This window comes from Silurus meridionalis, chromosome 4, assembly GCF_014805685.1.
Source record: "Silurus meridionalis isolate SWU-2019-XX chromosome 4, ASM1480568v1, whole genome shotgun sequence".
Lineage (NCBI taxonomy): Eukaryota > Metazoa > Chordata > Actinopteri > Siluriformes > Siluridae > Silurus > Silurus meridionalis.
The window spans coordinates 32,202,285-32,779,000 of NC_060887.1; the positions used below are offsets into that span (position 1 = coordinate 32,202,285).

Here is a 576,716-nt window from a genome sequence, read left to right on the forward strand (position 1 = left end):
TTGCTGCTCGAGGTTTGTGGCGTATCCCAAGGGAGGCGTTCGACCCCTTTTAATTGGGGCGGCTGACTAAATAAATTGGCAGATTATGACCTATAAATGAGAATTTATGTGGCCATTATACGTGCCGCTGCTCTGCTCAGAAATGGTAACACTCGTTAGCTACGATTCGTCTGCCATGCCATCATTTCCTAATTAGCACTGACTCTGGTTAGGCTTTACTCAGCATGCACACATGTCTCTGATGTTTCTGTTTTTGCTCCCAATTAGACGGTTCCATTTTAGGGACATGTCATGCCTAGATGGAAAACAATCCCAGACACAAGAAACAACTTCCGAGAGGGGTTCGAAGTCCACCGAATTGCTGCTTGCTGATTAAAGAAGAAGAAAAAAAAGAAAGCACTCTGATATGCTCTGAGGAGAGGTGAGACTTTTGAGGCAATTGTCAATTGTAGTGGTAAAAAAATCACGACTGATTTTTGACCTGATAAAGAGTTTTGGAGAAAGAAAGTGCATCCGAGAAGCCGCAGCGAAATAAAGTGTATCTAATCATGGGTTGTTACCTAGGTTTTCACCTTTTTCTGCTAATTCATCTATGATTTATTAGAGAATGAAAGAGAAAGCCCTGTGAGGTTCACTGTCCTTCAGCAGGGAAGGAAAAAAAAATGGTCAATGGTGTTACACAAAGGGGAACAAAGCAACCAAAGAGCATCACTACAGACACACAAAAAAGAGCGTCCTTTTCAATTTCCTGCCAAAACGGGGGACTGGAATTATTCTCCCGCTGTCTTTGTGTCTCTCCTGCACTCCTTCTCTCCATTTCGGACAAACAAAGCTGGCTGTATTCGTTCGCATGAGGGAGGCTCTTTAGCGGCCCATCAGGCAGCAGGGCGCCCACAGGAAAACGGCACAGCAGCAGGAGAGGGTCGGTCTGTTAAATGCACTTCACAACTACCTCACAAGCACACAGACACACACAACTGCTGCTTTCTCTCTCACACACACCGTCTTTCTCACACACACACTTTGTATGCACCCCTTTAAAAAAATAGGCAACTAAGAGATTTATTTTCGAGCAGCAGCGGAAAAAAAGAAGAAGAAAAGAAGGGTTACAGGTGGGGAGAGCAGAGGATGAAAGAGGAAGAAGAAAATTCAGACACATCTTTCCCAATCATTTACAGAAAGATGGATAAAAGCTTCGGGTGAAAGACAATGTCGAGCAATCAAAGCGGAAAAAAAAAAAAAAAAAGGAGCGAGAGAGCGCTCAAAAATGAAAAAAACTGTAAGCTCCTGTCATTATAGTAGGACACAAAGCAAAGTGAGAGAGCGAGCAAGAGAGGAAATCTTTGATCCGGAGAACTCTCGCAGCAATTCAACACGTGATCAATGGGAATTAGAAACGGGGATGTACAGAAGATCTGAATCTAGAATCATTTCTCCAGACTCTAGCTCAATCTTCCCTCATCAGCCAAGCTAAAAACCATATGTAGTGGTAAAGGGTAAAGGGACTGTGGGTGGGGGTTCAGTCGCACCCAACAACCAGGCCTCACACATCTTCGTATCTAATTGCTAGGCTCAGTTTCTTCTTCTCAGAGCTGCCATTGTAACTCCTTAATATACAACGGAGCAGGAACCACCAGAGCTGTGACTACAGGAAATAGGTTAGTTGCTTTACACATTCTTTGGTCTCCCCGCCCCCAACCACAAAGCCACGATCCTGTTAAAGAAATGGTAGCTAGGCTAGACACTAACAAAACTCACATCCCAGGCGTTTTGACCCAGAGAACCCCCTAAATCCCCTCCACTGGTAGAATGGTTTCCCTTAAAACACTGCCAGCATTTCTGCCCTGGGGAAGGAAGCCTTCGTTGAAAATCCTACAGACACAATTTTTTAAAATCCACAGTTTCAGTGATTGGTTTTTTTTTTCATCATAAATTAAAACCAAACCGCAGGATATTAATTAGGGCTGCAACTATCGATTATTTTAGTAATCGAGCATTTTACCAATTATTCCATCAATTAATCGGATGAGAAGTGCTTTTTGTTTATTAAAACGCAAAACTAAAAATACGAGAGAAAATAAAACAAAATGAATTAAGAGATTTTAAAGTAATTTGGTTCCTAGCAATAAAATTTACATTTTATTGTTAAATTTCCACACAAAAATATCTGTGAAAACTAATCCCATTTAGTGTATTTAATTGCCATATGACATCAAAATGCAAATAATAATAATGCAATGTTTTTTTTATTTGTATTTGAATTACTCCAGGAATCGATTTAGCCCTAATATGAGCACAACAAAACATTATCGTCACAATCATCTACATTATCGATGAATCATAATGTTAATTAATTACAAATTTTCATCACTGTAAATCAGATACACGCTGTAACTCTCAATTAAGCTCTTAGATGTGACTGAAAAAAACAATAGCAAGATACAGAATTACAATTTCACTATAGCGAAGAGCAGGATGTCGGACTAAAACAGTACTATTGCTCTGAGCCACACTGTACATACTAACTACTAAAAACCTCAAAAAACTGAAGCAGTGTGAACACGACAGAATAATTACATAAAGCTGAACAGACTGACATCGCAAACCATGTGAGCCACCATAAAAAGCAGAACATAAAATCGTCTTTGAATTAAATAATCTACCGATCGATAAGTTCAATGTTTATATTATTTATATATATATATATATATATATATATATATATATATATATATATATATATATATATATACACACACACACACACACACACACACACACACACACACACACACACAGACACACACACAGTACAGACCAAAAGTTTGGACACACCTTCTCATTCAAAGAGTTTTCTTTATTTTCATGACTATGAAAATTGTAGAGTCACACTGAAGGCATCAAGGGCTATTTGACCAGGAAGGAGCGTGATGGGGTGCTGCGCCAGATGACCTGGCCTCCACAGTCACCGGACCTGAACCCAATCGAGATGGTTTAGGGGTGAGCTGGACCGCAGAGTGAAGGCAAAAGGGCCAACAAGTGCCAAGCATCTCTCGGTGGAACTCCTTCAAGATTGTTGGAAGACCATTTCAGGTGACTACCTCTTGAAGCTCATCAAGAGAATGCCAAGAGTGTGCAAAGCAGTAATCAAAGCAAAAGGTGGCTACTTTGAAGAACCTAGAATATGACATTTTTCAGTTGTTTCACACTTTTTTGTTATGTATATAATTCCATATATAATTCCACGTGTTAATTCATAGTCTTGATGCCTTCAGTGTGAATCTACAATTTTCATAGTCATGAAAATAAAGAAAACTCTTTGAATGAGAAGGTGTGTTCAAACTTTTGGTCTGTACTGTATGTATATATATACACACACACACACACACACACACACACACACACACACACACACACACACACACACACTGTGTGAAGCACAGTATGAGCTAAGCTATATCTAAATGCCCATCAACACTTCTCTGGCAAATGTTATCCATATTTGTCCATAATTATTAAAGAAGAGTGCCGCTTGGCCACACACCTGAATAGTAGAGGGCTGTAATGTTATACTTATCATTTTTAACTACTGAGGTACAATGATGACCCAGTCTGACCCAGTCACTCACTTATTGTCTTATTCATAAAATGACTGAATGACTCAGTTTCTCACTGCATCTCAGGCTCACTCACTGACTCGCTTTCTCATAAAATCTCTGGCTCACACACTGACTGCATCTCTAGTTCACCCACTGACTCACTTTTTTTTTTAAATCTCTGGCTCACTTACTGGCACTCTCACTGAATCTCTGGCTCACTTACTGACACGCTCACTGAATCTCTGGCTCACTTACTGACACGCTCTTTCACTGAATCTCTGGCTCACTGAATCTCTGGCTCACTCAATGATTCGATTACTCACTGAATCTCTTTCTCACTCACTGACACTCACTGAATCTCTGGCTCATGCACTGACTCACTCTTCCACTGAATCTCTGGCTCACTCATTGATTAGCTCTCTCACTGAATCCCTGGCTCACTCACTGACTCAATCTCTCACTGAATCTCTAGCTCACTGAATCCCTGGCTCACTCACTGAATCTTTAGCTCAATGAATCCCTGGCTCACTCAATGACTCACTCAATCATTTATTGACTCATTTTCAGTCAAAGTTGCACTTAACACTTAATAACTGAACACATTCTCATATTTAACATGTGATCAAAGTGATTCCCCACACAGCATCCTTGCCAACCTTGAGCGATACCATCCACGCACTACAAAGGCAAAGGACGTGACAAGTACGAGAACAAAATGAGGCTTGATTAATACAACAGCCATCAAAATATGGACAACCGCATTATAATCATAATGAAAACCACCATCAGTGAAACATTAGGCAAGTGTATTATTACATAGAGCTCACGCATCAATCACCAGAGCTATTGCTCACTGCTCACTACTGGCAGCAGTCACACTGGAAACAATGATTTAAGCAACGTCGGCACGAGGACGCCATCAATCATCCTGTATGTGTGACCTCCTGATTGGATCTCCATTCAGATTAACAAAGCACTTTTCCTGAGAGCTGTTAACCAGATCTCTAGGATCCATCTAATCCAGTAAGTGACATCCACAGTGTCAGGACAGACGGAGAACTAACCTTCTCCCCTCGCCAAAAGACCACATCTGGAGTTTCAATGTAGACTGGCAGGGTAAGTACAGACACACGAGTACATTGTCTCAAAAAAAACCAAAAAACCCAGGTGGTGTCAATTTTAACAAGAAAACATCGAAACACAAAACTTTGCACATATTATACTTCATGATGGCTTGGTTGCAATTCAACAGTCGATTCCACCCAGAAATCAGTGTTTATGCTGGAAAAAAACTAAATTTCTAGACAGTCTTTAGTTTCAAATCGGTTTTAAGTAGGGTTGCAAAGGGACGGAGAATTTTCAGTAAATTTTGGAAACTTTCTGAAAACTTTTCATAGGAACTTCATCTGGGGAATTTTAGAAATATTCCAGGGAAACGTATATAAACAATCAGAAATACAAACATTTTGTTTGGTTATAAGCTGACATGAATGCAAACTAATATAGATTTTTAAAATGGCATTTTTGACTGATTTCATTGTTAGTAGAAGTTTGTTGCACAATAGCTTACACACAGTTATGTAATGTATGTGAATACTCACAAAGATGGACTTTTTTACATTTTGTGTGCAGGATTCAATAAATGAATGATATTATGTACATGCACAGTGCATGTAGGAAGTACGGCTTCAAAAGCCCTGCAGTAAGTGTGCTGTGTGCATGTGATTGATGAATGTGCAGGTTCGAAATTCAACTGAGATTGCATGAAATTGCACCAAGATTGTTTTTTTCCCCAGCTATATTTAAGTTCCCTGTTACTGGCTAACCTGCAATGATGTAAATTCCCAGTTTACTCCCATTCATTCTGGTTAATTTCCATTTATTCCTGATAATTTCCATTGAAAAAATCCAATCTTGAAAATTCCTGGAATTTTTTTTAGATGTGTCAATATATCTCCCTTAGACATATCAGGGGAACATTGGCTTCTCTAAATTGCCCCCTAGGTGTAAATGAGTCTGAATGTATGTGTGTGTGGGTGTTTGGTGCTGGCATTCCATTCAAGGTGCTTTCTTACATCATGTCCACAGGTCCCAGGATAAAATCATTTTTCGGCTAGTCCCGTTAGGGGGCGCCACAGTGGATCATCCGCCTCCATACCCCCCCCTGTCCTCTACAACTGCCTCTTTCAAATCAACTACCTGCATGTCTCCCCTCACCACATCCATAAACCTCCTCATTGGTCTTCCTCTTTTCCTCCTTCCTGGTGGCTCCATCATCAGCATTCTCCTACCGATATACCCCATGTCCCTCCTCTGCACATGTCCAAACCATCTTAGTCCTGTCGCTCCTGTCTTATGTCCATCCTCATCCATCCCCCCTAAAAAATTCAAGTCTTCAAGTCATTAAGCTCTGCTGCCACTGTCTCTAATCCATACATCATCACAGGTCTCTCTCAACACCACAGTCTTCTAAACTTTCCCTTTCACTCTTGCAAATACCTTCTATTACAAATCACTCCTGTCACTTTTTCCCCTCTCCTCTCCTCTCCGAAAACTGGATTCCCAAAAACCCTGGCCAGGATGAAGAATGTAACAAATATGAAAAAAGTATAACAATTATATTGTTATAAGGAAACTTAGAAGTGGAATTTTGTTACATGTAATGATTAATCTTATTCACCATTGTACATAGATATTTCCCAGTGCACTTTTCTCTGAAGAGAAAGTAAGTGTGTGTGTGTGTGTGTGTGTGTGTGTGTGTGTGTTTGACTTATTTCCAACACAATAAAGCTCACTAAAACTGTCTAAAGACTCTTTAAAATCTTTACCAACCATGGGCTTTATTGTACAGGGCAGGCCTACCACACACACACACACACACACACACACACACACACACACACACACACACACACACACACACACCTCGCATGCATTCATATACACTCTTACACAGCAACAAAAAGCCACCACACATTAAACACATACATACTGATACATACAAAACAAGAGATAAAGAAACTACAGCACAATACTAACATGTGAGAGAAAGTACTATAAACAAGTGAAGCTGCCACTCTGCCAATATGCTGCTTTATACTTGGGGACAAAAGCAGACAGGTTTCAGTGAGAGAAGACAGGGTCCAGTCCTGAATAAACAGCCGAGGTGTCAATGAGGCGACAGAGTGGGTTATTAATGTTTACTGACTCCTGAATTTTAAATACAGCCGACTCCAAACATCCACTATGAAGTGCACTCATTATTTATGAGGAACATACTCACTTAACACCTACATCTGCACCCTCATATATCGACTAAATGAAAATATTTTATTGATGATAAATACACTAATACTGGACAAACGTTTGGCACCTGACTAAGATTTGTATGTACTTTTTAAACATCCCAGTCCACATTAAGTCTATATTTGATCTTCCCCACTCTTCTGGGAAGATATTCCACTATATTTTGGAGTATGGTTGTAGAACTTGGTTTATATGGGCATAAGAAAGTCAAGTACTGATGTACAGTGAGAAGGCCTGAGAAGGCCAATTCACCCCAAAGGTTTTCAGCTCAGAGCTAGAGCACTGTTTGCTTTATCCCGCTCACTTTTGTGCGTCCACTCCCGCAAACACAGCTTATAAAAATTGTGTAAAAACCTTTGGGCTTTGATTAAGTTACAGAATAATACCAGACAAACCATTAAGGTGAAAGTAAAATAAAGCAATGCTTAAGTAAAGCATCACACATGACAAACACCTTGTTATTTTTATAAATTTTTTTATTCGCTATAAGCTTAAACGAATTTCAGAGAAAACGTTACAACTAGCGGGATCTGCAGGTTGACTGGACTCGTGCTATATTTGTTTGACTGCCCATTCCCGCCTGCAGCAAAGGTAAAACCGCCCGCTCGCGTGAGATTTGAGTCGGGTCCCGTGGGATCCCAATCCCAATGCAGCCCCTCCAGTCAGAGCTCTAAAGCAGACCAATGCAGCAAAATTTTCCACTCCAATCCATCTAAACCATATCTGACATTTTGATATTGTCATACTGGGACAGGTTTGGGTCTTTTAGTTCAAGTGAAGGGGAAATGTAATTCGACTGCCTCCAAAGACAAATTCAGGTGTCCTAATATAGTGTATAGATTCCAAGCTAAGGGTTATTTATCTGCTTAGGATTATCCTGCATGAAACATTCACCTCCTGTTTGCACATTACAAAGCGTTGTCGCAGCAGGCTTACACAATGAATCATAATTGAGTCGCGAATCGTGATTGTTTAGCTTCTTTAATAATTTAAGTATAATCGACTGCAGTGCCGTGGAGTTTAGCAGAGGTTCGTATTTTAAACTGCGTATACTCTTTCGTATTGTATTGTGCGTCTTTCCATACTGTATTCATTATTATAAAAAACCATTTGTATAAAGCACTTAAAAGATACACTCGGTTAATGTGAGTATTGTTTGGATCCGATTTCCAGTCATAGGTTTGTTAAGTGATGCCAGTATTAATTTCAATTGGTTTCTACAAGTTAAACGGTCGCCGTATGAAGCGGACAAGCAGGAGATTTTTTTTGTCCACATGGTTGTCACAAAAAAAAATATAATAATTCCAGGTAAACTACATACACCTCATATTATTACCAAATGATTGTATTGACCTTTATTGTAAGTGCTTGTTGCAGGGCTGCATAAATTCGGCCTGATCATTTGTAGGTCACATGACCAGCACATGAAATACGTTAGAGTGCGATTGTGGAGACTTGTGCATATTCATCTACAAGGGCATTGGTAAAGTCAGGTAATAATTTAAGGTACGGAGGCCTGGGGTGCAGTCAGTGTTGCAATTCATCCTAAAGGTGTTCATGGGTTGAGGGCAGAGCTCAGAACTCCACTCTCAGGAGCTTCCACTTTAAGAAATGTAAACCCTATCTTCATGGAGCTGAGGGGAATTGTATGTTAAAGACATCCTATACTTCTGTGTGCCTCCAACTAGGTGATAACAGTTTGGGAAAGAACCAAGAGAAGTCCAATTAGTTTTGTCAATATAGTGTATGTTAGAATACAATGTGAACGTTGGAATGGAATGACAGAAAACATTGAGAAGAAACACGAGCATAACTGTTCATGTGACTATGAATGTAATATAACTATTGTTCCCAGTGGTAGACCTTACTGTCCACACGACCCTGCTTTTGTGGTTTCCCTTTTAGTTTATAGTAAACAAGAACAGGGAAATACTGTAAGCGAAACAATATGTATTGTTTCCCCTTCTGTTTCAGAGGTGGAATAAAAGCAGGTGACAGGCGGGTCCTACTTCCTCTTCGAAATAAAACGTGTTCGAAGCGTTTCTGGTTTTTTTTTTTTTTTTTTTCTTATTTGACATACGAGCAAAAGAAGCAGAGTATCGCAAAACAGAAGTCTTACCTGCATGATTGATAATACACAGCAACACCACCGGGGGGGAACCAGGTGAGACATAAAGAAAAGAGAAAAAGAGAAACGTATAAAAACCAAATGCCACAATTCAAACTATGCAACAAGTAAAACAAGATTATTCAACCGACAATCCTAATAAGCGTGATCAGTAATATGATCGTTATTCCGACTTTAAAAAGAAGCACCTCACACATAAGAAATTTGCCACGAGGCTTTACCGGTTTGCATGTGATCCAGACAATATACACGTTATTGACTAATTCATCATTAATATTTCATGTGATAAAAGGCCAAGTGGATCTAAGAACTGTAAGAGAAGTGTGTTACAGGTCAGAACTGTGGACAGGCTGCTGAAAAGTGCATTACAGATAGCAAATAAATAAATAAATAAATAAATGAAACAAAGCGCAAAAAAAAGTGAAGGACGGGAGCTAAATTTGAGGTCTCCAGGTTGCTTAGAAACACAGACTGGCACATCTGTTAGCATGAAAGAGGAGAGGGGAGTGAGGGCAGGGGGCACACATCTGCAGAGAAAAAAAGCAGTAGAAAAAAATGAAGATAGACAGACACGGAGAGGGGGAAAAAAAAAAAAAACCCTGAGGTATGAAGCTGAAAAGAATACACGCTCCTGTCTTTTGCTCTTCACCGATCCTGGCGTTAAATGTGTCTGTGTCTGGGAAGACGCCTGATGCGCTATTAATAATTCAAATGAAAGCCAATAAGCGGAGGAAAAGAAATCCCTGAAAAAAATTTTAATGGGTGAGCGGGAAAGAGGCAAGGCCAGCGCTTAAGGGCAGCGCTGTAGAAAGTGTGTGATCAATTAAGAGTAAAGCAAGACACACAAAAAGATACAGGCACGTCGGCAAAACACACACACACACACACACACTCCGTTTTTCCCCCTCCACCCACACTTTCACAGCGTTGTGTTCAAAAGCAACGCTACAGTTCTTTGCTAACGCTCCCCCATAAGCAAGCATCCTCTCCCCATTTGCCCCCTCTGGAGAAGGAGGCAGCGGTGTTTCTAGGCAACCCTGGATTTGGCCTGCCTGGATGGAAGATGGAGAGAAGACGATTTTTTATTTTTTTTTTTATTTTATTTTTTTTTTTTTGGAGGGTGCATGATGATGGGTTTGGTTTGGGGGTGCTACTGCATTGTGATAGAGCGAAGAATACAAATCAGACGAGAAACGAAGACGTGCAGGGGAGAGGAAGATCATAACCTGGTGAGAAACTGTAGCCGATGTGAAAATAAACGAAGTGCTGCAAACAATCAGAGAATAATGCTGAATTATGAATTCAGCAGCGACAGCGAATCCAAACAGAACCCAAGAGACTTCATTTATTAACGCTGGAGAGATTTCGATCGCGCTTGGCTTACGGTGGCAGATCAGCGCTCATATCTAGCATCTAACAGCCACCTGCTTACATGCAATTACAGACGAGGATTAATTAGTAGCGGCTAATCAACGTGCGTGACATTACACCTTAATCGCACTAATTGCAGTTGTACATTCCGCTACACCCGAAAATACGCTCTCATCCAATTAAAGCCGCATGATAATGGCTGAAATAATCACCACGACCGTCATTATTTAACGATAATGCACTCGGTATCGCGTAGCCAGCTCAAAAATGTACAAAGCTGGACCAGAATTGTGAATTGAAATCAAATTTTCTTTTTTGCATTGTATTTAAGTTTTAAAAAATAATTGCGCCAGAACGCACCCCAATGGGTAGTACACACTAAATATCAACACAGCCCTGCACTGAACACTGAAATTAACACTATTATGGCTCGAATGCACAACATAATCGTTATTTTAATTCATTAATAAAGCCCCAAACAGAACCATTGATTCTGCAGCGATACTTTTTTTAAAAGTACTGGGCTTGCTTGTGATTTTCTGCGCAAGTCCTCCAATAATAATCACCGCAAATCTGCAATAACAGTAGTTACATAACGAGCAAATAGTGGAAACCGGTATCAGTGCTGCTGCCGATAAACGGGTTTAGGATTAGACTACATTTGATCTACTGATATATGCTATAGCACGGTTCGAATCTCTTTTAAAAACGGGGGATTATTGTACATTACTCGTAGAAAGTGTGTAATGTTAAAGGACACTTGCTATGCCTAGAGGAATGGGAGAGGACCCCAAGTACTTTCTTACTCAGGAACTCAGCACAGTCTTCTTGACCACACGTTCAGTACGTTTCCATCACAATGGGTGGAAACAAAGCGGCATCTCCTACCTTTTAATTGAGTTATACATTTTCTTGAGATCAATCAACATACTTTCTTTCGGCTTCTCCCATTAGGGGTCGCCACAGCGGATCATCCGCATGTTTGATTTAGCACATGTTTTTACGCTGGATGCCCTTCCTAACGCAACCCTCCCTATTTATCCGGGCTTGGGACCGGGACTAAGGCTTGTGTAACCCTAATGGCTGGGATTGGTTCCCTGACCGGGGATCGAACCCGAGCCACAGCAGTGAGCCCTGATGGAGAAGCTGAAAGAAAGAATCAACATACAGATATTTGTGTGTGTTACAGATTTAATATTGACGAAAAAAATCGCTGTTTACAGGAGAAAAACATGTCTTCCACGGTTAGCGGACTAGCCTCTTGCTAACCATAAAAAGAGAAACAAAAAATTTTTAAAAAATTTGGAAGAGTACATGGATTTCCTGCACTTTGTAGCTCTATTGAACTAATTATTATCAAACTTCCAATTACAGCAATATTGCACTAATATCAGAACATTTTGTGCTTCCAGCATTGCCTCAAAGCAAAGCACATAATCTAGATCGCTGACCTGGTCTTGGCTAGATAAGAGATATCTATAAGATTCTACAAGAAATTACATAAAAAATCATAATAAATTAATAGAAAATAGTAGATTTTTCTGTCACCATCACAATACAAGTCTATGTCCATAAATCTACACAAATAGACTATAGACATAAAAAAAAGAAATTGTTAGTTCTACATACATTTATTTCAAATCACGATTTCATACATGATCCTCAGACAAAATATTCTGGAATATTTTGTTCAATAACCTGTAAATCCACAGCACTACAAGAGCATCACACTGACAAAGAAGGCTAGAAAAGCTTAAAATGCTGCTCAAGGAGTAGAAAATGTTAGTATTTCTATTTCTGCTGCTCCAGGAGTAGGAAATATTTCATGTATGATTGAATGTGCTCAGTTTATATGAGAACATCATGAGGAAGTGTTTGTTTTATGGTTAAAGCAGTTGTATGTGCTCCCAGTCAGCTATCTATGACTACCTGAATCTGTCACTATGTAGCTTTTGCTAAAATAATTCCTAAACACAAATTTCCCTGAAAAAAAAGTAAAAGAAAAAAAGAAACCAGATTAAGAAATTATGCTAATTTTGTAACGCTTCAGGCTGATCTGCTTGCATATGGTGACACTCTGATAAGAATAGCAGTGCTAATGCTTCAGCCCCAAAAAAAAAAAAAGAAAAAGCTGCTGAAACCCCTCCGGACATGTGTGACATAAACTACAGGCCTACTCGCTACACGTTTAAGATCATTTTACCGTTACCATGGCAAAAATGCTAATAAGGAGCTTTAAAGCAGCGTGAAGTGAAATGAAGGGGAAAAAAGCCTCTCTGGCTATATATATGCTAATGATAAACCCGGAAGCACTACAGCTACATATGAAGGACTGCTTCAAAAAAAGTGAAGACGTTTGGTTGTTTTTATTATTTTTTATTTCTGTCATGATAGTATTTTTGATATTATAGATTTATATATATATTTTTTTTATTTATTTTATTATTATTATTTATTTATTTATTTTTAATCCATTAACAATCTAACAAATGAGAGATTTGTCTTCTGAGCAGATGTGTAATGGGAGCAAAACAGCTAGGAATGATATAAATATCACATCTTGTGCTGGTAAATGAGCGTTCACGAGCGGCTTTTTTCGAACTGCACTCGCTTTCGCTGCAACATTTGTGATCGCTGTTCACAGCAAGGGGGAGGAAAGATAAGCGTTTTGGCACACAGGCATTCAAGTAAAAACCCTACGGCATCACCAGTCCTGGCCTACAGAGGCCTGGCAGGGTCATATTCCTGACAGTATTTCCCTTGATGGAGCTGGGAAGGCTTTGGTGAGAAGCTGAGCTCATTTTGAGATAATTGCTCTTCTTATCCCCCAAGTCTTATCAAAAAGATGGCAAGAGAGAGAAGGAAGGGGGAACAAAATAACACATTTCATGGAAAAAAGTATTCAGAGTGCTTTGTGATCCCAAAGCATTTGAGCAATCAATAGTTAGGTCATTACTGTAGACAAAGAAGTGCTGTTTTATCATAAGCAATCCGACGAGTCCTGAGGATTGATCATAGAAATCTAATTCCGGGTTCAAATCTGCTCTGGGAGACAAAGTGAATTAAAAAAATAAAATGAAGGTGGACCAAACGCATTAACGGACTATTGGCACTGAATGAGAGATGATTCATAATTTAACCAAACACTGGAAACGTATGAGCACTCTCTAGGTGTTGCTCGGCTTGTTCGATTGCCATAAGAGGAACTTATCAGTTTAGGGACAGGAGCTGTGTCTAAAAAATACAAACAAACAAAACCAACTGTTGCATCTGACTAAAATAACACGAGCCCTCGTAAAGCTCTAGGGGCAGAGGAGAGCAGAAATTAATAAGAATGTGTCAGTTTCAATTTTACACTTCAAGCCTTTCTTTCAAAGCACCGAACACAACAAAATAAATATCAAGATGTTACACATCACATGAAAAGGGAAGCTGGGAATTTAATATTAGAGTCTGATTTACTAGCAACATCTTCAGTGTGGATATTTAATTTCAACAAAAAATTCACTAGAGGATGCACTGGACAAACATACATAGAAAACAAGATGGGCTATAAGGAAGAAATTGGATAAATAACACCAAGATGGAAACAAACAAGCTAAAGATAATTAGTCTTACTACAAGTCTTATAGTTATGGTCAAGCTCTAAACGTTTTTAGTAAAGAATCATCTTAGGGTTTATCCTTTATATAGAGCATAAACAATACACACTCGTTTTTCCTCCAACCCATCTTCTCATGGCACCTCAGATTGTCCATATCTGCTATACTATAGCTCGGTTATGCTTCCTTTATTGTGTTATCATTATTTTGTGATAAAATATTTCTATCCTGTTGGAAGTATTCACTTTCATGTGATCACCCCATGCACAGGACATGAGGTGGGATGAAGATGATGATGTAAATTAAATTGTCAGTCATGTGAAATCCATGTGGCAGTCATATCTCAAGCCAACTTCACACCTATGGAAGTGTTTGGAGTGAAGATTTAAAACTGCCATCTCCACGTTCTTCAAAAATTACGTAGAAGCATATACCGTGTGTTTACATTTTGTGTTTATTTACAAGTACACTCGTGTATTCAGCTCAATTTTTGCACACTGTACTGTATAACATACAGTTGGTTTACTGGTGGAGCTAATTTGTGTTTTGTGTATTTGTATTACACTGTCTTGTGTTGTCTTTTGACACGATGCACTTTATTTAGCGAGGACAACTTGCTTTAGTCCTTAGCTAGTTTCTGTGATGTAGCTTTATGTTGTTTTATATATTATATAGGGTTGAAATGACAATGAAAGCTTCTTGACTTGACTTGATATATATACACAGAGTTTATCCTTCAATCAAGACTATGCATGCCAAAGCTCTGGTGGCCAGTCAAAAAACTGCAGCATGATTGCTTACCTAGCCATACACCTTGTGTTTACTGCTCTTAAATGTTTGTTAGGTTTGTCAGGAACATTGACTGAGGCAAAAGACGCTCATTTAAGGTACATGTATAACCGTGATATCCCAGAACTTTGGGTGAGGCTGATTTGGTAATTCCTGGCTTATGATGGAGATGGGTTTTGATGACATCATCGTAATTTGAAAATATTGCAAGTCAAGACATGACCTAGCCTTCTCAGGAGTCTCAAAGAATGTCGATCAGTATGGGGTATTGTACTGCAGTTTATTAATAATTTAACAAATTACATCACATTATTTATAGTACTGTATAAACTCTATAGTATACATGTATGTGACAGTTTGCAACTGGAGGGAGGAGCATACGCTGCTACACTCGTGGGCTGCACAAACCCATTGTAACTTGGGGACCATCTGTACTATATACCTTAATTAACTTATTGTATACATTAAGTATACTGACTATTAACCGGGCAAACATCGAAATCTTGAACTTTCAATGGCAAAGAAACCACCCAAAACTATTTTCAGCATACTCCATTCGCAATAATAATGTCCTCACAGCCCTGCTAAAACCCAGTCTGATGATAAATGATTGTTCAACAGATGTTATCGGCAGATCCTGATTCTCTCCCAGAGCCACATGGGCAGTGCTGATACGATGTGTCTTAGGCCGGATGACTACTGTCTAAAATGAGTCAAGCTCCCCATGAGACGATTCTATTGGCCTCCATTAGTGAGGTCAGTCGGTGCAGCCAGCTGTGTTTGAGCAGCCAATAAGCCTGGTGTCACCGCCACTTACATCAGCTCATTCTCCGAGGACCTGGCATCAGGGACCAGATCGCCAGGAGAGTGGTGGAGTAAAAAGGGGGAAAAAAACGCAGGGCAGGGGTGGCCTGATCAATTGGAAAGCCAATGAGTCTAACATAGAGGATGCATGATCACATTCCATCGCAATTCCACAGGAAAGGAGCGAGCAGGAGCGAGCTGACTGGTGGCATGCCAGATTCTAGAGGACAGCGATCCATCCAGGGTGATGGGGCATTTCGAGCCCTTCTTTGTTTTACGTTAAGTAAATTAAGGAGGATGAATTGTCTCTGTTTGGAGTTCAAGAGGTGATCCCTGTGTTACGGTGCAGCATAGCTGGCATAGGATACAAAAGAGTCAATCTCTTCTGTTTAACGCAATGGGAGTGTGTTTAGAGCCGGCAGTCTGTGAAGGATGCCTGCTTGGGCTGCTTATGGTCTACATTATGGCGTAAATGATGTGGAACTCCACGGGCAATAGAAACCGCTCACGTTAAGAGAATTGCAGTGCGGCGTAAAAACCCGTAAAGACTCTTTTATGGTTAAGACAAAGCAGCCTGAGCGCTTGATACACACATAGGCAATGGAGGCACAGGAATATTCTCTAGAGTGACTTGCATTCCTGTTCCTGAACGAGGTGTGTGGAGAAAAGGAGTCTCTTCTGGCTATGTGAGATGTAAAAATGATACATGAACCTTTGAAGGAAAGATTAGATGGGCAGGTTTGGAAATTCCATCTCTTACAGGTGATTTTATGTATCAGCTGAACTCGTCGTTCCAGGAGAGAATTCAAGCAGGAAACATCTACTGTTTACTGACAAACTGTCCTGATATACATATATGATTTGGTTTAAAAATGCTACCTTCTGTGCTAGAAAGGAGAAGATTTAAAACTGCCAGTACTGTCTATGTGACAGTTCTGCATGTTCATGAAGAAATGCAAAAACTAAAAAAGTTGCTGACATATCGTTTCCTTTCATCACTGTGACCTTGTTAGAGGTGAAAAAATACAAGTTAAATCCCACAGGCTGATTGCACTGACTGCAACAGCTTTGTGTTAGCATACTGTATGTCAAAATATCACGATCATGACCTAATCATGTGAACGTCATCTTGTGAGAGACAATCATCTGGCTGACCCCTGATACCGTCCTGAAAAACTAACCCTGTTTGAATTGGGCTAAATAAAGGACAAGGAGACAGGAGTGTGCATTTGTTGGAACCCAGGAAAGTGATAAAGAAAAACTACTCATGCTGAATAGTGTGCGAGTGGACGTTTTTTTCCTCTTAAGCCACTCTGGGGCTTAAGACAAAAAAGAAAAAAAAAAACGTCCACTCACACACCATTTAGGGATAAAACCCCAGCATACTAATGAAGCCCCTTGACTTCAGCTATTTTCAGTGTAAGTAAGTGCACCTGCACCTAAGAAGATTAACATCACAAAAACAGTTCAGTGAGGCAAACAGGCCCTACAGAGAGATAAAAAAAATAAAAATAACACAAAAAAACAAAACAATTACTCAGTGAGAGATATGAGTTGTGACTCAATCTAAAAATCGGAGTTGTGAGTGCAGAGGGAAGTGTGTATCCCGTATCCTCGCCCCTGCAACATGATCACTAGGCCATTTCCTCCAAAGCTGTAATAAAGGCGGCAAAAAAACGGCAGAGCCCGACATCTAGAAACGATCGATTGTTGCGAGCGCGTGCCGTCTTGTATATGCAATGGGATTTTCAAAAGGTAAATAGACTGAATAATTTCTAAGCCAATTACCAAGACAGTAGAAAACCTCCAGAAGACAGAGGAGGCTGACAAATGATGCCAGCCGCTCAATTTTCCTAGCAAACCGACCGCCATACCTGACACTAAGACAATAAGAAAGCCTAATAGGTATTTATACCAGTCTCGCCAGGACCTGCCATTTATTTCAGAGGCTCTTTACTGGTCAAAATTGATTCTTTAAAGCCCGTTGAAATTAGGCGGTTTGCCGCTTCGTGAGGCAGGCTCGATTTTTCCCCCTCTCCTGCTGCCAGATAAATGAGAAAGAAAGCAGAGCTGAAAGAGAAAGAAGTAAAAAAAATAAAAATACAAATAAAAAAAGGAAGGTGCAAGGTGAAGCGTGAGTGACAACCAGGGCGGTTTGTTTGGACAAGACGTATTCAAATCAAGAAGATCAAAATGACTACGCACACCTAACACAATGCAACCACGACAATAGGAAAAATACAAAAAAACAACAGACGGAAGACATGAATGGAAAGTCACATCCATATTTTTGGCTCCTTTAGGAATCCTAGCAAAGTGAGGGGAGCCAGTCACAGCACATTGCTCCTCCCCTCCCTATACACAATCATACGAGCCTCCACTGGGACAACAGCTGCTGTGGAAAATGAGAGTTTTTAACGCATCATTATGGCCCCACTATGAGGATACCACCAGGGAAGGAAAGGGGGGGGTATGGGGGGTATTAAGGCAGAAAGGAAGCAATGACAGGTATGAAGAAAAATGACTTTATAAGGAAACAACGAAATGTGTTCCATGTTAGCTAATAAATTTATCACATACTTAGCGCTTCATCATGATCAAATTGTCCTGAAAACCCGGCAACAAAAATAAACACAAAGCTACACTTTGAAACGAATAATGAAGAAAGTCTGAAACGGTGTAGAAAATTCTACAGCACTGAAGCCAAACAGCTGGGGATGATGGGATACACATGAGTGATTGTGGAGGACTGGGGAAGGGATAGAAGGGCAACACCGACCTCATGGTGGTAAAAGAGAGAATTTAAAGGAAATCCCAAAAGAGGATACATTATTAGTATGAACACCTGCATCCCTCCACCATCGCTATGGCTGGGTAATGCATCACAGTGCTGCTCTCCTGTGACAGGGTGGTTTAAACGACTGGTACCCCAGTGGACGACACCAAGCCGAACGCTGTCTGGAATCAAAATTCATGAATTTATTTAAACACCAATCGGTTTTGCAGCCAGAAAAATACTAATGGTGATAAATGTAACACATAATAAAAAAAAAAAAAAAGACAAGAAAAACACTGGGAGTCAGTACCTGAAGTTAAATATATGAATTTCATAGTGTGTATTTAATTAAACTTTCCCATTAAGTGTTATTTGAGACGCATGAACCCGTGTGACTCTCCAATGGGAAAAGAATAATCAATCTTACTATTAAATACAAATCTGTACTGGGCTTCTGTCCCAAGACACCAAAAACAAGCATCAACCTATGATTAGCCCTGACAGCTCTCTCAACCTGAAGAAGTTCAGTTTCATAGAGCCCAATAACAGAGACCATAAAGTGCTGTCACTCACCACATATTCATACTCAACCCTTCCTCATCTGAATCGGAGCACAGAACACGAGATCACTATGACCTCCCTGAACTCTTGAGCGTGTTCAGCAGAAACTGCAGCAGTGCTGAAAGACTAGAAGACAGTCCATTTTCTCTTAGTGGCAAACTGTAACGCAACACTAATTCAGTCTCATTCACAAAGACCCTTCCGCTGGGTATGTCTTTAAAAAAAAAGAAAAAAAAAGAAGCCGCCTTTAGAAAGTTTGCCGATTTAAGAGGCGCGTCAGCATGACGCCTAGTGACAAATTAGCTTTCCCTTGTGTGTGAAGATTTTAATGAGCCAAAAACATCTAAGACATCTAGTGCAACTGGGATTGCTAAATATTAAATCTGCACTAATCAAAGTTTAATCTTGCCTGCGTTTATGTCTCCCCATCGTCAGCCATAAGTATCCCATCAAAGTCTGCACTCGCTTACGAACGCTAAACAACTCGTAACTGTGTAGGGATGCAAAATACATGCTGGAAATCAAAGCATATTTTTTTCACAGAAAATTTTATATATACAGTACACACACACACACACACACACACACACACACACACACACACAGGTAGTCACCTACTTACGTTAAAGATACGTTACGATATCGTTAGTCGAAGGTACTATGACAGGTACTATGAATGGTACTATGACATTGGCAGCCTTTCCTGCTTCATGCTGATTCATAATTTTCATTTTCTGCTCTAAACTGATGCATTTCCTCTTCTTTTTTTCACTACAAGCCGCAGACATACTCGGGCGCTTGAAAGACGTGCTTTTATCACTGAAATTCTTTTTATATTTTTACAATTTTGTTGTATCGCTCTCGTCATCGTAAGTCGAACCATTGTAACTCGGGGGAACATCTGTGTGTGTGTGTGTGTGTGTGTGTGTGTGTGTATATATATATATATATATATATATATATATATATATATATATATATATATATATATATATATATATATGATAATTTAGCAAAACACAGTGGAGGAGTGGAGAAACAGTGCTGGATGTGCTTTGCTTTAGCATCCAACACTGCTGATTTAAAAACAAACAAACAAACAAACGAGAGAGCGCGCGAGAGAGAGAGAGAGAGAGAGAGAGAGAGAGAGAGAGAGAGAGAAAGCTAAGAGAGAGAGCTAAGATTTGACTTTGAAACACCAAAAACTCAACTCTGTCAACCGCTTTCAAGAGTAAGACATCTGAAAGTGTGAGATGCGTACATCGTGGCAGTGTCCCAATCATATGAAAACTGAACTGCCGTGCATAAATTAAAATATTTGTACAATGTTTCCGTATCGCTATCATCATTATAAGACAGAAAAATGCAATCATTAAGTCAGAAAACTTAATATCATAACCAAATGAAAATATATCATATTACTGACTCTAAGACTGCAAGAAGTAAAGTCCTGCCCATAGCCTGGACAGTGCTGACTAATATTTTCTTAACTGGGCCTCAGAGATTGCTTGAAATAAACATACTGATGCATGAATTTATTTTGCTAGGAATATAAGCTCCCACTGGGATTTTTCCACATGTACACACAAACACAGCATAAAAATAAAGAGGTTAACGCATCTTGTTATTCATGTGTCTGTCATGGGACTACTGTTAGCAAAGTATTAGATATGGAACCTAAGCAGGCCTGTTTTTCCTCAGTTATTACAGAGGTCTCGGTTTCTCCTATAAGTACTAAAGTGTACACCTACACAGTTTTGTGTGGGTGTGTGTGTGGAGAAGAGACGAGACGAGACGAGACGAGACGAGACGAGACGAGAAGAGACGAGAAGAGAAGAGAAGAGAAGAGAAGAGAAGAGAAGAATCTTACTGCAGACTGAGGCCTGTTCATTTTAAACAATAACAATTAAAATGTCACCATGCATCCGCACTCTAAGATTCTATTTGAGCACAGCATGACCTTTGCCGATAATGTAATGAAACAAATACACAAGACTGTTTTCTATATCCGGGATAAGATATATGCCTTTCTTTCTCTCTGTGGGCTTTTTGAGCCATGTTTTCCTCTGAAAACTCAATAAACGCTGACCTTTCCAGTCAGACTTGTGGCTGAACAACAAAGAAACAGAAGAAACAGATTTGTGAGGACCGGGTGTGTGTACAGGTTCGTCTCGAACGCAAAACATTCCACACTTCCAGCCTCCATGGGCTAGAAAGTACTGTATCTCCACCATGATCTGCACTAGTCTTCGTGCAAACTGCAGGTAAAATATTAAATGCTGAATCAGATATCAGGGTATATGGATAGAAGTCAGTAATTAGGCTGAATTAAAGACTACACGCACATCGGCAAACAAGCGATAGGCCATTTATCAAATCTGTAAATGTCCAAGTCCCCTCACTGTGCCTCTCGCTCATCCTCACGTAACTAACGTGTTCCTGTTGCATGTCTATTCCAGAAACCTGTATATAAATGCATATATGCGAAAGTATATGTTAAATATAATGAATATTTTCAGGTTTGGATTTTTTTTCTGTAGTTTTTTTGTTTTGACAATTTCTTTTTGATTGTCGATGTCCTCATTGATATCGCATGCCAAAGACAAATTTCCAATTTAGTGGAAAATATAAAAGGTAAGTAATAAACTTGTTTATTATGCCTTTCTATTCAGCAGACCTCACAAAGCTCCAGTCACAACTGTCCTCACATTGCATGTAAGCGGGTAAAACTAGCGCATGAAGGTCTACCCTACTACAATAACCCTGTCCATTAATTCAGGCTGGGCTGTGCTTACTATGATGCCACTTTATACAGACCTTCAATAAATCGCAAAACATTCAGTGCTCAGGGCCTGCACTTAACTAAAACACAGGGGACGAAGCTACTGTACATCCAGCTATTAGCGTCACAAAGAGAGTCGGATCATGCTTTTTATTAGCTGCAGCATTGTAGCTTATGGAAGAAGAGGCCTTGAACAAATTAGTTTTGAAGCGCACCACAAAGTGATTCAGTGCTGACTGGGATTCTGATGTGATGGGGCAGACTGAGCACGCACAGATGAGCTCGGCCTACAACTTCCTGATCATCTGCACGAGACACATGATGAAAAGTAATGCCATAGCAGCCAGTTTCCCAAAATCAAAATCTCAGTGGTAGAAGTCGATCGATAGTGGATTTTACCAATAGCCAGGTTGGATCGTACCTGCCGATAACCGATTCATCAACTGATAGTGCTGGATTAAAAAAAAAACATAACACGTAAAATAGTACTGAACTTTATTGAAAAATATATTAACAGTACTGATTTATGAAAATGTGCAAAATTAAATAAATATGAATACATGAAATATTGCTGAACAATTATATAATGAATAAATCAATAATAAATATAATATAGCGCTCTTCGTGCAGCCTCAACTGTAAAAACAAACAGCACGTGGTGGCACTGATTCGCCACTAGAGGCTGCTCTCATGAGGACAGTGGAACTTCTCAGACGCTTCAAGTTCCAAAAACAATTGGTGTGGATTTTTCCCAATAGTTCCAGCAATCAACTATTGGTGCTGATTAAATCCACAAAACCGATGAATCGGACAACCTCTACTCTGTGGAGTGTAATGTAGTGGATGAAGGCCCACATCCAAAAACACTTTTACTGAGAATTCCTCTGCATGTGGACAAACACTAGGGTCTGAGATCCTTTTACTGAAACTCATAGCAAATGTCAACTCACCAAATGCCAAAACTGTAAGACATTCTTATCCTTGTGGGCCATTTACTCTTTACCAAGATATAAAACCATGCTAGAGCACACACAGAAGATGGGAACAATGTAGTAGCCATTTTTTATAGATAAGTGATCATCTTAGAACAGTCTGATTAAAAGCCTACACTGCACTTCAGCAAAAAAGTGACGGGCCATTTATCAAATCAGTTAATGTCCAAGTCACTTCAGTGTGCCTCTCGCTCATCCTCACGTAGCCAATGATGTTCCTTGTGCATGTCCAAGGCATTGTGAGGACTGGGGAAAGGGGGGAATTAAATCATGTCTTTAAATTCCTACGTCTCTATAGAAAGCTAAGGTTGGAATTTCGGGGCTGTGAAAAAATTTCAGACTATAAAACTACTGCTAAACAAAAACCCCACAAAAAACGTGTTTTCCTATACAAAACTTTGTGAGGGAAAAAAATATTTTTTCAGGTGATCGCCAACATCAGGTGATCGCCACTAAATATAACTTTAGCTGTATATCAAATAAGAATAAACTGACTAGTTAAAACAACATCTAAACCTGCAGCTACCAGTTCAACAACACACCTCAGTCATCAAATCCTGCTTACCCAAATCTCCAAACAGGTCAACAGATGGCGTGCTTTGTGGTTTCTAACACTACACTCTTTTATACAAAAATGTAGAGAATGGGTAACTCGGTGGATGTCAGACTTCTGATCAGAAGGTCATGGATTCAAATCCCAGCACTACTAAGCTGCCACAGCTGTGGTCCTTGAGCCCTCAATTGTCCAGCTGTATAAGTGAGAGAACTAAGTCGCTCTGGTCTTCCAAATGCGTATAAAATCCTTTAGAAAAACTTTTCCATTCTAAAATTGGCTACTGTCATTTTTTAATATTGTGGAATAACTAGAAATAATTATTGTATGATGGAAGGTGTGTCAAGAGTTTGATTTGAAGATCTATGAAATAACTATCTGGATGGAAATACAGTCCCAATTATAAAAGATTTTCATGCAAAACATATTACCATATAGATTAAGTACAATTGTTTTTAATAAAGAAGAACTCAAAATATAAAGATTATATGGATCGATTTTATTTGTGCTCCAGGGATCTTTTATACTCTCTCTAATATATATATATATATATATATATATATATATATATATATATATATATATATATATATATATATATATAATTTTTTTTTTTTTTTTTTTTTTTTTTTTTTTTTTTTTTTTTTTTTTTTTTTTTTTTTGTTTTTTTTCTGCTTTTGGCTGAACTGCTCGCTTTAATTACGATGTGTTTAACGTTCCTCCGCTTTGATAATACCGAGGATGAGAATCGCGGTGGATATTATTTGCTCCAAATGAAAGGCAGTCTCAGCAAAGAGTTTATGTTGATGAGGTCATTGTCTCAGGGTCTAATGGCAGCGTCGGGTCGAGCCCCGTTCAGTCAACGCGGCGATGGCGCTTTATTACAGAGAGCTTGTGTTATTATGCCAACCTTTATTATGGATGCATCACAATGGGAGGAGACCTGAGGTGAGAGTCTGGTCTCTGTTTCAAACAGCTTTCATTAATCACACTGTGTGTGTGTGTGTGTGTGTGTGTGTGTGTGTGTGTGTGTGTGTGTGTGTGTGTGTGTGTGTGCTCACATTAGTATTCATGTAAACCTAAAGGATCGTTATAAACTGTGATTGCAGATTGCAGTATGATGATGGATTGTGTCTCACTGTGGACATAATGTATGTGCGCTAACTAATTGAGCGCAGCGAGAGGTAGATAATCTAAATATTTATCGAAGCAGGTGAGTTGAGTGTGTGTGTGTGTGTGTGTGTGTGTGCGCGCATGTTTGGATGTGACTGTAAATAGCCTTGTTGAAGATCCATGAATATATTAGCTCGCTGCCATATATTTGTTCACCACTGTGTGTGTGTGTGTGTGTGTGTGTGTGTGTGTGTGTGTGCATATACATGTACATAATTATAGATGTGAAAATAACATTCTTAACAGTATATACATTAAATCCCATAAAATAATGCTTCTTTGTCGTGCCAGCTGCTATGGCAGACCTTCACCACAAGGTGGAGACAAAAAAATTACTCCCATCAGATTTCAGGGGGGAAAAAAGTGTGAGGAGAGAGAGAGAGAGAGAGAGAGAGAGAGAGAGAGAGAGAGAGAGAGAGAGATAGCATGCTGATAACCCAGCACCAAGATGAACATAACGCCTCTGTGCACACAAACGGCACATTGAATTACTGCTGATGAAATTGTGTTAGTATAGAACGTCTCATCGCCTCCTCGTCTAGTCCGTCTTCAAGCACCGTAGGTCTCGCCTGGTGGTGTCTGTCTGACTCCTGGTCTTCCGGCCTCTCATCCCTTTGTCTGTTCCCCTTCTTGATTTCCCCTTCTGTACTAAATCATGCTAATTTGTCTCAAAGTGTTTCTGTCTCTTATCGCTCTGTCTCGGTTTTATGGTGACTTCCTGTGTCGGAGATGTTATTAATGGCCTGTCTGTGTCTTAGCCTGTTATATAATCTATCCCTTTCTCTCTCGTATTCTCTGTCCGTCTCTTTTTCCTTGCGCTTATCTCTCAGTCTCTTTTGCTCTGTCGTATAGCATCTCTTCCAGGGTCTCTATGTACTTCTTCTCTGTCTCTCAACTCTTGATCTTATGGCCTGTGTCAGTCTTCATGTCTGGTCCCTCATGCTTTCTTCAGGGGCTCGCTTTTTCTCTGCGTGTTAGCGCCATCCCTCTGTTCCTCACTGGTGTAGGCCAGCCTCAGCAGGAAGGCCTGTTTTGCGAGGGAAGTGTGTGCATGTTTGTGGAAAGCAGTGGACTGGTAATTAGTGTTAATTGGTTTAGTGGAGAGCTGGAGGCGGGCTGCTGAAACAGTAATGCTGGATTCTCTCTCTCTCTCTGAGCTGATAGCACATTATCAGAGCTCTCTATCTGTGTGTTCCCGCAAAACTCAATACAAACCAAAGCCAGCCTGTCTGGCAACAACTTACACATGGTGTGTGTGTGTGTGTGTGTGTGTGTGTGTGTGTGTGTGTGTGTGTGTGTGTGAGATCAAAAGCATTCCATAGTAATATGGCAGCATTTTCTTCAACAAAAAAAAAGATGATCTATGACACTATGACAAAGAGCATTGAAAGCAGTGTGTGTGTAGGGAGGATTTACAGTGTAGATGTCCATAGACACAAACACACACACACAGCTTTATCATCAGAGCATGGGGGGATCTATTCATCCAGATAGCAGTGCACGGCTGAAGCAATTTGTGCTCGTTTGATGCGTAATGAGCTCCTTATCAGTAAGTGGCCAGAGAAATGAGGTGTAAAGTGTAGCTCCTTCAGCACTGAACTAATGCATCGGCCATGAGCTCATTTCTACACACGTACAGTATAAAAAATAAAAATAGAATAAAACACACCAGACAATGAATCCAAAAAAGAATGGCAGCAAGCGGAGCAGAAAGAATACGCGATGAATAAACAAAGGTATTGTGAGTGACAGCAGGTGAGCAATGCAATTTCCAGCATGTAGTGGGAACAGGAAGGGCATTGAGAGGGCACTGGGAGAGCGCTATTCCCTCACGCTTCGTGCCTACTCAAAGTATGTCACGTAACAGAACACACTTTAGCACTTACTCACCAACGTCCCTTAAAAACGTGCGACTCAGAATGACGTTAAATAAATAAAAAATATTCGGTGTCCTGTGTCTGATTCATGAACCGTTCACACATCAGAAAAACTTGCAGGAGTTTGAGTGCAACTGATGAATCAGTTTCAGCTGCATGGGCATGAGGTCCTGCCCACAACAAATCCTTAACTATAGCTGTTGTGAAAGTAAGCCATTTATCTGAGGAAAGAAAGTAAAGGCAGACATTATTACTGCTTATGATAAGATCGCGTGTGAAACCTGAACTCTGTACAATCAAACTCTACATTCCAGTGTGAACAGCCTAAACTCAATTCTTGATGTGCACAACAAAAAAGTGAAAACTACTGTATTGTCTAATGACTTTGATGAATAAGGGCCAGTGCAATAATTACTGCAATGTGTCACAGTAGCAAGCTTAATATAAAAAGTTTGAAATCTACACTTCCTGACAGAAATAATGTTAAACGTGTATGTGGCCAAATCAAAATGTGAATTGTGTTGAAATAAGTTCAAATAAGAGGCATCATCAGAAGTGATCATACGATGAAATTCCTGATGCATAATAAGTAAATATATACATGTTTATAGATTTCCTATATATAAAACTTTATCTTGGAGACCCAAACACTTTGCAGCATGACTATGCTCCTGAGCACAAAGCGAGCTCCATTAAGATATGGTTGGCTTGGTCTCGAACAGATCGAAGATCTTGAGTGGCCTGCTATAGAGCTCTGATCTCAACCTTATTGAACACTCATAGGATGAATATGAACGCTGACCTCAACCTACATCAGTACCTGGGGCTATACTAACACCCTCGTGACTGAATTAACACAAATCTCCACAAGCACACTCCAAAACCTAGTGGAACATCTTCCCAAAAGAGTGGAGGGAATTTAAAAAGCGAACGAGTACTAAATGTGGAATAAATGGCTCAAAAACGACAATCTTACAGTCAGTTGTCTACAAACTTTTGCCCATATAGTTTATAAATACGTTTTAACCATGTATGTACATTTCCTCCAGTTCAGGATCTCTATGTATCTTTATTGTTCTAATTCGGTTTTGACGCCTCAAGTTGTCTGCGCCTTCAAAATCCAAAATGCCACCAATTCCACGTGTGCTGCCCTTGAAAATGAGGCCTTGTGCCTACAGTGAGGCAGAGCAACTGATGAAAAGATTGGAAGAAAGAGATAACAGCAGTAAGACAACAGAATTGTGCCTTGCTTGCTTTGTCCGCACACAATAACTGCTTACCTCTGCTCCCTTTACACCAAGTTCCAACATATTCACACAATCGTCATCTAGCATCCAGCAGATCAGAAATGAATAAAGGTCAAAACACTACTCAGGCCTCTAAGGAACTCCCAGACGGAAAGGGCTGGAGCTGCCTCGTCTTTACGAGCGCTCGAGCAGAAGCGATCTGCTGCGAAACACACCATCATCAACGCAACCATTCCGCAGAGACTGCCCTTCACACACAAACACACACGAGGACGTACACTCACACATGATGCCTGAAACATCTGACTGACTCAGCCACTATAATCAATTTATCTCCTTTTTGTTCTTATTCTTATGGTGAATTGCAGATGAAACACATGAAATCATCCTAACGGTATGCATTCGCCTTTATAAGCACTCTGGGAGCCCGCTCGTAAATACCAGCGAGAGTGCTCTGACGCAGCCGTGATCTGCTAACCCCAATGGCTCAGAACCATCAGAGAGTGACTACAGTGAGCAGTGAGGTCACCCAGCAAGAAGAAAAAAAAGAAATCAGCCGTAGAGGTTGAGGAACCTGCTGTCTGAGGGCCGACAGGGCAGCACAGAAGACCATTACTCTACTGGATAGCCATTGCATCATGCTAACAACCGCTGACCCAGGCACTCTATATAAGCTGACCCAGGCACTGTATATAAACTACACCAATCAGTGTTCTCAACAAATAGACAGAACCACCATTTAATGACCAAGATTATGAAAAGCTATAAAAATGCATGTGTATCAGCTACCTGTGACAGTACATTTCTACATACAGTTCTACTGAAGGTCAGTAGGTCAGTTCACATGTTTTTCTTTGTTAAATGTCAATTCTTTTCAAAAGTAATACCTTTTTAGTGTATTTGAGTTCGGCATAGAACACTTGCACCAGAAGGTCCCACAAAGGAGCTAGATGGAACGATTTCCTACATCAAAGGTTTCCTTAAAGCCTAACTTTGGTAACAGGTCAAGATCTAAAAACCTGGAGAGAAAAAAGATTTGGGCGGAATCTGAAAATTGTGAGAAATCTTTTTGGATGAAGTCTAGGCGGATCTAGCGGATTTAGGCTACGTCTTTACTAATCCGAATTCATTAAAAAAAAAAAAAAAAAATGCTCCATGGCCACACCATGATTTTCAATCGTTTCTCAAAAGTTGCTCATCCGCACCGAAACATCTGTAAACTCTTTCAGAGAAAGTCGACTGAAAACGCTGCCACAGTGTGGACGGAAGGCCGAAACAGGGAGAAAAACGTTTTACAAACAAAAACGTATTAAAAGTGGACATGGCTTTAGTGTGCATTAAATCTGAATCATGCAGCTAAGTGTAAACATTATCCGTATGTTTCATCACCCCCAATAGAACGCACGGTTCTTCTCTAAATACATTGAGATAATCCTGAGACAAAACATGCATGGCACGCATTTACCACATGGTTATCTACATTAACACGATTTTCTGTCTGTGTGAGCTGCGATTCCAGAAACCGCAGTGTGACCTCCCACTGAACCTGTATGGAGACATTACAAAACAAAATAAAGCATCAGGTGATTGTGTACACAAGGTAAAAAAGGTAAAAATAGCTTGCTTTGCTAATCTACCAACAAATCGAACAATAAAACCGAATGACATGCAACTTCCTGGGTTGAAGGTGTGTTTACACCCTGATCTGGAGCCAGCATTAGGCTGAAATTTAACCACGTAACACCTACAACACATGATCTGGAGTTCCGAATCACACAAAGTAGCCAAATACATACTAAAAAGGAACAGTACTTTTTAAAAGGGAAGCACCCCCACGCTTTGGGGGTGAAGACAAAGAACATTTGAGAAGCTCCATTAAGAGAAGAACCAGCTGTACACATGATACAAGTGATTTGTCGATCCGAAGCCGCAAGCCAAGAGCTAATATAAGTGAGCTTCAGCTCTCAGCCAAGCATGATGTGTCCATTAAGACTCCATGTTCGTTAATTAGTCGAGAACACGCATACGACGACGCCTGTTCCAGATCTTTCAAACTTTTGGGTCTCATTCACAAACACACCAGCAGAGCCTGCGGAGATAAATGTTTTTTTTTTTGTTTTTGGAAAACGGATTAAAGCAGGCCCTGGAATAGATCAGATCACAGCTTGGAATGTGCAAACTAATAAAAAGGATAAATTTAGGCAAACACAGAGACAGTGAAAGAGGAGGAGGGAGGGAGGGGGAGGGGGTGAGTAAAATCCATTTCATTTGTATCCATTTCATGACTTGTGTATCTGTCAAGTAAACTTGTTAATGGACTTAGCAGGAAGCAAGAAAGAGACAGACACATTCTTTCCCTGTGTTCTGGAAGATGAAACCCGTCTCTTCCAGTCTCTCAGTATACAAGACAGGAGCAGGATGACATTTCACAGAGCTCTGGTATTATTGGAGCAGAAACGCAGGCTCTGGTGGAAAGATTCCTGGTGCCTGTACTGCATCACTGAGCTTGAGACATATTTAAGCTATTTGGCATTGCCCTGCATCATTCTCCTCAGAAAAACCCAGTCCTTCTCCTCTTCAATTCATTCAGCTCTTCTGTTTTCTCCAACTTCTCAGTCTCTTCTTACAATACCAGGTTTTCCAGATCTTTCATCTCCTCCATCTTCGCCATTTCTTCCATCTCCTCTTGTTCTTCTATTGCTTCCAGCTCTTGTTCCACTTCAACTCTTCCAGACTGGCCATCTTTTTAATATATATATTTCCCTAATGTCTCGCTACCATCTCCACCAGAAACTCCAGCCCATCCAGCGTCTCCAGTTCTTCTAACCCTCCAGTTGCTCCATCATCTTTACTTCAGAATCTCCTGTCACCTACTGTTGGCCATTCGTCTTCTGCGGTTCCAGTTGCTACTCTTTCAGCTCTTCTCCTCGATCAGATCTTCAAAAACTTCAGTCTCTTCAGTTTCCTCAAACAACTACAGGTCATCCATCCCTTTCATTTCCATTAGCTCTTGTTTCTCATGTCCTTCAATAACTCTGTCTTCTTCTCATGTGGCTCTTAAGTCTCCACCAGATATTAAATCTCAACCCGTTTCTCCATCTCTTCCATCTCCATTACCTCCTTTATCTTTATTCAAACTCTTGCTCTTCTTCTGTTTTACCCATTTCAGGTTCTCTCTGTTCTCTGCCTTTTTTTGTCTCCTCCAGCTTACTTGAGCTTATCCATCTGATTTAGCTTCTCAAGTTCCTCAGCCTCATCTGTCCATCATCTTCTCCACTGAGTCTTAAGTCATCTCTGATTGTTCCATCTCTTCCAGCTTGTCTAATTCAGGTCCTCAAACACTTCAACACTGTGTCTAGCTTATCTTTTGTCTCCTCCAAAAACACCAGCTCACTCACATCACTCTCCCTTAGCATTTGTAAGACTTCCTTAACTTTTGATCTTCACCAACTCTTCCATTTTATCTTCCCCAGATCCTCTGTCTTTTTCAGCCTTTCATACTCTCTTGGCATTTCCTCACCCTTCAAACAATTCCAGCTAATCCTTGCCTTCAACTCTACCATCATCGCTAGCCTGTGCAGCTCCTCAGTATCTTCCTCTGATCTTTCCAAGGAACCCCATTCTCCTTAGTCTCCTTTAATTCATTCATATTCTCAAGCTCATGTTTTCTTCCAGCTATCCTTTCCCTTCTATCTTTAATGTTTCTTCAGTTCCTGCAGCTCCAGATGCAATACCATCTACTGAGGAGCAAAAATCTGCACTGCAGCTAAGAGCCCATATAATGATTACAAATGTTCCTGTTCTGAAGTATAATGAGGGAATGTGATCAACCAGCACCTTATTTTAATCACATTCATTCGTCTACAAAGGTACCTGGTAGCCATCTGTAATGAGGGTGATGTTTCACAAGAAGGAATGCATGGTGTGGATTTGGAATCTGTTTTCTGAAGTTTTTCCACCACGGCTTATTGGCCATTGAATCCAGATGTAAGCAAGTATGATGCCAGCACACCACAAGCATGCAGCACACACAAGCCAAGCCGACCTGAGCTACAAATATACACGGAAACCCATATACACATTTATACAATTAATATAAAATACATACACATACACACGTCAACACACACTGGAACCCTTCCCTACAATTGGAGACACACAAAAAAATTATATAAAAAAGACACACACAAACACTGAGTAAGAGAGAGAAAGATCTGGGAGAGAAAGGTCCAGTCAGTCCGGATTTAGTATAGGTTTGATCACAATCAGTCTCAAACGCAACACCACAGCGCCCCCTACTGCCTAACAAAAGTAGCGCATTCATTTACACATCTGCATTTCTTCGGCTTTCCATCCACTTAGAGGCTTTCAGTTTATTTCAAAGATCATGATTAACTTTACTTTAGGTCCCCTGGTGGTCTAGTGGTCTAAGATGCAGCGCTCTCACCGCTGCGACCCGGGTTCGATTCCCGGTCAGGGAACCATCCCCAGCCACTTTCAGTGCCGGTCCCAAGCCCGGATAAATTGGGGAGGGTTGCGTTAGGAAGGGCATCCAGCGTAAAACATGTGCCAAATCAAACATGCGGAGGATCCGCTGTGGCGACCCCTAACGGGAGAAGCCGAAAGAAACTTACTATGATTAACTTTACTTTAAAAAAAAAAAAAGCCGGCGTTATCACCTCATACCAAATTGCGTCGTTTCCAAATGACAGTCAAAACAAACATGATTGCCAAATAAGAATCAAACAAAACAGCTGAGGAACATAACGTCTGAAGTGTGTGAGGAGGGTTAAATCCCCTTTCAGAACCTTAAAGTGAATGAAAACTAGTAAGTGACTGAACAGATGATGTTTGGAAACACTCAGAGAAATGGTGTTAAGGCTCAAATCGAATATTCGGTGAAAGAAGAGTCTGTGCACGACTGACAGCAGGTCTTAATTTGAATGTTATAATATTTGTTTGCGAAATTGCTTCATTATAAACACGTTAGGTTTGGCTTAAAATGCTGAAAGAAATTAAATTCGCAGTCTCTCTTTCTCTGTATCACTCCACTAGTCATTCTCACTCGGTTTAAAAAGCATGGTGGGAGGTATTGTTGTCATTTCCTGTCGCAGACTCACGTTACCCAGGAGATGCTTAGAGTGATTTTCCCTGTGGATCACACCTACACCAGGTGCCTTTATTCCCAACACCTCGCTGTGCTTTCACTCCTGCTGTGCAACACAAAAACAGCGTGTTTGTGTGTGTGTGTGTGTGTGTGTGTGTGCTTCACGTATATGCCACAGTTTCTATCATTTTGTACCACTGTCCTAAAATCAGCAGCATGATACCATATACAATATGATATGATGGCAGTGATGTAACAACATATTTACTTTCACCTCAGCTGTGTGTTTGTGTGCATGTATGCGAGTGTGAGGTCAAACTGATCACAGAAAGATGATGGTTTCTGTGTTGGCCAATAGTTAAAGTTTTCATGAAGTTGTTACATGAAAGCAATTTCCTTCCCTATGTTTCCATTAATAAGGGTATATGTGCGCTTTAATAAGTTGTATATAAATACACACGAGCTCATACACACACACACACACACACACACACACACACACCACCAATCAGGCATAACATTAATAACACTGAGTATCTCTTCATCATGGCACCTGTTAGTGAGTGGAATATATTGGGCAGCAAGTAAACATTTTGTCCTCAAAGTTGACGTGTTGGAAACAGGAAAAATGGGTGAGCGTAAGGATTTAAGGGAGTTTGACAAGGGACAAATTGTGATGTCTAGACGATTGGGTCGGAGCATCTCCAAAACTGGAGCTCTTGTGGGGTTTCCTGGTCTGCAGTGTTCAGTATCTATAAAAAGTGCTTTGAGGAAGGAACAGTGGTGAACCGGCGAAAGGGACATGTGCGGCCGAGGCTCATCGATGCACGTGAGGAGCGAAGGCTGGTCCGTGCTGTCCGATCCAACAGACGAGTTACTCTGTATGTATATATAATGTGTGATCTATACGTGTGCAGCAGCGTCTGCTACAACAAAATGATGACATCTTATGTATCAAGATGCAATACAATATCACACAATCTGACTGCAGCTTTATATAGAAAGAAAGCTGCATTGGGATAGACAGATGAAGAGGCCACACCTCCTTCACCAGGGCATTTAGATTCAGAGGACACACTCCCTCATGAGGATTTCCAGGTACAAAGAAAATGCCTCCAAGGCTTTCGTGTACACAGTTCACACCTACTGCACACAAAGGTGTTTGGGTCTTGAGGACACGCCTCCTCATCAAGGTTTTTTTTTTAATTCTTAGAAGACACGCCTTCACTTCACTTTACAGAAGATACGCTGCTGTACCTTTTAAACTAACCATTTGACCAATAATTCATGCACACACACACACACACACACACACACACACACACACACACACACACACACACACACACACACACACACCCTGTAATTTACGCCTTTCTCTGTTTGCAAACTCTAAGAAACCGTAAGGCCAAACACAGTAACTGGATTTATGTACTCTACCCGGTGCCAATATGAAAATTTGCCCAACACACACACACACACACACACACACACACACAGCATTCAATCGCTATTAACTTACTGTGGGACGTAAATGACAGCTCCACTTCAGTCCTGACTGAACCACCAACAGCCAAAACTAATTAAAGATCAGGCAACATGTCTCCTGCTTCTAGTCATTTCAGGCAGTCTGGAGGTTCATTTAACACATGGAGAACATGAGGTGAGGAAATGCCCAAGGGTTTACAGCTAACTTCCGCACACATTTTTACCCCTTTTACTGAACACAAACCACAACACGGCTTAGTTTACACTCATGCTGAGAACCAAATTTAACATCAAGATGGTTGTTTGGGTAGATTCGTTTGTTTTCACAGTGAGCGCAGAAGAAAACGTGAAAAGGGGCTTCGAATTTGCAAAAGCATCATCACAGCATGACTGCTCAGCAGACACAGTGAAGAAGACCAGAGGCTGTGCTGAAGCTAGCGTGAGACAAATCAAGGCGAAGCGTGTCGCTGTCGTCCAGGCTTTCACGAGATAAACGGGATGCAGCGTGCGTCTTCTGAAAGCTCGCATATGACGAACAAGGCGCAGCATGCGTGTGGTCAAGGATCACGTGAGATAAACAGGACACAGTGTGAGCTCGAGCTGGAAGTGTCACTTCTCTTCAACATGACTAAATGTTAGGAACTGTCTAGAACTGGTGACAGTTCCTAAAGTTTCATTCGCTGGTGCAGTCCAGGATTATTGGTTTCAGTTGGGGGCTCAGAAATCACCTTAGAGCCTGGAGTCAAGCATAAATATTGTAAATGGTTTTTTTATGCCCACGAATTTTCTGATCTCTGGTCCTTTTGAAAATGTTAACTTTTCATGAACTAAGTTTTTCAACCTTAAAGGTATATACCAGGGAAAAATCAATCCATAGATCAAAAATGATTCTTTTATGCCAACCAAACCCTCAAATACAAGCCCTGCAATCCCTGAATCGGTTCTGAATGCTGTCTTGAGCATTCTGGCCAAGTGTAAAATGTACTAACCCTTCATTCTAGTGTTTCTGAGATGAGATTTCAAACTGGGTCCAGATCCTGGTGTAGTGTCTCCTTGAACTCGCGAAACTTCTGCCTAGCATGAAATATTTTTACCCTTAGTGAGGTTAAATTCCTTCCACATTAAATTTGCACTGCTAAATGCTGTAGAACGGGATGAATACAAAACTGTTTTGCCTACTGCATTGTACCAGGCCACATCACACGGTCTCAACATTAATTATCCTGTCACGTTTTATTCCTATTTAACATATTATATATATATTTTTTAAAACCTTCAACGCAACATACGTTTACTCACAAAGTCCTTTCTCTTTATTTAATTTTTAATCTCTAAACATTTGTTTTACTGATGCGGCAAGTCTCAAATCAAGCACCAAAATCCGCCATGATGCGCGCATCCGGCAATTAAACCGTCCGTGTGGAAACATAGCAAAAGTTCCCTGTGTCCTGATGATTTACGCAATTTAAGACACCATAATTACTTTCAAACATTTACAAGAATATTTTGTCTTCGTGCTCGATGTTGAGTCTGGTTTTACCAATAATAAACAAACATTTGCATTAAGTATTTATATATGTCCATATACAGGTTGATTAGAAAATGTTATACTTGAAAAGTATTAATTTAACGTACATATAGAACAGATGAAAAATGTGGGATTAAGTTGTAATTAATCACGTTAATTCATGACAATCATGCGATCAATTGTAATTAAATATTTTTTTAAGTGTGTGTATATTTACTCATATATACATACATATATTCATACAGTACATATGTATGTAATTAATACACCTTAATGATTAACTGTTATGAATGGGCATTTGGTGCCACCCAGATGAGGAGGGGGTTGCCTTTTGAGTCTGGTTCTCCTCTTAAGATTTGTTCCCAGTACCATCTCAGTTTTTTCTTGCCACAGTCACCACTGTTTATTAGGGATAAACTAATATTTATATGGAACAAACGTATACACTCCTGTAAAACCACTTTATCTCTATAATTCTTTTAATGTCCATTGTTAAAAGCACTCTACAAATAAAAATAGATTGAATTGAAGTGAATAGAGTTCTGTAGTGAACAAGTGGCATTATCCTATAACTACACAGTAGTTATATGGTGCTTTTCTTTTGATAGTGTAAATGTTAATAGTACTTGCATTCTGTGTGTGATGTGAGCATCAGGGGGCTACAATGAGTTCATTAGTCTTTCCTGCTTTATACTTCTGACAAGATCAGGATTTCTGATGCAATTTTACCCAACAGCAGTGCAACCTTACACTACAGCATTGCTCTCCTTCTGGGGGCTGCTTGCATCCTGTATATATGTGTGTGTGTGTGTGTGTGTGTGTGTGTGTGTGTGTGAGTGTGAGAGAGAGAGAGAGAGAGAGAGAGAGAGAGAGAGAGAGAGGCATATAAAACAGACAGACATGGCTTCGGCAGTGTGCAACAGCAGCACTATGCCACGCTGGGCTAAAAAAAAAAAAAAAAAAAAAAAAAAAAAGAAATTCACTCTCCCAAAGGAGCACAGAGGCACAACACTACTAAAGCTTTCGCTTGCTGACTGCTACACATGCATCTGTGTGTGTGTGTGTGTGTGTGTGTGTGTGTGTGTGTGTGTGTGTGTGTACTGTAATTAAGCTATGGTACAATAACAAAGCGAGAGCTGAGTGTGTACAGTGATGATAACATTTTATGTGGCATACACTTTAACACACTATGCCTGAACTAATGCACATGATAATGCACTATTTGCTCTAATGGAACACAGAGCGGCTGCATGGGAATATAGCAGGCGCAGTTCATCAAAGCCGGGCGCGAACGCTTTGTTTACTCAAATCCTGCGTGTGCCTTTGGATTTAAATAATGAAGATGAAGGCGAAAAATTTGATGAAGCATAAAGGTTGGTTTACTGAGGCATGAACAGTACAAGAGCATGTCACAGAGCTTTTTATAGCGCCTAATAAACACATAACAATGACAGTGGATGGGAATGTTGTTTCTTTCATCAGATGACCTTTCCTGAATACAGTGCTCCTGTATAATGAGCCGAGCACCCATGGGCTCGAGAGTTTGTGGATTGGAAGTTCCAAGAGAATGAAAGCGTGCTTTTGAGCTCTTGGTTCGTGGTAAATTGGACCACAGGGGGCTCTAAAGTGGCGGTTCAGAGAGATTAGGGATTAAGGGTAAAACTCAGTGGGCTTAAATACTGTACGTCCCATGTTAATGACTGACAATAAAAGTTTAAGGCAGGTGCTATGGGATGGGGTAGAGAACGGGCAAAAATAGCAGCCCTTAGGCCTTCTATATACAAACCTTAGAGGGGTTAGTCCTAAAACAGATCATTTCAGAAGCCCCAGAGGTTTGCCTACCAGGCACATCAAGGTGTGGATGATATTCTGATGTACATGCTGCACAGATGCAACACACACCTGGAAAAAGATGCACAGATCATCATATTTCATATTTCAAAATCCTGCCTGGGAAACATGAAGAGTATAATCATGATGACTTCATAACTTGAGTCTTAGTCTTCAATTTGGAGTATTTGACATCATTTTATACATGACCTCCACCTTATTGTTGAGATTATTTAAGATCCCAGTTTCTCACTAATTGGCTCAGGTTGATCATTTTAACCAAACAGTGTGTTTCTCCACACTTATTTCCAGAAAGTAAAGTTTTCAAAGCAACCGGTCCATGTACACATCCGTGTTCCTATGCGGATCCTGGGCTTTCACAAACACACAGGCACACACACACACAGCAAGAGCTAACACACTGCAAGAGTTCTGCAACAGCTAACCATGGCATGTCTAAAGCAGCCTCATTTTACATACAGAGCCATTCGGAGCTCGTCTCAGGTGAACAGCGCAACTGTTTCACAGCCTTGTTAATGCCAAAGTCACCCTCAAACTCACACACCCACCCGTCTTTCTCTCGTGTCTCTGACTAAACCCTTCACCTCCGAGACAGACTCTCATCCCCTTAGCCCTATGCCCTCCACCCCCAGGCCTCAGACTGGGACATGGCGGTATGGTGACAGTACAGCTCACCTTCAGCCCTGTAACTGGGACACGCCAGTGTGGTGACAGGAATGCCAAAACAGGAGCGTCTAATTTGGCTAAGAATTCGTTATTGAACATATACGGTATAAAAGGCTGTTCAGTTCATTCTGGCTAGTTGTGTACTTATTAGCAATTGATTTTTTGAGGCAGAAAAAAATTAAGTAAATCTGTACTTTTAAGAAAGAACAGCACTTTGTAAGCTAAAAGTCAACAGAATTAGAGGAGTTTGTGCTACAAAAATCAGTTGTAATCCTTTTAACGATGAAATAATAGCAAAAACATGAATGAAGGCCTTATTCCACTCACAAACAAGTCTACTTTGCTATCCAGCACTTTTACTAGTCCTTTATCCTAGTGGAATAATAGGTCATGAGCCCTGCTGTCACTTCACTGCACTTTTCGAAACACTTTTTCCAACTTTGGAGGAGTTCAGCGTTAACAAATTCTACCTAGAAACTAATTCAGGCAGCTGCTTGGCACATGGGTTCCATGTTAAATGTGCACCAGTGGCTGAGAAAGAAATGGTAAGTGTGAAAACACCCTAAGCCTGCATGACTACTACTCCTCATGTTGTTGCCTCATGGTTTAAAAAAATGCAAGAAAACAGAACTATTGCATTCTGAAATATTCTACATAAATAGAGGGATGGAAGGATGAAGAGACAGACGATTAATACCTGAAGTTAAATCTCAACACAAAGACGCAAATGTTGATGCATGCCATTGAGGCCCCACGTCTTTAACGTGGGCAACAAAAAATCCGACGTGTGTTTGTGTTTATATACACGTCTGACAGAAAATCGAGTAGACTGGAAGTTCGTTAGGGAATAGTCCGGATGTGCGCGAGATAAAAGCAGGATGAGGCGGCGAGGAGACGAGGAGCGCGTAAAGAGCCGGCGTGTCTGGCCAGAGTCGTCTCGGGATGCAGGAGCTCTTTCTGAGCTCTCTGACAGCATGGATCAATAGAGGAGACTTCTGAGCCTTAGCAGGACTGAGGCACCCTTCATTCCCTTAGTGGAGATCAATAAGAGATTAGAGTGAGGAGCTACGCAGCCTCCATCTTCAACTCACTCGCTAGCTGTTTCTTTCTATAACTTAAAATGCCACCGGTCTATTTATTCCCACTTCTTATTTATCCTTCGGTCTCTTTTACTCAGTAATAAAAAAGAAAATGGCATTTGAGAGGTGAGGAGGACAGTGGAGGTGGATAAAGTGGCTGATGATCAGAGAGACGCTACCTGCTGCAGCACACAGTGAGAATGCCAGGCTTTCTTTGCCATGCTATCAGATCATTATTGCTGCGAAGTGTCCTCCGGCTCAGGTGCCAAGCACACGTACAAACACACACACACTGAATTTCTGAAACGCTCAGAGAATCCCTACTTACTGCCTCTCTTAATGTCTGTCTGTGCAAAGGTGTGTGAATATTAGGGGTGTAACGGTGCACGTGTTCGTACCAGACTTTTTCGGTGCAGGGTTTTCGGTTTGGTGCAGATGTCTACCGAATGAATCCTTTTTATGTGCGGAACATAGTAAAAAATAAAGTTTTTTTTTTAAATTATTATTATTAAACTTGAATCCATACAATTCCGCATATCGAGGGAGTGTTAATGAAGGACGAAAGGCATTTGTTTGCTTAAAATTATGTAAAAGTATGAAAGTATGCACAAATAAATATCTTTAGAAAATTGATTATTAAATGCAACACACATATACACACCTGTATATTGTACTATATCTGGATTAATTGCTCAATACAAAAGTTTTGCTTGTGATTTGATTATAAAATTCATTTGTAAATTATATTTAATTTACTGCAAAAATAAATTAGCATTACTGAACCGATTCTTGTGTCTCAAGTCTGTGGCATTGCTACACCGACAATTGACCCCACAATACACTACTGTATGTGAGAGTACTGCCTGGATCATTAATACATTTACGCCCTTAGAGAACGCGTACGACCGAGTGCCGAGAGAGGAGTTGTGTTATTGTATGAGGAAGTCCGGTTTGTCAGAGAAGTATGTGAAGGACATGTATAAGGACTGTGTGACAGCAGTGAAGTGTGCAGTAGGAACAACAGAATGGTTCAAGGTAAAGGTGGGATTGCATCAAGGATCGGCTCTAAGCCCTTTCCTTTTTGCAGTGGTGATGGACAGGTTGACAGACGAGGTTAGACAGGAGTCTCCATGGAGGTACACGCTGGTGAGAAGGGGAATGAAAGTCAGTAGGAGTAAGACAGAGTATATGTGTGTGAAGAAGAGCAGTGGAGTGGTGCAGCTGCAGGAAGAAGAGGTGGAGAAGGTGGAGGAGTTCAGGTACCTGGGTCAACAGTGCAAAGTAATGAAGAGTGTGTTAGGGAAGTGAAGAAAAGAGTGCAGGCAGGGTGGAGTGGGTGGAGAAGAGTGATGGCTGGAGTGATTTGTGATAGAGTATCTGCAAGAGTGAAAGGGAAAGTTTATAGGACTGTGGTGAGACCTGTGATGTTGTATGGTTTAGAGACAGTGGCATTAAGGAAAAGACAGGAGGTGGAGCTGGAGGTAGCAGGCCTGAAGATAGAGATTTTCGTTGGTAGTGACGAGGATGGACAGGATTGGAAATAAGTTTATGAGGGACAGCGCATGTAAGACATTTAGGAGAACGCTGAGGATGGAGCCGCCAGGAAGGAGGAAAAGAGGAAGACCAAGGAGGAGGTTAATGTATGTGGTGAGGGAAGACATGCAGGTAGTTGGTTTGAAAGAGGCAGATGTAGAAGACAGGGGGGGTATGGAGACGGATGATCCGCTGTGACAACCCCTAACGGGAGAAGCTGAAAGAAAAAGATGATGCAGAGCGAATTACATTTATCTCAATCATACAACTGAAAAGCTACGGGGTTAAGGGTCTTGCTCAGAGGCCCAGAGGTGGCAGCTTGGTGTGGCTGGGATTTTAACTCACAATATTCGGATTTAAAGTCCAAGCTTTGGATATAAGAAAGGTATGTGCTATCCAAACATCTCACAGCAAGTCATAAGAGACATCACATTGCTACTAAAACACTGAATCGAGCAATACACCAAAAACATGATATACCTGATTATGAGTTCATGGTAACCCTGGAAGCAGGCTGCAGAATCTCGATCCATAATCTAAGTGCAGTATCTAATTTTCAGAAGCTCCTAAGCAATTTAATGAGCTAAATTATGTGCGTGTCTGGCAGCGAGACCTTCGTACCCCGTGGAACTCCAAGAGTAGGCCTGTGTGACCGGAGCAGACGGTGTCTAAGAGACATGCCGCCTGCCTCAGGGCCACTCTGCTGCACTCAGACAGGAGTGTGTGTTTGTGACAGGTGGCTCAGGCCAGGAGATCAGACTAAAGCCAGCGGGAAGATGAGAGTCTCATCGCATCAGGCTGAGTAGGTTTAGACCTCTGTGCAGCATTTAGTAAAGTACAGTAGTACCTGTGATTCTTAGTAATAAAGGAGTCAAAGGCTGAAAACAAAACAAGACCGACTTAGTCGCTGTGCGCACACTAGTGGCCGGGTTTGATTCTACCCATAATGCAATGTGGACTTATCATTCACTGGCAAGATGTGGACACCTGACCACCACACCAATATGTCCTTGCTGAACATCTTTTTCCAGATTTCTTCTACCTTTTCAGTTATTAGAAACTCAACCCTTCTGATAAGGCTTTTTTTTCTAGAGGTTGTGGGGAATGGTGATCATTCATCACTGACCTCACTGATACTCATGATGTTGGGTGAGGAGATGTAGTCTGTGGCTCTTGATTTCTTTCATACATCATTTTTTAATGGAGGTCACTTTGTGCACAGGGACATCGTCATGCTGGGATGGAAAAATTCCAATGCTACAGCTTACTGCTTTCAACTATGGAGCAACATGGGAAGAACCACATATAGATGTGAAGTTGAAGTGTTTGAGTGTTTAAACACATCAAATCACAACACGGTTTAACAATGCATGGAACAAGCCTCTGCAATTTCAGCAGCATTCACTATTATGATTTAGGTCTATCTGGCTCAGGGTATTGAACAATAACATGAAATTATTATTCATTATATATCACAGCAATTTTTGTGGATTACTATTGTCATGGCAGTAAGCCTGCTCCAACATGCATCAGTAAGAGTTTAAATGACCACTAAAGGAATCATTGGTTTTTGATCTTCTCCGTTATTCCTACAAACTAAATTGCCTTTGTTTATGGTCAGCTTGTAAACATTTAGTCTCATGCCATTTTGTATCACTGGATTGGATTCCGTTTCAGCTTTTGTCACTGTGGATAAAACGCCTGGATAAAAGCTTCTGCTTGATGAATAAATATAATTTATATTTATTAAACCTAATTCACTTTGCCCTGTGGTTGAGCCATAATGTCACCCACTGCCTTGACTGCATTTGTTTGATTAATGCATTAATTACAGCGGAGGCGTGAGGAACCAGATGCAAAGCAGTTTGTGATCAAAATAATAATTTCTGTTTTGCCGTTCCAGAAACAGGCAGTCTTGGAGCATTATTTTGATTTTGCTTATTTCTGGACTAGAATGGCATACTTACCCCAATGCGTCCAAACAAATGGAGTCATTAAACAGTGGTGCTATTGAGCGAAACTGCTTCAATGTCTAAATGATGATTCAATGATTCAAGGGAATTACAGAGGTAACTCAAGAATAAAAAAAATACTACATACAAAAAATGACATAACCCCTGTCGATCATATCACCTTTTTACATACCGAACAATTTAGAAAATTGTTTCGAAAATAGAAAAGCGGCTCAAAAATAACATCTCCTTCACTCTCACTCTTTGCTGATGGGTTGGATGTAAGTGTGTTCTCCCAGGAGGCGTTAGGGGGCGGGGAAAGTCAGTGCACAGAGGACATATCTAGGGTAGGGGGTTTGACATGGGGTGGAGGGGCCGTTGCGTTTTTTTGGGGTCTGTCAAAAGCCTCACTGACAGATTTGCATTAGCGCGCTGAAGGGAAGGTGGGGGGGTGGTGGGGTCCTGTCAGGTTGCTTCTCTTCAAACGCACACGGACACACATCCACACACACATAAGCACACATGCACACGAGGCAGTCACACACCAGTGAGCTGTCTCTAAAATGAGATGGAGTGTAAATAAGCTCAAGGATTCATTATACAGCCAATCCCGGTCTCTCTCACGCGCACACACACATACACACAATATATAATCCCTGATTCAGGCCTATTGCGTGCATGTGTGTCTATTTCCGCACGAGTGCCTTTGGGTCTGAATGCTGAATTTAGAAGATGCTTGGTGCTCATATAAGGTATATTTGCTTACAGTGGCCATCTCAGCCATTGCAATATCTCCAATTTTGTAAGTATGCAATATCATAGCACAGAAAAACACTGCATATAACTGAATATAGAAAGAACACAAACATTTATTTGCCCTGTAACCATGTCTTAGTTTTAACTTTTTTTTCTTAACTGATCTAACTGATTTAAAAAGTATCTTCAGCCTTACATAATTGTTCTACTTCTTGCCTGGAGCTTGTAAACTATATTATCACTACAAATAGTGCACAGCTACAACAGCTTTAATGAAAAAGTCTATTTTAGTTCAGATTTAATTGTATAAGTTTGTGGTGCGGTGGTCTATGTTTACGACAGCCATTAATAGCACCACTTTAAAAAGCTGAAAATTCTTTAAAAGAATGGTAGGAGCCTTCAAAACAGTCAGTTTTCGATCTCTGAATAGATCTAGGTCAAAATCAAGTTTGAATTGTAATTACATTCAGGAAACTGGAAATTAGAAAGAATAAAGCAGCATTGCGTAAGCTCTGTGCAATTTGAATTTCTAAGCTGTCTACTGGCATGCTTTGGATACTGGGGAGGTGGGAAGAAACCAGAGAAAACCCACATGGCAGAACCAGACAGTCACCCAAGCCTGGGATTGCACAAGGCAGACAGCTAATTTACCTACTGTGCCACCAAGGATCATGAATGGTATAAAGGTGGCCACCGCTTTAGTAACTCTATGCACAGGGTGTGGCTCATGCAGCAATGGGCGACAACGGATTTTACTGATACCAACAGCTAGGTTGAATTGTACTTGCAGATAACAGATTAATCAACCAATAGTTTTTTAAATGGATACTGGATAAAAACAAAATCATGGCATGTAAAATAGTTATTACATATAAATAGTTAATAATTTATTACATAAATTAAAAAAAACAGTTCTGAATCATGAAGATCTGCTAAATAAAATAAACATGAATATATTCATGATTGTATTTATATATTTCATAAATTATAAATATTAAATACAAGTCTCATGTGTAAAAACAAACAGCACAATGATTCGCCTCTAGAGGTCACTCAAGAGGTAACGGCAGCGGACCGGAAGCCGGAAAAACTATCGGTCTGCATTTTTGCTGATAGCTGACAGTTCCAGTAATCAACTATCGGTGCCGATTTACCTGCAAAACCGATTAATCGGCCGACCTCTAGTAATGACTAGCCATTTTGTGAGGTTTGCTTGAATTTGTTAGTCTGATGTTTCCTAAAATGGTTACGCATAGGGTGTTGTGATAAGCAGAGACGCTGAAATTACCAGAGAGTTCATGTAGAAAGCGATTACGGGGTACATTAAATCATTACAACCACGGTGCACACACGCATTTATAAAAAAAAAAAATAATAATAATAATCAGTGTGCATTACAGGAACATATGATAAATTCATTTTAATTAGCATGGATGATCCAAATGAGCATAATTATCATAATTACAACATTTGACATCACGGTGATCAGGGTATAGCATGTTAAAGACCAGTACTTATGTAGTTTAAAGTATAACACAATCACATTATTGCTGAACAGAGTTTTAACAAAGCATCTCCTTACATTCATGTATATTACAGAGAGAAAGACAGACAAAGAGAGAGAGAGAGAGAGAGAGAGAGAGAGAGAGAGAGAGAGAGAGAGAGAGCTTTTTTTATTCCCATGTCACAAGGATTAAATGAAAAGCCTCAGAGTTGTGGATGTATATAAATGAATGTAAAGAAGATACACCAAAAAAAAAGAGAAGTGTCTACAGCCTCTATAAGCCCCTCAGCCCCTTTTATTTTTAGTATCAGTAGAACAGAGAGACAAAAGTATATGAGTGACAAGTGTCTAAACATTTCTCAACAAGTCAGGCCATCAGTCATCCATCTTGATAAATGCTGCAACATCAGCCCATGTATTGCATGTGAGTTTCCTCAGGCCTTTTGCGCATAAGAATGGACAGCCACCATAGGATACAAATATAAATCCCTACAGGACAGAAAAAAAAAATGTATGGATGAGAAATCCAGTCAGAAAATAGTTTCTTTTTCCTTTCCTGTACCCATGCTCATAAAGCATGCGAAAGCTCCAGTCTTATAAATCTGAATGATTTTGTTGATGTTCTCAAAGATCGCTGTAAGTCACATCTAATCTGATCTCGCATCGCTCCGAATCTGATGCATCATTTGTCTGGGGAGCGTAGAACAGATTAATCTGTGGCTGTGTTTATATCTGAAATCAGAGATCCGTTCTCTCACATGCCCGGTTCAACTCTTTTCGCTCTCAACTAAATAAATAAATAGCATGCAGTTCTGTTTTGATATCCATCTTGAGTGTATTTACAATCGAATTGTAAAATAAATTGCATGTGCATGTAAATATTGCTTCTGACCTTTACTTGCAGGAAAGAAAACAGAGTTGGTTTAGAAACGTTTTTGATAGGAAACCTGCTTTAAAGGCATACAATCAGAGATTTTGACAGAAGTGGGCTCGAAGATACACACAAATACAACTTCTTCATTCCTTCAGCCATCCTGCAAAAAAAGCCATGGCACTGGGGACCTGAGATTCTCCTCCTTGTAGATATTTTATCAAAGATGCCAGAACTTCTGCTACCAGAAACCTCACAAAATATCATTTTGACACGTTCAGAAAAAAAAACTTTACCATTAAATCTAGCTTAGTGAAGGATATTTACTCAATATGAAGTCCTCACATTGCTGTTTTTATCCTGAATTACAGCTGCTTTGGGTTGCATCCTATTTATGTTAAGGTATGACAGACAGAGAGACAGACAGACAGACAGACAGACAGACAGTCTTAGGTAGCCTTACTATAGTTACATATAGACAGCAGTAGTGATTATCAACAATACTACATTGAGGTTCTGTGCTGGTCCTGCATTTTGTTGAAACACACAAGGCAACAGCGCCATCAACAGGACAAGAGAGTCACTGCTACGTCTGTTCACAAAAACACTTGACTCTGACTTGACCTTTGGCCTTATTTTATGACCAGATGAAGGATACAATGCAGAAGCCAAAAAAATAAGAAACGCAAGCATCGAGCATCATCATGAGCGTGGATGACAGTAAAAGCCTTAAGTCATTGAGTGATGGATTAAGTACCAATGAGATGTCTGATATGTCCTGACAATGACAGTCAGAGAAGTGATGAGTGACTCATCATTCCATTGTGTGTGTGTGTGTGTTTTGTGCAACAGGGACACTGGGAGACCCCAGAAGAGGGTCCTGGTCTGTCAGTCCTGTTTAAGAGCAACTGTCGTGGCTGACCCAAATTCACTTATATTTGGACATGTATATCTGCATGTGTGTGTTTAGCTGATGGTCCACTACTACAAGGGGGTCTTTACCACAGCACATTTGGCATACTGCTTCTCCACAGATGTTCCACTGAAGCTGACAGCTGTCACCTGAGACAAACGTTAGGCCGGATGACACGCCCTTGCGTTCATGTCTGCTTGCGTGACGGAGTGTGTGTTTTCCTCCGATTCTGGCGAGGGCTTCGAGCACCCTGGTGTTACAGACACTGTACCTAGTAAGCAGGAGTGTCACAAATCATTTCCAGACGGATATAAAACGGCTCGCTGCAAGGAAGCGACCCAACTGTGACAGTGATGTGACTGATTTAATATACTTTAGTCTTGAAAGCTTCAAAACGCTGAGTGCTGCTGAAATCACTGAGGGTGGGGGGAGGGGGGCTGTGTCTCTGAATATCAGTCACTGTTGATCTTTCATACAATACCTAATAGTCGTGAGTCACCACAGCCAGGCTTGTTAGAATCGACAAAAGTAAATCGGAAATAAGATCAGTTGAATGATAATGCGGACCGCCGCTCAAGGTGGTTTCCTGCTGCACATTCAAGAATAGAGGTCGACCGATAGTGAATTTAACAGATACCGATAGCTAATATGGAGCGTACTTGCCGTTAACCGATTAATCATCCAATAGTTTTTATACATAGATACTGTATTTTAAAAATAAATAAATAAATAAAAATCCATGTAATCGTACTGAACTTATTACAAAAAATAAAGTACTGAATCATAAAAATGTGCTCAATTAAATAAATATGAATATATTAATAAATACTGAGGCAAATAAAAGACATGCACTTAAATTTAAACTAAATGTAACACTCAAAATCAATAAAAACAGTAACACCAAAAATGTATTTTCAAATGTCACTACAAATAAACAGCAAATATATCAGTGATTCGCCTATAGAGGCTGCTCTCGTACTGTATAACGCAACCCGGAAAAACTATCGGTATGGATTTTTGCCGATAGCCGATAGTTCCAGCAATCAAATATTTATGCCAATTAATCTGAAAAATCGATTATTCGTTTTACCTCTTTTCAAGGTCACCTTAAATCTAACGTGACAAGTAGAGCAGCCAGGAAAAGCAATTGATTAATAGAATCTCATTGTCAAGGTCATTGTCTATAATAGCAAAAAATGTCCAAGATGCCAAATTTATGAATAAAATTACAAAATTACCTCATTCCATGTGGTCAAAAAAAAAAAAGCACCTTTGTTCTGAGTTGTGTGTTGAAAAAGAATAACGCTTATGCTTTCAACAGCAGAAAAATGGCATCAATTAACCTTGTTTGGTGTTTGAGTGGGTATGTGGTATTGCACGTTTAACATGTTACAAGTAAACGGTCTGTAAAGAACAATGCTGCCACCCCATCCCAAAGTACAAGAACCTTTGAATTGGGATTCATGGTCCAGTTTTCTGGTGCGAGTAGTTGAATAAGCCATGCTACTCAAAAGAACGGCCTAAGACACACACGGAATATCTGCAAAAGCAAAAGCATGAGATGACTTTAGATTTCCATTCAATTCTGATAGACACTCATCAGATCAGTAACTAAATCTTTTTTTAGTGTTAGTTGGCAAAGCTTTTAAATCAATGCTTTTTAATTGAATCATTTCACATACGAGGGCTGGCTAAAAAAGACCATACTCAAGAATGCAAAAGGAACAAATATATAACCATTAGAATCATTTGCAGAAAAAAAAAAACTGCTGAGCAGCAATTGCTCTCATGTGACCTCCTTTATACTACTAGAGCACTACAAGCGAATTTGGAGCCTAATATTCCAGGCTAGTTTACCCTCTAATTTCTTAACTAGAAAGATTTCCTGCGAATCAGATAATGGGTGTGAAATCAGTACTGTTTCTCAAATGCAGCATTTTAAGCAGGACTTGGTAGCTCGATAGTTTTGTCCTTGCAGACTACAAACAATCAACACTTCCTCGCACTGCGCATTGATATGCTCACATTGATATACTAGCGCAGGCTCAATTCAAACACTGCCAGATGGGAGGAACACTTCGTCTCCGTGTCGGCTTTGAGCCTTTTCAAGTGGAGCACGGAATAATGACTTTCGATGTCGGCGATTGGCTTTCGAGCTTTGCTGCAACTGTCTGATTTTCTTTTTCGATCAAGATCGCAGAAGGACCCAAGCTCCTTCAAACCGCATACGGATGATTATTTACATGATGCGATTGACAGATTTACTTTTTTCAATCACAGGAGGGGCATCGGGGAGCCTAAGCCTGTGTTTACCGTCTCTACACACCTTTCCATCATGCATCGCGACTCCATCTCCTATCGGTTGTGTAATAAATGTATGATTGTTTTCCGTCTGCTTTCCGGTCACACACAAACACAATCCGTGATTAGATGCCAGCCCACACACTCACTCTATTTCAAGACCTTTGATGCCTTTGAGTGATAGGTGAAGCCTGTCAAAACCACAAAACTCTCTCAGACACACAGACAGCCTTCCTCATTCCTGTACAGCCCATTGTCTGTCTACTCTTTTATCCTAATATCTGTGTGGAAAATATGGCGTGTCTGTGAAAAGGTGTGTATGAGACAGAGCGAGGAAGTTTGAAAAAGAGAGGGAGAAAGAGAGAGAGAAAAGTAAAAGCCTGTAGTATTGCCTTTTCACAGAGAAAGTGCTATATTGATTAAATGACAGATGAGATAAACAGAACTCTCCTCAATAGACTCTTCTTCTATCAAGAACTACCCAGGAAGTGTGTGTGTGTGTGTGTGTGTGTGTGTGTGTGTGTGTGTGTGTGTGTGTGTGTGTGTGTGTGTAGGTTTGGTTGATGAACCAAAAGCAGTTTCCAAAACTGCTAACATTCCCAAACCAACATACTTTTTTTTTTTTTTTTTTTTAAAGGAAGAGCTGCTTCTGTACATACACACACACACACACACACACACACACACACACACACACACACAGTAATTATCTTCTTATTTTCTGCTGGACAGAAGCACGCCAGTCTCCAGCAGTTGGTCCGTGTTTTGGAGTTTTCCAATTAAACCTCGCTGTATGAGCTACAGCATGGCTCATGCACCCTCACCACTCTGGTACCGTAACCATAGCGATGGCCCTTCGGTCGCTTCAAGAAACACGGAGCGCCAATCAGAATTCTAGGGACGACACCCCGAATAACAGATGTGCTGTTAACACCATGTTTAATTATAGAGCACTGGAAAGGCCATGTTATGGGTCTGGGTGCCATCTAGTGGTGTTCAGAGCACACAACATGGACGGTCAACACAAATACATAGAGACACTACACTACAAGTGTACACATGGGATCAACACAGAAAGCAATAAAGCAGCCTTTTTTTTACATTTCAAATATGCTGTTTGTATACAGCGAAATATTGGAAAATATTTATAAAGATCTTATACGGTGAATTTGTTTCTGGCAAATTCTTATAACACAGACTCAAGCACCTCCAAAGACAGCAAGTGTTACACAACAAAAAAAAAAAATATATATATATATATATACATACATACATACATACTAGGGATGGTAAGATTCACCGATTCGCCTCAGCATAAAAGTTAACGATGTGATTCCTCGATTAAAATAATGTGCACAGGATAGAAGTTGGCATTTGTATCGTTTAACATATTTGCATCAGTAAAAAAACGATTTATTTCTATATAATTATTAGTAGATGCCCTATACTTTTATTATTTAGAAAGTGACCAATATTTTACATGAAGATCGATTTCTCCTCACTAAACAGTTACTCGAGTGCGTTCTCCCAGCACCACCGCTCCTACGTGAATATGACGCATCACAACACTACAGAGAGCGAGGCGTGTCCTGAGAGTCACATAGAATACAGATTAACATGGCAGAGGTAGAGCTGCATCTTCCTGAAGACAGAACAGGAAAAGAACATCTGGTTTTATTTAATCTTTTTTGCACTACAAAGGCCTGTTTCTGAAAGGGACATATAATAGAAGTCAGAAGGCGCTTAAGTAAATTGATGATTTGCTGTTTGTCTGAACCGAAAAAATAATAGCGAACTATCTGTACCATATTAAATTGTATAGCATCCTATTTTTTCCATTGCAGTGAAACGCATAGAAATCGGATTGGGTCGAATCGTCCACATTTATGAAGAGACACATCTGAAACAGCTTCTGTGTATTTAAAATAAACGTATCTAAAATGTGTGTGTAAAGAGATGTCATTGTCAAACATCAGAAGCTGTCTGATTACCCTAGAAGTGCTGAAGCAGCCTCCTTCCCTGACTACATACATCCCTGATTACTGAAGCCAAATTCCAACATTGAGAGCGGCTTGTGAGTGGATCACACCTCCTAGATGAACCGTGTGTGTAATTACAGAGCTCCGACTGAGACTTTTCTCAGCAGCAGTCATTAATACAGAAGAGAAAGACACAGACCTCAACAGAATACACAGTTATAGTGTTGTGGGTTTTCCCCTGATAACTTCGCCGTCCTCTAATTTTTGCATCAGCACTTGTTCTTATTCAGTCATGCTGCGTTAATGTGCTGACTGTGTGTGTGTGTGTGTGTGTGTGTGTGTGTGTGTGTGTGTGTGTGTGTGTGTGTGTGTGTGGCCACGCTGCTATGTCCTCTGGGCCAAATGCCTACATGCCATAAGTCTCTGTGACACACCCTAGAACACCCTGTCCAATTAGATCATACCCTCTTACACACAAATGTGCACACACAGACACACAAAACCCTGACACCACTACTATCAAAAATAAAGGTCAGTAAACAGGTTAATAAATAAACTGGACAATAAATGCTTCCCACTATATTTATTTCCGTATGTGGTGTTGAGAAATCTCCTCTCTGAACATGCGCACATATACCAGTCAAACTACGCGCTCAGTCATATCTGGTGTCAAATATTTACTCAAGAAGAATGTTTCGAGCAAAATCTTTTTCATAAGTAATTTTTTTTTCTCCCTGCTATCCATAAACAAACATATTTCTCAGTGCGGCTCAACACCGACACACAACAGCCTGGAACAATTCCACACCACCACACTTATTTTACTTCATATAAAAGACCATAAAACAATTAAACTGGATTTCTAATGTCTTCTACATCAAGTAGATGGGGTATGTGCTCGTTGGAATCATTTCAGATCCCAGGTACTTGAAAATAAGTAAGAAATCTTACAGTGAAAAGCTTGAGAATGTAAAACCTGGGCCAGTAGGAAAACTATATATTTCACCCCACACCCCACGAACAGACTATTCCTTGGTGCTATCCTGACAACACCAGCAGGGGGCGCTGAAAGACAACAGCTATCACACCGATGCAGCGTGTGGAGAAGCTTGCACTCTAGTTTATGCCTTTGCGCTATCTGTGTGTGTGTGTGTGTGTGTGTGTGTGTGTGTGTGTCTCAGACATGTTAGACTACACACTTCACAATTCTGACAGACTTCACCACACCACCACAAAACAATCACTTCATCAAGTAATGGAACGAGTAACCCACATTCTCTAAGCAAATAGAGCCCAAGCTCCTGAATAACATGTCAAGTCTGTGTGTCTGTGTCTGTGTCTGTGTGTGTGTGTGTGTGTGTGTGTGTGTGTGTGTGTGTGTGTGTGGAGAGGGGAGACGAAAGAAAGAGACAAAACGGAGGTACTTGTAACGCTAACACTATAAAAAACATGAGTCCAAAGCATGTGCTTAGAACTGTAGGGGTGTGTGTGTGTGTGTGTGTGCACACATGCACTACTGTGCATGTAAGTCACAAAAGAGCATGAATGCCTGAGTGGATGCCCTGGATAACAGACATAAGCAATCCAAAGCGTGGCGCTTTTGCCTCTATTTATGAACTGTACCCTCATTAGTAGAAGAACGTGCACACACACACACACGCAAGTGTTATTTGTGTAACTATCGCTCTCAAGCTATTTAACAGCACATGAAAATTACTGTTCCTTTACCTCTAACCCACAACAATCACATTCCATACCATCACAATTTTTTGTTGTTGTTGTTGTTTTTTTATTATTATTACTAATCTTCGTGGCCTCGTCAGTCCTGATCTGGAGAAATATCTTCAAGTCTTCACAGGTTTAATGACCATGAACTTTACTACCAGACACGCCTTTCGTAGAAGCAACACCATCCCAGAGATCGTCATCTAAAAGACTTCAGGCAACTAGCACATGCGTTGTCTAGTAAACCACCTTTGTAAATACTAATAAGCCGTCATTTCTGCAACCATAAACAGCAATAAACCCGAGCTGAGAGCGTTTAGATGCCTGTCCAGCACCGGTGGAGCAGAAATGACTGATGAAGATGAGCTGCCTCGATGATTTACTGTTTCTTTGTTCTCCTGTTTTCCCACCAAAAATCCCAAACGACTGTTTGTATTGCTTATAGGAAAACAGCTGCAGTGTTCAGGCCATTAGTTTGTAACTTGTGGAAACCAAAAATGGAGACGCAAAGTTTGAACAAAATCCAATAAACATGAATAAGATTATTTTCATTATTCAATAGATCACTTGAGAGTGATGTATAGAGAAATACAAGGAACTAAAACTTTGGACAAAATAAGAGAATTCGAATTTGATCGTGTTTGCAAACTCCATCACATTGTTACAAAAGTTTTGTGATATGTCAAGCAATTAATGCTTAAAATCTGGACCTTGTCCAATAAATTACTGCTCTTTTACACAATATAATTACCACATTATTGCTTATACTATACAGTTGCCTGGTTAATACTTGTAAAATTATAACAGTAATGTCAGTGATGTCCGGAACGGGCCTGAACTGTGCTTAAGCAGCTTTTTTGCATATCTGTACTTTACTAAAATATTTCCATTTGGGGAGACTTTTATTTTTTATTTTCAACACTGTCTTTATTAATTTTGAAACTTTAAAGACAACAAAAAATATATATATATAATTACAGTAAAAAATACAGGTAAATAATATACAAGAAATAAATAAATAAAAATAAATAAATAAATAAAAATTTGGGAAGACTTTTACTTTAATTTCACTACATCCTAAAGTCAAACATGTTCATTTTTACTCTACTACTTTTTGTGAAATCGGTTGTTTCTTTTTTATTGATGAGTGAATAAAATCTTAACTGGTCAAACACACAGCAAACTCATTTATGAATTTTATTATTTATTTATTTTTAAGTAGTTGAAAAGAAGATTTTGGGCTCATGATAATTTGAATAGATAATCAGTATTTGACTCATTAATATCATTCTATTAATAGATCGTTGTGTTAGGAGTCACATTAGAGTCTTTTCACATAAACTTAGTTGATGAAGCAAAGAGTCTTGTGATAAAAATGATAATAGGAACATTACAGCTGTAAAAGATCATAGTACTTTGGATACTTACTGTAAGTACATTTGAAGGCAAATATTTTTGCACTTTTACTCAGATGTTTAAAGGGAGCACTTTTACTGGAATCATATTTTACCTCGTGTAGTCATTTCACCCTTTTACTAAAGTGCGCGGTTTGTGTACTTCGTCCACCACTGTTTAAAACCATATGAAACTGAAAATCAATTACCTCTCAATATAAAATATACAAAAATGCATAGTCATTTATTCACTTCAAGCTAACTTTTTACATAAAATACATGCAACAAAAGCGAACGGACATCTCTAAGCATGTGGAAAAGGGCAGATAGTGTTTTCCTCAAAAGTTGCTGTAAAAATGGGCAGCAACCAGATATGATGCTAAACTACAAAATCCGTTTGTGTCGCTTAGTAACGTTTTAAGATTAGCTCCGATCCAAATTTCCCATTGTGCAGAGTAAAAGTACAGGGCCAATGAAATGCAGTCATAAACCAGGCAGCTTTTTTTAATGTCGGTTTTATATTTTAAACAAGCCGAACGCTGTGGCCCTGCAATCATCAGTGTTTCTTCATCTCGTGTTTTCTGAAGAGGTGATTCTGTAGGGTTTAGATCTTCTATCGGTCAGGTTTATGTGTGATACAAATTCGACCTCTGTGCACTTTAAGTTGGAGGGAAAAGTGTAATTTAAGTGTGTTACACTGCCCTCTGTTGGAGCAGGAACAGCAGTTTGAAAAGATAAGATTGGCTGCTAGCAAGAGATTTACGATTATGGAAAAATTATATCTTTTATCCCTGGTGGTCTAGTGGTTAGGATTCGGCGCTATCACCGCCACGGCCCGGGTTCGATCCCCGGTCAGGGAACCAACCCCAGCCATTAGGGTTGCACAAGCAAGTGCCCGGATAAATGGGGAGGGTTGTGTTAGGAAGGGCATCCAGTGTAAACACGTGTCAAATCGAACATGCGGATCACGAATACGGATGGTACGCTGTGGCGACCCTGAATTGGAGAAGTTTATTCTTCGGTATTATTATTTTATACAGGTAACCTGTCTTACTTGTACTGATGGTATTAATAGAAGATTTAATATCGCGTTGTTCGTGTGATGCATTTCTCATCTAAGTGTTGTGTGAATTGAGGCTGGGGTATCAGTTACTGTTGCTCTATACACCCCAGGCTCTACATTAAATAGTGAATGAGTGAGGGGAGGTTAGAATTACAAACACAGCTCAAGTTTAGACTTGGAAAATGAGCAAACTGCTGGACACTCAGACTCTACCTTTTCTCCCTGAGATGAATCCTACACGTCCATGGAAACGTGTATCCTAGATTAACCCAGAGTAATCGGAATTTATTAGCGATCATTAAAATCAAGCAGCAATGGCCTGTTTAGTCTTCTGAATAGTCCTTAATAGAATCATTGCAAAAAAGTCTTTATGAAATGTAAACTTCATAAAGAAGAATCCTAGATGCACAACGCCATGGCAAACAGGATTACACCAGCATGGTAAAGATGGAGAAAAACAATAATAAAACTGTGTGCAGATGAATCCACAGGGAATCATGTGCAGTATATGGTGATATGGAGGATATCGATGCCACTGCACCACTCTAGTGTCCCATGTTCAATCCTGAGATAAAGTTACTCTCAGGGTGGATTTTTGCAAGCTCTCCCCCTAGTCCCCTCACACCTCTCACCAACATGCAAGCACATGAATTGACTTTTAATTTACCTTATGTTGAATTATTGTGTGAATGGTGTCATGTGATATAACTGGCATCCCATACAGGGTATATAACTCCGTGTTTACACCCAGAGTTCCTGGGTGTTCCTTGCCTGACCAGGATGAAGTACAAAGATACATCAATAAAGAAATCATGATTTAGTGTCAGGAAACAAATGCAGCTAAAGCTCTCGTCTGTGCGAATGAGTTGCATGCATTACATCTTTTCCTTCATAACAATAATAAACATTAAACACGCGCACACAGAGGACACCTGGTTTCCTGAGTAGAAATGACAGAGGGTGAGCACACTAAGTCACAATCCTCTGACAACTAAGGAACAGAATGTTACTGCTGGCATCCAAGGTCAGTGCAAACCAGCACACGAGCTGGTCTGTGGTACAGCACCTGGAAAAACATAACCGAGAGGAAGCTGGATGCCTGGATGATAGAAACACTGAAGCTTGAAGTTAACAAACGCGCACGGTTTCTAAAAAGAGACCTGATGACAGCCATGTTTCACGTTACAGTCTCACCGAGGGGTCGGATGTTTGTCTAACAGGGAATGACAAGAATTCTGAGTGGAAATGTCTGCTGTGTGCTTCGACCCATGACCTGAATAATGCACAATTCAGGATGAAAATGGTTGCGTGATTTGTAGTCTATGATTAAATGCAACGAACCCTACGTCCATTTTTCCAAGACGTCCAAACGGTTCCATATTTAACTGCACGTGCAGAAACATTTCAACCAATGACAAAACACTAGTCTGTTTATTCTTACTTTAGTCTTACTTGCAAAAATTCTTTCTGCTTTTTATTCAGATTTCTTTCATAACCATAAATTAATAAGCAATACATTTCATTCAAAAACCAAAAGTTTCACTTCAGTGCATCACTAACCATCACCGATTAGAATACAACAATAATCAAAGAAGAAAAAGAAGAAAAAAGAGAAGTGAAGACCTTCTCTACTCTAACTGATCATTAAAGACTGGTCCAGTAGGACCTCCCGTCCTGTTAATGATGTCTGCTTCTAATCCTCTCTGTTTAAGCCCTTATGCTTACCTCAGTCTAAACATTAAAGCAAACTGGTCGCCTCTGCTGTTATTTCGCATGAAACCAACGGAATTATCGCGAAGTGTATTCAGACGGATCTGATGCTAAAGCTGTGTGATCGTCTAGACAGCAGCGAGTCTTACTGTAATCCGTACAGACGATGGAGATCTCTGCTGCTGTATTGAGCTTTGAGGAGTTCAACGGAAACCAAGAAGATAAACTTGTACATGCCACAGTCCCACGATAACATTCATAAGGTTAAATTGAGTTCACATATCAGAATATTTTATTGACACCACAGGAAAAGATTGCAGTTGCTCATAATAAAATGTAAGTAAATATTAAAGTAAAGTAAAATAAGAAATATACATATTAGGAAATATACCGTATGAAATGTGTAATAGCAGTGAAACAGATGTCAGAAATAAATCAGACCACGAGTTATTGCACATGTAACAATTATTATTATTGCACTAAATATTAATGCACTGTTTCTATATAAAGTCGCAATGAAATATATGCAATGTTGAGCAAAAAATAGAACCTCACACCACGTATTTCGACAGTAAGTTCACCTGATCACAAACTGTTAGACACTTATTGAAGAACTAATCGAAAGTAATTCTGCTCCAGAGGTGTGTCCAGTGGTTTGTAAAGCTGAAATTAACCTTAGTTTCAGTTTAGACTTGCTGTAATGACATGCAGTAACAGCCAGAGGGCTCGTGTGGAACTTTTCAAGTGTGAATCCCCTTTGAAATGACATGACAGCATTGTATAAAAGACCCATGCATCCAAAGTACCTACTCAAACTAAAGCAAAATGATTTGAAAAATGTCCTTAGTGAGTCTTAATTATATCTTCCAATCCCTCATGCGCCGGTCCAAAACTGAGGCAGAGCAAAAACGACTAAAAGGTACCTCCGAGGTGCTGGCTAAAGGTGAATTAACATTTCCTTGATCACATATATTCTTATACTCATTGAACAAGAAACAGTTTCTTTTTTTTTTTTTTTAACCAGCATAAAATAACATGAAATCCAGACTCTTTTAATAATCTGTTATGCTCCCGTCACTAAATATGTAGATTATTTTCAATTGAATAAATACTTCTTGGCTTTATTTTAGCCTTCAGAGAAGAACCATTGGCCATTACATTACAGCTTCTAAACGGAACATCCACCAAAAGGATGTCGGCGCCGTTTGAACAGCGTGAGGGGTCTTATTATTAAATCAAAATCTCTCGGCAGAACTTCATAAATCAAGTAGCGTTCCGAGCTACACGGGCAGTTCATATAGCTAGCCTCGTGATTCTCGATGAGCATCGAGTTAAAAGGGAACAGATAATTGGAGATAATAAAATGGTCTGCTTTGCGTTCGTCTCTCTCTTCGACTTTGTTACGCAAGCTCAGCATATATTTATCTGTACCCAAGCAGAGTGCTTTATACTGTATACAGATGAAGCTGCTGCCATCTGTCAAAAGACTGGGAATTTGTATCGCCACTATTTATGTAGATGCCAAGTGTTATAGGGTTGTGCGAGGTGAGACTTGAGGATTTATTAAAAATTATATATATATATATATATATATATATATATATATATATATATGTGTGTGTGTGTGTGTGTGTGTGTGTGTGTGTGTGTGTGTGTGTGTGTGTGTGTGTGTGTGTGTGTGTGTGTGTATGTGAATAGAAAAAAAGAGTGTGAATATGAAGAACAGATGATGTGGGAGGAGTGTGAGCTGGGTGCTGTAGTCCACAGAGAGATCTCTAACAGCAGCACACCAGGTGTGTGTGTGTGTGTGTGTGTGTGGGGCAGACACGTTACCATGGAAGCCAGCAAATCAAAGAGCCCACCTATTCCAGAACGAGAGGATCGGCTCTCCAAACTCATGCACTCACACACAATGCCACCTGTAGGAGTTCTTTCTTCTCACCTACACAGATAATAACACTGATACACTGCCAAGGACAGAGCCGCTATCTGTATGAAGACTGTACTGGGAAGTAGGTTGTGAGATCAAACTGTTCAATGTTCCAGAACTATCAGTCAGACACTGTGGCTTTGAGAGATTCCTCTAACTACTCAAGTGCATGCTTGAACTTCAGCAGGGCTGAGCAATATCATGTAATATCAACCCTGTGATCAACGATATCGCATTTAAATCACAGGTGTTGTTATACGACAGCTGCTGATGCACTTAGATTTTAGTGCTGAAAGTTAAAAAGTTGCTAAATTTCTTTTTTGTTTTTGTTAAATTCATTGCAAATTTATAAAATATATATTTTTGAACAAAATTTTTTTTTTTATGTTTTGCTTGCAGGTCATTTAATAGCAATGCCAAATTCCAAATCAAATATAATATAAAAAGGATATCATCCACCCCTACTCATACACTGTAGCTGAAGTTATAAATATTTGATTGTATTAGCATGATTATAGTAGAAATTATTTCTATTGATTGTGTCTTTTAGAAAGATATTATATTATGGGGTAAAAAAAAATAGTAGATTATGATGCATGAGACGTCTACAGTTTGTAGCATTACATTTTTCTGTCCTAGGATTAAACCAGGCCAGGGCAATGACAAAACCACACAGCATCACAACAACTCCTGACATTGTCATGATGCACAAAATGTACCTCTGTCAAGATTTGCTGGAGGTAGTTTTTTCCATAGTGTGCCATCCCAGCTTAAATGATTTTCTTTTATCAGAGCAATTTTGCAAGCATTACATGTCTACAAACAATATTCTAACACGAAAAAATACACATTTGAAAACACCAGTTTGTTCGCAATTATAAAAATAAATAAATAAATAAAATAAAACCGCACCCTAAACCTGAAAATTTGGAAATTGAGAAAATTTGCTTCCTTCTTTCTTTTCCTTCTTCGCTCAGCCATCGACATTGTCCTTTCAAGACAAGCTATCCCAAAGTTTGCAGGAAAAAACAAGAAAAAATAAATAAATAAATAAATAAATAAATAAATATTTTTAAAAGTCACGATCTGGGCAACCTACCAGAGAAGTCCTGCTACATAATTTACTGCAATGTCAATACTATATCTTCATATTGCCCATCCTTACCAATGAACTTTTCTTTTAGGTCTCTTCAAGTTAATAAGTAAAAAAAAAAAAAAAGAAAAAGATTTCAAGTTAAGGCATGCATCCATGTATGGAACGAGAGCTGTCCAAATACACCTGTGTTCATGTACGCCACTCAAAGTGGATGCTGAGGATTGGTAAAACAACGGCGAGACTATATTTCCATCTTAAAACCGCGCTTCCAAAAATCTCTCAATGAATCAAGTGTTTTTTTTTTTTTTGGTGTCACCAGGTATTAATACTCGGATACACTGCTGACAGCAACATTACTTTTTTCCCCTACAATGTAACATGGAGAGCTTGAAAGAGGCAGATGTAGAGGACAGGGTGATATGAAGACGGATGATGTGGCGACCCCTAATGGGAGCAGCCGAAAGAAGAAGGAGATTTATGTGCAGTGAAGAATGACTTGTAATTTTAGTTTTCTTTCAAAGTACATTCAGATATTTTATTCTGTAAATACTACTACTTTTAATTATATATTGCGTTTAATAATTTCACCTGTCACCCTATAATATGATCACATGAACCTGTATAAAATATATATTTTTGAACAAAATTCTTTTTTTTTATGTTTTGCTTGCAGGTCATTTAATAGCAATGCCAAATTCCAAATCAAATATAATATAAAAAGGATATCATCCACCCCTACTCATACACTGTAGCTGAAGTTATAAATATTTGATTGTATTAGCATGATTATAGTAGAAATTATTTCTATTGATTGTGTCTTTTAGAAAGATATTATATTATGGGGTAAAAAAAAATAGTAGATTATGATGCATGAGACGTCTACAGTTTGTAGCATTACATTTTCCTTCATTTGAACTAAGAGCCCCAAACCTGTTCCAGCATGGTAATGCCCCGGAGCACAAAGCAAACTCCATGAAGATCTGCTTTACATGGGTTAGATTGGAAGATCTTGAGCGTCCTGCTGTAGAGCCCTGACCTCGACTCTACTGAAAATATTTGGGATGAATTATAATGCTGAATGCACCCCAGGCCTCCTCAAATCATCTACATCAGTACCTGACTTTTTCTAATGCTGTTGTTGGCTGAATGAGCAAAAATCTCCACAGCCACACTCTAAAACCTTGTGGAACAACTTTCCAGGAGAGTGGAGGTTATTATAACAGCAAATGGGAACTAAATGTGCAATAAGATGTTAAAAAAAACATATAAATCTTATGGCCTTATAATCATTTTAATGTTACTAAAACACTACACTGCCACAGTATGTAACAAAATTAGTGTAAACACATTTATGGCAATTTGATTTTATCAATTAAAATCTACGCTTACCAACATAATTTATAAACTCACCAAAATCCCACTGTTGCTTTAAATAACATAAAATAGAAATGATATCCATCCATCTATCCATCTATCTATCTATATATATATATGTGTGTGTGTGTGTGTGTGTGTGTGTGTGTGAGAAAGAGATTGAATAACAGATAGTTCAGACACACAAAAGAGGCGTGTGTCCACCACAGCAGACACTCTAAAGCTCCAACAAATCACTGTCTAGGGTACGACTTGTTCTACCAGTATTTAAGTGTGTAGGAAGAAGGAAAAATGCCATTGAACTTTAACTACTAAGGTGACAATTGCATACTCTATTAGTCTGGATGAGCTCAGCACTTCAAATTGTTTCACTTTGCTTTAGGCCATAACAGTTCAGAAAAGTCTTCCATTCCTCCTCCTCCCCACACACACAGAAAAATTGAGTGCTCTCCAGTAAACTATTCAGGGAGAATCAGGATTAACACTGTGTGTAAGTTCCCAAGCAATATCTGATCCAAAGTTGCTCGTAAGTGTATATCAAAAGTAGTCACTAAGTGGTTCAATGTTGATAAGGATTAAAATGAGAAACGATTTTGTCTGAAAGGTTTTTATTTCTCTTATACTACCGCAGCAATTTGCAGATATATTCAATTTTCATCATCAATTGAGGAAAGAGTATTCTCTCTTCTCAGAATTTAGTTGCATCAAATGTTGTAAAACTTCCACTAAACAAGTTAGTTCTTGTTATCTCTGACGTCATAGCCACTGTAAACAGTCATTTCCTCAACCAAAAAAAAAAAAAAATCAGGCAACCAAGGATTAAAACAAAAAGCACAAAAAAAAAAAAAAAAAAATCCATTCAGATTCATTCTGCCCACAAAACAGAACCTGCAACACTGGTGCAAAATCACCTGACTTGTGTGCCTCGCCTGTAGCAAACCTGACCCGGTACCAAACACCCTAGATGCAAAAGCCATCACAGATAAACCATGAAGCGTGAAAATATGTGCGTCAATCTAGAATGAGGGTTAAAGTAAAAGTAACTCAACCTGTGATTTATTACATTACTTTACGATACACGTGCACGTTCATTTATGAGAAATCTAACAACTGAGTGTTGGGAGGTAGTAGCTCAGTGGTTAATATGATTGGTGATTGGATATGAAGAATAAATTAAGAATTCTTCCAAAATGTGTTTCACTGGAAATTTTCCTACACAATGGTTGGAGTTTAAGCCCCGTCTGTCACCAATAATAGGGGCATCAAGCTGTGTTGAAAAATCTGCTCAGGTTCGGCGCTATATGTTACGAGAGCCGTCGCACTGGATTAGATATCGCGAGGCTAATCAACTGTGCACATGCTTCTGGATCAAGTTAATGTGCACCACTCTGTGTGTGTCTCAGAAGGGAGTGTGGCATAAAAGATAACCACCTCAGGCTTATCTTGTTAAGGAGGAAAAAGGATATTGGCATACCTGCACTGGACCGAAACATATAAACATACATGCAAACAGTACTACAATAGACAGAGCTTTTTCCAGCTGGAGCTTTGAAGATTGTGTATTATATGCCATTCTAAACTGAATTTAGTGCGCACGCACACACGCACACCACTGCCCACATAACACCCACACAACCGGGCAGCACTTCACAGGAAGTTGAGAAGAAGAGTGATATCTATGGGGAAGGCCTCGCTTTCAGATGTCTTCTCCTGTGTGGTATTTTCTCTCATCCCGCCCATTAAGCCATTTCTACTTGCTGCTCGCTTTCTTTTACTAAATAGTGATAGCCCATCTCTGTCTTGAAAACTTTTCTGGCAGGACAAATAAAGATCAATTGAGTAGCATGACAACGAATATCCACATTATTCACTTCAAATTACACTATTCATAAACAACCCGGATCGGAAATGGGAACGAGAACACACATATTGCTTGAAAGTGCAGTGTCAATGGGTTCATGCGAGTTTACCAGCGTAATCTGGAAGACATTTTCTGGCCACAAAACCTCACAACCAGAATCAGCGAATATGGGAACAAATTCTGCAATAGGAACAAAATCTGCATGGGCCATTGACCGGCGCGCTCCCCGTAACAAAGTGAAGCTGTTGAGACACGCAAAATTGAGATTAGACGCCTTCCTAACTCAGGCAATTCAAGGCAAACCAACCTCAAACGGGAAAAAGAAATTCTTAGCCTGATGTGCTGAAGGATGGCACATGGTGTAATTATTTATGAGGGTCTGATAAAAAGGAATAAGTTCCAGCTGAGAGAGCAGGACGATCATTAGGGATAAGGGGACTGATGGGACATTAAAGTGGGAAGATTTTAAGCTACAGAAATGGAAAAAGAGAAGAGGTGGGGGAAAAAAAATTAACTGCGCACAACACAATAGTCCAGCCGTACATACACACACCATACATAGCCAGACATACACTCCAACATTACAGTCTGGAAAGGTGTCAGAGTCCTCATACTACACAGAGAGAGCGTGATAGATAGATAGATAGATAGATAGATAGATAGATAGATAGATAGATAGATAGATAGATAGATAGATAGATAGATAGATAGATAGATAGATAGATAGATAGATAGATAGATAGATAGATAGATAGATAGATAGACAGACAGACAGACAGACAGACAGACAGACAGACAGACAGACAGACAGACAGAGATGACTAAGAGAAAATCACAGAGAGAGAGAGAGAGAGAGAGAGAGATAAAATAAAGACAATGCAGACGAGAGCCCTGCTGTTGATTCACTGAACTAAGAAGCTATAAGCACACAGAGGAAACTGGATACAAAAACCTAAATCTTTTCAAATCCTGTTCTTAAACAGGAGTAAAATGACAGGTCCGGACACATTTGCTGCGATTAGAACGCTGCCCCACCTCTTTGATACAAGCTGAAGGTTAAGTGTGAGAGTTAGTCTCAGATCACCCCTGACAAGCTGGAGATCCACAGCGATGACTGAAGCTTAGTCAAACAACAAGGAGTGAACAGAAAGCTTAGTCATTCTGTCACAGTGTGAACAAACATACACGTACGTACAGACTACACACACACACACACACACACACACACACACACACACACACACACACACACACACACACACACACACACACACACACACAAACAAAGGCCTTCATTGGCACAAAGTCTCCAGTCTGGCTTGACATTTCCCATAGTGCTGATTAACATCATTACTATCATTCCTCATCTCTCTTATCTGATCTGCTAAGACAATGAACTTTATTTAAACCATGTAATGAAGACTACAGATCTTTAGATGAGACAGAAACAGATAACAGAAAAACAGACAGGAAAAAATGAAAAGTATGACACGCGCCTCTTCTTCAGATCGTAAGCTACTCTTCCTACTCACTTTTTGCTACTGTAATGTGCAGCCACGGCAAAACAGAGCGACAGAATTAACAACTCAGATGGTGAAAAGACTGAAATGATGAATTTAATTAAGAGCAAGGCAACCCTGATCTGTATAAATTTCAAAAATTGTACGTCGATTTGGATACGGTGTCTCCCGAAATGCCAAATGTAAATGAATATAAATCTTATTTTTTCAAAGGATACCTATTGTTTTACAGTGAATCAGAATGCAATACAAGCTTCTTTTTATTAATTTAAAACAAACTTTACTTTCTGCAGCTTGCTAGGGAGTTAGCTGCGATTCCTTCCAGCAGTTGTGCAATTTAGAGTGCAGCCTGAATAGCTGTTGTGTTACCCTCGTTCATGCTGCGTAATCAGGTCAACTATTTCGAGAAGTTAGAGAGGAACGTAGAAACAAAAGTGTATTGAACCAGCTTAGCAACGTTCTCAGGGGAAAAAAAATACACTGTTACAAAATCTAGATACACGATATAGTAACAACATTGTTTAATATAAATAAATACAAAATCTTTAGCCAAAGACAGAGTTTGCCGTACACTACAGTATGGGGTACATTTACAGATATGTGAGCTTTTTAAGCAATTTATGAATAAAGGGGGCAGAAGTGGTTTAACAGGCTCTGGGCTCTCATGTCTCCTCACCACCAAACTTTCACTGCTGGGCCCCTGAGCATGACCTTTAACCTTCTGTACTGCAAAGCGCTGTATCAGTCGACCAGTGATGCATTTATTTTTTTTTTCAGATCTGCCTGATTCATCCTGACGCCCTCCTCTAAATTGGAGCTCTATTCGATTAAAGACCACTCCGTGTAGCTGGGGAAGGTTCCACATCAACAGCTTAAAGATCCATTAAATTACTGAGCAACACAAGATCTTGGGAGAGTGGATTTGGGCTGTAATTACCGTATTTTCCGGACTATAAGCCGCTACTTTGTTCTCACGCTTTGAACCCCGCGGCTTAAACAATGAAGCGGCTAATTTATGGATTTGTCCTGGGTTTTTCCCGGTTTCACAAACTTCAAGCCAAAAAACTGAGCCTCATTTCATTACACCAATGAAATTGCCGAACGGGTTCAGGTGAACCAATGAAACTCTTTATATTAAATCAGATGCGCTCCCACTGAATCGGGCCGCACCACATCATAAATATGGATGAGGTTCCTCTGACTGTCTACAGGAAATGAGAATCATTCTTCACGCTGAAAACAACCGGGCATGAAAAAACGCACTTCAGCTGTGTTCTGAGCTGCACAGCATCAGGAGAAAAGCTTCACCGATGGTGATTTTTAAACGCACTACAATGCCAAAAGAAAAACTCTCGAGAGAAATAGTTGTGAAAAGAAGGAGGAAGACAGTGAACAATGACTTTCTTGGTTGGCTTCTGTTTAGATACAAGCCGTGTAACAGACACTGTCTTTCGTTAAAGCCTGTGTAAAGTTCATTAGTTTCAATGTAGGAAAATTCAGTGGGTGCGGCTTATACTTGGGTGCGCCTAATAGTCCGGAAATTACGGCAATATTAAGAGTCTACTACAATGGCTCAGGACAACGTTACATTAAAGTGCTCATCACTGCACACCTCAACAATGATCAACTGTAATAAATAGACATTCGGTGCAATCCAAGAAAAGGATGGGTTCCCTTATGAGTCTGGTTCCTCCCAAGGTTTCATCCTCACTCATTTGGGACAAACTATAAGAAACAAACTTGCAGATTCTTTTATCGCTGCTTTATCTGTGTAAAGCTACTTTGAGACAACATCCGTTGTTAAAAGTGCAATACAAATAAAAACTGAATCGATGTATACGTGACAACTGTGCTGTCGTAAATGTATATATAAAGGCCTCTTTCAATGTCTTCCTTTTCCTGTGTGCAGTAACATTGCACTGCGGAGTCACTGAGTAACTCCATCATCACTGTTTTTCAATAAGAAACCTGTTAAACACGTTTTCAGGTGTTATCTTGCTAACTAGCAGGGAGGGACGCTGACAGCAGCACTGCCAAAGAGTTCATGTTTGTTTTTTATAACAGCATTTACTCCAATCGAAAAATGCAAATCTGTGCCACCATATTTACGTTTCAGCGAGATAGAATTCTCAAATCTGATTGGCCCGAAGGTGTACGTTTTAATATCGTATAACCGCACGGCTCACATAGTAGTGCATGAACAGTGGTATAGTAATATAACTTAGTGCTTTGGTGAGGGAATGATTGGATCAATGCTATAACGCAAGCTCTAAAAGGAACCTTCTTGTTTCTCTGACTTTCCAACAATAAAAAACATTTAAAATCACACGTTAATAAATAACACATTGAAAGCACTGGTGAATGAAAGCGGTATAAATAGATAACACTTCACATAAAAAAAACAATCTATATAAAAACACGTTCTTAGGACAAGGTCCTCTTTGAAACACACTGAATTGAGTTCAAGTCGATTTACCATTCCCTAGGTTTGTCATTGGTGCTCACATTGTAACAGGGTTCTGCCTGGACAAACCTTCTGTTCTATGGCTCGATATATTTACCCTCCTTTATACTCTTATGTAGCCTTTAAAGTTCTCCGAAAAACTTTAACAGACTGTATGTGGTGCAGTAGTTGACAGTTGATCATCACCATTATGTGAACCGCGTTTCGAAAACAATGGCCTTATAGAGGAAAGCGGAGAAGCATGACTGTGTGCACAATACCAACTGAAGATCTGAGGTATTAAGATAGTTATAGATGAAGCGGTGATTCCTGGGGCGCAGTGTTCATTAACACCTCGGCCTGTGGAGGCACGTCTATGATAAAGGACACGCAGAGAATCAGTTAGCGCTGACTAGCTCACACAAACAGGATTCGCAGGTGGATGAGCATGCACACGCACACATACACACTTAGATGAAGACACAGTGATACACAGACAAGCAGATATATACATAAATATACAAAGACGCAAACAGAAAGACACACATATTATACAAACTAAGAAACAAAGAGCCGAGAAATGCACAGTTAGACACAAAAACAAAACAAAAAAAAAACACAGGGTCTGTAGAAATAGAGACCTGTTTTGTTCCACACAGGCTTTGCCAGCAGCCTCGGTCCCTGAGGCACATTCAGGCATGCTGAGACTCGCCCACAGATTATATTGAGTCAGAGACGTTGCAATCTCTCTATGTTCCCGCTTCATTCGGCCTTGAATTTGCCAACCCACATTTACTAAATGTGTTAAGTTCTGCTGGGAGATTTAGTCAAACACTAGAAGTTCATTAATGCACCATCACCAGGATGTGGGATAATTACGAGTCATACCGCTAAAGCATTTTCTAATTAGATGAGGAGTTGATCTGATGCATCAGTCCAACACCTGATTATCATCTTACATCCTTTCCTGCTCTGGTAACGAAGACACTTTGCTTTTACAATCAGCTCAGATATCGGACACTGCGCGTAAAAAAAAGAAATGCAAATAAAGGGTTATGCCGCACCGAAACGGTCATATGTGGCTGACACACTGATGCTGCATGCATGATTTATCAGCAAGGCTCATAATATGAAGTGTGAGGCAGAGAGTCAGGTGCCTATGGGTTTATCTATCTATTTATTTCAAGATTTTCAGAACTATAAAATGCTCTAACGGACTAAATGGATTTGAAAGTAAAATGTTTGCCTGATTCTCCGACCAGACATAACTTGATGGTACCACCGTTCCTTCCTTGGACCACTTTTGATAGATACTGACTAATTCAACAGCCCACAAGAGTTTTGGAGATGCTCTGACCCAGTCGTCTAGACATCACAATTTGGCCCTTGTCAAACTCCCTCAAAAACTTACTCTTACCCATTTCTCCTGCTTCTAACACATCAACATTAAGGACAAAATGTTGTATATAGTATATAATATATCCGACTTACATACAGGTGCCATGATGAGATAATCAGTGTTATTCACTTTACCAGTCATAATGTTATAATGCCTCAATGTTAAGCCTGATCAGTGTATGTTTAATATTCAAACATTCATATCTGACAGAACCTTCTTTTATCTGTGTTGCAATCACACTGTATTTATTTGCTTAAATATAACCTCGAATGCGCACAAGTTCCCGATTAACCTGATCGGACTTGAAGGTGCAATTCAAGTCATTGTTGTGACAAAAGTGAGACAGAAGCAGAAATAGTTAAGATGAGCTCATGTCTCACTATAGTCGCTGCCGCACTCGTGATTCATGGCTTGGGTAACGGCTACGGCGTCACAGTTTCACAGTTAGTCATGGTGTATCGCTGACAGTTATAGATTACCTATTAAAATGCATTTATTAGTGTATACATAACTTGTTTTTTTTTTACCTGATTAAGTTCTTTGCTCCAGGGGTTCTCCACTATTTTGTGTCTGGCTGGATTTCACAACTGCCTTCTTTAAACTCATACTTCAGCAGGATTTTAAGGAACATTTATACAAACTATTACATAGAAAAAAAAGGAAGGATAGGTCTTCTTTCGACTGATTTAAATGGTGAAACATTATCTAAACCATGAAAACGCTGTCATTCTTTCTTCCTTTCTTTCTCTCACACTTTCACTGTTGCATTGTTTTCCTTACAAATTGATCGCTTAAGAAGGACAAAAGCTCAGACTGTTCACACAGGTGATATGTTAAGAGCCACATTGCCACACTAGGAAGTGTGTGCTATTCAATATCAAGTTAATATTTGTCAAATAACTACATTTGGATGGACCTGATATGTGGTTTAAATTGAAAACACTCCGTTTACATTCATTCGAGTGATAGAGCTCCATAAACATTACAGACTTTACAGGTCTGAGTTCAGTCAAAAGTTTTCTAATGCAACACTACGGGTTTACAAACGTCAGAGCCGATATCTGCAGCACAGCACATTGTTTTTCATGAACTTGTTTTGTCATGGAAATGTGCAGAAAACAAAAGTCCAGTATACAAACCAGACAGTGGCATGAATATAAATGAGGAAATAACATTTACTGCTACCAGCATTCAAACAGAACTTTTTACTTAAAAAAGTGTCTTCAGCTTGAGAGCACCAGCTTGATATCTCGGTTTGATGTTTGTGCGTTCGCTTGCAAGCGGCAGAACAAACAAGTTCAAAAGAAAACCCAAATCTTCCTCAGGATTGTGTTTTGGTGAAGAAAACTACCAGGCTATTTTTTTTTTGGCTCATTTCAGTTCAGTTTGACAAGGTTGCCATGATTGCTTTTACAAAATATTTCCAGCTCTGGTCTTCCCACAGTTTCAAGTCAAGAAGCTTTTATTGTCAATCCAACCATACATAGCTGATGAAGTACACAATGAAATGAGACAACGTTCCTCCAAAATTCTGGTGCTACATAAAACCACATAGAGCTACATCACACAACATAGAGCTATTGATGCTAGATCAGGTTTCTAATGTAAACCAAAAATTCACTTTAGTGTATTAGTTTACAGTAGACATGGAGGTGGTAGACCAGTGGGGTTAAGGCATTGGACTCTGGGTAGAAAGGTTACAAGTTCAAATTCCAGCACCAGCAAGCGGCCACTGCTGGGCCCTTGTGCAAGGCGCTTAACCCTCGACTGCTCGGTTGTAAGTCGCTCTGGATAAAGGCATCTTCCAAATGCCATGAATGTAAATATGTAAATGATTGGGCCTTTGGAGACCATTCAGGTTTCATTTGGGGCTGAACTGCCCACAGATCCACCCATGTGCTACTAAATATAACTAATAATAAAATCACCGACAGGCTTCTATTCCTAATCTAGATTCTATTCAGTTAACATCAAAACAACAAGTTCTCAACCTAAATGCAAATTAGATAAGACAAGATAAAGCGACAAAAGCCACACGATACCACAGAACAACCTTAGGGGCCACATGGAACAACATGCTTTTAATTTTCACCTCACAACAACAACATTCTATGTACTTTCTGAAGAGTAGGAAAAAAGGAATAACATACAGATTTAATTTTATACTATAATTTACAACCTCACATTACTTATAGCAACTTGGAAGAAAATATTAAAGATAAAATCTTTTTTTTTTTTTTTTTTTTTTTAAATGTAATACAATTTTGTATGTACATTTTAAAAACGCAAAGCTAAATCCTATAGTAAATAATGTTAGACTACATGACACTTTTTCATCAAAGTTTGACCACACAAGTAGGAAAGACAACAGAAGCATTGACAATCAACAAGTGACTTAAGAGGCTTGTGAATGTACAGCTAGCCTTCACACTGTACCTGCAGTAAAAAGGACTTGTGGGTGCAAATTGATAGAGAAAAAAATGAGGATGCAATAAAAATCCACAAATATATTATAAAAAAAAAAAAATCCATTCAGATTCATTCTGCCCACAAAACAGAACCTGCAACACTGGTGCAAAATCACCTGACTTGTGTGCCTCGCCTGTAGCAAACCTGACCCGGTACCAAACACCCTAGATGCAAAAGCCATCACAGATAAACCATGAAGCGTGAAAATATGTGCGTCAATCTAGAATGAGGGTTAAAGTAAAAGTAACTCAACCTGTTATTCTATTAAAAACCTGAAACTTTCCAAATCACTTCATTATTATGATCATATCACATTAGACTTTTGTGGTACTCTAAGGTGTCTCAGTGTTCGAAAGGATGGCAATAAGTAAAATAAAATGTAGTATTAGTAATACAGGTTGTCCTCTACTTATGATAGAGATAAGTCACGACGATCCCATTGTAAGAAAGAAATCGTAAGTCGAAAATGGTACTATGACTGACAGCCTCACAGGGCGAGAGATACGCTCATCCCAGCTGCGCCTCCAACGTATAGTACATCGCACGCTGCTGCCTGTTGCGTGAAATTTTAAATATTTTTGCAATTTTGTTGTATCGCTATTGTCATCCTAAGATAAAAATATCATAAGTCGGGGACCATCTGTAGTTGTTTAAGCAACAACCTAAACGTGACACTGATAATCATCAACATTTCGGATCCATGAACTCGGCTTTAGCACAGAGAAACCACAGAGAAACAGTAATCCGTGTGTGACCTGAGATCACGCAACCACATACACACACCATTCGGTTTCTGAGACTGATCGGACAAATAAAGACATTCCACAAAAGGTGATGTCATGTCCCTATGATGAGGGTCAGGATCTGAACTTTACAATTACACACTGAGCCAAAAAAATCGAACTTGACCGAACCAGAGCAAAGCTGCAACTCTGCCAATAAACATAAATTCTCTCTCTCTCTCTCTCCATTTCTCTCGCCTCTCACACGTTAACATATACACATACATAATGCTGGGAAAATGAAATCCAATTATCTCCAAAAGTCATACTTAAAATCACTACAATATATATTAAAGGTAATTATGATACTAGAGATTAGTTTGATCAGTGTGTGTGGTCTGATAACACGCTGTGCTCTGTTATCCTCCCACATACACACACCATTCGGTTTCTGAGACTGATCGGACAAATAAAGACATTCCACAAAAGGTGATGTCATGTCCCTATGATGAGGGTCAGGATCTGAACTTTACAATAACACACTGAGCCAAAAAAATCGAACTTGACCGAACCAGAGCAAAGCTGCAACTCTGCCAATAAACATAAATTCTCTCTCTCTCTCGCTCTCTCTCTCCATTTCTCTCGCTCTCTCACACGTTAACATATACACATACATAATGCTGGGAAAATGAAATCCAATTATCTCCAAAAGTCATACTTAAAATCACTACAATATATATTAAAGGTAATTATGATACTAGAGATTAGTTTGATCAGTGTGTGTGGTCTGATAACACGCTGTGCTCTGTTATCCTCCTTACACACACACACACACACACACACACACACACACACACACACACACACACACACACACACACAAGCATACAAGGTATACTAAAGAGCTCCTGTCATTATACGACTCATACACAGAGAGAGAGAGAGAGAGAGAGAGAGAGAGAGAGAGAGAGCAAACATTAAAAAGCAACATTTCACTTTAAAAAAGGGGGTTCTGGATAACTTATTTCTGAGTTTTTAAAGGAGTTTGTTACTTTTTGGAATGAGGACAACGACTTTTCGTCCTCTATAAATAAAAGTGAGTATTAAAGAAACTGGGAATTTATTTGTCTCGTACCAATATGTTTTTTTTATCGTCCAAATCTAACACCAGCAAACTATCAATACATTTTCACAATTAGAATAAAGATCTACAAGCTACAGGATTTTTTTTCAACACCTTATAAAATAAACAAACGCACATCAAGTGCAGATTGGGACTTGAGATCTGCGCATCTATGTAGAAGATGCACTATGGGAAGAAGGCAAGCGGGCAGAGGCAGCCATCCATGTGTACGTTACATTTACATGTACCACCTACATTCCATAATGGCTGTGGCCTGTTTCAGCCGTTTGCCACAAAGCTAAAATAGTTCAGGAATGGTTTGAGGAGCACAAAAAATGAGTTTGAGGTGTTGACTTGGCCTGCAAATTGCAAAATCTTAATCCAATCCATCATCTGTGCGATGCGCTGTACAAACAAGTCCGATTCATGAAGGCCCCACCTAGTAACTTACATGCCTCGATGGGACAGGACTGTTTTGGCAGCAAAAGAGGGACCAACACAATATTAGGCAGTTGGTCATAATGTTATGCCTGATCGGTGTATGTGCACTTATGTAAGATGACATTCTCGGCTACCGTTATATATGATAAGATTTATTATTAGATAAGAGTTATATCAGCTTTACATATCACTGCTGTCGGAAAAACACGTCTTCTCAAAAGAACTACTGATCAGCAGGTCAATCAGTGTCATTTCTTATGTGAGACAGTGCAACTGTCTAAATGCAATATTCTTTCAGGAACAAGCCATACTGGTTTATCCTTCACAGGCTAGTTCTCATAAAAAGGCTTAGCATGTGTGCTTGTCCTAAAGTGGCGGCTTTAAAGTGGTGTTAGCAGTGTCGTTAGCATACAGCTCTAGGATCCCCTGAGCGCAGTGAAACAGCAGGGAGGCGAGTTCATTTCCTGCCCAGCGAGGCTAGAGATTCGGGTAGCCACGCAGGTCCATCAGGCTTTAAAAAAAAGCTTGGAGTGTGTGCAAGAAAGGTGAACGAGTGAAGGAACGATTTCTTTAGAGCTCCTCGATGGTGGTGGGGGGGTTCTGAAGGGATTGAGTGTTTGAAAAGACTTCATCTGTTTGTCGTAGTGCATCATGTTGCAGAGTAAAAACACAAAGTGCATCTGCTTGCAGCGTGTTTATCACCTGTGCTAACCCTGAAGCTTGGAATGAGTCCAAGGTAAAAAAAAAAGCTCCACAACAAAAACACGCCGTGACCCTTTGAGAATACTGGAAATGTTAAGCGCTCCGAAGTGAAACCGCACAACTTCGATAATAACACTTCTGGCCTCTTTCCAGTTACGGACAGTGAATGTATTGACTACGGATCACACCAGATAGAATCGCAGTCGTTCTAATGAGAAAACACGGCATTGTACTCTAAGATGCAAGTCGACTCATGTCTGACGGCGCCTTTGATGAGTCGAACGCAGCCGTTATGAAGTGGCACCAGGTTTAGGTCACGTGATAGCATTCCTGAAAGTTATCTATTTTTGGATAACCTGATTGGCTCCGAATTTTGACTACACTACATAAGCTGGAGATTATTATCTACGTGTAGACTTATGTGGCGAATAGAAAGGTAAAGACGAAGCAGTCATCACTGTGATACGTAATCAATCAATCAACACAGACATTTTGTTGCCTTCTCATGAATCACCACAAATATTGGCCTGCTTGCTGCAAGCTTACAACAACTACGATTATAGTGGTTTCATATGACAGCAATCACCTGGATCACCTAGTATCTATTGGTTCACCATGGCGAACCACCGACAACCCCCATCCAACCTTGACCCAGCTTGAGAGGTTTTGCCCATGAAGAATTTCAGAAAATCCCCCAAACCAGGTGTGCAAAGCTCGTTGGGTCAAAACCAAAAAGACTTGAGTTTGTAATTGCTGCTAAAGGTGCTTTAACTGAGTGATAATCGGTATAAATTCTTATGTGCAGGTGATATTGCAGGGTTTTTGGTAAAAAAAAATTACAGACATTTCTAGAATTCTGTATTCACTGTCATTATGGGGTGTATGGTGTTTGTCATTAATGATTGTATATCAATCAGGGGGGAAAAAACATATATTTGAATGATTGTAGTATCAGACTGCAACATAACATTTTGAAAAGAGAAGGGGGTCTGAATACTTTCCGAATGCACTGTATAACCAATCCTACGACCCGTTTGTTTACGGAGTGAGTGAAACCCAAAGCAGTGAGGCAGCAACACAACTCTCTACATCATTGTGCCAAACAAAGACATTATCAATCACACTGTCAAACACACTGTCAATCACTTTTTTAAACATCACACAACAGAAGTCATGGTTTTTCAATCATGCTGAGTAGAAACTGAGTCAACACATTGAACTAAATTGTATTCGTGTTACATTTCTAACAATGGACAAATGCAACAGTGTACAAGGTCCTTAACCCTCCACTTCGTTCATATTAAATCAACAAGATGTTTAAAAAGTCTGTCTATCTGCCATCAGTTTACACGTCACCGCTTTCATTGCTGTGTATCCAAAAAAATACATAACACAAACCAGGCTACACATTACATAGAGTTTTTATGAATGTTTAAATGCATGTCAGGTGTTACACTGTGCTCTTTTTGTCCCTCCCAGTGTCATCTTTCACCACCTTTGCGCTTCTTCCTAAGCTACATCCGTATCTCATAACATTGTAGCTCTGGCAGTCAAACATTTAAAGACTAGGTCCAGGGGTCGATGAACTCCAGATATCCAGCAGTTCCTTGTCATTAGGAATCATAACCAAAAAGACTTCAGAAACAGATGGTCTCACAACACTAGTGTTTATCACCAACATTGCATCATATTCCACTTCATGAATAGTTGGATGGACTCAACATGTGTATACACACACAGGAATGTTACTCTCAGAGTAACTAAAGTTCTATAGTTGTAACACAAAGCACTGATGCATGTAAAATGCAGTGCTAAGAAAAAGGAAGTGTTCGTATTACATTACATCATTGAACCATGAATGAAATGTACATGGCTAAAGGCGCGCACACACACACGCGCACACACACACACACACACACACACACACACACACACACACACACACACACACACACACAGGTGCCTTGTGACATTCCATTACCGTACTGCAATGAACGGTGGTCAGGAGTAATAAAGCACTAGAAGTTCAAAAGCACTTTAATTACTGTAATCTGAGGCGACAAACACTGAAGTCTCTCTGCCGTTAGTGGTGTCATGTTCCTCAAGAATGATGTAAAACATAATGAATTGCCACAGAGGCTTATTTAGTGCTGCTGTTGTCATTAATATACATTTAGGACACATACCACATAAATAAACGTTTGTGGACACTTTCCCAAGAATCATGTCTGCGTTTTAAACAACTTCTTCCACATTTACTCTTATAATAACCTCATTCATCCCAAAGTGCTCTATGGATACTCAAGGTCTTCCACTCCAACCAATGTAAACCATATCTCCATGGAGATGGCTTCATGCACTGGGGCATTGTCATGCTGAAATAAGTTTGGGTCTAATAGTTCAAGAGAAGGAAAAATGTAATTCTACCGCATACAAAAACTACATCCTCTATAGAATTGTGTGCCTCCAACTTACAGTATATGTGCTATATCAGAAATACCCAAACCACAAGCCATGAGTCAAAGTCAGCTCCTTTTCCTGGGTTCCCTCAGGATTGTATTAAGTGGCAGACCGCAAGTTTGTTTAGTCTCCGCCTCGGACTTTGAATGCATTTTTATATTATTATAATTAAACTTAAAAACAAACAATGGCAGGGGCATAAATAATAAATAAATAAAATGGAAACAAGATTTAGTGCAATGTCACTGCGGCTTCTCACTCCGTACAAGAAATAAGATTTGTTTTGTGAATGCATGAAAACGCTAAAGAATCCATGGCGCTGGGGTTAGTGGCTAGTGACCAGGAAGTGACTAGCGGTAATGCTAGTGCTATGATTCTTTAGCGTTTTATGTATAGCTTTAAGAATTTCTCTTCAAAGGAGAAAATCCTGGCAATTCTACATATCAAAGGAGTGAATGATTCAAGGATGGAAAAAAGGAAAACATTTGTTAAAGTCTGCTGAAATAAGTAGAACAGTTTAAATAATTTTATATATTTATTATAATTTTTTATATTTATTTTAAAAAAGAAATATACAAGATGTTTTCCATAATACATAAATTATTTATTATAATATAATAATGTTATCTTATGTAACTAAACAGGCATTTTATTACATTTTTTTTAAAAATGTACTGTTGATGTTTACAAATGTTAAAATTGCTTGTTGCAGTTTATTATTATGTTTTGCATTTCTTCCTCTTAACGGTACCGAAATTGAACCGAACCGTGACTTAAAAAACGATCTACGTACCGAACCATGGATTTTGTGCACCGTTACACCCCAAAAGGCAACTGTAATGTAATGTTTGGTATAATGCAACAAATATTTTTAGCCCATGGCCCACAATCAAGTTTGAGCTTTGGCCATTCATAGGAAAACGTAAGGGTACTTCTGCACTATATCAAGGCTTGTGCGCATTCTTCTTAACATCCTTCTGCTACATAATTCCTTCAGCTCACCTCCAGAGCTGTGAATCCCACACAATATCACAATTTTAATACAGGATTTCTGCTGGTCTATTTTACTGAGTGTGAAAATGTATTTCGGGCCCTGTCCCAATCTGTGTTCACTCCCCTTCACATTCACAATCTTGAGTCCTGAAAAGTTCAGATTAGCCCTTTCCTAAAAAAAGAAAAAGTACCTAGCCTTGCTTTAGTTACCTTAATCATGAAAGATTCATTGAAAAACATGTCATATTAGAGCTTAATTTTATATAATTTAACCTCATGATTAGGGTCACTGACATGCATTTTGTGTGTCCAAATCTATTATGAAATGGAAACAAATACATGATTTAATGGATGTGGAAAATCTCCTCAGTGTGTGGAAATGTGTATTAGACATTTCTGCTTTCACAAATCAACCATATGTGCAGTTTAAGTGAACTATTAAAATATCTAATATTCGACTTACAATGTTTAAAAAATAGTTAAGCATTATTTTCCGTTTATATCCTGAATATATTACTGATATTACTACACATTATTGATCTATGAAAATGTTATAGTACCATGTTATTTTCTCTTGTTAGATTTTAGATTTGTCAGGTTTTGTTTTGGTAAAAGAGTTATATAGTTGTAAGTATACAATTATAAATGTTTTTTCATTTTAAAAAATATATATACATTTTCTCCACAAATTCGTTTTAAGACATTTAGAGGCCTATCACTTGTACATTACCGCACACTGAAATTCTTTGTACATCACAGTGATGTTAGGAAGCTGGGGTCAGCCATGACACAGCACCCCTGGAGCACAACGGGTTAAGGGTCTTGCTTAGGGGCCCCAAGTTTGGCAAACTTATTTGGCAAACTCCCGACCTTCCAATCAGTAACCCAGAGCGTTAACCAGTGAGCGTTATCATGTCATGCTTTTAGAAATGTTTTAGCCACAGTTAGTCTGATTCAATATACCATATCAGGCTACAAGATTCCAAGAAAACTCTTAAAATGGGAGGATTGGATTTGAATTGTCCAAATCTACTATTTAATCTTGCAATCTACTGTGAAATAAAAATCCTCTACTGAAAGAATATATGAGGAATTTTCACTCTACCTGCATTCATCCATTTAAACTGAACTAATGCACATTCAGACCCATGACCTATTTCACTCGCATCTGACTTTCAGGACTTTTAGTCTGCATGGGCGTTTGTTTAAGCTCTCTACTCTCCATTGTTTAACCAACGTGCTCCTGTATGGCACGACCTTTAAATCCATTACAGCCTTTTTACTGAACAAATCTCATCTTAACATGTATCAACGCCACTGTACAGCACTGTATGTGTCCCTGAGCCTCCGACAGCACACAGGAGTGATCAGATAAGAGGGTGTGGAGGAAAGGAAACGGAGGAAGGAGACAGGAAGGAAGGAGTTCACCGGAGCTCATATTGCATGCATTTAAACCCTTGATGTGATTGCAAAATCATAGGGTCAGGAAAAAAATAAAAAATACATTTGCGCTAAAAGCTCGGATTTGTGGCTGAGCTGGATTAAGTTTTTTTGGCCCGTGTAATGCTTAAGCCTGAACAGGAAAAGTGATTTGTTCTACAAAAGACATGAAGTATGAATATGGTTTGATGAGCTTCCTCTGGGATCATCAGGATAATGTAGAGACAAAGGAGGTTGATCACATGGATGGGGGGGGGTATTCTCTACTCAATTCATACACGGAGAGAGGTAAATACAAAAAAGGCGGCAAATGAACTATAGGCATAGGGCCAACATTCACAAGTCCGAACGCGGTGAAGGTGAGGAGAGATGAGAAGAGTTCAATCTGAGATAACAAAAGCACAGGAAGCAACACAGAGCCACAAGACAATCCGTTTTAAGAAAGGCGGAAAACATAAATCAGATATTGCTTGGGAACTGATTTGCTTCGTGTAGTACAAAAAGGGCCTTTAAACATTCTTTGATTCCTTGTGTTGCACAGTCTGGCTATTTTGACCAGAACCTATCAGGTTGCTTTGCACTTCTTTCCAAAGACTCTGTATGTGTGTGTGTGTGTGTGTGTGTGTGTGTGTGTGAGAAAGAGATTGAATAACAGATAGTTCAGACACACAAAAGAGGCGTGTGTCCACCACAGCAGACACTCTAAAGCTCCAACAAATCACTGTCTAGGGTACGACTTGTTCTACCAGTATTTAAGTGTGTAGGAAGAAGGAAAAATGCCATTGAACTTTAACTACTAAGGTGACAATTGCATACTCTATTAGTCTGGATGAGCTCAGCACTTCAAATTGTTTCACTTTGCTTTAGGCCATAACAGTTCAGAAAAGTCTTCCATTCCTCCTCCTCCCCACACACACAGAAAAATTGAGTGCTCTCAGTAAACTATTCAGGAGAATCAGGATTAACACTGTGTAAGTTCCCAAGCAATATCTGATCCAAAGTTGCTCGTTTCCTAAGTGTATATCAAAAGTAGTCACTAAGTGGTTCAATGTTGATAAGGATTAAAATGAGAAACGATTTTGTCTGAAAGGTTTTTATTTCTCTTATACTACCGCAGCAATTTGCAGATATATTCAATTTTCATCATCAATTGAGGAAAGAGTATTCTCTCTTCTCAGAATTTAGTTGCATCAAATGTTGTAAAACTTCCACTAAACAAGTTAGTTCTTGTTATCTCTGACGTCATAGCCACTGTAAACAGTCATTTCCTCAACCAAAAAAAAAAAAAAAAGCAACTTGTCATGTCAATAAAAGACCATAATCCATCCTGAAAAATTCCCGTAATGTAAAGAAAAAAAGACTGACACTGGAGACTCTTTCTAAAAACACATCCTGAGCAGTTGCTACACAAGAGTCTAGATTATTACTATAGAAACGAAGAGATAAGAAAAAGGGGAATTAATAAAAACCTGTGATATATGTAAAACGTCTGAGTTGCTGTTATGCAAAATGAATCACACTTCCTGACCGATCAAAATACAAAATTCAGCAGCACCATGGTATGGTGCCATTTACTGCTGGAAATCCTAAAAACCGAAAGTTGTTTAGAAATGCAAATGTAGGATTTCGGGAAGGGTGTAAAAATTTATATTTGCATGAAATAAACGCTATATGGACGCTACTTGATGAACGCCACACAAGTGGAAATCATAATGTAATATAAAATAAGGCTTGAGGACGTAAGTGTGTGTGTGTGTGCGCATGTGTTTTGCTGAAGGGCGGTAATTAAATGCCACATGTCCCTGTGGGCTCATAAACGAGCCTGTAACTGCTTCAGAAGCACTCATTGGGGCAAACGAGGAAAACGCACTTCATGAACAGGAAGTTGACTTCAAAAGTTACCTCAGGAAATCTTGGGGTCAATAAGAAGGAGGTCAAGCGAAAGGAGCATTAATCACTTTAACCATTAATGAGCGATCGACTGAACCTTTTAGGGAGACACAGGCTGTGCCTGAGTAAGAAGTAAAGTCAGGATCTGAATTAAATCTATGTACTTTATCATACTATACAGAATAATATGTTAAGGTGTTCTGTAACATCATATTTTAAGAGTAAAAAAAGAACAGAGTTCAATCATCCCACTGTTCCACAGCTATAAGTCCAAAAGAAGAAATCTGTCCTTGCTAACAGGGAAAAAGGGATGGCATTCTATTTCTTCTCAATCAATCAATCACAATGACCCCATAAAATCATGGCCATCTGTGAGCTCATGCATGTGGAAATGTTTTCCTCCAAGTGTTTTTCACTGCCCTCTGACATTGCAAAAGTAGCATGGAGGAAAAGCTTGTGCAAACCTGGTCGGTAGATGATGTGTTAGAGAAGAGTTGTCTGATGGGTGGGACTTAACTGACTAAAAAAATGCTTAAAAAAAAGGCTAGAAACTAAATGACTACCTATTTGTTAGCTGAACACTGAAACAATCCTGTCACACGTACATTAGAGAAAGCCATCCTGTGCTAATACAGAAAAGTACACAGAGGGATTAGCATTATTTGAGAAGAAATTATTAAAAGCTGCTTTCTGCTCCACAATTTTATGCACAGCTCTATCAACAACCTCCAAAAACCCCTGAGGGACAGCTAAGGAGACGGGATCGTTAATTACATTCCATTTCCTGGTTTAAAGCTAATAGGCATGTTCTCAGGCTGCCTCTGTAGTTCTGGCTTTGTCCCAAATGCTGCACCTGTGGCCTCACCGTTCTCGTTTGTGTTTGTCCGCTACGTACATGAATCTGTAGGGTGACACGTTTCTAATTTTAGACATCAAAACAGAGCTCATGTGACCTTTTTTTTGTGCACTTAAGTGAAGCCAGCATCAAAGCAGATGACCTCAGATTTTGGTTGGGCAGGACTCCATTAATTATGATGTTCAAGCCTCAGAAAATAATCATGCTTCAGCAAGTATCTGGTACATTTTAGAGTAATCCCTTAATAGCAACATACAATCAGTCACGCAGCATACAACCTAGAAGTCCGTATTAAGTGGCTTAAAAGTTTTGTTTAATATTATGTAAGATCATAAAGCAAAGATTCAGCAAGATTTCCAGAATAAATACTTGATATCTAAAAATAAATAAATAAATAAATAAATAAATAAAACCGCACCCTAAACCTGAAAATTTGGAAATTGAGAAAAATTTGCTTCCTTCTTTCTTTTCCTTCTTTCGCTCAGCCATCGACATTGTCCTTTCAAGACAAGCTATCCCAAAGTTTGCAGGAAAAAAACAAGAAAAAAATAAATAAATAAAAACAGCAAGTGTGTCTGTTCGTATTGCTTATTAGTATTGTTCTTTAATCGAAAGACATTTTCCCAAAATAGCTTTACAGAATTATAGCGCAGACACGACTTGCTATTTAGAATATCTTTATTATCTTTATTATTTTTTAGCCGGCCCAATCTGCCTGCTTATCGACCTTTTTTTACCCCGACCCACGTGGAGCGAGGGAAAGGATCTTCCCAGTCTCGCCTCAGCCTTCGTGGAGAGAGCATCTATCGTAAATTAAACTTCGGTTTGTAAACAATAAAGTGTTATTTAGCGGTTAATATAACAATTTAGTGCGTGTATATTGTATATTGCATGTACAATCGCTTTTCGACCTTTTCGCATTTCGACCGGTTTTAAGGAACGGATTAAGGTCGATAAGCGGGGTACCACTGTACTAAGAAAGTAAGTGATACATGATTTAAATTCCGTATAAATACATGAAATGATAATGTAATTGTTAAGAACTTCACTGAATGGGAAAGTTTAAATGGTGTACATATTGTAGCCATTATCTTTGCTTCTTGTACAATCAGCACCATTGTTTCAGTGCAATTTTATGACTCTCCACTGCTAGCGCAGAATATTGAGCCCTTATGACTGGGCCACAACAAATACAACTAGATTGAATTCACTTGCTCGTACCAGAGTTGTGCACTGAGAAGTTCAGAAAATATTACAATCAGAAAAAGGACCACAGGGATGAGAAAACCATTTTTTGGACAATCACTCTCTCTGTGCCTGCATATGCCAGTCCCTTGTGCAGTGGCACCTCCTTAAACACAATGTCTGTCTGTTTTATTGGCACAAGCTCACACAGGCTCGAGGGGCCAGTCTGTGGTCTGGCACACCTGTCGGCGTCTGGCATTCATCACTATAAAAAATAAATAAATAAATAAACACCCATGCCTCCTGCTCTGTGTCCACACGGAATGAAATCATGTGTCCTGGTGAACCCATTAGTGCATATGAGCACAGTAATCTGACTCATTCCCGGGCAACAATACAAAAATTACGAAAACCTGAGCCCCGATCCGATGGCAAATGTATAAATATTTGTCCTGGAATGTGCAGTCATCCATCCATTAGCACTAAATATGGCAGTAATAAAACTAATGATGTGACATAAAACATTTGGTTTCAAAGGCCTTAAAAGAATTTAGCTTGAAAAATAGTAGTTGCAATGTTTCTTTCCTGTGATATTTATAGACAGCCATTCCTAAATGACCGTGAAAGCATCCGTGGAATCATAACAGTTTAGCTACGTAACACAAACAATTTTGGAAGATCTTTGTATAGCATTTGTCAGTAGTTAACTGACATTCTCCTTTATAGAAACCAGGAATATCAACATTTCACTTGGTAATCTGAGGTTCCAAAGCTTTCCAATAAATTTAGTGAGTGGTAAAAATGGAAGAAAAAAAAAAGAGTGAGTGGTAAAAATGGAAGAAAAAAAAAGAGTGAGTGGTAAAATGGAAGAAAAAAAGAGTGGTAAAATGGAAGAAAAAAAAGAGTGAGTGGTAAAAATGGAAGAAAAAAAAAGAGTGAGTGGTAAAAATGGAAGAAAAAAAAAGAGTGAGTGGAAAAATGGAAGAAAAAAGAATGAGTGGTAAAAATAGAAGAAAAAATAGTGGATGGATGGATGGATGGATGGATGGATGGATGGATGGATGGATGGATGGATGGATGGATGGATGGATGGATGGATGGATGGATGGATGGATGGATGGATGGGAAAGATAGAATAGAAACGGAAAGTGTTCCCAGAAGAATGGGCGTATAACATATAGTAACCAAGCACCTATGAGTATGATGATCAGATGTCCACAAACACAGTGTATGTTAAGGGTTAAGGTCTTTTCCGAAAAGGACCTGTGTAGATGCAGGATTTCATCCCAACCAATCAAGGGCCACACCTGATAGTCATTAAAAAGGAGAATCATTTGATTTCAACAGGTAGAATTTACTGTGGACTTGCTTGGTTTCAAACCAAGCGAAACCTGCACCCACACCAGCCTTTTGTGGAAAAGATCGGATACCCCTGGTGCATGTCAATCAATCACACCATGATTTTGTCCACATTGTACAGGGATTTGGTGAGCATACTGCACTTCAGATTCCCACAGAGTATAAGAAAAGAGCTGAGTATAATTAAAGCCTGTACTATAATACAATAAAAAAGATAAAAAATAAAAAATAAAAAAACCAGATGGTGACTATAACCCATGCAGCACATTAGTCTCAAGTCCAGAAATATAGTAGGTCTTGAAACTCGCACCCTGGTGTTTATCATTGGCTGACTTGATAAATAAAAATTAATTAATTAATTAATTAAAATAAAGGGGTCATCGGTTACTCTACAAAAGGAGGTGGATCCCAATTCAAGTGAAAATATTGCTGTTCATTTGAGTTGGCCACCGTACAATCGCACAACCCTGACTAATCTCTCATCCCTATTAGTCTTACTAAATATGAGAACAGTGGTGTGTGTCCTGGCAGGGTCGAGTCTGTGATGCAGGAGCCCAGCTGACATATGGAACGGGGATGAACAGAACACACATTACATCAACATGCAAGGCAAACTCGGCAAAGACCTGCGAGTGAAAGATATACTCACTCACTCACTCTCACACACACACACACACACACACACACACACACACACACACACACACACACACACACAATCAGTGCTACCAAAGCCGATGTGTCACTGTGGTTTCACTCAAGCTACAAACTGAGCACATTCTGATTATGTAAATGATAATCACAGACATGCACTCAGTCTTCTTCAAATACACCCACTTTCTTTCTTTTCCTCTTCATTCTACAGTTCCATCCCTGAGTCAGGCCTCTTCACTAAGTCGTGAAGCTTTCTGCTCGGATCTGTTAATCCAAAACCCAGCTTTAAAGGTCCTCTATTGGACACTCGATGTTAACAGTAAGTCTCGGCTATGGAACTTGCATAATTTGCCTCATTAAAACTCATTAACTCGTGATGAAATTCATTCGATCAAGGGATTAAGACTGAAAAACACATTCATTGCTTTGTGTGGTGGGTGATGTTTCAGGATTTTTCCATCGAAGAGTCAAATAATGCTGCCTTACGGGTCAGCGCAAGGTAATACTATTGGACTAAACAAAGCATGATGTATAATTTGAGCCAAAACATGCACACTGGGAAAACGTGACAAACGTATTTGACGTCTGCTGTTATGTAATCACATTTAGAAGCGGTTGTTGAGACATAATGATGATGATGCAGCTCATCAATGATCCTGCAGCCTGTGAATCTCTGGCGTAGCTGCACGCGAATGCGTACAAGCAAACACACACAAACGCAAGCATAATCCTCTTAACATTCTACGAGCCAAACATTAAGGAAGACATGCCTCAACAATCATTTTAATGGCAGACATTGATTACCAAACCACAGTGCGGGGCAACATTGAACACAGTCGGATAATGACTTTTCTGTAATAATCGTTAATCAGAGGAATACTGGCCATGCCTCTAAAGCTCTGTGTCAAAAGCCCTACCCCGGGTGGAAACATTACCTGAAAGAAATGAATCATAAGAAACGTGCGATTGGAAAAGTTGGTTTTCCAAAGAACCGCCCAAACAAGCTGAGGGAAAAAAAAAAATGTATGTAGGGGAAGTTTTACCAGTAATAAATAAATCAGCCTGAGCAGGGATTTCCAAAGAACCCCGTAATAAGAACCATGCTAATAATCTTTCCCCATATTTCAAGACTTATATGGGCTCTATATGGAGATAATTGTGTTTTAACACTTTTTTTTATCATAACCTTGTAAAGTGTAGTAAATATAATGTGTATCTTTAATTATAAAACATATATTCTTTGGCGCTATACAAAGTCAATATTATAATCAATACAATTTGGGATTTTCTATATAACTGTATATATGGGTTTTTTCCATAACTATAAATGCTGATGCACACACCTGTTCCAAACCTGTTCCAGCATGACAATATCCCTGTGCACAAAGCCAGCTCTATAAAGATACGCTTTACATGGGTTGGAGTGGAAGATCTCTTGCTATAGAGCTGGAATTGGAAAGCTGACTGCACCACAGACCTCCTCACCTGACCTACATCAGTACCTGACTTTACTGACTGAATGTGCACAAATCTCCTCAAATACGCTCCAAAATCCAATAAGACATCTTCCCAAAAGAGTTGAGGGAATTATAACAGCAAATAGAGACTAAATGTGGAATGGGGTAATACACGTTGTTCTTCAATTTATCTTCAATCTGTACAATTTCATGCATTCAGCCTTGGTATGTACAATCCCAAAACCTTCGTCACGTCATGAGTGACTCATACATTTAAGCATTGCTTAATAAAAGCTACATTTTAGTCGACAGCAATACCCTGAGCAATTCTTTTTGAGGTTTATTGTTTTTTTAAGATTGTAACAGTTTAATCAGTTAAACTGTAAATGCCTTTTTTCACATTTAACTGGTCTGGTGGGAAGTGTTCTGATTATTTGTTTAAACTCTGAAATGTACTAATAATTACTATTTTTTTATAGAAATATAATACCAAATGTGTAATTTGAATGAAAAGTTGGTAGTAATACAAACTAATGCTCAGTCACATAATTGCAATTATAGACCTTGAATTCTGGGCTTTATCATGAACTACTTGCTCCGATATTCAATTATTCAATCATTCGAGCAAAATCTTAGCAAAAAAAACAGTGCCCTTTCCCACCCTAATTAAACCTTTAAATCTGTAATTAAATCGCATGCAGAAAACAGTCACTACTGACGAGTGGATACAAAAAGCCCTCGAACACTCAGCCATCAGTAAGCTTGAAAAGCATGTGATGGAAGAGTGGAAGGAGCTATTCATACTGACATCTCACCCCAAGTCTCCTTTTTAAAGCAGCAGTAAACATTAGTGTCAGCGGTGTGACAAATGAACCACACCATCCATCAAAGAGCAGGACCACCAGCACGCAGTGGCACCGAGGGAGGGGTGAAAGGCAGGGGAGAAGGAATGAACGCCACAGTGACACGCCTGCAGATGGTAAAAAGAGCAAAGAGGTTGGAACCTCGGGCTGAGCAGTGAGTCAGAAGATGACAGTGTCTGCTCCCACTGGACTCCCTGTTGAGCAGGCCAGCTGAGGGGCACGTCGCCAGGACACAGGAGGAGCACAAGAACACACAGCCTCTACACACACCCTGGGTGGGCGCCAGGAACGACCACTTAATCGCCCTATCGACCGAGATGAGCACCAATGCAGTAAAACAAGCTCAGGCAGAAGGACTGGGAGTGACCCGTTTGCCAAAACGAAGCTTTGTGGTGTGAAAAATTAGGTCTGATATTGCCTTGTCAAAACATGCAGCACCAACACAAATCCAAGCCAGACACATTAGTGCTGAGTAGGCACGTTCGATAACCTATTTGACAAAGCATTAAAAATGTGCAATGAGAAATCCAGAGCCTTCTTTTATTTTTTACAATTCATCCATACCCTAAAACCTGTCACTATGCGAAAAAGGAACTTGCTCCAATACATAGCTGATCAAATGAACATATACAAAACATGACTCAGAAGTAGTAGTTGCGAGTACTGCACGTTGATTTCCCATGTCAAAACATGCATGAGAAGCTGGTTTCAGATTCTTTAAGGAAAGCCTAAGGGGAAACATTAGATTACTATTCAAATAAAAAAGGTATACCTTTTTAAACATATAATTTTAATTCGTAAATCAGTGTTCATAGAACAATCGAAACGCATGATCACAGGCTCATTTTGTAGAATTGGTTTTCCATGCCTATACAAGTGTCATAGTTTTTGTGCGTGTGGCCGTTTTGTTGCCATAGCAAAAGACTACAACAGGTAAAACTAGATAAATACCAATAGCGTTGAGGTTCGATGGCTTGCTGAGGAATATCCCTGGACATATCATGAATGCTTTATGTAAGCCCACACCAGCAAGCACATTTAACGGTCTTTTTAATAATTAAACAACACTCATGCAAACTTAGAGAAAGTGCTTTGAATATCAACTGAGACGCCTGAAAGCAGTCAAACAAATGCGGGTTTTCTGTTTCAGTGCTTTACTGACTTAAAAAGAAATTATTAACAGGTGATCTTTTACAAAACGAATGCATTTGGTCAACATTTTCGATTTATTCACGGTACACACATGAATACATTGTTACATCCTGAGGAGGCTAAATACAATAAATATATCACATTACAAAGAAATTGTGCATAAAAAAATAAAAATAAAATCATTGTAGCACATTCAAGGCTTTCCTCACACTGGTCTATTCACGCTACCATTAACTAGGTGCACTATAAGACCGAAAGTATTGAGACATCTGCCTTTTCAAAGTGCATGTGGTTACTCCCCAAACTGTTATCACAATTGTTTAGGAGGTCTTAAGATCTTAGGAGTCCCAAACCTCTTTCAACATGACCTCTGTGTACAAAGCAGCTCTTTGAGGAAAAAAAAGTTTAAGTCCTGTTATAAAATTTTGACCCCAAACCTATTGAACACCCTCGGGATGATTTAAAATCCTGACTGCACCCCAAAACTCCTCACCGCACATATGCATCAATATCTGATTGTATGAACGCTCTTTTGTCTGAAAAAGCACAAAACTACAAAATCTAGTGGAACATCTTCCCAGAAGAGTGGGGGTTCCTATAACAGCAAATGGGGACTAAATATGGAATGTGATTTTTAATAAAACAAATATTTTGAGGAAGATCTTTGGCTTGACCCTCATTACTTCCCTATTAATAATTAATTTTATAATGGTCCATTTTAAACTAGCCATAACACCAGTATTAATGTTTCAGCCTGGAGCCATTCATATTAAAATGTGTATACATGAGATGTTACAAAAAACAAATCCTAAACTCATTGTGGAATAAGAAAAAAAAAAAAAAAAAAAAAAGCCACCTGCTTCTCGTTGTGAACTTTGCCCTGGTTCATTAGATCATACAAAAAGAAGCTGGTATTGCTTTGTGACTGACCATGACCTACTTAACACCATCATTCATCATCGTATGGTGATGTGAGTGACACTTCGCTGTTGGATTTGGAATTCCGGTATGACCACAGTAATCTGAGACTGAAAGCGGGCAGGGTGTCAATGAGACGAAAGCTTAAGAAGAAGAAGAACCAGTTTGCGTAAAAAGTAGGAGGAAGGAGGAAAAGTCAGTCAGGTGTGTGTGTGTGTGTGTGTGAGAAAGACAAAGTAAAAGTGCAAGAGTCAGTCTGTTCATCTAGCTGCTCTCTTGTATGTGGGCAACTAACAGCAAAACAAAGACGTGTCTGTCTGTGTGTGTGTGTGTGTGTGTGTGTGTGTGTGTGTGTGTATACGTGTGTACATGTGCACGTTAGATCAACAAGATGTCATCAATCCTTGGTGACGGATACTGTGGGAGTTCCAAGGTTGCACGTCTGGGCTTGTACACACAGTGTAGCAATCGCCATAACGCTCCTTTTCTCATGCTCGCTCACACACACACACACACACACACACACACACACACACACACACACACGCAGAGACACACACATATGAAGAGACACACACATATGAAGAGACACACACATATGCAGAGACACACACATATGCAGAGACACACACACACACACACGCATGCAGAGACACACACACACATATGCAGAGACACACACGCAGACAGACAAAGACAGGCAGACACACACATACGCACATACAGACACACACATGCACACATATATAAAACAAGGACGAAGGCAGAGTTTATTCGTAAGAAACCCTGAACTGCTCTTCTGATCTTATTGGCTTGCATGTTGCTTGTGCTCTCTGTTCCTCGTCACTGTTACAGTACATTCATTTCCACTGAGAGTTTGCTATTTCCAGCAACAAAAAAAAAAACAAATTGTCCACACAAAGTGAGTGTAATAACCAAAGTGAAGCCAAGTTTAACTTTATGCAAATGCGAAGCGGAGAAATTTGGCAACTACCAATAGAGGAGGAGTGCTGGTTTGTTTTCTTTCTAGCTTGACTGTGAACCTTTTTTTTGTTTCCCCTTCCATATGTTCACTTCTGTTCACAGCTCTTGATCCAGGCGATGACATTCACTCTGCAGTGAAGAGCTTAACGTTCTTGATGCACCCAAAATAGAAGTGTTTCCAGCACATCAGGGCCTTAAAGCCTGTTAAATATGGTTCAGAAATAGTGCAGTTTTGGGGTCAGACTGTGATGCATTACAGATGAAATTTATTATTATGGAATCTGCAGTTCTTTAGCTGCTTTTGAGAATGTTGCACTAGACCCTGTACCTGCCAACAAAATGACACTAGGGCTGCAACAACGACTCCATAATAAATCGATAATAATTATTGATTATTATTTTAAGCGTAACGGCAAGATAAGAGAGTACAGGGTCAACCGGCAGCAGGAAAAGAATGGATGAAGAGGAAACATCAGCACGGTGAGCAAAAACTGTATAAATCATCATGTAAAAATGGTGTAGTTAAATGACGTGCTATTGTGTAAACTATGTGTAACTTGGGGACAGTCGCACAGGATCTGTTCTGTCGTGACTTGCGAACATCAGGTCGCGCAATCAGCTCGCTAGTGATGGATTCAATTAAACCGGTGCGAACAAACCCTAAATATGAAAGCAGTAAATTAGTACATTTTTAGTCACTGTTGCAGTTTTCAGCAAATTATTATGCGTTTGTCCACCAAAGCGTATTTTTTGCTGTTTTTTAAAACACGTTATCTTGCTGGATTTCTCCGTTCCATTCTCTTTTTACAGCATTTGTCTGCTACAACAGTAACCTATTTATTTTTAAGTTTGTAAATTTAATTATTGCAGATATATAAATATTACACCAAATGTATTTCATTGTATTCTAAATGCTCATATCTTTACAACATATATAATACAATATCTTTTTTTAAAGCAGGGTTGCCAACTTGCCATCTGCAATCATCATTAAAAACGATACATATGTTTATTTACACAATTTATACTCAATTTTTTTTGTTTGTTTTTGTTTTTAGACAGAAAGAAGCAACCCAGCATGAGTGAATCTGTTCAGAGGAGAAATCCCCCATGCCCTCCTCAACAAGCAACTACTATAAACTTTTTCAAATGTTTAAATTAAAGAAAGTTAAACTCAATATCTGGCTTTTGCATTTTTAAAGTACACCTTTATACATAAATTGCTCAAATCATGGTTCTATACAGTGATAAGCAAAACAGCAAAAAAAAAATTAATCGGATTAATCGGAAAATTAATAATCTAATTATTCGATTATTAAAATAATCGTTAGTTGCAGCCCTAATGAAACACAAGCAATCTGAGCAGCAGAAGACAAAGAACCATCGATTTGAACGCAGCAGGTTAAATTTGAGATTTATTATTAAAACATATTTCCTGCACCTTCAGCAGGGAAAGGTGGACGAGAAATAGCCTCATGCCAGCAAACAATGCAACTTTGCGAACCCAATTTTGGCCTACTTTTACACTCCAGTAATAATCCAGAGAGCTGTCAGAGACCTGCACGCATCCCCATTATTCCACTGAACTTCTACACCTTTATACTTTTACCAAATATTTTAGCCAAATCATCAACTTTTCCTCCCTGAACTGCATGTACAGTAATGAGTTCGCTTTCTGGCGTGTAGTACATCATCCTAAAGCGCTGCCCTTCACAGATATCTCACGAGCTATGCTCACGTGTGAGAACTTCTGAAATCTTCATGGCAGGTCATGTCCTGGAAAGCAGATTGTTGCTTATAAATATGAAGTAGAAAACCCCCGATAAATTCCATTGAGAGTTGCTGTGAAATCACACGCATGCATTTAAGTGCTGGGTGCAGACGCTTCTGACATTAACAAGGAGCTCGAGTTATTATTTATAGCTTAATTATTTATAGTAGAAATCCTTTACCTTGCATCTATGCCAAGCAATACAATTGCTGCTGTACAATCATGTCCTACTAAGGGAAAAACACACATATTGAAAAAGGTGGAAGAGGAATGAGGAAGAAAACAGAAAACGGCAAGATGAAGACAATGCGGTGCTTCTAAAGCATGTTATGTTATTTTGCGGGAAATCTGCTAGCAAGGACTTCAAGGTACAGGATTTCAAAGTATGATAAATTCACTGGAATACAGGTTCGCTTCATTTGTTTTCCGCTACATTTCTAAAAGCGTCATGCTACACACAAACACACCCATCAAACCCATATCCTGAAAGAGACAACTTACGGAGATCTAGCATGCAGATACAGAGTATCTCAGGATTTCTGGATTTGAAGTAGATAATGTTTAAAAAAAAAAAAAAAAAAAAAAATCATGCATCTTTGAAGTTTCTCAGATGTCAAGAAGAGCTCATATTCGAGCATGAAGCCTACCCAGCATCAATACTTTTAAATAAAATGTGCAATAATAATAATTACATTAATAATTTTCATGAAGATATTCGTGAAATACCACTTTTATATCCTATTTTCACTTATTTTATTTATTTTCATATATATATGCTATAGGATATATAAGCAACACATATACACACACTGATATGCCATTTGCCAAAAGGCACAAGCTCGGCAACAGACAGGAATTTGGGAAGTATTTTATTAGTGGAAAGTATTAGCAAAAAAGTGGATTGATTCCATGTAATAGTGTAGAGCCAAATAAAGCCTTGCTTCAGGCTTTTCAATAGAAGTCAGTACAAGAAAAAATTGCAAGAAGAAAAAAAAAACAAAAATGCAATTCTTTATAAATACACATGGTCCCAGACTTACGATGGTTCGACTTACAATTTTTCGATCTTACGATGATAAGAGAGATACGACAAAATTGTAAAAACGATGTACGATACATTGGAAGCGCAGCTGAGATGAGCGTATCTCTCGCCCTGTGCGATGCCCCACTCTCGCTAGCGGTCGACTGAATAAAGCCTCAGTGTGCATTTTTTTCTGTTTCAAACAGCAATTTTAGTGATAAAAGCATGTCTTCCAATCGCCCAAGTACGTCTCCTGCTTGTAGTGGAAAAAAGAAGAGGAAAGCCATCAGGGGAGCAGAAAATAAAAATACTAAATCAGCATGACGCAGGAAAGGCTGTGACAGTCATAGTACCATCTTCGACTTACGATGGGGCCGTCGTAACGTATCTCCATCATAAGTAGGGGACTACCTGTACCTTATATGGTCAAACAATAAACCATGAATTGATTTTGATTTATACCTCCATACAATCTGCTTCCCAAGAACTCTTCTTCCGTGTCCTGATCAGGAATGACGGAGGACTCCGGGATAGCCAAAGATATAACAAGCATTTATATCCAATGCTATTTTAAAACTGCGGTATCCAAAGCTGCCTCCTTGCTCTGCTTACATGCTTCCACAGAAATGCATCCAGACCTAAATCCACTGTCCTGCAGGAATCCGAAGCATCTCGCAGGTCTGCATGAAGCTTTGGACGTCATTAGCACGAATGCTCCAAAACGGCATGCTTGACTTAACCATTTGAGTGTAGTGAAATGCACAGGCGTGAATGGAGTAAGTAAACACTGCATCATTCGAACGTCTCCGAGTTCATGCCTCTGTTCATCGTTATGAAAAACAGGAGTTTTGTGGAGTGCTGGAAAGGAGAAAAGGTTAGCAGTCTGGCCAACTGATCTTACTGCTGTACTGCACAATAAGGTCGGTCTGACACGATTTCTTTAATGAGCTGATAAATGCCAGACTGGTGCAACATTTTCAGGGAAGGAAAGCACGTACGAGTAAATAAATAAAATAAAACAATTACCCAGTCATCACTGGGAAACTAATCCAAATCGCCCGATGCTGGATTTCAGCAGGGACTCCCCCGCGCTTCGGTCACAATCGTTTCCTTTGGCTCGTTGATGCCGAAGCAGAAAAACAGAGCATTCGGAAATCAAGCTGAAGTCTGTCCCAAAGGGAGTTTTACCAGTATAGCACCACACTAAACAGCAAACCATGGAGCATTACAGACTGGATCCTTCTTTTTTTTTTAATTGTATTGTTGAAAGCAACAAAGCTGAAGTTACCACAGACAATTCATTACGTTTAGGTTTGCAGGGTGGTAATAAAAGACTTGATTTGTGTGCCTATTGTGCGTTTAATTGCCATATTACATCAAAATACAAATAGTGCGTTCAAAAAGTCCCTCCGCAGTGGCAGCATGTGGTAAGTTACAGGAAACTATTCGTTTAATGACACTCATTATTCTCACTCATATTTATTTATTAAATCTCGCACAGTATGTGATCTTGATGTGGTTTTCTTGTCTCCAGAGAAGCAGCTTGAACTTTTCAGCGCACTAAATCTGTATATTAATCGCCAGCTTTAAAGACGTGCACCACTACCTGCTCTACATGGCCACTGCAGAGACACATTTTAAACGCACTGTAAATAAATAAAAAAATGTATCAATTTCAAATGACTTTAAAATCGGTAACCGCACTGTTTGGAAACTTTGTTGTTTTCTTTAGTCTGAATCTTCTCCTCCCTCATCGCCGTTTTCTCCCCTGTTCCTCCATTTTTTCATTCTGAGAGTCTTTTGTGCAACCAGTCCGGAGCGCTCCAGAGTTTAGCGGGCGGTGCGTCAGTAATAATGGTCCGTGGGAAACGCAGTGCTCCTTGTTTAGTTAAATTGACTAAAGGAAGCATGTTTTTTTAGTAATCGAATTACTCGAGGAATCGTTACAGCTCTACTTCCCATGCGGCACACCCGTAGCAAGTCCTGAGATCTGCTTAATGTAAAGATCTCTCAACACAAACATGCCTGTCACAATGATGGGATTCGGGCTGATGAAAAATTTATAAATCAGCAGGCTGGTTGATTGTCTTCTTTGGTGATGTTTTGCCACTTTATATTGTTCACACTAATAAAATGCTCATGAAATATAACAATTAACATCAGTCAACAACACTGGCTTTCAGATGAAAAAAAAAAAGCATAATAAATAACGCAGGCCTAGACAAAGCGTGGCGTGGAGCAGCGGCATGCCATTTAAAATCATTTCCAAAATAAAGTGTATAAGAAAAGCTATTTGTTTTTTAGGAAAGCTTTCAGACCACACGAATGGGTGCTGAATTAAAGCTGCAGGTGAGTAAACAGATAAATCCTGGTTGATAAAACCTCTGTGTGTTGGTTGATAAAGTCTTATCAACCAACACACAGAGCATAAATGGGTAAAAAGACTCCGAACCTGTAGCTAATACACACTGCAATCTGTACTACGACAGCCTTACACTCTGTACTCAGCTCATCTTGTCATCGCAGTAATAAATCTTGGATGGTGTGTAATGATCAAATCATAAACACTGACTGGAAGGCAACAAAACTGTTATTTTATTTCTCGCATACAATCAGTTGCTGATTATCTTTGAAGGAAGCAAGGACATGAGAGTTAGCTTCCGCACACCTACATCAATCAATTTATACCAGTTATGGATCAAAGTTAAGAGTTAATTTGGTGAAGCCAGTAACATTCGCACATCACCATACACGTGTGCGCGCGCACAGAAAATCACCGGCAAGCACACACACACACACACACACAGTCACAAGCATAGATGTTCTTACCAGAAACAGAAACTCATGCACACAGGAAGACATGCAATCAACCATACAAACAAAATTCATATCACAATTTTTTTTGCTCGTCTTGTCGTAAGGGGTACCGGCAGCGAATGAGGACCGAGTGAGAGCTGCGCTCGTCTACAGGTGTGCTCCTCCCCCGGGAATATCTGTTGCAGCAGAACACAGTCTACCCTTTATAATGCAATGGCCTGCAATTTGAAGCATTCTTAAAGTGTGGTTTTAAATCCATGTTTGAAAAATGCGTACTTTATTACGCAACAAATCCACTGAGAGATTTTCTACATGCACCCACTAAGGAATGGTTCTTCACTAAGAGGAAGGCAGACCAGCCAGCCATTCTCAGGCCATGGAGCTAAACATGAGGCCATGCTGGATAAACACTATCAATCGTGGAGCCCAAACTAGTTCTCCTTTCCACTCAGTGCAGGTGAATGACCTCGCGGTCATAAAACACACACACACACAAAAAGGTAAACCAGTCAGTATATTGGTAATTATCTAAAAGTGTTTGTGTTCAACCTTTAACCTCGACCCCACGGTATTATAAATGACCCAAACTCTCAAAGTGGTGCAGACGAGCTATAACCATATCATCCGTCTACATGCAGCCCGTCTCTCCTTCACACCAGCTTGCACGCTATATTTAGAAGCACTCCTGAATATTTTATTTTTACCCATTAAAATTATGTCAGGCTCTATGATTAGACATGAATAAGTCATTGGGAAAAGGCTAGATCACTCTTCTGGCTGTCCCACATTGCTAGCCAGCTGGTTAACCGCTATATCTAACTCATATCGGTTTCAGTCACGAGTGGGATTTCATCATCCGAAGGTGGATTTGCTTAGGCATATTTACAGGTGTCTTACATAACATTAAAACACCATGAGGCAAAATGTTAGTGGTAACATTATCCGAGTTAGCTAGCTGACTATTTCAACTAGCTTGTCAGAAGCCAGGACAGGGATTTAAGATCAGATCTATGATGAGCAGTTGATATTATTAGTATCATATTCTCAGCCATTTAACAGCAGCCAAACGTGTCTCCAGTTACCAAATTATCGTATAAACTCAAATTGGTTCAAGCAGTTCGGCCTATTTTGTAAGATCATAAACTATGATACTGTTCAACACGTTCTTTAACATACAAATACAGGGAAGGTTTTTGTTTTAAGTTAAAATAGGCTTGAATTTTACTAAATAAAACAATTCGATATTATTGCGCTAAAGCCCCAAGGAATGTAAAATGTAAAACTGTTCTTTTGTAAAAATATACAAAGTGGAGGGGGATAATATTAGGGGGAAGTGGTATCTCAGTGGTTAAGGCTCTGGGTTACTGAGTCAGGGGTTTAATCCCTGGTATAGCCAAGCTTCCACTCTTGGGCTTTTGAGCAAAGCACTTAACCTCCTGTGCTCCAGGTGGCGCTGTATCTGGGATTTGCGAAGAAAGATTTCACTGTGCTGTTATTAACATGTGACATTTATATATAAAAGCACCTCTCTTTTCTTTCTTAAATGAATTATATTTGTATTTACATTAACTTTGCATGGTCACAACAAACTATATTACTCCTGACTTTAAATTTAGCATTTCCTCAAACAGATGAATAATTGTGAGCTGCAGAGCCCATACCTGGTCAAAACACATCACCGAATCAGGAGTACGTAAAGATGAATGCAAATTACTTACTTCGTCAATAAATTTAAACAGTGGATCATAAAATTGGCTTCATATATAAATAGAAGGGTATTTTATAATCGGCACCCAGTTTGATAAAATTTTAAATGGGCCATGCTGCAGCTTACTGTATTACACATGAACGATGTTATAATACAATCTGACTTTAATATCCTCCATGGATTGCTTCATTATACTGAAAGGTGTGGAAGCAATCAAATTACAGACTTTCAACACAGCATTAAGCAAGACCTCCGTGGGTCATACTACGTGCTCCAGTGTCATGTGACTCCCAGGCAAATATACAATGCTTCTAAAAAAGTGGGTAATGACTCCTGTAATGTTCAGATGGATGACCCTTCACTGGAGCAAACAATTCGTGAAGAACTATGTGTAAGATGGAGCAAAATCGCACCGAATGTCAGACCGAACGGAAAGCTTGTTGACAGCGACGAGTACGATCACACCCATAAGGGCTAGTCCTGCGTGCTGCAACAGAGCGAGGCGAATACTTCAGTTCTGCTCTGACACGTCCGCACGTCGTCCCACAAAACCTGTCATTTTCAACCTGGCGTGGGTTTTCGCTGGAGAGGAACGCTTTTGTGCTTCAACACACACTACAGGGTGATAATCCAAAACACAAGGTGTGACCAGTTTTCCTTTAGGGGTTAATTCCAGGGCCATGTGTCTGGCAGGTTATGAAAGTATTATACAATTTCATGCTTGTGCTCAGATTATAAAACGTGTACAGCGAGCGCCTTTATTTGTTGCTGAGCTTGTAACATTTTGCATAAATAGATGAAGGAGGAATAAATATTAAATAAGAAATAACACATCTGATCACTTCACTGAAGCCTTGTACAATTCGGATGAGAAGAAACGAACGGCTTTGAATTGATTAACTACTTTTAGGAATGAGTTCTGGTGCAAAAAACAACCGTTTGTAAAGTAATTCACAAAATCAATGCCAAGAAAAAAAAAAAATCAGGCAACCAAGGATTAAAAACAAAAAGCACAAAAAAAAAAAAAATCGCCTTTATTCCAGTCACAAGCCTTCATATGCTTCCCGGAGGTTTGCTGTGTCTTTGGCCTTCGAAACTGACACTCTAGATTTAGTGCTCCAGCGTGCCAGTGTGGAGAAGAGCCATGAGCACTCACTGCAGCAACAGTGCAGGAATGTCTAAGTTAAAAGCGGCTGGGAAAAGAAAAAAAAAAAAAGAAAAAAGATTTCAAGTTAAGGCATGCATCCATGTATGGAACGAGAGCTGTCCAAATACACCTGTGTTCATGTACGCCACTCAAAGTGGATGCTGAGGATTGGTAAAACAACGGCGAGACTATATTTCCATCTTAAAACCGCGCTTCCAAAAAAATCTCTCAATGAATCAAGTGTTTTTTTTTTTTTTTTGGTGTCACCAGGTATTAATACTCCGGATACACTGCTGACAGCAACATTACTTTTTTTCCCCCCTACAATGTAACATGGAGAGCTGGAATGAGAGCACAGTGTTTGAGGAAGCCGCTGATCAAGTCCTAACGCTACTGTGCTGAAGGGAAAGAAGACGCTTGCAGAAGCACACGATAGAAATATTTTATTTGTAAACAACAAGGAAGTAATCACGCACTGTGTTTGCATCTGCATGCGCACTGCTGCTGCCATTTTGGCCTCTCCCTTTTGTTCAGTTCGACAAATTCAACTTCTTACAGACCATGTACATACCAGAGATTAAAGGACTCAGTTAATGAATACTGCCAGGCAAGTACAAACCCACACACACACACACACACACACACACACACACACACACACACACACACACACACACACACACACACACACACACACACACACCAGAAAAGGATATATAGATATATATGTATTATGAGTCACCACATGACACGGACCACAACTGGGTGGACTCCATATAGAAACCCAGCACGAAATTGCACTTTGAATCTGTAGAGTGTCATGCTGCCGAGAAGCCATTTTAATCACCTTTCCCAATCTCCTAAGCTTTTTATATCCATTATTTACATGTCCACACTTCCTCTGTTTATGAAAAGCGGGTCGAGGGAAGACGAGTGAGAAAAAGGGATACAAGAAGAACGCCGCTTCATTACTTCGACTCTTAAGAAAAATTGCCCGCTGCAATCATGATGAATAAAAGCAACATAACCTATTTAACCACTGCGAATTCCAATATACTGCTCAACCAGTCCAGAGAACCAGTTACACACTAATCAACAGTGTCTCTGAACCAGCATCCAGGTATGCTTTCTCATGCTCAGCTCATAGGGGCTTTTGCTCAATAATTAACCTAAAGAGCTTCACCAGTCATAGAACAGGTAGAAAAATAGTAAAGAAAGCAGTTTAACTGTAAACACTTCTTCCGTTAGTTAGCTGGAGTACAAAACGCTATTCTTTGAAGTTTGAGCCGTTATCTCAGTGTGTCATGACACTAAAACACTGGTCACTTCACCCCAAGGCCACTGCACCTCTGTACTGCTAATCATTAACCTGTGTACATTAAACTTCAGCAAATTAAAACTTTAAAAAAAAAAAACGCATCACTTATCACAAACATACCATAAAAATCCTGTCTGTTCAACTGACACTCAAGAAGCATTCAAAGTCCATACTCGATTTGTTTTCTTGTCCTGAGAAACGCCACTTAATCAGCCCACAAAGCCCTGGACATAGTGGGAAAAGTGTAAATATTATTAAAAGCGCATTGTACAATTCCGAAACACTGCTCGCATTCACGGTCCTGATCTGAGAGGCGATCTATCAAAACCACCGTGTTTTTCACCAGGTGACAAAGTTCAGTTCGAATGCTAACAGCAATTTGTCTTGCGGGACAGTGATTTCCACAAAGAGCGTCCTGTGTGAGTGTGTGACTAAGTAGTGACCCGATGCAGGAGGGAGGGCCGAGTGAGATAACACTGCATCTGCTGCATTTATCTCCCTCTGTTACGCAGAACCGGTCACTGGATAGGATCAGAGACAGACAACGTAATCCCTGCTGACCCATATTCACACTTACACACACACACACACACACACACACACACACACACACACACACACACTTTACTAAAACTGAGCACTGAGCAGTCCAGCTGAACTACATGATATAGTTCACACAGTAGAAACAACCATAGCAAAGTTCACATCACCCATAAAATATTGTACTGAAATATAACAGCATTTTCCTTGACATCAAAGTTCACTTAAATACAAGGCCCTTTTTTTTTTCTACTAGTTTCACATACGGTCATCAAAAGTACTTCCTTTTTACTCACTGACCATTAATGACACCAACAACACATTTTGCCCTTTCCAAGAATTCCACACACAGTGTGTACAGTGTGATTTCATGCATTTTTCTGTCCTAGGATTAAACCAGGCCAGGGCAATGACAAAACCACACAGCATCACAACAACTCCTGACATTGTCATGATGCACAAAATGTACCTCTGTCAAGATTTGCTGGAGGTAGTTTTTTTTCCATAGTGTGCCATCCCAGCTTAAATGATTTTCTTTTTATCAGAGCAATTTTGCAAGCATTACATGTCTACAAACAATATTCTAACACGAAAAAAATACACATTTGAAAACACCAGTTTGTTCGCAATTATAAAAATAAATAAATAAATAAATAAATATTTTTTTAAAAAGTCACGATCTGGGCAACCTACCAGAGAAGTCCTGCTACATAATTTACTGCAATGTCAATACTATATCTTCATATTGCCCATCCTTACCAATGAACTTTTCTTTTTAGGTCTCTTCAAGTTAATAAGTAAAAAAAAAAAAAAAAATACAGCTCGTCATGATACTGAGAAACCCAAAACTTCTCTGTCCTGAGCACTGTTATGAAGTGCTGACACCGGAGACTCCTTCCAATAATGCAAAACAAAATGTCTATGAATTGCCTAAAAAACATAAGTAACTACATCTAGATTCCCGGGAATGAGCCGTTCCTGTAATGTATTACAGCTAGCAAACTAATAAAAACCTACGAATTGAATTAGATCCGACAAAACTGTCAAAGCTGCTGTTACGAAAATTTCATCAATAGCTTCAGACCAACCAGAATCAAGACTTCTAGCTGGGGTACAATTTTACATTTATACTAAACTCTGAAATAAGAAGTAAAATGATCAAAGATCAATAGCCAGATCCACTACTAAAGCACATAATTACCTACAGTGCCAAGTATTTAGCACTGAGGAAGGAAGTGCTAATGATCGTGTGGTGTGAATTTTCAGTGAAACGAGTAGCACTGCAGTAAAGCCTACGATCCGGTAACTATTTACAAATCATACGAATTGCTTTAAACAAAGACCCCGTCTAACTGCATGCCTTCAATTTCGCACACTTTATGTATGTCCACACTTTTATTTCTTGCATTTGCTCCATAATATGTAATGTACATTTGTGTAATTGATGCCTTGCGTCTTTTCTAATTCATGTCATTATAATTTAGGTCCTAGGCTCCAGAGAGGATGCAAAGAAAGAGTTTTATTGTATAATGCACCAATGTTTTCTGTACATATAAAAATAATCATGAATAATCAGTCTTAAACTAAAATAAACAAAATGGTAACACTATAGCAAGCAGGTAAACCACTGAACCGCTGATATTAAAAGAAATCATTTCTTTTTACTAGTGGGATGAAAATTGCAGAGGGGCAGTCTACCGTAATACTAGGAGTACGAAATACAAAAAGACAGTATGAAGGGAACTTATTAATTTCGCATGCACGCACTGAGCAACTGTGAGCATGATCAAAGCTTCTGCTCTTATACATTCCCTAACAAAGGCTTAGCTTGAAAATGGGAACTCACATGGTCCTCAGAAACTAGTAAGCAATGACTATTTTCCCAAATATCTGCTTACGTTGTCAAAAACATGGGTGTAGAAAATGTCTGTGCTGCAGTAACATTACTCAACCCAATAACCCCATATCTACAGCCAAGCATCTGTAATAACAACGTCGTTTCTTATTAAATAAAGTAGAGGTCTTCATTTATACAGCTTTCTCACTGAACTCAATTACATGGCTAGATATTTAAAGAGTCCCAAAATACCACCGATTTCTTGCCCTACTTCAACAAACATACTACAAGGACACACGAAAACCGAGTGTATGAAGTGCAAAACATTTCAGATCTTCACTTACATTTTTTTTTTACTATGTTTAAGTATAGATTACCAGGATTAGCAAATTAGGGTTAGCCGGGTAAAATTTCATTTAGTATAATCAACATACAGAACAAAGCATTGTTGGAAAGAAAGGTGTCAATTCTTTTTTAAAAAGGACGTGCCATTGCTATAGATCAGTGATGCTAAAAAGCAGGTATCAGCCAGCATTTCTCATTGCACAACGTCTCTCTTGAATGTTTGTTTCATTCAAGGTACACCTCTCTGCCTAGTCCAGGAAGTTATTTCAGTACTGCTAGGAGTTGCACAAAATCCTCTGTCTCATTATCTTAAATACCAACACGGAGAGCTTCTTTTCTAACGCACCATATCCACCAAGATGTACCATGTTTTACTATGTCGATAAGAAAGCCAGCGCAGAACACGGAATGTAGTACAGCTAAATGACAAAACTTCTGAGGTACAGCAGAGATTTGCCTCAGGTGGTTAACTGTCTATGAGATGGTGAGTGTGCTGGAGTTGACAGAGTTGAAAGCCTAAAGGACATGTCCACACTAACACGTTGCGTTAAAAAAGACCTCCCGTTTACAACGAGACAGCGTTTTATTTGACAAAAAAAGTGGCTTTTTCAAAACGCTCTCCAACGTGGATACAAGCAAATAAATGTATGTTTTACTCATGTGAAGTACAGGGGCTTAAGAGTTTTCAGAAGTTTCAGTGTCGAAGAGCTTTTATTTTGTTATTTTTTAGAAAAGATTAAAAATTATCGCGTGGACGCAGAGCATTTTAGCCGAAAACGGCTTTTTGGTTTTTATCCTGATTAGTGTAGACGTAGACTACAGAACTGATGAGGAGCCTCCTGAAGGTATAGACAAATTCCCTCTGTAGCCAGGAGGTAGTTAAACAGCATTAGGGAGTAAAAACCCTAACCAAAGTCAACATCATTTTTACATAGATTTCTTTTTACATAGATTAATATACATATTATAATGTATAAGTTATTTAGGGCATATTTTTCCTTTAAAAACGCAATAACAGTATAAAATCACTAGTTTTTTTTTTTTTTACTACCATCGAAGGTTATGGCAAAAAGAATAATTTTGGTGCAACTCAGAAAGATGACATTTCACTATTAGATAAATGAAAAAAAATAAATAAATAAACAATACATCAACGACCACAGCAAATAAAGCTCATCGTCAATGGGCTATGGAACATTTCATTTGTGTCATTAGTTCGCACTCCTTGACTCCTTTCTTTCTTATCCAGTCCTAGAAGATGAAAGTCTGTGTGCATCAGTGTAAAATCAAGCCAGACTCACCCACTCAAATTGCATTAGGGAAGACTCCCAGAAGCCTGAGGTCAAAGGTGACCTGCTGCCTGCGAGACAGAGAGAGTGTAATAGGCAGCAAACAGGGAAAGAAAGAAGAAAGAGAGGGGATAAAGAACACTAGTGATTGTGGACACCGGCAGAAAAGGGATGAGAGATATTTAAGGCACAAAAGGAGGTATATGCTGAGGGCGTGATGTTACAAGTCTGTTAAATATGAAGGCAATGATGAGGGTGGTAATGAACAGGGGGTTTCTGCACGCCTGTTTTGTGGAACTGATCCGACACAAAGGCTCACAAAGAGAATCTCATTGCACAGACTCAAAACGGAGACAAGAGACAAAGACAAAATCAGCTGAACAACTCAAGAACGGATCTGTGTGTTAAAGGGTTCATTACAAGGCCTACATTTCGGCAGATAGTGTGCACACTTTCAGATCGTTTTTGTTTTCAGATCTAGTGTTTTGCGATAGCAAGCCGTGTCCAGATTTTAAAAGAAAAGATGAATTTGGACAAATAAATAACTCAATTTAACGTTCTATGTGTCCACACACTCTCATGTAACCCTTCTGTGTGCAGCGTTGGCAAAAGGGAAAAAAACCTCAACAGCAAACAGGGTTAGTGCAATTTATCTTGCTAGATTTCTGCATTGGACAAAAACAGCAGCTGTTTTCAGGCCATTATGTGGATGTCGATTTACAGGTTCAGAGAAAAATGAGCCACTAAAACTGAAGTATCTGAAAAGCAACAAAACATGTCAAGAAATCAAACGCATGTGTCGAGGTTTCAAATCGACCATGGGGCAAAAACTAATTCCTACATTTTTAAATATTGAGGGATATTTAGCTTAAAAAACATCTGTGGCTAGCAAAGAACGACTTAGAGATGAGTGGTGTGATATGCAAGAGAGTTTGCAAACTTTGAAATTGAATCAGAAATTGCATGCAGTTGTAAGCACTAAAAGAAGGCAGAAACTGTGACACTACAGCTATTGTTTTCAAAATTCTGTAGGTCCAGAATGAAGACGAGGTCAGAGTGCAACATAAATAACTTTCTAACAGAAAACAAACTGGACTTGCAAAAATGATCATGCACTGCATTGCAAACATCAATGCGTTTATATATTTTGCAGGCCAAACAACTCCCAGGTAATGCAGGAAGTCCCCGACTTACAATGGAGATGCATCCCGATGACAAATTAGAGTACGTAATTTAGCAAAACAGAGCAATTTACATTACCATAATGTATAAACGTTACAGTATTTTTGTATGTGGCAGCAGGCATGTGTTCGCGAATGGTGGGTGGAGCTAAAAAAAAAATTATTTAAATATACGCAAATAAAGAAAAAGACGCAATTGGTTTAAAAGAGGCAGATGAAGAGGACAGGCTGGTATGAAGACTGATGATCCGCCGTCGCGACCCCTAAAGGGAGCAGTCGAAAGAAGAAGAAGAAGAAAAAAAGGCAAAAGCTAAAATTGGGCTTTGAAACCAAAAACACGCACCGAACAACGAACCGACTGAACTCTGTCGACTGCTGGCAAGAGTAAGGCATCTCACATGGGGGAGATCTGTACATCCTGACAGCGTCCAAACATATTGCACCGCATAAACGCTGCTACGTTTGACTGGCGTGCAGAAATGTTATATTAGTATGCAGTGAGATCGAAAAAAACGCAAATTGAACAGTCATAACTCGGACTACCTGTACTCTAGGTACTAACAAACCGTCTGGTCTCTAAAACAGAACGTTCACTGGGCTACCACTATCATGTTATACCTGTTCATGTGTTTGTATTGGTATCAAGTTCTGAGAGATTTAAGTCGAAATCTAAGATTTTACAGAAACATCTTTCTGTAAAGCAAAACGGAAAAATCGGCCTTGCTTTTGGCACCATACCGATAAAAAACTTTTTTTGTGACGCATATGATCACAGCGCACTGAAAGACATCAATTATACCTGCAAATTGCCAAGGCCTGGTTTGTTTATCTTGCAGGTTAGCAATTAGCAATACAAAAGATTAAGCGTAAAAAAGTGATTTTATTAGCAGTCTGGTTTCCAGAGCAGCCCCTGAATCAAGGACCATCCTACAATCCTGCTGTTGAAAACAAGGTCTTAACATGTCTCCATTTGCTTTAGACGCTGCAATGTCCACATAAACTTCCCTGTAAAATGCATACCATGTGTTCCTGTGAAGACAAGTCATTTCACCAAGTATTCTGTTTGATCGGGCCGCCACTTTAAGTGCTAGAATTATCCTATTCAACTGGCCAATGTTACAACATTGTTGTGTTTATAAACAAAAAAAAAAAAACATGCAGGCATGTAAGGAAAAACGTGTTAGGGCGGTGACACACAATGCAGGTAATATCTCTTGTTTTTTGTTTCGGATCTAACAAGGACTAACGATGCACCAAATGTACTCGGATGAATATGTAAACTTTGTCACATACATTAGACAGAAGGACAAACACCAATTAAGTCAGATCCCATAAGCTATTCTTCATACTGATCAAAACAGCCATTCACTTTTTACAATTCTATCCAAAAGTCATCTAATTTAAACATAGACAATATGGAGAAAAAGTTGTGGGATTCTTTTGTTTCCATATGTGGTTCTTCCCCAAATTCTTACCACAAATTTGCAGGGACAAAATTTTATCAGATGCCTTTGGATGCAGCAGCATAACATTTTCCTTAACTTGAACTAGGAGACCCAAATCTGTTCCAGCATCACAATGCTACTGTGCACAAAGCAAACTCCATGGAGATATGCTTTACACAGTTTGGAGTGGAAGATCTCCTGCTATAGAGCTCTGACCTCAACCCTACTGAGCACCATTGGGATATATTGGAAAGCTGTCTGCACCCCAGACCTTCTCACCTAAATCAGTACCTGACTTTACATGCACCCTTGTGTCTGAATGAACACAAATCTCCGCAAGCACACACCAAAATCTAGTGGAACATCTTCCCAGAGGAGTGGAGTATAAGAAATATGAAGAAAATGTGAAAAGGGATGTTCAAACAGGATATATAAATCTTACGGTCAGATGTCCACACACTTCTGCTCAAACAACCATAGCAATAATTATCAAAAGTCACACTTTGTGCTCAAATTTTTTTTTCCCCCTAAATGAGTATCTGCTTTGTAATACAAGACACACTCCCTGCTCAAATTCAAAAGGAACCTGCTCTGAGGAACTATAGGCTTCAGTAGTGATTGCAGTAATCACCATGGGCTCGTAGGGTTTCTAAGGTTTCACTCTGTGGTCACAGGCCACACGACAGGGGTGAAAAGGTTCCCGGGACTACAAATGCTTCACCTGGAGACGTTTGCACAATCAAGACAAAATTAGCTGTGCAACTAGGGAAAAGCAGTCCGAGCAGTCCGAGATTCCTTAAATTCCACCAGTGCACTCACCTAATACACAAAGCAGCGAGAAATCACAATAGAAACGAATGCACTCAAACATATAGAACAGACAAATAAAGAGATGTCGTATATTTATGCTACACCCAGTTAAATTCAATTCAATCAGACTATACTTTTAATTATATTGCAAAAAGTGAGAAAAGGAGCAATAAACTTCCAGTCACCAGCTCAGAACCTCAATCCACCATTGTCCCACTGGTCTTCCTGGAATAAAGTTTATCCTGGACATTTCAAAATATGTACACATCCATTAAAACATACTCATGACATAATGTGGATTAAATATTATTAGAAAGACTGAAGCGAATCGTCTACTGAATCTAATATTGAGCTAAGGATCAATATTACTGCCAGCCCTCCTACCTAGCTCCTAAGACAGCTTACTCTCCAGGACATGAGCTAACCCAATTAAACTCTACTCAAGATTAATTGCTGTTCTGTCATAGACTGGGATTGCATTATACATCCATATGCACATGCTGCATGCTTATAGATGTGAGCTTCTCTCAAAAAAAAACAAAAAAAATCCCGATAGAAGGAAGATAGAGTCTGGAGCGCTCCACTGGGAAATCCTACACCCCAATCGATCGCCAAGGTGCCGCTGTTCTGCTGAGCCGAAGGTTCAGAGTGCCACTCGAGCCCGAGTGTGTGCTACAACTGTGTTTTCAGGTTCAATTTCACCAAAGTCTAGTAGTCATCCTTGTCTGCTTGATTTGGTGAGAATAAGAAATGGAAGGGAATGACTCAGTGACAATAAACAAAAAAAACACTTGGGATGTTAGTTCAAATGAACACAAAAAAAAAACGCAACATGACATTTACAAATCCCACTAACGAACTTACCCCACCCTAAACCCTGCTCTCATGGCACTGGGAGAACGACTAACATTCCAAGTATTTCCAACACACAAAGAGGCCTATGCAGTTTTTCCAGGCTTTTTTATCAGGAATGCAGGGAGCAAGGCCTCGGAATATTTTTCCATGCTTATGAGTGTTCTTTTTAGGAGAAAAAGGCATATACTACATACGGGCAAAACACAGCACTGGTTCACCGAAGCACTTGAATAAGCCAATATTAATGGCACTGAAAGTGCAAAAAGGAGTGTGTGAACTTGCCTGTAATACATCACAGCTTGAGAAACCTTGTGTGTTGTGTCATGCTGGTGATGAATAAGACTGGGTTAATATTTCTGGGAACTGAGTGTGAGGGGATGAGTGCTGGAGGGACGGCTTGACGGGTGTATATTTTCCCCCCCAGAGTATACAATTTAGCAAAATAAAGAATGGTAGTGCTAACAACTATGCTTTGTTCAGTCTTAAGATCAGAACATTTATAGTGCTTTATGAAACATGTACTATGTTAATTTTCAAGATGATGAGAATAGAAGATGAAGCATGAAATTTAATAACAGAAATATTATAAGCATTAAACATGTCATAAATTAAAAATACTTTATTTCTCATTATTATAGTAAAGATATATTCAGGAGGGTTTTTTTTCATTTTTCCCCTAAATACTTTCCAGCCACAAACTGGAGTTTGTTCCAGAAAGCCTTGCCTTGCTATTTGTAAGGTCATGAACAATATTGTGGAAAAGTTTAGGCTGAAAGTGATGGGCTTTTTTACAGTGCTCGACAGAAGATGTTCGAAACAGAAGCTTGGTGTCTCGAGTGTGTAAGGCTTAGAGAACAAAAAATAAAAACTTTCCTCAAAATATTTTGCCTTTCCACCCAGGTCTGGAAATAAATGCCTGTAATTCCCATACTTTATAAGACTTTCCATGCCTGCGCAAGAGGCCCTGATATTTGGCCAAGAACGGACTATTCTTACTAAAGTTTCGTGTGCTTACGCTCATCAATAAATACTTCACACGAGTTGTTTCCTAGCCAACACAGCAGGAGAGCTTCAAATAAACCTACCCCACTAATAGACCTGAATCACACAGGAGGATGAGGGAGTGTTTCCCAGTCCTGCTCCTGCAATCATCCTGCACAACAAATCAGTGTTTTCTAACACTAGAACACACTTTTACCTCAGGAAGGGCTTGTTGATTAGCTGACTCCAAGAGCAGACTCAAGGACAGAAGTATAATTTAACTGTTAGATTTTTTTTTTTTGAAGTAAACAGAAAGTGAATGCCCAGCTACATAATATCCCTGGATCAAGGTGGGAAAACAAGACATTACAGCAAGAGTTATGCAACATTTCAACTGTTTCGACAGCAGTAGTTATATGAGGTCCTTCACTTTTACAATCAGGAAGAATTCCAGAATTTTCCTCATTGAGAAATTTTGGAAGACTCTTAAATACTGCAATGTCACAACATTTATTCCCATAGAGAGTTGCAGTAATTTTTCACTAAGACCTCGTATTGATGTGCTGGAGAAAGTCTTCTCCAGCACATCCCAAACATTTTTAATGGGGTTAAGGTCTGGACTCCACCTTCAATTGCACTAGAGTCCAATCTTTATGTTTTCTAGCAAATTTAAGCCTTTTTTTTCTGATTAGCCTCACTGATAAGTGGTTTTCTTAAGGCAGTGTTTTATTAAGAGTATTATAGTTAAAGTAATTATTTATACAGGTTTACACGTTTAGTAGGAAAGCATGAGTAAGTCTTGGGCGTCTGGCACCTTGTGTGCGTGGTCTGATCGATCAATGAGGAATTGTCTTGTGTTTAGACATTTTATTGCACTGATCATTTCATTTGCCAATTTGTTTTTTTTACTTTAAATTCTAAGTCTTTATTCAGTGGCGGGCCGTGCATTTGGTACCTGGGCCTTCAGTGAGAATTTTCCGACTTAATCCACCTCTTAATACCACCACTACGTCGCAATTATAGAAACTATCAATACTATACAAAAACACAATAGAACAACGCGTGGCATTACAGAGAGAGAGGCATTTCACATATAGAGGCTGAATACCATTTTACCACAACTGTGCACCTACATCATCTGGAGCAGTTCAGACCCAATATTTGTCTAATAACATGACAAAAACATTACAATGTAAATAAAATAAAACCAACTCATCAGAGATGCAGACTCAGAATTTGCACCGCTCCCCAGAGGCTGTAATCCAGTGGTACCGCTCGTATTTACTGGTCTGGAAGTGGTGAAGGAACCCTTTCCCAGGCTAAGACAAGCTAGCTAGCTTCAGGGTTGTGCGACCTCCTCACGATGTCTAGCTTTTCTTGAAAATGGATTTTTAAGAATGTCCGAGATCAAAACAATTTCTCTTCCTCCGTAGGCGTAAAAAAGTCTAAATCAGATGTATTAATGTGTGCAGCATTACACACGTGTTTTGCCAGTCGAACTTGGCTGTAACAGTTTCCCTCTGACTAACCAATCAAAAGGACGAAAAAATGCTGACGTTATTCTGGGCCAGTTAGCTGGCCCTGTGAGGCGAATATGAAATCTGATTGGTTAAAGAAACAGACCTGTTGCTAATAGAGACTAAGGTAAATAAGCCAGCAGTACTGACTTTGAAGGTCCTGGGCAGATTAGATTGACATGGCAGCACATAGAGGCTGAAATCTGATTGGACAAAAAATCTAACATCCACATACACGTACTGGAAGAAGTGCGGCCAAGAGAAACACTACAAAATGAAGAGAATAAACTGTTGGGAATAAATTAATACAATTTAATGGAACAAATATTAGTATTAAGGTTGTAAATGTAGGTCAGTACTTCAGATAGTGTTTAGGCCAGCAGAGAAAGCTTTGCTGCCCCAGACCGCCCACCACTGTCATTATTCTTAAGAAAATTAAGAGTGGCTATTTCTACCACACCGTTATATGATACATTGTTGTGGAATATGAAGCACAAGGACAATAAACATACAGTTCTTTGCCCAATAATCTTTTAACATTGATTCAATAAACAAGCAATACAGGGTTAATCAAACATTGAACCGATATCATGACGCATTGCTTTAGTTCTCAAGCATCGTCATATGTTGGTCACATTGAACACTTGTAAGACAGGAAATAAAAGTTGATTGTGAGTATAATGACTCACAATGACTATATAATGACTTGGCTGGAGTTTTGTATTACTTTTCCTTAATAAAATATTGCGTAATGATATCGGTTCATTCTTTTTGAATATCACTTGTTTATTGAATCAATGTTAAAAGTGTTCAATGTGACCAACATATGACGATGATTGAGAACTGAAGCAACGCGTCATGATATCGGTTCAATCTTTTTAAATAACCCTGTATTGCTTGTTTATTGAATCAATGTTGAAAGATTATTGCCCAGAGAACTGTATGTTTATTGTTATTATAGGTGGAAAAATGCAAAGTCTGCAAGTTGCCTTGGTCTAAGATTATTTTTAGGTAAAAAAAAAATATTCTGCAGCTGTCAAGGCTTTTAAGATTATATAACGTCAAACAAAGGAAAAAGTGTACAAGTGTATACAAAGACAGTGGATTAAAATGTATAAAAACAATAAGATATATTGGAAATATTAGACGGAAATCGTGATTTTGTGGTGCTTGACAATGTGATAATAGAAAAGCATACTGCAGATACTACAAATCAGAAACGTGTGCACGCCATGAGCGTGAACTTCAAATGATGAGCGAGAACATAAAATAAATTTTTTTTATGTAAATCCAATCACAATAAGTTTTGAATTAACTAAGCACTTTTGTGCAGTTTTGAAATGTAACCGAGATGGGGGTTTGCCTTTAACCTGGCAACCTTGAAGGGACTTTACAGTAAAGCGTCTATAGATTGTGGAAAAATCCCTGCTTTAGAAGCAGAACTATACACATCGCACACAATGTGAACAAAGAGGGAGAACAAAAACGGACAGTGCGACAATACGGACAATGCGTAATCAAACAGGCGCACAAAAATCAACGCACAAAATATATCAAGTCCCCTGCAGAGAGTGTCAGACATACAGGAGTGAAACTTGGACATCTTCCATGAGCTCCAGATTAAAGAGATGACATAATGCTGTTCTGTTTGCAGACCACGAACAGTGCCAGGTCTACAAATCACCCTTGTAGGGGGTATTTCTGTTGTGGAGGACGTAACAGAGTTTCCTGGCCAAGTAGAGTAACGTGTATTCTTATACCCTTTGTTGGAAGGAATTTGATCGAATACTGGAAGTGTAAGAGCATGAAGATGAATAATGTCATGTTCGATCTGGTAATGTGTTTGGGAGAAGGTCAGGAACGATGTCGTGGTTAAAAAAATAAACCTGCAAAGTGATGGGCATTTTTTTGATGTTGTATGTTGTGTTTATATATTTTGTTTATGTCCGTGCTAGACAGAAGATGTCTGAAACAGAAGCTTGGTGTCTTAAATCTGGTAGAGCTTTGAGAACAAACTATTGAAACTTTCTCCAAAATGTTTTCTTGCCTTTCCATCCACCTTTCTCTAGTGTAAAAGTTTCCAGGCCACATGGATACACTTTTACACATTCCCATTGTTGGGAAAAGTCAGATCAACATGCTGGAAGTGTAGTTATAGAGCATATAAAGGTAATGTGTTTTGTGATGGTGTTACATCAGGAGATGTGTAATAGTTTGTGTTGGGGAAGAGAGGGAATAATCCTGAGACCTGAAAGATAAACTATTACCAATGTGTGTGTTTTGCTTAAAGTCCATAAACAATATTGTGGAAAAACAAGAAACTTCTTTGCTTTTCTATCATGGAGGACTTAGGTTTTCAGAGTCAAATGGAGTTAAACATTGACTCATTCAGTCTGATCAAATGCTGGAAGTGTTGTTGAAGAGTATAAAGGTGACTTGTGTCATGTTTTGTAAATTTGTATAGAGAAGATGTTCAGGGGGAATAATCCGAAAATCCTGACCGAGAGATGAGTTTGGCGCCGGGTATGAAAGGACACACCAGAGAAGACAGAACCGGGCTTTTATTTCAATAATAATAATAAAGTTTGAGTCTCTCTCCCTTCAACACACTGACTCTTCTCCAAAGGCTACTTGTAGCTCTTAATAAAACAAAAACACGACTTGTTTGGAAACAAAAGCCAACAATGTAACAAGGTCGCAAACAAATTTCCCGACACTCTGAACTCGACCTGAGTGAACTCTCTGAGCTTTACTTGGATGTTGGGGTTTTTTTGCAGTCAGGAGAGGGGGGAAAAAGCAGCATGTGTTCCTTCTCCCAGCTCTTCCCTGTTCCTCTCCCAGAAAAGCGCCATGTTGTGAACGCCAACGGCGGGCTCTCGCGCTGCTTTAATCCCCACGTCTACACGCGCACGCGCGCGCGCGCCCGCGCCTAAAAGAGAGGAAGCTCCAAAAAAAAAAAAAAAAAAACATGGCTTACCTTCGCTATAGCTTTCCTGTATCTCATGATGGCCTGCTGGATAAGACTCCGGACTTTAATGCTGCCGTCTCCGCACGGCACGACCACCCGGGTCCTCCCGAAACACACCGTGACTTTCATTTTATTCAAGCGAACAGCAACAAAAGCCCTTCAAATGAAAAGGAGTTAGACTGCAGCCGGCTCCTGGAGCTCACAAAGCCTGAGCCAGGAGAAACACATTATCCACTGCGACTCCTCCAGCGCTCCGAACCGCACCGCTCCTCATAACACGTCCATAGGTAACGCTGTGCTGTGTGCTGAGAGAGAGAGAGAGCACACCTGTTCACGCATGCACTCTCAAAGTGTGTGTGTGTGTGTGTGTGTAGGTAACGATTGTACTGGAACTCCCCGCTCAGGCTGCTCTGAGTACTGAAACTTCACCAGATCCCATATTCCGGAGGATTCCTTTTTTTGTCTCCTCCTCCTCCTCCTCCTCCTCGCACATGCACGCGCGCACACGCGAGCGCGCACACACACACACACACACACGGTTGTGTGATTAGAAGGTGCACGAATAAACATTAATGCGCCATAAACTAATCTCAATCTCGACCTCTTTATTCCCCAAAATCCTATAATCCTGTAAATAAGCGTTATATAACATTACAACGAATATGCTCAATTAGAAATAAAATGCTATATAGAATTAGAATAAAGGTTTCAGGATGTATAAGAGTTTTATATATATATAAAAGAATATGTGCAATCATCCTTTATTATAATATATTACAATATAATATAATATATTATAATATAATATAATATAATATAATATAACATCAACCCGTCAATCATTTGCTATAAACAAATTTTTCTCAACTCTCTACATTCTCTATATGAGCATGTTTATATACCCGAATATAATGAAAATACTCTATAGAACAAAACACTACATAGAATTGAAAGAGTATTTTATGTATAAAGAATGAATAGAGTAGAGAATTGTGTTTTCAGGATGTATAATAAAGTTGGATGATTTATATTGAAGCACCCACACCTTCTGATTGTAGTTTCTAAACATGTGTGAATTTAATCCTTTATATTAAAGATTGAAAATAAATGTATTTTAGAGTTAAGAATAACACTAGGATTTGTGGTATTTTATTAAAACTGATACATACATATCGTATACATATACATTGTAGAGTTTAGAATAACTCTTCATAATCAGTGATAGAAAATATAGATATAGAGTTATAAATATAGAGTGTAGATCAGGGATATATTACAGAATATAAAGCGTTATTCTCAACTCTGTAATAAATTCCTGATCTAATGTCCGCAGTGTTACTCCGAATACTAAATCAAATGCATTCTAAAAAATACACCCTATATTGTAGGTCTGTATAGTTAAATATCGAATCATCTATTTCATAAATTAAAATTTAACATCTAAATTCCATATTAAAATTTTTAATCCTAATACAAATGAATGCTAAAACCGTTCTTGTTATCTGTAGTTTAAAAAGATCATCAGTTAAATGTTATATATCAGTTATATAAACTATAATCTACATATGTCAAGTCAAGTCAAGTTTATTTCTATAGCGCTTTACACAACAGACATTGTCTCAAAGCAGCTTTACAGAAATCAACAGTTAAGGTGAATGGTGTGTATTTATCCCTGATGAGCAGCCGTGGCGACTGTGGCAAGGAAAAACTCCCTTAGATGTTATGAGGAAGAAATCTTGAGAGGAACCAGACTCAAAAGGGGAACCCATCCTCATTTGGGTGACATCAAGAGTGTGATTATAGTCTTTAAACAATACAGAGCACTGGAATGTAAGATTATAAGTAATGTTCTTTCTACAGTCTTATACAGTCATTGTTCAGATCCAACACCAGCTTCTCCGTGCCAGATCCTTTAAACACTCCAGGAGGTCTGATGTCAAAACTCCACACATGAAGTGGGATCCAATTGGCACTGGTACGTCTCTGGGTGGTACAGGAAGTTTGTGAGTTCGTCATAGACTTCTTTAAAGGTCCATAATCTTCATGAGGTGGGACGTGACTGGGGCTGGAGCAACCTCAGGATGCCTCGGGATGGGTAGAGTAAGAGAAGCAGTGGAGAGAAATTATTGAGTTTAATAGTTTAATCTAAATTATTTACACATTCAGTCAAAACTGCAGTTCTGTGTAGATTAGAAGCAAACTTCATTTTAAATCTTTTATCTAAATTTCAAAATGCTATACATTTTATAAAGTTGTGAGGTGTTGTTCTTACAACTATCATATTACCAGTAACCACTTTATCCTACTTTTGGTCACCTGAAAACCAGAGCCTGTCTTGGGAACCCTGTGCATGAGGTAGGAATACACTCCAGATGGACCCGGACACAAATCCATCATATCATTCATACACAGACATATTCACACACTCATTCACACCCAGGGTCAATTTAGCGTAGCCGGTCTACATACTAACACAAGGAGAAAGAAAGAAGTTCAGATTAAACCTACATGGAAAATTGACAGCCTCAAGTTTCCCATTGAGATTATTACACAAGTCTGTAAACTCTGAACTTGTATGTGCTACTGAAACATCGAGTTTTGTGTGTGTTGTTGTGTGTCATGACTGTGATGAATTAGATTTGATACACTTCACTGAGCATTATGGGCGCTGAAGTAATGGTGTGTTGCTTGTTTATTTTTGCTGTAGTTGTAGCAGAGCTCATCGAAGTTGCAGGAGCAGAAAGATGAAAGCTGTGACCTCTGTGCATTCTTTCATTAGAAGCCTAGAGATGTTACAGCAACACCACTGTTAAGAGGCGTGTGAGGTCAGATTCTTCTTTCTTATTTATCAGAATCAGGTTTATTCCTTGTGTTGGCACACACAAGGAATTTGGTTCCAGCTGTTAGTGACTCTCAAAAGTTATAAAAGAAAAGTTACAACAGATATAAATAACACTATAAAAACATTATAAAGGGTTTCAAATCAAATTCTGATTTTATTTGTCACATACACATGCATACAGAGTACGATATGGAGTAAAATGCTTTATACGACTGTCCAACATTTACATGAAAAGAAATAGAATATAAGGATACAACACAGCAAAGAGTCCATTGTTGGGATGGCTGAGGTCCTTCACAATCTTCCTGCTGCTGTAGATGTCCTGCAGGTTAGGGAGCTCGGTGTGGATGGTACGTTCAGCTGACCGCACCACCCTCTGGAGGGCTCGCCTGTCCTGCATGGTGCTGTTCCCGAACCAGGAAGAGTGATGCTCTCAATGGTGCAAAGTGTAAAAGGTCCTTAGAAAGCCCTTAAGTGTCTCAGATGGTACAGACACTGCCGGGCTTTCTTCACCAGGGTGTTGATGTGATAGGACCAAAACAGGTCCTGTGTGATGTGAACACCTAGGTACCGGAAACTGTCCACTCTCTCCACTGGGGGTCCCATTGATGTTTAGCGGTTGGTATGACCGCTCCTTCTTCGTGCTCAAGTACACAATCAACTCATTAGTCTTGCTGACGTTCAGGGAAGATTGTCCTTCTGGCACCATCTCTCCAGGTTTTGAATCTCCTGTAGGTAGGCTGTCTCGTCGTTGTTGGAGATCAGGCCCACCACAACAGTGTCATCAGCAAACTTGATGATGGTGGTGAAGTTGGAAGTGGCCACACAGTAAGTGTACAGTGAGTACAGCGGGGAGCTTGAAAACACAACCTTGAGGATCTTCAGTGCTGAGGGTGAGGGTGGATGAGGTGTGTTTGCCCACCCGTACGGCTTGTAGTCTGTCTGACGATTTACACATATTCATCTGGTATATTAAAAAGCACCACTACTATAATCTTGCAGATTATTATTTTATACTAAAATCTGTTAAATAATGCAAAAGATACAGGCTTAAATACCTGTTTATAATTAAAGGTTTTAAAGAAGGTTGGATGTTGTGGAGATGGTGAAGCAGGAAGAGGAGAGGATGAAGAGAGGAAAGTCGGTTGGACCAGATGACATACCGGTAGAAGCATGAAGATGTTTAGGAGAGATGGCAGTGGAGTTTTTAACCAGATTGTTCAACAAGATTCTGGAAGGTGAGAGGATGCCTGAGGAATGGAGAAGGAGTGTGCTGGTACTGATCTTTAAGCATAAGGGAGATGTGCAGACCTGCAGTAACTACAGGGGAATAAAGTTGATCAGTCACACCATGAAGTTATGGGAAAAAGTAGTGGAAGCCAGGCTGAGAGAAGAGGTGACCATCTGTGTGTATGGTTTCATGCTGAGGAAGAGCACCACAGACGCGTTATTTGCTTTGAGAACGTTGATGGAGAAGTATAGAGAAGGTCAGAAGGAGTTGCATTGTGTATTTGTGGATTTAGAGAAAGCGTACGACAGGACGCGACGGACGAGGTCAGACAGGAGTCTCTGTTTAAGTAAGTAAAGTCAGTAGGAGTAAGACAAGTACATGTGTGAGAATGACTGGAGGACAGCGGAGGGTGCGGTTGCAGGGAGAAGAGGTGGAGAAGGTGGAGAAGGTCGGGTACCTGGGGTCAACAGTGCAAAGTAATGTAGAGTGTGTTAGAGAAGTGAAGAAAAGAGTGCAGGCAGGGTGGAGTGGGTGGAGAAGAGTGGCAGGAGTGATTTGTGATAGAAGGGTATCTGCAAGAGTGAAAGGGAAAGTTTATAGGACTGTGGTGAGACCTGCGATGTTGTATGGTTTAGAGACAGTGGCATTGACTAAAAGACAGGAGGTGGAGCATATTTTGTTATGTTACAGCCTTATTCTACAATAGATAAAATGTATTCTTTTCCTTACAATTCTACAAACAATACCCCTTAATGACAATATGAAAGAAGTGTCTTTCAAATCTTTTCAAATGTATTTAAATAAAAACACAAAACAAAAAAAAAATCACATGTACATAAGTATTCACAGCCTTTGCTCAATACTTTGTTAAGGCACCATTAGCACTAATTACAGCTTCAAGTCTTTTTGAGTATGATGCTACAAGCTTGACACAACTATTTTTGGGCAGTTTCTCCCATTTTTCTTTGCAGAACCTCTCAAGCTTCATCAGGTTGAATGTGGAGCGTCAGTGCACAGCCATTTTTAGGTCTCTCCAGATATGTATTTAAACTGTAACTGTCATGCATTCTGATTCCTTCAGCTTTTTAGAATCACAATTGCCACCTCTTTGTAAACAGTATCATTTTGTGGCGCCTTGCAAACCTGTAATACTAGTGTGAAATCTTTCTACATCCCATCATGAAAGTAAAATAGGTCATTCTAAATCAATCTACTGTCGTATTTCCTCTCAATCAGTAGAAAATGTGGTCAATACTCGGTCATGCATGAAAAAACCCCCGTCATATTCTGTAAAACGTATAATTTTGAAAAATACCATGATATTAATTTTTGTTCATACCGCCTAGTAATATTTGTTACAAATCCTTTTCTCCATCCTTAGTGGCCAACTTAACATACAGCTTCTTATATGCCTTTTCTTTAGTTTTAGCCACATCCCTCTTCATCTGCTGCCGTACCTCCTTGTACTTCTGCCTACTTTTTAAACAAGCTACAGTGAGTTCAGAATGCAGCAGCCAGAGTTCTCACAAGGTCAAGGAAATATGACCATATAACCCCAATCTTGTCATCCCTACACTGGTTAAGTTTCGAATCGACTACAAACTATTGTTACTTACCTTCAAAGCCCTAAATGGGCTTATGGATCTATCCAGTCTTCTAACACGCTACAATCCGTCATGCTCCCTGAGATCTCAAAACTCTGGACTTCTAGTAGTTCCTAGAAAAGCAAAGTCCACTAAAGGTGGTAGGACATTCTTACATTTAGCTTCTAAACTCTGGAATAGTCTTCCTGACAGTGTTCGGGGCTCAGACACACTCCCCTAGTGTAAGTGCAGATTAAAAACGTGTCTTTTTAGCGAGTTCTACACAGAACACACATCACATCATAACCTTGTGCTACAGAACATCTGATCACATGCACATTATCAACTGTGCTGTTAATATCATGAACAGCAGCTACGCTAATTCCTCTCCACTGCTTCTCTCTCTACCCATTCCAAAGCATCTCGAGGTTGCGCCAGCCCCAGTCACGTCCCACCTCATGAAGATTGTGGACCTTTAAAGAAGTAGATGCCGACCCCGCAAACATCCCGAACCATCTAGAGACGTACCAGTGCCAATGGATCCCACATCATGTGGAGTTTGGACATTTGACCTCTTTGAGTGTTTAAAGGCTCCGGCATGGAGAAACTGGTGTTGGATCTGTGATGATCTCAAATGTTGAGCTATTTTAGGAGTTGCTCAGTAGCTCCTGGTTCCATAACGTCAACTGACTGTATAATACTGTAGAAAGAACATTACTCATAATCTTACATTCCGGTGCTCATGTTAGTTCTCACTCTCCACTGTTCTGTATTGTTTTTAAGACTATGATCACACTCTTGATATCAGCCAAATGAGGATGGGTTCCCCTTTTGAGTCTGGTTCCTCTCAAGGTAACATCTTAACAAGTTTTTCCTTGCCACAATCACCATGGCTGCTCATTAGGGATAAATACACATCGTTCACCTTAACTGTTAAATTCTGTAAAGCCGCTTTGAGAAAATGTTTGCTGTGAAAAGAACATATAGAAATAAACTTGACTTGACTACTTTTCTCATCTCTCTGTCGATCCCAATTCTGTTTCTCCAACCTCTTTCTCATTATGCTTTCCTGCTCTTCCTCATTCCACCACCACGTCTCTTTGTCTTCCTTTCTCTTTCCAGGTGTCACACCAAGTACCTTTCTAGCTGCCTCCCTTATCACCTCTGCAGTAGTCACAATCATCCAGCACCTCTTCACCACCACCGAGCCCGTCTGACCTCTTGCCTGAATTGCACACTACAGTCTTCTTCTACACTGTCCCCCTGTCAACACCTTACAGTCTCCAATCTCCTTCAGGTTGGATCTCCTGCATAGAACATAGTCCACCTGTGTGCACCTTTCTTCACTCTTATATGACACCCTATGATCCTCCTTCTTCTCAAGATAAGTGTTCACCACTGCCATTTCCATCCTTTTAGCAAAATCTACCACCATCTGTCCTTCCACATTCCTCTCCTTAAGGTCATACCTACACATCACCTCCTCATCACCTCTGTTCCCTTCATCTACATGCCCATTTAAATCTGCACCAATCACCAATCTTTCATTCCTAGGTACACCTTCTACCACTTCATCTAACGATCTTCAGTATTTTTCCTTCTCCTCCAACCCACTTGTGGAGCATTAGCACTGATGACATTTATCATCACCCCTTTAACTTCCAGCTTCACGTTCATCACTCTATCAGAAACTCTCTTCACCTCCACTACACTCTTACTGTACTCTTCCTTCAGGATCACCCCTACACCATTTCTCTTTCCATCCACACCATGATAGAACAGTTTAAACCCACCTCCAATGTTCCTGGTCTTACTCCCTTTCCATATGGTCTCCTGAACACACAACACATCTACCTTTCTCCTCTCCATCATATCAGCTACCTCTCTCCCGTTAACCGTCATAGTACCAACATTTAAAGTACCAACCCGAACCTCCACTCTCCTACACAGCTCCTTTCACTGCCGTCTCTGTAGACGTCGTCTTCGTCTCCTTCTTCTCCTTCAGCAAACAGTAGCCCAATTTCCACCTGTACCCTGTTGGCTAACGATACCTGTGGCGGTCGTTGGCAACCCGGGCCTCGACTGATCTGGTATGAAATTCAGGTTTGTGATCCACATATTTGATTTGGCACACGTTAAATGCAACATGCATTCATAGAATGCAAAATGTTATACATTCGATGAAATCTGGATATGAAATGGGCCAAGCTATTTAAAGATATCCACACACACACACACACACACACACACACACACACACACACACAATTGATGTTTAAAAGTAAAAAAAAAAAAAAACTTAAACTATATGGCACCTGATAATCACTCATTGTTTCCCAGAAATGTACAGAGAACTGCACAGAATGTCTTTCTATTGTTGTAGCATTACAATTTCCCCTTTCACTTGAACTAAGAGGCCAAAGCCTATTCCAGCTTTAGAGTGCCCTTGAGCACAAAATAAATTAGTTCTATAAATTAAATCAAATTTCAATTTACTTCTATTTTGTATAACATTGTTTTTAAAAATGGATAATGCAGCTTTAGAGTGATAAAGAGGTTGGACAGTTTAAACGTATAAGTTAGTGTGGTAAGTTTAGTGCCACTAAGTTTATCCCTAATGAGCGAACCAGTGGTGACAGTGGCAAGGAAAAACTTGCTGAGATGGTATGGGGAATAAACCTTGAGAGGAACCAGACTTACAAAGGGGCACATTGCAGCACAGTGAAATTCACATATCCCATTGATGTTAAGAAGGCGGGGTCAAAGCGCAAAGAGGGGAATCCATCCTCATCTGGGTGGCAACAAATTCATTATAGTTTAATCACTGTTAAGATGTACACTTCAGTGACCTGTTCATTGATGGGAGATTAAATGCACCCAAATTATTCATGCAAATTGTTGTCGTAAGCCATTAAAGCACTGTGTACAAACCCAATTCCAAAAGTGTTGGGTATATTCACAATAAAACAAATATAAAAAAAAAATCTTGATTTTGATGGCTGCAACAGGTCCCAAAACAGTTGGGGCAGGGCCATGTTTAACAGTGTAGCATCATGTCTTCTGTCCTTATACATGTGGGAACTAAGGAGTACAGTTTTTGGGAGAGGAATGTTGTACCGTATGTGTCTAATACAGGATTCTTGCTGCTCAGCAGTTCTGGGTGTCCTTTGTTGTATTTTTTCATTTCATGATGCACCAAATGTTTTCAAATGGTGAAAGGTCTAGGCTGTAGGCAGGTCAGTTCAGCACCCGGACTTTTCTACTACAAAGTCATATTGTTGTAATAAATGCAGTTAGAATTGTCTTGATCAAATATGCAAGGACAGTTTTATGGAAGCATTTATTGCTCTAAAACCTGTATATACTGTTCAGTACTGATGGAGACTTTCCAAATGTGCAAGCTGCCCATTTAACAGGCACAAATGCACTCACATAACATGAAAGATGTAACTTTTTGAACTGCAATTACAAGCTAGATGATCCCTCTCCTCTTTAGTCCGGAGGACGTGCTCTTCATAGTTTCCAAAAAAACACCAAAAAACAATCGATTTGTCCGACCAGTTTTAACTCAGTACATTTTAATTGAGCTTTGGCCCAGAGCAGATGGTGGCAATTCTGGATCATGTTTACGCATGCCTTCTTCTTTCCATAATAGATATTTAGAGAGTTCTGGAGGTGTTAATTAGCCAATGCAGTGATTTCAATTACAGAATCCAAACTGTTTTAAATACAGTGCCGCCTGAGGGCCCGTAGACCACATGCATCCAATATTGATTCTCGTCCTTGTGCCTTTTGCACAGAGATTTCTTCAGTCTTTGATGATATTATGTACTGTAAATGATATATTCAACTGTTTTGCAATTTTATGTTGAATATTATTCTGAAAATGTTCCAAATTTGTAGACAGTCTTTTACAGATTGTGAAGCTCTGAACATCTTTAGTTCTGAGAGACTCTGCCTAACTGTTTAATTTGGACTTTTTCCCAGTTTTGTTTCCCCATCACAACTTTTTTGAGACATGTTGCAGCAATCAAATTCAAAATTATATAATTTTTTCTTAAGTTTTTATTTACATTTTAAACATCTCAACTTTTTTTGGAACAGGATTTGTTATATTAAATACACGAATACATGTTGTGTGAAGGCTAAAGTGGAAGAAGTTGAGTGTGCTGCACAGAGCCCTGACCAAAAAAACCCACTGTACCACCTTTGGAACCGTCGACTGAACCCCAGATTTTCTCACACAACATAATAACCTGGTCTCATCAATGCTCTTGTAGCTCAATAATCACCAATCTCTATAGCCACACTTCAAAATCTAGTAGAAAGCCTTCTCAGAAGAGTGGAGACTATTATAACAGAAGAAGGAGGATTAAATCTGGAATTGGAAAATATATTTAGACTTTTAATTAAAGTTAAAATATTTTTGCATCAAAACCTTCTCATTTTTAGAAATCTTTTCAATTTAATAAACAGTAAATAAGCAAGTAAAGCATGACATATCACAAAGTTTCTCCTGCTGCTCAAAGTTTGACGTTTCATGCTCATTAGCATTCTGCTGTTACCTGCCAGGTCTGGCTACAGGTCATTCCCAAGCAGCCGCCGTATCGTTAACATCGCCTGAGCAAACCAATGGAGTCAAGGACTCACAAATGATTCCAGTTTTCATCTTTTTCTCTCCTGCTTGACTGTGAAAATCTAAGTTACATTTACCAGGACTTTTTGGCCTGGCCCTAAAGCAGAAGAAAAAGTTGCCAGGTTTGGGAATAACACATCTGCAATCCAGCTGCTAATCATGCTCCACGTTGCTTTGGACACTTTTATACCAAGTACAAATTCTTTGCTAACTTCAAACATTTACCAAAACATCTCATTTGATTTGAATCCTGTCCCTGTTCATGGCATAACCGGTGGAGAAAATCGCTCCACTCTGACCCCTACTGGCAACCAAACTCGCCCAAACGCATCCTCTTTAGTTTTAAGTTTTTCTTTAACTCATGTGACATCAAGTGAAAATGTCCATGCTTCCATTAAGATGACAACGCAATGCCTCGGAGCGCACAAAACGTGCTTTGTTGATGACGCACGCCCCGTGGAAACGTGCGCTTAATCAGAAACTCTCATATGGATCCTATTTGAAGAGGATCTTCACGCCAAGAAGTAGCACACGCCAGGCAGAGGAACCGAGTTTGGACCTGAAGTGAGACATTTTTTTTTTAACAGAAAACTACCTCCAGACTGATAAAAAGCATAACCTGCTGGGAGCACTTCCTTTCTGTAGAGGATTGTATCAATATTACAGCATTTCCCAGATTATTTCCTCACTGATATCGTCACAGCCGTCACAAGCAATCTGGTTTTCATTTGTTTATTTGACAAGCAGCAGTATTTTGTCTTTTTTTTTTTTTTCTTTTTACATGTTGAAGGTAAATACAATTATCAGTATAATGGTTTTATTACAATAGTCTTTTTTTCCTCTCACTTTGATACATTAAAAAAAAAAAGAAGAAAAAACACTACAACTGCAAACGTGAGGAACAAAAAAAAAAAAAAAAAAGCATGGGTGGTTTTCCCTTAGACATTCGTTTTTAAAAACTCTGACACGTCCGCTCGCTCTCTGGATTTGTTGGTTATGGTTACATTGTTTAAAAATCAATTTTTTTTTAAATCAGTTTGCACTTGAATAGCTATAGGCATTTTTCTCTTTTTTTTTTTCTTTTTTCGTTTGACGCACCGGGGCGTGGCACTGGTGATGTAAACAGCGTAAAATCAGAAAAGGATTTGGGGCTGAAGGGAGGTGGTGGTGGGGCGGGGGGTATTTATGACTGCCTGGGTACGTAGAGGCTCTTCCCCACCCCCCTCCTCCTTCTACACAGATGGAGACACGGCCCCACTTCATCCTGCAGGGAGACAGCCCGAGCCAGCTGCAGCCAAAAATAAAGACATGGTTTACGTTTTTGACCGCCGAGTGGTTTCTTTTCTTTTTTTTCTGTTTGTTTTTCTTTTATGCCACATAGCTGTACTCGTCTGCAGAGGTCTGGCTTCGTTCGATGTACTGCTTGTCGATAAGCACTTCGATGCACTTCTTTATCATGCTGATACTGGGGTTGAATCGGGCTTTGGACTGGTTGATCACCTTGAAGAAACAAACAAACAAAAAGGTATAAATAAAAGAAAACGCTGGGGGGTTACAATAAACAGGACACGGCTGTTATAATAAAAGTCATCAGCATTTTGTTCTTTCGGATTCTTAATTCTGATTGGTCGGAATGTGTGGAAATCTCTGTAGCAGCTTATTAAAAGTATTTGAAGTAATGTTAAAGCGGTGAAGTTTTTTCTAGCTTTTATGGTGAAGAGTCTTCATGCTCGGGTGTCGCAATCGGTCGGATTTTCACCATGGGAAAGTTCTCAGGGAAGAGGATTCACATTTTCTGGCTTAGAAGGAACCACAGTTTATAGCTGCTACATCACACAGAAAAAAAAGCACCCTATGGGATCTACAAATTTGAAAAAGAATCGGGCTTAGAGTCAGGCCACAATACCCCACTGTGACGCTGACTAATTAACAGCATGCCTCGTCGTGTCGCACATCTTATTTAAAAATGTGTGTAAATATGTTTGTGCACACAGACACACCCACACCCACACCCAGACAAACATGTGAAAAGCACAGATCAGTTTGAGGGTGAACACTGGATTTATACAATTGGAGGTGTGCTCAGGTTGCACACGGATCAAAGTTCATGCGTATATGTTGTGTTTGAGGGAGTAGAAACCAATATAACATGACAATGAGCGTACAAAGAATATTTTTCATCATCTTAACTAACACACATTCAGTACCAAAGCAGTGATGGACAGTAACGGTGTAAAGGTGATTCGTGAGTGTACTGAAGTATTTCCATTTGGGGAGATTTTTTACTTCACTACATGTCAAATGTCTTTTTACTCAACTACATTTTGCAAAATCAGTTGTTCCTTTGTATTTATGAACAAATAAAAACTGGTCTCAAACGCAGCAAACCACCAATCAGTGTCGAGCGTGCGCTCCGTTTTAAACTTGGTGTATCTACTTATCACCAACATCCAGTTCAGCATCGGTTCAACAGCAAGCAGAACATTTAGAGAGGAATAAATGATGGAAGAAACTCCTGACTTTAGCTCGCCACAACACCCGTGGCCTTATTTATGCGATTTTTTTTTTTAAGTAGTTGAAAAGATGATTTTGGGCTTGTGATAATTTGTAGGGCTGCAACTAACTAAAGTGATGCAGAGGTGGGAAGTAACGAGTACAAATACTTCGTTACTGTACTTAAGTAGATTTTTTCGGTATCAGTACTTTACTCCACTATTTATTTTTCAGACAAATTTTTACTTTTACTCATTAAATTTTTACACAAATATCTGTACTTTTTACTTCTTACATTTTAAAACCGGCTCGTTACTTTAGTTTTAATCCATTGATTTGGTGAAATATCCAATTTTTATTTTCACTGCGCACCGATTTCAGTCCACCAACCAATTTCCTGTTACTGCGCGTCTTTTTCAATCCACTGGTGTATAAAGTCCTGACTCTCACTCACCACTAGTTTACGAAGCTAAGAATGAGCAGGGTAGAAGGCAGTAAGAAGTTTGGGGTTAATGTGGATGAGACAGAGGGAGTCAGTGATGTAAACATGACTGAGAACAGACACATTCCTGATCATCATCATCTTTTCTCTGCGTGAGTTCTATATGTGGATCTTCAGCCTGGACACATTCATTCGGTAACAACATTTTTAATTAGTTTTATATATATATATATATATATATGGCTGTCAAAATTCAAATTATTTTAAACAGCACTAAATTTTATTAACACGCTATGAATTCAGTGCGCATTTCTGTTTTTACCATTTTTTATAAAAAAAAATATAAATACATAAATAACTAAATATGATACATATTTATCTGCACTATTTGCACAATTGCTACTTTTTGCACTTCTGGTAGATGCCAAACTGCATTTCATTGCTGTGTACCTGTACTATGCAATGACAATAAAGTTTGTTTGTTTGTTTGTTCGAACGAACGAACGTTCTGTCTGTCTGTCTGTCTGTCTGTCTATTGATATAATGTGAGGTTCAGTTAACAGCTAAAACAGGTAGAAGTAATAACTACTTTTTACTTAAGTACATGTCGGAGCCAAGACTTCTTTAGTTTCACTTAAGTAAAAAAGTTTAATCAGTACTTCAACTTTTACCCGAGTATTTTAAAACATGAGTATCTGTACTTCTACTTAAGTAATGGATGTGTGTACTTTTGCCACCTTTGAAGTGAAGATAATCCATAATGAAATTCGGTGTCGAAGAATGACGTTCTCTATTATTTGGGTTGCTGAAGGTACGGGTTAGCGTTAGGTGGACTGTACCGGGTCAACCGGCAGCATGAAAACTGTGCGTCCCGAGTCATCCGAATCATGGGAGCGTTTTATATAAAACGCAAGTCATGGGAACGAAGAAAACTGTACCCGGAAGTTATGTAAAGCGGAGTTTGTGTGGGATGGAAGTACCACAGTTCTGTCGTGACTCGCGAGCATCAGGTTGCGTAATCAGCTCGCTCGCGACATAGTGATGGATTCAATGAAAACGGTGCGAACACTAAATCGAGAAGGAGCAAATAACAGCAGCAGTAAACGATCACACTTTTAGTCACCGTTGAGGTTTTCAGCAAATGCTCATGCATTTGTACACCAATACAATTTATTTTTTTATTTATTAAGTCTGTTATCTCGGTGCTTTTCGTCCTCTTTTCATAGCGTTTGTCTGCTACAACAGTAACTATTATTTATTCTAGATGCTTATATCCTTACTAATTAACAAAATATCTGTGTATTTATTAAGCTAAAATTGTCAAAACAATGTATTAGATTTTATAGATTTTTAAGCCTGGTTGTCAACTTGCCAGATTTTTTTATTTTATATTGCTTCACCTTTTTTTTTTTTTTTAACAGAAAAAAAAAAAATCCAGCATGAGTAAATGTGTTCATGAGAAATCCCCTATACATTAACAATGTATCAATATCAATAGATATCAATCAGTGTTTGACTCATTAATATAATTCTATTAATAGATCGGTGTGTTGAGTAAATTTTTTTTTCCACATAAACTGAGTTGATTAAGCAAAGAGTCTTGATGATAATAGGAATATTACAGCCATAATAAATCATAGTACTTCGGATATCTAAGTGCATTTGAAGGCAAATACTTTGTACTCTACTGAAGTGAAAAGTTTAAAGGGAGCACTTTTAATTTAAATGAAGTGTATCTCTATATTGACTGAAGAACATGGTTTGTGTACTTTGCTCACCACTGATACCAAGTGTTTACATCATGCATCATATTCTGACATGATATTCCTAATTTTTTTTCTCAACCCTCCACACTTGCTAAGACTCTACATTGTCATACACACACACACACACACACACACACACACACACACACACACACACACACACACAGAGTAAAAAAGTGACTCACTTCTTGTATAAGTGCATTGTGTCTCAGGATTTTCCTGGCTTTCATGATCCTCACTATAGCAGCCTGTAAATACATTTTCCTGTCTTCATCCACAGCACTCCTCGTCTGCTCCACCTCCTACACACACACACACACACACACACACACACACACACACACACACACACACACATCCAGTCATACAAGTTCAATATGACAGACACAAGCATTAGGACAAGTGTGTTAGTGCAGTGAACTCAGTGGTGTACCTGTGGGGTGTCCCGCTGCATCGAGGTGGTGATCTTAAACTTGGTTCTTTTACTAGTAAAACTCATATTTAACGAGAAAGTCGATTCGACCTCAAGTTCCTCCTGAAAACACGAGACAAGAGCAATTAACAAGCAATTTTCAGCCTCATTATCAACAGCTGTATTATTTTTCCGAACGTAAGCAGTCATACAAGCACTAAACGAACGCTTGACCAATGATGAAAAGTACAACGAAAAAAAATAAAACTTTGTTTTGTTTTACATTTATTTTTAATGGCAAATAAAATGTCTTGTTCAACATAATCGCAAACTTTCATTAAATGCAAACATTTTAAATTCTTTATCTGATTCTGTGTAGTGCTTGGTGACAAACCATGTTTCTAGCTAATAGACAGAACTAATTGAGAAAGCTACTCTGTATATGAGGCGGTAGCAAAAGGTTTCGAGACTAGTTTTGTAACACGCCAACAGATGGCAGCACAAGGCCGCAAACACAGTCACAGGGAGCACCGACCTTCATAAATCGGTGTGCCAAAAGTCCTGCGTACATCGGGAGCTGTGCAACTGGTGCTATTCCGACCACGTGCGTTACCACGTCTGCTATTTCATAATGGACAGCAAGTTAGAACAAAATGCTGGGCAAATCTGCCACAGGGACGTTTGACATGATTCTGCAAGTTTACAGCGATGCTGCACCGAGTCGTTTGAGGTGTTTTGAGTGGCACGCATGCTTCAAGAACGAAAGATCATCACGGAAAGACGACGAAAGATTAGGAAGAACTTCAACGGGGTCAACTACAGAAAATGCAGAAAATCAAGTGCATGATGATCGTCGGAGAACAACCCACAACATTGTCGGTTTAACACACACACACACATTATTAATATATATATATCTATATCTCTATCTCAGTTTGAACAATGTGTGATTTGAACATGTGCTGTGCTGCTGCCAAGTTCGTCCCCAGGCTGCTTACCCAGAAACAGAAGGAACGTGTACGACCCAGAGAAAGAGTCTTCTCAGTGGAAGAGCCTGTCAACTCCACGACCGAAAAAGGCGAGGCTTGTTCGCAGCTGGACTAAGAGCATGCTCATTGTCTTTTCTGATATTCGCTGCATTGTGCGTTAAGAATTTCGGGTTTAACGGCACGTGAGAGAGGTCATTTAGCAAAGCGACCGTATCTGTGGCATGCTAGTCTTGAAACCTTTTGATACCACCTCATACACCACAGACTCAAAGAAATGCACTAGGATCAAAAGTATTTGGACACACAATCTTTACACACCCATATGTGTCTCTTCCCCAAACCGTTGCCACAAAGTTACAAGCACACAATGGTAGAGGAGTGCGTTTTAAGTGGCATTTCGTTTCACTGGGCTTAAGGATGATAAAAAGTCAATAAAAACAAGGTTTGCCAAGACAGGATTAAAAGAACTTAAATGTCCTTCAAAGAGTCCTTCAAGGTGGAAATCTAGTGGAACGCTTTTCCAGCAGAGTGGCAGCTGTTACAGTAGGAAAAAGGGGCAACAAATCCAGATTTATGATCACGGATTTGGAGTTTGAAGGGATGTTGAGCAATATTAGTGTATGATCTAAAATGCACTTTAGTGCAATAAAATCACGACGTTTCGAAGCAGTCAGAAAGCAGAGCAGCGGCAGAGCAGAAACAGCTAATATTACACTTTTTAAAAGGTTCATATAAAATCACTATTAAACCTGGTGTGCGTCTTTATCTTGTCTGTGATATGGATCTGAGAACTTGCTTTAATTCTGGAGGCTGAATGTGCTGTGCGAGTTCTGTTTGAGAGATCTAAACTGCCATGAAGCACTGACAAACCTGGGTAGATATCGTGGGTATAATCACTGTTGTTTACGTGACTCGCTTCTGGAAGCGTAAAGCATCAATGTAAACTCATGCTTTACGATCCTACAGCAAGTTCCACAATAGTTCAAACTAAACTCAAGTAAATTGGCTGCCTTTGTACTGTTGCAGAGCTGAAAATCTCTATGGGTTAAAAAAAAACATTCCCAGAAGGGCCAGAATGCTGCATCTGGATCAAGAGTTCAAGAAGCCTCCTTGCTGTCTTACTTTCTGTGAGTCATGGTTGATCATCTTGACATCCAGCAGGGACTTGATGGTTTTCTGCAGCTCTTTCTCGTTCATCTGCGTGCTCTCCTGCAGCTCTTTATAGCTCACCGTCTCGCCGTTGTTGAAGGCCAGCAGCACCGCCATCTGGTAGGTGGTAACCATGGCGACATAGGGTTTGGATAAGTAGTTCATCTTCACCTCACCTGACAGATGGAGTGAAAGAGAGAGAGTGACAAAGAGGGATTATTAGACTAGTATCTGATTGCATATCTGACAGGTCGGTGATGGGCTTTTCCAAAATAAATGGTGTTCTACGAGTGTGGTGGCACCGCTTCGAGCAATTCTGTATGATGCGATCACTTTTATTCAGTGCAGCTAAACTTCTGTTGCATTTCTAAACAATGAGTCAACAACATGAACAACAAAAAGAAAAAAAAGAGGAACGTTTCCACAGAAATGACGTTCCGCTGAAATGACAACTTGATTGCCGTGCATGGCCAATCTTGTTCGAACAACAACAAAACTCCAACATAATACCTCGTGAGAATCGTTAAAGGATTAAGCAGCGTGCGTGTGTTTATGCGCGTACGTTTCTCTTGTCTTGTTATAGGATAGTTTTGCATTTCTACAAAGAAACTGAGGAAAGTGCCTGAATAAAAGACTTCACAACAAATAACCAAATAACAAACAGAGTGTTTAAGAGATTACTCACCGTATTACAGTGTGTGTACCTGGTTGGTATGAGTGAATATGTGTGCGAGAGAGACAGAAAAAGAAACTGCTGCGGCTTGGTGTGGTAATAGGACGATTAAAAGGCGGGCAAATGTGACCGTCTGAACTCGGCGAATGCATCCAGAGCAGCTAATTGGCTCATTTGACCCGTTTCCAATTATTACACCAATACAACTGTGTTGATTAAACACACCACAAAACACTTCCTGCATGGCCTCACATCGCACGGAGCCTCAGAGCCGTTATTTTAGTATTCGGCTATTCTACCGATTAGTCAATCGATTAATCGCATAAGTACTTTTTCTTCATAAAAGAGCAATACTAAATATACAAGAGCAAGTAAAGACGGGTCTCTTAAAATTCAGAAAAATTTACATTTTTTAATGCTGAAACTGTAATCTGTGAAAACGAAGGAGGAATGGCATGAGGAAGAATGGAAATGGAACCCATTTGAGTGGCACCGAATGTCCTAACTGCTTAGTTTTATAAATGAGATAACTGTAAGTCACTCTGAATGAGAGCATTTGCCAAACACCATAAATGTAAATGTCACTATTGTTGAGGTGTGCTGTTCACCGATGGAAGCTTAAATGCAGAATTGTTCATGCAAAATGCAGTGTAAACCGTTGTAGCAGACTTTAAATATTACAGTCCAAATCCATCTTCATAGTTCTGGAGTTAAATCACAGGATCCTAATACAGGTTTATAAGTATTATCTCCTGTGTGTGTGTGTGTGTGTAAAGGCACTGTACCTGTGCAGAGATAGTGTAGCCAGGTGAGCTTTCTCCCGCTGAAATTCTGGTTATAAAACAGCTCAAACTAAAGAGAAAGAGACATCGGCAAATCAAGATCAAGCTTTGCAAAGTGTATTATATAAGACCAATTGATTTAGAAGTTTCAGTTAATTGGTTCGACGGTAATTTCAGTCAACGGAAACAAAACCGCTTTAGTCTCTGAAAACTAAAGTTTACCAAATTCCATCGTTCCCAAATCTTTTATCAGTCACCAACGAAATCAAATGGAGTGCAGTTTCCTTACAGATTTTCCAGAGAAGGCAATCTAGTCATTACATTTCAGAATATCTTTTTTTTATATTATTTATTCATAATATTTTTTATTAACAGTAATTATGGAAAAACGCTGTTGTCTTAATTACTGTGAACTAAAACAGTTTTCATTTCCTGTGTTAATAAACCAGAGGCCAATATTCATTAATTCAGTAATTCATAAATGACCCAAGAAAAATACACAAGATTTAATGGGATATATATTTTAAAAAAAGTGTCCTAAATAAGAGAAAAAATATTTATTATTTTTAATTTTTATATTTTTAGTATTTGAATTCTAAAAGATATGTGCGGTGCACAAATGATCCAACACCTGTGTGATATCTCTGCCTTAAACATTTAATAGGATCTTTAGCTTAAACACTGTTCAAATTGTAGTACAATGTTGAATCATTCTTAGAATATTTATGTTCCCTCATTTCATGGATTCACAAGATATCTGTTTTATAATTTTTTTTTATTTTATTATTCATATTTATGTACTATATATTTCCACTTCATATTTCCACAAAAAATGTGCGTGCTTTTGAATATAACTTCAAAGGCACTTCTTTGCTTTTCATCTCTCTCTGTGTAACTATTCCAGCTGCTTTCTGGTTGTCCTGCAACTCCTTTCTAAAGTCTGCTGGACCCTTTAAAATCTCCTCCATTTATTTTGTGAAACTGTGAAATCTTGTATCTCACCTATACAGGTTTTTGCTTCCATGAACTTATTACCTACAAATGATCAAACCAACACTACTGACAAGGTCTTTGCTCTGCTAATGTCTGCAGCTTTTCAATTTGAGTGTCATTTAATAATGTTGTTCCTAAAAACTTTAGAAAACTTTACTTTCAGGCTGAATGCTGCTTGTTGCATAAATTCTTTCCAAGCATTTCATGACTATAATGTTTTTGCAGGATTTATTTTGAATTTCTACAGCTTGATTTATTCTTTTGCAACTCTGCATTGCTTTTGCTGCTGTCTGTCTCTGGGACATGGTAACTCACCATTTGTACACTCTTCTCGAGTTCCTGAGGGATAGCAAAAGTCGATGAAGGAACCTGTGTCAGAGGCCATGCACCCGCCTGCAACACACACACACACACACACACACACACACCTTACTTCCTTCACACAATCTTCTCATGTCTCCCAAAACAGGGACACTTGAGTGAAACTAGCTGGTTAGGACATGTTTAGGATATTGAATGTGAAATCACTGGTTCTTTATGCTTCAAGAACAGATTTAAAGCACTAGCATTTCCTCCATCTCTACATTTTTGCGTATGCCGTCTCTCGGAAAAAGTCTCACCTGTAGCACGTAGATCTGAAAGCTGATTCCCAGATCCACTACGGTCTCCTGGGTTTTAATAAAGTTGTTGAACTTGTTGTTGAGGTCGGCACTGACGCTCATGTCTGTGTACATTCTGTGCAGTTTGCTCGTGAACTCATAGCCGCATGCTTGCTGCGGAACCAGAGGACAGGGGAAAAAAAGAAAGAAAAAAGAAATGAAAACAAACAAAGGCACAGTTTGCACACTTGTCAAGCAAAAAGCCTTCATTTCTGGAACCGCTTGGGCGTAATGACAGAGCCGCTGTGTGGCGAGAGAACAGAGGGAGGGGTCAGGGGGGTAGTTATTATCCCAGTTGAGTCACCTTATAGTGTGGACTTTATTTAAGAGCGACTTTGATTGCAGGATTATAAGACAAATCGAGACACTTTGGACTTACCTTCAGTTTGTTAATCATGGCTTCCTCAGAGTCCATGGATAATGAAAGGCCATGTATTAACCTCTTAGCAAGCATTCTGGCATAAAACTAAGAGACACAAACAGGGATAAAAAGTGAGACAACATATTCTAACAATATAGAGTATACAGTGGGGTCCAGCAGTAACATTTTACCATTTTATTTACATTAGATACCTTTGTCGTTGTGCTAAATTGCAATATATACACAATACAATATCTACTGGTAGACAATTTATTGTAACAATAACAAGGGTTTTTAAAGTTGGGTCCAAGGGTCTGTTTATTTATTTTTAAAAAAATCTACCGTGGTGGGATTCACAATTTACCATTATCAAACGGTATTATGCTCTTCCTGATAAAACTCTATGACACGAATATCCACTACTTAATTTTATATATTTTTTCCTAACAATTAAAGCGGTTTGAGAATCTCAGATTTAAACCACCACTAGGACAGACAACATTTCCAAACACCGGAAGTGTTAAACAACGACAAAAGAATCGCTCAGTTTGTGCTCCGAGGCTTCTTTCCTGTTGAGATTACCTTTTGAAAGACGTCTTTGTCGTCAATGTACTTAAAGACAGTGATGAAGCTGGTAAGTTTATCCTCCACCTCGTTCTCAGTCATTCCCTTTGCCGACTTCTTCAGCAGATTGTCACAGTATTTAGCAAGCTGTAATGCACAGAACAAGGAATCAGACATGGCATCCACATACCGGTTGTGTCACAATGCAGAACAAGCTGTACGTTTAAATGGATCACAATGACGACAAAAAAAAAACCTCACTCACCAGTTCAGGTGCTTTACAAATGGATTTTGGCTCTCTGTAGTTTACTACTGATGTCAAAGCCTTAAAAAAAAAGTACATTGATTAATCATCAGTTAATAATTTAAAGATTTCTATTAAATGATTAACATACAATTTTTGGGAAGTCCAAAAAATACTCGTACTCACTTTGCACACCCATGTCTTCACTACCACTCATATTTCATCATTTCATTACCATAAACCGTTTACATGCAGTTTTTTGCACATCTTTTCTGGATTGCTGCCATTTGCTCTTTGCACAACAACATTTTGTTGACATTTTTGCTACTGTGTTTACATTTTTGTTACTGTTCACTTTGTCTCTTTACAAAAGGTTTATTGGCGGAAATATTTTTTATTTTGTGTTTTGTGTATTTGTGTACTTGCACTGCCCTGTATTGTCTTGCACTGTCTTGTGTTGTCTTTGCACAGTTTGCACCAGGTTGCACACATGCATTTTATGTGACGAGGACACTTACTAGTCCTTAGCCCTGTGTTTTCTGTGATTGTTGTTGTATGTAGCACCAGGTTTCTGGAGGAACGTTGTCTCATTTTACTGTGTACTGCATCAGCTATATATGGTTAAAATGACAATAAAAGCTTCTTGACTCTTGAAAAAATATCATGAAGTTTAATGTTTAGAAATGAATAAAAAGATAATACAGAATCCACCACTTTACTGCTAATTAGTTATGCTGATTTTCCGGTCTGTCGTGGATAGCATGATAGACCAAAAATCTTATATGGAATAGTTTTTATCCACGGCGATAAACGGTAGGATACTGTATTATATCACTTTAAATGTTAAATAATAACTGTTAAATAATAACTTTTTTTTAAATGTTAATAACTTTTTTCTAATTCTTCATTGGAGTCAGTGCTGGACACCAGAGAGAATATAGAAACGAAATTGTAAAGATTTGTCTAACAATTTGATTTTGATGACATGACTGTCATTTCAGACAATTTAATACATTTTATAAACTTGCTAACACCTTGTTAATAAATTCATGTCTGCGATAGATTTCCAATAATTTGATATTATTTGCCAGCTACTTACTTACTTTCTCTCTCTCTCTCTCTCTCTCTATATATATATATATCTATATCTATATCTATATCTATATATATATATATATATATATATATATATATATATATATATATAAAATAATATAAAATATACAGCTGAATAAATCCCATTTTTCTGACACGCTGATGCCATCTACTGGTATAATCAATCAATCAATCAATCAATCTATCTATCTATCTATAAAGTATACTATGTGTATCTAAAAGTATATAGATACACATTATGCACTGGAACAGTTCCACTGAATGAAATGCAGAAAAAATTATTGTTGTTTTGACTCTTGTTTGAAATAAAAAATAAAAAGAACCATGGATATAAATTTATATTAAGCCTGATCCTAAATATACTAGTTTGTAAGTCTATAAGCTTCCTATGTTCCTATGTAATTAAAAAAGGTGCAATCTTTCATAAATGCTTCCAATTTAATGTAAATCTTTGTAAAAGGAGGTTGTATACCTTGTCAAGGGCACTCATGAAGTGCTGGTCCCCATTTAGCACCGTGTTAATCAGCTGGACAAATTTACTATGAACCTCCAACACGGACTCCACAAACTGAGTTGGCATCTGCAGCAACAGAAGGAACGAAAGATCTATTTCAGCACATGGTAACAGGAAACTAAAAATAATCAGATGTGTCATTCTTTATTCATTACAATTAAAATGTAATACTAATTTTGTCGTGTCTAATAGCCATATGGGTATAACTAAACTTTTTTACAGGAAGTAAAAAAAACTATAATCTATTCATCTATTTACTAGATTTGCGGTAAAAAATAATAACTGGAGAAATAATGAAAATTTTTGACAGCAATCTAAATTTGCAGAAAAGAAGTTGTCCAAACAGGTTCATCAACTCCTTCCAGTAAATCAGATAATTGCGGTGAAGCAAAGCCTTTATTCAGTCATCTAATCAGTGCGAAAAAACCCGGTTCTGTATATGCATTCAGAAAAACATACACATGCATCCATTTCTTTCCGAACGTGTACACCTACATACACTCACGTTTTCCTGAGAGAGGTTACTGGTGGCTCGGAGCCCCTCGTCACGGATGTGCACCTGCAGCTCCTGGATCATGTGAGGTAAGCCGCTGGCGACTGCGCGCAGCAGTGTGTACATGTTCGCCATGTCTGAAAAACAATTCCGCACAAGTTACGTCGAACAATGAGACGTGTTTAGGTTCCTGCACGTCACACTGTTCGGAGTCTTTTTCACACAACAAAATCGCAGAAATGTTTGCATGGACACTGAACGTTATGCTAACAACAGAGTGTGTTTCAGACACGAAGGGCAGTAGAGTATGGGAAAACCATAACGACTATAATCATATAGAGCTGGGTCTATAAATATTCAGACAACGACGTAATATTCGCAACATTATGCACAGTTTTCTTAATATTATGCGCAATATTCTTACTTTTTACACTGAGCACCACCGGAATGAAAATGAAATAAATACGTTGCATCAATAATCTTATTATAGTACAGACATTATTATTTTATTAATTAATTTTTTGGACAGGCTCAAAAGTAATTGGATGCTTAACCATGAAACTCAGATGTGGCCAGGTGTGGACTCCTCCTTATTTTATGACAAATGAAATATTATATATACATATATTCAACACTTGAGATAAACTTTCAACTTGAAAGATTTATATATATATATATATATATATATATATATATATATATATATATATATATATATATATATTAGGACGTACCGAAAATGGCCCAAAAGTACATTAAAGTGCAAGAAACAGTTTGTTGTGATGACGCAAACAGAAACCGCTGCCTGCACGTGCATGTCTAAAACAACATGTCTGCGGTGTGGACGTATTTCAGTATATCTGAGAAAGACCCACGGATAGCGATTTGCAAAATATGTATTGACGAAATTTCGTCTGCAAAAACTTTCTCCACGTCGGGTTTAATTTGAAATCCAAACATCTGATCGCTATGCTGAATAACAGAGAAACGCAAATGCACAGAAAAGCAAAACCCCTCCGAGCATGCGCACTCCGACAGTGATATTGTTGTACAGTGGTCCCCCGGTTATCGAATTTAATTCGTCCCTTAAAACCATTCGAAATCCGATATGTTCGAAAACTGGACTTAATTATCCCATAAGAAATAATGGAAAACCAATTAATCCGTTTCCGAACTCCACCAATACCCAATAATTAACCATTTTTTCCTGTTTTTAGCCGTATTAATAGTCAGGAATCCCCCTGCCACGCCCCCTACGGTGGCTGTCATGGTGCTTCAGGGAATGCCCTGTTCCTTCGCTCATGCGTGCCCCGCCCACATTGAGCTCATCACAATCGGGCTTCCTCTGTAAAGCACCGTGGATATTATTTATGGACTGCCTTTTGCTGGATTATCCCGATCTCTGCGGGTATTTAGTGTTGGTTCGGTAAAAGTATAAATTAACAACTTTACAACAGTAAGAAAAAAAATGATTACAGTACTTACCGCTAAATATCACTAATATTGTTCACAAACAGAAGTTGCGATAGATGCTTACTCAGCGATGGTTGAAGCGGAAGCAGTTTCTTCCCCTCGCGCTGGGTTGGGCAGCGTGGGTGGCGTTCGATAACTGGAACTTTGTTCGTTCACCGGACCGAAATTTCGTTCGGAAAACCGTTCGCTAACGGAATGTTCGATAGCCGAGCCGTTCGATAACCGGGGGACCACTGTATCTTTAAGCAGTTGCTCTTGTTCTAAATTAACTTTGTTTTTATGAAAGAACATATTTAATTGTACAACCTTTCAGCAGGCCAGAGGGCCTGTACATTATTATTTAATGTACACATGAGTGCATTAAAGTTAAACATTTAAGACTAAATTTAAATTTATTTTATCCTGTGCATTGTTGCAATGTGCTATAAATAAATATTTTAATAATTTGTAATTGATGAATTCTTTGAAACTTTAATATTAATTTATGCAATTGAAATGCCTTGATTTTAGTAAGGTTAGTACACAGTCATAGACATAAATGCAATGGTAATAATAATTGCCATAATTTCTTTCGGTGTTTCGGTTTCGGCCAAGAATTTTCATTTAGGTGCATCCCTAATATATATACAAACTACAAACAAACTACAGGGATCAAACTGTAAACTCTCTTCATATACTGAAAACCATCTCACTCTCTGTTTCCCTTATAACTAACTGTTGCTAGCAACATCTAGGGTCTATTTTTAAGAGGTGGCACGACTAACATGTAATGCCATTAATGCATTCCCAAAATGTACTGTACTTGTACTGAATGTATGCAGCCACAGACCTGGCTTGTTTTGTGATTTACCTCACTGAAGAAGATGCAAAATACTCATTCAGTGACAAAAAAAACAACAACATTAGTGGTCATAATTAGTACTTAGAGTAATTCCTATATAAATAAATGAAGTGCTTAAACCTGCAAAATAAATTAGGCACGTAGATAAATCAGAAAACAATTTTATATTAAAATTAGCTTGAAATAACCTACATGGTTTATGGATGTGGTGAGGGAAGACATGCAGGTAGTTAATTTGAAAGAGGCAGATGTAGAGGAAAGGTTAGTATGGAGACAGATGATGCGCTGTGGCGACCCCTAGAGGGAGCAGTCGGAAAAAAAAGAAGCAGCTTGAAAGTTTGTGCACACCTGACCATGACATATTTATGTGCTTTTCAGAAATTTTCATTTACAAATTTTGTCTCCTCCCTGCTGTTATAATAAGCTCCACTTTTCCTTTCCACTAGATTTCAGAGTGTATTTTGAAGGGATTTGCAATCATTCAGCTACAAGTGCGGTTAAAGCCAGGGTTCTATGCTGAGCACTCGTGTACTTTCACTCCTTTATCTTCAGAGCTCATTTCGGGAATAAGGACATTGTGATGATGGAACAGGTTCGGACCTGCTGGTTCTAGTGATTGGAAAATGCAATATAACAGAACACACTGACATTTCCGAATATGCTTCAGATTTTTGTGGAAATAAAAATAAATAAATAGATGGGATGGTCCACAAACTTTCGGCCATATGGTGTAGTTTTATTAGAACAGCAGGGGTGAAAAATTAATAATAATCCCCCAAACAACTTTTCAGACAGACATGGCCCTCATTTGCTGAGGGAGGAAGAAATTTTATCAGATGACACGCATTTAGTTTTCATTTTACGACTTTTTGTGCTGACACTGCAAAAACCTCTACAGACATTATTTATGTATTTGAAAAATATATTTAAAAAATAAGCGTAATCATTTACTCATATACTCACTGACGTGAGTCTTTCCGATCTAAAATTAAACATACCAATTGCTAGTGGATGGGATGGGGTGTAAGAATTAAACTGTACATACCATCTCTTTTTTCTTGTCTGACAATGTTCTGGCACTCTCCATGCAAGAACTGCAAGTGGTCAGCCACCATCCTCTGCTGGCATTCATGGATCACTTTGGCATAGGAGCTTGGATGCAAATACTTCCGACATCGGACCTCTTCGTCTTTCAAACGCCCTAAAACCTTTAGACAAACGAGACGAACAAAAGTTAAACAAACGGGATTATAAATATTACCTCAACCAAATGCAGTGTTTCAGAAGGCAAGTATACCGTGCTGACATTTCTACTAAAGTTTGTAAAGTGCAGGCAACAAGCAATTTGCACTTCTATATATGCTTAACTGCATATATATTTGTTAAAAACAAAATATGGCAAGCAAAAAGTGCTAACTGTAGCTAAGCACTTCAGATGCTTGCATTATAATGCTTGAGTTTTTTTTCTTTCTTACTGTCATGTGCACATTATGTGCTAAATAATTCCACATTTAGCAAAGTAAATAAGAGTGCAACTCCGTATCTAAGCTTTGGCTTTACTATATTCTCAAAACACTGTCCACCCTTGAACATGAAGGTAAGGCTCATAGTAATACCTTTTCCATATACTGAGAGCAGTTGGACTCTTGCAGTAGGTTGGAGGCTTCCTGTGTGTAATACTCGCCAGTTTTGGTCAGAAACGGCCCTTCAAAAATCTCCTGATAAAACTAAAAACACAGCATCAGAGGGGATGGGTCACACATGAGTCATCTGTGGAGATACTTTCAGTTTTTGTTTAGCTTACGATGCTTTGCAGCTTTACGGGAAAAAGGAAGTTGAGATTTATTTATCTTTTAGTGTGAGGGCGTAATTCTGTAAACAGCTCCACACAGAAAACATGTAGTCTCATATAAAACCTGCTCATGATACAAGAGTTATTTCATCACCACTCACCTTTAGAGGAAACTTTTTCTTGTACTGTTCAACATGAACAAAGGAGTTGATAACCCCATGGATTACTTTCTGATTGGGATTCTCCCCACAGCGATCACTAGGAACGATTCAACCAAACTCAGTATTACAGGAATAAGACTTGTTCAGAATAAAAATAAGAAAAAAGAAAGTTTTACAGATGATATTATCTTAGAAGTAAAACACAGAAGGTTGATATTGACCTACTTTTTAATTTCTTTCAGAAGCATTCGGATTAGCATGGCTTGAAGAGGCTCAATCATCAGCTTTCTCCACATATCGAGCGCGAGCTGGAAATTAAACGAGAACAATCGTATGATGAGAATAGATTTACACTAGGTGCCTTATATTATTTAAAAAAAATACAGTATAAACAGCAAAATGCCAATAAACACACTGCTAAAAAAAACACCAGGGGATTTGAGATACATGGTATAAAATAAAACACTGGGTGATGTGCTGTTTAAGGAAAATAATTCATTTATAATTTTGGCAGATGCCCATACATTTATTCAACAAAGCAGGAGTCATGACCTTCTGATCCAAGGTCCAGTGCCTTAAACACTAAGCTACCACCACCCCACTACCCCCAATCAGAAGTCCAATTAATAAATACTGAGCTACCACTTTAATGACAGGGTGGTGTGATGGTCAATCATCAGCCTTACTTTTTTCCCCTCTTTTTAACAACATGCAGCTTGTGTTAATAATCCAAAAAAAAGCCCTCTGTTCTGAATGATTTCCTGTGGTGGAAAATCTAAAGTTGCTGCTTCCACTTAGGTAAACTTTTGATGTCACCCAAATGAGGATGGGTTCCCCTTTTGAGTCTGGTTCCCTGTCAAGGTTTCTTCCTCATAACATTACGTTTTTCCTTGCCACAGTCACCCAGGCTGCTTATTAGGTATAAACACACATCGTTCACTAAACGGTTAAATTCTGTAAAGCTGCTTTGAGACAATGTCTGTTGTGAAAAGCGCTATAGAAATAAACTTGACACAGGAAACTTCTTCCTAAAATGCTACACGTCTCCCTGAGAATTAGCTATTATATCAAAATGATATAAAAAGATTGGACTGTGAGCCTTAATATAGACCTGGGATTTGCAGCTGTAATAGAAAATGAATCAGTTTGATCAGAATCTAGACTTCAGCGGCACTGTGTTAGAAACAGGTCTTCTTTCAAACGTTAATGCTGCACGTGGCAACCTCTAGTCCTCCTATTGCATATACAGGGCATAACACATCCATATACACTCACTGAGCATTTTAATTATAAACAGTATACTAATACTGGGTCGGGTCTTCCTTTGCTCTCAAAACCGCCTCAATATTGATTAGTTACACACGTGATTACTGTTTTGCCAAATCCAAAAGATGTCCCACTGAATCCGGACCCAATGATATGGAAGGCCCCTGAAGAACAATTAACTCATTATTGAGTTCATGAAAGCAATTTGATACAACTTTCGGTGTGCTATCATGCTGGAACAAACCATCAATGAGTAAATTGTGGCAATGAAGAAATGCACATAGTCCGCATCAATACTCAAAAAAAGCTGTGTCTTTCAAGCTACAATTGTTGCATGAACAGGCCTAGAGTGTGTAGAGAAAACACTCCCCACACCATTACACCACCTCCACTACACCAGCTTAGACTGCTGACAGATTCTTCAGATGAGGATACCTTCATGTAGTCTTCGACTGTCCAGTTTATGTAAACCTGTTTCCCAGTGCATCATCACCTGGAGCCTGATGTGATCTTGTGCCATTGTAGGGCATCTCTTTCTCTCAGCTTAACCTGGTCTGTCCATTCTCATTGTCCTCTCTAATCAACACAGCGTTTCTGTGTTTTTCTCCATTCTAATGGTTGACATGAACGTCACTTGGAGCTTCAGGCCCGTATATGCATGATTTTATGCATGGCACTGCTGCCACACAACTGGCTGATTAAATAGGGGAGGGGTGCTCATAATAAAGTGCTCACTTAATGGATTTATTCCTTCTTCTTCATGTCCTTCTCAATCCCTTACTGTTCTGTAGACCACAGCGGTAAGTAATACATCTGCCACCAGGCACACTGCTATATTTAAACCATCTAAACAGGTGCTTCTAATCATGCCTGTAGTCGACACCTCTTTGGAAAAGAAAAAAAACGCGGAACAAATCTGCGATTTCTTATCAGGGAAATTATTGTTTTGCCGAGAACAGAAACGAGGAACCAGCCAGGAAGATGTTCATCAGATGTTAAGAGCTAAACACAATATAGAAACCATAAATCTCACGCAGATACAAGACGCATGACCTTGTGTCTACAACAAAGTCCACATTTCCTGAAACCTACCAAATCTTAAGTCCTTTAGCTTTCAACAAATCTGGGACTATAGGTCTGCATTCTTTAAAAAGTGTTTCAAGTATTTAAACGCAAACAAAATAGTTTGTGATTGGGGGAGTGAATGTTTTTGTACCTCTCCAATCTCCATCAGCGGTTCATTCATATCAACTCCACCATAGCCATACTGCAGATCTGCTTCAGTCAGTTTGTTCTTCTTTATAAACTGTGTGTTGAGGTACCTAATGGGGAAAAAAAAAACAGGTATACAAACAGCAGGAAATGAACACAAGCATGTAACGACACCTTGGTCAGACAGAGCGGAGAGAAGGTAAATGGCAGAAAGCAATCCCGGAAAAACGATGAGAAAATGATGAGCAGTATTTGAGATGAGGTCCAGGGGAGTCGATGCGGAAAAACTCACAGCTTAAAAGCATGACCGTGATAAACCTTTTCGCCAAGGATAACATTTACACGGTTTACCCTTTATCCAAAATGTGTTTCGTCGTAAAGCTCGCTTTAAGTTTTACTTTTACGTTTCAGTGATGTGAGAAAGTGCAATTAAAGCAATGCAGTGTGCCGACAGATGAAGCGTCTGGGCAGAAATATTGCCGACTGCTTTTACCTTCGGTAGGCCGAAGGATAGAATCTTTTGTTTCCGTGGCAACAAATTAACCAATTAAAAACCCCAGTGTACAAATAAAAAAGCTATAGTTCCATGTTAGATTTTGAAAAGCTCTCTGTCTACTCACCGATATAAGCAGTCCATGTAGTCAGCACCCTTACTGTACTCCTCCCAGTATCTATGATACATCAACAGCACTTTCTCCTCAGACTCCAGCACTTTCTGCAAAAGAGAGACAGCTTCAGCACAATGGCCTTCTCACCAGTCTCGTACTGATAAATGTCCTCTAGGAACACACAGACGAGAAGGAAAACATACAGACTCAGAGTTCGGTTCTTACCTTATACAGTTGACGGACATGGTTTTCCAGAAACACTTTTGTCTCTGTGTACAGCCGTTCACCCAAGGGTTCAGGGTACGCGACACACAATGCGTAAATATCACTTTGAGAGATTTGGGGTTAAAGAAGCTTTGGATTCGAAAACGATTTGTACGATTTGCTCCAAATAGTTCCCAAGAACCACACAGCAAAACCTCCAAGGTGACATGAATTGAGATAACAATTGTGTTCAAACAGACAGACAAGAGTTAAACGAACACTTATTTGGTTTGGTGCAATGCTGTGATAACCGCAGTTAGACATATTTTTGGATCTGACAGAAAAAAAGAAAAAAAAAAGAAACTTGCTTATAATGTCCAAAGGGAAGATAATCAGGACATTTGTACCACATTTATGTATGAGGTGCATTTTCCTAAAATATTAAAAAAATTACCATATTTAAAAAAGTAAGCTCTAATCCCCTATTGGTTCCATTAGGAAAAGTGCTCCTGTCTTTAAATAAATGATCAGACGAATAAACTGCTGGTGTTTTAAAAGTTTGGTGTTCTTAAAGTTACTTTACATACTCGTGCATTTTGCACCTTTATTGACTCAATTCGAAGATTCTTCAATTATGCACTATATTTCCAAAAGTATTGGGACACCATACTTTTCCTGTCATGTGTGGTTCTTCTTCAAACTGTTACCACAAAACTGGAGGCACTCAATAAAAAAATAATAAAATAAAATATTTGCATTCACTTGTACTTGGAAACCCAAATGTGTTCCAGCATGACACAAAGCACAAAGCAAGCTCCATGAAGATCTGCTTCAGATGGTTTGGAGTAGATCATCTCCCGCTATAGAGCTCTGATCTCTACCCTACTGAACACCTTTGGGATGAATTGGTACACTGACTGCACCCCAGACCTTCTCAATTCACCTTCATCAGTACCTGACTTTATTAACACCCTTGTGGATGAAGAACACAAATATCTATAAGCACACTCTAAAATCTAGTGGAACATCTTCCCAGAAGAATGAAGGAAACTATAAGAGATAATTGGGACTAAATGTGGAATGTGATGCTCTTCTTCTTCTTTCGGCTTCTCCCTTTAGAGGTCGCCACAGCGGATCATCCATCTCCACAACCCCCTGTCCTCTACATCTGCCTCTGTCACACCAATGTGGAATGTGATGCTCAAAAAGCACAAATCATATTTATGACCAGGTGTCCGCAAACTTTTGGCAATATAGTGTAGTTGAAGTGGTGCTCTCTCAGGTCCAATGTATTCTCTTTCAATAGAGATTGGGTAAATAAAAAGGTATACTTATAATTAAAGCTGTGGAAGGATACGAGAAGCGGTCGTTCCACGTGGCTCTCTCTACGTAATCCAGCATCACCACCGCCTTGATGGTGGTGAGCAGTTTGTTCCAGGTCTCATCAAAATCCACCACCCGTGGCTTTAAGGACATCCTGCAGCTTCCACTGCAAATTGCTAGAAAAAGGAAAGATGATTTCTAACACGGCAGCCACTAAATATGTGACAAAAAAACAAAGATTATTTATTAAAATGAAAACGTCAACATTTTTTAATCCAAGCAAAAACTACACATGATGCCGATGCCACTCAGTGTAAAGTCCCCATGAAATGTGTGCTAATTGATTTCCATTGTTGGTGTATTTCCCTTTGAAACGAGACGACAGACTGACGGCGAGATTTATACGGGATTTCTCAACGCTGCCTTGTACACAAAAAACATTCAAGAACAACAAAATGGCATATGAGAGAGGAATTCATGTGAAAAGTCATCGGTTGAGCAGCACGGACTAGAGGAGCTTCAGAGCCCTTACCAAGAAGCATCTGACCTTCTCGTACTGACGGAGGAACCCCCGAAGAGTTCTCCTCGACATTGGAAAAGTGTCCGCCAGGTAAAAACCTTCCACCTGAAAACAAACTATTTCGCCGGAGAACGGTTTGTGCGAAGATCTAACATCTCACCACATTTCCTGCCAACAAGCTCCTACTTTAGAGGGCGGGACATATTCGTTTTAGAGCGCATTTGATTGGACAAAGACATGAGTAGTACAGGATGAAGCATCTAAAATTGCTGGTCATTTTCCTAGAATTGAGATGCCCAATTTTGGATCCATGTGCTCCTTGTCATCTGATAGACCATGGTATTGATGTTCAGTGGTGGAACAGTGAAACTTTGGATTTCAGCAGCATGGGCGAGAGAAAAAAAGCCCGATATAAACCTGATGTTACATTAGTAAAAGTGTAACCGTGTCTAAAAACGCATGGATCAAGTTTACATTACAGACAGAGACGTTATATGAGCGGTGAAGATGAGTGTGTGACGCTTTACGACAGCAGGCGCAGATTTACGTTATGCGACTCCGCTAGTACACAGGCCCCGGCTAGTTAGCTACATAGCTTAGCTTGGACACCCTCTGCCGCTCGGTTGTTGTTTTTTACCTATTAAAACCCGGAAATGTGGAAAAGCTTCGCACTTTAAGGGTTGAAAATGAACATGAAGGCCTACATGGTCGTGTTCGAGTCGCGCTCCTGCAGTGCCCGTGACTCGGAGCCGTGTTGCTGAGTAACTCCCCCAACTTAGCCGAGCGTTTAGCCTCCGAGCGCCTGCAAACCAGGTCATCCTTCAGCCAATATCTGATCCCATTAAAACTCTCCGACACCGTGACACACACCCGCACCACGAACAGGACCGCTCACTGCATACAAATGTCATGTTACCTTGACCAGTGTCAGTGTGTTGAGGGAAAAGTCGCCCCGGCTGTCAAAAAAGCTCCGATAGCTTCAACTCAAACCTCTGCCATCGTCCAGGCTCGAGGAACAAACTACTACTCCGGTCACAGTGGTTTCAGTGGTAAAAAAGAAAAACAAAACACAACAGAAAATCGTCAAAAGTCAGATGTAAGGTTTATTTAAAAGGAGATAACGTAAGTTAAAAAGATGTAGTGTATAACATTTAATATTTAGTCAAATGTATTTTGTAATTCTAACAAACTTTTTGAATACTTCCCCTATTCAGTGATGGTGCGCTCCAGTGCTACGGGAAGCAAGTCAGGACAATGACGCTCCAAATTTCAAAGCAGGCTTACTCTGGGAGGTGACGTCATCAATGCTGTAGGATGGAAGTGGGGAAAAAAACTTAAATTTGTTTTTGTTTATTTATTACATGTTTAAAATGTAATCAATTGTGTAGGAACATATATAAACAGTATCTCACAAAAGTGAGTACACCCCTCACATTTCAGCATCCATTTTAGTATATTCTTCTCAAGGGACAATACTATAGAAATGAAACTAGAATATATTTTAGAGTAGTAAAAATAACTCGACATGCAGCCATTATTGTTAAAATAGCCAGCAACAAAAGTAAGTACACCCTAAGTGATAACAGCTGTATGTCGTGTAACCGTGCAAGGTCACATGTCCTATTTATCATGTTCATGTATTTGTCTGCTTGACAGGACCATACAAATGTGTGTATAATGTATTAGCAGTTAAAATGTGTTGCATTGAGTACAATTCTCTCATACTGACTACTGGATGTTTAACATGGCATCTCATGGAAAAGACTTTGAGAATAGGAATTGTAGTTCTTCACAAAACTGAGTTACAGTACAGTGGTCAGGGTCATACAGAGGTTTCCCAAGATGGGTCTTACACGGGACAGCAACCTCGCAAGGGTCCATCAAAGAAGTTGAGTTCTCATGCTGTGCTTCAGGTGCAGAAGCTGCTTAAAAAAACAGACTCATGAGTGCTGCAGCATTGCTTTAGAGGTTGCAGAAGTAAAAGGTCCACTTGTCAGTGCTCAGACCAGACGCCGCACACTGCAACAAGTCGGTTTGCAGGCAGGCCATTGTCCCAGAAGGAAACTGTTTGGCTCAGGTGGTGTCCAGCATGTGTGAGTAGAACCAAGAAAATCGTGTCTAACCTACAGTCAAGCATGGTGGTGGTAGTATCATGGTCTGGGGCTGCATGAGTGCTTCTGGTACAGGGAAGCTGCGGTTCATTGAGGGACCCTGAATTCCAACATTTACTGTGATATTCTGAAGCAGAACATGATGCCCCACTTCAGAAACTGGGCCGAACTGCAGTTTAACAACATAATAACGACCTCAAACACATCGCCAAGATGACAACTGCCTTGCTGAGGAAGCTGAAGGTGAAGGTGATGAGTGGCCAAGTATGTCTCCAGACCTGAACCCTATTGAGCACCTGTGGGGCTCCTCAAGTGGAAGGTAGAGATGCACCATGTGTCTAACATTCAGCAGCTCTGTGATGTCATTATGGAGGAGTGGAAGAGGATCCCAGCAACAACCTGTGCAGCTCTGGTGAATTCCATACCAAGGAGGATTAATTGTCCGTATAATAATAAATACTGTACATACATACACTTAATGTTTTAGCAGCAAATTTGCAAACAGATTTTTCATTTAATGAGTTTGTTCATTTGTGTGTGTGTGTGTGTGTGTGTGTGTGTGTGTGTGTATATCAGTCCAGTCTCTTTTTATTGAGGAGTATGATGGCTTGTGGAAAAAAACTGTCACACAGCCTGGGCATGAGTGCCTGAATGCTTCGGTACTTTTTCCCAGATGGCAGGAGGATGATGAGTGTGTGTGTGTGTGTGTGTGTGTGTGTGTGTGTGTGTGTGATCAGCCACAATTCTGGTGCATTTGTGGACGCAGCATGTAGTGTAAATGTTTATGATGGAGGTAAAGAGACCCCGAGGATCTTCTCAGCTGTCCTCAATTTATAGATAATTATGGATGTCGCTCCTGCACTCACAAGCAAATATAAAAATCAATACTAATTTGAACCTTCTACTTGACTATTCAATTCAATTCTTTTCTATCTGTAGAGTTCTTTTAACAATTGACATTGTCTCAAAGCAGCTTTACAGAGATAAAGCAGTTATAACGTTTTATAAAAGAGTGCATTGGTTTAGTGCCAATTAGTTTGTTTTTTATAATTGTACGTTTGTCCCTAATGAGTGAGCCAGTGGTGACTGTGATAAAGAAAAACTCCCTGAGATGGTATGAGGAAGAAACCTTTAGAGGAACCAGACTCAAAAGGAATCCCATTGTCATCTGGGTGGCACCAAATGTCTATTCATCATAGGTTTATCTTTGTTGACTATAAAAAACTGTGCAATACTACTGGTATGTCATCTGGTCCAACTGACTTTCCACTCTTCATCCTCGTAATAGCTGCTCTCACTTCCTCCTTATTATAACCTGCTTCACCATCTCCACATCATCCAACCTTCTCTCTCTCATTTTCCTTATTTATCAGCTTCTTAAAATACTCCCTCCATCTTCTCAACACACTCTCCTCACTAGTCAACACATTTCAATCTGCATCCTTTATTGCTCTAACTTGCAGCACATCATTCCCAGTTCGGTCCCTCTGCCTGGCCAATCGCTACAAATCCTTTTCTCCTTTCCTAGTGTCCAACTTCTCATACAGCTCCTCATATGCCTTTTCCTTAACTTTCGGCACATCCCTCTTCACCTGCTACCGCATCTCCTTGTTCTCCTGCCTACTTTGCTCATCACTCTGTCGATCCTAATTCTGTTTTGCCAACCTCTTTCTCCTCATGATCTCCTGCACTTCCGTCATTTCACCACCACCTCTCTTTGTCTTCCTTTCTCTTTCCAGATGTCACACCAAGTACCTTTCTAGCTGTCTCCCTTTTCACTTCTGCAGTAGTTGCACAATCATCCAACACCTCTTCAACACCACCAAACCTCTGTCTGACCTCTTCCCTGAATCTCACACTACACTCTTCCTCCTTCAGTTTCCACCATCTTATTCTTCTTTTAGTTCTCACTCTCCTGCTCTTCTTCTTCACCTCCAAAACCATCCTACAGACCACCATCTGATGCTGTCTAGCTACACTGTCCCCTGCCAACACCTTACAGTCTCCAATCTCCTTCAGGTTGCATCTCCTGCATAGAACATAGTCCACCTGTGTGCAATCCTCCCCATTTATCTGGGCTTTGCACTAAGAGTGCACTGTATTGTGCAACCATAATGACTGGGTTCTTTTTTTATTTTATTGTATTGGTATAACCAATTAGATTGTTTCTTATGATGCCTGTTACGGATTGTTAATTACAGACCAATTATGTACAAATGCATGGTTGAGTTTATTAAATAAATTTTAAAAACTGGATTAAAGGGTAAGACCCTGGTTTTGAGGGTCCCAAAACCAGAGAACAGACAACAGGTCAGGAAATATGCAAATTGAACAAAAGACTAAGAGAAGAAGAAGTTGGTGTAGTTTTGCAATGAAAAATGAAAGCAATGAATAACAAAGTCTTGTTCATAAAAGGAACTTATCACACCACATGTTCTAAAAAAAAAAAAAAAAAAAAAAAAATCTTTATTTCTAAAAATAAATAAATAAATAAACCCTGAAGAAAATGTCTAGGGTTGTGCTTTTGTAATCAGGTAATACACATTTCTATACAAAATGACATTTATAGCATTTGACAAAACAATTGATCCACCAAAATAATCTTCATATATATGTTCCTTCATGTAAGGATATGAAGTCCACATAGCTAAATGCATGACAACAACTGCCAGCCTTAGAACAACAATGGGATCAACCACAACACACCAGATGGCAGTATTTTGGTGCCAGATCACCGCTGTGAAGTCCCAATTATGTCTTCATGCAGCTTATGTGAGTGACTTCCTAACAGTGATCTCAGTTGTTCCAGGTTGTATTCGCAAACTCAGATATAATAAGAAAATAAGTTAAGATATACAGATTTAGATTGATATATACTGATATACTGATTTATTTCCTTTTGTTTTGTTTTTTTTTTTTAGAAAAAAAATAATATAGGTTTTGGCAAACTGGAATTTCTTCAATGCAAATTAAAGTTTTCTTGTGTCCCCTTTTATTAATATATATATATATATATATATATATATATATATATATATATATATATATATATATTTTTTTTTTTTTTATGTAAGAGGTTTGTACACAGGAGTGTTTGAATCCACTAAGAGTGCCAAATACACATACTTCATCCACTGATTCAATCTGCTCTTACACCCCCCCACACACACACACACACACACACACACATAAAACAAGCCATTGAAAACTGCACTTTATTACTTTTTTACATTATATTTATTTCTTTTCATTTTAAATGTTTATCCTTTCCATTAATTTTCTATTTCTTTCTCTGTCATGCACTAGTTATAAAATCATTTCACTGAATGTGGTACTGTGTATGGTTTTGCCTGTGATTTAATATAGCATTTGTTCCCCATTAATGAGATCATTTGTGGCTTAAATGCTATTATAAATATGTTGACGTGTTGATAAATAGCTTATGCATGATTCCTCAAGTCCACCTTGTGGTGATTGTGACAAAGATTCCAGGCAGTGTTTATCAGTCATAAAAAAACAGACTCCTATCTACTTAAATGTTACCCATATAGTGCATATAAGCCAGTTTTTACCCACTAAGAAACCTGCATTAGGTGAAACAGGGTATTATAAAATGCTTTACCACTCAGATGAATGAAAAGATAAACACTGAGCAACATCATGATGCAATACGAACATAATGTACAATACTTGCTTGGAATAAATATTCACACCCTTATGAACTTTTTCACATTTTGCTGTTACAACCTAGAAATGAAAATGGAATAAATTGAGATGTGAGTCACAAATTGATTGCACAAGTATTCACCCCTCTTACTTTGAAACACAGAATCGTTTCTGGTGTAATCAGGTGCCACCACAAGTCACACAATTAGTTGAATGTCTATCTGTCTATCTGTGTGCAGCTGTAAGTGGTACACAATCTCAGCATTAAAAAAAAACTATTTTTCTAGTTTTCTAGTTTTCTTAGAAAGCATACCTAAACCAACAGTGCCACAAAGAAGAAGAACTATCAAATCAAATCTGGAAAGAAATTGCACCAAATCACTTATTGGTTATAATACAATACCCCATACTAGAAAATTCTGTAAAACAAAATTTTGAGAAAAAAAAAAAAAAAAAAATATTTATATATATATATATATATATATATATATATATATATATATATATATTAAAATTAATAAAGATTCTTTATAAAGTAGATCATCCACCAAAAGTCAGGAATGAGGAAAGAAGGCCATTAGACAAAGAAGAGACATGATGCTACCACCACCATGCTTCTCTGTATGGATATATAGTCGCATGGTGATGATCAGTGTTAGGTTTGTATTGAATGTATTGCTTTGTGCCAAGGCCCAAAAGTTCCCTTGCTATGTTGTATGGGGAGGTGGTATCTTAGTGGTTCCAAAGGATATGCGTTTAAATCCCAGGCATGCTAAGCTGCCACTCCTGGGCCCCTGAGCAATGCCCTTAAGCTTGTAGCTGCTCGGTTTTATCAATGAGATAAATGTCTAAATGTCTAAACATACATTCACATTTGAATGGAAATCTCTACTCATTGTCCCCTGGCAATAAGTACCATGAGAGATTTTTTTTATCTCTTACTTTTTTTGCCAAGAAAAATACAAAATGCCTTAATATATTAGAAAATTCATAATTATGATTTTTTCTGATTTTTTTTTATTTTTTTTTTTTATCGTTTTTCTAGATTTCCAAACTGCTGCTAGTCTGCCACCAGGGGGCCCATCATACTAAAAAATTATTTCCCTTTGCTGTTTGTTAATGAAACATGTGATCTGAACATTTGCTATGAAAGAAATCATTACAAATCATTGTGTTTTCAGGCCCACAAGAAGAAATGATGTCAGTGGGATAGACTTTGACCTGTTCTGGGTAAATCTCCTCTTGTGGTACTGTCAAACCAACTACCTATGAGATTAATTTCTTCCTCATAGCTGGAAGTGCAACCTTACATGCTAACTAATAGGAAAGAAACCATACATTTGAAATAAGCATGTTAGATGACTAAAGGTTACTTGCTTTGTTGAAACTTTCTAACTCAGCAGCTTGAAATGTAGTAATGCAGTACTCATGTGTGGTGTTAACAAATCAGACTGATAAGTATGCCCAGAGGAATATCTCTTGAGCATATGTTCCAGCTCAGATAAAGTGAATTGCCTCTGCTGGTTCTCTCAGCTGAGCTAACAAACCATGCGTTCTCTCGGATAGATGTGAACAGCTGAAGACTTTGCAGCAGCATGTCGGAGAGGACAACAAAATTAGTTTACTGCACTGCTATAAAGAGTGTAGGCTGAGAGTTTAACACAAATTGGATGATAATAATTCTTTACACACAATCATAATGCCATGAATATTACAAATGGCCGAATTTTAAGGATGACCCAAAATGTCTGCCCTGAGCTAACCATTTTACTGAAAAACGTAATTAACTTTCTGTAGGGCTAGTGCTATAGCAGTGCTCTGAGGAGATTTTGGTTTAAACCTGTTTGAAGCCCTTTTCCCCAAAATCTCCCAATTAACCATCTGTTTTAAGCTGATTAATCAGCTCACAATCAACCTTTTGATTAGAGGGTCAATGTGTGTGATTAAAGCTTTCGTATGTGTGTGTGTGTGTGTGTGTGTGTGTGTGTGTGTGTTTGGTGGTGGTTGTACAACCAATATGTACCAATGTATGGAGTAAAAATATTAAAACAAAGATACAAAGAAAGAAAATATAAGATCGGTATGAAGGAAGTGCTGAAGATATACAAAGCCCCCCCAAAAAACGCGATCATGTGATCAACACACTTTCTGTATCTTTCAATTCTATCTCACAATTGGGATTGACTTTCAGTTTATGATTGTAAGTACAGTGGATATACCAGACATGAGAATGCTCATGGTTTCTACATGAATAAAAATTGCAATTGAAACAAAATGGGTCTATGGAAAAGTGGCAGAATTGAAAACTGGCGTGAATGTAACAGACAACATTATAGAAATCTTGAAAATACAGCAAAACCTGACAGGAAAAAAAAATGCTGCAAATGAACTAAACGAAAGTGAACATTTTACTACGATATGCTGAATTCCGATTGCTGATGTGAAGATGGAAGAATGAAGATGGAACTGAAGATAAAGGTGAATTACATGTTTTACCACGTTCGCAAAATGCCATGCAAACTTTTATGTTGTGAATTTGTTGCGTTTTTAGTTTATGTGCCCTTTATAACCATATTATAAAAAATATATTTCAACATTTTCCCACATGAAACCCAAAAGTAATGAAACATAATTATGATTCAAATAAATGCCCTAGTTTTCATTTTGCCCTAGGGGTTATGCAAATCAAGTTGATCAAAAACAGCCCAGAAACACACTTTTGTAATACAAGATCACCCCATTGTGCTGGCCTATGAGCTAACTGGAGGTTTTGATTGGAGGTTTGATGTGACACTCAAACCTTTGGCAGCTGTTGTGGGCGGGGCTTTAAACCTGAGTTCCAGGGAGGCTGGGTTTCAAACAGATCACTACTGCTCAATTCCATGTGCACTACATGTGGCCATACTAAAAATACTTATCCCCTACTAGTGCACTTCATGTAGAAAGTAATGTGCTGCAGAGAGGGAAGAGAGAGAGAGAGAGAGAGAGAGAGAGAGATTTATATCAGCACTGAGCAACTCAGAATTCAGCAGTTCAGCTCAGACAGGAGTGAAGTGTGTTACAGCTTCACCACTAACAGCAGAAATGAGAGAAATAGTTCATATACAAGCAGGACAGTGTGGCAACCAGATTGGCACCAAGGTAAATCTTATTTTCTTTTATTTACACCTTTCCATTGTGTACATTCATTGAAGTAGAATACAAAAAGCCTTTAGGAGCTATAATAGATGTCTTTTCTGTTCATTATTAGCAGTAATTCTTTTGTATTAAACTTCTTTTAGTATGAATAAACAACAGCCTAAAGATCCACCTGTTATAATTACATGTGTAATGTTACAGTGATTCAGCTGCCTATGGGTGTGGCAGGTTTTGTCCCAAAACCCCATACCACTGAAAGGAACAACTGTCTATATTTTCTTTCCAAAGTACTAAGATATAATCACTTTGGGTTTACTGTAGTTGTTACAGTCATATCATTGAATACTTTTTTACTAGTTGTAGAATTATAAACCACCATATAAAGTGTGTCTGATGCCACAACCTTACAAAGGGAGGGGTAGATTGAGATTTGTTTAGGATAGGATAGAAACAAAGTGCCCCAATTAAACTTTAAAATAAAATAAAATTGAATCTATTTTGAGGTGTAGCGTGTTATTTATTTTATCTTATTTATTTATAGAAAACTGCTTGAGACTATAAAAATATTAGAAACCTCAAGCTTATTCTTAATCATTACCAGAGTAACTTACATTTAATACATTCACTTGTTTCTGAATTTCTCCCTACATCACATCACAGATTATGAGAAAAGAATGGCATATGAAAAAAAGTTCAATCTAGCTACATTAAGGGTTCTTTAGGTTTGCCCTGTACAGAAGCCATTACGCATAGAGACCTATACTATTAAAAAGCATTCCTAAAACCTATTTAAGATGTTAAGAACTCAGAGGTACCCCATTTATTAGCATTTTATGTTCACTTAGTTAAAATAAACTTGACAATTGTCTTGACATCCTACAGTGTACTAAAAAATCTAACAGTACTGTATTGTTGAAACTGTGAGAACTTTAGTGCTTATCGATTTCACAGTAAGGTTTATTCCATTAGTATACTGTTTAGGACACACGAATGAGATTTCAGTTTCCGAATCTCAACGCAATTAAGGTTTGTTCATGATGTACAAGACATGCATTTTGTGCTTTATTTCACACTCAGTTCTGGGAAGTCATAAGTGATGAACATGGCATTGATCCAGCAGGCAACTATGTGGGAGACTCAGTTCTTCAGCTGGAGAGAGTTAACGTTTATTACAACGAGGCAAGCTGTGAGTATACGATACTCTGTATTTGTGTGTGTGAGAAAGTGAGTGTGTGAATGTATGAATCAGCGTCCTTGTTGAACATCCCCCATCCACACACACACACACACACACACACACACACATACTCATACCAGACCAATATCCCCAACTCTCAGTATGACTGGCCTTCATCCTTAAATCATGCCGTCATTCCAAAAGAATGCATTCAGCTCCCGAATCTTCAAGTAAAACTGTTTGCAGTAGGTTTGAATGCAGGTTTCTGTTTCAGCAACGAACCATCATACTGATATAAACAGAGTGACACAAGTGTATGTATACTTCTCATGGTTGTAAATAAAAGGTCCAAATGGAAAATAACCCAGTGTTAAGTTGACCTGTGTGGCTATGTGTGTTGTGTTTGTAGCACATAAGTTTGTGCCTCGAGCCGTCCTGGTGGACCTGGAGCCAGGGACGATGGACAGTGTCCGATCCGGGACATTTGGGCAGCTCTTTAGACCTGATAACTTCATCTTTGGTAAGGTTTTCCCCCCAAACTATGCTCTATGGTGCTAGGTTTGGTAGTTCAGTGCTAAGTGTTGTATGTTCAAATCTAGAACTACTAGTATACACACTGGTGGGCCCTTGAGCAAGGCCACAACCGTAAAGTCTATGCATGATTTATGTTCTTTTTCTCTTAAAAGTTTGAATGAATACAATTTTAGCAAGTTGCCGTATGAAAATGGCTGGTGTCATAGGAATACTGTCTAAGTCTGCATAAAAACTGTTACCAGAGCTATATTAGTTCCAGATGTTCTTCATTATGTATAACAAAAACATGTGCTTGGTTCTTGAAACAATAGTATATTTTTATAGTACAGTATATAACAATATACAAAATGTATATACTGTATATGAGATGTCATATATCATATAACTGTTTATGTATTGTATATACACAGTGGTTTTTGACAAGAGTGCAGAATAGTAAGAGTATAATATGGGGAAGTGGTCAGTGATTAAGATTTAAAGATTAAGCTTTCTGCTCGAATTTTCATGGGTTCAAATCCCACCACCACCAAGATGCCACTGCTGGACCCTTAGGCAAAGCCCTTAACCCTCGATTGCTCAGCTGTATAACAGAGATATCTGTAAGTCGCACTGAACATGGGCGTCTGTTAAATGGTGTAAAGTATATATGGCCTATAAGGGCTATTTGTTGTAAGCAAATTTTATAAAGTGGATTATTTTGGGTTTTTCTGAAACCCTGGGCATTACTATTACAATTGGTTATAAGAAAAATCACAGAATGGTATGAAATAGTGAGGCTGATTTCTTTCTATCCCAGATTATAACTTTACGCATTAACGTTCATGGATTTTGGCACATGCCCTTATCCAGAGCGATACATTTATCCTAATATTGGATCAGAGAGTAATAGTAGTATTACTACTCTGTCAGTGAGGTAATATACCGTAGAAAAAAAAGTTAAGAAATTGTCATGCAGTCTCCTGTTCATGTCTACTTTTCAGTAACAGACATGATGTCAGGTGATTACACAGACTTGACATATTCATCATATATCATTACAAAGTGATTCACACTATTCCAATGGTGTGAAATACAGGCACATGGTAATGAATGTAAAAAAAAGGGAATCATTTACCCTCCGTTTTTTTATTGTTTAAAAGAAATGGCTCCATTTACAGTTTTTGTGTGTAATCTTTGTTTTAATTACACCACTGACCACCAAAGTTTCTCTGTTACTGCTGAGCTGTTGGTGGATATAAGGCTTTAGCTAACAATCAAAACTGAAGAATTTTATGGTGATAACTGGTGGCCATAAACTTAGTTTTAATAAACAAGTTCCTATTGATAGCTATAACTTAAAAGCTAAACATATCAAATCTAAATCTATACCTACAAAACTTTGTAACTGGCACCAATATCAACTTCTCTAACACATACATTTAAAGTTGTACATTTGCATGCCTATAGTGTTGCTGAAATATTTAAAGAGTTCAGTCATGTCCAAATATAGTGTATATTTAGGAATCCATTAACATTCCTGCTTGCATGCTAGATGTATACCAACAAGTATAAATCACTGACTGTACTGTAATATAAACAGTTTTAACTATAGATATCTATGTTAGATATCTGTGGGGCCTTCAGGGTGACACAGCCTTTGTAGTTTCCATTCATTACACATTTCACGTGCTTAATATATACCAGTAGATTTTCCACACGGAATACGAATGAATGGAAAATTCTATCCTCGCAGTCATTATTATACATTATGACAAAAATAAATGAGTTTAAATAAAAAGTTATTCATCATAAATTCCTTTAATTATATGAGACAACTCCCATACTCAGCCGTAACTGTCTAACAGTTTTCTTTAACATTACACAGAGGCCTGTGAAACCTTCTCAGACAGCCGTGCATTGCTAATACTTCTCAATCTAAATGATAAATGGGAAGCAATTGGCACATGGAAATCTCTAACTGCTAGTGGGAGGGGTTTGTGAAGTGATTGAATTTCATTTTTTTTTTAAATGCTAACACTTTGTTTTTTTATGGTCACTGCAGGACAGACAGGTGCAGGGAACAACTGGGCAAAAGGCCACTACACAGAAGGAGCCGAATTAGTCGATTCAGTGTTGGATGTAGTGAGGAAAGAGTGTGAGCACTGCGACTGCCTCCAGGGCTTTCAGCTCACGCATTCGCTTGGAGGTGGCACCGGTTCAGGCATGGGAACGCTGCTTATCAGTAAAATCCGTGAAGAATATCCAGACCGCATCATGAACACCTTCAGCGTCATGCCCTCACCCAAAGTCTCTGATACCGTGGTGGAGCCATATAACGCCACTCTGTCCGTGCACCAGCTGGTCGAGAACACGGACGAGACGTACTGCATTGATAATGAAGCACTTTACGACATCTGTTTCCGCACACTCAAGCTCACGACGCCGACGTACGGCGATCTTAACCATCTGGTTTCATCCACTATGAGTGGAGTCACCACCTCCCTGCGCTTCCCTGGTCAGCTGAACGCAGATCTCCGTAAGCTGGCTGTAAACATGGTTCCCTTTCCACGCTTGCACTTCTTTATGCCTGGTTTTGCTCCACTGACCGCTAGGGGGAGTCAGCAGTACCGTGCCCTTACTGTGCCTGAATTAACACAGCAGATGTTCGACGCTAAAAACATGATGGCTGCGTGTGACCCGCGTCACGGACGCTACCTAACGGTGGCCACCGTCTTCCGAGGGCCCATGTCCATGAAGGAAGTAGACGAGCAAATGCTCGCCATCCAGAACAAAAACAGCAGCTACTTTGTCGAGTGGATTCCCAACAACGTCAAAGTGGCCGTGTGTGACATCCCACCCAGGGGACTCAAGATGGCCGCCACTTTTATTGGCAACAGCACAGCGATCCAGGAACTGTTCAAACGAATCTCTGAGCAGTTCTCTGCTATGTTCAGACGGAAAGCCTTTCTGCACTGGTTTACCGGAGAAGGGATGGACGAGATGGAGTTTACAGAAGCTGAGAGCAATATGAACGACCTGGTGTCTGAGTACCAGCAGTACCAAGAAGCTACAGCCAACGATGGCGAAGATGCTTTTGACGAGGACGAGGAGGAGGTCAACGAGTAAACAGTGTAGGCTGATCCTCTCGCCACTCCTTCATTGTGCGCACACATTTAACGCGGTGTTTTTTTTCTTAAGCTGTGATTAACATTTTTTATGTAAAATTCTGGTCTACACTAGGAAAATAAACTTTACTGAAATGGCGAAGATATTTAATGTGTTTTTATTCTTGATGTTATAAATGGTTATGAAACATTGCACACGTCGTCATTGATTCCACAGCTACTGAAACCATACGTACAATTAGAGCAGGATTAGAGATTACTCATGGACTAATGAGCTAAGCAGACAGAATATTCTACAAAAATTCACCAGTATGATAACATTTCTGTCACTATGCTGGCTTTAGAGTTAGTGACAGACTTCACTTCCTCTGAATGCCAAATCCTTTGTTCATTTCCGGTCATGTCTTTACAGCAGACAGGCCTAGTGAGGATATAAATCCTGCCCACCATGGCCATTATTCCAGACAGCTGCTGAGCAAGGCGTTCCATGCTTAGCTCTGTGCAACAAACAATAGAGGAAGTTCAGTCTCGACAGAACTATTTGTAGTGCAACACAATGAGAGAAGCAGCAGGGTGCAGGTCTGTCATCCGGGGATTTACTTTTTTATTTAGTTTTAACAAAGCAACATTCACACATACTGGTCAGCTAGAAAAAATACTTAGTTTAATTTTTTCCCCTTTTTACAGATGTGGACTATAAATTTTCTAGACTCTTATTTTTTTTCCAGATGACCCAATAACCAGAGAATGTTATAGAGTGAACAGACAGATGAACGGAACAAAAAATATCCAATATTACACTTCTGAAAAGGAAAACATTTTGCCATGTGCAGTCTGGTTCTGTCAAATAGCCAACAGCTGGATCAGATTCACTTGGAGAGAGCATGGGCTCTCACAACACTGCAGTGGAGAACTCTGCTCTGAGCTAGATTACATCCTAGATTATCCAAGGTGGGGTTTAGACACGTTTGCACTTGTTTTTTTTACTTCAGCAAACTTTTATAAAGCAGGTAACCATTCATAATGATTCAAATTGTTTTCAGATTTATAATAAATCATTTGAAAGGCAGTTAAGCAAATAATATTTGTAATATTGCCTTACAGTGGGTCATGTCAGTTCATTTCCTCATTTCTGGCTTTTTTTTGTAAAATATTCTGGCCCAGAGTTCAAGTGAGGTGAGGTAAGTTTTAGGAAGATGATTTGAAATAGGAGAAGGATGATGAATAGTCATGTAGATCCATGGGAGAAGGATAACCAATCATGCAGAACCATTGAGTAGGGGTGTAACGTTACACAAAATTCACAGTTTGGTTGAATTTTGGTGCGGTCAGGGGAAAGAAATGCAAAACATAAAATTGCTTGTGTTTTTTTTTTTATAATGCAGTTTATTATTAACATTTGTGAACATCAACAGTTTACATTTTTAAAACTATTTTAAATAAATGTCCTAATGTGTTAAATAATATATAAAATAATATTTTATAATATTATATAAAAAATAAAATAGTATAAATAAAAAAAATGCAAAACATTTTTTTATTATAGTGATTAAATTGAATAATCACCTAAATTGGCACAAATTAAATTGATGAAATAAAATTAAATACAAATTAAAAAATTACATTAAATAATTTATATTTGTTAGACAGCTTTTGTGTAATACAGATGTATTTGTAAGTGTGTGTGTGTGTGTGTGTGTGTGTGTGTGTGTGTGTGTGTGTGTGTTTAAATTTAATATTTAATTTTCTGAAGATATGATTTTACTTATTTCAGCATACTTTAAAAATTTCTTCATTTCTTCCCTCCTTTAGTCTTTCACTCCCTCAGTATGTGGAATTGTTGCTCCTTTTAAGAGAAACTCTTGAAGCTGTACATAAAATGCTAAAGAATCTGTCGTTAAAAACTTTTTCTTATAAACATATTTTGGCGCACTACAAATCATTTTTCCTGTACGGTGCGAGTAGCCACAGTGACACTGCGCTAACTCTAGTTTCTTTTTTACTCCTGGCATTGTTGTGTATGTTTTCAAGTTTAATTTCTTTCTTTCTTTCAGCTTCTCCCGTTAGGGGTCGCCACAGCGGATCATCCGCATGTTTGATTTGGCACATGTTTTTACGCTGGATGCCCTTCCTAACACAACCTTCCCCATTTATCTGGGCTTGGGACCGACACTGAGAGTGCACTGGCTTGTGCAACCCTACTGGCTGGGGTTGGTTCCCTGACTGGGGATCGAACCCGGGGCCGCAGTGGTGAGAGCGCCACATCTTAACCACTACTTCTACTTCCACTACATTTCTATACATTTATGTAATATGAAAAATACCTTTTTGTACAAGCAGAGAGAAGAGAAATGGTAGATTGGCGGGGGTTCAAGATTTTTAGAGTAAGTGTACACTCAGTGTGCGGATCTGCTCCAGTGAGTCATAGTCACAGTGAAATACACCAGATCCTGAAATACACTGGGGTTCAGAGAGGAAATGACCAGCATATCACACTAACAGCCTTAATACTGTGTACACTGTGTAACCAATGTTCAAACACTTTCGTCTCTAACTTTTGACTGTGGATGCAATGGAATGAAGCACAGAGTTGAAAAGTTGAAAAATGTTTACAAATGCTTGAATGAACCCACTTGTAACTGTGCTGAGTGCTGATGTCTGGCTGTACACACCATATTTCAGTATGCGTTAGTGTTATTTACACAAAATAATGCACGAGACAACATTTAAACTCTCAAAGCAATGTGTAATCCTAAAAAAGTACAAATACTAAGTACTAAATACTAAGACTGTTGCCATGCCACCTATACTGACCTTGTTAATGACTTCCTGGGCATGTGCATCTTAATACAGAATTACTGTAGGAACACATTCAGGGTGATTTTACATTTTTCTATGCGTTCATCTGATCATGATGGTTTGGTGGATTTTTCCCTTCGCTTTTGTTCCAAGAACTAAAAACAAGACCCAGCTCCCCTTTATGGCCTCAAACTGCAGATACAAACATATTACCTAAAAAGGCCCCAGTCCAGTGGTGAATTTAGTTCTACCGGACAAGCAGTGCTTCTGATGTACTGCCCTCTGTTGGACTAATGGTGTATTGCTTTTAGTTCATATTTAATATCGTTCAATCTTTTCCACAAAGGGCTGGTGTTGGTGCAGGTTTTCATTCCAACCAAGCACCACCTTTTCTACCTGTTTAAATCTAATGATTTTCATTTTCAATGACTATCATTGAAATTAGTGTGGCCCTTGTTTGGTTGGAATGAAAACCTGCACCCACACAGGCCTTTTGTGGAAAGCATTGTTTACCCCTGGCTTAAATGGTGTTTCTTTAACAGTAGCTCTGTAATAATAGGTTTATATTAAAATATGGATCTTTCTAATATGTCGTTGTTTCACCGGTAACCACAAATTTATTTGGGATGTGTATGGAGAATGTGCTGCAGAATTTATTTCTATAATAATAAACTGATTCCCTGAGGATGTGTTGCTATCTAACAATCAAAATATCTAATAATTGATTCATTTAATAGGAAAAAAAGATACATTTTTCATTTTTGGAAAGAGCTGGAGGATTGTAACAGCTGGAGATTAAACAAGTTCATTTTCATGCTCAGTGTGGAAGATGGTGGTTTTTTGCAGTTCCTCAGTAATATGATAGGCTGGTGAGAAAATGACTGTTTATAGCTTGTTTAGAGAATATAAACTTGTTTTGTGACTGTTTCACAAAATTAAATGGAACTGCGACTGGATAAAAAAACACAAGTTTTTCTCTAGCAAAAAAAAACGAAAGAAAACTTTAGTAGATTGCTGTGGTATAAAAGGAATACAATTTGTTGCTTAGTGGATTAATGTCTGTGATAGTTAACAGAAAAGTGTGTGTTCAAATCCCAGGAATGCTAGTAAAGCACATGTTGGATAAAAAAATATCTGCGAAATGAATAAATTACTCGTTTATCCATCTTTATTAAGCTCATTATCCTGGTCAGGGCCTATCTCAGGAATACTGGATATGAGGCTGAATACACCCTAAATTGGACACTAGCGTGGGACAGCAATAAAATAAATAAAACTGACGGTTATATAAACTATAGAAATACAGCTTTTAAAAATATACCCCAATTAAAGAGTCCCAAACAAAATGTAGTTGTTCTGAAGTTTAGTTCATAAGTTATGGACTGGAGCTTCAATTAATTACAAAAAGTTACTGAAAAAATAATTAAGAATTGTGAATAATTACACACTTGCACCAAAAATACCAAACGAAAGATCTTCGGACATTGTAGCATCTTGTAGACATGAACCATTTAAAAATTGTATAAAATATATAAACTAGAAACATGTAATATGTTGTGTGACCACCAGGTGTCAGTGTTCTCAAACTTTAAATCCTGCTCCCATCGTATAGTGTAATGCTACGTATTTCAGTGATTTCCTCATCAACTGATTATTTGAAGCAGAAGCTCCTTAGAGCAAAACTAAACAATAGATTGCAGATTAATATAGTTTATTAATTAATTAATATAATAGTAAATATCAGTTAATATACTTAATTCATAATAATGTCCCCAATGATGTGCCCATTATTAATGATATTACCTATACCACGATTCATTTATTATATTTATATCCAAATAGATGTTTAAGACTCTCTGAAACTTTCTCCACAAGTGATTGAAATCGAGTGTGAGATTGTGGTGAAGCAGGAGCTCAGGTTGCAGTTTAGATTCTCTATATCTGTCCACATAATCTGACATTAGCTGTGAGGCCTGACAGAAAGAATAAGGTCATGTACATCAGTACAGAAAGTGAAAATAAGGCCCCTTAGCAAAGCTTCTAGAGTTTCTCTCAGTTACAGGGTGAGGAGCTTGACAACCAGGGAGCATTTTAGAGACGAGCAGTTTATCTAAATCAAAAGGAGCCAGTTGAGATGAGTTTGGACTCTCATTTGAGGTGTTTCAAAAACACTGCATTGGAAGAAGACTTTAGAGCAGATCCAAGACCTAGAGGTAGAGCTGGAATCCATTGCAAGGGAAAGAGAAGTCTGGGCTGATTTAAAGTGTAAACTGTTCTCACCACCATCTCCATCAAAAAAATACTGGTCCTCAGGGCTGCACATTAGCTGACGGGTAAATACAAGAGTAAATACAATGCATGCAATAGCACCCCCCTTTGTGGTGCCTTCACTTATGCACTGCATATACCCCATTTTTGCACCTTTGCTTGTCCTTGTCTTATCCATAGAACTTTACTCGTCAACTGTTTATCTTATTTGCAATCTTGCACCCTTCCTATTCTAATCCCCCTGTTCTGTTTCAGTCACAGAAGCATGTTTTTTGTTTAATGATTTTCTGGCTTAATGAGTTTCTAGTCAGTGTGCTCTGTAAGAGTGGAGGGGTGATTTGTGATAATAGGGTATCTGCAAGAGTGAAAGAAAAAGTTTATAGGACTGTGTTGAGACCAGCGATGTTGTATGGTTTAGAGACAGTGGCATTGAGTAAAAGACAGGAGGTGGAGCTGGAGGTAGCAGAGCTGAAGATGTTGAGGTTTTCGTTGGGAGTAACAATGATGGACAGGATTAGAAATGAGTTTATTAGATGGACAGCGCATGTAGGACATTTTGGAGACAAGGTGAAGGAGTCGAAATTTGAGATGGTTTGGACATGTGCAGAAGAGACATGGGGTATATCGGTAGGAGAATGCTGAGGATGGAGCCACCAGGAAGAAGGAAAAAGAAAGACTAAGGAGGAGGTTTATGGATGTGGTGAAGGAAGACATGCAGGTAGTTGGGTTGAAAGGCGGTATGGAGGCGGATGATCCGCTGTGGCGACCCCTAATGAGAGAAGCTGAAACAAGAAGAAGAAGAGGAAGTGCAGTGTACCCAAAATTTACTTGAAGCCTAGAAATAATGAACTGGTGTAAACACTGATCACCACCTCTGAGAGGCGCCAAAGTCTGGATAATTCATCCTCTGCAAGTCAGTAGTGCTTCTGGTGTGAGAAAATTAAGCTGAAATGTGAAAAAAAAGGCCACCTGGCAAAAATGCTGGAAATGTGATCGGGAACAAGTACATTTTGACATAAGAATAAATGTAAGAATTTGTGTTGCATTTTATGAAGAGAAAGCTTTTATTGGACTCCCTCCCTCCCTTTGAAAAGGTAACGGGAGATCTAAAATGGAGCTCTGATTTGCAGGAAGGATTAATAAGTTTGGAGAACAGAGTGCCACAGAGCACACATGGAATATTAACATAGTGTGAATTATTTTATTAAGAAAACATGGATGAATATTAGCCTCTGTACGGCTGGGCTGCCTCTTCTATTATCAACGAGTGATTAAGAATTCTGAGCACTTGCCGTCTCTTCAACACAACAGATAACAACATTCACGCCGAGGCACTCAAGGGGCTAAACTCATCAGAAGAGCAAAACACAACCACCTCGGTTCTTCCACTCGCTGCAAATCAGATCAGAAGTTTTGCATCATCGTGCCAGAGAAATGATTTCTGAATCTTCAACAACTTGGACAAACAATGACAACAAAAATGACCACAGCTGCAAGCCAGTCAAGCTTAGCTGTAACTCTGCTGTTCTTGAGATCCATAACCTGGTCAGAAGCTGCGAGGTGTTTGAGAGTGCGCATGCTGAGCAGCTGATAAAATGGTGTTGCGTTTGCTGTTTTGTGGAACAGAGTTTTGTATACAGGGCATAGCAAGGAGTTTGGCAGAACGCACTGAACACCACGGTGTGCCTGCTGAGAAGGCCTGGCTGCCGTGGAAACAGGAAGAAAGCAACCCGAAGGAGGCAAGTCCTCTGGAAAGGGGCGGGCATCTGAATAACGGAGAGAGAGAGGGAGAGAGAGAGGGAGAGAAGGTGGAGTATAGTAAGAAGAAGACACTGAAAGTGGCTGAGAGAGAGAATTGAAAGCCAGAGGAGGGAGAGCTTGTGAGATGGTGAGAATGGTGTGTGTGTGTGAAAAGAGAGATAAAGAGAGAGAGAGAGAGAGAGAGAGAGAGAGAGTTGTGGACATGAAGAAGAACAGTGAGAAAGGAACACAGAGTCCAATTCCACTTTAGAAAAGGCAGCCTTTCATGGAACTGGTAGTCTCACCCAGTCCCAAACCAGTGGAAAAAAGCTGAGGAGCTACATTTGAGAAGATCTCCAGGGGAGCATGGAGAACCCCCGAGTGAAGAGGAGGATCAGGGGAGAACACACACTCTCAAACCTCCTGCAGGAGGAGCACCAGCAGGACATCAAGCCTTCAACTTATTACAGAGACCACCATACATGCCCGCAGGAGGAGCGCTAAAACACTGACGTGCTGACGTGGGTACAGCGTGTGGCTGATGTTCCGGTCCGTGTGCCGGGCCGTGGGTTTGGGCCGTGGAGGTCGTGGGCTGCGGTGGCTCAGGGCGAGAGTGCGACGCAGGACTGCTGTGCTCTTCCTCCTGCTCTGGCTTGCCTCATGGCTCTTTCTCAGTGGCCTGCTCTTTGTGCACACGACCATGTTTTCCGACTTCTGCACCGATGATAAGAGCAGGAGGATTCTCCAAAGACTGGTAGGTGACAGTGGCAACGACAGCTTGGTGTCACCTGCTGAGTTTTACGGTATATTGGTGCATTCATTAGCAGTGAGTTCGCAACTTTCAAGTCACAATGAAGTGTAGGAAAAGTTTTTGACAGAGAAGAATCATACCCATAAACAAAGCTGCAGAATTTCCAGTTGCTTTATCTAGTGCTTGATTCAAGTGCACATATCCAGCCATGACTATCTAAACTATGTGTTTGTTTAACAGAAAGTGGATCCGTCACAGCAGAGCGTTAACCGGTGCAGATCAGTTACAATCCAACACACAGCAGTCACGTTATATATCCTTCACCCATATTCAGTGGGTAGGAAGCACCAGCAAAACAGAGTGGACAAAAAAAAAAGCAGTTTGGACTGCATGTGATTCATTCATTTATTTCAATTCGAGCTTCACCATCAGTAAACCTGATAAACGCTCAAATGAATAATAAACGTGGCATTGCAAAGGCTTAATCTGTCAGCTTGTGATTTATGGGTTATATTAGCTCTAAGCTTCAGCAAGGGATTTGGTGGTGTTACCAAAGATTTCTCTGAACTGCTGGATTAATCTTGTGTCGAGTGAGTGATGATGCAATGGTTTTGTTGTTGTTGTTTTGTTGTTGTTTTTGTTTTGTGCTGTCCACCTTCTAATTCTCTCATGAAGCTTTACGAATTTACAGGATGGAGTTTCAACCAAGAAATTAGATTTAAAAGGGTGAAAAAGTAATAATTTTCTGCCACCATAGCAGAGAAGCGAGTTTGGAGACAATTTGAAGTGGATAATGTGTGCTTCATGTACATCTATACTTACATAAGGTCTCACTTAAGCGACTACGCAAATAAAATGCTCTATTACGCAATGATAATAATACTCTATTACTGCTATATTATAAATGACTCAATTGAAAGGTAGCTGGTTATTAGGATACTTTTACAGACTTTTCCCAACAAAAATAAATAAATAAGTAAACGCCCAACACACAGTAAATTGCAGTGTTATTCACCTGTTGTGGACAAACTGATAGATTAGAATTTAATAGGACATAAATCAAACATTGTGGTTAGAGGTTTCAATGCACATTCTTTCCTAAGTGTGTTTTGAAAATGCATCATTTAGACAGAGCTGTTCTTCATCCAATTCACCCGAAGGGCAAAATGTCTCCACGGCTCAGTAGGAGCCGGCAAAGGAATTTTGCACCATGCCAGACTCTAATTAAAGACGGAGTGTAGGAACTGAGCGGCAACTATCTGTCAATCTGGAGGGGAGGTGAAGGGTACACCACGGGCTAATTTCATTTGAAATACTGCATTAGGTTTTGCTGAACTCGGGTGTACAGAAATTTAAGAGTTATTCTAGATCAGGGAAAAAAACTAAATGTTGTGCAATAAGCAACAATAACAAGTTAAGTGAGTGTGTCTGGGTAATTACGATAAAACCACACTTTCCATTAACACCCAGCTGTATGTTATATGCTCCACAGAACCACAAGATCTAAACAGCCTACACACAAATGCACTTTAAAATGCACAATTGGTACAGGATTTACACTTCAACCTAAAGTCTTGTCCATATACTACACCTGTGTACAGGTATCAGGCTTTAAAGAAGCACAAGCACATTTAATGTCTTTATTTCTTGAAAAACTCAACTAAAACCTGAAATGTTATAAAGATCACATCTGTGACAGAAAGGAAAAAAAGCGATGTGGTATGTGACACACAGTGAAGGCATTGTCAAAATATTGCCACGGTTCGCTGAGGTGAAATCAAACATATCTTAGCGAGCGAAGACGTGCCGAGAAGGGCCCGTGTGAGACACAAGTTGAGCTCAGCTTGTTTCAGCACGTAACACGACTGTTGGGAACTTCGCCTCTGAGTCATAAACACAAGTGTAATGTCGGGACATCAAATGTTCGGCTTATCAAATCAAAAACGTAATAAAAAATACAGAGAAAAAATATACCACTTCATTTTAAATTCGTAAGCGAGGCATCTGATTAAAGCTAATTACAATTGTAAGATTTAACTTCAAATCTGCGCAAAAAAAAAAAAAGAAATTTGTTTTAAAATTTTTTATTAACATTTGAAGAACACTTTGTTCTTTTGAGAACATTGTGCCTTTATTCTCATATGTGAAAATATTGAAGGGTGAGTCACGTGACTGTTCAGCTAGAATATTACAAAAGCATATCATTATTTTATATAATAATCATTTCGTTCGAATGTTCTGACGCTTAATTAGCGTCCGGATTCCTTTAAAAGAAAAATAATTAAATTAGATCAATCATTTTCATTTGACTCACCATCGTACTTTTGTTAACTTGCTGATGTATTCGAACGAACACAAAATATGTATTTATTTTATTACATTCTCCGACCTTCATTTAATATCATTCCCTATAAAATATTCTATTGTTTTGTTATCTATTAAATAACAGACGGCATCTTCATAAAGTTTACTTGGTAAGTATTTTGCTATTTATTTAAAAAATATTGTTTATATTGCCCAGGACAAAAAGGACATCTCTTGCTAAATAGTCTCCCTTTTGTTTTTATTTTTTAGTTAATTTACTAAATGGTGAATAATGTGACGTGTAAGTGTAAAACCCTCCTCGTTTATTACCCGAAAATCATTTCTAATCAGCCCTGCCTCAAGAAATAACTCAATAAACAAGAATGAATCGAATGAAGTAGTAGATTGTGAGGCTGAACACATTTCAGTAATTGTCTAAACACAGGTTGTTTTTTTAATCAGTAGTCGCACCTGTCACCTAAGCTACAGGTCGATTCTCAGCAAGCGTTAATGAAATAGCCAGAAGAGTCTGTGACTGCGCCGTTAATGGTTTTCTGCCGCAGGGCCTCGCTGCTTTCCCTATTTACACTCCAACTCGGCGAAAAAAAGCAGACGGTTCATGAGGACACACCTTAGTAGAAAAAAAAGTTACTCATGAACAGGATCATGAATAAATGATTTGGAGACATGCGTTATATATAGTATAGATCGTGTGCCAAACAAAGAGTTTAATTGAATTGTGTAGGCGATATTTCAGTACATAAATAAACAGGGAAGAATGAGAATTTTATTGAACCATTTTTAACATTTTTATATAGGTTTTTTTCTCTAATAATGCATAATTGATATACTGGATTTACGAGCATATAACTACTTAACCATATGTTATAATATGATTATCAGTAACAGTAGGAGAAAAATTTAAACCTCAAATTGTTGGATAAATATAGCTTTTGATTCATGATTAAAAACCACATTCTATAAAGTACTGAAAGTTTTCATTTACTGTAATTTTGGTAGAAAAAAAACAGGACAATTTTTTTCCTTATTCAATGAAAAACAAAAAATTGAAGCTTGATATACTATAATATACTTTTGTATATCTATACACAAGTGTGTATGCACTGAAAAAGGACAACTATTCTGTTGTCTATTATTGGGAATGCTGCTGTATAGTGAGGCCCATAGTGCACACAAACAAGCACACACTCTCTTGGCATGCCGAGGCCAAGAGCTTCATCAGAATTTATGAGTACTATTTTATTTACAAATCCTATTCTTTAAATGTTTATAATTACACACAAGTTCATATAAAGTTTAATACTAAATCTGTTCTTGTTGTTGCCATGGTTATAACCAATATCCAAAAACTAAATTATATTTGTGTCAAGCGAATACAAACTGGTTATCAGGATAAACCCTAATGCTCCTTCTCCTTCCAGACGCATGCTGTCAATGAGCTGCTACTGCATTTGATTTTAGTGGCTTTATATTCATCCTAATGTGTTTACAAGTGAAAACAAGACGCCTTCTGCTGTTAAAGCACATTTTAAAGAGTAACATAAAACACACTGCTTTAGCAAATAGCAGTCTATGTTCGAAATTAGCACCAGATTCGTTTCTCTGAGGAATCATCAAGAACAATCCAAATATATTTAACAATCCCGTCCAGTGTAATAAGTTTCCACATCTGGGGAATGAAATCTAATGTTGAATGCTTTAACAGTTCTCTGTGAGCACAGCAGAACTGAGTGTTGTTCGAATGTCTCTGAGGTAATTATGTTTGACTCCATAAAACAAGTTTCAGCTGTGAAAATCATTTAACCTTTTTTTTTGATACTGGAAGTGTTATATTTTTTTCCACTGTGTTATATTTGTTTCTCTGTGTCAGGAAACACGTAATGCAAAGCCAGTCAGTCTATATGACCAATGTTATTACCTTGTAATTAAAAGACATGATCTTTATAAATAACACAATGTTCCAATCAGTGATCTCAAACCAAAGCAAGCATCAGTATGATGTGCTACATACTGTAGATAAGTGCAACATTAAAGCCAAAGGGTGCAGTTGGATCTTTTCCAACCCATGGTGGGAAAGTTCACATGCAGACACAGAAGCTAAAAACGGCTGCTGACCAACATGATGCAAGGCTAAGAAATCTTGGGAATTCAAACAGATGTGTGGTACATAGCAGACATTCAGTCCGAGTCAGAGAACGGACCAAAAAGTAAATCAGTGACCACAGCGACAACAACGCTGAGGCTTTTGCGCAAGTTTTGCCTGTTAACTTTAACAAGCAAATCACCCAAATTATAGTGATTAGAGTAGAACTCTGAAAAGTGGGCATGTAATGTTTCATGTTGTAAAATAAAAACATCTCACAGTTGCACGCAAGGCAATTGAGTGATTTAAAGCAATATACAGAACACAGGATCAAATATAAATATAACATGGAGTTGAGCTGGAGTCCAAAACAAACACTCAAGATATTTAATACACCACAAGATACTGAAGCTGGGCGAATAAAGTAGGGGACACACAATAAATCATTTTGATGGATGATGATTAGAAGGTATTGCTATCATTAATGAGTTAATGTCCATGCATTCAGGACCATTAGCTGGCCGACTAGCTGGAGATGACAGCTGTTTACTTTGGAATGTAGCAGTGAAAGATTTGTAGCTAATCTTTAAGAAACACTGATAAGACCATGCCTTCCAATACTAACAGACATGTGGGTGTGCAAATGAGCATTTTTTAGCCGAGACATAAATGAGAGAAGTTTAAACCGGGCTCAGACTTCGCACAATGAACTGCTGTCTGTTTGTCCGTTTAGTGAGCCCACTTTGTCTTATATACATGACTATATAGATAAATAAAGTATCTACTCAGTTTATATTCAGAGTATATTAGTAGTGACTGTGTTTGGTTAAAAAAGGATGTTTCGCATAAAAAAGTGCAGCTGAAGCAATAAAGTGCATGTAGCTGATTTAATTTGAAATAAAGTAAACTTGATTTCAAACAGCAGAAAATACTATAGGACAAAAGTTTGTGGACACCTGATCGTAAAATTTATATGTGCTTTTTGAACATCCCATTACACACTTAGTCCACATTTGCTGTTATAATTACCTCTGTTTTTCTTTCAGTTTTTGCTAGATTTTGCTTGTGGAAATTTGTGCTCATTCACCCACAAGGGTGTTAGTAAAGTCCAATACTGATGCACCTGGGGTGCAGTCAGTGTTCCAATTTATTCCAAAGGTGTTCAGTATGGTTGAGGTCAGAGCTCTATAGCAGGCCACTCAAGATCTTCAACTCCAACCCATGTCAACTATATCCTAGTTCAAGTGAATGCTACCAAATCCAAAGATATCCCATACAACTGCGTGCCTCCAACTTCATGATAACAGTTTGAAGAAGAATCACATACGGCTAAAAACGTCAAGCGTCCCAATACTTGTGACGAAATAGTGCACCTCTGGATCACAACAATTACTTTGTGATTCTAAAGATGCTTCCCTAAATATAAAAGTGCTTTCACGTCATCCATTTTTACATCGTACTTATTTGACCAAAACTGTGAATTAATACAACCTAAAGCAATTTAATTGCACCTGCCTCGAAAAAAAGGTCTGAAATATAATATAAGATGTAAAAACAAACAAGTAATTGTTAGAATCGAACAAAACACACACACTTAAACAAAGACACAAAATCCTTCTGAGGTCATTTCTTCAGTTTGCGTTTTTCAAAGACCTCACATTCTCTGTTTCCATGGCAACACTTTTACCTTGGTTTACCTACTCTAAGAAAGAGTGATATCACTAGATATGAGGAGATGCTATCATCTGTGCAAATGACTTATGTATAGAGGATTATCTCGGAGCCCTCACGGGCAGAGGAATTTGAACGCAGCAGGCACGATTGCGAAGAAATATATATATTTAAAAAATATATATGTATCAACACAATAAAAATAAAACACCACCACACAGTGTCAATAATGTACTGTTTGAAAAACATAGTGCTATTGTTCTAAACATCAACATTATTGTTATTTAATAAAAGAATTTCAGCTAAATGTAAAGTATTAACATTAGAATGCTCTGTATACTGTTTAATTACAGCACAGTTTAATACCCGAATCCGATTGGTCAGAAGCTACTGTAGTTCTGACTGTAAAATTATATCTGACAGCATCAGTTCATACACACACTTGTTGTTCGAATGCTTATCATAATTAAACACTAATAATTAGCAGATTCAACAGAGATAAGCGCCAGAGTTATTCTGATCAGGATTAAAACACTTTTTGAAGATTAACATATGAATGAATGATAATAGATGAATAAATGGCTTATTTCAAAACATGAGCTGACATTTTTACATATACGGCTTTGTCTTTTTGTGAAAGAGAAGAGTTTTATTATTACATTACATTACATTTGGCTACCAGTTTGTTTAATAACAAAAGAAGCTTGTACTAGAATGGTGCTTTAGCTACAACAAACAATTCAATATAATCTAATGTTCTTATTTAAATTACAGGTTTAAAAAAAAATGGGAAAATAGCATGGGATCCTCAGTATATGATAAACTTTATTAACGTCCTGTTACCTTTAGACAAACTACTAACATTCATCAATATATTTATAATTATAATAAGTTACACAAATGATAGCCTCAGCTATAGTGTTTATATAAGATTGTGATGCATTGTTACATAACACCATTTTTCTGCCTTTATTTTGTATTTTAATATTATTTATTTTAATATTATTGTTATTATTATTATTAACAAAATCATTAATAATTTATATATTATCTAATTATCCTTATATTATGTATTTTTCAACTTTCCTACCAAAAAAAAAAATTGTTAATGTAAATTCTATTTTATTAAATATTTGTTTAATTTTTGTCATTTCTTTTGTATGGTTGCATATGTAAGCAATAGAATTGGAAAAATAAGTTTAGAATCTATGATATATATAATATGATTTGAATTTCTTCACTGAAGTCAGAACCTCTGCAATATTATTTTTGAAATGCTTCATATTTATTAAAATCTGCAATGAGTTGTCAGGTTTTAAGAGCTAAATATTTTGTTCTTTGTGCTGCAGTGTGAAGAATACAAGCAAGGTGTATTAACAGGTGACCTGTGTGAAGATCTTTGCGTGGGTGGCCATGTGGAATACAAGCAATGTCTCTACTACGAGAATGGAAAGAAGGTCATGGTGGCCGGCTGGAGAGGTGTGCCAATTGTCCTCAAGTCCAAGCTTGAAAATTTCTCCTCATATGAGGCTTTGGCTCTGCTGGAGTACCAGGACACAGCAGGTGATCTGGGGGCTGAGGAGGAGCTTTCACCGCTGGATGTGGTGTTTTATGCAACTTTGCAAATTAAGAACCTGTTGGGCCTGGAGGCTGGGAGTAACCTGACGCTTCCAAGACTTTGGGGCCAGAAACTGAAGAAAAGGTCCCAGTCGTACTCGCGGGCTGAGCTGGCCTCACTCTGGGCTCTGCTTCAACAGGAGGAATACGCCTTTCTCCGTGTCATGCAGGACCTTACGGACCATGTGGCAAAGGTGCTGGGCTCCTGTGGCCATTTCTATGCAGTGGAATATCTTGCTGCTGGCCACGCATGGGACCAAAATATCTTCTCACTGGAAGAGTTCTCGGAAAGCCGATTAAGTGGAGAAGGTCAGACACTAACCAAGGTAGACATGGTGCCTCGAGTTGCCCTAAGCTTCTTGGACATGGTGGATCGTTTTGAGAATGACTTTTCACATCATTTGCACCTTTGTGATATAAAACCGGAGAATTTTGCAATCAGGAAGGACTTGACGGTGGGTACCTTCTTTGATGAGTATTCCTAGGTTTCATTGAAAATCTCTAAAATAACGAGACTCGGCTCAGAAAGCTGAGTCGAGCTGTCATTAAGCTGTGCCTAAGGCCAGCATACTGCTCTGAGGAAACAAAAGAAAGCTTATGCAAACAATGCAAAGCCATGGAAATTAGATTCCCCTTCAGGCATCAAGAAATGAAACCATTAAATCACTGTAATTTACAACAAAACCGGGGAACCTTCATTTATAGTAAACACACCGAGGCATGCTTTGCATAACATTAACAAACCATTTTGATTTGCGCATTTAAACACCCTGTAGTAAGCATAATTGTACATTTTTGATAGGTTGACAAATGGTTTTTATTTTAGCACTCACCAATTATACTCATGACTGCCAGATAGATCTTTTAAAACCCAAACAGGATTTAGTGTAATGGAGAAGTTTATTTTCAAACCTAATCAAGGCTTTATAAAAGCAAATAAGGACCATTAGTAGTGAAAGCTTCAGTTAAAACAAAACAATACTAATGATGAAATAATGATTAAATAAAATAAAATAAATAACAAGCTTGCCCTTGCTTTGATTTAGCTGTTTTCTTGTGTTTATATAGGAGTTTAATAAAAAAATGTTTTTTTAAAAACCCAACAATATTAAAACATCTGCAGGAGACCGGCTCATGTAAACATTTGTTCAGGACCTTTGTGTAGCATCTGAATTAGAAACTGTGTAACAAAGCCAAAAAGGATCAAATTTGCTTTAAATCATATGTAATGCATTCACAGTCATGACTGAAACAATAGTTGCAATGTCGTTCATCAAAACTATTTCCGTGGCATTTACGGTTATGTAGTATGTGCTGCCGCAACTACAGGTTCTCGGTAGGTTAGGTTCTAAACAGAACGTGTTCTGCTACATTCATTAATATACTTTACTTCTATACATTAAAAAATTAAACACAGATGTGCACAACAGAATCATTGGAGATATTATACACAGGTAAAGTATATACAGAAATCGAACTTTTTTCAGCACTGTTGTATTTAGATGTAACACTAAGATGCAGTTTGTGTTTTTAATATTATTATACTATATATTTTAAGAGTCATCTAACAGTTGTTCTGAACTGAATCGGCATCTTACAAAGGGTGTTTGTCTGCTTTATACCCAGTTTTCCAAGCACATGCTCTGAATCTCCGGCACTATGAGAATAACCAGGATACATTAATTACTGAAGACAAATATATACATGAAGAAATAAAGAGATGTTCAGAATTTTTCGCTTAAAACTTCATTTGTTTAAATTTGGCAGGTGGCAGCTATTGATGTGGACATGGCCTTTTTCGAGCCCAAAATGCAGGACATTCTTGAGCAAAACTGCACCAATGACAACGACTGCAATTTCTTTGACTGCATCTCTAAATGTGACACAAAGAAAAACAAGTGTGGATCAAAACGCAAAAACAGCAACCTCCAGGTAAATGAAATAAATCTATATCTTATACATGAGTTATTATTTAGTATGCGTTATAATTTTTCTTTAAAATAGAGAATATAATAGTATGTGGTCAGAGGACACCAAGGGAAAACTAAGGAAAGCAATGATTTAGTGTAGTATGTACAATAATAGAATGTAGTAATAATAGAAGTTTTACAAACCACCACAGTTGATTAGATGTGTATTTGCAGCCATGTGCATGATAAGCATTTCAAAATACACTGTTATAAAGAAACCATGTGAATTAACCAAGATTTTAGCTTTATCAAATGGTCGGTTTCATCTTTTCATGATAAAATCATCACCTGTTGTCAGTGCAAGCCCCCTTTTAAGGAGACCAGCTAACAGACGAGTGAGCGGAATGAAACCAAGTCTAGCTCCGTGCCTCAGACAGACCCCATCTCTCCATCGCAATCACTTATCACACCACCAGATGACCTCTGCCATCCTATTGTCCTTCCTGCCACTCAGAACAATAGGTGCTTTGTATCATCCAGAATGCCAGGTCAAGGAGATGAGCATATCTCTTGCCCTGTCCCCTTCAAACCACATGAAATAAGAATATGACCGATGATTGTAATCAGGGCCATTAAATAAGACCAGGAGGTCATGCATATAATGGCAGTTTCACCTTGCAGCCTTCTGTTTGGCCTCACTGATGGTCAAACTCTTCATCAGCTCTCTTTCTCTCTTTACAGGTGATCTGTGAGAAGATCTTTCGCTCGTGGTTCTCTCCCACGCTGCTGGGGGATAAAGCTGGGCGCCCCCTTCAGGTGGAGCTCCAGCAGGCGGTGCAGGATTGTGCGGAGACAGAGGGAGGAGAGGAGTCCGAGCGAGCCAGGAACATAAGGTTGCACCTTCAGGGCCTTCTCACGCAGCTTGTCCAGGAGGACTCGGTAAATCAGCAGAGCAGAAAACAAGCACAAGCAAAACGCCGCATTCATAGGGCACTCAATTTTTGAGAGGTCACATGACAGCTTTGCTTAGAAGTGATGAAATATTCACATTCGACTCATCTGCAGTTTTTGTTTTTTGTGTAGTAGCTGGTTTACCCTTCAACTGTAGTCACACTGTGCAATTAAGTTTCTGTTTTGTTCATTAGAGATTAAAAATATATTGTTACAAAATATTGGATGTACTGTAAATAAATTTTGTATAGAAAAAAAAGTGTAAATTTGAGAAGATTTCAATAAAGTAACTCACGCCATCTTCTTGTGAGAATTTGCATCACACATCAGCATGTGGCTTTTGTCAGTCTGTTGTTAAATGCTTCCAAATCAACACCTAGCTGAGAAACTCTAGGATCAAACCAGCATTTGTTTCCTATCAATCAAATTCAAATTCATCTTTGAGTAACCTTTCCCTCCTTAAAGGAGATCATGTTCCAGTCAGTCTCCAACTGTCTGCTCAACACGGGTTGGAAAGAAAAGACTAAACACAACCATGGGTCAAGGACAAAAGGAGGAGACAAGATGTATTACAGCACAGGATGCGGAAAAAGCATGACGGAAGCCTTCTAATATGTTACCTGCAGGTGAACTTTGCAGATGTGTCTCAATGACTTATGGGAGTGCTGTCATGGCAACAGCAGGAGTCTGGTTTTGATCGAACTTCAGGTATAAAGCCTCCAGAAACAAACATGACAGGGGTTGGTGGATTGGCCTTCGGATCTCAGGAACATTTTAAAGTGCAAAATCAATGACAGCTGGTTATCTATTGAAGCTTCCTCAAGCACAGATCACTGACACGTTTATCACTTTTCACATATACCCAGGTATCTAAATGACTCATCGACAACTTAATAATCTGGGTTTCTTACTTCTTCTCTACTGTGACCAGCTAACGTTCCAGATTCATTTAAGTGACAGTAAATCATTAGAACTAGGTAATGCACCAAACATCAAACTACTAAATATTTTTGTTATTATCACTGCTAATCTGTAACTTTTGTTTAGCAAGGGAAGCTATAACGGAATAGTTCACCAACAACACTCTAAACACAGTTTACCACACAAAACACTCCAAACAAAACACTCCAAACACAGTTTACCACACAAACCACTCTAAACAAAACACTCCAAACACAGTTTACCACACAAACCACTCTAAACAAAACACTCCAAACACAGTTTACCACACAAAACACTCCAAACAAAACACTCTAAACACAGTTTACCACACAAAACACTCTAAACAAAACACTCCAAACACAGTTTACCACACAAAACACCCTAAACAAAACACTTCAAACTCAGTTTACCACACAAAACACTCTAAACAAAACACTCCAAACACAGTTTACCACACAAAACGCTCTAAACAAAACACTCCAAACACAGTTTACCACACAAAACACTCTAAACAAAACACTCCAAACACAGTTTACCACACAAACCACTCTAAACAAAACACTCCAAACAGTTTACTACACAAAACACTATAAACAAAACACTCCAAACACAGTTTACCACACAAAACACTCCAAACACAGTTTACCACACAAAACACTCCTAACACAGTTTACCACACAAAACACTCTAAACAACTCCAAACACAGTTTACCACACACCACTCTAAACAAAACACTCCAAACAACATTTACCACACAAAACACTCCAAAACAGTTTACCACACACCACTCTAAACAAAACACTCCAAACACACAGTTCACCACACAAAAACTCCAAACACACAGTTTACCACACAAAATACTACAAACACATGATTTACCACACACCACAATACAAACACAATACAAACACTCCAAACACAGTTTACCACACAAAACACTACAAACACAATTTACCACACACAACACTCAAAACAAAACACTCCAAACAAAGTTTACCACACAAAACACTCCAAACAGTTTACCACACACAACACTCTAAACAAAACACTCCAAACACACAGTTTACCACAAAACACTCCAAACACACAGTTTACCAAACAAAAGTCTCCAAACACACAGTTTACTACACAAAAACACACCGTACAAAGCACTTCAAACACACAATTTACCACACAAAATACTACAAACACATTATTTACCACACACCACAATACAAACTCAATACAAACACTACAAACATAGTTTACCACACAAAACACTACAAGCACACAGTTTACCACAAAATATTACAAACACAGTTTACCACACAAAATTGTACAAACATAGTTTAACACACAAAACATTTTTAAATAAACAAAGTTTACCTCACAAAAACACACCACATAAAAACACACCACATAAAACACTACAAACATACGATTAAGCACACAACACAATACAAACACATAGTTTACATCACAATAAGTAAAAAAAAAAATTTATGTTTTGATTGATGCAATCTGTTATACAATTGCTGGTATTTTACATGCCTATAAAACCAAAATAATAATCGGCAATAGTTTTATGATTTGACAAAATACAAATAAACGCTCAATTTATTCATATTTTGGAAGTAGCTCCATGATGCCTTTGTCCAAAGATTCATCTTGGACCACAATTCCAAGCCGTTCAAATTGCAAGCAGATGTTTGTAAACTGATCACATAATTGCACTTGGCCGTCACCACCAAAACCCACAGAACATCTCTGAAAACCAGCGTTAAATCTCAGTAGAATTGCAAGTTGAAATATACCAGGCTGGGATGGTGAGCTTGAACTGGAATAAAGCATTCATGAAGATGAAGGACAAGTTGAAGCTGAAAAAAAAACCCGGATGACCATTATGACTGTTGTTCCTTCTCTGAAACTCAAGAGCTTAAACCAAAGAGTTAAACAGAAAAGGCAGTGTTAATCATTAAGCTTTACAAAGCTCAGAATGTGTGGCATTCTACCTGTTCAGTTTACTGTATTATTTAGTGCATTATTGCTGCATTTTTAATGCTGTACTGTATTATTAATACTGCTGTATTTAGAGAATATGCCAGAATAAAAACATGGACATACACAAATAATAATATGGTTCAGCTAAAGCGTTTCATCAGAACTGCAAGAGATTTCTTCAAGTAATCAAAAGCTTAAAATGTCTCAGATGAACAAAATAAACAGTCTTTATGAAAGATAAATTTGTCTGGTCTTGCAATGAGCTCTACCCCGGGAATGCATTATTAATCTGTAGCATTCATTTCTCCAACTTTATTAGTCTTTTATTTTTAATGGCTGCTTTTTAACCTGACCAATCACAAAATGATTAAATATACCTAAAGAAAAGAGAAATCTAATTTGTCTTATTGTCTCTATTGATTTTAATAAAAAAATTAAAATAAAAAAGGTATAAACCTAGCTTTAGATCTAAAATCTGATTGGCTGAGCTGAAGCATATTTAAATTTCTCGATATACTGTAGCACAAATAAGGCCAACAGCAAAATTCTGCAATAATGCACTGGGTTTTAAACCAAAAAGCTGAGACTGATGTTGGAATAGCCTAATCTTTTGACTGTCAATATAACAATTTTGTGGCAAAATAATTGTTTATTGTAAATGTTACTAATAACAAATGTCATTATTGATTATGTTGTTTGTTATGAATATTATTAATAATAAATGTATATAATAAAATTCTTTATTAATTATTTATTCAGCATCTTGTCTTGTGATAATGGCATTCATCATTGAAGTTTGTTTATATGATATAGTGTAAAACCTTGTTACTCAACAAACTGTACAAAAACATTGATTCACTATTAGAAAATTCTTACTTCTGCTTCACTAGCAGAAATAGATCTTGAAGTAGCTAGTTTATAGCATGCCGGTTAGAAGCTTCATTTCATGGCATGTTGGTTAACCGACTAGCTAGCTCACAATGATTTGTACATTGTTAAAGGTGTTTCCAGTGAAATTGTGGCCCTTTCAACTGACAAGTGTAGTAATACATTTTAACTGCAAAGTGAAACTGTACATGGTGAACACAGAGAAGTGGAGTGATACACAATTATAAAATAAATAACACCACTCTTGGAACACAGCCTGACCAATCAAACTAGTAAAACAGAACAAACTGTTGTATAAACAGATATCATATCACAGACATGTTGACCAGAAGGAAATAACAATCTCACTCCCTGTCCATACAGTAAGAATCCAACACAATAAATTTCTACTTGCAGTGTCATTCAAACCTGCTGTGAAATAGATCTATTCCTTGTATAAGGAGAAAAAGACCTTCTGCTGCGTTGGAAACTAAAAAGTGAGTCTGTGTAACTTACGACTCAACGGGAAAAGGGAAAACGCTTGAGGTTAAAACAAATTGTGCTCATAAAATTTATCTCAGGAGGCATTTAAGGGCAAAATAAATCTGCTGTCAGATTCCCAACCTATCAAGCTACCAATATAAAAGTAAAAAAACTGATAGCGCTACATATTCCTTCATTTAATTTTCCGACACTTTTGACTCTGGTGTCACAAAACAATTCATCTACATAATTATATCATAAAGCTTAACAAATAGGAGATTTATTTCTAATTCTGAGTCTCTCATCATTCTACATTCCTCATTATTCTGTATCCTGAGTTGTAATATAAAGCCTAGTTGCTAGTCATCAGCTTTGCCATTCGTTATGCTTGACTGCCCATGCAAAATTGATGAGAAATAGTGCATTCTTTGGGGGGCCAGAGCTTGCAAGAAAAAGCGTTAGTTTCTTCGTCATATAAGCTCATGTTCTCGGCTTTTTCCCTTGACCTTTCTTGGGAAAAAATCTGCTAGAGCAGCTGTCTTTGTGGGGTGCAGGGCAAATTACACTAGAGCAACAGAACAAGTACTACAGTGTTTCTGAGGCATCGGATAATAGGAAATGATTAATAGCTAAACAACTTAACAGTTATAAATAGCTTTACAGATAGCTATTTATAAACCGATAAATAGCTTAACAGATTCTCTGAAACACCACAATGGCTGTACAATGTGTTAGGTTTAAATGGGAAAGATAGATCACATTGTGTATAGTATTTTTATCACACAATTGTATACTATATAGATGCATGCAAATCCTTTAAATACCCTTAAAAATGCAGCCCTAACCTTAAGTTTTTTCTGTGAAAACAGTTCTGGGGGTTCATCGCCTGGTCAAAATGTCATGGTCGATCTTGAGCAATTTTTTCAATAGCTTTTTAAATACTCTGGCTACCTGCCATTATCCTAACACAGAGTAATGTATCTTGCATATTGGTAAAATGAATGCAGGTACTTGCAAGAAAAGAGTACAAACTGAAACCATATGATAGAGTTAAAAGCACAAATAAACTACATAACAATCATGTATAAAATAAGCTAAAACTTAATTGGAATGCTTAAATCTCTTGAATCAGCCCACAGGGGGTGGGGGTGGTTAGAGTCATGGAGCAAATGAAACATTGGACTAATTCAAGAGGTCTAGAGAGTGAAATCGGTAGGGAGCCTCTATTCATGGACATTGAGCATCAATTCTCAACTAGCCAGCACCTTTGATCGATTCTTAGTAATCACCCTAGTTGTGTGGAGTTTTTTTCACTTTCTCAATGATGCCATTGGCGACTGTTCACAACAAAAAAATATCAGAGAAACACAGTAAAGAATGAGCTTGCTGACTGAAAGAGATGCTTCAGCTGGCAAAAGCAGAACAAATGGTGAAGTTCACTGAGCAGGCACATAGAAAATGTCAGACAACAAAGCCTAGCTTTTTGCTTCAACAGTTTCAGTCTGCAAAAGTGGGCTGTAAAGCTGCCAACTAATTTTCCGGTTTTATTTGCAAGACATCCCTTTTATACTAGTTCTATTTTTCTTTTTTATCTAAACAGCTATGCAACTTTCAATAGCTGGTATGCAGCAAAATACATCAGTGAAGCAATATAATTAAAAAAAAAAGGGCTCTGGGACATGGCGCACATTCAGCAGCGAACGTCAAAGTACTGTTAAAGACACATTTATCATTCAAATAATTAAATTAACATATACAAAGGAGGAGTTCTAATGTTAGAAATATTGGGCTCTTAAAATGGCTTTCAATTAAAATAACCTCCATTCAATCAATAGCATGCTTCCATCTTTAAGAATCTGCCAAAACGTGAGAAAGAATAGCTCCCGATGAGCTATCTTGATTAAATGTGACTGGGCAAGAACGTAAACCTGAAAAAGGTTTTTGTGGTAAGGCGGTGCATATTGTAAAGATTGACCACAACTACTCTGGGCTTTGCAATTACATGCTGTATATACAGATTGCTCCACATTTCAGAACTAGTATGTCTTTAATCAGTGATGCAGGCATGGGAACCAATGCTGCAGAGTAATGTAGCAGCAGTAGTTTAATATATTTAAACATTTTAGGTTCCTAAATCCAACAAGCAATTCAAGAGCAGCCATATTAGGTTAGAAAACACAGGCCAACAGAGTTAGAATATTAAAACAAACAGTGCAGCTGGGAAAGCAAGATATATAAGTAAAAATATAGTTAAAAATAATAATGCTGCATGGAACACAGTTATTAATAAAGAAAGAAAGAAAAACAATGATTACAGCAAACTAGACGGGAGTCAATGATCGACCAGAGTCCCAAAAAACTACAGAAAGATTTAAAGGGTTTGGTCAACTGTATATCAGCACAGCTCTGATTTGGCCATAGTTATAAAATCTGCAGGTAATCATCAAATCAAATAATGGCCAAAACTTTGTAAAAGAAAATGAATCCAGATGAAGTTATACTCCTATTCTGCTTCACTAATTAACCAGAACTAGCTGTTGTATAATTTGCCATATTTTATTTAACACAACCCCAAAAATATTTCTGATTACTGATTTTTTTTTTTGTGTGTGAATGCTTCAGAGAGCATATGTGAGGCTCCTGTTTTTTGACCAGGTGTGTCAGGTGCTCCAGGCTTTGCCAGGTGGGATTATCCTATCTGTCATACCTGTCCCTACAGGTCTTGTCACCTAGGCAATCATGGCACAAGCATTTTCCATTTAAAGGATTTTGCATAATCCTTCACATTGGGAAAAAGAAGACAGGGCTTTCTTTGTAGTGACAATCAAAAGCTTACAAGGATATTTCCATTAATAATTCTCTGGATCACACATGAACAAAGACCAGCTCTATAGTTCCCGTTTGTCAGTGCTAAGGGATTTAGTATTCACAGGAAGTTGTCAGCATTTTCGTACATCAGGAAAGGAAAATTTTCTAATAACTTGTGGTATTAGACTCTGTTCTCTGGGATCAAGCTCATTAATTCAGAACTGTTCGTTTGTGTGACTGCCAGAACGAATCTTCCCTTTTCGACTTTCTCAACTCAGCTGTCCAGAATAGACAACAAGGAAGCAAATGCAATCCAATGAAGGGGTTGATTTCTAGGCAGCGTTTTATCAGCAGTGACCTCCATCCACAGAAACAGCACAACACAGAAGGAGCGTAGACAGAATACGAAAGAGAATCCCAGAGGGCAGACAAAAAGCACTAAATTATTAGGAAAAGAGGACGCAACAAAAAGTCGAAACCTGATTGGAATAAATGATTTTTGGGTAAGAATAGAAGTAGGATTATAATAAACCCACATATAAATTCTTCCACAGTGAGATTTTAGATGTAATTTTAAAAAAGGCTTACTGTTAACTTCGGACTGATTTTAGATTAAAAACCTGCCGAATAGGCATAAAAAAAAAAAAAAAAAAGGATCCGGTTGGCTTACCTTTATAGAGATTTCTGAGAAACAATAGTTTAATCATCAAAGAGCAATTTAAAGGAACAAATGTATTTTAGTTGCCTGCAATCAGGCAGCAAACACATGACCTTCTGATGACCTTCTGATGATAGTTGCTTTGCACAATTTCACGTCTCCAACAGGTAAATTTTGTTATTATATTAATTAGTGTGCAAGGACATGATGACAAGAAAAAAATGTTAAAATATATGATTATAGAAGCTTCTAAAGTTTTAAATCTGGAAGCTACAGTTAACAAAATACTTACATAAAGAGAGTTGCCTGTGTGACCACTGTATGACCATTCAGTCCATATTTATTGTGTTCATTTTTAGACAATATTGGATCAATGAGGAGAAATGACATTCTATCATATAAACCAGATCTATGGTTGAATTACATCTCCTGCAGTAAACCTGTGGCACTTCTTCAATCATCTGGCTATTCCTGAGCTCAGAGGGTAGCCTTTCAAACAAAAGCTAGAAAACCATAATGTTGATTGGTTAATCCTGCTTCTCACCAGCTGGCAACAAGTTCATTTGCTCATTTGAGGTAAATTTGATGACTCTGTTGACCTTTCACAAACATCATTACAGCACATTTGTTGGGTAAAACATTATATTTGGCATTAAGGAGCATTGTTTTGCACAGCAACAGCAATATAATGATGTAGATAAAAACACACATAATTAGATGCACTGTATCTGTTATCTACGAGTAATATATTTGGAATTGGGAAATATTTCACTGCGGGTTTAAACTTGAAATCGCTACTGAATTCCTTTATTGACTCCTCATTGTGTGCATGAGTAACCTCTCAATATGACCCTATGTTTAGTTAATATCATAATATTAACAATAATTAACAATACAGTACTGCACTGTCACTTTTTTGTCTATATTGAGCTACTTCGTCCACTATGCATCACTTCACCATCCATAACTTATGTTTATCATTGCACTGCTGTATATTCCACCAATATTTATTCTGTATCATACAAACATTCATAGATGTACATATGTATATTATGTTATTTGAGCATGTGATTTTATTGACATATTCTCTGCACAATCTTTTCACAGTTATACATACACCATATCTTACCTACTGCACCTTCTGTAAATTACACACTCTCAACCCTGTACATATTGCTGTTTAGTGAAAATAGGCTTTTGTTTAGGTGCTAACTGCATTTCTTTGGCTCTGTTTATTTACCGTAATTTCCGGACTATTAAGCGCACCCTAATATAAGCGCACCCACTGAATTTGACAAAGATTTTTATTTTGAACATAAATACGCCGCACCTGTCTATAAGCCGCAGGTGTCTACACTGAAACTAATGACCTTTACCCAGGCTTTAATGAAAGACAGTGTCTGTTACACGGCTTGTATTTAAACAGTAGCCTACCAAGAAAGTCATTGTTCACTGTCTTTCTCCTTCCTTTCACAACAATTTCTCTCGGGAGTTTATCTTTTGGAATCGTCGTGCGTTTAAAAATCACCATCGTTGAAGCTTTTCTCCCGATGCCGTGCAGCTCAGAACACAGGTGAAGTGTGTTTTTTCATGCCCGGTTGTTTGACGAATGATTCTTCTTTCCTGTACACAGTCCGAGTAAACGGCAGGTCAAACGTCAACGGAACCTCATCCATATTTATGATGTGGTGCGGCCCGATTCAGTGGGAGCGCATCTGATTTAATATAAAGAGTTTCATTGGTTCACCTGAACCCGTTCGTCAATTTCATTGGTCTAATGTTATGGGGTTCAGTTTTTTGGCTTGAAGTTTGTGAAACCGGGAAAAACCCAGAAAAAATCCATAAATAAGCCGCTTCATTGTTTAAGCCGCGGGGTTCAAAGAGTGGGAAAAAAGTAGCGGCTTATAGTCCGGAAAATACGGTACTTTGCACAATGACATTAAAGTTGAACGTGATCCAATCTAACATAGCCAAATATAAATTTGAGGTTTTCCGACGATCAAGTGGCATAGTGTGAAATTACTTGTTGCAACTCAATAATAATAGTAAAATGTAATATCCAATGGGCTATTAATGCTCTGTCATTTTAAGGTAAAGACCATGAAATTATCCAGATAACATTTCCTTTTCTCCAGGAACTCTGAACAGAGGCCATTCTTACATATAGGCCATAGTTCACCGAGTTCAAAAACACAATGGACCCAATTTTATGCTTGGCAATGACCGCCAGAAATCCATTCCCTGTGCAATCCACTGGGGAGTATCGCTATAACATTCATGATACTTCATAAGGCAGGATGAAGTGTACTTAATGGATAGCATGGCTGGGTCCTGCACCGATTCCTCTGCTCTACTTCACATTTAGTCTGAGAGGAAATCAGGCAGCGGCGATCAGTGCTCGTGGGTGAAAATGGAAAGCAGACACTGTGATAGTGAGCAGATGTCTCATTCCAGTGAAAAACCTACAGACTCCCTAAAACCAGGAATTCATAACAAATTTCATATTTCGCAAATGCTCATCATTGTGGCTTAAGAAAATAAGAAATAAGAAAAAGAAATCTGTTCATTCAAGTGTGTTGAATAAAGTGTGTGATCTAGCCCTGTTTTTCTGTGGGTTTTCACGGAGCATTTCACGGATACAGATGATTACAGGAACATGTTTTTGGATTCTGCATTTATTAGTCTGGGATTTAGTTCTTCTTTAGCTTGATTTTGAGGAAATCTTATTAAAATATCCACCCACAGCAGAGGGGAACAGATTGGCTGAGCTAGAACAACATTCAGATTCTCTTCAAGCTGTTTCACGGTATATACGATGCCAAAGGCTAAGTCTTGACACTGCCTGAATGAAGGCCTTAGAGTCCCGTTTCAATATACTTGACTCTTTTATGCAGTCGCCCCATATCCACCTACTCTTTCCGCTCCAGTGCTGACTGAATACAACCTCTCTATTGTCCCATTTCTCTGCATGACTTTCCAAACCACAACCAATTCACACGTTACAGTTACACAATGCACTTTCAGAATACTACTTTCAATTCTTATTTCCAGATAGAATGAATAGAGCTTAAAAGACACATACAGCACAAAGAACAACCGAGTAAACAACATGAAGTGGTGCCAGTAGAAGTAATTTGTAATGTGTAATATTTTTTATGACTCTCTTGAGACCTAAAACTGTATTATCGTTGATTTCGGTGCACTGATATTTCCTGGGCCAAACAGAACCCCTATAAGGAAATCAGCTCTCTTATATGGGGAAGATATTAAGATATTATTAAATAAATAATAATAATAATTAATTACTATTAAATAAGCTTTGTATTTGTTGTGCTGAGCACATTTAAACCATATTAAGCCCATTGGGATTTTTATACAATTTAGTTGTCCTATTGGAAGATTTTAGTTTTACTTGTTTATAGAAATAAATATTTATAAAAAGCAAAGTAATCTACCAATGAAACAAAACAATAAAACAATCCTATTAATTAATCTTATATTTGTTTAATTATAGTCTCATAATTACAATTTCATCTCCACATTTTCACTATTATACAATGTTTGCTTGTGGAACAAACAATCTGCACTGATCATCATGACACAAGAGAAGAGCTATTTGTTCCAAGTAAGTCATTACAGCAAGTATGGAAAGGGTTAACTAGATCGTACAGCGAGGGATAAATTGAGCCAGCTGCCACCTGCTTGTTGTTGAAGCTGGCCTCTTTGGTACTGAAGACATTAACAAATATTAAACTCGGAGACCTTTTCCCTTTAGCAATGCAGCTGGAAACGGTCATGCACTCAGTACAGAAAAATCTATGCTACAGCTGTGTGTTCTACAGAGAACCTATAATACCACCCTATGGGACAAAGACACAGCCAGAGGGAAGTATGTATGGTCCTTTTTGCTCCCAGTTGCAATCAAGGTCTGCACTCACATATAGTGATGTATTTATATAGAATTAGAGTTAAAATAATTAAATGAGAGAATAATGAGACGAAGAAGATACTTCATATTGAAAACCTAGAAATTACTGGTGCTTGAAAATCATCACTGTTATTTATATTACCGTTCTAAAATAGACGTTAGTAAAATTACAATGATTATTTGAAAATATTTGTGTGTCCTGCATCCTGCGAAAAGGGTTTTGTCAGTAAATCAACTCCATTTAATTCTAACCTTATCGAATCGCTCTTTAAATCATAAATAATAACGATTACTCTAAAACTACTGCAATTATCCAGAAATTAGTTTGAAGGTTTTATGTCATGAATGTCAGTTCAGCGCACAAACAGTGTGAACAGAAAAGCTGGAGCATGATTCTGCATGCTTCAGAAAGAGGAATGTTTATATGTGCCCTGTGGCGAATACTGCTCAAATGATGTTTTTGAAGAGCCATCACTCCGAAGCAGTAAACGGACGAGCCCACACCACTTGGCCTCTGGCTGCTCGAGTAATGGATGTAAGCCTTTTGCTCGTAATCAGTGTCAAATGGGGTCACTCATCTTATAACTCATATTACAACTCATATTACATTAACTGATTGAAACCAAGAAAATTGATGGCCAACAAGATATGACAATGAACATTCACAAACAAGTTGTTACAGCCATCAATTATAATGGTACCCTATTGGAATTAATCCAAAAATTAATGACTGGTATAAATAAAAAAAAAAAGGTTTGATATTCCTAAAACTTTGCACAAGTAAAAAACAAACAAAAAAAACAACAATTAACAATATGAATATATATATATATATATATATATATATATATATATATATATATATATATATATATATATATAAATATATAAAACTAGTGTGACCTTTGTAGGAACACTATTCACTACAGTTCTCTCAGAAAAAAGAGAACTAGCTTGCCGCAGCACTGCGAAAAGATTTGTACCAGTCTTTAGCACTTGGTAGGAACGAAGTGTTAAAAAGGCTAGCTGATGTTGGACTTTCTGTAAGCTCCCTTCATTAACCATCAAAGTGACTCGCGCCAATTTCCATTTCAGTCACACTCCTCTGCTACTCGGCTCTCTGTCTCTGTTTTGTGTATCATTAGAGTAGACACGAGCCGAGCCGCCATCAGAGCTTTCTGTCATGCTTGCAGTAAACGCTCCGGAGGCGAGCAGCACCAGCGGTCATCTGAAATTCTCTGTGTGCTTTTGGAAATCAAACTTCATGCTGGATCTTAGTGATGGTACAAAGCTAAATTAGATTTCATTAAACATACTGAATGTATTTAAAGATCATTAAGCAAAAAAAAAAAAAAAAGGGGGGAAGCAATAAGGAAAAAGCTCAGAACAGAAAAAACACTTGTATTAGTGTTTTTGATTTTACAAAGTAGTACAGTATCAATCTCTTTTATAAATAAATACATGTTTTATGCATAACTGTACAACCGTGCACAACAGAGTAAACAAAATAAACAAGTTACACATAAAAAAAAAAGGATTTACATTTGTATATTCTGAAATAATACCACAGATCTGATCGTATCCACTTAGACCATAACAGAGCATATATTAACATCATGCTGAACGTGGCCAAGCAGAAAAGAAATGCAAAACAACTCATAGCCAGCTCATTTTAATGTTTCCTCTGTGTGAGTGCTAGACAGACCTAGACTTCCTCTCTGGTGTGGATTACCTGACAGAGCAACTCTAAACCCGCAGGAGCGGTCTGGATTGAGGTTCTGCCTCAAGGTTCATTCAGGCGGTGCATGACCTTTGACATCAGGTCCCCCTTCTTGTCCTTTGAACACACTGGGATGCCTTGACCTTTCAGCCAGGCCTGCAGAGTCGCCACATTGATCTTTGCCAGCTAGAAAAAAATGTATATTCTAAAACACTGAATTAAAACACTCATCTTGCTGTGATTTAGGAATAAACACCCAATGAGGTGAAGTTATTGTTCATTATATTCCATAACACACCTCCTACATTATTATATACAGTATATATATACACACCAGAGCAATCTGTCACATATAACAAGTTGCAATTTAGTTCAGTTCAATAATGCATGGCACATAGCTCTTTCTAGTTAATATTGCAGAACATCCATTACACAATTTAATTCTTGTTATCTCTTTACACAAGTAGTGCCTCCTCAAGACCCTCTTAGGTTGGCAGCTTAGTGGTTACAGCATTGGACTTTGGATACGATGGTCGCGAGTTCAGATCCAAACCACGCCACGCTGTCACACCTGGAATGCTGAGCAAGGCCTTTAACCCCTTAGCTGCTCAGTTGTATAAATGAGATTTTCTGTTTTCTAACAGCTACAATAAAGCAAATGTAACAAACCTAAAAACACAACCTGAAGACTTCCATAAAGTTACAAAGTGCAGGCGCTGGAGACTCCTTCCAAAAACGTTAAATAAACATCTCCTTACAGAAACATGAAAACATATCAACAATTATGCATTTCCCTTTCTAAAATGTTGTCAATCCATTATTCTTAGCCTTAGTGAGTATAAGTGAGACACCGTACGAGTCTGTGTGAAGGAGCCGTTACTATGAAAATGCATATATATTAGAGCATTCGGAGATGCAGGACGAACGTATTCAACAATCAGATCGATGTGATTCGAGAATTCAACAAAGGGTTTAAATAATCCTGAATAAATTGGTGATAAAGTGGAAATATCACAATGTATCGTGGAAGCACGCAAGGCAGCCACACTATTAGAGGAATTAATAGTCCATAAGCGTTAAGCCTTAATCAATTATGAAAGCATCCGAGGCATCTAGGGTCAAGTGGTGGGAGTATAAGTAACAGGTGGGAAGGATTGTGTGGTGTTGCTGTGCATTTGCACTCTGCGAACACCTTTGTTCACCCCCCAGCATCAGAATGATGCATTTGCTTGTCACTCCACTTAATGGCTTCTAATCCAGGTCATGAACACATGCCAGATTTGTAATGGATTTCATTTAGAGACGTGGCCAGACAATTCATTTGGGTTATGAGCGGCACGTCCGAGAGACTAATGGACACTAAATCAAATCCGTTCCCTCTACACAAAGGCATCGTCTCTTACAAATTAGAAAGTTAATTCATGGAGATTGATAGAAGAACAAAATAATAAAAATAATAATAATACATTGTTTTATTCCTCAATGGCAAGACAAATGCAAACTAGTAACTTCCAAAAATCTGTTTATCTTAGGTTTAGACACAAGTAAAAAAAAAATAAACTGCATCCTGAGAAATCCTGATTCATTACCTGATTGATTCTTGCATACTTCACCACATCCACTTCCTGTATGTTGAGTTTGGCTTTCTTCGGGTGCGACTGAAATACTTCACCCTGAGACAAGACCACATTAAGAACAACATTTACCCCTTATTGACCTAGATGCTGTCATCAAAGACTGGAAAACCCAAATATTTGGTCTAAGGCTTTTGCTATCTGTAGAAGGACGAATGGCAAAATAATCCGTGTTCCACAAACACCTACACCTAAACCATTCGCAGTGATCTCACAGATCAAAAACACCAAAAAGACCAACACATGAACATACACAAAAAAATTGTTTCTACACATGAGCACTTTGTGTGGCTTTCTATTAAAGCAGACTAAGCTATAAAAAAAAACACAGGATCTGTTATTCTTATTCATGTTTATTTAACCCTTTTAGGTGGAAACCCTTCTAATACAGTATAAACCCCTATTTTACACACATATTTATGTCTGCAAAACAGACAAGCAGGTGTGGAGTCATTTGGAACGGTGTTTGTTAGACCTTGGACGTTCTTAAAAAAAATAAATACAAATATTTGAGATGAGTGTATGTAACGTGGATATGATTATGTATTATTATATATTATGCATTGCTTCTAATTCCAAGCTAACAATATTAGAAACAATATTTTTCCCTATACAATCAGTTTGACTGATTCTCAATATCCAGCTAGGTCTCCTATTTCATCTACCCAGGTTAGGGTGAAGGATGAAGCAGCCAACCACATCTTCTCTAAATGCTGCTCATGCTAGGATTAAAATGAGTATGCCACCCCACCTTCCTGGACGGCGTGGCCAATTTTTCTCTTTTGGATTCAACAGTGTACGTCATCGTTTTGGATTCCAGCTTGTGATCTCCCGATGATTGGGAGCACAAAGTTTCTGATTTATAGCCGTAATGTCTGGTGTCACACAGCTCCCACTGAAAGTCTGGTCCCTTTTAAGAATTTTAAAGTCGTCTCAGGTCGCTTGTCATTCTCACGTCCGGGCAGCACATTATTAATATCTATCGGATTTGATGATTTATTCATTTCCGTTCATTGCCCAGTATTTTGGGCTTTAAAACTGCATATGCAACAGAAAAAAAAATACTTATAGTATAGTATTGACTGCCCCTTTTTTCTTATTTTGGGAGCCAAAACGACTCATAAGCGTGTTTATTCAATCACAGATGTCAGTTTTTAAATCATTGTGAGATGATGCAAAACTTGAGAAGACACTATGCTGTTAAAATATTATGAACTTCTCTTTGAAGTTTAACGTTCCACTTACTTCCTGTACTACTATATTGTTGTGCACGTAATGGGTGAATGTAATGTGGATAGAGATGCTGTATTTCTTACCCCTGTTTTGATCTCAGGCATGGGTGCAGGTTGTTTTTTGAAGACCGGCTGTACTGGTGTGGTAGTGCAGACACTGTGTTCTTTTTTACGGTCCTTAAAAAATGGCAGAGACACTCTAGGGAGTGATGATGCACAGGATAAAGGAGACGAGGAGAATCTTTTAAGTGGTGCTTTTAAAGCACACTGTGCTGCTTCTTCTTGTTGTTTCTTTTTCTCAGCCAGGATCTTCGTGACGTTAACATGCCGACTCAGTGACTTGTTTCTGAAGATAGGTACCAGTTTGGGTCTCTGTACAACAGGCTGAGTGTTGCTAAGCACTGGGTGCTTAGGAGAGACAGACAAGGTCGAGGAGAATGATGGAAGAGAGGTGAAGGATGATGAGAACTGGCTTGTCTCAATGCCATTGCATTGAGATGACTGCAAAATAGGGCTGGGGATTTGAGGATTCCAGTGTCCAGTGTTTGCAGCTGATTGTTGGATGTTGCTCAAACCTACAGGCTGACTTAGGCGCCATGGAGAAGATGCTAACTTTGAAAGAGGCACCATCTCTGGAGTGCAGACGCTAGGATTCTGGGTCAGCACAAGTCTGCTAGAGCACTTGAAGGTCAGGTTAGCAGGTAAAGCCCTAGAGTCCTAAAATAATAATAATAAAAAAAATCAAGGTAGACATAGGCTATAAAATGAACAGGGACCAAATAAAAAAGCTTATGCTAATAATGTGAAAAATAACTCTTTTGCAGTGCTGTCAAATTATAAATACAAACCACATCTGTTTTAACACCTCACACACCAGACTGCTTGGCTGAGTTTTAACAGAAACTGCGACTGCCTAGTGTGTGTCTCATCCTTATGAGTCATAATCTAATCAAGGTTGGATTGGAGACGTCATTATCAATCACGAGTGCCCAGGAGAACCGAAACACAGTCCTGTCATCTCTCTTCATCTGCACGAACTCCCAAAGATGGACACAAATTGATTTTCCGTTCGTGCTCCACTTAATTTGTCATAGTCCAATAACACCAAAGTGAGTTAGAGCCAGCATAAATAAAGCCTGTTCGTCTGTAAGTTTCTCCCTCCATCTGTGGACTGGAACCCAATGGAGAGGAAATGATGTAATGTTGGGTCATTTATTGTTGTGCTTGGAAACTCAGAGTTTTCCAACAATGTGCTTTTTGACATGGTCACCTTGCATTATTCAGAGGGTCTGGAAGGAAAATTCTCCATGGAGTATTTCCTCGGAAAGCAGTGTGTAAGAAAGAGGTTTCGCTCTACTTGCATGCTCTAGATTCATGTAGCAATTCATCATCTGTGAGCCAACCTGCCAAATTTAAGAGCACGCTGGGGATGTTTGGTGATTATTCTTGCAACACGGGGGGGGGTCAGGTGCAGGGCAGAAAAAAAACACCTCTGTATTAAATTATTAAAGCGCTCACGATGATCGTGGCGCCGTTTCACAATCTCGATAATTCCAAACAGCAGAAACTCTGCCAAGCTCTGGCACAAAACACACAGTTTGTAAAGATAAACAATCTGTATAGCTTTCTATTCCACAAGTGAAAATTATAAAGTAATTCGATCTTGTTTAAAAAGCAAGCCCAGGTACCGTTATGGATTTCTCCTGCAGGATTCCCATTTAACTGGTGCGAATGTGGGCGTGTTCGTACTGAAAGCAACCTTCACAGATAATCGCAGTATGCTTTCCTGAAGTGCTCTGTTTTTATTTCTGTATGCTGCTGACCTTTTTACTAAACGGATTAGCACTCGCTGGGTAATCTCATTACCTGCAAATGCGGGTATGAAAATTGACTGGAAAAGACATTTAACATGAAAATCTTTTTAAAATCCCGTCATTACCATCAAAGATTAAAATAAAATAGAAACTATTGCTATAAAGTGCCACACTACAGTTGATATGCATAGATAGATAGATAGATAGATAGATAGATAGATAGATAGATAGATAGATAGATAGATAGATAGATAGATCCACAAAAAATGCGTCTATTAAAAGCATGTGACGTGACGCTTATTGACAATGATGTGTGTATAATCTAAAATGTAAATGAATGTCTTTTGCATTGTTGTCTGTGCACTTATGAGACTTATGAGAGATACTGTCTATCTATATAAAGTATGTAGCTCACATAAATATGGCAGTGTTGCTAATAAAACAGTAATACGCTCAATAATACCTCATACCTGTATACTAGGCCTGCTCAGATGAAGAGTATGGTATAAAGGCTGGCTGGTCAATTGTGCTGTAAAGCCACAAACTTTCTCAATTAGGCTTCTGACATCAGTTATAAAGGCTCTGAGCGCCGCCTGCAGGTTCACTCGGGGAAAACACTGAACTGGCTGAATGCGAATACAACACAACGGATATCTGAATCGTTTAAGTTAAGGACATGACCCAACACCAGATTTAGCCATGTGAAAGACACTAAATCAGAGTCTAATACTGTGCAAATAAATTATACTCAGTAAATTATTTACTCAATGATTGCTTAGAGGAATAATTTGAGACTTAATCACAGAGTCTGTGCCAGAGACATCGGTGTGATTAAAGAGAGAACAGTGATTTACAATATAATAGAGTGACTTGTGCACATTCAGCATAAATACATGAAGAACTGAAACCACAGACAAAGCATTAAATCTGTTTGATAGCTGTTGTCTGTCTGACGCATCAAGTGTCACTGTTGCTAAAGCGTACAGCGGTGATTCAGTCTGTAACATGCAATGTAAATGGGTTTCATGTGAATGTGACCGATGCAGTAGTTTAAATGTACAAGACGTAGAAAAGAGTTGAGGAGGTGACTATGATAAAGCAGGCTGTGTGAAGGATACGTGAAAAGCTTCTCACCAAGCAGTTTAAAATACACACTGCAATACACCATCTCATCCTCGTTCAGTGGGGGGAGGTAATAGCCATACTAAATACAGGGAGAGAGAAAGAGAAGCAAATTTAGACTGTTGATGACACTACAAATACATTTTCATATAACCCTACACACACACACACACACACACACACACTCATTTAGCAGACTGCCATGTGACCAAAAGGACTGCGTACAAAGTAGTTTGTTGCAAAACGAGACTGTGTGTTTGTTCACTTAAAAAAAAAAAAAAAAAAAAAGTCAGTATGATACTTGGGGCTAAAATCAGCACCGTTTCTAGGCATAGGCAAACTACGCATAGGCAAACTACAAACTGAAGGGGGCACTAGTGAGAGCTCCCACCCGCCCCTCCGCCACCCTTAAATTATCTCCCTGTTTTTCTGCTTAAGTGTAATATACAGTATATGTTTACATTCTGCAAGGATTAAATGTGATTAACCTTTTTTTTATGGAAGGCTGGGAAAGATTTGTATGGTGTGGGGGTGGAGCATTGTGGTGGGAGGGCGGAGCTATTGGGGTCGTTTATCGAAACTATACAGTCCTTGTAATGGACTAGCATGATGGACTAGCATGCTTGTGTGTGTATATGGTACTTACATAAAAGGTGAGAATTGGCACAAATCACAAACTGGACCAAACCAATCATGTACACTTATGAAAGGAAAAAACTTTTACAACTACCTCCATACATGCAATGAATATTATGTATATAAGTGTATATAAGTGTATAAAACAAAAGAAAGTTGCTGTACTGATCCATACAGATTAAAGCAGCTGCTATAGATTCAGCACATCAGCATGCAGGGTGAATTTATGATATCTCATGGGATAGTCATGCCAGAGTCTCGTGTGTTCGAGGCCCAGCCAGCATGAAATGAGATTTGTTGTGATCAAAGGTTAGATTTTGACTACTCCAGAAAGTGAATATTCAGAGCACACAAACACACACACACACACACACACACACACACACACACACACACACACACACACACACACACACACAGGAAGACACACACATTATTCATATAGCAAACGCACACACTCAGGGAACTACAAAGAAGTCAAAACACGCACAGGGTGTTTCAGCGAGCTATCGTCGGTGTGAAAACGAATGTGAGGTCAAAGGTGATAAAAGCCTTGTAGAAAACACTGAGCAAATGGAAAACACATGGCGAGCAGAGATCACAAGTCGGAATGCGTGAACTCTGCATTCTAAAGAGGATCTAAAGGGAAATCTAATAACTTTTGGTTCTGATTAATGACTGAAGTGACAAAATAATGAATGTGCAGACTGATGTTTAACACCACAGTGGATGCTGAGTACTGTGAGGAAAAGTCCAAGAGGTGATTATAAATTAAGAGATTTTTCCCCACATTTAAATCCAATCATTTCATTTAGATATACTGGCTAATTAACTCAAAAAGAACATATGAAACAGATAAAATAAGAAAAGAGGATTTGTCCTTCAATTTTGGATTTTTTCAAAATATTTTTGTTTATTATTCCTTATGCTTTGAATCAAATTTGAGTTTGTACAGTAGTCTAATAAAAGATGTGTTATGTAGTATGTAGCTGTGAGTGTATGAACACTTCCAGGGCTGGTATTTGTATGACAGCATGTATATCAATTTCTGTGTAACACAGTAAGGTAGTACATGTATCTGCACTTGTGTGCATGTCCACAAGAGGGCATCCAAGGCAATTCTTATGATGAGAGGTGAAAATGAAAAGTTTTGGCTCTTTAAAAACTAAGTGGGATCGAAAATATTGCTCTAATTGATGGATGCATATTTATATGTGTACGTTTGCGTACCATGATGGTCCAGTGATTCTGAAGCTCAGCGTAAGTCTGGAAAGGACACTCTGGTGGCAGTGTGCGACTGATGCTGATGACCTGGCCCTTCTTCATGCTAGTGTACACACAAACACTTATATGTAAATTACTGTGATAGTACATTTCTTAAAAAGATTAAAGCAGTTTTTATTTAATTTCTTGTAAAAATCTTGCCCAAATTGTGTAACTGACTATGCAATAATGTATTTTACATAGATTTTACAATGAATATCATTCAATGAAAGACCTGCCCGAGACAATGACTATGCTTCGTCAACTCGTCACATTAAAAAAAAAAAAAAGTGGTTAAATGGAGATGTCATTTATGGAGAAGTTTCATTTAAATTCCTCAATCATCCTACACAGTATTGGTAGACCAATTCATCGGTTTTGGTGATTAATCTGCACCGATAGTTGATTGCTAAAACTATTGGCAAAAATCCATACCAACAGTTTTTCCGGGTTGCATTATACAGCACAAGAGTGGCCTCTAGAGGTGAATCACTGACGCTACATGCTGTTCATTTGAAGAGTCTTTTGTTAATTTTGGTTGTAACTGTTTTTATTTATTTGGAGTGTTGCTTTTTGTATCAGTTTGGATGCATGACTTTTATTTTCTTCAATATTTATTAATATAATCGATATATTTATATTTATTTTATTTAGCACATTTTCATGATTCAGTACTATTTTTCTATTTTTGAAAAAAACAACAATGTTGTGATGAAAAATATTGAATGCATTAATATAATTATATTAGAAGAGAAAAAACCCACCTTGGGAGAATGTAGACCCAGTTATTTGGTGCTTTGGTGTGGAGAACTGTCTCTTTTTTATTCAGAAATCTTTCCATCACAAGAGCTGGAACATCAAAGTCTTTCAGCTGTGACAGATTAGTCAATAGACCAAAAAGAAATAAATATCAAGCAGACACTGAATATCAGAATTTCCTTGCATTACTAAAATATGTGTGGAAGATGGAGGCATAAGCAGTGTGTTCCTCAAACACCGGAGGGAGCCTGAAACTCAGCTGATATACCCAACGCAGGAAACTCTATGCGATCAGATGTAATGTGTGACAAAGGTGTACGTGTGGTGCGTGTGGTTGCCTCGAGGAGGAATGACCAGACAGGGATTAAAGGTCAAGTTCTTTAAATGTGGTGAAGGTAAAAGGAATTTGCACTGAACCCCTCTCACCTTTTATATATATCAGCGGTAGGGTTGTAAGGATTGATGTTAACTTGGCTGTGAACTAATCCATAATCTAGACCACATTTGAACTCCTAGGGCTTTTATTATTATGACACAGTAGTCCAGAGACATTGTTTGATCCACCTATTATTTAATCTCGATGTTGCTTTCTATGGACACACAAACGTGCTTGAGATCACACTCACACAGTCTAGATGTCAAACACCACAAATCAGACAGCCAGGCTATGAATTAGGATCATAAAGATAATTAATACTACAGAGCCAAAGAAAATATACACTCGCTGTCCGGTTTATCAGGAACACCCTTATGCCTGTTTATTTATAGTGTTATCTAATCAGCCAATTATGTGGGAGCAGGTCAAAAGTTTCAGTAATCACATCAAACATCATAACAAAGGAAAAAAATTTATCTTCACGATTTAGCAGTTTAATTGTTGCCTGGTTATTGGTATAAGCGAACATGGGCTGGTTAGAGTATTTCAGAAACTGCTGAAGTTACAAGAGTTTATCCAAAATGGAGAAATAAAAAGAAAACACAGTGGGAGCAAAAATTCTGTGTGTGGAAATGCCTTGCTGATGAGAAAGGCCAGAGGAAAATGGGCAGATTGGTTCAATCTGCCAGGAAGGATATAGTATTATTCTCTCTTTACAATTGTGTTGAGCAAAAAAAAAAAAAGAATAATTTAGCACTGACAACCATGCCACAGTTAAAGAAAGTCACAGAGGTCACACATTTTCTCTATTCTGATAATTAATGCACATACTAACTTAACCTCAGGATCTGTATGTTTATGATTTTATGCATTGTGCTGCTAATTGTAGTGCACATGTCCTATTAATGTGGACGGTGAGCGAATATCTAATTAGCATTCAGTATATTTATGACCTCGTTTTACAGTTATGTCACTGAGTTCGTGCATGTATACCAGAACCAGATATATAATTATATACTGCATGTGTCGCATTATGAATTGAAATATTAAATCCAGCATTCCTTGCACCTCAGAGCTGTTGCTTACAGTTACAGGAGGAAGTCTTATAGTGCTGGCCTCCACGCTGACACACAGTTCGGTCTCGGTCACACTCAGCTCCATGACTGTCAACAAAACATATGCATATCTTTGTATACGTTTTCATGCCTTTGGAATTTGGATTTGAAGGTAAAAGAAAATCAACGTGACATGAAGGTTAATTACGTAATAAAACAGATATTTGTGAGTAATAAATAGCTGGGTCAATGCTGTGTATAACCACAGTTGTATCCAAATTACATCTGCTTCTGGGGTATGTCTCCATTAGCTTTGCACAGCTGGATACTCATACAATTTCTCTTAACAAATTTGCTTAAGGGCAATCAGAATGAACAGAGGAAGATTCTAAGCAACAATGTTCAACCAGTTTTGTTAAAAAAAATCCCTTATAAGAGCTCTAAATTATTCGAAAACATTTAGTCACTTGGATTTGATCCATTTCACTTTGACTTTATGCTTGTTGAAAAGTGAACTTCAAAACCTCTCAAGCCATCTCAAGTCTTATGCAGATTAAAAACATTTTGTATATGTAATGCCCTCTATATAGCTATATCCATATACACGTTTACAATCAACCCTGACCCATTTTTCAATTGATGCTGATGAAAAGCATCTCAATAACATTTCACCAGCACCACTATGCTTCACACAATGATGGGTGATGAGCAATGTTGCCTTTTAGCAAACAAGAACTTGGTGCCATTTGTCAAATTGTTTTTGGTATTACCGAATCATAAAAGTATCCAGTATTGTCCAATTAGATGCCTGCATGAACAAGTTGTGTACAAGTCACTCCGAGTGTACGTATATATACTTAGTGATTTAATGCAATGAACAATTTCTTCCAGCAGATTATGCTGAATATTTATTAATAGTTGAAAGCTAAGAGACTCACACCTACCAACGGCGAAGCGTTTGTTAGCATCGGACAGGAAATCCTTTCCTGCAGAACACAGATAATAAAAGGACTACAAAAACATTTTAAAGGCATTATATATAATTATTCATAATTTTACAAACGTTTTAAGAGAATTGTATACATTTGTACAATAAGACACGACTCTTACATCGACATTGACAGTAGCCCCTGAGCATTATGGATATCTCTAAAGTTATTACAGCCATGAGAAGGAGTTAAAGTTTCAACATCAAGGCCGACAACGTGCAATTTCGACATGGAATGACCTCCAGAAACAAGGACATAAGAAAACAGGGCCACGTTTTATCACCAAACGCAACCCTGTCCCTGTGAGAAATGATTTATAATGACTGTTTGATTTGTGTATATGATGATAAGTTTGAAGCAACATAAACAGATGCAACACTGACCATATGTGTTTTTGTCCAGATGTTTCCCCAATGTATACACCGCGTTTATGGCAACAATACATATCTCGATTTTATACATATAATGATAGATAGATAGATAGATAGATAGATAGATAGATAGATAGATAGATAGATAGATAGATAGATAGATAGATAGATAGATAGATAGATAGATAGATAGATAGATAGATAGATAGATATCTGTAATAAGCCTTTAACTTGAAATTATACATATTACGATAAATAGATAGATAGATAGATAGATAGATAGATAGATAGATAGATAGATAGACAGACAGACAGACAGACAGACAGACAGACAGACAGACAGACAGACAGATAATATCTGTAATAAGCCTTTATCTGGATTTTATACATATTATGATAGATAGATAGATAGATAGATAGATAGATAGATAGATAGATAGATAGATAGATAGATAGATAGATAGACAGACGGACGGACGGACGGACGGACAGATAGATAGATATCTGTAATAAGCCTTTATCTCGAATTTATACATATTACGATAGATAGATAGATAGATAGATAGATAGATAGATAGATAGATAGATAGATAGATAGATAGATAGATAGACAGACAGACAGACAGACAGACAGACAGACAGATAATATCTGTAATAAGCCTTTATCTGGATTTTATACATATTATGATAGATAGATAGATAGATAGATAGATAGATAGATAGATAGATAGATAGATAGATAGATAGATAGATAGATAGATAGATAGATAGATAGATAGATAGATAGATAGATAGATAGATAGATAGATAGATAGACAGATATCTGTAATAAGCCTTTAAAAGGTCGAGATTTGAACAATTCTTTACTGAAATAACTGCATTACACAAACTAGATGAAGGCGAGGGTATGGGTTTTGTTGGGAACAATCCATTAATAACAGCATCCATTAGATAAGAAGGTCCAAGGTCAGTGTGAAGTTAGGGTGGATTAAACTTTAGCAGCATAACCACAGCGCAGTGCACCAGGAGTGAACTTTAATCTCTAGAGACTCCTATGAGACAGCATGTTGGAGTGCATGTATGATAGATGAATCAAAATTCTTTACTGCATAGGTAACTTCAGTGTCTATTAGTGCTGACTAATGTGCTCATTATACTTCTATACTCACATAAAACAAAGACTCTCATGAAGATATATGAGGTGTAACGCTTACATAAACAGCAATAGTCGAAAACATGCCCGTTCAGGACAAAGGCGAGGAGAGAACGAGACCTTCAGAACTTTAAATCTGTAGTGCTTTGACAAGTGCTTTTAAAATACTCACATTTTGTTGCTTTGCAGCCAGAAATAAAAATGGACAGTTTTTGTTTTATCCAGCTGCAACTTATTTCAACCAAGATGTCAGAAAAATAACAAAAACAAATAAATAAATAAATGAAAAAAAAAAAATAAAATCACTAAGTTGGAAAAAATAATCAGTTAGTATTTAGTTCAAGCCCCTTTTGCTTTGCTAGGGATATGTTTCTAGTACCTTTGCACATCTAGACTAGAACAGCAGAGTCCCTGGCTTCTTCAAGCAACGGTTGAAGACCTACTTCTTCCTGAAACACTTAATCTAACAAGTTTGCTTTGTTTAAAAAAAAAAAAAAAACAACAACTCAGAGTTGTAGGCTGAGTTATCTTATCTTAAGTTTGTAATCTACTGTAGCATAGCAGTGTAGATTTATTCATTGCTAGAGACTCAAAGCACTTTTGTACGTCGCTCTGGACAAGGGCGTCTGCTAAGTGCCAAAAATGTAAATGTAAATATTTGCCCAATCTTCTTTGCAGAACTGCTCAAGTTCAGTTAAATTTGATGGTGACCGTTTTTAAGTCATTCCACAGATTTTCAATAGAGTTTAAGTCTGGGCTCTGAATAGACAATGCAAGGACATTCACCCTTTTCTCCTTCAACCACTGTGTGGTCAGTTTCGCTGCGTGCTTTGGGTCATTGTCATGTTCTTAAGTAATTCTTCTTCCAACTAGCAACTTTCTGGCAGACGGCAGCACATTTCCCTCAAGAATTTGTCAGTATTTTGCCCATTTTTCCTTCTATTTGGACAATTCCCTGCTGCAGAAGAGAAACACCCCATAACAGGATATTACCATCTCCATGCTTTACTGTAGGAATGGTGCTATTTGGATGGTAAACTGTTTTGGATATCATTTGGGGTTGAAGCCAAATATTTTCATTTTAATGTCAACTGACCAGAACACCTTTTTCAATATGGCCTCTGAATCTTCAAGGTGCTTCAAAGCAACATTTTTGAAGAATCTGTGATATTGTTGTCACTTGCACACAAAGACCACTCTTTCTCATAAAATGCAGTTGCTGTAGGCCTCTTGGTAGCCTCTCTTCCATCCAGTTTGGAGCGATGTCCTGATACAGGGAGGGTCTGTGTCATACCAAATACCTTCCACTTTTTAATAATAGACTTAACTGTGCTTCTAGGCATTAATAAAGCCTTTGATTTATTAATTTTTTTGTATTCATCTCCTGAAAACTTTGTCCTGGAGATCTTTTGACGGTGTCTTGCCACGTAGTTGTTTGCTTCAGTTGCACTACGAAGGTAAAAGCTCTTTACATGCTGACCTAATCAAAATAACCACAGCTGAAAGTCAAATTTATTTGTGTGGCATTAAGAAAGTGATTAGCTACACCTGATTTTTTTTTTTTTGAAGGGTGATCTTTTTTCCAACTCAGTGATTCTAATGTTGGTGTTATTTCATTCACTTAAATGTTATACTGAGTTAACACAGCTGGATAAAAAAAAAACTGTGTCTGTCTTAATTTCAGGCTGCAAAGCACCAAAATGTGATTCTTTTCTGAACACACTGTAAAAATATTTATCGATTGTCATTGTATTTAAGCCGGTTATTAGTCTGGTCCCCAGAAAGTATTCACAAGATTTAAATGGCTCCCCTTATTGTACCTGTGATAAAATACTGTCCGACTCTGTTCCAGTTCGGGGCCAGTCGAGCGGTGAGGGAGTAAGACAGACACATCTGCAGGATGCTAGGCAGAACCTTCTGAGGAGAACTGATCTGAACTCAGAATGGGAATATCAGTAATCAGAGTCAAACTTACAGTATGAACAATTAAACTACATTGAGGCAACAATCATGTTTATAACTGATCATACGGCACATTGATTGTTAGAGTAAAAGGACTTACTACAGGTGTGTAACAAATAATTCAAACCAATTGCTGAAAATTCATTATTCACAATCTAACAGTAGTCAGGCCTAGCCAAGATTCTGAACAATATCATCTTTTTCACTCACGAGTCAGAATTGTATAGTTCTGTGTTTATATTCCACTGAATAAAGCTTTAGGCAAAAAGTCTATATTCCAGATTATTTCCATTTACAGTATGTTCATATTTTTACATTTACATTCAATACGTTCATATTTTCACATTAATATACACACAATATGAAATTCTAGTTTAAGGACACATGCAAGATGTACTGTAGTCTTTAACTTTTTATAAAATATACCAAGTCTAGAAATGTGCAATTTACCATATTAACATGCCACGCTACATTTATTCGCAGATTACCTAAAATTATTATATTGGCAGTGTTTTCCTACAATAATCTGGGCCAATAAGCATGTCCAGAATTATATCTAGAATCTAGATATTCTGAAAGCCCCACCCCCTTCCTAATTTCAATTGAATTAATTAATTGTATAGCACTTTTAACAACAGATATTGTCTCGAAGCATCGTTTCAATTGAAGCTTAATTGAGAATTTTTTTATCATTTTAAAAGAGGATCATGAGCTCCGAAACCAACAGTACAATTAAACCAATGTATATAGACTTTTTTTTTTATTTCTCATTTCATTTGTACAGTATATAATATACAGTATAGACAATAAATATTGAACATTACTGTATAAACTAAGGCTGAGGCAAAAACATGTGAGAAATGTGATTTAATGAAGGCGTATGGCATTGAGTTTACATGACCGAAACATTTTTAACTGATGACTTAAACATTGACTAACCTGTAAACTGTGGCTCTGTGCATAAACCTGGATGATGCCTCTGTTGAAAAATGTTATCTGTGGAAAAGTTCACAGTGACAAAGGTTAATGTGGAGGATATGTTTAACATGGGATTCGTGTTTCATATTTCTACGAAATACCGAATCAAAGAAAATATGCCCAAATCATTCATATTTGTGTTCTGAGTAATCTTACAGTTAGATCTGTGTGTGGTTTATATCATAATTTCCTCCAAATGTGCAAAACATAAAAAGTGCAGAACAGTCAATTATTGACAAGCACAGTCTATAGTCTAATAACTCAGACGCAGCATGAAAAAGCTCCTGTCATGCTCTCTTGATAGAAACCAGCAGGACTAATAGATGGGCACCTCGTTAGCGGTTGCCTGACACTTCCGTTCTGTGTTGTTGTTTTACATTGGCATTATTCCAGCGGAGGAAGAGAGCTGACAGAATGTCTGGAATGTACACCAGTTATTTGGCTTCTCACGGAGCATGCCTGAGCACGGACCTCAAGGCACGCATACACTCGCACGCACACACACGATCCCTTACATTCGCTCTCACGCACAGGTGTATTGACAGGTTCTTGTGCAAAGGAATAGCCCTCACGTTACAAATGGACACGTATACAGAGGACAAGCAGATTATTAAGTGGAACCGAACACAACAGCTGTCAAGCAGAGAGATAGTGATAGTGATACTCACCAGAATATTACTTGTGGCCAGTGTGGTCACTAACTGTGTGGTATACTTACAGACATTATAACTCTGATCCCACCGTAAGAGCCGAACACGGGAGACGCAATAACATCCGAATGTGTGTGCAAAAGCTCTCTGAAAAAAAAAAGGCATTGCAGCATTGTTTCCATAAAGCAAATGAGAATTATAAAGTATAAAGACAATAATGTTTTATTTGCTTTAATTTAATGTCAGCACTTTAAATGTCAGCAAGTTCAAAAATACTATAAAGTGACAAAAAAAAAAAAAGCTGATTATCTCGAATTATTTTACAAATGGTGCATATTTTAGGTGATATAATTGATTAATAAATCAGATCGTTATACAATAATGAATGAAAGTAAAAACAAAATGTATTTTATCCATCAAGCTTAAGTGGTGAATGGCCTTATGCTATGGTTGGTTTCCTTCCATCTCACAGAAACATGCAGGTCAGGGGCTGGGCTATGCTAAACTGCCCCAGGTGTGAATGAGTGTGTGTGTGTGTGTGTGTGTGTGTGTGTGTGAGAATGGTTCCCTATTCTGAAATAGACTGGTGTATTCTTGGCATCTAGTTTTCCACAAAAAACTTAAAGATAAATAAATGTTTAAAAAGCATGAGAAATATTGTAAAGAGTTTTTATTATCTCAACTTGTTGCTTGATTATCAAGCCTTATTGTACTTAATACCATCTTAACTCTAAATCTTAATCATCTTAACTCTTTGCAATAAATCAGTCCTTAGACAAGGTATATAAGCTCCTATAAAATTTCTCAAAACAACTAAAGTTTATAACGTGGAATTGTTTTTGATGTTGAATTATGAACAACAGGCCTCACCTGCAGGTCTTCACCTGACTGTTTCTCAGCTCTCCTTCATCTCCTTGAGACAAAAAACTGTGAAATGACAGAAAAACACTGTAGAGTTTCTCCAGGTCCGGTACAGGTTTAAAGAACAGGTACTGTTTATTGTATCCAGTCATTCTGCAACATAAAGAAGATTTAACGATGTAATATCTCATATTCTCTCACAGCAAGAAAAGCAAACTAACATTTTATAAAAAATGATCAATAAACAAAGAGAAACGATACAGGGGTGAATTACACACTGGAGAGTTTCAGTATTCAACCTTTTACTACGGACTGGTTTAAAGGCATGGATTATTTGTCTAGAACAGCCTCTTTGACAGTAGTTTCAGATGCCAAACTGATACTAATGGATTTTGTAAAAATTTGGAAAAGACTGTTTACAGCTGCTGTAATGCAAGAGATAACAGAAGTTAACCTGTTTTATAGATATAACTATAAATAGATAAAAAGTCTGCCATGTTGTTCATTAAGGTGAAGGAGAGGAGTCAGCGTACAGAGGACTTCTGGACAGCTTTGTGGAGTGACGCAACCATCTGCTCCTGAACATCATGAAAAACTAGGAGATGGTAGAGGCTTTAGGGAGGGTAAAACTATGATTAAACCTGTTTCCATCATGGGGGTGGAGGGTGTGGTTGTGGACTACTACAGGTACTTGGGTGTTCACTTTAAACAGCAGATTGGATTGCAGGACCAACATCGACACTGTGTATAAGAAAGGGTTGAGCAGACTTTATTTTTCTTCAATGTATGCAGTAGGATGCTGGAAATATTCAGTCTGTTTTGGCAGGTGACCTTTATAGTGCTGTGGTCTGCTGGGGGACCAGCATCAGTGCCAGGGATGCAGGCAAGATCAATAAAACTGAATATACAATATACAAGGCTGAATACATAATCGGACACAAACTGGACAGATTGGAACAACAGGGAGGAGAACAAACTCCTGTCAATCATGGAAAATTAATCCCACCACCACATGATCCAATACAGATGTTAATTGCAACTTATATACACACCGCATTATTCATTATCACTTTACACACACATGCACACACTGACAATTTGTATTCAATCTACTTTTTTTCTTTCTTTTTTAATTGCCAGTTGCACTCTGATTTTCCTAGCATCATCTTTCAATGTTGTATTTATTAAGTTACAATTATTTATTTTTTTATTTTACCCAATGCAACCCCCCAACACACACACACACACACACACACACACACACACACACACACACTACTACTTGTGTAACCTGCTGCTGCTGTGACACAATCATTTCCCTCACAGGATCAATAAAGTATATCTAAGTCTAGGTCTAAGTCAGAGTAATAATGTAATGCAAGTTTTGAGGAAATTGCAGTCATATAAGGAAAATAAATCAGACCACCCTGTTGTTTATTTTCCACCTGTTTTTTTTTATTACTTATTTTATTTATTTAATTTATTATTTATCTATTTTAAAGGTAAGCATTCTACCTCACTTTACCCACCATGATGATAATTTTACCTCAGAAATCTTACAGCTGCTGTTCTGTGACCAGAAAACAGGGACAGATACACTGGGAATGTTAGTTTATCTTATCCCAAATAAAATATACATATATACATTCTAATATGAGACAATTATCTGTTCTTTTAATTTTCATATTTTGATATTATTTTTATTTTTATTATTATTTTTAGCTTGTAAACTTGTAGCAGCACCTGGTAGCAACCATACCTGCAATCATACTGTCTGTCTATGCTAATAGGGAATGCTTGAAATGTATTTAATGAACTTTTAATTAGGACAATTGGTATTTTAAAATCAGAAGACATGAATATTATTTAACAAAGCAACAACAAACACATTTACATTACATTCAGTTCTATGACTCACCTACACACTACTGTTAAAACTGATTAAAAAAGTCTCGAAAAAAAAATACAATTTCGACTTAAACTCAAGACGAAATCGATATTTTTTGGGGGGGGGGAAATTAACACAACTTTCAATTTCTTAAAAAATAATCCACTGTTAGCTAGTTAGCTAGGCTAGCTACACGGGTAGGTGCTCTGCTAGTGACGTCACAACGTCCGCCATATTGGAAAGCGCTCACACTTAAAAATATTAATAAATAATAATAATAATAATAATAATAATAATAATATATATATATATATATATATATATATATATATATATATATGATTTTAATTATTATTATTATTATTTATTAATATTTTATGTATATATATATATATATATATATATATATATATATATATATATATATATATAAAACATTGCACTTTATATTGACCTATATATTTTATAGTAACAGTGTTAGTATTAGTGGTAGCATTTCTACTGTCTATTAGAAAGCAAAAAAGTAAAAATATTTCTTATAAAAGGTTTAATGAAGGCAGTACAGACAAATATAACAATGCAGTATATATGAGCCTATATATCATAGTATTAATAGTAAAAAAGCAGCATTAGTGTCTATTAAAAAACAAATAAAAATGTTTCTTATATAGGTTTTAATAAAGGCTCAAATAAATTTGTAGTTCACCTGTATATTATAGTAATGGTATTAGTATAAGTAGTAAAAAAAAAACAAAAAAAACGTCAGTACTGTTTATTATAAAAATACTTTATTTGTATTAATTGCAAGCTTTTTCTCACATAAAACTGTTGCACATGTCGTGCACATATCACACAGTATATCAGCGTTACATTTGCGTGACAGTGAAGAGTTTTTCACCTTACGTGACTTTTCCGCCCAGTCTCTTTAATAGGTGAAGAAAATGATTGACGGGCATTTTATCCAATCAGAATGAAGTATCGGAGCGTGACCGTGTAGACCAATCAGAGTGAGGTGAAGGCGGGTCTGAGGCGGGTAAGTGGGCGTGTCATGTGCATGTCAGACTCACAGGAAAGCTGCCCCAGTGTTGTTTCTTGGAGCTGGAGTGAGGTGAAGGCGGGTCTGAGGCGGGTAAGTGGGCGTGTCATGTGAATGTCAGACTCACAGGAAAGCTGCCCCACTGGTGTTTCTTGGAGCTGGAGTGAGTTCCTGACTGTGTGTGTGAGTGTGTTAAAGTGTGTGTACTGGTGGACACACTGCTAAGCTGAGATCTTCACTACGGCCTTACTAATGGAGGATCATGGATCTGACGGGAAAGCGGTGAAGTATTACCGCTTGTCTGAAGTGGAGGAGCACAACTCGTTCAAAAGTACATGGATCATCATCAACCATAATGTGTACGACGTGACAAAGTTCCTAGAAGAGGTGGGGTTTGATTTATATAATAATAAAAAATGACGTGTGCAGGCCCTACAGGAGTCTACAGTGTTACTGTAGACTGTAGACTACAGTGTTACTGTAACCGAACTGTGCGCGTGAGTGAACTCTAGTGAACTGCTCGACTGAGTGAGGACTGAGAGAGGTTTGGCAGTGAGATGTGTGTTCAGATAGGATTAGTCAGCACACAGAGACTAGAGGATATCTGCACCTTTCATCATTTATTTTACACACACACACGCACACACATTTACATTACACATTTATGTCATTCATGTTTATATTGACGTTTATATTAACACACGTGTCTCTCTCTCTCTCTCTTTCTCTCACTCTCTCTCTCTCACACACACACACACACACACACACACACAGCGGTGCATCATGACTGCAGTGTTTTGTGGAAGCTTTCCCAAATATCTGAGTTCAGCATTTTACACTACTGCATGTCCAGTCTAAGGAATTTTCTAATCAGTTTTCAGTCTGTGTAAGAGTTTCTTTCTTTCTTTCTTTCTTTCTTTCTTTCTTTCTTTCTTTCTTTCTTTCTTTCTTTCTTTCTATGTAACTAGCTTCTTTCTTTCTTTCTTTCTTTCTTTCTTTCTTTCTTTCTTTCTTTCTTTCTATGTATTTAGCTTCTTTCTCTCCTTCTTTCTTTCTATGTATTGAGCTTCTTTCTCTCTTTCTTTCTTTCTTTCTTTCTTTCTTTCTTTCTTTCTTTCTTTCTTTCTTTCCTTTTCAGTCTATGTAACATTATTTTTTCAGTCTGTGTAACAGTTCTTTCTTTCTTTCTTTCTTTCTTCTTTCTTTCTTTCTTTCTTTCTTTCTTTCTATGTAACTAGCTTCTTTCTTTCTTTCTTTCTTTCTTCTTTCTTTCTTTCTTTCTTTCTTTCTTTCTTTCTTTCTTTCTATGTATTTAGCTTCTTTCTCCCTTCTTTCTTTCTATGTATTTAGCTTCTTTCTCTCTTCTTTCTTTCTTTCTTTCTTTCTTTCTTTCTTTCTTTCTTTCTTTCTTTCTTTCTTTCTTTCTTTCTTTCTTTCTATGTATTTAGCTTCTTTCTCTCCTTCTTTCTTTCTATGTATTTAGCTTCTTTCTTTCTTTCTTTCTTTCTTTCTTTCTTTCTTTCTTTCTTTCTTTCTTTCTTTCTTTCTTTCTTTCCTTTTTAAGTCTATGTAACATTATTTTTTCAGTCTGTGTAACAGTTCTTTCTTTCTTTCTTTCTTTCTTTCTTTCTTTCTTTCTTTCTTTCTTTCTTTCTATGTATTTAGCTTCTTTCTTTCTTTCTTTCTTTCTATGTATTTAGCTTCTTTCTTTCTTTCTTTCTTTCTTTCTTTCTTTCTTTCTTTCTTTCTTTCTTTCTTTCTATGTATTCAGCTTCTTTCTTTCTTTCTTTCTTTCTTTCTTTCTTTCTTTCTTTCTTTCTTTCTTTCTTTCTTTCTTTCTTTCTATGTAACTAGCTTCTGTCTGTCTGTCTGTCTGTCTAAGATAAGGCACAAGACCACACACACATACACATCTCAATTACCTCAATTACATGTAAACTTCTTAGTGTACAAAGACAACTGGGGCAAAATTACTTTTTTTTTACGTTTAATTACGTTTTTTTAGGCTGACTGTGCACTCAAACTCAAACTTACCTCATATCCAGAAGAGATGTTTGTAGTGACTGTATGACTTCATGAAGTGAGTGCTTAGTGGCAGTACACTTTAATGACTTCTAACAGTGTTTTAAAAGAACAAAAGGAGAAGTAAAGTAATGAGAATAGTTTATATATATATATATATATATACAGTAAATATAAATATAATGAATTAGATGAGGAGTTCCCTTTTGTGTCTGGTTCCTCAAAACTTGCAGGCACTAACATAAATTCATATTTTATATCCTTTATTTCTTTCAAGCAGCTTTGGAACAATGTCCATTGTTAAAAATGCTCTACAGATAAACTGAATTGAATTGAATGTTTAACGTTCTAGTTCTAATGGCCTGTTGCCCGAACCCTTAGCAGATGGATATTATGACACAGGGTGTGTAGTTAAATAGTATCGTGATGTGATTGTGACTTATACCACATCAGTGTTCCGGTCTGGAAGAAGGAGACACATGGTAGAAAGTCTTTAAGATGCAACATAAGACCTGGTTGTCTGAATGTCGTGTCTGTTCAGCACCCAGGAGGAGAGGAGGTGTTACGAGAGCAGGCTGGAGGTGACGCCACGGAGAGCTTCGAGGACGTGGGTCATTCCACAGACGCCAGAGAAATGAAAAAGAGCATGATGATAGGAGAACTGCATCCGGTGAGTAGCAGGTTTAAGACTTTCCATTCCTTCACCAGTATGTGGAATAGTTACAGTCATTAACACTGTGCTTTATAGTTATCGATAATCATGTTATCAGATCAAAGACATTCCATAAAATGATCTAACGGTTTTGATTTCTTCAAAAATTAGGCTACTTTTTTTACATGCTTATAATCAAATAAAGCTTTGGTAGATGTTTTTGTATCCATTTAACGTTGAATATCACCTATATTAAACATTTTACATATTGACTATGTGCAAGAGCAAGATGAGGAAAGAAAAGACACAACATCATGATAAAAAAGAGCGGTTTTTGTAAAAAAACATTTTTACCATACATAAACATACATTACTATGAAGGAGGTGTAACTTTCTTTCTTTCTTTCTTTCTTTCTTTCTTTCTTTCTTTCTTTCTTTCTTTCTTTCTTTCTTTCTTTCCTTTTTTAGTCTATGTAACTAGTTCTTATTTTCAGTCTGTGTTTCTTTCTTTCTTTCTTTCTTTCTTTCTTTCTTTCTTTCTTTCTTTCTTTCTTTCTTTCTTTCTTTCTTTCAGTCTATGTAACTAGTTTCTTTTTTCAGTTCCTGTAACTTTCTTTCTTTCTTTCTTTCTTTCTTTCTTTCTTTCTTTCTTTCTTTCTTTCTTTCTTTCCTTTTTAGTCTATGTAACTAGCTTCTTTCTTTCTTCTTTCTTTCTTTCTTTCTTTCTTTCTTTCTTTCTTTCTTTCTTTCTTTCTATGTAACTAGTTCTTATTTTCAGTCTGTGTTTCTTTCTTTCTTTCTTTCTTTCTTTCTTTCTTTCTTTCTTTCTTTCTTTCTTTCTTTCTTTCTTTCTTTCTTTCTTTCCTTTTTAGTCTATGTAACTAGTTCTTATTTTCAGTCTGTCTTTCTTTCTTTCTTTCTTTCTTTCTTTCTTTCTTTCTTTCAGTCTATGTAACTAGTTCTTATTTTCAGTCTGTCTTTCTTTCTTTCTTTCTTTCTTTCTTTCTTTCTTTCTTTCTTTCTTTCTTTCAGTCTATGTAACTAGTTTCTTTTTCAGTTAGTGTAACTTTCTTTCTTTCTTTCTTTCTTTCTTTCTTTCTTTCTTTCTTTCTTTCTTTCTTTCTTTCTTTCTTTCTTTCTTTCTTTCTTTCCTTTTTAGTCTATGTAACTAGTTCTTATTTTCAGTCTGTTTCTTTCTTTCTCTTTCTTTCTTTCTTTCTTTCTTTCTTTCTTTCTTTTTTCAGTCTATGTAACTAGTTTCTTTTTCAGTTCGTGTAACTTTCTTTCTTTCTTTCTTTCTTTCTTTCTTTCTTTCTTTCTTTCTTTCTTTCTTTCTTTCTTTCTTTCTTTCCTTTTTAGTCTATGTAACTAGCTTCTTTCTTTCTTTTCTTTCTTTCTTTCTTTCTTTCTTTCTTTCTTTCTTTCTTTTTTCAGTCTATGTAACTAGTTTCTTTTTCAGTCTGTCTTTCTTTCTTTCTTTCTTTCTTTCTTTCTTTCTTTCTTTCTTTCTTTCTTTCCTTTTTAGTCTATGTAACTAGTTCTTATTTTCAGTCTGTGTTTCTTTCTTTCTTTCTTTCTTTCTTTCTTTCTTTCTTTCTTTCTTTCTTCTTTCTTTCTTTCTTTCTTTCTTTCTTTCTTTCTTTCTTTCTTTTTCAGTTAGTGTAACTTTCTTTCTTTCTTTCTTTCTTTCTTTCTTTCTTTCTTTCTTTCTTTCTTTCTTTCTTTCTTTCAGTCTATGTAACTAGTTTCTTTTTCAGTTCGTGTAACTTTCTTTCTTTCTTTCTTTCTTTCTTTCTTTCTTTCTTTCTTTCTTTCTTTCTTTCTTTCTTTTTTCAGTCTATGTAACTAGTTTCTTTTTCAGTTCCTGTAACTTTCTTTCTTTCTTTCTTTCTTTCTTTCTTTCTTTCTTTCTTTCTTTCTTTCTTTCTTTCCTTTTTAGTCTATGTAACTAGTTCTTATTTTCAGTCTGTTTCTTTCTTTCTTTCTTTCTTTCTTTCTTTCTTTCTTTCTTTCTTTCTTTCTTTCTTTCAGTCTATGTAACTAGTTTCTTTTTCAGTTCGTGTAACTTTCTTTCTTTCTTTCTTCTTTCTTTCTTTCTTTCTTTCTTTCTTTCTTTCTTTCTTTCTTTCTTTCTTTCTTTCTTTCTTTCTTTCCTTTTTAGTCTATGTAACTAGTTCTTATTTTCAGTCTGTGTTTCTTTCTTTCTTTCTTTCTTTCTTTCTTTCAGTCTATGTAACTAGTTCTTATTTTCAGTCTGTGTTTCTTTCTTTCTTTCTTTCTTTCTTTCTTTCTTTCTTTCTTTCTTTCTTTCTTTCAGTCTATGTAACTAGTTTCTTTTTCAGTTCTGTAACTTTCTTTCTTTCTTTCTTTCTTTCTTTCTTTCTTTCTTTCTTTCTTTCTTTCTTTCTTTCTTTCTTTCTTTCTTTCCTTTTTAGTCTATGTAACTAGTTCTTATTTTCAGTCTGTTTCTTTCTTTCTTTCTTTCTTTCTTTCTTTCTTTTTTCAGTCTATGTAACTAGTTTCTTTTTCAGTTCGTGTAACTTTCTTTCTTTCTTTCTTCTTTCTTTCTTTCTTTCTTTCTTTCCTTTTTAGTCTATGTAACTAGTTCTTATTTTCAGTCTGTCTTTCTTTCTTTCTTTCTTTCTTTCTTTCTTTCTTTCTTTCTTTCTTTCTTTCTTTCTTTTTTCAGTCTATGTAACTAGTTTCTTTTTCAGTTCCTGTAACTTTCTTTCTTTCTTTCTTTCTTTCTTTCTTTCTTTCTTTCTTTCTTTCTTTCTTTCTTTCTTTCTTTCCTTTTTAGTCTATGTAACTAGTTCTTATTTTCAGTCTGTTTGTGTTTCCTTCTTTCTTTCTTACTTTTTCATTCTTTGTAACTAGCTTCTTTCTTTCTTTCTTTCTTTCTTTCTTTCTTTCTTTCTTTCTTTCTTCTTTCTTTCTTTCTTTCTTTCTTTCTTTCTTTCTTTCCTTTTTAGTCTATGTAACTAGCTTATTTCATTATTCTTATTCCATTTTTTTTTCTTTCCTTTTTGGGTCTATGTAACTAGTTCTTTTTTACTTAGTCTCTAACTTTTTAAAACTAAAATAAAAATCGAATGTATATGTCAGGCACAAAATTTTATTTTTTATTTTATTATATTTTAGAATTTCCATATAACAGCTTATGTACATTTTTAGTTGGAGCAAATAATTTTTCTTCAAATTTTCTACATTATATAAGTGTTTGTAAGTGTAGACACAGTGCATAAATAAGTAAAAAAAATAATAATAATAAATAATTGAAGAAACATTGCAGTGTAAAATCAGATTGAAAAATGAAATATGATTATATTACTGCATTGTTTAGAGTTTTCGATTAACTAATGCCACTTTCCATTGAATTTCTTGTTATATGGTGTAAAATGTCATCCTTTGTAATTAGACACCGGATTACTGTGTGATTCAGTGAGAGCGGCGATCGTGCTCGGGTGATTGCACTCCGTTTAATTTCTGTTGCTTTCTGATCTGAAGTCCTACTGTAAAGTTTGGTGAGATCTGAACGTGTAGACATGCTACAGTACATCAGGGGGACGCATAACTGAGCTGCACTCAACCAGAACATTGTGTTTCTTTTGTGTAATTTAGGACTGAGCCCCGGCCATTTCCCTTCTGAACAGTCTGCTTTGTGCGGCTGGGCTAGATAAATGTTTTAGCATCGGGGCGATGCGTAACTTTAGCTTATGCAATCCCAGATGTTTTGCATGACCTGTGGAGCTCGAGGCGCTCGCTGGAATCTGTTTTATTGAGCTGCACAGGACTGCATTCACGGTGTTAAATGAATTACAGGGTTCGCATGCGAATTATTTAGTCTTTAACAGCATGTCAGTGTTTGGCTGTGTGCTGAGTGTGTTCTATTGATTTATATGTGTATTTGGTAATGAATTACATTTATTCTCTCTCTCTCTCCTTCTCTCCTTCTCTCCGTGCAGGATGACAGGCATAAGATCGCCAAACCACCCGTATGTAACATCCCTATCTCTTCTTAGAAATGTCCCAACCACTGATAGTGTTCTATTTTTTATCACTATCGCATGATAAAAATGTAAAAAAAAAAAAAATCTGTTTTTGTTTTTTTTTTGTCTCTACAGGAATCACTCGTAACCACAGTTCATGAACCCACAAGGTAATCCCAGAATGCATTGCCCCTAACCGTCATACAGTGTTAGCCAGAATAGTCATGTAGCAACAATTTCTTTTTCATGCCAAATGTGGTGAGTAGTGTCTGAGGGAAATTACAGAAAAATGATTGAATTTCTTACATCCTCCAGGATGCTTCATTCTGATTATATACATTTATATATATAATATTTTTAACGTTTAAATTAGCACGTGCAAACTTTCACCTGCGGGATACCTGTCTTAGCTAGCCAGTTAGCTAATTTAGCGAATGCTATGCTAGGCTGAGTTGTATGGTGTATTTTGACAGGTGAAACGAATGAACATGACGATGCAAATTAAATATGATTCGAGTAAAATTTTAGAGCATCTGATTTGATCAGTACTCAAATATTTGAATCATATGAACGTAAGATCAAAGGTGCGCTAGTCCTCAACACCAAGACACATTTTTAGTGAAAAGCAAAATCAGTTGATTTGAAGGCATGATTTCCGTGTATATTTAACACAATGGATTTTTGATAGTTTTGTGTTTCTATTGTTCTTGTTCTGTTTTTCTTTGGTCCTGAAGCTGGTGGACGAACTGGTTGATACCCCTCCTGGCGGCTGTGATCGTCACACTGATGTACCGTATATATACAGCTGAAGATGCATGACCGGTGCTTTTACTCACACACACTCAGTGGACTGTTGGTGTTCAGCTGTCATTGCTGTATGTAATTTCCTCAGCACACATTCCGAACGCTGAACTCGACCATCCATAAGATAAAACATTTCAGGGTTTGTTTTTTTCCACCAGCCGTCACAGCTATAATTAATGAAGGTTTTTTTTTCCTAATAGTTGCAAGCCTCTGTGTAATTAAACACAACAGTAAGGCAGTAGATGTATAACGATTTCTAATTACATGCATAAACCTGCTTTGAAAAAACAACAAAAAAAAAAGGCATGCAATTAGTGTGCAGGTTTTGAGACAGGTTTCTGAGGCATTATCAGTGATTTTGTGTTTTTTTTCTTCATGATTTTGTTTCATAACACAAATAGATTAACGTTGACCTTTGAAGGCAATTCTTTCTCTTTTTCTTTAGCTCGTACTAACCTTTTTATGTATCACACACTGGATTATAACGCCAACTTTTTTTTTCTTTTTATATTTCTTTAAAAAAAAAATGCTGCTGTTGTCTTATTTTGTTGTACAGGGATCAAACACCACTGGTTAAGTCCTACATACACTTGCCAAAAGTTTGCAGAGCTTTTTGAGCATCACATTCCTCATTTGGTCCCAGTTTGCTCTTATAACTTCCTCCACTCTTCAGGGAAGATGTTCCACTACATTTTGGAGTGTGCTGATAGATATTTGTGTTCTTCATACACAAGAGTGTAAGTAAAGTCAGGTACTGGTGTAGGTGAGGTGAAAATGTATGGGGTTCAGTCAATGTTGCAGTTCATCTCAAAGGTGTTCAAAATGGTTGAGATCAGAGCTCTATAGCAGGAGATCTTCCACTCCAACCCATGTAAAGCATATCTCCATTGCTGGAACACGTTACGTCCTCCTAGTTCAAGTGAAGGGAAAATTTCATGCTATCCAAAGACGTCCTATACAATTGTGTTCCTTCAGCTTTTCAATAACTGTTTGGGAAAGAAATGCACATGGCAATACTTGTGTCTATATAGTGTATTCAATAGTTTTTCCTGCTCACAATTCACCCCAATCATCTAATGTGTTATATAGAACTTCCTTTGGTGAAGTGGTGTGTTGATAAGGCATCCTCCAGCACCAGGTTTGATAAAAGACAAAGGGAAGTGTCTATAAACATGTGAATTATTTGGCCTGTACACAAAATGGCAAAATGTTAAGTGGTTAAGATGTTGGACTTTGAATGAAAAGGTCTTCAAATCCCAGCTCTACTAAGCTGCAACTGCTGGACCCTTGAACCAGGCCCTTAACCATTAACTGCTTGTTGTATTGATAAGAAAGCTGTACATGGGTAAAAGTGTCTGCCAAAATGCAGTAAATGTAAAACCTTTGCTTTTAATGGCAACAGCAAACAAATCATTTGTCAGGAAATTAGCAAAAATGAAACAATTACATTAAATCTCTAGCAGCACCTTTAATCCCGGTTTCATTGACAAGCTCGTTGTCATCAGGTTTTTCAGAGAACCAAAAATAGAAATCACAGAAGATACAATAGTATATTTTGTCCACTCAGACAATTTGACCTTAAACATTTGAATCATTTACGATTGACCTTTTCGTAAGAGGAGACCATATAACCGAATTTTCTCTTTTTCCCCAAACAATTCGCTCCAAACAAAAAGTAAATGGTGGCACATGAGCTCTCAGAAGCGCATTTGTTTCACGCTCCTTTATTTCCTGACTAATAATTTGATGTTAAGACCTTTAAATACTTCATATGTTCCCGTTTTGGGATTGACCTTTTTTTCTACACATATACACCTTTATGTATTCAGTGTTGAGGTAGTTTAAATCCAGGCCTAGAAACCGATTCGCTGCATATTTTAACACACTAACATATCTTTCCCAGTTTTATTATTATCGAGGAGTTGTACTGAGGACCACCCGGGTGCTGACAACTAGAAACGGTGCTGATGCATTCCATTGTATACATCTGGATTTAAGCAATGTATTGTTTGAAAGATCATTATGTATCCTGTGAACTACATCGTATATATTTTGTAGCACCCCAGGTATTCATTGGGTTTTTTCCTCTAAAGTGACCTAAAATCTGAAAAAACAGTATTTCCAAATCTCCTGTTGTCTGCAATACACAGGGCATAGTGTTGTGGGCCAGTACTGACACACACACACAAAGGCTCAAGGATAATGAAGGTTGATAAGCTGTTATAGAAGAAGAGATGTATGTAAGCTTCCATGTGACTCATCTACTCAGGAATAGCATCACGGTCAACAAAGCATAGTTTGAATCCCGTCCTGTCGCAGCAAGCGATGAAAAATTGCGCTTATGTGTCCAATTGGAGTTTTTCCCCTCTTTGTTCATTATCTTTTAATTGCATTAAAGAACGAATTATTTAAAAATCCTGTTGTGTGTTCATTTTTTTCTGTTGTGCTTTGCGTCTCTTTTTACACACACACGGTTTGTTCGTCCACCGCCAGCATTTGGTGTGCATAAAGTATGTCAACTCAAACACGTCTAAAATGACCCGTAAGTGAACCGTACTCGGACCACCCCAGACATGATCTCATTGGGGTTCGGTTGTCAGGGGTTTTTTGGCGGTCACTTGATTTGTGATTTGCGAAACCAAAATGATTGCAGTTTGCCTTAACGCCTGAACAACTTAACCCTTGCTGTTCATACGGAAATTTTTTTTTTAACGTTATAGCAAGTCAAGTGAAGAAGCTTTTGTTGTCATTTCAACCGTGTATACAGTGGTGTGAATTTCTGACTTCTTTTTTCATGTTTGTCACACTTTAATGTTCCAGATCGTCAAACTAATTTGAATATTAGTAAAAAATAACACCAGTGAACACAACATGCAGTTTTCAAATGAAGGTTTTTTTTTAATAATTAAGGCAAAACAAAATCTATAACTACATGGCCCTGTGTGAAAAAGTGTTTGTCCCCTAAACCTGAAAACTGATTGGACCACCCTTAGCAGCAACAACTGCAATCAAGCGCTTGCGATAACTTGCAATTGCTGCAATTCGTATAGGGGCAAACACTTTTTCACACCACTGTAGCTGACACTGTACCCAGTGAAATGAGACAACGTTCCTCCAGAACCCTGGTGCTACATACAACAACATAAAGCTACATAACAGAACACACAGAGCTGAGGACTAGTAAGTGTCCAACCTGGTGGAAACAGTGCAAAGACAACACAACAGTAAAACCCCAAATGAAGGAAAGAAGCTCTAACCTGTTGTTGAATGGTCATGTAGCAGTAATACTCATTGTAAGAAGAAAAAAAAAGGACTTTATCGTTATATTGACCATATGTTTTGTTCTGCACAGCAATAACCTGCTTTATTAAGGACACCTGTACACCTCTTTCATGCCATTAATGATATATCAGCCAGTTCTGATCGAAGGCTTCAGCTCATATCCACACATCAGAATGAGGAAAAGTGTGGAATCTTGGTGACTTGGCATGGATGCAGGTGCCAGATGGGCTGGTTTGAGTATTTCAGAAACTGCTGATCTCCTGGGATTTTCACACACAACAGAGTCTCTAGAGTTTACACAGAATGGTGCAGAAACATGGTGTGAGAAACCATACAGGTCTGTAGGCAGAAACACTGCTGATAGGAGAGATTGGAGGAGAAGGGCTGAACTGGTTCAAGCTGTCAGGGAAGGGAATGGTAACTCTTTACTATCGTGGTGAGCAGAAAAGCATCTCGTTATGCACAACATGTCGAAGGTTGGAGCAGAAGACCACTTTAGGTTTCTCTTCTGTCAACCAAGAACAGGAATTTGAGGCTGCGGAGGGTAAGTGTCGATGAAACTGGAAGATAATAACACCATTTTTTTCTCTTTGTCAACCACTTCCATTAAAATATCAGATAGGTCTACGGCATGATGCAGGAGTTTGATGGTTCTGCAATGAAAATCCCTTACTGTGTTGCTTTCTTCCACCCCCATTTGCCTCTGCGACAGTTTTGTTTTTGACTATATGATCTATAATTCAGTGATACACAGCTCGATCTATAGAAGTCATGATGTGAATGAGAACTGGTCTCAGAGTTCAAAGTAATTGTAGCTATAATTCTGAGTATAATGGTGGCATCATCATGCTTCAAGTTCCCCACTTCTGATTCGTTAGATATGGAGCTGTCACACTTACAGACTTATAGGATGGGACCAGTTTTATAGGCAAGACCCAAAGAGCTGAGCTTTATGACAGGAACTAGAGAAAGCCGATGGAGGTCAAGTCAGACATACTGTGTCCCTTTGTCAGAATAAATGAATGCCAAAAGGGGAAGGAAGTCTTGTTTGTCGCTTGTACTACTGGGAGGCTTCATATTTCACCCCTGAGTGAAGGTATGTATGAATGGGTTGACTATAAAAAGAACTTCATTATCAAGATTTCAACACAAGTCCCATGACACTGATTGAACTGATGTGTTACTTTGCTGCCATCTGGTAGTCATTCCTAACCACTGCAATTGTAAAGTTTAGGATTGTTTATTTTCTTCTTATACCAATATATATATTTGTGTGTGTGTGTGTGTGTGTGTGTGTGTGTATACATATGTATTTGTATGTAAAAAAGAAAGAAAGAAAAAGAAAACCTATATTATATATATATATATTTAGTTATGTAAACATTTACTGTATCTTAAACTTGAGCAGAAAAACAGGAAAATAATGTAAATGGGACTTTATTTTAGGGAAAATTTGTGTTTTTATTTAATTATTATTATTATTTTTTTATTCAGCTGAAACAAATGTTTTACAAATACACATTTCAGCATTATCACTAATCTGTGTGCAATTTCCTTGATAACCAATCAAGTGGACTTATGAAACTATTGATTATATCGCAATCGCTTATTGCAATTTTGACCACAATAATCGCAACATGACGTTTTTCCAAATTGTGCAGCACTAAAAAGAACCATGGAGAAACAAAACGTTAGACTTACAGTATATACAAGTGCTCATTACAAGGACATGTGTAGTCCTGTGAGAGTGCAGTGGCTGATGGGAATCATAGTAATAGAAAAAAAAAGCCACCAATTGTGCAAGTTCCCCCACTTAAAAAGACGAGAGAGGCCTGTAATTTTCATCATAGGTACACTTAAACTATGAGAGACAAAATGAGAAAAAAAATCCCGAAAATCACATTTTTAAAGAATTTACTTGCAAATTATGGTGGAACATAAGTATTTGGTCACCTACAAAAAAGCAAGTTTTCTGGCTCTCACAGACCTGTAACTTCTTCTTTAAGAGGCTCCTCTGTCCTCCACTTGTTACCTGTATTAATAGCACCTGTTTGAACTCGTTATCAGTATAAAAGACACCTGTCCACAACCTCAAACAGTCAGACTCCAAACTCCACTATGGCCAAGACCAAAGAGCTGTCAAAGGACACCAGAAACAAAAAGACTATTGCAGGAGTGACAGTCATTGTAAAGGCTAAACAGAAAATAAATTTGAGGTGGAGGCGAGGGGAGAATGTCCTCAATGTAGCATAAGTTGGAAGCAGAGGTGGGAAGTAATGAAGTACAAATGCCTCGTTACTGTACTTAAGTAGATTTCTCTGGTATCAGTTCTTCAACTTTTTACTTTTACTCATTGAATTCTTTACACAAATATCTATACTTTCTACTTCTTACATTTTCAAACCAGACTCGTTACTTTAGTTTCAATCTATTTGGTAAAATGATCAGTATTTTTTTTCTTCTCATTGTGCGACCTTTTGGAGCACATCAACCTATTTCTTTTCATTGCGCGTCTTTTTCAAACTTCTACTGGTGTATCATTTCCTGGCTCTCAAATACCACTGACTTGGTTTATGAAGCTAACAATCAGCAAGGCAGAAGGCAATAAGAAGTCTGGGGTTAACGTGGGTGAGACAGAGGGAGTCAGTGATGTAAACATGAGAACAGAGACATTCCTGATCATCATCATCTTTTCTCTGCTTGTCTTCTATATGCGGATGTTCAGCCTGAATACATTCATTAGATAACTAAATTTGAAATTATTTTATATTAATATAATGTGAGGTCCAATTACCAGTGTGACACTAAAACAGGTAGTAGTAATGACTACTTTTTACTAAATAACAAGTCAGAGCTCAAACTTCTTTACTTTAACTTGAGTAATAAAGTGTAGTCAGAACTTCAACTTTTACCAGAGTCTTTTAAAACATGAGTATCCGTGCTTCTACTTGAGTCAAGACTGTGTGTACTTTTGCTATATCTGGTGTGAAGAGACATACAACTTCCAACGATTTTAGCAGAAAAGGCGGAGCAATGTCCTCATCTAAGCAGGTAAGTAAAGTGATGTCCTGAGCATTGTCCTCGGCTAAACAAGATGGCTGACTGATATCCTAAACCAAGCAGAATGGCAGTCCATGGCAGAGCAAAACGACAGAGTGACATCCAAGACTGGGAAATTTGATTTTATTATTCTGTCATGTTCTCAAAGTCATGTGAGGGTGCAGTGGCCGATGGGAAACGTAGTCCAGGGTCATAATCCGGTCACAGAGTCTCTCATAGATGTTTAAGTAAGACTGTGATGGTTATAGCATGTAATTTTATCTTTATTAAATTATTTGGGAAGAGACCCATCAGGAGGGAAATTGTTCTTCAGAAGATAAATGTGCTCTGTCAGAAGAGCTTGTGTTGGTGGGGGTTTGAATCCTTTTCAAGGGTCAAACAAATCATAAAATCATAATAACTGTCAAACAAAGAGCTAACAGATTTCCTTTTGATTCTTTTAATATTGAAAAAAAAATGTAATTATTACATTTCTCCTTTCTCTTCTTTTCTTTTTTTATTATTATTATTGTTATTGTTGTTGATATTAGTATGCATGCTACGCTTCCGTTATCCTCATTCGACTTCCCAAATCTGTGATGCAAACCCGGTCCCGTGAAACACGGCACGTATTTCATAGCTGAGCTTCAACAAACACTGCTGCTTTCTCTGCTAATATTGACCACTGCTAAATACTGTCACATGATTTTATGTGCTCAAACAAGAGGAGTTCACTGCAGAAAAAACATCTAGTCTGTCCAGTCTGATACTATGATACTACAGTTCCTCTCATGTTTTTTACCAAACCTGATTCACAGACGTTAAAAAATGAGACCTGTTATAAAGCTCAAGGCCGATTATGACATCATCAGACTCACACCCGAGGCGCTCTTATTTTACTGAAAGTCACTCAAATGATGGTGTTGTGCAATTGTGTCACTTTTACACGTAATAAATCAATGAGTGAAGTCATTCAGTTGTAGTGGTTGAGTAATAATTTATAATTACTCATATAGAAATGATGAAAAATATACATCATTTATATAAAACAAATCTATTTAGTATGTCTGTTTTACATAAGTAGGAATTTATCATCCTGTTCTACCAAAAATTGAATAAATATCACAAAAAAAACCAACAGAATCAATATCAATAAATGTCGGTTTTCTTACAATTAATTGCTTAAAAAAATAAAAGCTAAAGCTTTTGCTTTAAGCAGTAAAATGTGGGTATTCATTTTATTTAAAGCCTTGTATCTATCGCTATGTTTTTTATGTAAAAATGTTAAAGTAGTTGATGGTGCAAGTGTATGACAATAAACCTTACCAACATTTAGGAATCTTATACAGAGTGACCTGTGGTGAGACCTGCGATGTTGTATGGTTTAGAGACAGTGGCATTGAGTAAAAGACAGGAGGTGGAGCTGGAGGTAGCAGAGCTGAAGATGTTGAGGTTTTCGTTGGGAGTGACGACAATGGACAGGATTAGAAATGAGTTTATTAGAGGGACAGCGCATGTAGGACGTTTTGTTGACAAGGTGAGGGAGGAGCGATTGAGATGGTTTGGACATTTGTAGAGGAGAGACATGGGTTATATCGATAGGAGAATGCTGAGGATGGAGCCGCAAGGTAGGAAAGTAGGAAGGCCAAGGAGGAGGTTTTGTGGATGTGGTGAGGGAAGACATGCAGGTAGTTGATGTGAAAGAGGCAGATGTACAGGACAGGGAGGTATGGAGACGGATGATCTGCTGTGGCGACCCCTTATGGGAGAAGCCGAAAGAAGATGAAGAAGAAGAGGAGTGTCATAATGATGGTAGTAAGAGGTAAACTGGTTAAGGTAGGACACCACTAAAGGCCTAGGTATGAAATGCACAGTCTGCTATTGACACAAACTATTTGGTTAAAAAGTTTGTGGACACCTGACATTTACTCTGCAAAATGGTATAAATGTAATGAAATATACTGAATGACAAAAATGTATTCGCTCCCAAAATGTAGTGGCGTGTCTTCCCAGAAGAGTGGAGATTATTATAGTACCTGAAGGGAGACTAAATGGAATGTTAAATGTAGGGATGTAATGGTGAGGTGTTCACAAACATTTAACCATATAGTGACTTAAGCAAATTTAGTAGCTAATTGGTATCATGACATCATTTCCTGCAGGAAAATAATGGCCAGTACATTGCAAAGAACCCGAAGAATTGTGACATTTATCTAATTAGCAGTATAGCCTAGAGCATAATAGTGAAGGCACTGATTGAAGGACATTTTGAAGGGTAAATGCTCATAGCAGCTGTTTGTAGGATCATCAGGGAAAAAAGACATTCAGTAAGGTATTGAATTACCGAAGGGACCAACTGATGCATGGGACACTATGTTCCCCTGGATAATTTATTCACAAAGCAGAAGTTTGTAAAGAGTTTGTTATAATTATAATATGCACAAATAAAAAATGATCTGTACAACCTGTACAATAAAGTTAGTCAAAATATAAACAGAGTTGAGTTACACTACATTGCTAGTGCATTTAAATAAACAGTTCCAGTTTTTTTTTTTTATAAATAATATGCAGTTTATACAGTGGCAGGCCATCAGGGCTAGCAAGACCTTCTCAGCTTGCCTAAGCGCTATAATAACTACTGACTTACATTTTAATATATTTTTAGCCATGAATTTTTATTATATTCCCAATAGTCTATTCTCCTCATTTCATAGCTTTTCTCCTAAGTTGAAGTTTCTATCAAATCAGATTTCAGTTCATCACGTGTTGCCGTAACGCCAGGCTGTGAGCATGCTTCTTCATGAACCATTTACACTTTTGCGATAGAAATGCATGGAAAAGACGGGTTCATTTAATTAGATTGGATTGGATTAGATTAGCTTCAACTTTATAGTCATTGTGCAATGTACATGTACAGAGCCAATGAAATGCAGTTAGCATCTAACCAGAAGTGCATAAGTGGTGTATTTACAATAGATAAATAAGGTATGAGGTCCATATATACAGGAATGAGGGTGATTAATGTACACACACCATATATTATTACCTACTGCACGTTCTGTACATTAATATATTGCCTATATATATATATATATATATATATATATATATATATATATATATATATATATATATATATATATATATATATTAATGAGGATAATATTAATGCTGCTGCTACAGATGATGTATTAGGGCAGTGCAGCTGTGGCTGCATTGAAAGGAGACTTGTTGAATTGGGTTTCTTACTTTAGTAATGACGCTCATTCTCACTGAATGAGATACTTGTCTGTGATGCATCGCTCTGTTGTTCCGCGTTTCTGTATAATATTGATGGTTTCTTTAGCTGTGGTGTCATGATGGAATTAAGAGGTAGATAGATTCAGGTAGGACACCACTGAAGGCCTGCTGCTCGGGTTGTACATGAGCTGTCTACATTTGTATAAGAACTCAGCTAAATTATATTCTTGAGCATAAAAATGCTGTATAAGCAATTTTGCACTGAAGTGAAAGAGCAACCTGTCCATTATACTGTGATCGTTAAGCATACGATTTGCATGTCATTATGGATTTGCTCTGCTTTTGAACAAGGAAAACATTTTCTGACCTCAAAACATTATCTGATACTAATTCTATTGGTCATTTTTAAGTGTTTAGTTTCATTAAAGCACTATTTAAATATACATTTTATAACCTCTTTATCTTATGTACCTCAAAAGGATTGAAGTGTTATCACTATTTACTATTGCTACTATAGGAAAAACCCAATATTGAACATTAATACTATTCATTAATAATAATGGCCTCAAATGCTGATAATGATAATGTGAGATATTTGCATCGGATTTTACTATTAGAACTTAAAAATAGATATCAATAAATAAATACAAATAAATAAATTAATCAATAAATAGAAACTTTGCTAAGTATCAAGTATTTAAATGTTTGGGGTTTTTTTTTGCAAACCAACACCATGTTTGCAACATCATATTATATGTTCACATATTTTTGTGTATTGCTTTTGCACTATAGTAACATTGTAATGTATGCCTTATTCCCTAATCATTTTGCCATTGGCTGCTGGAAGGGTTTACAGAGTAAGAACTTCATTGTATTGTGTAAAAGTATGATTCCTGTACATACGGCAATACACTTGTGAATCTTGAATTACAATTATAAAAAAAAAAATCCACTTTTTTATTTATTTATGCATTTAATAAAGAAATCTGTCCGATCTGTCCACTGTTAAATCAGCAAATCACTGTATCAACAAGTAGAGCACAGTGTCATGTCTGTTGCAAAAGATTTTATTTCTGGCTCTCGTGTTAAATGTTCACCTTCACTAGTGTTATTCTACCTCATACTCACAGCTGAGAGTCAGACACACACATCTTACATCTCAATTTTTGCACTAACTAACAGCTCAAATCTGAAAACAGGTTGCCAGGGAAACATGATTAAATTGCAGTGAAAGAGTTATAGCACACAAAGACAGAGAGATAAAATGTTCTCCTGTTTTTGCACTATGTACTACATCCAGCAATGAAATGGAAAACAATAAATAAATACAGGATATGAGAACGAGAGAGCTTTGTGTGTGTGTGTGTGTGTGTGTGTGTGTGTGTGTGTGTGTGTGTGTGTATATATATATATATATATATATATATATATATATATATATATATATATATATATATACACACACACACACACATAATGTGTGTGTGTGTGTGTGTGTATATATATATATATATATATATATATATATATATATATATATATATATATATATATATATATATATATATATATATATATATATATATATAATTTTCGCCCACCCCCTACGCCCACCCCCACCCCTACGTCCCCCTACTTCTTCTATTGAATGCTTTGGTGAAAATATGTAAATAATCATTCCAATAAAATACTTTGATATTGATGTATGAATGTATACATCAATAATGTATACATCAATAAATATATAAATTAACAGTACTGTGCAAAAAGCAAAAATTTTAGGCAGGTGTGAAAAACAAAAAAAGTGAGAATGCCTTTAAAAATAAAAGTGTAGATTATTATTATTTTTTTTCCATCAATGAACAAAATAGAAAGTAAATGAACAGAAGAGAAATCCAAATCAGATCTATATTGTGTGACTACCCTTCTGGCATTCGATTCTTAATTTTGCACACTTTGCACACAAAGTCAGGGATTTTGTAGGATCAGATTCAGGTATATGATTAACCAATGATACCAAGCAGGTGCTAATGATCATCAGCTTCATATGTGGGTTGAAACGCAGTCGTTAACTGAAACAGAAACAGGTGCGTAAGCTGAGACTGTGGAAGACAGTTTTATGTCACAGGCCATACAAGATTGAGCACAGCAACAAGACATAAGGTCATTATACTGTATCACCAAGGTCTCCTCCAGCCAAAGATTTCAGAGAAGCCTGGGGTTACAAGATGTGCTTTCCAAGCTATTTTGAAGAAGCACAAAGACACAGGCAATATTGAGGACCGTACATGCAGTGGTCGTCCAAAGAAACGTAACGCAGCAGATGAAAACACATCGTGTCTACTTTCCTTTGACATCTGAAGATATCCAGCAGTGCCATCAGCAAAGAACTGGCAGAAACCAGTGGGTACACTTGTCTACTGTGAATCGTGGTCAAAAAGCCATACCTCCAATATGGAACCAAAGATAATCGCACAACTATGCACAAAAAAAAGGAACTGGGGTGCAACATTGGTGGACAGTAACAAAGTAAATGTAGTGTACTTAAGTATCTTCTTCACGTATCTGTACTTTACTGAAGTATTTCCATTTGGGAAGATTTTTTTATTTGAACTTCAGTACATTTTAAAGCCAAATGTCTTCCTTTTCTGGATTGGTATCCAGGGTTTGCAAAATATACATCAAAATGTATTTTAAATAAAAATACCCAACACCTTAACTTTTAGTGCATCGAAATAAACTACAAAATACAGCAGCCACACCATGTATCAAAATAAACGACTGTATTATTGTATTTTAAAACAAACAAACTTTTACAAGGGAGCATGAAATTTCTTCGCAAACCTTCCATCAATTTGTTTGATCTACTGTATCCCTTCACCATTACACTGACTCGGTTGATTAAGTAAACAATGTCTGATAGCAACAGCGTTTCTCTGTCTGAGTCACGCGATAAACTGATATATACAAACCATTTAACAGATCAAATATTCACATACATTTCCCTGTGATCTGTTTGACTGATTATCGTTCTATTAATAGATTTGTGTCTTGTGATAAAAATGATAATACGACACTATAAATCATAGTACTGTAGATACTTAAGTACATTTGAAAGCAAATACTTGTTAAAGTTCAAGTTTAAGGAGAACTCAAGTACATGGTTTGTGTTGTACCATTGGGTGCAGAAAAGTGGCAGCAGGTGCTTTGGATAGATGAGTGAAAATCTGAAATATTTGATTTTACAAATGATGTTGGAGATCTGGTCAGGATTAACGGTGTCCTCACTGCTGAGAAATACAAGCAGAAACTTATCTATCATGCAATACCACCAGAGAGGCATCTGATTGGCCCCAAATGTATTCTGCTGCAGGACATTGACCCCAAACACACAGCTAATGTTGTTAAGAACTATCTTCAGCGTAGAGGAGAACTGATGCTTGATTTAATTGGGATTTCTCTTCTGTTCATCTACTTTGTTAATAGGTAAAAAATTCTATCTATATATTTAGTTCATTTTGTTGAACTTCAGCTCATACACAGGTCATCTCTAGACCTACTGTATGAACTAACTTGAGAATAGAGAACATGTGGTTTACAGGATACATCAATGATTAAATGAAAATGTGTGGAATGCAACCACTGTCAGGGAAGGAGAGTGGTCTAGGGCAGGGGATCTAGTGCATTAACCTGTCAGCCCCCTAGTCACACGTTCACACACACACGCGCGCACGCACACACACTGTTAAAATGGTCTCACCTCCCCTGTATGACCCACTGATAAACTTTGTGTACTCTAGACCCATTCTGTGCTCTGATTGAGACTCTGGATGATCAGCACGGTGGACATGACTCAGTCGGTGGTTTCGTCGCTGGTGTTACAGAACGGTCATGGAGACGACGATGAGCCAGACGACTCCGAGCCCGAGGACATTTACCTGCGGGACAGGCGCAGGGCCAAGTCTCTACCGGCGTACCCCGAGCAGGCCGATCTGTTCAGCCGTCTGTCCGAACGCTGCAGGAAGCGGGTCAAGTTCGCCGACGCCCTCGGCTTGAGTCTGGCCAGCGTGCGGCACTTCAGCATCGCCGAGGATCCCCAGGTGCCCTCCAAGGTGTTCGCCGCGCTCCGCCCGCGCCCCGCGCTCCACCAGGCGGAGGCGCCGCAGTCGGCGGAGTTGCGCGTCGCGCCGGAGGTCGCGGAGGCGCGCGCGCTCCGCCGCCGCGTCGCGCTCGAGAGCGCCTCGTTGTCCGGGTGGTGCGTGCGCGGGCTCGTGCGCGCCGGCGCCGCAGTCGACGCCGAGGTCGAAATCGAAGTCGGCGTGCGCTACACGTTCAACCGCTGGGCGTCGTTCTCCGACGCGGCCGCCGCGCCCGTGCCTGGGGAGAGCGCGTCCGGCGGCCGCAGGTTCGCCTTCGCGGTGCACGTGCCGCCTTTCCTCGAGCCGGACGCCAGGGTCCACTTCGCCGTGTACATGAGGACCGAGCGCGGGGAGTTCTGGGACAACAACGACGAGCAGAACTACTGCGTCGAGTGTGGCGGCATGCTGTGAACACACCAAAAAAGTCTACACGTGGGTTTCTCTACTAGTTGGACACAGCTGCTTTTACTCAAAGCCAGTAGCTATTTATAATAGTCAATTCTATTTCTAACATTTACCATTAAAACAAGACATGAGCTACATATTGGCACACTTTCGGTCTGACCTGACCCAAAAAAGTCCAGTAAGCTCATTTCCACTAGGTAACATGTCGTGTTACAGTGCACCAATATGACACTAACTCTATATTTATCTATCAGCTTGGGTCTAGTAGACCATTTGTCACTTGGGGGTCACATGAGCTAAACATGGTGGACACCATGGCAATATGACCAACACTAACCTGATGCTGGATATGCCTCAGACGTGTAACTCTGAATTTCTGAGAAAACAAACAAAAAGCCCCTACAAGTCAGAATTTCTTGTAAAGTCGGGAAGGTCTTCTCAACCTTGAGTTAAACAAGTGACGTCATATGAACGTGGCTGCTCGCATCGTCAACTGTAGGCAATTTAGGACTGTAGGTACAAGTAACTACTTAACAATCGCATTACAACATACAGGAACATTCTCTTGTAAAATATGTGTATAGTGTTATGATGAGGTGAATATACATCACTCATCATAGTTACCTGCGGACATACGGAGGTCAAATATTATGCAATTTTGTCCTAATTTCGTCCTAAATTGTTGTTTTGAGATGACAATTGCAATTGGGGGTAGCTCAAGTTGTACAGTCACTGAACCAAACATATCTGATTGTATTATGTAAAGTAGACAGGACTGCTCAAAATGTCCCCACAAATCAAATCAAGCGAATATTGTGTTAAAAAAGACTAACTGGGTGGTTTATATTAGCTAACATGACAGCTTGATTTATGGGCATTTAAATACACCTGCATTGTGTGTAGCATTGTAACAAGTGTAGAACTGTTGTCTTGCACACATTAAATCAGTGCCATAACACTTTACGGTCTGGTAACTGCTTCAGCACACACTTCTGTTTAACTCGTGGGGTCTTTACTGAGAAATTAAAACTGTAATTGATATATAACTGTTAGGAATCTGAAAAAAAAGACAGAAGTAAAAGGGAAGACAATACAATACTACTAACTCCAAACCTTTTACAAAACAGTCAGGTTACATGAATAACCAAGTGTATAGTGTAGAAGGTGAAACCAAGTCCTCACAAATCAGTCCAGTTTGTGTTATAAAGAAAAACACGACCAAATTTGTCAAGCCACAGTTTAGGATCTTATTATTTTTATTTTATTTCGAATTAAAACCTTAAAATTAGGTTCTTTGCCACACCAAGTTTAGCAGCAACTTTCTGATCCTCAACACGGAGGTATGTATGTTCAGTGGATCTTGTGAACCTTGAAGTTTCCAGGGACATGACCCATTTTCGATCCTGAATCCATAAAGCCTTCTACCTTTGAGAGTGCATATTATGTTGTATATTGTTTTTACACGCTCTGATGAAAAGAGTTGGTTTAATTTGAGGGGGTTTTGTAAAATTGTAGGCCTCAAACCACAATACTGTATATGTCAATTTCTATGTATAATACAGCTATTGATTGTAGCATAATTCTTCCAAAAGCGAATAAACCAAAGTATGCATCGAAGAGACTATAATTAGTGGAAAGTAGCACGTGTGTTATTAAAAAATCTTGTATTTTTGTGTATTTATTGTATTTTCGTAGAAATTTATGGAACATTCTGGAAACGAAGGTGGTGCTTTGTGAAAAACCGAATACAGTGATGCCACCGAGTCTGTTGTAACAATGTATAGATCTATTAATAATAAAAACAGAAATGTTGAAAAGGCACAAATTCTACTTCATTACACAATTAGCAGCAAAGTGTATCTTTTACACCATTTGAGCTGATGCAGTTATAGAGAGCGATTTAGGATTTGCATTTTTACCACTGAGCAGTTTGCTCAAGTGGTAGCTTGGTGGTGAAGGGATTAAAACTCATAACCTTTTCAATTATAAGCCCAAAACCTGAGCTTCTGCTTCTCCATGTCTATCCTAATGAATCTCAGTACCACATATAAAAGCAGGACATTGTGTAAATGAAGTGAGTGAATATAAGGGAAGCTTCTATACACTTACATAAAAAGGCAATAGTGGGGGAAAAAGCTAACTACAAACAGAAAGTGTTCAGCTGAATGTCCTGTCCCTTGAGCTTGACACAGACTGTTTTCAATCGTTACTATCCAAAGGTAAAAAAAAAAAAAAAAAAGAAAAAGCTGAGCAATATGGTTCAGAGATAAACGTGAAACACTCTGGGGAGAGAAACAAACTATGGTGCAATATCTGTATGGCTGTTTTGAGGGGAAAAGTCCTTTTTGAACATAACCTGATGCTTTGTATATGTGAAAAGTTTCAAAAAGGTTTACATCATGTAAGGAATTAGCTCTTAGATAAAGGTCCATCTCTGAAGTAATCACAACAACAAAAAAACCAGACTTACTTTTGCTTGTAAGTGCAAACAAGATGAAAAGTAGGTGTTTCAGCTCCGTTTGCACTTTTAAAACCATCGTTTTCTTCGGTTTGTTTCTCCCTTGTTATTTCGCTTGCTGTTTCAGCTTTAAGCATTGCAAATCTCTTCTCTTCACTAACAAGAAGGGTTTTTCTCAACCGTCCATCACGCCACACAAATTTATTCCGACCACTTTGATGTGCACAGCCTTCAAGCTGCATTTGCTAATCGGTATGAGACATGAAGCTCCATTAGGACATTGTTTCTTCTGCTTGAATTGTAGATGATGTGGAATTAAAGTGGTTTTCTCACACACGGTATTGCAACCGACAGTTTCATTAACCCATCACACTCTGCGTTATGTGAGGCGCCATTTCTGATACGAATTACAGCCCAGTATAATTTAGCTTAGTCAAGTTAGATGAGCATCTGATGTAGGGTTTATCTTCAGGGATTAAAGAGGAAGTGTCACATATGAGTCCCTGAACAAACACAATACAGTATACACCATGTGGACAAAAGTTTGCAGATACCTGACTATAATATGTTGTTATTTATTCCCTGTTAAACATTTACACCCTTTTACAGTATAATAATCGACACTTCTGGGAAGATGCTCCACTAGATTGGTGCTCAAACAGCCACATTGTTGTTAATATTGAACCCTAATGAACACCTTTGGGATGAATTTTAACAGTGACTTCACCCCAGGCCTCCTCACCTCACCTTCATCAGTACTTGACTTTACTAACACCCTTGTGGCTGATGAACACAAATCTCCACAAGCACACTCCACAATCTAGTGGAACATCTTTCCAGAAGCGTGGAGGGAATTATAAGAGCATATTGGGACTAAATGTGGAATGCGCTGCTCAAAAACCACATACCATGACCGGGTGTCTGCAAACTTTTGCCAATGCCTGTAGATAAAAATAAATGGAACGTAATCTGTATATCGGGAGAGTTTTCACTTTATGATCACATGTTGCATATGTAGTGTGAATATATCGCTGACTGTAAACGTTTGTCAGGTTTAAGACTAAATGAGGAAGACAAAGTAGAAAGGATATTAGATGTGTTATTATACATGACTCTTTGAACACTTTGAAAATGTAGTCAAGGTTTTAATATCAGGAAAAATACCAAAATATTACGCAATTGCTTTTCTGAATGTGTTATACAGCAGTGGTCCCCAACATTTTTTGCGCCACGGACCGGTTTAATGTCAGACAATATTTTCACGAACCGGCTTTTAAGGTGTGGCGGATAAATACAACAAAATAAAATGATACGACCGGCATAAAACTGGTATTTTCTAAATATAATAATATACGTAAATCCACTGTGTTGTTTTTTGTTCATTTTGCTAGCTTGGGGGTTTGAATTCAGCGGTAATGTATTATGTGTTAGCGGCCGGAGCAGCTCCTTTAAGAAGGTTAGAGGATGTTGGTAAGACGTGACCGAGGCATCATGACATGCATCAAGAGTGAGTCATAGACGGATGTGGTGGAGAGAATCCAGTAAATATCCTAAATAAAACTTTTCAGAATCAGATAATTAATAAAACAGAAATAATGTAAGTTATGTATTATTTCTGTGTGGCCCGGTACCAATTGACCCAGAGGGGCCCGGGGGTTGGGGACCACTGTTATACAGCATGTGGATCTTTTTATTTTTAAACTACAAGGATTTTCAGACTTGTGCACTCAGTTATTCCCTCATAAATTTTTATTATCTTTATCCTCATCCTTATATTTTACATGAATGCATAGCAAACTAAAAATAAAGCATTTATTTATTATTACCAGTTGACACACTTACAGGAGAAGAACTGAACTAGAACCCATTTCAGTGTCAAGTGGAAACCCTCCAACCCTGTATTTAGCCTAGGATGCATTGTGCAACATGATCTTTATACCCTATACTCGAGCTCACTGGGTCATCCCTGCCTAAAAACTAACAAACTAATCTATTTTAAATCTCTTGGCCTTGTGAAAAAACTTTAACCCCAATGTACAATATCACATGTTCAACTTTTATGAAATTGTTACTGATATTAAAGCCATCAGGAATTTTCCAGCTTGTGGAGTCTTTAAGTAACAGAGCTTTAATGAAACAGGACACAAATACATAATTGTATCTACAAAGAAAACAACAAAATTCTAATAGCGGGCACTGATAGTAGGCTGTGTGGTGTGTTTGCTGTGTTGTATTTGCACTTAATGGAGTCTGCAATTCAGCCCAGCTGACTCTTTAAACAGGGAACACTGGTGTAACTGAAATGGGAATAGTGAATGCATATATGACAAAGCCGTTGCCTAAACAGCACCTTCATCATCCCTTCAACTTGGGCCCATAAGTATGTGTTAAAGTGTAATTAGTTTTCTGCAAAGCCTTTATCCACCGCCACGGATGCTCAGTAGTCCACTCATGTCCAATCAGAAGAATTTCTTCGGCTGGGATTCAACGACGGTCCGTTGAACCTCGTATAGCTTTCCTATGGCCACCTGTGCATAAAGAAAAAGAAAGTTCAAAACATTAAAAGATCTGATTACCAGGTCCACCATCTCTCTCTGCTCACCGCAGGTGGGAGTTTCTATTACATAAGTGCTTTTTTAATAGGTTTTTTTAAAAACACATGTTCACTGCACATTCTTTCCCGCATTGGCACGTTATTTCCGAATTTTTGGACTAGTAAACACTTTTGTACACGCACACCCACAATCGCTTATCGCGTACAGTTTTAAACCTACTAACCGTTAATATATCTGGTAACAGTGAATCTATACAGAAATTGCTCTTGTGCTGTGGTTGTTGTGACTCCAAATGTCCTTAAGGATGAACCCAGTTCTCTTTTCTGTACTCTATTCATCTTCAAACACATGAATGACACATACTGACATTTACGTTAATGGAATCCCGACACCATAAACAAGTGTTCATACATTTCATTTTTATAATTTACGTGCAAAGTTACATTTACAAGTTATATCATAAACCTAGCGCCTCTTCAGACCGTATTATTCTCAGTCAGAACACATTAAGTTACACTCGGCACACATTCATACGCATAAAGTTAAATTGAAATATTTTATGCTGGAACAGGCAGAGCTTGTTACCAAAATGAATTAGAGACAATGTAGCCAAGAAAATACTGATGTTTTTGCAAATGTTCAGTTCAGTGTGGAAGAAATCCTGTAAAGCAAAATGCTGTACAAAATAGGTAGAACTCTCTTTTAGTTGCATCAGTGGAGACGCTTCTACCACCGCCAAGCTTGCTAATGCTTGTTTCTTACTTTTTTTAATGCAATGCCAGCATCCATGGCTATTAACGTGGTGGGATCAATGTAGGAGTTGTTAAGAGTATTGCAGTCATTGGTGGACACCCTTTTTCAAAGCGACATATAATTGTCTCATTGATAAAACTAAGTAGTTAAGAGATTTCTCAATGCCCCAGCAGTAGCAGCATAGTAGTGTTGGGATTTGACCTAATGACCCTCAAGGCCAACATCTTTACCACTATGCTACTACATTGCCTCCCAGTCCAATAATATATGTTTGATGGTCATGCCTGTTTTGTAGTGGTCACATGTTAGGGGTTCTTCTCCATTTTGCAGGAAATCCTGTGTACATCTGAAGTGTATAATACGACATCTTGTTTATATGATCCGGTCGAATTGTCATTTGTTTAGAGCTGGGTTGATTTGATCCCAGAATTTATTATTGATTTGGAGTGTGATGACAGGACATTTCTAATTTAAAGGCTTCCTTTTTAAGCAGCAATGTTTGCTTGTTCATAGAGATACCGAGCTTGCTAATCCTTATGCTTGAAATATCCTGCAAATGGTCTTTAGACAGGAAGGAAACTATTATAGAAATGCTATTTCAGGTTTTTGACATTTGTGTGACTTTGGAACTGTTTTAATTAATTTGTAGTTTATCTGCTGGTTACGATGATCATTCCTGACCAATCTAACAAACATGTGCCCATTCGTTCCAGTGAAATCATCAGACAAACACAAAATTAACAATGACAAAAAGGAACTTGCAGTTCTCAAAACAGTTTTCCAAAATGAATAGGAAAGTTTGGATTTTGGGTGATGTTAGCTCCCTTTACATGACTCATCATTAGGAGTAGTTTATTTTGCTCGCAAGCACTGCAGCAAAAACGAAAATGTATACTTAAAAACTTGTTTTTTAGTAATTCTAAAAAATACTGTATTCTTTTAAGCAAAAAGTGACAAACTATTTATTTGGACACCCTTTCTTGATGTTTTACCCAGGGCCTATTCATTATATGAGGGGAGATGCTGGTACACATGATAGGTGGGCAATCAGTTGAGATCAAGTTCTCAAATTTACTAATAAAGAAAAAATCTAATTCAAAATATAACCAAACAGTGATAATAAAAACAACTTTGAAAACTAAAACTTAAAAACTGTATTTTAAATTTAAACCCTATTAATCTTGTTTTTATTGGATCAGATTAGTTCTTAATTAAAATTGTATCCTAAAACAACTTATCAAGCTTATTTTCAGTATAAAATCTGAACATTATATAAAAGTTTTTCCATTTTTATAGAACTTTTTCCTTTTCTTAAAGTTTGTTTGCATTTTTTCTCATTACATAACCAAAGACGGTATCAGAACATTATATAACCACTTTTCTGTTTTGATACTTTTTATAAAAAAAAAAAAAATTAATTTATAAAAATTATTTTTTTAATGTTTTTCCTCAGTTTATTACTTTATAGCAGCAACCTTAAACTTTACTTATATTGTTTATCAATTACAGTTCCCTTTTTTTCTGTCTGGCTATTGTTCTGTCCATCCATCAATCTATCTACAGCAATAGTCTCCTGTTTCCCATGGCAAAAATCCTTACATATTCGTCTATGTGTAAAGTATTTGTTATGGATTTCTCAAAGGCCAAGATCTTTAAATTCCTCTTTACATAACATGGTGCTGAAGACATATGGCACGTTGGTATCGAATTTGCTAACTGCCTGAACTGGGGCTGAAACAGCCAGGAGATGGCTGTGCTTAGGGCAAAAATTAAAACTTGAAATTGGGAAAAGAGAGAACACACAAACACACAAAAAAAATCAAAATTAGCAAAACAGACTTGAGGATTTTACAGTGCCTTCGTTACAGTTCTCCATGTGAGCACTTCTATGTGAGAAAGTGAAACAAAACCCATTAAGTCGTTTTTGAACAGAGACGAATGGTGTGAGGATGCAGTGTGACAAAAAACAAAACAAAAACAGGAACGATATTCCACAAGGATAACCAAATCAATAATGTCCACAATGCATCTGTAAATAAACACCAGGCTGATCTTGACTGTGTCTATATCGGGGACGCTGGCCTGAAATGCAGTCTGGATTTGACATTTTCAGGTCCAAACAGCTGCCATTATTTATTAGTGTGAACGTGCGTGATCGTGACTGCCATGATGCAAATCGTGCACGTGAACACAGGACGCTAATTGTTAGACAAAGCAAAGTATTACAGCTGAAAATAAGTGACATACAGTTTAACTAAACAAATGCTGTGCTATACCAACAATTGAACCTGAAATGACTTTATTTTTTTATATTTAATCATCTGAAGCACCTCAATTTCAGTCTACATCCTCACAAAAACCTCTGAAAGCTGTTCAGCTTACACGAGTCCCAAGGGTTATATTTCCCATCAAAGCTCTTTTACACTACAGCATCCAAATGTTTGCCATCGAAGAAGAGCAGACAGAACAATTTCTAATTGTAGACTGCTGTGATACGTGGACGTACGTGTGTGTGTGTGTGCTGGAACACGGTGCAGTCCAGGGGTGTGTTGAAATCGTAGTTTGATGCCAAGGGTTTACCGCTGAAGATTTAGAATCACATGGTGGGCTCAGTCATGTGCCAACAGGCCTTTTGCAGCATGTGTGTGTGTTTGTGTGTGAATGAAAACACTGGAGTGTGCACGCATGGAAAACACTCAGTGTCACACACCTCTGGAAAGGAATGATCACTGTCCAGTAAAGTCAGTGTAAACAGAAGACAGTGTGCCAGAGAACATGTGGTTAGGACACACTGGGGACTAGGACAGAACAGCACTACACCATTGTACACATGCATGCACACACACACCCATTCATTCTAAATGGTTATGTAATGTAAACTTCAGTTACATAATTAGCCAAAATAGGATTTTATATTGAAAATATAATGCTATAATGAAAATGTTTGCATATAATGAAAACTTATATAATCAATATAATATATAAATATATATAATAATATATAATAAATATAATAAACTGTCTTGGTAAGATTTCTGGGCCACCATAAGCTTACACATTCTCTTATACAACATCTTATAACCGCTCTATTTCTGAAAAGCAGCTTTGAGACTATGATATAGAATTAAAAATGAATTGAACTGAATTTGCCATCAATTTTGCAAGTCTCTGGAACTGGAGTACCGGAGCGATAAACAACATCCTTCCATAAAGACTCTCAGTCTGTGTTTTGATTATGGTGGTGGTGGTGATAATCACTGTCTAACAAGTTCACTCTGAAATCTCCCATAAGTGTCCATTTGGTGTAAGATCATGTGAGTGTGAAGCCCATAGCATATGTTTTACATCATTATCAAACTCATTCAGTAATTTGGGGGAGGAGTCACCCCAGAAGAGACCACGCCTATCAGAATGGAAAGCTCCATCCTAATGCAATGGTGGTCTGTCGTCTGCAAATTTAGATCCGAAACCATTCTATCTAAGGTTACTGTAGCTGAATATGTGAATAATAAATAAATTAATTTTAGAATGAAAAGTCTTTCTCTATAAATACTTAATAACCATAATACAATGTTTTGTCTACAAGAATTGTCAAAATTTTCCGCATCTGATTACACAACTGTGGCTCAGCTCTCATCATTCTCCTAAAAACCAACGCTTTGGCGTGTCCTTTTTCTCAGTTTATCCACAGGATGTCCCTAATTGCTTTCCTTCCCCGCTGTATTTCAATAAAAAATAATAAGCTGCTTCTGTAATGTGTACAGGCTGGAGTATGGGTGGAAATGCTGCTATAAAAAGTCCTGCATTCGATTTGAGGAAAAAAACAGTGCAGGTTTCATCTTACAATAGCTTTTATTGAGAATGCAAATGCTCAAGTTTATTGCTTCTAATCGTCAGTGCTTGTTAAGTGCACACCCACCCACCCACCCACCCACACACACACACACACACACACACACACACACACACACACACACACACACACACACACATTGTATCTTAAATCTGTATGCTAAAGAATCAAAATTCCAAGAATTCCCAGCGCTCCAGAAAACTCTGTGAGTGATGCTCTGACTAAATGTGACACTCTATTAAAAATATGCCTCGGAATAAGTCAAGCCCATCGCTAATGGAGACAGTTGGTAACATGCAGCATTTTGCCACGCCGCAGTGGGAACGAGAGCTGGAAAAGATGCACCGTTTGCTAAGGTGAAGAAAGGTTTCATTTTTCAACCCCCCAGTGAAGAGCAGTGCTGAGGTCCGCTTTTGCACACGCGCCGGCCTTTGTAGAAAAGAAATAAATAATAAATGCTTGCCGTCTGTGTGACACCGACCATCTGTCTGAGCAGTTCGCCTTGACACCTGCCTATAACCTCCTGTTTAGAGGAGATGCAAAGGCCCATGGGAAAAGGGCACAGAGTGATGGGGCTTAAACAGGATGCTGATGGGGAGAGAGCGTGAGAGTGGTGCAGCTGGATTACACTGCAGCTTCTCTAAAGGGTGAAGCACGATAATAAAAACCTGGTGCTACACTCTTAATTACGACACTCTCATAGGTTCTTTTAACAAAGCGCAATGGCCTTGCTTTAGTGTGTATTCTGGTGCGGATTCTGTTTGGGATTTTGCGTATGTTTAATTGCCGTATACTCGCTATTATTGTCACAGACGAGACAAACCAGACTGATAACGATGGCAAGGTAATATTAAAATATTTAACAGGTGTTCCAATAAACCCCAAAATCTTATTAGGTGCATATTGACAGAGGCTCTGGGAGCGTATGGGCTTCAGCTGATGCTTTAATTAATGGCAGGTGATTTTGGAAGCTCAAAATCTCTCAACCAGTTCTGTTCTTCAAGAGCATATTAACCACATTAATGGCATTAGTCGCTACTTTAAATGTTTCATAACATCAGGGTCAAGAAGTGAGCTGAGAAAACAAACATTGTGGAACTTATTCAAGTAGGCAGTCACCTACTTGAATTAAGGGTTAAGGGCCTTGCTCAAGGGCCCAAATACTTAGCTTAAACCCTCGACCTTTTGATCAGTAACCCTGAGCCTGAACCACTGAGCTACCACTAAACACAAACCGGACTGCTCAATCAGAATCAGCGCAACATGACAGTCTTTCCCAAGACAAATGGGAAGCCAATGGGCAGATCTGACTTTCCTTAATTTGGATCAATGTTGACTTTTCAATGTGTATAATTAAAATGCATGAATTGAATAACACTGATTATCTCTTCATCAAGGCACCTGTTAGTGGGTGAGATATATCAGCGGTCCCCAACCTTTTTTGCGCCACGGACCGGTTTAATGTCGGACAATATTTTTAACGGACCGGCCTTTAAGGTGTAGCGGATAAATACAACAAAATAAAATGATACGACCGACATGAAAACTTTCATTTTATAAATATAATAATAAACGTGAATCCACTGTGTTTTTTTTGTTCATTTTGCTCGCTTGGGGGTTTGAATTCAGCGGTAATGTATTATGTGTTAGCGGCCGGAGCAGCTCCTTTAAGAAGGTAGAGGATGGAGGTAAGACATGTGACCGAGGCATCATGACATGCATCAAGAGTGAGTCATAGACAGATGTGGAGGAGAGAATCTGCACATTTTCCAAAATAAAACGTTCAGAATCAGATAATAAATAAAACGGAAATAATGTAAGTTATGTATTCTCTCTGTGCAGCCCGGTACCAATTGACCCGGGGGTTGGGGACCACTGAAATATATTAGGCAAGTAAACATTTTGTCCTCGAAATTGATGTGTTAGAAGCTGGAAAAATGGGCGAGTGTAAAGATCTGAGCGAATTTGGCAAGGGCTACATTGTGATGTCTAGACAACTGCAGTGGTCAGTATCTATCAAAAGTGGCCCGAAGGAACGGTCATGGGTGACCGAGGATCATTAATGCACGTGGGGAGATGCATGAAGGCTGGTCCGTGTGGTCAGATCTAAGATACAAGCTCCTGTAGATCACCTTGCTGAAGAAGTTAATGCTGTTAATGCTTGATGGTTCAGAACTGTTTTGGTAGTAAAAGGGGCACCAAGACAATATTAGACAGGTACTCATAATCTCATAATGTTATGCCTGATGGGTGTATATTCTCATGTACTTAAAAGATTATTGAATAAAGTATGATTCAAAAGTATAGAGGTACGAGGTCTATGGGCAAGGCAACACAAAAAATATTTCAGTTTTGATCTGTTATGTTTCCAATCAAAAAAGGTCTAAATACTTATGACAGGCAGTCTAAGTGGACAGTGACCTTTTGGTCGTTATTTAAAGGTCACCAAGCAGCACACATACAGTGACACACACAGCCAGATACAAACACACACACACACACACACACCACTTAATCCAAAACACAACTCTGCCAGCTCCATGTGCGTGATGACCCAATGATTAGCGCGATCACGTACACAACTTTACTCTGCACTCCAGTAACCTTTCACGTCACCCAACACACACAAAGTCTCTGGTGTTTTTATTTATTTATTTTTTTTACACATACAGTACAATAGTCGCTAAGTTAAAGTTTCAGCAGCAAAATTTATTTAGAATAAACAATTTTGGTAAACAAGGACGATTGAAATTTGCTACTGAAGCCAACTTTGCAGTACTTCTATCAAAGCCAAACTAAAACTCTAGGCACATCCCCAATGTCATAACAGTGAGAAAAAGTACAGTGTCAACAGCCTATGGATAAGCTGAGAGCGTCTCTGTGTACTCACACAGTGCCACCGTAGCCCTTTTTTTCACCTGACATCAGCGGGCATGCAGGATACACCTGACCTCCAGGGAATCACCTGCTACAAAACAGAACATCTCTCTCATGGAAAAACCTTAGATGCTGCACTTAAAGTCCTGCAGGTTCACCTCTGCCTGAAAAAAGCGAGTGCGCAGGAATCCCGAGTGAGCTGCTGCGAGAGGGAAACGACAGTTTGACAACAGAGACGTAATATTAATGGTCAGAAGATCAACATACAAGTTCGTAAGCAGATTACAAACATAGTACAGAGTGACCTCTAGATTGAAATGTGAAGCAATGAGAAGCAAGTGGGGCTTACTGCAAAAAGCTGTTACAGTAAAAAGCTACAGAACTCCAATTGTGGCTACATCGAATCACTGGCGTGTCTCTGGAGCGCAAATGAAGACTGTGGTAAAAAAAGAAAAAGGGGAGAGCTTCTATAAAGCTGTTCAAAATCACAGAGATGTTGGGTTTACTGAAATAATACAACGCTTAAAATGAAAACTTGAGCTCGAAAGATTTTGAGGTTAATAAAAAAGGTCAAAAATGTGAAGGTGTTTATACAGTTTAATTCTTTTTTTTTTTTTTTTAAATGGACATTGTCTCAAAGCAATATATGTACAATGGTAATAATAGAATCTATAAGTTTGTTCCTTATAATTGCAATCTTGTCTCTAATGATCAAACCAGTGGTGACTATGGCAAGAAAAAACTCCCCAAGATAACATGAGAAAGAAACCTTGAGAGGAACAAGACAAAAGGGAACCAATAATCATCTTCACATATCCCGATGATGTTAGGAATCTGGGGTTAGAGTGCAGAATTAGCAATGATACAGCACCACTGGAGCACAGAGGGTTAAGGGCCTTGCTCAAGAGCCCAAGAGTGGCGATAGTGGGGTTTGAACCCCCGACCTTGTGATCAGTAACCCAGAGCCTTAACCACTTTTAACCTCAGGGAACATACTTCATACCTCAGTGCTTCCTGACTTTGTGTGCAGCCTTGTGCTGTCATCTGTTGGCGTACTACAAAACTAGTCTGAAACCTCGTTCATTGTTTTGTCATTTCTAAAAGCTTTTGGATAACAAAATGATCTATAATGTACAGAATCGAGCTTCTTGTTTGTTTTACATTTAGCATGACAAGCATATGTAGTAGAAATTGATATTTTACTCTAATGACCAAGATTAAAGGCACAATATTAGCAAGGTAATTAAGAAATGATGCTTTGAGTAAAATAAGGAACAAAGAAACAAAGACAAATCCCCCCTCTTACACACACACACACAAACAGGCCCACAAAAGACACATTTGCTACTATTCGTCGATGTACAGTATTGTATGATGTAAGGAGTTAAGTGAGCGTCACAAATGTCAGGTTGCATCATTAAAACCAACTCTAATCTTCATTATCTTTCGTGGTCTGCATATCTGAGAGTGTGATCTGCGTTCTGAAAACTCGTGCACAGACCCAGAGCAGCTTCACAAGCCTGGGTGTGGCTTCTAAGAAAGTCATGACTCTACACACTCTTCCAACTGGTGTGAAGACAGATGTTTCCTCAGCACTGTAAAGACAGCAAAACAGCTGGACGTACATATAGATGAGAAAGTCTAACCGAAACATTGAGGACCTACTTATGAGCGAGAGCAGAAATTTCGGGAAGATGGCACAAAGAGAGGTGTGGATTTCACTGTCGTCTTCTCACCTGCAGTTGCCCCCCCCTTTTCCGTCCACACTATCTCTTTTATTCCTCTCTTCACCTGTGTCTCTCTCTTTCTCTCCTGCTCTCATTTTTGTTTTCTGTTAATGTTGTGTTACTCTGCGTTAGCACCTGAACGGCCCAAACTGAATCATTAGGAAGCTGCGTGTGTGATGACCTGCTACTTAACCAAGCAGCATACTTCTAGAAATGTGAAAGAGTATGTCTATGTTTTTATGTGTGCGTCAAGCGCCACTAGAGGGCAGCAGTGTCTTGTATGAACACACACACACACACACACACACACACACACACACACACACACACACACACACACACACACACACACAAGAGGGTGCAGGTGGGTGTGTCTCTGCCCACTCATTTCACTTGTCCAGTGAACAGTGGGTGTGTGGGAGTGGGTGGAGTTAAGAAAAGAGATGGCACCGCTCTCAGCCAATCAGTAGGCAGTAAGCACATTCATGTTAATTGTTGCGGCTGCAGCAGGCACCCTTTGTCACACTGCAGATCCCCCTAGTGCACACACTTGGAGAGAAGGAAATCTGAGAAGTATTACAAGTCTTTTTACACACACACACACACACACACACACACACACACACACACACACACACACACAGCAGAGAACATCCAGACATGTGGGTGAATATGACTAGAATATGTGTCTACACTTAGCAGAGGAGTGCAGACCTGCAAAAGGTTACGACAAGCTCTCGAAAAGAATCAGTCGCTCACATCGTGATCAGCCCTCACGTCTCCTCCACCCCCGAAACAATTCGCATTCCGAGCGTTTTCCTTGCGACCGTAAGAAATACTTGGTGTGATCTTTATGCTCTGTGCACATTGGCACAGGAGCAGATCGAGATCCTCCTACTCTCACAGGGGAAAGGGGTGTCGAAAATGAGAGGAATAACAACAGATATCCAATCCGTGATGTTTGTGCACCGTTTTCCTCCTTTTCATTGCATTTCCAACACCTGGCAGTCTGCTTGCTGTAGTAATAAAGAAAGGGAGTGTGTGTGTGTGTGTGTGTGTGTGTGTGTGTGTGTGTGTGTGTGTGGAGGTGGGGGGGGTGTGGAGTTATAGCTCAGCATCCAAATGCTAAATAATCACAGCAGATTGAAAAGCACTTGTGCATACAAACGCGTATAGCTCAGGGCCTTGTGGGTATTTGGGTTTTTCTAATTATGTGCACGACCCACACAGCCAGGTCGCTGGAGATCTCAGAACGCAGATCTTCTCACAGTTCACGAGTCGACCCAGTCACGCTTATCTCGCAGCATTCTTGGCTTCTTCTTTTTTTTTTTCATCCCTCCTAGGAGCAGCTATTTTTAATCAAATACTTCACATTTTACTACCAGGCAAGTGAAGCAGTTCTCCAGCTCCAATGCTTCGCAGGTACAGGTTACTGTGGAGACGGCATTTGGAAAGGACTAAGAAAATCCCAGGACCAAAAAGAAACCTCTAATTTGCTCTGGGATATCGGCACGGTGTATTCCCGAGCGGCATGCAGTATGTGCTGCTATAGGAAAACAGTGAATGGCAGGGTAGTGTGATACATCCCTATTTCCATATTTCAAGAGCTGATTATTTACCAATCTGGACACATCTGGAAGTGTTAAAACTCCTTTCACACCACAGCAATGTATGGATGATCAATTCCTGTTATCACTTCTGTTAAGGCAGCTATAAATGGTCTTCCCTTCATCAGCCTCTCTTTGTCTCTTGCTTGATATCACTGACTGTTACAAAGTTAAACAGTATGTATGTAAACCCATAAGCACGGAAACGTCTGTAAAAGTTATTGGCATTTTCTTAAACCCACACCTCGTTTCTTCCAAATCCATCTTCAGCCACACAAAGGAACCCGAACCCTCCCTACAGTAAATGGTGCAGTAAGGTGACCCTTAATTTATTCCCGGCTGTCCCGAGAGTGGCGTGCTCAGAGTATTAGAGGATGGCACGATATCCCACCCCGACACGGGAGAGCCGATTAGCGTTGCTCTGGGGCTCCTCAATCTGCTCTTATTACCACTCACCTCTTCTCTTACAGCAGCACTGCACCAGAAGAGGCTGTGCCCTTGAAACAAAGAGAGATGAAGAGGAGAACAAGGAAGAATCACTATATACACCGTACTCCATAAGCAACACACTCCGTTTGTGCCTCATGCACCCAACACCTACAAGTATTATTAGCATAAAAAAAGTGCAGAAATGTCACAAAGGAGGTTGTGAAGGAACAGAAGTGTCCATGAAGCAAAACTGAAATTAAACACCAGGGTTGTGTAGATACGGACCACTGCAGACCAGGAACATCCCACAAGAGCTGCAGTTTTTTAGAAGCTTTGACCCAGTCGTCTAGACATCACAATTTGAACTGCAGTTTTTGTGGGATGTTCCTGGTCTGCAGTGGTCTGTATCTATTAAAAGAGGTGCATAGAAGGTACAGTTGTGAACCGGTGATTCATTATGGCTAAGGCTTATTGATGCAGATCGATCCATCCATCCATCCATCCATCCATCACATCTTGATTATTTTTAAATGAATATATTTGTTTATATACAACTCCTCCATCTATCCATCCCATTCATTCGTACTTATTTCCCCATAATGAGCAGTTTTTGAAATGTTAAAATGTTTACCAGCTTTACTGACCAATGACCTGAATTTAAGTTGGTTAATTCTAAAGACTGATAGTTTGATTAAAGAAGTAGTTTTAATTAGAGTGGAGATGTGCTGTCTGATACACAAAGGTTCGTAACTGCATAATGAGGGTAACAGCTGAATTTTTTTACTCAGAAATAAATCTGAGGTGAAAAAAAAAAAATGGACAGGGTGTCTGTTTACAAAAGTAAAAACAAAACAAAAAAACCCTGCTCTACTTTATCACCCCTAATAATATGCAAAAAAAAAAAAAAAAAAAGAGGTGGACCTTCTGTCCGGTGATGGAGCTTGGTTAAGCGTACCTAAGCGCGTCTTACCATTGACGAAGACGAGATGTACAGTATAGATGTGCATGAGTGTAAAAATGCAGCAATGTGCTTACACAGAGTTTCTGACAAAATGACAAATCCTTCTCTACAGCGCAGGTAGCAGTCCCTCTCTCTTTCAGACACACGGTCCTGATTTAGGCACTGCATGTTCCACGTCGCTCTGACTTGTGTGCAGGAGCGGAGGCTGCTGTTAGGACCCGAGGCTCTATACACACATCGGCTCATTCCAGCGCTCGACCGTGGCATTCATTACAGTTTAATGATGTGCTTGCAGTGGCCTGGTCGAACACTAAGCCTTGCCATTTCCACTGGAAAAGACAGGCTAATGGGATTCAGTAGAAAATGCCTTTAGGCTACAGAGCTGCGTGTGGGATGGAAGCCACCTACACACACACACGTTCACACACACACACGCATCCACACACACACAAAAACAAATTTCGTGCATGTATAGAGGACACCAACTTTCACAAAGCATACTAAGACTGATGTAGACCCTACAACTACTGTATAAACAATGTGTATAAAATGGGAAGGTCAGTGCAAGGTCAAAGCCTGATAATATGTTGAACGAATTTCTGAAAATTAAAAAAGTCCAACCATACATGATACATATCACGTTACAACTACAAATACTAAGATATTAGTCTTCAATGAAATAATATATATTTAATTATGGTTATTTTATTATTTTATTTATTACTTTGTGCAAAAAAAATCCAAATATTTAAGTTGTTTTCGCTTTTATAAAAAAAAAAAATATTATAATAAAAAAATAATAATATATTTATTTTATATAATAAATATAATATATTTAAACTCTTCTACACAAGTCCATTATTATTATTATTTTTTAAAAGCAATTTTCGATTAACAGCTTTAAAAAATATGTTTTCAGCAACCACTTTATTTTATCTCCTAAAGGGACAATATAATAGAAATTAATATATTTTAGAGAAGTCAATGTCTAACTTGTATAGCAGTATAGATTCACTGTCCTCTAAAAAATAACTCAACTTTGAGCCACTATTGTCTTAATAACTGGCAACAAAAGTGAGTACACCCTAAGTGAACATGTCATATCTGTGTCCAAAGTGTCAATATTTTTTTGTGAGCACCACTGTTATCCAGCACTGCCTGAATCCTGTCACAGAACATGTTGAAATCCATGTTTCTCTCAATGAACCGCAGCTCCCCAGTTCCAGCAGCACTCATGCAGCCCCAGACCATGATACTACCACCACAATGCTTGACTGTAGGTGAGACACGATTTTCTTGGTTCTACTCACACATGCTGGACACCATCTGAGCCAAACAAGTTTATCTTACTTGTGAACATGGTCCTAGTAATTCATGCTCTTGGACAGGATGTTCTTCAGCAAACTATTTGTGGGCTTTTATTGTGAGCCAGCTTCAGAAGAGGCTTCCTTCTGGGATGACGGCCTGCAAACCGACTTGTTGCAGTGTGCGGCGTCTGGTCTGAGCACTGACAAGTGGACCTTTCACTTCTGCAACCTCTAAAGCAATGCTGCAGCACTCATGAGTCTGTTTTTTTAAGCAGCCTCTGCACCTGAAGCACAGCATGAGAACTCAACATCTTTGATGGACCCTTGCGAGGTTGCTGTTCCGAGTAAAACACGTCTTGAGAAACCTCTGTATGACCCTGACCACTGTACTGTAACTCAGTTTCAGTTACCGATCTTCTTCTAGCCTCGGCATCTTTGTGAAGTGCAAAAATACTAATTCTCAAATTATCAGAGATTCTTTGCCATGAGATGCCATGTTGAACTTTCAGGGGTCAGTATGAGAGAATTGTACTCAAAGCACCAAATTTTAACTGCATGAACACAATGAATAGGACATGTGGCTCAGGGTGTACTCACTTTTGTTGTCAGTTATTTAGACAATAATGGCTCAAAGTTGAGATTCTGTGTGTTATATATATATATATATACACACACACACACACACACACACACACACACACACACACACACACACACACACACACACACACACAGTTGTGTTCTGTCCCACAGTCCCTCACACATTATGCTCAGCTTTCCTCTCCCACATTCCTAATTGTCTTTTCTTCTCACCCAGACAGATGCATGCCCTCAACATGACCTCCAGAAGTCCACTTCTTTCCACAAACACAAAAGCACAAAACACAAAAGTGCCCACTAAGCCCTTTAATGTTTATTGTGCTTACAAGAAAAACAAATATCACTGCTTTGATTCAGGTGTGTGTGTGTGTGTGTGTGTGTGTGTGTGTGTGTGTGTGTGTGTGTGTGTGTGTATGTGTGTGTGTGTGTGTGTGTGTGTGTGTGTGCGCTAGGAGGTCATTGTCAGGATAAAGCCATCAGAGTTTTACTGTGCAGACTAATGAAAAAGAAAAGAAGTCCATCAGTTATATTTATGACATGTATCTGAAGGTTTTCAGTCTAATCTCATGATTTGTTATAGAAGTAGACTTTTCTATCTAATTTTCTATGCCAAGTGTGAAATTAAAAGTGCACCTGCCTTAAATTCTTTAGTTTAAAATGCATGTTAAATGTTAAAGTTCATGAAAGTACGTTTAGGTTTGTTTTTTCCTCCACAACACTGTGAGACTGATTACATCATACAGAACATGATTACTCCAGGTTATTGCTGCTGAAGGAGGTTTTACCAGCTACTGAATCATAAAGTGTACGTTTTCATACACGGTTTCTCAATTTCAGCGTACATTTGAGCAAAAATCAATAACAACATGGTGTAAAATGTCCTATTGCCGTTCACTTAAGATTTACTTAAGGTCTGCTAAGGACCAGATGATTTTGATGATGTCCTGATACATAAAACCATAGAATTTAGAAATGGTATCAATTTATTTTCACAAGACTGTAAAATTTTAGCAGAATCTAAATGATTATCTTCACATATCCCAGCTTGTGAGAAAGTTGGAGTCAGACCGCAGGGTCAGTCATGATACATCAGGGCCCCTGGAGAACAGAAGACCTTCAGATGAGTAACCCAGAGCTTTACCCGCTAAGCCGTCTCTACACATAGCAGTCACACTGCATCTCTAGTTGTAGTTCTAAGGCTTTAATTTGCATTTTTAAAGTCTCTCTATTTTTGATGCAGTAAATCATTTTTGCCTCTTTGGTTGATTCTTATATTCTTTTGTCTGGTTATCCATCTTTCCTCTCTGCTTACTAATTTCTCTTCCATCCATCCATCTTAATTTGCCATCCATTCATCCAGCCAATCAGCCATCCATCCCTCTTTCAAGTTTGTCCATCTTTCGTTTGTCTATTAATCTTTCTTTGATGTTTCCGTCCGTCCGTCCGTCCTTCCTTTCTTCCTTTCTTTCTTTCTTCCTTTCTTTCTTTGTCTATTCATCTTTCTATCATGTCTATCCTTCCATTCATTCATCTTTCTTGTTTGTCTATTCATTTTTCTCCTGTTCTTGTCCATCATTCATTTATAAATTTTTCTTTAATGTATCCATCCATCTCCACACAGACTGCATTAGTCTGCATCCCTGTTTTTCTTTCATCTAAATACAGTCACCGTTTTTTTAACTGCTATTATCATGTGCCCTGAGTAAATGGATTGAAAGCACACAGTTGGGACACAAAGCCATTCACACCTAGCATTATAAACACATCTTCAGTGAGCACTTGTGATCATATTTCACAAATCATTTTCACTGGAGAAGGGCGTCATGCACCTGTATCATAACCTTCGCTACCCGCGTGCAACAATGAACCTCGGCCGCCGATGACCCTGTCGCCGGTTCACCACTGTTCCTTCCTTGGACAACTTTAGATAGATACTGACCACTGCAGACCAGGAAACCACACAAGAGCTGCAGTTTTGGAGATGCTCCCACCCAGTCGTCTAGACATCACAATTTGTTTCTTGTCAGACTCAAATCTTTCCACTCACCAATTTGTCTTGCTTCTAACACGTCAACTTTGAGGACAAAATGTTCACTTGCTACTTAATAAATCCCACCCAGTAACAGGTGCCATGATGTAGAGATAGTTTCATTCACTTTACTGCTTATAATGTTATGTCCTAATGTTAGGCGTGATCAGTAGATTTTCAAAGAAAAATGATCACAAATAATCTACAGTTATGATAATCGGCAGAATCGGGGCGGCTCATGTACACAGCTGCACCATTACCCGAGCTAGAATGTAAAATGGTGTGGCAAGATGGATGAAGGATGATGTTGATTTTTAACCAGACGGTCATCATCCTCAGCAATCCCCTCATCAAACGCTGTTGTGTACACACAGCAAGCCGAGCTGAATATTTCCATGTCATTGTGCGATACAGTCCAGCTGCTCTCCTAAACACCCTCAGCTTCACCCGATCCACAGTAAAGATTCCAAACAGCTCGGTTTTCACTCCTGCATTGCTCTAAAGCAGCGACCTGCAAAGGGGAAAACCCTAAACATCTATGTCCTTCTGAACAGTGATGGATAACAGGGTGAGTGAGCCAAAAAAATTAAAAATCTATATCTCACTACTTAAGTCTAAGCAACCGGCCTCATGTCAATGATGGCCTGCTAAGCTGCTGGCTCAGCATGTGGAGTGTATTAAATGCCGATCCTTCCTGAAAAGATTACGCGTGACAAATGTCTGTCCAAAACGCACCTCACAAACGCATGATAAAACTGATTTAAAGAGTCGAAATGGAACTAACGTGCATTTTAAAGGTGCACAGAGATGCAATGGTGAAATTCATTAAAGGAACGCTGGTTAAATTTCCCCCTATTAACCCCCTTCACACTTGTCCCTTCATCTCTCTGGCTTCAGACACACGAGAAATGGGGTACACGTTTTTATTGGCCGGATTAGCACTGCCTGTATAAAGCACAGCTCTGATGACGAACAAATCGTCCATAAATGAGGTGGAGAATAAGGGGCTCATCCCTGCACTGTACTTCTTCTCTCTCTTCAGCACTTCTATACCGTTGTGCTGGAGGGACCACCAACTTTAGTCACTGTCATGTTTAATAACAGCCACTGGGTTTTAAAGTTTATTAAAAAATGTTTTTTATACATGCAGGAAAATGTAACTTAGGGCAAAGACAAAGTGTGAAAAATGTTGTTGAAGTGATTGTGTGAAAAATATGATGCAATCATCACTTACTTTCTTTTGTAGTATCCATCCTTTCCATCCATCCATCCATCCATCCATCCATCCATCCAGCCATCCAAAGTTTGTTTCTTTATGCTTATCTTTTGTTCTTTCCTGTATGTCCTTCTTTTATGTCTTCCGTTATGTTTTGGCTTTCTTTCTTCCATCCATCCATCCATCCATCCATCCATCCATCCATCCATCCATCCTTAGTAGGCCTGATCTTTTTTTCATGCATATCCTTTGTTCTTTCTTATCCGTCCTTCTTTCGTTTCTGTCTTTCTTTCTTTGTTTTAAGCATCTTACCATCTTTTTCTTAACATCTGTCAATCCTCCCCACCTCCCATCCATCTTTCATTTGGTCTATTTAACCTTTTTAATGTACGTCCGTCCATCGTTCCCTCCTTCCATCCATCCTATTCACCATCCATCCTACGCTTGTCTATATGTTTCTTTTTTTCATGCCTATTCTTTAGTCTTTTTCTGTCTGTCCTCCTTTCTTATGCCTTTCTTCAGCTCTTTGTTTTAACAATCTATTCATCATTGATTTTCTTTCTTTCCTCCCATCCATCCATCCATCCATCCATCCATCCATCCATCCATCCATCCATCCATCCATCCATCCAATCCATCCATCCATCCATCCATCCACCAATCCATATTTCTTTCTTGTTTCATCCATCCATCCATCCATCCATCCATCCATCCATCCATCCATCCATCCATCCATCCATCCATCCATCCATCCTCCCTCTACAGTATCTTTGTTCTTTCATGTCTGTCTATGTATTTTGTTCTTTGATCTATCCATCTTTCTTATCTTAACATCTGCTCATCCATTAATCAATCCATCCATTAATCAATCCATCCATCCATCCATATTAGGCTTGTTCAATCGTTCATGTTCTTTCTTTCTTGAAGTGTTGATATTGACTCCTTCACTATATCAGTAATTCCTTTTTGTTTTAATAACAGCACATTTTTCTTGGTTAATTATTACTCTCAGTCTCTGTGGATTAGTTGTTGCTAGATATAATAGAATTGATTCATTTTACATGTCACATGTACATTTATTCATTACCGTGTGAGCCAAGACATAAAAAGAAGCAGAATCAGGAATTAACAAGCAGAAATGCTTTTACCTTCCAACACCATGATTTAATCAGTTTACTGGAGATTTTTTTAACTTGTGTACTTTTTCCTCATTCAACTGTTTAACTGTTTAATTTCAATTATAGCGCATCACTCAATCACGATTATTTGTGAAGCTCTACATTTTTCTGGGTGTTTGCAAAAAAATATTTAAAAAATTAGACAAAGAATATTCAGAATATAATGACTTCCTGTGCTGAAGTTCACAAAAGGAAATAAAATGAAAACTATTTGGTTTCTATCACTCATCTAAATGCAGCTCTACCTCTGCCATGTTCATTTATATTCTATGTGACTCTCAGCACATGCCTCGGTCTCCGTAATGTTGCAGAGAGAACGCACTTGAGAAACTGAGGAGAAAGAGGAGAAATCTATCTACATATAAAATATTGGTCACAAATTAATGGTCACTTTCTAAATAATAAAAGTACAGTGCATCTACTAATAATAATATAGAAATAAATCCGTTTTTTTTATCAATGCATCATATCGTTAACTTTTATACCGACGCACGAGGCGAATCTGTGAATTTTACCATTCCTACTGTGTACGATATGGTCAGAAAGTCTTATTTGTGAACAGGAATTTCATTATAGTGTTTTATATTTAGTGTTTTTCTAAGCCAAACTATTTGTATCAAATGCAGCCGAAAGCTGTCTTTGCGATGTCTAAATATACATTCACAGTAATCTCGTGTCTCTCTAGGCCTTCCTCAGCGTTAGTGAGGAATTACGCATGATAAATAGTTAATTGATTATAAACGATGTCTAAATTGTTGGTTATTTTCTTTATATTTTTATAAGGTCAGGTAAATATTTGGAGTGCTGTCATCAGTACAGTGTGTGCGGTAGCTTTTTTCATTTCGATGAAGATGATGTTTTAGGCTAAAGAGACATCTGACAAAGTTTTAAACAAATAATGTAGTCCTTTCAGCTTTATGCCTATTTTTTAATCGTGGCATGAAGTTACGAGTCAAGTCAGCCGATTTGGGTTGAAGCTGGTACCCGGTATGATATTTTGGGTTCAAGTTATGGTCTGAGTGCTTTCTAGGGGAGGTGGTAGCTCAGTGTTAAAGGCAGCAGACTCTGGATCGAAAGGTCACAAGTCCCACAAATCCCAGGATCATCAAACTGCCACAGCTGGACCCTTGAGCAAGGCCCGTAACCCTCAACTGCTCAGTTTTAAGATGCTCTAGATAAGGGCAAATGTAATGTAAATCTAAGTCGGCTTTTGTTGTCAATTATACTGTATACAGTACACAGCGAAACCAAACAAAGGTGCTACACAAAACAAGAGAAATGAATATATATATGAATTATACATTTTATAATTGTGATAGCTAATGATCAAAACGTCTGATGAGCGAGACCTAACAAGGTTATCCGATCATCTATTATAGACGTAAACTGCACTAAAAACACACCGCAGTAGCAAGTAATGGTGCAGAAAAAAGATAAAGATTTTTTTCCTCCTTTATGACTCAGTCCCTACTACACTCACACAGTGGAGATGCACTCCCAACTTATTATGAGCAATATGTGGAGCAAAGAGCTTACACACACACATACCACACACAAATCCAGCATCAGACACTACGAAACTAATGAGGACTGCTTTCTTGCAGCAGAGGAAGAGGGAGAGAGAGAGAGAGAGAGAGAGAGAGAGAGAGAGAGAGAGAGAGAAAGGTTGTCCTATAGTCTGCTCTGCCTTATAGCTTATCACACTCATCCTTTAATTGGAACCAGAAACACCCATCTGAGCATGTGTACAGTTCCCTCAGAGAGAGAGAGAGAGAGAGAGAGAGAGAGAGAGAGAGAGAGAGAGAGAGAGAGAGAGAGAGAGACAGTGAGAGAACGAGTGTGTGAGAGAGGGAGTTACTCAGTAATCCACTGCTTCTTTTAGAGTGCTAAAAATAGACAGCCCAGATAACGGCCTGTTCGCTTCCCAATGTTCTCACTTGCCTTCTTTATCACACCCTCCCCATCTCTTTTTTTCTGCACCAACTTCTCTGATTACTATGCTTGAAGGCTCTCTGAAGAAAAAAAAAAATCATAAAAAAACAAAAAACAAGGCTTTGGAGACGAGACAATGAAAGGGTGTTTGCAGAATCGCTCAAACAGACGCACCCCTTTAACTCCCGTCTCCTTGGAGTTGTAATCAATAAACACCAGACGTGAGGCAGAAGTGGGTGAACCTGTAGGACACCGAAAAGCCGTGTGATCACGTGACAGCACTTGCAACATTAAAAGGGAGATAGAGAAAGAGACGGAGTGAGAGAGAAAGAGACGGAGTGAGAGAGAGAAAGAGAGGGTTAAACAGAGAGACATACGAAAGCAGTGACCTATTTAGAAAAATGGTGACATGATACAGAGGGAGTGAGGTGGAGCAGCAAATATATTAAGGGATCATCACTATAGTGTGTGTGAGAGGAAAAAAAATAATAAAACCGAAGCGAGAGAAATCTCAGCAGACGCTTCTAAATGAGCTTAACGAGCTTGTGACATGAGACTGACAGTGTAATCTCACTAACAGCTGCTGAGCGAGTGCAATTAGATGAAATGGAGGAAAATAGTTCCTTATAGACTACGGGAAAAAAAAAAAAAAACATTGAAATAATGCAAGCACTCTGGGAGGACTGTTAGCACAAGATGTGAAAACCGTAATTTTTTTTTAGTTGTCCTGACTTTTGTACATCTTTTACAGAGATACACAAATAGACCAGCTGGCAGATTTGTAGAATGCCACAGGTCGAATCCTCATTAAAAGCAAAACTGAGAGACAACCCATTACACCTCTTTCACAACACACTGGAGTCCTGTAACTGTAACATTACGTTACTCAGGCCTTTGTTTTAGGGCTTCGTGTGCTCATGGTCTTGTAAAAGATCTATAAAATATGGACAGAAGTACATTTCACTGGCTCTGTACATGTACACTGTACATTGACAATGAATTTGAATCCAATCTCATCTATTGGGACACCTAAATTAAGTCTCTGAATGCCGTAGCATTGAATTTTCCCTTTACTTGATCTAGGAGACCCAAAGCCAGCTCCATGGAGATATGTTTGGAAGATCTTGTGTGGCCTGCTATAGAGCTCTGACCTCAACCCTATTGAACACTGAATGTTGACTGCACCCCAGGCATTCTCACCTACATAACCAAGGACTTTACTAACACCCTTGTGGCTGAATGAAATCTCATGGAAATCTCCACAAGAACAATCAATCTAGTGGGGCATCTTCCCAGAAGAGTGGAGGAAAATATGGAAAGGGTTTAAAAAACCTATATGAGGTATATAAAAACATTAACACGATGATTAGAAAAGCCATTCATACTGATTTTTACTATCCAGTACCCACTGGGTCACGAATATAGAATGACCAATGTGGGATCGTTGGACGTTCTAGTATTTGAACTTACAACCTTCAGGCCACTTACAGTGTGTTTTAAACTACTGTACTATACCCATTAAACTTGGGAGTAGTAGCATACTTCAGTCGAATTATATAGGACCGGAAATAACATTTTGCATAACCTTTAATATATAAAAGCAGTGGTGAAAAAAGATGGAAAATGATAGATGGATGCAGACAGAAAAGGACAGAGAGGAGAAAATAAATGAATGAGAGCTGAAGAATATTAATGAGTAACAATAAAGATGAGAGATGAGAGAGTGAGGTATAGAGAGGACTAGACAGATATACTGGGAGATGCTCAAAGAGAAGGAGGCAGAGAGAGAGAGCGAGCGAGGGAAAGATTTCTCAGATTGATGTCTCGATCCATCTTCTGAAGTGCTTGTGTGTTACTACACATGTGATAGGATCACCATTAATAATAGTAATAATAATAATCCAAAAATAATAAAGACTTTTTTATTACACAGAGGATAAAGCAACATGCCGCAATTTAAACAGTAGTAAATATTCCAGATGCCTTCAGCTTTAAGAGACTGATTTATAACTGGGATGATGCATCAGGTGGAGATAAATAAAGACAGATTTCAGCTGGGAATAGTCAGGAAATAATGGCCATTTGACCCAGTCTGTGTTAAGAAACACTTCTCAAGAACATCCTGTACTTCTCAAAACATCCTAGGATACAAAATATACTCCTGCCTGGAGTGTTCCTGGGATAGGACCTAAATGCCTGAATGAGCACTTTGAGAACATTTCTTTTGACATTTCAGGAGACGCACAACCGTCTTACTTACAAACAATATGGAAACTGATATTAGACTGTTTATACTCTGCTTTAAATACACATGAGCAAACAAATCTCTCAAACACCCCTATGTCGATGAAGAATAGAATTATTCACACCTTCTTCTTTTTCTTTCGGATGTTCCCATTAGAGGTCACCACAGTGGCTCATCCGTCTCCATACCCCCCTGTCCTCTACATCTAACTCTTTCAACCCAACTACCTGCATGTCTTCCCTCACCACATCCATAAACCTCCTCCTTGGTCTTCTCTTTTCCTTCTTCCTGATGGCTCCATCCTTAGCATTCTCCTACCGATATACCCCATGTCCCTCTTCTGCACATGTCCAAACCATCTCCATCTCACCTCCCTCACCTTGTCTCCAAAACGTCCTACATGCGCTGTCCCTCTAATAAACTCATTTCTAATCTAGAGTTATTCACACTTACAGAGGATAATTAGCAAATAGTACACAGCGATTTCATGCACACAGCGATTCCAAAGCATACTGTATGACAGAGATTGAACACACACCAGTTCATGTAAAGCAAATACTAGAATACACTCGTGACATCAGCTAAGGAACTGTCCCATCAGAAGTGTAGCTTCAGAGGCAGTCAGGGCTGTTAGCACTACTAAGTTCAACTACAATGAATATCTGTCCAAAGCTCTTGAGATTCTTTGGACTTTCTAATTCAGAGCTGCGAAATCAAATTCAGAATGTGCAGGATTAAAAAAAAAAAAAGCAAAAGGAAGTGAAAGTAAATGTAAAAGAATAAACTGAAGAGCAAAAGCAATAGAAAGGTGGAGATAAATTAGGAAACTAAAATGAAAGGGTGAAAAGAAAGAATGGAAAGAAAGGGAGTGGAGAAAAAGGAAAGAAATGATAGGAAGGGAAGAAAAATAAAAGGAAAAGGAAGGAAAGGAAGGGATGGGATGAAAAGGAAAGGGATGGTAAGAAAAGGAAAGAAAAGGAAAGGTATGTGATGTGATGGTGAAGGGAGAGGGAGGAGGGAGAGGAAGGAAGGGACCAAAAGGAGGAGGTGGGGGCTAAGAAAGGAAAAGAAAGGAAAAGGATGAGAGAGGTAAGGAAGGGAAGGGAAGGGGAGGGGAAAGGGAAAGTGAAGGTAGAAGAGAAAGGAAGCAGAAGGAAAGGGAAGAAATGAAAGGTAGACCAGAAAGATAGAAGTAACAAGGATGGAAAAGAAAAGTAAGATTGGAAGCAGATGAAGCATTGGAAGAAATGAACGAAAATGCAGGGAATAAAAGAGGGATGGAGAGAAATAAACAAAAGAAGGGAGAGGAAAGGAGAAAGACGAATTCGTAGAAGTGGTGTTAAAATCCTGTCTGGACCATTAGCTTTGATTTGTGAGTGTAATCTGAAGGTGTGTGTGTGTGTATGTGTGTGTGTGGTTTATTAGAGTAAATAAGCAGGGTTTAATAACTGAAAACAATCAGGACAAAAACATCAGGCATCAGTAAAAATCCTAATAAAACCTGGGGTCCCTCATTTTCAACATCAGTTCTAGTGTTATGGCCCAGGTATTAAAAACATGGGGAAACATTCAAATCTGGCTTTATGGTGGTTTTTTATGCCTTCGAATGCAGAAATATTATGACCATAGAAAAATATCAAGACAGTAAAAGATTCAATTTCACAGCTCGACACAGGTGAGACAAAACTCTAAGAATAGCTGTACAGTGTTAAAGAGAAAATGCTAGAGGCACAGAGGGAGACAAACAGAGAGAAATCAGTATTCCGAAAAGACGGGCTAGAAAAGTGCTGAGAGAGGAAGGACTACAGAAGAGAGGAAATCCGGTACACCAGCAACTGAGACAAATAAAAGAAAAAACTGAGCAATGAAGAAAAGATGTGAAATTAGAGAGATTTCCTACTGAAAGCACAGAGTCAGACCCAATTCAATATGTCGAAAATGATTCTTTATCATCACCGAGCGAACAGCCGAATGAGTTTAAACAGCAGTAATGGTGAGACACTCGTTCTTTATTTCCACCATTTCGGTGAAGTAGTGGAGAAAAAAAAAACAAAAGAAAAATGCAATTTAAAAGCAATGGGCTCCGAGGGTCAGTGTTACAGCTCTGGTTATTGCTTGATGCGGAGAATAAGTCAATACTCTGTAACCTCACTTCCGTAAAACATTCAGACTTTAAAGCCCACTATGACCTCATACTACAATCATCACACTACACACACACCATACCTGGAATTTAGATTTAGAAAACTTATACATTTAAACTAAACAAGAAAGTCGACTCTCAATTGGAGAACTTACTGTTAGATGCATGCATTGTGTGGATATTAACATGCAGCACTGTTTAGGGCATGGGGGAGGTGGTATCCTAATGGTTAAAGCATTGGCCTTTGGATCCGGGGGTTGAAGTTTCGAGTCCTGGTCATACCAAGCTGCCACTCTTGGGCCCTTGAGTAAGGCCCTTAACCCCCCCTAAGGGTGCTCAGTTGTTGGAATTGGGATAAAGTACTCCACCATACTCAATGAGCCTCGCCAGTTGACCATTAGCATGTTATTTCATCACCAGATGAGATGCCGTCATTTTCTCCTGCGTCATCTGTTTGCATGTCTGACCGAAGGAATATGAGTAACCTCTCCCTTATTCCCTTGTAAATCTGTTTGATTATGATTATCCAGTTAAGATGGAAACAACATTTCCCAGAGCTGTAGTGCTTTCTGTGTAAACATTTGTCATATCATCGAGGCTATTTTTGAGAATGGTGGCAATTAATCGAAACTGACTCACCAGCCCTGCTTTGTTTTAAAAAGAGCTTGAATTGACAGCTTGCCATATGATGATTTCATTACTGACGCCACAGACAGACAAGGGAGTTGGGATTGATATTAAGACAAGCAACACATCATGAGAAAAATAACAAAAGGACTATGAGACTACCAAATGAGTCACATACACTGAAAACATGGATTGTGAAGTAGAGGTCGACTGAACTGATAACTAATTAATGAACCTATAGTTTTAAAAATGGATATAAACCTAACATAACACTTCATGTAAAATAGTACTTTTTTACAAAAAAAATTCATGGAAATTCTACAATAATATGTAATATATTTATTAATAAATAATTGTATAAATTATAAATAATAAATATTATATAGCACTCTCTGTGCAGCGCGCAGTCTCACGTGTAAAAAACAAACAGCAAGTGCCTTCAGTAATTCACCTCCAGAGGCAGCTCTTGTAATGACAGCAGACCGGAAGCCAGAAAAAACACTGGTATGGATTTTTGCCGATAGTTGATAGTTTCAGCAATCAACTGTTCTTCTTCTTTTGGCTGCTCCCATTAGGGGTCGCCATGGCAGATTATCTGTCTCCATACTACTCTGCCCTCTACATCTGCCTCTTTCAAACCAACTACCTGCATGTCTTCCCTCACCACTTCCATAAACCTCTTTTTTGATCTTCCGTCTTTTCCTCCTTCCTGGTGGCTCCATCCTCAGCATTATATATAACCCATGTCCCTCCTCTGCACATGTCCAAACCATCTCAATCGGATCTCTCTCACTTTGTCCCCAACATGTCCTACATGTGCTGTCCCTCTAATAAGCTAGTTTCTAAAACTGTCCATCATCGTCACTCCCAATGAAAACCTCAACATCTTCAGCTCTGCTACCTCCAGCTCCACCTCCTGTCTTTTACTCAATGCCACTGTCTCTAAACCATACAAAATCGCAGGTCCCACCACAGTCCTATAAACTTTCCCTTTCACTCTTGCAGATACCCTTCTATCACAAATCACTCCTGTCACACTTCTCCACCCACTCCACCCTGAAAGCACTATTTTCTTCACTTCTTTAACACACTCTCTATTACTTTGCTCTGCTGACCCCAGGTACATAAACTCCTCAACCTTGACCACCTCTTCTCTGTGCAACTGCACCACTCCACTGCCCTCCCTCTCATTCATACACATGTACTCTGTCTTACTCCTACTGACTTTCATTCCTCTTCTCTCCAATGCGTACCTCCACCTCTCCAGGCTCTTCTCAACCTGCTCCCTACTCTCACTACAAATCACAATACCATCCGCAAACATCATAGTCCATGGAGACTCCTGACTGACCTCGTCCGTCAACCTGTCCATCACCACCGCAAACAGGAAAGGGCTCAAAGCCGATCTTTGATGCACTTTAACCCAGTCTGTCGTTCCTGCTGCACACTTCACTGCTGTCACATTGTCCTCATACATGTCCTGCACCACCCTCACATACTTCTCTGACACACCTGACTTCCTCATACAATACCACAACTCCTCTCTCGGCACCTTGTCATAAGCTTTCTCTAAATCCACAAACAAACAATGCAACACCTTCTGACCTTCTCTATACTTCACCAACATTCTCAAAGCAAATAGTGTCCATAGTTCTCTAACTCGGCATTAAACCATACCGTTGCTCACAAATGGTCACCTCTTCTCTTAGCATGACTTCCACTACTCTTTCCCATAACTTCATGGTGTGACTGATCAACTTAATTCCCCTGTAGTTACTGCAGGTCTGCACATCTCCTTTATTCTTGAAGATCGGTACCAGAACTCTCCTTCTCTATTCCTCAGGCATCCTCTCACCTTCCAAAATCTTGTTAAACAATCTGGTTAAAAACTCCACTGCCATCTCTCCTAAACATCTCCATGCTTCTACCGGTATGTCATCTGGTCCAACCGACTTTCCACTCTTCATCCTCTTAATCGCTGCTCTCACTTCCTCCTTACTAATCCTATCCACTTCCTGTTTCACCATCCAACCTTCTCTCTCTCTCATTTTCCTCGTTTATAAGCTGCTCAAAATACTCCCTCCATCAGATGTCACACCAAGTACATTTCTAGCTGTCTCCCTCACTCCTGCAGTAGTTACAATCATCCAGCACCTCTTCACCACCCCTGTCTGACCTCTTCCCTGAATCTCATACTAAAGTTTCCTTCTTCAGTTCCCACCATCTTATTCTTCTTTAAGGCCTCACTCTCTTCCTCTTCACCTCCAAAACCATCCTACAGACCACCATCCGATACTGTCCAGCTACACTTTCCTCCGCCAACACCTTACAGTCTCCAATCTCCTTCAGGTTGCATCTCCTGCATAGTCCACCTGTGTGCACCTTCCTCCACACTTATACATCAAGTTCCAGCAATCAACTATCAGTTTCAATTAATCATTCGAACCCATATTATGTAGTTTTGAGAAACGTGTCCTGAATGCATAGTAGTAGCGGTCGTGCTCCTCATATTACAGTCTGAACAATGACAAAAAGTTCAAGAAAACCAGCAATCAAAAAGTTTTAACGTTCTCTTTATACTGCTTGTAAGTACAAATAACAATCTTCCTATGTACTTTTCGCACACTTGGAATAAAAATGAAGATTTAAGTTCTTTCCTCGACTGGAACATTTCCACATTACTGGAATTCCCTTTTCAGTCATTTCCTCTAGTTTTGGCAGGAGAAAGTAAACAGCGAAGATTGTTGGTGTACATTGGGGAGGAAAATAAATGGCAAAATTGCTTTACATCGATTAAATGGCCAAAAGTACATGAATAACTGATCACCACACCCATATTTGGTTCTTCCCTGAACCGCCGTTGCTATAAATTAGGAAGCTCACAACTGTACAAAATGTCTGTGTTTTATATCATTCAAATGTCGTTTTAGTGGAATAAAGAAGCCCAAACTCAGCAAAGACATGTTGTCATGGTTGGAGTGGAAGAACTTGCGTGTCCTCTACAGAGTCCTGACCTTAAACTCACTGAATACCTTTGGGATGAACTGAACTCCAGACATCCTTACCGACTTCAGAGCCTGATCTCACTTGTGCTCTTGTACCTAAATGTTTCAAATCCCTACAGCCACAGATAAGAATATTTTAACAGCAGGATATACAAGTTATATTTAAAGAGCCATAATTAAAATCAAATAACTTGAGAGTTGACCTGTCAAATGGTCATGCAATGACATGTACGCACCAGTAACCAAATCTACACCACTATATTCAATTCAAAATTTAATAATTAAACATCTCTAAAAAAACCAAAAAAACAAGGCACCTGTGAACGAGGCCGTGGCTTTCAAAACATTTAAAATCAAGCAAAATTGCATTGGACATCATGTTTTAAACAGCCTTAATTCACACACACATTATAATAAAAATCAGAGCTCTGGGTATCAAAACCGTGCCACCAGAGCACTGTGATCAATTCAATTTGTCTTTTCAGATTAAAGACCAATTTGTATTTAGTCTGGTGTCCTTTAGCTTTTGTTTTAACAGACACAAACTCGTACACTGACTGACAAATACAAAATAAATTATATTAAATTATATTATATATATATATCAGTATATATATATACAGTGGAACCCACTTATCTCGACCTCGGTTAACTCGACAAACCTATTAAGTCGACGTTTTTGAAGTGGAACCGCCAAATTCTCGCTTTGTCTAAGCATTTTTTTAATGGTTATGTCGACTTTTTTATGTCGCCGACCCTGATATCTCGAGCACAAGGGGGGAAAAATTTGCCATTTGACGTGTTATCTCGATCAGCACTGTGCAGCCGCAGAAGAACTCGCGAAAGTGGCGGAAAAATCAAGCCTTACAGATGCTACAGGTGTTGTATTGTATACTGGTGAATCTCTGCTGTTAGTTAGTGCACATATGCCTTTTGTTGTTAAATGTTATGCGATGAACGGGAGGCGAAAGCTGTGCTTGGTAGGAGCGCGGCGCGGCGCGGCGCTTGGTAGGAGCGCGGCGCTTGGCAGAAGGAACAACGGCCGATCCTGCGATTCGCTTTGGGAAGAAAAGCGCAGCCGTTGAGAGAGTGCCGATGGGAAGGCACGTACCGGGATACGCATGCGCGATAACAACGACCGCCGTGAACCAACATATACCAACAATAACAGACGGTGAGAGTGTGGAAGTTTAAATAGGAGCTGCTGATGTTGCCAAACGAGCACCATATGTGCGCGATTGAAGCCGGAAGCTTCAGAGAAAGCGGCCGAGAAAGCACCTGCCACGCCCCCTTTGGATTCCTGACAGTTAACAAACACTGTATGTACTGTATGTACATTTTTATAGCATGCCTTCATCAAACAAATCGCGGCAACGCTGTTGTGTAAAAAAACCCTCCAAAAACACGTGCATGCACATTCTCATTTATTAACGCACATCATGTACATAAAGAAATTTCAAGCACGTTAATATATTGCCACCATTTTGATTTTCATTTATCTCGATCATCGGTTATCTCGATGCTTTTTGACAACCCCCTAGGACATCGACATAACCGGGTTCCACTGTATATATATATATATATATATATATATATATATTAAAATTGTTTAAACTTGGCTCACTCAGTATGAATTTTATTGCTATTAGATATTATGTACAAAATTCACGTATAATAAATTAGTCAAATGTTTAGAAATATGCATAGTAATCTTGGACTCTTATCAGAGAATAAAAAATTTATATTTTTACAGATACATTTTGATTTGGAAAATAATATCCTTTCTAATACAGTAATCCCCTGCTTTACCGCGGTTTAAATCTCACGCCCCTGGTTGGTTTTTTGCGGAATTGCATTTGCCACATAACTAATTATTTTGGATGATTTTCCCAGTCTCTAGCAGAAACCAACGATAGACCAAAAAACTTATATGGAATTGTTTATATGGGGTTTTATGTTGAATATTTAAATTTATTACTAAAAATAAAATTAATTATAAAATGAAGTAAAATGTTAATACAGTACAGTACTGTATACATAAAATTTATTTTTTTGGGGTGGTGTCCATCTATGGTGGTTTTGGAACGTGACCACCGCAATAAACAGGGGATTACTCTACATTAAATATACAAAACCTGTATGCATGGATAAAGCATAACTGCATAAATCAAGACTAATCAAATAATGATTAGTCCACACTTCTGGACAGTGACAGATTTTGGTCTTTCAGAAGGCCTCAATAAATTTTTTCAACAAAATGGTTCTATCTATTGGAAATCGAGATTATTTGATTCCACAATCACTCAGTCACATTGATGGGTAGTAACATGCCTAAGGCCTTCTGTCCAACAGCTGAAGCCCTGGCCAATAAATAAACTCGCCTTGCTGTGTATCACTAGACAGAAAAACCCATTCTGATTGGATCATTTTCCTTCTGGCATTCCAAGATTTCATTTCCAAACAACACTTAATTCAATCAGATTATTACAAAATACACCATGCTGAGAAATAAACTAATACATGAAAGACATTTTGTTTTCCAAAAATTTCTCAGTCTTCCCCTTGGCATAAAACCGAATTTAACACGTCACATACTTTAGTAGTCCTTCAGCACTCTATGGTCACATTTAAAGGCACTGGTTTTAGCTTTACCGAAATAGATCACTGTTGCACCTCAGAGAGCGAGTAGCTAAAATATGAATGAAAAAGGAGGACCGGCGAGACGATGTGAATCAATTAGCTTTGGCTTGTTGCCCAAAGCTCGGATATGTTTATCCTGTGCTTCCAAAGCTTTTAGTAAGAGGGACTAAATAAAATAAACAAATGAATACATTATTCTTGCCTTTATTTATTCATTTATCTGCTTTTCTTTATTAGTCTAAGTTCTCATCAAAATCAATAAGAAATCATTGCTGAAAAACTGATGAATATTAACTGAAAAACCTGAAAAAAATATGGGTCAGATGGAAATACAGCGGAACCTGTTTGGAAACTGACATGAAATCCATTAGGGGATCTATTTGGAGCAGCTTCCCGCAGAGATGTTTGGCTGTTGCATGGGCGGCTACCCATGGCCACAGATTTTTAGACTCGTTACACTAACTAAAGTGCAGTCTGAAACAGCGTTCACATAAATATTGCAAAGAGCACATTTACTTTGATATCCCTAGACTTTCCTACTGGTAAAAAATATATATATAGAGGTTGGACTGAAGACATACATGGACTATATATACAGTATATATATAAATATCTCAGTTGAGGAGGGGGTGGCCTTATAAAACAGTGTTAAAATGTTCATAGCCCAGAGTGGTGCTTTAAAACAGTAATTTCTGTATCAAAAGTTTGAAAAGTTCTGCTAAAATTGCCATGAACAGTTTTGCACTCAAGTGTATAACAATATACAGTTGATAAACTCAACAAACTATAATGAATAGATATCTGGTGTCAGCCAGGTGAGGATGGGTTATCTCCTGAGTCTGGTACGTCTCAAGGTTTCTTGCCTCTGGTCCACTTATAAGAAATAAACATATAGGGACAAACGTATTAATTTAAAATGTATTTGAAATCTATTTATTTCTGTAAAGCTGCTTTGTTATGATGTCCATTGTTAAAAGTGCTGTGCAAATTGAACTGAACTGAAAAGCGATCCTGTTTTATTCTCTTTTTTAAATGTACAGCCTATTTTAAATAATATATATAATTATATATATATAATCATCAGCAAATGAGCATATATGTGCAAACTGACCCTGCAATTCCATGTCATTAGTTGGCTAGTTAAACATTAGTTAGTGCCACAATGCAAACATTTGCTGGTATATTTCATAACTAAATGTGGCCAGAATTATAACACATTCTCCTGGTTTCCTCTGCGTATATTTCTGTCCCACCTTCTCAATACATGCCAGTGGGTCAATAAGTGACTATAAATTACTCCTAGGTGTGTGTGTGGGTGGGTGTGTCAGTATGTACATGCTGTATTGTAATGGAGCCCCCAGGTGTATTCCCTCGCAAAGCACAAAGCTCTGAAATTAAGTTATAATTGAAGATGGGTGAATTAATAATTAATTAATGATTAAAACAAATGTGTTGAATAGGTCATAAACTGTGTCTATACAGGCTACTATATCATGGTGCAGAAATATCATAAAATATATGTATAAAAAAAGAAATAATATTCAAACAAATAAGAAAAAAAAAAAGAATATATATATATATATATATATATATATATATATATATATATATATATATATATATATATATATACATATACACACATACATACATACATATAATCATTATTATATATATATTATGTTTGTGTGTGTGTGTGTGTGTGTGTGTGTGTGTAGGTGGCAGATAGCTATATGGCACCTTTATGACTCTTAATGGTATAGCAATAGAAGTGTAATCAACCTATAAGATGTGCTGCAAATGCAAATGAGATACGAATGAATTAATTCACTTTATAATACATCAGATATTTAGCTACCTATCTCATTTCACTGTATACATTACACTCAAGGGTACACTATATCGACAAACATATTTGGACACAATATATTTCCAGTCATATGTGGTTCTTCTCCAAACTGTTACTACAAAGTCACAGGCATACAATTGTCTGGATGCACTAGCAATAAATTTTCCCTTCACTTGAGCTAGGAGACCCAAACCTGTTCCAGCATGATGATGTCCCTGTGCACAAAGCCAGCTCTGTGAAGATATGATTTGCATGGTTTGGAGTGGAAGATCTTAAACGGCTTGCTATAGAGCTCTGACCTCAACAATATTGAACTATTGATGAAAAAATGAGCACTATTCTCCACAAGCACACTCCAAAATCAACTGAAACATCTTCCCAGAATAGTAAAGGTCATTATTAACAGCAAATGGGGACTAAATGTGGAATGGTTACAGTCTTTTTGTCTATATAGAATATTTTATGCCAATAAACATATTTCTGAAATATATTCTACAATGTTCCTATTAATATCCCAAACCCAAAACAGTTTTAAAGTAGGAAATGGAACACGTGGTTTTAGACAACAGCTTGATCAGATTTGTGAATTGGAACTATTAATGGTAGTATAAAAATGCTTCATTTTGCTAAGTGCTCTGCAGCAACTCTAAGACTGTTGACGAAATAAATTTTTTTAAAACGTAGAGTTTCATTGCTATGCTACCACCTCAAAAATCGCTGATTTGCTAACAGGTTTCAGAATACCAGCTGAAATGTCAGACATGATTGGTCCAAAGCCGTGCGGTATTTTTGTGCCAAGCTTGCCATGCCCTCTAAAGCACAGCGTGGGTGGCAGGGTGGCATATGTACTGGCAGTGTCTCGACACACAGCAAGACATGCATGCGTGTGTGTGAGAGAGAGAAGAGACAGAATGGATGCGTATGAGGAAGGCGGAGGGTCCTGTTTCCCCCAGGCAGTCTGAAATCATCGTGTCTGACTCAACAGCAAGTTTCTGAACGACAGCGGCGTTGCTTACTGTACTGCTGCGCTCTGACAACGGGAGCGTGTGCGCCACCTACACACGTTCTCTCTCACACAACATAAAGCTTCAACAGATGACAAGAACACACAGAGTCACTTGTGGTGATGGAACGCTTAGTCACGGAGACTTGTGCCTTCACATATGTGCACAGAGAACAGAGAGAGAACCAGCGTGACATTTAAACATGACTGAGCAAAACTGGGTGAAGTTCACACACGACCCAGGCAAAGGTGAAAGTACTATAACCCAAGTTCGAGCTTATTGGACTTTAGTCAGGTATCCCTTCAACTTAAAAAATAAACTAAACAAAAGAAAAACCCTGTATACATTCACATAAGGTATCAAACCACAATAACACTACTACTATAAAGAAAAAAGAAATTTGTAGCCTCATTATGGTGTACAGCAGTGGTCCCCAACCTTTTTTTGCACCACGGACCGGTGTAATGTAAGACAATATTTTCACGTAAGGTGTGGCGGATAAATGCAACAAAATACGACCGGCATAAAAACTGGTATTTTCTAAATATAAAAATAAACGTGAATCCACTGTGTTGTTGTTTGTTCATTTTGCTAGCTTGAGGGTTTTAATTTAACGGTAATGTATTATGTGTTAGTGGCGGAGCAGGTAGCAGGTACCTTTAAGAAGGTAGCGGCTTGAGGTAAGACATGTGACCGAGGAAAGCATCTTAACATGCATCAAGAGTGAGTCATAGACAGATGTGGCGGAGAGAATCCGGTAATTGTCCAAAATAAAACATCGTTCAGAATCAGATAATAAATAAAACGAAAATAATGTAATGTAAGTACCGTATTTTCCAGACTATACGCCGCTACTTTTTTCTCACGCTTTGAACCCCGCGGCTTAAACAACAAAGCGGCTAATTTATGGATTTTTCCTGGGTTTTTCCCGGGTCACAAGCTTCAAGCCAAAAAACTGAGCCCCAAAACATAAACCAATGAAATTGCCGAACGGGTTCAGATGAACCAATGAAACTCTTTATATTAAATCAGATGCGCTCCCACTGAATCGGGCCGCACCACATCATAAATATGGATAAGGTTCCTCTGACGTTTGACCTGCCGTTTACTCGGACTGTCTACAGGAAATGAGAATCATTCATCACGCTGAAACCAACCGGGCATAAAAAAACGCACTTCACCTGTGTTCTGAGCTGCACGGCATTGGGAGAAAAGATTCACCGATAGTGATTTTTAAACGCACGGCGATACCAAAAGAAAAAGAAATTTTTGTGAAAGGAAAGAGAAAGACAGTGAACAATGACTTTCTTGGTAGGCTACTGTTTAGATACAAGCCATGTAACAGACACTGTCTTTCATTAAAGCCTGTGTAAAGTTCATTAGTTTCAGTGTAGACTGCGGCTTATAGACAGGTGCGGCGTATTTATGTTCAAAATTTAAATCTTTGTCAAATTCAGTGGGTGCGGCTTATTTTTAGGTTCGCTTAATAGTCCAGAAATTACTGTATTCTTTCACTGGTGTACACGATAAACATAAGTCATATTGCTAACAGGACATATGGCCCAGTTCTTTTTCATACCTTCCCTTCTCTCTCTCTCCTTGTTGTGTCAGAAACATAAGCAAATCAGGTTTAAAAATTTAATTACAGCCATTTTTACTTTATTTTAATATAATTGTCATATTTTATTTTCATTTCAGGGCCAACCTGTTAAAAAATATAGTGGTTCTTGTGTGCATGCAGGTGTTATTATTCCAATTTGAGGGTGACCTACAGGTCAGGTTAGGCCAGCTAGGACAGGTCGTAGTACACAGACATGCAATGAGTTCAAATAATTACCAGTGTCTTTCCAAATAATTTCCATCCTGTCATTATGGAAAAAAAAGAAGATCACAAATGACTAACATTTAAAAGAATTAAGAGAAATTATGAGGAAGAACTTCTTTATAAGAATAAAGCTGTTTACTGGTAAACTAAATTCACAAACTGCACCATATATTGTGAAAAAAACTGAAGGAAAATGGAAAAAATCCCAAAATACCATTCTAAATTGGAAGTGAGAATATGCATGGGGAGCAAAAAAACAAACAAATGAACAGTCAAATCAACTGATCATGAATGATGTTTTTGTAGAAAGAATGGAGCTAGTTTTTGGTGAGAGATACATGTATGAAACAAAAAAGTATTGGGACACCTGACCTTTCCTGCCATATGTGCTTCTTCTCCAAACTGTTACCACAACGTTGGAGGCACACTATCATCTTTGGATGAGGTATAATAGAATTTTGCGTTCACTTGAACTTGGAAACCCAAAGCTGTTCCAGCATGGCAATGCCCCTGTGCACATAGGGGGGCTCCAGAAAGATCTGGTTTACATACTTTGGAAAGGAAGATCTTGAGTGGCCTGCTATAGAGCTCTGATCTCAACCCTACTAAACACCTTTGGAATTAATTGGAACGCTGACTGCACCCCAGGCCTTCACATCTACATCAGAACCTGACTTTACACCCTCAACACCCCTGTGGCCGATAACCACAAAAGTCCACAAGTACACTCCAAAATCTAATGGAACATCTTTCCAGAAGAAAGAAGAGTAGAGGGAATTATAGGAGTAAATTGAGACTAAATGTGGAATGTGATCATCACTTAGCATACTTATGACTAGGTGTCCACAAACTTTTGGCAATTATAAAAAAAAAAAAAAAATTTAATCACAATTCAATTAAAGAGACACAAATAAGGTAAGGCAACCAAAGCGGTCATAGATCCTAGTATATTTGTTCACTTGTGATCTATGTGGTCCATGTCAGGAAGGAGGTCAGAGGTCATCTTCATTAGGAAGATGCTGTTATCTAGAACGACTTACAACTGAGCGTTTGAGGGTTCAGGGCCTTGCTCAAGGACCCAGTAGTGGTAGCTTGATGGTGCCAGGATTCAAATTCATGACCTCCTGAGCCAAAGGCCAATGCTTTATCCACTGAGTTACCACCTCCCACATTTCCTATTGTTACTGCACTTCAAGCGACCATGTCACATTTACACACCACATTCAAGATTAACACTCAAATATAGATTCACTTGTTTGTCCCTCCATGGTTTTTGTACAGAGACTTTCCTGATCATCATCATCTTTTCTCTGCTTGTGTTCTATATGGTGGATGTTCAGCCTGGATACATTCATTAGATAACAACATGTGAAATTATTTTATATTAATATATTAATATAATGTGAGGTCCAGTTACCAGTGTGACACTAAAACAGGTAGTAGTAATGACTACTTTTTACTTAAGTACATGTCAGAGCACAAACTTCTTTAACTTCAGTAATAAAGGATAGTCAGTACTTGAGTGAAGGATGTGCTTACTTTTGCCATCTCTGATACTTAGCCATCCTGTTTTTGACCACCAGGGTGGTTAAGGTCAAACTTTATATTTCTATACTACTCACATATTAATTGGTATGTACATAACATATTTATAACGTTTCTTTTTTATAGAAAGGTCAGAGAAAACTTTATCAATATATAAAACAGGAACTTTTTTTTTCCCCCCCAGAGGCTAATTTCATGACCTTTCGAGAATTTTTTTTTTGACAAATTAAGCACTTCCAAAAATACTCAAGGCCTGTGGGGAGCCTGCCTATGAAACTGAAGCTTCGGTGATAAAGCGGCCCACACTCTCATAACATCACCGAGGACATTGAGACAAGGAATATGCGAAGGTTGTGTTTAGAACAAAACAAAAAAGGAGAGAGAGAGAGAGAGAGAGAGAAAGAGAGAGAGAAGTGAGGCTTAGACATGATTGTGGCGGTTAAATAAGGACAAAAAACGCTGACAGGAAGCGTTTCTGCTTGAGTACCCAACCTCCGTACTGAAGGGAAGCCTGCCAGGGGGACAGGTGGGACCCAGCAGTTTCTCCACAATATTTTTCTGAAACAGCAGCAGCAGCCGTACTAGCTGCTGTTATATCTCTTCAGAGGATAGAGGGATTTAGAAGGATTTAAAGTTAGAGAGAGAGAGAGAGAGAGAGAGAGAGAGAGAGAGATATTTCTGTCAGCCTGCACTGTGTTGCTCGTGTATTTATTTATTCTTTTTTTTTTCTAAGGGAAAAGGGAGGTGGTACCTGTCTCTGAATGATGGCCAGATTGTCTTGTGCTTTGTTCAACAGCTGCTCCAGAACCTTCGGGTCCTCGACATTCCGGTTCTCCCTGAACGCATCACGTACCCTGCGCAGGGTGTACGTCCTGAAAAAGAGACACGCAAGCTGGAAATCAACACTCATCGTGGACAGGCCCATGGGAGCGAGAGAAAAAAAAAGAAGGAAAAAAGAAAAATGCTAACGTAACTATCAGCGAAGGAAATCCGGCAGAAGCCAATTAGCATGAACAGATTAGCATAGTGTTGTCTCTACTCACTCGTATTCAGAATGTGCAAGTTAATTGTTGATCCATTCCAAAACAACTAATAGCAAAAAAAAAAAACTAAGGAAATAATAAGTTTTTCTCATTTCTCAGTCGTGATATGGACTTCTCAAGAACAGAAATCTCTTTCTTCTCAGCATGTGCTATTCCTGACGTTCCGTTTTTGCTCTAGCCTGACTGCACTGTAGAGCCTTTTCACAGCTTGTTACTATAATACAAATCACTACACCGACTTCAACAGCCTCCGATGAGATGAGACAAAAATTCACCAGAGGATTGTTGGGAATTAGTCAGGACATGCTTTTCTGCCTCATGCCACCGGTCATTAGAGTCAAGAGCTGTGCGTGGTGTATGGAGTAACCCAGACACAACAAATACAATCTCTCCTGGTATTATATTTATACACACATCAATGACAGTTTTTCTTTCGTGATCCTGATGTAGAAGAGCAGAAGGGTCAGAGCACAGGGTCATACACATGTCTGAGCAGTCGCCCAAAGCTTTAACCACTGGGACTAAAAGAAAATATTTCCTCTCGCCTCCTTTTTCAACTCAATGCACATAGGTTTTGTATTCAACAGAAAAACTGAGTACCACGATCAGAGCCAAGTGCTTTGTTTCCAGCCATGATGAAGAAGGAGATACTCGATAGCCAGAGATACAGCTTCCTCTAATCCAGGTGAATAAGGAATTAAGGAGGGGAAGGAGGGGTGAGGAGAGGGAAGAGGCAAGGAAGAGTGTGTGTGTAAGAGTGAGAGAGACAGATGGTAGGCCTAATAGGTTAACAGAAAAGAAAGCAACAGTGCACTTGTCCCCACACACATATGAAATGCAAATCTTTTAAGATTTGAAAAGAAAAAAAAAACCATCCACAAATGCCGAATGAAAAACCAGGATCTGAAAAGAGGGAAATAAAATAAATAAATAAAGCGATTTGCCAGATCGTCCTGACCGGCTCACGGCTCGGCTGACAGCCAGTTCAAAGCTAAACCAAAATAAGCCAAAGGCTTTGAAGCAGACATCACATGCATTTGTAAGGTCTGAAGTTCACCCAGTGTCAACTCTAATCCAGAACAGATCCGTGTCACAGTACACTACACCAGAGATGGGAAATAATGAAGTACAAATAGTTCGTTACAGTAATTAAGTAGATTTTACTTCACTATTTATTTTTCTGACAATTTTTACTTTCACTCATTAAATTTTTTACACAAATATCTGTACTTGCTACTTCTTACATTTTCAAACCAGGCTCGTTACTTTAGTTTTAATCTATTTAGTGAGGATCGATATTTATTATTTTTATTGCGCTCCGTTTTCAGCCCATCGATCTATTTCCGGTCATTGCACGGCTTTTTAACCTACCACTGGTGTATCATTTTTCTGCCTATCGCACACGACAGACGTATGCTAGCCTATGAGGCTAACAACGAGCAAGGCAGAAAGCAACAAGAAGTCTAGGGTTACCGTGGATGAGACTGAGGGAGTCAGTGATGTAAACATGACTGAGAACAGAGACATTCCTGATCACCTGATCATCATCATCTTTTCTCTGCTTGTGTTCTATATGGTGGATGATCAGCTCTCCCACTGCTGCGATCCCTTCACTGGCTTCCAGTAGCTGCACGTATCAGATTTAAAACCCTGATGTTTGCCTACAAGGCCAAAAATGGACCAGCACCATTTTACCTCAGAGACCTCATCACACCTCACACTGCACCACGCTGTCTGAGATCGTCCAGCACTGCTCGACTGGTACCACCGTCTCTCAGAATGAGAGGTAAGTATATTTCAAGGCTCTTCTCTGTTCTGGCACCAGGGTGGTGAATAAACTTCCCCTAGATGTCCGTACAGCAGAGTCCCTGACTATCTTCAAGCGAGGGTTGAAAACCCACCTCTTCCTGAAACACTTAAATGAGCACTTTTCAAGTTTGCTTTGTAAAATTCAAGAGTTATATTTATATCAAGTTTGTAATCTAGCGTACCAGTGCCGATTTATTTATTGCTAGAGACTTAAAGCACTTTTGTAAGTCGCTCTGGATAAGGGCGTCTGCTAAATGCCGCAAATGTAAATGTAAATGTAAATAGCAAAATGTAAAATTCTATTATATTAAAATGACATTAAGTCCAGTTACCAGTGTGATACTAAAACAGCTAGTAGTAATGGCTACTTAGTGAAAAAGTGTAGTCAGTACTTCAACTTTTACCCAAGTCTTTTAAAACATGAGTATCTGTACTTCTACTTCAATGAAGGAAGTATGTACTTTTGTCACCTCTGCACTACACTAAACATTAAACTCCGTCAGCTTGTCTGAAGCATGTCCAATTTTTGAAATCTGTAAATAAAATGAGTTATCCATAATTTTTAATAAATTCTAGGCCGTCTATTTGACTTCACCTTAAAGCAACACTCGCATGCATAAACACCTAGAGGCATTCTAGCAGTCAGTCCACCTGCTGGCATGCTTCTGGGAGGTGCGAGGAAGCCGGAGAACCTGGAGGACGCATGGAGAACGTGTGAAATTTCACACGAAGAATAGCCTGAGCTTTGGATCCAACCTGGAACTGTGAGCAACCGCTAAACCCAATCATACTTTCAAATATTCACTCATTGCTTTTCAGTAATTCTTTTAAATCTATATTCTTGATGTCAGTAGCAAAATTTCCATATATTTACACACACACACACACACACACACACACACACACACACACACTCAATTACCTTCACCTTCCTAAGCAAGGCAGTTGTCATCTTGGGGGTGTGTTTGGGTTCTTTATGTTATGTTGAAATGCATCTAGTTCTTCTTCAGTATGTCACAGAACATGTTGGAATCCATGTTTCCTTCAATGAACCGCAGCTCCCCAGTACCAGCAGCACTCATGCAGCCCCAGACCATGATACTACCACCACCATGCTTTACTGTAAGCAAGTCTTATCAGACCAGAGGACAAGAACCCAGTAATTCATGCTATTGGACAGGATATTCTTCAGCAAACTGTTTGTGGGATTTTATTTGAGCCAGTTTCAGAAGAGGCTTTCTTCTAAGACGACGGCCTGCAAAACGATTTGTTACCATGGAATTTCTAAACGAAAAGCCAAAACTACAAATTTATCCAGATTAATGGGAAAGTAGCCTTTAATTACATCCAAGTGTCTCATTCCTGACTGGTTAGTTGTTTTCTATCCTTGTGCATCAATAAACCATTGACTCTATGACTTTTACAAATCCGGCCTGATTGAGTTAATTTTTTGATTTATTAAACTCAATTGAAGTCAATTCATTGTATTGGTATAGCGCTTTTTACAATAGAGATTGTCTTGTTATAAGTTTGTATAAATGAATGAGTAAACATCTCTGCTCATGGTTTTACACCTCTCTGCTCAGTCCGGCTTCTTTTTAAAGTAAAAGTATTTCAGTGTTATTATCTTGGCAAATGATGCGAGACCGTCAAAGCACTTTCTTACTCATTGTCTTAATTTGGTGTCTTAAGTAAGTGACTCTCCAATCTAATCCGGTACCTTATGATTACACATGACGTTTCATGCCGTGCGACTTTTTAGTCAAATGCCACAGTCAGGAGCGTAGGAATTCATCCTGATTCATCGCCCGATGTGACAAGCAGCCCCTTCCTCAAACAAAGAGACATATTCAGTCCTCCAAAGAGCCTGGCTCCGAGACAAGCAACATGTGAAAGACAGCATACAGACTTACTAGTCATCAGACCAAATTACAGGAAGTATGCTCAGTTCTGTCTCTAACAAACAGATCTGACATTTTCAACACGCGCTAAACAGCTGAGGGGCAATGATGAGCGAGAAGTGAATCACATAGATGGAATGAATAGAAAATGCGATGGAACTGCTAATCTGTTCATCTCCAACTTGTAGAGCATGCAGTGTAACCCCTGAACACTTACACCTCACACACACATGCACGATTGACTCCCTCCACGTGCAGGGCAGTGGCCTGACGAGCAGGATACGAGCTTCATCAGTGTGTAAAGTGATACCAATTAAAGCTCCTTAATATTTAATCAGAACCTCAGCAGGAAACACATGAGCCATGTATTATTAATGAGACAGATTACAGCCATTGACCGATTTCAAAGGCTAAATAAGCAGAGTCGGGTCAAAACCACTGTAGTAGGTGTCGATGTCGTTAAAAACACAAGAGAGACAAAGAGGTGAGAAAAGAGGAAAGGGGAGATTTCCAAAGTTGTACCTCTGGTCCGAGACTAGCTCTTTTTACCAAAAGTACTTTACTTATCCAGTGTTCCTGCCACTTGATGTGTTCTGGAAGTCTTCTTTTCCAAGCATGTCAAGCACCTTCTGCCGATTCTCAGCAATGGTGTCAAAACTGCGACGTTTGAGCTGGATCTTCGTCTTCAGGAAGAGGGTGAAGGCCGAAGGAGCTAAATCTGGCGAGTAGGGTGGGTGAGATCATGTGGATTGATTTCAGACGATCATCTCACACAATTTTTCGGAGGGTTGAGCTCGTTGGAGGTCTTCGTGATCTCTCGTCGTCTTCTAGTGATGTTCTTCCACTCTCTAACAACCCGTTGCAGCATCATCGTATGCCATGTCAAACGTCTCTGTGGCAGATTTCCATTCCATTTCCATGGACTGGCTGTCCATTATAAAATTGCATACGAAGTCACGAAGATGGTGAGAATAGCACCATTTAGCACCATTAGTCTCAAAGGTTTTTGATACCACCTTGCATTCAGACCCCCTTCACTTTTTTCAATGTTGCAGCCTGATATTCAATCGCTCAAGTTGATTTTTTTTCCTCATTAATCTACGCTCAGTACCCCATAATGACTAAGTGAAAACAGAATTCTAGAAATGTACATTCTTTAAAATAAAAAATAAAAAACTGAAATATTACATGTACACAAGTATTCAGACCTTTTACTGAGTACTTAGTTAAAGCACCTTTATCAGCAATTATAGCCTCGAGTCTATTTGGGTATGACACCACAAGCTTTGCACACCTGGATTGAGAGATTTTCTGCCATTCTTCAAAGCAAATCCTCTCAAGCTGGATCAGGTTGGAGTGGGACCTTCGGTGGACAGTCACTTTCAGGTCTCCCCAGAGATGTAATTTGGGTACAAGTCAGGGCTCTGAACCACTCTAGGACTTTCACGGGACTTTCGCCTAATCCACTCCCGTGTTGTCTTGGCTGTGTACTTAGGGTTGTTGTCATGCTGAAATATTAAACTTTGGTGCAGTCTGAGGTCCTGAGCGCTGTGGAACAGGTTTATATTCAGGATATTGCTGTACTTTGCTCTATTCAGCTTCCCCTCAACCCTGACCAGCTGCTCAGTCCCTGCTAAAGAAAAACACCCCTACAGCATGATGATGCCACCACCATGCTTGACTTTATCCAGATATAACGCTAAAGAATTGAGGCAAAACAGTTCGATCTTGGTTTCATCAAACCAGACAATCTTGTGACACACAATCTGAAAATCCTTCAGAGGACTTCCATGGGTTTTGCACTAAAGGAGAGGCTTCCGTGAAGCCACTTTGCCATAAAACCCAGATTGGTGGAGGGCTGCAGAGATTGGTATCTTACTGGAAATTTGTCTCATCTCCACACAGGATCTCCAGAGCTCATTCAGAGTGACCATTGGATTCTCAGTCACCTCTCTTTGTAAAGCCCTGGTTGTTCTAAGTTTCTTCCATTAAAGAATTATGACCTTCCCTAAATCAGGGCCTTGCAACAATTCTGTTTGTGAGCTCTTCAGCCAGTTCCTTTTGCCTCATGGCTTTGTGTTTGGTCTGATATGCATTGCCAGCTGTGAGGCTTCTATAGAGTGAGGTGTCATGGTCAATCAATAAACTTCCACAGGTAGACGCAAATCAAGGTGTAAAAACAGAAAATTGGGAGGCACCTGAGCTTATTTTCAACTGTTGTAAAAGGTCTGAAAACTTATGTAAATGTTATATTTCAGTTGTTTTATTAAAAGAAAAAAAAAAAAAAAGGCAATAAATTTCAAATTACTTTCTGAAAGAAAAACATAAACTAAACTCATTTTACTGTGTTTTCGCTGTTTTCGTTTGAAATGATCCCAAACTTTGGAAACTTTCTGTCGTTTTCTGGCCTGAAATTCCAACTTTATTCCCTGCAATGCGGAATTGTTTTACTCGCAATTCCGACTTTATATCTCGTAATTACGACTTTATTTCTCGATGTTCTTTTTTAATAGCCAATTGGGCAGTGTCACCCCCTCCGTAGTGGCAAAAAGCTTTACACTTTGAAAATGAAATAGATAGACTGATCTGTGGAACAAAGGATAAAATCATAGAAGACTATTTTAAGCGTGTTTTTACAAACCGTGAGATCTTGTTGTTACTAGAAGAATCGCAAGGAATAGTTCTGGTGGATGCAGCAGAAATGTTAAATGTTTACAAGTAATTAAGTCGGAATTGCGAGTAAAACAATTCTGAATTGCAAGGAATAAAAACGGAATTTTGAGAGGAAAAAAAAGGCGGATTTGGGCAGAAATGGAATTCCATAGTGTGCATGAAGGCAAATAATTTTGTATTGGAATTACTTTGTAAAATCTTTTGTATTTTTTTGTATTATAATTACTCAAGGAATCAGTCCAATTATGTTGTCACTGAAGACGGAATAAATACTTTCTGAATGAACTGATAATTTCTGAAAGAAAATATGAGAGGAAATAGGGAGAACAGGGGAGGAGAGAAAATGAGAACTGAAGACAGAAGAAAAGAGTAGAGAGGCAAAGAGAATAGATTAGGAGAAAGAAAAGAGAAGACAAAAGTGGAGGATAATGAAAGAGAGAACATCAGTTGAAAGGAGAGGGTAGGAGTGGAGAGGTGTGAAGGAATGGAGATAAAAGAGGAAAGTGATGGAGAGAACAGCAGATGTGTGAAGTGGAGAGGAGAGTAATGGAGAGAACAGCAGATGTGGGAAGAGGAGAGTAAGAATGGAGATAAAAGGAAAATGAAGGAGAGAACAGCAGATGAGATGAGGGAGAGGAGATGAAGAGAGAAGATTAGAGGAGAAATGGTGACAACTGGAGAATGAAGATGATAAGAGGAGAACGATAGAGAGAGCAGTCGACGAGAGGTTAGGAAAAGGAGAGAAGAAATAAAGAGATAAAAGGAAAATGAGGAGAGAAAAACAGATGAGAGGAGAGGGCAGAAGAAAAAGAGCATTGGTAAGAATAGAGAAGAAAAGAGGAAGGGTAGAAAGATGGAAGAAAAGAATAACAAATTAGAATGAAAAAAAGAATAAGAGAAGAGGAGCTGACATAAAAAAAAATGGAGGCAAAAGAAAAGACAAAAGAAGAAAAAAAGAAAGGAGTGAAATATAGCTGCAATCCCTGACTGGAACTCGGCATAAGTACGTTCAGACTTCGGGTCGTGGAGAAAAACAGCAGGGAACAAATAGAAGTTTAAACTCGATTAAAACCACCGAACTCATTAAAGCCTCATATGACGGATAAATAGAAATGGCTGACCGCCTAAACGAAGGGAACAAATGGAGAAGGGCAATGAGAATCACCGATCTGCTGCTTCAGCTCCCAGAGGGAAGAGCAGAGGACTTCAGCTCCTAATGTCCTTCTCCATCTTCTGTCCCATTTCACATGCAGCCTTTATCAAAGCGCACTGCAATAAGGCAATGTGATGCTCCTAAACCCCATGCTGCATTCTCAATCACCTTAATACAGAAAACTAGCATAGCATTGAATTGTCAATCATTTTATAGCCACGCCCCCAACAGTCGTTCATGTGTAAAGAAGTCTTTCATAACTCCACCTGTTTAATTCCACCCATTTTACTGACCTACTTTTCTCACATCTTCAAACCAAAACCCCATTTGTGTGACTTTCAAACAAATCCTGCCCCTGGAATGCAAACTTCTGAAGTCTTCAACCACATGGGTGTGTTCTTTTTGGAGAATTTCCTTCCTGATCACTTGTTTAAGTGGCGCCGACAAAACCGAATTACACAGGCAACACGGCTCAACGAGACCCGAACAGAGAGAGGACGAGGCTTTTACGTAATAGCTGCCCTACTTCCATGATTCAGCAGTATATGTAACATCAGCTAAGAAGCCCATCCTTCTCCCCAGAGTCTTTCTATCTCTGTTTACGTGTCTCTGAAGATCAGTCGTCTCCTTAACCTGAAACAGAATAAAAAAAAACCCTCCCTTTTTTTCCATCTGTTACGTATCTCCTATCTCCCATTCACTCGTCCTCTGTTTTTCTCTCCCTCCCTCTCCAGCTCTCCTCAAAAATCCCAAGATATTCTCTTCACGTCCTCTGCCGGCTGATGCTTGAGGCTCTAAGCATAAAGGTAAACAACCCATCATCTAAAGGTATATCACGCTCTCCAATGGCTCCTCAAAAACCTGTTATTTCCACCCAGTGAATAATGGCGCTGAATAATTTAGCAGGTTTTACTACACAATGCGCTGCATGCATTGCGAGCAGGAGCGAGCCCACGGCGCCTTCATCTCCCGCAGTACAGTAAACGGCCGGCGCGCATACGGACACTTCAGCAAAATGAAAATAGGTTTTCGTGACACTTCGAATAAACAAACCTGAAAATTCATGGAAAATAGCTTTGGTTTTATTAAAAAGAAGCTGATACCCTGCCTCATTTCTTCTTCTTTTTAAATAAATATATATATTACTTAAAAACATCTTTAAGACCTTAGCAGTTATATAATGTCGTGTTTCATAATACCATCGTTTTCAAATCCTTCAGTGTCCGAACACAGAAGCGTCAAAGGTTACAGAGCACCTGATATCTCTCTACACCTTTTCTGTCTCCAAGCCTCAGAATCCTAAACGTTCTGATTTGACTGATGAAATTCAGAACACTGAAAAATTTTATAACACACTTGAGTTCCACAAATATAGACAAAAGCTAGAGAAGTCAGGTGTTCCAATACGTTTGTCTATATAGTGTCCGAGCAGATATGCTAGTCTATTGAAGTGATTGTGAAAAAAGGGGTGGTTAGAGGAGGGGTCAAGAGATATTAGGAAAATACAAAATAAATCTCTTATTCATTCTGTTTGACTTTTTGCAGAGTGATAAACCGTACCACGTTCAATCAAGTCAAGTCAAGTTTATTTCTATAGCGCTTTTCACAACAGACATTGTCTCAAAGCAGCTTTACACAAATCAACAGTTAAGGTGAATGATGTGTATTTATCACTGATGAGCAGCCGTGGCGACTGTGGCAAGGAAAAACTCCCTTAGATGTTATGAGAAAGAAACCTTAAGAGGAACCAGACTCAAAAGGGGAACCCATCCTCATTTGGGTGACATCAAGAGTGTGATTGTAGTCTTTAAACAATACAGAACACTGGAGAGTGAGAACTAACATGAGCACTGGAGTGTAAGATTATAAGTAATGTTCTTTCTACAGTCTTACTCAGTCATTCTGGTTATAAAACTAGGAGCTACTGAGCACCTTATAAAATAGCTCAACATTTGCGACCATCACAGATCCAACACCAGCTTCTCCATGCCAGAGCCTTTATGCACACGAAACAATTTACGAACATTTATCTTATTTATACAGAAGTTGGCAGTAATGAAATAATTTCACTTTTTCATAGTTGGGCTTTATCAGGGCATTTTAATTTTGGACAACTTTTACTTCACTCCACTGTAACGTAATATTATATATCTTATAATATTTTAAAAATTAACCTTACGGGTCTGGCGAGAGTGAACAATAGCGTGTTTTTATTTGTAGTTGTAATACAGCGAATTATATTTGGACGAGCAAAATAAAGAACCCCAACACCACTGAAACAAAACAAACAAAACATTCGAAAATATATTTGGTTACAAATGATTTGTGACATAGAACAGCACTTTCTACGGCCTTAAATGTAGATTTTTAAATTGTAAACTTTTTCGTGATGCCTCTTACTGCACAAATTACAACACTCTACTTCATGTTGCCTTTTTGCACGTTTAGCGACACTTTATTTACTCATATTTACATTTGCACCTTATCTGTATTATTAGTGATATTTGAAATAAATGGGACATTTGCACTACCATAATACGTTTATTGTATATACATATGTATACTTGTACATATATACAGTAATCCCCGTTTATCGCTTTGGTTACGTTCCAACATCGCCGGCGCTAAAAGAAAAAAACGCGATAAACCAAAAAAATGCTTTTTTTTTTTATTGTTTAAACCATAAATCGTCCTCCCACGCGCTCTAAACACGCACAGAAAACATTTGCAAGAATATAGCGAGATGAATTATGCGTAAATTCGCAGATATACAGCACATTGTATCACATTTATAGTAAGATCACCTACCTTTTAATTTATATTATAATGAAAGTATATCTTTATTAATACATTTGTACTTTTACAGAAGTACATGAATGGTCTACTTTCTCCACCACTGTATTTGTACAACAAATACGGAGCTTTGCTCAGAAGACCCTCCAGGAGCAGTGCTGGGTTGATTAACTCACAACATTCTGGTCAGTTAAACATTGCGCTAACCAATGCACATTTAAATACATCCAGAGTGACTTACAAAGTGCTCTGAAGTCTCCAACAATAAATACATACTAATGCTGGTTCATTAGGACGGTCTAACAATACCGTCGTCTCAAACTATGTTACGAAAAAAATTAGCTATGAGCTTATTTGTTCTTTTTTAAAATGAAATCTCAATCTCAAAAAGCTAGACGTGGTCTGAAGACCGCTAGAGATTAAGCGGCTGCGATGGCAAAAACAGAAAATAGTCCAGAAGCATGGCTTCTTGTACCCTGAGAGATGATTGTGTCAGATTCGAGAGTGTGTGGGGTAGGAGCTGTGAGATAAGTGCTGAGAGGTTGAGGGCTGCTGGTCCATTTTTGACTTTGTAAGGTGAGCATCAGTGTATTAAATCGGATGCAGGCAGTAAGAAAGGTTAAAGACAAGTCACGCGACTGCAATCTGTATCAGATGTCAGACGTTAAACTGCGGCGTCCCGAGGCAAAATGCATGGATTGATGCACGCTGTGGAGATCGTTGCAGTATAAAACGATGCAGGGATGATTATTAGCTAGTAAATAACCTGCGATAAGATCGAAAAATCAATGCGATTCCTACTTCAGTATGTTTAGCTGCTGATGTTGTTGCCATTGAAATGTACTGTATTCATCTAATCATCTGTAATCCAATAAAACACACCATAAGAAAACGCAAACGTACCCGTTTTTAAACGTTTGAATTCAACCAATTTGGACCGTTTCTCAACTCGGATCGTTTCTAAAGTGACCCATGCCGTATGAACTGGATTAAAACCCTTCAATATTATTTGAGATTAAGATCAAATGACTGTACTCGATCCCTTTGTTTTATTCACAGCTTCCCAATGTGTGCATTGCTCAACACACACAAAAATCCCATTCCCACAGGTCGAAACACAACCAACACTTCCTACATTCCTCCTTCTGAACATCCACACAGGCTATTTGCCAAACACAACATGCTGCTTCAGCAGATATCATCCGCGAGAACACGCGCTGGATGCAGAGTCTGGGGGGTTTTATGTGCACAGAGCAGCGCTGCACACAGTAATAAAACCCAGTCACCTGCCGTGACAGACGATTTCATAATCCACAGGTTATACAGAGCCATCTCTGCCTCAGCATGTTCGTCTCTCGTCCCACAGCAGCTCTGATTAATCGTCTTCTCCGTCAGAATCTCGGGAAACAGCAACTCGTTTGAATTCTCCCCGCTGTGTGTGTGGAGTAGTTAATTGCTGGTTCCCTCGATTCTGAATTCCAGAAATCATCCGGAGTGTCGGCTTAGTGTAAAACACGAAAATGGGTTTTTAAATACTTCAGAGCGGAAATAAATATATTACGCAGATCCAACCAGCAAGATAACAAATTAATGAGCTAATTCAACGGTTAGGGCTCTGCAGGACTTGGCATGCACCGTACCTCAGGTGTTTTACATTTACATTTACTGAGCAGTGTAGGAGTTGAGGCCCATGCTCATGAAGCCCAGAAGAGGGAACCCAGAACTCATGACCTTCTGGTCCAAAGACCAATGGCTTAACCACTAAGCTACCACCAATCTTATTCCTATACGGTACAACCAATTTAATCAGATCCATTCCCAGGTATGACAAATACAAATCTGACTGGTACTGTATGTCTTCAAAAATGACTTCTAAGAGGTAGAGTGCAAATCAGTTACTCCTACACTCAAGAGGGGTATCTATTTCTGATATGATTTATTAAATCAGGCACTTCTATGCTAGCTTTCTATTGGAAAGTCGAGAGCATAGATCTGTTGTTCATGAAACATTCGTTCATTTTGAATAAGTCTTTAATGTGACTCAAAAGAACGCGTACTCTCTGTAGGTTATTTTCTCAAAGACAGAAACGAGTATATTCCCTCTCGCCCCTTCTAGTCCGAGTCATTTGTTCTTTAATGAAGTGACTCCCATATATACTATTCAGTGCATTACAAAGGAAAAAGAATTGAGTAGTTCATCTCATGAGTCGTTCTTTTGTCAGATGACACCACCACTTATGGAGGCAATTAAAGGATTAAAAGAACAAAATGACTTTAAAAAAATAAACAAAAAGACTCGTTCAATATTTGATGAACGAGATTCAAAGAATCGAGTCGCTAAAATCACCCAACCTTTCCATCACAAGTTCAGAGATACTTCTGTACTTCTGACTCTCCTTCTGCTGCAGTTCAAGGTCTGTGGCAGCTACAGGGGTGGCATCATCAGAGGCGTCTACTCTACAGCAGGCATGGGGCACAACCTGGTTGGCTTCTTTGTAGACATCATTTGTTGTCACTTCAATCTCTGAGTCTATAAGCCCAAACAGGTCAGTGTTGGTTCCCCGTGTAACTAAGGTTCTTCTCTGCCTGATACACAAGCACAACATGGACTGAACAAACTAAGCAGCTCGCTTAAACCGCTGTCATTATGGCATGGTAGAGGGTACAATGTGAGCAGTTGAACTTAGGATAGGATGTGAACTCAATCCAAAGCAATAGTTTGTGTTCTATTAGATTGACATGTCCTTACTATGAATGAGCTTTGACACCATTAACATCTATTGCAAATCTGATTAACACACACAAGTGACACTAAACAAACCACCAAGTCAGAGATGCAGCCTTGGGGTGTATTTACATCTACTCTACAATTCTGAGTCTCCAAATGTGGCACAGGAAAACAACCCTATGTTTGGACAGCTGTATTGTGGCTTATGGTGGTAAGGTTTTTACAAGAAAGGGCTTAATATATCGACTTTTATACACTATCACCTTCAAAATTGTCCCCTTGCACAGCAATACTCTGGCACGTGGGGTATAACTTACTACCAACCTACAGTTCAGCATCAGTTCAACATCAAGCAGAACATTTTGAGAGGAATAAATGATGAAGAAACTCCTGACTCTGATTTGCCACAACCCCCGTGAGCTTATTTGCACAATTTTTCTGAAGTAGTTGAAAAGAATATTTTGGGCTCATGATAATTTGAATAGATATTAATCAGTATTTGACTTATTAATATCATTCTATTAATAGATCGGTGTGTTAAGAGTCACATTAGAGTCTTTTCACATAAACTGAGGTGATGAAGCAAAGAGTCTTGTGATAAAAATGATAATGGAAACATTACAGCCGTAATAAATCATAGTACTTTGGATACTTAAGTACATTTGAAGGCAAATAATTTTGTAGTTTAACTAAAGTAAAAGTTTAAAACGATGTGATATTATACCCTGTGTATCTCCACTTTAACTCATCTACTTGGTTTGTGTACTATGGGCACCACTTGTCACGTGACCCAACAAACAACGTCACAACCATCCCAACATAAACGTGCGTTCCTGATTACAAGACAAAAACGCCTGGAAATTTAAATTAATTTTGGAATACTGAAGCTGATGAATTGTCTTCAATAAGTGATTACATCTCTCCATTGTATTGAATACTATCTATTTAATTGCGCTAAAAGCTTCATCGTATCCATTTCGTTCACCAAGTATATAATAGTGCAACCTGGAAGAGCATGGATTTCCTTACCAACTATTACAAAACACTATAATATAAAGCCTGCACTATTACCTGTAGTTGTACGAAGGAAATTTGTTGCTTTCCTTCAAAAGCATGCGATACAGCGCCAACACCTGCGTTCTGCTGGGCGCCGCCATCTTTCCTCACTGTCAAATCAGGACCCCGGATTGCCTTCTAACAAAGCGCCTGAACTAAATGTTAGACATTTTATTAAAATAAATTCACTTCAAAAAGCGCAGAGTTTTTATAAATAAGATTTTCATAAACATAATTTAAAATAGTAAATTATACTAAGATTAGAAAAGTTTAAAACATACAAATTGTTTTTAATATAGTTCAGGCGAATGATTGGCTCTCTTAAAAACATAGCACCCGACCCAGGAAGAGGTGAGTGTCTAAGATTCAGAAATACTGCTTAAAATTGGAGTTAAAGTATTTAGCAAAAAAAAATTTTATAAACATACTCTCAATACTATGATTGTGTGCAGTGATTAATCAGTGCATTACTTTTGATGGTCCTTCTGCACTCTTCATGCTCTTTACCAGGGACCTCCACTGATCACTAACACGCTTAGAGACACTACACGTGAATAATAGGAACCTTATATACTGAATTTATCTATCAAATGTTGATGCATGTATGTAATTCTCAGGAACATGATATCGAAGTGTGGATTGAACTCAAACACTGTTTTCCTTCATTTCTACATTTTCATATATGCTTGTTTACACACAAGGTTTCATGTTTTTTATATCTAATTTATAGAAGTTTAGACTAAATGCAAACTTTTTGTAAGAGTGTACAGCTGTACAGGTTTGTAGGTTTGGGGTAAGAGTTGCCCCTTAGTTGGAATTAGTAAGAATAAAATGGGAATTCACAAAATTTCCGGGTAGCCTGTATCAGGGATCTTAAATATAGTTGGAAAAAATCTTCCAGGATAATTTTGTTTAAAACGACCAGATTGAATGCAATTTCATTTGAATTTCTACCCTGCACATTCACCAATCACATGCACTCAGCACACTTATAGCAGGACCATTGAGGCCACCTACCCCCTACATGCACTGTGCGTTTCTCCATAACATAACGCAGATCATTTCTTTAATCCCGCACACACAATAATGTAATTCATTTAAATTGCATCAATATCACATACATTTATGTTTAAAACTTCCTTAGCTGTGTGTAAGCTTTTGTCATTTTTTTTTATCTGTATTGGTTTGCATGCATGTCAGCTTATGAGCAAACAAAATGTTTTTTATTTATGTTTGTATATAATACAGTTTATATACATTTACTCAAATCTCTAATTCATGCTCATAAATTCCCATTCATTAGTTAAATTTGAATATTTTACAAATTCCCTAGAAGTTCCAATTGAAAGTTCCTGGAAAGTTTCTGGAAATTTACCAGACATTTTACACTCCTTTGCAACCGTATTTGGGCCTAGTGCACTTTCTCTTATTTATATTCTGGCATGCAACAAGATCTACAAATATAAGTGAGGGTGCAATTGCACATGAAAACAGCGTCATTTTTTTTGCCTTTTCTTTTCTTTTCTTTTCTTTTCCTTGAACTATAAAATTAAAAGGGCATTAGCCGTTTGCCGGCAGTCACACTGAATTTAGTTTCTAACCATAATTTATTGCCTCTTTCACAGAAACTGATAAACACAGAGAAAAGTGCAGCTAAGGCTTCAACAATGTCTGAAATCCCAATCTCTCAGATATTAGCTGGCATGAAAATAACTTGCCACCATACAAACTAGTTTTCTAAAATGCCTGTTTTTTTTTTATTTATTTTTTATAAATAATTGTGTTTTTAAAGTTCATGAAATGACACGTTTACACAGATTTTGCTTAAGTAACATTATAGTTAGTTTTCAATCTGCTTGAGTTCAACCCTATGTAAAGTAAAAATTACACAAGCTCTGAGAGTTTTACTTTTAACCTCTAAACAAAACTTTTGAATGTATCACATGCATGCTTCTTTAGTTTATATGCTACAAACTAGGTAATATAATGGTATGAAGATTTACTTTGACCAAACAAATCTATAAATGTACTGATGGTAAACTTTATATTCATATTTTACATGAATAACAGCTTTACACACTCTTGGCATCCGGACAGTTTGTTTCTCTGAAATACTTTGTCACTCACCTTGTGATCCAGTTCATTCCAGAGCAGTTCAATAGGATTTAGGTGCAGTGACTGGGTAGGCCATTCCATGATAGATCACACTCCAGCTAAATGTTTGCTCTTTATATAACACTTAAAGATCTTGGACGTATGCTTTGGTTCATTGTAATGGTGTATGGTGAAGTTGGCTCCAGTTGCTGTAGCTGCAGTCCAGACGGAATTGCATGGTGTCGAAGTCTGAAATGGGAGCCATGTTGATTCCGTATTCCTTTTACCCGGACTCTCTCTACTCCAAAACAACCCCAAACCATTAAGCTTCCACCCCCATGTTTGACTGTGGGGGTGAGGCAATCTGCTAACATCCTGTGTTCTGTCCTATGTCTTAAATAAGTTCTTCTGTTAGAGCCAAAAATGTCAAATTTGGATACTTCTTTCCAGTTAATGTTTTTAGCCTTCTACCTAGGTGCACAAAAACAAAAGGAACATGCATATTTCACAAAAACCAAAAAGAGTCTAGGTGTTTCCAAACTTTTGGCGTGCAATGTATGTGTGTACAGTATATGTTTGTATGTGTGTTCTGTAGAACTTGACTTACAGAAGCTCTGATGTAACTCATGTGACTGGAAAAATAAATAAATAATGAAAATAATTCATTCATTCATCCATTTTTCTCCATTTATCCGTAGTGGATCTGGAGACTGTCCAGGAACCACTGAGTGTGAAAAGAGACATTATCATACACTCTATACACATTTATAGCCAGATTCAGTTCAGTGTAGGTAATTCAGTGATTCAGGGGGTCCCCTGGTGGTCTAGTGTTAAGGATGCGGCACTCTCACCGCTGCAGCCAGGGTTTCGATCCCTGGTCAGGGAACCAACCCCAGCCATTAGGGTTGCACAAGCCTTGGTGCCGATCCCAAGCTCGGATAAATGGGGAGGGTTGCGTTAGGAAGGGCATCCCAGCGTAAAAACATGTGCCAAATCATATATATATATTAACCATAACAAAAGGATAGGTGATTCCTAAGATATGCAAGTTTAATATTGAAACATGTCTCCTGGCTTCATCAGATGTCTCGCCGGATGTCCCATTCTCTTTTTCGAATTACCATACACTAATTTCCTCTGCATTATTCCACTCTGTGTGATTTTTATTTCTTTTTTCACTACAAAATGCCAGACGAGGCCAAGCCTGATCAGCTTTATGAAAAACCCAGTGTTGCTTTTCACTCTGTCTTGTGAGCAATGTGTCTCTTTCCCCATGCTGCTTAATGATTGGATTGTGCTTTGACCCGCGGAGATCGATGTCGTGTTCATGATACATGATTGTGATGAGATGTGCTCAGTGAGACGGAGGGGGAAAAGAGATTTAAAGGCTGCACACTCTTCTGCTCTCGATGGAGAAAGGTCACGGACGCGTCCTGTTTGCAGATGTGCCGCCTTTGACTGCAAAGGTCAGGAGCAGCGGTGGGTCAGAGCAGAGAGCTGTGAACGAGGTCAATAGAGACGATTGATTGCTCATTTAGAGGCCCAATTAGCAAAAGCGATGACGCCCAGAGTTAAGATGTCAGAGAAGAGGAAAAAAGCACGCTTCCTAAATGATGATTGATAATGCCGGATGGGGATTGTTTGTTTGTGTATTTCCCAGACGTGGTTTTTCTGTCATTTCACATTTAGTTGTGTTAAGAGAAGAATAATGACTTCACCTGTGTAGATCAACATGATATATATAATGTGCAAGGCAGAACAGCCTCTGAAATAGTCTGTTATCCCAAAAAAGGTGGATCAGTCTAATATGAATGAATAATACAGTTTAATGGTGATTGGTTTCTATATGGATGGCTTCTGGTCATGCTCACTTTTCAATAGAGCAGTTTATTTATTATTTCTAAGCAATGTATTCTTTTTAAAACAAGTTCCATGACTGAATTAAACTTGATTTGAACAAGATTTCTTGTAATTTTTGTTGGACAGGGATTCAAGTGTGTACTATGGGCTGGTATAATATGGCATCCCACAAGGCTCTGTATTAGGACTGTTGTTGTTTTATTGAAAAGTGGAGGACATACATCAGTCCTATACGTGAGTAAAAGTGTTCATTTTTAGTTTGTAATTGAGTTGAAGCACAAAAAAAATACTTATTTTATATGCAATGTGTATGTATATATATATATATATATATATATATATATATATATATATATATATATATATATATATATAAAGATCTACAGGCTTCTGGTCACTGATTGGAAGTCTCAGTATCGGCAAGCTGTCACTATCGGGCCCCTGCGCAAGGCCCTTAACCCTCTGTCCTCTAGGGGTGTTGTATCATGTCTGACCGTGCACTCTAATCCCAGCTTCCTAACATCGCTGGGATACGCAAAGGAAGAGTTTCAAGTATAAAGTATATGTTTAAACACCTTTCTTTCATTCTTTTCTTATCTATGAGAACTTCACAATTCACACAATTCAATGTGTGTAAGTTTTTTTTTTTGTTGTTGTTTTTTTTAGAGACAAAGGCATGAAAGGACTATAAAATGGAAGCAAGCAAGATATCTCCATAGCTGCCATCTTTTAAATGCAGAGGGTTATGGTTCTGAGGTTGCAACAGGTTGTGCGTTCACTTTAAAGTGTATAGGAACGGCATGTTTTTGTCTGAAATGTAGTGTAAATGTAAATAGTAAGATGTTGCATATAAAAATTTTGTGAAGTACATTTTTTTATTTATATTTCGCTTTGTTGAAATAATACAAGTTTTTAAAAACTCATGTGAGCTGGTCAGGTATTCTATCTAATACCAAAGGCTGCACCTTATATAAAAAGCAATGGTGACATAAATATATATTTAAAAAAAAGACGAGGGATAGACAATCACCTTATTACTGAATTATTAGTAAGTGTTGTATTGCAGTAGAAGAGATAATAATGCTACAGCACGACTTATAAATAGTTCTGTTTTATTTTTATCGAACGTCACACATCTTATTGCGTATCTTTGCAGCATCATACTCACACGCTGCTGAGTTCTCACAGCATTCTTGTGTAACTGTTCAAATCTACAGCATTGCTGTTCCTACTGAATATTCAGTATATCACAAAAGTGAGAACACCACTCACATTCCAGCAACCATTTTAGAATGTATTCTAAAGAAACAATACTATAGAAATAAAACTTGGGTACATTTTAGAGTAGCAAATGTAAAGCTTGTATAGCAGTACAGATCCTCTTAAAATAACTCAACATACAGCCATTACTTTAAAAATAACTGCCAACAAAAGTGAGTACACCTCAAATTATAACAGCTGTTTTGTGTAATCATGCAAAGCCACATGACCTATTCATCATGTTCATTTTTTCTGTCTGCTTCACAGGACCATACAAATGTGTGTGTCTTGTATTAAAGCAGTTTAAATTTGGTGCTTTGAGTACAATTCTCTCATACTGACTACTGGATGTTCAACATGGCACCTCATGATAAAGACTCTCTGAGGATTAGAGAAGTAAAATTGCTGTTCTTCACAAAGATGCAGAGGCTATTAGAAGATCGGAAACAACCTGAAACTGAGTTACAGTACAGTTGCCAAGTTGGTTTGTAGGCCGTCGTCCCAGAAGGAAGCCTCTTCTGAAGCTGGCTCACAAGAAAGCCCACAAGCAGTTTGCTGTAGAACATCCCAGATGGTGTGCATGTGTTTTAACGCCCTGTTGAGGAGAACCAAAAAAAAATGTCTCACCTACAGTCAAGCATGGTGGTGGTAGTATCATGGTCTGGGGCTGCATGAGTGCTGCTGGAACTGGGGAGCTGTGGTTCATTGAAGGAAACATGGATTCCAACATGTACATTCTGAGGCAGAAAATGACCCTTTAGAAACTGAGCTGAACGGTAGTAGTTTTATAAACAAACACACCGCCAAGATGACAACTGCCTTGCTGAGGAAGCTGAAGGTGATTAAGTGGCCAAGAATGTCTCCAGACCTGAACCCTATTTATCACCTGTTGGACATCCTCAAGCGGAAGGTGTGGAGATGCACCATGTGTGCTCACTTTTGTTGCCACTTTTAAGACAATAATGGCTGTATGTTAAGTTATTTTTAGAGGATAGTAAATCTGTATGGCTAAACAAACTGCATATGGACTACTTTAAGATATATCCAAGTTAATTTCTGTAGTATTGTAGCTTGAGAAGATCTACTAAAATGGTTGCTGAAATGTGAGGGGTAGTGATGAGTTTTGCATGTGGTTTTTTAAGGCAGTGAGTGGAACTGCAGCTAACCCACCTCTCCCGACTCCATCTTCAGTGTTGTCTCAGCGTGTTTTTTGAGAGAGAAAGTGTGTGTGTGTGTGTGTGTGTGTGTGTGTGTGTGTGTGTGTGTGTGTGTGTGTGTGTGTGAGGAGAGAGGATGAGCAGTTAAGCATGAAAGCCACTTATTGATTTCCAATGCCATCCTTGTTACGAGGATGTAGGTGCGATTTGTCTTGCAGTTAGTGAGGCATTAGGTGCGAAATAAAGTGCTGCCATTAATTGACAGAGATGACACTCGAAGTGAGAAAATAATTTCTTCAAAAATGGAAAAAGTATGTTTTCCGGGGAACGAGGGGCTCGCTTTAAAAGTTCCAATAATGTAATTCCGTATTTATGCCGGTTATTTCTTTATTCATTTTTATAATAACAACGTATTGAGGTTATTACCCATGTTGAATTGATAGCGTCACATAATTGTTGCCGATTTTTCAGCTGTGCGTTGATGCTTCTGGAAGCCACTGGAACCGAAGTTAGGGTTACGTTGTGGCGATAAAGGGATGCATGTGGTCAGCAGCAATACTCAGCACAACTGTGGGGTTCAAGCTATGCTTGACTGAAGTCTAACTGGGACAAACCAGCCAGATCTGAGGAGAGGAAACGGACAGGAACACTGGTCGCTGGTACCGCGGGAGCATGTTTAACTCGACCAAAAGAGAAAGAAGAGGGGTGACCAGGAGAGAGAGAAATATGGATTATTAGGTATCCTTATTGTTGTATATAAGTTAGACACTGCAGTTCCAAAACTAGCTGTGGAAGCATAACTAAAAGGGAGAACCAGAAGGTAGCAAAGACAAGAATTCCTGTCGACCAAATAAAAAAAAAAAGATCTCTCTCAACAAAGTGTGTTTTGTGTTAAACTTACTAGTTGTTTTTTCCCCCCCGTCCTTCTGAATTACACTCATATGGTACAATCAATTCCCAGAAATGGACATGCAGTGTGAAATGCTGTAGATTGTTATTTAGAACCAGTAGCTGAAGCACAGGACCAGAGCTGGACCCCTAAACTTAGAGGTATCAATTGAGGTGTGAGATATTGACAAAAATGATATTATAATATATATATTATACCTGATAATTAAATTATTTTATATTTTGCCAAGTGTGTTATGGTTTTGGAATCTTAAGGACTACCATGGGGATCAGTTTACAGCAGTTACAGCATTTTTAATACATATAAATTTATATTTTTACGTTTTTACCTGCCTTTTTTCTTCTAAAAGTATACATAATCTTTCTGTTCAAATTCTTACATTTATTTTTCCAATTCACTGATTAAGACATTTTGGCTGTTACAGTATATTGTAATATTATAATATAAATATAATTTACATTTTATAATATATTTTCATAACTGATTTTTGGAAACAAAAAAGAACACTTTGTGTGATATTGATTAACTATATAACATTTTTGTGATCATTCTAAATGCTTTTTAATAGATTAAATCAGGCAGTTGAAGAACGCACTCTAAATGCACACTCGTCTAATCTACTAGACTTTATCCATAAAGCAGTGGTCCCCAAAACCCGGGCCGTGGACCGGCACCAGTCCGTGGGTCAATTGGTACCAGGCCGCACAGAAAGAATACATAACTTACATTATTTCCGTTTTATTTATTATCTGATTCTGAACGATGTTTTATATTGGATTCTCTCCGCCACATCTGTCTATGACGCACTCTTATTGCATGTTAAAATGCCTCGGTCACATGTCTTACCAACATCTGCTACCTTCTTAAATGGGCTGCTTCGGCCGCTAACACAATATATTACCGCTAAATTCATCATTTTATTTTGTTGTATTTATCTGCAACACCTTAAAGGCCGGGCCATTAAAATATTGTCTGCCATTAAACCGGTCCGTGGCACAAAAAAAGGTATGGGTGTTTTTGGGTTTTGAGATATGCTCGATAACGTCAACTGGCACAACAATTGCAATATTATTGTGAATGATATACACCCCTAGGCATCAATACCACCTGTTGCTCCACAGCGCTGTCTTCTTGTTGTCGTCTAAAACTAGATGAGATGTCTAACTTGATAGTAGCCACCCTGGTTGGTGAGCAGAAGTGTGGCCTTAAGAGGAGTGTCTTTTTCACAAGTACCCTACTGGCACCTGAACAGTCCACAAAGTTTTTAGACAGGTTTTCTGTCTTTCAATGAGTTCTGCCTCGTCATTCATGAACACCTTTGTAATTCTGCCACTTGAAATTCTCACACAGAGGCACATTTCCCATGTCTTCCTACATCATCTTGTCCCCTGTGAGAGGTGAATTACTGGTCATTCTGCTGACTGTAGCATGGATAAATCATTGTTCTGTCTTCCATCGCAAAAGGCTGGAAGGATTCGGGTCAGGTACAGACAGTCATACACACCCGCAGCGCAAATTCATCTTTCGCTTCCTCACTACGAGACGAGGTTTCTTCTAGAGGACAAGGGACTCTCGGTCCGTTCAACACCAGGGTCATAATTTCTTTTGTTGAACAGTGTATTGATTTTGTTTCGTTTCTCCATGGTACTAATATTGTTCTTGATTCACTCAAAGGAAAAGCTAGTGTTTAAGGTAGAAGTGGCTAAAAATTGCCACATGATGATCCCAGGCCTCTCTGTGAATGCACTCGAGGGAAATAAGGAAGGACTGGTAGATTGGTGAGACGTGTCAATCTCTCAGCCATTAGTGTCAGCTTCTCGCACAGCTGTGCGGCCTATTTGTGCCTTGACAAGCCCAGATTTCTTTTTTTTTTTTTTTGCACATTGGAGTCAGCAGGAGCAGAAGCACTCCCCATGAGGCACTGGTAAAGTGCAGTGGTGTTATTAGAGCAAACCTGGGTTTCTTAGCTCAAATTAAACCACTCTATCTTCACACACTGCCCCATGGCGGCGTATCAGTTCGGCGGAAAGCCCTGTGTCCGTTAAGTCATCAGTAAATGCAGTACAGTCATCTAGGATAAAGAGATAGTGGCTGTCTTTTTTGTTTGGGTGCTTTTTTAGCTTTACTCAGAGACCACTGAAAGAGAATATCTTTATGCTGTACTCTTCTAATGACCAGGAAGCAGAACTCACTGATTCAGCAAACAAAGGAACAAGTGAGAAAAGTTATTAAGAAGCGTTAATAAGAATAGCTGACTGATCCATGTGCGACGTGGCCAATTAAGGCCGGAGGCTACAGCCTGATCTCGAACTGAGACCAGGTCCCTTAGATGAAGCAATAATGAACAGAAAATACTAATGAAGAGAAGATAAAGGTTTCCATTCCGGCAAATAAACCGGTAAATCACAAAGCAGAAAACCACCTCAGGCTGAGCATATTTTAGGCCTGTCATTTAACTGAACTACAAAAGTACCGAAGGAAAACACCATTCGTTCTGCCAGTGGTTGCTAAAGATTTTAAGCTTATCACTTACCACAGCTTTTCTTTCTATTGAGGGATTCTGATACTTGGACAGTAACATTAACACATTATTTGCTTTGTTACACTCTACACTGGGAATGTAGCCTCATTCCCAAGTGGCTAATTGTGTAGAGCCTTGATAACCATGTTTTTTCTTTCTTCTTCTTGTAGTGTAACACAGTAGGTGTAAACACATTAGCCAGCATTTTCTTGGTAATGACATCGTACTGGAGTTGCACCATTTGTTTGGCTGTCTCAAAGACAAATTGGCCAGCGCACTAATTGTTAGAAATTGCTGAAGGTGTCCTGCGGTTGGAACGGATCAAATTGCTCAGTGATTCACAGTTGGAACTTAACCTGGACCTTTCTCAACCTAGAATAATCAGGTTTGTAATGATTAGTTTAGTGCAATTTATCCACATCATTTGATGACTTAACTTTCTTTAATATCTGTTTCTTAATATTTGACTTTGGCCGTGTACTCTTTATAGAATAAAGTTTGTTGAAGTTTTTTTTAAAGCATCCAATTCCAGATTTAGTCACCTCCATGCTGTTATCACCTTCATTTTCTTGGAAAAGTCTTCCACTATAAACCGACCAGGCATAACCTTTATGAAAATCTGTCTAATATAGTGTTGGTCCCCCTTTTGCTGCCAAAACCCGTTGAGCATTAACAGCATTAACTTCAGCAATTTAAGCTACAGGAGTTGGTGTTGGATCGGACCACACGGGCCAGCCTTCGCTCCCCACGTGGATCAGTGATCCTTGGCTGCCCATGACCCTGTCACTGGTTCACCACTGTTCTTTGCTTGGATCACTTTTGATGGATACTGACCACTGCAGGCCAGAGATACTCTGACCCAGTCTTCTAGGAAGAGAAGCAACCGATGAGGGATGTTGTAGTGATGCTTGGTGTGTTGTTGGCAGAGTTTGTACTTGGCTTCGTTTGTTCTGGTTTCGACTTTTGCCTGTATTTCGACCCTGAGCTTGTTTTTCCCTTTCGGACTTGTTCACCTTTTCTGTATACAGATATGACTGGAGATATTCAATAAGTTTACTGGCAGTAGGAATCTGGCTGCCATTTCCTTTGATTATGTTATAATTTCACAATGTTATGCCTGATCTGTGTATTTTGGGGCACATTAGTAAGATGTGGATGAGGTCTGGAGATTCGTTCCAGTTCATTCCAAAGGTGTTCAGTGGGGTTGAGGTCAAGGCTCTGTGTAGGACACTCAAGTTCTTCCATTCCCACATTTACACACCATATCTTCATGTAGCTCACAATGTGGAATAGAAACATGTCATGATGGAACAGTTTGAGTCTCTTAGTTCCATTGAAACCAAATTGCACTACATACATTTGGCATTCTAAAAATGTGTGGACTTCAAACTCATAGTGTTAGAACAAATTGAAAAAGAACCATATATGGGTGTGATGGTATGGGGTCCACCTACTTATGCCCCTGTGGTGTCATTTCTGTACTGGAACAAATTGTTTATTGTTCTTTTAGTTTTGCTTTCCATTTAGCCACGTAGAAATGCAGAAATATTCCAAAGTTTTAGTGATGCAAATATGTTTTTGAAATGCTCGAAATTTGATGAAATAAACTGTATTAATTGAAATCAGCAAAGGTGTACATATTTATTCCATTCATATCTTCCTATTTGCATTCAGTTTTGTAATAGTGTGATGTTTACATTGAATATTTGCATCCCAAGTACCCGGCTATATCCATCAACCCTTCCTTCTTTTTCTTTTCCGAACCATCCAAATGCAGTTTTATGCATAATATTACACACTGTGATGCCATTTGCCCAGGGCTCTTTGCCAATATATTACTAGCAATAAAGACCACTTGAGGCCCAGAACACCACAGGACTCTTCCACCTGCTCACTTAAACCTCTTCCTGGCCCTGCTGGTCTTCTATATGCGGCAGTACCTGCCAATATAGACCAACACAGCCGATATGCAGCCTCCTTACTTGTGGAACGTGGGAAAGTCCACTGCGCCAAGTCTCCCTGCACTTCCTGTAACGGAGGAGAATGAGTGGAAGACAGATTGGGTGTGGATTTCTGTACTGGTGTTCAGCAAAAATAGACAAATTTTTCTCCTCTGTAAGAAATATACTAATGCAAATTACCGAATAAATTTGTTTAATTCAATTCAATGCATTTTATCCATTTAAAGAAAGAAAAAAGAAAAGAAGGAAGAACAATGCTTTAAATTTGTCACATGTAAATTACAAATCTTTCCTCACATATCACAGTGATGTTAGGAAGCTTGGGTCAGAGCACATGGTCAGCCATGATACAGCGCCCCTTGAGCACAGAGGGTTAAGGGCCTTACTCAGGGCCCAAGAGTGGCAGATTGGCGATACCAGGGCTTGAACCCCCTGACCTTCTGATCAATAACCCAACGCCTTAACCACTGAGTGACCATGTCATGTACCATTTTTTTGATTAAATTAAATATATTATGTTAAAGTGTTAAATTAGAAATGAAGTTCTGTGTCGATAGCATTTTGTTTTCCTTTTTTCCACTTCTTATAAATGGCAGGCTAAATAAAATGTCACCACGGGACAACTTTGGCCCCAGGCGAGGTTTGTTACTGTAGATATAAACGTGAAATAGATTTCATCCACTAATTAGGAACTGTATTATACCTATATACCAAAGCTTAACCTTAAAGCATGGCAGCGTGTGATTTGTTTAAGATAAAGCATAGTGGCACTTGTGTGTTGTTTTACAGCGAGACAGATGAGCCTTCTGTGTATCAGCCTTCCTTCCCATTCTCCTAATTGCCTTTTCGTTTGGACTAATTAACAGGACTGGAGTGTTAATCTGGTTTGTCAGTTGTCATCAGTGTTTCGGTCTGATTGTTGTATTGCGCAACGCTTCATTAGGACCAGTCATAGACAATCCTTCATTTCAAGGTTGTATTACATTGTATAGACGGATTGTCATTAAACTGTGCCAGGCTTTTTAGGTAATTGGACACTGAAAACATTTTTGTTACTTGTTCTCCAGCACATTAGAAACGAACTAACGATTAAACCGCATGCTGTCGCTTCTGTACGTTTGTATCTATATCGGCTCGACAGTTTGAACTGCATTGTAAGGTGATCCGTGCAAACAGGGCTACTAATTAGCGGGAATATGTGTTAATGAGCAGGGTTTGGTACATAAAAAACATTATTAGATGCGAATATGAATAAGTTCACTGAGAAAACGAACTGAAGAAAATATATAACATAACGAATCATTTCAGAATCCTCCATCCTCCACCCCTCCTCCACCCCCCACCACTCCTGAGTGTTTTATTAAAAGTATAAGTTCTTGGGCACTTTACTGAGGGGGAAAAAAAGTTTCCTTTTCAGATCCACATGGAGGCTTGAGCACGGCCTGTAAGCGAAAATCTGTTGACAGATACTTTTGCTTTTATTACAGCTCTGAGTTATGGTGTGTAGCGAATCCCCCAACAAAGCAATATTCTTCGTGAAGATCTCAGCTTAGAGAGGAAGGATAATGGTTTAGTAGAAACGTTTTAAACTATGACTATGAACACTAGGTGTCAAGAAGGGCTTTGTGTCTTGTCTGCTATTTAAAAAAAAAAAAAAAAAAGGAGAGGATATTCTTTTTTGGGTGAAACAGAAGGGCCAGTTTGGGTGAATCATTATAATTATGATAAAGGAACAGGCTTGGCACAGGTGGGATACATCATAACAAATAGCTTGTGCGGATGAGTGTATGAGAGAACCTGGATTGGATAGTGTATGGTGAAAATTCTATGTTAAGGCAATAAGTTGCCTTACACATAATCATTATGGTGCCAGATTTTGATTGGACACATTTAAGTCATCAGGTTTTTGTAAATTTCTAATTAATTATGACATTTGAAATGACTCACAAAGCCAGCACTTCTTCCTTGCGTAATTACTTTCTTTATTATTACTACACGCTGAAGTTACAGATAACTTGTTAGCAGCTTCCAGTATGTGTGTAAGTGCTTGTGTGTGATTCGCATTTCGAAGCAGAGCCAACAATACGATAAGTTAAACATACATAGGAAGCAGCCAGCGATGTGATATGATTCAATTCTATTACGGTGCAGTGCGATCCGATTTTGATTTAATTCAACACAATGCTATTCAATGCAATGGAAAAAATTGGATTCTATGCAATTCAGTATGTTACTGATAGTTCGCTTTTATTTCTTTGGTTCATCAATTTACTTAAGTGTTTCCTGACTTTTAATGAATGGCTTATTTTCCTGTTCTCTCTTCAGGAAGATGCAGCTCTACCTCTGTCATGTTAATCTGTATTCTATGTGACTCTCAGGGCATGCCTCGCTCTCTGTAGTGTTGCGATACGTCATATTAACGTAGCAGCGGTGGTACTGATTAAAGCGAGGAGATCCAAACCAGCATGACAATGCCCCTGTGCACGAAGCAATCTCCATGAAGATATATGGTTTAGGTTGGTTGAAGTTGAAGATCTTCGAGGTCAGAGCCTTCTATAGAGCTCTGTCCTCGACCCTACTTAACACGTTTAGGGTGAAAAAGAATACTGACTGCACCCCAGGCCTCCTCACATCACCTACTGTACATCAGTACTTGACTTTACTAACACCCTTGTGTCTGAATGATGATAACTCTCCACAGTGGCGGGCCGTGCATTTGGTGCCTGGGCCTTCAGTGAGGACTTACCCGACTTAATCCACCTCTTAATACATCCACTATCATGTCACAGTTATAGAAACCATCAATACTATACAAAAATGAAATATAACGTGTGGCATTACAGAGAGAGAGGCATTTTACATATAGAAGGTGAAAACCATTTTACTTAAGCAAGAAACCCAGTTAAAACTCCAAACCTCTACACTACAACCGCAACATCATCTAGAGCAATTCAGAATTAATATTTGTCTAATAACATGACAAAACCATAAAGATTAATAAAAAAATCTACTCACCAGAGATGTAGACTCATAATGTGCACCGCTCCTCAGAGGCTGTAATCCAGTGGTACCGCTCGTATTCACTGGTCTGGAAGTGAACAAACCCTTCCCGGGCTGAGACAAGCTAGCTAGCTTTGGGGTTGGCCGAGCTCTTTTCATGATGTCTAGCTTTTCTATTTTTAAGTATGTCCGAGACCAAATCAATTTCTCCTCCTCCGTAGGCATAAAAAGTCTAACTGAGATGTATTAATGTGTGCAGGGCTACACACGTGTTTTGCCAGTCGAACTTAGCTGTAACAGTTTCCATCTGACCAACCAATCAGAGGATGGAAAAATGCTGACGTTATTCTGGGCCAGCTAGCTGTGAGGAGAATCTGAAATCTGAAACAGAGCTATTTCCTGAGGAGACTATGGTAAAAAAAGGCCTGCAGAACAGACTTTGCAGGCCCTGGGCTGATTAGATTGACATGGCAGCACATAGCAGCTGAAATATGATTAGACAAAAAATATAACATCCACATACACGTACTGGAAGAAGTGCAGCCAAGAGAATCACTACGAAATGAAGATAAACTGTTGGGAATAAATTATTACAATAACATGGAACAAATATTAGAATTTAGGTTGTACATGTAGGTCAGTGCTTCTGATAGTGTTTAGGCCAGCAGAGAAGGCTTTGCTGCCCCTGACCGCCCGCCATTGAATTTTCAGAACCGCATTCTAAAATCTTCACAAAAGTATGGAGGTTATTATAACAGCAAATGGGGACTAAGTGTGGAATGGTATGTTCAAAAAGCACATATGAATCCAATCTTTGCATGTCCACTTTTGTTTAATAGTGTATTCTGATGTATAGTTAAGCAAAAACATTAAAGGGCAAAACTAAATAAAAAATAAAGCAAAATCTAAATATAATAACGGAAGAACGTAAATGATGCTTTGCTGGTGTGCACGGCAAATTTGCAAACATTTCTATAAACCAAAACCTGTAGACGCCATCTCCTCCAATCACACGCTTCCATGAGCACAGGCCCGGGATCTTTGCCAGTGTGATCCTGCCCACCTATTTCTTCAAACACACACACACACACACACACACACACACACACACACACACACACACACACACACACACAAAGAGCTCTCCAAGACTCACAGGTATTTCTGTCCGGCTTCACCTCTCCTTTTCCAAAAAGTCTTGAATGGGAGGAGAAAATCTTGAATGGGTGACAGGTGAATGAATTAACCAAACAGGACAAGATCAATGTACAGAAAGAAGCAAAGGGGTAAAAAGTGATATCAATAAGAACAGGAAAAAATGATCCAAAGTATGAATATTTTAAGTTAGAGAATAGAGAATTTTTCATGTTATATTGAGGAAACGAAATGAGAACTGTTTAATTATTTAGATACATTTTGTTGTTTATGATAACAAAAATAATAAAAAAGAAAAAACCCACCTAAGGGTATGCAAACGTTTACACTTCATTAGTATCCCCTCACTGGCATTATTAGGAATCAGGAAGTGTGTGTAGGAAGTATACTTTTTCCTGAGGTAGGACTCTCTAATAAGCTAAATTAGCCTTGACCCTTAGAACCTGTCAGTCTTCCCTGCTGTTTAGCTTTGAATCCTCCCATAAACCGGAGAAGCTTTTTGCAGACCTGCTGACACTCCACAGCACTGATACTTTCATCTCCAATTCAACTGATCGTTGCTGAATCATTGATGACGACATCTCGGGATCCGAAATTCGAAGGAGTCCGTTTGTACACTCGGAAGGATTGTGGACTAAACAAATCTGCTTTCTCTCAAGCTTCCTGCCTCAATACGGTGTCAAATCTTCTGTTTAGCACTCTGCGAGTCTCCATGTAGACCTGTGCAGCTGCCCTCTGTGACATTTGAGAAATGGCCATACTTATTCCTAAGCCTTATGGCTGTCATGCTACTTTTGTTGCATCAGCAAGGCTGTTTGTGTTGCCCAGATGGAGCCAGCTAAACAAATAGATTGTGTTTGGCCCCTGGGAGCTGCAGGAAGTGACTGGCACTGATGCTACCAGATAGAAAAGGATCGTACAAGCACATCTAGGTGAGGGAAATTGAATATGTGAGTCCATACGGCGTCCTGCTCATTTTCCGGGAAACTCGTAAACGTTTGCCATGCTTAAATTGCCACGTGCGACTCTTACTCAGTACTCTGACAGCCCCTCTGGGCCTATGCTCCTAAAAAGCATGTGTTTTATCCCTAGTAGAGCAGCTTTAGGACAATACTGTAGATAAAACATGCCTGTTTTAGTTGAAACCACAATTAAAGTGGGATCTCACTAAAACCCCCAGGTCTTGATTATACTGGTGTTTAGTCCTTTAGCATTTAGTTCACTATGGTAGTATTATTATGTTTGGAATTTCAAAAAAAACATTTTGTGCTCTTCAAAAAAGAAAAGCGAGCCAAATAAGGATACAGGGGTAGTTACAGAGCAAGCCACAGGAATATTCTTTTGCACGTAGGAGGAGCGAGCAACTTTTTGGCACAAGCGACTGAGATACCATGGCGTGTGTGGGCGCTGGTGACACTCCCCTGTGTTGCCGTAGAAACAGGGTGTCAGCCATGAGGAATGCTACCTTTCGAACTGGCCAAAATCCCAGCAAGGCTTCATGGGCCAGGCTTCCTTTAGGCTTGCTGGCTCTCCATTTCCTGTGTTTAGCTCATGGGTGATGAGGCGTGGGCTGAAATGGACGGTATGTTCCCATCTCCCTTGGCTGCTCCAACCTTCCACTTCAATCACTTCGTGATGAGGGTCCTGCCACACTGTTTTGCCAGCCTTATGGTTGGGAAACACCGCTCTCATACCCTCTCTCTCTGTGGAAGCAACAAAGCTGGAGAATAGCCTACGGCTGCTGCTTTATGTCTGTTTCAGCAGATGTGTCTTCTATTATTGGCAGATTAATCCAAGATGCAAGTAATTAATCCAGATTGTAGCAGCTCAGGAATCTTAAATAAAAAAACAACACCACCTGAATTGTGTATATCAGGAAAAAGACATCTGGCAGTACTAAATTCTGTCCCATCACACCTGAATTTATTCGTTGAGCTAAAAAAAAAAAATGACAAAATGTTCTGCCTTCCCTTCCTAAAATCGATTGCCCAAGTTGAATCATTTCCAGACATTTTTCACTTCCAAGGTTGTTAGTTCTTGCAACAGTGTCGTCTTCTACTTCAGGAAACACATTTCCAAAGATTTAAGTCTGTTTTTTGCTTCATTAGAAGCGCTTCTGAGAAATACCGACTGTCCATCTAACAATGATGACGGGGTAGTAAACAACAAGAAATAATAAATGGGATGACGTTTTCAGTGTCTCCTCATCTGAGGGAGATGATTGGAGACAGTCTTATGTCAGATATTTTTACTCAAAAAGTTTAGGCCATTACTTGAATAAGAGGTTTTTAAATTTTACTCAGACTTTCTTTTAAAGTAGAATGCCTGTATGACTGACTCATCTCCAACCTCCAGACTTAAATGCAGGAGCTACTTTATAATTGTGTTCTCCTATGCTGGGAGTTTCTTCACAAAAAAACACTCATACGCAACTCTATTAGTTATTTGTGAACGATCATATCAGGGAGTGCTGTTATTGGGAAAAATAATAAGTGTCAGGGTGGTGTGATATAGATAGACTCATAGACTCAAAATGCAGTTGCTGCTTCCAGTCTAAAAGCTTCAGGTTCTTAAGAATTTTACTATATGGACTTTTTTTAGTTGCACATACTGTTATGGAACATTAACAAAACATGTTTCTTTTATAATAGCTGTAAACAGTAGATCCCTCACTTTATCTTGATTTTCGTTAGATTTTAGTTAGACAATACAAATTATGTGATTATTAAAGTAGTAGTGGTAAAAGTTATTTTTATCATTAGAAGTAGTAGTAAAATTTTTGTAGTAATATAGTAGTAGTAAGCTATTATTAATGTTATTATTTTTATAAGTAGTAGTAGTAGTAGTAGTAGTAGTAGTAGTAGTAGTAGTAGTTCTAGTAGTAGTAGTAAAAGTTATTATTATATTAGTACAAACCCGATTCCGAAAAAGATTGGGACACTACAAATTGTGAATAAAAACAGAGTGCAATGATGTGGAAGTTTCAAATTTCAATATTTTATTCATAATACAACATAGATGACATATCAAATGTTTAAACTGAGAAAATGTATCATTTTAAGGGAAAAATGAGTTGATTTTAAATTTCATGGCATCAACACATCTCAAAAAGTTGGGACAAGGCCATGTTTACCACTGTGTGGCATCCCCTCTTCTTTTTATAACAGTCTGCAAACATCTGGGGACTGAGGAGACAAGTTGCTCAAGTTTAGGAATAGGAATGTTGTCCCATTCTTGTCTAATACAGGCTTCTAGTTGCTCAACTGTCTTAGGTCTTTTTTGTTGCATCTTCCTCTTTATGATGCGCTAAATGTTTTCTATGGGTAAGAGATCTGGACTGCAGGCTGGCCATTTCAGTACCCGGATCCTTCTTCTACGCAGCCATGATGTTGCAATTGATGCAGTATGTGGTCTGGCATTGTCATGTTGGAAAATGCAAGGTCTTCCCTGAAAGAGATGATGTCTGGATGGGAGCATATGTTGTTCTAGAACTTGGATATACCTTTCAGTATTGATGGTGCCTTTCCAGATGTGTAACCATGCCACAGGCAATCATGCAACCCCATACCATCAGAGATGCAGGCTTCTGAACTGAGCGCTGATAACATCTTGGGTTGTCCTTATCCTCTTCAGGATAAGGCATCCCAGTTTTTCAAAAAGAACTTCAAATTTTGATTCGTCTGACCACAGAACAGTTTTCCACTTTGCCACAGTCCATTTTAAATGAGCCTTGGCCAAGAGAAAACGCCTGCGCTTCTGGATCTTGTTTAGATATGGATTCTTTTTTGACTTATAGAGTTTTAGCCGGCAACGGCGAATGGCACAGTGAATTGTGTTCACCGACAATGTTTTCTGGAAGTATTCCTGAGCCCATTTTGTTATTTCCATTACAGAAGCATTTCTGTATGTGATGTGGTGCCGTCTATGGGCCTGAAGATCACGGGCATCCAGTATGGTTTTCCGGCCTTGACCCTTACACACAGAGATTGTTTCGGATTGAATCTTTGGATGATATTATGCACTGTAGATGATGATAACTTCAAACTCTGCAATTTTTCTCTGAGAAACTCCTTTCTGATATTGCTCCACTATTTTTCGCCAAAGCATTGGGGGAATTGGTGATCCTCTGCCCATCTTGACTTCTGAGAGACACTGCCACTCTGAGAGGCTCTTTTTATACCCAATCATGTTGCCATTTGACCTAATAGATTGCAAATTGGTCCTCCAGCTGTTCCTTATATGTAAAATTTAACTTTTCCATCCTCTTATTGCTTCCTGTCCCAACTTTTTTGGAATGTGTAGCTCTCATGAAATCCAAAATGAGCCAATATTTGGCATGACATTCAAAATGTCTCACTTTGAACATTTGATATGTTATCTATATTCTATTGTAAATAAAATATAAGTTCATGAGATTTGTAAATTATTGCATTCCTTTTGTACAGTGTCCCAACTTTTTTGGAACTGGGTTTGTAGTAGTAAGTTATTATTATTATTATTATTAGTAGTAGTAGTAGTAGTAGTAGTAGTATCTATCCATTCATCCATTCATCCATCCATCCATCCATCCATCTATCTATCTAAAACTTTAAATAGTAGTAGTAAAAGTTAATATTATTATTATTATTAGTAGTAGTAGTAGTAAAAGTTGTTATTATTATTATTATTATTATTATTATTATTATTACTATTGTTAGTAGTAATAGTAATAAAAGCTTCTGTTATAGAAAATTAATCTGCCTTTTCAGACAAAGCAGATTTGAGAATCCAATAGTTCTGTGAAACAATATACATAATGTGGCTTATGTTGTAATAAATATCATGTTTATCAGTGCTGCTTTGCTATTAAAAACAATCCGCTGAACTCTACAAGCTCTGCTGTTGAAAATAGACTGATTTGATTTTGTTTGTGTACATGGCTTAAATTTCAGCATCACTTTTACCAAACACTGGCACAGTTTCAAAATAAACACATTTGAGGAGATGAATTGATGCTCTTGGTCGTTTCTGCTCATATGTCAGGGTGGCATGTTTTGACATTGGTTTTAATCCCTTACCGTCCTTCTTGCAAATCAGAATTTGACAAACTCGGTCTGTCTGTCTGAGGTTAGTTTTTTTTAATAGAGGTCTTTGTTCTTTGGAGAACTAACTTCACTCAACAAAATACTATAAACAAAAGATGCAAGGCAATTAGGCGCTGCGGTTTTCCAGCGAGAACTTCAGACCCTGTGTCATGTTGGTCATGTTTTTGTATTATCGCCTCTTTGACCCTGAGCTGTCTTTTAGTCTGCTAATAATCTGTGTCCTCCTTTAGGAACGCCACTCCTCCACAAACCACTGCTGTGCTTGATTTATTGATGAAATCCCGCACACAGCATGCTCTCCGTAGTGCTGCGGGACTGAATGAAGTGCTGTTGCATGCTTCAGCTCACACGAGTCACTTTGCTGCTTTTTGCTTTGCTTGTACTTCAGCTTTGAGATGCCCTTTTCCTCCCAAGTCAATACTTGGCAAAAATGACATTGTGGTGATTTAACATTGGAAAAAAAATCTCTGTGCATCATTTAGAATAATTACAGAGCTCATACTGTGTTCTTTATAAAAATTCAAAACAGCTTTTTTTTCTAATGAATTAATAAATTAAAAGGCAACATTTACATTAATTATAGAAGAAGATGAATGGAAAAAAGCTTCTTTTAATATTAAGACGCACCGTCAAGTGACACACTACCACAGTGGATTTGAAATTAAGCAATCAATATGTGACTGGAGTGTTGCATTACAGCTTTAATTGGAGGTGTTTAACAAGACATTTAGTTATAGATTCGTTATTCTCCTTAAACTTCAAATATGTATTCTTCATTTAAAATCCATTGTGGTGGTGTACAGAGGCAAAACTTTAAAAATTATCCCTGTCCAAATACTTATGGAACGGGCTGTATAATATATCAACTATGTGGCTTATCTGCCTCATTTATACACAATCATGTATATGCATGCATATATTTAGCCCATGATAGAATAATGATGTAGTCACAACTTATTAAAATAGGTATGTGGGCCTGTAGTGTCCTTAACCTGTCTTTCATGCCATTTGACCTCCTTACAGTGCAGAGAACAGCTAGAGCTTGCTCAAGTCCCTTAGCTAAGGATGAGGAGCAGCATGTGGGCTTTAGCTTGGGAGGTTAATGATTAGTATGGACCCCCCCTTCTTCGAGGACATCTTCAGCAGTTCCTAATGGACTGTGTGGAGATTTCACTGCACCTAGACATGACTCTGAATATGTTTCTGAATATTACACAGTTCAGCCTCTTGTCTTCTGAGAGATAAAGGTTGGGTCATGTGTGGTGCATTACTGAACTGGGGTTGATCCACAGGCGGAAAGCTGGGCCGCTGTAGTGGTCTGTGTCGAGAGGAGGTCAGGAGCAGCTATGATATTCATGAGCATTCAGAGCCAAGGGAGGTGATTTAGAGGTTTTTCTTTTTTTTAATATGGCATGACTATATCTGCCTGTGAGACTGAGAAGTGTGATGATGTAGGGCACGCTTTCCACGGGTTCACTATGGGGGCATTGCTACATAGGCCAATAAATTGTATGCAGTCATGAATATATTGTAGCAAAGCGAATCTGACAGTGATATTTTGAAATAAAATATTGCCATAAGGTGCATGTGAGTAGCTCAGACCTTACAGAGACTGAAATTGATGCCTGTTATTCAAGCAACAATGCCTAGAATGATTCATTATGGGTATGCATGCAGTATTGCAAATCATAGTCTTTTTTTTTCTAGCTTTGTGTTGTGTTGGTTACTTCACTTGGTCAATATTTTTAATATCTAACTAAACCTTTTTACTTGCTAATCTATTTGTCATTCTCACACACAAAATTAGATAATTAGCTATCAGTCTAACTAGCTGTGTCTTAAATTAGCTAGCAACCTAGCTAATTAGCTGTTTATCTGTCTATCCTGGAGCGATTTATGTGAATACCTGCTCTATTGTAAATCACAAGTGTTTATTGTAACTTGCTATCAACCTAGCTATCTCTAACAAACTCTATCTATCTATCTATCTATCTATCTCTATCTCTCTCTCTCTCTCTCTCTCTCTCTCTCTCTATCTCTCTCTCTCTCTCTCTCTATCTATCTATCTATCTATCTATCTATCTATCAAGTGGCCTAGCTAGTGAATTTAAAGCTAGCTAGAGCTCCATCACACTAGCTAAGTAACTATCCAACTAGTTATTTCTAGCTAGCAATTAGGGCTATTCAGTCTTACTTAAAATACTTTAATACTGATATTAGTATTATAAATAATATCTAGCATTAGTATATAGAATCATCATAGGCTTGTTCATGTGGCTATACAGTCTTTTTAGCCCCCTTTTTTTTTTTTAGCAAACCTAAATGATGTGATGCACAATGTGTAGCATAAAACTGTCATGAGGTATCACTATTTATAGTTTAAATCTAAATCTTACCTCTACCTGTTTTTAAGTTCTTAGATTTAATTGTATGATTATATTGCAGGCTATGCTACACATTTGGCTGTGTATGCGCTAGAAATTTGCATGTGAGGTGCGATTATAGCGCTCGTTAGCAATACAACAGCAGCCTGCTCTCATTTGCATATGCATTTGTGTATAAATAATGTGACTATCCGCATTTACGGTATGGCTTTGAGTGCTGTCATAAAGAGATGGTGGATTTAATGGCGTACTGATGGACTCCATTGTGTTGTTCCTGCCATTAGTGGTGCTGCTAGATCCACTGCACTGTAGATGCACATTTATTGGTGATAGTTCATAGTGTATAAGTGATTAAATATTCATTAGTTTGTCACGCACTCACACAAACAGCTAATTTATGGTCACTGACCCCCTCTAACCACCCTCATAAAGCCATTCTTAACATTTTGACTTGCTCATAATTCGAATCTGGTATGTTTGTAAGGTATGCAGGTTTATCGACACAGTCTGCACTAGTATAGTTTAAATGCCTGGCACCTCTTTGCTCCATGCTCACTGGAGCTCAGGGTCTTGGCAAAGCATTGGGTCACAAACACACACATTGTCCAACCATCCCTGAGCACAAGCTTCGTATGCCAAACCAGCTCTCTGAAAATAGCGGTGAGAGAGTGGTCCGTGGGAGAGAAACGCTGAGAGCAAATCAGTGGAAGAGTGTTTTTCATGCTCCAGCATGTTCCTGCACACTACTCTGCTTTGATGGTGTGAACGGTTGTTTAAAGGCAAACTCACAGCTCCTGCCTTGAACTCACTGCGTATCAGTGCACACTGTCTCTGTTCATGCTGTCACTCGTTTTTAATCGTGCTGGTTTTAGCTCTAGCTTTTCCTTCATGGTTGCATGTTGTGTTAAATAAAAGTTTAGTTACAATTGAAGACACAAAAAGCCTCATTGGCGATGTTATGGCAGTCTGTGTGATCACTATTGTGTTCTATTTTCTTTCTTTAGTCATGTACTAGTACTTTTGACCTTTTTTTAGGCACTCTTGTATGCATGGCTGTATATTTTTATCTTTAAATTAGACATTTTATTTTCTTGCACTGCATTCTTAGCCTTTTGTTTCATTCTTTTTTTGTGTTTTTTACATTGCAATATTATTTATTTGACCCAGCCTACACATTAGCCTTAGGGACTTACCAGTGGATGAACGAAGAAAAAAAAAAAAATCTCAATAATCTTTAGCTCAATGCTTTACTGCAGAAATGCTTTTCTAGTGAAAAGTTAAAATCTTAAACATTGTGGATGTGTCTAATATTATTCATTGTGGGATTATAATACAACAGATATTTAAATATTTAGCATATGTCGATTACATTTTTAAATTATTATTATTATTTAGTTTTATTGTCAAATATTCTTATTTCAAGAATTTATTCAAAACATCTTGAAATAGGCTTAATTGTAATGCATTGGTTATATCATTATGACTTGAGATCATTATCTTATTTTGAGATTTTTTTTAGCGTTTAATATCTCCTACATCGCACATTATCCTTAATTAATATAAAAGTAAAATGAAAAATGTGAGGTATTCACAATTTTAAAGGAAGACGCAGGAGGTTTTGTACCATGACCTTTTATTAAGTCGTCTGGCTGTTTATGTTCGTTTGTGACCCAGACTTATGCGAACACTTATAAATGTCTTTGGACAGCTTTTTAAATCATTGTCACATTAATGCAATTAATATGCATTAAAATGGAAACAAATGTTAGGTCTGAGTTTTGTAATGATGCATTGCACTGTGCATATTGGTAATGCATATTTTACTTCATATTCAGGACACCAAGGAGAGTTGTATAGCTACCACATGGAAAAAAAAAATGTAACACAAGCACAAATTTACGAGTGCGGCATGTAGAATAATGACAGGATTTGAGATTTGTAGAGACAATCGATGGTAATTAGATAAGGCGCCATAATCCACCTTATGTTCTAGAATTTCACAATGACTTAAAAAAAAAAGTCAACTTACGACCATTCGACTTTACGACCACAATCGCCAGCCACGGCATACGACAGTAAGAAACAAAATGGTGTAGAGATGATACAAATGGCATAAAATGAACAAAGAAAATGATGTATATACAGTATAACAATAATGAAAGAAAATTATGATGAAATACTACTTAAAGATTTTTATATCATCATTTCACAGTACTGTACATATAGCCTACTCTACTTACGACCAAATCGTGTTACGACCGGTCCGTCGGAACCAATTGTGGTCGTAAGTCGACGACTACCTGTACATACAGTTATCTAATTAACCAATCATGTGACAGCAGTACAATGCATCAAATCATGTACATAGTCAGTGAGGCAGTGCTAGCTGGATAGTTTATTGGTGCTCAGTGGCGTTTATTAAAGCTGTACCAGATGATTGATATAAACTAGCTAGCCAAGTGTAAGAGATGGCTAGCTATTTGCTCCAGACCTTAATATTATTGAAATGGATTGTTTGGATTTTCTCCCATTCATGCATTTTGGTACTTATGCAACGTTCAGAACGGGAACCAGAATGCTGATATTGATTATATTATTTATATATATATATATATATATATATATATATATATATATATATATATATATATATATATATATATATATAGACCTAACTAACTTGCACTCCAAGTGCACCTGCCTTTAATAAAACGCCAATTTAAAATCCCATCAGGACCTCTGAGCTGCTAATTAATAGATCCTTAAATAGAAAGATTACGCTCTTTGGTGGAGCAGCTATTTAATCTTTTTCCTTTTAATTGTCATTTTGTGTCGTGTGTGAATGAGAGGGAGGGCAGTGGAGTGGTGCAGTTTCAGGGAGAAGAGGTGGAGAAGGTGACGGAGTTCAGGTACCTGGGTGCAAAGTAATAGAGAGAGTGTTAGAGAAGTGAAGAAAAGAGTGCAGGCAGGGTGGAGTGGGTGGAGAAGAGTGATAGCAGGAGTGATTTGTGATAGAAGAGTATCTGCAAGACTAAAAGCGAAAGTGTATAGGACTACGGTGAGACCTGCGATGTTGTATGGTTTAGAGACAGTGGCATTGAGTAAAAGGCAGGAGGTGGAGCTGGAGATAGCAGAGCTGAAAATGTTGAGGTTTTCGTTGGGAGTGATGAGGATGGACAGGATTAGAAACGAGTTTATTAGCAGGACAGTGCATGTAGGATGTTTTGGAGACAAGGTGAAGGAGGGAAGATTGAGATGGTTTGGACATGTGCAGAGAAGAGACATATCAGTAGGAGAATGCTGAGAATAGAGGTGCCAGGAAGGAGGAAAAGAGGGAAGACCAAGGAGGAGGTTTATGGATGTGGTGAAGGAAGACATGCAGGTAGTTGGGTTTAAAGAGGCAGATGTAGAGGACGGGGGTATGGAGATGGTTGATTCACAGTGGCGACCCCTAATGGGAGAAGCTGAAAAATGAAGAAAAATTTGGTAACTTTGTGTCTGTCAGAATGTTTGGTCTGTATTTCTAACAGAAATGTTCATGCAACTGCTTGATGTAGCACCTTACTAATAATAATTTGATAGCTATGTATATAGTGTAGTCTTTTTACATACACAAACACACACGCACACACACACACCTACACTTTCACATGTAGTTTCAAATTTGGTGGAACTAATCTACCTTTCGGCATGTTTCTGGAGGGTAGAAAGAAAACAGTAGAACTGAAAGGATGACCACACAGACATTGGAGGAATATACAAAACACTTCACAGAAAGTTCCCTAGGATCAGTGATCAAACTAGGAGGCCTGGAGCTTTGTGGTAGTGAATCGTCTGTCAAAATGCTATAAATGTTGGGTGGCAACACTACAGCATCCACAGTGCTGCCGTATTTATTATTAATTTAAAAAATGAATGAACGACATGCATCTGTGTACAATATTCGAATGCTTTTTAATTTTTATTTTTAATGGTGTATGGACTAGAGTGGAGTTGCATCATGGGAGCTGCTGCATCTCCTGAGGCTGAATTGGGAATGCTCTCTGCAGATCACTTCACTAATTATTACTGTCTGCCACCATGCACACTGTTCCCAAGGTGGTTGACATTGACTGACACTCATTCCAGTGGGCCTTACATTTATGTGTGTGTGTGTGTGTGTGTGTGTGTGTGTGAGTGCGTGCGTGTGTTTTTAAAAGTGGTGCTTCAGTGTCATGGTGACGCTGGCCGCCTGAAGCCGAGAGCTATGTGAATTATGACTCCACAGAGAGTTCATACTAACTCCGCTCATTGAGCACACATCTACAGGAAAAGGCCAGTCTAATTCTCACCATCAATCTCTCTCGCTTTCTCTCTCTCTCTCTTTCTTGCACACACTCAGTGGTGCTGTCCCTTGCTTCGCTTTAGATCTTGCACTTGTTTCGTTTCATGCTGTGGATTGAAGTGAGCGCACAAAAGCGCCGTGTTAACTCCTCCATCTATCTCCCTTTCTCTGTTGTCCATGCATACTGTTTAATCTCACTCTTGCTCATTTGTCTTCCGTGTTTTTTTTTTTTTGCATCAGCCCCTTTTTAACTTCCTCCCTTCGTTCTTTCTTAGTCATTTGTTTACTCAATCTTCATCCATTTCTTTATTTCCGCATCACTTTTATCTCATCGTGGCTTTTTTTCCTTCTCTGTGTTTGGTCATTTCTCTTGCTATGAGGTCAGTGTGAAGGTCAGACTTTGTACAGTAGGGGTGTATTGATAATCAGATTTGGTTAAGTGCTCCACAGGATTTGAATGTGTAATCCACCAGCAGAACAACAACAACAACTTCTTATTTCACCTGCTCCCAATAGGGGTTGCCCTAGCAGATCATCCGTCTCCATACCCCCCTGTCCTCTACATCTGCCTCTTTCAAACCAACTACTTGCATGTCTTCTACCTGTCTCTGTGCCTGTCTTTGTGACTGTCTATGTGTCTGTCTCTGTGTTTGTCTGTGCCTGTCTCTGTGCCTGTCTCTGTCTCTGTGCCTGTGTCTGTCTTTGTGACTGTCTATGTGTCGGTCTCTGCGTTTGTCTGTTCCCTATCTATCTATCTATCTATCTATCTATCTATCTATCTATCTATCTATCTATCTATCTATCTATCTATCTATCTATCTATCTATCTATCTATCTATCTATCATCATTTTGATCAATGGTCACTGATCTTTTGGAACGCCAGTTTATGTGTATGTACAGGTAAATGTAACCAACAAGTGTAGTACTTGTTTTTTTTTTTGCATACGCTTTGATAAATAAAACTCCTGATCTTTTGTGGATTCTGTAATCCTTCTACATGCCTAAAACTCGCAGAACGGCGGAAAAATGTAGCGATAAAAAAAGCAATGTCTTTTCACAGCTTATTTACATTTTATTGCTAAGCAACTATGCTCTTGTATCTCTTTTTTCCCCTTCATATCTCCTCTAGTGTATTAATGTTATTTTGAACAAATCTGTCAGTCATGTGGATTGTCTGCCATGTTTGGTTTTTTACTGTAAGTGTCAGTGACCGCATTCACTGTCGCCACTGAACAGATTCAGAACAGTTTTTTTTAATGACAATGTTTTATGATGCACAGAAATGGCCCTTTTTCTTCTTTTCTAAATGTGTTACTGCACCATGCTGTGTTTGAGTGCTGCAGGTCCATGAGCCTCAGTCAGAGTTGGGAAGTAATGAAGATCAAATACTTAGTTACTGTACTTAAATAGATTTTTTTTCTTTTTACTTCATATAAGTCATTTTACTTCACAATTCTCTTTTCGGACAACTTTTTACTTTCACTCATTAAATGTTTTACACAAATATCTGTACTTTCTACTTCTTACATTTTCAAAACAGACTCGTTACTTTAGTTTTAATCTATTTGGTGACAAGTCCTCTCTTTGCACCGTTTTTCAACCCATCAACCTGTTTCTGCCGCAGCTTTTAAACCTAGCCTACGAAGCCAACAATCAGCAAGTCAGAAGGCAATAAGAAGTATAGGGGTAATGTGGGTGAGACAGAGGGAGTCAGATGTAAACTTGACTGAGAACAGAGACTTTCCTGATCATCATCATCTTTTCTCTCCTCGTGTTCTATATGGTGGTTTATATTAAGATAATGATACAATGTGAGGTCCAGTGACCAGTGTGACACTAAAACGGGTATTAGTAATGGCTACTTTTTACTTAAGTCCAAACTTTACTTTAATGTGAAAAAGTGTAGTCAGTGTGTACCTTTGCCATCTCTACCCTCAGTGGATGGTTTACAGTTGGAGCTTTGTCTTGACCATTTGTGCTTGATTTTTGTATATATTAATCAGTCATGCTTTGTGCTTCTACCTGTGAAGATGATTATTGAGTCCTGGTTCGCACTCTTATCACCATTTACACTTCATTGTAAAAATCTCTGATTTTGTCACAGCTTCACTACATTATGAGTGTTTGTAACACATTCCTAAATGCTAACGTGTCTATCTGTCTATATGATAGACTATCTGTCTGTCTTTGTCTCCTCCTTCTTCTTCTTCTTCTTCTTTCGGCTGCTCCTATTAGGGGGCGCCACACTGGATCGTATGTCTCCAAATCACTTGCTCTCTACATCAGTCTCTTTCAATCCTTCCACCTGCATGTCTTTCCTCACCACATCCATAAACCGCCTCCTTGGTCTTCCTCTTTTCCTCCTGCCTGGGGGTTCATCCAGCATTCTCCTACCGATATATGATGTGCAATGAAAAGGTTTTGATACTAATTGTTCTAACTGGTGCTATTCTGACCACGTGCGTTGCCACATCTGCAATTTCATCATGGAAAGCAAGTTTGAATGAAGAGCAAACGTGAAATTCTGCGTGAAACTCTGCAAATCTGCCACAGAGACATTTGACATGACATACATTTGAAACACGGCGACGCTGCAACAAGCCTTTCAAGGTGTTTTTAGTGAAGCACGCTTCAAGAGTGAAAGGACATCACTGGAAGACGAGCTCAACTCTCCGAAAATGTTGACGCAATTAGACAAATTTTGCAAGATGATCGTCGGAGAACAATCCACATGATCTCGTTCCCGCACCCACCCTACTCCTGCGGACTTTACCCTCTTCCTGAAGATGAAAATCCAGATGAAAAGTCGCTGTTTTAACACCATTGCAGAGATCCAGAGTGAATTTCAGAAGGTGCTTGACACGCTTAGAAAAGAAGACTTCCAGGATACATTCCAGAAGTGTCAGGAACGCGGGAAGCACTGTATTGCATTTGCATTTGCATTTACATTTACATTTGTGGCATTTAGCAGACGCCCTTGTCCAGAGCGACGTACAAAAGTGCTTTGAGTCTCTGGCAATGAATAAATCTACACTGGTACGCCAGATTACAGACTCGATACTATAAATTATATCCTATGTCTCTCCTCCGCACAAGACCAAACCATTTCATTCACACCTTTCTCACCTTTCTCTCCGAAATGTCATCCTTGCACTGTTCTTCTAATAAACTCATTTCTAATCCTATCCATCCTTTCCTCCAATGAAAATCGCAGCATCTTTAACTCTTGCCACTTCCAGCTCTGCCTCTTTGTCTTACTTATTGTCTATATATTTTTGCCTCTTTGTCTGTTTATTTGTTACCCATGGGTTTTTGTCTGTCTAACTATATAGGTCATCTGTCTCTTTATCTCTTTTACTCTGTCTCCCTTGCTATCAATCTGTCTAAAATGAACAACCCTTCATGCACAAGTATTCTATTGGGACTTGCAACCGGACCATGATCCCAAGCACACCAGCTCATCCTCAACAGAATAGCTGAAAAAGAACAGAATCAAGATGTTGCAGTGGTCCAGTAAAAGTCCAGTTCTCGACCTAACTGAAATGCTGTGGCAGGACCTTAAGTGAGCTGTGCATAAACAAATGCCTGCAAAATTGAAGTAACATCGTAAAGAACAGTGAGTCAAAAATCCTCTAAAATTTTGGGAGAGACTGAGAGTCATACAGAACACAATTACTTTGTTGTTGCTAATGGAGGTTCTGAAGCTATTGAATCATGAGGTATACTTATAATGACACGGTGCAGTATGTCATGTGGTGTTCATCTTAAAACCTATTGAAGACTAGATAATATTATTATGTCCTAATATGTAAAAACATTCTATCTATCTATCTATCTATCTATCTGTCTATCTGTCTGTCTGTCTGTCTGTCTGTCTGTCTGTCTGTCTGTCTGTCTGTCCAACCATTGTTGTATTATCTTCAGGTTTCCCTCTTAGTCATTTCTAGATTAATATATCACTTGTTCCTGTGTGTCTTTGTGGAGGGAAACATGGGAATTTGTGTTTCTTAGTGCTAGTTTACTCAGGTACTCAGGTTTTCCTGTATTTCACCTGACTTGTAAGTGACTTTAGATTATAGATATACTGTAAATTTAAAGAGTGTGTGTGTGTGTGTGTGCTGCATCCGGCGAACACTTGAAGTTTCTCTAGTGTATCACAGTGTAGCGGTGACATCATTTCAGCTTCAAAGCTGTGTGTCAGCCTGCGGAATAGCGAGAGAGAAGTGGGGGTGGAGGGGGGTGTTAGACGGAGAGATTGAGAGAGGGGGAGGACAGCGCTAGGCTGTTTCACATGAATACACAGCACCATTGAGAGCAGCTTCAGACGACCCTCAGTTCTGTCACGGCTCCTACACATCTTCAGATCTGCAGGGAGAGATCCTCAGTTTGATACTAATACTGCGTGTGTGTCTCCTCTCGCTGCTATAGAGTTCGACTTTGCTAGTTTAAAGTCTTTTTAGGGCTCATGGGGATGGCAGAGGTAAAAATAGAAGCTTCTGCCATATCCATGCTGAGCTTCACCAGGTGGACTCTAACCTTTGACTTTTCAGGGCTCTGTGCACAGTAGGAGAGTCTCTATTAACTTCTGGAAACAGTCACAGTCATTAATGTATCTGGAGCGGTGTTTGTGCTGTCCATGGACAAAAATGCAGATAATTGTAGGCTACAGAATGGGAGGCATTTGTACACAGTATTGCTGCTTTAAGCAGAAGCCGCGTGACAATTTCTCAAATTGATTGGTTAAGATGCAGGTTTTTCCTTGCTGGAACTGTAGTAATTGATAGATATTGACCTCTGTCTTATGTGCTGAACGCAGTTGAGAACTAGATCGACGCTGCTGTAATTGGCCTGCATAAGCAGTTTAGGATCCGTGTTAACTTTGAAGTGATGGATCCTAGTTCCAAGTTTCGTGTTCTCGAAGACTGAGAGGACTGAGAGGGGAAAAAAGAGACTTGTCCCAGCATGACAATGTGCCTGTGCACAAAGCAAGCTCCATGAATATATGCTTTACATGAGTTAAAGTAAAAGATCTTGAGTGGATTCACTATAGAGCTCTGACCTTAATCCTATTGAACACCTTTAGGATGAACTGGGGTGAACTAAAGCCTTTATGGCTGAATGAGCATAAAGCTCCTCCAAGCACACTCTAAATACTAGTGGATCTTTCCGGAAGACTGGGGGTTATTAGAACAGCAAATGGGGAATGAAAGTGTAGAATGGGATGTTTAAAAAGCACATTTAAATCTTATGTGTCCACAAACTTTTCACCATATTGTGTATAAACTTTCCTTCTTCAAATCAACCAATAGCAGTATATTGCTGTCAGGATGAATATTGATAAACCTTAGAAAAGAATGTAACAAACTTCATCAGTTATTTGTCAGGCTGCACTACTTACAATTAGATTAAAAGATTTGCGTTTATGGCATTTGGCAGAGAAACCTGATCAGAGCGACTTACATCATATGTTATTCATACATCTGAGCAGCTATTGGGTTAAGGGCCTTGCTCAGGGGCCCAGGAACTCCAGCTTGGTGTGGCTTGAATTTTAAATGTGCTCATGTGAACTATCTGGTGGCTTCTTTTGTTGATTGATTTTTTAAAATACTTTTTTATATTTATATTTTAAACTTGTATACTTGATTTTATTTTTTTTTATTCTATTTTTGTTACTATTTACATGTACATTCTTCAGTATTGAAAGCTCAAGTCAGTCAGCAGAACCCCCTTATAGCTTCATAGTGATGCCTCAGAGTAAGAATTTTATGAAATTACCTTTTGGATGAAATTTTGAAAACTCAGTCTTGTATGCATCACTATATTTCAGACAAAATAATAATAAAACGAGTTTGAAAATGGAATTGATTTCATCAAGCCTGAAATCATTTGAGAACAGCGATGACATTTAGTTTGCTGTTGTTACTGTCTGTCTTGCTGTTTTTGAAAGAAATAACCTACAGGAGAATTTTTATTCATTTATTTATTTTTTAAAAAATGTAATGGACCAAATTCTTTGACATTCTAAAGTCTTTTTCCTGTTAAAAAAAATGTCTGGATGTTATCAAAAAAATGTATTTATTAGGAAACAACATCACCAGACAGGTGGCTCCACAAGTCAGAAAAACCTGTTCAGTGTTCCTATTTACTCTGGCTATGTATTTTTGTACTAGTTTTAGTGCTATGTTCTCTATCTGATCACCCATTGAAACAGATTTAATTTACATTGGAATAATGCACTTCAAAGAAGAAAATGCAGATTAAGTTCAGTGATGCAGTGTACCAAGACATTTCTCTCCTGGTATTAACACAGAAAGATCTAGAAGCACTTCCCAGTTAGTATAAATAAATATTACAAAGTCAGAAATCACTTAATTACCACGTCTTATATCTTTAAATGTTGTTGCAGAAGATAGTGTTGGTGTTTCACAGCTCTATGATCTGGGGGTTCAATCCTGAGATCTGGTTAATAACTGGTTAAATTCTGGATATTTTCCTGTTTTCCAAAAAAAATGTCTGTATGTCATTTGGCTACACTACATTTTAACATGCGAATGAATGAGCATTTTTTTGATTGATCTGTATGAAACAAAAGTATATTAAAGGGTTATTTAAAGGTGCATTGGATAAACTATGGTTTTTAGTTTCCAATAAGTGGGACCCTTTCTGATTTGCAAAACACATACTTTCATAACCATTCATAACCATTCATAACCACTCAATAACAGATCCTTCATAACCATGACAAAGATCCACAATAACAGATCCTTTATAACTATGACCAGATCTTCCATAATGGTGACCAAGGTCCATCACAACCATTTTTTCCCACAGATAAACTGACCCATATTAACTAAATATAAAAAAACAGCCTCCAATCCTCCTTAGGTGGAATATGAAGTAGACATGACAGTGTGTTTGGTTGGCCAAGGGATGATGATTTATATTTATATTAATATATTTAATAACTGCCTTTTAAAAAAAAAAATATGGCAGATGAAATTAACACACATACAGAATGATCTGACTAGTTTGCATTGTAAACAATCGCACAGACCAATGAAAAAAATGAAGTTAACCTCTTAGCAGGTCACAAACCCTGCACCATGCTGGTCAAACAGTAACTATAACAACCTATTAGTGCCTGAGCACATGTTGGAAGAAGCAGTGCCATGTTCAGTGAGCTGCAGTATAACTGGAATGAATTGGCAATAATAGTTGAACACAAGGATGAGCTAACCTCATTAACCCCCCTCTCATTTTCCCTGCATTTGCACTCAGTTTATCAGGTAAACCCTACCATATGACCCATGGGCAGACTGTAAGACATCTGTTGCTTTGGACAATGTGACCCAACAGTCACATTGAGGGGGAGCACAACAAGAACACCGCTAACCAGGTATTATGTGTGCCGAGTCATTATCAGCACAGCAGTGAGAAATTGTGCTGCTGGTAGAAGTGTACTCCAACAGTGTTGCTAGGGTTGTATCAGCTGGGTTGAAGAAAAAGAAATCCACAAGCTAGAAGTGAGTTACAGTGTCTAACTGTACAACAAGGTGGACTAACAAGGCATGTGTGCCTAAGAAAGTGGTGGAAAACACTTGTGGATTGAAACTCTTCACACTATTGTGTGTCACCACTGTGCTATAAATAACCTACCACTCATGTCATTTCTGCTCAGCAATTCTCACATGGAGTGAACATGTACTAACTGTCTTAAGCTTTGGGGACTAACATGATTTCGTTTCACTTGTGCTCTTGGACAGAAGCACTACTGCAATTGTCAAGGAAAAATATTCAAATTCAACTTTTTTAGCTTGCATTTTAATCAAACTTATTTAGAGTATAATTACTCGAACATATTTAGCTAATAATTAGTGTAGAACTTATTAGATACCATACAATCAACATAAATGGATTAATTAAACCTATTTATCTTAATCAAACTCATTTTAACCTAATTACTCCAAGTGAAAATTTTAACTAATGATCTGATACTAACACATAAGAGTAGAATGGGAACTGACTACTATAGAGATTACACCCGTGATGTGTCCGCTCAGAGAGGGGTTTTGAGTTCCAACACAATACAAAGTTCTCTCAATTCTGACTGGTCACTTTTACCCCTATGATGACACTCCTTTCTCCCTAGATGGTAGTGGTCTCTTCAAAGATGAATGACGCACTGAATGGTTAAATAAGAATAAAAATGACTTATGTTATGGTTTTTTAAAATTCTAAATCTCAACCCACCTGAACACCTATTAGAGAGTTTGGAGTGACATATTAGTGTTCTTAGTCACCATCATCAAAATACCTTTTTTGATTGTTGTGATACGTCATATTTATGTAGCAGCAGTGAAGCTTTTTTTTTTTTTTTTTTTACTTATCTTACCATCTTCCTCACGGGTGCGGTGGCAAGATCAACTTGGGTCCTCGTCCAGCCTTGTTTGTCACTGTTTCAGTTGTTTTAAACTTCTTAATGACTGTAGATTTGGGCAAGTTTAGTCGAGTGGCTATTTTCCTTGTAGCCACTGCCTGACTTATGAAGGTCAACCAACATCTGTCTTACCTGAATGGTGTGTACTTTTGTATTTCCCATGTTGAAGAGTGAATAAAAAAAAATACCACAGAGCAAACAGGAAGTCATGATCTATTAATTAAAAGTTTTCAGATACTCTGATCATCTTTAAAAACTACAAAATGCTTCAATTACAGTTATTTTGAAACAATACTTTTTGGTCATGGATTTATATATATAATTCACATCAGTCAAAGTTTAGATTGTTCTTCTGCAATAAAAAATGAATTTATTAGAAGCCTAAGAACACATCCTAACCAGGGGTGCCAATAATTGTGGAGGGTGCTGTGTGTGTGTGTGTGTGTGTGTGTGTGTGTGTGTGTGTGTATATATTTCCATAATGTGTGTGTGTGTGTGTGTGTGTGTGTGTGTGTGTGTATATATATATATATATATATACACAAACTATAAAAATTATATATTTTTATGTATATTATATATAATATCATTCTAAACATATGTAAGCATCTTTCCTGTGATGTGTATCTTTTGCATAAGAGTGCCAAGCACCATGGCCTGCTTCGTTTGATTTGCAGCCTAACAGCATTGGTGGGGCTGTAAAAAGGAAGCAGGAAAGAAATAGTAACTGCTTGGTGGATCTTGGCCGTAACCCGTTGTGCTGCAATACCACTGCAATGCAACACACTTGCCTAGGTGACACTTTTCACATCACTCTTTGCTGTCATGGTTTATGTGTGTCTAATAAATGTACTCTATATTGTAAACTTTGCCTATTTTGTGTATTTAAGAGAGGTTTTAAGTTACAGAAGTAAGTCTGCTGTGTCTTTCCTTCCTATAGAATATAATTGGGTAGGTAGGATGGGTGAAGCTGTGCTCTAAACTATATCTTGATTGTCTGCTTGGGTAAAACCTGCTGCTTTACAAACTCTGATAAAAAAAAAAAAAAGGAGATATCAGCTCCTGGAGTGGAAGAGATGACAAACACAATTACGTGTACCTGATATGACCCAAAGAATGAACCGAGAGAGACGGGCAAAGAAACTAACAGTTTAATAACTGCTGATTCAATAAAATCTTTTTCATGTTTTGACCTTTAACCCCAGATTGATTTACACTCCCTGTCACCTGTATCTGAAATGTAATGTACCGTATTTTCCGGACTATAAGTCGCTACTTTTTTCCCACGTTTCGAACCTCGCGGCTTAAACAACGAAGCGGCAAATATATGAATTTTTCCTGGGTTTTTCCCGGTTTCACAAACTTCAAGCCAAAAAACTGAGCCACATAACATTAGACCAATGAAATTTCCGAACGGAAACGAAAACCGCACCTCACCTGTGTTCTGAGCTGCATGGCTTTGGGAGAAAAAACTTTGATTTTTAAACGCACGACGATGCCAAAAGATAAACTCCCGAGAGAAATAGTTGTGAAAGGAAGGAGGAAGACAGTGAACAATGACTTACTTGGTAGGCTACTGTTTAGATACAAGCCGCTGTAACGCGTTGAGTCTAACACAGACATATAAGCACAGACAGGTTTCCAAAACTCGTGCTTTTTTATTTTTCTTGGCAACAGCGTTATGGGTTAGTCAAAGAAACTTAGAAATGAGCATCAGAAAATAACAAGGACATAATCCTCGTCTTACACACGCAGTAATACCGGAAGAATGCAGTGCCAGGCTATACCCAAAATACCGCTATGCTCCTAATAGAAGTGCAACATATTTCACTCGTTAGACCGTGTGTAACGTGTCTTTTGTTAAAGCCTGTGTAAAGTACATTAGTGTAGACGGCTTATAGACAGGTGCGGCTTATTTATGTTCAAAATAAAAATATTTGTAAAATTCGTCTCATATATGGGTGCGCTTTATAGTCTGGAAATTACGGTATATTAAATCTCTTTCTATAATGTGTAATTTGTGCCTGCTGGCAAAGACAGCCATTCCAGCAAGTGTTTTCTCCATGTCTCTAATGGAAGTGTGCAAAATTGCTCTCCTGGTGTGCATCTATTAGCCCTCTCCCAGCTTCATTTTCCCTGCCTCCACCTTTAGATTAGAAAGTAGCCATTTGATGAGTCAGGCACCCCTTGAAGCTACAGCCTGGAGGAACTTCACTCATAACTTGTGTGAGCTATAGGTGATTTCATAACATATTTGAAATATGCTTATCATGGCTGTACTTAGAATGCAGTGGGAAAGTCACAGGAAACTTGGGAAGGCAGGCTTACTAGCAGAGGTGAAAAAAATAATAAAATCTGTACTCAAGAAAAAGAATAACTGAATAATTGTACTTTGAATACAAGTAAAGTTACCAGTCTAATCTATTCAAGTAAATGTGAATAGAAGCTTATATACAACTAACTCAAAGAACATTTGAGAATGCAGTGTGGTGGGGATTCTAGCATAATACAAAATGCACAAGGGGATATAAATCTTAATCTAGTTGTTTTCAATTGAAGGGAAATTAAAGTGCAATAAAAACAACAACACTACAGTCTATGACTTGAGTCTAATTTTGCTTTCAGCTGGTCTGTACCGCCGGCGTCTTTCTTTTCCGTCTCCTTCTTTCTTTCTTGTGAGTTTAACGTGTTTGTTCTCCAGTGCAATAGTTTCCTGGGTGCGATTTGTTTAGTTTTTTTTGCGATTTGCATTAATTGTATTATTTATTTTTTTACTCGGTAATGGATAGGATTTAAAATGTAGTTCAATACAATACTTCATACAAAACATACTTAAGTAAAAGTAAAATTACAGGTTTAAAAAAAAACAAAACAAAAAAACCCCTTCTGAATTACACTACACTAATGCCAGTAAATATAATTCATTACTTTCCACCTCTGCTTACCAGGACTCCCCAAAGCATAGTACGTGGTGTAATCCTTGATTAGGCGGTTATTCGTAACAAGAATTTGACTGGGCATGGAAATGTATGGAACTCAGTGGTGGCAATACCAAAGTTTCAAAATGCAGAATATTAGTTTGTTTATTAGGTTCAAATACACAGTAGAGTCCCAGGCTATGTCTACACTAATCCGGATAAATAAAAAAAAAAATGGTGTTTTCATTTAAAAAAAAAAAAAAAAAAAAAAAAAAGATAAAGCTGTCCACGTTATAATTTTCAATCGTTCCCAAAAAGTTGCTCATCCACAAGGAATCTTCTGAAAATGCTTATGCCCCTGTACTGTGTTTGAGTAAAATGTAAGACACTTTGACCTCCATCGTTTCCATCTGGCTTTTATTTACCTTCCGGCTCTTTGAAACCTTATGGCAACGTTGAGGACAGGCACTGTCACATGACTAAAAATGCTGGTTTTCAAAAGCCTTTATTGTCACAGTTAACGCTAGCTTCGACTAAAAAGAGCCTGTTCAAACGAAAACGCGTTAAACGATAAACGTGAAAACGTGTTTCTGTTAGAGTCGAACAAGTGTCGCCTGTTTAATCAGCTAAAAGTTCCCCCTATAGAGGGGTCATCATAGTGGGCTATCCTAATCCACATTTTATATGCTACAGGTTTCAAGCTGAATGTCCTTCCTGAAGCACCCAATTAATTTGTCTGGCATTGTCCAAACAGAGACTGTGGTTGGATCTCTGGATTTCTCAATGGGAATCATTGAGAGAGTGCTGCAGCTTAAACACTAGTCCGCCAAAGACCCCTGGTCTTCAAATTGATTATCAGATGTTACTTGGATTGCAAACCTGTAGCCAACTATCTTTTTTGCTTAGAACATAATCTCTTGCATTACATTTTGGGATTTATTTTCACAGTTTAACAGTTCCTGAAACTTTTCAACAAACACCACCAAATGGACATATTTGCTATTCCAAAGCCTTCATTTAATTTTTTTTTTCTAGATTTATAATTCAAGACTTCCATATTCTCAGTGTTTCAGCATATTTTTATGTTGATTTTCTATTGTTTTTCTACTGAGTCGGCTAATGATTGTTGTCTAGGAACTAGTGGAGGTGGATGTCCATAATAATTAATTTTTGTGAACACCTACACCAATGCAGTCTTAATTTAAATATAGCTTGATTCAATTTGATTGAGTTTCTTGTGAGGGTTTATTATGAATCTCAAAAAAACGTTGATCTTATCGTTTCATTGTACAGTTGGTTCATTGCTAATGTTCAACTTTCTCGATTAAAGCCGGTAACTTGTAAATGAACTGAAAAATGGTTCGATTTACTTTTTAATACACCCACAGCTGCTATTTAATTCATCTATTATTCACTGTAATATTTATTTCATCTATTATTAACTATATGTTTGATTCAATACGTAAACACACACCAGAAAAAAATTGCACTTACTCCAAAGCAAACTCGAATAATAAACCAAGTCTGTCAGTAAACATATTTCGTTCTAATCATCTATTCATATTTTGTTCAGATGTTGCTCACACATGTATTATAGCTTTTTAAATATTACTTTTCTGTAGGCCGCTGTGCTCTTTTCTATTTGTCTCGAATAGTAAAAGTGATAAATTCTTCTTTTATCCTTTACAGGTTTACTTTCCAATCATGAGGCTTTACTGTAGAAGCATTTACAAACCTCTGTCCTTCCTTAAACTCTTTGAACTTGTTGTCCGCCCATGGCCAAGCACCTGCCTCGGGTCCAGGACCTCTACACTATCTCAGAGACACTGCCTCCACACACACGTCTCCTCCCAGCAGCCACAGATCACCCCCGAATCGGTGGAAATTCTTGGCCGCATCTACCCAAGAGATGACATGACCAATGTGACTGCAAAAATCCTGTCCTTGGTTGGCAGAGATCTTCACAACCAGAAGCACCATCCATTGTGGATCATCAAAGAACGGATAAAAGAGCATTTTTACCGTTCCTACACAAGTCGAACAGGAACGCCAATCTTTTCTGTATATGATAACATCAGCCAAGTGGTGACTGTGGAGCAGAATTTTGACAGCCTGCTTATCCCTAAAGACCACCCTAGCCGAAAAAAGGGGGACAATTACTACTTGAACCAGACGCACATGCTGCGTGCGCATACCTCCGCCCACCAGAGGGAGCTGGTCCGCTCTGGGCTTGATTGCTTCTTGTTAGCCGGGGACGTCTACAGGAGGGATGAGATTGACGCAAGCCACTATCCTGTCTTCCACCAGATGGAGGGAGTGCGACTCTTTAACAACCACGAGGTCAGGACACAATATACGATTATCTAATTGTAGGAAACTTCTAAAGATAAAAATGCAATGCTATTTTGAATTCTTGATTCTGATCTGGACATGGGATTCACTTACCGTTTTATAATAACAATTTCAGTGGTGGACGATGCACACAAAGCATGTACTTTAGTAAAAGTATAGACGCAGTAGGTATATTATGACTCCAGTAAAAGTAAAAGTGTCCCTTTAAACTTTCACTTGTGTAAAAGTACAAAAGTATGTACTTTAGTATCCAAAGTACTATGATTTGTTATGGCTATAATGTTTCTATTATCATTTTTATCACAAGACTCTTTGCTTAATTAACACAGTTTATGTGAAAAAACGTTTATGTTACTCTTAACACACCAATCTATTAACAGAATTATATTATTAAGTGAAACACTTAATGATATTTATTACAATTATCATGAGCCCAAAACCTTCAACCCGACTTCAGACAAAATGTGCAAATAAGGTCACAGGTGCTGTGGCAATTTAGAGTCAGGAGTTTCTTCATCATTTATTCCTCTCAAAGTATTCTGCTTGAAGTGAACTGAGGCTGAACTGTTGGATGTTCGTGTTAAGTAGATACCACCAAACGGCAATAGTGTTTCTATCTTGAATGAAGCCCTGGGTGAACCACCCCATGACCCAACCCCATTGATTAGTTTCAGTGTTTAACTACAATCCCACTGGACTATTATATACTATAAATTATAATGTTATGCAGCTAAAAGAAATGTTGTTTCTCTATGTGTAAAAGCACTGCAGGCAACACAGTATAATCTGTTAGTTATAGACAGTTATTAGCACCTTTATCTTTTGCAGGTTTCTCCCTACCTCTTTTTTTCTGAATTGGGCTCCAGAGGGTTTAGACCTTTTTTGTCATCAATCATTTTTTATTTGGATTCAGCTCTCCTTAATGAAGGAGCGACTGATTTTGTGAAATGTAGTTGGGTACAAAGAAACATATTTGATGTTAAAGTAAAAGTCTCCCCAAACAGGAATACTTGAGTAAAGCACAGATACATGAAAAAACTACTTAAATACAGTAACGAATTACATTTACTTCGTTACTGTCCACCACTGAGCAGTTTGCATCGTGTGTATGATTGGGTCACTGTAAAGTCTGTAATCATTGGTAAAGTTTTCTGGGTGTAACACATTTAGAAGGAATCCTATAGACCAGTTTTTTGTTTCTTCTTCTATTACAGGACATCCAGTCCTGTTTTACTCCTTATATGATAAGCACTCTTCATGTTACTTTTGTCCCTTAAATTGTAAGCTCAGTAAAACAGCATCGAGCTTAATTTAGCTCTGCAAACAAATCTAAGATCTGAAAATTACTGGTTTGTGAAGAAGATCCTGTTCAAAGATTCACACCTCCTGATTAGGTTCACAGCTTTTTTACATCATTGTAAAAACTGTGTGGGCATTGTGTTGGAAAATAACATTTAATCTTGAATTCAGCATTTGAAATAAGGTAATATGGGGACTGGGAATCATAAGTGTGGTTTAAAAACAAATAATAATTATTGAATGCCTGTATGTTTTGCAATATATTAAAACAAACTCGTAACCCAATATCGATGTATTGGGCTTTTAACATTGAACATTGTCTCAAAGCAGCTTTACACAGATAATGTGAAAAAATTAATAATATCTTCTTTATAAGTGTAAGTTTGTCCCTGATGAGCAAGCCGGTGGCGACTGTGGCAAGGAAAAACTCCCCGAGATGGCATAAGGAAGAAACCTTGAGAGGAACCAGACTCAAGAGGAAACCCATCCTCATCTGGGTTGCAACAAATGTTCATTTATTGCAGATATACGATGTTGCGGGGTACAGTGATGGTAATCAGAAGCAAACTGTAGTCCTGAGTCAGTGTAGCAGACTGTTGACATTAACTACAGTCCAAATCCATCCTCAAAGCTCCCGTTCTTACTCCGGAATTTCATGGATCCCCAAGGCGTTAATGAGAAACCGTCCCCAGCTGCACAGAGTGGCCTCTAATTGAAGAGAACACTATATATATATATATATATATATATAATGTGTGTCTCACAAAAGTGAGTGTGCATGTATATCTTCTAAAGGGACAATACTATAGAAATTAAGCTTAGATATATTTTAGAGTGGTCAATGTGCAGTTTGTACAGCAGTTCAGATTTACTGTCCTCTGAAAATAACTTAACATACAGCCATAATTATCAAAATAACTAGCAACAAATATAAGTACACCCTAAGTGTCAAAACTTTGTCCAAAGTTACAATATTTTGTGTGAGCACTATTTTTTATCAAGCACTGCCTTAATTCACCAGAGCTGCACATGTTGTTGCTGGGATCCTCTTCCTCAGCAAGGCAGTTGTCATCTTGGTAGTGTGTTTGGGGTCGTTTTCATGTTGGAAAACTGCTGTTTGGCCCAGTTTCTGAAGGGAGGGCATAATGTTCTGCAGAATGTCACAGTACATGTTAGAATCCATGTTTCCCTCAAGGAACCGCAGATCTTTATGCAGCCCCAGACCATGATGCTACCATCACCATGCTTGACTGTACGCAAGACAATTTTCTTGGTACTCCTCACCAGGGCATCACCACACATGCTGGAACATTGTGAGGCCTGTTCTGTGTGGAACTTGTCTTGGAAAACCTCTGAATGACCCTGGCCACTGCACTGTAACTTGGTTTCATCAGCCGTCTTATCTTAAAGTTTGACCGAAAAAAGTATTTCTACATTTATCAAAGAACATGTCATACTATTGATCCATTTATACTTATAGATAATCTTGTGTCTGGAGAAACAAGTTCCTGTCATCATTAAAAATACTTTTTGTGAAACAGCATAAGTGATAAAGCAGCACTTCTTTCATAAAATTAAAATAAGTACCTAGAAATGTGTGTGTTGTGTAGTTTAGCTGTTAGTATAGAAACAATAATGAATTCGGAGATTGCACAGGGGCAGCTCAGAACTTAAGGTTATTGGGGTAATAATTATAAGGTCATAGGTTTAAATACCATCACCACCACAATGCCACTGTTGGGACTTTAGCCCTTATCCGTTAAATTGTGTCTTGTGCTATTTGTAGTTCTTTTGAAAAAAGACAGGTAATTTTCTTTCCACCCATTCTTCAACTGGCTAATTTTGGGAGTCATTTGAGGAGTCATTGATCGGTAGGAGAATGCTGAGAATGGAGCCACCAGGAAGAAGGAAAAGAGGAAGACTAAGGAGGAGTTTTATGGATGTGGTGAGGGAAGACATGCAGGTAGTTGGTTTGAAAGAGGCAGATGTAGAGGATAGGGGGTATGGAGACGGATGATCCACTGTGGTGACCCCTAATTGGAGAAGCCAGAAGAAGAAGAAGAAGAAGAAGAAGAATTTAGGGAGTCATTGCCCATAATAACTTGAGATTCCTGTTCTTAGCTGACAGGAGTAGACCCCAGTGTGGGAAGGTGGTAGCCTAGTGGTTAAAGCTCTGGGCTGCTGAACAGAAGGTCGGGGATTCGAGCCCCAGTATCATGAAGCTGCCACTCTTGGGCATGTGAGAAGGGCCCTTCTTTTTCTTTGCTCCAGAAGCACTGTATCATGGCTGACCCTGTGCTCTTTTACCTCCAGATCTGTCGCACACTCGGTGCTTTTTTGCAACGTTCTGTGTAAACTCTATCGGTTGTCTTGTGTAAAAATCCGAACAATTCCAAAATGAAAGTCAGAGATCACAATTTTCCTTCATTCCAATGTTTGATGTGAAAATGTCAAAAAGCAATGATTGGCTGATTTAGAGAAATGCATGAACACACGTTCATACTAAAGTGAAAAATTAGTGTAGACCTGCGACTTTTGTTATAGAATATAATCAACACTTTCTGACCCGTCAGATTAAACACTTTACAGCGCTGCCGATGGAATGATTATTAACAATAATGTCATGCAGCCCATGTTTCAAGTTTTCCTTTTTTAATGTTGGACAGTTGTTTGCACGAGTGGAGAATGGCGAGGATCTGTCGCTCTTTGAGAACAGCGGTCGACGCACAGCACAGAAGCAGGAGATTCACACTCTGGAGGCTGTAAAGCTAGTGGAGTTCAACCTGAAACACACCCTCACGCAGCTCATCAGGCACCTTTTCGGAGAAGGTAGCAGTTTTCCAGCATTTAGGTTTTGTCTTTCTTTACCTGCAGCAACCTCCATCAGTGCTCCTGCTTTTTTTTTCCACTTCCTGTCGTCCTGCAGAGTTGGAGATCCGCTGGGTGGAGTGCTACTTCCCCTTCACACATCCCTCCTTCGAAATGGAGGTTCGTTTTCAGGGTGACTGGTTGGAAGTGCTTGGATGTGGTGTGATGGAGCAGGAGCTGCTGCACTCAGGTGCTTATTCACACCCATACACACACACACACACACACACACACACACACACACACACGTTGTTAAGTCTTAACTCTGCTATCCAATTCTGCACTTTTTTTCTTTTTCTTTTTTGCTGACCTGCAGTGTGTGAATCATTGAGGACAGAACTGTGTATAAATGATCACTCTGACTAGGGCTAATTTATTTCTCAGTGTAATATGGTTAGAGAAAATTACTACATTACCACATGCAAGCACTTAAAACATGGAGGGTTTATAGAAGAAAAATTGAGAAAACCAACATCCTAGAATATCACATTCCCAATTACTAAATGTAACATTGTTTGGGAGAATAAGCAGACAGGAAGCAGGCTCTTCTTTGGTACACATTTCATCAATTCAGTAGCAATCAAAAACATACAGAGCTTTATTTATATATATATATATATATATATATATATATATATATATATATATATATATATATATATATATATATATATATATATACATACAGTACAGACCAAAAGTTTGGATACACCTTCTCATTCAAAGAGTTTTCTTTATTTTCATGACTTGATTCACACTCAAAACCTTTGTCCATATCATGTATATCTATCTATGTGTCTGATCCTGACCACTCACCTTCCTACACTCTGGTGCTTCACCACGTTCCCATCCCTTGTTCAAAACTTGCCAGTGATGCATAAAGTATAAAGTGCATTCATTTAATTCTACTTTATTCTATTTGTATATGGACATTGTCTTAAAGCAGCTTTGTGGAAATAAATGGATGTAGAATCACATTTTAATACTTTATAAAGCAGCAAGCAGCTTTCACTTAAGAGACCTCCATCCATAAGTAGGGCATTAGGATGGATCAGGCAGGTTCGGAAAGAATTCATCAGGATCATGTTATAACGTATAAGCGGCTATGAGTTGCTTATAGCTTTTGAGCTGCTGTTAGTTTTAGGTCATAGACTGCTGCTGAATCTGCATCAAGTGCATCAGCTTAGCCTTAAGAAGTATTAAGGGTGACTGGAGGGAGCTTTGTACACCCCAAATAGAGAAATAGGACACTGTGACCTTGTGGATTTTAGAAGCTTGCATAAAAAAATAAGACTTGCAAAACTTGAACTGGGAAGTACAAGATCCTATACTTTTCCAAAAGTAATGATTTTATTACGTAATGCATACAGTGTCATGCACATCTAATTGTATGGTGTATAAAACAAAAAACATCCAGTGAGCAGCAGTTGGGTTATGGCTTTTGTCAGCCAAAAACAGTGATGCTCAGTGACACAAGGAAACTGGACAGAAATGTAACTTAATCTTCAACTGTCCACTGAGTGAGCCTGTGCCAGCTGTGGCCTCAGACTACTGTTCTTTGACAAGAGTAAAACCCAGTGTAATTCTCTTCTGTTGTAACAAATCCACCTTTGGTTTTAATGTTTTTTATTCAAAAATTAATGAATACATTTACTTTCTGTTGATTCTTTAAATCTTTAAATGCTTAATCTCTTAGTCTGGCTATTTTCTGCCACTCTGTCATCAACAAGACATTGGTGATATATCCGTATTGGTTTTTGACTGGTTGCTTAGAAAAAAAGCAGTTCATCTAAAAGTCAAATGATGTTAAATATAATCCGTTTGCAATTTTCCACAGCTATGAGGTGATGGTTATATGATTCATTTGATGCATGAGTGAGTGGAATGAATTTTTAAAGAATCAAATGCTCTGAAGGCTTGAATAAATGATGTTGGTGTATGTTTGGCATTTTGTTCTTGAAAAGAAATTTGCTTTGATCAGAAGGAGGTCTGTGGAAACGTTTAGTCTAGAAGGGAGACCATGGCTGCAGACAGGCTGAGAACTTTGGTTCTGTAGGCGGAGCATTCTGTAGGTCCTTCCGCATACTGATTTGAAATCGTGAGTGAAAAGAGAAATCTGAAATGTCTCTCATTCTAAACTCTTTCTGACATGAGTACGAGCACATTCGATCTTAAATGGAGTTTTAAAAAAACTACATTGAGGTTGGTGCATGAAGCCTTTCTGCCTCTGCCAGTAGATGGCGGTGTTGTGCAGCTCTGGGTGCTAATACCCTCCTGCTGCAGATGGAATTATTCAGCACTGAGCTCTCGGAGGCATGCGTTCTCAAAGGAGAGCGTGGGTGGATACGCTTAGCTGCCCAGACAAGACTGTGGTCTCTGGGGACAAGTTCAGGACGAGCGTCCCGTCCCGTCCCCTCCTCCTGGTTGTTCTCTCCTCCCTGCCACTTAGCAAAATGCTCCATGCTCCTCACTCTTTACTGAGTCACTCCATGTTAATCATCACATTAGTCTCTACAGAGAGCAGCTAGACAGCAGACCCATGGCCACTAAATGCACAGCGGCTAATCATCAATAGTGTCTCCCCAAGCCACCATTGCAGTCACGTGCAGCTGATAGCACAGTGTTAGAAAAGTCATGTGGATGAATTAGGATGCCTGAGCTCCACGGTGTCCTCTATGTATTGTATTTTTAATGCTGCCAGGCATTTGGCCGTCAATAATTGATAGCTTTTCTATCTGAAAGCCCCAAGAGGCTTCTGTCACTTTTTCCTACCCTATTTTTAGCTCTAATTCTTTCTTGTGCTCTGGAACAGGTCACTAATAAACATGTTGGTTCAGGAAAACGTCACCCTGGAACACATGAAGTACGTTATTCACATGAGAATGTAGCACTTGTGTGCTATGGCGATGTTACAGTTGGCAGTTGTTTAATAGGAGAAAAATGTGCCAGTAATGTTCAGTGTTGGATTAATGAGAAATATCTAGAAGTAGGGAAGACAGCACATGTTAAACTCAACGTCCCAAAATGCAATGCTGTATCTGAATCAGAATCTTTTTTTGCCGAGTATCATGGGTTTCATGTTTTTGTCATGGTGTGCTGGTGCTAAAAGAATAGAAAAACACTATATAAAAAACTAGGAAAATAAATAATAAATCAATAAATAAATAAAGACATATGACGCAGTTGTGCCATGATGTGCCAACAAGGTGTTGAACGTGATTGCGTCAAAAGCGGTGCTTTAAGTTGATTTCGAAGCTTTGCGACTCGTGCTGATCGACTGGAGTACGCAAATGAAGAGATGATGACCGAATTGGACATTGTGGGTACTGCAGGAAACTTTAAACCAACTCAATTTTTCATTACAAAGAAAATCCGGTGAACATCACATGTTAATTATGAAGATTAATATGCAAATTATCAGGGGTGGATTTTTCCTTGAAGCTTGTTATCACAGGTGTCGGCATCACTGCGGCGAAAATCGAAGCCCTGATTTGCGTCATCGCATTTTCAACCCCGTGTACGTCTGCATCAGCTCATATTTAGTCTCGCTTCAACAACCCCACTAGAAGTCTGAGTGTGTGTGTATGTGGGTCTGTTTTGGTCCCTTGTCTGTCTGCCATGAATACAGATCAGTGGTGTGCCGTCTCTGGTGCTGTAGCCTGTGTATGTATTCAATCAGCGCTTTAGCCCTGTGTACACACACTAAAGTGCTTCTGCATATACACAACTGAATAAACAATGGCCTTCTGTCAGGAGACAGCTGTCAACAGACCTCGTGTCCAGCACCACACTTTTACTACACAAGCCAGACCACTGTGTGTGTGTGTGTGTGTGTGTGTGTGTGTGTGTGTGTGTGTGTAAGACCAGTGTCTTTCCTCGTTCTCATTCTCACATAGTATTTCTATTACTCAGCTCTAACAGGCCTCTTCTGCACTATTGGTAGTGAATGTGTAAAAAAAAAAAAATCTGATAATTGGTCACTCATGGCAAATACATTTTCAAGAATTGGGCAGGTTTATGATCCAGATGTGCAAGCGTACGCTGCTGCTAATTCACCCCGGCAACCAGGATGCGATGGTAGTTAGAATTTTTGCCGATGGGGACGGTTGTCCGAGGTAAAACAGGTGATTATATTTAATGAGTGTAATAAGACGAGCACTTTGGGTTTGAGAGGTCAGTAAACGGCAGCGACTTTCATTTTGGATTTCAGCTGGATTAAAATGTTGAATAGCTTCAAACGACTTCTGGGAGAATGTTAAATATGAAGGTGGTGCCAAATTCTGTGCCAGTTCGGATTGGGATGTGAGAGTTTTTTTTTTTTTTTTTGCCCATGAATGAAAAAAGTGTGTATATATTTTTTTATTTTTTCAAGTATTATTTAAATACTCAATTAGCTGCATATGTGTTAAGCTTTTGAAAATATGTTATGGCTTTAAGATTATGGTATAAAATTGTAATAGATTTTTTTTGCATTCAGCCGAATGTGTTTTTACTTGCTTGTCTCTAAACCTTGACACAAAGCAGCTTTGCAGAAGTCAAGGTCAAGATCTCGATCTAGATTCAGCAAGACAAAGGTATGAGAGTGTCCAAAAAAAAAATCCTCCCTGAGAAAACATAAGGAAGAAATTCTGTTCCAGAGTAATACTTGCATTCGTGTACACACACACACACACACACACACACACACACACACACACACACACCCCTTCACGTTCTTCTTTTGACTTTGTCAGTGTCCCATCTCTGTGTCTCTTCACTGCAGGAGTTCTGACAGAGTTGCTCCACTGCTCCTCTTTCTCTCTCTCTCTCTCTCTCTCTCTCTCTCTCTCTCTCTCTCTCTCTTTGTCTCTCTCTCTTACACACACACTGACGCACACTCTTCTCTTTCACATTTTTATTTGTATTCCCAAACTCTGTAGCTCAGTCTCTCCCTCTCTCTCCCTCTCGCACATATTTCTCTGTGTCGCTTTCTTTTTCTCTCACTCCATCCCTCTCTCCCTCCCTTTTTTGCACTGCGGCAGAGCAGTGTGGCTCCGTTGCCAAGGCAACTCCTCATTCGCAACCCCCTTCCCACACACGCACACGCGCACACACACACGCGCACACAAACACACACACGCACACACACACACATACACCTTTCACTTCAGAGCAGCGAGACAATAAAAAGCTGCCAGCGAGACCGAATTAAATGTGTGGCAGGAGCTCCATAGAAAGGAGGCAGCGACTGAGATGCCAGTGGGGTTACAGTGGAAAGTGTAAGAGAATACAAATGCGAGGCAGAGAGCATTAAACAGAGGGTCGAGGGACATCCAGAGAGGTTGAAAGGTTACTTATTTGTCTCAGAGCGTGCGCACCATATGGGGAGCGTGGCATAAGTGTGCCAAAGGCGGTGCGTTTGCTTTAGGGGAGGAGGGAGACTAATGAAAGGTTGGAAATTAATGAAAGCTAGGAGGGGAAGGGAGGAGGTGGAGGAAAGAGGGAGACTCCTCACTGACTGCTGGTCCACTTAGCTATTCATTGAAGCGCCGCGTGTAATCCCAGCATGCATTGATTCTACAGTGGGCCCAGAATGCTGCCCTGTGGGACCTCGCCTAGCCGAATGCAGCATATGGGACCCGGTGTTAATGATGGGGTTCGGGCGGGGCTTATCCACGCCCTGAGGGACCAGGGGGCTTTGCAATGTGATTAAAGCCATGTTTGGAGACAATTAACGGCCCTTCAAGTCACGCGCCGCGGGCCCCAGGGACGGCGGGGGAGCAGGGAGTCGCTGGTGGGAGACTGAGGTACCAGCTGAGCTCCCGTTCTGGTTCAGGTGGTACTTTTCAATCTTAATCTTAATCCTTAATACCACCTCCTGTCCCTTCCCAAAGTCCTCCCTCCTTTTCCACACTGAATAAATCATGTGCCAATTGCGAGCAGCTCCTGTTAGAGCTCACATAGACATGCATGTCACACACACACACACACACACACACACACACACACACACACACACACACACACACACAGATGTCTCTGGCCTCATTACAGCACTTCTGTTAGGATGCTGAGATTTTGGCGAGCCGGCATTTTTTTTAATGAGTTTTTTTTTTACTTTCTATCTGTCTTTTTATCCATTTATCTTGTCTGTCAGTCACTCTGTCTATCTATTTGTTTATCCTCCCTTCTATTCCTTGTATGAATATAGATTTTATAGTGCATAGTAATACATGTATATGACTAAGAAGAAATACAAAAAATAAAGGGATGAAGTAGTGAAGAATAAAGGAATTAAACAATAAAAAAGAAAAAAGCAACAGCTGTTTTCAGGCTTGACCTCTTGTAGTGTCTCCTCCCATTTCCCCCTACTCCTCCTCCTTTTTCTCCTCCAGTCTGCCCTGTACATGCTCCCAGTGCTCCCAGTGGAAGCAATCATGCCCGGAGACGAATCTTCACACAGCTGCTTCCTGGTCTGGCTACCTCCCCTTTTGCCCTCTCTGTCCCGTTCGCGATCACACACATACACACACACACACACACACACACACACACACACTGTGTGCATATCAATGTTAATTCACTGTTTATACGCTTACATATACACTGTGTGTACATAGTAGCATTTGAAATTCTTGTGCAATGTTTTACTCCCATTCAGATTCTTTGTCTCATTGGTCCCCCCTCCCTCCTTCTATCCATTTCCACACACACACACACACACACACACACACACGCCTCCTCCACCTCACCGTCCCTTGGGTTTGCAGGTCCAGAGCAAATATTTGTTTGTGCAGTGTTCCATTTCAGCAGATTTGAAAGGGTGGGGGCAAATAGAGCTACATGTTAGAGCAGAGAGTCACTGAGAGGATGGGGAAAGAAAGACAAAGGGATGAAATGGGAGAACGAGTGAATGGCTGCGTATACGTTAGCAATCCGTCTTTCTCTTTGCACAGTATAATGTATTGTAATGGGACTGGCCTAGTTTTAAGCCTTCGGCGATGCAGCACTTCCTCTCGCTTGCAGTGTGGAATGGCTGAGGAGAACATTACATCATATTCAGACAGAATCTGTGCTCACCAGCCATGTGTGGCAGGTGTGTGTGTGTGTGTGTGTGTGTGTGTGTGTGTGTGTGAATGAGAATGTGACTCTACTCTGGATGTGCAACAGTGTATGAATTCACATATGTTGTAAGACAATACCTATTCTGGCTTAGCGTATATTTTTGTCATATTGTAATTCAGTTCAGTAAATGCAGTTTAAGTGAACAGGCCATGTAGCAACATTTATGCAACAACAAAAGCACATTTCCATGTACAAAATGCTACAGGATGATGTGGGTTACACAACAGGACACATACAGTATGCATTACAGGGTTTTACACTGCTATACTATGACGTCGGAGTTCTAGGAATGTTATGAATTATTGAAATGAATTTGTTATAAAGACACAAAAAGGAAGCCATTCGAGCAGGAAGAATTGTCACATCCTCCAAAAAAAAGCTTGCCAGGGGTTGTATTCGTGCCTCAAGGTTTTCCTGAAGTGTGAATGAGGGTGTGAATATGTGTGTTTGGTTGCTGGAAATTTCCTGGCAAGTAGTCTATTCCTGTGATGGATCCACCAAAACCCTGACCTGGATAAAGTGTTTACTGAAGATATGTGAATGCTATAAAGGGAAATCACCTTCAGCATGTGATTTGTATAAGCCACATCAGACACTGACACTATGTGCTTGATTAATTGGGTCCTGTGCACTGTTGAAATCTTGGTTTTGATTCATCTGGATGTGTTACAAATCACTGGTTTAAATTAATAAACAAATACATGTATTTATGCTTGAACAATGCCTTTATTTATTTATTTTTTTACAGTGGACACAAATGCTTAAACGTACAGTATGTATAATTGAATCTGACTGAAACTGTCTATAATTGTAGTCTATAGTGTAGATTATTGCATTTGGCATTTTTGGAATGGAGTTTCCAGTATCAGCACTTTGTGTTATCAGATGATGGTGAGGAAATGACTTGCTTTATGGACTTCCCATAACATTTTATATAACTTTAGAAGAAATACAATGGCAGGTTGCTGTAGTAGAAGATATAGCAGAAGCCACTTGAGGGAGTAACAACAGTATGTTGTGGTTGATTTATTGATTTGTTGTTTTTTTTTGTATTTACACACTTCATTGTCTGTTTCTTCTTATATAGTGATTAGAAAAAAGCTAATTGTATTGTACAAAGTTACTAGTTTTCATATATTGTTCATTGCCCTCCTCTAATATTGGCACTGATCAGCTAAAATGAAAATGTTTTTTTTGTTGTTGTTCACAATAATACTATGCTCGCATGGTTGTCAAACAATTACAAACGCAACACACATTTATTATAAAAATATCATTCTTAAATGTGCTGGTTGGAGAATATTTGACTAGGGATTTGAGACCATTCCATCATATGAAATCTCTCCAGATTTGACCAATTTTAAGGTCAATGCTGGTATACTCTCCTCTACAGTTCACCTCTCAGGTTTTCCATAGGGTTTATGTAGGGACTTAGGATGGTCTTGGGAGGACCTTGATTTTGTCAGTAAACCACATTTGTGTTGATTTAAATCCAACAAAACAACAGGACAGTGTCGAAGCAGGACAGGTGCACTGACGAGAAGCAAAGGGATTCTACGTTAATGCTAGAATACTGATATGTGATTATGGTACCTATATTGGCCTGTATTTGATCAGAATTACCCTGCATTATATAACATGATAGTTGTATATTTGTTTTCTTACTTTGTGTTTAACTTTAGAAAAAAAATCTATCCTACTTAATCAACTGACAGCTTGGAAACATACATAAAGTCCAGTGTTACAAGTTTGTGATTATATTGGAATTTTATATATATATATATATATATATATATATATATATATATATATATATATATATATATTGTGTGTGTGTGTGTGTGTGTGTGTGTGTGTGTGTGTACATCTATACATATATATGAAAACAACCGGGCATGAAAAAATGCACTTCACCTGTGTTCTGAGCTGCACGGCATCGGGAGAAAAGCTTCACCGATGGTGATTTTTAAACGCACGACGATGCAAAAGATAAACTCTCGAGAGAAATTGTTGTGAAAGGAAGGAGAAAGACAGTGAACAATGACTTTCTTGGTAGGCTACTGTTTAAATACAAGCCGTGTAACACTATCTTTCATTAAAGCCTGGGGAAAGTTTATTAGTTTCAGTGTAGACACCTGCGGCTTATAGACAGTGCGGCTTATTTATGTTCAAAATAAAAATCTTTGTCAAATTCAGTGCTTATATATGGGTGCGCTTAATAGTCCGGAAATTACGGTGTGTGTGTGTGTGTGTATATATATATATATATATATATATATATATATATATATATATATATATATATATATGTATATGTATAATACTTTCCTTCTGCAGACCTGCTATAAGACACTACACAAATTTAGTTACGCTGAGTAAGGGTAAATTGTAAATGTGTGTGCTGCATGCTCGAGGTTGTGTATGTGTGTCTGTTCATGCTTGTGTACACGTGTTTGTGTATGAGCACTGGGGTTCAGTACTGGCTGACTCAGCTGTCAAAGGGGAGAGGGGACGTTTGACTAACAGGACCCACCAGCAGCTGGCACGCTGCCCCGCTCCAGGCCGTAGCCATCTTTAGGCTAGTAAGACAACTGTGCAAAAGGCTGCAGGGATGCAGAGACAACAGGAGCAAAACTCTGCGTAACCTCTAAGAGGAAAACGAGAGCAGTTTGTCAGCAGAGTGCTGGTGTGGTGAAGAAATGCAGATGCTTTTACTAGCCAGTTAGGTCACTCATAAATACCTCCTGGCGGCAGTGAGACTGAAGAAAAGCTTCACTAGTGAATTATAATTTTTTTACTGAGGTAGCGTTTTTCATAAAATGCTGAACTGATAAAATTGTGTGATATTTTAATGTGTTGAATTAATATTTTGTTCAGTGTAGTGTAGCAGTGTTTTACTATGGATATATGCTAGAATGTGGGTGCCACTAAAGGCTGTGAAAGAAAATGAATCTTGACTTCCAAATGCTATAAATGTGAAAAATGGTTTCAGGTTTTGCAGGTGCACATTCTGCAACACGCTATTGTGTCTCCATTATCTATTTGTTCAGTAAGGGAAATGGATCTTTTCAGGCTAAAGCTATGGAGCTATTTCTTTTTATTATTGTACATAACACAAGCCACATGTGTTTCCCACTTCAGCTTTGATTGATTGACTGATTGATTGTCAGATTGTCAATGCTTCTGTTTAAAGTGTTTTGGAAGATGTATTGAGGCCAGTGTTGCCTCTACTGCAGTAGAATTAGTAGAACACTTTGTAAGCCAAGGAAGGTATGGAAAACTTGTTCTGCACTTGACTTGCCTTGTAAGTAGAATTTCATAGCTTGGATTAGCTTTACTTTTTTCTTTTTTTTTGTTTACCTTGGTGAAGTTTTGACATTCAAATTGGTGCAAAACAAAACACAGATGAATCCATGTTTACTTTTTGATAACATGCTTACAGCCAACTGCGATTTATATTTTCTTCCTCAAAAGGCAAACTTCCCATTAGTGTTTTAGATTCATCAATCGGTCAATATGTCTAAATTGATATACTGTATTTCAAGTGAATTTTGTAAATGCTGTATTATTTATAATGAAAGACGGTCTACCTTTATTACTGAATTAATATTAACTAGCAATTAGGCCTAGACCAAGTTGATAAGGGGAAAATTCAAAATTCCCTGGATGCTGTCTGACTTTATCTGGATGGACATTTGGAATTACAAGTTGTCATCTTGAGTAGAATGTAGCTGTATTTTTACTCCTGTGTAAAGTAATACCATGTATATTATATAGACAAAATCATTGTGTCACCTAACATTTACGGCTATATGTGGTTATACCCCAAAAGTGGAAGCATACAATTGTATAGGATGTCTTTGAAAGCAGTGGGATTAAATATTCCCTTCAATTAAACTTGGAGACTTTAACCTTTTCCAGCATGACAATGCCCTTGTGTTTAAAACGAGATCTATAAAGATATGGTTTGAGTTTGAGTTGAAGATCTTGAGAGGCCTGCTATAGAGCTCTGACCTCAACCCTACTGAACACCTTTAAACTGAAAGATTGACTGCACTTCAGGCGTCCTCTCTGTACCTGGACCTAAGTTTATTAACACCCTTGTGGCTAAATGAGCACAAATCTACATAAGCACCCTCCAAAATCTAGTGAAACATCTTCCCAGTAGAGTGGAGCCTATTATAACAGCAAATTGGGACTAAATGTGGAATGCTTTATTCATAACGCACATGTAAATCTTATGTCAGGTGTCTATGAACCTGTGTCCATATAATGTTGTGTTCAGAATGGTTTGAAAACTTCTAATACCTATTCTGTCCCCTTTTGAGAAATGACGTATGTGATCGATCAGTGGTTCAGAAAACTCTCTCTGAGTAAAACCAAACCTGAGATGACTGCGCTTTCTAAGACAAACAAGCCCAAAAATCAATCCCAGATTTAGACTCAGGTACTCGGGTCAAATTTGAAAAAGATACCCTAGGTCTCTCTTAAATAAAGACATTTCAGATATTTCCCAAGATAGCTCATTAGTCTTCTTACTTGTCTGCCTCATTAAGTCCTGACTTGTATTTGTACTAGGAAAAACGCCATGGATTTTTTTTTCAATATTGACACGGCTGAAAAGCACAAATCTTTTCTCAAATAAATCATGTGGACACTAAAACAAATCCTGAGTCTAACCTTTTCCCCGGTCCTGCTAAGTGATTGCTTCTTTGTCCAAGCTCAGCTAATGAAAGGAATGGCTTAGGAAGGCTTCAGAAGCTTGGGACCTGACCTGTCACTCAGCTAATCCAGAGCTTTAGGAACTCGTTACAGAGGAGAACTCTACAAGGAATTGAGCATTTGAAACAGGTTTGCCAGTTTGCCTTAGAAACTGTCCACAGATAAGTAGTGTGTGGCAATTTACATTTTATTCTGGTTTGGTCTGGTTTTGCTGAGGTCAGGAATATTTGCCATATTTAACATAACTAATTATAGACTGAGCTCTTGATTTATTATTATTTTTTTTGCATTTGTCTGGTATTAAGCTTCTGAACCCTAAAGGCTGCAGTCTTGATTGGCTTTCTTTGACCACCTTTAATGATGACAGGAACTTATGGGTAAAGGTTAGCAATTAGTCTTGTGATATTTATAGTAGTTTTTAGTTTAACTTATAGTTTTGTCACCCTAAAGTAGACTATATAGATACAAATTCTAGATTCAAATGATCACAGTAGTATAATAAGAAATGAACTACCGTAAAGTAGTAAAAGTAAACTGTCCATACAACAAAAGGATTAAAAAAATGGTAAGAAAGTCTGTAACATCATATCAACCTTATGTATTTATAGCTAAAAAAAACTATATAAATGACCTTGCAGATATACAGATCTTGTGATGAACCTGACTTAAAACCGATCAACTATAAAACTTACAGATAGTAAAATTATTAGCTTGCACTCATTATATGCATATATGCATCCTTACACTCAATAATACCTATTAGTTAATCATGTATCAGCATAAACTTATGATACAAGCTTCACATACGCTTCAGAAAATGACTTTGACTATTTATTTTATAAACTGATGAACTCCTGGACTTTTCACACACAACAGTCACTAGAGTTTATACAGAATTCTGTGAACAACCACAAGCATCAAATTGTCTACAAGTGGAAACAACATGTTGATTGTGAGAGATGTCAGAGGAGAATGACCAAACTGGTTCGAGCTTACAGAAAGGTTACAATCATCTCAAAAGATACACCACACTAAACTTCAAGGTGGATGGGCTACAACAGCAGAACAACACAATGGGTTACAATCCTATCAGCCAAGAACAGGAATCTGAGTTTACACTGGGCACAGGTTCAGTTAGAGACTGGAGAAAGACCAGTACGTCTAATATGTTACTAAACATCAATATTTATCAAAAATTTTGATTTTCACTTTAGGAATCTGCATATTTTTTAAACGAAATATCTAATCTAAATAACAAAACAGATTTGGATGGTGCAGGGTCAGATACGAAAAAAAAAAAAAATAATTAGCAGTACCTGAAGCAGATGTTTTTCCTGCTTTTTATTTTATTTTTTTTAATTTAACCTCAAACCACCAAACTGAAGTACAGCCGAAGACTTTTTGTTGGTGTAGTTTTTCAGCCACAGCTTCAGTTTGAGAGAGCATTACAAAACCATTTAGGGGAAAATCAATTTGTCGACCTTGTCTCCTCCACCGCAGTGCAGTCCTAGTAACAAGTTTCCACAAGTAATAAGAAGGGGTTTGGAAAGAAATCTCCATCAATAGCTTTTGTCTCCACTTTGGCATTAATAGTGGTGAAAGCTGCTTCTCCTCGGGAAAGGGATGGTGATTACTTTAGCTTTTTTTTTTTTTTTTTTTAAGGTTATGAACAATTTCAAAGGAATTTGTTTGAAAATACAGTAAACCTGCACTAACATCATGTCTTCCCTTATATGTTTTGCATTTCTACTATTTCTCTGCAGATTTAACACATTTTTCTATTGCCAATCCATTCATAAACACCCCCCATCTCTCTGTTCTGTTGCTCAGTTTAATAGTCAGTACAAATCATATTACTTTGTGAATACATAACTTTATATACCAATAGCATAAAAAAAAAGTAACTGCCAAAAAAACCCACAGTAGAAAATTGAGATTGCACGGTCAATAAATACCTGAAATAAGATGCGTTTTATTTGGGAAGTTTCTCCTTTAGTTGTTTTCATCTTTATTAACATGCAACTATGACATACAACTTGTCCCCACTCAGATTTGAGCAGACGAGTGTTGAAGGTCTGTAAAAGGTCTAACGGTGGTCCTGGCAGTCTCATGATCTGGAATTATAACCTTCAGATCACTTGGTGCAAAAATACGAAATCTCCTTACGAAATCACGTACACATATACATATATTTTCCCCCAGAATGTATGTTCCACAGAGGCTCCTAACAAAATCTGTCTTTTGCTCTTATTCAGCTGTTCAATCTTCATTCAAGTCCATTGATCTATTTATACATTGATGCAGTAAATTTATGAACAGGGAGTGTTTCCACAGCTGGAGGACTAAATAAATCAATTCAATCAATCACTTGTGCAGTTTTTCATATCAAATCCTGAGTGATGTTTCACCTCAAAACACTATCAGACAAAGTAACGAAAGATCCAAACACTCCATGAAATAGTAACAGCAATCTTTATACTACGGCATTGTTCTAAGCTCGGTGCTCAGAAGGTGTTAGGTTAGGAATTAAACATAAACATGAAGCGGGTTTATTGTTATGACCCTGTTTTATTCCTCTTATATTGCACTGATTTGGCAATGATTACAGTATTTTCAAAGCAATTTAGGGTTTTTCAATCATTGTCTTGAGACAGGTTAGTTAGTGTTTATTGCTTATGCTCTAATAGCTATAAATATTCCCTCACCAGCCATGTTCCAGAAACTAGAACTAGATTATGCCCATCTGCTGTCCAAGTCTATGTTAATGAGTTGCTGCTATAGGAATAATAACATCTTATTTGATATGAGTGTCAATATAAACTCACCAATGCTGTCAAATGCTGTGTTCCAGAACATGAATCCACATTTCCAGATTTATGAATTCACCAGCACTGTGGTATAATTTCTTAGAGCAGGAGCCTCGACAGTAGAGCCAGCTGTATGGTTTATATTAACATGCTCATTAATAAATGATTGTATCTATAGTAACAGCTTACACAGGGATTAATATGATGGATAGTCCTCATAAATGGATTTAAAAAAAGATGCATGCAATTAATGGCACAGTGATGTTTACTGGTCATTAGACATTTATTAAGGATGAATTGATGGAGTCTTCAGTGTCACAGGAAAGTGGTCAGAAAAAAAAAAGTTCTCTGTGAAGTCTTTGAAGCATGACATGAAGAAAAAAAATAGATACAAGGACTAACCAGACCAGATGTTCCTAGATGTTCAGTATTAGTATTAATGGTTAAGAAGTATAATATTTTTTTAATTGTAATGATTGGCAGATTGCTGTGATATAAAATCATCATTTGTTTGGTAGAAATGGTCATTCCACTTCATATCGGCTCACATCACACCACATTAATATGAATTCGTTTTGTAAAAAATAAAAGCTTGCATTTTATTCGTTGCATAATACCATGTAGATGACTGTGAATGTCATTTGTTACTGTACTGCGTACTGTAGATTTTTTGCATATACAGTAATCCCCTGTTTAGCCTTGTGGTTACGTTCCAAAAACCGCCCGCGATAAACAAAAAAACGGTCCCGCCACCCCAAAAATGCTATTTTATATATACAGTACTGTACTGTATTAACATTTGACTTCATTTTATAACAGATAATTATATTTTTCCTAATAAATTTCATTATTTTAACATAAAACTCCATTAAAACAAAAGTTTTATGGTCTATCGTGCTATCGTGGGAAAATCAGCCAAACAAATGAGTTACTTGGCAAATGCAATTCTGCGATAAACCGGAAGCACGAGATTTAAAGTGGGGTTAAGCAGGGATTGCTGTATATATTTCACTGAACTTTTTCTGTTTGGGGGAAACTTTAACTACTACCTTTTAAAGTACACTACATTTTGTAAAATCATTTGTTCCTGTAAACTGGTCAAGCATGCAGCAGGTTACCAATCAGGGTAGAACACACTCTGTTTTTACTCTGGTATCTTCAGTTTAACATCAAGCAGAATATTTTGTAGTAGTTGAAAAGAAGGTTTTGGGCTCATGATAATTTATTAGATATCAGTTAGTATTTGACTTATTAATATCATTCTACTAATAGATCTATTAGTAACATTAAAGTCTTTTCACATAAACTGAGTTGATTAAGCAAAGAGTCTTTTGACAAAAATGATAATAGGAACATTACAGCCATAATAAATCATAGTATTTTGGATACTTAAGTGCATTTGAAGGCAAATACGTTTGTACTTTTACTCAAGAGAAAGTTTAAATGGAGCACTTTTACTTTTACTGGAGTCATATTTTACCCTGTTGCTCTACTTTAACTATAGTACATGGTTTGTGTACTTGGTCCACCACTGCTAGAGCTCCTATTCATAGGCTTCTATTGCCTATGACAGAAGAGATGCTGTGAGTCATCTTTATCCAGAACCCACATTTACAGCTAGTGAAATGCAGGAAAATAATTCGGCATTAATGTAACAATAAATTGTCTTTAGTCAGGCACAACACATAGCCTTACATGAGAAGTAGAAGTAAATCCATAATCGTGATCTAAACAAAAACAGCAACAGCAATGAAGCTCAGGAAACACGGATCACCAGTGCAAACATGGGCAAGGCCTTGCAGAGAACAGTAGCGCTACAGGGGCTATATATATACAGACTGAGGTAACATGACAGGACACAGGCAAAAATAATGTTCTGAGGAGCTGCACTGAGCCGGGTTTGGACTTTTAGGAAAGGATGAACATAAATATTGTGCAATATGAAATTTCATATTTATATAACAAATTATATCGAGACTCTGGGAATATGCCAGTACCCGATACTGTCTCGATCCTGTCACCCTTTGAAAGACAATGTGAAACTGAGATTCAAACTAACTTTTCTGTTACCGTGTGCAGATTTTTAAGTAGTACCTTACATTTCTGTGGGAATAAAATAAACCCGATCTTTGTTCTTATTTATTTTTATTGACTTATGTGAAGGCGAGCCCACTTTTTCACTTTTTTTTTTGGCATAAGAATTCACATCTCTGAGTAAATATTTGGCTTCATTGTTCAGTTGTGCACAGTCTTAATTCTAATATATTTTCACCTATTCTTTTGATCAAAATAGCTCAATCTGTGTGAGCCTGGACATTGGTGAACATCACATTTCAAGTCTCCAAATTCTCAATCAGATTAAAGACTGGGGTTTGATTAAATCATTCTAATAGAGACAGATTTTTGGTTAAGATCCACTGTAGGATCAGTCTGGTTGTAGTAAAAAAAGATGGACGAAAAGTCAGTAGAACTTTGATTTTTCTGCCTGGTGATCAAGATGGTTGCTGATGGATCATCATTGGGTTTGCAAAGTTCTGGGAATTTTCAAGACTGGAAACTTCCCATGGGATTTAAGAGGAATATATGAGAATTAGCACCATTATATGTAAATTAATGGGAATTAGTGGGAATAAACTTTTCAAAATTGCAGCTTAGCCTATAAAAAGGAAGTTAAATGTAGTAAAAAGTCTTGCAGGATAATCTTGGCAACCAGATTTAATGCAGTTTCAGTTGAATTTCTACCTGGCACATTCATCAATCACATGCATTGTGTATTCCTCCATAATATTGCACAGATAATTTCTTGAATCCTGCAAAATAATGTCGAATAATGTCCATCTTGGTGGGTATTCACGTAAATGACCATAAATAGTACATACATTTGTTTGAAACTTTCTTGTGCTGTGTGTAAGCTATTGTGCAACAAAATTATACTAAGAATTAAATCAAAGCCAAAAATGTCCTTTAAAAAAAATCTGTATTAGTTTACATGCATGTCATCTTATGAACAAACAAAATTTATATATTTATGTTTGAATATTATATAGTTTATATACAATTCCCCAAATTTCTAATTATTTCCCATAAAATTCAGGTAAGTTTCCAACTTGGAATATGTTCAATATTCCCCAGATTTCTGGAAAGTTAAGGAAATCTACCGGAAATTTTTCCACCCCGTTGCGACTCTAATCCTCACTGAATTTTATTATTTTGAGGAAAAAAAACAAGCATGCTTTTCTTTGACCTCTGTTTAACTAGTTTTATGACTGACAGTAGAAATGTAGTTTAGCTTGTTCTGTAATTATGCAACAGAACAAAACGTGCAAAGTCATAATCACAGGCTTAAGAGTGAATACAGATGAATTATACAAGCACATACTGACCAAAAAAGAACATTTTTGAAATATACCCAAGCTAACAAACTTTTTTTTTTTTGGCAATCATGAGAAACATCAAACGATCAAAGGTGTTAGTCAACTACTCGAAAAACTCCTGTACATTGGATGATGATCTTTTAATATATATTTATTGTGTTTAATGAAAGAACGAAATTAAATGATTTGATGAAAAGACATACAGTTTGGAGCCCACTGAGGCAATAACAGAATCAATTCCAGTGTTAATTACAATCACCTTTTATCAGCTATGCACTAAAATATCAATGTGCATTTGATTCAGTTTATAAACTTACTGGAACAATCAACATTGCTTCATACAGTCTTAATTCATATTTTCTACACTATACCAACAAAAATTTGTCGACACCTGACCATGCTTTTTGAACATCCCGTTTCATATGTAGTCCCCATTTGCTGTTGTAATAGCCTCCCGTGTTTGTTTAAAATGTGTGTAAAGTCAGGTAGTGTGAGGATGCCTGGGGTGCAGTCACCATTACAGTTCATATCAAAGGTGTTTAATAGGTTTGAGGTCAAAGCTCTATATCAGGCAACTTAAAATCTTCTACTCCAACCTATTTTCATAGAGCTGCCTTTGAAATCCTATACAATTGTATGTCTTCAACTTCGAGTTAACAGTTTGGGGAAGAACCACATGTGGCTGGAAAAGTCAGGTGTCCCAATACTTTTGTATAAATTGTGTACAAATTTGGCAGTCAGTGAAGCTCTCTTTATAACGTCTAATATATATATATATATATATATATATATATATATATATATATATATATATATATATAAGTACTAGGTCCAATCCATAGTGCACGATCTGTACCACGTGCAAGCCAACAGTATTGATGAGTAATTAGTGAGTGTGTCAAGTTTTTTAGCTATTATTAATTACATACTGACATGCATATAATACTGAAGCTAATAGCCAAAATGTAATTGGATCTGATTTGTTTTGCATGGAGTAATGAATTAGGGGCAATTTCAGAATTGAGTGAATAGTAAAGAAATTATATATGATTTTAGTCAGTGTGAGGTTTTAACAGAACTTCTAATTGTTGTAATGTTTGTGGTGTATTCAGCAAGTAAACATCAGGATCCGTTCTTTGAATTCAAATTTAATAAGAATTTAGTGCTGACGCAACAGGGTTTTAATTAATGATACAAATATAATGCAAATATAATTTACCTTTTTGTCTGTGTGGTTATGAGTTTAGTGTTGGCGTGTAGTGGGAAAGAGAATATAGTGAACAATTGTATTCAAGAATTGTAATAATAGGCAAATATCAACAAATTGTACCCAGCTTTTGAAACAAATGAACACAAAAAAGTCATGTGGGAACCATAATAGTTGGCTTGATTGCCTCAACTCACTGAAAATGCTGGAATTCGCAGAAACAACTCGAAAAATCATTTCACCCCTCGTGTTGCTAGGAGTGAATCTGTAGAATATGGAACCATTAGACAGCTTCAAAACCCTAATAAATACGTGGAATTCTCATGTTTCACTTTCCTGTACCTGTACAAAGCCTCAAAACACTGTTTTCCAGGCTGCATGCGGCAGCAAATGTTCTGAAAGTGGTGCTGTCCATGACCTCTGAACCTGTCTATAATGAGGTCTTACACAGCAGCATTGCTGCTTTCTGAGCTGAGAGCACACACTAACCGCAGCTGCTTTTCTTAAAGACTCTAAAAGCCGAGGAACAGAATGAGCGTGTCGGGGGGATTGGAGGGGAAACTCTGTCCCCAGGCATCTGCTGCGGTGGGACCAGAGAGCAACAAGACTCAACCAACCAAGCTGCACTAATTGAGATGTAATAGCTTCCTAAATTAGCCTGGCATTAATGTTTATCCATTGGAGGGTTGCTTTCTCTCTCATTGATCAACCGAGCGCTGGAGAATGTGAAAAGGATAAATATTTGCGAGTCATATTTAAATATTGAAGGCAACTTTTTTTTTTTTTTTTTTTTAATAATCAGGAAGTGTTGATCTAACGTCGGCTTTGCTCTCATACATCTCATCAGATTTCTACAAATTTTTAAGGCAGACACTGACAACATTCCTATTTCCAAAAAAACCCCAACATCCACCTGTTTAATACTTGACAAATAACACGATTATAATTGCATTAAAGATTCTTGTATAGTGCTGAAGGAGAAATAGGCCCTATATGTTTACTCCATTTCCTGTTCAGACTCTCGTTATTTTCATCACACGTCTCGGGTTCAGAGCAGGCTGTCATTTTGGAGCACTGGAGTGGAATCGGAAATCAAACGCGGGAAAGCAACCTTTAATTTGGAGGAGATTAAATGCAAATTCGGCAGTCGTCGCCGAGCGCGGTGGAGGTTTTAGCTAAACGGAACGCTGTGCTACTCGGATTTTATCCTGCGGTATGATGAGGTTAAGCCACCTCGTCAACCTCTCATGAGTAATTAGCTGCACTTGCTTGTGCGCTTGTAGCAGTGTGTTCTGAGACGAAGGGACGAAATAAGACTTGGATAACAAAACGTCGTAAATGCTGATAAATGCCGCTAAATGTCGAGCTAGTGCAGGCGAGGTCCTGTTTTAAATTCTGGATGTGTATCTCAAAGCTGTTAAGAGATTCGGCGCTGCATTTTAATCATGTTTTGGTGATCTGGTTGTTTCAGGTGTATTGTGGGCCATGATAACTGGCAATGGTATAGCTGGGTAGGGGCAGTTTGCTTGTTTCCCCTCTCATTAATTATGAGTATACCATAGATTTTTTTTGTTAATAGGTTTTGTATATAAATGTTAATCAAACTATATCTCCTTATAGACAATTATTCATTATTAGACCTAGATTATGTGATGTATCTTGATTGCATTTCACACCCAGGCCTTCAGTGGTGTCCAATCTGAGTCAATCCACCTCTTCATACCATCCTGATTATAGAAAGCCACGACTTTAGAAACTATCAATATTATAGAGAAATGCAGTATAACAGAGCACTGCATCACAGACAGGTATCTGATTCAGAGAGAATGAACGGCATCACTAAAGCACAAGACCCAATGAACACAATTCATCAAGTCTCCTTTCACTGCAGCCACAGCTGCACCACCCTTATACACCATCTCTAGCAGAAGCATCCATATTAACCTCGTCAAATATCCTCGGATTTTCAGTGCATTTTTGTGCTTTTTGTTCCTGTGCATTACGAGTTTTTTAGAGATTTGAAATGCAAATTGTGTGTTTTTGTGCAAATGCTACAGGGAACAAAAAAATTGCAGTTTTAAAAGTATAAATGGTTCACGAAAAATCTCAACTGTTGTGAATTGTTTTGGCCGATCCTTCGTCAACTTTTTCTTGAACAGTCCGCCCTACAAATTTCCTTGTAAATCAGTTTCTTGTCCTCGATCAGCCATAGTGGAAGGGGAAAAAAAACAGCTATTCAAACCACACTGATATTTTTTTGCTTGTGCATTTTCCCCCAGATGCAGTTTGCGCTCTCTGACCATTCAATCAAAAGACGTGAAAATGCTGAGGTGACTGTAAGCCTGCTAGATGGCCCCAGGGTGGTCAACTCGCAATCTGATTGGTTAAAGCAACAGCTTCGAGCAACATGTATTTAGGTGCTATGCAGTGCTGATTATATCAATTCAACACCTTGATTCTGACCAATCAGCTTTAAGAACTCTTTAAGAAGAGCTTAGTGGTATAAATGTTCACAGCATGATCCGCTTAGTGTTCCTTCATGTTTTGTGAATTTGTCTTTTAGTATTCAGTATCACACTCTGATTGGGTCAGGTTTGTGTGCATCAGTATCAATGTTCTCACACACACCTGGACCTTACTATATACACCTACATCGACATCTCTGAACTGAAAATAAAAAGAAGCACACACACACCACACAGGCGGTTATGTAATAAGAGTCACATCGGTCAGCCTGTACATTATGCATGGCGAGTGATAAATGGGTTTTTGCATCTGTTCTCCAAGGCTGAAGTTAATTTATTAACCATGGCGCTGTACAGCAACTGGAGAGGAGACTGTGTAAGAGTTATGTCAAGTTAGACACAAATTTATAGGGTTTATTTATATATTTATTTTTAAGCGTAATGATAGAAATCCCCATGGAGCGCGGTTTCATATCCGAAATGATGTTGCTGCGATATTGCAACTAAAGAACACTTGAAAATCGAATTGATCTTTTATTGTGTGTGACAGTGTGTGCTGGAAATAGTTTTTTTATTTTGCAGTGTTTTATTTTTTTATTTTTTTATGAATGAACATGAGTAATATTACAACCGCTCTTATTTGTTTGTTTATTTATTTATTTATTTATTTACATACCCTAATTTCCTGTACCAGAAGTGCCGGCTTCGTTCTCCTGCTCATATTGACATACGATAATGCAACGAAAACATTACGCTCCATTACTAATCAAGCTGCATTATTTATGCTTCTGCATTACTTATTCATTACTGTGGGTCTGTACAGAGCGACGGAGCGATGGAACGCCTGGGCCGATACACTCCTGTGGAAAAAAGAAAAAAAATCCATATTAATCACACAATGCAAATGGGGAAACTGTATTTCCGTCGGAAACAGGCAGCTTGGCTTCATTGTTGGCTGTTCATCATTCGTAGATTTGATACGTAACAAGAGTCAGATCTGTGTTTAGGTAGTGAATATGGGTACTTTATTTTGTACGAAACTTATTGTGTGATTTATAAATGGTTCCAGGTTCAAATATAAAAACAGCCTGTCTGTATTTTGGCTGGGTTACAAGTCAGTGAATGGATCTTCCGTGACCTCGTGTGTAGAAGAAGCTACTACGGTGAACAAATGTAGCTCTTTGAAGCTTTAAATTCGTGACTCTGACACTAAGAGCTGTGAGCTCTGAATCAGTAATTGCAGGGGTGTCAACAATGACTAAAACAAACAGATTTCTGAGAGACAAGGAAAGTCACTCATTCTGTTAGAGTACACTTTTTTATATTTTATTACGCCGTGCTGATAAAATGTCATCTAGCATAAAGGGGGAAAAAAATAATCATTGGATGACATTTTTATGGTCTGGCACACACAAATAAATGCCATTTAGAAAAGGTGAACTGTAACTCAGCTCCAGATTTACCTGCTCAGCTGGTACATCAGGTCTTCCCTCAGAGCGAGCTCATAGGTCAGCTATCCTCTCCATGGTTTTCCCCGATGCTGTTTGTGAACAATTTAGTGTTGTGTGGAAATAGATTTGGCATCCCTACTTGTGAGAGAAAAAAAACCCAAGAGTATTTTGAACGGATGCCTGCATCAGGATTTTTTTTTGCCTATCTTGTAGCACTTTCTTTTAAATGTCAGGATAAGACAATTATATATATATATATATTAAATATTATTTATTTTGAGCTCAGATATGACCCGAATTAAAGATTAAGGCGTAAAATCTTTTGTTGTATTTAACAAAACTCCCTGAGATGGAATGAGAAAAAACCTTGAGAGGAACCAGACTCAGAAAGCTCCTCTGGGTGGCACCGAATGATGGGTGGTCCTGAGCCACTGCAGTAGACTATTGAATAACAGTGTTGCTCTTTATAGAAAGTTTTGTTACACATATGGAGAAATGTTTTGGGACATCTGACTTTTCTGGCCATATGTGGTTCTTCCCTTAAACTGTTACTACAAATTTGGAGGCACACAATTGTAGAACATTTCACTGAATGTAGTAGCATGAACATTTCCATTCACTTGAACTAGGAGACCCAAACCTGTTCCAGCACAACGATGCCTCTGTGCACCCTACATCAGTAAACCTGGCTTTACTAACACCCTTGTGGCTAAATGAGCACAAATCTCCACAAACACTCTCCACAATCTAGTGGAGCATCTTCTCAGAAGAGTGGTGGTTGTTATTATAAAAGCTAATTGGGGCTAAATGAGGAATTGAATGTTAAAAAACACACAAATCTTATGGTCCCAAACAGAGTTTAAAGACTTAACGACTCGACTCGGTACCGCAGGTACTGGTAGCCATGTTGGTACTGTCTGTTACCTGATATGAGCTCAGCATCTTGTGTTCTGTGGTGGCTGCTGGGATGTTTTTTTGGTTTTCTCCTTGCACATTATAATAAAAAAAATGCTCAAAATAATATAAAAAGAAAAGATTATGGCTGTCCAACATCCAACATATTATATATATATATATATATATATATATATATATATATATATATATATATATGTGTGTATAAAATGTATAAATCGAAAGATAGGGATGAATAACTACACGATCCTTTGGCATGTAGAAAAAGGTGTATAATGATCTCAGATGTTGAGATGTTGATTGAGATGTTGATTATTAAGAGCTGTTCAGAACTCCGTCTGATAAAAGATTGTCTAAAGGTCTTTGATCGTAATCACACACTCTGGTGCTTATGGTATTTTTCACTCTTTGGCGTTTGTAAAGTTTAATGATTTAAAGTCACACTTTTGGTGTCGCCTAAATATGGGTTTCCCTTTTGAGTCTGGTTCCTCTGAAGGTTTCTTCCTCATATGATCTCAAGGAGTTTTTTCTTGCCACAGTTGTCCCAGGCTTGCTCATTAGTGATAAATACACTTTAATTTAAAATATAAGTGCATTTTGCTGCTTTGAAACAGTGTCTATTGTGTTAAGCGCTTTACAAATAAAAATTGAAGTGAATTGAATTTAATTAAATGACGCACTTTATATCAGGTGGGTAAACCACTTGTTTCACCAGATTGCTTAAGACCTAAACAGGCTATATGAAGATAAAAAGTCAAATCTCGAAAGGGCAGTACTCCTCCAGGACTTTGCACTTTCTGACATCCCTGAGTCAGATGAATAGACGGAGGAAATGGCACACGAGGGTGCAGATATTGATGCGGAGCTGCACTGGAGCTCAAACAGCGGTAGCTCGTCCAGGAAGATAGGTGATGAAAGGAACGCAAAAAGAAGGAGAGGGATAGGTGCTCTGGAAATGAGCAACAGCCACAGGAAGGGGAGGAAGAAATGCCGAGGTGGTGGTGATGAGTAATAGGGGGATGAGAGTTAGAGATGATGGGAGGGAATGAGGGATTGGCAGGGAGGGAATGGCACAGAGACGTCAAGCTGTGAACGTGAGCTCTGCCAAGGACTGTTAGCTGTGCTGATGTCATTGCTGATGTCAGGTGAACGATGTCAGACGCTAGATCCCAAGCCAGAGAAGGAGACGCTTGTCGCATACAGACCTGGACAGAAAGTAGAAGATGTTAGAACACAGATTTTTTTGAGGTCATCGCTGATGTCCGTGATATTTGGCATCTTTTTGCAATATGTGTGTGAGGAAGACCGTGTGTTTGAGTGGTAGCACACATCTTTAACTTGTTAGCAATGTCACACAGCTTCATGTCTCTCTTTCATCTATCTTGATGTGCTCGTTTCCTGCCATGGCAGCTGAGTGATAGCAACCGGCTTATCCATCAATCCTTGGCCTGGAAAAAATGGTCGGCCATGTTTCTCGACATGAAAACGGCAGCTGTGCAATGGCACAAGACCAAACTGAAAGCATGTTATGAATATTCACGTTGGGGAAGCTATTAAAAAGCGTGATCTAATCAAGCACTTTGGAAATTTGATACATCACTTGTTTCAGGATGGGGAAAAAAATTAATTGAAGGTGTTTGGGTGTGTGTTGGGGGGTGATGTGTGTGTGTGTGTGTGGAGGAGGAGTGCTGATTGATCTGTGTGGATGAAGATTGAGATTTATTCATATCTCTGTCTTCCCCGACTGAGTTCTTTGACCCCAGAGTTCCTCCTTCATTACCATATAAAGCAGCTTTTTCTCAATTCTGAAGGAACGCAACTCGGGTCTTAGAGAGAGAATGACATGAGATGAAAAGCAGGAATGGATGCATGAAAGAAGAAAGAAAAAAAAAAAGCTTTATATATGGTCACCTTTTCTCCCGTCATCAGGGCACCTCAGGCTACAAAGCAAATCATATTCATAACAATTGTAATTGTGGCCTTGATAGCTCGGGCTCTGTTTAATGCAGCACACCAGCTGAGTGAGGTTGCAGAATTTCCTGTTTCTTGTCAGTCAAATCTTTCTTTCTTTTAAACCGATAGAGTTTTTGAGTTTTTTTTGCGTTAGACCTGACAAAATTAGCTTCATATATACACATCAGTGTTTATCAATTCACAGGTTATAACATTATAACCTGTGAATTGAATAACACTGATTATCTCTTCATCATGGACCCCAGTTAGTGGGTGGGGTATATTAGACAACAAGTGAACATTTTGTCCTAAAAGTTGTTGTGTTAGAAGCAGGAAAAATGCAGGTAATGTCTAAAGGACTGGGTCAGAGCATCTTCAAAACTGCAGCGCTTGTGGGGTTTCCTGGTCTGCAGTGGTCAGTATCTATCAAAAGTGCTCAAAGGAAGGAACAGTGGTGAACCGGCGACAGGGTCAGGTGCTGCCGAGGTTTATTGATTCACGTGAGGAGTGAAAGCTGGTCTGTGTGATCCGATCCAACAGACGAGCTCCTGTAGCTCAAATTGCTGAAGAAGTTAATGCTGTTAATGCTCAAAGGGTCACGACTGTTTTTGGCAGCAAACGGGAACCAACACAATATTAGTCAGGTGGTCATAATGTTATTCCTGATCGATGTAGGTTTTTATAGTCTTTTAAAGGTGGATTTTTTAAAATCTGGAGGAATCTGTGCAAAATGAGAGAATAGAATGTTCATATTGACAAGTGCAAATGTAATGCATAATGAATGAACTGGAAATAATTGCATTTCCTTTATTTTCTTACAGCGGGAGCAGAGAATAAAGTTGGCTGGGCTTTTGGTTTGGGTCTGGAAAGACTCGCCATGGTTCTCTTTGGCATTCCGGATATCCGACTCTTCTGGAGCAAGGATGAGCGCTTCCTGAAACAGTTCCATCTGACCAACATCAATGACTCTGTGACCTTTCAGGTATGACAGGATGTGTGTGTGTATGTATTTAGTGCCCTGTTATGTCCTATCTAGGTTGTATTCCTGCCTCACGACCAGGTTTCCCACAATCCATTGCAACCTGTGACCAAAATAACCCCCTTGGTGATGATTGAATGAATAACATTCTTGACTTTAGTAACTGGCAAGGTGGCTAACAAGCTAGCAAATGCTAAACTAAGGTTCATATCATGTAAGTTTTCAAGCTATAATGAGCAGCTCAAGTAGCAAACCCAATATGACTCATTATGGTTTGAAAACAAGTGCAGATATTTGCCACCTGAGACAGACACTGGAACAATGCCTCAGCAAGAGAAATGTTACATTTACACCATTACCAAGGTTTGCTGGCAAACTGTCTAAGTGATAACTATCATGGTTCTTACACAAGTAGACAAATTAGCCCTGACACTCCAGATTGATGTGAGTAGGCAGAGTAAATTGGGTGCACTTTCTTATTTATACAGTTCACCAATCAGCCAATCCCGTAACAGCTGCATCAATAATCAGGTATTCCAATCTAACTGACCATCAAGTGTACTTTTAAATACTATAAAGATGCTATAAATGGGACAACGTGATCGGGTGGTCTGAATTAAATACAATTTTAACATTAAAAAAAAAAAACTTATTAACACACCTTGTGGGAAGCGCTGAGTCAGGGAATCCGTTCTATCGATCGTCTGTTGGATGTCGTGAGGTTAAGCCGAAACTCTTCTGACATTTACCAGACGAATGAATGCGGTGTTCAGTCTCGTCTGACCGGCAAGAAACGAGGAAATGGATCGGTTCGAAGCTGTGGTATAATTTCCAGCTTTTCCCTGCAGACCTGAGCTTTGTGAAACTCCCTCAAGCTGGCAGCACAATGAACTGTTTACGGTTACACAATCTCCATCAAGTTTCTGCTCGGTCGCTTAATGAGTTTGTGTGGCGTAATGCATGTACTGTCGAGAAACCTTTGGCTGCTGTTTCTATTATTTCCTCAGATAGACCCAGACTGTAGATCCAGTTTATAGCATGAAAAAAAAAAAGCTTTGCTATCTACTGTATATATTGTCTAAAACTACAGTAGTGCTTTAGATTAAACCTCCCTCGACTGCCATTATATTACAGCATTTCTGCATAGAAGTTCCAGCTAGAACATAAACAATTTTAGTTTCAGTGGTGGACGAGGTGCACAAGCCATGTGCTCTATTTAAATTAGAGATACACAGGGTAAAATATGACTCCAGTAAAGGTTTTCCCTTTAAACTTTCTCTTGAGTAAAAGTACAAAAGTATTTGCTTTCATATGTATTTAAGTATACAAAATACTTTGATTTATGATGGCTAAAATGTTCCTATCATTTTTGTCACAAGACCCTAATGTTGCTCTCAACACACTGATCTATTAATAGAATGGACTCATTGAGCTCATTCTATTAATAGATCAGTGTGTTAAGAGCAACATTAGGGTCTTGTGACCAAAATGATAGGAACATATTGCTAATGTTACTCCCAAAATGTTCTGCTTGCCGTTGAACTGATGCTGAACTGTATGTTCATGTTAAGTAAATGCCACCAAGCGCCAATCAAGACGTTCAAAACAGAACACATGCTCTACCCTGATTGGATAAAACCTTTACTGGTCAAGCAGACAGCAATCCACCACTCGTAAATAAAAAGGAACGACTGATTTTACAAAATGTAGTTGAGTAAAAAATAAGATATTTGACTTTGAAATGTAGTAAAGTTACAGTAAAATTTTTGCTCAAATTGAAATACTTTAGTAAAGTACAGATACACGAAAAAGCTACTTAAATACAGTAATAAATTACATTTACACCACTGAGTAGTATTATTGTGCATATTTCTAATGCGTTATCTTTTTGTATAGAAATGTCTCACATGTCTCACTGTTTGATGCTTCATGTAATCACTTTGCTCATCTGTGTTCAACATGTAGAATTCCAGTTACTTATTCAAAGCAATATGACAGTAGTGTTAGCAACATCATTAGCTGGCATGGCAGACAATTCTTTAGATGACACTTGTTTTAAAATTAAATAAGAGATACCTGTATTTGTCCCATAGTGGGGAAATTTCTGTTTGGGGGAGGTGCTTGCTTTGTGGTTGAGGCATTGGTTTTGGATCCGAAGGTCATAAGTTCAAATCCCAATCACACCAACCTGAGCAAGGCCCTTAACTCCTTAGTTGCTCAGTTGGATAAGTGAGAGAAATGTAAGTTGCTCTGGATAAGGGCATCTAGCAAATTCTGTAAATGCAAGATGACGACCTTTCCATGTGAGTTAGCTAGCAATCCAGCTCATGTGCTACAATGTGAGTGTGGCTTCCCTACGACCTATTTGCACTAATGGACCAAGGTAAAATATTTTGCCATTTTTATTGGACATTTTATGGAGGACTCTCAACAGTCACCGTACCTTGTGAGGTTTCTCAGTATTTAAAATTTTTTGGGATAGAGTTTATGCTTACCTCTAGTTTCCTTAGCAAATTCATTTTTTTATCTTGTTCACTTCAAGAGACAGAAAAGGAGATTGTGGTGGAAATACAGTAACCCCCCGTTTATCGTGGTTGTTACGCTCAAAAACCGCCCACGATAAACGAAAAATCCCCATAAACGAGCGCTAACTCAAAAATTCTCCTTTATGTATACAGTACTGTCCTGTATTAACAGTTAACTTCATTTTATAATGAATAATTATATTGTTATTAATAAATTTCATTATTTCAACATAAAACTTCATAAAAACAATTCCCTGTAAGTTTTTTGATCTAATATAACTAATTAGTTATGTGGCAAATGCAGTTCCACGATAAATCGAATTTGAACCGTGGAAAAGCGGGGGATTACTGTATTCCAAACCCAATGTAGCTGCTTATACCACCATAAAACTCACATAAGTGGATGCAAGTGCAGTAAAAGCAGACAATCTTTATTTATCCAAACAATCAGTTACAAAATGACAGGCAGAAATGTAGTCAAACCAAGAAGGTTGAAGTTGTGTGATGTGCAGAAAACAGAAAAGTAGTTTGTGAATGGGAATATTTGCGTGTATTGGAGATCCAGAGTATGAGAGAGCATGTGTGGTTTGGTAGTTGGAGTTTGTGGTGGCTATTTTGGCTGCAATGGTTGTTGGGATCACAAGTACACAACTGGCTGTGATCTGACATATAAGTGCTATACAGTAGCATAAGTGACAACAGGAACTAACTGTCTAATGAATGCTTTAGAGCATTACATATAACTATTAGCTGTTAAAAAATGCATTGGTCGACAAGAACTAAACTAATTAAAGTATCTAACACAATAAGCCAAGGAAGGGAAATAACATTAGCTATTCGTGTTCACACCACCTATATGTAAAAGAAAGCCAATTTTAACACATTAATCATTATAATATATACTTGTAGCATTTTTTCTTCATTTATGCAGCTTTATTTTTACTCATGGATTAAAATAACATTCATCTTTGCAGCAGTATTTCATTAACATTTAAACAAGCATCACATGATAAATGTATTCACTTTCTTTCTTTTAAATATTGTTTTTCTTTGTTTTTCTTCATTTTTTTTTCTGGTGCAGGTTCTTTTTTTTGTGTGCAATTTTTCATGCTTTAGCTAATCTAAGCATTCAACTGAATTTCATTGTAAGATTCAAAGAGTTGAGTAAAATTTTTCATCCAAAGCTATTTTATCATACATGTATATAAAAATAATTTTGATACTTTTCTAGTAGTTAAAAAAATTATTTTTTATCTGAACAATCAGTACAATGTGACACATGAAAATGACATTAAATGTAATTATTTTACTAGCTATAGTTCTTAATAAAGGCATTCTTCTGCTAATGTTAACTAACATGGCACATTATGTTTGTTAATGTAAAACATTACCAAAAAATGCTGATGCAGTTATCTCGACAATTTCTATTCACAATATGATTTATCTTAATGCAGAAGACAAAACAAAAAACACGCTTGCTTCCCAGAGCAGACTCTTGCTCATTAAACATGAAAGACGAATCTGTTCTGTTTATACAGTTTTAATCTTCATCATGTTTTGCAGTACACCATAAAGACAGTCAGATTACCACACACAGCTGTTATATCTTCTGCAGCAGAGATTTCATTCAGCTCTCATCTTGACCATGAAAAATGTTATTCCCGTGTGCTAAAAGCCTGCTGAGCGCCTGGTTATTGGTATTCTCAATCGCTCTCTGTTTGGAATTTCCCTCACCTTTAGTTTTTTTATTCACAATTATTTCAGAGGTCAAGCGAGTAGCTCTCACACACATTAGCCTGCAGGGTCATGAGGGCAAAGCTGAGAATCTAACCAAGCCATCTGTAATTTCTGCCAGGTTCCTACCGTGTTATGTGTTTGCATCATGGCCTGAATGCTGTAATGAAAATTTGGTTATTTCAACAGTTGTTTTAATTATTGGATTAATTAAGGTGTAATGGAGTCACTATAATTAACATACCTAGTTCCTTTATTTTTTCCAGAGTTGGCATGTTTGTTAAAAAGCTAAGCCAAAAAATTATGAGCATTTAGATATCTTCATTTTTGGGATCTTAATCTCAGGTTTTCTGTTTATACATCTGCAGTTAGCTTCACTTCAGGAAACTTACTCAATAACATTAACATCAGCCATGTATTAAAACCACTTGCATAATATTGTGTAGTTCCTCTTGTGCCATTTACAGTTCTGACACATCAAGGCCTGAACTATACACCAAGCCCTTTGAAGGTATACTGTGGTATCCACCACCAAAATGTTAACTGCTGATTTTTTTAATTGCTGGAAGTTGTGGGTTGGGGCCTTAATTGATCAGTTTGGTTGTCCAGTGTGTCTCACAGATGCACAGATTGAGATCTGGGGAATTCAGAGGCAAAAATTGGGAATTGAATTGAGAATTGAAACAAACAAAAAGAACTAAAACATAATTCATTCTACAGACAAATGCATTGCCATAAGGGAAGACTGTTGCCATGAAGGTTGGTACTTGGTCTGCAACAATGTTAGGGTGGGTGGTTCATGTACAAAGTAGCATCCAAACATGCATCGATGAACCTTGTGTTCCCAAGACCCTGTTGCTGGTTTACAGTTATCTTTCTTTGGACCACGTTTGGTAGGCACTAATCACTGCATACCGAGAATAACTCACAAGACATGCAAAGAGATAGCAGTTGTGGTCAAGTCAAGTTTGTTTCTATAGCGTTTTTCACAACAGACATTGTCTCAAAGCAGCTTTACAGAAATCAACATTAAGGTGAATGGTGTGTATTTATCCCTGATGAGCAGCCTGTGACTGTGGCAAGGAAAAACTCCCTTAGATGTAATGAGGAAGAAACCTTGAGAGGAACCAGACTCAAAAGGGGAATCCATCCTCATCCCCATCCTTAATATGGAGACAGTTTGATAAATGCAACTCTGAATAAATGTGGGTTTAAAGTTTTTCATAGCTGCATTACAATAATAGATAAATGACTTTTCTATACTTTTGACTCTCCCTGTCTAACTAAATCTTACTTACTAACTTACTAAACAAAAAAAGCCTTAGATTTCATAATCTTGTAAATATTGTTGACCAAAAACAAACCTGACATGATATTAAATTGAGTATAATGCTAGACCGTAGATCATTAGCTGACTTGACTTTACTTAAGCTTGAGCTTAAACTACCAGCTAATTCATGCAAAAAAAAAGTCATGTTAGCATAAAATGTAGGATTAGCTTGTTTCTCTTCACCATTTTTGCCATTTCCCAATCTGCCCACTATATATCCTGTATATATCCAACATTCAGTGTCTCCTAAATTGTTGCATGCTTAAATGCGTATTCCTAAAGTAGCCAGATGGTCTACATTTTCCCGTAGATGTTTGTATATATGGACACTTTCCTCTGCCCACAACTTCTGCAGACATGGTGAACAAATGATGTGTCACTGATGTGTCTTCAGTTCTTAGAGTTTTAAATGTAAGAACTTACATAATAACAACTTTCCTCACGATCGCTGTATCGGGTAATTTCCGGACCGTAATCATTCACTTTACTCTGATGATAGATTTTGTCTTTGGCACAAATCTTCAGGAGCTCCATCATGTCTGATTGACCACAACTTCTTCCATTCTTCTTAATTGTTGCCATTAGTTTCTCCATTTGTGGTCATAATGTGTGGGTTTAAGAATAAACCTTAGAGAGATCAGACACCCTTTTACAAATTTAACATTATATTTGTATTTTTTAATAGTTTGATTATCATAGTTATTATTTTATTTAATTATTATTATTTAATATTTATGGGTTGCATAGTTTCAAATCGCAGCTTGTTCATTTTTAATGTATCTGTTGCCAATTTTATTTATATATAAATATTATATAAATACATATAATATTTGTAAAAAATATAAATAATGTATGAAGAAAATGCAACGAGATGCTTGTTTACAGCAGCAGGGTGCATAACTTAGCAATGACATTGTCTTCTGATGCAATGCATATTAGCTTGTTCTAGTACTTGCAGACTCTCTTGCTATACATTTAAAAGCGTGTACTTTTTCCTCATAGAGTGTGAACAGAGATATCAGACTGCTTTCACCCCACCCAAAAAATACTATTATGACCTGTAGTGTGGAAAAAAAAATGCCCAAGCATATGACTAGACTTTTTTTTCTACTCCACAGGTCATAAGGGTTTTTTTTTTTTTTTTTGGAACAGGGCTAAAAGCATATGTAATTAGCTGTTTATAAATGGATGAGGTGTTGATTGCTGTGCAAGTCTGATATCTCTGTTCACACTCTGTTTACAGTATAGCTTACTGCAGAATCCTGTGATCAGGCTCAAATTGCCTAAGCTGTATGAACCTTCACCTTATAGACACATAAGCTCATGTTGCTCTATTTTTCCCTCCTTGTCAGGAGTGTAAGGCTTAGCACCATGTACGCTGCCAGATCTCCCCGTTTGTATCTCTAATGTAAAAAAAATAGAATCATGAACAACTTAGCGATAAGATTTAGAGTTGAATCTCTTCATTTAATTGCTTTATGTAATTTTCACACATCCAACAGGATATCCTTAAACTGACCTTAACATGCATGTACTTGTCCTAGAACTGTGTATTATATGCAGTGTAGCATCAGGAAATCCTTGTGCAGTGAATAACGCGGATAAAATTTATCACAGAGCAACGACATTTAAATGTCCTGAAGCGATCTGCATTTAGTGTAATCATTATAAAGCCTAAAGAACTATTAAAAAAAAGGGCTGTAAAACTATTCATATACTTGGAATATACAACTTGGAAATGTCATCCCCAAAATGCTAGCCGGCTAGTTAACTAATAGAAAACTAGCTCATGCTTGTCAAACACTGTGGCATTTGAGAGTCCTGATCTGCATCGTCATCATCCCGCTGATTTATTTCAGTGTCCAGACCTGTTAAAGTATAACACAGCAATTTAAACTGGTCTGTCACTAAAATAAGGCATCTATTAGCTAATCTAGCATTCTGGAATGGTTTGTTTATACACTATATTTCCAAAAGTATTGGGTCACCTGGTCATAAATATGGTATGTGGTTTTTGAGGATTGCATTCCACATTTGGTTTCAATTTGCTCTTATAATTCCCCTCACTCTTCTGGGAAGATGTTCCACTAGATTTTGGAGTGTGCTTATGGATATCTGTGTTCATCAGCAACAAGGGTATTACGAAAGGCAGGTACTGATGTAGGTGAGGGGTGCAGTCAATGTTCCAATTCATCCCAAAGGTGTTTAGTAGGGATGAGATCAGAGCTCTATAGCAGGATACTCAAGATCTTTCCCTCCAAACCATGTAAATCATATCTACAAGGAGCTCATTTTGTGCACAGGGGCATTGCCATGCTGGAACAGGTTTGGGTTTCCAAGTTCAAGTGAATGCAAAATCTTATTACAGCGCATCTATGGACGTTCTATACAATTAAGCACCTCCAGTTTTGTGGTAACAGTTTGGAAAAGAACCACATATAGCAGGAAAAGTCAGGTGTCCCATTACTTTTGGCAATATAATGTATATACTAGTGTTATCTCTGCTCCTTTTTTGTCTTTTAAGTGTTTGTTTGGTTCTACAAATATGCTGAAAAATACACAAAAGCCTAAACCCTCATCTAGTATAACAATTCCCCTGCACACAATGTCAGCTCCCTGAAGATAAGGTTTACATGGGTTTGAGATCTTGAGTGGCCTGCAATACAGTTCCGACCTCAACCTTAAGCTCTGACCTCATTGAAAAGCTGACTGCATCTGGGGCCTCCTCATCTCACCTACATCAGTAGACTTAGCTAACACCATTGTGGTGAGCACAAATCTTCTGAAATACACTCTAAGATTTGGTCTAACATCTCCTCAGAAGAGTGGGGGAACAGCGAATGAAGGCTAAACGTTGATGGATATGAAATTCTATGACTCTGTTTCCACACCTACATGTTCTGTCCCTTACATACATCTCCACCACATGTGGAACGGCCCTCTGAACAATGCCAGAGACAAATTTTTAAAATTAAATTTAAAATATATGTTTTACTCGTATCATATCTCTATTTGATGATGAAGGTTGGCTTTCAAAATAAAATTTCCCGTAGTTATTCACATAGCCTGATTATTTGTTAGATTCACCCACCAAACATATGAATATGAATACAAATGTAAAAAAAAATTTGATGTTTTGATTTCAAAAGCAATGAATATAAAAAAGTAATCATGGTAGTAATAATGCTTTTTTAATAGGCTCTATATCTCTTAAAAAGTGATGCTCATGTGGTGCATACCAACATAATAAACTAATCTAGCATTAGGAGGCATAATTAATACATTTAAAAATGGTAATAAAATCTCCACAATAATACCGGTAGTCACTCCGGCCCATGCAATTTTTTTTATACAGACCGACTCGGAACGGCATTAAAAGAAAGGAAAAATTAAGGACTCCTTTTATATAGTACATAGATACTCTTTATATTTCCTTATTATATTGGAACATAACATTGTTTCATTTTTATAATGCATTTTACCTCTTCCTCCTATTTTTCAGAATGAGAAACAGAAAGCGCTTTATTGCCAAGTACATGTGCACTCGAGCTTTCAGTCGCACATTTTTTTATAGACGATAAATAAATAAAAAATAAGAAAAAAATTAAATATGGAAAAGGTTGTCACTTTAAAGTGACTTCAAGGCCACTTTAATCACAAAATGATTGTTTTCCATCCAAAAACTTTTTTTTTTCCATGTTTTAAAAGTACCACATTAAGGATGTTATTACTACTCCAGTCGAATTAGTGCCTCTCAGATTTGCATGTGCTGATCGTGGAGCTCAGCAGGTGTTCGGTTCACTATTTACTCCTGCCAGAACCGTTCAATCTGGGCCAACATGAGGGACTACGCACACGAAGTTGGCTGAAATCCATTTATTCGTTATTTTATTAAACCCAGTGAAGCGTTTAAGTGTGTGTTGGTGTGTGGAAGGCTGATACTGGCAGTGCAGTGGCCTTGCATGCGAGAGGTGTGTGTGAGTGTGTGTGTGAGAGAGAGTGAGTGAGTGAGTGAGTGATCACCTTTAGTCTCTTGCTGCATGTCTTTCCTCAGCTCATCTCCCTCTCTGTGCACTGACCATTACTCAGAGTGTAAGAGAGAAAGAGGGATGTACTTGTCTGCTTGTCTGATCCCTTAATGTATTTATTGTTTTCACTTTGTGAGTTTTCCGGGAGAAACACACACAACCGAGCTTCCAGTAACTAGTGAAACAGATGCATGAAGTGCATTCCTCTCCTCTCTGGTGTCTATGCAAGTATGACAATGGGGTCAGTAGGTCTTCTTTGCTGTGGGTTTCCATATATAACACACACAGCTAAGGAAACACTACTCACTCCTGAAGCTCACACAGCTCATGCCAAGTCTCAGCCTTCCGTATCTCTCACCTGATTCCAACCCACTGACTGTTTCAAATGCAGTGCCGCATGAGGGACGGAAAAATCATGGACATCCAATAATGATTTTTCCACCCGTGTCCCTTGTGTAGAGAGATTTCTTCAGATTCTTTGAAAAGTCTAATGATATACTCCATCTGTGATGAGATATTTAACTGTTTTGCAATTTTATATTGCGGATCATTATTCTGTGTAGACACAATCTTTCACAGATTGGTGAAGCTCTGCACCACATTTCTGAGAGACTCTGCCTCTCTATTATATAGTCAGATACACTATTTATACCTAATCCTGTTGCAAATGACCCTTAATAGTTGCAAAATGTTTCTCCAACTGTTTAATTTTAATAGTATTTATTTTTTCCAGACTTTTGCTGGCCCGTTTTTTAAGAGGAGTGTTAAAAAAGTTGGATCGCTGTGTACAAGGTAAATAAAAACAGAATGCAACTGAATCTCATAAACCTCAATTTTAGAGAACATGAAATGTTTAAACTGAGGAAATGTAATAATTAAAAAAAAAAAAAAACAAGGTCATTTTGAACTTGTTTTTATGTTCTTTTGTGAATAAATTAGAGGTTTACTCTATTTACAATTTACACAGTGTTCCAACTTTTTTGAAATTGGGGTTGCAGATTACCACCAAAGATTACAAAATAATAATGAATAAACAAAAAACCAGATAGGAGCTGTGCACTTACTGTATAGTAATCAATTATGGGTTGGCATAAAGCAGCCAAAATGTAAGGTGGACTTATTTTTATGTAACTGTTGTGGAATATTCTTGGAATATTATTTTCTTGCGCCCTTTATTATAAACCGATCAACAATGACCTTTGATTTATTTATTTATTTTACTGTAGTCCATCAAGTCAAGTCAAGTTTATTTCTATAGCGCTTTTCACAACAGACATTGTCTCAAAGCAGCTTTACACAAATCAACAGTCAAAGTGAATGATGTGTATTTATCCCTGATGAGCAGCCGTGGCGACTGTGGCAAGGAAAAACTTCCTTAGATGTTATGAGGAAGAAACCTTGAGAGGAACCAGATTCAAAAGGGGAACCCATCCTCATTTGGGTGACATCAAGAGTGTGATCATAAATCTTTCAACAATACAATAGTCCATCTGTATAATGGATACATTTCCCCATTTTTCTATTGCTGATGAACAAACTAACGCTGAGTCTCAAATGTCGTATTTATGCACTGTTCAAGGTTATACAAACACTTAATGCGTTTCCTCATACAAGTTTTATTTTAAAAACGTCTCATGTAGCAAAAGATCTTTTCTTTTGTTAACTAGTCTTTTACATTCTTTACATTAATTAATTCTTTTGAATGTGAGGTCAGAGTTTCTATTTCGAGGTGACAACAATTAAGATTTTAAAATAGAAGAACTTATGTGTAAAAACATTTTAATTCAGTTTCATTGGTATAGCGCATTTAACAATGGACATTTTCCCGAAGTAAGTTCACAGATGTAGCGAATTTAGCTTGCAAAAAGGGAAATCCCCCCCCCTTCTTTATGCCGTACAAGTTATAGAGCATGTATTACGATCAAATATTGCAGTGACTTTGAAGTGTGAGCGCCACTCAGAGACAATCACTTATGAAAAATATGGCGTTTAATGAATGAGACAAACACAACATAGAACTAACTACACAAATGTACATAAAAGAGGAAAAGCAGTTAAGAATATGTAGAAGGAGGAAAAGAAGGAAAAAGAAGAAAGAGAGAGAGAGAGAAAGAAAAGGAATGGCAAGCTTACCTTCAAAAATAACCACAACCTAAATGAGAATCATCAAGAAATTTAAATTCACCTTAATAAAGGGGCTCGAGCTTAATCATGTGCTTAAATGGTCTTTAAAACGATTACTTGCATTGGCTTTTGCTAAACAAGAGTCCGGATGAGGTGGACAAAGGAAATTCTTGAAGAGTCCATTAGGAGGCAGTTAGAAGTTCTTCCAGGTTCTCCTGAAGATCAGAGTAGGAGAAGTTCTTGAAGGTAAAGCTTGCCAGAAGATCTGCCTTCGAAGGGTTTGAGTCACGTCTCGAAGAAGAGTTCTTGAGGGACGTTTTAAAGGTCCCCGAGCCACACCCATCTTTTGTGAAATGTTTGATATCATTTGATATTTTTAATCCATCCATTTTGTATAATGCTTATTTAGTCTGATAGACTTGGTCTTGGTTACTGGACGCATTTCTGTGTAATGCTTTTTTATCACCGATCCCCACTTATCCTCTTTACTTCGATGAGCTTTGGCATTTCTACTGGTCTTGTCATATCAGAGGTACAGAAAGTGTTCCTCTAGATTTTAGGGAATTGGGAAAGGTGAATGAATGTATTGGTTTCTCAACAATCTCCCACTAAATGGAACTTATCTATTTATCTACCTGTCTGTCTGTCTCATCTGTCTGTCTGTCCTGCTGTCTGTCTAAAAATTTATATTGCAAATATCTAATAATATAATAGTATACTACAGTATCTTCAGTATATGCATAACACACACACACACACACACACACACACACACACACACACACACACACTGTTATAAATTCAATGCATTAGCTTACCTAAAAACACCTAAGGCTTGTAAACTCTATACTACATGTGTGCAGGAAGATCTAATAAGAGTGACCTTATAAGATCTCATGAGGATTTTGTTTTTGCGGAGGAACGTTATGCTTTAGAGCAGCCTGCCTTTTAGGTGCAAGTGCAAATTCAACCCCGAGCTTAAGAGCAGAACAGTTTTAACACATGGTTATTCACTGAGCCTGAACACTGAGCTCGAAGCTTTTGCAAAGAAACTTTTTTTAATGAATTTTAACAGAAATTACAAGTACATCCAGGACTTTTACTTCTCATTGCTATTTATTTAGGGGTTCCCAAGTGTTTTTGTTTTTTCTTTAATTTGTGTGCCTTTGAGAGAATTCTGAATCTCATTTAAAGTTCTACATTTCTAAAATTAGTTTTCTGTCATCTTTTATGTTGTCTTCCTTCTGCTGTCTTTAAAATGCACTTCTCTTTTTTCTATTGCGCTCTCTCTCTCTCTCTCTCTCTCTCTCTCTCTCTCTCTCTCTCTCTCTCTTCGCTCGCTTCCCTTCTCACTTTCAGATTTTTTTTTAATTACAATTTTCTCTGTTTATTCTCTATTAAATCCCCCACTTCCTCGTAGATGAAAGCATCCAGTAATTCAATATCATGATCATCTTTCAGGCCTTTTATGACTGGGTTGTTTTTCTTCTTAATGCTACTGTCAGAGAAAGGACCCAGAGCAAATCTAATTGTCTCCACCATTATAATATGCATTTTTTTCCCTTTTTTCCTCTCCTGATCTTCCAGATAGACAGTTTTGTTCAGTTTTATAATTTGATTTATTTCTATACATCAGGACACAAATGCATACTGAGTACTGATAGAAACAAAGTGCTGCTTCTGACACTTTTCAGGATTAAGATCTAAGGGTGCTCTCAAAGTCAGAATTTAGGATCCAGGCGCAAATTGCCAGGGTGATCCAACCAGTCATTATGGTGTAGTGTAGTCGACTAGGTTGTGCTTTTGTCTATATATTTATAGAGTGCTGGATAGTGGTAAATGATTTAAAGAAGTACAAGTGCTCTTACAAAACTATTCACCCTCCTGCTATAGCTTTTGCTCCCTCACAGCCGGACTGTGCAACAGTTTCGTCTTTCATGCTATAAGTCTACAAATACATAGCGACACACACAGTCCAACTCAATATATATCTGCTTTGCAACTTGGCACCTTCCTTTTGTGTGCTGTTAAATACACTAAAAATGCAGCTAACCAGCATGTCACCTTTAAATGTAAAATAATTATTAGTATATAGATAATATCTTTGTACTTTAGTCCTTATGCAGACATGAGCAAAACAATTATACTCGACTTTTTACCTCTATCCCTTCAACTTTGTGCAATATCATACCTGTGTGCAACAATCACTGCACTATATTGTCACTTTCTTTAATGGCCAGTGTGTATTGTGTTCTATGCTTGGCCAGTTGTGTTTCAGCTGTGTTATGTGGAATCATGATGTTTGTATTAGTCTTAAAATATCATTGAAATAATTGGACAATCACTGTACAATGTTGCCACTTTCTGTTTTCTGTGTAAGGGTATATATTTTGATGTAAGTTTTGTTTAGTCCAGCACTGCTAAAATAAATAATAAAAATGTAAATACGTTCATTGAATATTTGTATATTCATTTATATACATTGCTATTTGCACTTCTGGGTAAATGCTGACTGCATTTCATTGGCTTTGTACTTGTACTCTGCACAGTGACTAATCTAATCTAATCGTATCTAATCTGTATATTAAATGGTAACATTTGGTTTACTTCTAAACCATAAACAAGTTTCTTGTATGCTCAGGTGTACATGACAAATAAATCTGATTCTAATTATTAGCTTTGCGTTTTAGTCAGTGCTGCACTTTTATTTGCAGTCAGACTTATTATCCACTTGCACTTATCTCATTTATACAACTGAGCGGTTGAGGGTTTAGTGCTTAGTGGTACTAAGATTTGAACTCACAACCTTCTGATAAATTATTGTTCTGCACTGCATTATTTGTACCATTGCACTTAATATAATCCTGTATGTACTGTAGGTCTGGTTAGCATTACTTAGCTTTGTGTTGTCTTGTGTATTCCTGTATTGTTTATGTAACACTTTGATTCTTTCATTTCACTGTGTATATCATTTTATAGCTATATGGTTGAATCGAGGAAAAAAGACTCTTGACTTGATGATAAATTTCCAGGCATCAGAGAAACTGTTGATTGGTCTTTCAACAAGACTTGGTATTTATTTAGTTATAAGAAATGGAGATGAAAAACTTGGTGAATGAGCAGGTGGATTGATACACACTCACTGCTGTGTTCAAAAATCATAAGAAGACTTAATCAAATGGCAAAAATTGCAGAAATTCTGCTGTGCAGGTGGTTTTGCTGGAACATAAATTGTTCAAAAAGCACTTTTTGAAAGTTGAGAATTGAGACCAGTTATGAATTCCCTCAAATGCACACTGCTGAAGAACCTTTTAGGTAGTTGGATTGGATTTTGCTCCCCGAAAAGTGTAGTGCTGGGTCACTTGACCTGAAGATGGCCTGCTTTTTGTCTTATTTTATTTTCTCATATCTTCTGTTATTTTATATTTATAGTCCCTTTTATTTAATGCACACATTTCTAAGCAGCTGATCAGGTTTGCAATTTACTGCAAGTTGTATTCTGATTATAACTATGTTTGTGACATAAAAATCTTGAAATCTTTCAAGACAATTTGTGTCTGTCTTCTAGGATCATCAAGCAGGTTCGTATATCTCTAATAAAGAGATACGTTATGATGTTTAGTATTATCTAAGAATTAAGTGCTGGTGAGAAACACTGATGTGCTGATTGCCTCTTCCTTGTTCACTGTGTTTATTGCTTTGCTAAATCTTCATTATACATTAATTGAAGGTGTGAGATGTCTGAATGAGTGTGTGGATCAGCTGTTAGTACTTTGATTGTATTTCTGTGTGTCTCAGGCCCTCGGTAAATACCCACCGCTCTTCAACGACATCTCCTTCTGGCTGCCAGCTGAGGGCTACACAGAGACTGACTTCTACGATTTGGTGCGCAGCATCGGAGGAGATCTGGTTGAGAAGGTCGAGCTGCAGGACCAGTTCACTCATCCAAAGTAAGAGCCAGAACGCTTCTCTTATTACTGTTTATTCGAGTGACTGAGACTGACATTAAAGGAAATAAAAAACTGCAGAAGCCCAAATTCAGACAAAAGAAAACATCTTTATGAATATTTTTATTGAAAAGTCACAAAATAATAGTGTTTACACATAATAAGAGTAGAGGCTTAGATTCAAACATATACTGTACATCTAACAGGAACTTTGCTTCCACCCCTGGGGTGCAGATCCATCAGAATCAAACACATCTAAAATCTGTGTGTTCTTAAAAAAATAAATAAAAATAAAAAAAACCTCAGTCTAGCTTTTTAAAGAGGTTTTTATTTGGTTTGACCCTCTGGGAAAGCCCTTAAAGTTAGAACACCTTGATAAAGCTAGAACTTTTAACAATCTAAAGAACTCCTAAGCACATTTCTTGTTGTTTTTCCAAAAGTATAGATAGAATATCAGATAGATAGATGCATAAATGGATAGATGGCTAAATAAATGGATAGATGGATGGATTTGGCAGATGGCCAGATAGATGAAAATGTCTAAGATTAAAAAAAAAAAAAAAAAGATTCAAATGGAAATCCAACAGTAGATGGTTTCCAGTTTACCTGGACAGGTGGAGGGAAGGAGGAATGAAAGAATAAAGAAATGGAAGAAAGGAATGAAGGAATGATTGATGTACGAATGGTTGAAAAAGATGGATGGATTGGAGGAAGTATGGGTGGGTAAATGGTTGGAAGTAGGAATGCAAAAATGGATGAAAGGAAGAAGGATAAAACTGATTGACAAAGACATGTATTGGAGGGTTTTAGTGTTTTTCCTATGAGGGAGGTCATTCAGGGGTTCTAACTTTTGTTGGTCCAAGACTGAATCCTGACCACTCCTTGATTTATTTTAAAAGTAGGCTTTGATACACAGTGCATTACTACGAGCATGTCGAAGTTATTAGACATTAAAACCTCCATCAAAAATCTCCAAACTTCATTGCATTTTGTTGCACATCTATCGTTTTCCTACACCCACATCACATGCAATTAGCATTCCTCAAAGTGGGAAAAGTGGGTTATACGAGTTATATAGCAATGCCTATAAATCCCAGTGTGTAAAAATCCATCAGCAGTGACTCAGCATTCACCACGTCTAATGAAAGAACTGACAAGTGCCACACCGGAGCTTATCAAAGTCAGGAAGCATCATTTGAAATCATGCATTTGATCTCAGCTGAGATCAGTATTTTCACAAGGGCACTGAACTCTGCCTCACAGAAATTAGAGTAAAAAATTGATCGATTTTGTTAGCTTGGTTTTGTCATGTTTCCGTAACGCATTTCGTACGCTATATTGCCATAAGTTACACCTGGTCATAAGTATGGTATGTGCTTTGGGAGCATCACATTTCCACATTTAGTCCCAATTTGCTCTTATAATTTCTTCCACTCTTCTGGGAAGATGTTCCACTATAATTTGTAGTGCGCTTGTGGAGATTTGTGCTGTGTTAGTAAAGTCAAGTAGATTAGATTAGATTAGATTCAACTTTATTGTCATTACACATGTACAAGTACAATGCAACGAAATGCAGTTTGGGTCTAACCAGAGTGCAATAACAGCAAGTGCAGGATATATAGATTTAACATGAATTTACAGTTAAATAAAATAAAGACTATAAACAGTAATTAAAAGATGAATATGTACTATAAATGTTGTATACAGATGAATATATGTTATATATGTAAAACACAATATACAGAGTAGTGTATATATATATGTACTATAAATATAAATATATAAGTACTGATGTAGGTGAGGTGTGGAGGCCTGGGATGCAGTCAGTGTTCCAATTTATACCAAAAGTGTTTAATAGGGTTGAGGTCAGAGCTCTATAGCAGTAGATGTTCCACTCCAAAAGCACTGCATATCTTCATGTAGTTTGCTTTGTGCACAGGGGCATTGCTATGCTGGAACAGGTTTGGGTTTCCATTGTACTGTTTCGTTGATGGATATACACTGCAAAATAGGGTGCAAAAATCTTTCTTTTATCTTAAAATATTTTTGTAATGTTTATGTTTATGTAACCCAAATCAGGTTTTAATTTTTCAAACATTTGATTATATAGAGCTCCCAAATAATTATTTATTGATTAAATTGTCCTGCATCCTGATTTGCATGTTGCATCCAGATTATGGGTTGTGTTCCCTGAATTGACAACTTCCCTGTATTGACAATTGAGAAACTCATTACAGTATCGTATTTCCTGTCATTACAGTATAGCATTTCCTTTTATTGCATTATAGTATTTCTTATTAGTCAAGAAATTAAGTTTAGAAATTATTCACCCCACTATGGTGAGTGGGAGATGAAACCCATACTGTTCATGAGCGAAATTACTTCTTTTACATCTCTTGTTACCTAAAATGTACAAAAGTACTTGCTTTTGTTTAAAAAAAAAAAAAATATATATATATATATATATATATATATATATATATATATATATATATATATATATATATATATATATATACACAGTGAGGAAAATAAGTATTTGAACACACTGCTATTTTGCAAGTTCTCCCACTTGGAGGGGTCTGAAATTGTCCTCAGAGGTGCATGTCCACTGTGAGAGACATAATCTAAAAACAAAATCCAGAAATCACAATGTATGATTTTTTAACTATTTCTTTGTATGATACAGCTGCAAATAAGTATTTGAACACCTGAGAAAGTCAATGTTAATATTTGGTACAGTAGCCTTTGTTTGCAATTACCGAGGTCAAACGTTTCCTGTGGTTTTTCACCAGGTTTGCACACACTGCAGGAGGGATTTTAGCCCACTCCACCACACAGATCTTCTCTAGATCAGTCAGCTTTCTGGCCTGTCGCTGAGAAACACAGAGTTCAGAGTTTTTTTTTTAGATTATGTCTCTCACAGTGGACATGCACCTACGATGACAATTTCAGACCCCTCCATGATTTCTAAGTGGGAGAACTTGCAAAATAGCAGGGTGTTCAAATACTTATTTTCCTCACTGTATATACTGTATATATTCCATTCTCTTCTACATCATACCTTTTAAACAGATTTCTATTGTTGGAGGCATTTTGCAGATACCCTCATCCATAGTGACTTACAATTAACTCATTTATTCACCTGAGTAGTTGAGGGTTAAGGGATTTGCTCAGGGGCTCAGCAGCAGCAGCAGCATGGTGTTGCTTTGCTTTGAATTCATGACATTCTCATTTATGGATCTCTGAGCTACCACCTACTCTACACACACTTGCAAGGTTCAGGGGATTCTGATTGTGATCTTGCAACAGTTTTTCATTAAATGGGAAATCTCATTCAAAGTTTACATTTATACATATTACAACATGGACTGAAAAAGTGGAAAACTCTGTGGTTGAGGCTCTGTGTTACTCATCGAAAGATTATGGGTTAAAGCTGCAACTCTTGGGGCCCTTGTGCATGGCCCTTAACCCTCTGTAGTCCAGGGGTGCCATATTATGGCTGAGCCTGTGCTCTGACCCCAGCTTCCCAACATCGCTAGGATATGTGAAGAAAGAATTTCACTGTGCTGTAAAAGTATATATGACAAGTATAAATCTTTCTTTCTTTCTTTCACTGCACTGTACATCAGCTGCATATTAAAGGTGTCACACTACAACACGCTCAAAGACTGTAGGGAATCAAAGTGGTCAGAAGTGTTTGGGCCAGACTCGTCTCCCAAAGGCTGCTGGAGATCCCTGTACAAACCTCCGATAGAGAAACGCACTGCGGATCTCCAATGGAGGATTGTTCACTGGGCGGTAGCTACGAACAGACACGTGGCACACATCGAACCCACCATAGGGAGGGAATGTGTCTTCTGTAACACAGACGAGTCAGTAGACCACCTGTTTCTGCACTGCTGCAGGCTGAGAGGACTGTTCAGGGTGTTAGAGGGATGGGTCAGAGACCTGGGCAGTATCTTCAGTGAAGAGCTTTTTATCTTTGGGCCTAAGTACGTGAGCACAGACAGAAACCGTGTCTGCCTAATAAACTTCCTAATAGGAGACTCAAAGCTGGCAATTTGGTTAACTAGGAAGAGGAAGCTCAGGAGCGAAGGCACAGAAGATCCTGAGGTGATGGTTAGAGCTCTAATATCTGCTAGGCTCAGGGCGGAGTTCGCATATTTTAAACTGACAAACAATCTGGATGGTTTTGTGAACGCCTGGGCACTAAATGATGTCTTGTGCACGCTGGACCAGGATCATCGACTAATTCTAAATGTGTGATGTTTTAATTTGTGTCCCCTCGTTTAATCCAAGCGTCGTTTTTAATGGGTGCATAAGCAGGTTTTGTTTTTGTTGCTTTTTTATTTTTTATTTACTTTTTAACATCTTTATGTGCACACCAGTATTTATTTATTTAATTTTAATTTTTTTCCTTTTACCCTTTTATCCATCTAATTATTTATGAAAGTGTCCATCCATCTGTGCATTTATTTATTTATTTATTTATTTATTTTATTTATTTTAATTTCTTTTGTTTTTTCTTTTTGGGCATGTTATCGATAGTATGGGTACTAAGGTGGAATGTTAACTAAGTGAAACAAAGGAAAAATAAAGGTGTGTTAAAAGTCAAAAAAATCTTTCTTTCTTTCTTTCTTTCTTTCTCTCTCTCTCTCTCTCTCTCTCTCTCTCTCTCTCTCTCTCTCTCTCTCTCTCTCTCTCTCTCTCTCTCTCATATCACATAAATGTCCCATAAAAACATAATAGAGGAATAGAATTGACATTATAAAAAATATATATAAAATAAATAAAAATAATAAATAAAATAAAATGAAAAATAGAATTTACACTGGAAATGGAATTTATACTGTATATGTACATTGAAAGAGAATGAGGAGACGGCATGTTTGATTAAAGGAAATGAAGTAAAGACGTTACAGATTTAAAATGAAAGGAAACAAGAAAATACTCTGAGAGAGATCATATTTAAGTACTAATATGTTGTTGCAAATGAAGGAGCTGGAGGAGGCTGGAGGAGGTTGTACATTGATATTAAATACATCTTTTTTTTTTTTTTTATTGTTTTTTTACTTAAAACCGAATGTACAGTATCACGTTACTCTTTTGTCTCTGCTTCTCCCAGGTTTGTATGTTCTCTTAGGTTAGTTAAAGACAAGAACAAGCAGTCAAATTATGAATTTTGCATTACATCTTTAATGTTTTGCTGTAGTTTTTGTATTGTGCCATTGACTACCAGTGTAGTACAGGTTTTGTAGAATGCTTTTTCTCTCTGCTGTATACTGGTTTATATCTAGAATAGCAATTAAAAAGTCTAATTCCACAAAAAGAATTTCAAATCGCTGAGTAAGTATACGAACAAATACACTCAGGATTATGGAGCTTCTCTCCGTTTTTTTCCCCTTTTAAAAGATCTCTTTAAAAACCTTGCAATGAAGAGTTTTCTTTTTAAAGAAGTTTCATGTAGAGCCTTGGGTACTATGGATTCTGAAGACCCTTTGGACTTTTTTAATAGTTCTAGCTTTCAAAAGTTTCCCTTTCTTGAACATGAAATACTCTGTTGTAGGGTTCTGCATAGAGCCTTTAACAGCTCCCACAAAGGAATAAACGCTAAGAGCACTTTAGCTTGTTTTTTTTTGATGGGAAGTGAATTCACAGTGGAAGGGTTGTGTAGTTACTGAGCAGTTTTCAGGAATTAATGTGCATATTCTTGCATTTACAATTCTGAAGTTGTAAGGTGAGATTTGGCCTTATGGAGAGTGATGTGAAGTTATTTTGCTTATACAGCTGAGAGATTGAGGGTAAGGGCCTTGCTGAAGGGCCCAGCAGTAACAGCTTGCTTGTCCTGGGATTTGAACCCATGTCCTTCTGATAAAAAGTCAGAAATCATCCACTGAGCTGCTAATTATTGTTTAATTTTTCAAATGCTAATAAATATTTTAGTCATGATGGATAACATTTTAGTCATAATGGGAGTCACTGTCTAGCATCAACAAGATCTGAACAATGTCATTACGATTGTCATTTACTTTTCTGTCACTGCATAAAAATCACCACTGATGTTTCAGTTTTCTTTACACGTGTAATTGAGCATGTTGGTCTCCTTCCTTTTACTATGACAGCACACACTCTCAATTCTTCCCACCCAGAGAGCAACCATCCCTCACATGCTAACCATAAACCTTTTAGACTGATGGCTAATTAGGCGGACTTAGCGAGCAGCTGGGAATTGGCTATGACTAAACTGGGGGGAAGTTGTGTAAAAATGAAAATGATGAACTTAGCCTTGGCTGTGTGTGTAGTACGGCTTACAGCACACCCAAATACACAATCCAATTCACTCTTATGAATGCAGAGCTCGTCGTCTCTTCAGCAGCTGATCAAGTTTCAGACCATGCACAAGGTCAAATTCTCACACGGTTAATTTTTCGTTTCCGCTGCACGCATCACTGCAGTATGATGGCGATAAGTGCTAACTAAAAAAAATTACAAATTGTAAATTTGAAGCTTTACGAGACTAAAGTCAAAATATTTGAATAACGAAGTCATAGCAATACGAGATTAATGTGAAAAATCTGCAGCATTAAATGTACATGAAAGATTTGGTTAAATCCTACTTTAGGTTAGGATTCAACTCCTACATTAACTGCGCATCAACACGGAGTTATAATTAGTTAAACGACACTTCAGCGGTTATATGGGAAAGTTCATTTATTCCAGAAAAAAGTACAGACAGACATTGAGGAAATTGCCTAATTTTTGCAGTCTGAATGATATTGATGGTTACGTCTGCGTGCTATTCGAAGATATGCTGTTTCTCAAGAGATTGTGAGGATAATCATCTAAGAAATCAACTCTGAAGGAGTTCAACTCCGGCATGTTTGACGCTTTGTTCTCGTAGTGCTACCACTTTATTCTTGTCATCTTTGATTTATTTTTTATTTTTTTTAAGGTGGCGCTAAAATGTCGTCGTGCTGCAGACATCCACGCTTGGAATCGTGTTTACTTTAAACAGAATATTTTAAGCTCGGTGATCACCGCTCACTTCCTGCATGATTGCCAATTTGAGTCCTGATGTGCTCTTGGAGCTAATGGGGCTAACATTAGGGTGTGTTGATGTTGTGGAGTGTAAGACTGCTGTGCATTTTAGCTCAGTGTTAATGACAGGAGGAGGCGGGCTTAAGCGCTCTCAGTAGCTCCATTTGGAACTTTCTAATGTTTCAGATATTACACTGCTCACTTTATTAGGCACCGAAAACATTAGCTCAACACTTCTCTCTCTCTTTCTGTCCTGGTTTTCTTTTTCTCGCTTTGACCCTGTTTTGCCCCGTTGATATTTATTCTGATGGGGAGGAGTTTACCTATATGTGTGTAGAGAGAGAGAAAGAGAGAGAGAGAGAGAGAGAGAGAGAGAGATATTCAGGACCTGCAGTGCGTAAAAAAAAGACTGCAAGCATTTATCTCTGTCCTCTCTCTTAATCTTTTTTAAATAGCAGCTTTTCTCTCCCTCTGTCTTAATGACATCCATAAATAAGAAAGCAAACAGAGGTGATGGGAGTCCATGCTGGGCCAGCGAGCAGCAAAGTCATTATTATACATTTTGTCTTATACGTGCTTTTCCCTAATTTCATTTTCCTAATGTGTTTTTTGTGTATCAAGCAACACGAGAGGCGGTCTAAATTCTTACTCATTTTCCCGGCTGTGAGTTCAATCACCTGTTCTTGCTCGCCGAAGTGTGTGTATGTGAGAGAGTGCTGCGAAAACCTGCATTATCACGTTTGCCCGAAGAGGGCGGACGCTTCTGCTTGTACTCCCCTCCATCCTTGCCACCTCTCCGCAAACACCATGAGTAATGACAGAGGACGGACGGTCACGTCTCGACATGACGTTTTTGCGCAGTGACCTTTGGGAAAAAGTTGTTTTCTGGAAATAAAACAATGTCTTGATTGGTGCACTTTTTTGTCCTGTATTGCAGCAGTGCTGACTTGGCACTTTTGCAACCTGCTAATGTAATGATGAGTTTGACAAAGATGACAGCTGATATGTCAGTACTGCGACAGCACATTTTCATCCTGTTGTCATATATGTATCTTCTGAATCTACTGCAGACCAGACCAGCTCTGACTCAGCCGTCTAGACATCACAATTTGGCCCTTGTCAAACACAAAATGTTTACTTGCTGCCTAATATATCCCACCTACTAACAGGTGCCATGATGAAGAGATCAGTGTTCTTCACTTCACTGCTCATAACATCATAATGTTATGCCTGGTGGTTGTATATATCTCGTTCAGCCTTCAGGGTCCATGGTCCAATTTTAAAATTGGCCAGTCATGCCATTTTTTTTTGTATTTACAACTCTATACCCCTCTAGAAGTTCAATGAGTGGTGTCCTGCAATGGACTGGAGTCTTATGCAGGATGTGTTTGTATCTCATAGCCAGAGTTCCCTGGATAGACTCTGGATAAATCTGACCAGGAAAAGAATAAGCGAGTATGTCTCAATTAATTAGGAAAGATCCATAAATGTAGACAGAGGCGGAGAAGGAACATGCATTGACACAAAAGTTAAAGGTGAGAAGATGTGAGTGTGTCTCCAAAAATGTAAATTTAAGCGAGTGTATGTTTCTGGACAAATTTTTTTTTATATATACGTATGTATGTATATGTATGGATGGGTGTGTGTGTGTGTGTGTGTGTGTGTGTGTGTGTGTGTGTGTGTGTATATATATATATATATATATATATATATATATATATATATATATATATATATATATATATATATATATATACAGTAAGGAAAATGAGTATTTGAACACCCTGCTATTTTGCAAGTTCTCCCACTTAGAAATCATGGAGGGGTCTAAAATTGTCATCGTAGGTGCATGTCCACTGTGAGAGACATAATCTAAAAAAAAAAATCCAGAAATCACATTGTATGATTTTTTTAACTATTTCTTTGTATGAAACAGCTGCAAATAAGTATTTGAACACCTGAGAAAGTCAATGTTAATATTTGGTACAGTAGCCTTTGTTTGCAATTACAGAGGTCAAACGTTTCCTGTAGTTTTTTACCAGGTTTGCACACACTGCAGGAGGGATTTTGGCCCACTCCTCCACACAGATCTTCTCTAGATCAGTCAGGTTTCTGGCCTGTCGCTGAGAAACATGGAGTTTGAGCTCCCTCTAAAGATTCTCTATTGGGTTTAGGTCTGGAGACTGGCTAGGCCACGCCAGAACCTTGATATGCTTCTTACAGAGCCACTCCTTGGTTATCCTGGCTGTGTGCTTCGGGTCATTGTCATGTTGGAAGACCCAGCCTCGACCCATATTCAATGCTCTAACTGAGGGAACGAGGTTGTTCCCCAAAATCTCGCAATACATGGCCCCGGTAATCCTCTCCTTAATACAGTGCAGTCGCCCTGTCCCATGTGCAGAAAAACACCCCCAAAGATGCTACCACCCCCATGCTTCACAGTAGAGATAGTGTTCTTGGGATGGTACTCATCATTCTTCTTCCTCCAAACACGTTTAGTGGATTTATGACCCAAAAGTTCTATTTTGGTCTCATCTGACCACATGACTTTCTCCCATGACTCCTCTGGATCATCCAAATGGTCATTGGCAAACTTAAGACGTGCCTGGACATGTGCTGGTTTAATCAGGGGAACCTTCCGTGCCATGCATGATTTCAAACCATGACGTCGTAGTGTATTACCAACAGTAACCTTGGAAACGTTGGTCCCAGCTCTTTTCAGGTCATTGACCAGCTCCTCCCGTGTAGTTCTGGGCTGATTTCTCACCTTCCTTAGGATCATTGAGACCCCACGAGGTGAGATCTTGCATAGAGCCCCAGTCCGAGTGAGATTGACAGTCATGTTTAGCTTCTTCCATTTTCTAATGATTGCTCCAACAGTGGACCTTTTTTCACCAAGCTGCTTGTCAATTTCCCCGTAGCCCTTTCCAGCCTTGTGGAGGTGTACAATTTTGTCTCTAGTGTCTTTGGACAGCTCTTTGGTCTTGGCCATGTTAGTAGTTGGATTCTTACTGATTGTATGGGGTGGACAGGTGTCTTTATGCAGCTAACGACCTCAAACAGGTGCATCTAATTTAGGATAATAAATGTAGTGGAGGTGGACATTTTAAAGGCAGACTAACAGGTCTTTGAGGGTCAGAATTCTAGCTGATAGACAGGTGTTCAAATACTTATCGTATTATACGTATCATACAAATAAATAGTTTAAAAATCATATATTGTGATTCCTGGATTTTTTTTTTTTTTTTAAGATTATGTCTCTCACAGTGGACATGCACCTACGATGACAATTTCTGACCCCTCCATGATTTCTAAATGGGAGAACTTGCAAAATAGCAGGGTGTTCAAATACTTATTTCCCTCACTATATATATATATATATATATATATATATATATATATATATATATATATATATATATATATACATACACACAGTGGAACCCGGTTATGTCGATGTCCTAGGGGGTTGCCAAAAAGCATTGAGATAAACGAAAATCAATATGGCGGCAATATATTAACGTGCTTGAAACTTCTTTATGTACATGATGTGCGTTAATAAATGAGAATGTGCATGCACGTGTTTTTGGAGGTTTTTTTTTTACACAACAGCGTTGCCGCGATTTGTTTGATGAAGGCATGCTATAAAAATACATACAGTACATGTTTATCTGTCAGGAATCCACCTGCCACGCCCCCTTCGCCGCCCCCTTCGGCGTGGCAGGTGCTTTCTCGGCCGCTTTCTCTGAAGCTCCCGGCTTCAATCGCGCACATATGGTGCTTGTTTAGCATCATCACCATCTCCTATTTAAACTTTCACACTGTCCGTTATTGTTGGTATATGTTGGTTCACGGCGGTCGTTGTTATCGCTCATGCGCATCCCGGTACGTGCCTTCCCACCGGCATTTTCTCAACGGCTGCTCTTTTCTTCCCAAAGCGCACCGCGGAGATATATATATATATATATATATATATATATATATATATATATATATATATATATATATATATATATATAAATACAGTATACAATACAATTGAGCACTGAGAGTTTAAGGGCTTTGATCACATGCCCAACAGTGGCAACTTGGTGGTACTGGGATTGAACTCACAACCTTTTGATCAAAAGTCCAGTGTCTTAAACACTGAGCTTAACCCTTCCCCATGAGTTGGCTTGAGTTGTTATTCTAGGCCCACATCCTTTATAGGCACACTTTATAGGCGGTCAGATAGCAGATTCTGCCTCTAAACTCTACACAAAGGCTGATTTTCAGAGAGAATCCATCATTTTACAGTAAAAGGCTCATTGGTTGGACACTAACAACTACTTCAGTGATTTGTGATGTGTTGAAGTTGAACATAGACTCTGCTCGCTTTGTTTCGTCCTTTTTTTTTTTGTGACGTGTTATTTTTTTTGTTTTGTTTTTTATATTAACTGTGACACCATTATGTCAGGGGAATTCAGTGTATCTTCATATACATGTGCTTCTGTGACAGCCTTCAGATGCACAGCCCTTGCTCCTGCTGTGGCTCCAATTTAAAAAGGCACTTACCCAACACAATCAGCAATCACTGTTATGATTATTGTTTGCAGTTTGTTATAAGTGTTATGAAGAAAGTGTGTTAACGGTGAAGCTTGGCTTTATATTTTTTTATTTTTTTACTGCATACACGAGGAAAACACATTAAGAACTCATTCTTCAGATGCAGTGCTAATTAGTTTTGTAATTAAATATGAAACCATTAATTGTACTACTACTTGGACCTTTCATAGAGATGCATTATGAAAACTATCAGAAGTATTTATAAAAAGGTTTAACAGATTCATGAGAACAGATACAATACAATAAAAACTTTGCCTGGGTACAAAATCAACTGAAGACATTTCAAAGGCAGTGATAGATTTATGTAATTCTAAGATGTTTTGCACAACTTTTTGTCTACATTTTGTGTTTATATTCACAATTAAACTTTTATTTACAGTTCTGTTTTGCACATTGTACTGTATAACACATTATACGGTAGGTTTACTGGTGGTGCGATTTTGTGTTTTGTGTATCTGTCTTACACTGTTTTGTCTTGCACTGTTTGCACCAGTTTGCACACGATGCACTTTGTGTCTTAAACAATTAAATTTAGTCCTAAGCTCAGTGTTCTGTTATGTAGCTCTATGTTGTGTGATGTGGCTCTATGTTGTTGTCTCTAATGTAGCACCAGGGTTCTGGAGGAATGTTGTGTAATGCACCAGCTTTGTATGGTTGAAATGACAATAAAAGCTACTTGACTTGACTCTTGATTTGGCTTGACTAGAGATGTAAAGACTGTTAATCAGACTTCCCAGTTTCCCCCCCACTCTACCCACTTTTTTGTGAGGACTAGAAATATTTTTATTATTTTGCTTAAAAGTTCAAGACATTTTCTTCCTCTTTTAATAGTTTAATTATTTTTAAACAGCAGAAGTCGAGGTACACAATTGCTGTGTTAATGCGCAAAACGTTAGGGACAATGTGAATAAAAACAAAAAATTGCAAACCTCATAAATTTTATAACCTCATAAACTATTTTTTTCACAGTAGAACATAGAGAACATATCAAATGTTTAAACTGAGGAAATGTACCATTTTAATGTAAAAAAATAAATAAATAAATAGCGTAATTTTAAATTTGATTGTTAGAATGGATCACTAAAAAAGTTAGGACAGAACCATGTTTACTCCTATGTAGCACCTATGTAGCATCCCCCTTTTCGTTTAACAACAGTCTATATATGCCTTATTCCATTTTGAATGAGGGAAGAGCGTTTTCCTCTATCATATTCACATATGGCTTCTTTTTTGCATGATAGAGAGATTTGCAAATCATTGCATTCTGCTTTTATTTATATTACAACTTTCTGAAAATGTGCTTAAATATGATCTAGTAAATTTTTTTTTTTCTACTAAAGTAAAAGTAAAGTCATACTTGTTTTTGATTGTTTTTCACATTCTCATCAAAACTGAGTCTCAACTATATCTTCTCTTCTTACGCTCTTAATGTTTTCCTTTCAAAGTAGCGAGACAAAAAGTTTACTTTTTTTTTCTGAGATTGTCCTGAAGTAAAAGTTTTCTATAAATACTCCAATAAAGTACAAATACTTAAAATATGTATTGAATGTATGTAAAAATGCCTTGTTACTGGACACAACTGTTTTAAATTGGTTTAAATAGACTATTATCCTCTGATAATTAAACAAGACAAACACCAATTATTTTCTAAAAATTGTTTTTGTCAAGTTAGTTATTTCAGCTCTGTAAATGCTCCTGGTTTGTTTTGTCTTTTCAACAAAAGTTCTCCCTCAGTTATAAAAGGAATCTGCTTTTTTCCCAGACTGTCTTATGATCTGGCTATAGTTTAGTCTAGTCTTGTTTTTTGAACAAACATCGTTTTCATTCAGTTTATATTAAATTAAATTTTTTAAATAAACTCTTGTTGTGCCTCAGTTGCCTTTGTACATGTCTTTAGCCTTTTTTGCTTTTAAAATAGAAGTTGCTTTGCTCCAGCAGGGTTTGATTATTGCCTGGGACAGCCCTGGTTTTTGTCGGGCAAAAGTGTTTAAGCATTAAATGCATTCACAATTTGAAAGGTGGAAGGTGCTGGTATACTTGTCACGTGTACTTCATAGCACAGAAATTCTTTCTTTGCATATCCCAGCGATGGGAAGCTCGGGTCAGATTGCAGGGTCAGCCATGACACAGCCTTCCCTGGATCACAGAGGGTTAAGGGCCTAGCTTAAGGGCCCAAGAGTGGCAGCTTTGTGATACTTGGGCTTGAACCCCTGAACCACTACCCCTAAACATTTAGGCAGTGCCAACACATGTGTCCTGTGTGTGTCTGTGTATGTCTGTCTGTACCTGTGTGTGTGTGTGTGTGTGTGTGAGTGTGTGTGTGTGTGTGTGTGTGTGTGTGTGTGTGTGTGTGTGTGTGTGTGTGTGTGTGTGGAGGGGGGGTGGGGATATTTTATTCAATATATTATATTGAGATAAACTGAGATGGCAAAATACACATATCCTTCACTCCTGTAGAAATACAGATACTCATGTTTTTAAAGACTCTGGTTAAAGTTGAAATACTGACTACACTTTTTTACTCAAGTTAAAATAAATACATTTGTGCTCTGACATAAAAAGTAGCCATTGCTACTACCTGTTTTAGTGTCACACTGGTAACTGGACCTCAAATTATATTTATATCTTAATATAAAAAAAATTAAAATGTTGTTTTCTAATGAATGTATCCAGGCTGAACATCCACCATATAGAACACGAGCAGAGAAAAGATGATGATCAGGTGATCAGGAATGTCTCTGTTCTCAGTCATGTTTACATCACTGACTCCCTCTGTCTCATCCACGTTAACCCCAGACTTCTTGTTGCCTTCTGCCTTGCTTGTCGTTAGCTTCGTAAATTAGCTTACGTCTATGGTGCATGAGAGCCAGGAAAAGATACACTAGTGTTTGTTATAAAAAGCCACACAATGACAAGAAATGAGTTGATAATCTAGAAAATAGGGTGCAATTAAAAAAATTATGATCATGTCACCAAATAGATTAAAACTAAAGTAACAAGTCTGGTTGGAAAATTTAAGAAGTAGAAAGTACAAATATTTGTGTAAAAATGTAATAGATAAAAGTAAGAAACTGTCCTAAAACTTTAATAGTGAAGTAAAGTACTGATAATAGAAAAATCTACTTAGTTACAGTAACAAAATTTTTGTATTTTAGTACTTCATTATCTCTGGAGACAAATCTCTATTTGTTAAAAGGTTTATAATCAGTTAAGATTTCTTGGAGGAAAAAAAATTCTCTTGAATTTGAAAAGTGAATTTAGCAGTAATTCATTTTGTCAAACATTTTCTCCAGGTTTCTCTCAGACAGTGCCCCCAACTATTTCTAACAGCTGACATATTATAAATAGTAACTAAGTGGTCTGTACTTCATATGTGGCCACTCGTGCTCATATGCTCATGGCATGCCTTGGAAGAAAGGAACTGAGCGTTCATGAGGCACATTGCTTGCCAAGCCTAGCCATAAGCTCATTCATTTCCTCCGTCTTATTTCTCAGCGTGTGGACAGTCCCTCAGTGTGGCGACTGCATGGTTCGCTGCTTGCCTTCACTGTTGCTAGCGGTGAAAGCTATAGGCAGGTGAGAAACACTGTGAAGCAGATTTGCTTCGAGAGTTTGTGTTTGAGCGGTGTTTGATTGTACCGGCTCTATCCAGGTTTCTGCACTCTCGAATCAAGCTGTAATTGTCTGTAAAATTTACCTTGTGTGTGGCACAAATAGGGATGAGCCAAATATGGAGTACAAGCAGCCTGCTGAAACAGCCAGTCCACTAGCCGAGTATAGTTAATGGACCAGATAGTTTTTCTATAGGTCAAAAGTTAAGAAAGTCTAGACAACATTTGGATGACATCCTTTTTTTATGCCTGACTGCTGGTTAGGGATGTCATTAGATTTCCCCACAGAGAATGATTTTTGTCAGCAATCTGGTGGTTTCATGGAACCTGGGACGTTTTCTAGACTTTCGGGTGTCCAGCGACATAAATTCTTCAACAGTGTGAAGGGTTGTTGCTCATCTGTGACCATCATGATGCAATATGATGTATTAAGACCAGAACTAGTGTCACTAATCAGATCTGTAGGTTTTTGTATGTAAACATGATCAAGAACCTCCTCATTTTACAAAACTTGGACTGGTGAACCACATATTGTTTCCTATAGTCTGCTGAATAGTAATAACTATTAGGAATAGTAATATAGTAATACAAATTAGGAAACTTATGACACAATTTCCAGCAGTTCACTTAATCACATACATTTTCCTCATGGCACATCAAGTATGATTGTAGGCTAGCATGTGGATTTAAAAAATAAATAAAAAGCACTGAACACCTAAAAGTCATTTCATTCAAGCAAATAAAAAGGTAAGCTACAGGAATAAAAAAACAAGTTACTTACATTTGAAGACATAGTTTTGTTGAAAGCTTGTCTACTATTTTTCAATATTGAGCACCAGCTACCTCTCTTTTCTACAATGCATTGTGTTTTGTAAATGGGCAACTTCCTGATTGGACAGTAAGGAACTCTAAAAGTTTTCAGAGCTTCTCAGTTATCAACCCTTTAAGATCTCACTCATTATGGCCAGAGAAATGGATGTAAAATATCACACACATTTTGACCTGGGTAAAGCAGTTCAGATATGTCGAATTTAAATACTATGACAATGCCTTGTGCATATTCTACCTAAGGTAATTTCTGGGTAGCCTTAGGTAGAACTTGCACAAGGCATTTTCAGAACCAGATTCAAAAGTGAACCCATCCTTTCCTGTGTCACACTGGATATTTGGAATATTTATCATTCAGAATAAGCACATTTGAATGAGTTTTGGGATGAAAACAGCACAGTCTGTATGATTACAGCAACAGTTCTAATAGGGTACAATATTAGTGTTAACTAATTTGTTTCAAATGGTACAGAGGTGCTTATGTTCTAGCTTTTACTGTAGATATGTATTGTCAGTAAAATTGTACAAGAACCAATTACTTACACAGAAAGACATTGCAACTGACCAATTGCATACTTTATACTTTTCTTGTTTAGGCTTTATTATTTTAACCATTAAGTGCTACAAACAGGATTCAGATTTAGTTGTGAAGCACCAATCAGAGTATCAGATGCTCTGTGTGCCTTTGGTGGAAAGTCTGAGACCGAGATAAAGTATACAATATCGTAAAATCCAGGAACTGTTCATCAGCCGTAATTTGATGAAGGGTGGAAAGTGCTTTCAAGCTAAAGCAGTTCGGAGGAGGACCAAAAAAAAAAATGTGTGGGCATATTTCAGCAACAACATAAACTCTATCTCAGTTGGTGAAATTGTATCTTTAGTGTTAAATGTCACATTTCAAACTTCAGACTGCCAAAAGATTTCACTCTCAACTCATCTTGCTGTGACAGGCGTCCTTAAGGCTTAGAAATGTCAGTGTATTACGAGGATGCCCTTCAGCTAGAAATTTTCTCAGTGATGCTCGGCTCATGACATTCACCCCATCTGTACTGAACTATAGGTGCCATCATCTAGTAATATAGGAAGAACTTGTATCAAAATGTCAGGAATTCTTAGCCCTCTTTGATGTTTCCTCTCAGCGTGGCAGCATTTGTCTTTAACAAGGGTTACAAATCTCCCTCGATAAAACCTATAATCCGGCACAAATCCGCCTTTATCACTGTGTAACGCTGTCTGGCGTAATTGGGCTGAATTAGGGAAGTGGACTGAGCTGTCACTCCAGCTGACAGGTGTGTGAGTGAGCGTGCAGGCGGCGAGTTGATGGGCGGAACGTGTGACGCCTTGCTGGAGAAAAACCCATCATTTGGAGTCTCTGCAGGCATGCTAACGTCTGTCATTATTTTGTTGTTGTAGTTGTTGATTTGCAGGTAGAAATTGAGTTACAGGACATGTCTTGCTGTCTGTCTTCAAGCAGTGTCTGCTGTGAAGCAGGAAGGAGGAGGTTTGGTAAGAGGAAAGACGTCCATAGTAACGTGTCTCTTATCAAATCCCCAACACGCATGGTTAGAATTTATGCGAGGCAGTATCCACTTCACTTTGATCTATGGAGTCTTGCTGGAGAGCTGTGTGTGTGTGTGTGTGGCAGGAGGAGAAGTCTTCATGCCAAGCAGCGTGTATCTGTATGCGTTTGTCTCTGTGTTTGTAAGTGTTTCGAATGCAGTTTCTGGGAGAAAATATATACTTATAGCTAGAGGGTGTGCGGGAAAATGTAAAGGGAGATGAAGAGTGCTGAGTCATAATCTTAGCAAACCCATTTAAACCAGATTGCTAGTTAAAGTCCTAATTAGTATAATATATTAATTAAAATATAATGGCAGTCCTTAAAGATTATAAACTTAATTTTTCTATTATTAGATAAACTTTGTTTTGCTTTACTCACTTTTTTTTTTTCTTTTTAAATTCACAGTGTTTATTGCATGCTTCCTACGCATTTGTCCCATTTTGGAAAAGTATGAAAAAGTATGAAGAATTTGATTTGAGTGATTTCCAGTAGGATTAGTATGGGGGAAAAAAAGAACACTGAGTATTAAAAAATATTTGTGTTTCCATACTATTTGGATTTCTAAAATATACAATTTAACATTTGTAAAACAAAGGCTAGGTCTACACTCATCTGGACACATTTGAGAATTTCGTCTAAGAAAAACTGAAACGGCATTTTTGTCTGTTGCAGCTTAGACATTTTGAGCCATTTTGCACCAATAAATACTTTCCTGCATAAAACGTTTGCACTTCTATTAAGGATGTGCATCTCCATTACTGAGGCCGATGTGATTCGCATCCTGACTCATAGCCAACGATATAATACATTAAAGATACATATGAAGCAGCTACAGATGCGAAATGATTCACGTTTATTACAGTGCGGTGCGATCCGATTTTTATTAAAAAAATGATGCTATGCAATTCAATATGGTAGAGATAGTTCACTTTTATTTCTTTGGTTCAGACAGACAGCAAATCATCAATTTACTTAAGCGCCATCTGACATCTAACGCATGGCCCTTTCACAAACAGGCTTTTGTAGTGCAAAAAAAAAAAAGAAGAATTTATTTGTCTCCAGGAAGATGCAGCTCTACCTCTGCCATGTTAATCTTTTTTCCGATGTGACTTCCGGGACATGCCTCAGTGTCCGTAGTGTTGTGATGCATCATATTCACGTAGCAGCAGTGGTGCTGAGAGAACAGTTTAGTGAGGAGAAATCAATGTGCATATAAAACATTACTCACTTTCTAAATTGAAAGTATCTGTGAATCTTACATCCCTTACTTTTTATGCTGGATCTTACAATAACTAACTCCTGCATTAGTGCTTCATCAGAAGCTAAACAGTTTCTTTCCCTGACCTAAATGCATGTACATCGATCAGCCATAACTTTAGCATCACTGAATGGTGAGGAGAATAATATTGGATTTCTTGTCACAATGGCACCTGTCAATTTGTGGGTTATATTTTATTGCAAGTGAATAGTCAGTTCTCATATTTGATGTATTGCAAGCAGAAAAAATAGGCAAGCACAAGGATCTGAGTGACTTTGGCAAGAAACCATTTTTATATGTCTAAAGAAAGCATTTCCAGAACCTTTCTTACCTGGGGAAGAGATTCACTTCTAGAAAGCAGGCAAAGCCAATAGAGGTACTCTGATAAAATGTTCTGCTGGGGAAATGATGGTCCTGGCATTCATGTGGATGTTGCTTTGACACGTACCACCTACCTAAACGCTGTTGCAAACCAAATACACCCCTTCAAGGCAACAGTATTGCCTAATGATAGTGTCTTCTTTCAGAAGGGTAATGCACCGTGCTTCACTGCAAAAAGTGAAATGGTTTGAGATTTTCAAATTCCTGAGATCTTAGACTGATCAGATATCGGTGGGATGTACTGGACAGATGCATGTAATCTATAATGCGTCAGAGCACTGTTAATTATTTAAAAATACTCATATTAATACTTGTGTCTTCTAGTTGCAGTGTTATGATTGATCCTGGATTGAAATGTAGATGGCAATGTAGATGATGTAATTGTGTATGCAAACTTATCATTTCATGAATTCTCACTGCCACAATGTCCTTATATATCTAAATATTAATAACATTACGTGAAAGTCTAATTAAGTGTCTCAAAAATACATTATATGGACAGATGTAATTGAAAGCCTAACATTTTTCCAGCCATGTGTGGTTCTTGGAGGCACACAATTAGATTGGAGGAACACAGTTGTATAAGATCTGATCAGGAGCTCTTGACTTCAATTCCCTGTACCACCGCGCTGCCCTCTGCTGTACCCTTGGGCAAGGCCTTTAACCCTCATTCGCTCATTTGTATAAATGAGTTAACTGTAAGTCTACAATAGGAGTTACAATTACAATAATTCTACAAATGTGAACTACAATAGGAGACCCAAACCTGTTCCAGCATAACAATGCTGGTGTGCATAGTATAAAATAAAGTATATATATATATATATATATATATATATATATATATATATATATATATATATATATATATATATATAGTGTTTATATGTTTCCACTGTTTCTCAATGTAAAATAAGCTTTAGATTGCTAGGAGCTTCTAAATCCACAACTCCAACTGACTGTGTTAGACTTTAGAAAGACAATACTCATAGTCACTGGCACCTGATATTTCTCACTCCCCGGTGTTTGTATTGTGGTTTTAATTATTTATAATCATACCATGTTTTCCTTGCCACATTGCCCCAGGCTTGCTCATTGAGGATAAATACACATAGTTCACATATTTACATTTTTGTTCTATAATTCATAAATTCTGTAATGCTGCTTTGAGACAATGTGCATTGTGAAATGCACTATAGAAATAAACATGAATTCTGTCTGTCTGCCTGCCTGCCTGCCTGCCTGCCTATCTATCTATCTATCTATCTATCTATCTATCTATCTATCTATCTATCTATCTATCTATCTATCTATCTATCTATCTATCTATCTATCTATCTATCTATCTATCTATCTATCTATCTATCTATCTATCTATCTGCTCATATGGTGTAAGGAATAATGTAACATTGCTATATATTGTATTAACATATTGAATCCGGTGATGTTTGTTATGGACTAAAAGCTAACAGTGCCACAGAGCAGAAAATATGCAGAAATGTCTCAGGTCTGGTGACTCAGTGAAGTTGTCCAGGTGTGGTGAAAGAAGCATGAAGGTTATGACAGAGAGTGAGGGAAAACAAGGAGAAGACTGAATGAGTGAGTTAAAAAGAGGACAGATATTACGATAGAAGGACAGGGATTCGAGGATGGACAGAGGGATGTTGATGGACAGGAATGTGAGAAAACATGGTTAGGTGTCATTCGATGTGAAGGCCAGCGCAGTGGAGATGCGACTAGACCTCCTCATCAACACAGAGCTGGTAGAAGGCGACTTGTTAAAAGTCTGGCCTCTTTGTCTGAAACCTCAGGGGGGATCACTCGGAGGAGAATTCTGGACCACTGGGGTAATAAGAGCTTTCGTCACTTTGCCCTCAGTTGAAGAGAGAGAAGAAGAGAAGGAGGAGGAGGAGGAGGAGGAGGAGGGAGTGTGTATAATGGGTCACAGCTCACAGATTGTCAGACAGGCGCTTGTGAATAATGGAGTGTTATTGAGGAGGCAAAACTGCACTTTGAAAGATGCTGTGACTTGCAGGTCGTCATATCTTTTGATCCTCAGCTGTAACTGTTCCTTATAACTGTGAATGATTACATTTGTGGAAATCATTACAATTGTACTCATTTGTCACACAGTTAAATAAAATATCAGCTATTGTTTACAAAATCGAGCTAATGATCAGCAGGCTTCTTTAAATCTGCCTGTTGTGTCGTGATCATTTTGTCTCATTCAATTCATCTTCTTCGGTTTTCTTCGCTCGGGCCCACACTTACAGCACCGGTACCTGGGCACGGAGCCCGAGAGAGCAAGATGACGGATCCATCCGCTTTCCTGCTCCAGATCTCAAGCTGTGACTGACTCAGTTCTTTGACTCAGCTTTGGCACAGAGGCTCGAGCAGAGCGGAGGCAGCGAGGGCCGCATGATCGCTCGGTCCATAGTTGAAAAATAGAAAAGACTGAATAAAACGTAGACGGTATAGCCGACCGTGGCAGTGAGAGCATTGAATTTGCTCGACGTGGCAGTACGTTCGTTGTTCATCGTTATGTCATATGTTCCCGATTAGCTCACAGCGAGATACCAGATTCTGCCCAAGAACTGATTTGATGTCATTATCGGTTCTTAGAAAACAAGTTGATTATTCATGAGCAGCCGAGTGAGCAGTGTTCCATCTGTATGGATGTCTCATCTCTCTCTCACTCTTTCACTCTCACTCTCTCAAACACACTCACACACACACACACACACCCTCCTGTCCTGTCAGTGTGTGTATTAAGTGACGGCAGACTCTCCTCTGTGAGAGAGAGAGCAGTCAGTGCTTGCTGGCGTTAGCAGGTTGGAGTGAGCGTAATTGTGTCGCCTGTAGATTTATAGAGGCTGACAAGCCGCAGCCGAGGCTGCTGAGTAATCTTTGTGTAATTGAGAGTAGAGGTCACCAGAGGGAGACCGCACCGCCCCTCGACAAATCCCCAAGGCACCGCTGCATATTAGATTGTGTTTGCATGTGTGTGTGTCTGAGAGAGAAAGACGGAGGCCGAGACAGAATATTTACAGTCATGCGTGTGCATCCTAAATCGCTCCTTCTGCAGTTCTTCATATCTCCCCAGTTGTGAACGCATTAGGTGTGAAGTGAGGGCGTGTACCGCGTGTGGAGGAGGAGAGTCTGAAAAAATGTGAGAAACATTAGTCAAAGCACAAAAATATCCCGTTCCCTGTTTATATTGTTGTGATACCAAGCCTGTTTTGTGTCGCTGTGAAATTGGCCCACATGCAGCTGTGCTGGTGTCAATCTGCCTCTACTGCTGTGGACACGCCGGCAAAAAAACAGGTGCACAAGCTCATCCAGACGAGCAGTCAGGCCCAGTCCCCATCAAACAGAGCTGTCACGGCGTCGGTTTAAAGGAGAGGGAGAAAGGCAGAGCGTGGCAAGGGGAGGAGAAGGAGAAACGGTTAGAAGAGAAGGAGGGAGAGAGACAATACCGCTGCCTGTCACAGACACTACTATATAAGATGTGCTCGTCTTATGGGTTGCTGCGTATACACTCATTTGAGATGGAGCAGGTGTTTATTGAAGTATTGAAGATAGAGGGATGGACAGGGACAGGGAGCTGTGTTTAAAGGATTTTCCTCAGGTCAGATCAAGGACATGCCAGGAAGAGAATCGCTGCAGTCTCATCACATTTCCCAAAAGGAGAGAGCCTGAATTTGTGCTGTATTGCAAATCTGACACACTCGGTTCAGTTCAGTTTAATTCGTGTAACGCTGTTACTGTGCATATTCTTACAAATATATTCTCTTTTTTTTCCCCCTTACAGGGATAACTTATGGGATATTTTAGAGTTATTTAATTTTTAGATGCATTTGTATAGCAACACAATTGTATATTTCACAATGGACATTGTCCCAAAGCACTTTACCGAGATGAATAGATTATTGGCGTAATGCAGCTTGTTGTGCAGCGGAGTCGCTATTGCCCCAGTGAAAAGATTATTTTCAGATAACTACACATCCCATAGTGTTAAAAAATAGCATTTCATTTGTTGGTGTTGTTGTAAAGAACGTAAATATTAATCTATTTTTTAGTTTCTATTTAATTTTGTTAAATGTTAAAAAACAAGTTGTGCTATGCTCAAACATTCAGCGACTCACAGCGACAAAGCGACTGGAGACCGTTCATTTTCAATTAGAGCGAGCATGAGATGTGGGCGTGTCCAGTTGAAAAAGTTTACTAGCACTAATAAGAGTGAAGAACATAGAGCACGCAAGACCCATCTATTGATTTGCCGTCAGAAGTAGAATGCTAGTTGCACCCTTCACTGATAAGTTACTATGGCGACGAGTAGTAGGAACGCCTACTGGTGACTTAACAGTACAGCGACTGGCGACTTGCAGCGCTAAAATCGCTGCATGTGTGAATGTGGCACGATTCTTGCAAAAGCACTGTTGCTGGATTTCACAGTATTTTACTGTGGCAATGGCAGCAATGCTTTACTGTGCAAAGTCTGTTCAAATGCAGGATACTTTTTTACATTTGGTATAAGTGTTTTGTGTCCAGTAAGATCTGTACGCCTGTCAGTCATTTAATGTCTTTTTTCATTTTTCTTTCTCGCCCTCGGTTCTCGGTTCAGGTCCAGTATCTCGTATACGTTTGGATCAGTGTAACCATAAAACACCCAGGATATAGACTTCAATGAAGAATCATGAGTGACAGGGCAAGTTGTGTCTAGATATGGCTTGGTCTGATTTCATGAAAAAGCTCATAAATTACATTCACTATGTCAACTTCCATATCAGCTTTACACACATCCTCTCTACTCAGTACAGCGTTTATAAATCAGACCCAATTTCCCTGTGTGCATGGTTCATATATCAGCGAGGCAGCGTGCAGCGGCTTTGTTTTTGTGTGTAGGCTGAGAGGAAACCGAGGGTGAAATGTGATGAAAACCATGGTGGGGGAAATCGATGTGCGAGACGGTGGCTAAAGAGATCACCCCAGGAGGAGGGAGTCTCACGCGGGCCTGCCAGCTGAGAGGAATATCAATTCCCGTTTCTCCATTTCTTTAATGTGATCGTTTGCTAATTAGCGGACAATGTAATATTGGGAAAGAGGGAGCATTTCAACCTTCACCTTGTACATGTCAAATATCATAATATAGGGAATACATTTAAGATAAATTATAATACAATATCTGCTCCTTTCGACCTTTGTATGCATAATACCTTTACATTATTATGCGTTTTTCCAAAGCTGTATGGAATTAGGTTTTGGAAACTGTAGAATCAGAATTAAGATCACAGCAAGGTCAAAGAAAGTTTTTTTTTTTTTTTCTTCAGCAACTTTTGATTATAAGGACAAAAGAATTGGGACTCCTGACCTCTTCTTCCATATGTGGCTCGTCAAACTGTTACCACAATGCTGGTACACAATCGTATAGGACGTTTTTTGAATGCGGTATAATAAATCTTTGCATTAACTTGAACTTGGAAAACCAAAACTGTTCCAGCATGGAAATGCCCTTGTGCAAAAAGTGAGCTTTGTTAGATCTGCTTAACATGGTTTGGAGAGGAAGATCTTGACTGGCCTGCTATAGAGATCTGATCTCAAACCCACTGAACACTTTTGGAATGAATTGGAACACCGACTGCACCCCAGACCACCTCACCTCACCTTCATCAGTGATGTAGATCAATGTGATGCTCAAAAAGCACATAGCATACTTATGACAAGGTGTCCGCAAACATTTGCCGTTATATATTTTATATTAAGTGTATTATTGGCATACAAATTAATAACCTAAAAATACTAGACCTGTCCGTTTTGAAAAGTTGTAGAATTTTTTTGTGGAAATGACGATGAACCCTTGGGAATTGAATATTTACAAAATAAATAAAATATGAGCTCTGGAGTGTTTGTTGTCCCAAATGTTTCTAGTTGGAAGCTAAAATTGAGTTACATAATTGTGTCTTAAATGAATGAGAGAAAACACTGCTAATTCATTCATACACTCTACTATCTTATTTATACACTTAGCAGTTGAGGATTTAAAGCCTTGTTCAAGGGCCCAGGAGGGGGAGCATTGAAGTGCTGGGATTTTAACTCATGGCCTTCCAATCTGAAGTTCACCATCACGATCATGAGAGCTAGATCCTCCTGAGTTCTTTTCAATTCAATTTCCCTTTTTTACGTTTTTCTTATCTGGGAGTAAAATTTTCTCCCCTTGAAATCTTTAGAGCCAAGATGCAGGCAGACACAAAACATCAGAAAATGTAAATTGTTTGTGTTGAAGCTTCATGCATACAGATGTTATCCCTTCAGACTGCCCTTTCCCAGCTCCTTTGGAAAAGGGCAATCTGCAAATATATATATATATATATATATATATATATATATATATATATATGAGAAAACCCTTTCCTCACAACCACCTGTCTGTGGGTGCCCAGGGTAGCAACAGCATACTGATAGCAACAGCATCTCTGTTCATGTAGCACCAAAGTCAAGTTCACTCCCAGATGCCTTTCAAGGTATAAAAACAAGATTTGAACATAAAGGCTTCATTTAAAAATAAATTAACTGTAACAGCTACATTTCTCTCGACCATTTAAAGTCCTCTGCTCAGCGTCCACGTGTTTCTTAAATAGACCACCAAGCAACACTTTCCTAACTGAAATTTTACTGGGAAATTTGATTTATTTTTTCGTTTGTTCTGGAATAAAGAGTGTAATAAATTTGATATCGATTGAAATCACAGAACATTAAGTTATAAGTCAACGCAATGTACAGTACAGACCAAAAGTTTGGACACACCTTCTCATTCAAAGAGTTTTCTTCACACTGAAGGCATCAAAACTATGAATTAACACATGTGGAATTATATATGGAATTATATACATAACAAAAAAGTGTGAAACAACTGAAAAATGTCATATTCTAGGTTCTTCAAAGTAGCCACCTTTTGCTTTGATTACTGCTTTGCACACTCTTGGCATTCTTTTGATGAGCTTCAAGAGGTAGTCACCTGACATGGTCTTCCAACAGTCTTGAAGGAGTTCCCCAAGAGATGCTTGGCACTTGTTGGCCCTTTTGCCTTCACTCTGCGGTCCAGCTCACCCCTAAACCATCTCGATTGGGTTCAGGTCCGGTGACTGTGGAGGCCAGGTCATCTGGCGCAGCACCCCATCACTCTCCTTCTTGTTCAAATAGCCCTTGATGCCTTCAGTGTGACTCTACAATTCTCATAGTCATGAAAATAAAGAAAACTCTTTAAATGAGAAGGTGTGTCCAAACTTTTGGTCTGTACTGTATGTAAACAATGACTTTTCAAAATACAAGTTATTCGTTTAACTTCACAGTCAAATCCCTGTTAAATATTGTGATCTATTTTTTCTTCTTTTCTTGAACATCATGCTTTCCTGCTATCATGTCTTTCAATATGTTAATATAATTAGCATCACTCTGATCGATATCTTTGATAGCTTTTTTCTACACAGTATATGTTCTTTTATATTGTGTGCATTATTAACACTCAGGTGTGCACAGGTGGAATATTGGCATAATTAACCTGCTTATGCTTTGTCGTTGTTTTTTTTAGCTGCCTAGTAATGGTTTTCTCATGACTTTGACTATTGAAAAATGGGAAGAGAATTGTGTTTTCACCAGTGGTGGACAGCAACAAAGTAAATGTAATTCGTTACTGTACTTAAGTAGTTTTTTCGTGTATCTGTACTTTACTGAAGTATTTCCATTTGGGGAGAATTTAAATTTAACTTCACTACACAAGAACATATTTACGTTTAATCACCACATTATCTGTGTAAAGCTGCTTTGAGACAATGTTCATTGTTAAAAGCGCTATACAAATAAAAATGAATTGAATTGAATTGAATTTCAAAGTCAAATAAGTTGCTTTTTACTCAACTGCTTTTTGCAAAATCAGTCGTTCCTTTTTATCTGAGTGAATAAAAACTTGTTTACACAGCAAACCATCAATCAGGATCGAGCATAAGGTTTGTTTTAAACTTGTTTTTAATTGGCGCTTGGTGTATCTAGTTATCACCAACAATACAGTTTAGCATCAGTTCAACATCAAGCAGAACATTTTGAGAGGAACAATTGATGGAAGAAACTCCTGACTAGAGCTCACCACAAAATTTGTGGACTTATTTGCATTTTTTTTTCTTTACGTTGTTAAAAAGGCTTGGGGCTCATGATAATTGTAATAGATATCAATCAGTGTTGAACTCATTAATATAATTTTAATAATAGGTTGGCATGCTGAGAGTAACATTAGTCTTTTCACATAAACTGAGTTGATGAAGCAAAGAGTCTTGTGATAAAAATGATAATAGGAACATTACAGCCATAATAAATCATAGTACTTTGGTACATTTGAAGGCAAAACATTTTTGTACTTTTACTCAAGGGACAGTTTAGGGGGACAATTTTACTGGTCATATTTTACCCTGTGCAGCTCTACTTTAACTCAAACACATGGTTTGTCCACCACTGGTTTTCACTTTACCGTATCTGGAAACAAAATGCTCCTGAGGCAAGGTGTGGTCTGTGCTTTTCACGTTTCTGATTAGATGAAAACATTAACCGGAGCTAAAGCCAGCAGGTAGGGGGTTGGAAGGAATGGCTGGGTATAATTCTCACAGGAATCCTGATAATGGTGCATTTTGATTTAGAATGCCTGGCTGCTGTGAGTGAAATAGAGAGTGAGTGAATGAGGACATGCATGTTTCAGCATGTCAGTCTAAGAATGCTTATGCTGCCTCATATTGTGACAATTTGCTTTCCTTCACCTTGCTGCATAAACTGCAGAATAAGGCCATGATTAAAGTTGGGCTTTATTTGTAACACCTTAGTAATAACCGAGGGCACATTTGCATGCAGACTCTAGGGGTTGAGCAAGCAAAACGTCTCCCTGAGCACTTGCGCTGGCAATGATTACCTCCCTCACACACACACACACACACACACACACACATAGACATGGACATAAGGTCAGGAACGGCAGCAGTGAGCCTCTGCTGACACAAAACTAAACAAACACCGAGCATCATGTTGCTGGTGTCAGCTAGCCCCAAAGTCTGGGGTCGATGAGTGAGTGACAAGGCTGTAGAGTCTCACACCCACAGAGAGGTGAAGGAAAAGGAGCATGGAGTGGTGGCTCTCATTTTGGAACATCAAGCTGATCCACTCCAATAAACCCGACAGACAGCCTGACTCAAAAATACATCGTGTGATATTTACAAAAAGTGTCAAAAGTATGAGAAGAGTAGAAACAGATGATTGAGGAGAAAGAGGTCAGCCGTGTTGGCAGGAACGGAAAATTCAGGCATAATCTTGGTAGCTTTTTATTTGGATGATACAATTAACAACAAACTTATAGCATGCTAGGCAACGTGTCAGGTGACCGACATAAACCATCCGATCTACTCGTATTCAGAAATATGTTACTAGTTTCTGTTTGTTGATGTTTAGCAGATAATCGAATCACACTTTATAACAAGGGCATTTATGTAAGATCTGTCCACACATATACAGATATTTCTAAAAATCTATTTTTTCTTGTTTTGGCCTCTTGGCCATACCATTTTATATGATGGTTGTGTTTTGTTTTGCTTCCTGTGTCTCAGGTTTGAAGCTTGAAGTGGAGAATAAACACATATTTGTCAGTTTTATTGTCTTGAAAAATCCTCAACAATGTTTTTTTATCTTCAGCGTGCCAGTCCTGGGAAAATCTATGGAATTCAATTTGTGCCAAATGTGTTAAATGTAAACTTTCCAAGAAACAAAAAAAACATATGCAACAAGAGGGAGGAAAAAACCCTTAAAGTAATGAACTTAATAATGAAAATGTCACATGGCATTATTTGTTCACGTTTTCTCCTCCCTCTCACTTCTTTATCCAGATTTCCATTTATGCTGCACTAGTTTATGTTTGTCATTGTGACACAAATCATTCATGATGGGCTTGGCTTTACCAGCACTTTATTCTGATTGGCTAATGGGATTTGGATCGACAACACTTGGCGCAAATGTAATTCCATTTGAATAAAAATGTTATAACCCCATGAAGTCTGCCATTCTTCCATTTCTCAGGGAGTTTAATCATTCGAATAATTGCACGTGATGCTACAAACGTAGGATCTGCTTCAGAATCTGCAATGGTTCAAGTTAAAATAAATAAATAAATAAATAAATAAATAAAAAATAAAGGGATGCTGTAGTACTGGTAGATTTTTTTTCTTCATACATTGATCAGTCTGCTACCCTCGGCTATTTTTCAAGTGCTTGATTCGATTTAAGGAAATGCTGGGTCTGCATCCAGGCCGATCTATAGACATATTAGACCCAACAACTTATCCCTTTTATCCTTCATTTTATTTGAATAGTCCAGTTTCCAGAACTTGATGTTTTTGTGAATCATCTATACACCATTAACTCTTGCCTAGCCTTATTATATTAAAAAATGTGTACCATGTGGACACTAGTAGTACATTTTCTGGCATTTTGCTGTAAGATAGATAAACATCATTTGTTATGTGATCAGGTAATGGGCTGCTTTATGACAGTTTATAAATGGCTCATAGAGTTGTCCAAGTAAACAAAAAGAAATCCAAGAACACCATGAAGCAAAAAGGAGTTCTGCAAAGATTTCTGAAAGCAGGAGAGACAGAAACCTTGCCGATAATGACAAAACAGTCCTTAGAACAAAATTACCTTTGTGAGGACTTCCACCTGGAGTGACAAATGACTGCAGATGAAGGTAGAGACAGATAGAGAAATTGGAGCGAGGTAGAGAGGTGATGTTATGAGCTTACATCATGGAGCGGCTAATGAAGATGGCGGCCACGCTGTTTTAGATGAACCCTGTCTGGAAGGAGGGATGAGTTTGTGAGGCTTTGTTGGTGTTGTGCAGGGGGGCTTCGAGGTTGTGTGGGCGGGGCGAACACGCTGACAGATTGATTGCACAGTGATTTGGGCTGTTCTCTCACTCCATCATCATGTGACAGGGCCTACATTGTCTCGCACCTCTCGAGCTTTCGGTCATTAAAAAGCATTTGGCTTCCTGAATTGCGTAATTGAGAGGTACCATTACACAGGCAATTTGGAGACCTGATACTTCACCAGAGATAAGGAAATGAAAACACTGGGCAATCTGATTGTCCTGTCAACCTTAAATGCCACACCACAGCAATTTGTGTAAGTGATGTATAATATGTGATTTTTATTTTTTTTTATGTTGCAGCTTGTGGAGGGATCATGTTATTCTGTAGTTTTGGATCGAGATAGAAAAAATTCCTTTTTTTGTGTGTTATTTATTTATTGATTTCTTTTCCAAATGGAAAACATACAAGTGCAATAATTTCAGTAAATGTTTTGAAACTGTTTTAATGGTTGATTTTTTTTAAGCTGGTCATTGTGACACACTTTGACATTTACCGGCTACTATGACTGTGAGTGAAACTGATCCCTGATTCAGTTTGATTTAATTTCACACCATGCAGATTGAAGCGGCTAATCAAAATACAGTCCAGGTGTGTGTGTGTGTGTGTGTGTGTGTGTGTGTGTGTGTGTGTGTGTGTGTGTGTGTGTGTGGGGGGGGGTACCATTTGAATACCATTTTTGTACAGATATTCGTCTCTAATAACAGAAAGTCACTTCATAAAACAAAATGTTCTTCAGAATTTCACACGCTGTGAAATACAAAATCTGCAACATTCACATTTGTATGTTTTTAAAATGCATATAAATATTTAAATATGGTGATGGATGATAGAAAACAAAAATCAACCTACAACAGAGAACAGGAAGAAGGTAATGAATGATTTATTGAATAGTATAGGAATAATTAATAATAAAACACTAGGGTAATTCATAATAAATCTACTAATTAATAGTAAATGCATTTATTTTTAATATATCATTTATTAATAATTACAACTGTGTGCAGCATTTTCTATTGTGTTTTTTGGCCCAGATAATTAGAATTCAGCATATTTTATGTCTGTCCTCTGGATTTTATATCGCATGTCAATACGGCCCACAAACCAAAATACAAAGAATGTTGCTCACTTGGGGTAAATCAGTGTCATATCGTCACTGCTGTATGGATCTTCTACACTTGAGCGCATTTGTGGTGTTCTCACCTTAAAAAAAATAAAGATAAAATTTTGAGTCAAGTATGGACTTGAGTATTTCATAACTCAAGTCCATGAGATATCAAACAAAGCAAACATTACAGACTGATTAGCAACAAACAAAAAAAAAAAAAAAAAAAAATTAATTTCTCAAGGCTTTCCCATGCAACTTTCAGTTCAAGGTCACCACAGACCATTCAGCGGCCATCCGATTTTATTTGCGCTGGAAATAATTAGAGCTAAAATCTAAAAATTTAGAACCCTAAATGAGACTTTCCCTTTCTCCTCATTCTCCAGCTGTTGCGCTTATCGAAAGCAGGAGTTTGATATTAAGTGAAGTGCACCCCGAGGTCGGTGCTGCTTTATGAGTTAATTTCTCATTAATATGAGCTCTGTGGCTGCTGATGGCCTGATGCTCGAACAGCCCGACGTATTCAGGGCCTCCGTGTGGGGCTTAAATTCACTGCATCCATCTGTTGCCTTAAAGCAGGCATGGGAGTTTTGCCTTTTCACGGTGTGTTATTCCTTACACTTAGTGAGCACTAAAACACACCTGAGCCGCTGCGTGTTTATGGAGCTGTAAAGGTCCTACACACGAAAATACCGACTCACGTATACGTCATGATTGAAATTTAAGAGCCCAGCCCTTATCAGTGGATCAGGAAATGTATACTAGCTTGTCATGATCGTATTATTGCTTTTGGATTTTGTCCTGAAATGTGGGAAATATATTTACAAAAGTTTAAAGCAGCACAGTGAAGGAATATTTTTTCTATTTTTGCATCAGGACTTCACATCACATCAATTTCAGAATCAGAGAATCATCATGCTTGGCCAAACAATGTGTCATGGTGTGCTGGTGTTAAAAAAATACGAAAATCTTTAAAAACTAAGAAAAGAAAAGAAAATAATGAATAAAGATAAAGACTTTAGCTATATATATTTGTGCAGGGTATGTAAAATGAGGCAGTTCAAATAATACATTTTACATTTACAGCATTTGACAGACGAACCTTATCCAGAAAAACTCGCATCTTATTCATACATCTGAGCAGCTATGGGGTTAAAGGCCCTGCTCGGGGGCATATAAGTGGCAGATTGGTGTGGTTGGGATTTGAACTCATGACCTTCAGATATCTTGTCTTATCAAGTAAGGTAGTGCAAAAGATAATATTTCCCAAATAAGTCTAAGGTGCAGGGTTGTGATATAGTAGTCCATGATGGTTGCATTATTGTAACGCACATGAGATGACAGTATGAGGTTTACATTAATGTTAGAGTTTGATGAGGCAGATCATAGATGATGTGGGTCCTGACATTATTACTGTATATAAAGAAATATTGCAGGATTTATGTAAGATTTTTTTTTTATCTGTCTTTTGAAGTGTATTGCTTGGTCTGTACATTAAACAGAAAATATAGGAAGCCTTGAATATTCCCACGAATCCCCTGTTCATTATGGATGTGCTTTTTTTTGTTTTACCTGACCTTAGGCGTAATTATTCAGCTATTGCTAATCAGCACATTCATTAAGTATGAAGAAATCATCTATGTGTACTTGTTAATCAGTGTCTGTGTATTTGCACTTAAAAATAGTATAACGTCTGAATTTATTGACTTTGATTAACTCAATACAATTGCACCTGTAAAGGGAAGGTGTATATATTAGACATATCAGGGGAAAATGGGCAAGCATTCCCGGTCAGGAACCAACCCCAGCCATTAGGGTTGCACAAGCCAGTGCACTCTTAGTGCCGGTCCCAAGCCCGGATAAACAGGGAGGGTTGCCGTAAAAACACGTGCCAAATCGAACATGCGGATCACGAATACGGATGATCCGCAGTGGCAACCCCTAATGGGAGAAGCTGCAAGAAAGTTTAGTTTAATCCTTATGAGTGTGCCTGAGGTGATGGAAAAACTTCATGAGGTGATCTGAGGAACAAACCTTGAGAGGAATCGGACTCTTCTGGGACACCTGAGATAACCATTAATTCATTATTTAATTCATTTGTTTATTCATTCATTTACTCTTTCATTCATTCACTGTTTACTAATGGACATTTGAGTGTGAATCTTTTGTTGTTTCTATATTTTTATTTTATTTTATATTAAATATTTATATAAAAATGTTTTTTGCATTTTTCATGGTTCCCAGATTGAACCTTCCACAGAAATCTCATTCATTGTCAGGCTGTGGAGTTATACTCGGCAGCAGGGAGTGGTTTCCAATTTACGAGAACTCCATCCAGAAGTAGGTCTGAGGTGCATCAGGCAGGGCCGGAGACAAAAGAACACAGGGTCATCAATGCATATCTGTGGTCTGATTTCACAGAAACACTACTGTTGCTCTAATTGCTGAAAAAGCTAATGCTGGCTGTGATAGGAATGTGTCAGAACACACAGTGCATCTTACTGGCATTGACCTCTTTACATTTATGGCTTTTGCCATCTCTTATTCAGAGCATCTTACAAAAATGCTTTCAAAGATCTATCGGTAAATTGATTCTAAAGCTGGTTTATTGGGATACAGCCTAAGGATGCCATGATAACATCAACTTTTTCAGCAGGATTATTTGCCAAAAAAATGCTCTGGAATGATTTGAGGAGCATGACAGAGTTTAAGGTGTTGCCTTGGCATCGAAATTCCTTAGGTCTCAATCCAGTTGAGCATTTAAAGGACATGCTGGGCAAACAAGCCTGATCCATGGAGGCCTCACCTCAAAACTTAGCGGACTTAAAAGATCTGCTGCTAATATCTTGGTGTCAGATACCCAGCACACCTACAGAGGTTTTGTGGCGTCCATGTCTCCAGCTTGTTTTGGTGGCATAAAGGGTCAAACTAAGTATTGCACAGGCGGTTTTAATGTTACGGTTGTTCAGTGTGTATACTTTCATATGCAATATGAATAAGAGTTTGTAAATGCATGTAATGCAACAGCAAACTTTAGTAGATACCTTGAAAGAAGACAAACCCAACCCTTTCTCTCTCTAAAAACACTGGGATTTATAATCATTACTGCATTAAAGCATAAAAGTGTAATAAAAGAATGCTCAGATTATAAGGACTACAGACACAGATCTAAGATACTCTATTCCACAATACCCTGGGGAGATAATCCACTGGAGCAAGGGTGAGACGACTTCTTTGGCTAAACTGTTTTGGGGAAGTAGAAATCTTTAAGGAATTCATTTGGGAACATCCAGTTTAATAGCATCAGAATGATTCAGGCGGGTCTGGAGGATGAAAGGAGTCACAGCAGTAGAAATGTGTTGAGATCTGTAACTGGCATCAAGTCAGGCAACAGGAGTACATGCACAGAAAGTCCTTCAGAAAGCCAGCTGCTCATAAGAAAAATGTGCTCTGTTACATATGAATTAGTTATAACTTATCACACAGCGGTTACCCAACATCTCTGTATAAATAAGTGTCATGTTTCATGTTACAAAAAATATCATAACTATTAATCCTGAAGGAAATTATTTTGCCAGAGACGGCTTCTTAGTACAAGAAACAAATATACATTTAAATGAAATATAATACAAAAATAAATGTATAAACAAATGTATTTGAACATATAAAAGGTGATAGGAAACTAAAAACATATTGTTTATAATATGATATTGCACATGATTTGATATTGCACATTGTATGGAACAGCACATGGTATAATGGCATAATATTGCATATGGTTATTATATTAAAGTACATTGTAATTATTGTGAGATTTTGATAATGCGTATAATGGAACAGTGACACTGTGAGTGTTCATTGTGTCAGCTCTGCTAGTTACTGAAAGGCAAGGAGTTATAGAGTTTGATTTCTATTCTATTCTAAGTTACATTTATTATAATTCTTCCCTTGCTTGCTTTGATCTTTTGTTCTTTTTTTTTTTTTTGTCATAAACAAACAGGGGCAAATATACTAGACTCTGTAGACTGATAAATCATTGTAGTTTTTATAAACCAAACAAATGCATTATCAATGTTTTTAATGTACAGACAAAATCAAGCACATAACTGCAAAAACAAGAAGGGCCCAGACTCCTGCGGTTGAAATATTTGTGTGTTTATTAATATTAAATAAATACAATATATATTTACGAATCTGATATTCTCCATCAGTGACCGGAAAATCTTTTTTAGGTATACATGGAGTTTTTGAGTAATCACATAGACACTTAAGAAAAACCTGTGTGTAACCCTTTTTTGCAGCCACTGGCAACCCAGTGCCCTAGTTACTCCATATAAGTTATTCCATCACATATTAGTCCAAGAGTGGAATTCAGACCACCAAAAGGCAAGCGCTACCCAATTACCAGGAAAAAGCCGGTGTAGAAACAGGAACAGGATATTAATATGTCTGAGAAGCGAGATTGCAGTGAATTGATGAAATTAGATGCACCACCCCTCACCAGCTGCCACTGAGTTCATGGGAGCTCACAGTTACCCTAAGACAGATCTGCACAGAATCCTGTCAGAAATCTTCACCTTACTCAGCGGCCTAAACATAAAAGATCTACTTCATTGATTTCTTCAATCCAGCATGTATCTTTTAATAAAAAGACTTTCCATTAATGTGACTTGTATGTTTCTAAGCCGTGCGTCTTTCTCAAATCACTATTTTTATACCAGACCATAATGTACAGACATGATTAACTTAACTCAGCATTAGAGATATCGATCAGCTCAGTCAGAGGAAAGAAATGTAGGAAAGAATGTACTCTCACATTACCTGAGTAATCTGGAAAGTGTCTTATTTAGCCACACTAGAACTTCACCCATTAGAAACCTGCATGTCCATTTGGTGCATGTGTTAAAATGCATTTTGTGAGTAGGATGGTTGGGTCTTTAATGCCGCTCTCCATCTCATCAGTCTTTTTTTCCAAGCCTTATCTCCCGGCCCTCCATTTCTCAGGCATTAGAGGAGGGGCTCCGGAACAATCAAAGTTAGTGTGAATATGACGAATGCATCCGAACATCTGACCATAGGTCAGGAAGAGTTACAGACAGGTCCAGGAAGAGTTACAGGAAGAGGTCCAGTAAGAGTTACAGACAGGTACAGGAAGAGTTCAGGAAGAGGTCCAGGAAGAGTTACAGACAGGTTTAGAAATTCAGACCAAGTCCAGATTCATTCATTTATTCATTAATTTGTGCATGTTAAGAAAGCACTTTATGCTGGTCAAGGTTACAGTTTATCTGGAGCTAATCCCAGGAACCCTTGGCATGAGATGGGTATGTGCATCCTATCCAGGTTGTACTGTATTCCTACCCGTCCATCACAAGGCATCTTACACACATCCTCACACAGGATCTGTGATGATCACAAATGTTGAGCTCAGTAGCTCCTAGTTTTATAACCATAATGAATGTAAAAAGAACATTACTTATAATCTTATACTCCAGTGCTCATGTTAGTTCTCACTCTCCAGTGTTCTGTATTGTTGAAAGATTTATGATCAAACTCTTGATGTCACCCAGATGAGGATGGGTTCCCCTTTTGAGTCTGGTTCCTCTCAAGGTTTCTTCCTCATAACATCTAAGGGAGTTTTTCCTGGCCACAGTCGCCACAGCTGCTCATCAGGGATAAATGCACACCGTTCACCTTAACTGTTGATTTCTGTAAAGCTGCTTTGAGACAATGTCTGTTGTGAAAAGCGCTATACAAATAAACTTGACTTGACTTGACACTAATTCACACCTCGTAGCAACTTACCCACAGTAGAAGTATGCTTTTATACGAAAACCTGAGAACCTAGAAGAAACCAGGTGATGAGGTGAAAGTACAAATTGATCGAAGCTGAGGATGTGCCCTGGGACAGTCGAGCTATGCCACCTAATATATATTACCAATTCATAATCTTTGGGCAAAATAAAGAAGACAAAGAAATCTGTATACAGGGCTCACAAATTCAAGTTTATATATTTTAAATTGAAATATAAATACTCATAAACTCACACTCCATTGGGTATTTTTGTATCTTTTAGTATTATTTGCTCATCTTCCTATTCTAAGTCTGCAATGTTGACTGGTCTATCTTTATACATTCTTCTTGACAAAACTGTCAGATGTGGTTTGATTGCAGTGAGAAAGTGAACTGACCCTGAATCGATTCGCTGCAGGAAGTGAACTGAAAATGGCAGGCATTTTAGGATGCAGCATTTTTCTGTAGATACTAAATTCAGCTTGAGTGGAAAATTGAGTCAAAGCACAGCTGTACTTACCCTGATCATCCATTTTATTAGGAACACCTGCACTGCACAGAGATACAGAGACACTGTAAATGTTTTGAAACTAAGAATAATCTCTACCAAAGTAATAAAAAGGCCAGAAAGTAAGGATCTACTCATTATCCAAAACACTGGTCAAGCATGCATGACATGGGCTTTACAATAGATGGGGTTTTTTTTGGTTTGTTTTTTTGATTTAGCAGCAGAACTAATTCAGAAGGTTGTGGAAAAATCAACTCTAGTGGTTTCTAGAGAAATTTATCCAATTTGAACTTCAGCATGCAACAAGACAATGATACTAAAAGGAGGAACATTTTAAAAAACAGCTGTTCTGATGATTGTTTGACTCATTCATCAGACCTTCCCCCAAATATGCAATGCTGAAGGGAGAAACCATCCAAAACTGACTGCAATAGTGAAAAGCTGTGGTACAATGTTAAAAAAATGTTGGCTTTGCCATTAGCAAAAACCCTGGTACACATCTATTTGGAAATACAGATGGTCCTAGAGTTACAATGACCTCTCGTTTGACCTACGATATTTCGATCTTACGATGACTACAGCAATATGACAAAATTGTAAAATATTTAAGTGTTCACATACATATATATCTGTAAATTTTATACAGTATGGTAGTGTAAAATGCTCTGTTTTGCTAAATTATGTTCTGTTCTTAGTTAAATTAATGATGAATTACAGTACACTACCCCATAATGATCACCATTCTTCAAGACTCATGTGGACATGTCTTGGCTTACAATATTTTCAAGCTACGGTGGGATCATCGGAATGCATCTCTAGCATAAGTCGGGGACCACCTGTACCCTGTAACACATTTACATGGAAATATACTGAAATGAAAGCTGAAATTTTGATCTTTCAACACATTCATCTTAAAAGCTCAAAAAAAATTTCTTTAGTGTATAACAAAAAGAATAGATGTGGCCTTGCTGTTCCAATTCTTGTAGAGGAGACAGTATGAGGACCTCTTAGTGTGTTGATTAGTCAGGGATAGACTTTCCGAAGTTATCCTTGTGCTGATTTACAGCTATTCCAAGCACGCAAATTAATATGAACTGTCTAATGATCAGTCCACCCTGCTGACTCATCTTTGCTGAATTTTTAACAAGTCTGTCTACCCTTATACATTTTTATGCAATTCTGAGAACACCGTCATCTCTTTTGGTTCGGGTCACCTTATCCGAGGTATTTTCAGGCCATGTTGGCGCACGTTAGAGTAAACTTTTCGCTTTCTGCTCCTGGATCCCTGTCTGCAACCCAACCTGAGCAGAACTGATCAATGAGGCTTCACTCTGCAAGGACTGAGATCATCATATACAGTGATAGAGAAAGTGCAGAGCCAGAGCTATGCCAATATTACATTTCAAGGCCTGGCAATATCTAGAGCTCATACCAAACAAGTCAGCATGATGGAAGGATTTCTTTGGGCAACTACATCAGGATGTGGACAGATGGGACCACTCCTTTCCCGCGGTCCAGCAGCTGTAATTAGCCCTGAAATGTATGGATTAATGGACACCAGTGGATTACTGGTGCCTTACTGTCTGCACTTTCTCTCTCTCTTTTTCTTCTGCAGGAAGTACTGACATGTCATCTAAAAGCTTGGCACAAAACATGGCTCAGATCCTTAATCCTGCATTGGCATTTTTTGTATCTTGTTTACTTGCTCCCACATTGAAAAAAAACCAAAATACAACTGCACCTCAAGTTACTGTACATTAGCGCTATAGGGCAGCCTAAGGACATTTTGAAATGTCTTCCTTGCCTCTGGTAGTGTTCTCTGTCTTCTTTGTGGGGGTGTCTGGGGTTGTTATTGATTACCCAGAGACACTGAACAGTTAAATGGGTCAGACATTGGAGCCTAGGCGCCCAGGATCTCAACCCAACACACCTTTGCAGAAAAAGTAGAGCATCAGTTGCATCTGCAGAGGCACTCATGTGTGGAGGTCTGGCCAGGTCAGGTCTTTGATAGGCTAAGGAGACACCTGGCTGAATTATTTTTTTCTTTTTTTGCCATTAGACAAGAACCCACTCATACTGGAACATTTTATGTACCTGTTCTTAACGTAGCTGCTGTGTGCTGTTTTCTATGCAATTTTATGTTTACGGTGTTGTGTATTAAATTGAGATGCTTATTAATGTCCAAGCCAAGTGTGTGGAGCAGTATAATTAAAAAAAAAAAGAAAAAGAAATAGGACCAAGATTTGAACCCTGACACTTGAGTGATGTATACGTAGACCCTGCCGAGCAAGAGGAAATAAAGCTTGCAGAACTGAATTCTTCTCTCGAGTCTAGCCACAATTAATGGCACTGTGCATGAATTTTTAATGCCCATGTTCAGTGATACTGCTGTGTGTGCTCAGGTCACACACTTTGTGTAGTTCAAAGATGTTGGGTTTTTTTTTTTTTTTTTTTACAGATTTCTTCTTTTGTTAAATGGTGCTGTAGTTGCTTTTATTAATACTTTTAGGGCATTGTTGCCAGCTTTGCTTTGCATTTCCGTCACCGATTGTGAAATATATCTAGGTTGTTGTCATATTCTGTTGGTTGAGAAAATTTTTTTATGAATAAATAAGTACAATATTGGAAAAATACCAGTATTGATAAAGATGCACCTTTTTTTGTATTATAAAGCCATACTACAAACATGTCCAAAGACTAAAATCACTGTTTGGACATTTAATAGAGACAGAAAACCTGAAGCCTAACCTGTATTTGCTTAGGTCTCCTAAGTGTCTAAGAGTAAATAGTGATATAATTGCACAGACTTTGGTGTTTCCTCTGTGATTTCATTGTTGACACATTTCTGCCTTAATTGTTTTGGTGTGTTTGTATTTCAGTGTGTCTCTGTGTGCATACAGCGACTGTATGCTCACCTTAAAAGTGATATTTTTAAAGAAAGTTTTTCAGAATTGCATTAATTGAAAAGCATTGTTTATACAGGCCGTTAGAGCTCTCCTCCTCCTTTCGCACAGTGTGATCACTTTCATTACCCAGAGACTTTGATAGACCTGCCTCATAATTGAGAAACGCACATTAATGCGTCCACAAACTATCCTCTGATTGCGCTCTCATCCGTTTATGCAAATGTGTCCAGTGGTATCCCTTTATGAGTCGAAAAAGCAATCAGACGCGAGCCTTCTCTCCTCACCCCATTCGTAGAAGCTGAACACTGTGAAAGCATGACCTTAATAAAGGCCTGCCTGTACAGCTAGCCATAAATCTATGCTTAGCTCAATGGTCATTATTGACTGAGGCCAACACTACAGCACTTTTAAACATTTATGCCTGTGACTATCAACACTCGCACCTTGGGGAGGTGTAAAAGTAACACTTGAGTGCAAACCTGAGGCATTGATAATGTTGAAAATTGATAAGTGCAGGTTACAGAGATAAGAAATTGATTGCGATTTCAGTTTAGACAGCAAGAGCCATTAGTGTGGCAAAAATGTGCAAGTGTACAGATCTGAGCAAGGACATTTGTCAAGGGCCAAAATGTGACTAGACGTCTGGGTCAGAGCATCTTCAAAATGAGACGTACCATCACACCTTCAAAGATCTTGTGTGGTTTAAGCCTCAGTGTCTCAGGGCTGCTTTTGTGGCACAGGGGTGATCTACATAAAATTAGGCTGATGTTTTTAATGTTCTGGCTGATCTGTGTTTGAAACTCATTTTAAGAAGGTTTTTGAAAGGAAAGGAAAGTGTTGGGGAGCTAGAAAAGGAAATGTGTGAGTATTTCTTCAGGAAATCCCAATGACCCATGGTCAGGTGACAGTGAATATAATTGACTGTACTTTTGTAGTGGAAGGGGTGGTGTTGATCTTTGTCTTGTCAGCCAGGGAGCCATTAAGAAATCATGGGTGTCATTGAGCTTATGTATGTGACAGTGAGGATGGAGCTTTCATCTAAGTTGAAAATATTGGTCAATGTTTGAGGAAGCATATATTCTCTAACTCTAGTTAGCTGCTGTTTTATGACAGCAGAGTGAGCTAGTGGATGGGAATTAGTATAAATGCTCTAACAAGCAAACTGTGGAAAGAAAAAAGTGGTTTAAATTACTTTGCATGTATTCTTATACATTATACTTATACTTTAAGACTATTTTCTCTGTAATATTTTCTATCTACAGATTGTTGTGGTTATTATAAAGCAATTGATCAACTTTATGACCACTGACACGTGACCTATATAACCCTGATTATCTCTTCATCATGGCACCTGTTAATAGGTGGGGTATATTAGGCAGCAAGTGAACACTTTGTCCTCAAAGGTAATGTTAGAAGCACGAAAATGTGCAACAAAAGGATTGAGCAAGTATAAAAAGGGTCAAACTGTGATGTCTAGACGACTGGGTCAGAGCATCTCTAAAACTGCAGCTCTTGTATGCTGTTCCTGGTCTGCAGTGGTCAGTCCCTTTTAAAAGTGATCCAAGGAAGGAACAATGGTGAAGCGGCTACAGAGTCATGGGCGGCCGAGGCTCATTATGCACATAGGGAGTGAAGGCTGGTCCGTGTGGCCCGATCTAACAGACAAGCTCCTGTAGCTCAAACTGCTGAAGAAGTTGACGCTGTTGTAGCTCAATGTGTCTGTTTTGGTAGTAAAAGGGGGACCAACACATTATTAGGCAGGTCTGTGTATACCTGCTTTTAAAAACTAAGTTTATCTAAGTTTAAAAACATTTCTGGCATACTATATTCATCAACACATCAAGACAATAAACATAAAAATTGCAATCAACAGCAGGTCCACTTGAAATCGTTTCTTTACTAAAAGGTCAAGTGGCGCATTTAACAATCAGTAAAAAAAGAAAGGCTGCCATTTGGGCAATCAGCAGCAGTAAAATAAATAGGCATAAATAATTAAAGAGAATAACAGGAACGAGTGGCAGTAATCTCTGGGCGGATCATTTGGCTAATGTCAAGCTCGTTCAGAGACCTGCCTCTCACCAGTCTCTCCAGTCGGAGTCATTACTCTGAAAGGCCTTTCCTGTAATGTGTGTGATGGTTCCCACTGAGAGCTGAACATCCCGTGAGGCCCAATGCATCGACCAAAGTGGATCTGTACGCCAATCATCCCTCACGCCTTTCTTTCTCTGTCCTCAGGTCTGCCTTTTGTTTCTTAGATCATTTATTTTCTTTTTCTTTCTTTATATAATTATGTTTGTCCAGTGAGGTAGACGTTGTTTATGAAAGTTGGCATGAAAAGACTTCTAACTGAGGATCAGGACACTAGTGACTGTACAGACAAATATTTAAGGTCACCATTGAACTGAGTATACTGAACCTGGAAATGAACTAGAGTGGAAGAGTTCTATTATGATTTATGCCACTTGGATGAATGGGCCATTCTGATGGGTCAGAAAGTGTTACCGTATTTTCTGGACTATAAGCCGCTACTTTTTTCCCACGTTTTGAACCCCGCGGCTTAAACAACGAAGCGGCTAATTTATGGATTTTTCCTGGGTTTTTTTTCCAGTTAAACAAACTTCAAGCCAAAAAAACTGAACCCCATAACATTAGACCAATGAAATTTACGAACGGAAACGAAAAAACGCACTTCACCTGTGATCTGGGCTGCTGTGATTGGTGGTGCTCCGGTGGTGATTTTTAAACGCACGACGATGCCAAAAGAAAAATTCCAGAGAGAAATAGTTTTAAAAGGAAGAAGGAAGACAGTAAACAATGACTTTCTTGGTAGGCTACTGTTTAGATACAAGCCGTTGTAACGCGTTGTTTAAGCACAGACAGGTTTCCAAAACTCGTGTATTTCTATTTTTCTTGGCAACAGCATTACGGGTTAGTCAAAGAAACTTAGAAATTAGCATCAGAAAATAATAAGGACATAATCCTCGGTCTTGCACACATGCAGGCAATTCCCAAAATACCGCTCTGCTCTTAAAGGAGCCACAACATATTTCACCCGTTACGCCGTGTAACAGACACTGTCTTTCATTAAAGCCTGTGTAAAGTTCATTAGTTTCAGTATAGACAGGTGCGGCTTATTTATGTTCAAAATAAAAATCTTTGTCAAAATTAGTGGGTGCGGCTTATATATGGGTGGGCTTTATAGTCTTGAAATTGCGGTAATTAATTTTCCTTGCATTGAAAATAAATGTACAGACTGTTTAGCAGAATTATTTTATTTGTTCTAAATCCTGAGCAAGATCAGGAACTAGTTAATGCAGATGTGGCACAATAAAAAATGGAACTTCAAATGGATTAAATGCATGGGTCAGCCTGTGCTTAATAAAACTGTATTCATTTAACATAGATGTAATAAGAGCAATATACAAAATCAGGCTCCTGGTGATACAACTGCTTGCTTTATCAACAGGAAAGCTTAAGTTCAAATCCAGGCAACGTCATAGTCAGCTAGTGCTCAAGAAACAAGGAAAATAAAATGGGTGGGAGGGGCATATCCTTCCTTTTTTGATTTTCTCTAAGTGTGTTTTTTTTAAATGGTAATAGTTTTCTGGCTTAACTTGTTTCAAAGGATGCAGGCATTAACCTTAGGGGAGAGCTGACTGTTGGTTGGAAAATGGGTAGACAAATGAAAAAATAAAATAAAAATAGTGGTAACAGTACAGTATCTCTGCTTCACATGCAGCCACATCACACCACAATATTATTGATTTTTTTTTCCAACAGCACTCCCCATCATGTTTTACTCCTTCCGTATTATTCAGAACACATTTTAGCATCAGCACAAGGAGACAGCTCTGAAGGTGAGCGATCAACATGAGAAATACTTACCTCACTTTGCTTTAAATACTCCACCAAGTCAGAGAGCACTCAAGCCTTGGGATGTAATAAATTAAAGCTGTCACGATCGTTCTGCTGCACCTTGCATCAGCAATTAATCGTTGGGCATTTAGCAATGGCAACTAGCCCTGTCAAGCACATGGACTGGCAGCTAGATATTTAGAAAAGCTTTGTTCTAAAGTCCAAATTAAGTCTTAATTGAAGTGTATTGGAAAAAGAAGAGAAATGATTTGTAGTTGCCTCGTCTTTGTTTAGCATTAATGACGTTTCAGGCCTTAAGACTCTCCTGAGCATGTTTAATAATCAGTCAATCATCTGATACATTCTTTATCACTCTTAGTAATACTACCACACTAACTATGCACTTTATTAGGAACACGTACACATTCATGCTGTTATCTAATCAGCCAGTCGTGTGGCAATGCATAAAAACATGTAGCCAGATGCAGTTAATAGCATCAATTAATGTTCACATCAAGCAACGGAATGAAAAATGTCTCTTTAGTGTGACTTTGACTGTGGCATGGATGTTGTTGCCAGATGGACTGATTGGAGTATTTTAGAAATGGCTAAGCTTCTGGGAAGTGGAAGGTCTGCATGATGAAGCAACAGTGGTGAGCAGAAAAGCATCTCGGAACGCACATCAGACCTTAAGGTGGATTGGCTGAAACAGTAGAAGACTATATCAGGTTTCCTCTATGAGACCTCCCTTGACTACCTCAAGGGAGGTGGTAGTTTAGCGGTTAAGAGTTTAAGTTACTGTTCGGAAGGTCAGTGGTTCAAGCCACCCTTGGGGTCCTTGAGCAATGCCCTTAACCCTCTGTGCTCCAGGGCTGTTGTAACATGGCTGACCCTGCTCTCTGACCCCAGCTTTGGTGGAGGTGTTAACTCAGTGGTTAACTGCTCTGGGTTACTGATCGGAAGGTTGGGGGTTCAACCCAGGTATTGCCAAGCTGTCACTCTTAGGGACAAGGCTCTTAGCTCTCTGTGCTCCAGGGGTACTGTGTCATGACTGACCCTGCGCTCTGACCCCAGCGTCCTAACATCGAAGAATTTCACTGTGCTCTAATGTACATATGACAAGTATAAAGCACATAACTTTACCTTTCCTTTCTTCTTCACCAGTTTTGGTGAGTCTGTGATCACTGCATGAGCTAAACTGCATGTACTGTGTGCAGGTATACAGGTGGACATCGAGTGTATGTGTTTTTAGTAAAATATTTAGTGTACTTGATGCACGTGTGTTCTATAAGGAGTTTGTTATGAAAATGTAACTGTGTTGATTAAAGGAGTGTTTGGCAAATTAGCCTCAGCTTGAGGTGATTCATATCGTGACGTTTTTTGCATCTGAAACCATCAATGAAATCCTCGTGGTCATGTTAGGAATGATGAATGTAATTTTCCTTGTGCAGAAGTTGTAATGAAATTGAGTGGTTTTAGTTACTGGGCAACTCCTGTGGAGTGTATTCCAATGTCGCCCGCATTAATTTATTTTTTATCTGCTTGTGTGTAACTGTGAGCAGATTTTTTTGTTGTTGTTGCTTAATAGCCAATGCTCTTTTGTAAATGAAGTGTATTTGAGTGCAGGTCGATTCTCTTCGGCTTATAAGGTCACGATCTGAGGCGAAGCGTGTGTTTGATTTATGCTCTGTGTTTTGTGTTCGTACAATTTGTGCATGTGTATGTGTAGCATTAAACCAGGCCTCACTGTGGTAATGCGAAATGGAAGCAGGCGAGCTGCATGCGACCCTGCTCATATCTGCTGCCACACAGTAATGCGTGATGGGAGTATTCAATCAAATGCAGGGAGAAACAGCATTCTCAATGCCCTTACTGACCCGCACACACACAACGCAAATGCTCTCAAGCAATTGAATATTCACACACGCCTACTGGAAAGGCACTCATTTGCACTACTAACATTTTCATTAGTATTTTCACATTCAGCCGCACACAACTTTTACACCTTTCTTGACACAGTGGTGCAGCTTTCTCCCACACACACATAGACTTTGGAACGTTCTAAATCAGGCAGTGTTGCGAACTCTCTTGTTTGGGGCCAAAGGGTAAGTCAGCTTTTCGAGAATGCGTCCAGAATCTGATATTCAGACTCATCAGTGCTGACCTGTGGGTAAACTTTGGTCAGATTTAGATGTTTAAAATTTGCATAAAGACCACATGACCTGATCGATGTAACTGTACTCGATGAAAACAGCCTTATATGTGGGCCAGGAAAAAATCTCCTAAAGTCTGAATCTGGCCCAAGATTCTTTTTTTATATTCCCAAAGTGTATTTATAGTACATGAAAGCTGCTGTATGAAAGTGCTTCTGTATGAAATATCTGCCAGTACAGCAAGATGCTTGATCTATAAAATAGTGACGGGAAGGTTTGGTCTCGTTCTGCCGAGAATAATTTAGCACAGAATCTTTTCAGACATTTAGAGCATGTTATTTAAGGCTGCTGCATTGAAGGCCAATGGTAACAGAGACTGATGAAGCTCAAAGTAAAACAAAAAAAAGACTAATAGCTCTCTTTCCTGGAAATCTTTCTCTTTCTCATTTTTCTTTTTTTTTAAACCACCAATAAAAACATGATTTTGGCAGTTCTAATACAGTTACCCCTACTAATCAGATGATTTAGATCAAGGAAAACTAGTCTCTCCAAGAGTCTTATCAGGACCAAGTTATAGATGCTATTGCACTTTTGCAATTTATAACACACTATAACTGGCTCAAATTTAGAATTTTGTGTTTTGAGATTGAGTAAACATTCTGCTCCACAGCATTCTAAAAATACATCATCATGTATTAACACCACCCACAGACCATCTTCCAGCATGCACTATTCTGGTTTAAACTTAATAATCTATGTGAGATAGAGGATACATAGAAAGCAACTAAAAATAATAGTAACGAGCAATAGTTTTTAAATGAAAGAAAATTGGTGAAGAAAAAAGGTTATTAAATACTAACTGGACCTGTGGTAGAAGAAGGTGGTAGCTCAATGGTGCCACCGTTGGGCCCTTGAGCAAGGCCCTTAACCCTCGCCTACACAGTTGTCTAAAATGAGATGTTAAATAAATGGAAGTTGCTCTAAAAAAAAGGGTGTTGCCAAATGGCAGAAATGTGAAATATGTGAGTACTCAATCAAACAATTAACACAATGTCATTGCTATCTAGGACGACCTAGCCTAAACACACACTCAGGTTTGGGTACTGTCAGTCCTGCTGACTCCAAAGATCAAGCAGGGTAAAATAAGCCTTAAACTCCCAACCTTCAGCTATGATCAAAAGAAATTCCAGTCTCAAACTTGGGTAATTCTAAGATTGTGGGACTCCAGCAAACCACAATAAGAACCATAGTCTTCAACTAGAAATAAAAGTGAGAACAGTAGTTCATCTTCTAAGAAACAGCTGGCCAACCACAATTCCTTTAAAAGCATCCTAAGACCCAGTGGCAGACTATCAGGGCCAGCAAGGCCTACTCTGCTAACTTAAATTCTATCAACGTTTTAATATATATTTGTTATGAATATGTATAAAATTATTTCCAATAGTCCATTCTTTTCATTTAATAACGTTTCTCTCAATGCACTGCTGCAAGGAGCAGCGTATCCGAATGTAAGTTCAGGTTGGAGTTTCTATCCAAACACATTTTGGCAGTCACATCATTGTCAGGGTCAAATGTATCTCGTATCTTGTATCTGCTGTAAGGCCTTTAGAGTCAGCACCTGTGGGCTTTTTTAGCCTGTCGCTTTAACCAATTAGATTGCGATTTGGCCACTCCGAGACCCTCCAGAAGGCATCCAGTCATGTCGGGATTTAACGTTCACTGATTGGACGCTAGTAGCCCCGATTGTAGCAAAATCTCATATATATTCCTGGCTGACAGAGGAGAAAAAAATGTATTTGAACAGATACACTTAAAGGATAATTACAAGATGGACTTTTAAAGAAAAGCTGGACATCGTGAGGAGAGGTCAGCCCAAAACAGTTCAAAACAGTTGTTGTGCTTTTTCATGAAATATTGATACTTGTGCGTTTCTTTCACGTAGCATTTGCTCAAAAACACATCATTTGCAAAAACACATTTCATGAGTTTAATAATAATGCTTCTGCTAGAGATGATGTATGCAGTGAAAGGAGACTTATTGTATTGTGTCCATTGGGTTTCTTGCTTTAGTGATGTCCATTCTCGTTGCATGATATACCTGTCAATGATGCAGTGCTCTGTTGTGCTGTGTTTCTGTAAAATATTGATGTTTTTAAAAGCTGTTGCTTCATAATGATTGTATTTAGAGGTGGATTGATTCAGGAACGATACCACTGAAGGCCTAGCTGTGAAATGCACGCCACCCACCACTATGAAGCCCTTTCCAGGAATTACAAATAAATACAGACAAAAAAATAACTACAGGCCTTGTTTAACACTGACAAAGTAAGCGCTGACGATTCCACTATTCGAATGTGACTAAAGGAAAATGTTATCCATGTGAAGAGAACACCGCTGGTAGCCAGGAGAAACCTTTTGGAACTTAGTGGAAGACATGGATTTTGTTAGAGCTACCTACATTCCACAGTAAGAACATCAAACAAATAGTAAAGCATGGTGGTGGTGGCAGTATGATACAAGGATGCTTTGCTGCTTTGGGGACCTTATTTGATGGAACAATGCATTCTGGTCAGGAGATTGTAAAGGAAAATGCCCAGACATCAGTCCATGATCTGAAGCATAAGTGCAATTAGGTTATGCAGCAAGACAATAAATCAAAGCAGAAGAGCACAAATGTTTTAACAGAAGAAACATTGGGGTTTGGAGAGAAATAGGCAGTTCATGCTTGAAAGCCCTCTATTTAAAGCAGTTTTGCAAAATGAATTTGACCAAAAGTTTTCCACAGCATTGTAAAAGAGTAGATCTCAGGGCACTGCATGTGTTTGGTTGAAATTGTTGCTGCTAAAGGTGATACAATCAGCATTAGTTTTTGGCTGCATTTAGTTTTTTCACATAGGCAATATGTTCAGTAGCCTTTTTCCTTCAATAAATGATTTGAAAACTAATTTTTCTTGTTTTTTTATTAGTTTGTTAAGTTTTTCTAGTCTTGTATTATTTGTTAATGCAGATCTGAAAGTATCTGTCTGTCTGTCTGTCTGTCTGTCCATTTATGCATCTTTTCTTAGACTGGATTGAATCAAGGCAACAGTTTGAAAGCAACCCATTCAAAAATAAACTCCAGGCAAATATATATATATTTTTGCATTTCAGTCACTATTGATATCTGATCATCCTTTCAACCATGTTGTTAGTTGGGAAATGATTAATTATTATTCTTTATTTGCGTAGTTGCTTTATGCCTGCCAATCAATACCAGCTTGGGCTTGGATTGTCCCCACAGAGACAGGGATACCATATCTCACATATGTCTTAATCTGGTTAATAAAGACAAATCCAGCTTGACACTGATTGATGCAGAAAGTAAACTGCAAATGATCTCCATTATCGCTTAGCAAACAAAAGTTGACCGGACCCAATTATTGACTATTTCTGGTTGTCATAATTACCTTAAAGCTTCTTAGCGCTGTAGTGTAAATCTTTTGGTTTTGCTGTATATAGCTTCTATAGCATCTGTTAAAAAAAGAATACTGTATAATTTCTGGCCCTAAATGACATTTTCTTGATTTGGCTTATTGTTGGGAGATTGCGAGTTTGCCGGCGTGCATGTTTGGAAGAAGGACTGAATAGGAATTATGTTTAGTATGTGCTACACAATGATGTAGCATGAGCATGAGCTGCTATACAAAAAGTTGTGCCATGTGATATGCCATGTGCTGCTAATGTCAATGTAATGTTTTTCCATTTTTTTCAGTTTGCAAAGGTGAATCGTAGAATTTAAAAGAAAGCTTGAAAAAGAATAAAAGTTATTTTATGTTACTTAAAATAGCAATGGTTTGCTTTAACCCTGTTTTTACTTGTGAGCCAAGAAACACACTGACTGAATGGAGTTATTTTTAGTCGTATTTAATTGTAGATCTGTATATAGAGGATCAGAACTGTATGAAACACATTAACACATATTTAATTGTCATCCACGTTTTCTGTTGTGGCCACTAAATATTAAATAACTTTTAAAAACAGCTGATATGTCACAGTGTAAAATTAAATTTACATATCAGAAAATATACTTGTTCCTGTTCAATAGGTCATTTGATATTTTGGTCCAAGTTGATGGGGTTCGAGTCTTGGTGACAGAATGATGACCTTTCAGGAGAATTGTTAGTTCAATAGTGAAGGCTTTGCGCCGTTAGGGTGAAAATCCTGCCAAGTTGACTTTTTTGGTTCATTCAGCAACCTTCAAATAGCTATAATTAGTTATAAGTCGGTTATATTTTTTTTGGTTAAAAAATGTCCCCCAAATGAACGAATGTAAATTGGCTTATAGATTTTAGGACAGTGTGGTAGAGGTCCCTAGGGAGATCCTGATGCTTCTATTTGTAGTTTTCCTTCTTTCTTGAACCTTTTATTAAAGTATGCATGTAGGTAATTTGGCTAGGATAAACTCCTGATCCACTGTGGTTCTGCTGGGATAAAGACGCTGAATTGAGGGGTAAATTAAGTGAAAGTAGAGGTAATATGAAATCATATTCACTTAATGAATAAATGAATCAGGTTCTACTAGAGAAATCAGAAAAATTCTGTGACTTTTTAACAAGTAGTAAAAAGTATGACAAGGTCACTCTCCATTTAGTGTCTTTACTGCAGAGCTGTTACTTATCCACTATCTGTTTTATCTACACATTGTACATTTCAAGACTATCCTTCTTACTGTACGATTTTCCCACAAAAGACTGATCGGCCGCTCGCTGACAGAGCAGATGGTGAGTGGGCGACTGTCATACGCTCCATGGAGCTGCTTCATATTGACAAATAATTGATAGCCTTTCACTGTGTCTCCGGGTGCAGAGTCTCCACGGTACTGTCGTTGTGCTCCCCATGATTTCTGCTAACTCCTAAGCCAGTAGTACGAGACAGCAAATGCTATTATAGGCATTCTACTTACAGGCTCAAGCCCTGCAAATAGAATTGTGTCTAAATCTCTACTTATGAAAACTGTAATCAATATAGAATAAGCTTTTTTTTGTTGTTTATTTAATATCACACATCAGTCCTGCATTGCCTGCATTAAGCTATTAAATGTAAAGCTGTAGTCTCTCTCTCCCTCTCTCATTTCCACTTCTTGATTCTACACATTCCAGCACTGCAAGCACTTCCTTTCCATCATTAAGTTGCCGAATACTTTATTGCAAGTGCACATAATTTTTCACCGTCGCCAAACTTTCGGGGCATGGTGCAAAGACAATTTTTTTTTTATTTGAACCATCCATTCTGAATATATCCTCATCTTTAAAGGCTAAGCTAAGCTTTATGCCTTTTCCTTTAAGCGCTGCAAATAACTCATGATTCAGGCCTCAGGAGATTAGACCAGGTATTAAAAGACAGCACTGCTTTCAAATTAATAATGTATTTTTTCAATTACCCAGTATAAAGTGCACGGCAGGTAGGGTGAAATATCAGTCAATCATCGGTGACGTTGCCCTGTGGCCACCCGAGGCTATTTTAGTTTGGTCATCAAGCCAATTCACTTCAGCATAAATGAGCACTTAACAGAGGTTATGCATCAAAATGTGTTGCTGGTGTTGGAGGAACGTGAAATATAAAAGTGGAAAAAAAATTTGTTTAAGTAATTGACTAGACATACGGCTTTAGCTCTATTAAAGATCTGTTTTGAACCAGATTTGTTTACATGCCTGACCTTTCTTTTGCCCAATCGAACATAAAGGTGCCAACATACACAATATACCGTATTTTTCGGACTATAAGCCGCAACTTTTTCCCCACGTTTTGAACCCCGCGGCTTAAACAACAAAGTGGCTAATTTATGAGTTTTCCTGGGTTTTTCCCAGTTTCACTTACTTCAAGCCCTAAAACTGAACCCCATAACATTAGACCAGTGAAATTTCCGAACGGAAACGAAAAAACGCCCCTCACCTGTGTTCTGAGCTGCACGGCTTCGGGAGATAAAAGGTTTTTTTAAACGCACGACGATGCCAAAAGATAAACTAGTTGTAGCGCGTTGAGTCTGGGTGAAGGGAGAGCTCGCTAACTCCAGTTGCAACAGAAATCATATAAGCACAGACAGGTTTCCAAAACTTGTGCTTTTTTATTTTTCTTGGCAACAGTGTTACGGGTTAGTCAAAGAAACTTAGAAATGAGCATCAGAAAATAATAAGGACATATTCCTCGTCTTGCACGCACGCAGTAATACCGGAAATGCAGTGGCAGACTATTCCCAAAATACCGCTATGCTCCTAAAGTAAGCACAACATATTTCATTTTAAAGCTTGTGTAAAGTTCATTAGTTACAGTGTAGACATCTGCGTCTTATAGACGGCTTATTTATGGGTGCGCTTAATAGTCCGGAAATTACGGTAAGTTTCTGAGATGATTCTGGAATCTAATTATTATCATTAAATGTTGTGCTGTTGATAGTTTTCTTAAAGAGATATACTACACAAGTGGAGCATCTACAATTCTAAACTATAAGTGCTAGCTTAATAGTTAAGGTATTAGTCTTAAGATCTGAAGATTGAGAGTTCAAAATCCAGCCACACCAAGCTGCCACTTCTGGGCCCCTGAGCAAGGCCCTTAACCCCATAGCTGCTCAGTTGTCTGAATGACAAGCAATCAGTTGACAAGCATGACCCTTAACCCACAACTTAATCTGCTGGGGGTTTAAAATTGTAAATATGTCGTTTTTAACCAATCGTGAACTTGGACATCATTAAACAGGTTTCTATTATTATTGTATACCAGTGTGACTGAAAGTAGATCTGATTCTTATATAAAAGATTATATAATAGTTTTTATTAATGTACTTGTTGTTTCTATTGTAACAACTCATTCACAGTGCCTAAATTAATCATAACCAGATTTTTTTTTTTGTTATTCAACAATAAAAGATATTTATTAGCAGGTATTTATTAGAAGGAGTTTTGCAAAAGTTTCCCAGCACAGAAAAATGTTTACGCTGTGGAGTTGTTTTATTTATGGCCATATCTTTAGTGAGCACGGGAACTTACTTGAATCTTCCGTATGATTATATCTCGAAATGATTAAATGATATAAATGTCATTTTGTGATAAACATTATATACATTGAGAACTATGTTCATTTAAGAGTACATAAAAAATATTAGTGACAGGTACTTTAGCCTATTAGAGATAATATATTGCACGTCTGCATTATAGGAAAACCTGCAGGGTATTTTGTGATGAATACTTTTCTGTTCTTTAAAGCTGAATTCATCATGCAGGTGCTCTTCTCATCCTAATAATCTTTTAGGTATTATTATTCAGATTTGTAATCTATAAGCAGTAGTTAGAGCCTCAGGTTGAGTGTGGATTGGGAACAGATTGAAGCCTATTTTAAGCTCGGCTAGCAGATGCATGGGAGAACACTTATTATCGTTCCTCTTTGAATCCCTCCGTTGATTGAGGTGCTTCCCCGATTTCATGACGGAAATCTTAATAATTCAGCGGCTACATTTCCGCCTTCAGACTTCTTCATGCTGGAATTTTAATTTGAGCTCCCAAAAGTTTTGTGTGTGTGTGTGTGTGTGTGTGCATGAAAGTTCCTCTTCTTTACAATCATTTCATCTGCTCTTCTTTTAAATTTACATTTTATTTGCCATATAATGTACATAACCATACACATTATGACATATGACTTAATTTCATAAAACGGAATAAAAAATAAGGGTAAAAATGTAAAAGATGCTGAATAAAAAAATAGAACGTAGGAATAGAAAGAGTTGACAATATACTAGCAGAATAAAATTTAATTTACAATATAATAAAATTCGAACAAATATTTAAAAAATAATAAAACAGAAATACAATGATTTTTATTAAGTTTATTTTTTGTTTGTTTTGGGTCTCTTTTTATTTGATTTGCTTTGATTCTGATGTACATAGAGTTCTATGAGCATGCACAAAAATGATAAATTCTGAAAAGTCATGGCTATATGGTTAAGGCAGTCGGCTTTAGATTCAAAGGTTGTGAGTTCAAATCCAGGCCACACCAACCTGCCCCTCCTGAGTCCCTTGTAAGGCCTCACCTCCTCATATCTACTAGTTAAATGAATGAGATAAATGTGAATCGCTCTTGATAGGGTCGTCTGCTTAATGCCATAAATATAAATGTAATTGCAGGCCACATTTCCTAGACCCCTTTGGTGTTCATCTAAACATTGGAATAATTCAATCTGGTGAACTTGAGAGCATGTGTGATCAAGCAAGTTATCAGTAGGTGTACTGGTTCTAGCACAACCCATCTAACAGTGCTGTTCACATTATCACACTTATTGTAGGTTTACCAAGAATGGAGCATTAGAGAATGCACCAATCACAGATACTAAGGTTGTCAGTGAAGAACAGGACAGGCTTTGGAACAGTGTTTGCCTGGTCAGTGAGCTATAATGTTCAACTTTAGCCAGAGCTGTATGGGATGGATTATTTTTATAAGGCTCACTTTAGGGCGTATGATCCGCTGATTATGTCTCCACGGCAAATACGGCTTTTAATGCATACAGTTTATTCACTGTTGGAAACCTTCTGCACTGTAATGAACCAGATCAAGTCAAGTTTATTTCTATAGCACTTTTCACAACGGACATTGTCTCAAAGCAGCTTCACAGGATTTAAGAATTAAGGTGAATGATGTATGTTTATTCCTGATGAGCAACCTGGGCAACTGTGGCAAGGAAAAACTCCCTTAGATGTTATCAGGAAGAAACCTTGAGAGGAACCAGACTCAAAAGGGAACCCATCCTCATTTGGGTGACATCAAGTGTCTTCTTCTTCTTCTTTCGGCTGCTCCCATTAGGGGTCTCCACAGCGGATCATCCATCTCCATACAACTCTGTCCTCTACATCTGCCTCTTTCAACCCAACTACCTGCATGTCTTCCCTCACCACATCCATTCCTGGTGGCTTAATCCTCATCATTCTCCTACCGATATACCCCATGTCCCTCCTCTGCAAATGTCCAAACCATCTCAATTGGGCTTCTCTCATTTTGTCCCCAAATGCAAAAATGTAAGATTATGAATAATGTTCTTTCCACAGTCATATACAGTCGGTTGACGTTATGGAACCAGGAGCTACTGAGCAACTCATAAAATAGCTCAACATTTGAGATCATCACAGATCCAACACCAGTTTCTCCATGCTGGAGCCTTTAAACACTCAAAGAGGTCCAATGTCCAAACTCCACATGATGTGGGATCCATTGGCATTGGTACGTCTCTAGATGGTTCGGGATGTTTGTGGGGTCGGAATCTACTTCTTTAAAGGTCCATAATCTTCAACTCTTAAGGATGCTTTAGGATGGATAAACCATGTCAATGGTTGTACAGTATATTGTGTGGTTCAGAGGAAATTACAGCATGTTTTTGGTGCGTCCAGCCTTGCACCTGGCTATGCATTTAAAACCTTTTGATTGAAGCCATAAAGTGCATGAGACTGCTGGTAGGAACTATGCAAAGTAATAATTTCCTGCATAATTGCTGTGCTACACATCCAGCATCTATCCAAACTAAAAGGTTTTAACGTGTGTCTGTCCATACAGTCCCCTTGATGTAACATTAGAGCAGCATTAACCAATGTTGGTTAAGCCATGTTCAGATAAAGGTGCACTTTCACATTAAATCTTTAGAAACTTTTTAATCACACATAATAGTTTGACTTCCTTTCATCTCTCAGTAGACACTCTTATTCTCATTGCCAAGGTTGGCTCGTGTTATGTCAGTGTTTGTCAGCTTACATAACCTTCAACCCAACAAGCCTTCTCCAGTCTCCTCTACAGCACCGTTATCAGCACAGCCGGCTCCGATCACCAAAATGCTGCATTCTGTTACTATCCATTTCCGTCAGGTATAATTAGAAAATAAATTAGTTGTTGGATTAATACGATGAGAGGAACGTCTGCGGTGAGTCTGAGCTGCTCAAGTCTGTAGCTCTTAATCAAATGCAAATTGATTTTTTTAGGGGGGGTGGTTCTCTTCCACACTTTGAGAAGAGAAAAGCTGCGGATGAGAAGAATGTCCCTCATCTAACAGCAGGATTTAATAAAAAAGTCTTAAAATAGAACGGGTCAAATTGCTTCACCAAACAGTTTTTTCTATGCTATTCTTTGGGTGTATTAATGTGTGTGCGTGTGGGTGCGTGCTGCAAAGCTGACTGCTGTTATGTAGCTTTGATTGAAATAGAATATATATATTCTATATATATATGTTATAAAGTTAAAGTTAGTTGTTTTAAATAATATTGTTTATAAATACAATATTGTTTATACAATATAAAGTCACAGCTAAGTTATTAGTTAGGGAAGTGGTAGCTCAACGGTTAAGGCTGTGGGTTACTGCTTTGAATCTCAGGGATTCAAGCCCCAGCCCTACCAAGCTGCGACTGTTGGGCCCTTGAGCAAGGCCCTTAACCCTCTCCTCTCCAGGGATGACCCTGCATCATAGCTGACCCTGTCTTCTGACCCCAGTTTCAAATATGCTAGGATATACATGGAAAGAATTCCAGTGTGCTGTATTGTATATGTGGCAAGTAACTGCATCTGTTCTATCTATTCTATTTATTCTATTATCCTACATAGTCTGTTTTAAGTTTTACACTTCTGTTACACAATTGACTATTAAGTGTTAATGAATAAAATGTGTTTTTTAAATTTAATTTGTTTGTTTTTTTATGGCATGGATGGAGTTCATATCATCTATCCAAACTGCTCTCTGCATCATTGCTGCTTTAATGTTATTTTAAAGATTTTTTTTTGTCTCAGCTCCAGGACAATAGGATTAGACTTGTAGGATTCAGGTCTTTGTGTCTCTCTGCTTGTCTGGTCACACGTGTATCATCTTGTTAAGTTTTTAAGGTGGCATGATAGCACAGCATGTAGCCGTGGCAGCCTTACAGCTCCAGTGGTTTCAGAAGTTTGTTCTCCAGAAGTCTCTTATTGGGGTTTCTTCCACGTTTTCCAGTTTCTTCTGACCTCCCAGAAACATGCCAGTAGGTCAATTACACCCAGGTGTGAGTGTGTGTGGTTTTTGCATTCAACTGGTGTCCCACCCAGGGTGTAGTTCTTACCTCTCTCCCAGTGTTTCCAGGATAGGTTCCAGCTCTACTCAAGCTCTGACCAGGATTCAGCAGACAAAACAGAAAATGAGTCAGAGTAATATGGCACTGCCTACTGGAGATAAGCCAACACTAGTATTTTTTCCCAACATTGCTCACAGTGCAGTTTAAGTGCCTCCTGAGGAGTGAAGAGAACTGGGTCAGATATCACAGTAAAATCAGGTGCACCTGTACTTGTGAACATTGTTTTGCTATCAAAATACATTATCTGATTATTATCGTGTTGTCATGATCTAAGATTTTATCTCGCCAAGCACTTGAAGTTGTTTAATAGGTCAATTGTCTTCCAGCAGTGCAATGCATATAATCATGGTCTGGTGAGTCTTGATTTCTGCTGAGGTTCACAGATAGTATAATTTGGCAGCAAGAACATGAATACTGGATCCATTTTGCTTTGTGTCAACAGTCAAGGCTGGTAGAGGTGGTGTAATGGTCTGGAGAATGTTTTCCTGGTACTCTACCACAGCCTGAGTATTGTTGCTGTGGCACTTCATGGCCACAATTTAACCATCTTGTAATGGCTCTTACCAGGTTAATAATCATGTCAATAATAATACGCATAATAATACTCCATGTCACCAAGCAACAGTCGTCTGAAACTTGTTACATGAACCTAAAAATGAAAGTTTACTATGGTGGCCTTCCCAGTCACCAGATTAAAATTCAGTGAAACACATTTGGGATGTGGGAGAACAAGAGATTTGCAGTACGAAAGTGCACTTGAAAAATCTGCAAGAATTGTGTGATTTAATCATTTCAACATGCTCCAGAACCCCAAAGGACCATTTCCAACATCTTGTGGAATCCATGCTCTAAAGTATTGAGGCTGTTTTAAAAGCAAAGGGAAGCCCTACCCAGTTGTACAGTGCTCCTAGTACTCTAAGTGTATAATCCATTTAAGCAACAGTTTTAAGATGCAGCTTTATAGCATTTTGTTATACATTTTACCTCAGACCGCTCTGCATTGGTAATATAGGAGATGTAGCGAATAAATACTGCGATTGGGTCATATGTGTGATCTTAAAAATTCTGATACACATTGTGAAGGCATTTTCTGAAGCAACACTGACATTTCCGACCATTATACTTTTGTTTTGGACGAAGTGCGCATTCCAGGAAGCTCGTAATGGAAAGCTAAGGCTGCCCCTTCAGCTTATTATCGCATTAAAAAACAACAATGGTTCTCACTTCACAGAATATCACATTGCTTGAGTGCTTGAGCTGTTAGTACCACTCCCGGTTGGAAATCATTAGAAGCCCACTGAATGAATTTTCCCTGTCTACTCGTCTTCCTTCTCTCCAAGCTGAACCTGTTGGAGGGTGTCAGCTTGCATGATTGGCTTCCTCTCTGAAATGCATGCACTCTCACTGGATCTTTTGCTGTAAGTCAGCTTTGTGCAGTTTATATTAAAGAAACTTTGAGTTTATTACCATTGGCCCTGACGTGATCCCTTCAAATGAAATGGCAAAATCCTTTTTCTTATTAAGGAGCATCGAAAACAAGGACGCATGCTTCATATGAATTAAATATTCCATCAGCACTCATCTCAAATACATATTACAAAAAAATCTGAACCACAGCTTTATCTTATTTTTAAGTGTAAGATTATGAACTCAAAACTGTTCACACTGAGCTTTGCCAAGACTTTTATGTTGCTGCAAACCACAATGCACGCTTAGGGTGAACATGGTACACGCACCCTCTATTATAATCTAATCTATAGTTCACTGAGTTTACAATTGACAATGTACTTAAAATGCTATCACAGTCCTTTTAAATTCTCATTTCTGATTGGTCAGAATGTGTGCATTAATTCTTGAATGCTGAACGCAAGGCAAATCACAGTCATATGCATTACATAATGAATGCATGTGCTCTCATACATTATTGTTTCTATAGTAACAAATCTAGATGGTGCTGATCTGATCGGTCTCGGGTCGATATCGGCAAAAGATATCAGGAGGGAAAAGAAATAATTTAATTCAGAAAAGCAAATGTAATTCTTTAGGATTGGTTGATAGGATATTTTTTATTAATATTTATGTGTGCAGTGTAAGGATTTTTGTGTAAAAGGGTTTTGGTTTTTTTCTTCATGCATTTTCTGTATGATGGTGTTTCATTTCAAACAAATCATTTCAAAGCTTAGTAGTTTTTCAAGGAAAGAAAATCAGATGGGTATTGGTTGATACGCATTAGGGCTTTTCACACTGTGCTTAACCTCGGGCTATCATCATTCTATACACCGTTATTAACCCCAGGTAGTGGAACCATTCACACTTGTAATTTAGGAGCCGGGTTAGCACCTTTTCACCCAGGGTTATAAAATCCTGTTCCGACGCAGGTTTAGCACCAGGGTTATGAAACTTTTAGCACCACTTGTGCGCCGTTAACCCCACATTGTGATGCCAAACGCATACAGCAAGATGCTTAGCAACAGACATGCAGTAAGAAATTGAACAGCGCTTTGTACACATGCTTTGTACAATCACTGACGACTTGCATGTTGTGTAAACGGGTGTTGCAGTGTTTGAAAGGGATTTTGTGTCTAAAAAAAATACCCAGGAGGATTGACATGCTGAATATATTCCCATTTCTATTAGACAGGTATTTTAACCAGTGACACATTTCGTATCTTAGCAATGGGAGTTTTTCAGATATGCAAATATAAATGTCAACCTAGGTTTTAGAAATGTACACTGTAAAATTACCGTGCATTTCACACCTATGCCTCAGTGTTGTCCTGCCTGAACAAATCCACCTCTTAATACCAACATTATGATGCCACGGCTATAGAAACCATCAACGCAGTATAATAGAGTGCTGCGTTACAAACAGGTATTTCATACAGCGAGAAAGCCATTATTAAAGCAAGAAACCCAAACAAGTCTTCTTTTACTGCAGCCACAGCTGCACCACCAGCCTACATCAACTCTAGCAGAAGCATCAATATTAACTTTCTTTCGGCTTCTCCCATTAGGGGTCGTGTTTTTACGCTGGATGCCCTTCCTAACGCAACCCCCCCATTTATTCGGGCTTGGGACCGGCACTAAGAGTGGCTGGGGTCGGTTGCCTGACCGGGGATCGAACCCGGGCTGCATTGGGAGAGCGCCGCATCCTAACCACTAGACCACCAGGGGACCTAAAAGCATCAATATTAACCTTATAAAATTGTTTTCGGTGCATTTTTCCATGCATTACAGTTTTCCTGGGGATTTAAAATGAAGGCAAGTTGTGTATTTATGTGCAAATACTACAAGAAAAAAAAAATGTTTACTGAAAAAGCTTAACATCTGTTTTGAACTGTTGTATCCCACCTTTCCTCACGATGTCCAACTTTTCTTGTAAGTGTATCTGCAACCAAATCGATTTCTTCTCCTCTGTCAGCCATTGTGGAATAAAAAAAAAAAAAATCAGCTATTAAATCCACACGGATATATTTGAGCGTGTGCAGTTTGCGACAGACGCATGTTGCGAGTCTGAATAGCCCGCTCCCTGACCATCCAATCAAGAAACATGGAATTGCAGATTGTTTGGATGCCATCCAGGGGACCTTGGAGTGGCCAGATTGCAGTCTGAATGGTTAAAGCAACAGCTTCTAGCAACATAGATTAGAATCTAACAAGAGTCTGTGCTGTTCATTTTCGCTTGCCTTACCGCAATACGTGATGTGAAGACTGAAATCTGATTGGATAGAAACCCGAAACCTAAAATTGGTGGCACAAGAGCAACTGCGCACCCAAGAGAAACGCTGTGAAATGAAGAGAAGGGACTTTTGAGAATGATTTAATGCAGGCCAGCAGAGAAGGTCTTACTGGCCCATCACTGATAAATACATTACATACATATTACACTGAATATAAGCAGTATTCCATTTTCCCAGGGTTTTGAAAGCTGTAGGTATACTATTTTAAACATCAAAAGGCTGAGGGTTTTTTAGGTGCTGATGTCAAAAAAGAAAATGTTGTATAGTGATATGGTGCTGTAAATGGTTTTTCTATAAGGGAAATAAAAGCACTTTAGTACATGATGTTACAGGAATAAAATCTAACTTTGAACGGGGAGGGTTTTTTAACAATGTGACAATTTTTTGACATACAGCTAATTTACTGGTCTTGGGCAAAATACCAGTTATGTATCAACTAACTTTTTAATGCAAACGTCTTGTTTGGTGCCCAACAGCCATGTTTGCAGTGTGACAGTGGTCTTTACAGCACTTTTGGACCTTGAATAATACCATCTAGTTTAAACCAGTTCTGTCAATCCTCAGTATTGTTGTCCTCTACCTCACTGAAACAGCAGCTGAACCGATTCTTTTCGGAATTTTTTCTTGAATATACTTCCTTCTTGTTTAAATGATATTTGACTTGTACTTCCAACAATCCATTTACTAACAAGAAGAACTAGATTTCCGCATGCTTTCTACTCACACTTCCACTGAAGAAGAGGCCATCCTGCTCAGGGATAACTATGTGCTTATCTTCTATCTTGGAACAAACTCTGATATTGATTGTTCTAAGTATCTTTGACTTGTCATCAGGTGGTAACAGTAACATCTCAACGTCGGATTATAGGATTATTTTCCTATAACAGCATGTCCTGTTGTTTTAATCCTTTAAAAATAGTAAAGGAGATTAAATACTAAATATGAAGTTTAGAAGACAAGATGTAAATTAAGCTTTTGATAGTAGAAATTAGCAAACAGCATTATATTACTATGGTTTATCCACAGGAAAACATTCCACTGTTTTCCCCTTTCCTTTTTTTTCCCCCAGAAAGTAGTCTGTATCGAGGGATACACAACCACCAGCGTTCCTGTTAAAATCCTTTTCAAATCATGCAAATTGCACTCCCAATTCTCCACTCGCTCTTCTATAGGCTTATGAACCAGAAGTAGTGGAATGGGAAATGGAAATGATGAAGATAAAAGTGCAAGCAAAAGAGACAAAGAATCACAAATATTATTGGACTCAATACTCATTTCTTAAACTGTAGGTTTGAGGCCACACTGGCACTGAAGAAAACCTGTTACTTGTGTATATCTGATCACAGGCACAAGCTGTGATCTGAGGTATAGAGAGAGCAATATAGCAGAGTGAAGTAGCAGGTCGCAGGGTGCAAACACGGTTCTGTCATCGGTTCTGTTGGTTTGCTTTACAGTTCGATGCATTATATGCAGCACTTATTCTTCTGTATATGTAAAGCAAACTGTAGTGGAGACGGCTCAGGCAGAATTTCCCTTCTCGTGAACCAGATTTGGTTTCTGGCTGGTGTTTTTAACAAGTATTGCCTCACTACAGGGGTTGTTGGTAAAATGTTCAAAGATATGGTCCTCACATTGAAAACACCACTATAACGTTTTTGTGCTTAACCCTGAAACTGCTTGCTTGAATTCTCTCTTGTTCATAAGATATATACAATAGTGGACAGATGTCAATGTTTCAGAGATAACATTTCTGAAAGATTTTAAAACATCTGCTGGCGTAGCCAATAGGAGGCTTTTTCACTGTGTTATTAAGAAAATGTTCTAACATAAGGTTACCAGTTAAATTTTTGGAAAAGACTGAATTTGATTTTAGTTTTTCTTTTTTTCTTTTTAACAACCACCATGTTTTACATTTGATCCTTTTGGCAGCAGGTGCAAAAAAACTTTCAATTATTTGGTACAAATATTCAATATTATATATATAATATATTTAAATCTTTCTTATTTCTTATTATAGGATTACAATAAACAAAGTATAGGATTATTAAACACATTTGAGCTTTAAATAGTTTTGGACATTCTAGAAACAAGCAAAATAACCAATTAGATCAAGAAAACTACAAGCTTAGAAAATAAGTAATGTCCAGAAAGGTTGAACAAGAATATATTTGGTTTATTGCAATTTAATAATATAAATAATCTAGACTATAATTTGATAATATAAAAATATTTTTACTTGTTAAAATGTTTTTTTAAAGCTGTGATGCCATATTTTATTTACTTCTTAAGTGATGCTGATTGTAAAGAATTACAGGTTGGTTAGTTAGTTAGTTGGTGAGTTGGTTAGTTAGTTGGTTAGTTAGTTAGTTGGTTATGTAGTTGATAGTATTAGGAATAACAGTGGTAGGCCATCAGGGAAGCAATACTTTCTCTTACTGAAATATGCTTAAATATTTTTTTTATCCATGAATATGTATTAAATTATTTCCAATTATTCTCATCATTTCAAAGCATTTCTCTCAGATGTGGAGAAGTACATCGGAGTGTAAATTTCGGTTTGAGTTTCTATCCAATCTGATTTAAGCCGTCAAACGTTGCCGCAATATTATCCATTTCATGAGGATAATATTGATGCTTCTGCTGGAGATGTTGTATGCGGATGGTCAGCTGTGGCTGCAGTGAAAGAGGACTTTTTAATTAGTGTTCATTGGGTTTCTTGCTTTAGTGATGGCGTTGAGTCTCGCTGTATAAGATACCTGTCCGTGATGCAGTGCTCTGTTATACTGCATTCTCTATATTTTTGATGGTTTCCATAGTCATAGTGTTGTAATAATGGTACTAGGAGGTAGATTGACTAGAGCATTGCTATAGTGAGAAAAGGCCAATCTGACCAGTTGCTTCCACTGTTTTTACAGTGGTCTCCATTCGACTCAGCTGTAATGCTCTGTAAAATGATGCCAGGCGAGTACAATAAATATCAGCACCCCTGTGATTCAGTGACATTTAGAAAAACTGTAAGCTCAGCCTTAATATGCATTAATATACTGTGTTCTCCCACATGCCATGCATCCATCAGATTTGTGTTTCATCTGTCTGCTTGGGTCTGTCGCCTTTTCATACTCCTTAGAAAAAAAAAAAAGCAAAAATTGGCATGAATAACTGCATCTGCTGTCTCCCAAACCAGCTTCTACTACACAATAAAATGGCGAAGGCTTCAATAAAACGGTATTAAGTGTATTCGGATCACCGTTCACCTTCCCATGGTAGGTGAGTTGTTGAACTCCTGTGCACTTACTCAAAATATAACGTTGTTTCATGCCAGTGAACGAAGAAAAGGAGGGTGTAGGAAGATAAAACATAATCCACCAATTAATTAGTTACTCCCAGGATGACTTCATCATCTGGAACAGAAAGGATTATTTTTGTGTTTTAATTATTAAATTGTAAGTTGTTTTTTTGTTTTGTTTTCTTGGAAAAAGAAAAAAATACGATGATGTATCCATTTAATTTTCTAGTCCTCATCACTTATTTTGTTGAGTCATTTTATTTGCTAATTAAAAATAAATAAATAAATCAATCACTTCACTGCTTTAGAAAATCACTTTATCCAATTAGCCTGTTTGGCTGCAGGATCCATGAGTAAAATAACATGTCCCAGTGGCAATCAGCGGTGTCCCAAATTTGTCAGGCGTTCTCGTTTGCACGCCTCACACAGTAGATATCTGGCTGAGCGTCGCAGAAAAATCCTTCCACAAGTATCTAGTGTTGCGTTCCACAGCCACAGCATTTGCCAGCTATTTTTGTAGGTGCCTACTTTCACAAATCTGGGATTTTCGATGTTGCAAGTTTCGGGTTATTTTTGGTATGTTAATTGCTTTCACATATTCTATGTTCCTCTTTTTTTAGTTCTCTCTTTTTGGGCTTGTAGTTGGACTAATTATAAGAGTTTTCACAGCAAACAGGAGTATGATCTTCCCCAATATGTCAGTCATTTACAGATGAGATTCCCTGCTGATCACACTCATCCATGAACTAATTTGAGCACAGATGTTGTATTTCCCTTTTGATAAAGAGAGTTGTTGTTTCATCTGCAGTGAAATGAGACTTGTACAAGCACTGAAATTATTTTAGCTAATTATCTTAGCATAAAGCGCATGCATGCGTCACTCATGACACTTGTGTTACTCATGAATGTGTATTAGTGCAATAAAAAAAAGTGGCATTTATATAGCCTTATTTGCATATTCATGTTGTTTTACATATTAAAGCCAAATGCACAGCAGGGTTCAGAAGTCTGGGACCACACTAAACTTTTTTTTAAACAAAGAAAGGAGATTGTCAGTATTTAATATTTGAGCTGTTGCACTGTGTCTATGTCTCTATTCGAATGTAAGTAAATTTCAATATTAATCATTGGTCCAAAAGTTCAGATTTTTCTTTTAGTATGATCCTACCCATTAAAGCATGTGTACAGGTGATATGCTGATGGATTCAATCGCATAGATTATTAGCTTTTAAACATGCGTGTGGAGTCTGTATGAGATTGAGCATACACTGTTATTAAAGCTAAAAGCGGTGCACAATTTTTTTCAATATGTGCATGCACCATTTAAAGACTTTTCACACGCCCGTGGTTGTTGCTAATATCATTTGTAATGAGTTTGTAAAAATGTTAATTTAATTATAAACTACTAGAAAACAGAAGCATTTCTGGACTGGTCTCCATTTATTCCTGTTTAATTAACTTTTAACTAAATAACCCAAATTAAAACCTAATACAGTTCAACTCACTGGATAAATGACATACTTGTGTTGGACGTTAATATAAAGAGCAGTAGTGTACTCCAACATGGCATTAACAAAAATAACTCTTTTATATTCTTTTCCCAGTTTAGCTTTTATCAAAATAAATCACACATTTTACTCGTTTGCTGCGAAAACAAGATGCAGGTGGCTTCATGTTCCTTTGTGACAAAACAAGCTTGCTCCTGGGCCTGATAAACCCTCGTTACTAATTGTATTCTGGATTTCAAGTAAACTAATTAGTAAAAACTGGAGGTGCTCTGGCGTCTGAAGCCGAGCCTTTAAAGTTTTTCAGGTTGCATAGGAACTGAATAAGAGCATTGTGGTGTTGTCTCATGAAAGACAATAACATCTGGGGGGGGGGGCCTTTTCAAGGTATTTTCGATCCTTTATGTGAAAAATGAGTCTCATTTATTTTTATCTGCAAAGCAATACAAATACATATTTGTACCTGGGTTTTCGAGCCATATGTGGTTTTTAACCAAACTGTATCCGCAAAGTTGGAGGCACAAAATTGTATCGGATGATTTTGGATGCGTTTGCATGAAATTTTCCTTCACTTGAACTAAGAGACTCAAATCTGTTCCAGAATGACAATGCCCTCGTGCACAAAGCCAGCTCCATGAAGATCTGCTTTAGATGATTTCGAGTTGAAGATCTCCTTTTATAGAGCTCTGACCTCAAACCTTCAGAAAACCTCCCTGATAAATTGGAACACTGACTACACAGCAGGTCTCCTCACTCTACATTAGAACCTGACTTTACTAACACTTCTCCTATTACAGCACACACAATGTTATTTAGAATACGAGGTGGTATCAAAAAGCTTCGAGATTAGCTTTGCTTACAAGAAAGTACTTTACACACTAGCACCTTCAAAATGGTCCCCTTACACAGCACTCCCAGCGTTGCTGCCACTTCTGGGATGTATCCTATAAGTATATTTTCGAATGTGTCAAACGCCTTCCGCGATTCACATTTACGCAGTGGTGTCAAAAGGCGACCTCTGAGCTGAAAATCTCAGCTTCGGAAAGAGGGTGAAGTCTGCAGGAGCCAAATCTGGCTAGTAGGGTGGGTGCGGAAGTGAAATCATGTTGTTTCCGGCGAGAAGCTCACGTGTGAGGAGAGCTCAGTGTCAGAATGGGCACGTGCTTAGAAAAGCACCAGTTGCACAGATCAGGATGTACACCAGGATAATGTGTTTTAGCACTCTGACTTATGAAGGTCGGTGCTCCCTGTGACTGTGCATGCAGCCTTTTGCTGCCATCTGTTGGCGTGTTGCAAAACTAGTCTCCACACTTTTTAATACTACCTTGTATGAAAACTGCATACAAACAATACATGCCAAAAAGATTGTGGATGCCTGACAACTGCACCCTTGTGTCCATGCTGAACATTTCATTCCAGATGCAAATAACCTCTTTCACTGCATTCCATAACCATGGGCATTATTATGGAATTTGACGTAACATGGTGTCCCCACTCTTCTGGGAAGGCTTTTTTTCTAGATTTTAAAGTAAGGTTGTAGAAAGGTTGTGATCATTCAGCTACAAGAGCATGAGTGAGGTCATGCACTGATGTTGGGTGAGGAGGTCTGGGATTCTGCTAGCGATCCAGTTAATAACGGAGGTATTCAGTGGGGTTGAGGTCCAAGGCTCTATGGAAGACATTACACTACACCCTTAAAACACCATTTTACAATGGAGCTCACTTGTGTGTACAGGGACAATGTCATGCTGGATGCGGTTTGGGCTTCTTAGTTTCAGTAAATGGAAATTGTAATGCTACAGGATCCAAAGACATATAAAGATGTCCTTGTTTGGGGAAGTTGTGAATAACTAGCTTTGATTTCGACACGTCTTTTTTCCACTGTGTGTGATTGGTTACTATGTTTAAAATGTCTGCCGATATGATTGGTTAATATTTGTTGAATGCCTTGTAAATGTATTTTTTGTACCTGACGTCTTTCTTTTGTATTTATGTTGTTTGCTGTTGTAGCACCCAAATTTCCCCTCAGGGATCAATAAGTATAACTGTTTTATCTATTTAATTTATTCTAAAACATTCTTTTATACAATATTCAGATGCAATATGTGGATAAATGGATGCCTACTGACAATGGTTTGTGGGATTTCTCTCAGGCTGTTTGCTTTCCATGCATGGTCATATGATCTTGGACTGCAACACACACCAGCCTGCTCTTCCTGACAGAAAATCTGGTGCTGGCAAAGTGAATCTGATTAAACCGCTCACACTACATGCCATGTGTTTGTGTTGGAATCCCAGCGGCTGCTCCTGCACTAGTTACCTCCCAGCCAGTTTGTTTTACTTGCTAGGGCGAAAAAGTGTACCCCAGCTGCAAATATGCAAATATTCCAGTTATTGTGGAATTTAATTCAGGATTTATAGGTATCAGGCTTAACCTTTTCTTTAGGACACACCACAGTGTTCTTTTCCATAGTTTCTGTCTCATACTGTTCCTTCTGGTTTTTTTTGCCACGTCATGCTATCCATGAGTTAAGCTATATGTCTAAAATTACATTTTAATAATCAAAGTATTAAAGCATATTTCTTAAATTTTACACATTCTGTCCTATTTTTTATCTGGTGCCTTTTTTATTTCTAAATTATTAAACCTGTTTGGGGTGGGTGATAAATCACTCAGATAAGGAAAGCGTACAAGTTAAATTGAAGCTAATCAGTGGAGGACAGCAGCAAAGTAAATATAATTTTTAACTGTACTTAAATGGCTTTCTCATGTATCTGTACTAAAGTACTTACATTTGGAGAGATTTTTTTACTTCACTACATTTCAAAGTCACATATGTTCCTTTTTACTGAACTACATTTTGCTAAATCAGTCGTTCTTATTTATTTATGAGAGCGCACGCTCTCTGTTTTAAAAAGGTTGGTGGCATCTACTTATCACCAACATACAGTTCAGCATCAGTTCAACAACAAGCATTTTGATAGTAATAAATAATAGAAGAAACTCCTGACTCGAACTTGCCACAATACTCTTATTTATTTATTTATTTATTTATTTATTTATTTTAAAGATCATTATAATTTTAATAGATAACAATCAAAGATGAATTAATTAGTATCATTTTATTAATAGACTGGTGTGCAAAAAATAACATTCAAGTCTCTTCACTTTGGTACTTTCACTTTAATACTTTGGATACTTACTATAAGTACATTTGAACTCACATACATTTGTACTTTTACTCAAGTGAAAGTTTAAAGGGAGAACTTTTACTGGAGTCATATTTTAGTTCTACATTAACTCAAGTGCATGTTTTGTGCACTTCATCCACCTCTGAAGCTAACATTAGCAACATGCCGTTAAGCTTGCAGGCAGTGAAGTAGTGTACACCGCTTATCAACAACTCCTAAAAGAGCTCTAACAATGATCTGTGAGGTCATTAATGGAAGTCTTTGACTTCAGATATTAGGACACAAAGAAATTCACTAAAAAACAGCAAAAAAACTACAAATGATCATCAAGCTCACTGCATTTTATGCCATCGTTGTTTTTTTTATGTACACTTTTATCACCCGATGTATTTGGAAGATTGTGTGTTTATATATTTAATCCATAGATTGCATATAAATTGATTGCTTTCCTTTTATATCAATAATGTTATAGTGCTTAATGTGTTTTAAATGACTCTCTACATTTCTTTTGAAGACACATTGGAAAAACGCTCAAAATATTACATTTTCACCAATTCTTCCAACTCTCAGTTTATCTGGATTCTCTTTTAATTTGATGACTCTTTTCTGCATGTTTTCTCACAGGACCAATAAGGTGAGCCACTGTTACCGCATCGTGTACCGCCACATGGAGAGAACTTTGAGCCAAGAAGAAGTGCGGCTGATTCACCAGGCCATTGAACAGGCAGCTGAGCAAAAGCTGGGGGTACAAGGGAGATTCTGATTCTTCTTCATCCTGTATCCACTTGAAGACTACACGAAGAATGTAATTTCTCACAAAACACACTGCTTGAATTTCTTGGACAAGCAGGAGGTCAATTTTTTTTAAAGAGATGAATTGCACAGACTGTTTATTTGATCCTTTTAAGCTTGGCCGTTAACTCACTTCTGGCTACAGTATTTGTTGATCTAAATAAAAGTCTTGTGCTCACACATGCACTGTTGACCTTGATCCCTCTCATTTTACCAGGTTCATCGCTCGTATAGCGAACACATGCAGCGTTCTTAAATCCCTTTTCTCCTGCTGCCTGCAGTAACCTTGCATCTGAAGCTCTGAGAGGCTGATCTTAAATACCTCCATCACAGCAGCATGTCGCCCGGAGGGAAAGGCCTTTGATTTAATGCAGGCATTCTGTAGTCCGTTTACTCCAGTGGATTCCAGCCAGCAGGGAAGACAAAAGGAAAAGATTGAGGAAAGACTTTCTTTGCATTTATTTCTAACTTTTGCATTACTTTTAATGAACATTTCAGCTGGAACATAATGATTTTTTTTTTCTTTTAGGAGTTAATTAATTAATGCACAAAATAAATTAGGAATAAATCTGACTGCTAACAGGTCTTGTAATGTAATGTTCAGTTTATTAGGGGGTTGGGTGATTAATAATAAACTAAGCACCAGACAAATTGGTGCTGGTGTCTGATCAGTTGTAAAGATTTGTTTGGTCAGCACTCCTGCATTGTTGTTGCATAAATATCTATATTGTTGCCTGTTTATCATTCACTTGTAAGTGATAATGAATAAGTAATTTGTGCTGGGAATGGCTGGTATAGGAAAATAATTGGCAACAGGGTGGTTCATTCAACCCTGAATCGCAGTTTAATTAGTTACTGTTACTACCCCAAAGAGCTTGTCTCAAAGTTTTAATCCTCTACTTGCAATCCCCGCAATGTGCCATATAATTATAACCCAAATTGCAAAAAAGTTGGGACACTGTGTAAAATATAAATATAAACGGAATGCAATGATTTTTAAATCTCATAAACACATATTTACTAGCACATAGAAAATATATCAAATGTTTAAACTGAGGAAATGTACCATTTTAGGGAAAAACTAAGGTAATTTTGAATTAGTTTGCTGCAACACAGCTCAAAAATTTGAAAAGGGGCAACAAAAGTCTGAAAAAAGTAAGTGTTCCCAAAAAATAAATGGTTGGAGGAACATTTTGCGACTGATTAGGTTTATTGACAACAGGTCAGTACGATGATCTGGTATAAATAGTGTATCTTAGAGAGGCAGAGTCTCTCAGAAGTAAAAATGGGCAGAGCTTCACCAATCTGTAAAAGACTGTGTCTACAAATTTTGGAAGTTTCAAAATAATGTTCCTCAAAATAAAATAGCAAAACAGTTGAATATATCATAACTTACAGTGCATATCATCAAAAGATTAGAAGAATCTGGAGAAATCTCTGTGCACAAGGGACAAGTTTTATCCAATATTGGAAATCACTGCATGGGCTCATTAACACCACCAGAAATCATTGTCTGTGAACACAGTTTGTCATGTCATCCACAAATGTAGGTTAAATCTCTATCATGCAAAGAAGAAGGCATGAGTGAACATGATCCAAAAACACCACCATCCTCTCTAGGCCAAAGCTCATTTAAAAATGTACTGCAGCAAAGTGGAAAACTGTTCTGTGGAATGACGAATCGAAATTTGAATTTAACTTGAACTTTTTCACCAGACTAAAGAGGAGAGGGATCATCTGGCTTGTTATTGGCGCTCAGTTAAAAAAAGCTGAATCTCTGATGGTATGGGAAAGTATTCGTGCCTGTGGAATGGGCAGCTTCAAGTCAAGTCAAGTCAAGAGGCTTTTATTGTCATTCCTACTATACACAGTGGTACACAGTACACAGTAAAAATGAGACAACGTTTCTCCAGAACCCTGGTGCTACAGTAGTATATACAGGTTTTGGAGCAACAAATGCTTCCATCCAGAAAATGTCTTCTTCAGGGAAGGCCTTGCATATTTAAGTAAGACAATTCTTAAATATGCTAATTGCTAATTCTAATTGTATGCTTTGTAGTAGAATAGTCCGGTGCTGAACTGACCTGCCTACAGTCTAGACCTTTCACCATTTGAAAACATTTGGTGCATCATAAAACATAAAATACAACAAAGGACACCCAGAAGTGCTGAGCAGCAAGAATCCTGTATTAGACACATACAGGACAACATTCCTCTCCTAAAACATGTTCTCCTCACACATGCAGCTGACCAGTGGTAAGTATGGTCATGTCCCAACTTTTTGAGACGTGTTGCAGCCATCAAATTTAAAATGACTTAAATGTTTTCTTAAAATGGTATTTTTTTATGTGAATAAAATATAGGTTTGTGACACTTGCAAATCATTGCATTCTGTTTTTATTTACATTTTACACAGTGTTCCAATTTCTTTCCAATTGGAGTTTTCTAATTACACATGATTAAGTGAAATCTATGTAACAAGTTAGTTTCATCAACAATTGTCACAAAGCACTGACATGCTAGACTCCTTCCATAAAGTTTTTTTCTACATTGTGGATTTTTCATGGTTGTTCTAGCCAGAAACTTCCACACACACTGGATTCTGCTGAGAGGTATATATTCTTTTTGCCTGTGTAGTAAAACACAGGTAGACAAGCATTAGCATCAGTAGTGCTCGCCCTGCCTCGCCTCACCTCTCCTCTCTAATGGTGCGGCAGGAAGACGTTAAATTCCAATGGTGCTAAAGCTTTAATGCTCGATAGCGCATGTGACCATTTTTTTTACATAATTGCTTTACAATTTAAAATGCCCAGTAGCAAATAATAATACATAAAAATGCAAATAATATTAATTTAAATAATAAATAATTGGGTTTAACAGAAAATCCCTGCTACACATATGCATTAAAATGATGTATACTTACAAACAAAATCTCACCTTGTAATTAATTAGGCTTTTGGTCTTTAATCTGTTTATTATTAATATTAGGTTATGGTCACCATACAAGCGGTGATTTGTTATTAGAACATAGATATATTTAATAGAACATGCACATTAATACAAACTGTGAAGTAATTTGTCTTGCAGGCTGCACAATTTTTTACTGGTCCTGTTAAAGACAATTAATCAACACTTTCTGAGCAATCAGATTTGTCATTTGATCAGCACTTTTTTTCCCCCTACATCCACCTACAAAATTATATGGTATGTCCTTACGAGTCCAGCGGGGGGCCGAGGCATTAGGATTAGCGTTAGATTTGCTGCTCAAAACCACTCTGCCCAGGGTTTTATGAGTTATTTGGGGTTTCTAAGCCAATGATGCTTAGGCTAGGAGTTCTCAAACTTTTTGCAGTCACCAACAAAATAAGCACAATACAATAACAGCTGGACGGAAAAATAAATTAAACAAGGCAGTTTCCCGATGGAATTAATGTACTAAACTCTTTGCAGGCTGGGCACATAAAAAATCTAATCATCATTTTTAAAACACGATCATCTTACTAAATATTCACTAATAATATTTTGTGTTTATATTATTATTCATTATTATAATGATAGAAAAATTATTATTATTATTATTCAATTTTATTTCTATAGTGCTTTTCACAATGGACATTGTCTCAAAGCAGCTCTACAGCATGTAATAATGATAGATCAAAAATGTATATTTAAGCAAAGGCGTAAATGTGTATTTATCCCTCATGAGCAAGCCTGGGGTAACAGTTTCAAGAAAATTCCCTGAGATGGTACAAGGAAGAAACATTGAGAGGAACCAGAGTCAAAAGGTAACTCATACACATTTGGGTGACAACAAGCATTGAAGTCCTGAATGTTGTGAGCCTCCATGGGCTTGATCAGATTTGGATCGTGGAGGCCAAGTAAACACCTTGAAATCTCTATTGTGTTCCTCAAACTATCCTGAACAATTGTTACTGTGAGGCACTTTTTACTGAAAGATTCATGACATGAAGACATGAAGGGGTGTAACTCTAGGTCTATAAAGGTTGGTATGTATGTGTATGTCAACATACACATCAATATCAGGACCCAAGGTTTCCCATCAAAATGTTGCCCAGAGCATCACACTGTCTTTACCCACTTGATGACTTATCATATGCACCATCTCCATCCCAGGTAAACAACAGACATACACACCTAGCTGTTCAAATTATGTGAAAAAAACAATTAGTCGTTCATTGCTCTATGGTCCAGTTATGAAGATTACGTGCTCCTTGTATGTTTTTTGATTTTTGGAAAAGGAACATCATGGACACTGACTGTTCAGCTTTATCGCTCCATACACATCAAGCTGTGATTCACTTTTTGTTCTATCACTGTTTCTATCAGAGTCAGCATTTCTGCTACAGTAGCATTTTCATAATGCTGTAGTATCTTCTTTAGGAACAGATGATCTAACCTTCATTCCTTGTGTGCATCAGTGGATACCCATGTCCCTGTTGTTGGTTTTTCTTTTTTGGACCACTTTTGGTATGTACCTGTATTAGCCAATGCATACCAGGAACACCCCCCAAGACCTGCTGTTTTTGAAGGTAACTGGTTGTTTAAATCATTGTCAGTGTTGCTCAGGTTCTTCCCATTGGCCTCTTTTCCTGCTTGCAACACATCCACTTTAAGAAATGGCTGTTCACTTACTGCCTATTATATCCCACCCCTAGTCAGGAGCTGCTGTAGTGAGATAATAAATATTATTCACTTTCTCTTTCAGCAGTTTTAATGTTTTAGCTGATTGATGCATGTGACCACAGTTGATAAGCTATAACATTAAACTATGACAACGCTCTAGTGTTATTTATTAAAATAATAATAATTTAAAATAAACTCATTGGCTATAAATGTTATATTTTATACAGTACTTCACTTACAATTTTTTAAGGCAATCATTTTGCACTACTTATACAATTATATTTAAGCAATTTCAGTATCTATGTGATGGGTGTTTTGGAGATCTTCAGGCTTGGCAGTAGTCTTGTCAGTGTTGGTAGTGAACATTTAAAATAAGCAATGTGCTTTGGATTTCTTACTAATAAGATTTGTAATTTTTTAGTTTCTAGCTTTAACATTAACTGTAAAACTTGTTTGTGACCATGCCAAAGAATATAATAGGAGCCATTATAGTGGATTCTATTCTATTCTATTCTATTCTATTCTATTCTATTCTATTCTATTCTATTCTATTCTATTCATTTGCCTAAAACTAGACAAGCCATATTGCATCCTTAATTAAAAATGTCAGGTAGGTCAGTGAGTTTGCAAGTGACAGCATGGTGCTCTTACTTGTTACAAATACCTCCTTTTGCTATTGTTTTCCTGTTCATTAAGCAGGCATTTCAGAACGAAAACAGCATTGACTCCCACAGTCCCATGATTGTGTTTTGAAGTAAACAGTGGAGCCTTCGCTCTGTTGCATATGTACACTGGGGCAGGTTGGGGAAAAAGTCACAGCCTCCAATATGGCATTTGTTAGAACGTGCCAAAGAAAAGTGATCTGCATCCAAATTATTCCTGCATTGTGTGTGTGTGTGTGTGTTGTACATGTGCCCCATCCCTTTCTTCCTCATATTTGAAGGGTGACAATACAATGAAGGGATAGCCTCTTTGGGGAATGAGTTGAATTGCAGTCTCAGTAATGAATGTGTGATGTTTTGCAATCTAAACCTGAATGGATGCTTCGTGGATTGTCAAGCATCGTGCCAGTCCACAGAGGCTCAGCCTTTTGTGCTAATGTGTAACTTTTGTGTTACTCAGAGCCACTTTGGATATGCAAAATCATTTCATGTAATTTTTTTTTATGTTTCGACAAAACAATTGAATGGCAAAAATATTTTCTTCTTCTATTGTGTTGAGAGTTGAGTACCCTCTAGTTTTTGTTGTTATGATAGTTTAAGGTTCGATTGATTTTTCTGGAAACATGACTTTGTGCAAATTGAAACACTGCTGTATAAAAACTGGTGGGAGAAAATACATATTGTCCTGTCACTTGTAATTTCAGTCAATTGTGTAGGGTTTGTATTTAGAAAATGCACTGCACTGAAACAATTGTGCGTAAGACAGGATACAAAGAATTTTTTTTCAGGTAGGGAAAAAAAATCAAACTTTGTTACTTTTATAAAAAACAAGCTACCACCTTGCCCTTCGGTCATGGGCTAAAGGTTGAAGCTAATTTAAAGTTCTTTGCGCTTTAACTTCAAATCAAGTCACTGTAGAGCATGTGGGAAATTGGACAATGTTCAGTCTTCCACTTCTCTGAGAATGAAAGAGTTGTTTTTGGAGCTTAGAATACCTGGCTTGTCCAGGAGCAGTGATGTGGGTCAATACCATGACGAGAAGCAGGCAAACACCACAGAGAACAGTGCGGATCAATTGGTGGAAATTACACGCGAAAAAAAAAGCAAGCGGGAAATCGGTGAGCCTCTGTGAAGTGGAAATAAGGAAAGGGGTTATAGTTCTGCTGCTTCAGGGCATTAAGAAAGACATTTATTGTTATATAATTTCATCAAAGGGAATATTGACTCTCCACTGTGACATGTACATCCAATATTATTTCAGAAATCAAAGTTTATAAGAAATTATACATGATCTAGCTCAAGCACAACAATCCAACTTGATTATGAAAGTCTCGTTTAAAGATGGTGTAGAAACGTCCTGCTATTCCATAAAGTATTTGCACGCAATTTTGCTGGACCACTGACCGAGAATGAGTTGGGCATTACCATGCAAAATCCTTGGTGATTGGACAAACCTTTAAACAGTAACACAATTAACTGTACAGTAAATAGTAGCACAATATTCAGCCAATGGGGATGTGGTAGCTCCAGTGGTTAAGGCGCTGGATTACTGATCGGAAGGTTGGGGGTTCAAGCCCGGTATCGCCAAGCTGCCACTCTTGGGCCCTTGAGCAAGGCCCTTAACCCTCTGTGCTCCAGGGGCACCGTATCATGTCTGATCCTGTGCTCTGACCCCAGCTTCCTAACATCACATATGCAATGAGTATAAGGCACCTATCTTCTTTCTTGTAATTATGGTCACCGGCTCACTTCTCTCATTTTTCCTGTAGATTGAGACCACTGCTGTCATTCCTCTAATCCATTAGAAAACCAACATTATATCAGCATAGAGTCTTGCATTTAACACATACAAACAATTAGCAAGAAATGAACACACATGCACTGTGAAAAGAGCTAGGCAGCAGGGGTTAAACCCCTGAAGCTGGGGTCAGAGCACAGGGTCAGCCATGATACGGCACCCCTGGAGCACAGAGGGTTAAGGGTCTTGCTCAAGGGCCCAAGAGTGGCATCTTGGCCTTACCGGGGCTTGAATCCCGACCTTCCGATCAGTAATCCAGCGCCTTAACCACTGGAGCTACCACTCCCCAAGGTATTTTGGAATTAACACTACATGGAAAATATTTTGTGGACACCTTACCATTTGATTCGTAGGTGCTTTTGGAACATCCCATTTCACATTAAGTCCTCATTTGCTGTTACAATAAAGTCCACTCTTCCCGGAAGACGTTCTGCTCAATTTTGGAGTGCACTTGTGGAGATTTATGTTCATTCAGCCACAAGGGCATGAGGAAAGTCATGTACTGATCAAATAATGAGGAACCCTGGGGTGCAGTCAGTGTTCCAGTTCATCTTAAAGGTGTCCAATAGGTTTTAGGTTAAAGTTCTATAGCAGGGCAATCAACAAATGTATTTTTATGGAACTGGTTTTGTACACAGGGGTAATTTGTCATGCTGGAACAGGTTTGGGTTTCCTAGTTCAAGTAAAGGGAAAAATTACATCCAATACTATTGTGTGCCTCTAACTTTGTGGTAAAAGTTTGGGACAGAATGGCTGGAAAATTAGCTGTACCAATCAGGTGTCCATATGGTGTATTCTTTATAAATAAATCATTATCCAATATGACAGATTTTTGTGTGCACTTCACATTTGTGGTACACAAAGAATGTGGTGAAATGAGTGGCATTTCTGTTGAATGATTCACTCTGGTTGGTCAGAAAGTGTTGGTTCATTTCTATAGCAACAACTCGGCTGTAATTTAAATCACAGGTTCATTTAAATGAGATTATTCTAATATTTTGGTTTTATCTCTTGTAGCATTCACAGGGACTTGCATGATAGATTAACTATATGCCTGTGCCTATCAATAGGCTAATAAACATACAGTAAGTGTTCTGCAGTGTTATATGTATCAGTGTATGATTATGATGTACCCACTACCTATAACTCTGCTTTGTGTAGGGTTTTATCACACTACCTCTTCATGTATTAATTTCCTACAACAAGCCTTTAAGTGTACTATGTATTATATCATCCCCATACCTTTCGCAGCTTTCCCCATGAGCAGGTGAAGGGTTAACATCTATAATGGCCAGTGTCATATAATTCAGCCCTGTCATGAATAGGGTTAATACAAGCAGGCTATGGTAGAAGTATATTATGTTGCGTAGTTATTCAGATCAGATCCCGTTAAGAGACGTGGCTGAGCTCACAGACTGGCTCTCCAGGTGACACCTGTATTAATCACAACATTGCCGCAGGTCCACCTCGAAAAACTCCCATGATGAAGTCGAAATCCACTGGGCCCTGCTGCAAGCAACAAGAGAATGAGTCTCCATTGCTCTATTTAACAGGCAGGGCCTGGCTGCGTCTCAAACCACATTGCTCCCTGATTTGCTGAACCGGAAACAGGATGCTAAATATAACATCTCTGGACGAGACGCCACTTGCAAACCGCACCTTTTAATTAGAAAGCAGGAAATGTTCCCAGCAGTGAAACAAACAAACAAAAAGGTCAATTTTAACCTAGGATATGTTAAACTCCCTTGGAGGACCTAGTTTCATAAACAAAATCATCTTGTGCATATCTTATGTAACATTCATTACTATAATATAAGTATTTCTTTCTTTCTTACTTTCTTTTCTTTTTTATTATTTATTTAAACCTGTGAGCATTTGTCCTGTCTGCTTAGGCTTTCATGAACTTGAGCATAGCAGATCTTCAGGTGTGTGAGTAGCATTTCAAAGATGCAGTTATGACGTGTGTCCCAGTCTTATTTCTCACCGCTCTCAAAGCACTCACTTGTTATATTTCATTTTCAGGTGCCCTGCAGCTATTTGTTTTGTGCTTCGTGTCAACTGGAAAAATGGGAGCCTGTGAGAGAAAAGAAGGGAGTTGCAGAAAATTAAAGCCTCTTTGATACTGCGGATTTATTCAATTGCTCTCAAAGAGACACCATATTTACTCCCGAAAGCCTCAAAACTATAATAATTAGTGAAAGTTTTAGCTTTAGGGACTTTCTTAATGGGTAATTTTATTAAGTAGCATTATCTCTTCATGACCCTCGTTTTCAGATATTTTCTAAAAAAAAAAAACCCATCAAATTCTTTTGTTATTGCATATTTTAGTTCTTGAGGTTTTGCGTAACTAATACATTGGTTCTAAGTGTTCTCACTTGGGGATCACTGATACTTTTAAATTCACCAAGTCTGCTAAGTACTAGTGCAATCCAATACCTGGTTGCATCTGTACGTTATCCATATGTTTAAATATAATTGTACAAATATTTTCTGACGCTTGTAGTTTTTAGTTTTCTGTATGTGTCCATGGACTGCATTAATGAACCCCCAAATGATATCCAAGCTTCATCTACATCACATAACCCCCTGTCATTACTTTTAGACATTAAGACATTCACTATTCCGTGAATGACCACATGGACAAATAGATGCCAATGTAAAATTGAAAAGAATTTGGAGATTTTAGCCACTACAGTACATAATATCATTAAAAGAGTCATAAAATGCAGAGGAGTTGTAACCAAACCCCAGAAATACAGTTCATCAGTGCAACCGCAAATACAAGTTCAAACTCAAACATACAGTACAAAAAATAAAACATAAACAAGACGCAGAAACAGCTCTGCCTTCTCTGCACTCAAGCTCTTTTATTATGGACCGAGATGAAGTGGAGGACTAAAGATTTGAAATTTCTCTGGTAATCATGGATGATGCATCTTCTGGGGTCAGAAGAAGAAGGATCAGCTGCCTTGTAATTGGTGCACATCATGGGTGTCTTGCATATCGGGTGAAGGCACCATTCATGCAAAGTGATATATACAGGTTTTGGAGTCACACCTGTCCATGCAAATGATGTATTTTCTCAGTCGAGACCAAGTCATTAGCAAGCCATATTCTTCACCTAATACAGCAGCATATATTCATAGTAATAGAGTCCGGGTGCTGAACTAGCCTGCTTGTGGTTTATACACTAATTGAAAACGTTTGTTACATATATGTCAAAGAATGCCCTGAACTGTTGGATTAAATTCTATATCAAGCAAGAATGGAAAAACATTTTGCTTTCAAAACTACCAAAGTCGCTCTCCCCAGTTCCCAAACGCTTACATTGTGTTGTTAAAAGGAGGGGTGATGCAACACCGTTGTAAACATGCCCCTGTCCCAGCCTTTTTGAAATGTGTTGCTGGGATCAAGTTCAAAATGAGAATATAGTTTAAAAAAAAACAAAAAACAATAACATTTCTCCATTGTTACATTTGATATATTATCTTTATACTATTTCTAATTAATTACAAGCTTTCCATTATTTGCATATGATTCCTTCTGCTTTTATTGACATTTTACACAGAATTACAGCCATTTTGAAAACTGTCAAATGTCACTGGTTGTCATAATGAATAATTCAAATGTCATCTTCTTTAGAGTTTATGAATATGTGCATGTATTCTTGCATTAGGTGTTCTTACTATAGAAACCAGACCCTCTGTGAACCTGACCGGGAAAAGCTGATTACTAAAGATGAAAGAATTCATTTAGCAATGACATGATATGATCTTTATTAACTGTTATATTACATATTACAGGCGATTAACCGTCTCCATTTCATTCTGTATTCTACTCCTGCCTATTTTCAAATCAATCATGTCTTCCCTCACCACATCCATAAACTTCCTCCTTGGTCTTCCTTCTTTCCTTCTTTCTGGCGGCTCAGTCCTCAGCATTCTCCTACTAATATACCCCATGTCCCTCCTCTGCACATGTCCAAACCATCTCTCCAGATCCACCTCCTTTTTTTTTTTTTGTCAGTGGCCTTCTCTCTAAACCAGACAACATAGCATGTCTCACAACCCTCTTATAAACTTTACCTTTCACTTTTACAGATACACTTCTGTCATAAACTTATACTCTGTTATATTCAATTATTTTTCTTTGACCAACTGTAAAGGGAGTTTCAGCTAGAATAATTTGCCTGAAGAGTCCAGATTAGTATATATTTTTTAACAAATCTGTTCAAACTTAGGTTTAGTCAGAAGAAGTGTCCTGCAGTCCATATATTAAGGGGCAGATTTGGGATTCACTGCCTTAAAACATTTACCAGTGTAATATAGTCACTCTGATTTGTATTATGGTCTGACAATCAGAACTGCTGAATATGCAACATTTTCAGCATGTATATCCATTAAAACACTACTTTTAAGAATGGAGCAACATTTCCCATTCACACACTACAAAATCTCCTTTGGTTGCTTTCGGTAAACTATGTTTATCCAAGTAGTCACCAGTGAAACTTTGCAGTTTCATGGATCAGTCAAATTTGACTGCAGCCATAATTTGCTGGTGTAGAGAGAACTCTAAAGTACTTTCTCCTGTTTAATATACTACTTCACCACCTGATGCCTTCTTTTTAGCCACACATGTCCTGCTATTGAGTGAAACCATGTGCATGCTCGTATCAACGCTTATGCAAGATGTATTTGACAAGCTCTTCTAGATTTGAAGGGTGTTCTGGAAGACTAAGCCAGGGTTTAAATGTGAACAGATCCATGAATTTTAATGATTACAGAGACTGAAGATGAATTTATTCCTTCTCTTTAGAGGTTTACATTTACATCACAGATTTATTTTTAATTATATTCTTAAAAATACGTAGGTGTGTAAATAGAAGTAGTATACACATTGTTGTTGTTCTAAAAACCCAGCCATGTGTAATGGAATAGAAAACCCATCAGATGTTGCTGTGTTTGAATTTGGAGGAGGAGATAAAAACATGAAAGTTTAGGATTGAACAGTTGGATTATTGGATTTGTGTGACATCAAGATGTTCACACCTTATCTTAGGATGTCCTCCTGTTCATGTTGGTTAAGGAGTCAGTTTAACAAACAGAAATAAAAACATTTTATGAGATGTTTAATCGCATGTGCCAAATCAAAATGCACATATGGTTAAATGTTGTTTATTCCTCACATACATATGTCATGTAATGCGGTGAGATGTTTTTCCTCAGATCCATGTCCCACAGAGCAAATTAGGGGATGTACCCACAGATTATTAAAATAGAATATATTTATATTATATGCTGCTAGAATTTTTTTCGACGAGATTTTTTCCACTTTTTTAAATAATTCGAATGCAAAAGCTTGTGATTGAAGTTCAGGAAGCCCTGCAGGTTTAGACGTGCACCTGTTCTATAGAAAACCTATTCTTATAAAAAGAAATTATAAATAATCCTTTTTTAATATTCAGTTTTATATTATGGCAAGCGAAATTTTATTCAATATTTTGTCTAATCATACAGCAAAAAGAAAAATTTGAAGTCTAATAAAGTTGGCTGAAAATGTATTAATTGTCCCAGAAAATGAATGCTCTGGTGTTAAATATTGCCACTGGTCTACTGGAATCGATTTTAATTCATATTTTAGTACTTTTAAAAATCTTCCTGAACAGCATAGCTGGCAAAAACATTATCCTTTGGGGAAACATTGTTCATTTTTATACATCTCAGGAGATTTAAGTATAATTACAGACAATGAGTTTTTTACAGGGCAGATGCAGAATGCCAAATCTTACATTATTGTAATCATTAACACCTACAATATTCTGAATATCAAAAAATGAACTCAAATTGTAATTCGTAATTATTTTTAAATCTCTTCTAGTGTATAAATGGTGAACTTTGCTTTCCCACAAGAAGATTTTTTCCACCAGCTTTGCTGTTAAGAGTAATAAAAGACAAATGTGGTGATTATTCTTCTGTTTTTATATATATCATTCAAATAAATACAAAAATTAATAATGTTTAAATGAAATAATGTAATAATTATATTAATAATGAAAACGAATGTATTTCTGGTGCTTAAGCTTCAGTTTGGTGCTACATTCAGGTGCTTCATTTCAGAATGTAATGATCAAAACTACTGAAACTGTGATGGCAGCATTAATGATTGCCATGAATCTGTGATATTAAAGCCTCTAGTCTGAAATGCAAATGGTCATTTTGTCAGAGAAGACATGCTCTAGACAGAATCAGTTTGCAGTCTTTTGAAAGAGATTCAATCACACTGTTATTTCATAGACAATGAATCATTGCACGTTTCAAGTCGGATGCCTTAACTGCAAAACCGCCATGTTTCAAGCTTTTTTTTCTAAGAGTGTTACTAAGTCACACAACCAGTGCCTTATTGCTCTTACTGAAATCAAGCTGTGGTCCAAAGAGAGTAAAGTGACATGTACTGCCTTTCAGACCGAGTGTTTCTCCAGAGTAAACTAGCAAGGGTTGTCTAAAAAAAAAAAAAAAAAAAGTGTTTAGCGCATACAAGGACAAGACACAGGCTCAGAAGGCAGGCATGGAATTGAGCCAGATATGAGCCACGAGGCAGCGAGAACCGGTTGCCATGGAAATCTTGCTTGATTCCAATCCGATCAGGTTTCCAGAAAGAAGCTCAGTTTACAAACAACTGTTACAAATCTGTCTCATCTTGTTCAACATGAAATCCCTACTTTCTGAGCTGTTTCTTATAGCAGCAACCTCATCGTGAATGAACATTTGTGCGCCACCACTGATATGCCTTCCTCGTTAGCTCGTTCACATTTCGGAAGTTACCCTTAAACGTTACTTTTAGTTTAATGATATCTGTTTATTCTAACATGCATCATTTCGTCACAACATAGGATACGTCAGGAGTGCTGGGTGGGATTAGGCGTCCTGTCAGTAAAAAAGATAACAGCTTAATACAGCTCTATAATCAGCCTTCTCACATTAACACAAGGTGAAGCAGGCCATATTGTTACCTGAGGCGATGTGAGGTGAGCACACGTGAATCATAAGCACACACTCCATTCTATTCAGGTGTTTATAAGACCGCCACAGAAGAGAATTGCTCCGGGATCACAACATGAATCATGTATTTGTATTACTTTTCAGTTCCGTAGCCCGAATGCACTTCGTTTTCAGACTTGTAATGCAGTTTTGCATCTAATGCATCTCTAGGAATATAATATGGGGTGAAATTGTGTTCATTTCGAATATTCAGTGACCAACATAAGAAATCAATACTTCAAGCAGAAATGCTCAGAACTCACTCTACATATAGAGTTGTAGTTTTTGGTCCTCCTACATCTGTTTTCACCTCCTACAGCTTCAAAAACAGCTATTCAAGTTATTCAAGGACTATGACTAATGTATTTGTATATATATTCCTTCAGGCATATTTTGGTTTATCCAGTATAGAACATATTAGAAATAAAACAATATATGTATATATTTCAGACAAATAAATAAATACTGTCAGAGATTACCTGTGAAAAAAACATTAAGCATACACCTCCAGAAGAATTTTCAGATCTCTAAGGTGATTACACAAAGCTTCCATCCAAGTTTGGTGCTGTCTATCGCTCTTAATGGAGGTTTGTTATGTAAAAAATCCTTAACTAGCTTGTGTTTGAAGACAGTTTTAAACCTTGCAGCACTTCTTTTTGCACAGTACTATGTACACTTTTTGCTGATACAGGTCAAGAGTTTTTGGGATAAATTTCACACTAAACATCAGAATGAAGAAAAATGTGATCTCCATGACTTTAACTGTGGTGTGGTTGCTGGGACCAGATGGTCCAGTTTGAGTATTTCAGAAACTACTGATCCACTGAGATTTTCACACATGCAAGTCTCTAGAGTTAATACAAAATGTGGAAAAATAAACATTTAGTGAGTGACAGTTCTGTAAATGGGCGCCTTGTTGATAAAAGGTCAAAATTAGTTTAGGATGCCAGTAAAGATATAGTCATTCTACTAGCTACTCTTTAGCATATCAGCATCTCAGCATCCACAAAATATCAACCTTGAGTTTAAATGCAGTTGTATAGTGGATTTCATTCCTGTCTGCCAAAACCTGAAGTCTGAGGCTATTGTGTTCACCAACTCATCCAAACTGTACTGTTGAAAATTAGACAAAAAACATAGAAGGTGGAGTTGAACCTGTAGTGGTTTTCTACTATTGTAGCTTCTTCACTTTATAGTTTGGTGTGTTGTGCATTCCACACGGTTGCAAAGAGTGTGTGTTTGAGTTACTATAGACTTCTACTCACTCTCATCAATACAGTGTTTCAGCCTGTAGACCCTCTGCACACAGGCTATTCAAGTTATTCAAGGACTATGACTAATGTATTTGTATATATATTCCTTCAGGCATATTTTGGTTTATCCAGTATAGAACATATTAGAAATAAAACAATATATGTATATATTTCAGACAAATAAATAAATACTGTCAGAGATTACCTGTGAAAAAAACATTAAGCATACACCTCCAGAAGAATTTTCAGATCTCTAAGGTGATTACACAAAGCTTCCATCCAAGTTTGGTGCTGTCTATCGCTCTTAATGGAGGTTTGTTATGTAAAAAATCCTTAACTAGCTTGTGTTTGAAGACAGTTTTAAACCTTGCAGCACTTCTTTTTGCACAGTACTATGTACACTTTTTGCTGATACAGGTCAAGAGTTTTTGGGATAAATTTCACACTAAACATCAGAATGAAGAAAAATGTGATCTCCATGACTTTAACTGTGGTGTGGTTGCTGGGACCAGATGGTCCAGTTTGAGTATTTCAGAAACTACTGATCCACTGAGATTTTCACACATGCAAGTCTCTAGAGTTAATACAAAATGTGGAAAAAATAAACATTTAGTGAGTGACAGTTCTGTAAATGGAAGCGCCTTGTTGATAAAAGGTCAAAATTAGTTTAGGATGCCAGTAAAGATATAGTCATTCTACTAGCTACTTTTTAGCATATCAGCATCTCAGCATCCACAAAATATCAACCTTGAGTTTAAATGCAGTTGTATAGTGGATTTCATTCCTGTCTGCCAAAACCTGAAGTCTGAGGCTATTGTGTTCACCAACTCATCCAAACTGTACTGTTGAAAATTAGACAAAAAACATAGAAGGTGGAGTTGAACCTGTAGTGGTTTTCTACTATTGTAGCTTCTTCACTTTATAGTTTGGTGTGTTGTGCATTCCACACGGTTGCAAAGAGTGTGTGTTTGAGTTACTATAGACTTCTACTCACTCTCATCAATACAGTGTTTCAGCCTGTAGACCCTCTGCACACAGGATATTTTATTTATTGCATCATTCTGTGTAAATGCTACAGACTGGTGTATGTGTGTGAAATTCCCAAGAGATCAGCGTTTTGTTTTTTTTCTTCAAATACACAAACCAGCCCATCTGGTAGCACGATCCACATAACTCACACATTTTCCACATTATGAATGTTTAGCTTCTTCAGATGATGAACATAAAAAAGAAATGTTGATCTGCAGAGACTTGTACATCATGTAATACCATACAAGAGCAGTGCCCCCAAGATTTGTGTGTTCATTTCCTGTACAGTAAGTTTCCTGTGTCATACTAGGAGAAAAGGCTCCATAAGCTACAATTGTACAGGGTTTTTTTATTTCTTTCTTATCAGTGAGCTCAAAAAAATCTTTCTCCATGTTAGTTTTGTGCATTTAGGGCAGGTATTTTTAGAAAGTGGCCCATGGCAGTTTGCAGAGGCAGCCGAGTTTGCCTGAAACCGTCTCCATTGTCGGTATCACGCCTCTGCTGTACAGCAAAGCTCACATCTGACAGAAACTGATGAAGACATTTTCCACTGCACAGCTGTGGAATGCTTAATGAGATTGTACCCTTGTGAGGAAAACCTTTCCAGCTCCTTGTTATCCCTACAAAAAAAAGTGTGTCGAAGAGAAAAGAGAACCGAGAGGAGGGGTGAGACATGTAGGTGTATCCCTGAAAGAACGATGAAGTCATTGCTAGATTTCTATTTAAAAATAAGTCCAGTGTTGTTGGTGGAGGTTTGTTTTGATTGCAGAGAAAAGCGGCATGTAGAATGAGTGTGCAAAGATTGTGCTCATGTGTGATCCATATATATCTCTGTGTCTCTCTCTGCTGCATGATCCAGCTCAGACAGCGCAGGTGATTCGTGGCTGCTGCACACAGGAAAATAAATCAATTGTAATGTTACTGCACAGCTTCTAATGGCTGAAGACCCAAAGCTCAAGCAATTAGACTTGTTTCCTCCCTTTCTTTTTCTATTTTCCTCAGTGAACTTGCACATTTTCATTCTCAGCACTCTGCTTCCTCACCATCTACCTCACACTGCTGTGCTGTCTCTCAGCCTCCGTTCTCCTTCTGTCTTTCTCACCCTCTCCCATGTCTTTCAGGCCTCTTGTTGCATTTTTTTTGCTTTGTATTTTGGTTTAGTTTTTTCCTCCTGCTACTCAGACTCTCTTTCTCACCTGAAATATAATATCAGAAGGCATTAGTTTCTCTTTCTGTTTGGGTAAAGGAGCACAGGCTGCTGAAAATGATATTACTGTGAAGATAACTGAATCCCCAGTAGAGTAATGTTTTTCTTTACTATATGAAATCCGTCTGAAACCGTATAAGACATTCGCTGCTTGTAGCAGACCTGGAGGGATACCAAAAAAAAACCACCTGTTTGTCTTTCAAAAGTGAAAAAGCATAATTGGGCAAGAGTCCCCGTCCCTTACACTCTCTTTTATTTCACAGAGACCTTTTGAGAGTCACATTTCTCATAAAGCATGGTTGGTGCAGCCATAAATTAAGCTTGATGATAGTCAACATGTTTTATGTAGCACTTCACTCTAAGGGTAGAACATTTTTTTCCCCTTCAAACTATCAATTAAAGATAATTATCCATCAGAAAGCTATATTTTTTCAGCTCAGGCAGGTAAAACTAGCACTATTTTCTTCATCATGTTGCAGCTGTTGCACCATTTTATACCTTTAAGCAACATTATAAGGTCTACAAGAATGGCTCGAAGTGCAGTGTAATAATGTGAAGGGACATAAAGTAAAGGTGACAAGAGCAGTAGCCTCCTACAGCAAGTTTCCATATGCTAATCTATCTATCTATCTATCTATCTATCTATCTATCTATCTATCTATCTATCTATCTATCTATCTATCTGTCTGTCTGTCTGTCTGTCTGTCTGTCTGTCTGTCTGTCTGTCTGTCTGTCTGTCTGTCTCTCTCTCTCTCTCTCTCTCTCTCTATCTGTCTGTCTGTATGTCTGTCTGTCTCTTTCTCTCTCTCTCTCTCTCTCTCTCTCTCTCTCTCTTTCTCTCTGTCTGTCTGTCTGTCTGTCTGTCTGTCTGTCTCTATCTATCTATCTATCTATCTATCTATCTATCTATCTATCTATCTATCTATCTATCTATCTATCTATCTATCTATCTATCTATCTATCTATCTGTCTGAGACAGGATTTTCTGTGTTCATCTTTAAATAGTTGTTATTGTAGAATACTTTTCAACCACTGGGGAATCCTGAATGTTTATATACACAGTGATTTGTTCTGCTTAAGATTCTAGCTAGCAATGCTGTTGTGTTTGAGATACTGTGTTCTATTGCCACACTATTGTGCCAGTGTCACAGCTGTGCTGAGAACAGTCTACCTCCTTGTACGTACCTAATAAACCGGCACGCCGGGTGTAATTTCGCCTGATATAATTACATCTGTGCGTCACAGAGGCTATTCCTTCGAGGCGAGGAGTAAAGGGCACTATGCCAGACTCACTTTACATCCATTAAGGTGACCTATAAATTAGCTTCCCAAAAGGGAAAGGAGAAGTAATCTTGTTGACATGATACAGTTGCTTTCCATTTTTGCTGTGATTTTGCAAGTGCTTGGAAGAGAAGAAGAATGTAAAAAACAGCTAATTAATTAAACACATTACAAAATAAGTTTTCTTATGAGCTTGTGGCCCACTGATATTCAATAGGTCACAGCAACCTTCTTAGTCATTTCTTGCTGTGGTAAACTGCAGGACATAGCTCCAATTTATCAGATATAACCAGTATATTGCGAGATGGGGTGACTCAGTGAGACAGGTCTTGAGCAAACTGTAATTTGTTGACTTCTTTCTTTCAGTTTTTTTCCTCAATGCACTGGAAATAAAGTACAAACAGGGCAGAAATAAGAGCCTGACCTAATGCCTGAACGCTCCTACAATGTCAACAGTCATTATGAATCCTTCATATAAAAGACATATAAAGCTTATCGTATCAAAGAACATCCTTCTTATAACAAACAGTAGGATAAATATTATTCTAAATAAAAAAAAACAGGCTCAGATATCAGATATTTCAGATATTTTAGGTTTGTCACTGAGACTAATGTTTGCTATATTGTTATTTTTCAGTGAAGCTGGGAGCAAAATATTACAACTGAGATTATCCAAATGTCATTAAAGGAGACAAAAGACATTATAAAGTGACAGTTATAAATGGAAAGGATGAGTATATGAAAGTCTAGACAATTTTTACATAACTTTCTGGAAAGGAAATACATATTATTTGTCTTATTTGTATATTTGTATACCTTTAATTATTTCGTTTTTTTTCCACTAATATATTACTAGAATAATTAGTTTTTTTGTGACTTGATGAAACCTGTCTTGTTGACAGAGTCTCTTCCAATTTCGATGACCTGTCAATTAGTATAATTAGCATTCATACTAAGAATACATTTAGGGAAAAAGAAATGGTCTCTAGATGTATAGCAGAAATGGGTTTTCTCTTCTTCTTTTTGTCCTAAGAGTGTAAAAACCATTCACACTCACCTGTATCCAGTTCTGTTTAATGAGATTGTGGTGTATAGTGTGGAGTTACCGCATGCATACCTGCATACATCATGTCATTTTCCTACATTTTGCACACTGTCTACTAATATATTGTCCACTGTCCATGGTTCTGGAAATACTGCACTTCATCCGATGGTAAAAAGCAAATGAATAGAATAGAATAGAATAGAATAGAATAGAATAGAATAGAATAGAATAGAATAGTAAATAATAGAATGGAATAGGATTGAAGAGAATGCAATAGGATGGAATGGATTGGACTGTTAGAATAAATTACATAGATTAGTCACTTTTAAAAAAAGAATGAAGTGTGAGAGATTTATATAGAACAAAATAGAATATAATAGAGTAGAACAGAAGTAAGTAGAGTATAATAATAAATTGCAATAGAGAATTAACTATAACAGAGTGGAATAGAATTGAACTGAATGAAGTTGGACAGAATCTATTTAAATAAAGCAGAATATAATGTAAGGTTTATATTTATTAGTTGACAGTTTAAGTTAACCAAATGATTTTAATGAATTTTAAAGAATTGGAATGATTTAAATAGACTACTGCCTTTACATCTACAATAAACTATCAGTGTTATGAATTAACGTTTGCTTCTTAGATGCCAGCTGTGCAGATTTTAATTTTACTGAGCTGAGATCTCTGGTGAGCCAGACATATTGGATTTCTTTGTTACTTTAAACACTTGGTCAGAAACTTGGTTCATCATTTCATTAAAACTGTAAATGTGTTGCTCCCATGTGGCACAGCAGTTGCTGTATTGTAATTGGTGAGAATCCCGATGATGCCACAGCCATTTGCGTCCTGGAGCCAAAAAAGGACAGAACTGGTCCTGCTGTCTGTGTGGCATGGGTGGCATTATTGTCCTTTATATTGAATAGAGCACCACATAAATCTGTGAGCTCAAGTATATTAAATAGGGATGGTAGCACCTTTTCTAAGAAAGCATCTCATCCAAGCAGGCTTAGATACGCATGTTACATGACCAACAGATCAAAAAGATACAGCATTTTCAGTGAAGCATGTGTTAACATGTGTTGACTTTTATCCTCCCAGGCTGGTTGAGTTCACTCAGTTAGCAGATGGGAATCAGCAAACTGACTGCAAAATTAAATTGGATTTGTAAAATTAAATATGATTCTAAATATATCAAGAAATATTGCATAAGCTAACTGTCGACGAGGGTGAAAACTGATAGGTCAACATAGAGCAGCGAGATGTATCTATAACATGGTTTAATAAAAGTAACATTGCTGGATCAAGTTTTAAAGGGTCTTTGGGTATGTTACAGCAGGCAGACTTTAGAGCTTATTAGTACATTTATTATACTTGAAACTTTATGAAACTCTGGTCTAGAGTTTCACAAAGGCGAAGATTAAAATATAATTCAATATTACTGATATTTGGAAAGATCTGTGTGAAGGAAAATTAAGAATTGAATGTGGCAAACATATCAAAAAATTGTTTACATTTGACACATGATTTCTCCAAATCGATTTTTAATTGAGTTAAGCAGATGAGGGTTAAGAGGCACAACAGTAGTAGTTTGGTGGTAATGGGATTTGAGCTCATAACATTCCCATGGGTAGCTAGGTGCTTTGAACCTGTGTTTCATATCTAAATGTAGTATATTATATAAAGTATATTTTAATCCAGTATATTATATAAAGTATATTCTGTGGCTTTCATCTTTTATGTTTTTATACAGTATTATAGCATCAAAATTATGTTTATGTTTAATTTGCTTTATTGTAAACTACAGGTAGGCATTGCAGTTTGCAAGTCTAAACTCTCACTCTAACAAATGCACTTTTGTTAGCATAGTGAGTCATGTATTGTTAACACATTGGGTCTGTTGTATATCCTCTAATGGGAGCTATGTGTCAACTGACTGACAAAATACAATAAACAAGTGGTTTTATTTAAAAACTAAGGTGTCTGAGGGAAAACGGAGCTAAACAGAGTCTAGAACTGGCAGCTGTAAGACCATTATAAAGTAAAATGCTAAGTTATAAGAAAGTTAAGTAAAGCCTAGTATAGGTTTTAGCAAGACTTGTTTGTGCATCTAAACAAGTTATATTGTGATTGAATCAATCAAGTATCAATTGGTCATGCAAATGAAATAACAATGGAGAGGTCGTCATAACTTGCTTTTTTGCTTTGTTTCCAACATCTGGAGCTGTTAGTCATATCCCAATTTAAACTAATGTGTCAAGTCATCACCTGTTAAGAAGAATTCTTTATATATCTCTGCATTCTAAATGAGTAGCATTAAGTAGAATTGGTACTAGCATAAACTCTTCAAACTAAAAAAATCAGTTTGGACATCCAACAACAGCAGCATCTAATTATGCCATACCGATAGGAATGCTAATGTGCACCATGGCAAAGACATTTAGCCTACAACAGATTGATCTGTTGTGTTTGATTTTTGTGCTTTGGGTTCAAACAAAACACAGCTTTACACTTTACATTTAAATCACACAGCACATAAATGTTTTAGGTATATAATCCATAGTCCAAAGACATCTGTTTTTGTAGACAACTGTTATTGATTGGCATTTCCAAGTAAGTACCCTGTCAAGGGTGTCATTACCTTATGCCATGAATTCCCTGGAATAGGCTCAGCCCCCAATCCTGTGTAGGATAAGCAGTATAAAAAACTGATAGATGGGCCACTGTACATGCTCCATGGAACCCCAGGGGTTTCCTGAGCAATGACCAAAGACTTGATTTGAAACCGCAAATAAAACGCTGAAATATGATGAATAGCTATACGGTGATTGTGGAAAAAATGGCTAAATTACAAGAAGTATCATAAGGCATTAGTGGTGTCTTTAATGGATCCATTTTTTGTCCAGGGAGCTGCCTTATACAGGATTTAGAGACAATAAGTTGTAGAACCAAAGGCAGTTTCCATTAGATAGCTTTAATGGTTCAGTCCCAGATTCACTAGTCCTCATTGCAGTTAAAGTGTATCAGAGAATTGCTGGATGAATTTCCTCCACACTGCCTTCCCAACAGGAGAATCATGCATAGTTAATTTAATGATTTTGTGTGAAGTTCTATTAAAAGCTTATCGAATGGGTCTGAATCTTTGTCATTCTTTCTGTCTTATTTGCACCCAGGTTTCAGTTTTCAATTCAGAGAAATAGTATGATTAAAAAGCTCTATGTTTAATCACCCCACAAAACCACAAAAGGTACAGGTCTTCATGCAGGGTTAGAAAAGAGAAGACTATGATCTAGTCAGCCCCAAGACAGCAATGGGCCATAATGTATTTTGAGCTCAATCAAGGTTGAGATCCATGGGGAGCATTATAAAACCTCTTTATAGTAGTGTCAGCAGGTGCACCTATTCACAACATGCATGTTAGCTTTGTGTTGTGATAGCTAAATATATTTGTATAATATCTATCTTGAATTCCAGTGCTGTTCCTTACACATTTGATCTCAGCACAATTTTCTTTTGAGTGTCCAAGCTGCAGGTGATATTGCATTAACGCAGCATCAGACATTAGCTGTGTTGAAGTTTGCTTAGGATATACACCACATAGTGTCATGTGCTATGTTCCTTTAACATGCTACTTAGAGCTTAATTACTACTCTGAACCACTCATAAATAATGTGACCACTGCACGCACAGTGTTCCAATGACGGTAATTTGATTGATTCGTTCATTTATTTGCTGAAGGCATAACATAATAAAGTAATTAGCAATGTCCCCAGGCCTCTGGCAATGAGCAGAGCTTTCTGTAGAGGACAGGAATAGTCTCTTTTTTTTCTCTCCTACAAAGCCCAGCAATGACAGCTGATTAATCACGGTTATGACTTCTCTGCTGAGAGAGCTCCAAATATCATGCCAAGTAAAGTTTATAAAATTGTAATTGTTTCTGCTAGAGGCATTCTGTCTGTCATTTGAAGAAAATTCCTGAATAAGATTCAGATTTACTGCTTACATGTAACCATGTTATCCAGTTATTCATTTTCGAGCGTTACGTAGTGTGTGAATATGAATGATAGGAAAGGTTTGACTGAGAGAAATGGAAGTCTAGACCCAGCAACTAGTCATGGGATTTTAAGAGTGCTTTTCCTGGCTACACAATATATTGCTTCAGGCTGACATCCTGGTGCAGTGAATAGTGTTGCTGTCTCACACCTCTAGGTTTCCCAGTTTCACTGTAAGCTCGGCTTGCTGTTTGTGTGCAGTTTTACATGTTCTCCCCATATCCACACAGGTTACCTCCAGTTATGCAAGTATGTGGTGTGGCTCATCTAAATTGTCCCTAGGTTTGAAAAAAGCCTCGTTTATTCACAAATTGTTTTGTTGAATAATTTTGCTAGAAGGCTTGAAATTAAACAACCTTAAAATTAAAGCATAAGGTGTCCACATTATTGGTTAATTTCTGGAACTTTTCTCATGACCTGCCCAGCAAATTCTCTATAACCTGGCACATCTGCTCATTAGGATTTTAATGAGTGCTTTTAGGGTCCGTTATGTCACCAGCTCAGCAGTTTTGGAGTTTTCAGATAATTAGAGGGCAGGTTATCAAGAGTACAAAACCAAACTGCTCTATGGATAATGCATCATGCTTCTCTTCTTTTAATCTGATTTATTCTGGAAACTGTTGGTATCATTTTAGATTGGATATTTTGTGTAAGGAAAACCCCTCACACCTACAGTGGACCATAGCCCTGGGCCCTGTGTGTAGCTGAAACTGGCCTGAACATGCTGAGCAAGCGTTCCAAACCCAAATGGAATAAAATGATAAATTGATTGCATGCTGCCTTAATGGATCCAGCCTTTTCTGTGGTGGTTTCTATCTCCCCATCGCTTTCTCCACAGTATTTCTTTTCTATTAAAGCTCTCTAGAGGCTTGTCAAGAGAATTGCTGTGAGCAGGATGTGACCCATAAAAGCACCATCACAGATGCAGATTAAAAAATATTAGCTTTGTGAGTATTTCCTATTCCAATATTCATGTTTCATTCAATCTCTGTGAATATGCCTACCTCGGATGTTCCTCTTGGGCTGGAATACGCCAGAAGAATCTGGTCTTGGTCACCAGGATGTGGGTGAAAAAAGACTGAAAAGGTTTGTGTTGAACTACACGAGCTGCATGAATCTTATTTCATAAATGAATATAAACATAACATCGAGTTGTAGTTTATACAAATTGACTGAACCCTGATTAACAATCATTTCATGAAATATTGAACAAAATCAAATCCTGCTCTTTTTCAAGTGCAATGAAAATGTTTTCTGAAACATATCTCCACATTCACAACGAAAGGAAACTCATGCCACATATTAATATGACGTCCAAAAGTGTTAAACCACTTAATGTTAAAACATTTAATAGTAATCAGTAATAATATACGCTGATTTTAAATATTCAAAATTGTTTACCCAAAACAATTTGGACTATTTTCAGTATTAAGTCGAATTCTGTGAAGCCCACATTTACAGAGATTCCAGTTTATGAATAATTTATAATAAAAACCGATGTGCTCATATTTTATTTATTATTTCAAACTGTCAGCTTATAGTCTGTCATTTATTTGAGTCTGGATATCGGTCAGCCAGAAACACACGTGTATTACATTTTAGACAGCTTGCTTCTTCTGCACAATTCTTGCATTGTCTTTTTTTTTTTTAAAGCCCAAATGCTTCAGTCTATTATAGCGTCTATTATAGTACCTTTTTTAGCACCTGCTTTCTTACTATTTGCTGACAGGTAATGAGTTCAGTGCAAAAAAAATGAATGTCGGATAAATCATTTGTCATTTTATATCATTTTTTTCGTTCATTAAAGCTAAACGCTTGCTCTTAAATCGCTGATAAGCTTTTTCTATTGATGATCATATTTCAGTCTCGTGACTGCCGGTGATGGTGGAAGCCTACACACTACAATACACTCAGTCTGCTCTGTGATTTATTAATAATGAAACAACACGCCTTCTCTTTCCAGAGCCAGTACTCTAGCTTTAATATCCCAGTCGTTTGGAGCTGAAGAATAGAAACATCTGAGACATTTCTGAGACATTCTTCATGTTCAGTTTAAATAGTCAATGCTAATAATGTTGTTTTTACTATATAGTGTTTTTATTACTAAAATAATATTGCATGATAATTTTACAGTACCGTAAATGTATTGTATTTTTTATTTTCTTTTGGAAAAGCCGTGTATATATATATATATATATATATATATATATATATATATATATATATATATTGAACAAAGTGGTCATTTTTACTCTATGGGGTTGGACGCTGGTGATTATTTGTTTGTTTGTTTGTTTGTTTGTTTGTTTGTTTGTTTGGTGTTTATTACTACGCTGAATTATCAACGTTAGGCTTATTTATAGTTATTTACAGTATGTCCGCTTTTGAGATTAAGATCTGTAAAATATGACGCTGCTCTCATTCCATAATAATCATCAGCATGATCATTTTAGCTAAACCAGTTCAGTCCTAAACACCAGCAGCAGAACTTCCATCAGGAGAAATCATCAATCAGACGAGTGCAAACGACCACAAAGCTTCATTCAGGGGAATGTAGGAGCTGCTGGTGTTTAGGACTGAGCTGGTTTAGCTAAAATCATGGAAGTACCTGTAGTTGGGGGCATTTACTAAAAATAAATGCTAAGATGGGCATTTATACTGGAATAGAGTGTAAATCTAGTCCAGGCCTGCAGATTTTAGTTTTTTTTTAACCCTAACTCTTATATTTAATGGCACAAAGAACTCTATTTAGTGTAGGCTATGGCGTTTATAGCACGATTTAGATGCCCTAACAGTCAAATCAATAGACCACAACAAGATTTAACACACACACACACACACACACACACACACACACACACACACACACACCACAGACACAGGGAAAAAAATTGCCTAAAGCATACTAAAATAAATTGCGCCCACTTCTTACTGATTATTTAAAAAAAACACATTTCCCAAAATATAATATCTGCTAAACAACACAATAATGATCTCTATAAACAAAACAGACAATGCAAATTTTTTTTTTCAAACATTAACTCGTTTATTTAATGATTTTATGCCTCTTTTATTAGCAATCTTTTATATACCTGTATATCAATCTGTTTAAAATGGTTTCTGTTAAAGTATCTCTCTTTATCTCAAACTCTTCTCACATAATTTGTCTCTTATTTATACTTGTATGTTGTTTTTCTTTTTATATTTATAATATATTTATATGCAACATCCCCTGGAGAAACAAAACGAACGAACAAATAAAATACTCTTTTTTGAAGGCAGTGAAACGAGATGCCTTGGCAACATCAGATAGCAGCTTAGAGCTAGCTAACTTCTCCTCATCCTCTTCATCCAGCCGGTAAAACCTCCTTCTCCTCCTCCTCCTCCTCCTCCACCAGACCGTGCTACGATAGCCCTACGGCCAAAACTGCATACTACTGTACTACACGGGAGTTTGCTTACTGCGCATGCGTGAAATAATAACCTACGCAGTGGTGCACTGGTTTGACATGCTGACCTTGTTTTTTTTTACAAACACATAATTGTGCAAAATAAAAAAAATGACACGAAACAGAAATAAAGAAAAATTGATATCCACCACTGCAATTCTAATCTTAATCCTTATACCTGAAAATACAAGTGTCCCGTATGTAGCCTATACGTAATCTACTTGTAGTATGACGTCATTACATTCAACTGCGCATTCTACATTTGCAAAAAAAAAAAATATATATATATATATATATATATATATATATATATATATATATATATATATATATATATATATATATTCTTTATTTTTTGTACGGTGGTATGCGGTTTTGGGCGTATCACTGAGTTCTGTGCTATTTATCCTAACCTATGCCCCTCCCCTTTTAAATACATTTTGTAAAAAATAAAGAAATAAATCTTGGAATGGTTGAAACACTGATCAACAGTCTAATCATTCACCATTAGTTTTTTTTTCTCGCTACATTTGTTTAACATTTCCCCAATTCCCTCCCATTATACATTCACTCGTCCATCCGTCAAAACAATACCAGCTTACAGTGCATGAAAACAACCAGCCACCAGTTTCTGTATATAGGATACATGAATGATAACTGGGACAGTATTCATTAACTGCTCGCTGCATCAGCCTTTTTGACTGGACTATCCATTTAAATGCCTGAAATCATTCCTGAGGTTTTATTATTATTATTATTATTGGTATTATTTTCAATCTATTATTAGACATGCTAATCAAATTATTGTATTGTAATTTCCCCACCTATCTTTTTCCCTTCGTTGTCGATTCAGCACTGATTAAACATCACACAGGCCATTTTTCCATCACAACAACATGATCCTGGTGATAAAAATGTGGCAAAAAAAAAAAAAAAACCAAATAAAAAAAAAGCAAACAAAAAAAAAAATCCAAAGATTGGACAAAAAAAACAAAAAAACAAGAACACCTCCTTCCAGTGGAAACTGAGACGCTGAGTGTAATTTGGCTCGTGGTGTGTTTCAGTGTGTGTGTGTGTGTGTGTGTGTGTGTGTGTGTGTGTGTGTGTGTGTGTGTGTCGGGATATTTATTTCTCTATGCATGATAGATTAGATGATCAGATAAGCCTACAGCAATAATTACTTCGTTGCAGGCGTTAATGTAATTCCACAAATTGATCATCAAAAAAAATGACCGTGATTTTCAATCGACATCTGTTACATATTTGATGAAGTGGACTCCCAGGTCAGGCATGATGGAGCATTCCCTGAAGACGCCTTATTGCCAGAGTCTACAGCAACATCAAGTCGTCTTCTCCGAATGAAGCGCTGTAATAAATCCATTTGGCTGGAGATGATTTCTGATCGTCATATTTTAGGCTATTATTTTTTATTATTAGTAGTATTATTTTTTTTTTACTTTTTGTGTCTTTGTATGGTCGTGGTGATTGAGCACTTGTTTTGTTTGTTGTTGTCTTCTTCTTGCACCCCCCCCCCCTCCCCCAACCCTCCCCATCCCCACCCAAGGTTTCCCGTTTTCTTCTTTTCATGTGCGCTAAAAATGTCTTTTGCTCTTCTCGGGTTGGTGTTGGCCGCTAAAACTGGATCCATGTGAGCAGGGCGGAGAGGGAGCTGAGCAGCAGGGTGAGCCCAGGTGGAGAAGCTGATGGTGTGCTCGCACCGTTTCCTCCAGCGCACAGTTCAAACAAACTGCCTTTAAACTCCAGGTTTCTGGACTCCTTCTTGAGTTTCTCCCACAGCTCCGTCGCTCCCTCCTGGCAGTCCGCCAGCGCTGTGGTAGCACACGAGTGGAAGTCATCCCAATATCTGTGGAAAATCAATGTTTCATCAACGTCAGAGCCTCAATAACTCAAAACATACACCACTTTCTTTCTTTCTTTCTTTCTTTCTTTCTTTCTTTCTTTCTTTCTTTCTTTCTTTCTTTCTGAGATCAATAGAGACGCTTAGATCAATAGAGAGATTTTAATATATGTACAAAACTTATGTTTGTTTATATATATATATATATATATATATATATATATATATATATATATATATATATATATATATATATAATTGTTATTATTATATTATACCAATGAATGGCATGTTAGGCGAAGCAAATATATTTTTATAAAATTCTATATTAATACCAAGCAAATTAATAACTGTTAATAATATTTTATTCCAGGCCAGGCATCACATAGCTAGGACCCCATTATATCCATAATATTTTCTATAAATCTATTCCCAAGGTTTGATCTAATTGGGTGTTTTATAAGGCCATTTTCAAAATCACGTGCCAACACGAAAGAGCATCATTGAAAAAGAGAAATGAAGATGATGAAACAGAGATGTCAGTAAATGCAGTGATCATCTGAAGCATGGTGTAGGTTTAATCACTTTATGATTTCTAATCCATTGTCACTGATCCACTAATTTACTCTATAAATCTAAAAAGTATATGTTTCCCACTTATAAATTACTGACAATGAGAAAATCTACTCGTGCAATAATTTCTCCATTCAGGAATAAAGTCATGTTTAATGTTGCCTATACAATCGATCAAATATCCAACAGATTTGGTTTCGTTTTTTTTTTTATTATTCTGTGATGTATGTCCTTGTGTAAACCAGGAGAAAGTGGGAAACCCAAGCTGTAGTAATTCAACAGTGGAAGCCCGCAGGGAAAAATCATAACATGTGACTACAGCCCCTCCTCTCTCTCTCTCTCTCTCTCTCTCTCTCTCTCTCTCTTTCTTTCTTTCTCTTTTTTTCTCTCTCTCTCACTACCTCAGTGGTGACACACACCGCTCTTCTGATTGCTAAATCCCTGTTTGAATAGCTCTCTAACAGTAAGACCAGCCATTTTTACACAAGCTCTTTCGCCTTTAATTGGTCAGTATGATGAACCTCGGATGGCTGTATTTACGTGATTTTGATGACGGAGGAGTGGAGTTAAACAAGCCACCCGACCCCCACCACCCTTTCCTAAGCCATCTGGCTCCTTGCAGACACACACACACACACACACACACACACACACACACACACACACACACACACATTTACGCCCTTACGCACGCACGCACGCACGCACGCACACACATGCGCTCTTACGCACGCATCCCCACGACAGGAGCGTGTTCAAAATCACGGACGAGATGCTTGGAAAATGTGACCCTTACGTGCAGATGGTTTGCAGATTCTCCTTCTCGTCTAGTTCTTGTGGATAGCTGGCCATGTTCTCTCCCAGCTGAAGCAGGCAGTTTGAGAAGCCCTTAAACACGGTGTCACATTTCCCCACCGCTCCAACCGTCTGGAGTAAATATGCTGCAACAAGAGGAGGACTTTTATATCAAAGCTCAAATGTTTACTCATGGTGGAAAGAGGGGCTGAATAACATCCTTCTGTAGACAGGTTCATATGGTCCGTTTGAATAAACATGTATTTTTCATTGTTTTTTGATTTTTGCAATTAAACACGGGTTTGTATTTTTATTTATTAGCCTTTATCAGATTAAACCACTTTAATTATCTTTATTATAGTTGTTTAATTCATGAATATGTTGCTGGAGTCCTTCTGTTCTGTTCGACTGAAGCCATGTTGCATATGAAACTGTTCCTTGCTGAAATTATTTCATCATTTCTGCGCGGGAGGTGGAGAGAGGAAGGGAGGAATGGATAGACAGATAGATGAAGTAATGCACTTGGCTGGGAGGAACCGGGGTGTGTGTTTCTGCAGTGTATGTGGCATTGTGTGAGATGGATCCTAAATAATATTTTTGTCTTTTTGCGCACAAGCTACCTTACCTTTAGTTTTTTTATTATTATTATTATTATTATTATTATTATTATTATTATTATTATTATTATTATTATTATAAGACCAATATTAATAACATTAATAATATTAATTAATATTGTAATTATTATTATTACTTATTATTATTGTAATAATAGAAGTAGTAGTAGTAATAGTTCTTATTTATAGTATTGACTTGATTTATTGTAATTTTATATAATGTGACACTGTTTATTAAATCTCACTTGATCAAATTGTAACCACAATCCATGTAGATAAGTACATATTACTACAAAAATAATAAATAAATAAAAATAAAACGGAGACTGGCTCATAAAGAGCACATGTGAACCAAAGATTATAATAATAATTATAAGAAAAATAATAGTAGTAGTAGTAGTAGTAGTAATAATAATAATAATAATAATAATAATAATAATAATAATAATTATTATTATTATAATTATTATAGCATCCTTTTATTTGTACTTTTGTACTTTTGTAGTTTAATACAATCAGTAGCTTTGCTCATTTGTACTATAAGCAATCACACACGTGTTCCTCTACTCCAGTGTTGCATAACTCAAAGAGCCCTAATGAACCTGAACTTTGTTCTCCAGATAACTCTTAACCTTACATTACAGCAGTTATATGCAACCCTGATAAGACGCGTAATAACGCAATCACTATGCATTGTTAAATATGTCAATCTATAGGCTTCAGATGCATCTATATATTTAAAGAGAGATGTAAAGGCTAAATCCAGAGTGAAAATCTTTTCTCTAGATGTATCCTGCTGATCCAGATGGACTGCGCATGGTGCACATGGTCCATTTGTTCTCGGTTCTTGTTAGATCATTAACCAGCTACGATTCCTTCAGTAGTAGGTGCTGACTTAAAAATGGCGACGACAAATCGCTCCATCTGCGCTGATTTATCTACAGTAGACGCGCGTGATAACACCATCAAGCGTCGATTGTGCCTACATCTATTTGCGAGATGTTCGATTTTTGGGGGGGATTTCTGTAAAGAAAATAATAATAAAACCATGATGAAACTATTGTCTAACGTAGCAATTTCGATATCTGCTATTTCTTTCATTGCTTCCCATGCTTTCTCTTACACACATCACTGCAATAAGAGCGTGTACCTGCGAAACGCACCTTTTTGTTCTTATACGCATTTAATCCATCGCACGTCTATATATAGTAGCGTCTGAAATAGATTCTGATGGTCACGACAAGCTCGTCGGAGTAAAAACCAGTGCAGCTTGAGCTTAGAGGAAAAGGGAGGAGGAGGAGGAGGAGGAGGAAGAGAATGAGGAAGAGAAGAAGCAGTAATAGGAGAAAGAGGAGGAGGTGGAGAATGGTGAATTCATGCACTTGAACTGGGTTACTGTCCTGCTGCAGTTCACACATGATCAGACATGAACACTTTCTAATGGTTACTTCATAACGAATGCACAATGTTGTTCCAACCTATAAAAGTTACTGAACACGAAATCCGTGCTGTTTCACGTGCATATTTATATAGCCTAGATACTTGCACCTGTGCAGAAACACGTGAGTCTTTATCCGAGTAACTATAACTAGATTATTATTATTATTATTATTATTATTATTATTATTATTATTATTATTATTAATTATTATTTTCTAAATGCACGAAATTAATTTAGATTTTTTTGTTTGGTTATTATTATTTTTTCCCCTTCGGACGGGGTGTAAATAATTTGTCCTGATAGGATTATTTTTCCTTGTGTTTGAGGACCGGATCAGATACTACTGAACAGGATGACACAAGAATGCGCACTGGACATCCGGTTTCACACTCCATCCATTCCTCTCTTTTTTTCCCCTCTCACATTGTTGGCCTAATTAACAACCAAGGGCTAGTAAATAAAAAATAAAAAAACACAGCTAATCAGTGTTTCCTTGAAAGGTTGCATATTTCCAAAGATGAGATGCGCACATCATTTAGCGTGCGTGCGCAATTTCTTTTAGCGAGAATAATGTCCTTTTGTGTGCATGCATGCAAGAAATCTTAAGGACATGCATGCATAGATTTTATTGACTGTAAGAACAGGTCGCAAAGGACAAACATCTTTCTCATGCACACACACACACACACACACACACAAAGAAAGCTTTGTGTAAACACTCACCTATTTGAACAGCAAGCACCAGTGAGATGTATCTTCCGGACAAAGTTAATCCCATCCTACGGGAGGTAAAACCATGAGAGTGTGCCAACCTTTAGATAGTTGTACAAGAAAAAGATTGCGAAAACTGAACGCTGGACATAGCCGATTGCTTCGAGTGGCAAGTCAAGGACTCTTTCTCTTTCTTTCTTTCTTTCTCCTTTTTTTGGAGCCCGTTGCCTTTTTTACGTGCACAGTGGAGCGGACTGAAATGGTGCACCCCGTTAAAGGAGTGCGGTAATCTCTCTCTCTCTCTCTCTCTCTCTCTCTCTCTCTCTCACGGTGCTTCACGCCCACATGGCGTGGTTGACGTAAATGTCCCCCGTCGGACTCCCCGCATCTTCGTTTTCTCATTTGCTAGACAAGGCTGACCCCACTCCCCCTCTCCTCCTCCTCCTCCTCCCTAAGCAAAAGTGAAGGGGAATGACTTCCCCTCGTACCATCCGAAAAGCACACCGACCTGCCGTGTAGACCACCGTGACCGCACACCCACCACTTGACAGACCTTCAAGGCTCCTTCGAAATCCTATAAAACACTCCTGCCTGCTATACTGTATGTCTATACCCCTCAAATAAATAAATAAATAAATAAACTTCACCAATAGGAATGTCAGGTGGCAGATAACAGGACTGCAGCATCAGTACATGCTTTAGGACGTGTCCTGTATAAGTAAAACATCTGGAGTTGCATCAGAGAGGCTGCATCCCAAACCGCACATTTCTCTTCTTTAAAACAGATTTGGAACGGATGAAAAAAAGGACATTTCTGGAAGTGTATGAACAGTAAAATACATTATAGTTCACCTGTATTTCAAATGATGGTGCATTTAATCACATACCTTGTCTTGATTTTTCTCCAAAAAAAGCACCCAGTGCACCTTTATAACAAACCTGAAATAGATTTCCGTATTTTAAGCTATTTTATTTTGTATTTTTCTTCATTAATCTATAGTATCTATAGTTAAAATACTATAGTACACGCTATAAAGTTGGGATGTCGCGTATCAAATGTGAGTCAGAACGTCTTAGATTTGGGTGGCGTTCTTATGAATGGAGGTGACGTCACCCTTCATGCTCAGGCTGTTACATTGAATAAATATAATCTACTACAACAAGCATCACTGTTCTCAGGGTCATTTAGACAGATTATGTTGAACACGATTTTATGCGTACATGTGTGTTTTAATAGCCCATGGTATAGCATGTGGTATTGGGTATAAATAAAAAAAGTTTTCCCGGTTTTCCCGAGCCAATGGAAAACCCCTCCCTGGTGCTGAGGGAGCACCGGGTATCCGAGATCCCCATCAGACTCCACAGAATACTCCATGTTTCTGGTTCACGCGTCTCTGCTAAGTAATTAAGCAGGGGTATTATTTATATTCATTTAGAATTAAGTCTGTGCTGAAATATTGTCATGATTCAGGCCTGAGGACTGAGATCTATTATATTTAGGCTCATAATCATGCTTATATAAATTCTAATCATTTTTTAAATCATGAATTATTATTATTATTATTATTAAAATTAGTCTAATAATTGTTTGGCAGTTTTATGTTTTAAATAACATTACATTGCATAACATTGCTTCAGATTGCAAACTTTCAGTATTGAATTGGAACATTCTAGGTTGCCAGGTCCACGAAAACGCAATCCCAAATTTCATTTCTGTTCACAAGTCTGTATTTTCTCATCCACATGATTGAAAATTTAACTGGGTTTATTTGGCTGCAGGTTGTAATCAGTTGTAATCATTTGTAAAGATTATTTGTAATTCTGCTGAACAGTTGAACAAAGCTTTAATTATTATTATTATTATACTTTAATTATAATTACATGGAGGATTTTACTCATGATAAGGCAACCAATGCACAATTAGGGCGAGCTGTTTGAAAGGAGACTTTTTATGTAAATCCTTTACCTTTTTACAGCAACATGCTGAAACTTAAAAAACAAAAAACTGGCATGGAAATTTCATCCATCACCACACACCCTAAATAGGACTTCCTCATGCCGGAAGGGTTACTGCAGCATTGCATATGCTTGGTCATATTTATATTATATGGTGGGAGGGGAAAAGGGGGTTGCTGCTTATATTAGACGTGTCGTATGGTTTATTGTGCGTTCATGTGCTCCGTGATAACGCCCTCTCGTGGCAAGTGTTTGCTATGACAACGTTCACCTGTTTGTCTTGGTGATTATGTCAAATCACTGGGCTCACCATGACAAGCATTTCTCACCCAAATTGTTGTAAATTGATATGGTATGGAGTGTGAAAGATATATATCATGTCAGGTATGAGCTTGTCAAACTCAGCGGATAGAAAGAAGGACTTTCCTTTACTAAGTTCAGACAGCATGACAAAAACTAGGGCTGTTGTGTAAGGGAGCTCCTTTTTAATAGGTGGAGGATGTGTGTATTTTCCACATCAGTCATGGAATTGCCTGAGTAGGTTTTCGTGGATGACTCATTCAGGTGATTGCGAAACAGACAGGAAGAGAGGAGGTGGGGAGAAAATAAGGGAGGGGGAATTCCAGTAGTGAAGACACAGCAGTCTGGGCCTGGAGCTGTCTAAAACCAGCCATATCTCATTAATATGGAAGAATTGGTCCAAATGAAAAAAGGTACCTCTTGCGTCAGAGGAGGAGTTTTCCCCATGCCACTGCGCCAACAGGAGGGAGAGCGAGTGTGTCCTGGAATTACCTCAGAAAGAAAGAGATAGACAGAGGAGAGGGAAAGAAGCAGGCTGAAAGATGATGACTGAAATACTCAATAGCAGCATAGTGATGAAAGCTCTAGCATAATCAAGCTATTCGATTTTGATGAGTTATATAATCCTCCAGACATCATCGAGTGCAAAGAAATTTGTGATGCAGAGAACGATATTCGTAAGACTCAAGGACAAATGAAGGGCACTAGCGCAGCAATCTCTTTCCATACATCTGTTTCTCATTAGGAAATCCATATGAAAATAAGAGCAGATACGAATGGGTATATTTTTAAGACTTTAGATCAGTGTGTGTTTGTGTAAACACTGTATATCCTGCACTTGCTGCTGTTGCACATCTGGTTAGACCTAAACTGCATTTCGTTGCATTGTACTTGTACATGTGTAATGACAATAAAGTTGAATCTAATCTAATCTAATCTAATCTAATCTAATCTAATCTAATCTAATAATATAAATTAGAATAAATGGCGAAGCAGCTTTATGTTTTTGTGTACAGATAAAGAAATATATGACAACAAATCATTTTGATTACAATTCTGATGAATAAAAATAGCATAATAAAATATATAAAATATTTCTTTAAAAAATCATTATTTATGTTTTTCACAGTTTTTTATTATTTATTAAAATTTCAGTGAATTTTACATGTTGAATTGTATTATTTTGACTACCTCGTATCTTTTTATGCATTTTATTATTACTATTATTATTATTATTATTATTATTATTATTATTATTATTAATATTTCTATCGTTATTTTAATATTTTAAAGTCAAAAGATCTTGAGGATTTTTGCGAGAACTTTCAGGTCAAGTCTTAAAATCGTCATTTCTAACACTGTCTAGATATCATGACTGATCTGCAGAGACTTACAACTTTTAGTGTAATTGGAAGATCTTTAATTAATGGCTGCCTACTCACAAATGCTTCAAAGTTACTTTTAAGCCATTTTGAATGAGACCTGACCAGCTGTCTCTCTCAAAACAACCCACACCCACCAGCATTTGTATCAAGACTTCTTAAAGGCTTTGTTATATATCTTTTAGACAAAATGTCTCTGTTTAAACAGTTTCTTTTTTTATCTAATTATAGATTCTTCAAACTTATTGTTTGGCTGCTCACACAAACTGCTTGACAGGTTGAGTCTGTTTGAACATTTTGTGCCTTTAGTTTAATAAAGTAAATGTGTTTTCAGTGTTTAGTCATTATATCTGATAATGAGGCAAATAAAGTATCTAGAGCATGCCAACAGGGAGGCAAACCTTTTCACTTGGAAAATATAATGACCAACTTAGAGCCCATCAAATAAATAAAGCATGCTGTGTAGTACATAAACTAAATATGCATTTTCTACATCCTTGGATATATGCACAGCCGTTTCATCAATATTTACTTGTTTACAGCAACAACAGAAGATTGAATTTGCTTTTCACACAAAATTTATTGTTAGTATGCAGTATGCTTTAGTTACAAAATCCACAGTGTACAGAATGAATATAGGTTCATAACATCCATAGTAATCATGCTTTCTAAATCAGTGGTTTTTACTAAATTGGGTGTCGTAACAAATGAAATGCTACTGACTATTATGAATCACTATCCCTTTTTTCAAGATCAAGATTTGTAAGCAATCTCCACATGTTGTTGTGATATTCATTTTAATCAATACAAAGCTTTATATACTGAGAATAGAAAAGCAAAAAAAGCAAGCAAGTCTCTCTCTCTCTCTCTCTTTCTGTCTGTCTGTCTTTGTATGTGTGTGTGTGTGTGTGTGTGTGTGTGTGTGTCTCTTCTTGCTTAGTTGGCTTCAGGCTGTATGATGATGTCCAGGTGTCCACACACATCTTTGAGAGTAGGACAATCCAAGCAAGCCACCAGCACCTGGGTTCCAGCCTCCTGAGGCTTGAATGACTCAATCCATTTTATTTTAGAACCTTCTTGAATGATGCTACACACACACACACACACACACACACACACACACACACACACACACACACACACACACACAAACAAAAAAAGTATTATAATGATATTAGTATATCACAGAGGTGGGAAGTAATGAAATCCAAATACTTTGTTACTGTACTTATGTAGATGTTCCTGGTATCAGTATTTTACTTCACTATTTATTTTTCGGACAATTTTTTACTTTCACTCATTACATTTTTACATCTGTACATCTGTAACATCTGTTCTTTCCACCTCTTACATATTCAAATCGTTACTTTAGTTTTATTCTATTTGCTGAAATGTCAATATTTTTTTCTTCTCACTGCATGCCATTTTCAGCCCATCAACATATTTCTTGTCATTGCGCAGCTTTTTAAATCTCACACTGCGCATCAGTCTGAAATCAGCACCAAAATCCGCATGATGCACACAATTAACCCTCTGGGGTCGACAAACGCGCCGGCACCATTTTTTTCCTCATAACGCCAAAACGAACTTAAATTACTGTCTTTTTTATCATACAGATATGAGCAATACATCACTGGAATCTGTAAAGGGTCTACTTTTATTTGTACACACTCATAAAACAAAATGCTGTGCTTTTGCAAAATAAAGAAAACAGACAGGGGGCGCTCTCTGCTGTCTCTGTCATCTCTCTTCACAAATATAAATCAAACCACCTGAATCTCAGTGAATACTTGCCTTACAAACATAATAATACTTTTAAATAAACCAATTCACATCGAAAACTAATATTCTCTGATTATGTAATCTGTAGGAAACCTCATTAACCGTCCGTGTGGAAACAGCAGGATCCGTTTGGTGTCCAATTTTTTGTAATTTAAAACACTACAATTACTTTAAAACATTTAAAAGAATATTTTGCCTTTATGCTCAATGTTGATTATGGTTTCACTAATAATTAATCATACATTTGCATAAAGCATCAATATTTGTCCATGCCCATGTTGATTAGAGTATAAAAAACTTAAAGTAGTTTAAGGTACATTTAGAACAGATTAAGTTGCGATTAATCATGAGTTAACTAATAACAATCATTCGCTTAATTGTGATTAAATAGTGTAATCAATTGACAGCCCTATTATTAATATGAGGTCCAGTGACCAGTGTGACACTAAAACAGGTAGTAATAATGACTACTTTTTACTTAAGTACATGTCAGAGCCCAAACTTCTTTATTTTAACTTGAGTAAAAAAGTGTAGTCAGTACTTCAACTTTTACCAGAATCTTTTAAAACACGAGTATCTGTACTTCTACTTAAGTAAAAGATGTGTGTACTTTATCACAAAACTGTTGAATGTTCTGCATTGTAAATCTGCAATGGATTTCCCTGTAACAGTCTGACGTGCAGAGGAGGGACATGGGGTATATCAGTAGAAGAATACTGAGGATGGAGCCACCAGGAAGGAGGAAAAAAGGAAGGCTAAAGAGGAGGTTTATGGATGTGGTGAGGGAAGACATGCAGGTAGTTGGGGGGTGAAAGAGGCAGATGTAGAGGACAGGGGGTATGGAGAAGGAGAAGCCGAAAGAAGAAGAAGTAGTCTGACTCTAATGTTTAATCATTTACTTCATCAAAATGCTCTCTTTGGTTAAGGTCAATAATGCATCCCAGTTTTGTAAGCAAGTTAATAAAACAACGTATGTCCTACAATGCAGTACATGACTAACTAAACTACTGAGATGATGTTAAAGGGTTACAAAACAACTACAATAGAGACTTTGTGTATTCTAGCCTGAACCAGCTGATCATGACTTAATACTTCATCTCTTTTTTACCTGTCATTGTATTACCTGTAATTTTTGGTTTTCACAGGGAAGAGGTTTATTCCCTCCATGCGCACAGTGACGTTGTTCAAGTCATATCCGAGTGTGTTGGTGAAGCCCAAGATCGCAAACATATCCTTTCCAACCTGAGAGAGTCCACACACCTGAAGGTCCGAAAGTACAATCATTAAAAAAAGCAGAAATATTTTTGTTAATATTGGGTGATATACTGTTGCAACTCCAATACCATGATGATAGTACGAAAGATGACATTATGATGATATATGAATTCGTATTTTTAATTGCAAATCCTTGAGGATACAAGGAAGAACTACAGCAAGACACATGTATGCACCTCAAGGTCGAGGGAAGGGACACCCAGATGGATCGATTCCATGGCAGTCAGGGACATGGTGGTCTCGTTGATGAAGGCGTACACAATGAAGCACAGGAAAGACTGGCCGATGATGAAGTTCTTGTATTCATCTGCTGTTACTGTGATGACCTCCTGCTTAGCTGTGTAACACACACATACATACATACAGTCTCAGAAGCATCATTTCATAAATAATGCACTTGATCATTCAAGCAGGGTTTTTACATAATTAGCAGACTGTCCTGTTCTTAATATATGCATACAAATATTATAGCAGTGTCTCTAACAGAATATCATTTAAAATTGTCCTCTTTTAATTTTCTGTGGACAAGGTAGAGAAACCAGCATTAAAAAAATGTTTTTGTAATGTTTTTCATATAATAATCTGCGTATCATAATCTGGCTCACATTCAGAAGGTTGCAGGGTCACTTCGTGGGTGAGGAACATGAACTGGGTCCGGGTGGCTCCGGTGTAGTATTCCACTTTGCCTGTGATTTTACAAGTGATGGTGCGCTGTTTATTGCTCAGGTTGTTAAAGGTCATGTTTAAGTTTATGTCCTTGTTGTTTTTGGTGGTCTGGGTGTACAGCTGCACATCAGCATCCGGCAGTATGGCACGAGCGCTGCGAAAAGCATCGGCGTCTGTGTGAGAGATGCGTTGCTTTACTTACAGCCATAGTTTTAAAAGATGTATCAAAATTATGACACCAAAAACAAATGAGAGACTCCAAGTTTACTCACATTTCAAACAATTACATATTTAATATAAAACTCACAATGAACTTTTTACTTTAATGCACATGATAAAATATGAGTCATGTATAAATATTGTTATTAAATTTGTTCATATTTGTAAAATAAATCAATTTCATACATATTGTGAGAAGTATAACCAAAGAATAGCTGTGCAGGTATGATTAAAGCAGTTCATAAAAACAAATGTGTCACATTAGGCTTTGTTATAAAAATATATAGTTTAATTCTTTTTATGGTAACTTTACTTTTTGTATGTTTCTGTGAAAGTCAATTAACTATACAGATATTTTAAATATATATTTTTACAAAGGGTTTCCAATAATTTATACACATCCATATATACATCTTCCCTACTGGGAGCTTTATGTGTCAGACAGCATTGGTTATAACTCTCCCGCTCATATAAAAAATACCTAAAGGATTAGATTATGTAAGAACTGTAGTCATCTTTGTTGTCTGATAGATTCTATGCCAAAGAAAATCAAAACCGTTTTCTACTTTGTTCTTTTTATTTGTCACTTTTCAACTGGCAATGAAATTGACCCTAGACCTATTTCATCTGCACTATTCAGAACTTGAACTATCTACTCCTCATTTGTCTACAGAGCTCAAATATAGTATATAATCAGACTGTATGAATTCTGTCAATGTCTTTGTGTTTGCTACATGAAGCTGAATTTGTACTGAAAGCTCCAAACAAACCTGATCTGATCTAAACTTCTCGGCTTATCCATTCTCCAAATGACCTATAAGAGTTTTGAAATAATTTGTAATAAAGAGCTTATTCTGAACATTAAACAATGGGTAAAAGGTTTTCTTATTGTCATTCCTCTATATAACTTGCGCACACTGTAATGAATGTCATTTCTCCAGTACCATCGTGCAGCACAAAGAGGTTGCATGAGTGCAGAATTCAGAAGTTTGCAGTATATAGGATTCAGAACAATGTCCAGAGTTGAAAAGGAACTGCTGTGTTCACAAAAGTGAGTTTGATTTCCATTATTTACTCTGCTTATTAATAAAGAAAGTCATTTTCACTTGGACACAAATTCAAATCCAGCCTTGTTTTCCCCTTTCCAAAAGAGATATCTTATTTCAGCAGGTCCCTGTAGCATCTGATACTGCCAATTTCTCACAAGTAAAATACAATTCAGGCCATAATGCCTGAGAGAGAAAGAGAGAAAGAAACTGAGGAAGGACAGCAACAAATGTTCCTGGTTTTCCTGATGCTGAAAATGACAGATGAACCTCAAGGGATGAGCTAAACTGCCTGAATTAATATTTGATTAGACTTAAAAGGCAAAATGAGAAAAAGGGGAGTGCAGTGGGAGCTGGCACCTTCCGTGCAATCAACATTAGACAATGAACTCCAGTGATTTAACTTGGTTCAGAAAAGTGAGCTTTCTCCCTTGAGTCCTCAGTGATTAATTGAAAGTATTCTCACTGACCGCAAACTCCAAGTCTAAGCACAATATTTCTGCATTATAATGTCTGTTGAATTCTTACATATTCTTTAATAAAACGTACATAGAAGCTTTATTTATAAGAAAATGATTATAACTGCGATGTATACACTCAGTGTTTGTAGTATTTTCAGTGTTTTCAGTTTAAAACATTTTAGTCATTGTCTTGTTTAAGTTGTTTGTTAATCAATGAACTCTACCCTGCTTCTTTTTTTGATTTTGCCTTTTGATTTGTTATTGTTTTTAAGCTTTTCGAAAAACGTTTCTTACCCTGCTGTTGCTCTAGTGTCTGCCGCCGTGACACTTCTATAACATAAATCATGACCAATAATTTTTATAGACATATATTTCACATCAGTCTATATGTAGCTATAAATGGGTAAAAGGTATGATTATGTGAGTCATTATTAAATTAAACATTTAACTTACACATTTCCATAGTATAAAACTAATAAAACACTTAAGGAAACATACTGGGAAGACTTGGGTGGCATGAGAGCACAAGACAAGAAAATAAAGAATGTGTTACATGACCAAAAGTATGTGTTTGCCTCCCTTTTAATAATATTTACTGTTGTCTCGGTTCTTAATAAAATTACATTATATTGTTGCATAGTTACATATTAAAAGTAGTAACAATAAATTTGATAGAACAACTTACTCTTTATATATTTGTAAGAGTCTGTGATGTTCATATATTCATTGGAGCCAATCTGTTTGGTCACAATCAACTTTCCTACATAGTTCTTGTCCACATAGATGACATGTATGCTTCCATACTTGTCTCTTTTAGAGTAAACAACATCACTGTTTACCTGTCGAAGAGAAAATATTTTACGGGATACTTCAGGCTGGCATGCACATAATGCTTCTTGAAGATATTTAATAGAATTGATCATTGTAGCACAATGTACTTAAGAGATTTAAATTTCAAGATTCAAATCATTTGAAATTTATGAGTTATTAAAACATATTAGATACACCTGATAGACTGCTCACCTCAGCAAACACAAAACGTGCATCAAATGAATAGCCCAGATTTGCCTCTTTGATTGCTTTCACAGCTGCAGGACCACAGCGATAATAACCTAGCATAAACAATGTCGGATATTATATATATTTATTTATATATTTATATTATATATAGAAGTAAAAGTAGAAGTATATATACAGCATCTCACAACAGTGAGTACACCCTTTATATTTCAGCAACTATTTTATTACACGTTCTCAAGGAACATTAATATTGAATCAAAAATTGGATATCCATAATGTAGTCAATGTGTAGCTTTTAAAGTAGTACAGATTTACTGTCCACTAAAAATCTTATTTATCTGACCAACTTCCAACATATACTTCTTCCTGAACTCTTTGTCCTCATCCTACATACTTAGTTCTTCCTCGTAGAAATCCTGCTTTGATTGTGCCGACTTGTATGGTCTGAGCACAAAGTTTTAACTGCTCTAATACAAGATACACACATTTGTGTGGTCCTGTCAAGCAGACAAAAACACGAACATGATGAATAAGACATGTGACTTTGCATGATTACACGACTTACAGCTGTTATCACTTAAAGTGTACTCAATTTTGTTGCCAGTTATTTTGAAAATAATGGCTGTTGAGTTGAGTTATTTTTAGAGGACAGTAAATCTGTACTATTATACAAGCTGCACACTGACTAAAATGTTTTTCGTTTGTAAATGTTCAGTAAAGACTCTGCTGAACTACTTTTTGCACATGACTTGTACAGATTTCTGTAGTGAGATTTTGCATACATTTAGTGAGTTAATCCATTTGAAAGGTGTGACTGAAAATGGGTGGATTTGTACCATCACTGATCTCCTGTGGAGTGGCATCCACTACTTGCCAGCCTGAATAATTTCCAGGGATGTCAGGCCTATTTAAAAACACTTCATTCCAGCAGTGAAAGTTCCTGCAAATACAACAAATTTCTCTGTGATACATGACACTCATGGGCGTAAATCCTAAAAAAAATATTAACAAAATATCGCACTCTCTATTGTGAAAAATATATGTATGTATACCTAAATAACTTTGTAAGTAGAAAAACCCCCCCGCAAAAACTGCATTTAGAAACAGTTGAGTTCCCCCCTCCCCTTCTTCACAGTGGTTTGACCCACTGCCTGCTTTCCCAGTTCATCTCACCTACTCTACACACACGAGTCAGGTGTGTGTCTGCGGCCCAATTAATGTTCAACTCCATTAACTAGGGTATTTTATTCACTTTAAATAAAGCGATTCTCTTTAATCTAGTTACTCATTCATAAATTAGTTGCGGCAAAAATGCTGATTAGCGATGTCATTTTCCACGAATCTGATCTATTAGCGTTTACAATATGACTTATCTAGTGAACGTTAGCTTGTTTACAATAGCTTGTAGCATAGTGCACTGAAACTAACACGCCAAAGCCGTTTCCCATGCAGTGTTTTATTTGGGACGACTTGGTATAATGTTAACTTAACATTAACACACAATTAGCATATTGTTTGTCTGTGCATTTACTAAATGAGCACTGTGCTACATCCCAACTGACCCCACTGTATTTTTTTGTATAATCAATTTCTATTCTGTTCTTAAATGTCTTCATTAATTTAAAATTAAATTTTAAACCTTTTTTTAATTCCTTGTTTTGCTTTGTCATTGAACCTGAGAAAAACTTTGAAAATAACCATAATGATGCAGTCAGCATGCTACAATAATAATGATAAAAGCAAATTTTTTCACTGTGGGGACACTGTGTCTTTATAAGTACAATTTGACTGTATTATTTGTGTCCCCTTCAAAATTGCTCATGAGAAATTTTATATTTATTGTCCTCCCCTACTGTTAAATGAAATGTACGCCCACGATGACACTTAAACCTCAACCTTATCACATAACCTTCTGTAAAGCATCTACAATCAATTAGCAATCTAATTATTAATAATACTCACTTTTTTGCTATGACACTACTTATTTTAAATAACTCACACTTCCTGTGTGTGTTACCTCACAACCTCACACTAAGCTTATAACTGGCTGACTGATTTGTTGGTTTCAATATGCTTCATATTACATCAGTATTTGTCAAGTTTATCTTGGTTTTCTGTTACAAACCCAATTCCAAAAAAGTTAGGATGCTGTGAAATGTACTGTAAATGTAAAATTTTAGGGAAAAAAGGTCATTTTGAAATTGTGTCTGTCTGTGAACAGAGTTCATCTTTTGATGATATTCTGTTTTTATTTACATTTTGCACAGTGTCCCATCTTACATACAAGAAAATCAAGGTACTAGTAATAAAAATCTACCTTTGTGTCCTGGTATGGTTTAAAATGGTTTAAAATTACATCCTGAATTTTTTTTCATACCATTTTCACTGATAGTATTTCACAGGAAATGCTATGAAAAAATAGGATAATATTTTCAAGGTACATTTCTATCACCAGGGGTGCATAAATGTTCTTTTAGCGGTACAAACAAGAAGGTACATAAATGTACCAGTGTTCCGAGGTATATTGCTGTTTGTGTGTATAATATTTCAGAATATTGACTATCCCTTTTGTTTTAAAACGAACAAAACAACATTTACAAATTTTCTCACCAGATGGTATCCGAGACCTCGCTGTCGAGACTTCCATCCTCGTCCAGCACAATGTCAGTTGACAGGTTACCACCGCTGTCATGTGCAGAGCAGTAGTTGGTAATTACTCTTGCAGGAAGGCCAAGGCAGCGGAGGACTGCAGTCAAGATGAAAAACAGCTCAAGGACTACATTTTACATGATTAAATATAAGCCATTTTTGATTGTCTACCGTAAAAGATGTCTAGTGCTCTATCATCTACTGCACTGAGTGTTACATATTGTTGTTACACCGCAAAAATCAAACTATGTCGCTTGCAGACAAGATCCATGTCTGGTAAGCCAAGAATATTGTAACAATGAAGCAAGCCCTTGTATAAATAAATTTAGGATAGACAGTGATACAATAACATGTACTATTCATATAATATATATATATATATATATATATATATATATATATATATATATATATATATATATATATATATATATATATATATACATACATACATACATACATACTTACATACATACATACAGTAACACCTTGGACCTCGTTTGTAATTCATTCTGGAACTAGTGCAAGTGCAATACCATAAGTGATAACAGGTATTAACTCATTTTGAGGACATAATTAAATGTGATAACAAATAAAAATGTGTAAATGTAAATCTTTTATCAATAAAAATGAAGTAATTTTAGGTGTCCATACACTTTTGACCATATAGTGTATCATCAAACCAGCCTGTCATGATCTGGTGTTTAGGGAGTTTAGAAGGTTAACGTTATACAGTATATCAGTAATATTTGCTATACTTACAAGTGTTGCAAACTCCAGCATACACCCAACACTGGCCATACTTCACAGGCTTACCACCTGTTGAATAATACTTGCGCAGAATCTCTGCACTGCCTGTCCAGGCTGTGGGTGCAGTACCATCGCTGAAGTCACCACCCCAGCTACCCTCTAGGACCCCGTTATCATCTATTGAGTTGATCTAAAATGTATAGACATATGTATAAATAGTAACAACATTAAAATGTTAATCAAATGTATTCAATGTATTAGCTGTCAGGCAATAATGTTTTTTTGGTCTAAAACAGGAAATATTTCTAGTGCATCAATCTTTTTTTTTTTAAGAAATACATTTTTAAAAATGAAAGGTGCATCATTATATTTGGGGAATAACTAAACTTTATACCATTGATGAGGCTTTCCGAACCACTTTTGCAGCATCTCCTCTGAACTGGAGGGGCATTTTTCCTGAATCCAGAAGGAAGATGCAAGCTTCGAGAATTCCTTCCTGAAACTAAAGGACAAGGTATTTATTAAATAAATACAATTTAATAGCTCCATATATATATATATATATATATATATATATATATATATATATATTATATATAACTTTTAGATAATTTATGTCCTAATAATAATAAAGATAGTGGCAACATTGGTTAAAATAGCAGGGTGTTCAAATACTTTTTTCCTCACTGTATATATATATATATATATATATATATATATATATATATATATATATATATATATATATATATATATTATATTATATATAACTTTTAGATAATTTATGTCCTAATAATAATAAAGATAGTGGCAACATTGGTTAGATATTCAGAGATTAAAAAATAAGCTGGACAGTGTAATTTCTTACCTGCCCATAGTTCCATGGTCGATTGCCAACATTAGCATAGTCTCCATTGTAAATCATTCCCACATCATTCAGCACATACTCCTGCCTCTTGCCCTCATCTGCGAGGTAAACCTGATCCACTGAGAAGCACCAAAAATGCAAATACAAATTGTAATTTTCAACTAAATTGGATAAATGAAAATTAAGTAGTACTTTATTATAAAAAAACAGTTGTGTTTACTTTCTGCCCAGGGGTTAAACAGCATGTAGAAATCTGTATTGGGATTTCTTGGAGAGCGTTGTTTACCAGCATTGGTAATAATCTTCACATAGGTGCTGTACAAACCCACAATGCAGTCAGTGGCTGGTGTGATACCTAGTGTTGTTTTACTGTTGCCGGTCTCTATAACACGGACAACCCAGTCATTGGTCTGGTCTTTTCCACCAAAGGTCACAGAGATTAAAGTCTTCTGGGTACGGATGGGGTTATTGCCTATAAGACAACACACAATGACACCTCAGTCAATCTGTACATTTGCTTAACACAAGCCCTCATTTTTGACTCATTGTATAAATGTCTTATTTGAAAGTTTCCTTTAGATCATAAGGGCTTATAACAAGGTGTTCCTACTTATTCTCTTTTTTGTTCATATTTGTATAATAAACAGGAAGGAAACTATTTAAGAAAAACTATTTCAAATGGTTGACCTTGATGTTGAATTGACTTTGACTCTCTTAGATCGCCTGGTTACTAATAATAAATGTATATAAAGCTTTAAACCATGTATTGTTTAAATATACAGTAATCACCCGTTTATAGGGGTGATTTAGGTTCCAAAACCGGCCATAATATACGGAATACCGCGTTGACGAATGCCACCCCAAAATGTTTTTATATTGTTTAATCCGTAAATCATCCTCCCACACACTTTAAACACACAGAATACATTTGCAAGAATAAAGCGAGATGAATTTTGTGTAAATTCGTAAAATACAGTACACTGTATCACATTTCTAGAGGGACAGCACATGTAGGACGTTTTTTGGAGACAAGGTGAAGAAGGCTCAATTGAGATGGTTTGGACATGTGAAGAGGAGGGACATGGGGTATATCGGTAGGAGAATGCTGAGGATGGAGCCACCAGGAAGGAGGAAAAGAGGAAGGCCAAAGAGGAGGTTTATGGATGTGGTGAGGAAAGACATGCAGGTAGTTGGGTTGGAAAGAGGCAGATGTAGAGGACAGGGGGGTATGGAGACGGATGATCCCTGTGGCGACCCCTAATGGAAGAAGCCGAAAGAAGAAGACGCACTGTACAGTATACAGTTCTATAGTAGCGTAGCCTATGCGTAGTTTCTCTGCTTGGTTATTGGTTGACGTGTCCTATGATGTCAAAAAAAGAGGCTGATTTAAAGATACACGTCACCGCATTCTTTACTTTCTGTACTGTACTGTATTAACCTTTTACTTCATTTTATAATTAATAATTATATTTTTATAAATACATTTCATTATTTCAACTTCAAATTCTATAAAAACAATTCTCTATAAATTTTTTTGGTCTATCGTGCTATCCTTGAGAGAGCAGGAAAATCAGCCAAACTAATTAGTTATGTGGCAAATGCAATTCTGTGATAAACCAACCGGGGGCATGAGATTCGAACCGTGGTAAAGCGGGGAATTACTGTGGTACTCTAGAGTTATGGACAGTTGAACAGTAGTACACACCCTAGTGGTGGAGGCATAAAAATAAAAACTGTCTATTCTTTTAAATATCATGGAAATATGCAATATCATTTTATCATCTAGAATGACATGGCTCTATACATACTTTTATTTGTTAAAAAGCCAACTTCACAGTGGGCATGTGGTAGTTCTGATGTCAAAGGCTGCTTTTGACAGTTTTGATTTGTGAAAGCTCAGTAAAAACCAAACTGTTACATACTTTTAGTTTGGGTTCTTGCCTTATACCTTGACAGATACATTTTATAACTGCAGAGTTTATATAATTACCAGAAACACAGGACCAAAAACAAACATGTGTATATTAATATTCTTTAATAATGGTAGTTATGCTTTTACATAATTTAAGCTCATCCTGTTAATTTATATATAAAGATCATTTACTTGGAAGTATGCGATGGAGAACCATCCTGCTGCAGAATTCGGCCTCTTTTATGGTTGGGAATATAAGAGGTAGCTAAGATTTCTTGGTATTTTAGACTATTGATGTTGCCTTCCGCCCTGCAGATCTCTCGCACACCCCCATACTGGATGTAACCCCAGACAATGATTTTTCCGCCACCAAACTTCACTGTTTTCTGGGTGAATCTCGGATCCATGCGGGCTCCAGTAGGTCTCCTGCAATATTTGCGGCGACTGTGGTGTAATTCAACAGAAGATTCATCTGAAAAATCCACCTTCTGACACTTTTCCAGCATCCATCCTTTTAGCAGGCTGTGAGCCTTGGCAAATGCCACACGGTTTTTCAATTGTCTTTTGTTCAGTGCTGGCTTCTGGGCAATGATTCGACCATGGAGGCCATTTCGAGACAACAAACTGTTCTGGTTGACACAGGGACTTGAGGTGACCAGGTCTTGTGGACCTCTGCTGCAGTGAAAAATGGGCTAGCCTTGGATTTATGAGCCAACAAACGGTCCTCTCGAGCAGTTGTCTTGCGGGGTCTGCTTGACCTGGGCTTGCCAAAAACGTCTCCAGTCTCTTCAAATCTTTTTTTTAATCCTCTGTACTTGACGCTGAGACACATTGAAGGTGTCTGCCACATCAGCAGTGAATCTGGTCTTCAGCCTCTTGATAATCAAAACTTTAGTCTCAGGGTGACTCTTAGGCATGTTTGCAGAGGTCTAGTTGCAGTTGATGTGAAGGTCTAGTGTACTGGGGTTCTTTTTATACACACCTGAGACCTAATTGATCCATTATTAGTCACAGGTGAAGCTCATATGACAAGGCGACAACACTTGTGTCTTTGCAAAAATTGACTCAATGGGCTTTACCAAGCTCTGAATATTAGAATACTTTTTGACAGTTTTGTTTTGCACTAAAACATTATTACAGAAGCTGTTGGGATTAAAATGAGCCATTTCTTGTAAAAAAAATCTTGATTAGAAAATGTATTTCAGCGGCACTTCAGGTCAATTTCTACACGAGCGACAAGACTTTTGTCAGGGACTGTATATATATATATATATATATATATATATATATATATATATATATATATATATATATATATATACAGTGAGGAAAAAAAGTATTTGAACACCCTGCTATTTTGCAAGTTCTCCCACTTAGAAATCATTGAGGGGTCTGAAATTGTCATCGTAGGTGCATGTTGACTGTGAGAGACATAATCTAAAAAAAAAAATCCAGAAATCACAATATATGATTTTTAAACTATTTATTTGTATGATACAGCTGCAAATAAGTATTTGAACACCTGTCTATCAGCTAGAATTCTGACCCTCAAAGACCTGTTAGTCTGCCTTTAAAATGTCCACCTCCACTACATTTATTATCCTAAATTAGATGCACCTGTTTGAGGTCGTTAGCTGCATAAAGACACCTGTCCACCCCATACAATCAGTAAGAATCCAACTACTAACATGGCAAAGACCAAAGAGCTGTCCAAAGACACTAGAGACAAAATTGTACACCTCCACAAGGCTGGAAAGGGCTACGGGGAAATTGCCAAGCAGCTTGGTGAAAAAGGTCCACTGTTGGAGCAATCATTAGAAAATGGAAGAAGCTAAACATGACTGTCAATCTCCTCGGACTGGGGCTCCATGCAAGATCTCACCTCGTGGGGTCTCAATGATCCTAAGGAAGGTGAGAAATCAGACCAGAACTACACGAGAGGAGCTGGTCAATGACCTGAAAAGAGCTGGGACCACCGTTTCCAAGGTTACTGTTGGTAATACACTAAGGCGTCATGGTTTGAAATCATGCATGGCATGGAAGGTTCCCCTGCTTAAACCAGCACATGTCCAGGCACGTCTTAAGTTTGCCAATGACCATTTGGATGATCCAGAAGAGTCATGGGAGAAAGTCATGTGGTCAGCTGAGACCAAAATAGAACTTTTGGGTCATAATTCCACTAAGCGTGTTTGGAGGAAGAAGAATGATGAGTACCATCCAAGAACACCATCCCTACTGTGAAGCATGGGGTGGTAGCATCATGCTTTGGGGTGATTTTCTGCACATGGGACAGGGCGACTGCACTGTATTAAGGAGAGGATGACCGGGGCCATGTATTGCGAGATTTTGGGGAACAACCTCCTTCCCTCAGTTAGAGCATTGAAGATGGGTCGAGGCTGGGTCTTCCAACATGACAATGACCCGAAGCACACAGCCAGGATAACCAAGGAGTGGCTCTGTAAGAAGCATATCAAGGTTCTGGCGTGGCCTAGCCAGTCTCCAGACCTAAACCCAATAGAGAATCTTTGGAGGGAGCTCAAACTCGTGTTTCTCAGCGACAGGCCAGAAACCTGACTGATCTATGGAAGATCTAATTGGAGGAGTGGGCCAAAATCCCTCCTGCAGTGTGTGCAAACCTGGTGAAAAACTACAGGAAATGTTTGACCTCTGTAATTGCAAACAAATGCTACTGTACCAAATATTAACATTGACTTTCTCAGGTGTTCAAATACTTATTTGCAGCTGTATTATACAAATCTTCTTCTTCTTTCGGCTGCTCCCATTAGGGGTCGCCACAGCGGATCATCCGTCTCCATACCACCCTGTCCTCTACATCTGCCTCTTTCACACCAACTACCTGCATGTCTTCCCTCACCACATTCATGAACCTCCTCCTTGGCCTTCCTCTTTTCCTCCTACCTGGTGGCTCCATCTTCAGCATTCTTCTACCAATATAATTCATGTCCCTTCTCTGCACATGTCCAAACCATCTCAATCTCGCCTCCCTCACCTTGTCACCAAAACATCCTACATGTGCTGTCCTCTAATAAACTCATTTCTAATCTTGTCCATCCTCGTCACTCCCAACGAAAACCTTAACATCTTCAGCTCTGCTACCTCCAGCTCTGCCTCCTGCCTTTTACTCAATGCCACTGTCTCTAATCCATACAACATCGCAGGTCTCACCACAGTCCTATAAACTTTCCCTTTCATTCTTGCAGATACCCTACTATCACAAATCACTCCTGTCACTCTTCTCCACCCACTCCACCCTGCCTGCACTCTTTTCTTTACTTCTCTAACACACTCTCCATTACTTTGCACTGTTGACCCCAGGTACCTGAACTCCTCCACCTTCTCCACCTCTTCTTCCTGCAACCGCATCACTCCACTGCCCTCCCTCTCATTCACACACATGTACTCTGTCTTACTCCTACTGACTTTCATTCCCCTTCTCTCCAGCGCATATCTCCACCTCTCCAGGCTCTTCTCAACCTGCTCTCTACTCTCACCACAAATCACAATATCATCTGCAAACATCATAGTCCAGGAGACTCCTGTCTGACCTCGTCCGTCAACCTGTCCATCACCACTGCAAACAGGAAAGGGCTCAGGGCCGATCCTTGATGCAGTCCAACCTTCACTCTGAACCAGTCTGTCGTACCTACTGCACACTTCACTGCCGTCACACTGTCCTCATACATGTCCTGCACCACCCTTACATACTTCTCTGACACACCTGACTTCCTCATACAATACCACAACTCCTCTCTTGGCACTCTGTCGACGCTTTCTCTAAATCCACAAATACACAATGCAATTCCTTCTGTCCTTCTCTATACTTCTCCATCAACATCCTCAAAGCAAATAAGGCATCTGTGGTGCTCTTCCTCGGCATGAAACCATACTGTTGCTCACAGATGGTCACCTCTTCTCTCAGCCTGGCTTCCACTACTCTTTCCCATAACTTCATGGTGTGACTGATCAACTTAATTCCCCTGTAGTTACTGCAGGTCTGCACATCTCCCTTATGCTTAAAGATCGGTACCAGCACACTCCTTCTCCATTCCTCAGGCATCCTCTCCTTCCAGAATCCTGTTAAACAATCTGGTTAAAAACTCCACTGCCATCTCTCCTAAACATCTCACGCCTCTACCGGTATGTCATCTGGTCCAACCGACTTTCCATTCTTCATCCTCTTAATCGCTGCTCTCACTTCCTCCTTACTAATCCTATCTACATCCTGCTTCACCAACTCCACATCCTCCAACCTTCTCTCTCTGTGATTTTCCTCATTCATCAGCTGCTCAAAATACTCCCTCCACCTTCTCAACACACTCTCCTCACTAGTCAACACATTTCCTCTCCATCCTTTATTGCTCTAACTTGCAGTACATCCTTCCCAGCTCGGTCCCTCTGCCTGGCCAATCGGTATAACTCCTTTTCTCCTTCCTTAGTGTCCAACCTCTTATACAGCTCCTCATATGCCTTTTCCTTGGCTTTCGCCACATCCCTTTTTACCTGCTGCCGCATCTCCTTGTACTCCTGCCTACTTTTCTCATCACTCTGTCGATCCCACTTCTGTTTTGCCAACCTCTTTCCCCTAATGCTCTCCTGCACTTCCTCATTCCACCACCACGTCTCCTTGTCTTGCTTTCTATTTCCAGATGTCACACCAAGTACTTTTCTAGCTGCCTCCCTCATCACTCCTGCAGTAGTTCCCCAATCATCCGGCACCTCTTCACCACCACCGAGCCCCTGTCTGACCTCTTCCCTGAACCTCACACTACACTCTTCCTCCTTCAGTTTCCACCATCTTATTCTTCTTTCAATCCTTACATTCCTCCTCTTCTTCTTCGCCTCCAAAACCATCCTACAGACCACCATCCGATGCTGTCTAGCTACACTGTCCCCGCCAACACCTTACAGTCTCCAATCTCCTTCAGGTTGCATCTCCTGCATAGCACATAGTCCACCTGTGTGCACCTTCCTCCACTCCTATACGTCACCCTATGATCCTCCTTCTTCTTAAAATACGTGTTCACCACTGCCATTTCCATCCTTTTAGCAAAATCTACCACCATCTGCCCTTCCACATTCCTCTCCTTAAAACCATACCTACCCATCACCTCCTCATCACCTCTGTTCCCTTCACCTACATGCCCATTAAAGTCTGCCCCAATCACCAATCGTTCTTTCCTAGGTACACCATCTACCACGTCATCTAATTCACTCCAGAATCTTTCCTTTTCCTCCATCTCACAGCCAACTTGTGGAGCATAGGCACTGATGACATTTATCATCATCCCTTCAACTTCCACCTTCACGATCATCACCCTATCAGAAACTCTCTTCACCTCCACTACACTCTTACTGTACTCTTCCTTCAGAATCACCCCTACACCATTTCTCTTCCCATCCACACCATGATAAAACAGTTTAAATCCACCTCCAATGTTCCTGGCCTTACTCCCTTTCCACTTGGTCTCCTGAACACACAGCATATCTACCTTTCTCCTCTCCATCATATCAGCTATCTCTCTCCCTTTACCCGTCATAGTACCAACATTTAAAGTACCAACCCGAACCTCTACTCTCCTACACTCCTCCTTTTCCTGCCGTCTCTGTAGACGTCTTCCTCCTCTCCTTCTCCTCCTTCGGCCAACAGTAGCCCAATTTCCACCGGTACCCTGTCGGCTAACGATACCTGTGGCGGTCGTTGTTAACCCGGGCCTCGACCGATCCGGTATGAAATTCTCATTTGTGATCCGCATATTTGATTTGGCACATGTTTTACGCTGGATGCCCTTCCTAACGCAACCCTCCCCATTTACCCGGGCTTGGGACCGGCACTAAGAGTGCACTGGCTTGTGCCCCCCTAATGGCTGGGTTCTGTATTATACAAATAAATAGTTAAAAAATCATACATTGGGATTTCTGGATTTTTTTTTTTTTTAGATTATGTCTCTCACAGTGGACATGCACCTACGATGACAATTTCAGACCCCTCCATGATTTCTAAGTGGGAGAACTTGCAAAATAACAGGGTGTTCAAATATTTATTTTCCTCACTGTATATATATATATATATATATATATATATATATATATATATATATATATATATATATATACACACATTGTAAGTTAACCAAAACTTTAAGCAATTTTAAAACTTTGGATCATTCAAAATGTAAAGCAAACACCACTAACAAATTGTCTCGAGATCATGTGATCCAAATTATATCAGTTTAAACATGATGTTAGAAACATGTTTATAATAATCTTTCTGGTAGCTGATCCATTTTATCACACACTAAGGACTATAATAAAGTGTTTCTCAAATATATTCTATAATAATAGACTCATCTTTATTTTTTACAAACTTTTTTTTTTATACAAACTTCAACCTATTTGAATAGTTAAAGAGACTATTGTACATTTTATAATAAACAGAAAGTAACTCACCTATCAGGAACTCAATAAAAAGCAAGTCCATTTTTGGGTTAAATGGACGATTGAAGACAATGCCCATGGTGAACTCTTGACCCCGGCGGATGATCAGGTTGCTGAGATTGTATGCAGCAGTTTGATGGGCAGCCTTGTTCAACTTCTCATACATGTTAATACTCATCACAGTCAGATCTGCTGAAATAAAACGCAGGATCAGAGAATCTCAATCAATTTAATCAGCAAATACCCTCATTATAGGTTCACGTCGCTGTTACATAACAGTATATACTTTTATTAACCTTATCTTATCTTAGTAACCAAAATGAAAAACTTTTGACTCTTTAAGGGTTTTTAACAGACCGATTAAATCTACACATGATATCAAACTGTCATATATTCCCAATTCTAAAACTTTCCTACACACATATTTAGACACACACATACACACACACACACACACACACACACACACACACACACACACACACAGTTTATATCATACCACCAGAAGACATGGGGGCCCGAGGTGTTGCATCATGAAATGCTTCAAACTCAGCCATGACCTTGTTCTCTCCATTGACGCAGGAAATTGGTCGGTTCAACCGGCCTCGGTTTCTGTCACATGTATCAAACGTTGGCATGATGTCAGTACACAGGTGGTCTTCACTCTGTCCTGTGCTCAGATTTAAATGAGATTTAAAAATCTATTTCTACTCAACATGAACGTAAAATAAAGTACTTGACTTGAGTTTTACTTTCACCAAATATCCCTTCATCAAAAGATATCTCTTGAGATATCATAAACTTGTATATGTAGAACTTCTTAGCAAGTTGCAGTTAATACAGTGTCAAAAAATCCAAATAATTTAACACTAGAAACAGCAATAAAACATTAGGAAACCACAGACTTACTCTTGTGTTGAACTGGCGGATGCGCTGTTAAGGATGCTTTGTGCAGCTACTCAAACAGACTGCATGCCCACTTATATAAGCTACAAACATACTCCTCCTTTCATGCAAATGTCTAGTTCTTAGGAAATAAAAAATGCAGAGTCAGACTTTTAAGGGGATACATTTTTTTGTTCGGTTGTGATGACATTTACATGTAATTTAGTAAAGTTTCTTTCAAAGTATTACTGAACTTTTTGGATTTCATCAGTCATATCAATACTTTTAGCAGATCTAATGCATACGTTCTCAAGTTCTAAAATTGTCCACTTTTAAATGTTACAGGATAATCCTTAATGTGATTATTGTGATTTGGGATACATTTAACTATATTTAGGGGGAAAAATCTTTCTTAAATGAGCCGTAAGTATTTTGGACTTTACAAAAGGTTTATATTGCTATGGTTGAAAAGGGTTCACTCTATGGAATGGGTTAATGAGAGAAAATCATGTCTCTGCATGTTCGCATGTTCTAGTTATCTCAATTTTCGAAATGTATTTTCAATTGTATAATTAAAGTGGATGTTTAAGTGGATTTTTACAATTGCAATTGAATTTGCGATCGGAGCTGCAGGATTTTGCTGAAACAGCAAAAAAATATTTTATTCCGTGAACAGTTTAGATGAATCCTTGTAATTATTTTTATAGCAAAATCATGTTGAATCTTTCAATTCATATGCATGTGCTGAAGTTTCTTCATATGCTTCATATGCAAATATCCTTCACATTTTTCAGTCTAATTAAAAAAATAATCAGTCTAAGAGACTTATAATTTATAACAAATAACATATAATTTTATTATAATTATAACAAATACAATTTACACAAACTTGGCAGGTAAATAGCAACATTCAGAATGTTGACCTCATTGTGAAGTAGAAAATGATCTGCTATCAACTTCACAAAAATATTATTCAGCTAACTTCATAATCTATAAGTATTTTTGCTTTTTTTGCTTTTTTTTTTGCACAAAATTGTTAATTATAACATTATATATATATATATATATATATATATATATATATATATATATATATATATATATATATATATATATATATATATATATAATTAATTGTTTATGCAATATTGTTGTTAACTTTTGTGACGTTATGATCTTTTTCACATTCCTTCTACATCAATTCCTGTTTTTTTTCATGTTGTGAAATAACCTGTCAGGTCAATGTGACATATGTTATCATAAGCAGAAGTTATAATATAACTTCCCCCTAAGAAATGTCACAAAGCCATGTCACTGAATTTAGTGTCAGCGATTTATTACAAGGACAGAAAACTATTAAAAACATTCTGACTTCTGTTAAGTCTAAATAAAGCTTTTTACAACTGTCCAGCCTGTAAATAGAGATAGAATATAACAAATAAAATAAAATAAAAAAATTAAATATAAAGTATAAAGGTATAACTCAGTGGAATAATATTTATATGTAATATAAATTATATTTTATAAAAGTTAAAGTTATATTTTATAATATATATATATATACAGTACAGACCAAAAGTTCAAAGACTTTTCTTTATTTTCATGACTATGAAAATTGTAGAGTCACACTGAAGGCATCAAAACTATGAATTAACACATGTGGAATTATATACATAACAAAAAAGTGTGATACAACTTCAAAGTAGCCACCTTTTGCTTAGATTACTGCTTTGCACACTCTTGGCATTCTCTTGATGCCTACTTTGAAGAACCTACAATATGACATATTTTCAGTTCACTTTTTTGTTATGTATATAATTCCACATGTGTTAATTCATAGTTTTGATGCCTTCAGTGTGAATCTACAATTTTCATAGTCATGAAAATAAAGAAAACTCTTTGAATGAGCAGTTGTGTCCAAACTTTTGGTCTGTACTGTATATATAATATATATAAACTTTTGGTCTGTACTGTATATATATATATATATATATATATATATATATATATATATATATATATATATATATATGTATGTATATTCTCTCTCTCTCTCTGTCTCTCTCTCTTTCTCTCTCATATCTATGTATATACATACACACACACACACACACAAAATAATTAGGCAGGAAGTCATAGATATGTATATGACATACATATTGACAGAGTCCAGTTTTTAAAGTGTCCCAGTGTGATTGTCACTAAAGTGTCCATGTGCTGATATTAAATTGACAGTGCGCTCTGCCAGTCCAGTAATAAAGTTACAATCAGTTGTGCAATTGTGCAAAATATTTTTTGCATATCCCAGGTGTGGTCAGATTACATGGTCAGCCCCGGTACAGCATCTCTGGGGTGGATATGGTTCAGTATCTTGCTCGAGGGATCAACAGCGGCATTTTGGCAGTGCTGTGGCTTAAACCCCCGACTTTATGATCAGTAACCCACAGACTTAACCACTGGTCCACCACTTAACCTCATCATTTCATCAAATAGTATATGCTGCAGAAGAATATTTGAGAAACTGCATTATTTTCCAATTACACATGGACATTATTCTATCTTCAGTATATACAGGGACATTTCTAGCAATATAAGCAGTATCTTCATATTTACAGGAACAAAAGTCCCCAAGGCACTTATAGTTCTTTTTGTATTTCTTTTTTTGTTGTTGTTTTTTGCAATAAACAGAGTTTATAGAAAAGTAGACTCTTAATGAGCTAACCAAAATAGATGTCAGCAACTCCTTAACATGTCTTAAAGCAAAAGCTTGAGAATAACACTTGTATGTCCATCTCTGTTCATGTATTTGTGAATAATCTGCTTCTCAACATCAATACAGCTTGGCCCTCAGTCCCTGTTTTGCATTTATTAATTGCACTTAAAAAAAACTCCCCTCAATCAGAATGTGTTACAATATAAACTATTCTCTAGTGGATCAACATCATTCTAACTACAAAATGCTTCGCATTTACTGCTTTGACTGGTTTGAGTATAATGAAGAGTTTGGGCAACACAGTGACCCAGCAATGGTTTTTCATCTAAAATCCTGCATTTTGGTTACTGTGTTCTGTTCAGTCTTTAGTTTTTTGTTTTTCAAACATGCAAGTAAATAGATTGGATATTAGTTTAAACTTACAAATTTAAACAAGTGTGCATTTTTTTTTTTTACCACTACACCAGGTCAATATTCTGTACATGAAATCTTTGCGGTTTCTCATACTGGCCACTAGAGGGCGTAAACTCTTAAATAATCATTGGACCTTTTTCTGTGTATTACATGTAAATAATAGAAAAGGCTTTTATTTGTCACATATCACATATACATTATAGCACAGTGAAATTATTTTCATTGAATATCCCAGCTTGTTAGGAAGTTGGGGTTAGATCACAGAGTGAATCGTGATATAGAGCAGAAAGGGGTAAGGGGCTTGCTCAAAGGTCCAGTAGCGGCAGCTTGGCTTTACAGCGGCTTAACCATTAATTGAGTAAGGAATACAATCACTAAAGGTGTCAGAGACCAAGGTGTGCTGTAGGATAAAGTCAATTCTTATCAAATTTTATGTAATTGGTTGGGTGGATGTATTGATGGATAGATGGATAGATTGATGGATCCAGGTATCAGGTCTGTATCCATCTGAAAATCCATGCGTAATATATTCTAATAAGGTGCTTTTTAACCATCTGGTTTATTATTATTCTGCTTTAAAATAATCAATGGGACTCATAAAAGACTCACCACACTTCAAGACCAAAGAATACACCACTCTTTGTAAATCTGATTTTCAAACTATTTCATAGCTTTGCTTATCCTTAGTGTAAATTTTTAATACAAACTTTATACAAACAAGTGAAGATAGACAACAAGAAGAATTCACTGTCAGCTGTCAATTAAACTGATTTTGCCTTTTGGTCATGCAGAAGAAAGTGGAACTTGGTTATGCTTCACATTATTGTCGAAACCAAACTAAAATGGGAAGTTTCTCTTGTTCTTTTAGTAGCATTTCCTGTTTAAAATAAAGTCAGGAAAGAGCCATGCTTCAAACTGACTTACACACGTCTATTTTAACATGAAGTTATACTGTGTTGTATTGATCCTGAGCATTTTACATCTGCTTACAGGGGACACACAGGAAGACTACTGGCCTGTTCACACTGCATGTGACTCAGACAAGATCCAAGTGAGATACAGGAGTTGTGGTGAGATCAGATGTCTTCATACTGAATATTGTGTGTGTGTGTGTGTGTGTGTGTGTGTGTGTGTGTGTGTGTGTGTGTGTGTGTGTGTGTCTTCTCAATTACATTTAAATGTATTTTCTGTGCTGAATTACATAACAAAGTAATCAAGAACAAACGTATCCCTAAATATAAAAAAAAAAAATTTCTACGTAGGCATTCATTCTCAAGGCTTCAGTTCAGTCTTACAGCCTACATGAAACCAATCCAAGCATCAGCAAAGACATCAAATAAGCCATGTATATTTCGTAGATAAGATTTTTTATTTTTTGTCATTACAAATGTTTCTCAAATAGACCATTGCTTGTTACCAGACAGGGTCCTACTTATAAATATTTTGACCTGGGAATGTAAAGACTTCTTTGAAACTAATTTAATTCACAAAATCAAACCTTTCCTGATCCTGACCCTGAGAACAATAAAACAGTTATTGAAGAATATTGAAGAATGAATGAAACTTCAATGATTTACAAAGAAAACCCAGAAATATCCAAATAAAGATTAATTAATAATTACACAAACAACATAGTCTGTTTGTCTGTTATTGTAGACTAAATTGTAAAAATTAAGATATGAACTTTAACAGGTGGAAGAAAGCATTTTCTTGAAATTATGTGCTTTACTCTATTAATTTTGAATGGTGTCTGATACACAATGCATGTACTGGTGCATCTCAATAAATTAGAATGTTTTGGAAAAGTTCATTTATTTCAGTAATTCAACTCAAATTGTGAAACTCGTGTATTAAATAAATTCAATGTACACAGACTGAAGTCTTTGGTTCTTTTAATTGTGATGATTTTGTCTCACATTTAACAAAAACCCACCAATTCACAATTTTTCTACAACAAAAAATGTCTAATCAGCCGATCAGCCAATCAACTCAAAACACCTGCAAAGGTTTCCTGAGGCTTCAATGGTCTCATGGTCTCTCAGTTTGGTTCACTAGGCTACACAATCATGGGGCTGATCTGACAGTGATCCAGAAGATGATCATTGACACTCTTCACAAGGAGGAGAAGCCACAAACTTTAATTGACAAAGAAGCTGCTGTTCACAGAGTGCTGTATCCAAACATGTTAACAGAAAGTTAAGTGGAAGGAAAAAGTGTGGAAGAAAAAGATGCACAACCGAGAGAACTGCAGCCTTGAGAGGGTTGTCGAGCAAAATCGATTCAAGAATTTGGGTGAATTGGGACACACACAGACGTGTCAAGGAATTTGGCTACAGTTGTCATATTCCTCTTGTTTAGCCACTCCTTAACCACAGACAACGTCTGAAGCGTCTTACCTGGGCTAAAGAGAAGAAGAACTGGACTGTTGCAGTCCAGTGCTCCAAAGTCCTCTTTTCAGATGAGAGAAAGTTTTGTATTTCATTTGAAACCAAGGTCCTAGTGTCTGGAGGAAGGGTGGAGAAGCTCATAGCCCAAGTTGCTTGAAGTCCAATGTTAAGTTTCCACAGTTTGCGATGATTTGGGGTGCAGTGTCATCTGCTGGTGTGGTTCCACTGTGTTTTTTGAAATCTAAAGTCACTGCACCTGTTTACCAAGAAATTTTAGAACACTACATGCTTCTTTCTGCTGACCAGCTTTGCAAAGATGATGATTTCATTTTCCAGTAGGATTTGGCACTTCCCCACACTGCCAAAAGCACCAAAATTTGGTTAAATGACCATGGTGTTGATGTGCTTGACTGGCCAGTAAACTCACCAGACCTGAACCCCATAGAGAATCTATCTGGTGTTGTCAAGAGGAAAATGAGAAACAAGGGACCAAAAAATGCAGATGAGCTGAAGACCACTGTCAAAGAAACCTGGGCTTCCATACCACCTCAGCAGCGCCACAGACTGATCACCTACATGCCACGCCGTATTGAGGCAGTAATTAAAACAAAAGGAGCCTCTACCTATATACAGTAAATGAAAATACTTTCCAGACGACCAACAATTCACTCAAAATGTTTTTTTATTAGTCATTAAAATTTTTTGAGAGTTTAAATTGGTGGGTTTTTGTTAAATGTGAGCCAAAATCATCACAATTAAAAGAACCGAAGACTTAAACTACTTCAGTCTGTGTGCATTAAAGTTATTTTTTACACGAGTTTTTTCAATTTAATTTGAATTACTGAAATAAATGAACCTTTCCACGATATTTATTGAGATGCATGTATAGCTACATACTGTACGTACTGTATACTACCACTAGATTCTGTTCACTTTCAGTAAATCAGATGCTTATTTATTAACAACATTGCATGTAGAAGTATGAGTATTAAAATCCTTGAGAACTATCAGCATTTTACCTTCTGTGTTTTTACATTTATGGCAATTTAATTCATCTCAAACTATGCAAAATTATCCAATCATCCATCATTAGCAGAGCACCAACTGTTCATTACACCACCGTGGACTTGCTTCTAAGAATTATTTGTTGTCTGACTCACATTTCAGACCCAATACAGGATGTAGGCTTCAGTTTCAGCTCTTGTTCAGATATCGAGACACAGCCATACCTCAAAGCTTCCATTCTCTTGAGTGAGTTCACCGTTATCTGTGCATTAAGCATTACAGAGGGTTTTATCATTGTGAGAAACTAAAGTTGATTATGTGTCATCTACAGGGCAATCCATTGATGAGCTTTATGTATATGTTGATCTGTTAAAAAATAAATCTTTTGTAATCTACCACAATGAGCCCATCTGCGTACGTAATTTCCCTCGTTTCTCCTTCTGTGGCAAAAGGAGAGGAGGTAAGAAGTAGTTTCTTGTGATTGTGTATAGAGGAACATTTTTATTCTTCCTTTTAGAGACAAAAAGTTAGAAAATTATACAATGGGGGTGGGGCTATGGTGATGGGAGGAGTGCATGTCAATCTTGGAAAGTGATTTAATGTAGAGACATAAGCTTTTATGACCACCTTAAAAATTTAAGGTACACTGTGTTAGTCTTTTTAGGTTGTAGATGAGCACCGGGGGAACAAACGTACCCTTGAATGTCAGCGCAGTGATAAACAATGGTGCAATTTGCCATTTTAGTTTCGAGGAGTAGTATAGCCTAGTTGGTCCCAGTTTCCTGTTCAGAATGACTTGTTCTTTTGTACTTGATTCATCTGGGAAATGTCTTGCATATAGACCATAATCTAAATATTTATGAATGGAATCATGTATTGTGATCACTGACAAATTAAGGCTTTTAGCTGTAGCTATCATGTAAATATGCAATTTATCAGAAACTAAATTGTAAAAGGCTTTGAAAATTTCCACCATTTGCAAGAAAGTTTATGAAATTAAATATCTAGAGATGTCTTTTTATTGTTTTCTATTTACATGACCAAGAACATATAAGAAAATAATGGTTTTTTTTATAAATATTATTTCAGAAATGGTTACTATTCAGACGTCTTTGCCAGGGCTGAGGGTTCCATTAAAGGTTTGTTTGGTTTAAAGGACATAAACATCTGTATAGAATCTCTGATATGGAGATATTCATCCGATTTTCTTTTCTTTTCTCTTCCTGCAGGGTGAATACAATTTTAAAGTACGTGTTATAAACCAAAATGACTTCCAGATTGCTTGTGTGTATGTTATGGCTACATTTCGGTGACATCTAAAAAAAACTGTTCATATAACAAATAAATAAAAGCTGATTAATAATGTACACTGAGTTGGAGTGAAATGGATTGACGCAGTACTCATCTTGACCAAAAGATGGCACCACTAACCCCTTAGTCATTGCTTTTCCTAGTACAATTAAACACTGCTTTCTCTTTGCTTTAGGCTCATTGATAAAGATCGTTTTATTTTTCAACTGGCTTTATTTTCAGGCTCTTTTTTTTCTTTAAAGCAAACAATTCTTAGTTGGGTGCACTAGCTATATTAGGCCAATCCCTCTGGCTGCCAAGTGATGAATTACCTTAGTGAATGGAATGAATTTAATAATATATTTATTTATTAATTAATACATTCATACATTAATTGATACATTTATTCATGCATTCATTCGTATTCATTCATTGTTTTATTCCAGTCAGGGTTACAATAGGTCTAAAGCATATACAGGCCACACAGAGAGCATGGGATGCCAGTCCAGTCTTGATTGTTTTAATTTCCAATTTCATCCAGTGGTTTTGCACCTCTGGCAACAATCTACTACATACAAAGTCAATTTTCTCCAGAACCAGACACACACACACACACACACACGCGCACACACACACACACACACACACACACACCAGCTGTTTATTAGTTATAATTGGTAAACAAACTAAAACACACTCAGTGATCAACCTTGTTAGACAAAATTCATTCAATTAAAATACTCCAGTACATTTTGTCTCTGTCTCAGCGTGTCCTCAGTGGAAGAGTATGTCCTTGTTCTTCTAACATGTGACATTTCAGATATGGATTTAAATCACAGAATAATCATCATCTAGCTATTATATTAAATGGGGTAATGTTACCTAGGTAAGATCTCATACCATGGAGTCAGTAGAGGAATGTGAGCGGTGTGTTCACCTGGTTAGCTGAATCACAAAAAAATACAAAATAAAACATTACATTTTACTATGTGGACTCTGCCATGTCTCTTTCTTGGTTAGGAAAAAAAAAACGAGAAACAGTTATGCCAAAGTGTTACTCAGTAACCGAATCCTGCCTAGCAATCATTGTTCTGAGAATGCTTTTCTCCTGCATGCAATTATTCAGAAAAAATAAATATGGACGTTATTCATCTTAAGTGAATTTTTTATGAAAAGTACAAGGTGATTAGAACCTTATATAATTATGGGTTGGATTTTTTCTCCTTTTATTATCTGGGCTCCACTGTCTATAAACTAAAACTAAAATTTATTTCAGTTTATAGAACAGCAAAAATATGTTAAACCAATACATCTGCCTTTTTTCATTTACTAATAACTTCAGGTAAGTTAAAATCTTTTGAGAGGTAATGAAGACTTGACACGTTTAGACCTTAGATTTTAGTCATGAGTTACGTGGCCCATGCAAGTCTGCAGTCTCCTTTTTTTTTTTGTGGTGCATCTGAAATGCAGCCTCAAGCCACTGTAAGACAGAATGGTAAAACTTTTTTACAAGAATACAAATGTATTCCTGCAGGATGCTATAAATCATGTTTACTGCATTATATTGTGCCTTATAAAGTTATAAATGGACCTGCATGATCATGTGCACTCAGGAGTTAAACGGTTGTGTTGGAGTTGTGTTTTGCAGCTACATGGTGAAGGGCTGCGATGCAAAACACATGGAGACAAACCGGTTTGTGTGATCACCCCAACACACACACACACACACACACACACACACACACACACACACACACACACACACACACCTTTCTAGGTTCTTTGTGGGTTTAAGAAAAGGAAAGTTTTGTCGATTTTTTGACACATTTTACAGTATTTTTTTTTAACTATTACAAAAATGTAATGCAGAAATTTAGTGAAGGATTGCACTTTGAAATTTTATTTTAGGGAATTTTTGACTGTAGGTCATCCTGATGTTCCGGTCCACAATTTAATGTTTGTCCTCAAAATCATTCAACAACACACACAATGTAACGCAGAATACACTGAATAGTGATCCATTTTGGGATTTAAGACTTGCTTTTAGCATTTAGGTGATGGATTAAACCTAGAAATGTATTATTTTTGCAACACTGCTCGAATATGGGATGCTCTTAAAGTTTGCTCTACCCTGTGAGAGGTAGCTGCTCTTTCAGCCTCAGTTCATGGAGGATAAAGGAAACCTTTTGTTGCTGTGAAGGGTTGTTCCTTAGCAACAGCGTTGCATTCAGGAACTGTGGCAACAGGTCAATAAATAACATCACTCTCAAGTTTCCCCTCTCAGTCTTGGACATTCATCATGTCTTCTGTTACGTTATAGGAACTTTTTGGATTTGTGTTTTTTTTTTCTTACCTTTCCATGGTGCTAGTGATACAAATATATACATACCAAATAGTGAAGATACAGCATAAGCTTTGCCACAGTTTCACACAAGGGAATAGAGTGCATTAAGTTCAGTCTGCATTTGGTCTTCAATGCTCCATTAGCCATCACTAAAATGACTTTCAATAGTTGATTTAGACCAGGGGTTTTGGTAAAACAGTGCATATAATGTGCATGAATAAGTTACTTATTGCCTCAAATAGTCTAGACTGAGCTTAACTGTGTCCTTTGCTGTGCGAATAACCTCTATGAATTTTACTGACAATGTTTTGAGATCATTACAGTAGCAGATGGTAGATAAAACAGAGCTGAAGGAGTGACTTTTATGCAAAACATTATGAAACTAATTTTATACTGCGTCCATCGTGTATACTGATGTACGCTGGAGTTACTTTATTTAGAAAGGTAACATACTTAATTACCACTTAAGGCTGTTTCACAATTCTTGCTTCAGGTTGCCACAGTTTTTTAGTTATCACTTAAGACGAGACTCAAAATCGGTGGTAACATGACCAGAAGAATGGAGGGATACATGATAAAAAATATATATACAATGATCAAAATATGGATGTGCGTCAAAATTGAAACTAGAGAAACCGCGGCATTCTGGCGTTAATCTAATCAGCGATCATACAAGAATTTGCACAGTTTGTTGATAAGCTGGTAGGTTTCTTCTTCGCAGGTTTCAAAAACAAACTGGCGTGTCATTTCGGCTAGCAGAACTAATAATTAGGACTTAATTATTGACAATGCATTGGATATTTTTTTTTCTTTACTTGTAGATATACTCTATAAATGAAAAAGAAACGGTACGCATACACCTACTCGCTATTTACGAGAGGATTGATTACACTTTGTATAGGCTTTAAAATACAATCACCTACTTTATCATGCCAGTGAATTTAGCTGATTTAATCACAGATACATTGAATGGAGTGTGTAAACAAGGATAAGTAAACTAAAATAGGTGCTAAATGCTGCTGTGGATGAGGGCTATTTGATTAATTTTAGTGCAAGTGTAAACAATTTTCAAGTTTAAAAAAGAAAAAAAAAGTTTTGTATGAGCATCTGATAAAATGGCCTCTTGTGGAACCTGTTTGGTCCTGTAGGCTCAGGTAGGGAGAGCTGCCAGCGTTGGAGATGGAAAAAGCAAAAGAAGGGGGAGGACTGGCATGGCTCAGCTCGCATAGTTGCCAGATATGGGCTTTTTAATCTCTGTTGGTCTGGTTTTTATGCTGGCTGTAAGTTGGAAACAGTCTCTAATAGGTACATGGGGACTTTTTCTAGATGTAGGTCGAGATGATGGATTCGATGAGTGGATCTTGAAACCGTGCGTAAGATGGAGAAGGGATTGTAGTACGTCTGGCAACCTGGCTCTCAGTGGCTTTTCGCCTAGTTGATGAGCTGTTAGACACGTGGATGGATGGGGGGCTGTATCGTGGCTCTGAAATGGAAATTTGAGAAATGGGACCTGAACAATCCAGCATGTTTTTTTTTTTTTTTAATTGATCGATCCATCCGTGCATTTATTTCCTAACATGACCTGGAATACTTCATGGCAACCTTCACGTGCACATCATCACATTTTTTATTTATTTTTATTTTTTAATTTAATTGTTCATTAAACATTTTGGGACTCTCTTCATTTGCCATAGTGATCCAGTAATTGGTGTGTATGCATATAAAAAAAAAAAGGACGTGATGCATGGTGGTAGATAGGATGCCACAGGTGGTTTGGTTTTTTTTTAATGTTTGAGCAACTTGAGTTTCCTTTTCTTGGAGAGAGAGAGAGAGAGAGAGAGAGAGAGAGAGATGAGATGAGATGAGATGCTTGAATCAGCCTCGATCCCCTTGGAGACTCCGACAGGAGCGCAACACGTGATGAGAGAGAGACACCGAGCGAGAGAAGAGAGAGAGAGAGCTGAAGAGGACGCACCAAGAGAGAAGTGAAGTGAAGAGACGAGACGTGAGGAGAGGAGCAGGGGGGGAGAAAAACAAAACGATCCAAAGTGCGGTTTCCTCTCCTCCCACACCGACACATCTCACTCTCCACGTGTCGGGGGGATTCAGGAGAAGACCCGGACAGAAAATACGGACTTTGCGAACTTTTTTGTACATCCTCGGGAAACGCCATTTTGATTCCTCTCCGGAACAGCTTTGCTTCTTTTACCCCCCCCTCCCTCTCTCTCTCTTTCTCTCTCTCTCTTCCTTCCCTTCCTTCCCTCTTCTCTCTATCTGATTCTCTCTTAACCCATCATCACTCTCTCACTCATCCTCATCCTCATCATCATGTCTCGGCGAAAGCAGCCAAACCCCAACAAAGTCAAGCGTAAGTTACAGAACTTCTTTTTCTTTTTTTCTCTTTGATCGCGCCGATCATCTTAATCTTCTGCTACTTTCTTGTGTTTGATGTTTTTCTTTTAAGAATACGGAGTTGGAAAAAAAAGTTGAAAAACTTTCCCATGAGTATCTCTCTCTCTCTCTCTCTCTCTCTCTCTCTCTCTCTCTCTCTCATGGCTTCCTCGTTTTCTCCGAGGACCTGATGCTCATCCGCAGACCTGTGTCCCCCCATCTCCTCCTCCTTCCCCCTCCATCACTACACTTTGATACACCGACACGCGTTTACACACAAAAGTTATTTATTTGCACCGGATTGAAACCGGATTAAAAGCTTCAATGTTTCAATTGATGTAGAGCTCAAATAGTGATGTCTGGCCGCTAGTGGAGCATCAGTATCTCTGTGCTGAGCGACTTCGCACTTCGACCCGACACTTTTATTCGAATAATTATAAGAATTCGGTTTAAATCTCATTCAAGGTTTTTTTTTTCTTCTTCAATGGGGTCGATGTTTAGAAATGTTCATCCATCGTTGATTAAACATGACTGGTGTTTTAGTTTGTGCGTGTGTGTGTGTGTGTGTGTGTGTGTGTGTGTGTGTGTGTGTGTGTGTGTTTTGCTCGAAAAAAAGATCAGGACTAAAGGTCTGCTAATTTTGAATGATCTTTCTGTCCTGATCATGTAAAATAAATGTTTGCTTATTTCTAATTTTGTTACAATGTCGCAGGTTTTTGTTTATAGCTTCCTTAAAAAGTTAGTGTTACTATGAAGGAATGGATGGAGCTATGTTCTAAATCGCACCCAAGCGCACTGAGGAGCACGTCCTCACTAGGTAGGGCGCTCTCCGGTTGTGTGTTGCATGGTTCGGGACGTGGCCTGCGGTCTCTGGGGAAACGGCATCGCCTGGGCTTAATTTTCTGGATGCGTCGGTGTGTGTGTGTGTGTGTGTGTGTGAGACTGCGGATCGGAACTGCGGCTGCGCGTCAAAGCGCTGCTGCTGATGGCGATGTTGGAAGGTTTACTGGCGGAACCGGTTGTTTAGTTGGCCACTCTGGAAGGAGGAGGAGATGGAGGAGGAGGAGGAGGAGGAGGACAGATCCGGATGAGCAGTTCACATTCCATTACGAAATTCAACACTGCATGAGAGAGCAGGCCTTTAGCAGAAGTGCGTCCACGTTAGGCATACAGTGAGCACACCATGAGCCCTTTTGTGTTTTCTTCCCAACTTTTGCTCATCTAGTCTCACTGCATGCTACGCTGTAATGTTTTCCCTGGTCCGACACACCTGACTCAACAGATCAGCTCATTCCTAGAGGCTCCACGAGGTTAAAGTGTTTGTGTGTGTGTGTGTGTGTGTGTGTGTGTGTGTGTGTGTGTGTGTGTGTGTGTTGGAGTGTGTTGGAGTGTATGTGAGCATCACCAGACCTGAGTCTGAATCAAAAACAAATGAGATTATTTGGTTTCCTAATGCATGTCATGTAATCCGAAAAGCACAAAAACCTTGTATGAGAGCGAGAAAGCGCATTTGGAAAGCACGTTCCTCAGAAATAGGGATGAAGCACTAAATCGTTCAAACGCTAAAAACAAATAAGTCAATTATATGAATTAATAGATAATATAAAAATTCCAGAACGGTCAAATGATGCTGAACACGTCACATTTCTTATGTCACTTCTACAGAAAATAAAAAGTCCTTCGCAGCTCAAACTACTTGACGTGTTTGGTTCGCGTCTTGCGAAGAGTGTAATCGTGTTCTCACTGCACTCGAACCCAACTGGAGCTACTTTCAGCTTTGGAGACAAACTGAAATTATGTCACTGGTTATTTTTTGCTGTTTCATCACTTACATATACAAACTGGACCAAGTAAGAAATTTCCCAATGTTCAGTTTGACTTCTTATGTATGTAAAATCATCTTAAAATGTCTTAAATTGTGTAACAGGTTTGACCCTCCTTTTACTCCACTCTCTCTCTCTCTCTCTCTCTCTCTCTCTCTCTCTCTCTCTCTCTCTCTGTGTGTAGGATTAATTTAGTCAATTCTTAATTGATAACAAATAAAAAAGATACTCGCTCTTCACATCTTCCGTTAAACTGGTATCATTGAAAGAGTGACGAAAAAGATCTAACGTGTATTTTTTCTAATCCTGCTTGTGAATTCGCTGTTGCTACACACCCTTTTTTTTTTTTAACTGCTGATGAGTTTTGTCAGGTGTGTTGGGCTGGTGATCTATCAGGCACTTCTGGAAAAAGGGGGATAAGGAAGATGTTTCATAATAGACTTTTTTTTAAATTAGTCTCTTTAACATGTTCATGTAAGGCCCTGCAGCAGCGATCAAGTGAGGACATGCAAATGTGAAGTGAAGTGACAAGAGTCAGAGACCGGGGTGTAGTTCCTGAGTTACAGAATATGAACTTTGGGTGGGGAAACAATAGGTAGAACAAATCTAAACCAGCATTCCAGATCTAGCCTTGCTGGAAAGTAACATCCCTTTTGATTGAAGATGTTTGTGATTCCAGTAGCCTCCTGTGTCAGTAGAATAGTAGGGTTGATCGCAGCTTTTGTTGTTGTTAAACTTCAGCTGTTTTCATCCCATAGAATAGTGTTGTTTTTTATTTTTTGCGTTGCAGCATGGGACTCTGTTTTTATGATTAAAAGCTGTAGTCGGGTGTGCAGGCCTAGGCTGGATGTGGCCTGGTCCATTGTGTGGTCTGTTGACAAAATATACAAATCGCAGGATTCTGCTGAGGCGAACAATACCGCTGGAGCTGAGTGAGAGTTCAACTTGAAATCCTCCTTATGCATCCTTAAATACAAAATTTGGGAAAAGACCGGAATGAACTTGTAAATATTTATTGTTGGATTCTGGACACACAGGTGATGCCAAAACGACGTGTCTTCGTTAACAAAACCGCAAGGAAAAACATTTAAGCCGAGGTACAGCTACAGTTACCAATTTAATATCTGAAAGAAAAAATTGAATTTCTTTAGTCAATGTTTTAAAAAGCAAACATTTTTAATTGATGTCTAAAAGATCCCTGGTTTAGACTACATAATTAAGTACACATCTCCCCTGTAGGGATTCAGAATTACCCAGGGTACTGGCATTAGCAATTCCTAATTCATTTAAAGTCCAATCCCCAGACACCCAGGCTACTTAACCCAACCCCCTTTTTTATGTAGCCAAACAATTGTTGGGTGTCACTTTGCATCTGCTTATTACATACAGCACAGGATTTACATGGGCTGTTTGCTTTGTTATTCATGTTTTTTTATTTTTGCATCTGAAAACATTCCGTTTAAACGCCTAGACGAGAGTGATTTGTCAGTCTGATTCTTTTATTTTGAAAAAGGAAACGAGATTAAATTGATCTTCTGAACAAAACTTCGAAACAAATCCGAAAGTTTCAGATCATGTATATCTCTCCTGTTCAGGGTTTCGGCATGTCCCGTCTGATGCAGAAGGTCCTGTGTAACCCCCAGGGGTATTGATGAGCTGGCCCTTGAGCTCTGAGGCTATATTTATCTTGCCTTTTTTAGATAAGATTATATTCCTTCTCCCTGACAGTGTGGAGCGGATGCAGGGCCTGAATTTGTGTGTGCAGTGGGAGTACATTGGATGGAATTCCAATTTATCCATTGGAAGTGGATAAAGGAAACGTAGGGCAGTGGATATCTTTCTGGTAAACCCTAACAATTTGGAAAATACAGTTAAGGTTGATTTAGTGAATTTATGTTTCAAAGTCTTGCTTCAACTTTGAGGTCTTGTTAGTAGCAAAGCCGGAGTCGAAGTGGTGATGAATTGCTCACTTTATGAACGTACTAATCAAACTCTGTTCATCTTATGCATCCTGTTGATCGTCAATCTCATTACAAAACCAATGCATAACACCATGTACAATTGCCAACCTAGAGGATTAACAGTTGTGTAACTAGAACAGTTTTGAGTAAAAATGTGCAGCAGCATTGTTTGTGGCCAGGTTAATTTTAAGGTCCTCACAGGAATAGTGCGGGTTGCAGACATTCTCTATATTTCTGTCTGTCCCTGATATCTACTTTTGGCCTACAGTATTAATATAAGAAATTAGACCACATCATGGGTAAACATTCTGAACATCTCTTATCGATATTAATCTAGTTGTGTAAGCACAAGAGTTTCACTATGATGATATTTCTCCCAAACTGATTTAATTGTCGAAACTGTGGTCTGTTTAAACACGTCATTTTCGCCACAGTTGCTAGCTTGAACTCACATCATTATTTTATATACTTTTCATTGTGTTTTTGATTATTTTTTTTTTCTCTTTTCTAATTAAACACTCCATAAATTGATGTGCAAAGCATCTGGTTTTAAGGAAGTGTATGCAAAAAAAACCTTTCATTTTGTCTGTGACCTAATCATCTGTCGTTGAGCAGTCAGCAGACCGGACTGATGTGCTCATGTTGATGGCTCATCAGCTTAGTTTTTGACGACTTGGTCACAAAAGCCTACGTGTCAGTAAGGCCTCACCTCCTCCTCCTCCTCCTCTTCTAGCACGTTGTGCTTCTATCACCTTCTCCTAACAACCCCCTTCAGCTTGAACAGGCAAATAGAGTAGGTATTTACTGTGGGTCCAAAGTCTAACTCAAGGGCTGTCACTGATGTGAAAGAATGCCAGCATGAGGAGAGAGCAGAGAAGGAAAGGACAAAAGATAGGAGAGAAACAAGCTAAGAAGAAAAATGCAGGAGAAGAGGGTCGTCAGGAAGTGAAACTGCCTCTTAACTGAGGTGGACAGGGAAGTGATGGAGGAAGTGGAAGAACAATAGTGTTAAAGCAGCCGGCCCTTGATCATTCACCCGTGTCCTTTTTTTGCGCATGACTTATATTCCAGCTAATTTTTTCCTCTCTTGTTTTTATTCGAAGGCTAAATAGTGGTGAGACTGATGGGAGAAAAAGACAGAGCTAAATGGAGAGTGTATTAACGACGGCCTCTTGCTGTCTGTCTCTGCATTCTCTTTTAGAAACTCTCCCTCACACTGTCTGTCTTCTCTTGAGCCTCTAGCTCTCCCTCCCTGCCTGGCTTTCTTGCTGACTAAACAGTTTTGTCAGCTGGCAGTTGTGCGCAGGCTGAGGATTTGCGATAGCTTCTGGAGGTTGGAGCGAGGGGGAGGGGTGGTACTCCCAGGCAGCACTTGTTGCTCGGTGGAACCGAGAGTACGGTGAAGGGAGGGAGGGAGAAAGAGGGTGGGAAGAAGTGAGGAATAGAGAAAGAGAAAGAGAGACTGACAGAGGCTGCAGGAAGGAAGGGAAAAATGGCAGCAACAGCATCGCCCAACCAGTTTTTTTTTTGCGAGACAGAAAATGCAAATGTTATACAGCTAAACTTCCCAGATCTTTTTTACAGCCAGATTGTTGTGTCAATCAAAGTTATATAGTCATACTAGAGAAGACAGATTTAGATTTGTATTGAATCGACAGACTTCTTGTTGAAATCCTCACTACTTTTAGAGTCGAGCAAGGCTTTATATGCCTGAAGTTAACCAATGGGTGGTACGGCATGGTCCCGACTTCGGTCACTTTTAAAGACAGGCAGGAAAACTGCTGAGTGCCTTTGTCCAAACAGTACAAATCCCCTAATGACACCCTACCTGAGACCCAGAGTGCATGCTGGGAAAAGATGTTGAGATGATGCTGAAGGTATCTTGAGAAGATTGGGCTGGAGTTATTTTCTTCCCAAATTTAGCACAAGTGTTTGTTGAAACAGCTTAGTGTTTATATTCTGTTGCAAAACACATAATTATAAGAGTGGGCTTTTGCCAGTGTTGTCTTGTGGTAACCCCACTGTCTCACAACCTTGTTTTTTTTTGCTACCTTTTTAGTGCTGTAGGTGCTCTATGCACACCCACATACACAATGTCCTGCTTCCCCACTCACACTGGGCTGAAAAGGTACCATTGTTTGTTCTGCAAACACGGGACACACCTTGTCTCCACGGAGACAGGAGTGCATGCCCCTACTTTTGCTGCTCCTTTGGTTTGTAAAAAAGTTGACATGGTTTCTACCTGAGAGCAGTCACCCCCGTAGCCAGTGGTACACCTATGGGGGAGGTTAGTTAAGGGTGGGGTCCATGAACAGTACCTAAAATAGAGGTGGAGGCTCAGGCTTGAAGAATTAATGGGATTGGGGCTTGCTGGCGGGGAGGGGGATTGAGGAATTTGACACACTGAAACTTCCCTCACCTATTTTTTTTTTTGCTTTTTACAAAAGTCTTGCTAAATGAGAGGATGAGGAACTGTCAATAAAAATGCTGTCTTTGCTTTTCAAAAATTATCCCCAAGCAAGTCATTCTGAGAAATTGCCATTGGTCATATTTTAATCTTTATCAGCATTTTTTTTTTTTTTTTTTTTAAAGAAAAAAATCTTTGTTCCTACTTTTTTTTTTTGTTCATGCTGATATTTTACAACTGAACAAACTTTCACCATCTTGTTCATTGTAAAATAATAGGGACAAGGCAGTTTAGCGTCTTCCTTAGATATGTGTCCTCCTGGTCTTGCAAATATAAAGCAGTGGCTGAACTATGGGCCGGGAATGACTGTTATCTGGACACCACACCCAAGCACTACTTGCATCACTGACTACAGCAACAGCTTTGTCTAGATGAATATACAGAGCTTCAGTTAATGTGTTCATGTCATGCCATTGCAGAGCAAATGAAAAACAAAACCCCCATAGTGTTGGGTTAAGCAATTTGACATAAGTCTGAGAAACCCACCCACCCATGTGTTGGTACATAAGCATTAGAAAGATGGTGGACACAGATGCAGCCAGCAGTGTTTCCAAAATAAATGCTGTGCAGTGATGCAACCCAAACTGTTGAGGACATCGGGGTTGGGATTGGGCTATTTCAAGGTTGTGTATTTAGGCCTAAATTTGGGTTGTGGTTATGTGGGGGCAGGTAAAACGTAAAGATGTGCCTGATCCATTAGCCTAAAGTTAATGGTACACTGTCAGCCTCCCTTGAGAAACAAGGAGTCAATGGGCAAAGCTTTGCTGCCACGCCTCTAAGGAAGGAGACACAAAAGAGCGTAATTTGGACTCTTTCTCCCGCTTGAAACCTGGCCTCTAGATCAGGATCTGACCGCATAAAGAACGACCACAAGCCCTGCCCACCTTTAACACCTATTCCATATCAGTATTTCACACTTATCAAAAGAGGTCTACCTGAACAACACTGTCTTGTTCAAGCCCAGCCCCCTGTGCCCTACCTTTCACATATTTGCTCACTTGCACTCAATTTGTCTCACAATGCAAGTAATCTAATTCCACCCTTGCAATCTTGTTTTATCAGCTCTGGAGTGCATGGAATATTTTTTTATGGTGTTGTGGGTAAGAGATTTCACACAATAAAGTCCGACTTGTCTGTGCCTGCTGTCTACATTACAAAAGGGATGAGTTGTAACCATCATTTCTCAAAACAGTTTCAGCTGAGGATTAGTCATCAGGAAGTTGTTTGGTCACCTTGCTTTTCTCCATCACACTTTGCCCTGTGACCTCAGCATCAAGCAAACCATTTCTTTTAAAGGAGTGTTATCATTAACCACTCAGTTAGCTTTCGAATTGTGAACTTTGGTACCAAGTATCAGGGGGTAAAAAAAGTAGAGCAAAGGTAGTCATAAAGTTCAGGAAAAAAGGGAACAAGATAAGTAGGCTGTTGATAGGCTCATAAGTCAGAAGCTGGGTCAAGGGTTCTTTGAAGCATTTTTTTCCCACATTCGCCAGTAGATATTAAAGACACATTGACTTTCTTTTGTATTGCCTTTATTCATCCATGCTCTGTAGCAATTGATTTACATGCAACCCTTACTGGCCATTGTTGGTGCAAATAAGACAAATAGTTTGCTCTTGTAACTGAAATTTCTGAATGATTTAAGAGCCCTCAGATTAATTTCCAACCATAGATTGCCTTTTTGATTTCTATGAAGGAAGTAAATTAATAAAATAAGAGACCAGAGGGTAATAGAAGTGATCTAAGCTTATGGCCTCATGTAACAAATTGAAATCAATCCAAAAGATTGGCTCACAGTTTCATTGTGTGCTTCGAGTTGCATTTTTGGGTGGGGACAATATGGCTCCATCCTTTTACAAGTTTTCTTCTCGTCAGATCTGTGTTAACAAGCAAATGTTAAGTATATTTCTACTTTAGCCTTGCGATATCTGCCTGCTACTCTTGTATCTTTTTTAGAAAGGACATTTAGCATCTCATTGGCTGGCACCAGTCACCAGAAGGCATACAGAGAAAAGCCTTTGGGATATATTGCGGTACTAGTTGATGACCAAGATCCTAGACATGTTTTATGTTGATCTCAGGACTGTGTAATTAGTCTAACCGTACAAACATCCATGTCAGTTGGTAAGTTTGTGGTTCCCCCAACTCATTTGATCCCTTAAGAATTAAATAGCATTTTCTACCAGACTACAAGTCTTTCAGATGTTTGCAGAACAGGAAATGGTGGATACTGGCTGTTGTTTTAGGATTTCACAATTACCACTTCATTAAGAGAATTGCAGACTGAGAATGAATGCAGAATGTCTAGCCTGTGAGAAGTTTGCTTCAGTCTTTACCAGACAAAGAAAGTCTCAGCCACGAAATTCAGGGATTGATATATGTTCCTATCCTGCATCTCCATTCCTGCATTAACTGTTTTCATTCTCTTAAGGCCTCTCTGTTTTGAGAGTTGTAACCCACCCACCAATCTGTACCCAGGCTGGTGCTGGCTAACATCTGATGGAACTCTCTATCACCCTGTTGGCAAAACATTGAGGGCGCCCATACAGATGGAAATGAGGCCTTTACAGTCCTACAGTCGAAATGCTACTGCCCTAACGCCTCCACAGATTGTCCTGGGATTACAAAAGGGACTGGTTTGTCATGACCCGAACCCGTGACTGCTGCGATGCTGAACGGCATGGATACGGATGTTTTTTTATTCGACGTTCTTATCCTATATACAATTTTATCTTGGTATTAGTTGTGTCTCACATAAACAGACATTGCTGTCTTTTGAGCTGTCTCTGTGTGCTTCAGTATTTATTGTGTACCAACTGCAAGACACTTCGCTGTGTGAGGATTTTAAATGATGCTCGTTCACTTTGCAAACTTCACCGTGGTTTGGAAATTTGGGTATGGCGAAATTGGTGATATGTAGAAACAGCTTTTGTCAATGATGCCACATTGCAATTTGGCACTTTCTTAAGGTAGTCATCTACTCGTTCAGTATAACCTTGGGCATTGCATCTCATCATGTAAAAAAATAAATAGATAACCAGGGCTTTTGAAAATGCTCTCTGATGTTTCACAGCTTCCAACCCCCTATTTCAGATGAATTACTCCCTTGTAAGAGCATGTCCTCAGGCAGAGGCCTATGTACAGAGAGAGCAAGAGAGAGAGAGAGAGAGAGAGACTAGCACAGTGACTGTGGAGTGGCAAGGAAAAAACAATGTGACTCTTATTTCAGCCAGTGGAAAGAAGGGGAGAGCAGCGTACGCGATGTGATGCCGCAGAGTCGCTTCAGTGTAACCGAGAAGTTTCAGCATGCCCTCATACCCCAGAGTTTGATGGATAACCCAGACTGCGAGGGCTGGTCTGCCTGTCAGTCAAAGCAGACTGCCATAGCAAACAGCTGGATGTCCAGCCTCTCATTGGCTCATGGCTAGTCATGTGATTTGGTTATAGGGGGAAGGTCCTGGAAGGTAGGTGGCTGACAGTTTTCAGTGCAACAGTTGGCTGATGTTATGGCCTTGTACTTTGGCCTTCATCCTCACTTTGGAGTTTAGGTCATATAACATCAGAACAGGAGCCAAAATGGTGTGACGCGAGTGAATGAGTGGGAAAGTGAGAATTAGAAGTAGATGTGTGTACAATGACTCATCTGGAACTACAGATACGGAATAACAGCAGTCATTCTGGCGCTAAAAGAACAGGTGTTGGCTAAGTACAGTGCCATCTAGTTGCTGAATGTGTACTTTTACATCTTATCCCAAGTGGCTGTCTTCTTCAGTAGCGAGAATAAAAGGTCTTGCAGGCCACAAATCATGTGTGTGTGTGTGTGTGTGTGTGTGTGAGAGAAAGAGTGAGGGAGCGAGAGAGAGACAGACATTGGGATAGCCTCAGCCTCAGTCTCAGTCCAGATGAAGGGTGTATTCTTCTTGCTTTCACAAAGAGCTCCATTATTGCATGCTGTAAGAGGCGTATCTGCCCAGTGCTCCATTAACCCCCCCTCCAGCGGTTTTCCTCCGTCTCGCTTCCCAAACAGACAAGGTGGAACCCACAGACGCCCAGCAGCCCAACTCTACAACTTACTCCACTACTACAAGTAGTCTGGGCATCCATACTCGAAGCACCATCGAGGGTTAGGATTTTTCACATTAAACCATGAAAAATCTTGAAAAGTTTGGTGTGGGAAACCCAGCCTGATTTCCGTTACAGTAGAACTTGTTTCTTGTAAAAGAGCTTTTTTGTTTAAAAAATAGAGAAAATATTTTGAAAGCAGAACACCCAGTCAGCCAGTCTATACCCAGAGTGTTATTACAGGAGATTCTTGACAACTACTACTTTGTGTTTGTTTTAATAAGATGTTGGGAGATACAGCTATTTGCTTAGCTGTAGCATCACTAAGTATAACGTATCCAGTTTTTTTATGGATTCTCCACAAAACTTAAGGGATAGCTGGATTTCCCTGACTATCATTGATGTTTCGGCTCGGATAGTGAGCATAGTTATTTTCTTTGAGAGACTTTTTGAATCTATTGAATGTCTGAGATCTGCAGTTCAGGGAGCACGTTGTGTGTTGAGGGCATATTGGGGATCTGTTCACGTTGGCGTGTAATGGCTTGTCAGCTTAACGGGCCTGAAAAGCCCTGCGAGCACCCGATCCCTCCCTCCATCGTTTTCTTTTCAGGTGTAGGGAGGCTTTTGGGTTTTACCTCACGAACACAGCAGCCACGCCTTAACCTTGCTTCAAAAAGAGATTATCCTAAGCATCTTTAGTCCTTTAGTTTCCAGAGACATAATGACAGAGACACAGCTGTGAGCTCAAGTTCAGTATGACTTAACCAGAGCTAATCTTGGACCATTACATCTCTGTTTTTTTCTCTGAAAGCTCTGAAATCAGCACCTGAAGTATAAAAATGCATCAGCAAATGGCCTGGCTTCTCAATGCCATTTAGAGTGGGAATGTAGTATTCACACTCATTTAGTCACCAGTCACACTTTTTTTTTCCTTACCATCAATCTGTATAAATTCAGTTTCACTCTATTTGTCTAGTTAATGCTGGTTATTCTTTATAGGAGTGAACACTGACATCATGCCTTTTGCTGATCATAGTACTTATGTCCCTATTCATTTTTTTTTAACCAGCACAGAAGCAAAGCTTTAGCTTCAAAGTTACATCATCTCTGTGTTATGGCTTCATCCGTTTTCCACCAGAGAACAAGTAGAACAAGTATCATCAACATGAACACGATGATAATGCTTTAGTTACTAGTTCCAAGGACATGCTGTTGGATCAAGATTCACAGTTTAATATTAGACACAGTTGAGGCAGATTGTATTTATCCTAAAAGTCAATTTGAATGCCTTATTATAAATCATATCAATGTTATAAGAAAGTTTGAGGTATAGTGCCTAATTTATATATTAAACAACTGCTCATACTACAGAATTCCAACATTTATAATAATTTCCTACTGGCTAGCTATGTCAGCTCAATTCCAGCTCAAATACAAGACATTTTGTTCACTGTATAATGCATCAGTGAGTTGATTTCTTTAAGAATATGCTCAAACGAAGAGGCAGCTTTGAGATAACTCCTGCTACAGAGGAACAACCGGGAATTAAACAAATGTATAAAATTTAAGGCAATGGTTTATAAGCTGTTAATATTACTGTAGTTTTGCTTTTAGAAAAGAAAAACATTCTGTATCTCATACATGGTTTCTTAAATAGTTTTTATTTTATTTTTAATAATTAAAAACCTAAAAATAGAACTTTTGTAGTACAGATATATGGAAATATTAGCCTTTAATGCTGTATAAATCAGTCAAAATGATTTCCCTCCTGAACATCCCACAGACAACGTACAAAAACTATCAAGGTTAAATTCAAATCGGTATTATTTAGTAGATATTGATCATTTATTTTGTTTTAAACTTTAAACAGGTTAATATCTGCAAATACATATTACTGAATGCAATATCTTGGATCATTGTATGTTCTGATTTCCACCACCGTAAAATTAACCAATAAAAAAAATCTCCTGGGGCCACCGGATCTCACTTTAAGAGTCACGAAGTATTAGTATATATTGTTGTTAACTAGAAAGTTGTTTAGTGCGCATAAACTGAGCTGTCCTAAAAGACTGATTTATGTAGTGGAGCCGTCACTGCTGCCTTTCAGTGAATGCACCATTTGTTGCAGATGGACAACTGTCAGAGAAGAGCGCTGAGGCCTGAAGCTTCCTCACCGTCATAAATACAGCTGAGGGAAGAAGGGAACAAGGCAAGGGAGGGAGGAGAAAAAATGAGAGGAGGAGGTGGGAGGGATTCCCATGTGACTTCTAACCAGGAGTCTGATTTCATTCATGGACCAAGTTCATCTTGACTTAACCACAAGAGTATTAAAATATATTAAACACATTTGCACACATGGTTTTTAACCATTCTATTTGATGCATCATGAGAAATGGCCACTTAATGTCCATGCTCTCGAAAAGGCACTACTCTCCTAATTCGAGAATGTCAGACATTTGAGTTTCCTGTACGAACATGTCTGCAAAACAAAGTAATCGGAAGAGTGTAGGTGAAATGGAGGTGGGGGGGATTAGGGGCTTGCTTTGTGTTTCCCAGGTCGTTAGCACCTCAAGGAGATCTATTCCTGCTCCCTGTCTGTTTGTGTCTGAGCTGACTGGGAGGCCTTGTAGCCTGACATCAATGTGACCTTATTCATTTAGGATTTATTGCTTAAAGAGAACTGAGCATCAGTCTACGAATGGCTGCAGTGTTTTTATGTATTGGAAGGATAGAGATGGTCTGTGAGCAAGCCTGCCTGCAAACACTTGCGCATACACACACACTTGTACCATCTGTAGCGTTTGGTGGACAGTGTACGCTTTTTTCCAGGGCAGCTGTCAGTGGCGCACCAATCTGTCAGCGCACAGTCTACATCTGTACTCCTGCTTTGTAACTCACACCGTGTATATATATGTGTGTGTATGCGCTAGTACTAGCATGCCTTCCAAATCATGTTGTGTTCATCTGACCTACTGTCAGTTTGTAGCTGCTCTTCTTCGTGCAACGTTTCTGTGCATTTGCATGGACATGGAGATGAGGTTGAATTTGAGCCCGTCTTCTTGCCGTAGGCAGGCTCATATGACCAGACAACCTCTGCATCGGTGCTCCACTGCGAGCGCAGCCAAGCCTGGGCAGCGTACACACTATTCAGGCCCAAATAAAGATGTACTGGTTTGAGGGAGGGGGGGGGAAAGTGCCCGTTGCTGGCACCTGTTGCCAAGGACCGTCAGTTTACAGCCATGTTTAATTCCAGAGCCAAGAGCTGCTGTGCCAGCAACTAAAACACACCTCATCAGCTGTATGTCAAGCCTGCATGATGTTAAAGTAAAGAAAATACGTCCTGACGCGAGTTTATATTTAGCATTTTACATGAACTTTAAGATGCAACTTGCTAGCTGAATATATTTACTGCTAGCTACCAACCCTTGCCCCAAAGATGTTTGAGAGAGGTTTTGTGGTCTTGTGGTTTGTCATTTGATGTTGCTATTTTTACATTTTGAAGCTATTCTAGATTTAACGCTGCTGTGAGCCACATGCGAATAACATTTTAGTAAAATGCTACACCCTGCGCTGGCCATGAATGAATCTCCGTAGTTTCGCACTCAGGAGTTTCATCATTAGTTTTTTTTTTTTTTACTATTAAGCACTGTCTTGTCTGGTTAGATAGCTATAGTGTTAGTGACCGAGAATATCGTGTGGAGCTGACAACACTTTAAGCCCATCCCTGCTGGTGTGGGATTTCCATACGAGTACGTCCTTGGTGAAACATTAGCAGTAATGGCAAAAAAATTTCAGAGAGGCCCACGAACATCTCTACAAGTCAGGCCTTGTCTCCACACCATTCCTGTTCATCTGCAGGCATGACTGCAGTAGCAGCGCTGCTCTTACCGTTGCTTATTTTACGTCCGTTTCAATTTTCTTGCGAAAAACCGAATGCACTACCATTTATTGACCAGTTGAAATTTAATTTCCTTGAAAATTCCTTTGGCTGAGGTTTGGATGAATGTCTGGAAGAATGAACTGGAAGCTAAACGCACAGAGGAACCTCATGGTTCTTAAAAGAGAACATAATGAGGGATTGGCAGTGAGACTCTTGCTGCAGGGGGTAAAGTGCTTTTCTGCTCTGCTCACAAACACTGGCTGCTGATAGAATCAAATGTTCCAGCGAGTCTGTTTTTATATTTTTCCTCATATTTCATTTCTTTCGGATTGTTTGCCATGTGTGTGACTAGAAACGGAAAGTCATATGAAATAAAATATCAAAGGCAAAAATACTAACAAACAAAAGCATGAAATTATTTTGGCGTTTTAATTCAAATTGAGATTAAATCCTATGCATTTATTACCTCCGCACCTGGTGGTAAAAACGACCAGATCAGATTTAGCAATGATGGTGGTGGTAACTGCGCAAACAGGAAGACCTGATGCTACTTACTTCTGTGTTCTTCTTGTCAGTTCCATTCAGTTTGTTAACCTAGTTGATTTTAGTGATGTTTAGGTTACCATGTGCAGTCAAGGACACAGATACATGTACACATAAATGTTTCCTAAAATGAATAAAACATGCTCTGGTAGCGTTGTGTTCTACTCTGTCAAAATATTCTGAAGTAATAAAAAAAAAAAAACTGGTGATTTCTCAGTGCCAAATCAGTTTTCTTTTTTTTTTTTTTCTGAGGCAGCGCAGCAAAAATTTTTTTTTAAAGCTGAGAAGAAAAGACAAGTATTTTGGCCCTGTAACATTTGAGTAAACGGTATCTGAATAAGTCTTGGTATGTGTGTGAGCAAGTGTAAGTGTGCCAGTGTGTACGGTCTGCCTTGATAAGGATGATCCTCCCCTCTCTCTCTGCTTCACATTGTCCCTTCTGTGGAACTAACACAAAGTGAAAAAGCGAGCGAGTTCAGGAGGGAGGTATTGACGTCGCTCAGTCGCACTAGAGAGGAGGAAACCGGACTTTCTAGTCAATCCAGATTTATGCATCAACTTTGCTCTGGTGTGCTGCTTTACACTCCTACATCCACAAACACATTCAGCTTTTTACTTTTCAGCTTCTACATCTGCTTTTTTCATCCGCATTGAGTGCTCAGTGTACGTCCACCGGTCTCTCTTTTCCTGCGTGTGTGTTTGGGGTTAGCGCACAGTGTGAGGCTGAAGATATGGGCAGGTGGAGAAATGGTGATATCTCGCTGAGCCAACTGCTCTCAAAGCCGTCGGTTCCTGCACTTGTCCGTGCCTGTCATCCTGCACAGAAACAGCACAGCAGCATTCTTTACTTTCTCTCTCTCTCTCCCCCTTCACTCTCATTCACTCTCACACACTCACACAAAGTAATGTTCAGTGTCAATCAGTAATTTCCACCTCACACACAGACACTAATAATATCATTGCTGTGTCTCCGATTAGAATTAATTAATTATTTCAACGCATCAATCGATGCATTTTCCGTATTATAAATGTGATGCGCCTCAGACCATTTTTGAATGTGGTTTTCTGCGATTGGATCACAGCATGTGTTTGCAATGCATTCGGCCAGCTTTACACTTGTGTTTAGAGCTGATCACTAGTGACCTGCTCACCCAGCATATTAATGCCCAGTGTGAACGGGGTCAGAACTGCCAAAAAAAAAAAGAAAAGACTGTCCAATACAGCAGTAATGTTGACCAGAGACCTGCTGCTGTGTGCTCTCCCCCATTTCCCAGCACACCTGGACTACAATTGTGGACTTTAAGGAACTCCGCTATCATATCCAGATGTTATGTCAAATTTAAGAGTACGTTCAAAAGGTGTGCAGGAAGAAAGAAAATGCAGTTCATTGTGTCTGCTTGCATCAGGTAATTATTTTAAATAAAGGGCAAATAATTAAAGGAGCACCAGGTATGGACACAGCCATTTGTCTATGAATAGTGTCAGAATAAATAGCATACGCTGCTGCTGTTGATGCCGGACCACCGCCTAAGGCTCTGTTTTAAACCACAATGGATTGTAATTAAATAGTGCACGACTGGTGGGAAGCCTGATGATGTGCAGTCATTTTGTTGGAAGAATGCCCCTGCCTTTATTTTTATATTGTAGGTAAATGTGAATACAATATAAGCACTATTATTCAGAAATTAGTACTGAGTACAGCTGAGTTTTACATCACGGTCATTGCATCGGCAGGCCTATTCACAGCTGCATGGTTTGCTTGCTTGTTACCCAGCGTCCTCTGATTCATAGCTTCACACGCTGCTGGTTTTTAGCTGCTGAGGCTGGTTAAGGCTGGAGATGATGGAGAGACTGGGTGTGAGATTTGTGCATACACACTCTGGCATGGCTCAAGTCCTCAGCAACCTAAAATGTCTCTTCCACCCAGCCATTATAACTACCTCTGTGTGTCTCAATTAGGCAGTCTTACCAGCCACTAATCTGATAATCACTGCCCTGTCTCTCTCTCTGTCTCTGTCTCTGTCTCTCTCTCTCTCTCCCTGCCACCCTCCTTCCCTCCATCCTTCTCTGCCTCTTTTATCCCCCTTATCTATCTGCTTCTCTTCTTTGCCCACATATTATTTTTCCTTTCCATCCAAATCACTGCCAAGTTTTTACATCAGTGTCTATTCTTCACAGTTCAGTCATCAAAATTGGGTCCGAAACGTCACGCATCTTCTCTCTTCTTCTCTCCTTCAAAGTTCTCTCTTCCGTCTTTTCAAAAGCTTCTTCACAAAGACGATAAGCTGTTAGTGGCCCTGTAAATCTGTCCTCCTCCTCCTCTTCTCTGCCCATCTGTATCTCAGGCTCTTTTCTACACACATTTGCATGAACACACAGACAGGAACCGAAACTGAACACAAGACTTTAAAGACAAAGTAAGAAGAAAGAAGTCTTAAATGGAGAACTGGTGGACACATACATTATATGGGGAAAAAAGTAATGGGACACTTGACTTTTTTCCAGATATATGTGGTTCTGCCCCAAACTTTCAGCACAAAGATGGAGGCATAGGATGCGGTAGCATGACAATGCCCATGTGCACAAAGTGGGCTTCATGAAGATATGCTTTATGAGTTTAGAGTGGAATATTTTGAGTGGCCTGCCATAGAGCTATAAACCTATACTCTGATACCAATATACTGTGCATTGTTTTAGGCTGATTTATGACATTTTTGAATGATGTATTTCTGTGATTATTTATTGTATTAAAAGCTTTGTATTGATGAAAAGTAGGAAGTTTTGCTTTGAACAAACTCTTTTTGGTGTTCAGCTGTAGTGGGATATATTTAATAATTATATAATTTTGGCGTACACTTCATATTGGCATTAATGGCAGAACTCTGGATTCATGACAGATCTAGTAACCAATCATAAAGTTGGTTGTTGAATGATTTTTATTGTTACTTGGTGCCAGACATCAATCAAAGAAACTTGTGTATAATGCTCTTGTGAGTATTACAGTACTCAGGCTCAGCTCTAAAACATATATCATATATCACTAAGTAAGATGGTGGCAGGAGGTGGAAATGTAGTTTTGCTTTTGAGCCTCTGTACTGTATCCCCATTTCTTCACTTGTCACATTTAAACAAGCAGGTGTTGTGTAATAAATGCTTCTTTAATTGAGGAAGGAGTTTGCATGTGAAGTCCTCCAAGCAGTGTGTGTGAGTGTATATTAAACCCTGTCTGTGGTCTTCCTGCAGTGTGAGCCGTGGGCGCTGACGCTCGAGGTGCACGGTGGTCCCTCTCCACAGCCTCATTCGAGGACTGGTAAATATCCCTCAATTTCAGGCCGTGCCTCCTCAACCTCACATAGCCTCAGCACATCATCAAGTTCAGGAAAAAAAAAAACAGCATGGACGAGCCATTACCGAACTTTGCTTTCTGGGCAAGCATGCAGAATGTCGTCTGAAACCTTGCTCCATAGTGCTGTTGTATTTGATCTTTTTTACACCATTCCTTGTTACATTGCCAGCCCTGATTTTATTTATTTATTTATTTTTGGGCCAGTGACATGTCTCTTTCATTTCATGCCTTTACGTCTCTGCTTGCTGCCCTCTTTTGCACGCAGAGAGACTGCACTGTGCACGCGCTCTGTCACGCTCGTGCTCATTCCTCGAGTCAGAGAGCATGCGCTCACTTCTTTTAGGCTGCACTGTTCGAAAGTGTTATTTCATGTTCTGAATGAAACTCGTGTGCATTTCTGAGGATCTGCTGTGATACTGACATTCTCACCGTAACCAAACGATTCTGCATTCTGCTGATGCAAAAGTTATGTAAAGTGCCACAGGCACAATGAAGGTTCAAATATATACTTAATTCATACAACGACATCATATGAAATTGTATTCACTTCAGGTTTCATTTTTAGAGGCCTAAAAAACATCAATTTTAAAATCCGTAGCAATCGTTTTCGGAGTGCTTGTGAGGATGAAGATGGAGCAGGATGAATAATATAGTCCAACCCATAGATAGATTTTATGTTGTGAATGGGTGTGGTGTTAACATGAAGGCTCTGATGTTTCACATAGCTCAGCAGCAGAAACTTGACAGGCAGAGGCTCAATAACTGAATGGATGTCTGTATGAGTTCAGTATCTGTTATCAGATGATACTCAGCTGCGAATTTAATTGAAAATAGAGGGGAAAAAAATTGAAATGATATATTAATAAATTTCATTCTGTTGCAACACCGACAATTAAATTGATCAAAAACACAATTTTGTAAGATGATCAGTGTTGTATTCTCAGCCGCAGCTCTGCCCGTAGGACACGGGGCATTTAATATTTTTTAATAAACGTTTCTGGCCATGAGCTCAGGTAGTTGCACAATTCTAAGCTCTCTGCACCTTTATGTGTAGATTTTTCTCACATGACGAGATCTTGAGTCCCTTGCTGAATCACTTTCGAGTAAAATGTTGTGTGTGTTGATAGACAAGGGTCTGATTTCTTCTTTAAAAGGTCCTTTGTTTATTGACAAAACGCACTAAATGCTCCATCTAACTTAGAATACTTTTTAGTGTCCGATGCATTCCCTTGACCAAACTCAAGGGGGTGTAACCCAAGGTCATCTACGTGCATGAAGGCACCTTTGTCCTCCTTGTAGATGTGTTTAAAGGTTAAACATTTGTTTGCACTGTCTTTGTGCCAGAGTGATAGATGATCGATGAGGCAATATGGTTTGCGGTCCTGGTGCAGGCAGATAATGATACTCTAGATGCAGTGCTGTTGTTGAGATGTAGTGTAGATGTTGTGGCTCTGTGCTGCCCCTGAGGCGTCTGCACCATGGCATGCTGACAGCCAGTGAGAACCTGTTTGAGTGGCTGTAGGCAAAAATGTAGAGATGGAGCATGGAGATCCCAGACAATGTGGCCTCATTAAAATGCTCAGAGACAAAAAGACTACCCGTATATCAGTGGGTGCATGGTTGGTCTACAATATCTTCAGACTTTGTTTTGTATTTGTTAATAGGTGCGGCTGCAGTGTTGTGTGTATTAGACTTGTCAGTGTTCCTTCTAAAGTCCATCTCATCTTTGTGGCAGCTTCCTAATCCAGCAATGAGAATGATTTCAGTACATCACAGGAAAGAAGACTTGATATACCAGACTTCAGCAAAGAAAACTTTACTCTCTCATCAATATTGTAACGTTAGATCAGCTGACTGGTGTCGAAGCGGTGCAAAAGGAGAAGTTGAAATGAGCTTCAGTGGGAAAACAATGCCTTCCTCACATGGGGGTTGTAAAGAGGAAACATGCCAGCAGTCTTAATGAAACCATAAAGAATATGAGAGGATTAGCCTGGTTTTCCACAATGACTGCGCCGTGTCACTGTTAGAGATGGTAGAGATGTGGAAACCCTGCTCTCTGCTGGAGACGGAGCTGCACATGGTTGCCGAGTTTCTCTGCTCTTTGGTTGGAGCACACAGACACACCCTTCATTCTCTCTCAGCTTGAAACGAAAGGAGTGGAGAGAAGGACAATGCTATCTCAACAGCGTTAGATGAGTTAAACAGTAGCCTGTGTGTGTGTGTGTGTGTGTGTGTGTGTGTGTGTGTGTGTGTGTGTGTGTGTGTGTGTGTACTTAGATAGCCATGTATGCTTAAACAGTTGTTTCTCTTCTGCTCTGTGGACAGTTTGAACCAGACGTAGACAGGAAGCATTAACGTGACTGCATTTTCCCACAGAATGAAGCGGCTGACATCAGTATAACATAATAAGTTTCAGATGAGAAACATAATCAGTTAACTCGTGCACAAAGTCACACTTGTACATTGGCATGTGTGTAAATGTTCTGTGTTCAGAGTACCAAACCTTCATGATAAATACAGTTAAAATGTGTTTAAAAGTTGGCATTTGGATTTAATTAATTGTGCTTATTGGCTTCAGTATTGAATTTATATAAGAAACAGGAACTAAAGCATGACAAAAAAGGGTTCAGGGTTTCTTAAAATGGCATGATTCTAGCTCACTAATATAAAGTGATCTTACTTGAAACATTCAGTCTGATTTTATTCAACGCAAAAGATTCAAGGAGCTTTTTATTCATGCAGTATTTAGTCAGTCTCAGCTGAACCCTGCTAGGTTTTCCTTCCTCCTGCAGTTTATTTGGCCAGGTGAGAATGCATCCTGGTGCAGCCAAATAACCGGATTGAGACCACCTATCTCACGCAAGGAAATCTTACTCATTTTTAGTGAGAAAGCGATTCAACACTAAACCAATCCGAAAACACAGGATGTGAGCCAAGCATGCAGTGATTATGGGTGGTAAGCTTCATATTTTGTACTCACGATTTGTTAAATCGTTCTTCAAGCAGCAAACTGAGACAAATGTGCCTTATTGCCGTTGCCATATTTCCATCGAGTCTTAAAAAAGATCCGGTTTAAACCGCTCTGTTTCGTTGGAGCGTTTCTGAGTAGCAGGATGAGTTTAAACTTAACGACACGTACCATTTATGGACAAAAGTATTTGGACACACGAGTTTTCCAGCCATATGTGGTTATTCCCCAAACTGTTACTACAAAGTTGGAGATACATTATTGTGTAGGATGCCTTTGAATGTGGTACGATCATTTTTTTTTGCTCACTTGAATTAGGAGAACGAAACCGGTTCCAACAAGACAATGTCCCTGTGCACAAAGTAAATGTGCTCCAGGAACACATTGTTTACATGGGATTGTGACTGAATGCAATTCTCTACAAGCACACCCCAGCATCTAGTGGAACATCTTTTCGGAAGAATATTATTACAGCGAATGAGGACCAAATGTGTTTGAAAAGCACAATTTAATGGTCGGCATCCACAAACGTCAGTTTTTTATTATTATTATTAGCAGTAATTATTTGCACTTTGTTATAGATAATAAAACAATTCTCCTTAATTTAACTAATTCTAATTAGCATCAATGTGCACTGATGTAACCAATGTGGGCTGGTGTTTTACTGCATTGCACAGATCTCTAGGACAAACAAGTCCATCCAGATCCTCTTCCTCAAAGCCTCATTGTGTTGGAGCACTATAAGTCATATAGGTTTATTCCTGGAGGAAAAATAGTGTGAATGTAAATCAGTTGTATTTATTGTCAGCTTTTTAAAGCAGCTCTTGAAGACCTTGTGTGGACAAATCACGGAGAGTGAGAAAGAGGTGTAGGAAGAGCATGATGTTTTTTTTTTCCCCCTATCACTTTGTCCTAGTCTGGCCTCAGATCAACCCTTCTGGCTTCTGCCTCTGCAAACATGCCTCTGCATTGATACGCTGATCTTTGCCTTGTGTGAGTGAGAGAGAGGCCGAGCGAGAACAAGGGAGTGTGTGAGAGAGGGAATATAGGAATGGAGGAGTGTAGATGGAGACAACAGTAAGGCGAGTGTGTGACGGTGAAGTGACTCCCCTTTACACTTATCAGCGTTAAAAACGAGTTCTTGGTCGGTGGAGTTTGAGTGAGTCTGATAGGATCACTGAGTGAGAGTAGTATTATATTATAATACTAATAATATTGTGGTAAATTCATTGATGTCAGCAACACCAGTTAGTTAGGTAGTGTTAGTAAACGTTATTTTACCAGGATAAAAATCTCTTTTACAAGAGAGACTTGGACAAGAAGGCAGCAAAAATAACAATTAACACAACAATGATTCCCCCCCCCCCAAAAAAAAAAAAAACCATATTGAACAGTCAAGTCTTCTAGTATAGTGCAATAAATTCAACCAGTGAATTCAAAAGCTCGACTTTCGACTTTTTTCCACCCACACTGTTATTCACAGTAGCATTAGCTAATTTGATGTTAAAGCTTTTTCCCTCAGGGTTCCTTTTTTCTACTCCATTAAAAAAAAAAAAAAATTCCCCAACACAGTTTCACCCCCTAATTACTTCCATTCATTAAACTGTAGCATTGCTCTTGCTGGCATGCTCAGGCTTTATATTATTACTTTTTTTATTTTTCATTTGGCATCTGTGCAAGATTAAGATTAAGCAGCATTTTTCTCCTCTCCTCCAAATGGAGGAAAAAAAATTCCACATCTTCGATGTCTTTGAACCGAGTTCATGTGTAACCTCTTTAATCCGAGAAGTGTCCAAGACATGTTATCCATTTAAAAGTCACTTTTTCAGTTCACTGCTACTTAAAATGAATTTTCCTTCTGTTGTTGATATTATAATGGACGCATTGTTTTGGCTAAACTACTTTGAGTGCGAAGCAAGTTAACTCAAAGTTTGGACTAATTTCCTCAGCACTTTGCGTGTGTGTGTGAGACGGAGAGAGGGAGACTGTTGGCATGTTGAGGCAGGATGCAGGCGTGTGCGGGCCTCAGTAGCTCACCGTGACTCAGTTGAGGCGAAAGAACAGCAACAGCAGACATGGATGACTCCAGAGTTCTCATAGGACCTTAAACATGCACACACTTTTATACACACATGCACATACTAACAATCACACAGATTCCCATATTGTGGTAAAACGTAAACTGTGTCTTTTGCAGATTTTTGGGGAATTGTTGTGGCCAACTTTTTTTTCTCTCATAGTGTATGAGAGCGAGAAGCAGGGAGGGCGAGAGGGAGGGAGGGAGGGAGGGTGAGGGCTGCTTCCTTCCTCCATCTCCTCACACTCTTCTGCTTTGTGTTACTGATACACAACACTGTTATATGGGGTTGTATCCATCCTCCCCTCCACCACCTCTCGGTCTTTTACCCTGGGTCTTTTTGAGAAGAGCGGTGTCAGGACAGACACACAGGAGGCTGTAATAAATAGCCAACATATGGTCACCGGATCTGTGGCCCCGCAGGCCTCTCACCCCTACTCCCAACCTACACATCTCTTTCTCTCTTTCCCTCGCTCTCTATCTTCCCATCTCCTCCGTCTCACTGTCAGCTTTTCGCCGTCATGTTGAGCCTTTAGTCACCACAAGACAGTGTGGTCCCAATCCACTATTCAAATTTAGAGATAACTTTTGCTAAAAACCTCTTTGGTGGTGTCCAGAGAAAGTGGAGGCAGAGCTACTAACAGTAGGGTACTGTTCAGGGTTGGTTGGTTTCACATACGCATCATACTGCGAGTGACTACATACAGAGACATTGAAGAGGAAAAAAAAAAACAGAAGCTCAGAATAGTCTGGTTTCTTGGTGCCATGTTTGTTGCAAGAATAACCACACTGGGCTGTTTTGTTCCTCACTGGATAGAACATGTCCTGAAATATAAAATAAATACATGTTTTAAATACATCTTTTGCAGCTTGTAATGGTGGTAACACCCTTACAGACTTTTTATAATTGTATTTTTTTTTTTTTTAAGTGTACAAAGAATTTACACACCATTTGTGAGGAAAATATTTTTTCAGGTGTTGAAGAGGGTTGATCTTGTATAAGGGACACTATTAATTAAAGTCCACCATTCATTGGTTCGTGTCAGAAATCTCCTGTATTAAACGCTCTCTCTTAAACTGGTGCAAAATGAGCTGCAATTATTTTGCAGTGGGAAAACTAAAACCTTATCCCTCATTTCTTTAAACGCACTACTTTCAGCAGGTAATACATACACACACACACACACACACACACACACACACACACACACACACCTATATACACACACATAATAGCAGCACCATCCTGACTCCTGTTAGCTTTGAAGTGCATGTGTCATTTTTGGCAGTTTGGCTTTGAGCCATTGTCTATCAGCCAGGTTTAGAAGAAGCTCACGGCAGCTCCAATCCTGGGAACTTCAGACAAGATAGCTACTAAAACACCCTATCTATATTTCTCCCTGAGCTCTTCTGTTGTCGAGACGAAAAGGAAAAATTCCAGCATGCAATGAGAATTGTACTAATTCTGATTCCATGAGAGGTGAAGCTGAGACTTTGGACCTTGGCCAGTGTTTATGGTTAAATTTAGATTGGGAATGAAGGCTAGCTAGTCTAATAAATAAGCAGGTGTTTTTTTTTTTTTTTTTGCATGTGGCACAGTCACATGTATCAGTACTGGAGAACAGAGAACATCCTGCGTACGGGCTTGCATCATGGTCAGGGTTTAGTAATACATGACCCATGGACACAATTTTTAACAACTTAAAATGAGTTGCGAGGACACAAATGTAGATTAAAGTTACAAAGTAATAGTAAAGTACAATTTTATTTTTTAATCCAAATTTTGTTTTTACATAAATTGTGTACCTTAATTTATAACTAGAATATTTTTGTCAAAAATAATACTTACTCTCAGTCATGTTATAATATTCTACCATAAAAGAAAATACTTAAAAAAAAAAAAAAATCTAAAAACCCTGTTTTTTTGATGAACGATGCAGATGGTAATGAAGATAATTAAACGGCACATTTAGAAAAACTTCATATTAACATGATGCTTCTCAGGAATGACTCTTTTTCGATTCTTTGTATTGACCCATTCGCAGTCTGCGTGGTTTATGTATGTAGGATGATTGAGCACCGTGTGAATCTTATCTCCTAAATGAGTCGTCAAAAGCAGGACACTCTGATCATCAGAGCCCCTTCAGTGAGGGTGTCTCGCACCTCATCCTCCCCCTCCTCAGACTTCCTTCACTTCTGCCTCCGGAGTTGTCTACAGAGTATTTGAAACGGTTTCACACGAGAAACGGGCAGATACTACCGAAGAGGAGTTTGTGCCCAACTCCCCACCCTGTTGGGAAATGATAATGGATGACTGCTGAAATTTGTTGGTTGGAAAACAATGCACTTTGGGGGTTTTTATTCTTTCGCCTGACGCTGCAGCCGCACCGGGATCTTCGTACACTCCTGTGGAGGGAGCTTACTCCGGGTTTGGGGGAATTGTTCGAGACAAGTTTTTCTGACCCTAATCCAAGTGAGCACTTCATAGATTCCTTCATGCATCAGTTGTTATGTCGGTGATGCTTTGGCAGTGCCACGAGTGTAGTTCTGCCAGTACAGCTTGTGAGAGAGAGAGAGAGTACAAGGAGGAGGGAGGGAGGGTGATGTAGTGAGTAAGGGGCATTCTTTTTACAGAGTGTTGCAGAGCATGCAAGGACTTTTCCAGCCTCATGTGCCTCTGTTTCTACTGAACACAAATGAATACACACACAAACACATTCGCACGCCTCCATATTGCTCTGTGCATGACCTTTGTTGTGTCACCTGTAGATGGTTTCTTCTTACAAGGATGTTTAACAAGCAGTGGAGATATATATGTGTGTGTGTGTGTGTGTGTGTGTGTGTGTGTGTGTGTGTGTTGTGCTTCAGTGAGAGTGATGGGTGGGAACAGATGTAGTAACAGTAGCACCCCCACTTGCAAACTTTCTCCTGGCTAAGTTGCAAGAATCTAATAACAAGTCTCTCTCTCTCTCTCTCTCTCTCTCTCTCTCTCTCTCTCTCTCTCTCTCTCTCTCTCATATTTTGGGAAATCCTTTACTATTTCTCTCCACCACGTACATCAGGTCTGTCTCCTCTCGTTTCTTCACTTCCCTAATCAGACACATTGCCTTTCAATTCATGTTTTCAGCTTTTTCTTTCGATCTGGTGCATCACTTTCTTTCTGCCCCTTCCCCCTCTACAATCATCTGTTGCCGTTCGTATTGCAGGCCATAAAACTGACAGTGGGGTGAGCGAGCTGATCCCCTCCACCGACCTGTCGAAACACTGAGCTGCTCCTCTCTGACGATACTCGGACAGAAATACCCTCCAGTTCTAGTATCGCTATCTAGGGTGGATGCTGTTTTCATCCATGTTGAGAAGATCTGCATTTTATTGCACCCTCTAGCTCACTCTAGAAAGAACAACGTAGTGTAGATTGGAGAGGGCACCTCACCTTGTTCAGGGGAATTTTTGTTGAGTTTTCCTAGTGGTAAAAGAAAAATGCCATTGCATTAGATGGCAATCAGAAATGTACAGCTCTATAATGACCTGCTGACTACTGTAAAGACATTCATTTATTTCAGAGGTAATTATTCGAGACCAATAGACATTTCAACTCTATATTTGTGGTAGACATTAAATAAAAGTAGCAATTATACACATTATTTTACCGTTCTTTTCTCCCTCCTAGCTGGCAGTTTGCCATCCTTTACATTGTAAAACACATCAATCCATCATATGATGTTCTAATCATGTTACCCATTCCTAATCCCAGTTCAGCAGCACATGAGCACATCCGTGTGAGTCGAACAGGCCTCACCACGACTCCGATCTATCAGCTAGAAGTCATGTGACTTGACCAACATTTGTCCTGTTGCTGTCGAGCACCATCTTTCAAGTGTGATGGATGTGCTCATCGGTGTGATGGCATTCTCATCATCTGCATTGACCAACACACACACACACACACACACACGTACTCCATCTCTTTGTCCGTCTGTTTCCACTCTCTGGTGAGGAGGAAGTAGCCTGGACCGGAGAGGAGCTTCCTGTGGGGCCGTAAACGGGAAACAGCAATTAGCTGAGGGAGAAGTCTGTTACTTCACCCCTCTTCTCTCTCTCACTCTTCTCACTATGACTTTTCTTTCTCTTTTGTCTTGTCATCTGCACGCATTACTCCGCTTTATTTCCTCTGTTTTTTTCCAGCACTAGGATCCGTTCTCAATAGATCAAATGGTCTCAAAGCTAGTCTGCGATTTGGCTTATATACGACTGCTATGTGATACGTGTTAACCAGGGACTGTGTGTGGCCTCTTAAGAAAGTACTAAGCACTTAATAAAAAAAACCCATCTTCTGTAATGGGAAGAGGGTGTGTGGGGTTAAATTATTTTTAAATCCAACCCCCTTGATGGACTAGGGATTGATTGATTTTGATCTCTTGTGATATTACCTTTGTGCTAGTGTTTGAATCTGCCACGCTTGTCATGTCATGAGACAGCCAGATGCACATGCTGTCTCATTCTCATGCTCTGTAGTCAGGTGCTGGAGTCATAAAGCACACACAGCGCCAGATCCATGTCAGTGTGTGTGTGTGTGTGTGTGTGTGTGAGATGTGTCTCACCTCTGAGGCAATAGGACATTCTGTCCTTTGAGGCATGCAACTCTTTCAGAATTCTGATGCTGCTTTTTCAGCTCAAACATTAAACATTACCTTTACATTTAGGGCAGATGCCCATATCCAGTGTCTTACATTTATCTCATTTATACAACTTAGCAGCTATGGGGTTAAGGGCTATACTCAGGGGCCTAGGAGTAGCAGCGTGGTGTGGCTGTGATTTGAACTTATGACATTTGGATCCAAAGTCCAATGCCATTATCACTAAGCTATCACCTCCCCAGAGAAGTGCAAGCATCTGCTTAGCTTGCTTTGCTTACTCTTCCAAATATTACGAAGGGGTTTTGCTTTAGTTCAACCTTTAAATGACTTCTATAGATGCCCATGCATCTCTTCTCTGTCTTTTCTAAACATCTCTTATCTCTGTGTTTTGCAGTGATGGATAGTTCAGCAGAGGAGAAGAAGATGGGGGAAGAGGTCAGCTCTGCTATCGCCACTATGGAGGACGAGCAGATGGAGGAGACAGATAAACACGCAGGTAAAACATGCCGGTCACACTGAACGCTCATAGAAATTGGCATATTAAAAGATTTCCGTAACTAAAATAAAGAAAAATGTAGTAGACAGAAGCCACTTATAAGCAAAAATCCGAGGCAAAAAAAAGAGCCACATGATATAAGATAGTGACATGATGTATACATGTTTATTGTGTGTTTGTACAGTTACTGTATGTTAAACAGCGTATCAACAATTTATTTTGGATTTTCACTCAGAGAGTCCGAGAAAGACTGCAGCGAGTGTAGCAGACGCACAGATTCGAGTGGAGGCAGGGAAAGAGGGAGCGGTTGGAGCAGACCTGTCGTCCATCACTTCGATGATGAGCACTGTGATGAAAGCAGCTCAGTTGAACGGAGGGGTGGAGGTTCCTAACAAAACTCCAACCAAGGCTTCCAGTAAGAGCCCCAGCGCCACTCGGTACGCCAGGAAGAGTCAGGTGCGTTTCACACACACACACACACACACACACACACACGTGGGTACACATTGAACAGCTTCCAAACACAGTTTGGAGTGATTTTGAAAGCTATAACAAACGATTAAAAAACTTACAGAACTCTAAGTAAGATAATACTCACTTGTTCCGACACGCAAAACCCCTTTATAAACTCACTTTTACCAGCCTATCAGCATGTTTCTGCTGATTACACTTGCACCACTTACATCAGCCATACAGTGGGCTTCTGTAAGCACTGAGATAAGTAATCCAAGTCAAACACTAAAATCTGATGTTTGGGATGTAACCATGGTGCCAAGGAACCATTTCAGGCCAGCATGTATTTTATATGTAAACATATGGGAAGTCACCTGCGGCGCAGAACAAGACCAGATTTGAACGAGTGATGCAACTGATATTTATTTCACAGAACTGGCATAGTTTTCAGACCTTTTTATTTTTCACTCAACAAATCCGGTTTCGGCTTAAACAGAATGTGGAAGAACCATAACATACACTATATTGCCAAATGTTTGCAGAAACCTTACATGCGCTTATTGAGCATCCCATTCAGTCCCAATTTGCTTTTATTATTCCCTCCACTCTTCTGGGAAGATGTTCCACTAGATTTTGGAATGTGCTTGTGGAGATTTGTGTTCATCAGCCACAAAAGTGTTCCTAAAGTCAGGTACTGATGAAGGTGAGGTGAGGAGGTCTCTCTTTCCAATTCATCCCAAAATTGTATAGTAGGGTTGAGATCAGAGCTCTATAGCAGGAGATCTTCTACATATGGCTGGGAAAGTCAGGTGTCCCAAAACGTTTGTCCATACAGTGTAGTTAAAATGGGGATGAGGAAATTTTTATAGGTAAATAAATATGAAACTTTTGATATATTATAATCAAGGCATTTATATGATGTTGAATGTAGTATCTATAACTAATTTCGTAAATTAGTTGTTACTCATTTATAATAATCAAAATTCAAATCTATTAGCGTTATTCAGTACATAAAAGCAGGAAAGCTTACTGTCTCAGCAGTAAAGTCGGATATAATTCAAAATGGTAATATAATTGGTAACTGCTTTTTGTCTTTTCTTTTTCCAGATCATCTTAAAAAGCGCAATAGACAATGCATATTAAAATTAGAAATGTGTGGGTGTCCATGTGTTCTTCACCCAGACTGTAAAGCCATTAACCAGTGTTATGTGATAGGTAGGGCATAGTGACGGTGTTCTACATTGGTGTCCGGTGTTTTAAACGTGCAAGTGCGCTCAACAGATATATTTAATGTCCATCATACTAGTAATTTGGCAGCAGTAATGCACCTTAAATGCAGCATTCAAGCACAGCTAAACCGTAGACCATATTTTACTGCGTCAGCTGGAACGCTGCAACATTGCTTTCGTATAGTTCACTGGACCAGTAGCAGGTGTGTGTGAGTATGTGTGAGTGAACACACATGTGGGATGACGCAGGTGAAAGTGTGTGTTCATGCAGACAGTGTCCTCCTGTGCTGAAGCTCAGGGACACATGGTCCTCAATCCCCCTTTTGTACAAGCAGCTCGTCATCACATGGTGCCGATTAAAGCATGCACTTCAGGCCTGTAAGTGCCCTCATGTGGGGATAACAGGTGTTAATTCTGACCCCTCAGTACCCACTCATCCCCCTCTGCCCCTAAAAACTATCCTCTTAAGTTTTCTCAGTGAATGGATGAACACAGGTTTTAACAATATATATTTATTGTAATCATTCAAATTAGCATTTTGTTTATGAAATGTATATTTTGACCGAGAGAAGTAGCTGTGTAGTTAAACTGAAATTTTGACCTTTTTAATTAAAGAATATTACCAGTAGGCAGTGCCAGGGTTTTCATAATAGCCTTATAAGTCATTCATAATTGCTTACTAGACTTCACATATCTCACATTATCTCAGAACTATATTACTACCCTCTACACAAGCATTTTTTTTTTTATTTGGACATAAAACTACAAAAAGGCAGCTAATTGTATAATGTAGAATCCAAAAGTAGATTTGAATGATGGCTTTTTTATTACATAAATATAATTTTGAAATTATTCAAATGAATTAATTTAAATAAAATATATTTCTTGATTGGACAATTATCCAATTAAACAATTAGTGCTTTAATGTGAATTTGGGTGCCGTAATAGTCTGTCTTCTTTTTTCTTTTTTTGGTCAATAAAACACACACACAGCAGGTGAAACATCAGAAAATTAAAACCGGTCAATAAATAAATAAAAAACATGAAAGAGTTAATAGTATATGTTTGGAGAATGTAAAAGTATAATGATTAGCTTGAGGCTGTGGCTCTTTTAAATGTTGTTTAATAGTCACTGATCAGTTATTTAACTCTTAAAACAGAACAGCGGTGCCTCTCATCAGTCCTCTGTCAGACCCATTCCTTTAATAATAGGTAAATATAGAAATATAGTAGAGTAGTAAATTTAGATTTTTGTTTGAGGCCAGTTAATACATGATAAACTGACTGTTTTCAGATCCCAAAGCAGTCTAAATAAGTGTCTCATTTAAGGACAATGATGTTTTATATGTACTTTCTAATCCAAACCAATCCAGCAACTTCAAGGGAAATGTTTGAGTGATTATTATGAAGGACAGTCAAAAAAAAAAAAGGACTGTTTATGAGAAATTTTGCACAAAATCAGGCAACTGAATACCACTGTGTTTTTGGAGACACTGATCGTGTGCATCATTTTTCCCGGTTTGACCACAGTTGGCCTTTAGCCCTGTGGGTCTGCCTGTAATCTGGGCGAAACTCTGAACAGCATAAGAGTCATAAACACTGAAGTGTTTGTGCTCTTGATTGATTGTGTGCGCTTGCATTATGTGATTTGGTTCTCGAGCTGTGTGCGTGTGTGATGGCATGCAACCTGGATCTGGCCTTGTGGGAGTGCAGTAAGAGTCGAGCAGAGCTACAAACCGAGCTCAGAGTTAATGATCTGCTCTACTGTCAACATTAGTGGGAGGGAGCACATGGTGTTGGGTTACAATGATCTGCCACTCAAGGTGAAAGAGGAATACGCACACAGCTTACTTTCAGGATGCTTGCTGGTCACACATTTATACAAATGCTCCTTTAAATTTGAATGGCCGATAAGACAAAAGGACAATTCCTTAGAAATGATTATAGTTGAAACAAAACTACAAGTAGCTAAGTGAGTTTCACAGTAGAAAAAGAATGTTTAAAAAAAAGGCCCTAGCTTGTTTCAGTCTGACATGAATAAGATATCTGGGTTCATGTAGTAGGCTGAGACCAACAACCCACGTAAATGGATTAGAGGCCAAATGATCATACACTCTTATTTATCTAGCTGAATATTTATTTAGTCCAGAATCTTATACATACAGTGAGGATCAATAAAAAGTCAAGGGCAGAAGACAAGGCCACCAGATGGGCTTTTACCCACACTCCCTTCTGTTTTTAGCACAGCCAGACCAAAACGGACATGGAGGGCTGGGGTGGGCTGGGCTGGGGGGATCGTAGGGGCACTTCTGTCAATCATGGAATTGTACTTTATACAGCTATGATTATATTTGTTTATTGTTCTGAATGTTTAGTGCCAGACTGAGGCATCTAACCTGAGTCTTAATGTAATATTATATTGCTGGCATGAATCCAAAGCGCTTCACTTACCTGCATTGTGTCTGTCTTATAATATGATGTGCTGTGTGAATATTTCTAACCACATAACACATTTAGAAGAGATGTTTATATTTGTGTGTGTGTGTGTGTGTGTGTGTGTGTGTGTGTGTGTTTTAGGATGCCAAGGATGACTCAGGACCTCTCATCTGTCCACTGTGTGACAAAAATTGTCAAACTCAGCACCAGCTTACAATGCATATTCGCCAGGTAATACACACACACACACATGCATGTTTAAACCGCAACTGAGATTCTACCACATTAATGATTATAGTATATATAGTTTATAATATTACATTATAATTGTTCTCTCTTCAGCATAACACTGATACTGGAACTGCAGATCACTCATGCAGTATCTGTGGAAAGTGCCTGAGTTCAGCCAGCTCTTTGGACCGCCACATGTTGGTACACAGTGGTGAAAGGCCATACAAATGCTCTGTGTGCAACCAGACCTTCACCACCAATGGCAACATGCACAGGTTAGAAACACGAAAACCTCTTTCAGGCCTTTGTTTGCCAAGATGGCTACCATAACACTCTTTTTCTCAGGCCACTAGAAGCTGCTGTGTATCTGAGGCCTTCAAAGGATGATACGTCTGGTGTAATGCTTTCTTTTAGAGACCTTGAGCTAGGATTGAAGCTGCTATACTGTCTTTTTTTGGCTTTTAAACTTATGCAAGTGTACTTTTACACAGGTTCAGTCTTGTTGAATGGCGCTCCGGGATAATTCATTCCAGCAGATTTAAATACAATAAACACATTTGAATGAGGTTCTTGAATCGATCTGATAATGTTTGTCTGCAGTGAGAAGATGATTTAAGAGGAACTGAAAGAAATGTGGTGTTTTATAGGTTTTGAGAGTTTAACATATTCAAAATAGGTTCTGTTGGAGTTGGAGAGCTGTGTTTCTAAAAGATCTAAATACTGTGCACAATAATACTGCTTTTTAAAAAAAAAATCTTATATTGATATCATTAGTTAATTTAGTCATAAATTATTAACCACATCTTGTGTTCAGTTGAAAGTCCACTTTCTCACACACTCTTTTAAAAGATTTTACTAGTCTGCAAAAAAACTGTCCAAATAGAAACAAACTACTTTTTAGGTAAGTACGCAACATTTAACCATTGGATGGTTGGAACATTCGATACGTGTAAACCACAGCATTTTATACTTATAAAAGTCCGACAAGGAAGTGACAAAGCTCATGGCAATGCAGTGAAACAGTTTCACAAAGAAAACAACAAAAACCAATCAGGTTTATTTTAATGGGAAACAAGCAGTTAAGATGGGGCCAAGAGCACACGTCTGAACAGTGCTGATGAGTATTTGTACAGGTGACTCATCTGTGGTGGTTAAGCAGGAGTGTGTGTGTGTGTGTGTGTGTGTGTGTGTGTGTGTGTGTTACAATGAGCGTGTATGACAGAGATGTGATTGAGTGAACTGGACTATTTAGACAGACACCTGTGGCTTTCTGCCTCATGTTTAGGCTCCAGCGACGAGGTATAATCCCAAGATTAGCAATGACTGTGTATCCTGGAGGATTCAGCATTGTGTGTGTGTGTGTGTGTGTGTGTGTGTGTGTGTTTGAGGGAGACATCTCCCACTCTGATGCAAGATTCTTAGAGGCTCACATTTTCTAGCTCCTGTCTGAAGGCACTTAGTAGACATGACAAGTCAGGGCTGGTATATACTTCTCTGTTAAAACGGTTTTGCATTGGAACACAGATGGGGGTGTGTGTGTGTGTGTGTAAGGGAGTGAATTTTGTCTACAGTGCTGCATCAGCGCTACATCGACAATGAGCAGACTAACGGTGATTGGTTGAGGTAGGAAGGTGTGACCCTTTGAAGCATGTTATATCAAGAGTGTCAGAGTAATGTTGGTCGAACACGAACATGAATGGAATGAGAGGTGCGACTTTGGGGGGGAGAAAACCCTTTTAAATATACGACATCCAGTTGGCTTTCTTGACACTTTCTGTGGAGAGAATCTGAACATTTCCAAACCATTCCATTTTGATTACTTTTTTGATTACTTAACAATACAGTATCAGTGATTTAAAAGCAGAATGTCAACAGCTGCTGCTGCTTCTCCATTCATTCAGCCAATAGTTTCTCTATTTGTCTGCCCTCTAGTGGATACGTTCATGTTTATGTGCAGACACCGCTATCTTCACAAAATGTTCACAAGTGTTCCCAAATACACAGAAGTATAAATCAAGCCTCAATGTGTTAAGATAACGATCCGAAACTCTTTTCTCGTAATGCTGGTTCGGCAGAGCAGCACTACTGAACGGTTCAGCTTCTTCACTCTTCTAACGCAGCTAATTGGCTATTGAAAGGCTTTCATTAGCTAATGAGGTTAGTCAGGAATGTTTGAGTAGGGGATTGTTTAAACAGTACACAGTGTGTGTATGCGCTTCTGTTAGAGATAGAAATAAAAAATATCTGGTTGATTACTTTTTTGCAAAAATTGAAATGGAAGTGCAACGAAAGTTGATTTTCAAGGCTGACAGTTTTTGAAGTATGAAGAGAAACGGAATGAATAAGTGAACATCTCGACTGTTTACCTAGCAATGAAAAACATGCAGAGGCATTAGATGATTTTTATTTTATTTTTTTCGATATTGAATATATATTTATGTTGCTTAATACATCATTTTAAAATGATTATAATTGGATTAGTATTTGATGTACTAATAATATAACATCTCCGATTAAAAGTTTTTTTTACCAAAATGTATTTGTAATATTGGCATCATGAAATGACTTTAGAGTTACTTACTGTGATGTGTAACTGAATAAACATTGGTTTGTTTGTTTGTTTATTAATTTATTTATTCAATTACATCAATCATTTTTCATCATTGACTTGCTGGGCAATTCCTAGCAAAATTTCAACAACAGGAAAAAATAAAAATATACGCATTTTTGCTGAAAGTTTAATTTAAGGAACATCAGACATTCTCCTTTAAAAAAAAAAACACACACAAACAGAATAAACTCTTGATTCTCCTTTTTTTTTTTTTTTTTCTTCAGTAGTTTGTCCTGAACCTCGCCCTGATGCTGCACCACCACCCTGCCTGCATTGGGTTACAGACAAGACAAGTGTGTGACTGAGATAGTAGATGGGCGTTGGTGTGTATGTGTGTGCGTGTGTTTTTGTGCACGTTGAGGTACTTGTGGATGTGCACAGAGACAGTTTATTATGAAAGAAGGATTGTGCAGGAAACTGGTGTCTTTGAAGCGCTTCCCTCTCCGTTTTCACATGTGGTATCTTCTACCACCAGGTTGTGGTGGTGGAGGGGCAAGCACCAACATCCTCCCTGAGGCTCAGAGGCTGATGGTGTTGAGGCATGGAGGAGGGGGATTAAAAGACTGAACTCCAACAGTTTTACCTGAATGAACACTGAAGAACAGAAATACGAACCTATTTTTCAGTGTGAGGCTGTTAATCAAACATGAGCTGCTGAGAGTTCTGCTTGTTGATGAGTGATAAGTTGAGAAACTGGTCTGTTTGCCTTCCTTCACTGCCTCTCAGTTTGCTTTCTCAGTGCTTGTATAGCTGTAAGAATGTAATCTTCCTCCTTTTTCTTACTCATTGTTTAGTCAAGTTCAGCAGCATTGTGTTATTTACAAGACACCCAAGTTAACGTTGCTAGCAGTTTATGTACGTGTTTTCATGCTGTTGCAAACTGTGATGCATGAGGTACTGTAGCTGTCTATGTTGTTGGCAAGGCGGCCACCATTTTGTGCCAAAGCATCACATGGAAATGGGGGCAGGGAGGAGGGAGTCACCGTTGTCAAGGAGAGTGAGAGAGATCACAACTGACAGAGGAGGGTGGCCACACATGAGCCGATTGGCTGCTTTTATTTGCTTAAACTCCTCCAGCGTTCGTTACACTGCTAAACGGCCACGGAGTTAAGAGTAGTGCCCTTGGTGTGACTTTGTATAGGAAACATGACAACACAGCGCCCCCTGTCTTCATACTGTGGTGCTGTGTTGGAATGTCAGGAATGGACTTGTTGAGGCTTCAACAAGTTTTATGATCCTTCACACATCAGCTAGCTGACTGCTTATAATTTCTTAAAGAAACACCTAGGATTCAAGGGTAGGAAGCATACAACAAATAAAACCGGGGCGGCAGTTCTCTTATCAGCGTGTCTTCAGCCTTGTCAATGTTTTTCTGCTACTAAAGTATTTTTAGAAAGATTGAACAGCTTAAACTTATCATACACTTGTAGGACATATGTCATGATCTCCATCCATCCAGTTGTGGTTCGCTGACTCGGCAGTGCAAGTCTGCTGTGATTTGTCAAGCTCTCAGTTTGAGTTGAGAGCAGAGAAATTCTATTCAAATCCCCACTTGGGCAGCCAATTCTCTGCCTGCTATTAATAAACTTCTGAGTGAAAGATGAAACTCCTGAAACTCAGATGACCAGAGATGGAGATTTTTTTTTCACACATGCACAAGTGCAAATTCTCTTCACATGCAAAAAATAGCCAGAGAGAATTGGTAGTAAAATGTGAAAGAGATGCACAAAGTCAATACATGTTTTGATGCGTGTATCTGAAACTTGTTCGCACAGGCCTGTTACATAACACGTTTGTAAACTTTGATCTTTTGCCCAAGTCGGTTTGCTGTAAATCTTTCTTAACTTTTCTTGGCATGGAGCGTGAGACCCATAGGTATACCAGAAGAAAGTAGATGAGAGAAAAAAAAAATGAGATGATTGTAATTTTAGGACTAAAACATGAATATCCTTCATGTATACCAATCAAAAAAAAATTTTTGGTTTCCTGAACTCTAAAATGAAGAGGACTTACCCCTGGGTCTTTTCATGGAACATTGCCTATTCCTGTGCATGTTATCCATTTAAGGGCATGCACATGCATGGGGATAATTGCAGGGGGAGTTTAGGCCATTAGTGCTTTTCCTCTTGGTGATATTTTCATCAGGAAGCATGGATGATTTCTCGGTCCAGTTTTACTTCAAAATGATCCATTAATCAGGCACCAAATGAGTAACCCACCCAGTTGGCTTAGTTATCTGATGTTTTTCAATTCAAGTCAAGAACATGCTGGTCATTTAAGCATCAAGTTCAAAGGTGAACCATAATGAAATGTATTTATTCAAGCAAATTAGTGACTGTATGTTTTAGATTCTTATAGATAGTTTATAAGATGCTGTTCATTTGTTTGAAACACACTGGAAGTTCAATTTTTTTTCCCCACTTTTTTTAGGCACATGAAGATCCATGATAAAGATCCTTCCCTTTCCAGTCCCACCAGCCCTCCAGCTTCCGGTAAACGGAAACGCCCCTCTGCTGTTATTTCAAAGAAGAAACCCAGCCAGAATGAACATGGAGAACAATCTAATGAACCATCCAATAAAAGGGTTAGATTTGTGGCTGTTATATGCATTGTGATTTTTGCCATGATTTGATTGGTCTGTTGGTTGAACATCCTGAATTAAATCAAACGATTAAAGGATAAATTGATGCTACTTCTATAAGATTATTTCCAGATATACATTAGATGTCTAAAAATCTATATTAATATGTATAATGATTACTTATTACATACCGTACCTAGTCACGACATATTTAATTTACTATAGTTACACCCATACATCCCAAGATCAACATTTGAGTGACATTGCTCTGTCCTTCTGTAGCTGCTTTTAAAAGGTGGTGGAGTGGATGATCAGACAGTGAGCAAGGGGCAGGAGGGGCAACTGCCATGCCCCATCTGCTTTAAAACCTTTAGCTCCAAAAATGACCTGGAAACACATATGGAAACCCATCCAGACACTGCACTCAGGTTTGAACAGCACATGTGCACAAGAATAATATTCTGCTTTCATGGCAATATGCATACAAATGAAACATACAGCTCTACCTGGATTACGCTAAAAGTTGTAAATGAAGAGGAAAAGTTTAGTTTTAGTGCTTATCTGTGCAGATTATGGTAGTTCTCTCACTATATATATTAGAGCTGCGATAGAGGACAATAGAGGTTGGAGGTTTAGGCAGGACTGTAGCAGTTGCTAGGAGATTATGGCGGCGTTCTTTGTGCCGAAATGGTCATAATTTAACACATCCGAGCAGAGAACATCCTCTTGCATACTAATCAGGGTGTTGTTTCATGGTCTTGCCTATAGCTTCTATAATTGCTGTCGTTTTCTCCATCATTAAACATTTTAAGGACTTCTGTTGTCCTGTTTGTGGATTTTAAATGGACTTAAAATAAAGCGAAATTTCATATTTGGAGGGCTCTAGGGTCAACTGAAAGTTTGCTGAGTAACGTGTATGGAGAAAGGTCATACCTGAGTGCTTCTAATGGTGTTTGTTCAGTCAGAAGAAGTTTAACGGATTCATCCCTTCCCCCCGTTTGGCCTCTAGGCACCAGAGTAGGGAGTGGTGTTGAGAAGAGAGAGGGAGGAAATCAGGGAGGAAAGAGGAAGGAGGGGGGAAAGTACCATGTAGGTTGTGTGTGTGTCTGTGCGTGGTGAGGGGATTTAATGAGTCACAGAAGTAGACTTGAGGACGCAGCCGGCTGGACCTCTCAGTTGGGGGTGGGGATGAGTATCCTTGGAGACATCACAGTCCACAGACTCTAGCCCTAAAACTCACTCATGCAATAACCAACTTTTCTGAACACAAGTTAATGGGTAGTTTCATGGAGCTGGTTCATTCTGAGGTGAGCCCTGCCTGGATTCGGTTTCACAGCACAATTATTGTATGCAAGTGGAGCAAATTTAGCACTAATCCTATGTAATCACTAGAGCTAAGAGAGCTAGTTAAGAGGATCTAGGCTGCAGTGAATAAGGTGATTAATAGGGCTGAGTGTAGACCACAAGCATGCAAATTCAGCGATGCTCACATGATGTAGACTTGTCGTCTTTCTCTCCCAGTTGCACGCTGTCACACACTGAAGGGCATCCAGTAATAAAGAGAGTTAGCACTTTGGTTATGTGAGACTCCCTCAGGGGGTATGAACTAACAAACAAAATATGGCAGTGACTCATTACAAAAAGAAACAACAGATTTGGCAGTTAGGTTGCAGTTTATTTATTTCTTGTATAACACTCACGGAAATGTGCATCTAGGTTAGATAAAATATCAGCCCTCAAACTGTGGCAGCACACCTGCCATCTTGCTAGATTGGTCACACCACGAGTGTGTGTGTGTGTGTGTGTGTGTGTGTGTGTGTTTGCGCTTTAAGATAAAGCAGCTTACGGTCACCACAAACACCTCGGGGCAGTGGTGAGAGGTGTGGCCATTGATAAGAGCTGTGCTCAACGTCATAGACAATCGCCAGCTGTCTAACAGTGCCAGACAAACAGAAATGGAGAACTACCAGTTATTTCCAGAGTTATCTTTCACCAACCATCATTCAGCATATAAACAGCCTCAATTTAACACAAATTTTACCCTAAATTTTTACTGCCATATTTGCAGTTGTATAATACAATTTAATCCTACTTGATTCATCAGTGTTACTCAACAATCACAAATATTGCTTAAATTTTTTTATTATGTCTGTTTAGTGAAGCACCACGTTCTCAAATATACTCAATTCTTCACAGGTGTGAGCACTGTTGCATCTCATTTCGGACACATCGAGGTTTGCTTCGTCACAATGCAGCCATCCATAAAAAGCTGCCGACTGACCCCAGTGGACGTCCGTTCATTCAGAACAATCCCTCCATACCCCAAGGCTTCAATGATCTGGTTTTCATTGACTTCTCCTGCCACAAATTCCCTCACATTGCCCAGGTACTTGCCTGAATTTGTGTCAATTTACAAATATTTTCATCTCGTAGTAAACAGTAATTTTAAAGTTTTAATGATGTGGTATTTATTATGTTGTATGCTGCTGATGTATATGAATACTCCTTAGATATATGAGTAATTATTGAATTGTTCAATTTAATAGGTTTGGTGTGAAACCAATCTACGGCGCAGCACTAGCAAGCTTCATTGCTTTGTGTGTGAGACCTGTGACAAAGCTTTCCCTTTAAGTGTGGCATTAGACTTGCACAAGTCCACACATGACAAATCTGAAAACAAGGAAAAGTCTAGTTCCTCCAAGCCTTCCAGTTCAGAGGCCCCTGTTTCTGAGAAAAGTAGCTTCATGAGCTCACTGGGTTTGCAACACATTTCTCAGGTCAAACCTGTACCCTCAGAGGAGGATGCCTTGCAAGCAAAGTTAGACAGCATCCGTGTAATCCACGTGGAGCCATCACTGGTCCAAAACGAGTCAAGCTTTCTAAGTGGGATTAGCCTGTCTCTGGTGGATCCATCGTCTCTTCGGGGTCTGTCCCAAAACGATGCCCTCAAACTCCTTTCCTTACAGCCATTTGAGACCGGTTTTCTTGTCCAGCCAGATGGTGGAATGGTAGTAAAGCCAGTTAATGGTGAGACTGGAATGGAGCTGGCTGACATACAGCAGATCCTCAAAGTGGCCTCTGCTGCACCAAACCAGATCAGCCTCCCTCCCTTGTCAAAGGCACCATGCAGTGCAGTGCAGTCAAACTACAAGCAGATGCCTCCACTCAAGCCAAAGCCTTTAGTGGCTCCCAGGACCAACATGACAACCTCCACACCTCCCCCCCTTTTAAGCACCCAGCAGGCATCACTTGGTTGCATCAGCCCAAGTCTACCACCACCTGCTGGCCAGTTTGCAAAGGCTGCTAAGGAAATGTCTCCATCCTCATCTTCATCTTCTACTTGCAATCAAGCTTCTATTGAAAAAATGGAAATGGAAGCTGATTACATGGGTGATGCCCACACTCCTATGGACACAGATGATCAACAAATAAAGCAGGCAGAAGACAAACTAAGGGAACCACCGGTAAAGAAGGGAGCAAGTCGCAAAGGGTCATACCCCTGTCGTTTTTGTGACCAGGTATTTGCCTATTCAGGGGTATTACAAGCACACATGCGTTATCATCTTGGTATCTTGCCCCATCAGTGTAACATCTGTGACTATGTTGCTCCTGACAAAGCCACACTGATTCGTCATCTACGCACTCACAGTGGTGAGCGACCATACGTCTGTCGAGTCTGCCATTACCCATTCACTGTTAAAGCTAACTGTGAGCGCCACCTTCGCAAGAAACACATGAAGAACACTCGTAAGGAAATTGAGAAAAATATCAAGTATGTCACCTCTTCCACATTGATGCCCGATACATTAGAACAAAATGGCTTAGGTGACACTACTTGTTGTTTATGTGGCGAGGACCTTAAGACCTCCCGAGCCCTACAAATCCACATGCGTGTACACAATGGCTTCCAGAGAAAGCCATTCGAGTGTAAATGTTGTGGAGCAACCTTTCTGGCAAAACGTAATTGTATCCATCATCTACTGAAACAGCACCCTGAGATTAAAGAGCAGGACATAGAACAGCATATAGCTACCATCACTGTTGCTTCTTCTCGAATGACTTCTAAACCTTCTTCAGCCAACGGAATGCCACCGAGTGCTTTGCTCTGTCCCATTAAAGTGGAGGATCTAAGTTTCTATTCCGCAGATCAGGACCAACCGCTGGACTTTTCAAACAAAAACCGGGGGAGCAACAACGCTGGAAACATCAGTGATTCTTTTAGAATCAAAGTAGAGTCTGCCACCTATGAGGATTCCATGGAGCCCATCGATCTCTCTATTCCCAAGAAACCGATTAAAAAGATAAAGATAAATACTGATGCAATTTTGCAAAGAGAAGTTAAAAAGGAACAGACCTACCTTAACATAATGGATCACACACCTGCCCCAGGCGTACATATCGATAGAGCCATTGATGAGAAACCACAGCAGCTTGGGTGCTACCAGCTTCCCACTGCCTTGACCACTGTAGGTCCAACAAGAGCAGCAGGTAGTGCCTTGCGTCTAAAGCCCCTGCTACCTAAACCAAGTAATGCAGGTGTAAAGGAGCTCCCACCCTTGGCCTCTATTGCCCAGATTATATCATCTGTCTCTGGTGCTCCAGACCTCCTGAAACGAGACAGCCCTAATGGCTGTTCTGATTCTGTCTCGGATGCCTCAGCTGAGGAGCTTCACCAAGAGGGATCCAAAAGGAGAAGCAATAAAAAGCAAGCCATCATTAAAGCTCGGGAAAAGCCTGCCATGAATTCAACAGACCCTAGTGTTGACCTTGAGTCCAGTGGAGAATTTGCCAGTGTGGAGAAGATGCTGGCCACCAGTAATGCCAATAAATTTAGCACCTATTTAAAAACCAACATAATGGAGCTAGAAAGGAAAGAAGAAGAAGAGTCATGCAATGGGGACAAGAAGGAAGCAAATGATGAAAAAGACATGCAGGCCAAGCAGACCTCACCTCCCCTTCAGTCCAAAGGGAAGAAGAATGCATATTCAAACTCTGTGCAAAAAATGACTTGCCCATTCTGTCCCAGAGTCTTTCCATGGGCCAGCTCACTCCAGCGCCACATGCTGACGCACACAGGTAATGTGCAAACCATCTCGTTTTAAGGTCTTCGAATGTCTGTATCCTTGAATACTGTTTTAGTATTTGAAATAAATAAATACATTTTTAACATGTGGCATAATTTGGTCAATGTTTGTGTTTGGTTTAGGTCAAAAACCGTACCCTTGTCCCAAATGTGAAGCCCTGTTCTCAACCAAGTCGAACTGTGAGCGCCATCTTTTGCGCAAGCACGGTGTAACCAACAGAAATCTTCGGCAAAATGGTTCCCTACCTAAATCCAAGGATTCGGAGGAGTGCTCACCAGAGAGTGCAGGTAAGGAGTAAGAGTGAGACTGTCATAACCTTACTTTGGTTAAAACAAGAGTAAAAATTATTATACCTTCAATTTTATGTAACGCTGTCACAGACATTGATTTTTTTTACAAGCACAAATGGGACCCTTGAGTTTATATACATACACTGCAGTGTTGTAATATATTTTAATTTTGTGATCTAGAGAGCATGTCTGAAACGGAGCTCCCTAGTGGCGAGGCAATGGAGCTGACAATTTGTGGACCTGAAAAGCCCACAGCATCGGATGCTGAGAAACCCTCCCCAGCCAAGCCTACAGAGGCAGCTGCAGTAAAGACTCTCCTCCACCAGGGGGAGCCAGAACACCAAGACGTACACGAGTCATTAAAGAGAAGAAGCACTGTAAATGACGACGACACTTACAGCAATAAGAGCCTGGACCTGAACTTTGCCAGCAAATTAATTGACTTTACATTCTCAGAGGGTGAACAACAGAGGTCCTCTCCTGCTTTAGAGAGCGATTCACATGAACAAGAAGAGTCCAAGCTGACCTGCAAGAGCTGCAACAAGAGCTTCAGATACGCTGCCACTCTGGCACGACATGAAAAAGTTCACATAATAGAAAGTGTAGTTGACACCACTAGCATGGACCTCAAGGTAGACGACACAGCAGAGTCTTGTGAACTGAAAGAGGATGATGTAGAAAATGAGGTGGAGAAGGTGGAGCGAAATGGGATAGCCGAATGTGAAGAAGCAGGCAGTGCGATGGACAGTGGCTCTGAGGAGGACCGGGAGGAAAGGAGCGATGAAGAAGGAGGACCAACAGAACCAAAGAGCGGTGATGGGAATGCTGTATTGTCTAGGAGCAAATCAGATAAAAGGAAGAAGATATGCGGGGTGTGTGGCAAACGCTTCTGGAGCCTACAGGACCTAACGAGACACATGCGCTCTCACACAGGTAAGAACAGTTTAAACGAATAAGTATTCAATTCCGTATCTCAATTTTTATCCTTCTAATGCTTCAACCAATGTGTTTTACCAGGCGAACGGCCCTACAAGTGTCAGACCTGTGAACGCACATTCACCCTGAAACACAGCCTGGTCAGACACCAGCGCATACACCAGAAGCCCCGTGGAGCAGATGGAGAAAACGGCAGAGCTGGAGATGAAGATGGATTCAGCGGTGGCTCGGCCAGTGAGCGGGAATCCACTCCCACCAGCACGAACCCTCCATCTGAAAACGAGAGTGAAAGCATTAAGGAGAAAGTGTGCGAGTCTGCCTCAATCACAAAAAGAAAGACAGAACTTAATACAGAAGCTTCGGTCACAGAGAAGACACAATCCACGCCAGCTGCAAAGACACCCAAAGAGCCTCCAGCAGAGGATCTAGCTTCAGATTCACCCACAGGGGGGGAGCAACCAGCTGGATTTCTCCAAGGCCTGCTGGAGATCCATTCCAAGCCTGACATTGAGCGCATCCTTCCTACCAGTGAGCCTCCTCTCGTCGGGGTGGAGTGAAAGAGTAACCACAGTGCCATACATTTAGTATTTTTGTAGTGCAACATCTTTTAAACATCAACAAAAAGACCATTTACAAGTGCCTTGCTACTTTTGTTTTGCTATATCTTTATCTACTACCAGATGATTTAGATTTTAGAGCATTTTATAAAAACCTGGTTTTTTTTTTTTTGAAATGCCACATTAAGCAATACATAAATGAACAATTGATTATAATGATTTGTATATGATTAAGGGACTAAACAGAGAATGGTCATACGAGGCTGCAAAAAGCTGGCACATGGCTACTAAGACTACTGTGTGACTATTTGTGCATATGAGTTTAACTGGAACATGTACAACTGCGCTTATTGTTCAAAGGGCTGTTCATGGACTCGGGAAACTTTCACTTCCAATGATACCAAGTTCTCTAGATGACCTGAAATAGCTGAATGAATAAAATCTATCCTGGCTTTTGTACTACATAGCAGAGGGCATGACAAGCTGCAAAGGTTTCAGTCTGGAAGGCAAAGCTGCGCTCTGGGTAATCCTATAAGCAGTGTGCAACAACACTCAGCATATAATATCTGGGCAATATTTGCCTATAATAGCATGGTTTCCTTTCCAGCTACACTGACCATGGTCAGACATCCTGTTTTAACTTTGGTTTTTGGAAGAAAGTGAAGGACGGATTTTTTTTTTTTTTATTGAGGGAAGCACAGTTTTTTGTTTTATTTTTATATATATATATAAATAAAGGGCTCAATAAGAAGGGCTCTAGCTCCAGTATCACCTACAAAACACAAACAGATCTCAAGAGAATGAGAGTTCTGTGTCCAGGTTAAATGTCTTCCAAAACCCTTTTACTTCAAGCCTTACGCGTTTCTCCAGAGGATTTAAACAGGCATCCAAATGCGAATTCTTTTGTCAATACTTGAAAGCTGTCACCCTGCTGCCTCCTGTCTGGCTACGCCACCAGTTCCAGGACCACCATCATCCTCCTCCTGAGCATCTCTCCTAGTAGGATATCAGGTCAATCATATGATCTCACGTGGGGTAATTATACCTTTCCTCAGACTTGCAAGTCAACCTCAAAGAGCAGCAACGAACTGGCAAAGTAATTTTTTTCTTTTTTTTTAAAGACTAGTCCTTTCTGACTGGATGACACCCTTTTACCACAGTCTCCTCTGGTGTTTTACCAGAAACAAAGACCTTTTGAATTAGTTGTTCGAGTTCTATGAAACAGAGTATTAATAAGCGAGCATTTCTATAACAGGTGATGAGCAATCTGGTATTGGACGACATATTTCCTCACCGCAGTGGCCACTGGCACAAGACTAGTGTTGGATGAACTTGAATGAAAAATGCAATCTCTTACTCAGTCTGTGTATTGTTTTCTGAGACTCTGATTTTTCCTAATGCCTTTTCCTGGGTTGCTACGTGTGAGTGTGTTGCGTTTGTATCCATGTGCGTGTATATATTCCTGTTTCGAATGCACACGGACTGTTTTAAATGTATTTATTGTAGCCCAGTGTGGGTGAAGAAGTAAAAATATGGAGAAGCCATGTATTATGCTGCAGAGAGAAATATTTCCGATTCAATACTTTAGTTGCCCAGCTGATCTGGGACTTTCCCCCACCCCCCTTCTAGCAATAATCACTATCGATCCAAAGGCTTTATTTAGATGTTTTTATGTTTTATAGACTATGTGGTCTATTTTGTCTCATTTTTTTTTTTTTTTTGGGTTATCATTATATCACTATTATATAAGTTTGGATGAAATATGAGTTGTTTTTTTCCCTTTGATATACAAGGCATATAAAACTGTGAAATCTATTGTTTTTTTTTCCTGTTATGGGTAAATCTTTAGGGTAGTTTTGCATGTTAACCTTTTTATGTTCTATTAAATGGGTTTTTTTCTTTCCTTCCTTCTTACACTGTCTTGCTCTCAGGGTTTTTACATGATGCTTATTTGAAATGTACCTTCCTGAGTTGCAAATATTCTCCCCAACTCTTGATTTTGGAACAAGTTGAACTGTCAATCACTACTTCTAGCACTTGACTGTGAATTAAACCGAGTGGGGTGGATATACTAAAATCCATGTACACCCACATTCCTTTCATCACTTTGCTTTTTTTTTCTGTGTTGTTCATTTCCTCCTGGTTCCTTCATGCCTGTTTTTTCCTTCTCATATGGCAAAAACTAGAAAAATGTACAGTCTTGCCGCCTGGCTCTGATTGATGTTAAAGGGAGCTTCACGTCGCTGCTACACACAAAAAGTAATTCTACTGGACTTGAACAGAACCAGAATCATCGATAGTATTTTGGTACACTACTCCTGCTTTTCACATGAGTGCTTTGAAATCAGAAATTTAAGCTGTTCTGTATCAAACCTTTAAAGCAATAAAATTGTATTAATGCAAAATGTCTTGTATGTCCGTTTCGTGTGAAAAGAAATGTTTTAGGTTCCTCCAACAGACTAAAGGCATATCAGGTTTACATGGTGACTGTGTTAGTCTCCTGGGGTGCTATAATACTACTGACTTCTAATATTGAATGGATGGCATTCCACTGTACTCTCTGTACAGGAGCCCAAATATAAACTGGTCCTGGAGTTCACTACTGTTTGTATGATTCATTTTTACATTTATGTTTGGCAGATGTATTTATCCAGAGCGACTAACAATTTATTTCATTTATACAACTGAGCAATTGATGCTTATGGATCTTGTTTAAGGGCCCAACAGTTGCATGCTGTGGCACTGGGATTTGAACTCATGACCTTCCAGTCAGAAGCTCAGTATCTTTATAATTGAGGTGCCAGTTTTCATTTTCTTTGCTCGTTTCTCATTTTCCTGCATAGCTTTTAAATTTATATTATAATTTATGCACTAAAATAAATTAATCATTACAGCTCACATTCAGCTTTTTTTTAGCTGGGAATAATTACATAAATAGGCCTTAACACACCATATGAAACAATGTTGTCAGTAGACAACACCTGGATTCTCCATTGTTTTTCTTGTCCATGTAAAAGGCACATTTTAAATGTATACCCTGACACCAGCATTTAATTTTATTTACATTACATTTAGTAGAGTTTCAATTTTTCATTACACTAACCAGTATAAATATTTACATTGGGACCTTTAAATAGCAAACCACAGAAGACACTGACAAGTAGCTGAATTCATCTATCAGCACAGACTCATTCAAACAAGATGGTTAAAAATAACGATTAAAAAGATATTACTTGGTTAATTCATTGTTTTTTTTATGCATTTTCACATTTTGCATTGTAAAACCTTCTGCTCATGATTGACTGATTGGGCAACTGATACATAAATTTATACGTGAAATATTAATACGTTATTTCGAATTAAAATGTATATAGTATATCTATCTATCTATTTACAGTGGTGTGAAAAAGTGTTTTCCCCCGTCCATGATTTCTTATTTTTTTGCATGTTTTCAAACTTTAATGTTTCAGATCATCAAACTAATTTAAATATCAGTAAAAGATAACACAAGTGAACATAACATGCAGTTTTTAAATGAGTGTTTTTATAATTGAGGGAAAACAAAATCCAAAACTACATGGCCCTTTGTGAAAAAGTGTTTGCCCCCTAAACTTGATAACTGGTTGGGCCACCCTTAGCAGCAACAACTGCAATCAAGCGTTTGCGATAACTTGCAATGAGTCTGTTACTGCGCTGTGGAGTTTTCCACTCATCTATGCAGAATTATTGTAATTCAGCCACATTGGAGGGTTTCGAGCATGAACCACCTTTTTATGGTCATGCAACTGCATCTCAATAGGATTCAGGTCAGGACTTTGACTAGGCCACTCCAAAGTCTTCATTTTGTTTTTCTTCAGCTTTTCAGAGGTGGACTTGCTGGTGTGTTTTGGATCATTGTCCTGCTGCAGAACCCAAGTTCGCTTCAGCTTGAGGTCACGAACGGCTGGACATTCTCCTTCAGGATTTTTTGGTAAACAGCAGAATTCATGGTTCCATTTTTTTTTACAGCAAAACAGCCCCAGACCATCACACTACCACCACCATATTTTACTGTTGCTATGATGATCTTTTTCTGAAATACGCTGTTACTTTTACACAAGATGTAATGGGGCACACACCTTCCAAAAAGTTAATCTTTTGTCTCGTAAGTCCACAGAGTATTTTCCCAAAAATCTTGGGGATCATCAAGATGTTTTCTGGCAAAACTGAGACGAGCCTCTATGTTCTTTTTTATGTTTTCTTCTTAGAACTCTGCCATGCAGACCATTTTTACCCAGTCTCTTTCTTATGGTGGAGTCATGAACACTGACCTTCACTGAGGCAAGTGAGGCCTGCAGTTCTTTGGATGTTGTTGTGGGGTCTTTTGTGACCTCTTGGATGAGTAGTCGCAGTGCTCTTGGGGTAATTTTGGTTGGCCGGCCACTCCTGGGAAGGGTCTCCACTGTTTCATGTTTTTGCCATTTGTGAATAATGGCTCTCACTGTGGTTCGCTGGAGTCCCAAAGCTTTAGAAATGGCTTTATAAGCTTTTTCATAGTGAAAGATCTCAACTACTTTCTCGTTTGTTTCTGAATTTCTTTGGATTTCAGCATGATGTCTAGCGTTTGAGGATCTTTTGGTCTACTTCACTTTGTCAGGCAAATTCTATTTAAGAGATTTTTCGATTGTGAAAAGGTGTGGCAGTAATCATGCCTGGGTGTGGATAGAGATGTGGATAGAGAACTCAGATGTGATAAACCACAGTTTTAACAGGGGGGCAAACACTTTTTCACATGGGGGCCATGTAGTTTTGGATTCCCCCTCCACCCCTCAATAATAAAAACCTTAATTTAAAAACTGCATGTGGAGTTCACTTGTGTTTTACAAATATTTAAATTAGTTTGTTGTTAGCGCCACCTAGTGGACAATCTAGTACAACACACAACTTGAAAAAAGTGCATAAATAAAAATCTATGCATCACCTTATGCTGCTTTTTTGTTTCTACTTTCCGAATTGTTTCGGGATAAATATAGCTTATGGCATTCGAAAGGAATTAAAAATAGGAAAAAAAATTATTCATTGTTTATAAATAGTTTGTTTGCAACAACATTGCTTTAGGTTTATTTGCTTTTGTATGTTTGCTATATATAGATATACAAATCTAACTGATTTAAATTTTATTTAGACTGATTTTACACAACATCTCTATATTAAACGTGGTGTTTTGTCATGTATTAATCAATTATTAAATTATTCATATTGGTATTTAAGGACAATGTTTCCGAATCTGCAGGTGAAACCTGCAGCAAGATTATTTCCAGTGGCTGATGGTGTAAGTTTTTTTTCCATTAATAGATTTGATGCTCTTTTCCATACATTTCCTTGTAGAATTCCTCCTCATACCAAACAACTTTATTATTAATGTTATCAAATCAAGTCAAGTTTATTTCTATAGCGCTTTTCACAACAGACATTGTCTCAAATCAGCTTTACAGAAATCAACAGTTAAGGTGAATGGTGTGCATTTATCCCTGATGAGCAGCCGTGGCAACTGTGGCAAGAAAAAACTCCCTTAGATGTCATCAGGAAGAAACCTTGAGAGGAACCAGACACAAAAGGGGAACCCATCCTTAATTGGGTGACATCAATTATAGTAATTATAGTAATTATAGTCTTTAAACAATACAGAACACTGGAGAGTGAGAAATAACATGAGCACTGGAATGTCCAGTGTCTGAAAAGCAGAATTACTTTATTTCTATAGTACACAGATGCTCAGTGATATAACCAGCCAGTCTGATCTTTTCTGATATGCAACATATTGGATGTTGAGAGACAATAAATTACCTACACTAAATTAACAATTAACTGTAGCGAATTTTTACTGATATTTAAGTCTGAACAGAATGCTATTATTCAATCTAACCTGTCAGTACTGTGGCCCCCAGAATTACTATTTTTAATAACCATTTAAAAAATAATTGAGTCATTGCATACAGTAAACATGTTTGTTTATTTATCTTCACTAAGTTTATTGTTTTAGTCAGGGGTACGGTGGATGGGTAGGACACTGCTTTGCAGGACACCACACATTTCTACACTCATTCAAACCAAGTTACATTTACATTTATGGCAGACGCCAGTCCAGTGTGACTTACATTCATCTAACTTGGACAACTAAGCTGGGTTTAAGAGCTGCCATTCGAACTCACAATTTTCCAATCCAAAGTCCAACCTTAGTTTTATTTTCTACCAAAAGAAAAATTTATATTATATATTATATTTATTTTATATACAGTATGTAGTACTATTTGTATAAGTCTCATGTTTTCCTAATGTCCTTAAGTTTAATACACATTTAGTAGTTTAATAATACATATAGTTTAACAGTTTTAGAGACCTACTTTTAATGCTGTCAATTTCGTACAACAGTTTAATTATGGAAACACGATTTCGTGTTTTTTACTGAAATGCTTTACATAAATATATGAAATCGTCTCCAGGATATGTATGTAACCATAGTTCCCCACACTCTGAATCACGTGTCCTATGCAGGCACTCTAGATCATATCCTAGGCCTCGGCTTCCAGGTACTGTGGAGGAAAGGTGTCACCAATGGGTCCTTGCCCAGCGACTTCCCTGTGAGGGGCACATGACATTCTACAATGGCGGACACATAAACCTTCAGAGTGGAATTAGCCAATTGGCGAACTGTTCTTGGACAAATTCCAGCACTGGGCCGACCGGGAAGTTGACTGGATCCAAATGGTTCTGTTCTCACCATGCTGTGAACGGGTGCCATCTGGTGGTGTACAACATCCTCGTGGCGGAGCTCTAGATTTTAGGATGGTCTACCACCTCAGTGGAGAGACCGGGGGCTAAGAGCTGTGCTCCCTCAGGGGCCACACCCACAACCTTCACAGCTCTGGGTGGGGTTAACCACTGTGCCCCCTGCCGGACAGAGAAGATCTCTTTTAGGCCACACCTGTACTATGGCATTCAGCCCTAGTGAGGCTGGGGGTTTAAAAGCGTACTAGACAGTGCTATGCCTCTTGAGTCGCAAGCAGTTCCACCTGAGCTTGGTAAAATCTTTCCCAATTTTGTTTCACCACATCCGGATGATGATGCCATTCCCCGGGACCTGGGATATACCCTGCCTTCAAAGAGAGCAGCTTCCCTTGGGGCCACAGGAGGATCTGACAAGCCAGCTTGTACAGGAGGCGAGATCGCAAACCACCCTTGAGACAGGAACTCAGGATCTCCCCATACATGACCTTGATTGTACAGAGTGGATTACCCCTCCAAGAAAACCCTTGGGTCCTGAGCCACTACTGGAGGAACCTCATGTGCAAGAGGCCAAGTGGAACCACATTGGACACTGCTGCCATCAGACCCAGCAATCTTTGAAATTGTTTCACAGTGAGTGACTGGCCTTCTCTCACTCTCTTGACGGCCGAGAGAATTCGATACGAGTGGAGACAACTGCGCTTGCATTAGGGTCAAATCTAATACTACGCCCAAATAGGTGGTTCTCTGTGATAGGCGTTCAGCCTTAACTCCAGCTCCTTAATGTGGGCAAGGAACATCTCGATGCCGGACCGCCAGCTGCTCTGTTTAAGCCAATATCAACTAATCATTGATATAATTTAGAATGCAGACACCCCTGAAGTCTCAGCGGGACCCGTGCTGAATCCACACACTTTGTAAAGGTGCGGGGTGAGAGGGCAAGGCAAACAGAATGACCTGGTATTAGTAAGCTTTGGCCCTGAAAGCAAACCTCAGGAACTTCCTGTAAGCTGGAAGGATAAATAGTATGCATCTTTTGGATCTATCGTGACAAACCAGTTCTCGGACCTGATTTGGGACACGACCTGATTTAGGGTCAGCATCTTGTACCTGAGTCTCAATAGTGAGCAATTCAGCTAATGTAGATCCAGTATAGGATGCAACTCTTCATCCTTTTTGGGAACTTCGAAGTATTGGCTATTGAACCCAGACTCTCTGTCTGATGGAGGGACCACTTCAATGGCCTCATTCATAAAAAAAAGTGTCTACTTCTTGCTACATAACCAGAGCCTGCCTGGGTGCCACCAGGGTGGGGCACACTCTGTTGAGACCCAAACTGAATTATATATCCTCTGTCTACAGCACAAGACCCATTCAAAAGTAGTCTCTTAAGGGAATTAACCTCTCGAGACTGACCTCAGGTATGCCCTAGTGCGGCTCTAGGGGACTCCTGCAAGGTCGTGGACCCTCCAAGTCTGAAAGGGTACCGGGCAGAAACTGAGGAGGGCATTCGCTGGAGCTGGCTGTGCCCTGAAGCACTGAAAGGGGCAGGGTATACAAACCAGCTCCTTGAGGGCGCCAGGGCGGGGCGGGCACCATATACTAAGGTGCACAGCCCAGATGGTCCTGTATCAGAATTATTGAAGATGATAGTCCTTAAACTCACTGGGCTTAGCCTTGAGCATTGCACAGGATCTCTAGCAGGGGGAGCAGGGGCGACTCGCACTCTCGGTGTGCAGGGTCTGAGAAAAAGGGCAGACCCCAACATGAAGGCCGTGAAGCAGGTTGCAGAAAAAACTTGTCAATCTTACTGGAGGAGCGAGCTTTCTTCTGATCGGCCAGTCAATCTATCTAAGCTAATTAAATACTTTGGAAATAAACATTCAGCATAGTACACATTATTAGAATCAGTTGGCTGCCATACATGCCCATGCTATAATATAAAGTTGTACGCTTTAGATCATGGGCAGCTCCTATACTTCTTCAATCAAAAATTCTCAATTTATCTCTGTCTGTAGAAAAGTTTGCAGTTTTATTCATCTTCACTTTAAGTGTTTAATTTTAGTCAGCGGTATAGTAGAGTCAGAGTATATCATGTTAACACTGTTTGCAAAATAAGATAATTTACCTTTAAAAGAATGGCACTTTTTTAAAGAACATCACACAACTCAAGGGCTAGGATTTGAACACACAATTTTTCCAATCCAATTTATATGCAGATAAATTATGTTATGGACAAACATCTGTCATCAGCTGTGCAAGCAAAGTGTTTCTGATGCTTGATGTTCCAGATGGCTGGTGGATAGTAGGAAGCTCTGATATTGTAGCAATGCAAACAGCAAAGTCAATAATGTTATGTTTGTTTCTCACCAATAGAAGGCATTAGACCCTCATTCCTTGCTTACAAAGATGACATGATCAGCTAATCTGCTCTTGGTCCATCCGATGTACACGTGATTGCATCATTTGTAGAAAAGAACAAATAAGCGCCTCCAGCTGTATTGTACTGGGATCAGCTTCTGCAGTGACAGAATCTGCACCTTTATGTACAATGAGTGCAATTTAATCAGAGATATTTTTTTCATTGCACAGTAATGTATATGATTCTCTTAACACTACAGTTGGATATCACCATTTCCAGTGTGGAAGACATGTTTCTGGTTTCTGTGTCTGGTAGACTATTTTATGATTAACAATTTACTTCATTTGGAGAAAAGCTACTATGTAACATGTTTCTTTCTTTGTTTATTTATACTGCTATTTAGGTCATAGTATTAATAACACTTTTATTTAATCCAACCTGCAAATTAACAACTAGGTATACATAGGAAAATAATTTTCTACTATTTCCTTTCATTCATTTTAACAGTCAAAAGAGCTCTTATTAGATTCTGATCATTATAATCATAGAAATGTGTTCATTTTTATATTTATTATGTTTAGAATCACATAAATCATCTAAATTGTCTATTTAATTCTAATCAATCACACCTACAGTACCTGCGTGTTTTAGAACAGTGCGAGGAAACCAAAAGACCCACATAAACACAGGGAAAACTCTATACAATTGTACAAAACATCCTAAACTCAGGATTGAACCAAAGACCCTGTAACTGAGAAGAAACATCATGAGATCACTATGCTGTTGTGCTTTCAAATCATTTATTGGTAACTAAATAAAGACATCATGAAACTTATTAATATTTTTATAAAAGTATGTATCAGAATAATGCATGTAATGCTATAAAAATGGAAAATAAACTGAAATAACTATTTTCCAAAGTAAGTTTTGGAGAGAATCGTGAGCAGCTCCATTACTACAAGACCCTGCAGCTCACAATGTGACAGTTAAGCGAGATCTTCTCACGTGTTACATTGTGACATTGTGCCCTGTCACAAAACTCCAGTCTATTGTATTACAGGATGGCTATTGCATAGTCTTAGTTGTTTCTGTGTTGTATAGTTGTGTGTTGTTTTATGCAGCATCTCGGTCCTGAAAAGGTGCTGTTTCCTTGTGATGTGTACTGTTTTAGTCATATTAAACAAAATGACAATAATTACTTTTTTAATAATTACAAGATCATGCCTACTTGCAGTAATTAATAAAAAAAATAAATCACAAAAAAATATAGGATATATTGTAGAATTAATTCCAGTTGCACATCATAAATTTAGAAGCAGCACCATTTTCCTGGGCACCATTTTCCACCATTTTCATATATATATATATATATATATATATATATATATATATATATATATATATATATATATATATATATATATATATATGGATATTTTTTTCTTTTAGATTTTAATTCTACTTAAGAAATATTTACACTAGTCTGTCTCTTATTACATTTGCTGAAGCAGCATGTTCACACTAACAAATTCTTCATAACGAGTACATAACACTCGCAAGCTATTGTTTTTGTTTAACAGGGAGTTATTCGGGTGACTGAACATGCTTTAGTGTAATTAAACTTCATGTACCATGGAAAATGGATGAATTCATTTGCACAATAGGATGTATGTGAGAGGTAATATGACTTCGAATCCACTAGGTGGCATAAGGAGAAAACATGAACCAGGATCTGGTTAAAAATAAACTGCAGGTAATAAAAAAAAAAAAATCAGCATTTTGCTGTGAGGTTTTATGATTATATCATGGCTTATGTGTGATAATTTAGAGCATTAGTTTGCTCAGTCTTTGCCAGAATACAATTTTTAAGGCAAATGGGCAGCAAATAACCTATACTCAGTTTCTAAACTCAATCAGTTTGACCTTTAGAAGTAAAGAAATAAAGTTTGGATTACAAATGTTCCTTCAGGCCCCATTGATTTTATTTTTTTGTTTTATATAATAGATGATATGATCCCTCTACCCTATGTCTTCATTATGCAGTTTCATGTGTCTGCTGAAAAAAAAGAAAAATATATCAGGCTGAATATTTACATAAAATCATTTGGAAGACGTACAGAACATTGTGCTGGCTGAACAATGGTACAAAAGAGCTGCAAGGATTAATAACATGAAATACTTATGCTAGTTTTACAAGTGCTACAAGAGTATAACAAAAATAATGAGTAATGAAATAAACATAACGTTATATATTGTGTAAACTGGTATACTACTCATTTTACCTGCTTATAATGCAATTATCCAGTCAGCCAATCATGCAGCATCAGTGCAATGCAGAAAATCATTTAGATACTAATAAAGAGCTCCACTTAATGGGGAAAATTGTGATCACAGTCCATAAGACTATGGCAAGGTAGGGTTAGATTCTTGTTTAGGTATTATAGAAATCTACCAAATGTACATTATAAAGCAGTATCTACATGAGTTTACAAAGAATAACCTGAAAAACAAACAAAGCAAAACATCTTCTTGTTGGTAATAACTAAGATGTTATAATATTAAATAAAAAATAAAATATTAAAATAAAGGCTACAACAGCAGAAGATCAGTAGTGAGCAGGATTCTGAGGCAACAGTGGATTTAGGCTTACTGAAACTTTGCAGGTTAAAATCATATACAAAAATGAGGTGATGTGTATCTTATCTTATCTTATCTTATGCTCAGTCCACCACAACTGAAGCAAAATACTTCAAGTATCTCAGTGAAAAACATTGACATAGTTGTGAAAGTATAATTTTGGGGAAGCTGTTGTGCTCAGTAGGTGGAAGCAAAACAATGATGTAATAGTAGATTTTGGGACTGTTGAGAGGAATGATAATCGAAAAAAATCGCATACATACATACATGCACAGATCAGGCATGATATTATGACATTATAACATTATGACTGGTGAAGTGAATTACATTGATTATCTCTTCATCATGGCACCTGTTAGTGAATTGGATATATTAGACAGCAAATGAGAATTTTCTCCTCAAATTTGACGTGTTAGAAGCAGGAAAAATGGGCAAGCGTAAGGATTTGAATGAGTTTGACAAGAGCCTAATTATGATGTCTAGACGACTGGGTCAGAGCATCTCCAAAACTGCAGCTCTTGTGGGGTTTTCTGGTCTGCAGTGGTCAGTATCTATCAAAAGTAGTCCAAGGAAGGAACAGTGGTGACCGGTGACAGGGTCATGGGCGGCTGAGGCTGGTCCGTACGGTCCGATCCAACAGAGGAGCATCTGTAGTTCAAATTTCTGAAGAAGTCAATGCTGTTAATGCTCAACAGGTCAGGACTGTTTTGGTAGCAAAAGGGGACAAGACAACATTAAGCAGGTGGTCATAATGTTACGCCTGTATATATATTCAGGGAACCATACTTTCTGCTTTATTAGGAGTTTTAAAAAACAAAACAGAGAACCAGGAGAACACCTGCACTGAAACCATGCTGCCCAATAAATAATTTAGATGATTAATATATTAATATCAAACAAAATGCTTCAGAATTGCTGTATCATTCTTGAGCATGGGTTACTTTTGGTCCAGAGTTTTGCATGTTTTCA

At 38.3% G+C, this 576,716-nt stretch overlaps 12 protein-coding genes and 1 non-coding gene across 23 annotated transcripts; 8 read left to right on the forward strand and 5 right to left on the reverse strand.

The window, feature by feature from the left end:
- Positions 1-54,995: 54,995 nt before the first annotated feature.
- On the forward strand, positions 54,996-55,067 carry trnad-auc. The gene has a single exon. It is a non-coding gene; the product is annotated as a tRNA-Asp (tRNA).
- A 69,820-nt stretch (positions 55,068-124,887) lies between these two features.
- On the reverse strand, positions 124,888-148,210 carry cul2 (cullin 2). Of its 3 annotated transcripts, none has more exons than XM_046847985.1 (21): positions 148,080-148,210; positions 146,678-146,819; positions 145,342-145,444; positions 145,129-145,223; positions 144,513-144,618; positions 142,256-142,338; positions 142,031-142,127; positions 141,694-141,804; positions 141,123-141,285; positions 137,776-137,900; positions 137,229-137,336; positions 135,662-135,721; positions 135,415-135,543; positions 134,851-134,937; positions 134,433-134,585; positions 134,128-134,205; positions 132,823-132,889; positions 131,338-131,540; positions 129,248-129,349; positions 129,000-129,116; positions 124,888-125,613 (listed from the first exon to the last, which is right to left on the reverse strand). In XM_046847985.1, the coding sequence occupies exons 2-21, from the start codon at positions 146,794-146,796 to the stop codon at positions 125,482-125,484; spliced, it is 2,238 nt and encodes a 745-aa protein (XP_046703941.1). In that variant the 5' UTR covers positions 146,797-146,819; positions 148,080-148,210; the 3' UTR covers positions 124,888-125,481. The 3 variants fall into 3 exon arrangements, with proteins under 3 accessions (XP_046703941.1, XP_046703942.1, XP_046703943.1); XM_046847986.1 differs by having other exon boundaries at positions 146,678-146,816; positions 148,080-148,195; XM_046847987.1 differs by lacking the exon at positions 148,080-148,210 and adding an exon at positions 147,868-148,054.
- Positions 148,211-148,363: 153 nt separating this feature from the next.
- On the reverse strand, positions 148,364-211,297 carry LOC124384961 (uncharacterized protein C18orf63-like). 4 transcript variants are annotated; one of them, XR_006925656.1, is made up of 15 exons: positions 211,169-211,297; positions 209,260-209,403; positions 208,458-208,536; positions 207,701-207,757; positions 206,620-206,731; positions 203,231-203,272; positions 202,318-202,394; positions 200,861-200,967; positions 200,064-200,160; positions 198,194-198,279; positions 197,546-197,729; positions 195,346-195,978; positions 193,985-194,068; positions 192,408-192,581; positions 148,364-148,470 (listed from the first exon to the last, which is right to left on the reverse strand). XR_006925656.1 is itself a non-coding variant. In XM_046847988.1 (14 exons), exons 2-14 carry the CDS (start codon positions 209,400-209,402, stop codon positions 192,459-192,461), a joined length of 1,824 nt encoding a protein of 607 aa, XP_046703944.1. In that variant the 5' UTR covers position 209,403; positions 211,169-211,297; the 3' UTR covers positions 191,670-192,458. The 4 variants fall into 4 exon arrangements, 1 of the variants encoding a protein (XP_046703944.1); XR_006925658.1 differs by having other exon boundaries at positions 209,260-209,316; positions 211,169-211,264; XR_006925657.1 differs by lacking the exon at positions 203,231-203,272.
- tubb6 (tubulin, beta 6 class V) lies at positions 155,926-161,039 on the forward strand. Its single transcript, XM_046847991.1, has 4 exons — positions 155,926-156,081; positions 157,156-157,264; positions 157,665-157,775; positions 159,831-161,039. Exons 1-4 carry the CDS (start codon positions 156,025-156,027, stop codon positions 160,892-160,894), a joined length of 1,341 nt encoding a protein of 446 aa, XP_046703947.1. The 5' UTR covers positions 155,926-156,024; the 3' UTR covers positions 160,895-161,039.
- dipk1c (divergent protein kinase domain 1C) lies at positions 167,340-179,332 on the forward strand. Its single transcript, XM_046847989.1, has 4 exons — positions 167,340-168,454; positions 175,880-176,602; positions 177,915-178,079; positions 178,799-179,332. Exons 1-4 carry the CDS (start codon positions 168,242-168,244, stop codon positions 179,060-179,062), a joined length of 1,365 nt encoding a protein of 454 aa, XP_046703945.1. The 5' UTR covers positions 167,340-168,241; the 3' UTR covers positions 179,063-179,332.
- A 996-nt stretch (positions 211,298-212,293) lies between the features above and the next one.
- LOC124384964 (cytochrome b5) lies at positions 212,294-220,184 on the forward strand. The gene is made up of 5 exons (XM_046847992.1): positions 212,294-212,561; positions 214,738-214,866; positions 218,814-218,843; positions 218,973-219,007; positions 219,572-220,184. The coding sequence occupies exons 1-5, from the start codon at positions 212,427-212,429 to the stop codon at positions 219,654-219,656; spliced, it is 414 nt and encodes a 137-aa protein (XP_046703948.1). The 5' UTR covers positions 212,294-212,426; the 3' UTR covers positions 219,657-220,184.
- Positions 220,185-223,443: 3,259 nt separating this feature from the next.
- On the forward strand, positions 223,444-235,367 carry ppp1r3g (protein phosphatase 1 regulatory subunit 3G). 2 transcript variants are annotated; one of them, XM_046846307.1, is made up of 2 exons: positions 223,444-223,467; positions 233,003-235,367. In XM_046846307.1, the coding sequence occupies exon 2, from the start codon at positions 233,033-233,035 to the stop codon at positions 233,750-233,752; it is 720 nt and encodes a 239-aa protein (XP_046702263.1). In that variant the 5' UTR covers positions 223,444-223,467; positions 233,003-233,032; the 3' UTR covers positions 233,753-235,367. The 2 variants fall into 2 exon arrangements, with proteins under 2 accessions (XP_046702263.1, XP_046702262.1); XM_046846306.1 differs by lacking the exon at positions 223,444-223,467 and adding an exon at positions 231,066-232,688.
- A 2,944-nt stretch (positions 235,368-238,311) lies between these two features.
- LOC124384487 (LYR motif-containing protein 4B) lies at positions 238,312-291,422 on the reverse strand. Its single transcript, XM_046847396.1, has 3 exons — positions 291,283-291,422; positions 276,863-276,983; positions 238,312-238,732 (listed from the first exon to the last, which is right to left on the reverse strand). Exons 1-3 carry the CDS (start codon positions 291,366-291,368, stop codon positions 238,664-238,666), a joined length of 276 nt encoding a protein of 91 aa, XP_046703352.1. The 5' UTR covers positions 291,369-291,422; the 3' UTR covers positions 238,312-238,663.
- Positions 291,423-291,509: 87 nt separating this feature from the next.
- On the forward strand, positions 291,510-450,360 carry fars2 (phenylalanyl-tRNA synthetase 2, mitochondrial). 3 transcript variants are annotated; one of them, XM_046847393.1, is made up of 11 exons: positions 291,510-291,618; positions 295,348-295,455; positions 295,600-295,780; positions 295,888-295,987; positions 332,023-332,673; positions 336,651-336,813; positions 336,911-337,042; positions 363,672-363,832; positions 379,369-379,520; positions 449,525-449,705; positions 449,910-450,360. In XM_046847393.1, exons 4-10 carry the CDS (start codon positions 295,955-295,957, stop codon positions 449,661-449,663), a joined length of 1,431 nt encoding a protein of 476 aa, XP_046703349.1. In that variant the 5' UTR covers positions 291,510-291,618; positions 295,348-295,455; positions 295,600-295,780; positions 295,888-295,954; the 3' UTR covers positions 449,664-449,705; positions 449,910-450,360. The 3 variants fall into 3 exon arrangements, with proteins under 3 accessions (XP_046703349.1, XP_046703350.1, XP_046703351.1); XM_046847394.1 differs by lacking the exons at positions 295,348-295,455; positions 295,600-295,780; positions 295,888-295,987 and having other exon boundaries at positions 291,512-291,618; XM_046847395.1 differs by lacking the exons at positions 291,510-291,618; positions 295,348-295,455; positions 295,600-295,780; positions 295,888-295,987 and adding an exon at positions 328,087-328,210.
- A 28,353-nt stretch (positions 450,361-478,713) lies between these two features.
- nrn1a (neuritin 1a) lies at positions 478,714-483,433 on the reverse strand. The gene is made up of 3 exons (XM_046847951.1): positions 483,157-483,433; positions 480,377-480,521; positions 478,714-479,013 (listed from the first exon to the last, which is right to left on the reverse strand). The coding sequence occupies exons 1-3, from the start codon at positions 483,209-483,211 to the stop codon at positions 478,782-478,784; spliced, it is 432 nt and encodes a 143-aa protein (XP_046703907.1). The 5' UTR covers positions 483,212-483,433; the 3' UTR covers positions 478,714-478,781.
- Positions 483,434-487,342: 3,909 nt separating this feature from the next.
- On the reverse strand, positions 487,343-506,822 carry f13a1a.1 (coagulation factor XIII, A1 polypeptide a, tandem duplicate 1). 2 transcript variants are annotated; one of them, XM_046846216.1, is made up of 16 exons: positions 506,796-506,822; positions 506,386-506,556; positions 505,899-506,075; positions 497,739-497,990; positions 497,519-497,637; positions 497,045-497,152; positions 496,663-496,840; positions 495,862-495,997; positions 494,088-494,191; positions 493,255-493,343; positions 492,917-493,070; positions 492,526-492,561; positions 490,445-490,678; positions 490,016-490,176; positions 489,688-489,824; positions 487,343-487,869 (listed from the first exon to the last, which is right to left on the reverse strand). In XM_046846216.1, the coding sequence occupies exons 2-16, from the start codon at positions 506,522-506,524 to the stop codon at positions 487,719-487,721; spliced, it is 2,175 nt and encodes a 724-aa protein (XP_046702172.1). In that variant the 5' UTR covers positions 506,525-506,556; positions 506,796-506,822; the 3' UTR covers positions 487,343-487,718. The 2 variants fall into 2 exon arrangements, with proteins under 2 accessions (XP_046702172.1, XP_046702171.1); XM_046846215.1 differs by having other exon boundaries at positions 505,899-506,078.
- A 3,958-nt stretch (positions 506,823-510,780) lies between these two features.
- ly86 (lymphocyte antigen 86) lies at positions 510,781-514,657 on the forward strand. Its single transcript, XM_046846219.1, has 5 exons — positions 510,781-510,968; positions 513,453-513,536; positions 513,622-513,750; positions 514,380-514,429; positions 514,520-514,657. Exons 1-5 carry the CDS (start codon positions 510,839-510,841, stop codon positions 514,601-514,603), a joined length of 477 nt encoding a protein of 158 aa, XP_046702175.1. The 5' UTR covers positions 510,781-510,838; the 3' UTR covers positions 514,604-514,657.
- A 3,699-nt stretch (positions 514,658-518,356) lies between these two features.
- Positions 518,357-566,388, forward strand: rreb1a (ras responsive element binding protein 1a). 2 transcript variants are annotated; one of them, XM_046847141.1, is made up of 13 exons: positions 518,357-519,292; positions 537,295-537,361; positions 547,474-547,575; positions 547,811-548,031; positions 551,835-551,924; positions 552,036-552,199; positions 556,966-557,119; positions 557,399-557,544; positions 559,313-559,502; positions 559,663-562,192; positions 562,323-562,487; positions 562,671-563,423; positions 563,508-566,388. In XM_046847141.1, exons 3-13 carry the CDS (start codon positions 547,476-547,478, stop codon positions 563,981-563,983), a joined length of 4,989 nt encoding a protein of 1,662 aa, XP_046703097.1. In that variant the 5' UTR covers positions 518,357-519,292; positions 537,295-537,361; positions 547,474-547,475; the 3' UTR covers positions 563,984-566,388. The 2 variants fall into 2 exon arrangements, with proteins under 2 accessions (XP_046703097.1, XP_046703096.1); XM_046847140.1 differs by lacking the exon at positions 537,295-537,361.
- Positions 566,389-576,716: the final 10,328 nt, after the last annotated feature.

What these genes read in the sequence shown, in the direction of transcription:
- f13a1a.1 (XM_046846215.1), bottom strand. Translation starts at nt 506,524, where the DNA reads ATGCCAACGTTTGATACATGTGACAGAAACCGAGGCCGGTTGAACCGA. An exon ending in GACCATGGAACTATGGGCAG is followed by an intron (nt 497,153 to 497,518) that starts GTAAGAAATTAC and finishes CTTGTCCTTTAG; the next exon opens with TTTCAGGAAGGAATTCTCGA. An exon ending in CTCTTACAAATATATAAAGA is followed by an intron (nt 492,562 to 492,916) that starts GTAAGTTGTTCT and finishes TTTATGTTATAG; the next exon opens with AAGTGTCACGGCGGCAGACA.
- ly86 (XM_046846219.1), top strand. Translation starts at nt 510,839, where the DNA reads ATGAAGTTATACTGTGTTGTATTGATCCTGAGCATTTTACATCTGCTT. An exon ending in CAAAGCTTCCATTCTCTTGA is followed by an intron (nt 513,537 to 513,621) that starts GTGAGTTCACCG and finishes TGTCATCTACAG; the next exon opens with GGCAATCCATTGATGAGCTT. An exon ending in GGCTGAGGGTTCCATTAAAG is followed by an intron (nt 514,430 to 514,519) that starts GTTTGTTTGGTT and finishes CTCTTCCTGCAG; the next exon opens with GGTGAATACAATTTTAAAGT.
- LOC124384961 (XM_046847988.1), bottom strand. Translation starts at nt 209,402, where the DNA reads ATGACTGGATACAATAAACAGTACCTGTTCTTTAAACCTGTACCGGAC. An exon ending in CACAGAGCCACAGTTTACAG is followed by an intron (nt 206,732 to 207,700) that starts GTTAGTCAATGT and finishes TTCTGAGTTCAG; the next exon opens with ATCAGTTCTCCTCAGAAGGT. An exon ending in CTTGGTGAGAAGCTTTTCAC is followed by an intron (nt 197,730 to 198,193) that starts GTATCCTTCACA and finishes TAAACGATTCAG; the next exon opens with ATATCCGTTGTGTTGTATTC.
- nrn1a (XM_046847951.1), bottom strand. Translation starts at nt 483,211, where the DNA reads ATGGGATTAACTTTGTCCGGAAGATACATCTCACTGGTGCTTGCTGTT. An exon ending in GGTGCTTGCTGTTCAAATAG is followed by an intron (nt 480,522 to 483,156) that starts GTGAGTGTTTAC and finishes CTCTTGTTGCAG; the next exon opens with CATATTTACTCCAGACGGTT. An exon ending in AATCTGCAAACCATCTGCAC is followed by an intron (nt 479,014 to 480,376) that starts GTAAGGGTCACA and finishes GATTTTCCACAG; the next exon opens with ATATTGGGATGACTTCCACT.
- fars2 (XM_046847393.1), top strand. Translation starts at nt 295,955, where the DNA reads ATGCAGAGGGTTATGGTTCTGAGGTTGCAACAG. An exon ending in GACTCTTTAACAACCACGAG is followed by an intron (nt 332,674 to 336,650) that starts GTCAGGACACAA and finishes AATGTTGGACAG; the next exon opens with TTGTTTGCACGAGTGGAGAA. An exon ending in GACCAGTTCACTCATCCAAA is followed by an intron (nt 379,521 to 449,524) that starts GTAAGAGCCAGA and finishes GTTTTCTCACAG; the next exon opens with GACCAATAAGGTGAGCCACT.
- cul2 (XM_046847985.1), bottom strand. Translation starts at nt 146,796, where the DNA reads ATGTCCTTAAAGCCACGGGTGGTGGATTTTGATGAGACCTGGAACAAA. An exon ending in CTTCTGAAAGAAATTAAAAA is followed by an intron (nt 142,128 to 142,255) that starts GTAGGTCAATAT and finishes AATCGTTCCTAG; the next exon opens with TGATCGCTGTGGGGAGAATC. An exon ending in GCTCTCAGTATATGGAAAAG is followed by an intron (nt 141,286 to 141,693) that starts GTATTACTATGA and finishes GTTTGTCTAAAG; the next exon opens with GTTTTAGGGCGTTTGAAAGA.
- LOC124384487 (XM_046847396.1), bottom strand. Translation starts at nt 291,368, where the DNA reads ATGGCGGCGCCCAGCAGAACGCAGGTGTTGGCGCTGTATCGCATGCTT. An exon ending in TTTCCTTCGTACAACTACAG is followed by an intron (nt 276,984 to 291,282) that starts GTAATAGTGCAG and finishes TCTCTTTTTCAG; the next exon opens with GACGTACACCCTGCGCAGGG. An exon ending in TGGCCATCATTCAGAGACAG is followed by an intron (nt 238,733 to 276,862) that starts GTACCACCTCCC and finishes CTTTATGCACAG; the next exon opens with GTGGCCATAGGAAAGCTATA.
- ppp1r3g (XM_046846307.1), top strand. Translation starts at nt 233,033, where the DNA reads ATGATCAGCACGGTGGACATGACTCAGTCGGTGGTTTCGTCGCTGGTG.
- rreb1a (XM_046847140.1), top strand. Translation starts at nt 519,253, where the DNA reads ATGTCTCGGCGAAAGCAGCCAAACCCCAACAAAGTCAAGC. An exon ending in ACCAATGGCAACATGCACAG is followed by an intron (nt 552,200 to 556,965) that starts GTTAGAAACACG and finishes CACTTTTTTTAG; the next exon opens with GCACATGAAGATCCATGATA. An exon ending in CATCCAGACACTGCACTCAG is followed by an intron (nt 557,545 to 559,312) that starts GTTTGAACAGCA and finishes AATTCTTCACAG; the next exon opens with GTGTGAGCACTGTTGCATCT.
- LOC124384964 (XM_046847992.1), top strand. Translation starts at nt 212,427, where the DNA reads ATGGAGGATCATGGATCTGACGGGAAAGCGGTGAAGTATTACCGCTTG. An exon ending in ATAAGATCGCCAAACCACCC is followed by an intron (nt 218,844 to 218,972) that starts GTATGTAACATC and finishes TTGTCTCTACAG; the next exon opens with GAATCACTCGTAACCACAGT. An exon ending in ACAGTTCATGAACCCACAAG is followed by an intron (nt 219,008 to 219,571) that starts GTAATCCCAGAA and finishes TTGGTCCTGAAG; the next exon opens with CTGGTGGACGAACTGGTTGA.
- dipk1c (XM_046847989.1), top strand. Translation starts at nt 168,242, where the DNA reads ATGTTCCGGTCCGTGTGCCGGGCCGTGGGTTTGGGCCGTGGAGGTCGT. An exon ending in GGAGGATTCTCCAAAGACTG is followed by an intron (nt 168,455 to 175,879) that starts GTAGGTGACAGT and finishes TTTGTGCTGCAG; the next exon opens with TGTGAAGAATACAAGCAAGG. An exon ending in GCAAAAACAGCAACCTCCAG is followed by an intron (nt 178,080 to 178,798) that starts GTAAATGAAATA and finishes CTCTCTTTACAG; the next exon opens with GTGATCTGTGAGAAGATCTT.
- tubb6 (XM_046847991.1), top strand. Translation starts at nt 156,025, where the DNA reads ATGAGAGAAATAGTTCATATACAAGCAGGACAGTGTGGCAACCAGATT. An exon ending in GCAACCAGATTGGCACCAAG is followed by an intron (nt 156,082 to 157,155) that starts GTAAATCTTATT and finishes TTTCACACTCAG; the next exon opens with TTCTGGGAAGTCATAAGTGA. An exon ending in TTATTACAACGAGGCAAGCT is followed by an intron (nt 157,265 to 157,664) that starts GTGAGTATACGA and finishes TTGTGTTTGTAG; the next exon opens with CACATAAGTTTGTGCCTCGA.